Raw genomic sequence first — 576716 nt, 5'->3', positions numbered from 1 at the left:
GGTCCCAAGTGACAAGTGCACCAGTGAGTGGGGAGGAAGACATTCTCCTCCTTTGGAAACATTCAGGAAATAGCGCCTTTGACACAAATGTCCTGTTCTCATGGTGGGTACGCTTGCACGGCTTTATAAACAGAAGACACCCAAGGAAACCAGAACAGAAGGGGAGAACATTAGTGCACCTCCTATTGTGTACCCGACAGACTGATAAATTAATATGTCTAAAAACATCCCCTGGGGACTCCCAGATGTTTCTAGAAGGGGGTGTTAAGAGACCAGTAGAAGTCCTTTAGAAACACAATGTGGGTAAACATTGAGATTTGGATGTTTGAAGTTAATGTGATGTCTCCATAGCCCCAGACTGACAAGGCCTGGGAAGATGCAGAAATATACATTTCATTATTCAGTACACATTTCACCCCAAAGCATATTAATATTTTACTGAACCCCAAACGCATCCTTCCAATGTCCACCTTAGTTTTTGCTACATTCTAAAAGATTCCTGACAGCTGTTGAGGTGAGTTCTGTGGGAGGAAACACCTCTATACAGTTGCTATTTTCTTCCTTCTTGTTTAAGTTCCTGCCTTTCAGAGCTACTACACCCCTTACCAATCTACAGAAATGTCCCCATCACAGAAGTTATGGAACAAAGGTTGGTGGAATCCTAACAAAGGTTGGTGATGAACGTTATCGAAGAAAGTATCTAAGCCTGTGTTTTCTTCCCAAATTCACATGATCACTTGACAATAATTATGAAATAACAGATTTCAGACCTCTTGCATGGAGTGAGGGTGGGATCAAACCTTCCCCTCCTTTTTTAGCAAGCTCTTCAGGTGAGCCTTACGATCAGGTAAGTTTAGAAACAGAGTGGCCTTTCTTTCTTACAGCTGTTGAAACTAATACCAGCTCTGTTCAAGTGATTCATTCAGGGTCACATATTCACTTAACATTTCCCTCCTTCCAACTGCCACAGAGAATCACTTTTGTACCTCTCCACACTTAACAAAATCTGTAACAGGATCTCAGGACTGGAGCCAAAATTGTGGTTTTCGAATCCCCCAGATCCCATGGCAAGGCTCAGGGTTGTTGTGTCTGAAGAGGTTGGAGACAATGACAGAACTACAACCTCCCATATACTTCTTCTTACCACCCAAACAAGCCTTGTTCTTACTTGTTTTATATACTCAGTTCTGTGAAAAACCTTAACAAGAAAGCTTTTGATGCCTAAAAGAATCTGAGGGTAACTGATCTAAAATATTCCCATCTGCAAACTTGATCATACTTTTTTTTTTTTTTTAGAAAACACAGAAATTGATCATACTTTTAAAAATTTCACCTACCACCTTGAGGCACGTGGGTGGCTCAACTGATTGAGTGTCTGACTCTTGGTTTCAACTCAGGTAGTGATCTCAGGATGGTGGGGTCAGCCCCTAGGGGGTTTTGTGCTCTGTGCGGAGTCTGCTGGAATTATCTCCCTTTCCCTCTCCCTTCCCTCCTGCTCCTCCCCCTACCACTCCCCCTGTTCTCTGGCTCTCTCTATTTCTCTCTCTTTTAAATAAATAAATAAAATCTTTAAAAAAAAAAAAGTTCATCTATCTAAAAAAAAAAAAGAAGAAATGCTTCAGAGCCTCTTATTTCAATGTTCATTAGCCTTTGTTGCTGATAACACCTACATATATTTATCTAAAGTTCACATTTACTTTATTAATGGAAAAGTAACCAATAGTATACTGATCACTACTTAATCTCAAAAAGTTCATGCTTAATAAGGACTATTAGCATGGATCTGGTAGAGGAAATTAATTTGTTTTCTATTGTGAAGAATACCAAAACCAACAGCCATCCTCGGAAAATAATAGGACCTATAAACACCAGAGAGCTGTGGCTTCTGGGAGAGGAAACAACATGCCACCGTCTTTACCATGGGGATTCTCAACCAGAATGAGGGAGCTGGTGGAGGCTAGGTTGCGAATACTGCAAAGGTTTGATGCCAAACCTGGATGTATGTGTAAAATCTGTTTTTGCTCTGCATCTATATATTGATAAGATGATGCTGGTGCTTAGAGGTTTGTGAAGCCAGGTACACTTGGTACCGGCAAGAGGAGAAAACGTAGCTTAACACTCATATGGCACCAAAAAAAAAAAAAAAAATGCAGAATTTCCCTCAAGAATGTATAAGAAAGTCTGGTCAGGACAGTACACAATCCAAGACTCAGGCTAGAAGGATAGTCAAGTAAAGGGCGCAACAACTAAATGACTTTGTCTCAGTGTAAGGCGTTATGATTCAGTAGTGTGATTGTGTTGTCATCATTAGTGATTAGTGCTCTTTGGGTTTTTTAATTCTTTTCAAGTGCACCTTCAAAAAGTAGGAGTGGTAAGTGCTCTTAATAAAATGGAAAGAACTTCTGTAGTAACATAACCAAATGGCTTAGGGCAAGGAGATCCTGTGCTTCCCAATCACGGCCCCAGGACTGATCCCTTGAGTGCTCTCCGTTTCAGAAATGTATAATGATGATAGGTTGTTTGTTGTATGCTCCGCTATATGCCATACTATATGCTCATCATTCTGGAGAGGTCAACTCCAAGAAACACTTATTGATCTTAAAGAAGGAAAGTAAGACTTGAGCAACACCTGCTAGACCCACAGCTGTAACCCTTCCCCTGAATTCCATCATCTAGAATTAACAGTGCTGTTAGTAATTCATAGTTAAAGCTGCTTTGTCCTCTAGTGTTCAGGTCAAAATGACTTCATAAACCTATTCTATCCACTATCTGTACATCACAACTCAATTTTTAAAAACGCTTACCAAACAATTGCTATTTTCCTAGCACCTTTAGAAAGACAATGGAAATATAAGACATCATCCCTTTTCTGAAGAAAAGTATAATATCTGAGGGAGACATAAAAAATAAGTAGACATGCAATGTGTATATATTGAAGACCTAATATTACTCATGTCAAATGTATGAGACATACAGTGAGTTATACAGTGGTCAGAAAGGAAGACATCAATCACCACAAATGTTGGTGGGAATGCAAACTGGTGCAGCCACTATGAAAAAAAGTATGGAGATTTTTCAAAAAGTTAAAAATAGAATTACCCTATGATCCAGTTGTCACACTATTGGGTATTTACCCGCAAAATACAAAAACACCAATACAAAGGGATACATGGACCTTTATGTTTATAGCAGCATTGTTTAAAATAGCCAAATTATGGAAGGAGCCCAAGTGAGTGTCCATCAATAGATGAATGGATAAAGATGTGGTACGTATAATGGAATATTATCCGGCCATAAAAAAGAATGAAATCTTGCCATTTGTAATGACATGGATGGAGCTAGAGAGTGTAATACTGAGTGAAAAACATCAGAGAAAGATGAATACCATATGATTTCATTCATATTTGAAATTTAAGAAACAGAACAAATGAGCAAAGGAAAAAAGAGAGAAAAACAAACCAAGAAACAAACTCTTAACTATAGAGAACAAATTGATGGTTACTAGAGGGGAGGAGGTGGAGGGCTCCGTGAAACACGTGATAGGGCTTAAGGAGGGCACTTGTGATGAGCACTGGGTGTTGTATAGAATTGAGTCACTAAATTGTACACCTAATGCTAATATAACACTGCATGTTAGCTATACCGGAATTAAAAAAATAAATAAAGATTTTATTTATTTCACAGAGAGAGTGAAAGAGCAGGAGCGTGGGGAGGGGCAGAAGGAGAGGGAGAAATAGACTCCCTGCTGAGCAGGGAGCCCAGATAGGGCTTGATCTCAGGACCCTGAGATCATGACCCTAGCCAAAGGCAGACTCAACCAACTGAGCTACCCAGGGGCATCTGGAATTAAAATTTGTTAAATAAAATTTTTTTTAAAGTGCTAATGAAGACAATTTTCATGGAGATACAATTAGAATAATTTGAAGAAATGATAGTTTTGAGATTCAAAGCAGTTACCATTTATTAAGTGTTTCTCACATCCCAGGTACCACACTATGAGCTTTAACGAAATTATTATAATTTTGCAAAAAATACCAGACTGGAAAAGAACATAGGAAAAAGTTTTGTAGATGTTATGTGATGCTTTGGGGATACTAGATGATTTTATTTCTTCTAAAATGTTGATTTATTGGTGTTATATATGAAATAAATAATGAAGAAAAAAGAATTTGTAAGATTTAAGCAGATAAGAAGTCACAAAAAATATTTTATGACTGGAGAAGATATGGTATGCAAAACTGTGATGGTGAGAATACCCCCGCGATACTGACAATGAAGGATTAGTGTTGGGAAGGAGTGAGAAGTAAACTGAGAAAGTATGACAGTCATATTATGAAGAATCTTAACTGTTTCCGTGAGTTTATATTTAATCATATATACCATGAGATCCATTAAAATTCCTGAGGAAGAAGGTGTCACGGAAAGACGATATTTTGAAAGATGACCCTTGTCACATATGGTAAGGATTCTGAGTAGAAAGAAGCAAGAAGCAAAGGGACCCACAAAGCTGTAATGGTAGTATCAGAAAGGTGGACAAATCGGGGCTTGGACTAGAATCTCGGGGGCAGAGGTAGACTATGAACTCAGGTCTGCCTGTCCAAAAACTGATTCTGCTTCTTCTTACACCTGTCACATATGGCTGGAACCAGAAAGAATCTTGGAGACTGTCTATGCTTCACAACTCCTCAAACTCTTCCACCTAGGTATTCCTAAGAAACTGGGGTCTACCTGCAGACCATAATGTTCTTTGAAGTAGATTTTATGTTCCCAATTCAAATAACACTTATTTTCTCCTGTTGTGTATCTCTTTGGTTTTAATATGCAATTGACATTTTAAAATGTTTTCAAGTAAAACTAATGATAGGTATATTCTATTCCAGTTACATGTGGACTGTGAAAGCTCTCCTCCAGATCCTCCAAATAAATAACAAGGCTCTTTTTAAATCCCCACAGAGAGAGTTCACCATCTTCTAGGTTATATGATTTTACATTAGTAAGAAAGTGATTTCAATAATTCATTTAAATATAATCTTTTTAAAAATCCCCAGCCTGGGGCGCCTGTGTAGCTCAGTGGGTTAAAGCATCTGCCTTCGGCTCAGGTCATGATCCCAGGGTCCTGGGATCGAGCCCCGCATCAGGCTCTTTGCTCATCAGGGAGCCTACTTCCTCCTCTCTCTCTCTCTGCCTGCCTCTCTGCCTACTTGTGATCTCTGTCTGTCAAATCAATAAATAAAATCTTTAAAAAATAATAATAATAAAAATAAAAATAAAATCCCCAGCCATTAGAAATACTCTTAGGGCACAGAAATGAGGAAGCAAAACAATAATTGAAATATCTTATAACCTTCTACAGAGAATATCTTCTCCCATGCTAAGAAAACGTAGTTCCAGTGAGTATAGTGGTGGAGGGTATGGCAAAAAGAGGTAGATCAAGAGGGTTGACCAAAGACATGCCATAAAGAAAGGATTTGGTAACAGAATGGTATAAAATAATTTGTAAAGGAAAGTGCAATGGAAAAATCACTAACTCGATGATTCTCAGCCTGCATGACCCACCGGGAGAAGAGTCCTATCATTACCAGAAATGGAAAAAGTCCGGAAGGACATTTGGCCAAAGAGAAGAAAATGTGTTCAATTTTCTTTATGCTGGGCTGCAACGAACAGAACAGTCAGGTGGAAATAACCGAAGAAGTATATTTAGAGTCATCACTAAAAAGTTGAACCTTGAAGAAAGAATGCAGTTTTGAGAGAAACAAGCAGAGGGGAGAGGCGGTGCTGGCCTGTGATGGGCTCACTCTGAGTCAGCAGAGCCGCGAGAGAAGCAGCAGGTGCGCTGCCTGTGGCAAGTGCCAATCAGGGACATCGTTTCAAGGACATGCAAGTAATAAGGGGTGTAAAAATCTGGCAGGAAAGCAAATGTGAATAAAGACAAGGAAAATGCCATGATTTGGGTAAGAAAAAGATCATTGCTAACTTGAAGGAAAAGGGTTTCAATAGTGTCATGGGAATAGAACTGAGATGAAAGAGAATTTCAGAGGAATGAGGGTGAGCAACTGATGAGCTAGGGAGAAGCTGTGAACATTTATAGAAAATTCCATTAAGGGGGCACCTGGGTGGCTCAGTGGGTTAAGCTTCTGCCTCCGGCTCAGATCATGATCTCAGGTCATGATCTCAGGGTCCAGAGATCAAGCCGTGAATTGGGCTCTCTGCTCAGCAGGAAGCCTGCTTCCCCCTCTCCCTCTGCCTGCCTTTCTGCCTACTTGTGATCTCTCTCTCTGTCAAATAAATAAATAAAATCTTTTAAAAAAGAGAAAGAAAGAAAGAAAGAGAAAGAAAGAAAGAAAATTCCATTAATTAAAAGCGGTCAGTGTTCTGTAACCTTTGTAATGTTTCTCCGCGGAATATAAATTTCACTAACAATGCAGCAGTGATAGATAAAAGGTTTTAGCAGTGGCCATATTGCTGCAATGATACATTTTAGCAATTGTTTTTTTCTTTAATAAATAAATAAATAAATAATATAAAAGCAAATCTGCCGAGCTTTAAACTGAAACTCTTTTGAGGTCCATACTTTACTGAGAAGGGCCCACAGTCGTCTGAACTAAAAAACGGTACATGTCTGTCTGAGTGCTCTCTGTTTCAACTGAAAATAATAGTAATAAATGGAAATTTGAACCACACAACCTAGTAAGGCTCTTTCCAGCACAGAGAGTGATTCCGTGAGTTTATCCATATCTGAGCCAAAAGACAAACAAAAACAAAGCCCATGGCGATCATCTTTATTAGTAATACATTCCAATGCGAGGTACTCCAGAAAAAGAATACCAGAGTTGAAACCACATGCTTCATAGTGCAACACTTAATAGGTTTTCAGGCTACTGAAGGTGCATATACGGTGACAGGTCTTGGGAAGCCTCAGAATCTAGCTCAGTCCATGATACAACATGCATATTTAGCCTAGCATAGTATATGCTTGTGTGTACATATACACAGTAGATGGGCCGATTTATATTTCTTGTTCACTAATGAAATCAAGAGGATTCAATGACCTTAACACACTAGTAAGCTCAATTTAAACCAAAACCTCCTCTTTGAATTGTAAAAGAAATGTTTGTTTCTAATGTGCCTCTTTTAATAAATGAAGAAAATTAAACTACTCATTCCAATGAAATCTGCCCTTTGCTGCTGTTTTGGTTGTTGATGTTGATATGCTAGCCTTTGTCAAACTTTGTTGAACAAAAAAGTTCAAAACAGCAACATGATTCTAGTAAAGAACAAAGTTATGGCCCAAGCTCTGTGAAGACAGAACCTACACAGAATCTAGAAAGATTATTGGGATTAGTGGGAATACTTCCAGGAGCATGGCTCCATGTTCAGTTAAAAAGAAGGCCTATTACAATATCTCCAACTGACAGAAAATTGCCATTATTTTGATCTTTTGTTTTGCTTTTAATTAAGAATTGGTTTACAAGAAATGAGCCTTCTTTCTTAAAAATATATATCTTTTCATGGCTGTTAGAAAATATACAAAACATACACAGACACTGACTGGTGATACTTAAGAAGAAAATTAAATTAAAAGCTATATTAGAACGCTTGGAGATACAAAGATCTCATTAAAATATCCAGAAGGAGACTGCATATGTATGCGTGCTGAAATAATAAAGTAACTACGTAGTTATATTTATAAAATAAGTTGTCCCAGTTTATATCATAGAAAAATACCATCATTTAATTATTCACATCATAACATTTTGGAGGTTTTCATAGCTCTTTAAAATTCCTGCAGAGCACCTAGGTCAATCTGGTAAGATGCTGCAAATATTATATTTAAGATAGTTCTCCACTATATTTTCCTTCTGAAAAACCACTCCTGAATTCAAACAGCTTTAGCTGCTTGAAATGGTGAAATACCTCTGTGCTTTTCAAAAATCACGTTTCATAAAGGGCATTTATTCTATAGAATTAAAGTTTACTGAATAATAAATATAACTTTAAATGATGCAAGCTGTCAAAACCCTTGAATGTCAAAGTTGAAGCAGATAGCCCCACATGATTTTTGCTACTTCAGAGAAGGAAAAGAAGCAGAAAGGGAAATACATAAAAACAACTTCACCTTTGAATTTCTTCGTCTTTATATATTTGTCATAAATAACAATTTAAATATCCTTTGAGGTTAATATTTTCTGGTTCAGTGGGAAAGTACTGGAAAAAATTAATATATTCATGAATAATATGAGGCAACAGAGACTGGAACATCTTATTTGTAACAAATTTTATTTTCAAATAACCATAAAAGGTATCCAGTTACTCTTCAGATTAATTTATAAGATCATGCAAGATGTAAACAAGAAGTTCCAAAGAAAAAAAAATTGTTCCTGACAATTCTAATATGTGAAGAAAAAGTACACAGAAACGCACACCAGGAACTTTCTAATACCTGGATCCTTATTCTTGCCTGCTTTTTGTCATTTCAGCACAAGATAAATGTAGTGCAAAGAAGCAAAAATTAATAATCCAAGGGGGAAAAAACTTGTTAATGTGATGCAGGATAAAGGTGGGTTTACTATATTAATATTCACAAAGAAATGTTGGAAGTGGGAAGTGATGTAGGATAAAAATGACTATTTTGCAGCACAGATAAAAAGAAATTTCATTGTGGTGATTATATTGCTACTTATATCATATTCATAGACTTTTCCTTGAGTACCATGCACAGTTCTGAGCTTTTTTTGCTTTTTTTTTTTTCCTTTTTCTTTCTTTTGCTTTGAAAACAGGTTAAATAAAAAGATAATTTTCCCAGAGGACATTCAAAATAATATATTAACTTAGAGTGATAATATATTTTTAAAATAAGGTAAATGGTAATATTACTCTGAAAAAAATGTTGGAAGGGCAGAGTAGGTAATATAAAAATGTTTCAGAATCAATGGCACACCATAAAGAAAATAACTTCTGTTTTCACATTGGCTGTAAAGCAAAGGACTGTGGCTTTACATCAGAGGGGTTTTATTTATTTGAATATTCAGAGTTGGTTCCCAATTGCTAAAAATATAAAATCCGAAAGGCCAATCCAGAGTTTATCTATGTATGGTTTCAAAGACCATACAATGCCGTTTCTCTAATTTGGAATAAGTCCCAGTGTCCTTATTTGATCCTTGCGTCTAGAGACGATACACGTAAAAAGTTTTGAATCACCTTGAGCGTACACAAACTCTCTACCAGTAAAGCTAGCTTTGTTTAAAGCATAGTTGAAAACTAAATAGCAAAACTCCATACCAAATTAGGTGTTTATATTTATCTTTTATGGCAACGGTATCCTCCCTAGTATTCTCCTTAAGAGCCTAGAATGACACGATTCCACGTTTCCATTCCAGAACTTCCCACTTCTAACACTTTTCTCCATGATGCTCTTTGCAAGCATGCTGAAACGGAAAATGAGATGATAGGAATATGTGGTTTATAAAATGCTTTGACTTCAAAGAAACGTTATTGTAAAAGAATGTGCTGTGGAGTCTACAGGGGTTTTGTTAAATAAAGCTATCTATTTTTTAGGTGATGAAAAATCACCCAGGTCTTAAAAGTGTTTGCTTTGGGTCCTTTATTATGGAATTTTATCCTTATTTGAGGTATGAAAAGCCTACCTACTCTGTAAGTCAACATGAAGGGGGCCACTCAACCAAAACTGACAGACGCTAACTCTGTAAAGCTTTTTTTGCCCGAGATCAATTTGCCAGAAGTTAGACTAACCCAGGCATCTGGGAGGTAGAAACTATGAAAATTTAGTACCTTGCTCCCTTCTGAGAAGTCCACATCCTTCTCTTCCATGCCCAAAAATAAATGTGTGGTTTCCCAGAATGAAAAACCATGGTACATCACAGGAAAGCATGACAGACCTTCCAACTCTCTCCATCGCAAGCTTTTCTTCTCTTCCCACTCACATAATGAGTGCTCCTTTCTTTTACTTTTTAAAAACGTGCCTGTTTCAAATTTGTATTATTTTTTTCAGATGTCTAATTGCAGTTATGTTCTTTCCCTTTTTGGTCTCCTCCTGCATTTCACATACCAGACAAATATTTAAAGGTCTGTAAAACCAGGCGAGTCTCCAGAATATTTCTAACCGAAACTACCATAGGTGATAGCACAGGGAGAGAAGGCAAAGCTGTAGGACAAGGATTTGAATAAACGCGGTGGAAATGTATTGGAAAATCTATTTAAGTTGCTATTGCCATGGATGAGGTTTCAATGAGGCATAAACATTCAAGTTACTGACAAAACCAACATGTTTCATGATCCCTCAAAATAGTCTACTTGTCACGGTGCATTGCTTTTTTTCTTTTTTTATTATTGGTAAGTTGCTCTCTCTTTTTAAATTTTTTTCCCTTTTTTAGCATTCAGGAAGTGAAAGCATTTAAGAAAACATTCAAAGTTCTGAGAATACATGTAAGTGAAATATTTAATGTCTGTCATTCATAAAAGTTACATCATTTACATAGGGTTCATTTGTATATAATAAAAATTTCATCATACTGAAAAATTTTCTGGAAAGTTATATGTTAATTTGTTTAACATATGCTTTGGATATACAGCTAAATAAGAATCGTTAAAAAATTCTTTCTTCAAATATTCCCTTTAACAATTAAAAAAACCTCATTCTTACATATTTGTTTTTCTTTCCACTTGCTCCTTTGTTTGTAATATCATATGTAATTTGAACTATGCAAAGATTGGATCTTTTCATAGTTCAGGATATATTTGTATACTTCAATAAATTTGCTCATTGCATAGCAAACATGTAAACTTACAGAGGATCTATAAATTTTAACCTAATAATCTAAAAACATTGCTGAAATTTTATAGGATAGTTTACTCTAAAGTTTATTTTTTGTTGTAACTTGTATTTGCTTTTTTTTTTTAATTTTTAATACATGGGTCAATTGAATACAGCAAACAAAAAATCATGAAAAGTTAAAAACCAACTAGGTCCTTTTATCCTAGACTATCAGAATTTCGCTTCATTAGATTGTTTGGACTTTTTTTCCCTAAGTATCACAAGTTTGAAATGTACGTGCTGCCTCTTAAGACAGTGTTCAAAAGGAATTTCAACAGTGTGTATTTAACATAAAGTTAACTATGTTTGCATCAAATAAAATGTTTATTAATGAAAGCTATTTATCATACAAGAAACAGCAAAGATAAGTCATCATACAGAGATGTACACTAGAAGTGACAGATGTAAAAGTGCATGCAGAGATTTCTGTTTAAAAAGGAAGGAATAAACAATAATACTAAAATTACTGGGTTTTGATCCTATACTCTCAAAGGAGTGATAGCTTTCTTCGAATTTACAATTAGAAAATGCCATAAACAGATAGGACTAGTACACATTAGCAAGCAAGTGAAATGGATGTTTTTGGACTTTATTTTACAATTACTGTGCTTGACAAATGTGTGGGATTTTTTTTTTTTTTAGCAATAATAATTTTCTTCAAATATGAGTGGGCATATTACCACCAGGCTGCTCTCTGGTTTATACACGGCTTATCTAATTTTGTTTTAAACCACATAACTTTAAGCCTCCATTTGTGTTAGACACCATAAAGAACAGAATTTTTGTTAACATTCAGTAAATGACATTTAAGTCTCTCTCTCTCTCTCTCTCTCTTTTTTTTTTTTTTTTTGGCTCAATAGATTTTAAAATGTATGATTATCATAACCTAATATTGTCTTTGTCTTCACTGCAGTGGATTTCCGATCAAACTTTTCCCCTTCTTTTAATACTTTAGGGAATTTTCAAACGTCGGGATGTTTGGCTGTAATGCCCCAAGATTTGTTCTCCCTGAAAAAAATCATAGTGACAATTTATTAACTACAGAGCAACTTGGCTTTTAGGGGTCTGCAATTTCTATTTTGATTTACAAATATCCATTTGTGCTCAATAGACCTAATATTAAATCTTAATCATAGTTAAGTTTCTTTTCATGCAATTACTTTATCTGCTAATGATCTTGTTTTTAATTCTAAAAATTGGGCGGAGTCAAATCGGTGGGGCATTACTTTTTATTATAAGAAAATATATTTAAAGGCAATTCTAAGTTGAATTACATTGCATATGCAATGGTGTGTACATTTAAAATGAATCAGAAGCTTGGAAATCTGAAAACTATTTGTATGTTTGAATATTTAAAAGTTTTTTGTATTACCATTTTAATAACTTTTACATACAGATATTGGAAACACACTAGTACAATTAAACCTTAAATAAAACTGATGGGAAATAAAACTCCTTAGATTCAAAACGGTTTATTCACACAAATTTAATAGGATATATCACAATTGTTTGGTCCATAAATATTTAGGGGAAATAGTTTCTATACAATGCATTTATCAATAAACAAAGAAACATGGACAATTTTGCTAGACCACTTACTGTACTATAAACACGAAGCTCAATATATAAGATTATTGAATTTATCAACTATATTTGAAAGAGTGCACAACTGCTTTCTATGACATGTTTGTCCCCTCTAACAGGATACACCATAAAAAGAGTTTCAGAAATAAGAGGTAAAACAGTACAAAACTAGTGAGGTGTCAAAAGGGCTTAAAACAGTTAATTTAACAAACAACACATATATCCTGATTTTTCACAAACTTACTTCCAAGTTATATCATAAGGCACATAGGAGAACTGAGTTATAATTAGTCTACTTAATAAAGTAGATCTATAGTACCATACATTGTTCTGTCAAAGAACAAAATTTATAAGTATCAATATTTTACCTGTAAAAGTGTATTAATAAGATCTCAGCCTTACCAAGGTTGTTTGGTCTGGTTAGTGGTAAATGCCCAAAATGTAATAGAAATATGAAAAGTCAAGATTTAAGCTCCATATAAGATGATAACCACACTTGCTAAATATATAATGGCAATCACACCTTTCTTCTGTTACAGTGTTAACTTATCTTCCACCATCTTTTTTTTTTTAAAAAATAAGCTACTTTCTGTGCTAATTTTCTAAAGACCCTGAGCAAAAGTTACAATAATGCACTTTAATGTGGGCAGTGAACTGTCAATATGTAACCACACATTTATACAGCCAGAAGGACACCTTTAAAATCTATTAAATAGCCACTTTGACCACCGAAGGAGATTTAAGGGGTCCAAAAAGTGGATAATATGTGCAAAGTTATTCTTAACAATCCACTAAAGCAAGACATATATCTTGACTTCTTTTTTATTTATTTTTTTTTTTTAGGAAATCCACAATCTAATTGGTATTTAACTACAACAGAAGCATATAGATGAACATTCACCACTGCCCAGACCATTTAAGATTTTAGCTTAAATTAAAAGAAAAAAAATGCTACTGTAAACTAGGAAATATATTCAGATCAGCATCCACAAGGCTTCTGAGTTTATCTACTTTAAGACTAATAACTTTAAATCTGTAATGTCAGAAAAGTCTTTTTTTCTGACAAATATATCAACCTATGCTGAAGTAAAATAAAGCAAAACAAAACAAAGATTTCTTGTTGTTGATACTAGTCTACTAAGGTTTAAAAAAAAAAACATTATTCATATAGAATGCCAGATACAATATCATGGTACAGCTGAAGCCAATTAATAGATCTATCAATTAAATTATACTGATTTTTTAACTTCTTAAAAAATTATATTTTGCTTATTTCCATTTTCCCTAGGAAAAAAATTAATTTAGAAACAATGGTTTTACAACTATCATTTTTAGCTTTTGGTTAAAAGTATAGAATTTCAAACTTTATATGGAATTTTCATAGATACAGAGGGAGTATAAGTATTTTCCAAATGTTGAGAAACAAGTAACTAACAAGTTTTGCTGGGATGTACATCCCGAAAAGAAGGAAAAGTCATATCCTTGGAACAGATTTCCCACCTAATTAATCTTAAGTATTTGGAGATGCTATAGATAATATTTTGTTTAATCATATTCCTCATTTGTAAGAAAAAAGAATAATCAAAACATTTTTTTCAGTTTTAAAATTAAAAAAACAATGTGAAGTTTTCAAAATTCCATAAATACACATACAATCCCAAGATTTAAAAATGACTTTAATTATCTGATTATTTATTACCCTAATCATTTAACTGGGAATATAATTATTTACCCATCATAATACCACTTTTTTTCCTTCGAGATTCTGGAAATAAGTAACATACAATTTTAAGAGGCACTTATTAGAATAATTCAAAAACTCCCCTTACCAACTGAAAAGATCTAATTTAAAAAAAAACAAAAAACAAAAACAAAAACAAATACACTTCATAGACAAAGAAAAAAAAAAACACTTTGTAGAGAAGACAATACTGTAAACTCATTTGCCAAGTGGCTGCAGATGCTAATAACACGAAGCTGTTGTTTTTATTTCCCAAATATCTTGTGGGTTAGAAAAAAAAAGTATTGTAAATAATAAAATAATAATAATTAGAATAATAAAAGAGGAAGAATTAGGAAAAAAAAAAAAACCAATGTTAGAAAAGGTTCGTTAAGGTAGTTTGTGAGGGGCTTCCGGATTCGTGGCTGTCCATGTTAGAGGTCACGGATGTCACTACAGAGATAGTGGGATTGGTCAGGTCTGTTAAAGTGGTCGCAGTGCCGGGTGGAGTAAGAGCGCCGCTGTCTGCTGAGGGCGGGGCCGGAAGCGACGTGCCATCAGCTTTATCAACACCCCCATTCTCCTGCCGCAAAAGGTTCCTTCTGAATTTGGCTCGTGCGTTTTGGAACCAAACCTGCAAACCAATCCCAATTGATTTCTTTACCGATTTTTTTTTTATACTTCTTTTTTTCTCTCTCTTTCTTTCCTTTTTTTCTCTTCTCTCTCTACCTCTCACCTTCTTTTTTTTTTTTTTTTTTTTTGTTCTTGCTTGCTTGCTTTTCTTTCTTTATTTCTTTCCTTTTTTTTTAATGTATGTTTTCTTTTTAAATTGTTTATTTTTCTTGGGAGAGGAGGGGTTTTTTGGGGGGGGGGGATCTTCTTTTAGAATAGAGTAATTCAAGTAATGCTACAGATACTCTCTCAAGTGCATATATCCTGCCAGCATTAACAAGTACTACTTGGGACAACTGATTCTTAAGTGGAGATACCCTGGAAATGAAGGCACAGAGATAAAGGGGAAAAATATATCCTGATTCCTTACCTGTTTGTTATCTTTTGAGAATGGGGGAGGGGCAGGATCACTGAAAGTTTTGCAAAGTAAGAATGACTCTTATGAAATGAAAATCACTGAAACAGATTTCAAGCTATCCTTGAGTCTGACACATGGTAAGTAGTCTTTGCATAGGAAAAACCCAGGGCCACAGAACACAAGCAGCCAGAAGCTGGTTGGTGGAATTTTAAGTGTGTACAACTTGTCACTAAGAAGTAGCAGAGGATCACAGGTGACCCACAGCAACCCACAATTTCGTTAATTGTATATTCCTACCATTGTGAGTTTAGGAAAACAATTGGACAGCACATCTAACCCTCAAAGTTTAGTTTGGAGATATGGTTTACTAAAATGGGAAAATACTTGCTACAGTTGGTTGCTGAGACACTATCTGTAGTTGTGGCTTTTCAGGAGTTGAAAAAAAAAGGGTTGATCTGCATTTGGAAGGTACTGGCCTGTGAGTGGGGCTGCCAAGAGTTTGCTGAAATACAAAAGCCCCAGCAGGTCCCCCCTTCAACTCTGTACTGAGCCTAGTGTGAATGGAACTCTCTAAAGCCACAAGGTGTACAAATAAGATCAGCCACATTACAGAGCAGTGAAGCAAGCTGGGCTGGTTTTGGTGGCCCCATCTCTCCATCTACAGAGAGAAGGTGGGTGCACTTTAAAAGATCCTGGGTCTGTCTTGGGACACCCTCCAGGAAGCCCCTGCAAAATTTCTGCCTACACTCTAAGGAGATAACTAAAGTAAACTAACAAAAAGCAGTACAGGAAATATCTGTATTGCTCTAAACCGGGAAGAGAACTCTTTTTGCTGGCAAGGATAAGGGAGAGGTATACACAGCCAAGGATGGAGGTTTCTTACCTGCAAAACTCTTTTGGTGAGGCCTGTTTTCTGAGCAAGCTGCTTGAGATCCTTGGCATCTGGGTTGTGGTTGATGGCAAAGTAGGATTTCATGGTCCGGAGCTGGTGGTGCTTGAAGGAGGTTCGCATGCGCTTGGTCTTCTGCGAGGGTGGGTAAGGCTGCTGATCCCGATCCAAGTGGTCTGCCTCATTCTCATTGCAACCTGTTGCAGTGACAGCAAACGAGCAAGTGCTCAGTGTCAAGTCGGGCATTAGGGGCAGTGGTGATGGGCTGTATAATGTTATGATAATAAAGCAACCAGGGGAAAGGCTGTCCCCCAAGATACAAATGGTATCTAGACCAAACAAAGAGGTTAATTGCCAATGTCAGCCAAACCAGTCTTTTAATATGGACACAACCAATGTTTACGTAATAGAAAAGTATTAGATAAATCCTCTCTTTTGCATAATGGTTGCTAGAAAGCTCGGGAAGACAAGAAAGTCCTAAGTGTGAAAGAAACATCCGAGAGTGAAAAGGAAAAGCTCTAATATGTTTATGCATATCGGCACCTGCCCTTACACACACACACACAGTTTTTAGAGACTCCGTATTTTGTCTCTTTGTGAAATGAAACATACTGTCTGAAGGCACTGTTCTTTACCATGAGGGATATGCAAATGAGTAATTTCAGCTCTCTCAAATCTGAGAGTTTTTGAGAGCACACCAACTAGGGAAGAACCTAAAGTCAGTTCCCAATTTTTAGTTTTTTTTCCTGATATTCCTAGAGTCTTTGCAGTCAGGAAAAATGTAGAAAGTGGCTGGAGAAAAGGAAGAATTTACAAGATAAGAACTTGTACATTTCCTATGTAATCCTAAGACTATTATTTTGGAGGGGTTTTAGCTATAACTGCTTAACACTAGGCAATCCCAGGAAGAAAACACTTTTCCCTTGGAGTTATTTTACTATTTCTGAAAGAGAATGAGCCCAGACTTCTCTTCACTCAGTTCATGCCTGAAGCACTCCCCACAGCTCACAGTTCAGAGACACTGATGGCGCTTATGTCTCAGCTCAGATCTTGGCCCTTTTTGCCGTGGATGTGTGAGTGGCATTTGAGCTATGCCCCCTCGCCGGCCTGGCAGAAAGAGGGTGACATCTCTCTCCTTGCAGAACCCGGCTCAGCACTGAGGGCAAAGCAACCCAGCCTTTGAAACCAACCTGAAAGTCATCCTCCCAGGATGTGAAGCTGCACGTTGAAAAGGCCATTTCTGATAACCTACTAGCTCTGCAAAGAAAATAGGATTACAAAATGAAATTTCTCCCTAAATATTGACTGATTCAGGGAACTTCTCAACTTACAGGGCATGGTATTTTTTTTTCTTCAAACCCTGACTTCAAAAATAAATCAATAAATCCTTACTTCGGTGATTAACATGATGCATTGTCAGATCCGATCATCCTACATTTTAGTACATTATAATAGAATATATAAAATCAACCTGATCGTGTCACTTGGCGGGGGGCAGACAAAATCTGAATCTGTAGAAAGTAAAGCATTTCTTAATATTAGCTCTTCTGCCAGATTATTATTTGTCTGCTATGATCTGGTTAGAATTATGTTCTAAAACTTATTTTTAGGGGCGCCTGGGTGGCTCAGTGGGTTAAAGCCTCTGCCTTCGGCTCAGGTCATGGTTCCAGGGTCCTGGGATCGAGCCCCACATTGGGATCTCTGCTCCACCTGGAGCCTGCTTCCTCCCCTCTCTCTCTGCCTGCTTCTCTGCCTACTTGTGATCTCTCTCTCTGTCAAATAAATAAATAAAAATAAAAAATAAAAAAAATAAATCAAACTTATTTTTAGTAAGTCAGCATATATACAGAAACAGTAGTTTGGGTCATCAACCAAGAGGTGTTCAGATTTCATCACAAAATCCATTTAATGAGAAATTCTCTCTAACGTAGAAGACATTACATTAAGCATGAATTAATGTCTCCTTTTTTATATTTCCATAAGGTACATAAGTAGGAGGGCACATGTGGTAAAAGGGAGGATGAGGGAAAGATTATGTAACATTCACTTTGGGGTCCCCTAAGTCAAGTACAGGGCCAGGACTCAAAAGCATTTTACCCAGATTTGGAATCTTTGCTCATCAATAAAATTGAGTGACTATTAATGAAAAATCAAGTCAGCTCAAATGGAATCCAAAGTAGATATATACATATAAATGTTGAACATAGACTCCTTAAACTGCATCAGAAGAGTAACATGTACTCAGAGATAAGAGAAAGAATGTACTTTATGTCTTATACTATTTTAGCCCAGTGGGGATGTGTTGGGTTGAAATATTCTACAAAACTGTACTTTCCAATCCTCAAATGAAAGAGCATCTTATGACCTATGATAAAACTACACTTACCTCTAATAAACTGAGCTATATTTCACAACCAGATTATAAATGTGCCCACAACAAAATGGTCAAAGAGGCACAATTCAGTCATTGGAGGCTTCTTCAAATACAATTTCATTCCTCTTATATGTGAGTAACATGTAACTTTTCCTGAACAGCACATCAAATTGAACATTACACTTGAGATAGAAGACTTAACTCGGTATTTAAATAATGCCCTTAGCTATTACCCCACCCCAGGATAATATTTCTTAGAGTTGAGTATGATTCCTAACCTCACTATGTACTCCATTAGTCTTTAAAATGAAGTTTATGAAAAACAATTATAGAATAGTTTGATTAAACTGCTTTTCTGAGTATGCGTTCTCTATTCATTATAGCTGATTAAAAACTCAGCAGATAACTTTAGTTCATTAAATGTAATAATGGGACTTGTTTTCACACAGACCACAATCCAGTGTATAAAGAGATTGTTAGCCCTTTATTAAAGAGATATACTGTGTGTTTTTCCTGTGACAGTGTCATCATATTATTCAACTTAAAAGAGCAATCTGTTTCTTCCACAGAGTAACTCAGTGCATTATCCTAAATTGTTTGTGTTTAACAACAAATGCATTATATAAACTTGCAAGTGATTGTGTTTCCCCTGGGTCTACTTTGAAAGCTATATGTGTTTTTTCCCCCTGAATTATGAGATGAAATGATAACGCTCTTCAAACTGCTTTAACCATACACTTGTAAGTACACATATGGCATTATAAAGTCAGTGAGAAGATCTAAATATTTCATTTTCCAGTCGCTTAGGAAGTGGTCACCTATACTAGAACGAGTTTCTGTTCTGAAGGTGTGTAACCTTCTGAGAACTAACTGATCCCTGGGAGACCACTAGGGGTCAGTGCCAGGCTAATTTAACAACCTCAGGAGCTTTTGAAGTTTGGAATCGTAGAAAAACCTAAGGAAGGGAGATTTTTAAAACTAGCAAAGATGTAGTCTCTACATTAATGCCAAATTACCCAAATTACAGCTGCCTATCCTAGACTAAATCTTCTCACCCCTGGAGGGCTGCATTTCAATCCAGCATTCCAAATAAACTCTGTCTCTTTCTAAAATATCTGCCGGGTATCTGCACAAGGAAGTATAAATTAAATTAGGAATATTTTCATTAAAGGCATTTGCCAGACGTCAAGCACTAAGTTATCTTTACCAAGTTTCACATCTTCTCTGGATGTCTTTTCTGTAAATGTTTTTAAAAATATACAAACGTATAAATTATATTTGTTTTGTGTAAATGTCACTCTTTCGGAGACTAGTTTACATTTCAGCAGAGATGGCAATGTAAGATCCAGAGAAAGCTAAAATAATGAGTTAAAATTGGGGGCGCATTTTATTTTCTACTGTTTAACATGTTCTAAATTTGCCGAAGCTTTTCTTTGCTAGTTTTGTAACAAACTGGCATTAGAGTCATAAAGATTTTTTTTTTTTTAATAGCGAGGTTGATTTCTGGTCCTGTACCTTTAACCCAATTCTCAAGATTATTTTCATCTGATTTTAAAGAAGTATATCCTCTTCATTTGTATCTCTAGGAAAAGTCCAGAAAGGATAGGGTGGATGCTAATTAAAAAGCATCCAGTCTGAAGTGGTGTGATCTACAAACTCAGGATCGGGAGGCCTCAGCAACCCTTTCCTCCAGCAGGAGCAGAACAGCATCACCTTTCTCAATAAACCTTGACTGCAGCACCAATCTGCAAACTAAAGACCTAAGTGGAAGGAGATTTTATTTCTTTCTTTCTTTCAAGAAATAAATGTGCCCGCTCTAGAAGTAGGGGATACTAAATTCTACTGTTCTTAAAGTTCCCCAGATCTTTTTAACATAAAGACCCAAGACAAAATCAAATTTAGCTAGTTAGATTAAATAAATTAGCACAAAAATTAGTATTGCTGCCGCATGGCTAGAAATCTCCATCCTTCTGCACACTTTCTCGGGGCTGAAGGATTCCCTCTCCAAAGGACTGGCTTGTTATGTGGGTCTCGGCCTCTTGGTCTCTGTCTCTGTCTCTCTCTAATTAGGGCATTAGGGCCTTGGTGAGCGCCTCGAGATTCCGATGTCATCTTCTATTAATAAAGAACAATTAGTGCCCTGCCTCTCCTGCTCCGGGGACCTCGCATCAAAGGAGATGAAATGAGCGCGCTGGGCAAAGTGGCCCCGAACCAAAAGCCCTTGCGGAAGCGCAGCAGGGGCGAGCACGAGGCCGCGACCCGCAGCCGGGGGTTGGCAAAACCCGGGGCTGCACCCGCTGCCTTAACAAAAACATGCCCGGGTGGGGTCTGTAGCGAGCCAGCCGGCTCTTTTCCCTTGGTCTAGCGACCCTGGCATGAACCCTCTAGGGACAAGCGCAGTGGCGCTGAGCTCCCTGGTTCCTAATCTCCGTGGGATGCCACCCGCAGTGATGACCAGGAGGGGATTCCTTCTCCTCGGTTAAATCGGCAGTGAACACCAGGAAGGAACCGAGCAAAGGGCTAGGGGAGCCTGCTCTTCAGAGAAGCTTCCCCTAAAAACTCCCAGCTCAGAGCAGGACTATTAGTTCCAAATGGTTCACACTGGATAGATCGCTTTTCCCAGTAGATAACGTTCCTTTACCATTGAGCAATGGATCAACCACACACTGGGCACTGAGGACTGGAAGAAAAAAATCAGCAAGATCTGTGTTCTGGGATGTCCGTGCTTTGGCTGGTATCTGGGTGCTCATGGTATCAGAGTGGGGTTGCTCCAGGGAGGCCCCCAAGGTCACTTTCAATACAATGGACTCCCTCTAGCCCGAGTCTCCTGCCTCTGAGATTCCCATCCAGGACGGGGCGTGGCATGAGAAACCAGTCCTTAGTTTCCCAAATGTTAACCTTGGGCTTTCCAGACCCCTTTTCCCAGTGTCTGGAACTCGAAGAAGAGCTTCAAGAAGAGCTTCCAAGCTTCCTGCTTGGAAGAAGATAGAATCTGCAATGTCCAACTCCATCCTCACCTGGGGGATGGAGAGAGAGCCTGGCAGACACCAGCCATGGAAAGCGGCGAATGAGAGAGACTGATAAATGATAGGTGTCCCCCAAAGCAGGAAAGAAAGTGTGTTGTCAGGCCTGTTGCCTGCATTTTGTTTTTAATTAAGAGGGAAGGCCGGTGGAGGACAGAAGAGCAGCCTGTCACACAACTAAGACTCCTCAGTGGGCCTGACCTGGAGCTTCTTTCATTTTTCCAAAGGGTCTGGTTGTCCGGATGGTTTATCATACAGGGAATGAGCTGGTTCGATGAGTAGCCTGACCTACAGAAGGGGCAGGCCAGCTCAGCTGTGGAGAGTGATTCCTACCCCCACAGCTGCTTTTCACCCAGATACAGGGATTTGGTTTTCAACACTCTTGCCAACTGTGTTCCTGATTAACTCTGGGCTGGTGACCACAGTCTCTGCCCTCTCTAGGCAGACTGGAGTTGCGCTCTGAAGACTTTTTTTTCCTTCAGTATATAGGAAAACCTCCTCCAGGATCTATAATTTGGCTTCCACACAGGAATTGCCCTGGGGCTGTTTTGCTCCAACTGGGAGCCAGAAACTAATGGGCTCATTAACTAATGGGCAACAAGGATTTGGCTCTGCCTATTTGGGGGAAGTCATTGCAGCCCCATGGTCATGAACTGTGTTTTCTGCCACAACCTAAATAAAGGTCTTTCTCTCCCCTCTCCATGTCTCCTTCTTTCCCCCTCTCCTTCTCTCTCTTCTCTCCTTCTCTCTCTCCCCTTCTTTTGGGTGAAAGGGAGTTGTACTGACGAAAGAGGCATGTTAAGCAAAACCCCCTCTTGCCACCAGATCTTGAATGGGAAAGGACTCTATGGAATCCTTCTCAGGACAGCCCCAGGCCAGGGCTGAATGGGGGAGGGGGGAGTAGTAAGGGCCCACCTGAGTTGTAATTGACGATGTCCACTCCCAGCGCCGGGCTCTTCCGCTTCCGGGGCCGCCCTTTCTGCACCGTGCCAGTGCCATTGAAGTAAGGCAGGGCCAAGCCGCCGCTCTTGGCCGCCAGCTCGGTGTAGCTCAACTGCGGTGGATACTCCCCTTGCAAGAGGGTCTCGAAGTGGGCGCGGCAGTACACCAGGCTGTCCTTCATGCCGAAATGGTCGCCGGTGGTCAGGGTCTTGTTGCAAGTGGAGCAGGTGAAACAGCTCAGGTGATAGACAGAGTCTCGGGCGCGCATGACCATCTCAGAGGCGGAGATGCCAAGGTGGCAGCGGGCACATCTCTGCACAGAGAACCTTCTGGAAAGAAAAAAAAAAGGTCAGGGAGCAGGGTGAGGCAAAGGCAAGCTATTTCCCACCCATGACACCTGGGGTTTGGTCAGCAGTGGTCCTAGACTGACACCTAGGCGGGCTCCCTGGGAGAAGAAGGCTCCGGGAGAAGAGGACGCTGGTCCATTTGATCATTAAATTTATTTCCTCATTGACCTGTTCTGGTGAACCAGGACAAAGAACCCTTATGTTAAAATGAGAAGAATAGGGTAATATCTTTAGTTTCCTTCTCTGTAAAGTTAAGACTTAAAAAACAAACTAAAGTCAAAAAAGGAAAAAAAAAAAAGCCCAACAATCAAACAAACCCATACTAGCTAATGCAAACGCTATGTAAAAAATATTTAATTGCAATGCCAAGGAGAGGGTTTCATCTGTTACAAAACATTCTCCGAAGAGTGGTATTATTATTATTTAGGGATGTGTGAATGTGTATGAAATCATTCAGACAGACGCTTTTGCAGAAGAAATCTAATTCTTTTTTAATCGCCTCTCTCCCTTTGGTTGAGAGCAGAGCTAGGTCACTTGCATATAGTTCTCTTTCCCACTCCAGAAAGAAAAATTGCTGGGAAGCACCAAAAAACATCCCTAGAGGTTACTCTCCAGGCTAGCCCGCATGGTTCTAACTAGCAGCAAGGGGAACTCAGAACTGAGTGGTTTGGGTTTCACCAACGACGATTATTTCTTTTCATGGACATTTACGTGGTCTCCCGCCACCCTCACGAAAACCTAACACCCGCTCCCCGCCGCCCAGGACATCAGTTCAGTTCCAAGGTGCGGTCTCGCCCAGTTCGCAGTAAACGGAAAAAAAGAAAAAACCGCTTTAGTCTCCAGATTCCCTCTACTGAGCTGTGAAGGTGCCAGGAGTGGGTGATAGTCACTGGTAGCTCTTGAACTTGGTGTTCCACCCACCCATCGTCACCGCCCTTCGCGGGGTGGCTCGGCTTGAAGGCGTGTGCAGTGGACTTCCCCGGTCTCGGGACTGATAACCGTACCCCGAAGGGGCGAAAGCTGGGGGACGGAGAGGAGGCTCCCGGGCTGGGGTGGGTGGCCCCGCCAGGTGTACCGAGGCGTAAAGGATGGGGTCGGGGATACCTGTAGTAATCCTCCTTGCAGTAAATGCTACCGTCCTTGGCGAAGCAGGTGAGCTCGGACTCGAGGGCCAGCTTACATTCACAGCACTTCAGGCACCGCAGGTGCCACTGTTTGTCCACAGCCAGCAGGTAGTACCTGTCCGAGATCTTGCCCCCGCAGCCGGCGCACAGAGCAGGCTTCTCCGGGCTTAGCGGGGGCATGACCTGCAAGGCAAGCACATCGCACCGCTGAGGACGGAGCGAGCACCGGGCGCGGCGCGCACGCACAACCCGGAGTTCCCTCCCCGCAGCGCGAATTCCAGTCGTCTGGGAGCGCGGCAAGGGTCAGGGGCCACAGCGCAAAGGCAAACGGCGTCGAGGAAAAGTTAGCGATTTTTGCTTCTGCAAGTCATTCCCTTTCTGCAGTGTCTGCCTGAACCCCGCGTTCGCGTTCTCCCGAGACTATTAACCTAAGACGGGCTGGCCATCTTCACCCTCTTTTAAAACCTTAAAGACAAGCCGTCCACCTCGAGCCTCTTTTAAAAAGGCTAGGAACGCACTGAGTATGGTTTGGCGGATGCTCCCGAAGTTGAATATACATGCTAAAAACTGTGGCTTTCAACGCACACAAAATAAAACAACGGAAATTTTTACCTGGGAATGGAAAGGAGATTTGAACGAACACAGGTTGTTTTGAAACCATTCCATTTCTCTAAATTCTTATATGCAGCGTTAACTTAAAAGGAAGGAAGAGATTATGATACCTGTGGTCGACACTGTTTTGACCGGGGTATATTTGGCTGTTCTTTAATTTTCAGGGATATTGATCCTATAAATATTGGTGCCTGTTCCCAGGAAGAGTCTGTTGTCCAGTCCCTTCTGCACAGTCCCCCTTTCCCCATTACTAACATAGTGGGGAGAATTGTGTCCTGAAAATCTGTTTGGTGCCCAGGTTAAGCTTTACGCGCGCTTATCCCCCGACCCGGCTGAAGATGAGGAAACCTCACAATGACGAGCACAGCCTCGCCACGAGATTCGGGTTTGGGTTGCTTTTTTGGCTTTAAACAGGATAGCCACAACAAGGAAAAAGGAAAAGAAGAAAGTAACCACTAATCCTTTCCCCTCAAGACTAGCAGAAATGGGTTGGACTTCCCCCACAAAACTTTGGAGGGCCTGGAAAAGTAAAGTTTCTTCCTTTTCCTGAGACCTGGGGCCCTCCACACTGCATTTGTGTTGCAAATGTGGAAACCTCCACCTACTCGGCTCCTGGGTGGAACCCCAAATACCACTGACCGCCCGGGGCAGTCTCCCGGGTTGGTTTGCGCTACAATGCCCGGTATGATGCCGAAGGATCGACACAGCTCTGTTTGGCTGAAATCATTTCCGGAGACTTCTGTAGTTTTCCCCCTCTGGCTCGTTAGAGGGAAAGGGAAGCGCATAGATTATCAATTGGTTTTCTTTATTAATTGGACGAGACTTTTATTAATATGAATAGTAGTAACAGTGGTAGCTGGTTACATCGTTTAAGGGTTAGAAAGTTCTCGCGCTTAGACTAGGTGCCCCGCTCCTCCGGATTTTTATTAGATTTCCCCCTACCCGTTACACCCGCCCGGCCCGGAAGTTGAACGCAGTCTTGTTTCGCTAGCGGGGCCGGGCCGGGCTGCCCGAAACCCCGAAAATCGCTGGGTTAGGCAGTGCCGAGCTCCAGGCGTCCCGAGACGCTCCAGCCCAGTCGAGTCTGAGATTTCTCCAAATACCCCGTCATCACACCCAGACTAGAGCCACCTGGGCTGCCGCTTGGCGGGGACGCCACGGCCGCGCGCGCCGCCGCGCATCGCCCGCACCCAGCTCGCCCTCCCTGCCGCGATCCTCGCCCGGGAGGCGCCCGGCGACCGGAGTTTGAGGTCTGCAGAAGAGGACATCCCCATCCTCTCACTCGTGGCCCTCCCTGCTGCGGCAGCGAGTGGAGAGCTCGGGGTCTCGGTTTCAGAGACATTTCAAAGAGCTCGGGGTCTCGGTTGCAGAGACATTTCAAGCCAGAAAGGGGGTTTTCTTAGCCCCCGCAGGCAGTCAGAAAGGAGAAAACCCGCCCGCCGGCCTGGAAAGGACGTCTCTAGGACCCTCCATCCTCAGCTCGGAAAGCCAGGGAATGGAGGCTCGGTTTCGCAAAGCGCGCAGGGGCGCCAGGCTACCGCCGCCGAGGGGCCCTTCCTTACCGCATCGCGGCCGTTGAGCTGAGCGCCTTTGGCCAGGCGGGCCTCGGTCTTAGATCTGCGCTCCATCTCCTCCATGATGCCTTGGATGTGGCCTCCGGAGATCCCGTGGAAGAGCATGGCTGGGGGACGGAAAGGACACGAGTTGTCTTCTGCTCGGCACCCCACTATTTCCATATACACACGCCCGCGGCTCTCAGCTCATCCGAGGGAAGCAGCAGAAGGGACGGCGGAGAGCTGCGTGTCGGAGGAGTGCAGAGACGCGCGGGGACGGACGGCAAGAGGAAGAGAGGGAAGAAGAAAGAGGCAGACAGAGTGGAAATTGGTCTGCTTGGAAAAGGAAAAAAAAAAAAAAAAGGAAGAAGAAAAAAGAAGGGGGGAAACCCCAGCGGCTCCCTGAAGGAGATGTGCAGAAAACAAACAAACAGGGGCGGAGGGGGAAGGCGGCGAAGAAGGCGAATCTTACTGCTCCGAGAGACCGAGAGATCGAGTTACTAATGGGAAACAACTGCAGCGGAGGGAGGAAAACAAAATCTGGTGAAGAAAGAAAATAGTTTTGAACACAAAGAAAGAAAAAGAAGTGCTATTTTCAGCGGTCCCTGGCTGCTTGCAAGTTCCCAGTGCCTGTAGGTTGGGTTGGGGACTGCTCCTGCCGTAGCTGTGTCCAATTTGTTAAGAGACTAAAGCCAGCCCATTTTTGATAATTTAGTAGGAGGAGTTCTCTCCCTGGAGCTGCCACGGATTTTTATTCAGACAACAAAGACCTGTCATACTCCTCTCAACCCCCTGGTGATGGGCAAGCAGGGACAAACATTACAAAGGGGAGGGGGCCGAAGGGGGGGTTAGTAGGAGGGGGCATTTACTTCCCCTACACACGCGCGCGCACACACACACACACACACACACACACACCCTTCCAAGAGTTCTCAGTAATCATGTTTTAAAGGAGGAGAAGGAGCCCTTATTGTCCCCGCCCTGGTGCAGGAGGCAGAAACGGGCCTATTTGATCCAAGTTCAAGATCAGACCCCAGCTCAAGGCATACAGGATGTCAGCAACAAACTTTGGGTTTCCTCCTTGTGGACTTTATGGTCCCTAACTTACAGGGGACCCCAAATAAGCTAATGTTAAACAGATATTCCTCCCTTCCCCTCTTCCTCAACTCACTTTCTAGAAGCAGGCCACCTCACCTCCCCTAGAGGCCCTCCACCCTACCAGGGCCTGGAACATCACCCAAAGTGAAAAAGATTCTGAAGTTTAGTTTTGGCAAAAAGGTTTTGTTTGAAAAATGAATGTAGAGGACAGGGTATGGGGGGGGGGGGTGGTCCTCTACTGAACCATGACACAGGATGAGATATCTTTTACCCCAGTTCAGGTTTGAAGGTAAACAGCTGGTGATCCTAGTGTCCCACTTGAAACTTCTGGATGTGAGCCTCTGTGGGAGGACCCCTGCAGGACGAGGTGCACGGCCTATTGCGTGCTGTTCCCACCACCCTGGCAGGACAGCGGACTTGCCGCACATTTAGGAGGATGTGAAAGGGGCTCCTCGCTGCGGAGGAGGGGAAGGTGAGAGTTGACAAGCAGAATGGCAGACCTGAGCCTCACAAGAGGCAGGATTGTTCTGTCTCCCTCTGTTCCCGCTAGCGGTGGCCCCTCCTTGGCCCTATTAAAAAGTGTCCACAATACTCCGATATTGTCGATTCATTCAAACCAGCAGAAGCCCCCTAGGGGCCCGAAGCATAGAGCAGCGGCAGGAACCAACCCAGCTTTAAGCAGAGAAAGGAAAAAGCCAGGGCTACGCTCCTCTCCTTCCCTCTGCCTGCCCTGTGTGCCACCACTCCCCACCATCGGCTCTCCCAGGAAAGGCTCGTGTCTCGACACATCCTGGATACCTCAGAGGAGTATCCTAGTGGCAGACTTGCTTCTCTCTAGGGGAACAGTGGTCAAAGCTGCAACGATGAAGGAAGAGAAAGAGAAGGGAAGGATGAAGGAAGAATAAACGGGGAAGGGAAGAAATAAGAGAATGAGAATGAAATAGAAAGGAAGGAAGGAAGAAGAAAGGGAGGGGGGAGGGAGGAAAGGCAGACAAGGAACGCAGGGAGGAAGGAAACTACTTGTGCAACAGTCTGACTTCCTGTCCCAAAGCATTGCCTTCTGAAGCTGCTGGAGTCACCTCTTCCATGAAACCCAAGACGCCACTGCTTCCCCTTGCTCTTTTCTCAGGGTCAAAAATAATGTTATTCGCAGACTGGACGCTGTTACAGTCCTCCGGGTGCCAGAATACAGCTCATAAAACACAATTTCACACAAAAATGAAGCCAATCAAGTGAACTAAGCTGGAGACCTCCCCCCCCCCCTCACTTTGGCAGCCCTACCGGACAGCAGGGCTGCTATTTACTGTAAGTAATGTAATTAGCCCATTTGGATGGAAATCAATGAGCTTTTCAAACCCACGTGCACAAACGAAGGGCCCCAAGGAGGGGCTGGGAGCAGCAACCCTTTCAGAGACAGCAGGTCCTCTTACAAAGGGGCAGATTGCCTTCCCACAAGTCAGCAGCTAAATGGACTCAGATCTAAGGAGAAGGAGGAAGAGGCAGAAGAAGAGGAGAAGGAGGAGAAAGAGGAGAGACTCTGAGAAGAAAACCAGTCAGTTAACCCACGGAAGCTCCAAGGAAAATGTAAATTTGGGACCTCAATCCGGGGACGTGCTTTGTCTCATGTCTAGACTACACGACCACTCTCCCAATCAACTGCCTACCGAATGGGGGTGTTGGAACTGGGTTTGGCTGTTGTTGAATTTTGGTCCTCCTCAGCCCAAACAACAAAGAACCCAAGAACATAACCCTGTTCTCATAAGAGACAGACTTTGGAGATTTAATGAAGTGAAAATTTAACAAACAACTCCAGGAAATCGCCAGAGTTCTGTGAAGACTCCAAGGAAGCCAATCACAGAAGTCCTGTAAACCATCCTTCATCTATTAATCTGTTCCACAAGTATTTGTTAACCGTCCCTCAGGTACAGGCAGCGCAGAGCACTTTCTACAGTCAGCTTTGTATTCCTGCTTTTTCTTATAAAACTCAGCCTGTAAGTTCCCGCACCCAATGGGTGTTGCTACTTTCCATAAAGAAGTGTACTGCCAGCAGTCTTCTTTCTCACTCAGCCAAAGCAGGAAGTTTGCAGAAAGCTAGGGGGTGCTGCTGGAGTTTGGGAGGTCCTTTCTAGTTTTGCAGAAATTGCTCCCCACCCGCCCAGCTCTGCCTCCTCTCGCTGTTCCTTAAAGAGGATGCCCATGATGGGGAGGAGATATTCCAAGAATTGGGTGTGTAATCTGGGCTATCCTTTTTGTCTCGGAGCCCCAAAAGTTTACCTAAGAGGGCCCACCTCACTCAGGAAGGGCAGTAAGCACTTTAAGGAGAGCATCTTTGTAGCTCTGTCTTCTTTCACCTCTTGGAGAAGAGGTACTGGAGACCGGTGTCCCTCAGAATAGCACAGAGTGCTCTATAAAAGTTGGAGTGCTCCCTGGTTCATTTCCTGGGGCTCTGCCTCTCTAAATGGGACAGGTGCAAGGGGTTCTCCCCTCCTCTGTGGCCCATAGTAGGATCGCAACGCTCCTCCTTCAACTCAAAGCTCAATTCAGAGCAGTGGGGCAGAACCCTGGCCGGGTGGCAACCCTCCTCACGATTGGGCACACACAGTCCCTTCTCTTCTTTGCTCTGCGATCCGTCCATCTGGCTACAGTTGCCGCTTTCAGAAAAGCTGGTGGCTGGTTTCTAGCTGGGCAGAGCAGTAGGGGATTGATGGTTCAAGGTCCTGGAATCTCCACGAAGGAGGCAAGTTTGTCCCAAGCTCTGGCCCTGAAAAACTCCCCAGAGGGCAGGAGAGGGGAAATAAAGGGAATGCATGGCTTTACCCAGGGAGAAGAAGAGGCTTTTCCAGAGAGGAAAATAACCCAGCAGACCCATCTCTTGAGAGCTCTGGCAACTTAAGTTCTCTTTATATCTGACTTTTGGAAGTCAAGGTCCTGTACCCGCGGTTTGCCCTACAAAGGGTAGAGGTCATCCTTCCTCCTGACCCTGTTAAACTGGTTGGGGAAAGATGCAGCTCTTGAAGCCGTGTCTGGCTTTTGGCACCGTCGTGAGCAGCCCAGGGCTCGGCGAACTTGACGTCATCTGGGGCTGGGAACCGAGCGTTCAGTCCTGGTCTTCCCGGCTCCATTGGGCACAAGGTGAGCGGATGGCCCGGAGCCGCCAGGCCTTTCTCTAGTAGGTGGGCATAGGGAATCTCTATGTTCAAAGAGGTCTCCAGACTGGCACTGCCGCCCGGGCGCATCTCTGATTCAGTCCTGCTGGGAGGGCCTCCCTCCAGACAGATGGGAGCGGGACGAATGCGAGCGGAGCTGGGGGCGGGGAGAGCCCTCCCGCACCGAGGGGAAACGGGGCCGCGCCCCGACTGCACGCCGCTAGCGCCCCAGGGCCTTACCTTTCCGCGCGCCCTGACCCACGCACATCTCTGTACCCTTAAAGCCACCCGACTGTCACTTGCTCCCTTCAAATCTCTGTCCTCCGTGCTCCCTGGCTTCTTGGGTGGGGGGCGGTTGCCACATCAGAAATCCGAAGCCCCTTTACCTGACATTTGCTGCGCCGTGGGCCCTCAGCCGCCTGAGGAATAAAGGGAGACGTCCCGCACAGCGTCCTCTGAGGTCGCGCTTAGGAATGGCTGCGCGGGGTTTGCATAGAACAAAAAATGCGGGGGAAGCCAGTTTCCAGTTAAGCCCTGCACAGGTGAGAAACGGTGTCAGCCCTGCCCCCCCCCCATCCCTTCCAGTGGGGAGACGCCCCCAGCAGCACCACGGAGGATCCAGGGCGCATCCCTCGTGCTGCCGACAACTCTCGGCTCAGCGGCACGATGACCTCCACCTCCCCCTCTCCATCCTCAAAGAAGTCAAAGACATTCAAGAGAAAGGCAAAAGGAGGGAAACGCAGCTTTCAGGAATCCTGGCAGGAGACTGAACGAGACTGCATTTTTAGAGCCTTCGAAGCGCGGTGTAATTTCTAACACACACACACACACACACACACACACACACACACACACACACACCCTTCTTTCTTTCACCTAATGAAGGCGCGCACACGCGTGTACGCACACACACACACACCAGTGTGCACACCAGCCCAAGAAAAAGGGCAGAGGAAACGAGAAGGAACCTGGCGTGTAACTCACCTGCCTCTAGAGTGGTGCCGTTCAGCATTCTTAGAGCAAAAGGAGCTGATCACGCCGTAATGGTGGCCGCACTGGCAGAGAAAAGCCGCGCGTCAGCGGGGCGGTGCGGGCCCGGGGCCCCCGCGCCTCCTACCACCCCGCTGGGGCGCGTCCGAACTGCTCCTCCCGGCGCGACCTCGGAGCCTGGGCAGCTTCGAATGAAGCCCAGCCTGCCTCCGCTAGCGCTTGAGACGCTCTTGGGGTGCCCGGCCGTCCGGGCGCACGCCCAGGCCAGGAAACCGCTCCGACGAGACAACCCGCGTGGGATCTTACCTTGAGGTCCAGACGTTTTCCCCAAGAACCCGGTCCTCGGCGAGAGAGGGCGGGGGGCGGCGGCCAGAGGTGCGGGCTGGTCTCCAGGTGTTGCCGAGGGTTCCTCTGTTAATACAAATAAATAAACCGTTGGATGGAAATCAATCTCTCTCTCTCTCTCTCTCTCTCTCGGAATTGACCCGAATCCCTCACCTCTGACCCGCAGCTCCTTCCACCTGTCTTTTATTTTCAGTTTATGCTTTCAAATCGGGAGGAGGAGGGGGGGGTGGGGAGAGGGCACAGACGTGGGCTGGTGCGCGGAGACGCGCTCTGAGACTGCGTTCAGCCCTTCCAGCTTCTCAATAATCAGGGGAGGTGTTAATGGAGGACTCGGCCGTAACTGAACCTCATAAAGCCCAGAACATCTTGAGGCTTGGGCGCAGCGGGGGTGCTGGGGTCCCGCAGCGCGCCCTGGGCTCCCGGCCCCCCAGCCGGCCTTTGCCTTCCTGGAGCTTGTACCTAAAAGATGCTGCCGCCAGCTGGTGCCTGCGTAGACCGCGAATGGGCGGTAGCTCCTGCGGGAAGCTGGGCTAAGCCATTGATTGCTCCCCCGCCACGTCCCCGCCTTCCCCTCCCGGTCCTTCACTCTCGGCGCTCCCGGGCGAGGCGCCAGGAACCCAGCACTTCGGGATGCACTCCGCGCGCCATCGCGGCGTTCCCAGACGGGTCAGCGCGGGGGCTGGAGGTGTCGCTCACACCGACCCCTGCTAGGAGGTGGGGATGGCGATCAACCGGGAGAAAACCGACTCAGACCTTAGGAGATGAGCATTCTCGGGAACACAGACAGACACCCAGACGCGGGACGGGGCGGGGGCCAGGTTACCTGGTCTCAGGTTCCCGAGGGGCTGCGTCGCCCCAGCAGCCCCGGGCGCAGTCAGGCCGCAGGGAAGCAGAGCGAGAACCGGGAAGCCGGGCCTCTGGCCAATTATTTACTCACTCCCCCATCCAGAGCGCTCCTCGCAGTCGGAGATGGGGGGCGGGGGATTGCTGGGAGGCTCTTGCGCTGATGCGGGAAGGGGGTGTGAGCCGCGAGATTGGCCGCTCCGGGTTGCGAGTCCGCGTGCGGCCGCGGCCCTCCCTCTCCGCCCCTCCCCGCTGTGCCACCTGAGCTGTTACTCTGCGGTGCGTGGGCTGAGGGCGCTGAGGACTGGGGCGCCCGCGCTCCTACCAGCCTCCCGAGGAACCAGCGTGGGATGGGGGGCGCCTGGGGCTGCGCCGAGCAGGGCGCGGGGCAGTGCATCTCTTAGCCAGCCCCGCAAGCTCCGCCACACAGTTTAGGGGTGGCAAGGGATCCAGCGGGAACCACGAATCCAAGCCCTCCGTCTTTCTCTTTCCATCCCAAATCCTGAATGTGGCTCTGAGAACCCAGGACAGAGACCCTCGTTCCTCCCGGGTACTTGGCTTCACCAGCCAGTCCCACCAACCGACTAGTTCCACTAGTTCACCTCCTATCCCCTCACCGCCCCCCCCCTTCCCGTTCTGGCCTCCTTAGCTCTTTCTCTCCTGGAGAACCCCTATGTGTCGGTCCGTTTTCGCAGCCAGAGAGGGGACAAGCCTCGCAGGTTTAGCTTCTATGCTCGCCAGCGAGGCCATCGCACAGATGGACGGCAATACGGATGGAAGCGCTTAGGTGCTTTCATTCACTCCTGTCCGAAGCAGACGTTTTTATCCTCTTTGGGGTCACGAACCGTTTTAGATATTTGAACAAAATAAAACAAACAAACAAAAAAGGGCATTCCTTCCACGCGCGTGCGCGAGGTGCGCGCACCTTGAAGTGCACGGAGGAACTCACACTTTGGCACAAATTTCGAGTGGGAAGATATGGTCGTCACCAATCTCCCGATCCCTCTACAGCCTATGATTCCCCCGGTTTACACTCTTTTTTACACGCAGTCTCAAAAAACAGGGGGCCGTGAGTTCTGGAGATTTTGTGTCATGAGCCCAACCTTGAAACTATTTGTAGAGACGAGGGTCACTCTGCTCTCAGCGCCCAGGGTGCTCTGTCAGACACGCAACAGGGTGTCCAGAGACCCCTGGTAGGCGGGGAGTCCCAGGAATGACTCAACGTTTAGGTAAAGGTATCTGTGGGTTCCTCTCCAACCTTTTTCCAGAAATCAAGTTCTCACAGAGGCGTGCAAGAGGGTCTTGACAATCCCCTCCCCCTTCTACACACGCACACAGACTTGAACATGACTTTTTCTTTTTCTTTGTTTTTGAGGAGAGAGGATAGTTTTGGCACCTGGAAGTACCTTTTAAGTGTTGCAGGATGGTGAAAAATAACACCGACTTTTAAATCTTCCAACATGAGCAGACATCCGGGAACTCAAGCCTCTGGTCCAATGTAGAGAAGATTAAATGGCAGGTGTTGGTCTGGAGTGGAGGGGGAGGTTCCTTCTGGGCTAGCCACCGACTGTGAGGTCTCAAAGTGCTTGCAGGAAAGCAGCGCGATGATTGTCTTTTGCCTGGTAGTGAGCCCGCTTCCCTAGCTTTGTCTGGAGGTTCATTGAAGCCGGACTGATTTCTGGCAGTGGAAAAGGGTGTGCGGAATGGACGTTGCAAATGCCTTGGAGAAGGGGCACTGCGGTGGAACAAAGGTTTGAGCAGGGCCCAGTAGCATCTCCCCTTCTCTTGGTCCTTCTTGTCCAAATACACCAGGGCTGGGAGTGGTAAGTTTCAGGGAGGGGAGTCCTTCTCTTCCTTGCGCTGCAGAATTAACGGGGCCAGTGTGTCTTCCGAAGAGAGGAAGTGTGCATTGCAATCCACCTGCAGAGAGGACTGCCAGGACAGGGCCCTTTCCCTAGAGAAGAGAAGCACGAGTGCTTCAGGAATCCATGCCCATCCTCCCCCCGGGGAAACCCCATCAGAAGCTTCCCCAGTTTCCACTGGGTCTTTCTGTGTTGGAAACCATCTAGAAATCAGTGCCCCTTGATTTATGGTGACTTGCAACAGGAGTCTCCAGAAACCATGAAAGTGGAGCAGCACCAGCGTTGATTTAAGCTGGGAAGTTTCCATTTCTCAGCATCCACATGTGTTTGTATACACACACCCAATAAGAAACCTGAATTTTTACTTTACAATGTGTGAATACAATATAGCTTGAAGCTCTTGCAGTGAGGCCCGTTTATGTGGCCATATTGTGTTTCATGTGGGAGCACCGACCCACCGCTACCCCTGATGTGTGGTTCACAAGCATCTCCACAGAACCACAGCGGAGAACTTCAGGCCTTGGCTCCCGGGCTCCAGAGGTGGGAGAGAGTAAGAGAACCCCTCACCCCTCAACAGCGACTCCTTTGCTGCTGCCCACAAGGCTTCAAGTTCTGCCAGGAAGAGTCCCACAGGAGTATCATCTGGGATGGGACATGAAGTCCTTTCTCTTGGGCCAGTTCCCTACCTCAGGAAGTGCACTAGGGGGAGGAAAAAGCTGCCTCTAGGAAGGAGGAATCCCATAAGTTATTTCCTTCTGTCAAGGGGCTTTCTCAAAACTCTGCCTTAAATCGGGGCCCCTTTTCAGAATGAACTTTCTTTCCTCTCTCTTTTTTCTCCAGACAGATGACCTTTACAGGCTCTGTTTCTTTCTCTTCTCTCTCTTGGGACCGCTGAAGAAAGTACCATCCAGCCCTCACCCAGAAAATGGCCTTGGTAATCTTCAAATCTAGTGGAAAACATTGAACTATCTGGCTGCTTCTTGACCTGAGGATAGAGAGGAAATTGGCTCCCAGGAGTCCATAAACCTGTCTGGAAAGTCTAACTGCCTCCACAACCATAATGTTGACCCCCTTCTCCTATTCACCTCCTCAAAACGATTTCTAGAGAGGACAACACCAGGCCACGAAGACGGGTTTTTGTTTTGTTTTGTTTTTAATACCCAAGGCAGTTGCCCACATCTCACAGGGTTGCTTAGGGCACCACAGTGTGAGGACTAGCAAAACTGGGGCACTAAAATGCCAAAAATTGGGGGAAACAATTTAATATTTGACATACAAATAACAACATAAATCACAATCAAGGGGAAAATCAGAGCCTTACTGGGCTTTTCACTTATTTCACAGTTTAGAATAACTTTTACTTTAAATTGAGTATGTGAGAAGACATCAGAATCTTTTGGTTGCCTCAGATCTCTAAAACTCTTATTGAGGCCACAGGCAGAGAGTAAGGAAGACCCCTGAGATGTTTGAGATTCAGATTCTGTTGGGAGAAAAGGCTGAAGGTTAGCTCTGGGCAGAGTGACAATGGACAGCAGCCTCATTTTACTGAACAGCCCCCGCTGGCAAGAAAAAGGCTTTCTGGGGCCCTAATCTTCAGAAGGAAGCAGGGGAGAAAGTGTAGGAACAATAGTCCCTGTGAGCCCCTAACCCAGGTTGGATACTGATGCCCGGAGGCATCACTGCAGTGAATGGAATGGGTATAAAGATGATAAAATGTCCTAAGATAGATTTGCCTGGGAAGTGTCATAAGACAAGGAGAAGGAAGCTGTGGGGGAGAGATGTGAGAATGGTCTAATCAGAGGCATCTTAAGCGGCCTGACCTCCAAGTCAGAATGATTTAGAGTTTTTATTGAGAGAACAGATGGAAGATGAGAGCATTTCTTGATGCAGAATGGTGCTTCTTGGGCACTCATATGCTGCACAATATAGCATTATATCAATCTTCTTATAGTTCAAGATATAAATAAAATGAAGAATGTATTCAAACTCTTCTATTTGCCAGCAACCTCCCTTGGGTTGCTAACACAGAGGAGAAAACAGTAGGAGAACGGAGGCTATAAGAAAAATTGAGAGCGACTAATGTGACCCGATTGCTACTATTTATTTAATGGAACAGTCATTATTTTCTTTCTTCAACATATGTGTCTGATAATGAAGCAAAAAGAAAGGAAAATAACTATCAATGTGCCACTTCAGAAACACACAAACATTTGCTAGCTTTTTCATTTTATTGATGTTCTTTTAATATATGTACTTATAATTAAACTAGTGTTCAAGGACTAACAACACAGACAGAAATTCTGGGTTAGGGTTTTTTTTTTTTTTTTAATACAGGCTCCATTAGATGGAGAACAGAGATGAAATTGTTGTCAAACATAAAAATATGAATTGAATTTCTTCCTTTTAGATGGATCTTTAACATTGACTTGACCATATGGACACTGCAAAAGAAATAAAACAAACCATTATTAAATTATTTCACAGGGATCTTGAAAAAGTACAACACTCCTCATGGTGGAAAAGGAGACTGCTAATCACGTTATACAGATCATTTGATCTACTGGGTCCTGCAGACTAAGGGTAGAATAATGGCAACCTCTGGCAAATGGTCCTAATTAGGGTCCAAGAATCACTTCCTAAATGCATCCTTCCAACTTAAAGAATTCTACTGTCAAAAACTCACTCTCAGAAAATTCTCAGGTCCTCAATGTATGCAAAGCTCTTAATGCTTTTGATTAGAAACAGCTAATGGCACAGGTAGGAACATACATAAAAGTGAAGGCTTAATTTTTCAAGACTGGTTCCAGCCAATATATGCATTTAGTGTTTAGTCCTTAACTGTAAAGTGCATCAGTTAAAGGAAATAATGCCTTCTTGCTCCCAAACATAAAGTCCAAGTGGTCTGTAAATAGAGGTTGTTACCTGTTTATAATCCTAACACTGTAACAATTTACCTTACTAGTATGCTTTTAAAAAGTTACAGTGATAAACCCAATCTCATTTATTTTTCTTGCTCAGCATAGGGAAGGATTAGCTAGTTCATCTTAATCAGTGAACATAGAGATACATTCACTGAAATACACATTTTAGGAAATGTACAGCACTAAGTTTGGGGTAGATAGCGTCATGGTTATTTTTAAGATAGAGTACAAAACAGCCACAGAAGAAAATGAGAGAGAGAGAGAGAGAAAGAAGGAAGGGAAGAAAAGAAAGGAAGGGAGGGAAGAACAGGAGAGGAAAAGGGTGGGAGGGAGAGAGGAAGGGAGAGAGGAATCATTATCATTTAAAGGAAACCCACTTCACGATGCTGGTCAAATTGCTATTTATTCAGCGAATAATGAAGGCAAAAACACTGTCTGCGATCTAGTTTGTAATATTCTGGATCTCTTTTCCTGCCTTCTTTGTACTTGCCTAGTGAACGTGACTTATTTGAAACCTCATGAAAAGTTTCCTTGTAATAAAGAACTCCCATGAATTTCAAATCACAACATTTCAAGGAACTGATGCTCACAAAGAAATGTTACAAAATTCCATTAACTTTAAAGGTCCTATGTTGGTCCTAAGGACTTCATTGTCCTTGGCTAAAGTAGCTTGTGAAAAGTGCACTCCAGGTCTATTTAGCTTTTTTATTTGACTTGTTTTTCAAATAATAGGTATTTACGAAGTTACAGAAGCACCGAAAGCTGCTGCTGTAATGCGAGAATTTGCTACTCACGTGTCTGCAGGCAGAGCCACAGCATTTACCTCTCTGCAAGTGGGCGAGCCGTGTGAGCACAGTATAGCCAGTAGCTGGATCCACGTAGTTTAACTGGCCAGTCTGAAGAATAATGAAATAAAACAATTCATTAATCTCAATACTCACCATAGCTCCTCACCATACTTCCTACTCATAAAATACTGCAAAATTTTCTTTAAACAATATTAAACTTCTTCCCAGCAATTTTGGTGGCACCTGCAATTAAAGACTGAATGCATTCCAACATTATATGCAATCCAACGTTTGTGACATAAGGAGAAAATATACAGTTTGAGAAAAATGAGAAGTTGATGGAAAAACAAGAACTCCTCTATACCCAATAACGATATAGCCACTGCTCGGGTATTTTTCATTCAGTTTCTAGGTAACAAGTTTAATAACAGGTGATTTAGATGACTTTAAGAGCTTAAGAGGCTGAAAATGAACTTTCACTCAGAAGTTGCAGTTGCAATTTCAGTACTTAAAATATGTGGATAATGATTTAAACTTACAGAAAAGGTGCTAATCAAAACCAACAGTCCTTACAGAAAAGTATAACCTTGCTATTATTGAACACTTTTCTTTACCTTCATGATGTGTTACTCCATTGCACATTTTACACTATTTTCTTTTTTGGGGAGGGTTGTTAGTTCTGTTTTTAAGTGAAAAAAGTATTGTTTTAACATATTAACACTCACTGCTTTCACGAGTTTGATCAAAAGAAACTTTTACTACACCACTTCAGATGTCAAGAAAGCATACTCTACCAACATTTGAACATGGTTTTTAAAGTGTCCCAAGTACATTGTATGAAGTCAAAGAAAGTAATGCAGCCTATTCTATGGATTTGGGCCACGTGGGTGGTGATGATTTATCCTCGAGATTCTGTAGAGGAACTTTCTCCTGGGCTTCTTATATAACCCTTTTACTCTGCATCATTCTTGTATAGAATAGAACCTTTTCATTAAAATATGTGTGACATATGAATGTCTTCTAGCGTATTTTAGTATGTGCCACAAGTTACTTCTTCAGAGTATCTTCCTTCATAGCTAAATATTTTAATCTGGTCAAGAATTTAACCAATAATAATCTGGTGAGAATTTAACCATGAATAAGGCATAAAGCAAAAAGACACAGAGTTCTAGTCTAGGTCTACTCTAAGGTATTCTAGCCGAGCCAGACCCTGGCAGCAGAAATCCAGCAAACAAGTCTTAAGGCCAGTCTATAGGGCCTCTCAAATCTTTTGGGACCACAGAAGTAAATTACATGAAACCAAGAACACTAAACTTTAATGACCAATTGTCAAGACCTTGAGAATGACCAATTGTCAAGACCTCACTTCTTTAAGAATCCCCTGTTTGAAGACTTGGAAGAAAAACAAAAACAAACAATCAAACAAACACTGGGAGTTCTGTTAGCTTTCTTCTTCTCACTTTTCATAGTTTCTGGAGGTCTTCTGAAGGCAATTATGGAGCAACATGGAAGCCTAACAAACAGATTGCTTCTGCATTTGTGCCTGTTCTCCTGCTTTCCATGTTGATTGCGAAACTTTGAGCTTATTGGCTGCTCACACAAACTTAATTGTCCACAGTAAAGGAGCCTCAGGTGTAGTGGCAAGAGACAAAGGTGTGACAGGAGTGCGAATCGTGGCTGGAAAACAAGATGTTCAGTCGTGCAGATCACCAAAGAAAGAAAGGTTAAGAGACCCATCTGCCTGGAGGTGTGGGAAAAGGACAACTGAGAGGCAACTTCTGATTTGTTGAAAAAGAAAAACAACAAACTTGTTTTGGGGATTTACTCTTGGTCACCTGGACAACCATTTCATCTGTGATACTGACACTCATTGATGAAACAAGTGTGGGTTTCCTAAGTCAGAAAAAGTCCTCTCCTTTTCCAGGCTGACTGACCTGTATTGACAAGTGACTGCTCTTTGCTCCAAAAAGAATGAAACCTCTGCTTATATTTACCATATTTATATGGTGATATGTGGCAACAAATCATACATGTTATTTTTATTTTTTAATGGAGTATAAGCAAGATCAATCAAAAGCTGTCAGTCATTTCCTGATGAATTTTTATGCAGAAGTGTCAACACTTGAATGAGCCAGTGAATTCCCAGGGCCTACTAACTAGCAGTGGGGAAAACAGTCTATTTTAGACAATCATCAAGGTTTTCTTTTCTACTCCCGTTGCTCAAGCAACACCAGGTAAGTAACTCTCCACCGGACATCAAGTACTAGTAACACAGATTATATTAAATAGGTTACTTTTACATTGTTTTTGCCTTTTTCACGCTAGAACTCCTTTGCTCTCTCAAGATATTAAAAATATAAATATGCACCCTTTAAACTTATGTAGTCGGAGGTGTCAGAAACTGAACGAAGATGGTAAGTTGTTATACTGGTACTCATGAGTGATTCCCTAAATCCTGCAAACAGAAGACATAGCTCAAAATTGGGAAGAATGTAAACGCCTGATTACAGTCTCCTTTACAACTGTGCTCCGTTCGGGCGGAGAGAAAAGAGGAAATGATAGTAGCAAAAACTATTTTTTTTCAAGTTTTGCATTATTAGTATTGTTGGATGGCAAAGTGTTTAACTGGTAACACAGATAAACACACAGCCTATTTTTCCTGTGACTTCTCAGCTCCTCTCTACCTCCTCCATCCGTGCCTTAACAAACACCCCCAACACACACACACACAGAGTCAGGATGGGTCCCAAACTGCCACCAGTTAAGCTCGGACGCTGATCAGAAAGGACCCACGCTTAATGCAAATATAGGTTAACTCTTTGCGCATAACAGGGAACTGGCTAGTTTTCACGCGAAAGGGTCGGAGCGGTAAACCAGCATGCTTGTCCGAAGCCAGAGCAAGAACCGCGCGGGCTTGGGACCTCCCCGTCAGCCTAGGGCGCGCAGGCGCACGGATCCCGGGGCTGGGCCCGGATTGGGTTGGGTTGGGTTGGATTGGGTGGGGCGGGGCGGGGCGGGGCGGGGCAAGGCGGGGCAAGGCGGGGCCGGGCGGGCAGGAGGGGCCTCACCGCGCAGGCGGCGGCGTGCAGGTCCACGATCCGCCGCTCGGCCGCTGTTAACCCTTCGCTCTCCGGACGCCTGCCGTCTCCCTTCAGCCCGCCTTGCAAGCGGGGCCCAGAGCCTCTGCGGTCTTCCTCAGCGGCGGAGGAGAGGGTTAAGCCGAGGTGCTGCGGGAACCCTCCTACGACCGGGAGAAGTCGAGGTGGCCGGGAAGCTTGGGGTAGCCTACCGAGGGCGGCGAGCGCGGACGCTGGGATCTGCCTGGCCGCCATGGCCGCCGCCGGCCGGGAGAGGCGGAGCGCCCGACACAGGGGCCCGGCGGGGCGGCCACGCGGGCCGGGGCGCCGGCGCGCGGATCCAGGGCTGCGCGCTGGGACGGAGGCCGGCGGGGGCCTGGGGGCTCGGGCCGGGCTTTCCGCAAACGCCGCCGGCTCTGCTGCGGAGATAAAACGGACTTTCGAGGCGGCCGGTGAAGCAAGATGCGGGGACACGGGAGCGCGGGCCGTTTCTTTGGGCCTACATTCTAAGTATTCCATCTCTCCTCGGTGGTGGAAAGTGGACATTTTATTTTCTCACATCGTGCGTGGCTGGGGATCATTCCGCATATTCCCCAGCCTGGGTTTCGAAGAGTAGTCGTTCGGTTACGTGTTCTTCAGTTTAGAAGGACTGAGGGCGGGACTGATCCCTGAGGGCGAGAGGGGACGACTTGAGTTGCACGGAAGTTTGACGAAGCCCCCACAGGGCCATCACCATCCTTTTTTCTTTCCTTCCTTCCTTCCTCCATCCCTTCCTTCCTTCCTTCCTCTCTTTCTGCATTTACCATGCAACCCTGCAGTTTTATTTGGAATTTTCATAGGTGGTGACTGACCCTCCTGGGCCATAATCAGTCTCATAGCGAATTCATAAATTGGGATCCTGTTTTGGAAATCTGTTTCCTTTCTGTTGGAATAAGAAATTAGTTAATCAGGACCTCGAGATTTCTCGAGGTGTGAGAAAAGAGTTTAAAACCAGGAAAACTAATGAGGGACCTTAGGAAAAGTTATGAAAACATGGGACCAAACCTGAGAAGCGAATCCACCACAAATCAGATGTGTGTGTGTGTTTTTTTTCCCCCAAACCAAATGCTGAAATAAGGGAAGTAAGTCTGGAAGATCAGATCGATTGCACTGTTTCTTAAATTGAAGATGAGGGCCTGTTAATCATGACATTAATTCAAAGGGTGAGGACAGCATTTTACAGAAATGAAAGAGACTAGACCAGGTTCAAATGGAAATTAAATACTCATCTTACAACAGAGTTACAAAACTTTTGCATTGGTGGATGAGGAGGTGGGCGTGAATGTACACAGCAGAGCAAGGGAAATCTTTGTGTTAAAATAGTTCTGGTTTTTTGTTTTATTTTTAAGATTTTATTTATTTATCTGACAGAGATCACAAGCAAGCAGAACTGCAGGCAGAGGGAAAGGGAGAAGCAGGCCCTCCACTGAGCAGGGAGCCCAAGGTGGGGCTGGATCCCAGGACTCTGGGATCATGACCTGAGCGGGAGGGCAGCTGCTTAACCCACTGAGCTACCCAGGGGCCCCCAAATAGTTCTTTATTATGATCATGATAGTCACACAAGTCTGTGCATATGATAAGATGTAAAACTATATATACCTTGTTCCTATGTCAAATTCCTGCTTTTGGTATTGTAAGTATGTAAGATGTAATCATTAGGGAAAAATGGATAAAGGGAACCTCTCTGTATCTACTTTTGCAACTTCTTGTGAATCTATGATTATTTCAAAACTTAAAAACAATACTTTTTAATAAAGATCTAGAAATGGTTTTCAAATTACTTGGTAAGATAGATGAGTGAATTAACCAGAAGCTTTTCATATCGCCTCTTTTCCCAGGTTTAAAAATCCTTCTTTTCAGGGGCGTCTGGGTGGTTCAGTCAGTTAAGTGACTGATTCTTGGTTGACTCTTGTTTTTAGCTCAGGTCATGAGTCAAGGGTTGTGAGATGGGGCCCCCTGTCCCACTCCGTGCTGAGCACACAGTCTGTTGGAGATTCTCTCCCTCTCCTCTTTCCACTCATGCTCTTCCTCTACATCTCTCTCTCAAATAAAAAAATCTTTTAAGACCTTTGGGCACTTAGACTAAGAAAGATGTTTTGTACTGTTCACATGTTAACCTGCGTATGCATTCTTTTTTTAAGATTTTATTTATTCGTTTGACAGCACAAGCACAGGGAGTGCAGGCGGAGGGAGAGGGAGAAGTAGGCTCCCCAAGAAGCAGGGAGCCCTGTGTGGGCTCAATCCGCAGGTCCCTGGGCTCCTGACCTGAGCTGAAGACAGATGGTAAACTGACTGAGCTACCGAGGTGCCCCATTGTATGTGCATTCTTATAGACATTTATTTTTTAAATATAATGACAAGTAGAACTCTAAGAGTTTAATAAAATGTATTATTACAAATAATTTCCAAACATTTGATAATTGAGTATCATATAGACACTGAATAGATTATCTGCCTCTTTCAATTTTCATTTAATCTTCGTATTCGAGTCAGTGTCATTTCACATCAAGTTTCATTCATTGTGTCTCTAGTTTTAAAAAGCTTCCTCAGGCCTTGACCCTTACCTTAAGCTAGCGTGTAGCATAATCTAGCTAATCAGGTTCTCTGCGCTCACAGTAGACAAAACTATACGAAAAGTGGGGGCACAATGTTCTTTCTACCTTAGAAGGTAAAGTAAGTCCTCACTTTATTTGCAAGGCAGTTACATCCAGATTTGCTTTAGAAAGAGTTATTTTGTGTCACATCTCTGCATGTAACATGAGATTGGATATAATTTATAATCCTTCCCATCATTTGAGATGTTTATGTTGATGTTGATACTGAACATGCTGGTTATTTGGGGAAGGAGGAGAAAGGGAGTTCAAAGAAATGCATTCCTCTAAGTTTCATCTATATCAATTTTTAAATAGTTATGTTAGGGTTCCCTTGCTTGCAAGAAATAGATCGCATGACTTTATCTGGTGACTGAAAGGAATTTGCCCACATAACCGTAATACACGACTTCTTTCAGGGCCCAACAATATTATCAGGGCTCAGTCTTTCCATTTCTCAATATGCCTCTCAGTCCTACTCCCCCTTTTTTTTTTTGCTTTTTTAAGATTTTATTTATTTCTTTGAGAGAGAGACAGAGCATGAGCAAGGAGAAGGTCAGAGGGAGACACAGACTCCCTGTGGAGCTGGGAGCCCAGTGTGGGACCCAATCCCCAGATTCCGGGATCGTGAACTGAGCCGAAGGCAGTTGCCCAACCAACGGAGCCACCCAGGGGCCCAGTCCTACTCCCTTTTTAAGCAGGCTCTTTTCTCATTGGTGAAAGATGGTCGCAAACAGCTTTTAAGGCTTCATTCTTTCTCACCCTTGCCCACTTGAAAAGAGAGTTTTATAATGAAGCCCCTAGACAAGAAGAAGTCTGTCTGCCCCCCAAAAGTCCTAACAGCCATTTCTTTACCATGTGTCCATTCCTGAACCAATCTTTATGAGTGCTTGTTCTGCATAAGCCAAACAGGGCCTATCCCCGGAACTGCCTATGTACAGCCCCACCCAAACCCATGGCTGAGAATGGCCTGAATTGATGGTGGAGGCACAATGAACAAATGTCCACAACCGTGTGACTTGCAAAGGAAATAAATTCTACCAGCCCACCCAGTTCTTTGAGTATTTAGTATTTGTTTGCCATTCCAAAACGTTTTCATTGTTCCTCTGGTTCCCCTCTAGATGTCATTTTGATCTCCCATAATGGTTTGCTACATTTTAGCTTTCCCTATGAATTTTATCTTGCACTGTTTTCCCAACAGATCCTAAATAAGATGTAGATAACATGTCATTTTCAACTTTGTATCTCCATAGCCCCTCTTAGTGACACATAATGAGTAATAAATAATGAATTTTCAGATGGATAAATGAGTCAGTGCTTCTTCATTCTCAAATACATATTCCTAACTACTGAGGGGCACAGTTGGTTAAGCGTCCAGTTCTTGATTTTGGCTTGGGTCATGATCTCAGGGTCGTCAGATGGAGCCCCAGGTAGAGCTCCATGCTCAGCCGAGAGCCTGCTTCTCTTCCTCTCCCTCTGCCCCTCCTCCCACTTGTGTGCATGCATGCTCTCTCCAAAAAAAAAAAAAAAAAAAAAAATATATATATATATATATATATATTTTTTTTTTTTTTTTAAACCCATATTCCTAACTACTGGGCAAAAATTCCATATGAAATTTTTTAAAAAAATATTTTATTTATTTATTTGACACAGAGAGAGAGATCACAAGTAGGCAGAGAGGGGGAAGCAGGCTCCCCGCTGAGCAAAGAGCCTGATGCCATGCGATGCCATGCGATGCGATGTGGGCCTTGAACCCAGGACCCCGAGATCACGACCTGAGCCGAACGCAGAGGCCCAACCAACTGAGCCACCCAGGTGCCTCTCCATATGAAATTTTAAAATTAACCTGCTATACATAGGCAGATTTGGGAATATGTATATGATTTGTTGCAAATAAATACTTCAAAAAACTAGTTGATAAAGACACTAACTCTGAAATCTTATTAAACTGTATTTCTTAAAGAACATGGGGTCATTTTGCTGGCAAACAGGACAGATGCATACATCATCAAATTATCTGATCTAAAGCCCCTGAAATGCTGCCTCTAAATAATTTTAAGTGTCATTTTTTAATATATTATGAATGTATTGCCCTATTAGTGGATGAATTAGTGCCAGAGTCACAGAGCTACCCACAGATTTCTTGTCCATATAGTGCCTGTTTTGCACAGTTCTTTTTGGACACCGATTTATGTATTTGATGTTTTTCAAATAGCCGAATGGTGTGTTATGACATGTCCCGCTCCACGTAGAATGCATTTTCACTATCAATTCTTATGATTGAGAGCAAATGTTACATGCCCTTAAGGTTGCCTATAGGGAATCTTTGTTTCATTTAATCGGACATCCATAGCACACTTTTGTTTCACAGAGCCAGTCTTAGAAAATTCTTTGGGGAATTATAACCATTTGTATTTGCAAGCCCTGAATCTCTGCAGACTTCACAATGGGCACTCCTCCACCAATGCCACGTGCCCAGAGCACTTCTGCTCTCTAGGCCCTTAGGTTCCTAGTTTGTTTTTGTTTTCTTGGATGATCTGTAGAAGGGCTACACAATATGAAGCCATTTAGCCATTTACCTTCTCTTCCATCCTCTTTGTCATTGTTTAATGAATAGTAGTTCTTTGTCCTACCCCAGTTGTCAGCTTGAAGCATCAGGGTTGAGTTGATGGTTAAATCCAGTGCATCTGATTAAAATTACATGCTGCTTTTACAGCACTCGACAGTCTCCCCTTCTTTAGTAGTTCTCAGTCCTTCTCACTGTAAAATACTTCCCTGAGTTTTTCTGTGCTTATGTTCTAAATATAGTTCATATATGCTAATGGTCTCTGCTTCAGAGTCAGTGTGTATGAAACAACACACTTATCTATCCATCCACCTGCTCGACATACACACTTAAAAATACCCCAACTTCATTATATCCAAAATGCACTTAGTCATCATTCCCTTTGAAATCGTCCCTGTTTACTTTCTATTTTAAAGGTACTCCCATCCAACAATTCATCTAATTCAGAGATCTTAGAGTGATCCTTAACTCTTTCCACATCTTCCCCTCCAAGCACCAAATTCTACCAGTTTCAGTTTTGCTTATCTATGTCTGAGCTGGTCCTCCTTTGCCTCCATCATTGTCCTAGTTCAGTTCCTTATCATTTTTTCCCCCATGACTACAAGCAAAACAGAATGGTTCACTGATGTAGATAATAAGTAGTGGGATTTACTCTGAATTAGGACCCTCTGCTGAATGCTGGAGACTTATTGTTTCATATGCTGTATGTGTTGTTTATTCTGAAAGAAACTATCCTTTATCTTTTTGGAGTGGTGAAGTTAGACTTGTCCTTAAATCCTCAGCCCTTATGTTGTCCCCTCTAGTAAATTTTCCCTAACTGTTCACTTGGCTTAGTGTTTCCTCAGCAACTCTGCAGGCTGGTTTGGGGCATGACTTCAGTGCTCTCCGTGTATCCAAAATGTGTCTTTACACTGTACTTTCTTATTGTACAGTTTTATGGTTATGAGGGCTTTATAAAAATTGCCACATTGTAAGATCTTTAAGGGTAAAGACTGTCTTAATTATCTAGTAGCACAAATACATAAGAAAGGCTAAAAAAAATTTGTTGGAGTGGATGAATGAATAATGGGAACAAACGCCACATCTGATTTGCATAGTCAAGAAATGATACAAATACCTTCTCCCCTAATATTTAATATTTGCTTTTTCCAACACATCAGTTGTTCTCAGGATATTGTTCTGAGACACAAAATACTAAGATAACAAGGTAACTATGATTTTATTTGGCAATCTATTTATTAAGTTCCCCCCAAACGGTCATTGAATTAATGGTAAATGCAGTGTATGGGCTGCATTTCAAATGAAGTAAGCTTATGTTGACAGTGAAGTACAGCCTTGTTAACCCTGAACAATCATTCCAATTATAAACTACATGCACACAATCACTGTCACATAAAATATCCAGACTAATTACTTCTAGCCCTTTTGTTATGCAAGTATTAGAAATGAAACCTACTCTTATGTATAGTCAATATGAGCAATATAATCCTCACAAAAAACATTACTTAAAAAAACCAGCAAGAATGTAAGTCCATTTTTATCTTATTACCAAAAAAAAAAAAAAAAATGGGTGGTATTGTGCTTTTAAAATGATGTGGGCAACCCTGTCTTGTAGGATTTCCCACATACCAACACAGTTGTAAAGAGATCTTGGTTAAGGCCATAAATACAACATACAAATCAGAGCATTGTTCTCTGTACTCTTGTAGCTGCCTGAGGGAGAAAAGCATGTCCACTGTTCCATGACTGGAATGAAAGGCACACTGAGTTTCAGGTCAAGTATCCATGACATTGACGTGTATGACTAGTCTACTGAGTATGATACATGTTAATATCTTCCCAGTGGTGGGCACGGGTGATACGCCTCAGTGATCAACATAGCACACACAGCCCCTTTAGGTTTTCTACAGGTGTAAAATTGATGTATCTTTGAAATCGGTGGAATGTGAATCTTTCACATGCAGTTAAACTGTAATATTGCTATGTGAATTGTCATATCTGTATAATCTGTAAGGATGTCATGAACACCAATTGCTCTATCTGATGATATTTTTTGATGGAACGTTTTGGATGGCATTGTTGTGAGCTAAACCTATTTGTACTACATCATGGGACCAGTAATAACATGAAAATCAAAGTATCACTTCGATGATACTGAGGACTGCAAAGTAACAGTGATCTGGCCATATTGTGATTTTTTGAAATAGTGATACATTTGGAACACAATCAAGTAATTCATCCACCAGTCATGATGATAGGAACATATATATTCTGCCTGACATTTTATTCTACTGTTAAGAACAGCACCTGGGGTGACTGGGTGGCTCAGTTGGTTAAGCGACTGCCTTTGGCTCAGGTCATGATCCCAGAGTCCTGGGATTGAGTCCTGCATCCGGCTCTCTGCTCAGCCGGGAGTCTGCTTCTCCCTCTGACCTTCTCCCCTCTCATGATCTCTCTCACTCTCTCTCTCAAATAAATAAATCAAAAATTTAAAAAAAAAAAATAATAGCACCTGACCCGTGATTCCACAAATGAATAAATCCTTGAGTGGTAGCGTGTGGAAAATAGTGTTGTCTTTGAGGTCCTAGAACTGAATCTTAACTTATCTACTTCCAAGTTCTGTGACACTGAGATTATTTGATTCTCCAGCCCTGGGATTCCTCCTCTATAGAATGTGACAATTATTTTAGAGGTGAATTACTGTAAACATTAAATGAGATATTGTATATAGAACATCTGGCATGGTACCAGGCTCACATTCTGCTGTTATCATTGAACTAAGAAAGTGCTTTTGGGTTTTCAGTCTTCTATGTTAGCTCCCAGCTGCTCAGTAGTTGCATGGCTATTTTACTATCAATCTTTTATGGTATGAGGCTTGACTTGGTTGAATAATTTTTTACTTTTGATTAGTAAATGATAAAAACTTGCTAGATGTGTGAATAATTAAACATTTTTCAATTAATTAAAAGAAAAGTCTATATCAAGCTAAAAGCCTTCTGTACAGCCAAAGGAAACAATCGACAGTATGAAAAGACAACTTACGAAGTGGGAGAAAATATTTGCAAACTGTATATTGGTTAAGGCGTTGATATCCAAAATGTGTAAGAAACTCATACAACTCGATAGCAGAAAACCCGAAGACCCACCCAATTAAGAAATGGCAAAGGATTAAGTAGACATTTTTTTTTTAAAGATTTTATTTATTTATTTGACAGACAGAGATCACAAGTGGGTGGAGAGGCAGGCAGAGAGAGAGGAGGAAGCAGGCTCCCCGCTGAGCAGAGAACCTGATGGGCTCGATTCCAGGACCCTCGGATCATGACCTGAGCCAAAAGCAGAGGCTTTAACCCACTGTGCCACCCAGGCGTCCCTTAAATAGACATTTTTACAAAGAACATATTAAAATGGCCAACAGATATATGAAAAGGCACTCAACATCACTGATCATTACAGAAATGCAAATCAAAACCACAGTGAGATATTACTTTACAGCTTTTAGGATGGGTATTAAAAAGACAAAAAATAACAAGTGTTAGCGAGGGTGTGGGGGAAAGGGAACACTTGTGCACTGTTAGCAAGAATATAAATTATACAGCCATTATAGAAAACAATATTGAGGTTCCTCAAGCAATTAAAAATGGACTAGCAATCCCACTTCTTGGTATATATTCAAAGGAAATGAAATCACTATCTCGAAGATATGTCTGCTCTCCAATTTTCATTGTGACATTATTTACAAAAGCCAAAACAACATGGAAATAACTATTCTCAGTTAGGAATGTGTTAGTCTGGATATCTCTTTGAAAAAACATTATTAAGGTATAACTGGCATACAATAAACTGCACATATTTAAAGGGCACAACTTGATAAGTTAGGTCAATTAAATCATCACGACAATTAAGAGAAGGAACATGTGCATCACCCCAAAGTTTCCTTATGCCCTTTTGTAATTTCTTCCTTCCAACCTTCCTTTGACCACACATCTGAAGAGCACATGTATTCTGCAGTTGGGTGGAGTGGTCAATAAATACCAGTTAGACCAAGCTGTTTGTCAGTGAGTTCAAGTCTTCCATGTGCTTGATAATTTTCCACATTTTCCATCAATTGTTAAGAGTATTGAAATCTCTGACAATAAGTTTGGATCTGCCTATTCCTGCAATTTTTTTAGCTTTTGCTTCATGTGTTTTTAAGCTCTGTTATTAGATGCATAAACATACAGGATTGTAATGTCCTCTTGAAGAACTGAGCTCATTATCATTATATAATGCCCCTCTTCATTTCTGATAGTTTTCTGTGTTCTGAAATCTATTTTGTCCGATATTAATATTCTCACTCCAGCTTTCTTTAGATAAGTGTTCGTATGATGTCTTTTCCTGTCCTTTTACTTTAAATGTATTTATACTTTTATTTATTTATTTAAATTAAAAAAAATATTTTATTTATTTATTGACAGAGAAAGAGGGAGCACAAGCCGGGGGAGCAGCAGGCAGAGGGAGAGGGAGAAGCAGGCTCCCTACTGAGTAGGGAGTCTGACAAGGCTCTATCTCAGGACCCCCGAGATCATGACCTGAGGCCAAGGCAGATGCTCAACTGACTGAGCCACCCAGGCACTCCTGTGTTGTTATTTAAAGTGTTTTTTGTAGGCATTATATAGTTGGGTCTTTTTTTTTAAATTTGATTTCACAGGCTAATGTTGATCCTCCAAAATATATGCCCATGTTCTAATCTCTGGAATCTATGTTACCTCTTTTCTGGAAATAAAAAAAAGTGGAGGTGTCTTCAGATGTAATTAAGCTAAGGATTTTAAGATGAGGAGATCATTCTGGATTATTGGGGATGGGGTCTGGGAAGAGTCTAAATCCAATAATAAGTGTCTTTATAAGAGACATTCAGAGAAGAAGGCCATGTGAACATGGAGTGATGCGGCCATAAGCCCAGGAATGCTGGGACAGCCACGAGAAGCTGGAAGAGGCAAGGAATGTGCTCTCCCTTAGATCCTCGGGAGGGAGTGCAGCCCCCTTGGATCTGGGACTTCTAGTCCTCTGAACTGTGAGAGAGTCAACTGTTGTGTTAAGTCTGATAAAATATTTTTGCGGGTCCACCTAAAATATAATTTCTCCCTTCAAAAATTCCACACATATATAATGTGACCTCTCGGTCTTTGTGATGGCTTGTCTGTGAAATGACCCCATTAAATCCCCCCATCCATATACCCACATTCCCTCACATTGTGATTTTTGCATCTCCTCCCACTAAATGGTGGGGTTTATCTTTCCCACTTGAATTGGAACTTTCATGCTGCTTGCTTTGGCCAGCGCAACTTTACCAAATGGGACGCAGCAGATGTTTGAATAACATTTATGCACTGAGCTTCCCCTAGTCAGAAGCATGAGATCATGATGCAAACCAGCCCATGTTAGGCTTTGGCAGAGGTCTCGAAAAGAAAAATCGAAGCACCGTTGATGGTATCCAGCACCAACCACTGGTCACGTGAGTAAGGCCACCTTAGACCATCCAGCCCCGGGAAATCTGTCATATGAAGACAGCCTCATGAGTGATTTCTAGGGAGAAGAGAAAGGCTCAAATGACCTGCCCAAATTGCCGCCCACAGAGTCATGACCAACTTAAGTGGCTGTTGGTTTCAGCCTACTAAGTACTGAGGTAATTTGTATTACATCAGTGGTTAACTGCAACATTCTCTTAAACTCCATGTTTCAGTCAAAGGAGGCTGATTGCAGTAACAAATGATACCAAGATCTAAGTGAATTTACACAATGAAAGTTCATTTCCTACTCATGTAAAACCGATTGAGGATGTTTCTGGTCAGTCAGTTCTCCTGGTCAGCCCTCCTTCAAGTGGTGACCCAGGAATTAAGTCTTCTTTCATCACTGGGTGCGCTATTTTCTAATATATCACCTCTAAGTTCATTGAAAGGTACTTGACCATCTCCGCCTGGAAATGACTACATTCACTAGCCATATTGCCTTTTCAAGATGTAAAGTAGATGGGAAACATATCTAATGCTATATTTGCCATCTCTGATTTATCCTTATAGCCTTTTGTTCTTCATTCATATCTTCTTAGGACATGAATAATTATGTGTCCCTTCTCTCCACTTGGGGCCATAACCTTAAAGAATAGAGTCATATCTACTAGTCTCTGTTGCAGTACCCAATCTAAATGTCGTATATGGTAGAGATGCCCTAGTAAACACTAAAAGCCTTATATAATTTTCAGTGTACATTCAGAAACAATTTAATTTAATTTTCACAAAATTTTAGGATAGTAAATATATAGTTATCTCTATTTTCACAACTTTTAGAACTGATGATCAAAATTTCTAAGTAATTTTTCCAAACTTACTGCCTAGGATATGGCAGACCTGGAACTGAAACCCAATAACCTGACTCTAAGTCTTTATCACACTATCAGATACTTTATTTCAGTAAACTAAGTCTTTGTCTTTTTTTCCTCTAATTTATCCTATATCCAATACAGTCACCAAATTTTATTCATTCTTCTCTCATAATGTATTTCCCTCCCTTTAAATTTTTATTGAAATTTTACCTGGTTTAGGTTGTTGTCACTGTATGCCCAAGTTACTGCAAAAGACTCCTGAATTATAACTACTGCCTCTAGTCTCCTCCTTCCCTAATTATTTCTTAACACTGTTGTCAAATAACAGTACTTAACACACCATTTTTATAGTTATTTTCTGGTTCAAAAAGCCCTAATGTCACAACTTTACATGTAGGGTAAAATATGGACTCATTAGCTGGGCATTTATGGTACTCCCATACTTTGACCCCTGAAATACCTTTCTAGTCTTATGTCCTGTTACACTCTAAGTCACTCCACAGTAGTCAGACTAATCTACTCAATCTTCCGTAAATTATCCATGTTGCAGGCATCCCATTTTGTTTCCACAACAGTTATTCATTCCCTATTTCCCAAATTTGTTTCACTGTCCATTCCTCCCCCATGGGCCCCTGAGAATAATCCTGACTTCGTCTAAATCAATCTTGGAAATCCCATTCTTCCTGCATTTATTGATGTATGCAAATTCCTGGCCAATGAGACATGGGGGAATTTCTGTGAGGAGGCTTCTGGGAATGGTTTTCTTAGACTTATAAAAAGACAAAAGGAAGTTTGGTTTCCAGGCATATAGCACAGAAGCTATGCTTAAAAACAACCCTTCCAAAAAATCTAAGTGGGGAAATGTTTATGTGTATTTTTAAATGCATAGTTAAATCTGAAAAAGTAAAACGTAACAAAAAACAAGCCCTAGGTAGTAAAAACCAAAAACTGAGCTTAACATCAAGGTGGTAATTCATCCCTGGCACTACTGTTGTTTTGGAGAAATTTGTCAGTCTTGGTAACTATAATGCCTGAGTTTTAGTGGTTGAATGAAGTCAGAAGATTTGGCCGTGGCCTGTGCCAGATAAGTAGTTTCAGCCAAGATCCTGTTATATAGTTTAGACATTCAAAAAGCTAAGCTACCCTTAGTCATGGCCAGGACTATGGTGAAGCCAGTAAGGCACTAATTTACCCTATCCACAGCCCTGCCCTGAGTGAATGGGTGGACTGTGAAACAAATCTGTCTACCGAAAGTGAGAGTAGGAATGAAATTTGTTGGTCTCTGCCTGGACTCCCCTGAACATTTGTAAAGAGAGGTCTGGCTACCCATGATTTAGGGGTTAGAAGTTTCATTTCCTACTGTATTAACCTGCTAGGGCTGCAATAACAAAATTCCCCAGGCTGGGTTGCTTAACCAAAAGAAATTTATTTTCTCACAGTCTGGAGGCTGGAAATCCAAGATTAAGATATCATCAGGTGTGGTTTCTTCTAAGGCCTCTCTCCTTGGCTTGCAAATCACTGTTTTCTCCCTTTATCTTCACATGGGTTTTCCTTTGTGCACACACATCGTTGGTGTCTCTTTCTCTCCTCCTTATATGGACAGCAGCCACACTAGATTACAACCGTACCATTATGACCTCACTTAAACCTAATACTTTTCACTCAACATATGAGTTTGAGAGATGTACACAATTCAGTTCACTGAATTACTTAGTCCATTAAAATCCAGGCCAAGATAAGAACAAGAATTTATCCTAAATTAGTAGAACCCCTGGTTGCCTGACAGAAGCAAAATGAGAAATAAATTCTCTCTAGAGAGATAAAATTTCAATCCTGGCCCCATAAGATTCCTATAGGAAAAAGTTCTGCTGATATGATTCCACACACCAATTTACGAAGGACATGAGGAATCAAGGTATCATGAACAACAGCAAACATAAATAACAAACCGTATACTCTGACAACCAAAACCAATAATGAAATTATTGGTTATAGAACATAAAATAATGATCTAAAATGCTTAAAGAAATAAAAATGGGAATTAAAAACATGAGACAGAAACAACAGAGAAGACTTTGAAAACCAGACAGGTTGCAATAACAGCTAAATGGAAATTCACTAATGAAAAACAGAAGAACTAACATTAAAAACTCATTGGGAGGAAGGTCCAAGAAGGTGGCATAGGAAGATCCAGAACTAACCTCCTCCCAGGGACACACCAAATCTACAGCTACAGAGGCACCTAGCTGGCTCATTGGTAGAGCATATGACTTTTGATCTGGGTGTTATAAGTTCAAGCCCCACATGGTGCAGAGATTACTTTAAAATCTTAAAAAAAAAAATCTACAGTTACATATGCAACATATCTCTGTGAAAAAAGGTCTGGAAACAGAATTAACTATTCTTCATGACAATGTATAAAAGGACTATACTGACCTGGGTAGGAGTAGTAGAGAATGGTCTCCACAAAACTCCATCCCAGTTGTTCTGACACATAACAGGAGGGATGTTACCAGACAGGTCTTTCTCTTAGAGGAGCAACAGGTTGGTTCCCCACATCAGGCACTCCAGCCCCTGGGATACACACCAGTATGATGAGACCCCAGAATGTCTGGCTTGGAAAACCAAAGGGGCTGGCATCTGGGAGTCCCAAAGTGCTATAGGAAACAGATTTCCCTCTTGGATGGCTTTAGTATGGTCTCATCAACCCCCAGACCCAGAGTAAAAATAGCAGTTTCAAATGAACTCTCTGAGAAGGATTCATTGCTTTTCTGCGACTGGTTGGAAGGAGGCATGCAGTTGAGATGTTCCCTGGGGACAGAGGCACTGGCAGATGCTGCTGTTCTACTCTCCCCATGATCTGCTAGCATAGGCAAGCAAGTTCAGGTGGAACACCATCCCACCACCTTGCTGAGATGAGTGGGGAGGAGGGAGTAGTGTTGGCACCTGCTGAGACACATAACCCCAGCTCCCTGGCTGGGTTAGGCAAACATAAGCATTAGAAGCATTCTCCCCCTTTCTTGTTAAATCGGTGAGTGTAGGCAGTTGAGACATTCTCCCATCTCGTGGAGGGGGCTGGTGAGCAGGACTGGAAGTAGCATGTTCCCACTCCTAGCTTCAAGCTGGTGCACATGCTCAAGCAAGGCACTCTCCCACTTGCTGAAGCCAGTGGGCACCTGCAACCCACACAGGGATCCCCCCTTGATCACTTGGCCCTGGTGACCAAGAGGGCTGGCATTTCAGAACTCAACAGGACTCCAAAAACCAGAAAGACAGTTTTTGCAGACCACTATTCCCAGTCTGTAAATACAACAGACTGAAACGCAAACCCCAGTCTTTCTGTGAAAAAGACCTATTTACTTAACCTGGAACCTCAGGCTTCCCAGACATCTAGAGACTAAGGAGGTGCTCCCAGGGAATGTAAGCAGAGAGACACCATCCTTGTGCACCCCCTTAACATTGCTAAAGCTTGACAAGTCTTCCCAGAAAAGACCTAATACACTTGTCTGGAGCACCAAATTTTGCATCAATCACCCAGGGAACACCTTCACGTCTCCTGGTCCGGAGGCCAGCAGGAATTACAATTGCAGCTCCACAGTCCATATATAACTACACACTTTGAAAGTTGCTGCCTGAGGGTCTGACTCCTAATCATCCTGAAACCAGCTGCTAAATGAGGTCCTCGCATCACTGTCTTGGTACAACCTAAACAGTGGGGGCATATCAAGAATAAATCAGGCAGTTTAGACATTCACAAAGGGTCAGGAGACAACCAAGACCTATAGCAAGGTTAAATCAGAAGATTCGTCATCTACATAATACCACTCTTACAAGACTGAGAGAGGTAGCTGGTTTGCCTAATACATAGAAACAAACACAGAGGGGTGCCTGGGTGGCTCAGTGGGTTAAAGCCTCTGCCTTTGGCTCGGGTCATGATCCCAGGGTCCTGGGATCGAGCCCCATATCAGGGTCTCTGCTCGGTGGGGAGCCTGCTTCCTCCTCTCTCTCTCTGCCTGCCTTCCTGCCTACTTGTGATTTCTGTCTGTCAAATAAATAAACAAAATCTTAAAAAAAAAAAAAAAAAAGAAACAAACACAGAAAGTCAAGCAAGATGAGGAAACAGAAAAATGTTCCAAATGAGAGAAGACAAAACCTTAGAAAAAAACTTTAATTATATGGAAATAAGTAATATTTCTGATAAAAAGCTCAAAGCAGTGGTCGTAAAGATGCTCACTGAACTCGAATAAAGAATGGATGAGTACAGTAAAAATTTTAATAAAGAGATAGAAAATATAAGAAAGTACCAAACATAAGTAATAGAGCTAAAGAACCCAATAACTGAACTAAAAATATACTGGGAGGTTTCAATAGCAGACTGGACAAAACAGAAGAACAGATTAAAGAGCTGGAGGATAAATCAGTAAAACTCAGACTCAGCAGAAGAAAGAAAAAAGAATTAAAAATAATAAAGATAACTCAAGAAACTTCTGGGACAACATCAAGCAGAATGACATTTACATTATTGGGGTCCCAGAAAACAAAAGAGAGAGAGAAAGAAGCAGAACACGTATTTGAAGAAAAGATGGCTAAAATATTTCCTAATATAAAAAAGAAAATAGGTATCCCAGTTCAGGAAGCCCTAAAAGTTCTAAACAAGATGAACCCAAAAAGAACCAAGCCAACACACATTATAGTTAAAATGTCAAAAGTAAAAATAAAGAGATCATCTTAAAAGCAGCAAGAGAAAAATAAACTGTTACATGCAAGGGATACACTATAAGGCTGTCAGCACGTTTGTCAGCAGAAACTTTACAAGGCAGAAAGAAGTGGCATAACATATTCAAAGTGCTGAAAGGAAAAAACACCTTCCAATCAAGAATACAATAGCTGACAAAATTATCATTTCGATTTAAAACTGAGATAGAGTTTTCCAGATAAGCAAAGGCTAATGGAGTTCATCACTACTATACTAACCTTACAAGAAATAATAAAGTGACTTCTCTGAGCAAAAAATGCATGCAACTAATTAATAATAAGAAAACTATAAAAGTAAAAAAACTGACTGGAAAAAGTGTGTGTGTGTGTACACACACCTACCTATTAAAGGTAGTGGATTAATCATTTATAAAGTCACTACAAAGGTTGAAAGACAAAAGTAATAAGATGATGGGGTGCTTGGGTGGCTCGGCGGGTTAAAGCCTCTGCCTTCGGCTCGGGTCATATCTCAGGGTCCTGGGATCAAGCCCCACATCAGGCTTTCTGCTTGCAGGAAGTCTGCTTCCTCCTCTCTCTCTGCTTGCCTCTGCCTGCTTGTGATCTCTGCCCGTCAAATAAATAAAATCTTTTTAAAAAAAAAGTAATATGATGAACTATAACTGCAATAATTAGTTAAGGGATACAGAAAAAGTGACATCAAAACATGAAACACTGTACAGGGAGTGAAGATACAGGGTTATGGAATGTGTTCAAATTTAAGTTGATAATCAAATAAAAATAGACTGTTATACACATAGGATGAGATATGTGAACCTGAAGGTCACCATGAGAAAAATTTTAAAGCAAGCACACAAAAAGAAAATGAGAAAAGAATCTAATTATCAAACCATAAGGGAAGAGAAAAGGAACAGGCAGAAACTACAAACACCGCCAAAAAACAATGAATTAAATGGCAACAAAGAAATTCCTATCAATAATTACTTAAAATGTAAGTGGACAAAATTCTTCAATGAAAAGACAGTGTGTGACTGAATGGATTAAAAAAAAAAAAAAGACACATCTATATACTGCCTACGAAAGACTCCCTTCAGAAGTAAGGACCCACACAGACTTTCAGAGAAGGAATGGAAACAGATATTCCATGCAAGTGGAAACAAAAAGAAAGCTGCTATAGCTGTATCTCTGTCAGAAAAGGTAGACTTTAAAACAAAGACTGTTGTAAAAGACAAAGAGGGCACTACATAGTGATAAAGGGGTCAATCCAGTAAGGAGATATATTATTTATTAATATATCTGTGCCCAACATAGGAGCACCAAAAATATATAAAGCAAATATTAACAGACCCAAAGGGAAAAACTGATAACAATATAATAACAGTAGGGGATTTTAACGTCCCACTTACGTCATCTAGACATAGAATCAATAAGGAAACATCAGCCTTAAATTACAAATTAGACCACGTAGATTTCATAGGTATACAGAGAACATTCCATCCAAGAGTGTAGGGAAGACATTCCTCCAAATGCACACGGAACAAATATCAGATATGCAGATTGCAAAAGGAACGCAATTAGGACATGCATATATATCAAGTTGGATAAACTAATAGTCATCGAGAGAGAACAGACAGATCATAAACAGATTTACACACACTCAGAAACTGATACAATGCAGAAGTGGCATAAAAGATCAGTGGAAAATATGTCAACTATTCATTAATTAGTTGTAGGGCATTGAGATAAGTGTAGGATTTCTATCTCATATGCAAAAGTCAGTTTCTGATAAATACTCTGAAGTTTAAAGCAAAACTTAAGTTTTTTTGGACAAAATGAGGGATTACTTGATAAACTTTGAGGTAGGAAAATTTCCTTTTCTTTTTTTAAAGTAAGCTCTACACTCAAAGTGGGACTTGAACTCATGGCCCCAAGATCAAGAGTCACATGTTCTACCAACTGAGCCAGCCAGGCACCCTGAGGAAAATCTTAAACATGATATAAAAAGCACAAAATATGAAATGATGAATAAGTTTGGCGACGTTAAAATTAAACTTCTCTTCTTCAAAATGTACCACTAAAAAGGAAAAAGACAAGTCAGAAACAGGAAGAAAATATCTGTGATATATTTAACTGACAAAGGTTATTGTTCAGAAAATATAATAAACTTGTACAAATCAATAAAAACCAACAGAAAATAAAAATAATGAATAGTTATTTCAAGGAGAGGAAACAAATCACAAAGGGGAAAAATAAGATGTTAACCTAAATTCCTCAGAACAATCTAAATTAATATCACAACTTGATTTTTTTAATAAACATATAATATATTATTAGCCCCAGGGGTACAGGTCTGTGAATTGCCAGGTTTACACACTTCACAGTACTCACCATAGCACATACCCAACTTGATATTATTCTATAACCAAATGGATTATAAAAAAATTTAAAAAAATATGATAGTATGGAGTATTGTCTAGGAACTGGAACAAAGGAAATAGTTATAACTCTGTGGGTTGGGAGTGGAAGTTGGTACAACTTCTTTCAAAAACAGTTTGGCACTCAGATAAAGTTGGAGATATGCATATCTTACAACCAATAATTTCATTTTTGGTGGCGTTATCTTTTATGTTTGTCTATAGACCTGTAAAATAATGTTCCTAACGTCAGTTTGCAATAGCAAAAACCTAGAAACTATGAAAATATATGTTGTCAAGAGAAAAAATAGGGGTGCCTGGGTGGCTCAGTGGGTTAAGTCGCTGCCTTTGGCTCAGGTCATGATCTCGGGGTCCAGGGATCAAGTCCCGCATCGGGTTCTCTGCTCAGCAGAGAGCCTGCTTCCCTCTCTCTCTCTCTCTCTCTGCCTGCCTTTCTGCCTCCTTGTGATCTCTGCCTGTCAAATAAATAAATAAATAAAATCTTAAAAAAAAAAGGAGAAAAAATATAGCAGTGGGATACTGCACAACAGTGAGAACAAATGAACTACGGCTATAAAAGCAACAGGGAAGGAGCTCACAAACATAATATTGACGAAAAACACTCAAAGAATATATACGTGTGAAGGCATTTAAATAAAGTTCAAAAACATGCAACATCAACAATATATTATTTAGCTATGAACACATATATTTCAAAGGCTAGAAGGAAAAACAGACATTTATGTTATGAAAATGTACCACCCCCTCACTGGTGTGTAAAAAACTGGTAAGATGTGACACAACACGATTTTACAACTGTCTTTGTTTAAGTATTTTTATAGCCAGATTCTCTAATTTTTAAGATTTTTTTATATTTTAAAAGTTTTCTGGATTATTTTGACTTGTCATTCCTGTTCGCTGATCTTACTACAAAAATTAGGACAGGGGGCGCCTGGGTGGCTCAGTGGGTTAAAGCCTCTGCCTTCGGCTCAGGTCATGATCTCAGGGTCCTGGGATTGAGCCCCGCATCGGGCTCTCTGCTCCGGGGATCCTGCTTCCGTTTCTCTCCCTCTGCCTGCCTCTCTGCCTACTTGTGATCTGTCTGTCAAATAAATAAATAAAATCTTTAAAAAAAAACCAAAAAACCCTTTAGTGGCTTAAAAAAAAAAATTAGGACAGAACCCAAGTACATAACAACAGAGAAGAAGATGGAACACCTAACTGTCCAACAATTTCTGAATAACTGAAATTATGGCAGGTTTTCAAATGGTATGTATAGTCTGACCCCATTTTAAAGTAAAATAATTCAGACACACGCATATACATACATACGTGATCTTAAATCTGTAGGAAAAGATCTGAAGGTATAACTGAGTTTTCTCAAGGTGGGTGGGATTATATGAATTCATTAGGCTGTTCAGATTAACTTTTATGATATTGCCTTCGTAATAATAAAAATAGTAAAGAAAGTTAGAAGAGAAGTTTATTGCTAAGGATTAGGTTGTTCCAACTCAATATAAGGCAGCATGTTTTGCTGGTTCATGGCACCTAACCATTACGTTCCATTACTTAACTGTTGATGAATCGTTTTTTCCAACCAATCCTTCTTTGGATTTTGAATGTATTTTCCTTTTCAATTAGGGATACTTTGGTGGAATAATTTGAAAAGCACTTATGACATGCTTTCCTCGCTGCCTGGTTGATATCTACAGTTAAATTTTAGCATTACCCAACTGAGGATGGCCTGATAAGTGAAGAAAGAGACTATCCACCAAGGAGATACAAGAATTATTAATAAGGTATACCAGAAAGAGTCGGTGAGTATCCATGGGATTGGGTTTTCATGGCCAGCAAGTAAGACTGAATACATAAGAATTCTTTGACTTGAAAGATCACTCTTGGAATTTAATACCCTGTCATGATCCTAGGATTTGGCAAACTCATTGCTAGGGTGAATTTTAGAAGTCTGGAAAAAAAAAAAGAACACCGAACTAAGTATAAACACTCAAGATGGCCTAGGATTAGAAAGAAGGAAAAAAGATGCTGAGGGTAGCGAATATCCTGGTAACAGACACATTTTGTGAGGCCAGAAAACCTACAAGAAGAGTATGTTCAGTGGAATGACCCAGAGGAGATCTTATTCTCCGAGCCCACTGGGAATGCCCTGGTGAGAGAGGTACCAATATCATCACTGATGGGTCTCCTCCAAAAGTCAGGTAGAAGGAAAGAATCATGATCCTGGGCTTACTGAAATCCATGGCCATGATGGAACTTTGACATAACAGAAGCCAGGTAATGATGCTTACACACCAGACACCAGAAAGTAAGAACTACTGTAATATCTGGCTAGGTCAGAGGGGCAGCCAAGACCGTTTAAACTGCAGGAAATTGTGGAGACCGTTAATAGAGCATAGCATCCTGGCAGGCGGGAAGCCAAGAAAACTGCTACTTAACATGTGCAAACAACAAAATTGGTAAAATATAATACTCAGTATGGTCACCCCAATAAAATGTCCAATCAATCCATTTTCGGATCCAGAACCCATTAATGAAGAGGTTGCCAGGTTCCTAGGAAGTAGAACCTTGCAACACTATGACAAGCGTAGAGTGTAGTAATTCCCTCGGTTCTTCCCTAATAGGAAGAGGAGGATATCTAGATATTCTGAGGGCCTACTGGATGCAGATTCTGAGCTGACTTTAATTCTTCCACTGAAGCACTACAGTAGCTGTGACTGGAGAGAATGGCTGGCTGACAGCCCCAGCGGCTGAGCCATCCGTCACCATATTCACACTGAGCATACTTTCCCTGGGTGCTTCCAGCCAGTGACTAAGTAGGGCAGAGATACTAAGGCAGGACCATTCCTGGGAGGAGTAGGACTCCCCTGACAGGCAACTTTTTGGTTGAGCATCCCCAGATAGCCTTGCCAAACTTCGCGTAGAACTGCAGTGCTGACATGCCACCTGGCCTTCCCGCCCCCCTCTCCTTCACTCAGGGTCGGAACTACACCCTGGTCTGTTGGTTCTCCCAGCCTCTTCTTGGCTCTCCATTCACCTTTTCCCACAAGTTTTCTCCCCAAATAAATTTCTGACTCCCAGTGGGTCTGGCCCATTGCAGACACCGTGGGTCTGCAGATGCATCCAGTAGTCACTTTCCTAAGCCCTGGTGTGTCACCAGTATTGGTATACTGGACATTTGGAGTAACCCCAGCATAGGGTCCTAAGCCTATGGGGAGAAGCTCTTACAGTGTTGATGACCAAGTGGAAAACTGCAACAACACCCTTCTCCACCAAAATAGTGAACCAAAACCATTATTGATCCCAGGGGACATGGTAGAAGTTAATGCCACAATTAAAGGCCTAAAAGATGCAGGGATAATTTTCCATAGCATATCATATCAGCAGTCTGGCTCCTAAAGAAACTGAAGAATGACTACAGTTTAGTATAGACTTGACAGGCTTCAACTGTGTTGCTATGCCAGATGTGGTACCAAGGCTAGAACAGATTAGTAAGTGATAGGTAAATGATATGTGGCAATCAAAGTAGTGAATGCACTCTTTTCCATTCTGATTAGAAATAAAGCAGGAAAAACAAAAATACAGCCTATGGATCAAATCTGGTCAGCTCTCAGCTTTGTAAATAAAGTTTTACTGGAACACAGTCATGTTTACTCTTTTATCTATCGTTTGTCTGCTTTCACATTGTAACGGCAGGGTTGAATAGTGGCAGCAAAGACCATATGGCCTGCAAAGCCTAAAATATTTTTTATTTCCCTTTATAGAAAATTTTGCTGGCCCCCTAAAAAGAAGACCAGGATCAGTGCAAATTGACATGGGATGAGTAACAATTATAATTTCACGCTGACTAGACATAATGAACGAGAGGTGGTAAGTAATCTGGAGGCCTTAGTAAGACACATATACTCCAAGAGGTGGGACATACATCCTTTACAGATTCAGAGACCTGTCACTTCAATGATGTTTCTAGAAGCCCAGTAATCAGGAGAATATTGGGATATCCCCTCCAAAAAAAAAAAATACAAATTGCCACATATTACACAGCATTACATACTACCACAGGACAGGAAGCACGATAGCTGACAGATCTCTTGGGTTTCTGGAGGCAACATATCCGCATCTAAGCAGATCTGTCCAGGTGACATGTTGGGTGACTTGGAAGATTTCTTGCTTTTTTGGGCCCCAGAACATGACCGTTCCATAGCAGGTCCAGGCTATAGTGCAAACAGCAGACCTATCACTTGAACCATACAATCCAGCAAACCTCACGGTGTTATAGGTGTCAGCAAAGAGAAAAGAGCCATGTGGTGCTAACGACAAGCCCCGAGGGAGAATCACAATATAGGCCTCTGGGATTCTGGAACAAGGCAGCATCTGTAGCAGAGCATGATAATGCTTTTGAAAAACAGCTTTGGAGCACCTGGGTGGCTCAGTGGGTTAAAGCCTCTGCCTTTGCATTGGGTCATGATCTCAGGGTCCTGGGATCGAGCCCTGCAAGTAAAGAAATAAAATCTTAAAAAAAAAAAAATAAAGAAGAGAAAAGAAAAACAGCTTCTGAAAGGATTCTGTACTCTGATAGAGAAGTAATACTTGAACATGGGGCACTAAGAGACCATGCATGTAGAATAGCCCATTATAAGTTCGGTTATATCAGACCCACCACATCATAAAGTCGGATGGGACAAGCAACAGGAAGTTGTAAGACAGTAATGGCACACCTGAAATCAAGCTTCTTAAGCAGGGCCAGAGTGTGAATAAGCTGCATGAACAGACATCCCAGACCCCATGTTACCCCCAACATTTGCAGCACTCTCCTTTCCACAGCTCATACCTATAGCCATATGGAGTGTTTCATATGACCAGCTGAAGGGGGGAAATGCCTGTGCTTAGGTTGCAGATGGACCAAATTATAAGTGTAGACAGAAAATGGATGGTGTCTGCATTTAGCCACATATTAGGTATGATTTTGAAAGACAGTAAAATGGAAAAAATCTTCTTCTTAAAAAAAAAAAAGATTTTATTTATTTATTTGACAAACAGAGATCACAAGTAGGCAGAGAGGTAGGCAGAGAGGGAGGTGGGAAGCAGGCTTCCTGCTGAGCAGAGAGCCTGATGCAGGGCTTGATTCCAAGACCCTGAGATCATGACCTGAGCTGAAGGCAGAGGCTTAACCCACTGAGCCACCCAGGCGCCCCTGGAGAAATCTTAATGGGCAAAGCTGTTAGCTGTGTACCTGGTCATTCATTTCTGGTGGAAAGAGAAGTAGCCTGAGGTTAGAATGCATACTGACTCAGGGACAGTGGCCCTTGCCTTGGCCATCTCGTCAGGGCCCAAGAAGGAAAAGAATAGAAGATTGGAGATGAAGTTTGAGGTAGAGAAAATAGACACATGAAAGCAGGCAGAGTGCAAAGATCTTTTATAATAACAACAAGAGAGGATTTACCATGGAAGAGACACCAAAACAACCAAGCAGACAAAATGACTTGCCCAGTTAATGGAGTTGGCATGATGGGCACATGAATGACATGGTGGTAGAGAGGGGGGCTATGTACATGGGCTCAACAGGACAGACTCCCACTTATAAGACTAACCTAGCTATTGCTAGATGTCTGTTGTCGAACATATCTTCACAGACAAATATATAACTATTCTAGGTAGGAGCCTTTATTCCTGCTGTCAGACCCTTGGCCAGCCCCATCATCCAGGGGTTTACAGAATGTCTGACCCACAGGCATAGAATCACATACAATATAGTATCCAATCCAGGGACCCACTTCCCAGTGAGGGAAGTGTGGGGGTGGGACCATAAGCAGAGGACCAAGTAGAATGTATAGTAGAAAGTGAGCTGTGAGCCACCAGCTGTGACCAAGAGACCAACCAGCTACAACAATGGGAGATATAATTTGCCCCACTAACCTTCCTTTACTAAGTTTACCCTCAGGGAAAGAAGCCTCCAGAAACCATGGACTGACTAGCTAGCTGTTTCTTGAACGTGCCTGGAGTGGTAGATCTTTGAAGGACAAAGTGGACTGTTGCAGTCATGGAAGCATGCTACTGGGATCTCCTGAGACAAGGAGCAAAACTGACTGCTGGCCTCAAGCTGCTGCTCCCCTGGGTCCACGCCTGTGTTTTCATGGATGCCACATTTCACACAAGCCTCTCCTAGCCAATGGCTAAGCATAATGAGAATACTAAAGCAGGCCCTTTCCAGTGAGATAAGAAACTCCTGTTGACAGGTGACTTTGGGTAAAGACAACGCGTCTGCCTGGCTGAGCTTTTCCTGGAGCTGAGCTATCTAGTCTGAGACTCTTCCCGCCTATTCCGCCTTCTTTCTCTCTCTTGCTCTCTCCTTCCACTCAGGTCAAACCAGCATCTGCTCCTTCCCCCAGTAAATCTCTCGCATGTCTAATCCTGTCTTGACAGCTGCTTCTAGGAGCAACCTGAACTAATACACTTACATGCTTACAAAATACCTCAAGGTTTATGTTATTATACCACAGAGCAGATGCATATGAAGAGCTGAGTTTTAAAGAGATTAGATGACTTGCTTGATATCACTCAAGCCCAAATGCACCTCAGACATCTTTCCAACGTTCTTTGTTGACATTTAGAAGAAAGGCTGTGTTGTGGTATGATAGAAATAATTCTTAATTGGGTTGTTTCAAGAAAATAGGATTCTTCTACACCAAATATGTCAGTAATTGGACATCTTTTGAAATGAGAATCTTGGATTTATTCCTCTCTGGGCCTTCCAGTTCCAAGAGCTTATGATTTTTCCCTGCGAACATTATTTTATTTATTTATTTGACAATTTAAAGAAATGGGTCTCAGTGCTACAGAATAAAGCTGTAGAATGATCCAGAAAAAGGAAGGTTCTATTTCCAAAACAGTTCCATGATCTGGGGATTTAAAACCTGCCAAGCTGTCCTATCACTTTTCTTCTCCTTTAATTCTTTTTGGCTCTACAGGTTATTCTTCTTGCTCATCTTATTTAGAGCCAAGTTTTAGGAATCTGCCTTTATAGTTCTCTAGGCCTGAAGTGCTATTACCCAAGATCTTCACAGACTCAACCCCATAATCAACTAATCCTTCTCTCTAAAACTGACTCCTCTCTCCCTTAGCATTTTTTATTATCTTACTGCTTTAATTCTTTCATAGCAAATACTACCACATATTTTTACGTATTTGTTTACTTGTTGTCAGTAGTCTCCATTAAAATGTAATATCTCTGATAGTAGGCAGTTTTTTTCCTTCATTATATTTATAGTAGGTTTTTAATAATTTTTTTTTTAATTAGTTGCTAACACAAAAAATACTTGCCTTGCTCCTTTGGCAGGACTCTTTCCCAAATTTTCCCTTGTCAGTCACCTTTTCATATAGGAAAAATCTGGTTGAAATAAACATATATTTTGAATAAGTAAGTTAGAAAAATACAGCGTTGTTAAATCCACTCATTCATTTGATGTAATTTTATTAAGGACCTGCTATATGACTGTGACTTTCCTAGATCTGGAGATCCAGGATTGAAAAAGATATAAAAGATTCCTGCTCAGATGGCGCTCACTCTGTGGTGGGGAGGAGACAGATAATAATAAAAAACTACTAAGAATAAGATCATAACATGTGTCATGGAAAGAACTTTAAGGAGGTGACAAGATGGAATGAGTGGGTGGGTACTGAATTAAGTGGTCAGGGAAGATCTCTTTGAGAAAATTTGCAGGAAAACAAATTTTTTAGAGATTCAGTTCAGAAGTTAAGAGGCCCTTAGAATTTTCCGAAGTGGTTGTACCAATTTATACTATCTCAAAATAGCTCATGTAAATGCCTTATGCAAATACGAAGTTGGGGAGTGTGAGGAAGATAAGAGGAGAGGAGTGAGGGGGAGAGAGATCATAATGGTGATAAGAGACAGGCAAGCAGGATGAAAATCCTATAGGGCTTTGTAAATCTGGGTAAGAGGACTGGAGTTCAGTACTGAGATGGGAAGACATTGAGGGGTTTTATAGAAGAGCTAACATAAACTTGTTCACATCTTAAAATGAATGAAAAGTAAAAGTAATCTAATTCAAAAATAGGCAAAGGAGAGGGATTTGGGGAAGATGGTGGAGTAGGGAGTATAATAAATCTCTCTCTCACCCGGACAATAACCTGCACTGGCAGAATCTGTCTGATATAACTATTTTGGAACTCTAGAGTCTGTTGGCGCTTGAAAGTTCCAGGGGAAGTCTTGAAGAGTAAATTGCAGTTAACTTTGCTAAATTTTGGATCTTATCATAGTAGCAGCTACCCATCTCCCATCCCTCAGCACTGTGGCAGGCAGCTGTACATGTGTTTTGGGTATAGCTTGCAGGAGCCGGGGTAGGCAAAAGGACCCTGTGTTCTAGATATTGTAGATCTGTGCTCTGACTGCTGCTTCAGACCACAGAGAGGCAGGCAAAGAAGCAGTTGACATTGTTACTGCACCTCTCCCTATTGTTGCAAGCCCCTCCCACTCCGGCGGAAGTGGTTTCCAGGGTGTTTAAAGGGCTGGAGCCTTTCTTTCTTACCTCTTTCATTTTTCTTTTTTCTCTTTTTGGGAGCCTGACATTGAAGAATAGATATTCAAAACCAACTGCATATATAGGGGAATTTAGAAAGTGACTATGTATGTCCCCAGGAAGGTGTATGCTCACAAAAGACTTGAGATCTTAAGTTTCTACCTCAGGCTGATCCTTGGCACAGAGACAGCTTACAACAATAAAAGAAACAAAATGAAAACAAAACCCAGTAAACCCGGGTCAAGGAAGAGAATCTAATTTGAGTTACCATATTATAAGATTCAATGTCTTTGTTTGTTGACAAACAAAACAAAACAACGAAACACAAGAGATACAAAGGAAACAAGAAAATATGGCTCCTTTAAAGAAAAAAAAATTAGCCACAGAAGCTGTCTCTGAAAGAGACTTGGTGGTAGATCCACTAGATGATGATTTAAAAATAAAATTATTATTATTATTATAAAATTATTTAAAAATAATTACCTTAAAGATGATCAAGGAACTAAAGGAAAGCAGAGAGAAAGTCATGAAAGAGATGTACAAACAAACTGGAAATATCAATAACAACATGGAAAACCTACAAAGAAACAAAAAAAATTCTGTGGCTGGAAAATTCAATAATTGAAATGAAAAATTCACTAGAGGGATTCAAAGATTTCAACAGGCAGAAAAAAGAATCCTCACTCTTGAATAGAGGACGGTGGAAATTTTTGAGTCTGAGAAACAGAAAGAAAAAAATTGATTGAAGAAAAATGAACAGAGCCTAAGAAATCTGTGGAACATCATCAAACAGACCAACATATCCACTGTGGGAGTCTTAGAAGGAAAAGAGAGAATACCTAAAGAAATAACGCCAGAAAACTTTCCAGGTGTGAAAAAGACATGACTATAAACGTCCAAGAAGTTCAGTGAAATCCAAGTAGGATGAATTCAAAGAGACTCACCCTAAGACACAGTATAAATGAAACATCAAAAGAGTAAGACAACTTTTGAAAATTTTGAAAGCAGCAAGAGAGAAACAATTTATCACATGCAAGGGATCCTCAATAATTGTCAAAAGATTTGTCATCAGAAATGTGAGAGATCAGAGGGAAGTAAGCCAATACATAAAAACGACTAAAAGAGAAAAAATGTCAACCCCAAATCATATATTTGTAAAAACTGTCCCTCAGAAGTGAGGGAGAAATTAAGACATTCCCAGATTATCAAAAGCTGACAGTGTGCATTACACTACACTTGCCCTCAAGGTGGCAACTCAAAGCTGTATGAAGAAACAAAGATCTCTCTAAAGGTAAATTCATGAGTAATTACAAAGTTGTATTATTGTACACATGGTGTTTTCCTCCGCTTTCTGCTTTCTACATAACTTATGAGACTAATACATTTTTAAAAGACTATTGGTCTAAAAGCAATTATTATTGTAATTTTGGTTTGTAACTCTTGATTTTGTTACTTGTTTGTTTTTACATAATTTAAGAGCCTAATGCATTAAAATTATTAGTTTATATTTTGGGAGACACAATGTATAAAGACGTTATTTTGTGACATCAACAACTGAAAGGAATGGGGACAGAAGTGTTAAAGGAGCATAGTTTTTATACATTACTGAAAGTAAGCTAATAGAAATTCAAGTGAGAAGGCTATATTTTTAAGATGTTAAATTTTATCCTCAGGTAACCACACACAAAAAAGAAAAAGCAGAAAATACATCCACACACACACACAAAAAATGATAAAGGAATTCAAACAATTCACTGTGAATAATTTAAAAACAAAAGAAGAGGGAAATGAGGCAAAAAAAAATCTGTAAGACAGAGAAACTAAAATGCAAAATGGCAGAGGTCTTTCCTTATCAGTAATTACTTTAAATGTAAATGAATTCATCTTCAGTCAAAAGGATGGCAGGATGAATAAAAAAATGATCCAACTCTATATTGCTTACATGAGACTCATTTTAGATCCAAAAACACAAACAGGTTGAAAGTTGAAGTGTGGAAAAGGACCTACCATGAAAACAGTAACTGAAGGAGAACAGGATAGCTATACTAATACCAGACAAAATAGGCTTTAATTCAAAAGAGCTTATAAGAAACAAAAGAGGACATTATATATTAATAACATATTGACTATATCAATAAATGTTCAGTGCAACAATATGATATAACAATTATGAATATTTTGCACCTAATAACATCACAAAAATATATAAAACAAAAACTGACAGAATTAAAGGGAGAAATAGGACTACAGTAATAGTTGGAGACCTAGTACTTCACTATCAATAATGAATAGAGCAACCAAATGAAAGATAAGTAAGGACTTCAAGAACTTAACATTACAAACCACAAGATCTAACATGTACAAAATTCTACTCAACAGCAATGGACTATACATTTTCTCAAGTGTAGATGGGGCATTTTCCAAGGCTAAACCATATGTTAGAACATAAATTAAGTCTTGCAATGTATTAAAAGACAGATACCACACAAAGTATCTTGGCTGGCTATAGTAGGATGAAGTTAGAAATTAATAGAAAGAAAAGTGGAAAATTCACAAATTTGTGGAAATTAAACAGCATAGGGCAAAATGTAATCCAGTAATTCCACTACTGGGTATTTATTTATTTATTTATTTATTTATTTATTTATTTTTAAAAGATTTTATTTATTTACTTGAGAGAGAGACAGTGAGAGAGAGCATGAGCAAGGAGAAGGTCAGAGAGAGAAGCAGACTCCCCATGGAGCTGGGAGTCCGATGCGGGACTCGATCCCGGGGCTCCAGGATCATGACCTGAGCCGAAGGCAGTTGTCCAACCAACTGAGCCACCCAGGCATCCCCTGGGTATTTATTTGGAAAAAAAAAAAAAAAAAACCAAGATCACTGTCTTGAAAAGATGTCTGCATCCCCAAGTTGATTGCAACACTGTTTGCAATAGTCAAGACATAGAAATAACCTAAGTGTCCACTGATGGATGAATGAATAAAGAATATGAGGTGTGTGTGGGTGTGTGTGTGTGTGTGTGTATAAAATGGAATATTATTTAGCCATAAAAGAAGGAAATCCTGCCACTTGTGAACAACATTGGTGGACCTTAAAGGCATTATGCTAGTGAAGTAAGTCAGAGAAAGACAAATACTATATAATTTCACTCATATGTGGAATCTAAAACAAACACCAAATACATAGAAATAAAGAACAGATTGATGGTTGCCACAGGTGGGAGTTAGGTGGTTGGCAAAATGTGTGAAGGTGGTCAAAAGATACGAACTTCCAGTCATAAGATAAATATGTCCTGGGATGTAATGCACAGTATGGTAACTCTTGTTAGTAATACTATATGCTATAATTGAAAGTTGCTAAAAGAGTAGTTCTTAAAATTTCTCATCACAAGGAAAAAAATTTGTAACAATATATTGTGCTGGATGTCAACCAAACTTATTGCTGTAATCATTTCACAAAAATATGTATGTCAAATCATTATGTTGTATCTAGAACTAATACATGTTAGATGCCTATTATATATCAGGTAAAGAAATGTCCAAAGCTAGCCAATCCCCTGCATATATTCTACAGGAATATTTCATAGAAATTTTCAAATAAATAGACATATTAATTATTATGTATTTATCTATACAATGGTTCAGAAAATTATGTTAACTAATTTTCATTAAAATACACATTTTATTTTTATTTATTATTATTATTTTAATTCCAATATGATTACCATACAGTGTTATATTAGTTTGGGGTGTACAATGTAGTTATTCAATAATTCTATACATTATTCAGTGCTTGTCACGATATATATACTCTTAACCCCTTCAACTATTTCACTCATCCCCACACCTGGTAACCACCAGTTTGTTCTTAAAGTCCACATCCTCCCCACTTAAATTTAGAAAACAGAATATTAAGTCCCCAAAGTACTAATGACTGGTTGAATTATCTTTAATTTATTCAATTAATAATTAATAATCTAGTTCAAAGCTAACCAATAACAGGGATATTCAGATAGATTGAACAATGATTTTAAAATGGACATTGGGGAGGGTATGTGCTATGGTGAGTGCTGTGATTTGTGTAAGACTGATGATTCACAGACCTGTACCCCTGAAGCAAATAATACATTATATGTTAATTAAAAATTTTTTTAAGTTCATTAATTTAAAAAAAATATAGAACCTGGGGCGCCTGGATGGCTCAGTGGGTTAAGCCTCTGCTTTCAGCTTAGTCATGATTCCAGGGTCCTGGGATCGAGCCCCGCATCAGGCTCTCTGCTTGGCGGGGAGCCTGCTTCCCCCTCTTCCTCTGCCTGCCTCTCTGCCTACTTGTGATCTCTCTCTCTCTCTCTCTCTCTCTCTGTCAAATTTAAAAAATATATATATATATATAGAGAGAGAGAGAGAGAGAGAACCAAATTGTATCCAAGTATTATACAAAATTGCTTATAATTTGCAAATAAGAAATGGAATAAGCAAAAAAGCCCATAATCACCCAGTGAAGTTACATTTTCTTTACTAATTTTTATTTTGACTGTTTGGGTGGAAGTGTTTAGTGTTAGGTTCTACATTATTTCAATGCAAGACAATAGTACATGGGTTGACATCTTGAGTTTAAAGAAATGATGGATGCACTGAGAAATAAGCAGTGTGGAAAATGTGGGGGCATCATCAGGAATGAAACTCCATCAGCTCTAGACCTCACACGTGTGCAAATAACTTAGCAAAATAAAAGAGCTATAACATTCATATGGCCTGGATTTCAAGAAAATAACTAATTTTATTGCCCTTTCTGTAAGTACAAAGGATAGAGAAAAAGTGAGAAAAAATAATCTTCTGGGGCGCCTTGGTGGGTTAGTGGGTTAAAGCTTCTGCCTTTGGCTCAGGTCATGATCTCTGGGTCCTGGGATCGAGCCCCTCATCAGGCTCTCTGCTCAGCAGGGAGGCTGCTTCTCTCTTTCTTTCTCTCTCTCTGCCTGCCTCTCTGCCTTCTTGTGATCTCTGTCCAATAAATAAATAAAATCTTAAAAAAAACAATCTTCTGGGGGCGCCTGGGTGGCTCAGTGGGTTAAGCCGCTGCCTTCGGCTCAGGTCATGATCTCAGGGTCCTGGGATCGAGTCCCGCGTCGGGCTCTCTGCTCAGCAGGGAGCCTGCTTCCCTCTCTCTCTCTGCCTGCCTCTCCATCTACTTGTGATTTCTCTCTGTCAAATAAATAAATACAATCTTTAAAAAAAAAAAAAAAAAACAATCTTCTGATACAAGAGTTTATTATAAATGGAAATTATAACCTAAATCATAGGTTTTCTAAACAGTGAAAGGAACATAGTTAAAGACCTTGTATTAGTATATCCTCATTTAACCTTTGATTGACATACTAGATATTCATCATGGACATCTTACTTCCACTGTACCATCTGATTTTGTTTTCCGTTTGAATTTTCACTAAATCCATCCTCAGGATAAATGTGGAAATTTTTGGTGATTTTGATGCTAATTTTATTATTGTATCTGCCACTATCTTTGAATACCTATAACTGGATGTTAAACTCGTTTCTTGTGCCATACTCTCTTTTGCCATTGTTTTCTTAAAAGACTTAATCTTTAGGTATGTGAGGTATTCTGTGGGAGTCTTTTTAGGAGCATGCATTTCACTGATGGATGAGACTTCAAAAATATAATGGTGTTATGTTAGTGTTTCCTATTAATATTTTGCATTTTAGCGCTGGATACTTAATCCTTCCTCTGGAAATTTTCAGTCCTCTTTCCTATGAAGACACAGTTGGCTTGATTTGGGGTCTGTCATAAGTGAGACATATGGACACTACCATTTTCTCACTGTTGCTACTGGGAGTGCTCTGAGCTGATCTTTCTTAAGCTTCCATTAAATACCCTTTAGTTTCTAGACTAAAAACTAATAATAATAATAAAAAAGAACCGCTTAGCTACTTTCAATAAGTATTTTCATATGCAAAAGCTTTTAGGAATATTCTTAGAAATAAGAGGAGTAGAAGTAGGAGCAATGAAACAAAAGTATGGGAAAAAAATGTTTAGGTCTGTAAAGGAAAAGGGTGGGCATTCACAGTTTTATAAACTTGCCTCTGGGAGGCAGTAGGGTGTAGACATTGAGTATGGCTTCCCATTGACTTCAGATCAACTATAACCATTTCCTAGCCCTGTGATCTGTGCCTTGGTTTATTCTGTGAAATAGGTGTAATAGTAACGCCTCCCCATAGGGTTTTTGTAAGGATTAAATGAGATGCTTCCCACCGAGCACTTTCAATTGTGTCTGGTACAGAATAAACGTTCAGTAAAAGTTAGCTTTCTTATTATGGAATAGGCTGTCTGCTTTTGTAGGTGCTCTATCAGAGAAATGTAAGCGGAGATGGAATAATAAATTGGTAGGGGTTTTATAGATTACAATTTAAGCACTGGATAGCCCCTTCAACCCCTGAGATATTCTGTTTCTATCATTTTGTTTCCAGTGAATATCATGGTATCTTTCATATATGACAAAGATGGGATGAACCTAGATATCATGCTTTTTTCTTGGTAATACAATTAGGATGGTATGATCTCCTGTGGGCAGTCTATGACCACAGAGTAGGGCAAAGAACATCACTGATCCAGTCCAGTCTCCATGCTGACCTCATGGAGGAAACCAACTACAAATGCAGAGACCTAAGCAAATAAACTCAATTCAGTTCAGGGAAAATGCTAAGAAATTTCCATTGACTTGAGATGTCCATGATATATCATTAAGTGAGGAATGTAAGTTTCAGTACAATATGAACAGTATTATCTAATATTTAGAATAGCAAACAAACAAAAAATCCTCCAAATACCTTGTGAGGGTTTATATACATAAGGGAAGAGATGAGGATGATCACATGCCAGCTTAGATGACATTGGTCACCTTAGACCAGCGGCGAGGAAGGAATCAGTTGTTTTCTATACATGTTAATGCATTGTTACATGACACATATTGCTTTCGAAAAGAAAAAAAAAACTTGAAAAAGGTTTTAATTAAAGAAGGACTTAATAATTATAAAAATGTACCCACAAAGCTAATTTCTTGAGAAAGATCCTCCTACTCTCTCTTCCCACTTAATCTTTTATTCATTTTTTCTTCTTTCTCCCCATCCCCCACTTTCTTTCTCGTTCCTTTTCAGCCTCCATTTCCCCTCAAAAGAACAAAGGTATTTTCTGGAAGTGGGAACATAGTCAAGTGTTTTACCAAACTGGAAGTGTATTAAAAAGCAGTTCATTTTCCCTCCCATTCATCTCAAGCATTAAGTATATGTTGCAAAAGTACTTTTTAAACAGAAGGCTAGAATCCTCCTTGTGTCCTACCCCCCGCATTAGTGGAGCTCTGTCACTTCAAGTCAAATAGAATTTCCTGACTATACTGTGCAGACATAACACAAAAACAACATGCCTTATATATAAAATAAATATTTATATATTTAACATATAATATTTTCAAGTATAGTAAATGTCAGAATAGAATCAATTAATTATATTAAATTAATTAAATAGAAATTAAAAGTAAATAATCAATTAATATTGCTATATATTTAATTGATTATTGGTTATAATAATTAATTAAGTAGTATATATTTAATATATAATAAATACATGTATTATAAACATCTAATACAACATGTATTATATATATGAAGCACAGCAGCAGTATTTCTTCTTATGGTAAGCAATAATGACCAGTGCTCTAAAAGAAAAGTCAAATCCTTGACCCTGAGTTTATGTGAACAAGGGCAAAAAAAGAATAAAATATATGAATTAGTCAAAATAAAGGGACAAATGAAAGTAAGATTTTTGTCTTGTGCTTTCAAGGTCTACCACGTCTAGACTGGTATATTTTATCACCACCTGAATAATGGAATGTCATTGCATATGCCTAACTTCACGACTTAAGAAGTTTGGTAACTCCCAGTTTATGATAACAGTGGCATCACATCACTGATGTTCCAAAGTCAGCCTTTCATTCTCCATCAGAGATACATCAAATCAAGAACTATTCCTCAAAGAAGATCGTTATTGCTAAAAATATGTGGTTTGCTCTAAGACCTTGGAAGCCAACCTGAGAATGTTTTCCCCAGTGTTGGGCAGAAGTATCATAACTGCTCAGAGGCCCTTGAGAACAATCAAAGCTTCTGGATAGTAAGGACCCTTGCATTACATTTCTGTTCTGTGACCTATTAAAAGTACTAAGCCTTTTGGTAAGTCTGTCAAATGAATGAGAACAGTATGCTTAAATGTGATACATGTTGCTTCCAAAACTGAAAAATGCTTACTAAACACTGTGTCTCTTTCTCTATGGTAGACAGTGAAAAGGTATAGGAACTTCTCTTTCCCTTTGGAGAGGGTGTACAGATATGCTCAATTTCACTGGACCCCCAGAAATCTTACTGAAGCAGCAAATCTCTGCATTTTACTGGAACTAATATCCTATCCCTTGGCACACAAGTATTTGATCAAGGCATCTTGCACAGCTGCCCTACATGCTTTCTAGACCCTCATCAGCATGTTGTCGTCAATGGAGGGGACCGTGTGAACACCTGTGGGATCAGGATACAATCAATCTCTCTGTGGACTCAGTAGTGGCACCGAACCCCTGAGTTGTCACCACTGTGAAGGAAGACAGTGAGGGTGTCCAGCTGTCCTGCCAGGGAAAGGTAAACTACGTCTGTCTCTTCTATTGTCAGCATAGAGTGAAAATGTTTACTACCCTCGATAGCCTTGGCATACCATGGGCCAATGGTATCAATTTGTTCCAGGAAAAAGACACACCTGAGGTAGCTGCTATAATTGGAGCCACATATTAATGAAAATGATGGTTTATATATTATATAAGACATTTACATGTGATAGGAATTTTAGCCAATTAGATACTTACATTTTTACTTCTTGACTAGTTTTCTTCTCTGATGCATGTGTTCACTTATTTGAAAGTTTGGAGAGTAAATGACATTTGATACAAATTAATAATAATGGATTTAACATACAGAAAATAAATACAATCTAGGGCCCTTTTATGTCATCTGGTTCAAATTTCTGTGTGACTCTAGAAGACCATTATGAATGGCTTTTTTTAATATCTATTCTGAAATGATAACTAAATGGGTGTAAAATAATGGGTGGCTCAGTGGGTTAAAGGCTCTGCCTTCGGCTCAGGTCATGATCCCAGGGTCATGGGATCGAGTCCCACACTGGACTCTCTGCTCAGAGGTGAGCCTGCTTCCCCCTCTCTCTGCCTGCCTCTTTGCCTACTTGTGAACTCTGTCTGTCAAATAAATAAATAAATAAATAAATCTTTTAAAAAAATGTAGCTCTTACAATACAAATTATCTCATTTTGCTTTTATTTTCTGATTTTTTTTAAACACATGACTAAAACATTAAAGTTATATCAGACGGATAATAAACTTTATCAATTTTAAGAAACACTGTAGTTTTGGGACAGAGGTCATTTGTGTTGAATAATAAAAAATCTGGTAGTTATTTCTCTAGACCTTTAAAATAATGCAATTCCATACAGCAGAATAGGTTTCTCCCCTATGAGAGATGAATGCAGTCATTTACCTGTGTAGTTTTTTATGAAAATACATTTCAATATTGTAATATTTTATAATTTGATATTATGAATGTTTCTTCCTTGTTAAAAGGACTTCTAACTAGATACTAGTTGGATTATTAAATAATAATAATCATCTTTCATTTTCTCTGTTTCCAACTCCCTTGTTTTCAATTACAACCCCCGGTCATAAACATGCAAATTTAATATGCAAATTATACTCACTTAAAAATATATTCACAGCAGCTTTAGGTGAAAACACAACTGCCGTTCCCATAATTCAAAAATGAAAATCATGCCATTTTGCAAAATGAACATCTGTAAGTTTTTTTTAGAGACAATATAAAGCACAAACAAGTAACTGATCTGTCTGGAGATCCTGACATCCATGAACAAAAAGGGTTCTGGGCTGAAAATTCAGATGAATGAAGCACTACGTGTAGAAACTCGTAGCTTCAGCGAATCTTTGTACAGACAATATTGAGCTGTGCAAGGACTGAGCAATGCTTAACGAACATTAGATATTAAAATATCTAGGAAAAAATCTATTAAAACAAACATTAGATTTTAAAATATCTAGAGGGGCGTCTGGGTGGCTCAGTGGGTTAAAGCCTCTGCCTTCTGCTCGGGTCATGGTCTCAGGGTCCTGGGATTGAGCCCCGCATCGGGAACCTGCTTCCCCTCCACCCCCCCGCCTGCCTCTCTGCCTACTTGTGATCTCTGTCTGTCAAATAAATAAATAAAATCTTAAAAAAAATAAAATAAATATCTAGAAATATTAGATATTAAAATATCTAGAACATGTAACTTTTACAAAATTGCCAAATATATGGGATCTGAAGGCGTTGCTCATAATGTCAATCATGGCTGTACTGATTTAACAAATATTTAGTGAACACCTACTAGGTGCTGAACTGTGTTAGATGCTGAGGATTGAAGGATGAAGGCTGTTGTGCAACAGTTTACTTATCTCCTTAGAGAGAGAAGCTTATACCATACAGAAACCAGTGAGTAGCCATAGAGATGTTAAAATGTTTATGGCCATTAGGGGAGAGACTGAAAGATTTGCATGAGAACACTGTTAAAGACTCCATTGAGGATGTGGATTTTGAGCATTAAAAGATTAAAAAAAAAATACGCTAAATACACATGTTGGTATTCAGAAGGTTGTTGAAGCAAGGTATTAGAGAGGTAACAGGGTGAAGCATGTCCATTACCTACTGCTCTCTGACAAATTTCCTAGAACTCAGGGGTCTAAAACCAAAACCATTTATTATTATAGCTCATGTATCCATAAGGGCTGTCTGAATTTCTACAGAAAGGCAATTACTTAATTCTCTATTTCCTGTGAAAGCCTTACCCTAGGAGCTAGTTGTTACTTTCTGTAGACAAGAGCTCAACAAGCCGCGGTCCATAAGACAGATCTGGTCTGCTGGCTATTTCGGTAAATCAGGGTTTACTGGAACACGGCCATGTCCATTTGTTCACTTGCTGGGTATGACGGCTTTTACCCCACGACCACAGATTGGAGTAGATACGACAGAGACTCTAAGACTCACAAAACTGGAAAGCCCTGCAAACCCCTCCTCTAGGACCAGATGATGGAAACGTGGCTATAGAACACGTGAAACGTGGTAGTTGTGCCTGAGCTACCGGATCCTAAATTTTGTTTAATTCTAATTAATTTAAACTTAAACAGCTACATGTGCCTAGTGGCTACCTCTTGGACAGCTCATTTTGAAACAGTAAGTTCCCTGAGGATGGGGACAACTTCTGGATATCTTTTTTATCGAAATTCGTCCCATCCTGCCCAGGGTACTGCTCTACGCAAAGCAGATTCAATAACTGTCTCAACAAATATTTACTGAATTAAAGTGATCATGGTTACGTTCCCTTATTTTTTTTTTTAAGATTTTATTTATTCATTTGACACAGAGAAAGGCAGAGAGGCAGGCAGAGAGAGAGAGAGGAGGAAGTAGGCTCCCCGCGGAGCAGAGAACCCGATGCGGGACTCGATCCCAGGACCCTGAGATCATGACCTGAGCCGAAGGCAGCGGCTTAACCCACTGAGCCACCCAGGCGCCCCTACGTTCCCTTATTTTAGTCAAGATTTACATAAGACATAAAGCTAAAATATTTTCCCAAAGATAATTATTGTGGAATTCACCCCAAATCCCCAAAAGCTTCCTCAAAATATCCCCACATGTTCTAGTCTACTGGCATTTTTCTTTCTGCAGAAACAGTTATTTTTGAGGGTCGCGTCCATAGCATGGAGAGTCCTACCAAAACGTGGGCCACTCTCAGATGCTGGGGGAAGGCCCTTCCTCTCCAGGTCATTCCTTCTTGGAGGTGTTATTAAACAAAGCAAATTGTTCTTTTTTAATGTATCAAAGGGAGAGGCAGCTTCTCCAAACCAAACAAAGATGCTCTTACATTTTCCCAGAGGCAGGGAAACTGCCTTGCGGTCCAGTTGCGTGACTGAATGATCTCGCTCAAAGGACACTGGAAGAGTGAAGTTGGCTTCAAGGCAGTTTTTTGTTTGGCTGGTTTTTGTTTGGTTTGTATTACAGATGCTTTAAGGAGTGAAATGTAGCTGCTTTTTCCACTCTAGAAAAGGGATAGATAGCATGGTAGAAAGGAGGAAAGGAGAAGAAAAAAGAGAGAAGGGAAAGGAAAAAAAAAATTAAAACTGTTTTGCTAGGCATATTTATGTATCTTTCCCTTTTGTGGATGTACTCAGTTGGTTTACTCAATTCTTCATTGATAACCCTTTACTTCTACCCCAATGCCATTTTCAGCACTACAAATAACTGGGATTCTACGTATATCTTTGTGTACTTGATAGGATTTTTCTGTAGGATATTGTTAAAAAAAAAAAATGAAAAAAACCCACAGTTCCAAAATAGCTTTACTTGGTCCAGTCCATGTTACCAAACCAGGGCTTAATACCTAACCTGATCGTAATTTCAACCTCCCCCAGAAATATGTCTCAACCTGTCAATCAGGAATTTTTTTGATAAGCGCCACTGAGGTAATCCGTCACTTGGGCCCTCTCCAACCTCCCAAGGGAACATGAGGTAATCTGTCTAATAAGACCCCTCTCACCCCACCCTCCCGCCGCTCCCCCTAATATAAGGTGATCTTGTCTGGAAAAATCCTTTATTTTCTTCTGTTTATAAATTTTCTCACCCCACCTTCCTTCCTATAAAAACCTACCATTTTGTACAGCTTCTCAGATGGGATGCTGCCTGATTCGTCAATCATTTAATGCAGCCAATTAGATCTTTACATTTACTTGGTTGAATTTTTTTTTAACAATATGTTAAGAGTATCAGCATTTTATAATTTGATAGGGTACCACATTGCCTTCTTACTGCCACTTTAAAAAATGCTTCATTTTGGTTTTCTCTTGGAAAAGTGGATGTTTGGCCAATCTGGGTCTATATTCTTACCCCCTATCAGTGAACTACAACTGAAGAAGGGCAGGATCCTTTGGTCAGGAGTCTATGTGGTCCAGTTCACCACAGTTTCCATGGTCCCACTGCCTCCTTCTCTAATTTGAGATACCCACAGGCTCCATGAGCATCTGAATTTGCAACCCCTGCCTTAGCACCTAGCTGGGAAGTAATGAGTTCAAAATAAGTGACTATTTTCAGAATAATTAGGAAAAAAAAATAAAAAGGATATTCTACTCTTCCCCTACTTGTACTGTAGTTTTAAAAGCTTGAGAAAGTGGGTAAATATATAGACGATTGTAAGAACGCAGGTTGATTTTGAAAGCCAGACTGTTAATTGGTAGTAGGGTATGGAAACTATGATTTGAGCATTATGAGATATCTACTCTGCCACCAGTTCACTACTGTGTAAGCGCTGAAGTGAGGATTTCTTCTCTGTTATGGTCTGAGGAATGGAGGGAGCAGAGAAGGGCTAACTCACTGGCCTTATGAAGTTGAACACTATAGGAATTAGTTCAAGGCTAGAGACTCCTTGGTTAAGAACATTTTTTTTTTGAGTATAGTTGACATACAGTGTTAATAGTTTCACGTAAATAACACAGTGATTATCACAATATCATTATGTGACTATCACAGTATCATTGACTATATTCCCACATTTTATCCCCACGACTTATTCATTCCATAACTTTCTCTCTTCCTCACCCTTATGCATTCTGCCCGTCCCTCAGGCACCTCCCCTCTGGCAACCATCAGTCTGTTCCCTGTCTTAAGTCTGATTTTGTTTTTTGCTTGTTTATTCATTTGTTTTGTTTTTTAGGTCCCGCATATGAGTGAAACCTTGGAATTTGTCTTCCTCAGCCTATTTCACTTAGCATAAAAAGCAAAACACTACAGTTACGAGTTCAAAGTCAGAGCTCTTCTTTAAAAAAAAAAAAAAAGAAAGCCCAATTTATTTGAAAACGTAGTTTTTGAAGTGGCGGGGGCTGGGAGGTTGGGGTATCAGGTGGTGGGTTTTAGAGAGGGCACAGATTGCATGGAGCACTAGGTGTGGTGAAAAAATAATGAATACTGTTTTTCTGAAAAAAAAAAGAATTAATGTTGGGAAAATAAAATTATTGAGCTATCAAAAAAATAAAAATAAAAAAAAAACAAATACACACACACACACACAAAGAAAACATAGTTTTTTGGGTGCTGATACAAATAAATTTATGTGAAAAAGTAATGTGATAATGTAGGGAATAAAAAGTGCTTTTCATCCCAACTTTGCAAGTGCACTGGTATAAAATTGTTGTCACTTGTTAGTAGCCTGGACTACATCTTTACCAGAAGAGGAAGGTTAGACCATTTGGTAAAATCCTTTTTTTTTTTTTTTAATTTTATTTATTAATTTGACAGAGAGAAACCACAAGTAGACGGAGAGGCAGCCAGAGAGAGAGAGGGAAGCAGGCTCTCCGCTGAGCAGAGAGCCCAATGCGGGACTCGATCCCAAGACTCTGAGATCATGACCCGCGGCGAAGGCAGTGACTTAACCCACTGAGCCACCCAGGCGCCCCTGGTAAAATCCTTTTAACTCTTAAGCAGTTTACTGTGATACTGCTTCTAATGATTGAGAGCCTATGTGGGCTTTAATTCTTCTCAACATGGTTATGAATGAGAGACAATGGGGATGGAAGAGGCTTGGAGAGTGGGATCTCTCTAGTGGACAGTACTGATGGCAACATTGGGAGAAAAAAATGAGCGGAGTGAAATAACGAGGTGTGTCTAGAAAGGGGATACAAGAAGGGGAGACGTGTGAGACCAACACTCCGGTTGTGCGGCAGGAGAACTGTAAGTTTTTATATGAGGAGTGGTCATGTTCTGCTCGTATCTTTCTTTGAGAAAACAGACAATTCAGATAAAGGGAGTGTCGTTAACTGCTTCCAGTACCGGAGGCTTCAGGATATACCTCCGTGGCTGGGCGGACACCATGCTCTCCCTGGGGAGCCCCCAGCTAGTAGCTGAGCACTAAGTGGGTAGTAAGGCCTTGCCATGTCTGCCCAACACGGGGCTCCTCTAACAGGGAACTATGTTCTCCAAGTTCCCCACTGGGTTGGCCCAGACTTTGTCAGATCTGCCTGCTGCTTTGACGTTCTCCCTGCCAAATTTTCATTCCTTTCCCCTGAAACTTTCACAGGTATCAGATCAGCATCACGTTCTGAAAGCTGTCCCTGCCCAATTCTGCATCCTTTTCCCTTTATTTTTCACGGACATAATTCCCCAATAAACTGCTCACTCTCCTATCTCCATGTCAGCATCTTCTTCCTGGAGTGCCCAAGAGATAGTAATTATCAGTTGTTTGTAAAATCAGTGTTGCTAAGAAAGGTACTCCTTTTTATAGATCTTTCTAAACATTCACTAAGTAAATCTGATGGAAATGTTATCAAGTGTAAGAGAGTAAATTAATTATACAAATGCTATGAGAATCTTTTTTTCAAAATTAATCATACACTTCTAATCTACTTAACATTGCTTCTTTTCCTTTTGTGGAGAAAAGAAAATAAGTATGTATTTTCAGCTTTTTTATTGTCATTACAGAAGAACCATTTACATAATGTTTTCTTCATATTATTTCTTAACGGAATATTCCTGATGTGTTGATATGTTTAAATTGTGCAGGACATTCACATGCACCAGTTGTATGAGATGTATGAGATTGTGATATTTACTAAAATGAAGATTGTGTCAGTTTCAGATTTATATTCTGCGATCCTTTAATGCCCGCAAACCCAGTATCTCATACTTATAACTGGATTCAAGTCCGTAAAGTACTTGTTTAAAATTTTTTCCCTCTTGTTACTATGAGTTTTCCATTTCTTTATTGAAAATTTTAGACATAATCTATCGCTGGCTCATTGATAGACATCTAAAGATTTGATGAAATCACAATAAGATACCACCTCACACCTGCTAAAATGGTTTTTATCAAAAAGATAGCAAGTATTGGTGAGGATACAGAGAAAAAGGAACCCTTGTGCACTGTTGGTGGGCATATAGATTGGTGCAGTCACTATGAAAAAACGGTAGGGAGATTCCCCAGAAAAATTAAACATAGGACAACCATATGACCCAGCAATTCTACTTCTGGGTATTTATCTGAAGAAAATGAAATCACTGTCTCAAAAAGATACCTGCACTCCCATATTCATTATAGCCTTGTTTACAATAACCAAGACATGGAAACAACCCAAGTGTCATCAACAGCTGAATGGATAAGGAAAATGTGGTACATATGTATGGAATGGTATATGGTATACAGTGGAATTTGGTATATATGTGGAATAGTATGGTGGTATATAATGGAATATTATTCAGACATACACAGACCTTGAGGTACTATGCTAAATGAAATAAGTCATGGAAAGACACTGCATGATCTCACTGACATGTGGATCTAAAAACAAAACAAAACAAAAACCTCATAGGTACAAATAACAGATTGGTGTTTTCCAGAGGTAGGAATTGAAGGTGGGTGTGTAAATGGGTGAAGGTAGTCAAAAGGTACAAATTCCCAGTTATAAGATAATGTATTTAATGTATACATAACATGGGAAGGTATAATGTACAGCATGGTGGTTATACAGTTAATGATACTGTATTATATATTTGAAAGTTGCTGAAAGAATAGACCTCAAAATTGCTCATCATAAAAAAATTATGTGTGTTGATGGATGCTAGCTAAACTTATTGCAGTGATCATTTTGCAAATATACATATATTAAATCCTTAGGTTGTACACCTAAAACTGATACAATATTATATGTCAATTATATCTCAATAAAAATAAGTTTTTAGAAAAGAATTATTTTGATGCAAAACAGTGTACATATAAAAGACTGAAAGAATGTCTCTGAAGTAGATTTTTTATGTTTACTACATTTGTTCTCCACATTTATGTCCACTGCAAGTAGTTATATGCATCTGTAAGTGATGTATTTAAAAAACCAAATGATTTATGTGTTTGTATTTAAAGAGGCTTTGGGTATAGCTTGGGTTCAGTGGGTACAGGAAACAAACTGTGATCTAATCTGAATGATGCCTCTTAAGGACACACAGTATATTTAATTTTTTTTTCTTTTTGCCCCAAAGCAGCAAACAAAATGTTAGCCATCTATCAAATGATGGATTGATTAAATGACTTAAGATAAAGCTCAATAGATGATTTGATCAAAATCTTCCCATTTTAGGTCTAGTTATTTTTTCAATGTTTATTTATGTTTTCATAGGGTTTTTTTTTTTTAAATAAAATATGTTCAGCCTCTGTTTCAAAAGACATCCTTTAGGGGTACCTGGCTGGCTCAGTAGGTAGAGCATCAGACTCTTGATCCCAGGGTCATGAGTTCAAAGCCCCATGTTGAGCATGGAGACTACTTAAAAAAAAAAAAAAAAAAAAAAAAAAAAAAGCATCCTTTAAAGAATTGGTAGTATATATACAACAGAATATTATTCAGTCATAAAAACCGAGGAAATCCTGCCCTTGAGAGCATTATGCTAGCAAAATAAGTCAAACAGAACTATACAAATACTGTATGATCTCACTAACATGTGAAATCTAAAAACAAAACAAAAAATTCAAACTCGTAAAAAAGGGATCAAATTTGTGGTTATCAGAGGTGGTGGTGGGGAGGATGGGAATTGAGGAATGTGCTCAAAGGTATAAAATTCCAGCTACTAGATAAATAAGTACTAGGATGTAACATACAACATGATGACTATAGCTAACACCGCTGTATGATATACGAGAAAGTTAGGAGAGTAAATTCTAACAGTTCTTATAACTAGGGTTTTTCTTTTCCTGTCTATTTTTACTGTATCTATAGGAGGTGATGGATCCTAACTAACTTATGTGGTCACCATTTCACAATACACATAAGTCAAACCATTATGTTGTACACTTGAAACTTACACAGTGATGTGTGTCAAGGATATCTGAATAAAACTGGGGGGAAAAAAAGACATCCCTAAGTAACTGAAAATTTTTTGACAGCAGGTTTTTTGGACTCTAAGAGAATGTCATGCCTGTGATTCTTCTCACCATGTCTTACTTATTTGATAAGGGTGCGTGTTTAACACGTTAAGTGCCAAATCATACCTTCTGTCATTTCTTTGTTCTTTGCGTTCAATCTTATGTTTGTGTGTGTCTCTGAGTATTTTAAACTATTTTGACTTACTTCAAATGGAAATAGCTAAAAATAATGTGCTAAGGAAAATACTGTCGGCACATAAATGTTTTTATTAAATTGTCGATCATTTATTGATGTGGTCATTGAATTAACCTATACGTGTGTATTTGTTTTCCATGGACAAAGTGCCCCAAACTGGCTGGCTTCAAACAGCAGAAATGTGTTCCTTCACAGTTCAGGAGGCTAGAAATCTCAAATCTCAGAGTCAACAGGGTTGGTTCCTCCTGAAGTTTCTGAGGGACAATCTGCTCCATGCTTCCCTCCTAGTTTTTGCAAAAACCTTGGCACTCCCTGGCTTGGAGAAGCATCACTCCAGTTTCTGCCTGTCATCACAGGGCATTTTTCTCTGTGTTCATCTCTGTCTCTTCTCTTCTTATAAGGACATTAGTCATATTGGATTAGGATTCACTCTAATTCAGTTCAACATCATTTTAAATTGATTACATACATAAAAATTGTTATTTCCATATTAAGATCACATTATTCACAGGCATCCAGGTTGAGGACTTCTTTTTGGGAGGCACAATCCAATCCCACAGCAATATGTAAAACAACATTTTTGTTACTATGAGTTTAGAGATGGCTGTAACATATTTTCTCATTGGATTTCAGGTAAGACACTTTTTTCACAATACATCTTCTTTCTCAAGATGACTTGAAAGTAATTATTATGACTCATAATAGTTTCATATTTAATCCTGGTACCACTAATGTTTATTGTCAGTATACGAGACACTGCTGCTTAACGAATTAAACCAAGACAACATGAGCTAGTTTTTTTTAGTGTTCCAAGAATACAAACTAGTTTAAATATTCTGAACATTTACACTAAGATGTTAATCATCCAATACTCCAATCCAACCTTCTAAATTTCTCTCAGTGTCTGATTGAAATCTCTCAATATAGGAACTGGACAATTGTATCTTATTATTTTAGGATATGTAAGTATGTTAGGATATGTAAGGATATATGTAAGGATATTTCCTTACACTGAAATATCCCCAAGTCACATAGGCTTTTAAATTTCATGTCCCATTATAAACATGGCTTTCTTATTAACACAGGGACTTGGTATGTCTCATAAACACACGAAAGAGGGTGTGCGGTGGAAAGAACACAGGCTTTGGACAAACCCAGACTTAACCCATATTCCGCTACTATGAACTGTCTAATGTTCAACAAGTTATTTAACCTTATCAAAAAAGGGTGCTGTTTGGAGGATTACATGACAGTAGCTAAATGACAAGTGTTAATAGCTTCAGTAGCACCTATTTATAGGCCAAGCATTATTCTAGGTGCTTTACATATATTAACTTATGTAATTTTTATGCAACATACCTATAAGGTAAGTACTGCTATTATCCCCATTTTATTTTATTAAATATTTTATTGACTTATTTGAGATAGAGAGAGAGAGAGAGGGCATGAGTGGGAGGTGGGTGGCAGAGAGGAAGAGAGAACAGGCTTCCCACTGAGCAGGGAGCCTGAAGTCCAAGACAGGGCTTGTCCCAGGATCCTGAGATCATGACCTGAGCCCAAGGCAGACACTTGACTGACTGAGCTACCCAGACGTCCCCATGATCCCCATTTTAAAGAAGGGAAACCAAGACATAGGAAGGTTTAGTGGTTCTCCCAAGGCCTATCAGCTAGTAATGATAGGACTGGAATCTGAACACAAGCAATCTGGTTTCAAAGTCCACACTCTTAGTAACACCATGCTGGCTTTCCAGGAAGCAACTGGTTTGTTGCAGAGCCTGATTCAGAGGTCTGTGGGCCTTTTGGGATTCATGCAGAAATGCATTCAGGCTCCTCTTTGTATCTGTGGATTAATGGAAATTCTGTTTTTACTGGAAAACTAGAACTAACAAGGTCTGAAAATTGGGAGTTCAGAAAAGAAAAGGATTTACATTTAGTAAACATATCAAGCATAATATCTTTAGAAGATCGTGGAAACCATTCTCTGCCTCGGATCAGTATTTTTTTCTTTTTAACTCATTTGATTTTGAAGCTGCCCAACTTCTCCCATGTTGTTTGTGAGCGGCCAACAGACTACCTTCTAGTCTTTTAATGACTATGAATGTATGAAAGTGTGTGCGCTTGTGGGCAGTGGAGAGAACTTGCAATTTGCATGGGCCACGTTTAAATCATTCTTAAGAGTTTGAAACTGCTTAGCAACACTTAAGTGGCCTGATAATATTATAAACAAAATAGATCATGAAATACTCTCTTAATCTGCACAGGAACAAGGCATCTTGAACTCTAGAAATGAAACACTGTCTTTGATGAACTTATCTTGTGACTTCAACATTCACCAGGGAGCAAAGTGTAAATAACTCACAAGGAAATTTAACTAGATGTGACAGTCGAGCTGCTCACACAGGGTGCAGCAGCAGAACGAAGGCTTGTTGGAGTGGATGCAAAGAGTTAATTTCTGGCTCATGGCACTAGATAGTGGTGGTCTACTACTATCTGAGGAGGGGCTGAGGGAATCTGTAGGAGGGTAAATCAAAAGTGTCTGGCACGTATGGGCAGCAGGCTGTGGGAAGCCCCAGTCTCACTGCTGATAACTTATCTCTCTCCTTCCATTGAAGCTGGATCATGGCATGTAAAATACAGTCAGAGTGTATTTTATGTTTGTGGTACCAAGGAGGTATTTATACAAATTTAAATCTTTTAAAAATGTAAATCATGTCATATTTCAAACTTACCAAAATACATAGAAAACAAAATGACGTGCAGTTTGAGGTTAAACCACCAATGAATAGATGTCTGTTTTTTTTCTTGTTTGTGTCCATTTTTCCTCCCTTCTCCTTCTCTAAAAGGAAACCTCATTTGTAAGGTTTATACGTTTCAAACACATAAAAGGAGAAACATCAATCTTGTTTCATCTGTACCTCTGCCCACTTCCTCCAGCTCCCCAGATTTATTTGGAAGCAGGTCCTAACCTGCTTTCATCCATCACTTTATCCAGACTTCTTTTAACATTAATATCTTAAACAAGAGAATTATTTAGGTATAATTACAACATGATTCTCACCTGAATAATAGTAATTCCTTGTTATTCTAGAGTATTCATTCAGCATTCAAACTTGCCTCTTTTTTCCCATAATTTTTAGTAGTTTATTTGTCTGAATCAGACCTAAAACAAGTCTATACATTGCTGTCGATGGATAGATCTAACACTCTTTTTCTCTGTAGATTCCTTTCCTCTGTTTCTATTTTCTTCCTTGCCATTTATATGCTGAAGAAACCTACACTCCAGACTTTGTTGCCTGCAGCCCAGTGGTTCCATTTAATCTTTTTATTTGTCCCTTGTTTTTCTATAAATTGAGAATCGGAGGTACAAGTTTAAGCAGATATATGTTCTCTTTTTTGGCAAGAATATTTCACAGGTATCTTGTGTATGTCTATCAAGGGTATGTAGTGTTGGATTTGGATTGTCTCTCTTTCATGATGGTTGCTCAGATTATCATTTTCCCCTTAAAGAAATACAGTATTATAGATACACTTACCGTGCAACCTTATCCTGCATCCCTTTCCCAGAAGTAACTACCTGAACTTTGAGTGTTTCTTTTTTTTTTTTTTTTTAAGATTTTATTTATTTGACACAGAGAGAGAGAGAGATCACAAGTAGACAGAGAGGATGGCGGGGGGTGGGGAGGAAGCAGGCTCCCCGCCAAGCAGAGAGCCCGATGCAGGGTTCGATCCGAGGACCCTGAGATCAGCACCTGAGCTGAAGGCAGAGGCTTTAACCCACTGAGTCACCCAGGCGTCCCTGTGTGTTTCATTTTCATAAATATTTTCATACCTTAATTATATAGACATATTTTTATAAACTAGATTTAAAATGTGTTTGCATGTTTAAAGCTTTACACAATTAATATCACAATACATGAAGGTATTTGGGGCTTTCTCTGGAAATTGATCTATGTTGATATATGAGAATCTAACTTATTTTATTTTCAAACACCATTTAATATTGAATCATAGTAAGCCCTAGTTTATTTATCAATTTGTGTATGTATGGACAGGGATGTCATTTTCACTTTTCCCTGTTATAAACACCAGTGCAATAGGTATTCTTATACCTACATCACTGAGCATATGTACTCACGTTTCTCCAAGTAAGGTACCTGAAAAGGAAATTTCTAGTTTGTATTGGATCTGACTTGTGCCAGCTCAGGAGAGCCTATTGTTAAATTTTCAAAAATTTTGTGAACTGGTTTTTAAACACAGACATTATTAAAAATTACATAAACTTACAATTAAGTAACTTAGATCAAAACCAAAAGTAATAAATCCCCAAAGTTCATCACTTACTAATTATTTTACTATAATTTATTATGTTTTTGCATGTACTGCAATTATCTATGCTCTTGAGGTTATTTATATCTATTTTATCTGTATGGAGGAAATACTACATAATAGTGTGATACTGCTTATCGCTTCCCAACTCTGCTCTGAGTAGCACCACATGGGTAGTTTGACATCAGTCATGGTGGGAGTATTCACACCACAGAAACTGGACCCTATTACAACTTAGGGCTTAATTTATTCTTTCGTTGATAGTCTACTTAAGAAAGTAAATGGAAAAAGTTAACAATGCAGATTAACCTTAAAAGTGTATTGTGTCTACAGTCCTTACATTGTGCATAGTCGAGAGTGAGGAAACATTCTTCCAAAGTTTAAAAAATTATCCAATAATACATCCAGTGTCATTAAATGGTCACGTTAAAATTCTTGGAGATGCGATGGACCATTCAGGGAATGCCAGAGGAATTTAGAGTCCTAACTCACACCATACTCAAAAATAAAACCCTTGGGGCACCTGTTAGCTCAGTGGGTTAAGCCTCTGCTTTCAGCTCAAGTCATGATCTCAGGGTCCTAGGATCGAGCCTCACATTGGGCTCTCTGTCAGCAGGGGTCCTACTCCCCCCACCCACCTCTCTGCCTACTTGTGATCTCTCTGTCAAATAAATAAATAAAATATTAAAAAAAAATAAAACCGTCACAGGGGCATCTGAGTGGTTGAGTCGATTAAGCATCTGCCTTTGGCTCAAGTTATGATCCTGGGGTCCTGTGATGGAGCCCTGCTCTGAGCTCCCTACTCAGCAGGAAGCCTTTTTCTCCCTCTCCAGCTCCCACCTAGTCTACTTCTCCCTCTTCAACCACCCCTCCATCCCCGCCTGTTTCCTCTCTCACTGTTTCTCCCTGTCAAATATATAAATAAAAATTTAAAAAATACTCATAAATAAAAAAAATCTCAATAAACAGCATTTTTCCTTTGAAGGAAAATATAAGCAAATCTCTCTGTGGCCACCAGGAAAAGGCACCACCCAGATCCATTTTTGAGAAGGGTCTCATTGGCTAGCTACAAGCATGTGGATTCTCTGTCAGCCTCCTGCTGTTAGCGTTGTCTGGCTCTACCTCAGCTTTTAGCCCAAATTCATGGTGTTCTTGGGGAGGCTGTTAGCCAATGACTGAGCAAGGTGGTAATTCAGGGTTTGAGCCATTTCCACCCAAGGAGGAACTGCTTGGATGGGCAATCTTTGCTCTGGAACTCCTGTTGTGCTGATAGAGATGTCAAATCTACATGATGGTTTGACAGCTCCTTGCCCAATCCTAGTTTCTCTCTTTTTTCCCCCTTTTTTAATGTGTTTCCTCCTAATAAAACTTTCTCACACTTGACTTCATCTCAGGGTCTGTTTCTTTTTAGGGAAGCCACCTGCAACAATCTTTATGACTTTGAGTCAGAAAAGGACTTTTCCCTTTACTAGCTAAAAAGTTCTACAATTGGTGTCCAGCATTTTTTCTGCTTGGAAATACTGCCTGTCTCACAGTATGGCTTGTATACAATTCCACTGAGTTTGGAATTCTTACACTGAATTCCGACTAGGTTCTAAAAGGGTGTATTTGCTGAAATGTTAAGAGCAGCTGTCTTTGTGTGGTGAGATTAAACAAAGATTTGTTGACAACCTACAAGTTGCCAGGCATTGTTATAAAATAGTAGAAAATTCAAGTGCCAGTAGGATTGTCCTTGTTCCAAAAGATCATACAAATGAGAACAAGGCAGGAGACACTTTGTAAGGGTGTTCTGGTCAATTGATCATATTCTATCTCAAATTGTTCTGGTCAAATCAACTCTGAGAAACTTTCGAGTTTCAGGTGGTAACATCATCACAGCTAGAAAATTACCCTTTAGATTTATTTAAAGGAAGAAATCGTCCTTTTTTGGGTGGGAAAGGGTCTTTCTCGTTTTGCTTCAAAATGGCACTAGGAGGTAACTATCTCACAAGAGGGAAAATTTCTTACAGGACTTAGCTAGCTAGCTGGCCCTACCGAAGGTGTATCGGCCATGTCCCCATCAGATGGGGGCAGCTTATAAAAGTTGCAGCTATAAATAGAAAGTCTGTCCAAGCATTCAAGGAGTGCTCTTCTCCTACCATGTATGGTCCTATTCTGAGAGCCCTTCCTTGATCTCTGAGAGTTGGCCCTTTCCTCCTTACAGTGGCAAAAGATGAGCACCATATGCTTAGAAATAGGAGTAGGAATGAACACTGCAGCATTACTTGGCAATGAAATAATTTACAATTTTTAAAAAGCTATTTAGATTGATATTGAGCAAAAACACGTGTAGGAATGAAAAGGAAACAGTTGTGTTGTAGGACTTTGAAATAAACGGGCCTACAATCCCTTATGACAGAGAGAAATATGTGTCTGATGAGGCCAGTGGCACTAGACTAAACTCAGTGATAGTGATGATTTAGAATCTGGCATCGCAACGTTTTTACTTCTGTGTGTAAATTGCAACACCCCCACATCACTGGAGCTGAAATAGAGAAGATACTCTAACTCATCTCACTCAACCTTCAAAGAAAATCTAATCAGAAGAGGAGTTGGGGGAGAGGTGCTGGGCTAGTTTTATATGTAACCTGTCAGAGCAGGAGTCTCTGAATTTAGTCTTTGCAAACAGAAAAGATTGCTTATTGTTTTCCTTGTAGATCTATCTCACATCTGGCAATGTCCCCCAAACTGGATTTATCCTCTAGGGTCTTCGAACCAGAAAAAGACAAAGGAAAGATTTTTCTCATGGTCACTCAGAGGAAATGGAATGAAAATCTTGTGCAGCTGTAGTTTTAAAGGAAAAGCCTTGAAGAGCAAGGAAACGTCTATGCAATTTCTGTGTTTGGGCTATTTTTAAATTTAAAGTGGAGAAGCCTGAGAAAAGGCAATCATAGAAATATTTCATAGACAGTCTAGTTTAAGTTTAGTCACATTTTGTTGAAATACTTATGACTCGATACCCGAGGAAAAAAGAGGAAACTGGGCAAAGTCATGAGTTACCAGTAGCCTTCTGTAGCACTTAGGGAAATTGAAATGTTGTACTCTCAGACACCCAGGCTTGAGGTCTAAAGAACTGACTGCCCTTTACACACTTCTTCTCACTGTCTCCACCTCCCAGACCAGGGAGCCTCGCTGGGAGATGAGCTATTTCATGATCCCTCACTTAGCAAATTAGTATTTTTCATCTATTTAGAACATATTTCTTCCCCACATCGTTATCTGAAAATCAAACATATCGCATCTTGATGGCCCATTATTATGTAATTGGCCATGTTTCCTTCTTTCTTGGTGGCAAATAAAATAATGGTCTGACTTAATATACATTAAGTGAAATGTAATAATGATAATTAAAAACAATGTCAGCTCCATTTTTTGAGGACCTTCTTTGTGTTAATCACAGTGCTAAGTGATCTACAATTAGTATTTTATCTAATGTCACCCTCACAAAAATGTAGGAAAATTAGCTTCATCTTATGCATTAGAAAACAGAATGGGAGATCTTACCTTGAAAGAAGGAAGGCCTCCCAGAATCTAGGTCTATCTGAATCCAAACTCCATGCTCTTTCCACTATGCTACATTGCTTCTCAAGACAACAATGGCTGCCCCTTCTTACCCACCTCTCTGAATAACAATGGCAAAGTGATAATAGCAGCAAACACTTACAAGACATTTATACTCAGTGTATGTGTGTGTGTGTACTCATTTAGAACAACACAGATATAAAGTAGGTACCATTTACCATTATTATTCTTATTTCATGGAATAGGAAACTGAAAGACAGAGGCACTGCCTAAAGGGGCACAGCAAGTCCTTGGTGGAGCCAGTGTTGATCCAGAGACTTAACTAACCCGCTGGGCTCCTACACAAGGATTAACAATAACATTAAGGAGCTCTCCTCTCAAAGAGAACTCACAGTCGAGTGTCCACAAGATTTGACCACAGTTCATTCATCTGTTTTCAGGAAGTAGAGCAATTTGTATTCTAGTTGGTTATCTTTTTCCTTCAGATCCTGTATGTCTCAATATAGAACAGGCTCTTGTAGGTTGTAGAAGAAATGCATACAATGCTATTCCTTCAGGAGATTTTATTGAATTATCAGGGCTTAGCCACACAAAAAAACATTAAATTATGGGGCAAGAGAGAATGGAATAAACACATTTTTGTACTTAAGATGAGCTAAGTATTTTGCTTATGCTGCACATATTATTTTCATAACAATCTATTATTTTTCCTCCTGTTACAGAGGAAGATGTTGAATAAAAGCGAGATGTGAAATAATGTGAACAAAGTAACAGAACAGGTCTGTCTGTGACCAAAGTCAATACACAACTATTAGAGGCCAAAAAGGAGGATAGGAAGAGGGAGAAACATGAGTTGGAACAGAATATGAGCCCCACTGGTGGCACTTGCATAGAGGCCAGAAAGGGCATTCTAGAAAGTTGTAGAAACTCCATGAGAAAAGCATGAGAGTAGGAGAAACTGTCACGTTGAAACGGTGGTCCTGAAAGGAGTGAAGATAATTTGCAGGGGAGGCAGGGACACTTAGCTAACATTTCATTTCATAACACTTAGCTTTAAAAGACCATATGGAAAATCTGAACCTGATTAGAAGCCAATATGAAGCCATTAAAAGTCCCCAAGAAGTGCCCAAAGGACAATATCATAATTAATTAAATGAAATGATTATTTAGTGAGAGAGCACATCCATTAAACTACAACTGAGATTAATGGAAATTCTACAGTTAAAATTAAAAATCTGGCAAATGATAGAGAAAATTCGGCCAAGCTTTTACCACAAATCTGCTGCTTTAAAAAAAAAAATAGCCCAAGATCTTCAAAATAATGCCCAGGCAATTGAAAAAGCCAGCATGTGATTTATAATATGCCACTGAATTTGAAGAGCATTGGAAGGAGGTTTACTTAAACCTCATGAAGACAATGATTTAGAGCATGGAATGGAGCCACTAGTGTGGGCAGAAGCGAGAAAGGTTACTGCAAAAACAGTCTGTCTTCTCTTGCATAGAAAAAAACCAGAAGCAGGGAGGATCTGTAGTCAATCAGCATGTCTAAATGACTATATCACCCTAAAAAATGCAGGTCAACACTGGGCTTTTCAAAGTTAAGGTGGGTCGCACCTCCCTTCCTCCTCCCTCCTCCGCCCCCTCCAGACCCCGCACCACCATCTTTTGTAATCACTACAGGATACGATGGGCAATGAGCTGGAACTGAGATTTGGAACAGAGCTCTGTCAAATCAATGCACCAGCTGGAGCAGAAAGTCCAAGAAACATAAATTTCTTGGAAAATGACCCTGTATTTTGGCAATTATTACTGTGAATGAGAATACTTTAGAATCTCAACCCAGAACAAAGTAGCAGTATTTTTTTTCCTCCAAACTCCTTTATAGTATCTTTTACTCATTTATTTATCCCTGAGTCACAATTGCAGGAAAGTTTTCCTGTTTATTCCTGTATGACTTTGAAGGATTCTATGCTATAAAACATTAGACGTTATTGTATACTGTCCATTGAAGTTGTCTATTAATTTTTTTCTCACCATGAGGATTTTTCTTTTAAAGAAAGAATACTGAGAATATATTCTTTTTTTTTATTAAAAAATTTTTTTTAAAGATTTTATTTATTTGACAGAGAAAGACGGTGAGAGAAGGAACACAAGCAGGGGGAGTGGGGGAAGGGAGAACATTGGAAGCCCAATGTGGGACTTGATCCCTGGACCCAAGGATCATGACCTGAGCCAAAGGCAGATGCTTAATGGCTGAGCCACCCAGGGAACCCAGAGAGTGTATTCTGTAGAATGCTTTTTAAAATGGAAAACACAACAAACTTAGAATATACTAATGTTTACAGTGCAAACATTTCCATTTTCAAGAATAGAATTGGTATAGCAAGTCAGCCCGACTTAGAACCTCCTATAATGAGGGCCCCACAGAGTGGGAGAGAGAAGCAAATGGTAAGTAAAATACTTCTGGCATATTACTGACTTATTCCTTTGGGCAGTGTACAGTAGAGAACCTGAATAATTCCACCTTATTCTATAGTGAATAGATACCAAAAATCCCCAGGTCTTTCTCCTGCAGAAACTAGTGTTCCCCAGTAAAACTCCAGAAATGATTTGAATGCGACCTAGAATTTATGCAATCAGGGTAAAAGACCCATTTCACATTTTTTCAATGTAAGGATTTCATTTTTTGCCTCTACATATTCTCATATTCTTTCAGTTGAGCTCTGAAAGCAAGTGGTGTGGAAATAACTTGAGAACAGAAACTCCTCTTGGAGTTAAGACCTGAGTTCTATCTAGTCATAGTTCTGCCATTTACTACTCTGGTCACAGGCAGGCAACCTTAACCTTTGAGACTCGGGTATTTATTTGTTATTAACTCACTTATTCAAGCTATATTTACTGTGCATCTACTATTGTGTGAGGCCCTGGGTTCCAAAAATGAACACTGCATTCCCAAACGCTGTCTTTATGAAGCTTATAGCCCCTAGAGAGAAAAAGACATTAAACAAACAAACACAATCCATTACTAATTAGTTGATTATAGTTTTGTTAAATAGAAAATGACAGGACCAAAATGGCATCATTTAGGTTATGGCCCCAAGTCAGTGTACCAAGACTTGACTACCTGACCTGACTGCAGTTGAGATAGGGAAACTGAAGGACTCTATAAAAATCTGCTTTTTGCTTCTTTTCCTGTTTCTAATCTTGCTACCACCTGCAAACCCACCATGCACATGCCTCGTAATGCAAATACTGTATGTCCTCCTTATAAGGGACAAGGGGTTAGTGATTTCTTTAGAAAAGATAACATCTCAGGAAGGACTATGTGAGAATAACTCAATGAAACTATCATATACCAAAATAGCACCTGGGCCGTTGTCTTTGTTCTAACCAGTTTCTGGTTGCCTGATAAAATATATACACTGGACCACCATCCTCAATAAAATCCCCAGACCCTGATCATAGATGGGGTTCCTTTCTGAGTCTCCCAGACACTCTATACCTGCGTTCCTCTATACCTTCAATAAACTGTCTTTTTATCTCCTGCTGGTTTGAGTCTGATTTCTATCCTGTGCACAGCCAGGTTCCCTCTTGAAGGTCCTGTGGGATCCCCTCGGTGTCCCTGGACCTGGCCTGCCCGCATCACAACTTCAGCCCCCTGGAAATGTAAGCTTTAACTAGTTAACATGGGCACTGCCTTGTCAGCACTGGGAAATGTACTGATAGGCCCCTTCCTTTCCCCTTTGGAGGGTAATTTTGCCCAAGACAAAATTCTTTGCTAAGTATTTCCTTTTTTCTATGCCTTTTCCACCTTTAAAAACCTTTCCTTTCCTGTAACCCCTTGCATCTTCCCTCTGCTTGTTAGATGGGATGCTGCCTAATGCAGGAATAGATGAGTAAAGCCAACTAGATCTTTAAAATGTACTTGGATAAATTTTATTATTTAACAGATTTCATAATTGTTAAGAAGAGACAGTGGAGTATAGATAGATGCCTTGAAATTGAGTTTCCTAATTCTACTTTTGTGAATCCTAAATAATATACTGCCACTGGCACAAAGAAGTTCATAGAAAGTGGTAGCTAAATTTGAAAACATGCTGTTTGGCTAATGGAGAAACTGGGGGGAAAAAGCAGGATCAAAGTTCTCTGATTCCTATTTAAGTTCTCTTGCCTATCAGAAAACTGATAGCAATCTTCTTATCAGTGGGCAGGCAGAGGGAAAATGGAGAATTTCATGCAAGATATGCTTTAACTTGAGGACCGGGAAAAAAAAATCTCAAGGACTCAAATCCAGTATGTCTCTTGGTATACATAAACCTTAAAGAATTTATTTTTTTTCTTTTTCTCTACTTTTCTTTCTTTTTTTTTTCTTCCTCCCTCCCTTCTTTCCTTCCTTTTTTTTTTTTTTTTTTTTTTTTTTTTTTTTTTTTTTTCCTCCGCCACTTTCTTTCTCTTCATACTGCTTTGGATTTTTACTCCAAACTTAAATCACACAAGAGATTTTCTTTTCTTTCTTTCTCTGCTCCCCCCCCCCCCTTTTTTTTTTTGGCTTAAGAAAGAGGCTTAGAACATGAAGCAACAGTTCAAGTGCCAGTGGGTAAGGGATTTAACTGAAATGAATCTAATTCAATTTTGTTCAGTTCACCACATTTTGTTGTGGGAAAAAATAAAAGGAATCTGGCCTGATAACTGAGTGGAGGTTAGTTCTAGTTTGTTTATCATATTCAGTGACTATTCCGCTCCAAGCCAAACTGAAGAGGGAATATTACAGACCCCAGAGGCAGCTCAGGGAGCTTCACAATGGCTCTCCTGCAGAATTCAATCTCTGGGGAAAAATACTACTTTGTAAGCTAGGGCTCTGTTTTGCATGTCATTGCTTGAGATATTTAGGATATCTAGTGCTTCTGTGGCCATCTTTAAGATCAAGAAACCAAAACAAAATAAAGAAGGAAGTTACCTCCTCAGGGAAATGGTATTAGTCATGAGTAAAGCCAGAAATACCGTTGTCTGACTCACTCTGGCTGGATTCAGCTTCAGGGGACAATGTATGAGGAGGAGAACTGGCAAAATGAACAGAGAGGGGGAAGGGAAAAAAAAAAAAAAAGAAGTCCATTATGAAAGAGAGGAGAAAAAAGTTGAAAGAGAAGTTAGAGTGGCTTGACAATACTTTTGTAGAAATTTCCATAAAAATACATCCTTTGGCAAGTTTTTCTTTGTTTCTTTGTTTTTGAATGCAAATTCAAATTCTGGTACATCAAAGGGTCAGAAGATCCCAAACGGGGAGGGATAACTTAATAGGATAGAAAGAATCAAGAGTAAAAAATCACACAATGTGGAAGATTGGGTCAAAACAAAGAACGTAAAATGTAAAACTGAAAAATTAGAATTCAGTATTGAGATTCTCAATCTAATGACACAGATACTTCCCGCCCTGGCTTTGTTCAGAGCTCATGATGCTGACCCGGGTAGGCTCCATCTACTCCTCTCCTGACTTCCGAGGCTAGTGGAACCGGACCTGTCAGTTTATTTTTAACTCCCTCCTTACTACCTGAAATTAGTATAGGTCCATGTCCTGGAAGAGCTGTCACATTATAACAGTTAAGGGTATGGGCTTTGTTGTTAAAAGGACTTTTCTTCAAATCCAGAGTCTGCATGTGACTGAGTAATCTGCTGATTGATCTTCAGAAAATTACTTAACTTTTCTAACTCTCAGTTCGCACATCTAGAAAACGGAAATAAAGACAATACCTAACATAGTGTATTGCTGGGAAGATTAAATGGAGTAATACATAGTTAACATAGTTAAGAGTAGACTTTGGAGTAGACTTTGGAGTAGACTTTGTTAAGCATAGTTAACAGTAGACTTTGGAGCCAGTGTGCCTGAGTTTGAATTCTAACTGTGCTAATTGTCCATTGATTTTAGGTAAGTTGCTTTCCTTCTTCAGGTCTGTGTCCTCACCTGCAATAAAAGAGTGACATGTGCTATCTACCTTAAAAATTGTAAGTATTTTAAGTATTACATAAGTGAACACAAGTCAAGCACTTAGAAGAGTGTCTGGCATCTAGAAAGCATCAAATAAATGATAACTATTATGATTATATAATTGATAAAGAAACATTAGCTACTATCATGTGTCTTCATTTTTAATGTTATTATTACCACAGCATACATTACTTCTATGAGGTAATGGGAACTAGTGGGAACAGTGACCCAAAGCCTCCCTATTTAATGACTACCTCAGGTAGTCAGTAACTCTCTTATTTCTAATTTAAATTCAGATCTCTTCTGGTCCAGGAGCCTTGCTGTGAAACGTGATTCTTACTTTTTCAGTTTGGCTGGACCTCAGTTTCCCTCATCCCAGTTCCAGATGCTAATATCAGGATCTTCCAACTATGACTTGATCCCCACACCAGTGAAGACAGATTTCCATGGGATGACGACTCCAAAATCCTTCTGGTCACAAGAATCTTTTCTTCCTTGGAAAGCCACCTGCCTTCAGTCCTTTGGGCTACTATAACAAAATAAATGGGTGGCTCATAAACAACAGAAATTTTGTCTTAAAGTTCTGGAGGCTGGGAAATGCAGATCAAGACACTGGCAGATTCAGAATCTGGTGAGAGCCCATTTCCTCAAAGGTTGTCTTTGCTGTAACCTCACATGATGGAAGGGGTGAGGGATCTCTGAGGTCTCTTATAAAAGCACTAATCTGGGACGCCTGGGTGGCTCAGTTGGTTAAGCAGCTGCCTTCAGCTCAGGTCATGATCCCAGCGTCCTGGGATCGAGTCCCACATCGGGCTCCTTGCTCGGCAGGGAGCCTGCTTCTCCCTCTGCCTCTGCCTGCCATTCTGTCTGCCTGTGCTCGCTCGCTCTCCCTCTCTCTCTCTGACAAATAAATAAAATCTTAAAAAAAAAACTTAAAAAAAAATAAAAGCACTAATCTCATTCATGAGGGGTCCACCGTCATGATCTAATCACCCAAAGCCCCACCCCATCATCTTAGGGGTTAGAATTTCAACATATGAATTTTGGGGGCATAAACATTCACTCTATTATGCCACTCATTTCCACCTGTTGTAGTTTTTGGATATCCATGCTTGTGGAGATCAAAATCAAGTTTCACAGGGCTTGATTTAGAATTCTGCAACTCCCTGTGGACTAGGCTGGGGAAGCCTGGAGTTGGCAGGGATGACTTCCCCACCTCACCCATGCCAACTTCCGACAGCCACTACTAATGTCTGATTAATTTACGGTGACCAAAGGAAAGGTGTGTATATGTGTATGCAGGCATCTTAAAAGATCCAATATATGAATTCTCAATTTTAAAATACTAAGCACCATTTTGACTGACAGGAATGATTAAGAGTATATCTAGCTCACTTTTTAATATAAAATTCACATAATCATTTACAGGTCTTATATATTAATAAAGTCATTTTTATTATTTGCATTTATTTATTTTTTTCTCTAAATTTTTTTTGGATGGTTTTTTGTTTGTTTGTTTGTTTTTAAAAAATTGTGGCACTGTTGGTCCCCAAGACATTTTGCAGGGAAGTCATGTTTGGACATATAGGTGCCATCTAGATTTTCTTTTCTTTTTTTTAAAATGCTTTTTATTTTGGGATGCCTGGGTGGCTCAGTTGGTTAAGCAGCTGCCTTCGGCTCAGGTCATGATCCCAGCGTCCTGGGATTGAGTCCCACGTCGGGCTCCTTGCTCAGCAGGGAGCCTGCTTCTCCCTCTGCCTCTGCCTGCCTCTCTGTCTGCCTGTGCTCGCTTTCTCTCTCTCTCTGATAAATAAATAAAATCTTAAAAAAATATATATATATGAATAAAAAAAATTAAAAAAATGCTTTTTATTTTTATTTTTCAGATTTTATTTATTTATTTGGCAGAGAGATAGAGAGACAGAGCACAAGCAGGGGTAGTGGGAGAGGGAGAAGCAGGTTCCCTGCTGATCAGGGACCCAATGCTGGACTTAATCCCAGGACCCTGGGATCATGACCTGAACAGAAGCCAGATGCTTAACTGACTCAGCCAATCAGGAGCCCCATTTTGTGGATGATTTCTTGTCTTCATATTCCATTTTGGGGGATCCATGACCAATGTATATAATACAGTGATAGGAAAATTACTGAAGTCTAATCATCCAATATGACCATTAAATCATTTTAATTTACACCCTATTTTGTTAATATCTTCACTGTAACTTCAAACATTTAAGATACTTACAATTTTTTAAATGTTTATATATCCAAAAAAGAAAAGTACCCAAAAGAAGTTTTCTTGATGAAACAGACAGCTATTAGTTCAAGTAATCATAGATGATTGGGTAAGACCAATGTGACAGGTAACCTAAAGTAGAATTTTTAAGGATGTCCATGCAATGTCTTAGGTTACAGGTTTAAGTCTGGTATAAGTGTTTGTTCCTCTGTCATTTTGTTCTTCCCTTAAAATTACACTATATTTTAACTGCTCATTTCCTTTGTTGTTATTCAGCTTACAAATTTAATTCAACTCAACCAATGCTAAGTTAACCCCATCATTCTCAAAGATGTGCCCAAAGAGATTCAAGAGGAAAATTGGAGTAATACATAATTTCAGCTTTTAAATAACTTATATATACGAAGTGATCAATTGTCTACTTTGGGATTTTTAGTTTTTATTTTAGGTTTTTTTTTTTGATTTACAGAAAAATTACAAAGATGGTACAAAGAGTTACCATGTACTTTATAACTAGTTTCCCCATCCCCATTATTAACATTTTCCATTAGCATAGTATATTTTTCACAACTAATGAACCAATAGTGGTACATTATTATTAACTGAAATCCAAACTTTACTCATGCTTCTTTATTCTTTACCATCACCTCTTCTGTTCTAGGACTCAATCCAGGATACCACATTATATTTAGTATCCGTATCTTCTCAGTCTTCTCTTGTCTGCAACATTTTCTCAGAGTTTCTTTGTTTTTGATGACCTTGAGAGTTATGAGGAGTACTGGTCAGATAGTTTGTAGAATGCCTAATTGAGATTCATCCGAGGATTCTCATCATTAGACTGGTGTTATGAGTTTTTTTGAGGAGGATCACAGAGATGAAGTGTCATTCCCATATGAAATGAAGAGCACATACTATCAACATGAGTTACTACCATTGATATTGACCTTGATCACCCGGCTGAGGTTAGTGTTTGTCGTTTCTTCACTATAGTTAGTTTGCCCTTCGCTTTCCATATTATTGTCTTTGTAACAAAATCAGATACACAAGCCACATTTAAGGAGTAGGGAGTTAAACTATACAAATTATTTGGAGTCTATGGGGGAAGGGTAGAGGGAGAAGAAGATGTCCCACTGAGCAGGGAGCCCAATGAGGGTCTTGATCCCAGAACTCTGAGTTCATGACCTGAGCCAAAGGCAGATGATTAATGGACTGAGCCACCCAGGTGTCCATTTAAAGTTTTATGTATCTATGCCCAACATGGGGCTCAAATGTAAAAATACTGAGATCAAGAGTAGCACATTGCACCGACAAAGCCAGCCAGGCACCCCTGAAATTCTATCACATGGGAAATTTAACTATTCCTTCTCATTTATTTATTCATTCATTTATTATATTTATTTGACTCATTGATATTTATTTTATTTTATTCTTTAGGTTGTAACTCAGTACTACTTTATTTGTTGTTTAAGTTGTTCCGGCTTTGGCCATTGGGAGATCTTTCAGTTGGCTTTTGAATCTCTTTGACATATCTTTATTCTTGTGTTTTGCTTTTTTTTTTTTTTTCTTAAGGCATATTCTTTCTAGTACGAATATGCTGCAGGTTTATCTTGCATATTTCTTTTTTTAAAAGATTTTATTTAGTTATTTGACAGAGAGAGAGATCACAAGTAGGCAGAACAGCAGGCAGAGAGAGGGGGAAGCAGGGGCTCGATCCCAGGACCCTGAGACCATGACCCAAGGCAGAGGCTTAAGCTTAACCCACTGAGCCACCCAGGTGCCCCTTGCATATTTCTTTTTTAAATGAAGTTTTCAATAATTTTTTTAAAAAATGATTTTATTTATTTATTTATTTATTGAGGGAGAGAGAGAGTGTTTGTGTGCATGCACAGCCACAAGTCGGGGAAGGGGCAGAGGGAGAGGGAGAGATAATCTCAAGCAGACTCCAAGCTGAGTGTGGAGCCTGACAGGAGACTCGATCCCATGACCCCGAGATCATGACCTGAGCTGAAATTGAGAGTCAGCCACTTAACCAACTGAGCCACCCAGGCACCCCCATCTTGTATATTTTCTGATCCATTCCTAGAATTAGCCATTTCTCCAAGGAGTTCCTGTTCCTTTTGTTGAAGAATGGTATTAGAAACGAAATTGTGAGCAATAAGTGTACTTGTTACTACTAGAGAGTTGTTGCTTCTGCACCTTCTCAGCTGGTAGAACAAGGAAATATATGTGTGCATATGAGCCCGTGTATATACACATTAACTATAAATATATCTATATGTAAGCATCTATATTTATATTAAGCTGAAGTTGTGTTCATACTGTTATCTCCAACTCTATTCTGTTACCACATAGCTCATTCTAGCCTCCATCTCTTACTTATTTGCAAACTCCCACTTCAACAGTGAGAAACCTGGGTTCCACTCACTTACTAAAGTCTCTAGTTGCAGTACATACAAGCATTGTGGTTTCAGAACTGTTAGCCAGTATCCCTGTGGGATACAACTTTATCAACGAGAGTACAGTTAATACTTCCTCTTGACTTTAGTCCTACAGATTATGCTCATTCTCAGTTACTTAGGTCAGGATGTTTTTCCCCAGCCCCTTCACTGAGGTTGTTTCATAACCTTTACTTTGCAGTTAGTTTCTTTTGGTTACCTTCTGCATTCCATCTTGGCTTTCCTGAACTCCTAAATGTTCTTTTTTTTTTTTTTTAATTTAAATACATTAAGGTTCACTCTTTTTCCTGTAAAGTTCTATAGGTTTTGACAAATGCATAGTGTCATGTATTCATCATTACAGTTTCATACATAATATTTCACCACCTTAAAAATAACTCCTTTGTGCTTCACTACTAAAACCCCTCCCATGAACCCCTGACACCACTGATCTATTTATTGTCTCTATAGTTGTACCTTTTCCAGAATGTCATATAAATAAAATCAAATAATACACAGACTTTTCACCTGGCTTCCTTCTCTTAACAATATGCATTTAAGATTTAGGCAAATTGGGGGAGAGAGGCAAGATGATGGAGAAGTAGCAGACTGAAACGACATCAGATCCCAGGAGTTCAGCTAGATAGGTATTAAACCATTCCGAACACCTACAAACTCAGCAGGAGATCAAAGAGAAGAAGAGCAGCAAGTCTAGGAACAGAAAATTGACCACTTTCTGAAAGGTGGGACAGGCGGAGAAGTGAATCTGAAGCAACAGGAAAAGAGAACGTGAAGGGAAGGACTGGCTCCCGGCAAGCGGCAGAGCAGCAGAGCACAAAATCAGAACTTTTAGAAGTCTGCTCCACTGAGTGACACCACTCCAGAGGCTAGGCGGGGGTAGAGCCCTTGCAAGGACAGAGTGGTCTCAGGTCCCACGGGGTCACAGAAGGATCATGGGTGTCTGAGTGTAGTGGAGCTCACAGGTATCAAACCAGAGAAGCCGACTACAGAGACAAAGTCAAAGAGTGAGCTTTCAGCTCGGGGTTACCTTAAACTGTGATCCAAGGCACAGTTGCGTCACTGCTTTTCAAGTAGGGACCCCACAAGTGGCAGATGCAGGGAGACTCACCTTTCTGCTCTGGGAGGAGCAGCACGGCAGGAATCTGCTGGGTTTGGAGACTCCAAACGGGGCCATGTGCCAGAGAGAGAAACATTGGGTCACAGGCCAGGTGGGCTCAGAGTGCAGCCAGAGACCAAGGAGACAGCAGTAACTGACTGTTTATCTCTTAGGGCACACTGAAGAGTAGGGCCTCGAGCTCTTGGCTCCTCCCGGCCAGAGATTGGGAGGTTGCCATTTTCATTTCCGTCCTCCAAAGCTCTATGGAAAGCGTTCAGGGGACAAAAGCTCCTAGAGCCAACCAGAGCACACTACTTAACCAGGCTCCTAGCAAGGATGTCTATGCCTCAGGCAAAGACATTTGAGAATCACTGCAACAGGCCCCTCCCCCAGAAGATCAGCAAGAACATCCAGTCAAGACCAAGCTAACTGATCAAGGAGAATAGTGGAACTCCAGAGCTAGTGGAAAGCAACGCCTAGAATTCATGGCTTTTCCCCCATTATCCTTCAGTCTTGCAACGTTAAATTTTCTTTAATTTTTTTTTTTTCTTATTCTACTTTTTAACTATTCCTCTTTCCTCTTTTGTTTTTTAACTAGTTTATCTTAACAATGTCTTTCTTTAAAAAAATCTTTTTAAACCTTCATTATTATAGTCATATTTTATCCCTTCATTGTATTTAACCTTATCTTTTGCATACACATAAGGCCCTTTTTTTTCTAAAAAAATTTTGGAATACAATTACTTCTAATAGTTCAAAATATACCCTAATGTAGCACATGGCTTTGTTCTAGTCTCCAGCCGGAGCACATTCCCTCCTCTTTTTTTTTTTCTTTTTCCAACCAACTTATCTTATCCTTTTTAATAATTTTTTTTTAATTTTCATTTTTACAGTCATATTCCATCCATTCATTGTCTTTACCCTTATTTTTGTATATATATAAGTTTTTCTTTCTTTAAAATTTTGGGAGGTAATCTCTTCTAAGAGACCAAAATATGCCCCAAATCAAGAGGGTGGCTCTGTTCTATTCACTAGTTTAATATATATATAATTTTTTATTTTTTTAATTTTTATTTCTTTTTTTCCCCATTTCTTCTCCGCCTGGTTTTGGATCTCTTCTGATTTGATTAGTGTACATTTTTCTGGGGTCTTTGACACCCTTTCAGTATTTTATTCTCTCGTTCATTTCTCTTAACTGGATAAAATGACAAGGCGGAAAAACTCACCACAAAAAAAAGAAAAAGAGGCAGTACCAAAGTCTAGGGACCTAATCAATATGGACTTTGGTAATATGTCAGAAATAGAGTTCAGAACAATGATTCTCAAGGTGCTAGCTGGGCTTGAAAAAGTCATGGAAGATATTAGAGAAACACTTTCTGGAGAAATAAAATCCCATTCTGGAGAAATAAAAGAACTAAAATCTAACCAAGCTGAAATTATATATATATATATATATATATGAGGTACAATAAAAAAATGGAGGCTCTTACTGCAAGGATAAATGAGGCAGAAGAGAGAATTAGTGATATAGAAGATCAAATGATGGAGAATAAAGAAGCTGAGCTAAATAGAAACAAACAACTACTGGATCATGAAGGGAAAATTCAAGAGATAAGTGATACCATAAGATGAAACAATATTAGAATAACTGGGATTCCAGAGGAGAAGAAAGGGGGGGCAGAAGGTGTATTGGAGTGAATTATAGTAGAGAATTTTCCTAATGTGGCAAAGGGAACAAACATCAAAATCCAGGAGGCATAGAGAACTTCCCTCAAAATCAATAAAAATAGGTCCACACCCATCATCTAATAGTAAAACTTACAAGTCTTAGTGACAAAGAGAAAATCTTGAAAGCAGCTCAAAATAAGAAGTCTGTGACATACAATGGCAGAAATATTAGACTGGCAGCAGACTTATCCATGGAGACCTAGCAGGCCAGAAAGAACTGGCATGATATATTCAGAGCTCTAAATGAGAAAAATATTCAGCCAAGAATACTATATCCAGCTAAGCTATCATTGAAAATAGGAGGAGAGATAAAAAGCTTCCAGGACAAACAAAAATTAAAAGAATTGGCAAACATCAAACCAGCACTACAGAAAATATTGAAAGGGGTCCTCTAAGCAGAGAGAAAGCCTAAAAGTAGTAGACCAGAAAGGAACAGAGACAATATACAGTAACACTCACCTTACAGACAATACAATGGCACTGGATGCATAACTTTCAATAGTTATGTAAATGGGCTAAATGCCTCAATCAAAAGACAAAGGGTATCAGAATGGATAAAAACAAAAAAAAACCAAAACCTATCAATATGTTGGTACAAGAAACTCATTTTAGACCCAAAGACACCTCCAGATTTAAAGTGAGGGGGTGGGGACGCCTGGGTGGCTCAGTTGGTTAAGCAGCTGCCTTCGGCTCAGGTCATGATCCCAGCATCATGGGATCGAGTCCCACATCGGGCTCCTTGCTCCGCAGGGAGCCTGCTTCTCCCTCTGACTCTGCTTTCCACTCTGTCTGCCTGTGCTCGCTCTCTCTCTCTCTCTGACAAATAAATAAATTAAAAAAAAAATCTTAATAAAAAAAAATAAAAAATAAAGTGAGGGGGTGGAAAACAATTTACCCTAATGGACATCAAAAGAAAACTGGGGTGGCAATCCTTATATCAGATCAATTAGATTTTAAGCCAAAGACTATTATAAGAGATGAGGAAGGACACTATATTATACTCAAAGGGTATGTCCAACAAGAAGATCTAACAATTTTAAATATCTATGCCCCTAACATGGGAGCAACCAACTATATAAACCAATTAGTAACAAAATCAAAGAAACACGTCAACAATAATACAATAATAGTAGGGGAATGAAATGGACACTGAAATGAACAGATCATCCAAGCAAAAGATCAACAAGGAAATGAAGGCCTTAAATGACACACTGGAACAGATGGACATCACAGAGATATACAGAACATTCTATCCCAAACCAAGAGGATACACATTCTTCTCTAGTGCACATGGAACATTCTCCAGAATAGATCACATCCTGGGTCATGAATCAGGTCTCAACTGGTACCAAAGATTGGGATTATTCTCTGCATATTTTCAGACCACAATGCTCTGAAGCTAGAACTCAATCACAAGAGGAAAGTTGGAAAGAACTCAAATACATGGAAGCTGAAGAGTATCCTAATATAGAATGAATGGATCAACCAAGAAATTAAAGAAGAATTGAAAAAATTCATGGAAACAAATGAAAATGAAAATACAACTGTTAAAAATCTGTGGGGCATAGCAAAGGCAGTCCTGAGAGGAAAGTATATAGTGATACAAGCTTTTGTCAAGAAACAAGGTCTCAAGTACACAACCTAACCCTACACCTAAAGGAGCTGGAGAAAGAACAGCAAAGAAAGCCTAAACCCAGTAGGGGAAGAGAAATAATAAATATCAGCAGAAATCAATGAAATAGAAACCAAAAGAAGAGTAGAACAGATCAATGAAACTAGGAGCTAGTTCTTTGAAAGAATTAATAAGATTGATAAACCCCTGCCAGACTTATCAAAAAGAAAAGAGAAAGGACCCAAATAAATAAAATCATGAATGAAAGAGGACAGATCACAACCAACACCAAAGAAATACAAACAATTATAAGAACATATTATGAGCAACTCTACGCCAACAAATTTGACAATCTGGAAGAAATGGATGCATTCCTAGAGACGTATAAACTACCAAAACTGAACCAGGAAGAAATAGAAAACCTGAGCAGAACCGTAACCAGTAAGGATACTGAAGCAGCCATCAAAAATCTCTCAACAAACAAGACATAGCCAGACAGCTTCCCAGGGGGATTCTACCAAACACTTAAAGAAGAATTAATACCTGGTCTTCTGAAACGCTTCCAAAATATAGAAATGGAAGGAAAACTTACAAACTCATTTTATGAGACCAGCATTACCTTGATCTCAAAACCAGACAAAGACCCCATCAAAAAAGAGAATTACAGACCAAGGATATTTTCAATATCCTTGATGAACACAAACACGAAAACTCTCACCAAAATACTAGCCAATATGATCTGACAGTACATTAAAAGGATTATTCACCACGACCAAGTGGGATTTATTCCAGAGCTGCAAGGATGGTTCAACATCCACAAATCAATCAATGTGATACAATACATTAATAAAAGAAATAAAAAGAACTATATGATACTCTCAGTAGATGCTGAAAAAACATTTGACAAAGTACAACATCCGTTCTTGATCAAAACTCTTCAAAGTGTAGGGATAGAGGGTATATACCTCAATATCATCAAAGTCATCTATGAAAAACCCACAGCAAATATTATTCTCAATGGAGAAAAACTGAGAGATTTTCCGTTAAGGTCAGGAACATGGCAGGAATGTCCATTATCACCACTGCTATTCAATATAGTATTAGAAGTCCTAGCTTCAGCAATCAGACAACAAAAAGAAATTAAAAGCATCCAAATCAGCAAAGAAGAAGTCAAACTATCACTCTTTGCAGATGATATGATACTTATGTGGAACACCCAAAAGACTCCACTCCAAATCTGCTAGTACTTGTACAGGAATTCAGTAAGGTGTCAGGATATAAAATCAATGCACAGAAATCAGTTGCATTTCTCTACACCAACAGCAAGACAGAAGAAAGAGAAATTAAGGAGTCAATCCCATTTATAATTGCACCCAAAACCATAAGATACCTAGGAATAAACCTAGCCAGAAGTAAAGAATCTGTACTCAGAAAACTGTAAAATACTCATGAAAGAAATGGAGGAAGACACAAAGAAATGGAAAAATGTTCCATGCTCATGGATTGGAAGAACAAATATTGTGAAAATGTCTGTACTACCTAAAGGAATCTACACATTGGATGCAATCTACACATTGAATGCAATCTCTATCAAAATACCATCGATTTTGTGTATATATGGTATATATACACAATGGAATACTATGCAGCCATCAAAACAAATGAAATCTTGCCAATTGCAATGACATGGATGGAACTAGAGGGTATTATGGTGAGTGAAATAAGTCAACCAGAGAAAAACAATTATCATATGATCTCCCTGATATAAGGAATTTGAGAGGCAGAGTGGGAGGTTTGGGCATAGGGAAGGAAAAAGTGAAACAAGATGGGATCGGGAGTGAGATAAACCATAAGAGACTCTTAATCTTACAAAACAGACTGAGGGGTGCTGGCGGGAGGAAGGATAAAGAGGGTGGTTGGGTTATGGACTTTGGGGAGTGTATGTGATATGGTGAGTGCTGTAAAGGGTGTAAGCCTGATGATTCACAGACCTGTATCCCTGGGGCAAATAATACATTACATGTTAATAAAAATAATTAATAAAAAAATGAAAAAAATGATTTAGGCAAATTGGTGACTTGATAGAACTTGTTACCACTTTCTAGTTATCATTTGTTCATTTACCTTAGGGGTTTACCCATGATACTATACAGTTTGTGAGGACAAAGATTCATCTTTCTGCATCATTATTTTATCCCCAGTGCCTAGCATAGTGTTCAATAGATAAAAAAAGATCAACAGCTATTTGCTGAATGAATGGACTCAATTAAGTCCTTTTAGATATTGTTGTGTAAAATCTCCTTACTCTGTTCTACTGCATAAATACTAATAATATAATTATTAATATCTGGGTTAAAGCAAGAGAACTTGCTATCCAATTTTACTTGCTAATTACTAAAAATTTCTTAGAATTTCCATATTATTTCTATATTTATATATATTTCTATATTTCATTTTAACATAGTATTTCTGCTGTAACCCTATTTATGACAAATATGAAACTGCATTAGCTAATTTTTTTCCTTTTAGTATTTTGCATATAATTTGAACATATAAAAATAGCATTTTATATATCTAAGCAATAGCCTTTGGCATTCATTTTTACAATCTGAAAAAAGTCTCTAGTCTATTTACTTAAATGTTAAGAAAAATAGAACAGTATTTTTTAATCATATAAACTCCTTATAGAAATAGAAATCACATACAGAATAATGCATAAGTCAAAAGGATATAACTCAATGGATTTTCCACTGTGAATATATGCAAGTAAACTTCACCCAGATCAAGAAATAGGATGTTGCCAGAAGTTCCTGTCATGTCCCGTTTTAGTCACTACCTCCTATTGAAGTTACTCACCCTTCTGACTAATTTTGCCTGTTTTTGAACTTTATATAACTGGAATCATGCATTACATATGATTCTTATGTTTGGCTTCTTTTGTTCAACATTGTGTTTATAAGACTTATCCATACTGTTGTTTGTAGATCTAGATTTTTTTCATTGCTAGATTATCTTCCTTATATGAATACATGACTATTTGTTCATTCAATTGTTAGTAGGAATTTAGGCAATTTCTAGTTTTGGGTTATTATGAATAGTGCTGCTGTAAACCTTTAAGTATATGGCTTTTTTAAAAAAGATGTTATTTATTTATTTGAGAGAGAGTAAGCAAGAGAGAGAGCACAAGCTGTAGGGGAGAGAGGGAGGGGGAAAAGTAGACTCCCCACTGAGCAGGGAACCTGACTCAGGACTCAACCCCAGGACCCTGGGATCATGACTTGAGCTGAAGGTAGATGCTTAACCAACTGAGCCACCCAGGTTCCCCTAAGTATGTTTTTGATGAACATAACATAAAACGTGCTGAGTATATACCTAGGAGTAGAATGGTTGGGTCATAGAATATGTATAATGTTATAATATAACCTATTTTTTTTAAGATTTTATTTATTTATTTGTTAGAGAGAGAGCGAGCGAGAGCGAGCACAGGCAGACAGAGAGGCAGGCAGAGTCAGAGGGAGAAGCAGGCTCCCTGCAGAGCAAGGAGCCTGATGTGGGACTCGATCCCAGGACGCTGGGATCATGACCTGAGCTGAAGGCAGCGGCCTAACCAACTGAGCCACCCAGGCATCCCATAATATAACCTATTTTTAAAACTAGGTCAGTATTTTCCTGATTATCCTAGGAAGCTAGAGTTGAATGTTTTTAAATTCATAGTATTTAATAAAATAATATTGTATTGTATTTTGTTTAAGAATATGAATATACCCTTAGTGGGCAAAATCACGACTACCGCTCCCCCTCCCTTAAGCACCCCCCTTCTCAAGGATTCTACATTCTAATCCCTGAGATCTGTTTCATATGTTACCTTACACAGCAGAAGAGATTTTTCAGGTATGATTAAGTTAAAGATCTTGAGAAGGAAGATTAGCCTGGATTATCCAGGTGGGGTTAATATAATCACAAGGGTCTTTGCAAAAGGAAGTAGGAAGGTCTGAGTCAGGAAGGAGATATGTCAACAGGGAAGAAGTGGTCAGAGAGTGAGATTTAAAGATGCTGCACTAACGGCTTTGAGGGCAGAGGAAAGGGACCATGAGCCAAGGACTGCAAGGGACCTCTAGAAGCCAGTAAAGAAAGGGGACATATTCTCCACAGAAAGTCATCTGCAGGGGAATGGATGATCCCTTTGAGTTTCCAGAAAGAACACGAATTTGTCAACAATGATTTCAGCCCTGTATGACCCATATCACACTTTTGACCTGTAAAACTGTGAGATAATAAATTTGTGTTACTTAAAGCTATTGAGTTTCTAATTTGTTACAACAGCAGTAGGAGACAATATAATACTGGATATGGCCTTTTATTTCCTTTAAAAAAAAACAATTTAAACCTTTTTTGCAGTCTCTTGAGAAATATGAAGTTGGATTACATTTCTAACACCAAGAAAAATGGTTTTAAATTCTTTTTTTTTATTACCACCAGTGTGTTTTATTATTTTCTGTTAAGTTTTTAGTTTTTATTCTAGTATACAGTGTTATATTAGTTTCAACTCTCCAATATAGTGATTCAACCATTCTATATATCACTCAGTGCTCATCATAATAAATGTACTCTCTTTTTAAAATTTTTTGATTTATTTATTTTAGGGAGGAGAGAGGGAGGGTGAGAGGGAGAGGAGAAGAGAATCTTTAAGCAGATTCTGGCTGAGTTCTGAAGCTGGATGATGAAGGGCTCAGTCCCAAAACACTGAGATCACGACCTGAGCCAAAACGAAGTCAAACACTCAACTGACTGTGGCACCCAGGTACCCCTTGGTAAGTGTACTTATTTCACCCATCCCCCTTCACCTCCCCTCTAGTAATCAAGTAATCAGCAGTTTGTTCTCTATAGTTAAGAGCTTGTTTCTTGGTTTCTCTCTCTCTCTCCCCTCTCCTTTTTCTGCCTTTGCTCATTTGTTTTGTTTCTTAAATTCCACATATAAGTGAAATTATATGGCATTTGTCTTTCTCAGACTGACTTATTTTGCTTAGTGTTATACTTTCTAGCTCCAACCATTTTGTTACAAGTGGCAAGAATTTCATTCTTTTTTATGGCTGAATAATATTCTATTACACACATACACACACACACACACACACACACACACACACACACACACACACACACCCATACCACATCTTTATCCATTCAGTGGCCACTTGGGCTGCTTCCATAATTTGGCTATTACAAATAATGCTGCAATAAGCATAGGGGCACATATATTCCTTTGAATGAGTGTTTTTGTATTTTTGCGGTAAATACCCAGTAGTGTAATTTCTAGATCATAGGGTAGTTCCATCTTTAACTTTTTGAGGAACTTCCATACTATTTTCCACAGTGGCTGCACCAGTTTGCATTCCCTTGAATGTGGTATTTTAAAAATGAGCTGTAAGAAAGTTCCACTTAAACATTTAAAAAAACATCATCTCTTATTTTAGTACATAGTTTCATTTTAACATTAAAGAGTACACATTTTTGTATGTTAAATTCTACTGCATAGGAATTGATAAACACAGGTTAATTCAGCTAAGTACCTATACAAGCTACTTTTTAAAATATTGCATTTATTTTAGCAATTTATTAACTGTTTAGCTTGTCTTTCTTCTATCATTTTATTTTCCCACTTGTTGCTTTTTCTTTATTTTGTTTGGTCCCCCTCATTTTTTAAGCTTTCTATAGTTCACTCCATATTCCAATACTATCCTCTTTTTCCTGGCAGGGGCAAAAGTTTGCCCTTCTCAAAGTCAGATGTAGAGGAGTAGCTTTTTGTGCTGAAATTCAGGAAGCCAGTAATTCATAAGCATCCTTTACTTACATTTCTAAAATATGGTCTAGTAAATCAATTGGTGGACATAGAACACAAAGAAAATTTCATATATAAATATTGCTATTTCATTAATCTCCTTGATCTCTGTTTTAATTAAACTTGTTTTTGATCTAAATTTGGAAAAGATTCCTATGATCAGCACCCTGATGTTTATAGCAGCATTATCAACAATAGCCAAGCTATGGAGAGAGCCCAAATGTCCATTGAGTGATCAATGGATAAAGAAGTGTGGTGTATATATGCAATGGAATATTATTCAGCCATCAAAGGAATGAAGTCTTGCCATTTGCGACAACATGGGTGCAGCTAGAATGTATTATGTTAAGTGAAACGAGTCTGTCAGAGAAAGATAAAAACCGTATGATCTCACTCATATGTGGAATTTAAGAAAGAAATGACATGAATATATGGGAAGGGGGGCAGAAGGAGAGAAGGAAACATGCCATAAGAGACTCTTAATCATAGAGAACAAACAGGGTTGATGGAGAGAGGTGAGTGGGGGATGGGCTAGATGTGTGATGGATTTAATAAGGAGGGCACTTGTTATGATGAGCACTGGGTGTTGTATGTAAGTGATGAATTACTGAGTTCTACACCAGAAACCAATACTGCAATGTATGCTAACTACCTAAAATTTAAATTTTTTTTAAAAAAAAGACCCATATGAGCAACTAAGAAGATAGAGGAAAAGTATAAGAATAAGCAAGACCTATTAATAATGTTCTTTGGACTCCATCTTTCCCTGATTTCCCCCAAATGTTTCTATCTGTGTTCTGTGACCTTTCTTTTTCACTGGAATATAGGCCCCTCTTTAATCCAGCAAAGAAACATTTAACACTTGGATTTAAAACATAAATAAAGAAGAGCATGAGAATTAACTGAAAGTTCAGGAAAATTTTCGATTGCCAACATTCCCTAAATTAGAATATGGCCACAACCCCTAGCTAAATCCCAAACCTCAAAGCAGCAGTGTGGTAGTGGGGATTATGTAATCTACCCCAGGGAAATCAAAACCACTTCAGGGCCTCTGAGGCCATATATAAGGTGTAACAAAGACTCAAATAGCAAGATTTTTAATATTACAAATACTGTATTATTTTTGTAGAGATTAGACAGGAAATATTCCAACTGTCTTAAACTAGTAAGTGTACTAATTCTTTGACCATTACAGTATCCCTAGTTCTAGATATAATGTATCAGTTACAGGGATGCACCATAAAGTCAGACAACACAATATTAAAACATTTTGTAAAGAAATAAATTAGGGAGTAATTATTTGTGTGTGTATATATATATATATATTATACATATATATATATATATACATATCTTTGATAAATCTTTGTTTTGCAAGAGGATTACTGGAAAGTGATACATTTAACATGTGATTCTTTTTTTAAGTTTTTAAATTATTTTTAATTTTTTTATTTATTATTTTTAAAATATTTTATTCATTTATTTGACACAGAGAGGATGAGACAGTGAGCAAGGAGGGCAAGCACAAGCAGGTGGAGTGGGAGAGGAAGAGGCTCCCTGCTCAGGGAGCTGGATTTTCTCTATCCCAGGACCCCAGGACCATGACCTGAGCCAAAGGCAGATGCTTGACCAACTGAGCCACCCAGGCACCCCTTAACATGTGCTTCTTGTCTAAGGTGAACAATATTTAAAAATCCTCTTTCCTGTTTTTTCCCCTCCTGAACTTAATCTTGTCTCTCATTACAAGCTAGTCAGGGTTAATTATCCAATCCACTGTTGCACACTAACTCAAAGTTCCTAGCCTGTTGTAAATGTCTTTTGTTGAACTGGCAGTCTTGGTCAGAAGGAAAAGTAACAGAAGACAGAGTATCAGGGTTAATTACTAGAAAGAGAATATGTGAATTCTAAGGAATATAAATGGGCTACCAAACTGGGGGAGAAACAGACAAACTCAGCAGGAGAAACTCTAATATGTTTACTCTCTTTGAAGCACAGAAATAAGGTAAGCCCAATATCCAAGTAGGTTAAGCTTTCAGTAAAGGGTGAATTAAAAATCTTCCACTCCTAGTTGCCTTGGCGGAGGCCCTTTCCCCTTGGTAATGTCGTTAAGATGACAAAAGATACAATGGCAGTATTATTCAGAACAGTCAAGATAGTGGGAATACCCTAAGTGTCCGCAGATGAACGGAAAAGATGTGAGATATATACAGATACACGGATATTCTTCAGTTATGAGAAGGAAGAAAATTAGATACACAGATATTCTTCAGTTATGAGAAGGAGGAAAATTGTCATATGCCACAACATGGGTGAAACCTGATGGCATTTAAGTTAAGTGAGGTGAGTCAGAGAAAGACAAATTCTGTATGATCTCATTTATATGTGAAATCTAAAAAAGCCAAACTTATAGAATATAGTAAAATAGTGGCAAACAGGGCTGGGAATTGGTGGAAATGGGAGATGGTGGTCAAATGTACAAAAATGTCCGTTTATAAGATGAAAGGTTCTGGGGATCTAATGTATAGCACGGTGAGTATAGTTAATTATAGTACTGTATTATATACCTGAGAGTTGCTAAGAGAGTAGATCTTAAATGTTTTTACTGTAAGAAAAGAAATGGTAATTATGTAACATGATGACGGTGTTAGCCAAGGCTATGGTGATATCATTATTTGCAACATATAAATGTATCAGATCAGCACATTGTCCACCTTAAACTTACAGGATATCATTTGTCAAATATTTCTCCATAACAGCAGGAAAAGATACATGCAAAGGCAGTAAATAGTAATTAGTAGCAGAGCAATACATGGTTTCGTTAGCTACATTTTGGGAGAAAGTCTTGGTAGAGGAGTGAGTCAATGAGAGTGTGGTGCAGACAAAAGAGTAAACCATGAAGGAAAGAATTCAAGTTAAAGATAAAAAGTAAAACGAAGCCCACATACTCAAGTGCCTCTGGGAGACTGGCTAAGTGGTGTTGGTAAGAAATCTTTTGGTTCAATATGCATATATCTCGCCTGGTCTGGTTATCTGCATTGCTGCTTGGAAGTAACCTTGGTCTGGGAAGTTATAGAAGCTCATTTTCTTAGAAACATAAGTGACTTGTCTAAGGACTGGAGAAATTGTCTCAGCGTAGTTAGACTTGTTATATCAGCCCTGTATGATCACTCTAAGAGTTGTAACAACTCAGAATGGGAATAAGAAGGGAATAAGAAGGGAATACGAATGGCCTCTCTCTCCTCCTCAGACTGGAGACTGGAGTGAGCTTAACACTTAAGGTAAGCAATTTCAAAAAAGATACCTCTTTGAGTCCTAACTGGTTGCTCTGTAAATTCTTTCTCATCCTCCCCCTACCTCTGACCTCATCCTTTTGTTTTGTATGAATGAAGACTAGCTGATGAATGTAAAACAAATTGCATGTGTACTATGATTTCTGTTCTTCAGCTTCTTGTGAATGAAATCATACAGAATATATTCCTTTGTGTGTGCCTTCTTTTTATTTTTTTAAGATGTTATTTATTTATTTGGCAGAGACAGAGAGACAGTGAGAGAGGGAATACAAGCAGAGAATGGGAGAGGGAGAAGCAGGCTTCCTGCTGAGCAGGGAGCCTGAAGCGGTGCTTTATCCCAACCCTGGAATCATGACCTGAGCTGAAAGCAGACGCTGAATGACTGAGCCTCCCAGGTGCCCCATGTGTGTGCCTTCTTTTGCTTAACATTATATCTATAAGACCAACGCACATTGTTGTATATAGCAGTGTTTTATTCTTTATATTGTTGAGTAGTATTCTGTGAATATACCAAAACTGATTTACATAGTCTTATTGATTGACATTTAGATTGTTTCAAGGTTTTGACTCTAACAGATAAAATTGTTATGAATATTCTTGTACAGATCTTTTGGTGGACATGTATACTAATTTCTCCTGGATGTATACTTAGAAGTAGAATTTCTGTTATAGGCTATTTTCCCTGCCATATTTTAGTAGATACTTCCAAAGAGTTCTCCAAAGTGGTTGTACCAGTTACATTCCCATTAACAATATATGCGAGTTCCAGTTGTTTCAAAGACTTTCCAACACTTGGCACTATCAATCTTTTTATACTCTTGGCCTTATGGTAGGTATATTGTAAAACCTCTGTGGTATTAGTTTGCATTTCCTTGATGACTATACCACTGAACACTTTTTCATGTACTTATTATCCACTTGGATATCTTCTTTTAATGAAATGCCTGTTTAAGTCTTTTGTCCTTTTTTTTGAATTGTTTGCTTTTTTAAAAAAAGATTTATTTATTTATTTATTTATGTGAGAGAGACAGCGAGCACACATGAGTGGGGAGAGGGGCAGAGGGAGAAGAAGAGCCCAATCCTCAAGCAGACTCTTTGCTGAATCTAGAGCCTGATGCAGAGCTCTGTCCCAGGACCTAGAGACCATCACCTGAGCTGAAATCAGGAGTTAGCTGCTTAACTGACTGAGCCATCTAGGTGCCCCTGGACTATGTGCTTTTTAACAAAAATGATTAAGGGGTTATTTAAAAACATTTTAGATATGAATAATTTGTCAGATATAGATATACCTACCTAGTCAGATATCTATATATATAAATGTCAGACATAGATTATAGATATGTTAGATATGAATTATATATTTCTTAGGTTAGTCTGTTAGGCAATACTCCAGAATAATCTTAAAAGGACACACTATCATCATTTTGCTTTATTTCTACAATGGGTATAAGTTTTCTTAACACAGAAAACATTTTGGCTTTGTTTAATAAAATTAACATCCCTATCTTATGGCTCTTCAGCTGTTCAAAGGTACCTTTCTTTCCACTTAATGACACATTTTAAGGATAATGTTGAGAAGAGCCAAAACGAATTGCTTTTGTTTAAATACAGAAAAAGACAAAATTATACAACAAAAATTGTCACCACTCCTACCACTCACTCTTGCATATATTTCAATTCATAATATCCCAACATAGTCCAAAATATTCTGTCTTCACATTAAGAGAAATAAGTGGAGGAAGGGAAAAGGGAGGAAGCCCCAGAGGTGTATAAGCCTTTATCATGATCAACAATTCCCTCTTTATCTGATACCCCAGAAATATATTATATATATATATATATATATACACACATATACATACATATGTAATATATGTAATTTTATTACATATTAAAATATGTAATTTTAATAAATATATATACATATACATACATATGTATATGTATATATATCTTTTAATTAAAATTTTGGATAGGTGAGGAGCAGTTCTTTTCTTTGAAAAGCGAGAAGCTCATTCTCAAGCTGAAAACTTGAAAAATGGGTACAATTTCCACAGAAATAAAAAAATCTAGAAATTGATCCTCTTATAATAATCTCTCCCTGTATACCCCTTAAAAGCATTCATGTTTGAAGACACACACTTCAGTTAGAGAAACTCTGTAGTAAGACTTGTGTTGGGGCACCTGGGTTGCTTAGTCAGTTAAGTGTCTGCTTTTGGCTCAGGTCATGATATCAGGGTTTCTCTTTCTTTCTCAAATAAATAAATCAAATCTTAAAAAAAATAAGACTCGGGCGCCTGGGTGGCTCAGTGGGTTAAGCCGCTGCCTTCGGCTTAGGTCTTGATCTCAGAGTCCTGGGATGGAGTCCCGAATCGGGCTCTCTGCTCAGCAGGGAGCCTGCTTCCTCCTCTCTCTCTTTGCCTGCCTCTCTGCCTACTTGTGATCTCTCTCTGTCAAATAAATAAATAAAATATTTAAAAAAAAAATAAGACTTGTGTTTATCATTCACAATTGAAACCACTTCATAACTTCCGTTATCAGAATTCTAAATTGCATTAGGAAGTGCTGGATACCTTCCATTGGCTCCTTCATACCACTCATCACCCTTCACCACCCTGCTCTCTACTTGGAAATGGACTTTGAGCTGGTCACATTTCTCTTCTGAAGGACATTACCCTTTTGAGTCTCTCTCCTGGGTTCTATAACCTCTCTGTCTTCATCCTTTTGGCCCTAGAGATGGATCAGTTCTGGTGTTGGCAGCCCAGTTTCTTGTACTGTGCTTTGTAGCTTCCCAACATTGTCACACCTTTGCAATTAGTCCCTTTGTAAATAAACCCTTCTGAAACTTTATCCTAATTTGGGAGTGCCATCTGCTTCCTGTTGAGACCTTAACAGATACTCAATTTAGGGATTACTGGCTATGCCCAAGTTCCCTTGTGAATAGCTCCAAATATGTTCTGGAGCCAAAGAGCTCAAGTTGATCATGGATAAGATATTCTCATGTCTGAGAGGTGTAGAGGCCCAGCACCACTCTGCTGGTTTTCCATTCCGTTGTTCCCTGCTACACCAGAATGAAGCAGGCGTAAGAATGATCTAAACCTGGAAGATGTAGTGATTTTGGAGGCCTTCCTGGGAGGGTAGGCTGTGAAGTATCCCCCAGGGTCACAGTTGAATCTGCAGTGATGACAGAAATTCCAGAAGGGCTAGGCAACCCACAAAAATCCTCCTAACAATAAAATGGCCATTTACTGAAGATTAGGGAAAATAAAAGTTATACCAGCATAGGAAAGAAGGACCAGTCCAGGATAGGCTGTGGCCCTCCAAATCCCACCAGAAAGCCCTGAGTGGAGAAGAGCACTCACAAGAGTGTTTAGCCTTCACTCGAGTACAAGAGGGCACCTGCCAAAGGGTAACCATTAAAGAAAGGCAAATGTTAGTTCTGACAGAGTGTAGCTTCTTAAACCCATTAGGAGAAAGAGAATCACTTTCGAAACTGCCTCTTCCTTTGCAAAGTTATCAACCCCGGCCTCCACATTATTAAGCAGAATGTTTTAAATTACTCATTTCCCTCCTTTCCCAAACTCTACCGTTTCCACATTGTCACATCTAGTCCTCACAGGATTAAGGACCACAGTCTTTATATAGTGATAGACATTGTAATGGCTACTTGCTTACACACACACTCACACACACACACACACACACACACACACACACACATCAAATTCCTTAAAAGCTTTCATTTCAATGTCCTGTAGTACTTTGAAAATTATCATGAAAAACAGCAGCACCTGCCCCATTTCTCCCCTCTCCCTGCCCCATCCCTTTAAGTGCCTCTTTTTTTTTTTTTTTCATCTTGTATATTTACCTAAATCTGAAAAGTGTGCCTAGTTTGACATTTTTGGGTCTTTCCTTTTTGGTGCTGCTGATTCAAATACTGTGATGAGCTGTTCCTTCAGGAATGAAGCAGCTGCTGAGGTGCTGCCGGCACACAACCTTGGTTGTCAGCTCTCTTCGGGAATCCCTTCTCTGCCAACACCACAGCCTCCTCCCAGGGAGGAGGCCCACACACAGTGCCTTATATGCACAGAGTACAGATTACCAGCCTCCTCACTCTCACTTGGGTGAAACCAACTTTGAAGAGCAATCTAGTGTCAGAGCTTCCTGAAAGCTTGGCTGGCGCCTTCCTTGAGACTCCTTTACAGCCCAACTTCTGCTTAATCCTCCTTCTTTTCCTTCTCTTTCGAAGAATATTCTGTAATAAACTTCCAGCCGTTGACCTCCCTCTCAGAGGAGGCTGCTGAGGAATTCACCTGGGGCATCACTACATTGACTTCCTGCTGTGGGAGATGAGGTCTTTTCTAACGGGCATATCACTCCTCCACCCTTTGCCCTGTCATGGCTTCCTTTCATTTCACATTCTCTGTGTACTTACATTATCGTTTTTAGATAAATTGAAGCAGACATGTTAGAAAATGCTTGACCTTTCTACCTTAAGGAAACTCTGGTTAACCTGATTGATTTATGAGCTTGTTTTGCAATAGTTGACTAGTCACTCGTAAGACTAGCTAAGACTGGAGAAAACGGAACCGTCGCTGTTGTGCAGAAGGAACCAAGAGTGAATATTAGTTACCTCCGTGACAAAACACAGCCTGAGATCTCCCCCAACTCATCATGCTTATGCCACCAGTTAATGAACATGAGTCCCGTGAAGACACATGATTTCTGAATGCTCATGCTCACGCTCAGAAAGGAGGCATCTCCCTTTTCCCTATATCCAATCAGCATTTTCCAATGAATCTACGTACCTGGTGACATTCTGACCCCTTGATCTTAAATATGCCCAACCCCAATCCTCCAGGGAGAAAGCAGATTTGAAGCTTGTCCTCCAGTCTCCTCCTTTGGCTTCCTCTCTAATAAACCCTTCTTTGTTGCATATTGGATGTCTCAGTTGTTGGCTTTGCCATGTATCCAGCAGATGAGCTTGGAATCCGTTACAAAATCAGCATGCAGTAAACTGACAAGGTAGCAACATTCACAGCTGTGTCACATCCTTTGCTATGACTAGATTTTGTTTCATGAAGTTTTTTCTTTCTCCCGATGTAAACAGTTACCTCATATTTTTATTTCCTTGGTTTTTATACCAATTATCTCCTCAATACAATATTAAAACAAATTCTCCTTTGAACATGGTCACTAATATTAGCTATTCAGTTAGTCTTATATTATTCTTAGAGGCATTGCTCTTGGGGGGCTTCTGTTCTGTTCTAATCTGGTCAGTCTCTATGCCTGCTAATGTCTGTTGTCTTGGTATTTCTGTTCACCATCATTCTGGGAATCCCTTTCATTTACCTCCTGTCTTGAATTCCTTGTTCCCTGGATTCCATAGCTTCCTCTTTCTTGCTTTATTCTCTCATTTCACTCGGGGCACATACTCAGGTAGCTTTCTGGAAAGGAGTGTACGGGAGGCAAACTTTTAAGACCTTGTACTTCCAAAAAGTCTGTTTTTGCCTCATACTTGGTTGGTAGTTTCATTGAGTATAGATTTTTAGATTAGGGATCATTTCCTCAGAATCATGAAATCTTCCCTTGTCTTCCAACTTCCTCAGATGCTGGTGGGAAGATCCTGTCCTTTCTATGTGAGTTTTGTTTGCTGATCCCTGAAAGCTTTGAGGATCTTCACAGTAACCCTGGTGTTCTGAATCATCATGGTAATGTGACATGTGTCTCTTTCTGGTCAATGGACCTGGAGTGAGCCCTTTCAGTTTTGAACTTCTTATTCTTTAGTTCTGGGGAAATTTCTCTCACTAATCCTTTGATGATATCATCTCCCCATTTCTTAGTTCTCTCTTTCAGGTATGGGACCTCCTAACTTGATAGTCTAGTTTTGATAGCTCTAGTTTTCTTGTTCATTCACTTTCTCTTTCTATTTCTGAAATGTTATGCTAATTAGGAATAGTTTCTCAACTTTTTCTTCCAATCTTTCTGCTGATTACTTTTTTACTTTATTTTTGCTATAATTAACTTCCAAGAGCCCACACTCCTCCTTCTCCTTTTTCTCCTTCTTCCTCCCATTCTTCTTCTTCTTCAGTATCTAATTTTTATTTTAGAGACTCAATAATTTGTCTGAGTATAATAATTATAGGACTTTTTAAAAGGATTCATTTATTTATTTCAGAGAGAGAACTAGTTGTTGGGAGGGGGAGCAAAGATAGAGAAAGAATCCTAAAGCAGACTCCCCGCTGAGTGCAGAGCCCAGTGTGAGGATGGATCCTCGGACCACAAGATCATGACTTGAGCTAAAAATCAAGAGGCAGCCACTTAACCAACTGAGCTACCCACGTGCCCCTAATTATAAGCTTTTAGAAAAGATTTTTCCCCCTTGCTTCTCCTTTTTCCTTCTTTTTTATATTCATTACCTTTTATGTTAGTGATTTTCTGCAGATGTTGATGACCCTTTGCTATCCATTTATTATTATTTTTTTAGAGCAAGACACTAAAAAGCAAATTAAAAGCTCTGGGTGCTCAGATGGAGCTTCTCCTCTGGTGGACTTTACTATTGGGTCATTATATGGGGCTCAAAAGAGTATCTGTAGTTTTTTTCTCTTGGGCTAGTCCATTTTCTTGGAGAATAATTTCCCCCCCTTTTTTTCTTGGAGGTTGTATGAGAGGATAAAAATAGAGTCATTAAAATATACTCACCAGGGCACCTGGGTGGCTCAGTGGGTTAAGCCGTTGCCTTCGGCTCAGGTCATGATCTCAGGGTCCTGGGACTGAGTCCCGCATCAGGCTCTCTGCTCAGCAGGGAGCCCGCTTCCTTCTCTCTCTGCCTGCCTCTCTGCCTACTTGTGATCTCTCACTGTCAAATAAATAAATAAATAAAATCTTTAAAAAAATATGTACTCACCAAATTCACAAATTGGCTACTTAGATCCCTCAGTCATGTACCCGGAGACAACAAAATGTCTGAGGCGAAGAAACCCTACTCTCCTAACCACCCTGTAGTGACTTGGTATGGAAGGCACTTAGCTCAAGTTGTTTAAAACTATTCAGTTTCAACATTATGCACAGTCTGTGAAGTGGTCTTTAAGCAAAGGCTTGTTGGATATATGATACTAGAACACAAGTTCATGGAAAGATAAGGTCCACGGTAGCTTAAAATAGATCAATGGCAAGACTTTTATGGACTCACAAATTATTTAAATCAATTTCCATAGTTAGTCTATGTCTTAAATACTAATTCATACTCTCTTTCTAGACTATTCAATAGCGTGGCTTTTTTTTTTTTTTAAGATTTTATTTACTTATTTGAGAGAGAGAGAGAGAGTGATGGAGAGAGAGAGAGCACAAGCAGGAGAGAGGGGCCGAGAGAAAAGGAGAAGCAGACTCCACACTGAGCAGGGAACCCAATGCGGGACTCAGTTCCAGGACATGGGATCATGACCTGAGCCAAAGGCAGATGCTTAACTGACTGAGCCACCCAGTCACCCCTCATAATACTTTTTGAAAAGTATTAATTTATAAAAAAATTTCCATGGAAGTATGTGGTAATTATTAAGCACTAAGAACAAATATCATTTAGGGGAAAGAATATTAAAACTCATAATTTTCAGTCTGGAAATAGTGAGTTCAAGCACTGATAAATATGTTGCTTTTTAGGGGTCATGGTTAAAAGAAACACTGAAAGGAATATACCGGGAACCTGACATATTGTTTTGCATGGTTAACTTGTGTGGGGATGGGGTAAGAGATTGCGTTCATTTTGTCAATATGTGACTATAAAACTCCATGGACCAGTTACACAGAAGCTGTCCAAGGGTTTTGAATGTAGATACTGAGCACTGTAGGTAACAGGTGTGTTGGAAAAGTGTTAATTGATGGACCTGCTTGTGTAAATGCATGGTGAGAGATCATGATTACTGTAACCTTCATATGCTGCAGAGGGAATAAAAGCTTAAATAAAAGCAAAGAGAGCGGGGAAGATCCTATGTAGTAAAATGCTGGAGAAAGCAATCTTTTAGTATACTATTTAGCAAGAAAATGATAGGCTTGTTTCTATGTCAAGGCAAAAACTGCTATTGGTCATATCAGCCAAACTTGTTGAGGAAAGTACCTGTTTACTAAAGTCTTAAATGTCAGAGCTTAACTAGTCTATCCATAAACTCATGATTATCCATGAGAAACCATAAGCGAGAAGATGCTGCAAGTTCAGAAGACCATGAGACAGGAGACTAAATTTCATTAACAACACCCTGAGAGGAGCCAGTCAGCTAAAGGGAACAGCAGGGGGAATCCCCACCAGAAGATCCTCATAACAGGCGCACCTCTACATTTGCCACATCTGCTGCAAAATAATTCACTGGGATGAAAGCTGTAGGTGTGACTGAGGGGCAGTGCCAAGACGATCTACAATTGTGAGAGGTTTACAATTTGTTCATTGATTTACAGAAATTCAGAAAACATATTTTTCAAACTAAATGTAATTTAGTTTGAATTCATCTCTAAAAATAGGTACTAAGTCTATGCAGTTTTATCACTATTGTCTTTAAATACCTAGAGGCTAGAAAAAGAAGCACTCAAAATATTTGTCGGATAGATGAATGAACAAAATAGTAACTAGGTTTGGTAAAATTTGAGGGAGAGAAGGAGCAGAAGAGTCTGGGAGGTTCCAAATTTCATATTAGATAAGGTTAGATGAAATCTAATATCTCTGGGGGAAATCTATTACTTCTGGGGGGAAGCTCCTCTTTTCTCCTTCCCTCTCTCAAATTATTGAAATAATAAAATAATTAAGCATTCATCTTCTAAGTCATTTAAGCTTTTTACAGAAAAATTCTTATTCATCTAATATTAATATTAGATATATATTTTTCCATTTTCTCTTTTAGCTTTTTTATTTTTCAAGCATAATTTTATATATTGAACCAATTGTCTTTCTGCACTCAAAATCTTAGAGAAACAATAAAGTTTTACAGATGGATCCATCATGAAAGTAATAAAATTCAGAGTCCAGAGTTCCAGAGTAATAACATAATATACAGTTTATCATTCTTTTCTTCTTGACAGGATGGTCATTCCATCATTGCTTGATTCAACCAGTAAATATGTATTTCATACCAAATGGCCCCTACATAATGTGGAGTGTTACAGAAGGAATACATGCACACACACAAAAAGCAGAAATCATAGTTCCTTCCTTTAAGATATTTATTATTGGAAGTGCTTAAATTATAAATGTATATAAAGCAAAGAGCAGTTAAACACTGTACAGCTGGAAATGGTCCAAAAGTGCCATGGAAACACAAAGGAGAGATCTTATTATGGACCCAAACTGGAGTTTTTATGAAGGAGGCAGGACCTAAGCTAGACCTTGAGGGATGGTTAGCAGGGGGATAAAGGGTCTTCCAGATGGGATGGATAAACTGAAACACAGGCATAAAAGCTGGAAGGAAAATGAGGCTGACACTTCTTACATCCCACGTTAGAAGCCAAAGTAAGGTGTGACTCTCACAGCAAGTGACAGGCTGTAAGTACCAGACTAATATTACTTGAGGAGAAATGTTGCTTTGGGACAGTGACAGATGGCACTATTGTTTGGGAATTAATTTCAGTCTTAATGTTTTGTGCCTGCAACAGGTGTGCTGTGGATACTTTTAAAGAAGCTAATGAGGAGTAGCTGAGCTTCTGGATGTTCTGTGTGAAACATGGTTATGAAATTTAGAGTGCTGATTTGTTTTTGGAATTTTCTTTTGAGCATAGTTGACGTACAATGTTACATTGGTTTCAGGTATACAACATAGTTGTTCAATTTCTCTGTACCTTATGCTATGCTCACCACAAGTGTAGCTACCATTTGTTACCATACATCACTATTACAGTATCTTTCACTTTGTTGTGCCTCTTATTCCTATGACTTATTCATTCCATAACCGGAAACCTGCATCTCCCACTTCCCTTCATCCATTTTTCCTGTCCCTGCGTCCCCCTCCCCTCTGGCAATCATCGATTTGTTCTCTGTATTTATAAGTCTGATTCCGCTTTTTTGTTTGTCTGCATATTCATTTGTTGTTTTTTTTTTAGATTCCACATATGAATAAAATCATATGGTATTTGTCTGTCTCAGCCTGATGTATTTCACTTAGCATAATATCCTTTAGTTCTATCCATGTTGAAAAATGGCATGATCACATGATTTTTTAAGGCTGAGTGATATTCCATCACACACACACACACACACACACACACACACACACACCCCACATTTTCTTTAAACATTCATCTTTCAATGGGCACTTAGGTTGCTTCCATGTCTTGGCAATTGTAAATACTGCTTCAATAAAAATAGGGGTACATATATCTTTTTGAATTAGTGTTTTCATTTTCTTTGGGCAGATATCCAGTATTGGCATTACTGAATCATATGGTATTTCTATTTTTATTTTTTTGAAGAATCTCTATACTGTTATCCATAATGTCTGTACCAATTTACATTCTCAACAACAGTGTATGAGGGTTCCCTTTTTTCCCACATCCTTGTCAACACTTGTTCTTTCTCATTGTTTTGGTATTAGCCATTCTGACAGGTGTATGGTAATCTTTCATTGTGGTTTTGATTTGCATTTCCCTGATGATTAGTGATGGTAAGCATCTTTTCATGTGTCTGCAGGCTATCTGTGTATCTTCTTTGGAAAAATGTCTACTCAGGTACTCTGCCCATTTTTTATTAGGCGTTTGTTTGTTTGTTTGTTTTAGTGTTGAGTTGTATACGTTTTTTATATATTTTGGATACTAACCCCTTATCAGATATATCACTAGCAATATTTTCTCCCACTCAGGAGGTTGCCTTTTTGGTCCTGTTGATCGTTTACGATAGTTGATCATAAAGCACTACATTGTTTTTATTATTCCATTGTAAGTTTTGGATTTGTGGTTACCATGACATGAGGTTCATATATAACATTCTAAATATATAGCGGTGTATATTAATTTGATAGTCACTTAAGTTCAAACCATTCTAAAAGAAAATTTTTCCTTTTCTTATTCCTTCCCCCACATTTCATGAATATCTTGCCATATTTTACATCTTTTTATTCATAATTCCTTATGTCTAATTATGACTATTTCTTTTCCACTTAAAGAAGTCCCATTAACATTTTTTGTAAGTTTGGTTTAGGGGTGATAAACTGCTTTAATTTCTGTTTGTCTAGGAAACTCTATACTTCCTTTAAATCTGAATGATAATCCTGCTGGGTAAATTATTCTTGGTTGTAGGTTTTTTTCCTTTCAGCACTTTTCTGGCCTGCAAATTTTCTACTGAAAAATCAGCTGACAGCCTTATAGGGTTTCCATTGTAGGTAACTATTTGTCTCTCTCTTCCTGCTTTTAAAATTCTCTCTTTATCTTTAACCTTTGACATTTTGTTATTTATTTATTTATTTATTTATTTTTTAGAGCAAGAGAGAGAGTTGGGGGCAGTGGAGCAGAGGTAGAGAGAGAATCTTAAGCAGGCTCTATGCACAGTGCTGAGATGTAGGCTTTGATCTTACGTGTAGGCTTTGATCTCATGACCCTGAGATAATGACCTGAGCCAAAATCGAGAGTTAGATGCTTAACTGACTGAACACCCAGGCACCCCTCGCCTTTGATATTTTAATTATGTATCATAGTGTAGACCTCCTTGGATTCAACTTGTTTGAAATTCTGTGCTTCTTGAACCTGGGTATCTATTTCCATTCCTAAGTTAGGGAAGTTTTCAGCTATCATTTCTTCAAAAAAGTTTTCTGCCTCTTTCTCTCTTTGTTTCCCTATCCATTCCATCTTCTCCTCCACCCCCTCCCTTCCTCCTCCTCCTCCTCCTCCTCCCCTTACCCTCTTTCTCCTCCTCCGTCGTCATCTTCTTCTTCTTCTTCTTCTTCTTCCTCCTCCTCCTCCTCCTCCTCTTCTTCTGGAATCCCTATAATACCAATGTTTGTTCACTTGATGTTGTCTAAGGAAGCCCTTAACCTTTCCACAGTTTTAAACATTCTTTTGTTTTTCTTGTTTGGCTTTTAATTTTTTATTTCTTTTTATTGTTTACCTTGTCTTCCAGATCTCTAATCTGTTCTTCTGCATTTGCTAATCTGTTTATTCCCTCTGACATATTTTTAAAATTTCAGTTATTGTTTTCTTTTTTATATATCTCTTTATTGAAGGTCTCACTGAGTTCTTCCACTCTTCTCTCCAGCTTGGTGAGCATTATGATCATTACTTTAAACTCTTTGTCAGGCATATTGGTTATTTTTGTTTCATTTAGTTCTTTTTCTGATGTTTTGTCTTGTTCTTTCTTTTGAAGCATATTCCTTTGTCTCCCCATTTTGCTTGACTTTCTGTGCTTGTTTCTATGGATTGGGTGGAACAGCTACTTTTCCTAAACTTGGAGACATGGTCTTGTATATGGTTGTCCCTTATGTAGACTATATATACTTGATGACTTTTGCTGGCTGGCTAGAGCTGTGGCTGGCATGATTTGGGAGTCCCATGGCTCTATATAAGCAGGCACCTTGGCAGGACAGTTAATAGAATGCTGGTTAGTTTTTAGGAATGTAAGTAATTTATTTCTTAATTTTTGCTGCTATGTGACTGGCTTATTTATTCTAACTCTGATTTCACCTAGTAAAATCCTATGCTTTGATGGCTTAAGAAGAGACTTGGGTTTAAAGCTTACTTATATATCTTTAGGAAAGTTATCCTTCTGAGTCTAATCCATAAGAGAGGGAGAAACAGTTGGCCTCACTTAGTGATTATGAGGATGAAATGAAAAATATATTCAAAATATATTCTAAATCTCTTGGTATATATTTTTCCTCTTTCCTTATTTTTCTTTCTCAGTTCTCAAAAAATAGGCAACTATACTCAAGAAGACTACATAACTTATCATATAAGCTTGTGACATTTTTTGGACTAAAATGGAGCATTACTGAAAACCACACTGGGGAATAGTAGTAAATTGAAACTGACTGTTATTATATTTCTTTATCAAAAGAGAAGAAAAAAGACATGAGAAAAATATTTAAACACCTATAAACCATAGAATAAAGCACTTGCATCACAAGAGATATTCTGTGCATTTCTCTACAAGTATATCAAAATCAAAACCTCATTGCAACGTGCTTGAAAGTTCTCACTAAGAATAGTGATGTACATATTATTAACTGCAAACTTCCACTCCTGTTCCCTCATAACATCACATCCTTCCTCTTTCATACTCTTTCCTTTCAAACTTTCTGGCTAATACATTCTGGGTATCCTGGGAAATTAGAGACACCAGTAATTTGGGCCTAAAAGGACCAGGTTTAAATATATTTAGATTCCAGAGTGATAAAGTTTGAGAGATAAAATTGAATTTATATGATGGCCTTTCCTGAGAGGGATTTCAAGAGGTCCATGCAGCATAATGTGGTGTTGAGGTGCATGGGAATAACTAAACTTGTAGAGACTTCTTGAGATTTCATGACTTTATTTTTTTTTTAATTTTTTATTTTTTTAAAGATTTTATTTATTTACTTGACAGAGAGAGATCACAAGTAGGCAGAGAGGCAGACAGAGAGAGAAGGAAGCGGGCTCCCTGCTGAGCAGAGAGCCTAATGCGGGACTCGATCCCAGGACCCTGAGATCATGACCTGAGCCGAAGGCAGCGGCTTAACCCACTGAGCCACCCAGGCGCCCTCATGACTTTATTTTTATGCTTTGAATTCTCTCACTAAAATGTGGGGACAGAGATATAGTGAAGTTGAAATTATTGCTGCTCTCTTCCTTTGATGACTGGACTCTTTTGTAAAATGCCTTAAATTTTGGCAGCAATTAATATTGCATTCATAAACTTACCTCTTGAACTTCATTCTATGCTTGCCAAACAAACAACATGGAGAATCTCAGCCCAAGAAGCTTTGGTCCTAACACATTAATTAGCACATGGCATAAGTCTGACTGGATAGTGTAGGACAAAGTAAGCCAACAGAAACTGAGCTCTAATCTACTCTGGCTTTCTTGCAGGAATTGTTTGTAACCAAGTGCATCCAGTAGAGTGAGGGGACTTCTACCCATATGGTCACAGGGCTCAAAGTCTGGTTTCAGGATGTGTTGGGGGGGGGCTCTTAAAAGTCACTTCAGTGATTCTATGGAACCTGTCCTGGCCTCATTAAACTGCCAGATTCCTCCTACAGAACCCTGAAACAATGTCACAGAATATGAGGAAACCAGAGAACATTTCAGTACCCTCCTGGTTAGTGCAAGAATAAGCTCTTTTCTCTTTGTTAAGTTTATGGATGCTTTTTCTTGCTATGTATTTAGACTTTTTGGTACATATTACCAAAATAATAGGTCTTTATTTTTCACTTTGCATAGGATCTTCTCAGGCAATGAATCATTAAAGCAAGCCCAGAGGAGACAATGCAGCTGATAACTTGAGTCAGAAAATTTTAACCTATCATTGGGCTCTCAGTATGTCAGTCATCTCTATTTATACTATAGATGGACAGAAAACATGTCCCCAGAACTTTAGTGTCTTTCTGAATATTTGATGGTAATAGTGAAGGTTCACAGGATAGGAATTCTTGGGCAAAGAAACTGAACCTCTCCAAAGAGTAGTGAGTACTAGTTATTATGACGAGCTAGAGAATATTATCAGGTACTCCAACTGAGGAAGTTTGGGAGCCAAGACACAGAGTTTTCTAGAAATGCAGGAAAAGTATAAGCTTGAAGCAAAAGGACAGTGTTTTTGGAGGCTTTGTTCATTGAAAGGAAGAGGGAAAATCTGGACAGGACAATAAGAAACTATACAGCAGAAGATAGCATAGCCTGGAGCCAGAATGGACACAACAGTTACACAATAGATGATAATATTTGAACACTGGTTCAGGGGCGGGTGATTGAACCCATCATGATGTAATTGCTAATTTAGATCTACCCAGGTGGCTATTTCCAGCATTCATTTCTTATAACATGCAGCCTGACTATGTAGACAGTTTACATTCATTGGCCTCTTTTTTTTTTCTAGGTCCTCACCTAACATTAAAAAAGTTCCTACTGTAGGGGCTCCTGGGTGGCTCAATGGGTTAAAGCCTCTGCCTTTGGCTCGGGTTGTGATTCCAGGGTCCTGGGATCGAGTCCCGCATCGGGCTTTCTGCTCGGCGGGGAGCCTGCTTCCTCCTCTCTCTTTCTCTCTCTCTGCCTGCCTCTCTGCCTACTTGTGATCTCTGTCAAATAAATAAATAAAATATTGAAAAAAAAAGTTCCTACTGTATAATTTTTTCCTAATATGTGATTTTAATGTAATAGGTTAAAAACTCTACGTCAAATGGAGATAAATTTCACAAATATATGAAATAAAATACCAACAATCATAATGTAAGGCCTACTTTCTATTTTTATGAATGTTCATAGAAAATTATACTTTCATTTTGCTTTTGCTTTTTCATCTTTGAGAACCAGAAAATCCAATTTCCAGACTGTCTTTCCCCAGAGTTACAATTTGTCTATGGACTAATTACATTAATAAAGTTTCTTTCAACTTTAGGTTTCATTGTTTGTAAAATGAGGAAGGAACAACTAGTTTTTTAGTTTCTTTTAGTTTTATATAACTCTTTCAATTTTTTGTGTAAGTGTTCTTGTTTTTCCTGCAACTTGTACAAACGATGTTTAAATAAAATGTATGACTTCAGAAATATTTAAGACGGCTTGTAATTTCGGTAAAGATGTTGATGAGGGAGACGTTATATGGTAATACTTTTGAATTGAAATAGAAACCCACCTGAACTTTGCTTACTTTTGTTGAGCAAGTGAGCGAGTGAGAGAGAGCAAGAGTGAGAGCGCAAGCGAGAATGTGAGAAAGAGGCAGAGAGAGAGAAGAGATATATATGCGCTTTGTGAAGAAAATGGCTTTTTAAAATGGCTCAGTAGTATTTTGCAGACCCACTTTATTTCCTGGTGCCTCCAGCAAACGGGAAAGTGCATTCTTCCACACAGGCATTCTTGGAATAAAAGGTCTCTAGGGAGTTCACTTCCTGCTTCACCATGCATAGTACCTGTTTTACCTACTAATCTATACCTCACATGACTGTTGAGAGCCCTAGCTAATAAAAAATGATCATAAAGCACTTGGCAAAATCACAACAACTATAAAAGGATACATGCAAATGTGGTAAGGCTTGTCTTTCTGGTACATACATAACATCTTTGTGTGTGAAATGATGCAGTGACTCAAATGTTAAGCCGTTTTTTTCTCTTTCACAAACTGGAAGGAGTTTTGTCAGCTGGCTTGTTGTAGCAAACTGTAGCGAATTGAGTTAACTCAATAGTAAGTCTTTTGATTTAAAGCCTTCCCTCCAATTCTAACATTAGGCCTCTCCCCATGAATTTGTGCATATATTATTTAGAGAATTCATACCTGCTTATTTTAAGAAAAAGAGCAACGTGCTTGTGTTAAAGAAAAAAAAATGAGGAAATAAATGGGTTGCATGGTGATCAATGGTCTTATATCATCACTGAGTAGGAATTAGTAGCTCCTATTTGGTAGTTTTCTTAAAGTAACCACAGTGAGAACACACTGTAATTACTATACACAGTGCACATTCTTTTTTTTTTTTTTTAAAGATTTTTTCTTTATTTATCTGACAGAGATCACAAGTAGGCAGAGAGGCAGGCAGAGAGAGAGGAGGAAGCAGGCTCCCTGCAGAGCAGAGAGCCCGATGTGGGGCTCGATCCCAGGACCCTGGGATCATGACCTGAGCTGAAGGCAGAGGCTTAACCCACTGAGCCACCCAGGTGCCCCCACAGTGCACATTCTTATGTCATATGTTCCTGATCCATAATTTAACCTGAAGGGAAGTAAAGGGAAGACCCAAGGAGTGGCTGTATAGGAGACAGAAAGAGTGGTCAGTCCACATGGTGATGTCCCATTAAGTCACAAGCAGACTATCAGGCTTAGTCATGGGTCCAGATGCTTCCATCCCACTCCACCCAAGTTCAGCTATCCTGGTTGGCAGAGGACACTAATTGCATTTGTGCATACTGAATGAAAAATACACGAGTAAGACTGAGGCCTTCTTACAAAGCAAGCAAATTCCCAACACACTAAGAAGTCTTTATCAGTTTCATTCTGCTGCTCCTTCTTTCCCAGAAAAGATGACAAGCGGAGGTTTTCTTAGCAAATACTTGTCCATGTCTTGGGCCTGACATCAGAGACAACAGCAGAGAGATAAGATGACATCCCACACTTCTGAAGGCCGGGAGACCTCTCAGTCCTTGTTTATTTTTTAGCTTGACCTTGTTTGCAATAATAAAAAAAAGGGGGGGGTGGTCAAATATTCAGACCTCTGCTTTTGAATCTCTGCTTATCATTCTGCTATGGAATTGTGCCTTTTAACCTGTTATTTGCCTGAATTCTGTGTTGGCATGTAATGTTTTTCACCTCCTCCCCGCCCCCCAGAACCAATCAGATTTAAGTACCTGTAATATTTACCTAGTTATTTTCTTATATTTTAGGAAAGTAGAAATTGGCATACAAGAATGTGTTTTTTTTTCTTTTTATAGGAATTTGTTTTGATCATTTCTCAATTTATATTAAGATTAGGGTTACTTATAGGGGTTATTGATTTTGTTGGACTATCAATGTCATGTAAGATGCCTTTATATGCTTCCTTCCAGTAAATTCTAATGTTGTGGCTCACTGGATGTGATTACACATTCTCTTGAGACTATTAAATGGGTGTGAGAGGAATTGCCATATAGTAAAGATGTTTTTATTTATGTGGAATGTCTGGTGGGTGGGGCTAGGAGATTCTTTCCCAGGCGTTGCCACAGGGTTACAAAAACATTACTCTGTTTCTTGTAACCCAAGTGAGGCTCCTCAAACAGTCCATGAAGAAAATTTGTCGTCTCTGATTACAGTCCGTTGGTGATACTCTACTTCAAGTATTTTTTTTTTCTTAACTCCAAAGATTATTTAAAGTTTTCCAATGTCTGGCAGATGTCAAGATAAAGATAAAGATGAACTAGCAGAAGCTGGTCAGAGGTAAGAGAATTTGATTATATAATTTTGGGCAAATCACCTGAAACACAGGTGAAAGAGAGTAACTTGCTGTATATTTTTGAGAATTTTACTGCCTTTTTCACTAAAAGTTTAGCAGCAAAAGAAACATTATTATCATTTCCTACTTGAATTTTATAAATATTTGGATATGTTCAGATTTGCTAATAAAGATGCTAAGAATAATCTGAGTCTTTTTTGTCTCCAAAACTGGAAGACACTTTATTTTTATTTATTTATTTATTTTTTTAGCATTAGCTTTCAAATTAACACTGAATGCTGAATGCTAACTTCATAGGCCATGAGTTGTGACAGAAACAGGAGAAGCATACTTTCTGGAAAGGTATTATTCCCAAATATTCTCTTCTACCATCTCTCTATTGAAAAGTACTTCAAGTGCCATTTTGAAGTAGAACTTCATCTGCAGATTCAAATTCATAATGTTGCTGTTAAGTATAAAAAGAACAATATTTTTGGAGAATGTTCTTAACAACTCTTCCTCAGTTGACACTAAAAGGCAGTTACTGTTAAAATATTTTCAAGATTGTCTTCTAAGTACTTCGAGAAAATTTGACTTATTACTTCACATAAAGGTGATAGCTATCTATCTATCTATACCATTAATAAATTTCACCCAAGAACATTAATAGGAGACAATACAGAGTTAGATTCTACAAAATGTCTGACTTGGATATACACTGACTGTAACTCATGAGGGAATATGTCCAAAAGTTTATTTCTAAGTTAATTGTTTGGAACTCAAAACTTTGATATAAATGGTGAGGCTCACAGCCCATGAGTCTCGGTAAATTTTAGTGAAGCTGAAGAATTATTAACAGTATTATATAAAAAATACCATTCTAGAGTTTACAATATTGTTTCTCTTTCCACACTCCATAAAGGGAAGGAGTTATCAGGGCAGGCACTCCTGGGTATTAGTGACTCTTCATTTATGTCTAAGGCAAATTTCCACACGGATATATTGTACAAACAGATGAGGGTTAGCGGACCAGGAGTTACCTTTATGGTTATCCCAGTACATTGGGAAGGACATGTATCTCACTAAAGGCATTGAACTTAGATTCTCCCCACACCATTAGTACATAAAAATATACTATTCAGGGACTATTTCGGTATGTCTTAAACAAGTTGGAGATTATTAGGTAGAAAAAAAGTTCTTACTAGTACCTTTTAAATGATAGCATATTGAAAACTAGGCAATTGTGATGTCTCATCAAAACTTCTACTGACAATAATTAAAAATTTAGAATTAAATACTCTAAAAATTACTAAATGCATTCAAGAGTAGTCAAGGAAATAAGGAATACTTGGTGGTGGTGTGTGTGAGGGGTACAGGTTGGGAATAAATAAAAGTAGCCATCAGAGCCACTGTTCATCTTGAGGGTATTGGTTAAGCTACATGAGCTGGGCACCTATTATTATAGCTTCATGGGGCTTGAGGACCTTCCTAATGCAGGAAGTTCAATAGGATTGAACTTCCAAAGGGAATTCAACCAAAGGGATTCAACCAAAACCAATTGTGTCAAAACACTGGAGCAGAACTGGACATGATGAGACAGAATCTTCAAGGATTCATAACTATAAGTCAGCTCTCACGTGAGTGGTTTGAGAAATTTCCAGTTAAGAACTTAGTATGAAAGGGCCCTGACTGGGTAGTGACACCCCCCAGACATCTACAACAGTAAATGAATATTCTTTAGAGAAAACTCCTCTTTTCAGATCTCACTTCATCTCCACATATAAAACTCCAAGGATCAGGTAACATAAAAAGTAGTCACCAAACAGAAAAAAACCAAGAGACTATACAGAAAAACCAGCAGAAGAAAGTCAGATAGTAGAATCAGACTCACAAATGCTTCAGATATTGGAATTATCAGAAAAAAGACTGAAAATATGTATGTTAGATATATCTTAAGAAATTAAGGAGATGCTTAAAATATGAATGAAGAGAAAGTAGATTTAAAATAACCAAACAGAGCTTTAGAAATGAAAATAATACACATTAAAACCTAAATGGATATCTTTAACAGAAGATTTAACAGCTAGAGAAAGAAGTAATGAAACAAAGATATCTGCAAAATTAACCAGAAGTCAGCCTCAAAAGATTGGAAAAAAAAAACAAACAAACAAGAAAAACCTATGAAAGAAATGTTAAGAGACATAGAGTGTAAATGAGAATGTGTGTATAGTAAGAGTCCCAGAAGGAAAAGGGAGAAAGAATGGAGTTCAGAATTTTCCAGGACTGATGAAAGTTAATTTTAAAGGGTTTTAAAGCTTTTTGTGCTGCCTGGGAGAAGGCTGATGAATTGATAAATTATGAATTTAATCAATTAAAATTTGCCTGTTAAAATTCCTAGGATAACCACTAAATAAATAGGAATAGAGTATATAACTTCCAAACTAAATCTAGGAGAAGTGGCAACATAAAGACAAACTGTCAATAATCCTAAAGAAGGCAATGGTGAAAGAAAAAAAAAAAACAAACATAGATCAGAAGAAAACAAATGGAGAGCACAACATTAGAAGGCAGAAATAAACTGAAATATATCAGCAATTATAAAACATGCAATGTCTAAATGTTTGATCTGAGTCAAAGATTATTAGACCAGACTAAAAGTCAAAATTAACACTAGTTAGATAATCTGAAATGTAATGATTTAGAAAATTTTAATGTAATAGAGTGGAAAGAGTTATACCAATACTAGACAAATACTAATCAGAGGAAAGCCATTTACATGCTAATGCAAAAGCATTACTAGAATCAAAGAAAGTCACAACATAATGAAAAATTTGCCAGGCAAATAAAATAATTATAAACCTCTGTGAATATAACAACACAGGTCCCAACCACATAAAGCAAAAATAGACAGAACTATGAGATTGACAAATTTGTCATCACATTAAGAAATTTTAAGTCATCTCTCCCATGAAGGAATTGTTAAGCAGATGCAAATTCAGTAATAGAAGATATCAATAACACAATCATAGTAATAGAAAACATCAATAACAATCATAATACTTGATCAAGGCCTTTTGTTTGTTCTCCTATTTTTCTTAGGAGATGCAGCTTTCTAATTTAAAGAAAAACAAGTAAGTTTGGGGAAATTGAAGTTCCCCATCATGGCCACTGAAGTTTTAAATTACTTTTGGTTAAGTTGATCCATTTAGTTTAGAAATGCACTGGAGAGGTCCCATAGTTTTTAAAACTAAAACCACTAGAGTCCCAGTAGTGGGAAGACCCACTACTCTCAAAGCAATTTGATGAGTGGGATGAGAAAAATTCCTAAACAGCAGAGTTTCAATAAGAATATTCTGGTTCCAGAAAGACTCAAACTGAAGGCCATCACAGTTCCACCAGGAAGAGTCTGGTTCTGAAAAGGAATTGGAGTTGAAGGCCAACACACTTCCAACAGGCACAGTTCCACTAAAAACAATCTGCTTCTGAAAAGGAGTCAGACCAAAGAACAAACAAGTACTGTCAGAAAGGATAGGCCTTAAAAATAGAACCTGAATAAAGCCTGGAGAGCTCAAACACAAAGAAAGCAGAGCTCTAAATCCAGGAAAAAACTTACCCTCAAACTCCAGGGTTGGCAAGAAAGCAATGGGCCCAGTTGACTCTGTGGCATCTATTTTCTCACCAGCCTCAGACCTGCTGAGGGTCTTCTCTAGATCCCACTTCTGATCACCAAAGTAATGTTAACCTTAAAAATAAAACTGTCACTTATTTTTCCAACAAAAATGTGTTTATTTGGGAATAGCTGAGAATTGCAATTTGGGGCAAGCAAGCTATGGCAAAACCATAGGCAAGTTCTGATCAAGGACATTTTTTAGAACACCTTGCCCAAGACCTGCTGAACATACACTCTTTATAAACACATGTCAACAATTTAAAATGAGTTTAAAACATTGAAAAAGACTAACAGTTTATAGTTCTTTGGCATATAGTTCTGTGTTTTTTGGCGAGAACATAGGCTACGTTCTTTGACTACTGTGGTCCCGAGAAATGTTAGTATCAATAGTCAAGTAGGAAATATTATTGCTGATATATGATCTTGTAAAGATATAATACCAGCTTGAAGCCTTGCCCTTTGCACACTTCTCAATCAGTCATATCAGAAGTTCCATATGAAATAAGCATTGTTAAAATTATACTACTGGCTTCATTAAACATATCACCAATATAAGTGTACAAAAATGTCCTTTTTTAGTAATTTTTAATAAATCATTCAAATTGTGTCTATCTGTTTTCCTATCTCTTTTATTTCAGTAATTTCAGAATAGATAAATATATCTCCTCATCATGGTCAGCCTAAGAGCTGGTTTAAAGAGATTTGGTTTATGTGTGCATATGCAGTGTTTTCCCTTTATATACTTAAGATAAATTTAAAAAAATAACATTTTCTATTATGCAGAGGTATGACAACAAATGGATAGGGAAAACAATTGTATTAATATTTCTTTACCACTAACAAATATTCCTGATGTAGGCATCCCAGGTAAGTTTCCTTTTCTTGGGAAAAGAATTAATTATAATGAAAGGAGAAGTTTGAAAAATTTAGCAACACTTGGAGCAGAAGTGGTTTTTTTTACAGAATTTTTTTCAAGGCTTTGTACTATGTTAAGTACTTAGGTGGGAAGAAGCTTCATTTGGAAAAAAAAAAAAAATTATGTGGTACAGACTGCCTAATTGTGAAACTGAAATCCACAGAACAATTTCTTAAAAGAGCACACCAGTGTGTAGTACTTTTTAACTTGAATATCACATTGCTCATGTGATATACAAGTAATAATTCCCATTTAAGAAATGTAGGAACTGAGAAACTGAAGTGTCTCACCCCAAGTCAAGCTATGACAGCACATCATGCTTAAATCTAATATTTTTGTTTCCCTATTCTGTCCTGACCTTATTTTTGATTATCAGGTCTGTGTCTACGAAATAGATTTCATTTTGTTGACCAAGTAGCATCTACCTTTGGCGAGAACATTTCAGATCTGCATAACTGATTTTAATGTTAGGTATTTGCTTCTGAATTCTTTATTTAATTCCCAAGACTCCCTGTATGACTTTCAGGTCTCATGACTCATACTCTATTCATACCATATTTGGTTTCCTCTCATCATCTTTCCTTTTGCATGAATAAAGTCTGAAGCAACCTCTATATGGATGAAAAACACTGGGGCCATGTGTCAAGGATGCTAACGTTAGCAGGAGAAGTCTTCTCCAGAAGATCTCTGTGCTATCGTCCAGTCCTGGACTATCTTTTAAATGTGCACCGTAAGACTTTTTTTTACGTCTTTTCTCGGTAGATCCTAGATATAAGGCAGCAGACCACGATGAGGCAGTACATGGCAGAAGTTAACGATCAGCATCAAGTAGACCTGTTCTCAAATCTAGCTTTGCTAGCACCTACTGGATTAGCTTGGCCTGTTTCCTCATCTATAAAATGCTGACGCAAGTATCTATCACATAGAGTTATGGTAAATACTGTGACAATACACATAACCTGCTTAACAGGTATTTTAGTGCCCTGTAAATTTGAGCTTTTTATTTTGGCCTCTGTCACCCTCAGCTGTGCCCTCCCAGAGCCCCTAGACTGCTGTTCTACTAGGCCTGCCGCGTGGAGAAGGTGTCCCACGTCCGTCTTCGGCGCGCTGCGGTCCTGTGGTCTAAGAGCGTCTGGCTTCCATATGTGCAGGCAAACGGAGCACTACCATTTTGCTACCAGACAAGGCTATTTAGCAGGTGCACATGTCTGAACATTCCTGAATCAGGAGGGAGGCAGCTCTGGATTTCAGGGAGCAGTAAGCAGGCCAGAGCTGGAGTGAGGCAGGAGCCAGGAGCATCAACTTGAGCTCCAAAGTGCAGTCTGAAGCGAAATGAAACGCCCCCCCAAACGACAAAGGTTCTAGCAAACAATACCTATTAATGGGTGATCCAATTCCGTGTGCATATATGGTGTGGAGAACTGCAAATCGAGGTACTATTTTCAATTACTTTGCTTCCTGGGTGGGTTGTAGCCCTGGAGCCTGGACTGGACCCAGAAAGGAAGTCGACTGGTCCAGGACTGAGGACACAGGGGGCACCTTGCGTTTCTGGCTCAGTTACAAAGCGGTACGTGGGCCATTCGGGCCGACACTTGCGCTCCTCTCGACCCTCTGGGCACTCTGGGTGCGGGGACCCCGCCCAGTCTCCTCCTCAGGCTACGGCCCGCGGGCCGCGCGGCCCAGGTGAGGCCGCCGGGCGCGCCCCCGCGCGCCCCTTCCCCCCTCCCGGCGACTTCCTGGTTTGCCGAAGGTGCAGGAGCCGCGGCGGGCGGCCCCGGTCGCAGGAGCTGAGAGGCCCCAGCTTCGGAGGCGGCGGGGGCGGCGGCCGGCGAAGACGGGGGCGGCGGCCGCGCCTCCGCTGTTGCTGCTGCTGTCACAAAAAGGCTCTGGGGGGTGGGGTGGGAGGCGGGGAAGCGCCGGGGGCGCCGCCGACATGGGCCCGCCGCCACCGCCGCCGTTGTGAGTAGCCTCCTTCCCCGCGGGGCGGCCGGCGTGGGCGGGGGCGGCGCGACCCTCCCAGCGCGGGACAGTGGGCTCTCGGGCCGGCGCGGGGGCGGCACGGACAGCCCCACACCGACATGTAACCATGGACTGCAGGACCAAGTGAGTGGGGGTCGCGGGCGCGCGGGAAGGGGGGTGGCGTCCCGCGGCGGCCGGCCCCCCAGACGGCGACTTTGGCCCGGCCCCCCGTGCGCGGCCGGCTGGCGGGACAGCGCTAGGCCGCAAAGCCTGCCCGGCCCCGCGTCCCCGGCCCGGCGGGGTGGGCGCCGCTCCTCGGGGAGCGGCGGCGACGCCCGCATCTCTAGGTAGTGGGGGAGGCCTGGCGTCTCCTGCCACCACCCGCTGTGGGTTTCTTGTTCCTCCCGGAGTGTGGCAGACGTGACTGTCGGTTGTCTGTGTCTTGCTGCTGTCCGGGAGGGCGTCAGCGCTGAGGTTAAGCGGTTATTATTTACGGTATTTCCCTAACGTGAAAATAACCATTTCATTTTTAAGCATGGTTATCAGTTTCCCAGATGTTTTCTAACAATTTTTCTTATAAAATTAAATTGGCCTCTCATAGGTGTTTACATAGGCACTGGGTATATGCATGGTGCTTGCAAAATGGTATCCCATTAGATAGTGTATTTGTGTCTGCATCAGTGGATATTTTGCATTGGGAGATTAATTATGTAAAAAAGCAATTTGAGTAAGTATGGTGATTTTGTTTTGGGTCTTAGAGGTATTAGGTTTATGTTTATTTATTTTTTTTTTCCTGAAACTTACTCTGCAAAGAATTTCTTCTTCCCTTACTCCCTGTTCATACCGCCACCCCCCCATTTAAAATAATGAATACTACATATATTAGTATTAGTGTGAAAGGCTTGTAAAATTTCACAGTATAATTGAATCACTATTTAAGTTTTACACCTAAGAGATTCTAAAAAAATATTAGGAAAATGGGAAAATTACGTGATTTATAATTATTTTCTTCTGGGTTTGACATGGGGGGGGATGCGTAAGTGTTTTAAAAAGTATACATTTTCACATTAATTGGACTATGAGGGAGGAGGTCACCTAAATGCATATATTTCCATTGAAACAAATTAATAGTGGGTGGGCTGAGGAACTGTATATTTGCAAATTAATTTATATAGCTTGTCACTTCCTGTGATTCTAAATTCTTGTAATAAATTTAGAAAAATGAATGTTTATTTGGAAGCCAAAACTGGCATTACTTTATTAAAGGAAGTGCATATTTAAAACAGCTAATGTACAAAGACCTAAGTTCTCCTTCAACAGGAATAACAGATAGATTAACACTTTGGTCATGTGGGCACTGTGGTATCAGATTTTGCTTCATCTCTTATCTTCTAGCAGAAAGAGATTAAAACAGAACGGTTAAAGAAAATGTGTCTCAGTAGATTTCAGTTTGCTTTTTGAAATTAAACCAATGAATTGGTTGAATGTGTGAGAAGTTAACAAGGAAGTGGATAACTTCTGAATGAAGCAAAGAAATCTTACTGTTCCTAGTGGGAAAATAAAATATTAAGGTAGATGTCTATTTCTAATTACTCTAAATAGATGTAAAACCAGGTTTTTGTTGGTGTTTGTTGGTGGTGGTGTTGTTAGCCTTAGAGTTTATGTACAGTGTGCTACTTTATTTCAAGAGAAGCATATGCAAAGTGTCAAATTTAGGAGCATTATAGCTGTTTTATGGTGGTCTAGAACGTGGCAGGTGGAACCAGGTATTCATCATTTACATTTATACTGCAGGTCCTTTAAAAAAAAAAGCCTGGGGCAGGGGGAGGAAGCCTGAGAACCTGCTGGCCAGCTTTGTTCGCAGGAAAAGGTAGAAATATTTAGGAGCATACTGGCTTTCAAATTTTGATTCAGTAAGGTAAAAATGCTTTACAATTATATAGCACTTAATATTTTATAAAGTACTTCCACATAAATTTGTTGATTTACAATCCTCAGAACTATTCTTTGATGTGAGCGAGGAGGCACTTTATAGACGAGAAATCAGGCTCAGAGGTTAAATGTTTGGCCCAGGTCTCAGAACTCCTAAGCCTCTTACATTACTGAACTGGGGAAAAAAAAACCTGTTATTTTCTACATTGTGCTTGTATAGTTACATAGAATACATTACAACAAAAAGATGATCAGTTTTTTGAGTTAAGATGACATATACTCTGCAGAGATCCTTTTTTGTCATAGGAAATAAACAAAACAAAATTCTTTCTCTTTTAGGGAAAATCCAGAAAGAACCTTTGACTTGGTATTGAAAGTGAAATGTCATGCCTCTGAAAATGAAGGTATGTGTGTTTTGTTTATTCTTAAAATAACTGAGTCTATCAAAACAAGTGTTAGTGTTGTAGATGGCTAGAACATGATAGTATCAGGATAATAATGGTACTAAATGTATATTCTGCATCTAGTGTCTGAAGGTACTGTTAATAAAATAGGTGCTAGGTTTTTGCCATGAGATTGTAGAAACTATGAATGTCATCTGTGCAACTTAAACTTCATGTGTACATTAGGGCCATATAACTTAGAACTCAGCTTTATCATTTGTTGATAGTGATCATTAGTTTTGGTAGTAGGGCACACCTTTTCATTTTCTTTCATTTGTCTTTGAAAACTTAGCTCCTTTTTTAAACCTTAGTGAAAATCTCTTGCCAGTACATGGAAGCCACACCAGTTCCCTCTAATGTTTCCAGAATGCAGAATGCAGACTGAGTAGCCCCTTCTTTTGGATTTACTCCAGTAGCAAAGCACTTTCAGAGAGAGGTAAATCAGTTCCCTCTAATGTTTCCAGAATGCAGAATGCAGACTGAGTAGCCCCTTCTTTTGGATTTACTCCAGTAGCAAAGCACTTTCAGAGAGAGGTAAATAATGGTGTGCCATCATTTGGAAGGGTTTCACCTGCCAGCTCTATATAATTTCCTGAAAAGACAAGGACACTTTTGTCAGTTTCCCCTCCACTTTTGTCATATACAATATGTATGCATCAAGGGGTGGTGTGGTGGAAAGGAATAAGGGCTGTCTCTTGTTTATTTATTTATTTATTTTTGATGTGTCCTTGTGTGTAATGTTTTCCAGTGTGTGATTTCACTTGCAGTGTACTTAGATGCTAGATAACATGGTGATTAAGTGTGGGATTTCGTAGAGACAAGTTGTCCATTCTAAAGACTTGGTGGAAAGTCTGCTGACACTCTTAGCTCCAGAAACAGACCAGCAATTATATGCTCTTAAGCAATTTGGAGCTGCACACCTTAAAATAGAGAAGCCCAACCCAGCTTGTGGTGAAGTGGGCATGGCTAATTTTAGGTAGGAAGTCATACATGTTCCTGACTCCACTGGCCCTGCCTGCTGTATTTTTGGCCTGTTTGAACTGTAGCTATGATCAGGTTTGTCCCCAGGCAGGGACTGATCCTAGGTTGTAGGGAGCTTTTTCCAATTAAAAAGGTTATCTTTTGTTGTCCTATATGTATTAAAGTTGGTCTACTTACATACTTTCCAGGCACAACCACGTTTTCTTTAAAGACTCAAATTGATACATGTTTTTTTTTTTCAGCTCGAATTTAAATCTATTCTGTAGTGTATTTATGGTGAATAAGTCTTCAGAATAACCTATACCACCATAATGTTAGCAAAGGTGGGTGAATTAATGCTCACCCAATGTGTTTGTAAAATAGGCTAAATTACTTTAGAAAATACGATTTCTTTGTAATTTTAAATGCATGCTAAAGTGATTTTGATACAAGGATCAATCTACCTTACATAACACCTGATCTGTGCATGTGTCAGATTGTTGTGACCTTTCCATAAAGACTTGTGAGTGTTTTACTCCTTCCTTCCTCCCTTGGCCCTTAGGAACCAGTTATTCCAGTTTTTATCTTCTTCTTGTGCCCTTCTTTTATTTCTTTTTTGCCTTTTTGCTGTTATTATTGTTTAAATGACTACTCATTAGAAATATCTTCTTGTGTATTTTAATAGTTGATCCAGCACAGTGAAGTTGGAAATAAGACAAATGGTTAAAATAAACACTTCAGCCTCCCTATAGGTTGCAATTAATCCATCCTACCCATGTATTCCATCAATATGACTCACAGGCAGCAAATTTGAAAGATTTTTAGTAAAGCTAAAGTCAGCTGTATGAAAAGCATTAATAACTTTTCTTCTTTTAGTTATGACTTAAATAGTATAAATGTGGCTAATATTTTAGAGTCTAAAAAATTATGCCTTTTTGAGCTTCAAAAGGAGACTTTAATGTTTCTAAATGTTTTTATTAATTTTCTACTTTATTGATAAATATTAAAGGGAAACAGTCTAGAAATTATTAAAGAGAGTTACTGAATATTCCTATTTAACTGTCAGTAAAACCTATTTATTTATTACAAACCTGATATGTGTATCCATTTGTTTAAAGTAGGATGGTTTTTTGTTTTTTGTTTTTGCTAACATTCGCATGAATATGGGTGACATTTTTATATAGTAATAGGCCTGGAAAACAAAATGTGTATATTAGAATGTTTTGGGGTACAAATATAAAACCAATTTAAGTAATGAGGGAACTTAGTAGTTTATATGAGAGGAAGTTTAGAAGCAAATCATCAAAGATCCAGGTTCTTTCTGCACCTCAGCTCTGCCACTCATAGTAATTGGTATCATTGGAAGATTTAGATTCCTGTGGTTATGGGATAGTGGTCAAGAGAAGTTAGAACTCTGCTTTCTCTTTAATGACCTTGGGGTGAGAGACAGTGGCTTTTCATGGCACACTGCTTAAATCCAGAAAATTTCTTTCCCCAGAATCTTCCAGAACATTGGATCCCAGTGGCCAAAGTTGGCATGAACTTCACATTCCTAAAATAATCATTGGTGGGGTAGTGGTAGATGGGTGAATGGTGAGATTATTATGACAGATTATTATTAAACAACTGGCAAGGAATAGGCATTAGGAAATCAATTAAAATGTTCTCTGCATTTCTTAGAATATTGGTTTATTTTTTATTTTTTTTAAGATTTTATTTATTTGACAGAGAGAGAGTGCACATGAGCTGGGGTAAAGGGGGCAGAGGGAGAGGGCTTGATCCCAGGACCTTGAGATTGTGACCTGATCCCAAGGCAGACACTTAATTGACTGAGCCACCCAGGGGCCCCGCTGGTTTATTTTTTGAAGACTATCTGTTTGATCCAATAGAAAACACCATGCTCAGGATAAATTTGGTTTATGCTGAGATTGGTGATATTGCATTAAGATATTTGGCATGTTTCTCTTGTTCATTTTCTAATAGAGAGGTTCTAAATTCATTTATTTTGTGTAGTTTACTTCTTAAATATCTCCAGAGACAAATTATTATTTACCTAAGTCTTACTTGGTGTTTTGAAATGGTATTAATTTTTGAAATTTAACAATATAGCTAGCTCTGGTAAAAGGTGATCTTCATTTGATCTATTACTTATTTGGACTTGTTTCAAAGACAGTACATTGGTTTTTTTAAAACAACACATTTTAGAACACTGGGAAGTAGTTTCATATGGAGGGCCTCAGGAATTGAAAAAATTGCCATGAGCGTGGTTGGTTGTGTTTTCCTATCGTATTCCCTTTTGTTAGCGGAGCGGGTTCTGATGGTGTCTGCCAGACTGGTTGGCCCGTATATTCACGGATGTCTCCTTGGCGGGACAACTTCTCTAATAACTTCTGCTGCAACTATCCTAGAGTGAAATGCCAAAATTTGGATCTTAATACTCTCCCTGGTAGATTTCCGAGGGAATTGCTGTTGTCACTCTTCGCTGTCTTTCATGCTTCCCAGCAGTCAGCGGCGTAGAGCTAGTAGTGATGGCCTCTCCTCAGTTTTAACAGCAGAAGTTATTGTTAACACACCGTCCCTTCATTCCCTGAAGTGGTGCAGGACTTCAGGGAACTCAGAAGTCACCCGTCCTCAATACAACGTTGACGATGCTTTCTCTTCAGGTTTTTCTTTCAGGCAGTGGCTTTGGCGCTCTAGCTTTCTTTTTTATATTTTGTTGATGACTTACCTCAAGTGGTAGTCATGCTGGTTGTGCTGTGCTCAGTTGTAGCTGTCATACATGGACTAACTTTAAATCTCACGGACATCCTATGGAAGGGAAATGTTTATCTTCATTTTGCATGTGAAGAAACGGAGCACAGAGAAATGAGAAAACTTGCCCACAGTAGTCTGACTCCAGAGTCTGTATTTTAATCTGCTGTTTTGTTTTTTCCTTTTTAAGATTTTATTTATTTATTTGACAGACAGAGATCACAAGCAGGCAGAAAGGCAGGCAGAGAGAGAGAGGAAGGGAAGCAGGCTCCCCGCTGAGCAGAGAGCCCAATGCAGGGCTCAATCCCAGGACCCTGGATCATGACCTGAGCCAAAGGCAGAGGCTTAACCCACTGAGCCACCCAGGTGCCCCTAATCTGCTGCTTTTTAATAGATTTAATCTAAAAAGTCTGCTCTATTGTCTCTCATTGTGTAGAGACCTCAAATCAGCTCAATATAGGCTGCATTATTACCATGGGAGGAAATATTAGAGTTTAAACCATATGTGGTACGGGTATATGTAATTTTAAACAAGAATGCAGTTTCTTCTCTGAAATTAATGAATCAAGGGTAATTCCACACAAAACAATTACTGAACTTTTTCCTTATGATTATTGATGGTGGCTCAGGATATCCCCCTTCTGCACTTGCTACTCCTTGGGTTTAGGATTTATGTCTCCATGTTTGAGTCCTTGCTCTAACCGTCCTAGCTCTTTATTCATAGTTTTCAACACATCTTTATTAGGTCTTGTTTTCTTTATTCCTGTCTCTTTAGGTGGAAGAATTTCTCTTCGAAACAAATCCTCCTTTGTTACTGACTTTCCACTTTTATAAACCCATTCAATCCAGTATCAAGTTATCTACCTTTCTGATCGTCAGCTAGGTTAATAGCTTAACTGCCTCTTACTTTTTTCTTAAATCAGAACTTGGACCTAGCATAGTGCCAGCCACTGGTCAAATAAATGATCAGATAAATTCACTGAGAGCTGTTTGTTGTAGAAGTAATCTGAAGTGTGCGCTGATATGACAAAAGTAGGGACAATAGAAATAAGCGACCCTATATGTATCTTGGACCAGTGGGTTTATTTAGGGATAGTCTGTGCTTAAACTCTTCCCATTCAGGACCCACATCTGCTTGCTGCCTTCTCACATTACAAGATTTATTGGGACAGTTGCTGTATATATATGTTTTGGAGTCTACCTTCAAACCTATTTGTACCCCTCCACACATAGCAAAAACCCAATAAAAAACCCAACGTTTAGAAAGTAGAATTGATGAATCATACATACGATTAAGTGGTTTAGGAGACTTTACATATTGCCTAACATGGAAGAAAAATCTGTGAGTCAAATGCGGTTACCATGTTTTTGCTCTAGCTGTGTGTTCTTGCAGAGCTCCTTCTGAGTCCCTCTCAATCTAGATGCATGTGGATGAATTGGAGTTATCACCACTGAAAGTATTAGCTTGATATCATAGATTGTTGAAGAAAATGAAACTTTCATTTTCTCATCCTTGCTAACCTGGAACAAAACTTAATGTTGTTCTTTAGAACCATACCTTTGAGATATGTCAATTTGGCTTTATAAAGAAGATAGTTAAGAATAGCTGAACTTTTGTATTTGGCTTTGGAACATTATGTGCTCCCTGACATAGCCGCCTGCAAGTCTAAGAAGCAAATCAAATGTCAATGTCCAGTATTTGTTGATTAACATTTTGATAGGGATGCTGCGGAGTTTATATTTCAGTAGTTTGATTATGACTTGTCTCATTAAGTGCTTTTATTTGTTCATATGTGCTTTAGTTTTGCTGCTTTAATCCAAGGTCACTTCTTAATTTTTAATGATGATTCCCATCGTTGCCTGTGGAGGGTGGAGCGTCTGCTGCCGTCCTCTTCACAGTGGTGTGCTGTTGGACTGGTGCTTGGAGTCTGCTGGGTGTCACAAGTTTGCTCAGGTTTTTTCCTTGGAACATTCTTGTTTCATCGACCTTCAGGATAATATGTTCCTGATATTCTTTTGATAAAATTCTCTCATTTGGAGGATTTTCTTATGTGCAAATAATATCCCTCTTTCTTTTCCTCTTGATTTTTATTTTTGATTGACAAAGTAGAGGACAATAATTTACCTTTTAAAATATACATTTTAAAGGATATACACAATATTAGCAATAGGCATTTTGGAGGTACTTTAAGCATGCAGCCATAGTTTTATGTAAAATAACAACAAAAATCAAGGGCGTTAAGTGTGAAGTATGTTCTCAATCAACCCCAAAAGAATCTTTCTTTACTGGAAATACTTTTTAATATTTAACATTCATAAATTTTTTCTACTTTCAGACTCTTTGGTTTGCACTAAAGTAATATTATACAAGCTAGGAGAAAGTTTTTGCTTGAAGATTTTTTTAAAGGTTTTTTTTTTTTTCACTTGAGCCAGAAAGCATTAGAGATAGCTTTAAGAAACCCCTGAAATGCTGTGGTGTTCCTGTACTGTGAAGTTTAATGGTTTTCCTGTTGTTGTATTTATTTTGGACATAGTTAGACTCATAGTTTATATAAATTAAGGATAATTTGATTTATTCCAGGTGATTTAATTTTAATTTTAATTTGTAGTAAAGGCTGTATTGTTTCCCATTTCTGTAGTGGTTCACTCATTTTTGCTTTGTGGGAACCTGCCAGAGGTGCTCTTCAATTGATTTTTTTAGAGGTATTTAGGAAGTTGGTACCACTTGGGGTCTTAGGGCATATTGCAGAAGAGAACAGTGGAATAATAGAACTGGAAGTTTCCTTAAAGAGCCCCTAATACAACCCAGTAGCGGGGAATTGGCTTTGATGGACCTTAGAAGTCCTGCAACCCTGTGCTCTCACCAGGTGCTGCAGGTGCCACTGTCTTCACGCTGCCCCTGACTGCATAGAGATGCTTGCTGCGAGCATGAAACAGGCCTTCCCCGTGCCAGGCACACTAGTTTGAAAGCTACCCCTCTTCTCGATACTTTTCAATAACAATTTCTTTAAGTAGGTGGTGTTAAACTTAATGCATTTATCTGATTAAAGTAATTCACAGTGAGGTGTGAACAACTGATAGACAGCCCTCAAGGGAGCATTTTAATTTTAAAGAAAGCCTTGTAAAGTTGAATTAATTAAAAATATGCGGTTTGCTATAGTGGAAAGATCTCTGAACTAAAGATCAGATATGCCTCTGTCAGTTTCTAGTGAGGTTTTTACCATTTCTTCCCCCATCTGTATTGACACTCCATTTATAGTTTGTGATTAACAGCTTTAATAAGTGTGTAAGTGTATTTATGTATTCAGTGAATTTCATTAAGATATTTTTGTTATAAGCTTTCAATTAATAAAGCTATAGCATTATGGTTTTAAAGCCTTATTTACTGATTTATTTTTCTGATTTGGCTTCCAGTTAAATGTTTTACAGAAATAGAAATAAAAATTAACTATTTAGTATTTACAGTATGTCAGTAAATGTGCTCAGAGCTTCTATTTCTAGTTTATATTCATGACAACCATATGCAGTAGGGGCTGTAAACCTTTCCATACAGGTGAGGAAATGGAAGCACAGAAAGGTTAAGTAACTTGCTTATGTCACACAGCTCTAACAGATGGGGTTGGTATTTGAACCTGTGTTTTCCATTCTAGAGCCTGAACTCAACCATTACACTGTGTTGCCTTTAAAATCCAATAGTCATCCTTTTATAATAGCGTTGAAATTTGTCTCGACAGTTTTTGAAAGTCACCTATTTAGGAAATTCCTGGCTAATTCTAGGCTTGACTAGAGTTGTTGTGAGACTAATTTTTAGTAGACATCAGAAGGTGACAATGGGAAGAAGAATGTAAACACCATATAAGATATTCAGTCCTCTGTTGTTCATTCATTGAATGCTTCTGAGTGTCAAACACAGATGAAAAGCAGTAAAAAAAGATGACGTTCTTGGAGTTTCAAATCAGTGATTGTAATAGTGTAGGAAGGGTATGTAAGAGGTTGCGGTGTGTAGCACTGAGTCTGAAGAGGGCACTAACTCAGCTCTGTGTGAGGGGAATGGGGGACAGTGGGAGACAGAGGACAGAGGGGAGAGTCAGGGATTGTCCTGAGGTGGTGGAGGGAGAGACAATTAGATACTGTCTTGTCAGTTCTCAGTTGGGTACCAGGCTGTTATTTCTCTGAAGTTGGTTGGAGTTTTACTTCATGTTCAAAATCTGGTGTGAATAAGAGTAAAGGATATATTGCTTTTAGTATAAACATTTATATCTAATGAAAATGATTAAGAAGCACTCTCTACTGCAGTGTAATATGCCCTGGCAGGGGGTTGTTCGGGTTTGGTTTTGGTTACTCACAGCCTAAAACAGTGTCTGATCTAAAGTGTGACTTACTGAGCTGTCGAAGCACTATTTTAAAGGTACTGAAATGGCTTTTAAAGAAAAGGAATAGAAATTGTAAAGGGTATTAAGACCTTAATAATTACTGTTAAATTCATTTTTTCTCTTAAAGTATAACAACTGTAGAACAGATGAAATTTGTAAAAGTGAAGCTATGGAAATAAAAGATATAAAAAGAAGTTGCTGAGTAATCCTTTTGATATCTGTCTTGTGGCAATTATATTCTGTCTTGAACTTGATTTTTATCACCCTGACTTATGCCAACCACTGGATTTTAGGTTTTTGAGGATAAGTACCTCTTTGGATCTCTTATAGATTTTCAGAAAAAGTATCTTCCATATGGATGATGTTCAAATAAGTTTTGTCAAGTTTCACTTTGTTATTAAAGTAAAATTAGTAAAAGTTTGTGCTGTATTTTTAATACCTGTTTTAGATTTCTTAAATCTTAAAAAACTTCAATGTAAAGAACTTTGAAAGGCTATACACTTTTATATCACAAGCAATAGATGCTGTTTTTAAAACATTTTTTTTTTAAATAGAACTGTGTTGATAAACCACAAACTCTGTAGCTTCGTAGGCAGAAGTGGTGAAGATCAGATAGAGCCTTTTCCTCTTTCAGTTCCTTCTTATTTATCATTTGAATCTGAAAATAAAGTCTAGAGCTATCAGTTTAGTACATCTGATGGTCTTCTGCAAATGTGTAAGTGTCCAGAAATTAGTCATTTCAAAAAGAAATTTGTCTTAGTTTGGTAGCAGAAATGGCACCAAGCATAAGGATGTTTGTAGTATTCAAATGTATCATTAATTAAAATTAACTGTCCTTTAAAATGTTGTCACCTGGGTGATTTTAAAATTTGCCTTCTTTTAATTTTGACAAAAGATTATTTGAAATAATTTATGAATTTGTATAGAAAACTTTGGTTGAAATGAGACCCCAGTAAGTCCAGGTGTGTTTTAATATGCTAGAGCACTGTATGTCCTTAGGTTCTATGCATTTAAGGTACAGTTGCTTTGAAATAAACTAGCATTTGTTTTATAAGTAAGTGGTTCAGAAAGGATTCTTAAATGCCCCCCCCCTTTCTTTTTTTGGAGATTCCAGTGTATTTTGGATATGATATTTGGAAGAGGAAGTTGGTGTTTTTTTTTTTTTTTTCTTGGAAGAGGAAGTTGTTTAATATTTGGGGAATTTTTTTCAAGGTCTTGGTCACTGTTAATCTTTTATATAAACTAAAATAGTGTTTTAATACTTATAAGCAATTAATGAGGTTGGTTTTTTGGTTTTGAGAGAATAATGTGCTGTTTTTATTTTTGTGCTTATTTCTACAGAGAACGTGAGAACTAAATTTTGAAGTTGTAGTTTCGCTATAAAATGTGTGACTTTGGTAATGAATATATGCAGGATAATTATTAACAATAAGGGTAACACAATTTCATCAAGATTATATGTTGCTTGTATTTGTTGTGTATGGGTTTAGACATGTTATTGAAGAAATAGTAAGCCGAGAATTTTTATGTACTAAAATATTAGTTTCCAAGTTCTTAATGGTTACGGTTGTGTTTGTCAATGACAATGTTTACTCTAAAAAGTGGAAACATTAAAACTGAATACTAGTTGGAATTCAGAGTTTTCATTTAGTTTTTAGTTGTAAATATTTACTTCATTTTTGGCTTGATAGTTGAAGATATAAATGAGTATATATATGTATATATTATATATTATAACATAATATATAATATAAATATACTGTATCATTGTCCTAAATTTGGCTTTTAAGTCTAATTTAGCTGTCCAAAATTCTTTATAAAGCCATTATGAAAGCCATTTACTTATGGTTTACTTGGCTGGGAATCTATAAGATCTTTTGGCAATTTTTTGGACTCATTTCTCTCAGGTATTATCCAGGTTGGCAATGATCATTTTTTTTTAATAGATGGATATAGAAAGAAGAGAAATGGCCCTCATATCAAAATTTGTATTTTAAGCCTTGTATCATATACTACTACTTTCTTATTTGTGAGATGTTCAAAATGGTAGTCCAAGTATTAAAAATGAAGTTACTGAATACTACTGATTGTCTTCTAAATCATTATAGTAAGACTGAATTATATTTAGCATGGTTTATTGTTTATATTTTTATGGTATTTTAACTCTTTGAAAGTATATGATTTCTATTATGTTTAATAGGTATGTATAACAGATTTAATAAATACATTGTATATATTTTTTAAAACATACAGTTAAATATGGCTAGAATCTTACCTTTTTAGGTATAGCTGAATTTAATCTGGTCAAATCACAGAAATTATTTATATGTTGTTAATAAGGGACTTGATAATACTTATTCTAAGTTAAAACTCTGCATTTAAAAGCTAAGGTTGAAGAGAGTAGAGGATGGGTGGCTTTTGCTTAATTTATGTGTTGGAAAAGCCGACAAAGCTAGAGCTCAGGGCTCTTTAAGAGATAGCTTCCTCCCGCACAGATATTTTTAACCCAGAAGGACAGTGTTGAATCTTCTGCAACTAAGGGAAAGACTAAAGACTATTTTATACTTCTGGTATCTGTAATCAGCAAATTGACCCGATGAAGGCCTGCTACCTATTTGTACCACCTCATACCATCTGTTTGGAGGTGTTAAATTTTGGAAATTGTATTTTTTGTCTCGTTTCACTTTTACTTTTTGTTATATTTGGTGTTTGCTTTTCTTCCATTAGATATTTAATGTTTTTATATTTTTAAATGTTTTAGTTTATTCTTTAGCTTTTGCTTTTCATTGTACTTTGCTTTTCTTATTATTTTGTATTAATTTCTTTGGCTCTTAAAAAGTATTGTTTAAAGTATTTAATAAATTTTTTTTTTTTGGAAAAGTTCTGCTCTTATATAGAGTGCCCTTTGAATGCTTTTTCTAATGAGGCAAGGAAAGCTAGAAGAGGAGGGTGAATACAGGCATACTCTATAGATATTGTGGGTTCTGTTCACACTACCATAATAAAGTAAATATCACAGTAAAGTAAATCAAGTGAAATTTTTGGTTTCCCAGGGGATATAAAAGTTATGGTTACCCTAGACTGTATTTTGTTAGGTGTGCAATAGCATTATGTCTAAAAACAATGTATATGCCTTAATTTTAAAAATATTGCTAAAAAACACTAAGCATCATTTGAGCTTTCAGGAGTCCTAATCTTTTTGCTGGTGGAGGATTTTGCCTAGATGTTAACGGGTGCTGGCTGATCCCGGTGGTGGCTATCAGCAGTTTCTTAAAACGAGCTGTTTGCTATAGTGATTGACTTTACCTTTCACGAAGGATTTCTCTGTGTGTGATGCTGTTTGATTGCACTTTACCTATAGGACTTCTTCCAGAATTGGAGTGAATCCTCTCAAATTCTGCTATTACTTTGTCAACTACGCTTATGTAGTATCCGCTGTTGTCTGATATCCTAATGTCCCGACATCCTAAATCCTGTGTTGTCATTCAGCAGTCTTCGGTCTTCACAGCATCTTCACTGGGAGTAGATTCCATCTCAACATCACTTTCACCCATAAGAAGCAACTCCTCATCCATTCAAGTTTTATCATGAGATTGAAGCAATTCAGTCCTATCCTCAGGCTCTGTTTCTAATTCTAGTTCTCTTGCTCTTTCTACCACATCTGCAGTTACTTACTCCCTGAGGTCTTGAACCCCTCAACGTCATCCATGAGGATTGGAATCACCTTCTTCCAATCTCCTGTGAATGTTGATGTTTTGACTTCTTTTTTTTTTTTTTCAAAATTTTGTGTATTTATTTGACAGAGAGAGATCACAAGTAGGCAGAGAGGCAGACAGAGAGGAGGAAGCAGGCTCCCTGCTGGGCAGAGAGCCCGATGCAGGGCTCGATCCCAGGATCGAGTCATGATCAGGGATCATGACCTGAGCCAAAGGCAGAGGCTTTAACCCACTGAGCCACCCAGGCGCCCTATGTTTTGACTTCTTTACATGAGTTGTCAATGCCCTTAACGGTAGCTAGAATAGTGAACTCTTTCCAGAAGGTCTTCTCCTTACTTTCTGCAGATCAGAGGAATCACTATATTTAGCATCTATAAACCTTATGAAGTGTATTTCTTAAGTAATAAGACTTGAAAGTAAAAAAAAAATACTTTTTGATCTATGGGCTGCAGAATGTATATTGTGTTAGTGGACATGAAAACAACACTAATCTTGTACATCTTTTTCAGGGCTTTTTTGTGACCACAAGCATTGTCAATGAGCCCTAATATTTTGAAAGAAATCTCTTTCTGAGCAGTAGGTCTCAACAATGGCTTAAACTATTCAGCAAACCATGTTGTAAACAGGTGTGCTGTCATCCAGGCTTTATTGTTTCATTGATGCAGCACAGATAGCATAGGCTTAGCATCATTCTTAAGGGCCTTGGGATTTTCAGAATGGTAGATGAGCCCTGGCTTCAATTCAGTCACCAGTTACATCAACCCCAAACAAGAGAGTCAGTCTGTCCTTTGAAGTTTTGAAGGCAGGCTTTGGTTTCTTCTCTCTAGCTATGAAAGCCCAATACAGCATCTTCTTCCAATATATAATGGTTTTGTCTGCATTGAAAATCTGGTGTATAGCGTAGCCACCTTCATTAATTTTGTCAGCTAGGTCTTCGGGATAACGTGCTACAGCTTCTGCATCAGTACTTGCTGCCTCACCTTGTACCTTTATGTTATGGAGACTACTTCTTAAATCTCATGAACCAACCTCTTCAAATTTTTCTTCTACAGCTTCCTCACCTCTCAGCCTTCATAGAGTTGAAGCAAGTTAGGGCCTTGTTCTAGATTAGACTTTTGCTTAAGGCAGTGTTATGATTGATGTGATCAAAAACTTTCTCTGTGTCAGCAATAAGGCTGTTTTGCTTTATCATTTGTGTGTTCACTGGAGTAGCATTTTTAAATTTCCTTTAAGAACTTGTCCCTTGCATTCACAACTTGCTGTTTGGCTCAAGAGGGCTGGCTTTCAGCTTCTCTTGGCCTTCGGCCTGCCTTCCTCACTAAGCTTAATCATTTCTGGCTATTGATTTAAAGAGAGAGACATGTGACTCTCCCTTTCATTTAAACACCTAGAGGCTACTGTGGGGATTATTAACTGACCTGATTTCAATATTGTGTTTTAGGGACTTGGGAGGCCTAAGTATAAGGAGAGAAATGGGGAAATGGCTGGTTGGTGGAGCAGTCAGAACACTCTCAAACATTTACTGATTGAGTTTGCTGGCTTATAAGGGTGTGATTTGTGGTGCCTTAAAACAGTGGCTCTAATAATAATCAAAGATCACTGATCACAGATTGTCATAACATATGTAACAATAATGACAAATTTGAGATACTGTGAGAATTTCCAAAATGTGACACAAAGATAAAAAGTGAGCAAATGCTGTTGGGAAAATGGCACCAATAGATTTGCCTAATGCAGGGTTCCCACAGGCCTTCAATTTTAAAAGCACAGTTATCTGGAAGCACTGTAACAATAGAAATGTTACGAGTTGTGAAGTATGTTGGAACTGGTTATGAGTTCTGTGTAAACTGATAATAAGATAATAAGGTATGCCTGTATTATGCAAGGTAGTTGTGGGAACTCTCAAAACAGACTGATGCTTTCTTTTTAATTGAATATGAATAGGTAGTTAAATCTCTTATTCAAGGTGAACACAAATATATGGGTTTGGTGATATGATTTTCTACAAGCCTAAAGTCTGGAATCCTTGGCACCTGAGTGGCTCAGTTGGTTAAGCATCTGCCTTCAGCTCAGGTTCTGACCCCAGGGTCCTGGGATCAAGCCCCACATCAGGCTCCCTGCTCAGTGGGGATCCTGCTTCTCCCTCTGCCTACCGCTCCTTGTGCTTGTGCTCTCTCTTTATCTCTCTTTCACATTAAAAAAAAAAAAAATCTGGAATCCTCTTATGGCTAAAACGGTGTCTTACAAACATCACGGTGGAGTGAATGTTATTGGACCAAGAGTTGAAACGTGGCTTTTGGTCCTGGCTTTACTACTTATTAGTTATATAAATTGGTTGAGTCCTTTAACTTCTATTTTTCTTTTCACAGTTACCAAAAATCTGCAATGCATAGCTCAAGAATTGTTATGAAAGTCAAATACAAAATGACATGAAAAGTTCTTTGTAAACTATACTGTGCAACACTACATAGATACAAACTTCTATTTGGTTTCTATAGGGCTGGTGGTATTTAAAGAAAAAAAGGTGTGATCAACAGAAATTAAGTGTTAGTGATGAACTTTCCTTCTGTTTTGATGTATATGATCAATCTGGAACAAAGAGATGCTAAAGAAAGGTCTCATAGTAACTTCCAAGTCCCCCATTTAATCTTGCAGATGTGCCGGAAATAAGGATGATGGAAGATGGTAATGTATTTTAGGCTAATGAATTAGTTTCACTTTTAAAGGGATGGTTATCAGAGAATAAAAATTTGTGGCACTAAATCTGATGGTACTCATTTAAAGGCTTGGTGGCATCTAGAGGGATTAAGTGTGATTTGGAAGTTGCAATGTGACTTTTCTTTGCACTGCTTTCTTCCAGATTTTTTTACATGGACAGACTGCAGCTAGAAGTGGGAATTCCATACCTGTGTAAAATTTCAAACTTGTAAGAAAGAGTTAATATTGACAAGCTACAAGGCAACTAGAATGGAAATAAACTAAGTGTTCACATTTCTGACAGGGCGTTTGGTGAGAGGAGATTAAGGGGAATGTTTTACAATGTAGGGTTCTCAATAGAAATGTTACCCCTTGTGAAGTAGGTTGGAACTGGTTATGAGTTCTGTGTAAACTGATAATAAGCGTTGCAGTGTGTGAATGATTAGATGCTATAACAAATGCAAAGCCATCCCAGTAGTGACATCACTCTTACTTATCTGTATTCCTATATAACTTTCTTGAGTGAGTGCTAAAGGAGTAGTGTAGCTGTAGTTAGCACTAGAAATTATAAGCAAACCATGGGCTATTTTATCAATGCTACAGAACAGAATAAGCCACTGATTGGATAAATAACTGATGATTGAAAATTACTCCAATGTTAATTACTTAAAAATTTATTTAGATTTTTACAGAATCTGGATTATGTATGTAAGAGTGGATTGTGAATATGAGTGTTATCTTTTATGTGAGAAGTAATTGATAAGAGTGGAGAACCACTACACATACACTAAAATCAGTTAACCTTGAAGCAGGAGTCTCTAGTATCATTGTTACAAATCTTTTTAAAAGATAATTTCATAAAGTTTATGAAGTTTACATTTAAAAAAATTTATTTAAGACCATCCTGTATATTCCTGAGTTCTCAGTAGCAGTGTTCCTCAACTTTATTCATGTCACAACACGCACAGAAAATGTCAGTATTTGTATGGACATCTGGACAAATGGACTTTATGCAATGGTAAGGAGGTAGCTGGCCTCGGGCCTCCTAGGCCTCTTGAATATTATATTCTCACTCTTCTTAACCATTAGAGGGACCCAGACTGGGATATTCTCTTTACAGTTTCTTTAGTGAGAAAAGAATCTGTTCTTTCATTCACTGTTTTTGTTCACTGCTGTTTGATGCTAACTAGGAAGGCAGAACTGTAATGTTAGGCTGAAATTAGAAGAATTTGGTAGGAGGCCTAGCTTTGTATTAAGACTTGTAACCTCTCTGAGCTTCAGTTTGTCTTTAAAATGAGTACATTAGCAATCTTTCCTGTTCTACCATAAAGCTGTGATGATCATTGGAGAGAATAAAATATATGCATATGCTTTTAAATAATGGTTATTATAATTTAAGCAAACTGTAAGTACCTCCCTTTCATAACTTGCAAGAAGAAATTATGGGATGCTTTTGATATGTATGTAGTGTGTGTGTATATACATATAATCTATCATGATACAGTGTCCGTCAGTGAGGGCTTTTGACTCCAAAGCTAGGAGGATAAATTTTAAAGATTTAATGACTATAATAATTGTGGATTAATGGGGGATATTACATTTATTTAAATATTTCTTTCTATTTTAGACTAAGGCCTAGTAAATTCTTTTAATAATCATTCTAATTATGGATTCTGATAAATACTATAAACTTTTATATTCACCTATCTTAATGATTTTTTTTAAAGGAAAATGAATAAAATTCAGTATTAGTAATTTACATTTATCAGAAGTTTGGATATTCATACCATTTTTTTTCCTAAATAATAATCAAAGCTAAATGTCTAATGGCAGCATATTTTAATGATGGAAAAACACCCAAGAGTAAATAGCTTCTGGTGTTGCAGGCTAAAGCCACAAAATAGTGGTTATGTTAATTTTGTGCATCACAATTGACTAAGCAAAATATTCTTCTCAATCATGTTAGATTCTATGTTTGGGATCATTCCTGGAACTTTTACTGAATAAGTAGTCTGATACCATTGATGAAAACAAGGTTTTTGGTTTTTTAGCATATATTCTTAATATTCTTATAGAATCTTTTTTTTTTTTTTTAATTTATTTGACAGAGAGAGAAATCACAAGTAGGCGGAGAGTCAGGCAGAGAGAGAGAGAGAAGCAGGCTCCCGCTGAGCAAAGAGCCCGATGAGGGGCTCGATCCCAGGACACTGAGATCATGACCTGAGCCGAAGGCAGCGGCTTAATCCACTGAGCCACCCAGGCGCCCCTATTCTTATAGAATCTTAATGGAGCTCCACACTACTGCTAGAGTGGGGCTGGCTATTCTGATCATGTGAACAGTATATGTGGCAGTCTTTGCCTAGCCAAGGGGCTATCAATCTTTATAATTAACTGCAGTTTTTCTCGAACTGGGGTCTGCAGATTCTTAAGTTTGAGATACCCTGATATCCAGAATAAGGTCTGCATTTCAGTCAGGTATTCTAAGTCACCCATGACTTGGACTCAGAAGACCATTTTAGACGTTATTTTATTGTTCTACATCACTCGTGCTCAAAACAAATATTATGTGATTTTTTAAAAAAGGTTTCATTTATTTATTTGTCAGAGAGAGTACTAACAGGGGGAGCAACAGGCGGAGGGAGAAGCAGGCTTCCCGCTGAGCAAGGAGCCTGATGTGGGACCCTGTGATCATGACCTGAGTGGAAGGCAGGTGCTTAACCGACAGAGCCCCCTCCAGGCGCCCAATGCCTTCAATTTCATAAAGTGACAATAGTTAAGCTTGCTTTGAGAAGTAGAAAATTTCACTTGCCTATCTCTTGTATAATTTCTTTTTACCTTGGTATATATTGTAAAGACCTCGCTCCCCTAAAATTATAGTTTGAAAATATTCTTTCATTAATAGTTTGTTTATTATAAAATTTGGAAAATCTGGGGCGCCTGGGTGGCTCAGTTGTTAAGCAGCTGCTTTCAGCTCAGGTCATGATCCTGGGGTCCTGGGATGGAGCCCCGCATCAGGCTGCCTGCTATGTGGGAGGCCTGCTTCTTCCCCTGCTTGTGTTCCCTCTCTCTTGACGTGTCTCTCTCTGTCAAATAAATAAATAAAATTTTAAAATAATTTTTTTGGAAAGTCTGGGTTTCTTTTTAAAAAGATTTTATTAGTTTATTTTACACACAAAGAGAGAGCACAAGTAGGCAGAGAGGCAGGCAGAAAGAGGGGAAAACAGGCTTCCCGCTGAGCAGAGAGCCCTGTGTGGGGCTTGATCCCAGGACCCTGAGACCAAGACCTGAGCTGAAGGCAGAGCCTTCACTGAGCCACCCAGGCACCCCAAAAATCTGGGTTTCAAATCCATTTGTACTCTCTAATGTATGTGACTTTGGGCAAATTGCTTATCTTTTTTAATGTCTCTCTTTCCTCATGTATAATTTGGATTTAATAAACATAACCATTTCACATTGTCATGTGAGAAAGTATATGTGGAAAAATGACAAATTGTAAAATGCTATACACATTTTATAAGAAATTTAAATCAGTTTACATCTATATAAGCTTTTCCTTGACCTCTATCTGGAACAAGTAAAGAAAATTTGTCATCAAACTTTTTCTTTCATTTTCAAATTGTGTACAATTACTTATTTTTTTACCTGAATGACTAATATAACTCTTAATGTTTCTCTTTCTTTTCCCATAGTTTTTGGAAGTTAGCTGGCAAGGTTGTTTGTACTATACTGTTTTTTTTTTTTTTTAAAGATTTTATTTACTTATTTGCCAGACAGAGATCACAAGTAGGCAGAGAGGCAGGCAGAGAGAGAGGGGGAAGCAGGCTCCCCGCCAAGCAGAGAGCCCAATGTGGGGCTCGGTCCCAGGACCCTGAGATCATGACCCGAGCCAAAGGCAGAGGCTTTAACCCACTGAGCCATCCATGTGCCCCTATACTGTGTTTTTTTAATAATGCCATTCTCTTTTGCATTTGTGGCCATGTGTATTTTTATTGAGAGAACCATTGTTAAATCCCTAACGTAAGATTTTTAAAAAGCTTATCTTTTGCCCTGAACAGGCACTGGACTCTGGTTCTGTTCAGATTTCTCAATATTGATTGCTTTATTTTCTTTTAATGTCTCTCCTTGTTTTGTCTTTGTTTCCTCCATTAATTCATTTTTCTTTTGTTAGCTCTTCCTCCTGGCCTTTCTGTTATTTCTCAGTATGCTATTTCCTCTTCCTTTCTGCTGTGGAGACAATGTTGTAGTAGTCACTGCTTCTTTCTCCCTTCCAGTCACCTTCATGTGCTGTGTCATTACCTTCCCCAAGCCCGTCTTTAATAGCCAGCTACTTTCACAAACATTCAAAGTATTCTGTTAAAATTTTAATCTTTGTGACATGCATCTATTTGTTGTTTCATGGGTTGTTCGCCCATCCATCCACTTATCTATCCAGATGTATAAAAAGTCATTCTTGATGCTTGCAGGAATGCAGACCAGCCACTAAGGAATTTATAACCTGGTACGAGAGAAACATATATAAGATTTATTAAATTTGTTAGATTTTATACTCTTTCAAAGCACCATCTGTAACTGCTACTCTCATTAGAAGAGTGAATGCTTGAGAGTCCAGTAAGTATAATCAAATCTGATAAAGTTTTACTTTGCTCTTTGGTTTTACTAAGTTTTTTTGGTCTGTTTATTTTTAATATTTATCTATTTATTTACTTACGAGTTTTGGGGAAGCTCTCTAGGTCCTTAAAAAATTAGCTCTTCAGCTTTTTTTTTTTTTTAAATAAATTAATGCATGGGTGAACTTAGTGTCAAGCTGATAGAGACAGCCTTTATTTCCTGATGGCTTCCTCTTCCCGTCAGTTTTGGCAGCGTTTCAGTAGGAACCCAGCACTGACCAGGTGGTGTACTGAATGACAACTTATTTAATGTTCGTATATTATTGCCAGTGAAGTAATGCCTGTAAGTAATTCCAGTTTCCTTGCCCAGTCATGCCCAGAACAGAAGAATTCAGGTCCGTTTCTGTGTAGTGTCAAGTTGTTCTTGCTGCTAATGCAGCTTGGATACAGGTGTGAGAACCAGCATCTGTCTTAGTTCTGGGCTATAACTCCATTCTGCTACCCTTTGCCACATGTGTCCCATTTCTTATAATAGAGTTTGTGTTTGTGATTGTGTTGGTACTCCAGTTCCTTCCTCAATAAATGGTCAGTTTTTCAAAAAGCAAGAAGTAATATCACATATACTTCTGAATTCCATATGCCTAGCTTAGCACTCTGCGTTTAGCAGGCATTTAAATGAATGTATGCTAATGAATGATGATGTTTTTTTATATTTTATAGAGTAGCTGTAAGTTCCTTTGATGACAGGGGCCAAGTATTACATTCATCTTATTCATTAAGAATGTAAAAGATATAAGGGAATGGGGTCCCTGGGTGGCTCAGTCGTTAAGCATCTGCCTTTGGCTCAGATCATGATCCCGGAGTCCTAGGATAGAGCCCGAGTTGGGCTCCCTGCTCAGTGGGAAGCCTGCTTCTCCCTCTCCCACTCCCCCTGCTTGTGTTCCCTCTCTCCCTGTCTCTGTCTCTGTCAAATAAATAAATAAAATCTTAAATAAAAAAAGAAGATATAAGGGAACTTATATTTTAAATACATTAGGCAATTAATCAACATGTGGTAAATTATGTTCAAAGTTTTTATTCTGTATTTAGCTAAGTTATTATTACTTTTTATACTTATTTTTTACTTATTATTTCTTCTTTGAAGCAGTCTAATCAATGGTTACTTTTTTTTTTTTTTTTAAAGATTTTATTTATTTATTTGACAGACAGAGATCACAGGTAGGCAGAGAGGCAGGCAGAGAGAGAGGGGGAAGCGCGCTCCCTGCCAAGCAGAGAGCCCGATGTGGGGCTCGATCCCAGGACTCTGGGATCATGACCTGAGCTGAAGGCAGAGGCTTTAAGCCACTGAGTCACCCAGGCGCCCCTAATGGTTACTTTTTAAAAAAATGGAAATTCTTATTAGTTGAAGCTCATTTTCTTTCTTCAGTACATGTATTTACTTATTTCCCTTTTACTATTTTTCTTGCCATTTTTAAAACTGTTTTTTTTCTTTTTTCATTGTTTTGGTGTCCTGTACAATTACATATATTTTTATTCTGCAGTATACTACAACTACTAATATTCATTATTCGGAAAGTATTTGTTTGATCCTCCTATCAGTCTTGTCACTGGATGGATACCAGTATCATCATTGTATATTTGAAGAAAACTGAAGCGCAGAAAAGTGAACTGAGCAGGTTCAGATAAATGTCAGACCTGAAACAAGACTTTAACTCTAAAATGCACTTTCCAGGGACTCCTGGGTGGCTCAGTTGGTTAAGCGGCTGCTTTCGGCTCAAGTCATGATCCCGGCGTCCTGGAATCCAGTCCCACATCGGGCTCCTTGCTCCGCAGGGAGCCTGCTTCTCCCTCTGCCTCTGCCTACCACTTTGTTTGCCTGTGCTCATGCTTGCTTTTTCTCTCTCTCTCCCTAACAAATAAATAAATAAAATCTTAAAAAAAAATGCACTTTGCAGTACAGCTTGACTTTATATCAGATAAGTAGAATCAGTTGAGGAACTTGCTCCAAATTACGGAATCAAGTGGGTTAGCTCTTTAGGTATGATGGACTTTATCCCTGACAGAATAAATTGGAAGTCAAGTTAGAGTAGCCAAATAGTGTCAATGTGTGTGTCTATGTATATTTGTGAGTGTAAATGCTTTTATGTTTTAGGAAAAGAGATCCAGGCCTGTTGTAAAAAATTCAAGTAAAAGAAGCAAATACTGTGAATAGACTAAAAATCTTTAAATCTGATTACCCAGAGAATATCATGATTAATATTGTGTTGAACAACCCATTACACATTTCTCTGTGAATATGTGTGCATTAATATCATGTACATATTACTAAACTGGCTCATCTGTCCATAATGTCCTATAATCTGACCTTTGCCAGTTGACAATTTGTCATGAACATCTTGTGTATAAAGATAGCAGTCTACATCATTGGATTTTCTAGCTACCTAGAATTCTACCATATGGGCCTACCATGCGTACCTTGCATTACACTTCTATTACTCTGGATAAATTCTTAGCATGGTCATTGTTGGACTTTTGATATGTACTGGCAAATTTTCATACAAAAAGGTGTATATTCTTATAACTAGTTCAGGTGAGCATTTGTGTACTGCAGTTCTCAACAGTACTAGGTATTCTCTTCTTAAAAATATTAACAATCTATTCTATTCAACTCAGCACATCCAAAACATCATCATTACAGGTATGCAGTCACTATTAGAACGAATAGCTTGGTCACAATTTTATTAATAGAATTAATAAAATAATTCATATTTTTTCAACTTAGTCTTTGAAGTCTTATATGTATTTTTTGGAAATAAAAATAGACTATTTTTTTTTTTTTTTTTTTTCTTTAAAGATTTTATTTATTCATTTGACACAGAGAGATCACAAGTAGGCAGAGAGGCAGGCAGAGAGAGAGAGAGAGGAGGAAGCAGGCTCCCCGCGGAGCAGAGAACCCCATGCGGGACTCGATCCCAGGACCCTGAGATCATGACCCGAGCCGAAGGCAGCGGCTCAACCCACTGAGCCACCCAGGCGCCCAAAATAGACTATTTTTAAAAGTAGTTTTAGATTCATAGCAAAACTGAGTATAAAGTACAGAGTTCCCATATCTCCCCTACTTCCTACCTTACAGCTTCCCCCACTGTCAACATTCCTACCAAACTCGTGGTACATTTGTTAGAATTGATGAACCTTCATTGACCTATCACTGTCACCCAAAGTCCGTAATTTACATTACAGTTCACTTTCAGTGTTATAAAATCTGTGAGTTTTGATTAATGTGTAATGACATGTGTCTACCATTATGGTATTTTACAGAATACATTCAAAACCCCCCAAATCCTTTATGCTTTGCCTAGTCATCCCTTCTTTCCTTGGCCCAACCTCTGGAAACCACTGATCTTTTTATAGTCTCAACAATTTTGCTTTTGTGAGGGATTTTGAAAATGTTTTTGCCTATCATGCTTAAATTTATATTTATGATTGGTTAGGAAAATTGGCCATTATTTCGTGTTGATCTTATTATTTCTTTGAGGCATTTCCTGTTTTTGTCTTGTGTACTGTTTGATAGGTAAAGACTTTTTTCCATACCAATGAATTATTTATTAAATATTGATATTTTCCAATTTAACATTTATCTTTTAATTCTGTTTATGATATTCTTCATTCAGGAGTTTAACATTTTTTTTTTTCTAGTCAAAGTAGGCTTTTTAAAATAGTTTCTGTTTTGGGTATTTTTGCCAAACATCTGAACCCATGGAAGAAATCAGGAGTTAGCATTTTAAATATATTTCTGATACAGGTCAGCTTTGTTACAATTATATTCTTGCTAGGATACAGGGAAAATCAAGTTAACTGAATTATACTGATTATTTTCTTGAATGTTTGATAAGAATTTATCAGTGAAGCCACTTGGGCCTGGAATTTTTTTAAGTAGGAAAATTTTAATTATGAATTCAATTTCTCTAACAGATAAATGGCCGTGAGGGTTTTTTTTTTTTTTTTGGCATTAGTTTTGGTAATTTTTAATCTCTAAAGAATTATCCTTTTTCATCTAATTGTAAAATATATTTGTACAAAGTTGTTTGTGGAATTTTTTTTTATCATCTTTTTGATTTCTGTAAGATCTGTGGTAGTAATCCCCTGTTTTCATTCAGTGTTTGTAATTTATATATTCTCTCTTGTTTTTCTTTCTTTCTTTCTTTTTTTTTTTTTTAAAGATTTTATTTATTTGACAGATGTTCACAAGTACGCAGAGAGGCAGGCAGAGAGACAGAGGGGGAAGCAGGTTCCCCGCCTAGCAGAGAGCCCGATGTGGGGCCTGATCCCAGGACCCTGGCTTTAACCCACTGAGCCACCCAGGCGCCCCTCTCTCTTGTTTTTCTTGATCATTCTAGCTAGGGGTTTACCAGTTTCATTGATATTTTCAGAGAAGCAACTTAGGATGTTGTTAATTTCCCTATTTTTGTTTATTTTCTGTTTCATTGATATCCTCTCTCTGTTGTTTTTTCCTTCTGCTTATTTTGGATTTAATTTCTTATAGCTTTTTAATGTGGAAATTGTGCTTAATTTTAGAGTGTTGAATTTTAAACCTTTCTTTTTTTCCTAATATAATCATAAATATATAAATTTACCTTTAAGTAATGTTTTAGCTATGTCTCACAAACTTGGACATGTTTTTATATTATGTAGTAGCAAATATTTTCTAATTTTCTTCTGATGTCTTTCTTGATCCACAGTTTATTTTAGAGATGTGGTACTTAATTTCTAAATATTTGGGATTCTTTCTAATATATTGTTATTCATTTTTAAATTTTTTTTTAAAGTTTTTTTTTTTAATTTATTTATTTATCAGAGAGAGAGAGGGGGAGAGAGCGAGCACAGGCGGACAGAATGGCAGGCAGAGGCAGAGGGAGAAGCAGGCTCCATGCCGAGCAAGAAGCCCGATGTGGGACTTGATCCCAGGACGCTGGGATCATGACCTGAGCCGAAGGCAGCTGCTTAACCAACTGAGCCACCCAGGCGTCCCTTGTTATTCATTTTTTTAAAGCAGTGCCTTTAATGACCATTGCTTTTGTAAACCCCAGCCACAGTGATTTTTTGGGAAGATTTTATTTATTCATTTGAGACAGGGATACAGAGAGAGCAGGAGCAGGAGGAGAGGCAGAGAGAGAAGCAGATTCCACGTTGAGCCAGGAGCTCTACTCGGAACTCGATCCCAGGACCTGGAGATCATGACCTGAGGTGAAGGCAGACGCTCAACCATCTGATCCACTCAGAGCTCCTCCCAGCTACATTTATTTAGGACAGGGACGTCAAACTTCATTTTGCCATTGCTTCTGTATAGCAGTTTTCTCTCTCTCTCTCTCTCTCTGTTTTTAAAAAAGATTTATTTATTTATTATTTATTTATTTTAGAGAGAGAGATTGAGCATCTGAGTGGGGGGGGAGAGGGACAGAGAGAAAATCAAGCAGACTCCCTGCTGTGTGCAGAGGCCAACGTGGGGTTCCATCCCATGATGCACAAAGTCATGACCTGAGCTGAGTCAGAGTCATATGCCTCATGCCCCTGAACCACCCAGGTGCCTCTGTATAGCGGTTATAATGACTTTCAAATAAAATCCCACTCCATCTTTGACTAAGATCTCTGAAACAACCTTGTTCATTTCTGTCCAATTCTGTGTGCCTCATATACATCAAGGCATCTGTGTTGTAGCCAGTGGCCCTTGAGCTTGGGAGCCAGAAATTTTAACTTCTAGACTGAATTCTGTAACTTAGGCTGGAGTGTCTTATATAAGGAAAAAAGGTCGTATCATTCTCTCAGGTTTGTAGTGAAGCCAAATTCGATACCAGTAAAAGGACCTATCACAATGCCTGGCACATTATGTACCCTCAATAATGGCCAGGTGTGTTGAATAACTGTTCAGTGCTGCTTTTCAAACAGTGCTTGAACATGAAAGGTGAGGGGATTTCTTGCCAGATCTACTACTAGTATTATTTGTGGTTGTAATCTGTCTTAGACCCAACAGATGCCACCCAGACCACTTCCCTTGCCAGTCTTGCTTCCAGTCCCTAATGCAGTTACACAGCTGCTGCCTAAACCTAGATGCTGACTGAGTAGTCTGCATCCAGCTCCTAGAATGCAGACTGTGCTGATTTTTTTTTTTTAAAGATTTTATTTATTTGAGAGAGAGAGCATGCACGTGTGCAGGAGCAGGGGGAGGAGCAAAGGGAGAGGAAGAAGCAGACTCCCTGCTGAGCAGGGTCCTGGGATTGAGCCCCACGGAGTGGGGCTCTCTGGTCATCCGGAAGCCTGCTTCTCCCTCTCCCTCTGCCTGTCACTCCCTTGCTTATGTACTCCCTCCCTGTCAAATAAATAAATAAAATCTTAAAAAAAAAAGAAAAGAAAAGGTTTTTAAAAATAGCCCATGATATGGTCTATATTTGGTGAATATTCAGTGCTTGAACAGAGTTTATATTCTGCACTTTTTGGGTTTATTGTATAAATGCCTCTTAGATAAAGTTATCTATAGTTTTTCACATCTTTCATATCTTTACTGATTTTTGGGGTCTATTTCTTTCAGTTTCTGGGAGAGAGGAGTATTAACATCTTCAACTGTAATAATGGACTTATTGATTTTCCCTCTAGTTCAGCTCATTTTAGCTTTATGTATTTTGAAGCTCTGTTATGAGATGCATACACATTTTTTATTTTATCTGCTTTGTGAGCCAACTCTTCTGCCAAATAGAATTTCTTTCTTTGTCTCTGGTAATGCTTTTTAAGTTTACTTTGTATAAGGGACGGAACTTCTCTGCCTTTCCCATGATTAGTGTTTGTATGAAATTCTTTTTCCATACTTTTTTTCTTAAACTATCTATATTTAATACCTATATATTTGAGTTTTCCTTTTCTATCCTGATAGTTGTTGTCTTTAATTAGAATGTTTGGTACTTTTACATTCAGTGTAATTATTGATTAGGTTTAAATCTGTCATCTTGCTGTTTGTTTCCAGTTGTACTGTAAGGATTTAAACATTTTTTTGTTTTCTTTTTTCTTTCTTCCTACATTTTTCTATATTAATTTTTTTGAAGCATCTTATACCTCTCTCCTATTGGCTTTGTTTTTAGTGGCTCTAAAATTTAGTGGCGCTACATTAGACATTATTAAATTATCAATCTACTATAAATTAAAAACATTTCACTATAAGAACCTTCCAACAGTAAATTGCATTTATTCCCTCCTATCCTTTGTGCTATTGCTATCATACATTTTATTTCTACATAGGTTATAATTCCCACAGTAAATTGTTATTATTGTTGTTTACATAATTTTTTTTGAAGATATTTATTTATTTTTCAGAGAGGGGGAGAGAGAGCGAGCATGAGCGGGGGAGCAACAGGCAGAAGGAGAAGCAGGCCTGATGTGGGACTTGATCCAAGGGCCCCGGGATCATGACCTGAGCCAAAGGCAGATGCTTAACCAACTGAGCCACCCAGGCATCCCATCATTTACACAATTTTTAAAGAAATTAGAAAACATAAAAAATAACCTTTCATATTTACTTATATTTTTATTATCTCTGGCACTCTTCCTTTACATAGATTTGAACTTGTATCTCGTATTTTTTTCTTTTAGCCTGAAAAACTGAATATTCACTGTAGGTAAGGTCTGCTAGTGAAAATATTTCTGAGCTATTTATCTGAAAATATCATTAGTTTGAAGGATAATTTTTTTGGAAATAGACTTCTATTTTGATAGTTTTTTTTCTTTCAGCATTTTAACGATTTTGTTCCATTGTCTTCTAGCTTGCAAAGTTTTGGATGCAATCTCAGCAGAAATTTTTAGTGATTTTCCCTCTATATGGTAATATATCTTTTTTCTTTCTGGCTTTTAAGATTTTTTGTTTTTATTTTGGTTTTCAGAAATTTGATTATCATGTGCCTAGATTTAGTTTCTTTACATTTATTTTGCCTAGGGCTTTGTTGAGCTCCAAGGATGTGTGTGTGTGAGAGTGTGTATTCAGATTCAGAAAATTGTTGACTTTTTTTTTTCAAGATTTTATTAATTTATTTGACACAGAGAGAGAGAGTCATAGCAAGAGAGAACACAAGCAAGGGGAGCTCCAGAGGGAAAGGGCTCCCCCCTGAGCAGGGACTCTGACTCACGGCTCCATCCCAGGACCCTGGGATCATGACCTGAGCCGAAGGTGGACACTTAACTGACTGAGCCACCGAGGTGCCCAACATTATGTTTATCAAACTTTTTCTGATCATCCTCCCCTTCACTCTTTTCCCCTTAGGATTACAATTCATGTATGTTAGATTGTTTCCCTAATCACAAAACTCTGTTTTATATTTCTCAGTATTTTCTCTTTCTGTGCTTCACTTTGTATAATTTTAATTCTGTATTCAGAATCTTTTATTCTGTACTATCCAGTCTGTTGTTAAGCCTATACAGTGAACTTTTTATTTCAAATAATGTTTTTCAATTCTAGATTATCCATTTTTTTCTTTTTTGTAGTTTCTATTTTTCCACTGAGATTCTTCATTATTTACTCATTCTGTCTTCCTTTAAGTCCTATGCCTATTTTTTATAACATACTTGTTTCTTGTTGGTGCTATGTCAAATTAACACAAACATTGTGGCTTGAAACATCACAAATTTATTATCTTATAGTTCTGGAGGTCTGATATGGGTCTCACTGAGCTAAAATCACAGTCAACAAGGCCTCGTTTCTTTTTCGTGGCTCTAGCAGATAATGTTTTCTTGCTTTTTTCAGCTTTAGAGGCTGCCTGCATTCCTTGGTTTGTGGTCCCCTTTCATCTTCAAAAGTGGCAGTGATAAACTTCTCCCATTTATCACTCTTGACACTGATGGTTCCCTCTTCCACATCTAAGAATCCTGTGATTGCACTGGAGTCACCTGGGTAATGCAGGATGCTCCCCTATCATAAGGTTCACTGATTAGCACCCTTATATCACCTTTGCGATGTTACCCAACATATTGATGGGTTCTAGGGATTAGGACATAAATATCTTTAGAGGGTCATCTCCTCCCTCCTATATAACTCTTTTAAAATTGTTACCTTTTCATATCTGGTTTATTTTGGAGTTTGTTTCTACATACTATCCTCTCCCCACCTAGTTATGAGCTACATTTTATTGCATCTGTGCATGTGGGATAGCTTTAGATTATATAGTAAATATTGTGGAGATCGTATTATTGGCAGTTTAAAGTTTGTTATTTTCTTTTAGTAAATGGTTTTTGTTTTCATGGGCTAGCAGTTTTTTTTTGATAGATCAGCTTGATCCTTTCAAGGTTTTTTTTTTTTTTTTCTTAAGATTTTATTTATTTATTTGACATACAAGTAGGCAGAGAGGCAGGCAGAGAGAGAGAGAGAGAGAGAAGAGGAGGCAGACTCCCCGCTGAGCAGAGAGCCCGATGTGGGTCTCGATCCCAGGACCCGGGATCATGACCTGAGCCGAAGGCAGAGGCTTTAACCTCTGACTGGGTGACTGACTTTAACCACCCAGGTGCCCCTCAAGGTTTGTTTTTAATGTTTGTTTTGGTGGGTCTAGAGTATTTTAACTTCCAAGGTATATGTTTAGAACATATGGGGTCTGAGATTTTACCGGATTTAAGTAGTAGTTAGCTTGTTACACTCATGGATGTGGTCAAATATCACATACGGTGCATGCAGCAACAGGAGCATCAGTATATTTGCCTCAGTTTTCCTTGCCCCTAAATTATATGAAGGTGGTGTGGTTGGGCTTACATGGATGCCAGTTAATGCAGTTGGTCATATTATAGGAGAGAAACTATGAGCTTAGAGGACCCAAATAGTGTACAGTGTGCAGTAGCATGCCTTCCCTTTGCTCCTGGAGGGAGATCTCTGTGTTCCCAGGCTATAAGTTAATGTGCCCTTTGCTTTGGTTGGAGACAGCTTCTGTCTTCTGAGGCTGTTTGCTTTAATCATATTAGTATCATATTAATAGTTTAAAACTGTTTTAGTGATTATATGTCTTATTAATCAAACATCCTAGAAAAAATGGTCTGGAACAAAACCTATTCCATGCCTCTGCTCTCAAGAAGTGAAGAAGGTTGAAGGACCCCTAGAATTATCTCCCAACAGTGCAACCTTTCTATGGTAGTCTCAGTTGAATTCCTTGGGTGTTCAGTGTCGTTTTATCTGTATGCTATATCTCTCAGTATTATGTGACATCCAGAATCTCCATTTAGCTCTTTCTTGCCAGGTTTTGTAGAGTGTCACTTTGGGCATGTGCAAACTAGTGTTTGGCTAAAGGCTTAATGTTACCCTTATGTATATTTCTGGAGCTCCTTGCATTTGGTATCCTAGCGCCCCCTCCCCCCCATTTTGCTGCATCCCTCAACTTTATTCTCTTCTTTCTCTGCTCAACAAAACATATTGTTCACTTATGTGCTCTAGTCTCATAAGTGCCTCCAGAGAGAAAGACAGGGAGAAGTTCATGCAGTGTTCATTTGTGTGTTTTCCTTTACTTAGGGACCACAGTCCTGCTTTGCCTATTGTTCAACATCTAAAACCATTTGTTTCAAATGTTTTTTTTTACAGTTTTATTTTACATTGCTTATGGAGGGCTGGCTAGTTTGCACTCGTTACTGCCTCATGGCCCAAAGTGGAAGACTTGGTATCACTTTAATTGAAATATTTATGCGTGTATGATATTATGGTATCCAGACTATTTAAGTCATAGATCTTATTTTTTTCTACTGTTTTTTATTCTTTAGACTATTATATGAGTAGGTACTCAATAAATATGTCATGTTCCACAGAACAGACAGTAGAAATATGAGACTGAAGTACAGAGTTTATACTGAAGTGGAAAAATGCTGTCCCTTTAAGTCGTCGTGATAATGATGAGAATGTGGATGGTATATGACAGATTGGTTTATAGTTATGTACTTCTGTGTAAGCATATGCCTGAAGTTGGTAGCATAAAGCTTTTTATTAACTGTTGTTGAGTTCTTTGAAAGAAAAAGTAATCACTAGGGAAATTAGTAAAAATTAGACTTCTATGTTTGGACTACTTTTTACTGTAACTCAACATAGTGCCTTTGTATTATATTTAATATATTTCTATATAATTTAAATTTATATAGTAATTCATGGGTCATAAAGGAAGTTTACACACATCACTTTTAAGTTACTTTTAAATTTCTCAGCAACTCTCTGTGTTAGGTTCAATAGCTATTTCCATTTTACTGATGTGGAAATGAAGGCTCATTGAAGTGTTCGTACTTAAGGTTCCAAAGCTGTGAAGTGGCAGACCTGGGACTGAAAACTGGGTCTCTGAATAAAGCTTAGTGCTCTTTCTGCTTACCATATATGTGGGTCTCAAGTTAGATTTATTTATTTATTTATTTGAGTGTGTGCATTTTTTATCCATTTGAGATACTTTGATTTCTACATGGGATCATGAAATTGAAAATTTAAATTCTTAATCTGATGAGATTGCACAAGTGGTAAAGTTGTTAACTTTCTCTGTGTGATTACTAAGTATTTGCAACTATGCTGAATGGTTTTTGTTAATAGTCAACTCTTCAGTAAAGGCATACAAAATATTTTTCTTGTGTGTTATTTTAGTCCATAATTATTTATTTTAAATAATCATTTTGATAAATTAGTTTTAAATGATTGTGTAAAAACTTGTCAAGCATTGTATAGACACATTCTCATATTAGACTTGTACTATAGATATTAGTATTCTGACATTAGAATCTACTTTAAATCATGTTAATGGTAGAAAACTGCTTTAATGATTATTTACCTTATTAATATGTATCAATAAGGGTAGCACCATTGTAATCACCTTATATACTTATTTGGGTAATATGTTCTTAGTTGGAATGAGTTGGAAATGTTGACTGGAATATATTCTTGAGTTGTATTGGTTACTGTATCTCAGAGTATTTCAGAAATACTACTACTTTAGTGGGAGGGCTTTTTGGCACAACATGTTATTTTCCACCAGCCAGTGATGTTTGTACTTGATTTGAGAAGAGGCTAGCTCTATCAACACATAGGATAATGATTTACTTGCCTAATTCTTTTTCTTTGTAGCCTTGAGAAATTCCAGAAAACAAAGTCTCCTTGTTAGAGAGAAAATACAGTCTTTATATGAAAAGCTTTGAATGCTTTTCTTTTTTTTTAATCAGAATACAGAAAGCTCTTTATCTTTTGATCCATTGGATTTACTTATCAACATAGGTATCAGCTTTGGCTTTCACTCCTTCCCTTAGAATTGTAGGGCAGATCTTTGGGGCAGGCTAAGTAGCTGGTTTCTTTGGAAATTGTAACATCGGGTGGATGTGAAAAATGCTTACCTGTTTGGCAAACGTGCTTTATAAATATAGTCTTTTCTTCAGCTCATCCGTCGTAATGTTGTTTTGCTTGACTTGGAATCTAAAATAACTTATTTTTAGTTCTACTTGAACCAACACTGGTTATACAACCTTGCATAAATCATTTCCCCTTTCTTGGCTTAAATTCCTTTGGTTAAACAAAAGGTATAGACTAACCATCCTAAAACTCATTGAAGTTAAACCATTCTATCATTTTAAGTGTATTTGTGTTTTGGTTCTTCATCTAGGTTATCAACTCACCAAAGGCAAGGATTTTATCTTTTGGGAGTTTGCACAATATATAGCGTGACACATTGGATGTAGTAATATAGTAATAGAAATTTGTTCACAACCTAAATTTCCAAACCTCGGCTTTTCAAGAACCAGTTTTCTGGTTCTTGTATGTCTGTGTTCTATGTATTGTCCTGCTAATTGTTCTCTTTTTTCCATTCCTCTGACTTTTCAAATCATTCAGATAAAAATGAAAAACTTTCCAGGGACCTATGATAGTCCTATATAATCTGGTCCAAATCCCCTCTTTTTATGTTTATAACCTCTACCATTCCTTTACTCTTCCTCCCTCAACTAGAGCCAGACTGGCCTCCTTTCTGTACTAGGAACACGTCAAAAATACTCTTTTAAGCCTGTGCACTGCCTCTAATGTTCGCTCTGCCTCTAATGCTCTTCCCTAAGATACCTGCACAACTAATTACTCTCTTCAACTTTTTGCTTATTAGTGAGACCCACGTTGACCAACCTAATGAAACTTCCACACTTTTCTCTCTGGCATTCATGATTAAGTTATATGCCCAAACCTGAATGAAACACAAGTTCAATTGAATGGAGCTATTTAACAGTATCTTAGCACATTATACATTATAATTTAGAAGTAAAGGTCTGATTTCCTAGAAATTGGTAGAAGTATTTGTAGACTCAGTTATGTTCTGTTAGATTGGACTCCACTCCTGGAGTTGGGAGTAATGTAACTTCCTTGGTACCACATAGTTCCCCAATGGAAATCAGGGGCTTTGGAAAAAATATCATAGACTCTGATGAAACAACTATGTATGGTTTCATACATGATGGTTAATCTATCTATCTATCTATATATGATAGTTAATAATGGATATATGAGAACATACATAGTTCCTTTATATGCTCTTCCAGTTATAAAGTTGGATTTGATTTATGATATTGCCATATTGGGATGTGTGTGTGTACATGTACTTACATGTATACATATATATGTATATATTAATATTCCTTGAATTGCTTATATAAAATAAAATTTATTTATATCATTTTCAGATAAAGGTCTGATTTCTCAGAAATTTGTGGAAGCATGTTGAACATAACTTGGTTATGTTCTATTAGAATGAATTCATGTGGGAGCCCCTGGCTAGCTTAGTTGGTAGGGCATGTGATTCCTGATCTCGGGGTTGTGAATTTGAGCCCCACATTTGTGTAGAGATTACTTAAAAATAAGATCTTAAAAAAAAGAATGAATTCATATGCTTCCTGTCCATCTGTATATCTTCTTTGGTGTAAATTCTATTCAAATCATTTGTCTATGGAGTTTATATATAATGCACAGACACACACACGCACAGAGGATACAACTTCTTTGTTGGATTTCCAAGTTTTTTCTCCAAGTCGTGTCTTGTTTTTCCCTTATTTTAATTTAATAATTTCTTTTACAGAGATGAATTCTTCATTTTGGTAAAGTTCAATTTATTATTTTTCATTTTTATTTAGTTCAAGATACCTAGTTTGCCTTTTGATTTCTTTTTTGACTCATGGGTTATTTAAAAAAGTATTACTTCAATTCCAGATACTTAAGGGATTTTCTAATGATCTTTCCATTATATTTTAATAATATACTTCCAGAGAATAGACAGTGTATGACTTGAATCCTTGAAAATTTATTGAGATTTGCTTTATGACCCAGAATATTGTCCCTTCTCTAAATATCATGGGTGCATTTCCTTTCTCCAGCTTTGGGTAGTTTCCTCGTATGTGTCCACTGATGAGGACTCCATTGAAGACTTAGGCCGGATGGGGGAGTTGGGGGTGGGTGGTGACCTGCTACAGATGTTCAGAGCTCTATTTCTGTGCAGCTTTCTCTTCTCCAGTACTCTTTCTGTGCACTTTAGCTGCCTTGGCCTCTCAGCCTCCAAAATCCATCTCCTCATCTCAGGAGACCACTAGCTCCTTCCTGGGTTTTCTCTTCTTTTGCAACATGCTGGGAAGTCTCCAGACAGTGAGCTGGCAACAGTTGTAAGGCTTACCTTATTTGTTTTCTCTCTGTCCAGGATCATTGTCCTGCCCTGACTGATGTCTGAGAATTGTTTTGTATTTTCTTCCAGATTTTTAATTGTTAAAGATGGAAGTAAATCCAGTCCTTGTTACTTTCTCTTGGCTAGAAGCAGGTGTCCTGTTTATAGATTGTAAAAGTGCTGCTTTAACTTAGTAACTTATATAACATAGTAACTTACATAAATAGGACAAATAATTTTTGGAAATAGGTTACCACAATAGTTCTGAAGATCTGTCATCTTTCTGCCAAAGAGTGACATTGTACTAGCATTTCCCATTTTGTGTGTTTCTTAGCTTCACAATCCAACTTCTATAAAAGAGAGCCTGGTCCAGATTAGGTCATGTGTTTGGCTTATTCATTTCTGGCCTGGGGTCAGCTTAACCAACTATGGATGTGGCTACTGGGTCCCCACCCTGGGTATGGGAATTGTTGTGACCTGGACTGTCGCTCCCTTTGTAGATTTAATGTTGTTATTTTTGGTTTTGAAAGGCAAAGGTTTATAAGCCCAAATGAGAAAAATAGCATTTAAACTCAGCATTTAAAAAAATTCAGCATTGTTTCAAAATAATTTGTAATGAAATCCCCTCCAATTGTAATTATATTAGATACTCTTTTTTCCTGTTATATAACAGTGAGTACTCATGCTTGCTAGTTCATCTTGGATCAGAGAAAAGAGAAAATGTAATAAACAGGCATCAAAGAAATTAGTATAAAAGCAATTGAAAGGGAATGTAAGTGGAGAAGATAAATTATAAGGAAGTAATCAGATCCTGCTAGAAGAGAATGAGCTGGGTTAGGTACTCTTCAAGTTAGTATCCATATTTCATTTCTTTCCTTCTAATGCCATTTCAGCAGAATACTGGGAATTATGCCATTAGAGCTAAGTAATGCTTTATTTCTTCAAAGACTAGGTGATTGCAAAACTCAGCTCTACCTAGGCTGAACAGAGATACATAACTCAACACAAGAAGGAAGACAGACCTTTAAAAAAAAAAAGATTTATTTATTTGAGAGAGAGAGTGGGGGGGCAGTGTTGAAAGGACAGAAGGAGAGGGAGAGAGAGAGAGTGATAGAGAAAATCTCTAGCAGACCTCCCGCTGAGTGTGGAGCCTGACTCAGGGCTCAATCCCATGACTCTGGAATCATACCCTGAGCCGAAATCAAGAAGTTGGCTGTCCAGCCATTTGAGCCAGCCAGGCCCCCCTCACACACATGTCCCCCCCTGCCCAGTTTTAAAAGCTGAGTTCTAAATACTTATTTTGAAATTTACCAATTTTTACATAATTGGAATCTTGAAGCTTTACAACCTTTAGTAAACTAGATTCTTATTACCTCTATGAATATCTTTGCTGTCTACCTAAGGAAAGGCCTAAAAACTAATAAGGAATATGGCTGCACTCTTATTATAATGAGTAAGTAGAATCTCCTGTGATGCAGTTGTAGAGGCAAACACATTTAACAATAATGCAAAGATCTCCATATTTTGAGAGGCCTTTGGAGTTTGGTCATGCCTCCTAGTTGGAATGTTGCTATATGGAAGTCTACAAATTTTTGAGAAGAGAGCTGCTTTTATGTTTGTTAGTGTGCTTTTTGGAGCTACTGTTTCGTTGATTGAGAAATCAGGTTCCTGGGTCATACTTTAGATTATTTTTATGGGAAAAGGGAGGTAGAAGTGAAATCTCCATTTTTGAAAAATTTTCCCAGGTTATGGTTACGTATTTGAAAGTTTGAAGTAATTGTCTTAAGGAATAGGGCTATGGTGGTGCATGGATCCGGCTACTTAAACACAGGCAGTTGACAGAGTCTGAATCCCACTACTCTGTGGGAGTAGTTGCAGTTACATTGATATGCTGCCTGATACCTGGTTGCAGGAGAAGGGCAGTGTCTCTTATAGGCCTCTGTCAAAACAGTTGGGATGTGGTTGGCGGTGGGCAGGGGCTAAGAGTAGCTAACATTATCATATAATGAAAAAGACTAAGGATGATTTAGACTGATAATAAGCCTTCAAATGTGTAAATAGACAATCCTGAGTGGTTATCAAGAGATGTGGTCACAGACTTCTGATGTTGTGCATGAATGCTTCTATTGAGAAATCTCATTGATGAAGTAAGTCTCAAAGAGACATTCACAGGAATAGAGGCTTGGGTATATACTGTATATGGTTACAAAAAAGAGGGTGCTGTTTTCAGAATGAGTGGTACTACAAAAACATGGAAAACAGAAAAATATTTGAGATCAGTAGAGTGTTGAAGCTAATGAATAGGCATTCCAATACAGTGGGCACGGAGTGTGGGCATCTGTAGAGAAAGGTTACAGTAACAAATTTGCCATCAATCATCTCAGGGCTAATTTCTATAACAAAATATAGAATTTATCACTTCAGTTTAAAATAAAAGAATTGGGCAAATCATTTAATCTTCTTGAGTCTCAAAATGAGTGGGTTAGATTAAATAATATCTTTGGTTCCCTGTAAATCAAAATTTTCACTCTTCAAATTCAATAAAATTACTAATTTGTAGCTGATGAACTGTAGAGAGAGGGTTCCTTTTAGTTATTACAACCTATATTTTCCAATATTATTTTTATAAATTAATAAAGGTCTAAATACCCATTTTACATTGAGTATAGAAGATGTCCCAAGAAGAGATATATTTCTTTTGTTAAAATTGTTGGTCATGATCTCTTGAAGTTGTCAGGCTAATAATCATCTTTATAGGTTTCTACAAAAGCACATTTGTATTTCTTCTAAAATTTGGGTAATTGTTTTATATTGCTCTACAGGCTATTTAACAGAAATTATTTATTCCTTAATTTTTTATACAGTGGTAGTACACCTCTCATTAGTTGCTACCCATCCCATTTTTATTCTGTAATTTCTTTTATTTTTTAATTATCAGTATAGTGTGTTATGAACAATTTCAAAAAAGTAAAAAGATTATTCTTTTTTCATATCAATAACATAAAAACATCTATTTTTGTGCATTCACTTTCAGACTTCAGTATGAACTTAACAGTTTTAATCATACATAATGTAGTCTTAATAATTTTCAATATTGGTTGCTGTCATAGATACGAATTATAAGATTATGTATATTTTAAAAACTGCAGTCTTCTCCCCAGCCATTGTAAATATTCATGAACTTACCCATAATTTCACATGCTTGAGAGAATTCTTTTATTATTATGATATGGTCAAATATAAATTTGTTTTATGTATTTAATATTTACAGGTTTAAAAAAATTACAAATGATTTTTATAAGTGTGGTTTGGTTCATGTACCATTATACTTCCATTTCTAAATTTTAATCAAGTGCCTGCTTTGTGGTTTGCTATTTTTCCTTTGTTCAACATTTAAAAACTTGTAAAATAGATAAATATCATGAAATGTGAAAAGACAGGCTTTCTTTTAGCCAGTTCCTTCAGTGATACAGTAGTAAAATTTCTGATGAGAACTAGTGAATGTAAAAATAATAAAATTAAAAATTAAAAAAATCTGTTGCAATTTTTTGAATGTATCCTTTAGTTAGGCAGATTTTTAAATGCAAGAGATTAGAATGTCATAAATAAGCCTGTGTATTTTAAGAGAGTGTATAGAGGAAGGGGTTGTATGTTAGTAAATACATCTACTGACCCATGTGTGAATTCGTGACCAAGATTGTTAAAGCGTTGAGTTCCAAAAGTTTTTCTCTTATCTTTATGTTAAACAATGGAAAGTTTTACCGTATGGTCAAATAACATCTTCTTCAGGTTCTCAACAGGATACCTTAGTGAATTTTCAGCTGAGTGCCTGACAGGATTTTCTCTTCAGCTAGCTGGTTGGATAAGAGTCTAGACACTGAGAGGCCAGGCTTTCGTGGGGCCTCACAATATTGTTATTGTGCATGTGGAGTAGAGCAGCTTCCTCTGATGTAGGGGCTCTGTGCCCAAACCACGAAGACAAAGACATAGCTTTTGTTCTCGAGGAGAGGGGCTAATCCGACTGCTGCACACGGTGAAAAACCTTTTATGAGAGAGGAAAAAAAACTTTCCTGGAAGGTGAAGGGTTAGCAGTTTAACCTCTGACCATAAAATAAAAAGCCAGTAAGGAGGAGAAAGTATTGGGAGGGGAGTAAGGTAGAAGAAAAAGAGGAGAAACATTCATCTAGCTCTGTATGAAGTGTTTGTAAAAACAGGTTAAGCAGATATCTGTCAGAGATGGATGCTTGAGTTCTAGTAATACATGCTTATTTCCAACTGTGACTTTTGACTTAATATTCTTTATTTGCTTAACTTAATTGTGTTTAACTTTATTTGAAGTTTGAAATCATGCAGACTACAATATAAATGCAGGAATCACAAGTGTAATGTTTTTCTTTTGCTTTTTCTCCCTCAATTAAGAACCTCCATTACAGACTTCTGCCAAGTTCAGAATATTTATTTTCTTTTTATGTGAGGATAAAAGCCTGTTCATCTTTTTTTTTTTTTCTTGTCTTCCCCCAATTTCCTTACTTAATATGAACATGTATTTCTACAGACATAGAGAAGTGTAGTGCACTTCTCTGGTGCATAATAAGACTCCCTTCCATTTGAGCTGGGGCATTTTGGTACCTATTGTGTTACTACACAGGTCTTTGGGTCATCAGTGTTCTTATACAGCTCCAGGGAGGAGCTAGTTGCAATTCTACTGTAAAAAGAATGATGGGAGTTAAGTTGTTAATTAATCATCGGGTCATCTGCCCGCTCTGATCAGCCAATCTGGCTATTTGTTTCCCCTTCTCTTCTCTGGTATTGGTCTTTGATAATAATTAAGGTGTTAGGCATTTGGGCTCATTGCTTGGCTATACTAATGTAGGTAAATTACTCTTAAAAGTAATCATGTGAAATGTGGGTAAACAGTTACTTATATTCTGTTATGTGAGATATAATCTAAAGCTGAGTCTGTGATGGTATCATCTTTGAACTAACATAGTATTTCTTCTTCTTTTTGGATTTTCTTTGGTAACAATAGACATGTCTTCCTATAGTTACCCTGTTCCACTTTCCTCCTGACAGAAAAGGAGAAAAGAGAGAGAGAGGTTGAGAAAAAGAGAGATAGGTGGCAAGGGGGGAGTGTCTGCTGGCTAGACAGTGATGATGAGCCAAGAAAGAGAGAAGGATAAGAAGTAGAAGTTGAGAGTGAGTTGAGGGCAAGAGGAAGGAGGTGAAGCATAGAAAATGGATAATTTAGGAATGGGTGGTGAACTCTCGTGCAGGCCTGTGAGTCTTCAAATCATACACAGCCCATAAATATAAACACTTGGTAGGAATTATCCTTTAAGACAAAAGTATGGAAGGGGTGGTGTTATAAGACAAGTAACCAGACTTCAGAATGTCTTGGATGAGGAGAGGTAGATTTATGTGAAAAGACAGAAATAGATAATAATAGTAATGTGTGATTTGGGCTAATCCACCATCTTCATTCTCCATGGACACATTTGTGCATCTGTATCTCGTGTTTTCCCTCTTGCCATACAACTGTGAGTAGTAATGATATTTAATATCAGTCTAAGACTTCTCTGTGTTGGGCACTGTTGTAAGCAGTGTATATATGTATGTACAAGTGCATGCATATAGTCTCCACTCATTCTAACAGAATCCCACAAGGTGGATACTATTACTGTCGCTGCTTTACCAAGGAGACAACTGAGGCACAGTGCATCAAGTGTTTTGAGAGAGGTCACACATAGCTAGTGAGTGGCAGTGTGTGGCACATCAATGTGCAGTCTAACACCAGAGCTTAAACCTCACTTCTTAAATACTATGATGTACTTCTTTAAAAATTCACAGAAGGTGTAATTACATACAGCCTGAAGTTTTAATATTCAGCAGCAGTCCCCCAACTCTTTTATTATTTTACTTCCTTAGTACTTCTTGTAGAATAACCTGAACAGAAATCAATTACTTTCTCAGAGGAAAACCTGGTGATAAAATACGCAAATAAATATAAAGGTTATTTTTTTATCTGTATCTCAAATTTTTTTTCTCCCATTTTGTCTTTTCTTCCTTATCTAGTTTCTTATTGTTCTAAATGTGTAATTCTGTTTGTTCTTCCCAGTGACATATTTCTCTTTCTGATTCCTTTATTAATCTGTTTTAATCCTTTGACTGTCTGGTTCTGTTATTATTTCTTCCAAGTTGTGACATGAATACTCTCAAGAAGTTACCAGGATAAAGTAGTATATGCTGTTCTTAAGAACTCTGCAGGGCTCATATCTGTTGAGATTTCAGTTACCTTTATGTCACATTATAGAGTTGTCATATGTTGTGAGCTCTCTATTCTGTTTTGAGACAGTTTTCTCTTGCTAGTATGCTATAAAATTCAGACATCTCAAAAATATTAAAATTTCTATAATGTATATATGTGCCAATTATGATTAAACAACCTGTATCTGACTTGCTTAGAAAAAGGAGTGTGGTTCTTAAGTTCAGCAACTGATTTGTTAATACTATCTATTTTCATTTATTTTAAAATGCTATCTTAATTCAGCAAAATTAGAAGGGACTGTTTCATTTAGTGTGACACACTTAAATGAACTTAGCTAAAAACAAGAACCATCTTGATTCTAAAAGCCATCAGAACAGAGAACAAAACTTCCAAAAAGTTGTTTACTTTAAGCATCTGATCAACCATTGAGAACTTTTTCCTTTTCTAATTTGTACCTTACATAATGAGACAGAGGTTAGAAACTATAGCCACCTGACTCACATTTGCCTCATACAGTTTTTATGAAATGTTTAATTATTTTTCCCAATATAATAATTAGGTAATTTTTCTTCATGAAATTCTGGCTTTTCTTGAAAGGCAAGAGTATCTGTCCATTCTTGGGCATTCTGTCCATTACTCAGCAAGGCCAGAGCTAAGTAAATAATAGCTACCTTCTTGGGAAGGAGAATGATGTCTTTTATTATGTGTCTCTCCATTTCCTGTTATTCCCTGTAGGCTCACTCCACTCATTTGTATCACCTGTATCACATTGTATCACCTGTATCTTCTGTAGGCATTTAATCTTGAAATACCACTTTTCCCTTTTCTTTCCTTAAAGAGGAAGTATATATGTATAATATATGTATAATGAATGCATAAATATACTTGGACTTTACCTCAGGTATTGAAAAAAATTTTATTTTTTTTTCTTTATGCTACACTGAAACATTGTTTGGCAGAGATATTTGATTCATTGTATTACCCTTCAGTAAGAATTAATCAGACTTAAATTATAGACTGGCTCTCCTTAAAATAAGCAAATGAAAATAAGCAAATTCACAAAACTTACCCTGAAGAAATTGGTAAGATAGGCAATAATTTTATGTGCATTATATCATTGAGTGGAGTGAATGAAAATCCAATTAAAAGCTGAAAAAGCTACTTTTGTGTAGTATACATGAAGGATATAAAACATGATTTTTGCCTTCAGGAACTTTATTTAAACGAGGAGACACAAATAAAATAGATAAAGCAGTAGTGTAAAGTGGTATATTTCAGATATTTCTTTTTTTTTTTTTTTTTAAAGATTTTATTTATTTATTTGAGAGAGAGACAGTGAGAGAGAGCATGAGAGAGGAGAAGGTCAGAGGAAGAAGCAGACTTCCCGTGGAGCTGGGAGACTGATGCAGAACTCTATCCCGGGACTCTGGGAACATGACCTGAGCCGAAGGAAGTTGCTCAACCAACTGAGCCACCCAGGTGTCCCTAAAGTGGTATATTTCAGAATAACTGGTTCAAATTGAAATTGTTGCATGGAACAGGGACAGTCTGTGTGGTTGCCATGTTTTGGGAAGGCCTTATAGCCTGGGTCCAGAGTAATGTGTAGAATTTGGCAAGATAAGAAAAAGAGAACATAAGATTTTAAGAAAAGGGTATAGTGTATGTTAGGGCATGAGGTAATGCTTGGGTTGGGGAATCTTTATGTATATAAAAGACAGGAGATCCAGAATGAGTAGAAAATTTGTATTGCAGTTTGGTGGGAAATTCTCTTAGATATGTAGGATGTAATTGGATATGATGTGCAGAATTTTGCTACACTGAGTTATTTATTGTGTTAAAACTGGGACATTTTATTTGGGGACTAAAATGCCTACATAGTTTAAGGACTTGAATTTTGTTAGTATAAACAGTAGGGAGCTACTGAAATTTTTCTGTGGAGAGAGACATAATCAAAACACTGTTTTTAAGAGGCTGAATTTAGTGGCCATGTGTTGAGAAGGGCTGAGTGGCAGGAAGACTGGTTAGGTGATAAGAGTGGATATGGAAGAGGAGGAAGAGGAGGAAGGGTGAGAGCTACGTTTCAAAGCAAGAACTAACACGATTAGGAAGTTGATTAAACATGGAGGATGAAGAAGGCACATTAAGGCTGATTCAGAGATTTTGAAAAAGCTTCAATGCTTGGGTCTGTTAATAGAGTTAGATGGATAGGATTCAGTGTTAGATACTATTTTAAGGTGCAATTGAGAACTGAAATGCAGCATCTGGATTATGCCCATTTTGCTTATCATTATGCTTTTTCTTGAACAAGTTTGTTAATTTTTACTGTGGACATTTTGGAGGTGTTACTCAGAAGTCCTTAGATCCTTAGGCTTCTCTAGCTTGAGGGTATAGATGACATCACACTGATATTCAGACTCAAATGTTGACTGCTTAATAACCCTTACTGGAGTACCTTCTAGGGTTCTGTCCCATTTTGAAGTATTCTTTCTTTTTTAATATTTCTGTCAATCCCCCAGGGGTATCTCATAGGTACCGAGGAATTTCTTACCTATCTCACATGTTATACTTCTTGCCTTTGCTCTTGATATCTCACTGTGGTGATTGCATCACTGATGACTAATTTCTCTAGACCTTATTTTAGTGCTGCACCTAGAATGATGCGTGTGACACTTATTGGTGCTGACTGTCTCAGCCTAGGCTGCTTATTTCATTATTGCTGCTTTTGGCTTCAGCACTGCCATTCATGACAATGTAGCCAGTCATAGCTCTTTGCACTTTAAATGTCACTTGGTTAGTCACATTGTGGATCAAAGTTCTGCAAAGTGGGTAAAGAGGGAGCTTCTCATCATCTGTATTAAAGAAGTTCTGCAGAACTAGGGCTCATTTAGTTTTTATTAAAACATTGTTCTTTCCTTCCCCAGAATATACATACGACACTAGGATTACAGGGTCAGGTCAGTTTCATAAAATGTCTACTATAATCTATTGGAAGACTTTCCCTTTGGCTCTTAGGCCCTATTGCCAGGAGGGTAGATCATGTTATAAGTTTTGTTTTATCTGCTTCCTTCCCTTATATTTTCAAATTGTCCATATATGTCTGGATCCGAATCCCAATATTATATAAGATGTAAATTATTTCACCTAGAGGTTCATTTTATGTTACCTTTGTTATTGCAGTAGCCTTTTAACTAGTTTCATTATTTTGTTTTCTTTCACTTTATACTCAGCACAGCAGCCAGGTGATCTTGATATTGATACAATACATCAGAGCATTTTTCCTCTCTGGTCAAATTGTCATGTGGTTCTCTTTCTTAGAGTAAGAGCCAAGTTCCTTTTTATGACTTAAAGTCCCTCTTGTTCTGCCGGCTCCCTCTATCTTTTGACTTCATCTTGCCTACTTGTTTTTGTCTAACACTTTGTTTCAGAGATTTTTTTTTCCATACGAACAAATAATTTTTTTTCAGGGCTGTAGTCTTTTTTGAGGCTGTATAGTATTTCATAGAGTAATTATGATATAACCATTTTCATGCTAATGGGCATATAGGTTATTCCCAGGAATTTGTTAGTTGCAGGCAGTGCTCAGTAAATATTATTGTATGTATAGATATGACTAGGTACATGAAACATTATTTCTTGCATTACACGTTTGTTTTGAGAATTATCCTTTCTTCTCAATACTACAGTCTTTAGGTGTTCCTTTAGCAAAGGTCTATTTTTGATAAATCACTTTCTATTTCTAAAAATATCTTTCTGTGTATACAGTTCTTCGAAGACAAATACACTTTTTCAGAAGTTTCAAATACATTATTCCACTGTCTTCTGGATTCCATTGCTGCTGATGAGAAGTCTGCTGTCAGTATAACTTTAGATAGGTAGGTAGGTAGATAGATTTGGAGTTTTCTCTTTTTTTCTGGGATACATTTAAAGATATCTGTGTCATTTTTTATTCTGTAACTTCATTATAATGCCTCTAGTTGTGTCTTTCTTGAGATCTTGTTTAGGTTTGTTATAATTTTTAATTCTGAAGATTTATGTCTTTCACTGCTTTTGGAAAATTTAGTCATTATTTCTTCATACTATCTCCATCCTTCCCATGTTTTTTACACTTCAGTTCCTTGGGTCTGATTTTTTAGAACTCTAAATAGACTTATCATTCTGGTCTTCAATTTTCTGAGCCTCTCTTATATTTCTCATTTGGGGGCGTTCTCTCTGCCTCATTCTGTTTAATAACTTATATGTCTGATGAAGTTCACTGTTTCTGTCTTTAGCTGTATTTAAACTGTTTATTCCATCTATTAAGCTTTTACTTTAATAGATTGTATATTTTTTATTTCTTGAAGTTCTAGTCATTTTCAAAATTTGCTTTTTTAAAAAAAAAGATCTCTCATTGTTTGCTCATGTTTTGATCTTTTATTCTTTAACCATTTTAAACATCCTTATTATAATTGCTGTTTCAGATAATTTTAATATCTTTAGCCTTTGAGGGAGAGGTGATCTGGTTCCATTGTTTGTTTCTGATGGTTTATAGATTTTCTATAGTACTGAATTGCAAACTCATTTTTGGCATGACTTGGGTTCACTGTTTCTCCTTTTAGAGGGCAGATCTGCTTGCCTAAGGATCTCTCTGGTATCATAATTATGATAAGGAGTTCTTGCATTTATAGTAAGTCCCATAGTGAATTTGAGTCTTAAATTACATTTCTTCTCTATTTAATTTGATCCTAACTTAAAAGCATTTTGAAAAACTAGATGGCCTGATCTATGTGGTTCTTTGATATTTTGTCTTGTAATTTTACTTTTCATTTTAAAATTAATTTTTAAATGTTTTTAATAGTTATTCTTAATGTAGCTCACCCAGGTTTTCATTTTAGTAAGCTTGAATAATTTTTATAGCTAGTATATTTATTCAACCTCTTTGGCTTTTTTCCAAAGGATTGAAAATGTGTCTGTTATATCCAAGAGTGCCAGGAATCTACTATACTTAAGACTATATATCAAACAAGAAAAGCTTTGACCTGGTTTGCTCTTCTGCTTATAATTTTTTTTTTTTGCTACAATATGTGAATTATTTTAATTGTTATAAATATATAGTGAAACTGCTTAGGATCAGTTAATTTTACTGAGGTTTCAAGTTAATGCTATATTTCCTGAAAATCAATTTTAGTTCAAAGAGTTAAATATGAGTATTGTAAATATAAACATGTCTTCTTTTTATTTAATTATATACTTGTAGAAAGAATATATAAAAAATAAAGTCTCAAATGGTCGTCTGAGAGCTAGCAAAGTAAAGTCTCTTGTCTGCCCTGCTCTTTAAGGCAATCATAATGAAAGCTATTACTTTGTGATATGATGAACATCTCAGCTGTCTAAAAGGTATTTGGATTTTGTATGAAAGATTATCTTTCTATAAGCAACCTATTAACTATCCCCACCCTGTGTTCTTATAAAAACTTTTGTGTTGGCTTTAAATGATTGGTATCTGAAAAACGTCAAAACATTGATTCTCAGTTGTAAGTTCCTTGTCATAGATTATTCAAAATTGAACATCTGTGGTACAGCATTTCTTTCCCTTTTTGTTGTTGATTTTTTTTTTTTTAACTCTCACGGAGGGCCCTTGGGACAGATGGCCCCTCACTGTTGATGGTTCGATTACCATGATCACCCACAGCTTCAGAGGAGTGCGAAGAAAAGAAATTGCTTTCTTTGTCAAGGTGTTTTCAATTCAATTCTCACCCATTAGCCCTGTTTGGTTAAGTTTGGAATTACTCTATCAGGTGATTGATGAGGGTTTTCATTTTATTTAATAGGTTTTATTTAAAAGGAATGGAAGTAGCAAAATGATATATCTAATCTGCTATGGATTATATTTTCTTAAGGTTCTTTGAAGCTCCATTTTCGTTACCTTAGCTAGAATTTGCTTATATATGAGTAATTAGAGCTTCATTGTTTTCAGTTCTGATGCTAATTTTAGGTCATTCTAGGAAGAAACATTTGGGAAGACTAGAATTATCAATTAAATTGCTTAAATTGTTTGAGTTTCAAAAGCACCAAAATAATTTTGCACTAGGAATTGTTTGATTATCCAGATTATTCTATAGAATGAAGAGAAACACAGTGGGATCATTAGATTAGATTTTTTTTTTTTTGCATCACAGCTTATACATTTTTAAGGGGGTGAACATATTGACAAATATCCAAAATCAGTTACTTTTAATTTAAATATGTACCTTGTGTAAAGCCACAAATAGAAGTGTAATCTGTGCTATTTTTGTAACCGGTTATAAAATAAAACATCTTCAAATAAGAATTTCATTTCCTTAAGGTTTTGTATATGTAAATGAAACTCAAATGATTAAGTGAAGAATGATTTTAGTTCTAGAATGAGAGGGTATTGATTTGGATCCTAAGTTTCTTCACACACAAATTTCCAAGTATTGTTCACGGGAAATCCGTAGGATTTAGTCCATTATTTTACAAAAAACTTAAATATTTAGTTTGCTGATAATGTCTTCCTGTAGGTAGTAAGGAAATTTTCTAAACTTGTGATATGCCTTAAACTCAATGAGCAATAAATTTAAAAATCAACAAAGTAGAAAAAAATTTGTCTTATTTACAGTGTGCTTTCATATGCACCAGCATATTTTAGAAAGGATATCATACTGGAAACAAGAATATCTGGATTCTAGTCTTGGTTTCAATAGTTACTAACTTCAGACATGGGATACAATATAACTTCCTGACTATGGAGTGGTGAAAAGAATCTTTAGGGCCTCTCCCCTTCAGAAAACTTTGTGATTCTATTCACAAACAATGAACCTTTCTTTGAGAACTCTAAAAGGGGGGAAAAACAAAACAGAGGCTTTAAATTAGTTTTTACATTCATAGATACTGGCATTCATACTTCCTATTATTCAAATTGGAACTAATTGCTTAAATTCTATGAAAGAAAGCATTGTAAGAAAACACAACAAGGGGCGCCTGGGTGGCTCAGTGGGTTGAAGCGTCTGCCTTTGGCTCAGGTCATGATCCCAGGGTCCTGGGATTGAGCCCCACATCGGGCTCTCTACTCAGCAGGGAGCCTGCTTCCCTCCTTCTCTCTGTCTGCCTCTCTGCCTACTTGTGATCTCTGTCTGTCAAATAAATAAACAAAATCCTAAAAAAAAAGAAAGAAAAAGAAAACACAACAAAAAGTATTTTCTCACAGATATCTTAGGTAGTAGAGTACAAAAAGACATATATCTTATTTAGATATGAACTACCAGTCTTCATGTACATGGCATGGGATATACATGGGATAGAGGGAATAAAGGGAATAATAGACTATGTATCTTATGTATCATATATCTATAGATATAGATATAGATAGATATAGATATAGTTCCCTGTCATTGTTCCTTAAATCATATAGTTCCAATGTCATAAAATACTCCATTTTGAAATAAAATGATTTCCATTATTCTGTAAAAGCAGAATTATAGTATTAATAATTATCATCACAGAAATGATTTTTTAAACAAAATGGTTTTAAAAAATTTTGTAACTTCTCTTGCAAAAATTACCTTCTGCTATAACTGTCATGGTTGATGTTTCTTCCTAGCCCTCTGAAGATACACCTGTTGCCAAACTATCTATCTATCTATATTTATTAAGGAAAATTAATATTATATATATTAAGGAGATATATTAAATATTAAATATATTAAGGAATATATTAAGGAAAATTCTGAATTATTCATTGCCATATTTTAAAGACTATTTCCAGCCAACAAATATTAAATTCTTCAGCATATGATACATAATGCTAATTGTTGTGAGAGCGGCATGGTCTGTGCTATTAGTTCTCAAGGTGTAGTCCTTAGATCAGTAGCATCAGTATCACTTGGGAACTTGCTAGAAATGCGTTTTCTCAGACACACCTTTGACCTATTGACTTAGAAGTTTTGAAAGTGGGACCCATTGTGTTGCATGCTAAAGTTTGAGAACTACTGAAGTAGACCTTTAAGAAGTTGCTAAAATTCTGTATTATCATCTATATGTTAACTTTAAAATAATTTGTAAAAATACCTTACAATATATGTTTTAGTAAGATTAAATGTAGTCTGTATTTGACATTTTTAAAAAAGATTTTATTTATTTATTTGACAGACAGAGATCACAGTAGGCAGAGAGAAAGGGGGAAGCAGGCTACCCGCTGAGCAGAGAGCTCGATGTGGGGCTCGATCCCAGAACCCTGGAATCATGACCTGAGCCAAAGGCAGAGGCTTTAACCAACTGAGCCACCCAGGTGCCCCTGGAGCCTACTTTAAAAAAAAGTCCTAAATATTTTTTTCCACATATGGGGCTTGAATCATAGCACCCCTACACAGGCTTTTTGACATTTTTCAGCAATGAATTTGTTTTTACTTTTAGTGTTGTTAGTAGTCTTAAAATTTGTAATGTTACATAACCTATGATTACAGGGTTTGGGTTTTTTTTGGGGGGGGTGGGTCAGGAGAGATGATTAGATATCATGTTGGGGGGCACCTAAGTGGCTCAGTCGTGTTAAGCATCTGCCTTCAGCTCAGGTCATGATCCCAGAGTCCCGAGATCAAGCCCTGCATCAGGCTCCCTGCTCAGCAGAAAGCCTGCTTCTCCCTCTGCCTCTACCCCCGCTGCTTGTGTTCACTCTCTCGCTGTGTTTCTCTTTATCAAATAAATGAATAAAATCTTAAAAAAAAAAGGTATCATGTTGGAAGTGACATCTTTCCACTAGTGTTATAAATCTGTGTTTTGCTGGAGTGCATGATAAAGAAAAATGGCAGGATATCGGTTTTCTGGATCTCTGGTTTCACCGAGGTCATGTGTGGCCCTAAATAAGGGAATGAGTTGCTTTTTAAATACTTTTATTGTGGTCATACTAGATATAAAATTACAGTAATTAATGAGTTTGCAAACTATTTTGGTAGAAGTAGTGAAAATTAAAACTTTAGGGGTGTGGCATTAGCACAAGATGGCCAAATCAGGGACCCCAGCCTCCATCCTCCAACAAAGATTAACAATTAGACCACTATCTACAAACAAAAACAGTTCTGGGAGAGCCCTGGAATCCACTTAAGAAAGTTTAGCAACACGCTGTAACAAAAAACTTGAGAATAACTACCGTAAGGAAAGAAAATCTTTATTATGCCTGTATCATTTCATTCCCAAGCTGACACTGCTTAGTGCCAAGAAGGAACTCTCCATCTAGAAAGAGTTTCCCTTGCAGAGAAGGGATAGTGGAATGAGTTTCCCCACTTTTGGGGCACCGCATTAAGGTCCTGCTTCAATTTCACCCCACTCACAGACTAGTAAAACTGAGATATATAGAGATGGCTAGGAGCCAAGAAGAAAAAGCATGCTGCCAGTATTAGTTACACAGTGGGAGCAACTATGGTTCCCGGTTTACCTGCTCTATGAGATTTATTGGTTTTCATCTCACAAATATTTGGGCTCACTGACACCAGCTGCCTAAGTTCCTCTCTGCTTTCTCCTACTCCTCTCTTTCCCCTGTTGTGACCATAGAAATCACGCTGGTAGCAGCCCAGACTTCTACAACAGTATGATGCAAGACATCATTCATGGCTGACTCCCACAACTGTGTAAGCTCTCAGAGTTAGCTCTTCCAGCTGTGTGGTTCCATGGTACCGGTCTGACACCTATTATCAGCCTCCACTGCTATGTGTATGCCTGAGGAACAGCTGTGTGGCTATGGGAAAGCATGTTAACAGCCAGGGTCCCCACAGATGCTTGTGAGCTTAAGTTATGTCACTGGCCTGCACCATTATGCTCAACTGGAGGTAGCCCCTCCAGCTGTGCACTTGTATGTCTCTGGCTGGATCCCCATCACTAGCCTCCAGTGCCATGCAGTCATGGCGAAACATATGAGGAACCACCCATAGTGCTGAGAGCACTTCACTGGCACTGGCTACTGCTGCTACTTATTCTGGCTTCTGGCCACTGGACCTAGAGGCACTGTTGAGGACCCTCACAGCCCTTGCACTCTCAGGGGATGCCCTGCAGTACTTGTGAAGGACCATGTGGTTGGAGATGCTGTGAATACCAGTGGCTTCAGCTGAATGAATCATCACATATTCCAGACCTGATGTCATTACATCTCTTAAACTTGGTGTCCAGTACCATTGCATCTCGAGTCATAGCACACTCCAGCATGCCCAAACCTGCAGGTGAAATCTTGCCTTAAAGAAGTCAGTCCATAACATCTTGAAAAAATGCTTCTTCTAATGCATTAGGCACTGATAACAAGGCCACAAGGATCATGAAGAATCAGGGAAATATGACTCCATCAAAGGAGTACAGTGAATCTCCAGTAACTAGCCCCAAAGAAATGGAAATCTAGGAATTACCTGATAAAGAATTCAAAACAATTGTTCTGATGCTGCTTAAGCACTATAAGAAAATATAGATATAGATAAACAATTTACATATACTAACAAAACACAACAAATATGAAGTGCAACAAATATAGAAAACCTGAAAAAGAACCAAACAAATTTTGGAGCTGAAGAATACAGTGACCTAACTGAGGAATTCAATAGAGAGCTTCAGCTGCAGGCTTGACCAAGCATATGAAAGAATCTATGAGCTCGAAGATAGATAATATGAAATTAACTACTCAGAGCAGCAAAAAGAAAAAAAAAATGAAAAGGAAGGATGAAAGTCTATAGGTCTTATAAGACACAATTACGACAAACAGTTTCTGTACAGCTGGAGTCCCAGAAGGAGAAGAGAGGGAAAACAAATAGAAAATGTATTTAAAGAAATACCAACTAACAACTTTTCAAACCTGAGATTAGATTGGGACATCCAGCTTATGAAGTTAATAAGTCACCCCCAAATTTCAATCAAAGGGTCTTCTCCAAGACATATTATAATACAACTGTTCATAAAGACAAGGAGAGAATTTTAAAAGCAGCAGGAGAAAAATATTTCTCTCATGAAGGCTATCAGCAGATTTCTCAACAGAGACTTTACAGGCTAGGAGAGACTGGAATGGTATGTTCAGAATGATAAAAGAAAGACTGCCAACCAACAATACCATATTCAGCAAAGTCATCCTTCAAAAGTGAATGTTGAGATACTTTTCCAAACAAATAAAACCTGAGGTAGTTCATTACTACTATGCCTGCCTTACACGACAAGTTGAAAGGACTTATTCAAGCTGAAATGAAAGAACATGGAGTAAAGGCAAGTATGTTGCTGACTTTAGAATGCTCTAAAACTCTAGTAGGTGGTATGTTATTCAGTCTACTCTAGTATCAAGGGGAGTATGTTGCTGACTTTAGAATGCTTTAATACTCTAATAGGTGGTATGTTATTCAGTCTACTCTAGTATCAAGGCAAGTATGTTGCTGACTTTAGAATGCTCTAATACTCTAATAGGTGGTATGTTATTCAGTCTACTCTAGTATCAAGTTTGAGGGACAAAAGTATTATAAACAGCTATAGCTACAATAATTTGTTAATGGATGCACAGTATAAAAAAGATGTAAAGTGTGACATCAGAAACATAAAATGTGTGTGTCAAGTGAATAAAATGGTAGAGTTTTTGTATATGATTGTTAAAATTTTTCAAGTAAACCTCAATAACCACAAAACAAAAATCTGTAGTACATACAAGGTAGAGAGAAGGGAATATACCATTATGGAAAATCACAACGGAAGATAGCAAGAAAGGAAGAAAGGAACTATAAAACAGCCAGAAAATAATCAATAAGATGACAATGTATCCTTATCTATAAATAATTTCTTTAAATGTAAGCAGACTAAGTTGTTTGAAGGCATACAGTGACTGAAAAGATTAAGAAAACAAGACCCAAGTATATACTGTCTATAAGAGACTAACTGCAGCTCAAAGTGAAGTGATGAAAAAAATGAGCAAGTGTAGCTGTATTTGTATCAGACAAGACAGACTAAGTCAAAAGCTGTAACAGAAGAGAAAGAAGGTCATTATATGATGATAAAGGGATCAGTTTGTGAAGACGGTACAATTGTAAATGTATATATACACACACACACACACACACACACACACACACACATACATCTTACATCAGAACATGCAAAGATATCAGGGAAATACTAACAGATCTGAAGGAAGTAATAGATATCAATGTGATAATAGAGAACTTTAATACCTACTTTCAACAATGGGTAAATCATCCAGGTAGAAAATCAATAAAGGAACATTGAACATTGGACTTGAATCATATTTTAGATCAAACAGTCTTAGCAGATAATATACAGAATTTCCATCCAACAGCAGAAGAATACACATTCTTTTCAAGCACACGGGGAAGTCTGTAGGAATAGACTATATATTCATTCACAAAATAAATCTCAATAAATTCGAAAGGGTTGAATTATACCAAGTATTTTTTGCATCCACAGTTGTATCAAACTAGAAATTAATAACAAGAGGAAAACTGGAAAATTTTAAAATACATGGAAATTTTTAATGTACTGCTGAACAACTAATGGGTCAAAAATTAAATCAAAAGGGAAATAAAAAAATACACCGAAACAAACAAAAATGGAAAGAGTATACCAAAAGTCATGGGATGTAGTAAGAGCAGTGCAAAGAGGAAGTTTAAAGCAATAAATGCCTACATTAGGGAAAAGTAAATACCTCAAACTAAGCTTTAATACTTCAAGAACTAGAAAAAGAACAAAGAAAGGCCAAAATAGCAGGGGAAAGGCAATGAAGAATGGAAATAAATGAAATGGAGAATAGAAAAACAATAGAAAAGATCAGCAAAACGAAGAACCATTTTTTTAAAAGATAAATTCACAAAACTTTATTTGGATTTACCAAGAAGAAAAGAAAGGGCTTAAATAAATAAAATGATAAATAAGAAAGGAGACATTACAACTGATACCATAGAACTACAAAGGATCATAAAAGACTATCATGAACACTATATGTCGTAATCAGACAACCATTCAAACTCACAACCTGCCATGTCTGAATCAGGAAGAAATAGAAAATCTGAACAGACCAATAATAAGGAGATTTAATCAGTCATAAAAAAGCCTCAACAAAGAAAAACTTAAGACCAGATGACTTTGTGGATGAATTTACTAAACATTTAAGAAGAATTAATGCCAGTTCTTCCAAAAAATTGAAAAGGGGGGAACATTTTCAAACTCGTTTTATAAAGCCAGTGTTACCCTGATAAAGCCAGAAAAAGCTACAAACAAAAGCCAGAAAAAGCTACTAAAAAAACCCTATAGGCCAATACTCCTGATGAATATAGGTACAAAAATTTTAAACAAAATGTTAGCAAACCAAATTCAGTGTCACACTAAAAGGATCATATATGAGGGAGCTCTCCTCTACTTGCTAGATGGGATGCTGCCTGATTCATGAATCACTTAAACCAGTTAGATCTTGAAATTCAAAAACAAAACAAAACCCATGACCAAGTAAGATTTATTCTGGGATTCAAAGATGGTTCAAGGTGTGAAAATCCGTAAGTGTGATACATCACATTAATAGGATGAAAAATAAAAATCATATCATCTCAATAGATGAGGAAAAGCATTTGATAAAATTTGATATCTTTCATGGTTAAAATTCTCAACAAGTTAGATATAGAATCTAGAACTTACCTAGCATAATAAAGTACACATGTGACAGTCTTCCAGCTAATATCATACTCAGTGGTGAAAAGTTAAAGCTTTCCTTCTGAGATCAGGAACAAGACAAGGAAGCCCACTCTCACCACTCTTATTTAACATAGTACTGGAAGTCCTAGCCAGGGCAGTTAGGCAAGAAAAAGAAATAAAAGTCATACAAATAGGAAAGAAAGAAGCAAAATTGTTTACTGATGACATGATCTTGATACAGAAAATTCTAAAGTCTCCACTGAAAATTTTTTAGAATAAATAAATTCAATAACATTTCAAGATACAAAATCAACATACAAAAATCAGTACATTCCTATACACAAATAATTAGCTGAAAAAGAAATAACACAATCCCATTTATAATAGCATCAAATACAATAAAATACTTAGGAATGAATTTAATCAAGGAAGTGCAAGATGTGTACATTGAAAACCATGAGGCATTGTGGTGCCTGGATCACTCAGTCAGTTAAGTGCTCTACTCTTGATTTTAGCTCAGGTCATGACCTCAGGGTCGTGAGATTGAACCCTGCATTGGGGTCCATGGATTTACCAAGAAATCGGGAGAGTCTGCTCTCTTTCCCTCTCCCTTTGCCCCTCCTACTCATGCACTCTCTCTCTTCTTCTCTCTAAAATAAATAAATCTTTAAAAAAAACCTGTAAGACATCAATGAAAGAAATTGAAGAAGACAGAAATAAATGGAAAGATATCCCATGATCATGGATTGGAAGAATTACTATTGTTACCATTTTGTTCATATTACATAAAGCCATTAATAGATTCAGTATAATATTTATCAAAATTCAATGGACTTTTTAAAAACAGAAGTATAAGAACAATCCTGAAACTTATATGGAACCACAAAAGACCCCAAATAGCCAAAAAAATATGAAAGAACAAAACTGGAGGCATCACATTTGCAAATTCCAAACTGTATTGCAAACTATAGTGATCAAAACAGTATAGTATTGTAGTACTGGCAAAAAAACAGGCATGTGGACCAGTGGAACAGAATTCAAGCCCAGAAATAAACCCATACATGTATGATCAACAAATATTTCACAAGGGAGCCAAGAATAATCAATGAGGAAAGGACAGTCTCTTAAATAAATGGTGTTGGGAAAACTGGATATTGGTATTCAAATGAATGAAATTGGATCCCTGTTTTACACCAATCACAAACACTTACTTGAAATGGATTAGAACTTAAATATCTGAACCCATAAAACTCTTATAAGAAAATATAGATGATGAGCTCTTTGACACCAGTCTTATCAGTGACATGATATGACACCAGATGCACAGGCAACAAAACAGAAAACAAGTGGGACTACATCAAACTAAAAAGCTTCTGCACAGCAAAAGAAACAAGGAAATGAAAAGGCAACCTACAGAATGGGAGAAGATGTTTGAAACCATATACATGTTTTTTTTTTTTTTCATATACATGTTTTTAGATTCCACATATGAGTGAGATTGTGCAGTATTTGGCTTATATATCTTATATATCTGATAAGGGGTTAATATACAAAATATATATGGATCCATAGAACTCATACAATAACAAAAAATCAGATATATAATTCATTTAAAAAATAGGCAGAGGGGGGCCCCTGGGTTGGCTCAGTTAAGTATCTGCCTTTGGCTTAGGTCATGATATTGGGGTCCTAAGATCCAGTCCTGCATCAGGCTCCCTGCTCAGCAGGAAGTTTGCTTCTCCTTCTCCCTCTGCCCCGTGCCCCATTTATGCTTTCTCTCACACTCTCTCTCAAATGAATAAATAAAAATATTTTATAAAATAAAAATAAAAAATAGAGGACTTGACTAGACATTTTTCTGAAGAAGAAATACAATGGTTAACAAATATGTGAAAATGTGCTCAACATCACTGTTATGGAAATGCAGATCAAAAACTATATTGACGGGATGCCTGGGTGGCTCAGTTGGTTGGGCAGCTGCCTTCGGCTCAGGTCATGATCCCAGCGTCCTGGGATCGAGTCCCACATTGGGCTCCGTGCTCCGCGGGGAGCCTGCTTCTCCCTCTGACTCTGCCTGCCACTCTCTCTGCCTGTGCTTGCGTGCTCTCTCTCTCTCTCTCTCTCTGACAAATAAAATCTTTAAAAAAAAACATATTGACATATTTATCTTATAATATGTTAAAAAAAGAACAAATGCTGGCAAGGATGTGGAGAAAAGGGAACTCTGGCTCACTCTTGGTGGAAATGCAAATTAATATAGCCACCATGGAAAACAGTTTGGAAGTTTCTCAAAAAATTACAAGTATCATTACCATATGATCTAGCAATCCTACTTCTGGGTATATATCAGAAGAAGATGAAATTATTATCTTGAAGAGAGATCTGCACTCCCATGTTCTTTGCAGCATTATTCACAGTAGTCAAGATTCGAAGCAACCTAAATGTCTATCAATGGATGAATGGTTAAAGAAAATGTGAGGTATGTGTATAATGAAATATTATATATATATTATATACATAATATATACAATGTAATATTATTCAGCCCTAAATTAAAAGAAGAATATCTTGCCATTTACAAAAATATGGAGTGGTCTTAAGGATATGCTCAGTGAAATAAGTCAGAGAAAGACAAATACTGTATGATCTCACTCATATGTGAAGTCTAAACACATGAAACTCAAAGAAAGAAAGTAGAATGGTGGTTGCCAGGAGCTGAGGGAGAGATGTTGGTCAAAGGGTACAAACTTTCAGTTACAATATGAGTAAGTTCCAGGGATTTAATGAACAGCATAGTGACTATTGTTAACAATACCATATTGTCGTCTTGAAAGTTTCTATGAGAGTAGTGCTTTAATGTTCTCACCATAACCACAACAAAAACAAAAAATTAGTAATTATACAAGGATTTTTGTTGTCTTAACTAACCTTATTATGAACCTTTCACATATTGAATCAAGTTACACACCTTAAACTTATACATTGTTGTATGTCAATTATCAATAAAGCTGGAAAAAATAATTTTATTTTTTTTAAAAAGATTTATTTATTTATTTATTTGACAGACAGAGATCACAAGTAGGCAGAGAGGCAGGGGGAAAGAGAGGAAGGGAAGCAGGCTCCTTGCTAAGCAGAGAGCCTGATGTGGGGCTCGATACCAGGACCCTGAGATCATGGCCTGAACTGAAGGCAGAGGCTTTAACCCACTGAGCCACCCAGGTGCCCTGGAAAAAAAAAATTTTAATGTAATTACCTAACTCCATGCATGCTTTTTAATATTTTTCACATAATACCATATGTAGAAAATGATATTTGCATAGTAAACTTGGGAGGGAAGGAGTGGGCAATAGGGAAGAGAGAATGGAAATTGATTTTACCTTTTTCAGTACCTGACTCTGATCAGAGACAGAAAGCATTTTTATTCATTAGTTTAAGAAAGAACTTCAGGCACCTAATTTCATAATTATAAATGCTGCATGTATTGATTTTACCATATTTGTCAGTCCTAGGTCTTACGATATATGCAGTAGATTTTCTACTGAAAATATACTGTTTTAAAATGCATTAGCCTGATTTGGTATAACATTTAGTGGTAATGGATTTTACAGGGGAAAAAAAACCACCTCACTTCCTTTTTTATTAGTTTTAAATCAGCAATTCCTATCTATAACAACTCTTCTGTTTTAATTTTCTTTCCATCACACATGACTGACAAAAACCTCAACCACCTTGACTGAATCTTTCAGTTATCTTTTACCTAAGCTGTTGGATGATGCTGGGGAAATAGCACATTGTTGCCATTAAATACTAGGTTGGATACCTACCAAATCTGATACTTAACAGTGCCTGAAACAGTCACACTTCTTCCATCAGCCACCAGCAACTTCTCTCTTAAGCAGAGAGCTTTTCTCGTACTTCACAGAAAATAATTAGCAATTTTTACACAAAACTTTTGCTTTTGCACCAACAGTTCTAAAATCTCCTTGGATTCAGATTTTCTCTCTTTTTTTTAACAATGGAAACCATTCTCCAGCTTCCTTCCAAGGTCATCTCATTTATTTGATCAGGATGCCATTCTTCCCGCCTTCTCAGAGATACCATCTCTTTTTTCTTGGGCTCTCTACTGGCTCATTAATTCCTGTTATCATTTAAACTTATTCAAGTCCGCATCATACTAAAAGAAAACAAATCTATATAGCTTCATCTTTCTCTCCTCCTACCTTTATTTTCTTCTTCCTTGTACAGTGTTTGTTTAGAAGTTCTCTCCATACAATCAGCCTGCTCATTCTCGTTCATTCTCACTGCATGATCCCAGGGCTGCCTTCTGCTCCCCATCATTTCACAGAAGCTCATTTTATTGTGGCTTTATGCTTTACATCTAGTTGCCATTTTTTAGTAATCACTTTGCTTAGTATTTTGCCACATTTGAGAATATTTTAGATGTACCCTTTCCCCTTGACTTTCATAACAACATACACTCTAGCTGTATTCTTTGTACATTTACAGTTTTTTTCTCATTTGGTTTATGTCATCATCTGCTTTAATTGCTTTCTAGGATACCCAGGATACATTTTAAACTCTAGTCTGTCCCCTAACTCTCCAGCTTTATCCCTTGAGATTCTCTCCCTTGCACTCTACATTTGGGATGTATTACCTTCCCCCCCCCCCCCCCCCCCCCCCAGTTTTTTTAGTTTCTAGATTGCATTGTGCTTTCTATTAATTTCCAAGACATCATATTATTTTTCCAGTCTGGAATGTTCTCTCTTGCCCAAGTTAGAACTCAGATCATCCTTTGCGTGTCTGACATGTTAGTTTGCATGTACTTTCCTTCCTAAGTAGTTCAGTGACTTTAAATTAGATTTCCATATGTTGTAGTGTAGTATCCTGTACATTTAGTGTAACAGTCATTAAATTTTATTGCATTATATGTTTTGGATACTTTCTTTTCTATAAATTGTAGAGACCTTATTTTGTTTATTTCATCCTTATATCTCCATAGGCGGAAGAATAAAATTGCATATTTTCCTTAAGAAGTCTTGCTTGTTTACATTAAAGAGACGTCACCATTCCTTCATTCAGAACATTTTTTGAAATTATTAGGCCAGTGAATTTTTAAGTTGAGCCCAAGTATTTCTACAGGATACCTTGTTTAAAACAATAGTTTGTACTTTGGAGTTCAGGGACTTATCCTATTTCTTTAGTGCTATATAGAGTTTTGAATGGAATAAATTGAACTTAAATGGGACAGAGAAAGGTATTGATTCTGGAAATTATTTAAAGTAGCTGCTTTTGGGGTGCCTGGGTGGTTCAGTCGGTTAAGTGTCTGACTCAGGTTGTAATCTTGGGGTCCTGGAATCGAGCCCCTCTCTGTGCTCATAGGAAGTCTGTTTGGCCCTCTCCTGCTATCCTTCCCCAACTTGTGCATGCTCCCTTGCTCTCTCTCAAATAAACAAATGAAATCTAAATAAAACAAAATAGGTGCTCTTTAGATCTCAATGAAGAAATTTCTGGTCTGTCACGTTGACTAGCCTTAGTATAACTAAGACAAACTCCTTCTTGTTCTGGCCCTTGGTTTTCTCCTTCATAAAATTCTGATTCAAGCAGAGAGAGTCAATTATCATATGGTTTCACTTATTTGTGGAGCATAACAAATAGCATGGAGGACATGGGGACTTAGAGTGGAGAAGGGAGTTGGGGGAAATTGGAAGGGGAGGTGAACCATGAGAGACTATGGACTCTGAAAAACAATCTGAGGGTTTTGAAGGGACGGGGGGTGGGAGGTTGGGGTACCAGGTGGTGGGTATTATAGAGGGCACGGATTGCATGGAGCACGGGGTGTGGTGCAAAAATAATGAATACTGTTATGCTGGAAAAAAAATAAATAAATAAATAAATAAATAAAATTCTGATTCTGCAAGGTAGGTAAATCAAACACTGAAAGCTATAATCCATCATATTACTTACTAATATATAGTCTACCTTTCAGAAGAGTATAGTCTCTGAACTGTGATTTACAAATATGTAATTTTAAAGATTCATCTATGAATTCCCCAGAATTCAGTAAATGGTATTCATTTACGCAAATTAAAAAGTTTGCCTTCCATTTTTTTTTTTAAAGATTTTTATTTATTTATTTGACAGACAGAGATCACAAGTAGGCAGAGAGAGAGAGGAGGAAGCAGGCTTCCTGCTGAGCAGAGAGCCCGATGCAGGGCTCAATCCCAGGACCCTGGAATCATGACCTGAGTAGAAGGCAGAGGCTTTAACCCTCTGAGCCACCCCAGGTGCCCCTGCCTTCCATTTTTTAATAATGTAGTTGAATCACACTAGTATTTTAAGTTGTTTTAATTATTGATTTCTGTGAAGGGCTGAAAAATATGAAAGACCTGATAGCAAAGGGGGAAAAAAATGCTGAATTTATCTCACTTTACATTAAAAAAAAAAGTCATGGATTTGGAATACTTGTGATGGTGATGCACAAATAATATTTTAAATATTCTTATTCCAAATTTACTGATTTAATAAAAATTTTTGTATTTTCCTTTCTATACTCTAACATCTGTTATTAAAATAAGAGACTACATTTGTGTGCAAATCAAGTCATGCATTCTTCCAATCATATTTATTTGGTTTCTAGATTATTGGTGGCAAAAGTTGCTATAAAATTAAGATATGGAGTCTCCCTTGAATTACTAGTAGACATTGGTAAGAAAAGAAGCACAGTGTACATGGGGCCTCACCAGTAGCTGTGATTTCTGCCAGCGGTTCTCATCCTTTCATCCATAAAATAAGCAGAAAATCGACCTAACATTGCCTGATCAGATCTGATATCTAGAAAGTAATCCTCAGGGAATAGAAGATTCAGCCTTTGTGCATACATTTGAGAATTAGGTTACTTCTTTTTCAGAGCCATTTTTTTTCTTCCTTTGCAGTACTTGTGAAAAGTTTCTACAGAGATGTGTCAGATATGGTATAAATCTAACAATACAGGCAGTAACTAAGTTAATCCATTTCAAAATATGGATTCACATTACAATAAATGTTTGAGTGCTGAAGTGGAAATTTCATTTAATGAAAAGAAATAGGATATTTTTTACTAAATAATTAAACCAGTAGATGCTGTTTTCATTAATTCACCTGTTACTTCATTCTGTGAAAGAATAGGCAATACAGAAAAAAAAACCCCAGTATAATAGAGGATGAGAAAAAGTGAGTTAGCAAAACGTACTAGGGAAAATGCTATGAACAATAGGGGCAAACCATTGTCTGTACAAGGTACACGTTCTGGTTTTAAAACGTAAGTATAAGAAATTTGTCACAAACATTTTCTTAAATGACAGCTGTAAAATTGAGGTTGTTCAAAAGGGGTGTTTTAAATATTCATGCCGAAACTCTTTAACTCCGTTATGTATAGGCGAGAGCTATTCTGCATTTCTGTATAATTGATTTGGTTATATGGCCATTAGTGTATTAACTTTATCAAAATAATAACACTATTTCATGAAGATTCCATCACTTAACTTTTGTTTTATGCAATTCAAATCTTAATACTATCATGGGGGTAAAACTGACTCACACATACATATTTTCCAACATAACACATGTTCTTCACTCATACATACATATTTTCCAAAATAATCTTCCATGTCTTGAGTAATTTTTGGTGACCTATAATACATGTCATTCATTTTAGAATTTTACAGTTTTTTTTACATGAAGAGATAATCATTTAATATTATCTGTGTAAATTTGAAATCACAATTTTTATATAAGATGTTTTAAATGATTTCTAATTTGTATTGGCTTACATAGAAACCTTCTATTCCTTACTAAATAAAAAAGGTTAATTATATAGAGTATGCTTTTTTTTCTTTTTAATTTAAAATAATTGAAAAAATTCCTTTCAACTTAAGTAATACAGCAAGAGGAGATAGCTCATACTAAAAATGTTGCTAGGTAATTATTGAGTTTTGGAATTCAAAACTTGAAATTGTGCATTCTTGGACTGTTTTTATAAAAGCAATACAGAATAGTGGAAATAATGGAGTAGAACTTATTGTGAACATAAATGGTCTACCCTTTTTACTTGGCGTAGAATTTAAATCCTGTTGTATCTGTGGTACTTGTTACTTTTACTATCTTGAGCTTGTAAAGGCTCTTTCAGAAGTAATATTATCCTTTTTTAAAGCACAAGTACAGATGTTCAGAAGTTTGACACAATTAAAAAATGACTGTACAACCAAAATATTTACTAGTGCTACTTAAAAAGACTTACTTTTAATATGCTAAGTAGAATAGAAATAATGGGAGAATTGATGAAAATGAAAAACCAGTGAGAATATTTATAAAGCAACATTGGTTTATGTATATGAATAACTAGATATATTAGAAAAATTTCTTTAAAATGCCCTGCAAATATCACTTGTATTTTAAGTAAGCTTGATACCTTATAACTACTGCCTTATATCTATTATTTTATAAAAGCCTTCATAGAGTTGCAAATATAGGATTTCAAAAGTGAATTTGATATAAAGCAAGCATTATTACAGTGTTCATAAATATTTAGGATTTTAAATGGAAATTTAAAATGATATATTTTAGTCTAATTTTTAAAAACTATAATACATTTAATTGCATGTTTGCCACATTTATATTTTTCTTTTCAAATTAAAACCAATATGTCAAGTGTAGTTAAATCTTAAAATTTGTATTTCAGAATCTTAAAATATAAAGTATATAAATAGAAAAGTGAGTTGTGAAAAGAAATAATGAGTTTTAATAATCTAAGTTATTAATTTTCCTGTTTCCAAAGATCATTAAAATGCTTAAAAGATCAAAATGCTTTATTTTTAACTTCTTCAACTGTAAATGTTTAAAGAGAAATTTAAAAATCATTTAAAAAGTAGCTCTAACAATGTCTTAACAAGAAGTTGGTGTAAATGTGCTCTTTTGCCTCTGTTTAATGCTGTGTGTCAATTATTTACAGATCCGGTGGTATTGTGGAAATTCCCGGAGGACTTTGGTGACCAGGTTGGAACCACATAATTTTTAAAAATCATTTATAACTAGAGTACTATTATTATTACTACTGTTAACTTCAGCAACTACTACTATACATGAATTGCTATTGTTTTCTCTTGACCAATTGTGAGGAAAAAGATCATCAGGTGTGCAGAATATATATGGAAAATCTTTTAAAGCTTCCAAATAGATGGATGATGAGGAAGCCCTTTCATCAAAACTAATAAGAACCGAATGTTTACAGTTTCAACATATTTTTGCTCTTTTTTAATCTATCCCTGGAATATATTTGGAAACACTTAAAAATTTTTCCCATCAAAAAAACTTGACAATACCATACTTTGTTGAATACCCTCTTACTATTACTGTCTACTTGAAGTAGTAACTGCTGTAAATAAGTGATTAGTTCTCTCCTTTTACAATGTTGTCTGAATCATTTACATATATGTTGAATTGATATTTTCTTTTTTTATGTAATTCATACCTATAGCTTTACTTTCTTAAAAGAAAATGAGACTTCAGAATGAGTTTATTCCATTTGTATTTGTTTATTTATTTTTTATTTTTATTTTTTAAAAAAGATTTTATTTCTTTATTTGACAGAGATCACAAGTAGGTGGAGAGGCAGGCAGAGAGAGAGGAGGAAGCAGGCTCCCCGCTGAGCAGAGAGCCCAATGTAGGGGCTCGATCCCAGAACCCCGGGATCATGACCTGAGCTGAAGGCAGAGGATTTAATCCATTGAGCCACCCAGGCGCCTTCCATTTGTACTTTAAATTGTAGTCTTTGATAGTCCCTTAAGTATTTAGTATGACCAAAATTATGAGTTATTTTGACATGATATATGTAAATAGAAAAATCTTTTAAAATTTTATATTACAGATTTATCATTTTGAAATTAATTATGTAATATATGGTTAAAACACAGATTTCAATTTTTATGGAAATCTGATGAACGTATTCTTATTTTTTTTTGCCTGCATAACAAGGGTATAAAACAGTCTTGTCACTGTTAAAATTTAAAAATGTACTAGGATAAGCTTAACCGTTAAGTTCACAGATATGATTCTTAAAATTCTCATAATTTATAAGTTGAAAGCTGACAAAAGTATTTGTTTAAAGCAGTTCATTCAGAAATAAGTATACAGAAGAATATTCGTTTAGAGCAGTTCATTCACAGATAAGTATACAGACAAGTGATTTTGATATGTAGAAGGATAACTTTTTATGTGTGAAAATCTATACTAAGACTAGGAAGTTACACTGAAAAAAATCAGTAAATGGGTATGTTAAATATTAACTGAATCTAATGCAATCTTGGACTCTTTCTCACATAAAAAGAGAGGTATGCACTTAATTTGTTTTTAGCTCTCTAGAGAAAGAATAGATTTATAAATATCTTAAGTATGCAAAAGAAGTCCCCAGTGAAGACAGGGTTTGGCTATATGATGTGTAATTGGGTTTGTTTTCAAGTAATGTGTAGTTAGGTTAGAGCCTTACCGACTCATTTTAGCACTTTGAAATACTATTCTTCTGGTATTCTTGATTCTTCCTTGTCCACTTATCCAAGAACAAACCTCCTGTCCAGGTTATGCTTTCTTTTCTTTTCTTTTTTTTTTTTTTTAAATTTTCTATCTCTTAAACTGCCCCTGAGAATTCCTAAGAAATCTAAGACTCCTCACTTTGGGTTTCACATAAGGGTGATCATGTACTTGAGTTCAGCTACAGTAAATTTTTCAGTGAGACCAACTATCATTGTCCCTCTTTGTGACTGATAAACTGGTGATAGAAATTTTTTAGTTGGGGCTGAAATGTTTTGTTTCCCAAAATTCGTGACACTAGTGGAACATTAATAAGCCTTTACATACCTAGTAAATTGCAAAAGCAGTTAACTGGGTAATGGTGATGAATGTCCAGAATTCCAGTTCATGGCAATTCTTACACATTTTTTTGAAGGTTAGGACTGAAAGGACCATTAGATACCATTTTGTTTAAATACTTCACATTGTATCTGGAGAAACCAAACTTTATGTAGGAATCTAGCCAAGGGCCTTGAAGAATGGTTTTCCTATATGCTTTTAGGTGAATATTCTGAGTACTGCATGTGATTCAAGTACTCTGTGTGTATTTCTCATCTTTTTTTACCACGTACTGTTGTACACTGATTCTTGCTACACTGCCTTTTCACTGGATCTGAGACTTGCTTCAGTAATAATAATTATTAAAAAGCTCTTTATTTAGCTCTTACCCTGCACTGGGCAGTATTCTGTGTGCTTTATGTGCATAATTCATTTGTCTTCAGACCGGCCCAGTACTGCTAGGAAATAGTATCTTCCCCCAAAGTGAGGGTTAAGAAACTTGCCTGAGATCGGGCTGCTTATCAGAGGCAGAGCTAAGATTTGAAGGCAAGTTTGTCAAACTCAAAACCATGTGCTATTTATTAGCAATGAAGCTATTTTCTTTCTGCTTGGATTGCTTACCCAGATACTCAGTTATTTTATTTTAGCTCTTATAAAAATAGTTTATCATAACAGTTCTTTCCCCCTCATTATCTTTAAAATTTGAAATCATTGTGTTATTTAATCCAAAGAAATCAATTCATTACCCTTTGTTCTACTACATGGAGTTGTTGATTTGTCATAATCGTTGATTTATTACAGGCTCCTCGAGTATGTCTTCCTTCTTTAGTTGGAAGAACCAGTGGGACAGTTCAAAGTCACATTTCAGGGGCTATAATTCGATTTTTTCGGGGGTACAGTGGAGAATTTTCTATAGGGAAATAGGAAATGAAACTGTAAATGTAAGTGGAGCCGGGTTTTGGTTACATTAAAGGCCTTGCTAAAGAGTTAGTCCTTCAGATGAACTTGAGGAGAGTGTGGTCTGGCAAAATACATGTGTTAGTAGTCGGGAAGAGATTTCCATACAGATTTGTTGTGGGAGAAACCGGAAACATGGAAATTAGTTGGCTATTGCAGTAGTTCAGCTGAGGGCATCAGAAGGATCTGAAAGGGTTAGTTACTTTAGGAGTGAAAATGAAGATGAGCGTAAGGGGGAAGGAGGATAGAGGTTGCGTGCAGAGGTGCTCTGTGGGGCATAGGGTAGAGAGGAATAGGGACAAGAGGATGAATTTGATTTTTGTCACTCCAAGAAATGTCGAATTATCTTTGTGTAGGGGGTGGATGGGACTCTGGGGATTGGAGAAGAATGGAGAAGTGTTACAGCCTGAGGAAATACAAAGCTGGGAGTGAAGTTGAGGATTGCTAAACACACTGAGTTGATGTCAGGTTTATGTTTTGCAAATACATTGAGGGCTGTCTCTGGCTGAGAAGATTAATGCAGACCAAGTCTTCCCATCCATGCCACTGATAGTCACAGTATCCCTTCACACAGTTGTGAAAGGTTCACAGCCTCTGTATAAAAGGAGTAATTCTGTTTCTTTTTGCTGCTATCAAGATAATCTCTCCATTGCCCTTAGTTCTCTATTGTTCACATTTATACTTAATGGCTTGAGGCTGTTTTTCAGAATGCTTGATCCCACCCCCAACTCTCTGCTTGCCATTTTCATGGTTCATGTTTCTGTAGCATTTGCTGCTTGCATATAGCACGCCCACTTTGGACCATGGTTTCTCCGTGTTTCCTGAGTGAGAGGAATCAATCTTTGTGAGAAAAGTATACTTTTAGAGAGGGGTCTGAAATAAAATCTTGTAACTGTTGGAATCAAACAGATATGTGTTTGGATACTGGTTCTGTATTTATAGATTGTGTGAAGTGTTGCTTTAGATAGGGACTTAATCTCTCGTAGTTACTCATTTGCGAAATGGGACTGATTTTACTGATCTGACAGAATACAGTGAGAATGAAATGAGGTCGAGTCTATAAAGCACTCAGCACCATGCCTGGCATGTGAAAAACACTCCGTAAGTAGGAACCAATAGTTTTGTTAAAATATTGCAAGGCCGAATGTTTACCAATTTATTATGAGGCTTAGATAAAATTGCTTTATGTAGAATATCATTTTTATAGGTGAATAACAAGTTTGAGAATTTTGCTACTTTATAGAACTTCAGGAAGATTTGTAATTTAATGGCATAGGAGGTAGTAATATGTAAAAATTCTTCTCTAATGTGTGCTTTCTGACTTTTCTGAAATTTCTGTGCCATTAATTGATGACTATAGTGGGTATCTGCTGTTTAACTGGCAAAGCTGTTACTTTTTAGTTATTTTTTTTTCATGAAAATCTTAAACTGTGTTTAAGATTTCTTTTTATCAGGATGGCTATCAGCAGAAGTCACAGGACCGTGGAGCTGTGGTCTTTTAGTAATGGCCAAGACGTCATTTGGATAGGAAAGAAGGTTATGAAGACCTTACCCCAGGTCATACATCCTATTTACCTTCAGTCTTGAGTACTTTTCCTATTTTCACACAAACTGCAGTCTTTTCATGCTTCTGGGCCATTTTTTATGTCTCAGATACCCTTTTCCCATTTCTCTGATGTACTCTCTCCATAATGCAAATGAAATGTTTAATCTGCTGTGATATTTTGAAGCATTCCTCTTTTTGCAATCCAGACTCATTTTTGTATTAGTGTGCCTGCCATGTTAAATGAGTAACCTGGAGTAGTTGTTCTTGGGTGTCTTATTTCAGTGAATGTTCCCACATAACCTTCTTTTCCAAGTCAAGGACTCTTGTGCATTTATATTTACTTCTCTGTCCCTCATGCAATTGCTATTCCCAGTCTGTCCTCAGATCCTAATTCTCGTGCCTCTTTTATGTCTTGCCAGTCTCTCCACTTCTCTTTAGTTCTAGGATCCTTTCCTTAACTCCTATTTTCCTAACTCTTCTGTTTTTCTGCCTATTTAATTTGTCCTCCACAGTGTAGCTAAAATGATCTAAAAGACAATGGATTGATCTCTCTAAAACACAAATACTGCTGCTCCTATCACTCGTGTCATTAGTTCCTTGATATGCTGGGTACTTTCCAGGTACTTGGCCTGTATTAGCTCATTGAATCCTAATAATGCCTCTAGGAAGTGAAGGGACTACTATAGTTCCCATTTTACAGATAAACAGAACTACAAAGTACTTAATTTACATGGCAAAAGTCACACAGTTAATAAGTAATGAGCCATTATTCCAAGCCAGACACTGACTCCAGAACTTCTAGTCCTGAAGACTCATTTAAACTCACTACTTCCCATTGATGCCTTTAAGATAAGGTTCAATTTCTCAACATGATCAAGCTCCTTGTTTCAAGTCTTTTGTTTGCATCTTTAGCCTCCTCTTTCTCGGTATCCCTTTCCATTCTCCAGTAAAGAAATGGTCTATATTTTGTAGTGAACATTATTTTCTCTTCTGTACCATTTATTTATCTTCTGTCTTTGAACATGTGAGTCTCTCTGTCTGAAATGCTAATCTTCTACTTGCTCTCCCTTTTGCCAGTTTTTCTAGTCTTGGCTTAGAGGTCATTTCCTCCAAGAAGCCTTTTCTTGATGTCACAGATCTAGAATGAAAGCACCTCCTGGAGTTCCCTCGGCATTTTATGCTTCCCAAATAATGCCACTTATTAGATCTGTCATTTTCCTTATTTTCTATTTATCCCATTAGACTAAATGTCTCTGAGACTAGTATTAAAGAATAATTTTTAAAAGAAGATATAATCATGACTCTAATGCAAATGTAACATTTAATTTTGAAGTTTTTTTAGAACTGATGAGAGTGTGAGTAAAATGTTGCATCGTATTCAAAGGAGAGCTCAAAGTAGCAGAATTGTATGGATAAATTGGGAATGCTGTAATAAATTTACAAATAGACATAGAAGTAGCTTTGTCCACATGGGGAGGGGTGAGGGAGGAGGGCAGTCAGTTAGTTGTCCCTCTATGAGACATGTCTGTGGACAAATATTATTTGCATTGCTACCATTTACAGAGTTGTAAAATAGCTTCAAGACAATGAAAGTCTCAGAGCCCCTGGAAGAGTATTAGGGAATGTCTTATTTCCCAATGAAAACAACCAGTAATCTTTTGGTTCAGTTCAGTCTTTCACAATTTTTTCCTATAGTCTTCTTCTTCCTTTGACAAGTATAATAATTTTTGAGAAGATTATTCTAGAAAACAAAATAAATCATGTCCCTAAAAGTTTGGCCTGAGTATTTACATGGGTGCAGCAAGGGAGTTTCAAGCCTTCATGAATTTACTTTACACACCTAGAACCATGTAGTGTAGAATAATTGCTATGTCTACAAAACTGACTTTTTTTTCTGAGAAAGTTTTCGTAAGGAATTTCAGATTAGATTTTTCAAACTTCTCTTATTTATTATCCCAAAGCTAGGAAACTAGGTCCACACAAATGTCTTTCCCAGATTTTATGTATACTGCCTATAACTTTGGTTAATTCTTCTCAAGATTCACAAAATTTGCTAAGATTCCTGTTCTGTGAGGAAGGGACCCTCTTTAACATGTTCAAGTTTAGACCCTGTGAGCCAGGCATAGGCCACCTTATCTGGGATGACTCTGTAGGCTCCATAAGTATAGCCAAACCTTTGTTTCTTAAAAGTGCCTTGCCATGGCTGATTAAACAAGCATCTTTCTAAAAAATGACACTTTAAGATGATGGTTGTGCAATCAATATTCCAGTTATATACTGGTAAAATGAAAGAATTATCGAATTTGTTCAAAAAACAGTATTGGTATGAAAAAATGAAGGGACTTAGGAACTGAGTTTCTGAATTCAGGGATGGAGGGAATCAGTAGGAGTTAAATGTGATTTTAAAAATATTTCAGTTTATAGAAGCAGAGTTTACTAAATTGTTGTAGGTCACAGTGTAGGAAGAGGAGGGAGGGCTTCCTTATATGTCCAAAAAATAGATCATTAAAACAGCATCAATAATATTTCAGGCAATGAAATTTCTCTGATTATTTTTTAATACAATGCAATTAATTATTGTTTTGCTAGATTTTACCTTAACCCTCTCATGAAGCTTTCTGCTTCTTGACTAAAACGAGTCTTGGAAGTTTGGCCTTAGTCCCTGGAATGGACTGAACATTATCTAAGTGGTATCACTTCAGAAGATGCCCCCAGTCCTCTATTCTTTGAAGTGTCGGTAATTTGAAATACCTGCTACAACCTTTTTCCAAGGCTCTGAGACTGACTGACTTTGTTGAAAACACAAACCCTGGCCTGTAGGTTATAGCAGAGCCTTTAGGCAATCATCAGAAATAAAACTAAACTACTGTAGATGATAGAGGCTTAATGGTTATGGTTAATTTATTACCAATAATTTTCAAATATGAAAGGTCTGGGGAGGATGGGCAACATAGATGGAGGTTAAGAGGTACAGCCTATCAGTTACAAGATAAATAAGTCACAAGGATGAAAAGTACAGATAAAGGAATATGGTCAGTAATATCGTATTAATGTATGGTGACAGATGATAATTGCCTTGCTTATGGTGAGCATTGCATAATGTATCAAATTGTTGAATTCCTGAAGCAAATTCACTGTGTTGAATACCTGAAGCAAATACAACATTGTCCGTCAATTATAGTTTGCTAAAAAGCCAAACCTAACCAAACCAAACCAAAACAAAACAAAAAACCCCAAAACAAAACGCAAAAGCAAATGTGAAAGGTCTGGTAAGGGTTCATAATAAAAATAAAATATGAAAAAGAAAATTTGATTGTTTCTGTTGTATGAGGAAAATAATGAAGCTGCTCAAAAAGATGTTAGAGAAAATGTCTCAAAGAGCAAGGAGTATGACTATTTTCTTTCTTTGTTTCTTTCTTTCTTCTTCTTCTTCTTCTTCTTCTTTTTTTTTTTTTTTAAAGATTTTATTTATTTGACAGGGAGAGAGAGAGCACAAGCAGGAGGAGTGGCAGAGGGAGAGGGAGAAGCTGGTTCCCCAATGAGCAGGGAGCTCGATAGTGGGACTTGTCCCAGGACTCTGAGATCATGACCCGAGCTGAGGGCTAGTGTTCAACCAACTGAGCCACCCACGCTCCCAACACTGTTTTCAAAGGACTTGAAGTTGTATCTGATTTATAAAAGTGAGCGAATAAAATTTGAGAAAATTTGAGGAAAATCTTGAGATACAGCATACAATAATCCTGAGACATAATATAGCAAGAATATCCCAAGAATATCAAGTAAAGAGATTGAGGATGTCTGGAGTAGGGCCTAGACAAATATATTTTGTAGAACTTTATGGGTAAGTCTGATGTGCATACCCAGTTGAGAACCACTGTCCTACAAGATGCCAGGGATTTAAAATAAAGAGGTAAAGGTTATGACCAAGTAAAGATTTTAAATAATAACAAATTATAACTGGCAATATTATATTATTATTGTCTAATATTGTCTAATATTGTCTAATATCATTGAGCAAAGTACTGCCCAGGACTCTAATAAATATAAGAAAACCTAGCAACTATTTCATAAGAGATTTGATCATTGTCTTTCTGGAGAATAAAACATATTGTGGACAGCAAGGGCACTGGGGTATCTCTAGGGACTTCCTATATGGCATATGATTTCTGAAATACTTATATTCATATTCATAAAATTTACACATACACAAGTTCACCCTAGGGCAGGCTGAGCATCTCTTCTCATTTTTCAGCTTTTTGTGTGCAGCTTTTATAATAATAATATATCAAACAAACCAAATTATTTCTAGCATCTCGTTTTATAAGGTAAGAGAAAATATCTCTGTGCTTTTCAAGGAACTGCTAGGAAATCTCCAAGATAATTTTAGTTATAAAAATGCCTGGGTGGCTCAGTGGGTTGTGCCGCTGCCTTCGGCTCGGGTCATGGTCTCGGGGTCCTGGGATCGAGGCCCGCGTCGGGCTCTCTGCTCGGCGGGGAGCCTGCTTCCTCCTCTCTCTCTCTCCGCCTGCCTCTCTGCCTACTTGTGGTCTCTGTCTGTCAAATAAAAATAAATAAAATCTTAAAAAAAAAAAACATATCATGGAAGTTTTTGACTTTTTCTATATTCAGAGTCTGAGTTTGGGAAGGCAAGATTTAAAAAATTGTTAGAAGATTTGAATGTTTGAGTAAGATTAACATTTGGTTATATGTTTAATCAAGGTGACAATGAAATATTTAAAATAAATATGTTCAGGAACACTATTGAATAATTCTTTCATAAATGAACTTTTTTTTAAACTTTTCCCCCCCTTAAATAATAAAAGACATAACATAGTGAACTCAGTATTAAGTGCAGAAATTACTCTGTTAACACACAGAATTTCAGTTATCTCAGAGACACACAGAGGTTAAGAATAGCTTTTTACATTGTCGACAAAGGCATTAATCAATATTCCAAGGAAACAAGCCCATCAAAGTTGAGTGAATTTTAACGATTTTCATAGCTTCTTTTCAGAGTCAGGTGTTATCATAAAAGACAAAAGTTACATTATTTCAAGTTTTGTTTCATTATGCCCTCTCATATTTAAAAACAAACTGACATTTTTCAACATATTTCAGAGATGTGCAAGGCCACACTAATTTCATCATTGTCATCACCATATTTATGTTGTCTTAACATGCAGTGCATCCATGATTGCTGTTCTCAGATGTATTCATATATATGTTAGAAATTTATCAGTTTTGGGTCACCTGGGTAGCTCAGTAGGTTAAGCAGCTGCCTTCGGATCAGGTCATGATCCCAGGGTGGGACAGGCCCTGCATTGGGCTACCTGCTCAGCGAAGTCCCTGGTTCTTTCTCTGTCTCTGTCTGCTGCTCTGCCTACTTCTGCTCTCTCTCTCTCTCTCTCTCTCTGTCAAATAAGTAAATACAATCTTTAACAAAAATTTATCAGTTTTAATTTCTAATGCAATAAGTTTCAGTATTCAATAATACATGATTATATAAACAGTAGCTCTTCAGCATCCTTAACTTCCAGGAACACAAAGATTTTTTAAAAAGCCCAAGAATTGCTGTTCTTAGGACAAAACTATTCTTTGAAAATTTATCCAGTGCTGTTGTCCCTATTGTAGTCTTGACCAGTCAATTACAACTTTTTGTTGTTGTTGTTGTTGTTGTGTGCTACAACTGAATTATATGGTTTTTAAAAAAATTTTTTTTAATTTTTTGTTTTTTATAAACATATATTTTTATCCCCAGGGGTACAGGTCTGTGAATCGCCAGGTTTACACACTTCACAGCACTCACCAAAGTACATACCCTCCCCAATGTCCATAACCCCACCCACCTTCTCCCAACCCGCCCTCCCCCCAGCAACCCTCAGTTTGTTTTGTGAGATTGAGTCACTTATGGTTTGTCTCCCTCCCAATCCCATCTTGTTTCATTTATTCTTCTCCTACCCACTTAAGCCCCCATGTTGCATCACCACTTCCTCATATCAGGGAGATCATATGATAGTTGTCTTTCTCCGCTTGACTTATTTCGCTAAGCATGATACACTCTAGTTCCATCCACGTTGTCGCAAATGGCAAGATTTCGTTTCTTTTGATGGCTGCATAGTATTCCATTGTGTATCTATACCACATCTTCTTTATCCATTCATCTGTACTGGTAATACAGCTTTCTGAAACCATCTACATATCATGAACACTTTTGTGAAGTGGAGAAAATGAGCACATTTGTTAAAATGACCCAAAGGCATAACCATTTTATAGCATACAAAAATAAGAAGCACATAGACTTTTTACTTATGCCTGGTAATCCATATTTTAGTATTCTATCTTAGAAATTACCTGGGTACCCAATAATTATACATTAATTAACTCAATTTAATATCAGTTTAATATTTTGGTAACCTAAGATTTCAGAAATTCTATTTAAGCACGTATGTTACAAAATATAATTATGTTTAAGCAGATATATAACAAAATATAATTATTGTTGAAGTAAGTTTACCGGAATAATGATTCAGTTAAATAGAAATTAACATTTTTTTTATAACCTTAAACATACCATGTTAGCCTATTTGTTCAGTACACCTGCGTAAGTTTGGAAAAACAAGCCCAAGTAGAACCAGTTTATCCTTGTATTATATTTAACATTGATAAATCAGAGAACAGAGCTATATTTATTAAACCAAAATGATAAACTTAGAGGAATATGCTCATATACCTTAATTATGCAAATTTGAATCCCTAAAAATTTTTTTTTTTGAGGTCTATCTCATTTGTAATTTTAGAAATTCAGTTTCCTTATTTTATAGGACTTTTAGGGATATTCACTTTATGTACATACCTCTCTATAAGCCATTCAGAACAGAGCTTCTTTATTAAAAACTTTTTAAGACTTTTTAGAGCAGTTTATGGTTCATGACAAAATTGAGAGGGGGTGCAGAGATATCCCATATGCCTCCTGCTACCCTACATGCATAGCCTCCCCCATTTTCCGCATCATTCACCAGAATAGTGCATTCTTTTTACCAAGGGTGAGCATACATTGACATATAAATGTCCCAAAGTCTGTAGTTTACCTTAGGGTTCACTCTTGGTGTTGCACATTCCATTGGTTTGGGCAAATGTAAAATGACATATATTCATCATTATAATATCCTACAGATATTGTGACTGCCCTAAAAATTCTCTGTGCTCTGAGTATTCATCTCTCCCTGCCATTCCCACCCCTAGCAACCACTCATCTTTTTGCTGTCTCCATGGTTTTGCATTGCCCAGAATGTCATACAATTGGAAATCATAAAATATGTAGACTTTCAGGTTGACTTCTTTCATTTAGTTTTAATTTCTAGTTTCATTCAGTTTTAATTTCTAATGCAGTAAGTTTCTCCATGTCTTTTCATGGCTTGATAGCTCATTTCTTTTAAGTGCTAAATAATTTTCCATTGTGTGTATGTACCTCAGTTTGTCTGTTTACCTGCTGAAGGACATCTTGGTTGCTTCCAAGTTTTGGCAGTGATGGATAAAACTGCTGTAAACATCTGTGCAGGAGTTTCTTTAATTTATGAGGGTTTATAATCTACTTTACTGATACTTTTCAGAGTTAGGGAAATAGTTCACAGTGATTCAATAAGAGGAAAGGCCTCTGAATTATAGACATGATAGATTTCACAAATACCAAAAATCTGGATGGTATTTTGAGGTATGCTATATATAGTGAACAGATTATACAGATATGTAGGAAATTAAAAATAGATTTTTAAAAGTAATGCTTAATTTGGGAGGCCTTTTTACCTTTTTAGTTATGTTTCTGGTTGTTTTTCTTAGATGAAAAATTTTACCAAATACTGAATAAATGAACTTAACCTAGGCACTTAGCATGTAGCTAAAACTGTCTTGAAATTACTTATATAATACTTTTTTTTTCCCCCCCAAGATACTGGCTGGTCTGGCAATGTAAGGTTGTAAACAAAAGCTATATCCTCCTTACCTTCTAGGAAGCTTATTAGGCAAAGCAAGATTGGTCTGGGAATCAAAAGTGAATGAACTATCATTCTGTTTTCTTTTTTAAGATTTTATTTATTTATTTGACAGACAGAGATCACAAGTAGGCAGAGAGGCAGGCAGAGAGGAGGAAGCAGACTCCCTGCTGAGCAGAGAGCCCGATGCGGGGCTCGATCCCAGGACCCTGAGATCATAACCTGAGCGGAAGGCAGGGGCTTTAACCTGCTGAGCCATCCAGGCACCCCCATTCTGTTTTCTTGATAGAAGACACTTGATAGTGTGTATGAGTTTAAGAAAATATTTTTTTTCTCTCTGAATTTCAGTTTTCCTCTCTATAAATGGGGGATGCAGGAGCAAATGGTTGTTTCATGTTTTTACAATATTCACTTCTACATATAATTCCAACAGAAGTCCAGGTGTAGTAAATGCCATGAAAGTTACTAAAAATACAGTGTGGGAATTCTGGGAAGGAAGACATCACACATTTAAACAAGCTTAAGAGTTTAGCAGTTAGTGAGGAAGAAGAGTTAGTAAGCTTGACTAATTTTCTTGGTGGTAGCAATATGTAGTATACTTCTATACCTTCTAGAATTAAAAGGCTTGAGGAAGGAAAGCCATGTTTATATAGAATAGCAAGAAGCTACAGTAGGTGCACCTGGGTGACTCAGTCTTTGAGGATCTGCCTTTGGCTCAGGTCATGGTCTCAGGGTCCTGGGATCGAGCCCCGAGTTGAGCTCCCTGCTCAGCAGGAAGCCTGCTTCTCTCTCTCCCACTCCCCCTGCTTGTGTTCCCTCTATGGCTGTGTCTCTCTCTGTCAAATAAATAAACAAATAAAATCTTAAAAAGAAAAAAAGAAGCCACTTTAAAAGGAAAGACTGGAGGTAGAAGCTAGAAATTGATCGCTTATATAGCAAGAATTTGCAGAGATGGCAAGATGACAGATGTTACCTGAATATATTTGTGCATTATTTTTTTCTAATACTAGGTGAATAAAGATAAATATAAGAAGTTCTCAGCTCAGAAGGACCTCATATTCCAGTAGGGGAAACAAAATTAACTTAATCATAATACAATACCATATGAACTATGATACTAATGTACAGGCTCTAATGGCATGGTGGTTCAGCTGAGACCGAATCACAACTAAGTGGAAGGTTTAGTTTTGGACAGCAATGGTAAGGTGTGCTTCCCTCTTCAAGATAAGTGGAAAGAATGAAGAACAAATGGCTGGAGCTGGGTTGAAAAAAGACAATATTCTAGGAAGACTCAGTTTCAGGAATGTTGAAAGTCTTCTGGATTGTCATTCCTACACCAGCATGATTTGAGAAAAAAGGGGTAATGGGATGTGAGAGAGGGAAGTTTGTCCTAGATATTTTTCATAGTTCCTGTCTACATTATTGTCTCTCGCTTCACCAATATTTATTGTCAGCTGGTGTATATGGAATAATGACAGTTGATCTGGTGTGCTGGAAGAGTATGAATCTGCATCGATTATTTTGGGATTGAGGGTTATCAGAGACCAGGTTTTAAGGTACCACTGAAGAGAAGGCAGTTTACAGTTCTCTCAGCTGGCAGTAGAAGAATATTTAGGAGGGGAATGTGGATGTTCCATTGGTTCCATGTTTTGATTACAATCTGAGATTCCTTTGGAGATGCTGGTGCTTAGGAGTGCATGGTAGGTGATCTTTAAGCCTTATTCCTGACCGCTGAGTATTTTCCTTAATTTGGTCCTTTTGTAAAAAGGGTAAGAGTACAAGAAAACTGCCGTGTGTGTGTGTGTGTGTGTGTGTGTGTGTGTGTGTTGTAACTGAGTATGGCACCCTAGCATATTGGAAGATGGAATGATAAACTTATTTCATGATTTGACAGTGAAGCAGAGTGATAGCACGAGACTTAAGAACTTTATTTCTTACATTAAATAGAAGACTTCATATATTTTTTATAGTATAGATTGGAGTTTAAATTTGTCAGTTCTGTGCTTTGTTCCCTAAAGCAAGTATCCTCTGCAGTGAATGACATGATAGTTACTTCTTCGGATTCATTGTAGAGATTAAGGTCTATATGAAGCACTTGGGTAGTCATTCAGCAAATGAGAGGACATGATCAGATTTCCTTGACACCATGCCCCTGGCTTTTCCCAGGCCCCATTTCTTATTTTTGTGTGTGGCATTTCTGTTTTTACTCTCCATTTCCATTCTTTTTCTTCTTTCATTGTCATCCATTGTCAATCTTAGCTTGAAAATTAATTAGTCTTTGAAGGCTTCCCTGACCTCCAGTGCAGCCTGTCTATACTTCCATAGCCTCTTGGGTATATTTCTGTATTCTACAGTTATATTTCCTTTTTAATATTTCAGTCTCCTCTACTCCGTGTGTGTGTGTGTGTGTGTGTGTGTGTGTGCATGTGTATGTGTGTGTTTAAGTTTCAAGGGGCAGAACTTTCTCATTTTTCAATTTCCACTTCTCACAGTGGCTGGTACATAATAAGATCTGAATAAATGATTTTTGAATGACTAGATGAATGAGTGAGAAGCCAAGGGAAATTGAATAAACTCATGATAGGTTATCTTAACCTTCTTAGAAAAACAGGAACAGGATAATCTAGGAGGAATGTATTTAAGAGTTCAGTGGAATATTACATTTAGAAAGATTTCAGACTGGTGTTATGTAATAGGGATTCATCAAAATATGAACGACAAGATGTGTCGTAGCACACGTTAGGCAACATGCAGATTTAGTAGTTCCCGACTGTGTTCATGAGTACCTGACTTATGTGTTCCTCTTCTCTTTCTTAGATTTCTATAGGAGAATAAAATAATTAAAAAAAAATAAAATTCAGCATATGTTGACAAACTAGTATGCTAGGTGAGAAAAATACATTTAGAAATGCTTTGAGAAAAGGGTATATTTTAATAGTAATTTTAAATTACAACAATAATAAAAATTCCACTAAGCAAATCTTTGGAGGAATTATCTGGAAACACTTTGGATTACAGTTCTAAGAGTGGATAATAGTAAGAAACTATGTATTATGTACAGTAACAGAAGAATATTTCAAATCTTAACCCTTCAGCTATATCTTCATAGGTCTTTTATAACTGCAAGTAGCCAGCTAGTTGGCAGATTCCAAAACAAACATACTCGACACTGTCTATAATTTTCTTTTCATGTTCAGTAATGTGTAATGGTTGGCCTGCATGGTGTAGGAAGAATGCTTGTTCTATATTTAAAAAAAAAATCTTTTTACACATCCATCATTTCAGAAAACACAGGTGACCCTTGAGCAACATGGGTTTGAACTGCACAGGTCCACTTACATGCAGATATTTTTCAGAAAATACAGTATAGTATTATAAATGTATTTCCTCTTTCTTATGTTTTTTAATAATAATTTCTTTTCTCTAGCTTGTATTATTGTAGAAATGCAGTATATAATACATATGACATACAGAGTATGTGTTAATTGACTGTTTATGTTATCAGTAAGCCTTCTAGTAAATAGTAGATTATTAGTAGTTAAGTTTTGGGGGAGTCAGACCTCTGCATTGTTCAAGGCATCAATTGTATTTCTTCTTTTAATGATTTTAAAAGGATTTAGTCAGAATAATATGTAATGTCTTATGATTTGCAATTGCAGTAGACTGGTAGCTGGACATTTTGTAACTTTGCTTCTTGCATCAGTTATAAAGAAGATATAAATTATTCAGAAATAATCTATTAAATCTTAATATATTCAAAATAAATGTTTAAATTATTGCAGATATATAAAAATTAGATTTTTTTTGCTCATTTGGAGTTGATTATATTATTTTTAACTGTCAGTTGATTATATCAGGAACACACAAAATAATCTAATTGTATTCTGTGTTTTTCTAAATGGAAAGGATGAATTGTCTTGCACAAATTTTTTATGTGTGATGACTAGTTTTTATTTCACTCCCCCATAAGCATGTATTTATATATAAACACATATTTCTAAGGCAAATTGATTTCTTATTTTTTAATAAAATTTTATAAAGAGATATGATGGCTGATATAAGAGAATTATATTATGCCTGCATACTTTGTTTCATGTATCAGTATTTTATCAGTAATTATATAAATAACCCTAAAATATCAATTACTTCTTATTAATTTGTGATGTAGCTACAGCATTAGCTGTCTTGTGCATTTTTGTGTCTAAAGAGGAAGAATCAGAATCAAACCTTATAAATAAGTGGCAAGCATGTACTTAAAACTAAATCTAAGAAAATCATCATAATTAGGTCTTTTTCTCTTCCCACCTCTCTTTATATAGACAAGATTGTTTCTTTTGTAGATGTAGTGTTAGAAAGCTCAAGACGAAATGAGATCACATTCTTATTTTACCTGCATGTTTATCTTACATTTTTGACCATGAAAGTTTAAAACCTTGATTGCAAACAGGGAAACTAATTTGGAAAACCATCTTGGTCTTTTAGAAATTTTGCTTTATAGCTTAAGTATTTATTGGGAAACAGAATTATGCAGTCTAGCAAACTCCTATTGAAGAGTATTTCTGCATACATTTTAAGTAATAAAATTGAGCCCCTGAAGAAATGACTGTATTTTTTGGCTTAAAGGTGAACAAGTTTAATTTAATGAACTCTTAGAGATAAAGTTTTTATGTTTATTTTGATGGCCGCGAAATTTTTATATTCTAACTATGCAAATGATTCAGAGCAGTTCTGACACATCAGGTGTTACTCAGCAATCTACGTAAATAAAATAATGATAGATGATCCAGATTGAAAAAGATAAATGTGGTTTCACAACAAATTACTTTTTATCGTGCAGTAAACATTTGATGAAATAAATTTGGAATTAGTTCTATAAGAGGTTTTGAATCCTTGAGAGAAAACAGTTGAGATAGCTTGTTCAAAGTGACCTAACATAGACTGATGAATCAGATGTAGTTCTTTGGAAGTCAGGAAAAGAAAAAAGTATTTAAATATAAGATAGAAGCATGAAAGTCTGCCAGTTCAAACTGTTACATTTCAAATTTTGTTTATTTTTAGTTAAAAAAGTACTTAAGATTAGTTAACTATGAAACAAAAGAAACATTTTCAGATGTTACTTGATGGAAAAATTAAAATTCTTCAAAATTGACAAAAAGTCAATATTAATTCACATGGGATATGTTATTTTGAAATAATCTTGCGTATTATAACTGCATACTGCTTTAAAAATTACCTTTGAGAGAAATTTCTTTTTTTGGAATTGGTATAAGTTGAGTGAGGCTTGTAGGTTACAAGAATCAGTAACTAACCATAAATTGCCAGCTTACATTTTTGTTGGTTACTTCTGTTTTCCAACCCCATTTCAGTACATTATTAATAGATAAGCTCTTTTAAAGTAATAATGCCAGGTTGTTTACTAATGTTTAAAATTTAAGCCTAAATACAACTGGGGAGAATAAGTAGATATAAAAAAAATTTTACTATTAAAATGTTGAAGCTTAAAAAATATTCTCTATTAGCTGAAAGTATTGAACTTGATCAACATATGGTATGAGCTAGCCTCATCCCCACCCGTTCTTTTGTTATCTTGTTATTGTTGTAAGGCTTAATGACAGTTGTAAGCCATAGTTCTGGATGTGGGGGTTAGTCCACCCTGGGGAGAAGAGGAGGAAACAGCAGTGTGGATTATGGAAATATGGATTGATCTAAAAAGAGACCTCTTGTAAAAGAATGGGCTCAAAGAAAAGCTAGGAAAAACTGATGAAAAGATGATGGAATATGATGTGAAAATGATCATTTGAAATCTTTCCTTTCATTCCCAGCTGCTATGTTTTGGGGAAAAGGAATGCATTTGTATGTTAAGGGAGAGCTAAAAGAGGCCAGATGAATAGTACTATTTATTAGATATATTTTCACTTTGGGTAAGATAAATTATGTGCATTTTAATAGACTTTGCATATGTTAGACTTTTTAAATCTTAAAGACGTAATGTTAGGTATGATATTTCATAGAAATGCTTCAAGTAGTACATAACACTTGGTTAAAGATTTGCCTTTAAATAGATTCAATTTCAAAAATTAACTTGATGGTTGTTAAAAATTAAGTATTTTAACTAATTGTGATGGTAAGTATTATGTTAAAATATTAATTACTGCTTATTCTATAAATTATTATTCAGATACATAGTTACCAGTTTATGCATATGTATTTCTTCTAGACAAGGGATAACATTGCAGTTTATCTGGGTCAGCTAGTATTAAGTGGTAACACGTATCTTTACCCTTAGCCTTTTTGACAAGAAAAGACAACAATGCAGTCTAGTGGTCATCTTGGTGAATGCAGACATGAGGTCCATGTAGTTTTAACTAGTTTCTGATGTGCTTATGTATAGAGAAAGAAAAATTGTTGCCCGATTCTAAAGTTTGGAAAAAGTTAAATTGGGAAAAAGTTAGCATGACAGCATAGAAATAAGACATTAGGAAGAGGAACATATTTTGAAGGAGGAATGATGTTTTCAATTTTGGATATGCCAGGTATTACGGTAGGGATGTCTTCTAAGTAGTAGAAAACTTCTGACCGGAGTTTAAGAAAGGATGATGACATATTTTCACATAGCTATTAAGTAGCTGACCTGGGTTCTGAACCTCTCATTTTTTGCTGGAGTGCCCAGATTTTCACCCACAGTGTTTAGCAATGAGATTGGATTTCCCATCGAGAAGTGAAGGCTAAAGTCAGAAAGAACCCTGGGACCACCAAATGGAGAAGGCTTGTGGAGAAGGAGACGTGAAGCAGCTGGCAAGGAAATGACAGAGATGGGAGGAGAGCTAGATAAAGTGGACACAGACAACTCAGGAAGACACTTGTAAGCAGGTGTGCTTAGGGAGAAACCTGAGCTTCCTCAGATCATGGGGGGGATTACTTTCATCTAATCCCAAATGTCTCATGTATGGTAGATACTGAATAAATGTACATTATGTGAATAAAAGAAACATGATATATTGTAGAAAAGTCAAATAAGATAAAGACTGGAAGAAAGGCTATTAGATGAAGAAACTGGAGATCACTGGTGGCCCCAAGCTGAGAAGAATCAACTCTGAGAAGTGATGGAAACTTGCTGAATTTACATCATACTTTCAGGAAAATTTTCAGTGAAAGACAACTATTTTAGATCTACTTCTTTTTTTTTTTTTTAAAGATTTATTTGTTTATTTGACAGAGATCACAAGTAGGCAGAGAGGCAGGCAGAGAGAGGAGGAGGAAGCAGGTTCCCCGCTGAGCAGAGAGCCCGATGTGGGGCTCGATGTGGGGCTTGATGGGGGGCTTGATGTGGGGCTCGATGTGGGACCCATCAGGATCCCAGGACCCTGAGACCATGACCGGTGCCGAAGGAGAGGCTTTAACCCACTGAGCCACCCAGGCGCCCCAATTTTAGATCTACTTTTTAGCTGACCAAAGGTTGAAACTAACATTGCAGAGTTTATTTTAATATTCTTTTACAAATAAACCACTCCTGTTTTTATAATTATTCTTGGTCTCCATATATTCCAATACAGTAACATATTGTAAGGAATATGTAGAAGGTATGAGATAATTCATTCAAGAGAATTATTACTTCTTAATTGAGAAAGTTTATCAAATGACAGCATGTAGTTTCTGGTTTATTGAACAAAATCATTTACAAGAGATTCAGGAAATTGTGTTTTCTCTTTAAGGTTGTTTATGCCAAAGTGGACTAGACTAGGAGTGATCAAAACTCATTGCTATTTGGTGAGGCCTGTTTGGTGGCTTTCTGAGTGTGAAAAGAACCAGTGTTCACAGTTCAATTTCTCATAGAAAGACTTTTCTGCATTACAAGAACTAAAACCAAAATTGGCACCTTATAATCTCAGCAAAGGCCAAGGATTACATCAGCAGAGAGTGTGAACTAAATTTTTATTCCAAGAGATGCATGTTCTATAATGGGTGTGGTAGAGTAAGTTTGCAAAATAATAGCTCACAGTATTTCTATTTAGAATTTCAAGAAATATTCATTCAGAAAAACCCACTGTGACTTCAATTTTAATTGTAGTCTGGCATAGTAAAAATTATGGGCATGTACATTTTTTATAAAAGAAAAATCTTTGAATAATTTAAGATAACCTAAAAAATATATGTATAAATTCAAAGCTCCAGGAGTCTTGATTTTTAGTCCTGCCTGTTGACTGTGCCTGAATAAAGGTTTATATTAATTACTAAGTACTTTAGTTGTTGCTTTATATTGAAAGGGATAAAAATGTCTAGCAGATTTCATTGAATAGAATTGCTAAAGATTTAAGTGAACCCAGGGTGTTCACTATCTGAGCTACAGTTTTCCTTGTCCATCTGACCACCATATACAGACAGATTTGACCTATCTATAAACCTTCATTCTTGAGCCTAAGATAAATAAATACTTTTTCAACCCTAACCCCCTCCCTTGTTTAACCTCATCCTGCTTTTGTTACTCTAGTATTGTTTGCTTCTTCTGGTATGGTCCTTGTTCTGATATGTGACACATGATTTTGTTTCAGATTTTAAATATTGTGCTTGAAACTTTCTTACTTGATATTTTATTCCTCTGTGAGAATCAATTTAAGCCCTCATTTATAAATCTGTTATTTGAAAGGAGTTAGGTGTGTGTTAGTTTATTGTAAAACCAATATTCTCAGTAGTAATAAATAAACAATTATAGTAGACATAAGCAGCTTTTTTTTTTTTTTTTTTTTTTTTTTTTTTGGTCTTGAAAGTTAATTTCAGGGACTAGAACAACTTAGGGAAGGTAAGACTCACTTTTGTAATTACATACTATCTCATGTTTCTCCTCATGATTCCTTCATGTCTTGGCCCCTTTTATATTTTTCATATACCAGATTGAACTTTAGTTTTAAATTATTAATTGTATAATTTTAACTCTTCATAAACATGGGAAATATCCACCACGTAGAGACCAAGTGGGCATCAGATTTAGGCATCTGCTGATTATGTGTTGGAACCTTCATGAAAACAAAGTGAAAAAGAATACGTAGGGTGGAGAGTAATGGTTAGAAGCTTTAGCCTATGAGTTTAAGTCCTGACTCTAACGTTTGCTAGCTGTGGGACTTTGGTCAAGTTACTTAGTCTCTTTGACTTCTTCTTTTTGGTTTTTTCCCACATATAAAAGGAAACAAAACACAAGTTGTTTTGAGGATTAAATGAGGTAATAGATTTAAAGTGCTTAGGTCAGAACCTGACATTGAGTAGTTTATTATTATTATTATAATTATAGTAATTATTATTATTATTCATGGAGCTTGAACTCGCAACCCTGAGATCAAGACCTAAGCTGAGATCAAGAATTGAGCTGAGATCAAGAGTCAAGATGTTTATCCAAGTCAGCTACCCATGCACCCCAGCAATGATTGATTGATTGATTGATTGACTGATTGATTTAGGAAAGTGATGAAATAAGAGAACGTGCACACTTTTAAATCACATTTCCTTGAACTGTCTACCAAAGCAAATTTATTCTGCTGATGCTAAAACAGTAATCTAACATGAATTCAACAAATTTTTTTCAGAGCATTAGTAATGTACCAGGCACTGGTTAGGTATGAGAGGAACTCCAAAGTTGACTAAACCCCCAAAGATTTTAGACATTCATTTGTTTCCATTTATCATGCCAATTGTAACTAATAAGACTTTCTTGTTTGCTGTTAACTTCGTTGATCTCTGGTTACTGATGAATGACATATGTTCATTATAATATTGGAAGTGGTTAAACACTCTATAACCTGTATCTTGAAACAAATCATTAGGAGAGCAAAGATACGTTTTTATCATTATATGAGAAAATTTACTGATTTTATAATCTGGGGATATTATAATGGAGTGTTTATTGAGGGGAATATAAAAATATGAAGAATACCATTGATCTTTCATAATGTTGGAGAATAAAAGTCATAGCTCTTATCCATATGTTTTCATCAGTGCCATTCCCTTTCTTTGTCTTTATCTAAGCTTGGTTCTCTCTCTAGAGCACCAGTTTATCCAGCTACTTCCTGATGTCTCCATCTTTACCCCCATATATATATATATATATATATATATATATATATATATACATACACACACACTATATATATATATAGTATATATATTAAAATACATTGTATATTTTATTCTTATAAAATTAAAAAATTAAAAGTTATTATAATCATAATACAATACCATATGAACTATGATACTAATGTACAGACTCTAATGGTAGTTCAGCTGAGACAGAATCACAACTAAGTGGAAGGTTTAGTTTTGGACAGCAATGGTAAGGTGTGCTTCCCTCTTCAAGATAAGTGGAAAGAATGAAGAACAGATGGCTGGAGCTGGGTTGAAAAAAGACAATATTCTAGGAAGACTCAGTTTCAGGAATGTTGAAAGTCTTCTGGATTGTCATTCCTACACCAGCATGATTTGAGAAAAAAGGAGTGATGGGATGTGAGAGAGGGAAGTTTGTCCTAGATATTTTTCATAGTTCCTGTCTACATTATTGTCTCTCGCTTCACCAATATTTATTGTCAGCTGGTGTATATGGAATAATGACAGTTGATCTGGTGTGCTGGAAGAGTATGAATCTGCATCGATTATTTTGGGATTGAGGGTTATCAGAGACCAGGTTTTAAGGTACCACTGAAGAGAAGGCAGTTTACAGTTCTCTCAGCTGGCAGTAGAAGAATATTTAGGAGGGGAATGTGGATGTTCCATTGGTTCCATGTTTTGATTACAATCTGAGATTCCTTTGGAGATGCTGGTGCTTAGGAGGAGTGCATGGTAGGTGATCTTTAAGCCTTATTCCTGACCGCTGAGTATTTTCCTTAATTTGGTCCTTTTGTAAAAAGGGTAAGAGTACAAGACAACTGCCGTGTGTGTGTGTGTGTGTGTGTGTGGTGTAACTGAGTATGGCACCCTAGCGTATTAGAAGACGGAACGATGAACTTATTTCATGATTTGACAGTGAAGCAGAGTGATAGCATGAGACTTATCATATATTAAAATATATTAAAATTAAGTTTTCTCTGTATATATATACACAAAACTTAATTTTGTTCCCTTCTGTGCATTCCAGTTTTACTTCAGGCTACCACCACTCCTCTTGATTATTACAGAAGACTTCTCGTCTTCAATCTTGTCCTTTTTAAATTTGTTCTGGCTAGTTTAGCCACCCACAGTGATAGCTCTAAAATTGAAGGCCAGTTGGGTCCCTTCTTTGCTTTAAACACTTCAAAACTTCCGTATTCCTTTTAGGTACGGTGAACCATGATTTATTGTACAAACTGAGAGACTTATTTATTAGGTTTTTTTTTTTTTGGACCGAAAATTTATATATGGTACAATGCAGTTCTCAAGTGTACAATGAAATGAGTTTTGACAGATACATACATTTGTGTAACCCACATTCCTTTAAACATATAGACTTTATAACCACTCTAGGAAGTTCTTTCTTGCTGCTTTTTGGATACTCATTATATCCCCTAACCCACCTCACAGCCCCAGGTTACCACTGTTCTGATTTCTATTATAATAAATTATAACTTGAATACCTTTGAGAGTAAAAAGGGATGCTATTGATCATTTTCGTATGTGAAGTGTTGTGGACAAACCAAGGTGGAATGGTTTCCCTACTTTTTGCGTCAAGTCCAAACTTTTTATGTAGCTTGAAGACCTTATGTATTCAGTTCCTTGCTTATTTTTCAAGCTACATTCCCTTATCATTCTTCCAAACTTTGTACTTGTTTTTTTCTCATTTCTAAACTTTTGAACATTTTCTTTCCTATGAGGGAAGATCATTCTTATGTCTTCTCATCCTCTCTCTTCTCATTCGACAACCTGGTCAATTTCTCATTTTCCCTTCCTCTCTCTACTTAGATGGGATTTCTTCCCTTGGGACTTTTACTGCACTCTTCCAGAAGCACTCTTCCTAAATTTGGTTTACATATCTGTCTTCTAGGCTTCCTGGTATTCTTCACTTTTCCTGCCAATGCTCTTACTATATTACAGTGTTCACACATTAAATATTTGGTAAATAAATATACATAAATATATTGATAATTGATATAAATAAATTCACATTGAGTTTATCAATATATAAGTACTGTTAGACCTTATACCCTTTAGGTAAATAGCCTTCATGTAACAGGTTGTATTTTATAATTGTGTACTTATAAGTTAATTCTTCCAAACAAAGCCTCCAAATAGTTAAATAGACAATCAATTAAAATTTTTTCAGACTTTTAAGATATACTGTTATTCGCATTTTGCTAGATGATTTTACAGATTCCAAGGGCTTTCAAGGCATAGAGAAATAATAAATATACCCTTTCTCCCAGAATATAATAATACTCATCTAACAATATATTTTTCAAACACTTTAAAGTGTACAGTTCCTGATTCATGCTTTAAAACTAAGACTCTATACTTTTTTTTTTTAAGATTTTATTTATTTATTTGACAGAGAGAGATCACAAGTAGACAGAGAGGCAGGCAGAGAGAGAGAGGGAAGCAGGCTCCCCGCTGAGCAGAGAGCCCGATGCGGGACTCGATCCCAGGACCCCGAGATCATGACCTGAGCCAAAGGCAGCGGCCCAACCCACTGAGCCACCCAGGCACCCTAAGACTCTATTCTTAAAAGCATCAGACAAACAACAAGTTTTCCGTCTGGTGTAACACAAGATTCACTATCTGGGGAAAATTAGCAGTTCAGGCATAGTTCTGAACTAGGTTCAATGCAGGACCAGAAAGAAAGGATAATTATAATTTACTGCTCTGGAACATATCATACCTCTATTTGTCATCTGTAATACAAAAATCAGTTCTCTAATGTGTACCCTACCCTACACAGTGAATTGAGAATATGTCATGCATATCATGACAGAAGGATTATCTGCACATGGCCCAGGTATGAAGAATAATAGAAAAAATATGAATCAAGAGTTTGACAACCTTTGACTGAGGAAAAATATAAAGTCAAGATTGCAAAGAACAAAGAGAGATAACACTATTTCAGGGCAGTGAGAGACAGAGAGGATATGTTTTCTAAGGGTACCTTTAACAGTATCTTTGCCAGGACAGTTGAAGGAAGGCTTAGTTTGAGGTTGTAGAAGAAAGCAAGAGATAGTTTTATTCCTCAAGTTGGTCAGTACCTTACCTAGAATTGGTAACTAATCTTTATTATGTGGTTTGATAAATAAATACATGAAAAAGGAGTTTTATTAATAAATCCTCCTTAAATGAAAAATGTCTGTTGGCACAATTCTTAGAAGATCGTTTTAATTCAAAACAAGTAGCTAATATGACAGCCCAAAGTAAGTTCCTACACGTATTGGATCATGAGATAATGCATATGGTATAACTTCGCAGAGTTAACAGAATCTGCTTTTATTGTGTTTGGTTAAATAGAAATAGTAGAATATGTTCAAATCTGTATCTACATGTATATCTATATCCATATACAACTATATTAAATATATTAAAAATTTTCAAAGGAGGCAGATAAGTTATTCAGTATGATATTTTTCCTCAGTTTATGTCTCAGGATGCTAATGTTTTGGCATAGATCATTGAACATAGGACCTTTAATGTTTGAGTTATTCGGTAAATATTTATTGTGTAAATAAATCTGTTCATTGGAATTGCATATGACGTTTGAGATTTCTTAAAACAAGTAACTAAATAATAAAAGAGCTAACCGTGGTTAGGAGATTTTTATGCCTGACACTGTCTAATCATTTGTGTGGATTTCTTCTATAATCCTCATATAAATCCCCACATAAAATCCTCAGTCTTACAAGATAGATAATAGTTTTTGCCCATTTTCTGGGTGAGGTTAATGGAGCACATAGCCAATACCTCACAGAGCCAGAATTTTAATATTAACTGTTGACTCCAGAACATTGTGAACTTGACCACTGTGATTTTCCATCTAAGATGTGTGTGCTTATGTGGGTATGTGCCTGTGTGTGTGTGTTTGTGTGTGTTTGTGTGTGTGTATGCATGCATCTATTTTGTAGTGGATCTAATGTTAAGTCTCCCTTGTTCTGAAAATCAGGAATCATATTTCCTTTATTCTATACAACATCTAGTTGCAGGGTGAAGTCATGGTAGCCTCTTAGTTGACTGAGGTGAAACTTGTTTTTTTTTCCCTAAAAACAGAAGTATTTTTCTACTTATCTTCATTCTACTTATCTTGATTTAAATGATAGACATTCACTTTTAAATACTTTAGTATTTGTAAATGCAAAATTTTATAGGCAGTGTTCTATTTTATTATGTATTTCCTTTCATCTAGAAAATGTTATTCGTTAAAATAGGGTAAATAAAGCAAGGAGGTATTAATCTGAAAACAGTGGGAGGGTTATATGGTTATTAGAAAACAAAGGGAGTCTTCCTAAATGGCTTTTCCTTGATAGAGTTGATTAATTGTTATTCCGATCCTCAATTAGAACTTAAAGTTAACCTAGGGATAAAAATTTGAAGTCAGTATTTAGTAGAATTTTTGAGAAAGAAACTTTGGAAACTCATTTGCATATAAATATATAATTTTCTTTCATGGCTTTTGGCCAAGCAAACCACCTATCTAATTGTGAATATACATATTTTTTATAATGTCACTCCGCCCTGCTCGAATCTAGGCTTTGTCATTGGCAGTAGTTTAAACTAAAGTGACTGCAGACCACAGAGGTCTCCTCATCCTTCTAAGACTGATACACAGAGAACCCAAATCCTTAAAATTTATGTTTCAACAGCACAATTCTTTTTATGGCAGAATATATTTGCTTTTTGGCAGGTATTTAAATCTTCCAACAATAAAAATTCATTTTTAATTTTTGAAAGTGAAAAATAATTTGATCAGGGTTCAAAGTCTAAACAGTTTTAGTGTCAGAAATCACAGACTTAACAATGCTTTCCCTAATTTAAGGAGGAATGACAAAAAATAAGTTTATTTCTGATTGAAATAGTACATAAATATAAATACCAAGAGAAAAATTCCACAGTGGGCTCAGTTATTCTGATAGTTACTCTTTAGTTTTAAGTTTAAAATCCATTCTCTTGAGGGGAGGAGTCAAGATGGCGGAGAAGTAGCTGGCTGAGACTGCTTCAGCTAGCCGGAGATCAGCTAGATAGCTTATCTAAAGATTGCAAACACCTGAAAATCCATCGGCAGATCGAAGAGAAGAAGAACAGCAATTCTGGAAACAGAAAAACAACCACTTTCTGAAAGGTAGGACCGGCGGAGAAGTGAATCCAAAGCGACGGGAAGATAGACCCCGGGGGGAGGGGCCGGCTCCCGGCAAGCGGCGGAGCAACGGTGCACAAAATCAGGACTTTTAAAAGTCTGTTCTGCTGAGGGACATCGCTCCAGAGGCTAAACCGGGGCGAAGCCCACGCGGGTTCAGTGTGGCCTCAGGTCCCGCAGGGTCACAAAAGGAGCAGGGGTGTCTGAGTGTCGCAGAGCTTGCGGGTATTGGAACGGGAAAGCCGGCTACAGAGACAGAGCCGACAGTAAGCTCACAGCTCGGTGTTACCTTGAACTGGTCGCAGGCTCGGAGAGCTCGGAACGCGGCCGGGGGTCAGGCAGAGGGGAGTAACTGGGCGCTGTTCTCGGAGGGCGCACTGAGGAGTGCGGCCCTGGGCTCTCGGCTCCTCCGGGCCGGAGACCAGGAGGCCGCCATTTGTATTCCCGTCCTCCGGAACTCTACGGAAAGCGCTCAGGGAACAAAAGCTCCTGAAAGCAAACCCAAGCGGATTACTCACCCCGGCCCGGGGAAGGGCGGTGTAATTCCGCCTGGGGCAAAGACACTTGAGAATCACTACAACAGGCCCCTCCCCCAGAAGATCAACAAGAAATCCAGCCGAGACCAAGTTCACCTACCAAGGAGTGCGGTTTCAATACCAAGGAGAGCAGCAGAATTCGGAGGAGGAGAAAGCCAAGCACGGAACTCATGGCTTTTTCCCTGTGATTTTTTTTTAGTCTTGCAGTTAATTTAATTTTTTCCTTTTTCATTTTTTTTTTTTTTCTCGCCTTCGGGTAAATTTTTTTTTTTTTTTTAACTGTTACCTTTTTCTTTTTTAACGATTTTTTACTAGTTTATCTAATATATATATTTTTTCTTTTTTACATTTTTCTTAGGTGTTTTCCTTTTTTTTTATTTTTTAATTCTTTTCTTTTCTTTTTTCTTTTTTTTTTTTTTTTTCTTTCTTCCTTTTTGAACCTCTTTTTATCCCCTTTCTCCCCCCTCACGATTTTGGATCTCTTCTAATTTGGTTAAAGCATTTTTTCCTGGGGTTGTTGCCACCCTTTTAGTATTTTACTTGCCCCTTCATATACTCTTATCTGGACAAAATGACAAGACGGAAAAATTCAACACAAAAAAAAGAACAAGAGGCAGTACCGAAGGCTAGGGACCTAATCAATACAGACATTGGTAATATGTCAGATCTAGAGTTCAGAATGACAATTCTCAAGGTTCTAGCCGGGCTCGAAAAAGGCATGGAAGATATTAGAGAAACCCTCTCGAGAGATATAAAAGCCCTTTCTGGAGAAATAAAAGAACTAAAATCTAACCAAGTTGAAATAAAAAAAGCTATTAATGAAGTGCAATCAAAAATGGAGGCTCTCACTGCTAGGATAAATGAGGCAGAAGAAAGAATTAGTGATATAGAAGACCAAATGACAGAGAATAAAGAAGCTGAGCAAAAGAGGGACAAGCAGCTACTGGACCACGAGGGGAGAATTCGAGAGATAAGTGACACCATAAGACGAAACAACATTAGAATAATTGGGATTCCAGAAGAAGAAGAAAGAGAGAGGGGAGCAGAAGGTATACTGGAGAGAATTATTGGGGAGAATTTCCCCAATATGGCAAAGGGAACGAGCATCAAAATTCAGGAGGTTCAGAGAACGCCCCTCAAAATCAATAGGAATAGGCCCACACCCCGTCACCTAATAGTAAAATTTACAAGTCTCAGTGACAAAGAGAAAATCCTGAAAGCAGCCCGGGAAAAGAAGTCTGTAACATACAATGGTAAAAATATTAGATTGGCAGCTGACTTATCCACAGAGACCTGGCAGGCCAGAAAGAGCTGGCATGATATTTTCAGAGCACTAAACGAGAAAAACATGCAGCCAAGAATACTATATCCAGCTAGGCTATCATTGAAAATAGAAGGAGAGATTAAAAGCTTCCAGGACAAACAAAAACTGAAAGAATTTGCAAATACCAAACCAGCTCTACAGGAAATATTGAAAGGGGTCCTCTAAGCAAAGAGAGAGCCTACAAGTGGTAGATCAGAAAGGAACAGAGACCATATACAGTAACAGTCAACTTACAGGCAATACAATGGCACTAAATTCATATCTCTCAATAGTTACCCTGAATGTTAATGGGCTAAATGCCCCTGTCAAAAGACACAGGGTATCAGAATGGATAAAAAAACAAAACCCATCTATATGTTGCCTCCAAGAAACTCATTTTAAGCCCGAAGACACCTCCAGATTTAAAGTGAGGGGGTGGAAAAGAATTTACCATGCTAATGGACATCAGAAGAAAGCAGGAGTGGCAATCCTTATATCAGATCAATTAGATTTTAAGCCAAAGACTATAATAAGAGATGAGGATGGACACTATATCATACTCAAAGGGTCTGTCCAACAAGAAGATCTAACAATTTTAAATATCTATGCCCCCAACGTGGGAGCAGCCAACTATATAAACCAATTAATAACAAAATCAAAGAAACACATCAACAATAATACAATAATAGTAGGGGACTTTAACACTCCCCTCACTGAAATGGACGGATCATCCAAGCAAAAGATCAGCAAGGAAATAAAGGCCTTAAACGACACACTGGACCAGATGGACATCACAGATATATTCAGAATATTTCATCCCAAAACAACAGAATACACATTCTTCTCTAGTGCACATGGAACATTCTCCAGAATAGATCACATCCTCGGTCCTAAATCAGGACTCAACCGGTATCAAAAGATTGGGATCATTCCCTGCATATTTTCAGACCACAATGCTCTAAAGCTAGAACTCAACCACAAAAGGAAGTTTGGAAAGAACCCAAATACATGGAGACTAAACAGCATCCTTCTAAAGAATGAATGGGTCAACCGGGAAATTAAAGAAGAATTGAAAAAAATCATGGAAACAAATGATAATGAAAATACAACGGTTCAAAATCTGTGGGACACAACAAAGGCAGTCCTGAGAGGAAAATATATAGCGGTACAAGCCTTTCTCAAGAAACAAGAAAGATCTCAGGTACACAACCTAACCCTACACTTAAAGGAGCTAGAGAAAGAACAAGAAAGAAACCCTAAGCCCAGCAGGAGAAGAGAAATCATAAAGATCAGAGCAGAAATCAATGAAATAGAAACCAAAAAAACAATAGAACAAATCAACGAAACTAGGAGCTGGTTCTTTGAAAGAATTAATAAAATTGATAAACCCCTGGTCCGACTTATCAAAAAGAAAAGAGAAAGGACCCAAATAAATAAAATCATGAATGAAAGAGGAGAGATCACAACTAACACCAAAGAAATACAAACTATTATAAGAACATACTATGAGCAACTCTACGCCAATAAATTTGACAATCTGGAAGAAATGGATGCATTCCTAGAAACATATAAACTACCACAACTGAACCAGGAAGAAATAGAAAGCCTGAACAGACCCATAACCAGTAAGGAGATTGAAACAGTCATTAAAAATCTCCAAACAAACAAAAGCCCAGGGCCAGACGGCTTCCCGGGGGAATTCTACCAAACATTTAAAGAAGAACTAATTCCTATTCTCCTGAAACTGTTCCAAAAAATAGAAATGGAAGGAAAACTTCCAAACTCATTTTATGAGGCCAGCATCACCTTGATCCCAAAACCAGACAAGGATCCCACCAAAAAAGAGAGCTATAGACCGATATCCTTGATGAACACAGATGCGAAAATACTCAACAAAATACTAGCCAATAGGATTCAACAGTACATTAAAAAGATTATTCACCACGACCAAGTGGGATTTATTCCAGGGCTGCAAGGTTGGTTCAACATCCGCAAATCAGTCAATGTGATACAACACATCAATAAAAGAAAGAACAAGAACCATATGATACTCTCAATAGATGCTGAAAAAGCATTTGACAAAGTACAGCATCCCTTCCTGATCAAAACTCTTCAAAGTGTAGGGATAGAGGGCACATACCTCAATATCATCAAAGCCATCTATGAAAAACCCACCGCAAATATCATTCTCAATGGAGAAAAACTGAAAGCTTTTCCGCTAAGGTCAGGAACACGGCAGGGATGTCCATTATCACCACTGCTATTCAACATAGTACTAGAAGTCCTAGCCTCAGCAATCAGACAACAAAAGGAAATTAAAGGCATCCAAATCGGCAAAGAAGAAGTCAAATTATCACTCTTCGCAGATGATATGATACTATATGTGGAAAACCCAAAAGACTCCACTCCAAAACTGCTAGAACTTATACAGGAATTCAGTAAAGTGTCAGGATATAAAATCAATGCACAGAAATCAGTTGCATTTCTCTACACCAACAGCAAGACAGAAGAAAGAGAAATTAAGGAGTCAATCCCATTTACAATTGCACCCAAAACCATAAGATACCTAGGAATAAACCTAACCAAAGAGACACAGAATCTATACTCAGAAAACTATAAAGTACTCATGAAAGAAATTGAGGAAGACACAAAGAAATGGAAAAATGTTCCATGCTCCTGGATTGGAAGAATAAATATTGTGAAAATGTCTATGCTACCTAAAGCAATCTACACATTTAATGCAATTCCTATCAAAGTACCATCCATCTTTTTCAAAGAAATGGAACAAATAATGCTAAAATTTATATGGAACCAGAAAAGACCTCGAATAGCCAAAGGGATATTGAAAAAGAAAGCCAACGTTGGTGGCATCACAATTCCGGACTTCAAGCTCTATTACAAAGCTGTCGTCATCAAGACAGCATGGTACTGGCACAAAAACAGACACATAGATCAATGGAACAGAATAGAGAGCCCAGAAATAGACCCTCAACTCTATGGTCAACTAATCTTCGACAAAGCAGGAAAGAATGTCCAATGGCAAAAAGACAGCCTCTTCAATAAATGGTGCTGGGAAAATTGGACAGCCACATGCAGAAAAATGAAATTGGACCATTTCCTTACACCACACACAAAAATAGACTCAAAATGGATGAAGGACCTCAATGTGCGAAAGGAATCCATCAAAATCCTTGAGGAGAACACAGGCAGCAACCTCTTTGACCTCAACCGCAGCAACATCTTCCTAGGAACAACGCAAAAGGCAAGGGAAGCAAGGGCAAAAATGAACTATTGGGATTTCATCAAGATCAAAAGCTTTTGCACAGCAAAGGAAACAGTTAACAAAATCAAAAGACAACTGACAGAATGGGAGAAGATATTTGCAAATGACATATCAGATAAAGGACTAGTGTCCAGAATCTATAAAGAACTTAGCAAACTCAACACCCAAAGACCAAATAATCCAATCAAGAAATGGGCAGAGGACATGAACAGACATTTCTGCAAAGAAGACATCCAGATGGCCAACAGACACATGAAAAAGTGCTCCATATCACTCGGCATCAGGGAAATACAAATCAAAACCACAATGAGATATCACCTCACACCAGTCAGAATGGCTAAAATAAACAAGTCAGGAAATGACAGATGCTGGCGAGGATGCGGAGAAAGGGGAACCCTCCTACACTGTTGGTGGGAATGCAAGCTGGTGCAGCCACTCTGGAAAACAGCATGGAGGTTCCTCAAGATGTTGAAAATAGAACTGCCCTATGACCCAGCAATTGCACTATTGGGTATTTACCCTAAGGATACAAACGTAGTGATCCAAAGGGGCACGTGCACCCGAATGTTTATAGCAGCAATGTCCACAATAGCCAAACTATGGAAAGAACCTAGATGTCCATCAACAGATGAATGGATCAAGAAGATGTGGTATATATACACAATGGAATACTATGCAGCCATCAAAAGAAATGAAATCTTGCCATTTGCGACAACATGGATGCAACTAGAGCGTATCATGCTTAGCGAAATAAGTCAAGCAGAGAAAGACAACTATCATATGATCTCCTTGATATGAGGAAGTGGTGATGCAACATGGGGGCTTAAGTGGGTAGGAGAAGAATAAATGAAACAAGATGGGATTGGGAGGGAGACAAACCATAAGTGACTTTTAATCTCACAAAACAAACTGAGGGTTGCTGGGGGGAGGGGGTTTGGGAGAAGGGGGTGGGATTATGGACATTGGGGAGGGTATGTGCTTTGGTGAGTGCTATGAAGTGTGTAAACCTGGTGATTCACAGACCTGTACCCCTGGGGATAGAGTATTATGCCTCCATCAGAAAGGATGAATACCCAACTTTTGTAGCAACATGGACGGGACTGGAAGAGATTATGCTGAGTGAAATAAGTCAAGCAGAGAGAGTCAATTATCATATGGTTTCACTTATTTGTGGAGCATAACAAATAGCATGGAGGACATGGGGACTTAGAGTGGAGAAGGGAGTTGGGGGAAATTGGAAGGGGAGGTGAACCATGAGAGACTATGGACTCTGAAAAACAATCTGAGGGTTTTGAAGGGACGGGGGGTGGGAGGTTGGGGTACCAGGGGGTGGGTATTATAGAGGGCACGGATTGCATGGAGCACGGGGTGTGGTGCAAAAATAATGAATACTGTTATGCTGGAAATAAAAAAAAAAAAATAAAAAAAAAAAAAAAAATATATAATAAAATAAAAAAAAAAAAAAAAAAAAAAAAAAAAACCATTCTCTTAGTTTTTTTAAAAAAATGCTTCTTTAAAAAAATGAGAAGATGATGTCTAAAGAGGCTAGATGTATTGCTTACCATATTAATGTAATTCTGTCTTTTAATAAAATGCCATCTGATTTAATCACCCTATTAGTATAGCTGTATTTCCCTTGAAGATTTAAACCATCTTGCAGTGCCCATGTGAGTTTGCTGCACTGCCCACGAGATCTCCGTGCACAGTGTGGGAATCTCAGTTCTGTACTGTGCAGCTTGCTTGTGACTAAGCAGCTTAGTACATGTTTCTTGGAATTCATAGTATTAATTATTTTTCACGTATTTGGGGAGATAATATTCAAAGTGAAGTAATCATCTTTTTAGAAATCGATGCCCTTTGTGAAAAATCAGATTAGAATTGACAAATGGCCCTCTTGTTACTGAAATGAATAAAATGATGGATATTTGAAAACTGTTCTTATGTAATATTACGTTATATTTTTCTTGAGAACTTTGGTATAAATTTAATTATCCGATTAAAATTATTTTGAGGAATCTTAAAAAAGTATGGTACCTCAGCTTCTTTATATAAAATTACATGCATCTTGGTTAGCAGAAAATGAATAAGTTTGAATTTTGACTTTTCCTCTAACTAGTTGAAGGATAAGCTAAGCATAGATAACCATCCCTTGCCAATGATTAGTTTAGGAGTGACTCTGACCTTCTGGCTAATTAAATATATTGGGAAAGTTAGCTCGTGGCGGGGAGGCACTTCTGGAAAAGATTTCCTCACTGTTAAAAAGAGATAACGGAAAGATATGCTTCTTTCACTGGATGCTGCTGTGTCTTCATGTGTTGTGCTGAACTCTGGCAGCTTTCTCTGTGACCATGAATATAGGTAGCTGAGGACAAATCCAACAAATGCAGGGACGGCAAAGCAGAAAGAAGGACGGAAGTTTCTGGAGTCCTTAAAGAGGATGTTAAATTAACCAATCCCTGAACAAATCTTGTCACTTTTTGCAGTGAGAGAGTAACTATTCCTTACATATTAAGCACCCTTAGTACTAGTCTTATTCCTTAATTTAACAGTTAGTATATTTCTTAGTTACAGTTAGTCTTATTCCTTATTTATGGGTGGTATTGGAACTAAGAGTGGAGACCCTTATGGGTCTATAGTGTAGGTGATCAAAAGTGATTCGAAAAGCCCTCCCAAGTGATTCTTACATCTTCTTATCGTCCTTCTAATTCTTACTGCCCTCCCATTGAGAACTTCTGGAGTGAAATAGTTATGGAATTGAATTAAGAGGGCTTGATGAGTGGCTGATCATATATGGAAGTTGAGAAAAGGGAGGGTCTAAACAGCTATCATGTTTTGGTTTGGGGAACTGGGTAGATGGTGCTGCTGTTCTAGGTGATAAGGACTACAACTAAAACAGTTGTTTCAGTTTTGTGTATTCTGAATTTGAGGTGTATAGGGAATATTTAAAAATTGATACTAGAGAGTAGTTAAATATATAATCCTGGAGTCAGAAATATCTAGACTATAAGACTAAGAGATTGGTAGTTGTAGTTGAAACTGTGGATGTAAACAAAATTGTGTGGGCAGATACATTTATCAGCATGGAAGAGAGCAGTATATGGAGCCCTTGAGAACATTAGTGTTTTAATATAGCGTAGGGGAAGAAGTAGTTGAGAAAGAGGAAAAACAGTTACTGGTGTCAATAATGACATCTCATTTCATTTTAGAATTTTCTTTGAGAAATTCTAAGATCTTTGTAATTATTGAAATTCAATTAGGAGGTAAACACTGCATATTTTAGTTTTTTCAAGAAGTAGTTTCTTAAATGCTTTTTCCTTCTTATTTGGTCAATTTGATGCCGAACAGTAGCCTCATGGGATAAAGAGTTAATAAACACAACACTAGCAGTTTGCTCTCTCCTCTCTTATGAGGTCAGTTTGACCATAATGCTTATTAATACAGATCTGTGATATAGTGCCAAAAAGAAAAATCCAGTTTATAAATTTTAATCAGTCTTTATTTCTAGTCATTTCTATGGTGGTAAATGTGTTGTTTTTAGGGTAAATGCATATTATATATGTGTTATGCCCTTTGTGTTTTGCTATTAATAATTGTATATTCTATTTAATTCCTTTTGTTATTACTATTTTTAACATTTGAAGTTTTAGTCAGAGTGTTTGTATAAAAATAAAATATTTTAGAGAATTAAGATGATTTGGAAAATTCAAATAATTTCTCTTGGCTGAGGAAATTAGGTATTTCCGGGAAAAAAAAACCTGAAGAAAATAGAAACATAACTTTTGAAGAGTTTTATCTTAAACCTTTCACATAACCTATGGATCCCCATCTAGTGTGCATGTGTGTGTGATATCAGAAACACTTTATGGTGGAAACATCAGCCTTTCTGAACACTTCCAATACATATAAAAGTACAGTTTTCAATTAACATTATTGTTAAAAGAATCCAAAAAAAAAAAAAAAAAACTTTTTGCTTGTATCTTATTCCTCCCTTCAACCTCTCTCTCTCTCTTTTCTTTTTTAACTTCAGTTTGAATAGCACCTGTAATTAAGGAAGAAAACCCGAGCCCTGGGAGCTAGGTAGGACTTTCAGCTATTGATCTGTGTAAACCCAGCTTATACTGTCAGGGGAGAAACAGTCAACTGCTGAGCTGCTTTGTCACTGACATAAGCTGAGAGAGGATTTTTTTGTCTATACTGTTTATACACTAGTCTATAGACCTGCTGGCTGGTTGAATTTTAAAGAGTGCGGAGGTTTAAAGACTTGTCCCCTGAGGGATGCTTCTGCCAGTTGGGAAGCGAGCTGAGGCTGTTTTGCAGAAGTGTGTGCATGTGTGTTGCTTGTGGAAGAAGGGAGGGGGAGGGTGTGAAAGATTGAACAACTATGGGAAACATTCTTCTTAATTTGAGTCTTAAAATTGATGTGAAATATATTACCAATTTGGGTATATTTAGAAGTAGACAGTGAGTTTTGAATATGTATCTGTTGTTACAAAAATTATATGAACAACTTTGCACGGGAGGAATATCGAAATAGTGTTCATATGTGTAGTAAATATGGTAAATGGCTTCACTTTTTGTAGCACAAGATACAGATTAGCAATGGACAAATGAACTGTTCTTATTTGTAATAAACTGTTTTCCATTTCAGTAATTTAAATTCTTTCAAGTTTAATGGCTCTTTTAATAACATTTAATAGAATTTTTTCAATAGTAAAACAGCTTTTTCTAAAGATGCTTGTATTTTTAAATGAGCAGGGTACCTTGCCCTAAGATAGAAGGATTGCTTTTTTTACATGCTGCTTTTCTTTCTGTTTCAATGTCTTAAGGCTCTCAATGCTTTCTTAGGTATTGGCATTGGAATTTTATAATGTTTTATTATCAATTAATACCTTATTGCAGTCTACATTTTAAAAGAATATGAAAAATTCTACTTTAAAACACTCAGTACTAGGTTTCTGTAGAGGGATTAAATATGCAGGTACTAAATGATTTCTCTGGATGTAAATTTTGTTGATAAAGAGGTAGTATTTTTATTGGGGGTGACTACTACATTAAGATATTTGTTCTTTTTTCTTTTTAATAGGAAACCTTCTCATAAATCTCTGCTTTGTTGTAAAATCACCTGACTTTGAACTTACATGATGTTACCTTCAATTCTAGAGCTTAACTTTATAATCAGAGTTAGTTTTTAATTGTTTTTCATGTATAACAAAATCTTTTTCTATTTTTTTGCCAAGTATCTGACAATTCTTCATATTTTGTTATGATTATAATATGTATGATTTCTAAAAGCTTATAAAATTATTTTATAATGACTGTATAAAATCACTGCAGGTTATTTTCTATGCTTAATTAAAACACTGATTTTCATATTAGGCAATTCATAAATGAAAGTATACAGAAGCTATGTTGTTTTAAATTTAAAGGCTTAGTTTTAGATACACATTTCTTTTTTAAAGAATGTTATTTGAGATAAACTTAATGTTACTGTTATTGAATTTACCAAGAGTTGGAACATATAAATGTGTTTCTTTAGCTATAGAAAGTCTTTTTTTTTTTTTAACCGTTTTACTATGGGACATGTAGGGTTGTTATACCTCTCAGTAATTCATGCTGCTGCCAACTTCATTCCCTTTTCTCTGCCTGCATTTTAATTGAAACAACATTTATATTTTTGAGCCAGGATCTGTCAGAAGTCCCTGTGGCTAGTCTGTGGTACAAGTAGCAGCAGACGTAGCTTACCCATATGGTGCGGTGCTTCTTGTAAAATCCATATGGCCTTGTTGAAGGGAATCCCAGCGGGGATGTGAAGGGTGTTAATACCCTTCAGGCCAGGCCTTTCCCTCCTGGGGCTTCCGTGGCATTGTCAGTGCAATCTGCCAAAGCACCAACTTAATTCCTTTTTAATAATCAATTATTTTAGTCTAGGAACCTGTGCTGGTTTTCTTAAGAAAAACAAAAACAAAAACAAAAACAAAACAAAACTTTTTTTCCTCTCTAGAAAAGATCTCAAGAAAAGTTTTGAGTGCATCTTTTAAAATATTCTAAAGCTTTTTTTTTTTTAAATTTGCATTTGCAGGAAGTACTACAGAGTGTACCCAAGTTCTGTTTCCCCTTTGACATTGAAAGGTACAGTATATATAAGCTGTCATTCAAAGTAACTTCAGCTCATTTTAGTGAGCACTTTAAAATTGTTTGATGTGTTTTTTTAATAAAAAGAAATGTACGTTCTCTTCACTGCTTTTAACAACAAAAAGGACTAGAGTTTCAAAATTAATAATATTTGAAAGGAAGAAGCCTTTTTGCATTATTATATCTTTTGTTTTCTCTGCTATGGTCCGTTAGAAGTTTAAAGTTTTCATTTCTTCCTTTTGTCTTCAGGTGCATATTGTAAGCACCTGCAGAAAAAAAAATATTACTATGTCCTTAATCAGAGCCTTAGAATTGTGTCTTTTAAAATTAGATGTATATATCCTGGTTTCTATCTCACTTCACCCTAATTGAAAAGACCATCTGTGTGATATTGTGAAACTCATGGCTAGTTGTGTCCCAAGAATAGCTGTATAGAAATAGTGCAATATTATGGAAGGCTGCGGGGAAATCCTCCTAGCAGTTTTGAAAATCTCATTATGTTTGTATTTTACTGAACAAATACTGAATGGATAGAGTATTACCTTTGTGTAGTTGGAATTTCACAGAATATAAAGACCTTTGAGCATAAAACTAGATCATTTATTGTTTTTCATGCGATTTTCACACCCTATTACCTGTTTTTTTAAGAGTATGGTATGAGGGGTTTTAAAAGAAAATTGATTTTTGGAAAATATTTTGCTAAAAATTAATAAAAATCTGATGTTTTACAGTGTTAAAGATAATGCTTTCTGAATGAGGCTAATTGATACTCTAAGTATTGCTGATGAATGATACCCCTTGTTTGACCTCCTTTCTGGAGAAGCAGTTTGTGCGTGTTAAAGTTGCAATTTACAAATAACTAGCAAAGATAAAATACAGCAAGAGAAGCTTTTGAGGGTATGTTGTGAACACTGGGCACTAGGGGGCACATCAGGTACTAGAGGTTCTTTTTGAAGTTTGTAAAAATTTTTCAGAACTGTCCACTTAAATGTGTGTTTGTGAAATGTTCAGCATTTGAAATGCTGTATTTCCTGACAACTGAAAACAGTTTGTAGTATTGGCACAATGGTAGTAAAGTAACTTACTTCTTTTTACCTAATTCCTGTGGCTATTTCAGAACCAAACTTAAGGTATCATGGATATTTTATCTTGGGACCAGGAAGTGGCTGTTCAATTACGGTTGTAACAGTAAGATGATAGCCAGTAACAAGAAGTATTTATATATTTTAAATGGTGATGAAGGTTTGGTGTGATGGTTTATATTGCACCTTAGGCTGCAGTGTGATGCATACATAGTAGGATAACATGATACTTAGGTCAACAATTGGCTAAAATTTTTTATAGTAAGCTTTTCTGTGGAAACTGTGTTTTTTCTTTGTGCTTGGAAATTGTTCTCAGTATATAGGTAGCTCTAGACAAGAATGCTCAAAAATGCCAATAGTAATTTTTATGGTACTTTACTGGGTGAGAATGTCAACAGAAGAAACAATTAAACAGAGGTGGTCCTGGCTGCCATTGGTACTAAAGCAGCCTGATCTGCTGTCTAAGCAGTCTTAAAATAGTATGACAAGAGAGGCTGGAGCTGAGCAGAATCAGTCATCATGTCTTGCTTCTCACTACCACAGTCTCAGTAATGGTATTTTCAGATTTATGAAATATTTTAGAAGTACTTTAGGCATGTGCAAACTTAACAGTGAAATAAATACCTCATGATTCCTCAGCCTTTAAGGGGCTACAACTTAATGTGACATTTGACTTGTGATTTAGTTTAAACATTTCACAGTCATTTGAGTTTTATAACATAGTTCTAGGTTTGAGAACCAACTGATTGAGAAGGTGAGACCAGTGATGCATGTGATATATATTCTTGCTTGTTTTCCTTTAAGAAAATTCTCACACAAAAAAAACACATTAAAGTTTGATATAATATTGCTGTATTTTAGAGTATCTCAAAATCAAGTTGGACAGCATTTTACCTTTGTACTGACAGACATTGAAAGTAAACAGAGATTTGGATTCTGCAGACTCACATCAGGAGGCAAAATTTGCTTGTGCATCCTTAGGTGAGTATTTGTGTTAAAAAAAAATTGAAAGGATTAATACATTAATTGTGCCTTTCTTTTGTACTTTGTTATGCTTAGAATGCTTAAAAATATGCATATAATATTTTTTCTTGTTTGTTTTCTCTAGACCCAAGTAAATTAAAAAATAACTTTATTTTCTATATGGAACATCAGTTAAATTTAAAGATATACCAGTAATAGTACAAATTTTCTTGAAAGAATTGGCTCTTTTAAGATTAGTTTTTGTGGGTTTATTTTTGAAAAATTAGATATTATGATGTGAGTTTAAATAATATATATTTTACCTACTAAACAAGTTGCAAAAAAATCAACTAAACTAATGCATGCTCTTTTCTATCACTGACTTAGAACCTGGATTTTTGAAAGTGAAGTACTGCTTTAAGGCAAAGGTTGTAACCTGGTGATTCTGGACAAAAATGTTTTATAGAGATGTTTTATTTGCCCATATGGTGTTTTAAAAATTTTCCAAAGATGTTTCTAACCTTATCAATTTTTGTGAAATTTTGTGTAAAATTCAAGTTTCTAATTTCTTTTGGTAAATGGGAGTGTTTCCTGGCTCTGGTCTTTCACTTTCCAGTAGGAGCAATATGCTGCAACTAAGCAGTGGGTGTTTAGTTGTGTCATGAGTTTACTGCTTTGCCACAAGTCCTACCTGACCCACTTCAATCATTTGCCTTGACTCAGTAGGTAGTTAAGAGTGTGCCTTAACTACATCATTGCTTACATCATTTGCCTTGACTCAGTAGGTAGTTAAGAGTGTGTCTCCTTTTTGTAGACCTAGGATTTGAGATGCTGACTGTTTACAAGGAAGGATTCTAAAAATTAGCTTCCCTTTGTTATGTCTTGATGAATCAGAACTCTAGATATACTCCATAAAAATATTGTCCTATAGCATGGTTATAATATGGATATTGGTCAAGCTAGCTTCTGTAGAAATGTTTGTAGGAAAAGAAATAACATTTAATTTAATAATTAAAATGTTATAAAGAAAACTTCGGTATAAAATTGATGTTCATTTGCTGTTTAGCTACATTCATATCATTCTTTGAGGTTTAGGTTTTAAATTTACCAGAACATTTGTTGGAGTTGGAGAATTTTCTTCAATCTTTATTTAAAAGTAAATGCTTAACTGCTTTATAAGTAATAGAATGTAGAAGTTCCTCCATTCTTTTTTTAGGCAACAACTCTTTCATTTGGATAATAATTGTATTTAAAACTTATGTTCGATCTGGAAGAGTATTATACTTCAAACTATAGGTTGATTCTTATAATTTGAGGTGAGTTGATTGTGCAGTGAGAGTGGGAGTGGCATGTAGAAAATGGGTAAGGAGAGCTCCTTTTGTCGTGTTGAACGCTGAAGGTTCAAAAGCTATGTCTTAAAGGGGAGTAGAACCTTATCTGCTCTGCCCAAGACAGGTTTGTCCTAATAGAAAGACCAAAGCTGTAGGTGCTTTCTGATTTTTCTCTATGAATTTTTAAATCTTTTCATTGAAAAAGTCAAGTTTACAGAAGAGTTTCAAGTTTACTACAGTAAACTCTTGTGTATACATCACCTAGATTCAAAATTGTTAACCTGCTTCTCTCTCTCCTTTGTCTGCCTCCGAGCACACACAGACATACATGCAAATTCTTTGTCTTTCTTTTTCTCTTATTGTTGTTTTTGCTCACCCAGTTGAAAAGAATTTATAGACATCAGTTTTCTGTAATATTTGAACCTGCACTTTACAATTTTACTTTATTGCCTCCAAAATGAGTTCCTCGTAGTTATAATTAAAGAGGATGAACCTTTGTCTTTCTTTTGAACTTTAAAAATATTTTTAGTACACTGAACCTGTTAATAATTAGCAAATAGTGGGGCGCCTGGGTGGCTTAGTCAGTTAAGTGTCCAACTCTTGGTTTCAGCTCGGGTTTTGATCTCACAGGTTGTGAGATGGAGCCCCATGTTGGGTTCTGCACTCAGCGCGGAATCTGCTTGGTATCCTCTCTCCCTGTCCCTCCCCCTCTGCCCCTGCTAGGTGTGCTGTGTCTCTCAAATAAATAAACAAATAAAATCTTTAAAAAAATCAGCAAATAGTCACTAAATATTCAGAATAATCCCTATAAATGTGCTTAGAGAATAAATATTCTTAGAGATTTCTGTTTAAATTTAGGAAAGCCTGTATTACTTAAAAATATTTACATAAAAAATGAACTGTAGCTATTTGTTAAATTCCTGAAAGACTGGTATAGTGTTCATTTCTTCAAAGCAGTGGTCATTAATTTGTAGGAAACAGATTCTAAAACAGTTACAGTAATCAAGTTATTGTTATCAAACTTGTGTATGTGGAAAAACACCAGAGTCTCGTAGTACTCTTTGAATTAGGAATGGTTTTATCTCCAGAAAATAAAGTTATGTTACATAAATGTAATAAAAAAAAAAAGTAAAGTCATATATGCCAATAAGGAAAACCTTTCTCAGTATGCATTATTGGTTATTTTATCTTTTTTTTAAAAAAAGTTCCTTTTATATTTGCTTTTGTCATGTGACAGTGCTTTCTGGTAGAAAAGAAACAGGTAACAAAGCTTTATGAAAAAAAGCAGTCTTAAATTGGGAAAATTCTATTCTCCAGCTTATTTTTTATTAGGAAATTTTTAAAGGATTGCCATCTCATGATTTTAATGGAATAACATAATCTTTGTCCTGAAAAGTAGTGTACTGCATTGAGAAGAGCCAATTTAGGGAATAGCCAGTAAAATTAGAGAACTGTTTAGTTTTAATAGTGAAAGAGAATTAAAATGTAATGGAATTCAGCAACTTATTAAGAAAGCTGTTATAGATAGGAAAATACCTATTTTTAAGCTGTAATGAATGTGTTTCTATGAAAATAATTTTAACAAATGTCTTAAGTGCTATCATTAAGGTGAATAATGGTGTTTTGGGTCCTGATTTGTCTGTGAACTAGACCAGGTCTCCCCCACTTTAGATTTAATTTTATAATTGTTGAAAGAAAGCATAAAACTTCAAATGTACTAGAAGAAAATATTGTTGGTTTTTTAAAAATTACTGTAGGGGTGCCTGCGTGGTTTAGTCAGTTGAGCATCTGACTCTTGATTTCAGCTCTGCATGATCTCAGGGTTGTGAGATTGAGCCTGGAGTCAGGCTCCACACTAAACATGGAGCCTGCTTGGGATTCTCTCTCTCCCCCACTAAAAAATAAATAAGTAAAAATAAAAATTACTGTAGTTATAAGTGCCTTTACATGCCTATCGTTGACTCTTGAGGCCAAAAAGATTGGCACCTTTGCCTGTATTATGATGAAAGATTTTGTTTGATGCCCAATATAGTAAGGAAATTAAAAATACCAATAATTAACTGGTAGGAATTTATTTACAACCATGGTAACAGCGAGTTAATAGCTATAATATATAATAAGTAGCTACAAGTTAATGTGACAGAACCCAGTGGAAGAATAAGAAAAAACATCTGAGTAATACATTCACAGAGGAAATTTAAATAGCATATATACCTGTGAATGATGCTCAGCCTTACTAACGGTGAAAAAAATAAATACATTAAGATTATAAGAAATGAAATTTTAAAAAATAAGCCTGTGGGGAAACAGACATGTCATATGCTAGTGGGGGATTATAAAATGACATAACCTTTAGAAGAGAAATTTAATAGTATCTATCAGATTTATAAAATCTTATACTCCTTAACTCAATTATTTATAGTTCTAGAATTTTAAATATCAGGAATATTCCCGGTAGTGAGTAGTAAAGTGTGAACAAAGTTATTTATTATGGTATGGTTATAATAGCAGAATAATGGGATATAAATGTCCTTCAATAAGAATTGATTATGTATATTATGGTACATTCCCCAGTCTCCCCTGGCAGCTCCCCCTCCCCCTGCCAGAATGTTCTCTTTTTTTTTTTTTTACTGATGGATTATTTTCCCAGTGCCTACAATAGTGCCTAGCACATAATGAATTCTTAATAGGTGTTTGTTGAAAAAATAAATTAATAAAAGGATGACAAACAGAATGGAATATTATTTATCTGTGGGGGAAAATTATATACTCAGCAGACTCTAACTCAGAGAAATGTTTATGGTATATTGTGAAATGATGAGATGTCAAGGTGTCAAGGTAATATTTATGGTATGTTCTTATATTGTAAAGAATTCATATATGTATGTAAATGTATCTATTTTAAGAAGTAGCTAACAATAAGAAAGATTTATGGTTAATATATGAGTGTATATACTTATAAAAAAGACTAGAAGGATAGATCTCCAGTTTCTTTTTTACTTTGTATACTTTAGCATTTATCCATTTTTTTGCAACGAATGAGTCATTTTAATCAATTTTTTCCCGGTTCTAAAAGTCTCAGATGTTAGATAAATAGCATATTAAAACTCCATGGGAATTTAACCAGATCACCTTTCGTCAGATAAAGTATGTAGTTTGTTTGCAGCGTAAGAGATTATTTTACTAGTGTATTTTATTATAGGCACTTCAGAGGCAGTCAGTTGATCATTGTGGTATAGCAGAATTAAGAATCGGAAGGGTCGTTTCATCCCGTGCCCTTGAAATTTGGAGTCATACATAGTGTGTGAAAGAAGAGAAAAGTATTGGGAAGAGAGAAAAGTATTGCTTGTGAAATGACTTTCCTGTTACCATCTTGGAGCCTGAGATTAGTGTTTTTCTGTAATTTCAACACAAAATGTTTAACATAGTGGAAATGCTTTGTGAGTTTGTAGGAGAAATGCTACTACATCTACAATTTATTTCTTATTATTAGTTTCTCTTCAACAATGCTCATTTAATTTCATTGCATCCTTAAGATGTAGTAGAAGAAAATTTGTTTAGTTTCAATATAAAACCAAGACGTAGAATTTAACTAGTAATCTTCTGAGGTGAGTAGGGAAGGAAGGTAGGAGAATTACCTACTGAACTAATTTATAGAGTTGGTTAGGGAATCACTTCATTTGAAGGCTAGAGGTGTGTGTGTGTGTGTTTTAATTAAGGGCTGTGCTGCTTGCGGGGGTTATATGAGAGAATCACCTATATTGGTAGTCTGAGTATTAACTGATGGCTGCCCAAAGCTTTGGAGTAATATTTGCATTCAGTTTTGTGTGAGTATCCTGGTCTTAGAATTCAGTGTTAATTCTAAGGTGTCTTGAGTTTAGCCTTTATTAGGGGTAAAATTTCAGAAAATTAACAAAATACTTGCATAAGCAAGACACGAATATATGTCTTTAATCATGTTTTTCTGATAACAAGGGTAATATGTTTTATTCAGGAAAATCTAGATGATCTAGAGAAGTTTAAAAAAGAAAATGAAAGGGGCGCCTGGGTGGCTCAGTTGGTTAAAGCCTCTGCCTTCAGCCCAGGTCATGATCCCAGGGTCCTGGGATCGAGCCCCACATCGAGCCCCACATTGGGCTCTGCTCAGCAGGGAGCCTGGTTCCCCCTCTCTCTCTACCTGCCTCTCTGCCTGCTTGTGATCTCTGTCTGTAAGTAAAATCTTTAAAAAGAAAAGAAAAGAAAAGACTCGTATTTGTAACATATAATCGTTAATTACTTTTTGGTGTTTCACTCTTGTCTTTTCTGTAAGAATTGTTTAGATACATTTACACATCTTTCTATTGGATAGCAGACTAATTAACTGAAGTCTTTAGTCACAATTTCTAAATGAATGAATGCATATAAAGCAGTTTATAAATTGGAAAAACTGCTATGGTTTTCCTAGTATCCCATGTAAGTGCTGAGAGTTTCTCTACATGCTCAATCGGACAGTTGGTCATTTCATTTTTCTCTTTCCTTGAAAGTGGAGATTTAGCACAAAGATGATTTCCTTTTTAATTTTAGTTTTTAAAATTAGTTACTTATGTCTTCAGGTGGAATATATTATGACTTTTGAATATGAAAAATCTTAATACTTTGTCCATGAAGCTGTCTCTTGTGCAAAATTAGTGCATTTATGTTGAGACTTACAATATTCTTAAGTTTTCTATTGTGAGATAATACCAGTTTGATTATTTAGGGGTCATTCTCATTAAATGATTTAATATTCTTAGATAGAAATTGATATTTCTCCAGTTGTCTTTATAATATGCTGCTAAAGACTTTAATTTTTTTAATGTCATCGAATGTATCTTAACAAAAAAATCTTTTCATTTATATTACCTTCTAGTGTTTGTATTTTAATGATCTAAGTTTCAAATGAAAAATATAAATTCTCTTGAGTTTTGTTAATATTGAATAGTTTAAAATATTGCATGTCCTTAAAGATAGTCATAATGAAAATGAGATACATTTAAGGATGGTTAAAATTTTTAATACAAGGTAAAATCAGGTTGATGTTTAATTTTGAATTTTCAGATATGGTTGTATGCTTTAGCTGTTTCCATGACATGTTTATCCTTAACAAGGATATAGCTTAACAAGGTTTCAAAAAATATTCTGTGATATTACTAATTTAAATCTTGCCATTGTTTGTATTTAGAATTGCTTTCACAGGCTAACAAAAATGCAAGAAATAACTTTTTAACCCTAATATGATTAACATAATTTTAGAACTATAAAATTGTTGCCAAGGGTTCAAAATGAAATACCTTAATAAGGAAGACAGATTGATGTTTAGGGCCTTTGTAGTCTCCTCCCGCTCCTCCCCCCCTTTAACTCATTCCAAACTTGAAGCTTTCACACTCTTCCTTTGGGCAAATCCCTTAGAAGCAGAATGTTTCAATTTTACACATTTTGTGTCAATTTTCCAGACAGAAAAACAGCCTCTAGACATTAGACGTTTTTCTACGGAAAGGCAGTTTCCTTAGTTTTATTTGATTACTATAAGTTAAGGTTCCTGCTGATCACTTAGACTGTTAGTGGTTACCTGACTATTTGACAAAAAACATTTCCTTTCCTTTATTTAACCTTTGACTTTTGAATGTAAAAGTTTTATCAGCTCTATAGTGGAAGCACAAGTGTGGGGGAAGTCTTACTGCCACAAAATGGATTCATGACTTTATATGAACTCTGTGTTTTGCCCTATGTCTTTACAAAAAATTAAGGAAATAGTCTTACAACTAAACTTTGAAGAATCTCTTGCCTTTTTAAAAAACAGTTGGTCTTAATGTTTTACATTTATTTATGTTTGCAAGCCTATACGTGTCACAGTTATTCTTTGTTAAAGAAATGACACTTTCAGTTTTATAAGATTCAAGTAAAATAAATTAAGTCGTTATGGTATGTTGAGTACATTTTTTTACCTTTCTAGAATTTTTGTGGTTGGTTGCAAGAAAACAAATTTTGAGTGTCTTTTGGTCTATAAAATTTAGTGAAAAAACATTTTTACTTATTGATAATTAATCAGTTTAAGGGCTTATATGTTAGTTAGAAATAGCTTTGAGCAAATATTGTTTGAAAATTATCTAAAAAGCCACAAAAATAAAAACACGAGAATAACATTTCTTACCCAGAGAGGTAAGCTTATATAATTTATGTTTTATAAATCTATAACATTTATAATATATATGTTATTTTGCTACACATTTTGTCATTAAAGTTTACAATGGAATCTTGTTAAAATATTTGAGTTATTGACGACTTTGTGTACTCCAAACCATTTTCTTTGTCATATAAAAGAATGAGCTGGACTTCCTGTTGTGTAGTTGCACCATATCAAGGATTGGAATTCAGTTACTTACAGGGGGGATTCAAATAAGATATATAGGTTAAATGTCTGACAATTAGAAGTTGGGATTAGTGTGGTGATCCAAGTAGGACATGCCATATCTAAAGACAGAAGCCATTACTCAGCTCTGGGTACTTGTTACAGAGTGAAACACGTGTGACCAGTATTGCCAGTTCTTTGGACTTTTAAGAGGAGCAGGAGATCCAGATTTTTAAGTGAATTATCTCAGATTTAGAAGTTGGCAACTTATTCAGTTAAACCCGGGGGTGTTGACGAAAAAAAAAATATGTTCATGGGTTAGAGATTGTTAGTCTGCCAGTCTGCCAGTAGCCAGTTTACACCCTATACTCTAGATGCTGTTGTTGATTAGCAGCAGATAATGTCCCAGCTTCCCTGCCATTTCTAGGAACACAACTACGTTACAGAATCGCTCCATGTTGATATGTGATATTTTTATTAAAAAAATGTGAATGATACATAGTCTTAAGAAGGAGCTGTTATCACCAAGAATCAGTCCGTGTTCACAAAGTGCATGTTGTATGAACTAAACTCAGCTCTTTATGACACTGGTGTATGAGGCAATGCTGTAGAAATTTGAGTCTTTCCATTTTCTCTCATGAACAAATTATATAGAGTGAAAAATACTGGCTAGACAATAGATAATGAAGTTATGAGTCCTGTTAGTGGTGAACGTATCATATTTAGATTGTTGGTAAATAGGCATGTTATTTTGGGAGGGATCTTATAACGTATTGTAGGCCATGTCCTTTTAAAAATTTTTATCCACAGTGATGAACATAGAAACAGTATTAAAACCTACAGTTGGAAGGAATTACTAATATATTAGATGAAAGAATTAAACACATCTTCATCTGCTGGAAGAGTTGCCCATATGAACAAAATATAATTTAAAAGGCAAAATGATAATGCTCTGAACATTAGTTAGATGAAAATTTGGAAGATAGAATTTGCTTCGGTGGATAGAAATTATAAGTAGACTGACTTAAGGTTAAACCAGAACATATTTGTGTCATAGTTTATTTAGCTGCCTGAAAATTTGTGGTCATTGGACATGTTTATTTAAAGACTGAATGTTATGGAACTACATGCCTGCATTGGGTGATGGGCTATCTATAGTGGACCCCTGAGCAAATATTGCTCAGTCAGATTGATCAGAGAGTTCTAATCCCAGACTTGCCATTTGGTAGCTTTGTGACCCTGGATAAGTTGTTTTACTTTAGTTTTGTCAATTATACATTGTGGCATTATTTTAATAATTAAATGAGATAACACATACAAACTACCTAGCATGTTTTCATACATATAGTTAGTGCTTAAGAAGTTTTATTCCCTGTTCTTCTAATTATTTTAACATACAGAGTCTCATTCTTGGATTCTGCTCTGTAGTCCCTAGAGTACAGATGGACTAGTGAGTCATATTGCCCCAATAGAAATAACAGAGCATCTTGGAGCCTTAGAGATGACCATGAGAAATATGCCAAGTGTAAACTTTGTTGCCATAGTTAAAAAAAAAATGTTAGTCTAATTTATAGATGAAATCATATTAGAAGTAGTTATAAAATATTACAGTGTCTAGCAGTGCTGTAAACATAGTAGAGTTGAGTGTTGAATTTGATGACTAAGAGAATGAATGTTAGAACAAAATCTAGCATATCGTGTATCAAGAGCAAACATAGCCTGGTGCCAGGATGAAATTCGGCCAGAGTTGGTATTCTTGGAGATTATAAAAAAGAGCAGTAATTATATAGGTAGCAAAATACCTCACACTGTTAAATTTTGAGAAGTAACCTAAATATTAATTATTTAATTCAATTTGTTTTATTTTCAAAAACAGTTAAATAATCTTGCAGATAAGTTGTAATTTTATGAGTTAGCTTTTATGAAAAATTGTTTCAGTTAATCTTCACAATTTGAAAGAAAATTGAGAGGGGAAGATAGCTAATAAAAAGTAATAATGTAAAGACGAGAAAACCAGAACACTGAAGAGTATTTGTACTATTAGTAGGAATGCAAACTGATGTATAGCACTGTGTAAAACAGTATAGAGAGTCCTCAAAAAGTTAAAAATAGAACTAGTCTATGATCCAGCAGTTGCACTACTGGGTATTTATCCAAAGAATACAAGAACACTAATTCAAAGGGATATACAAACCTCTAGGCTTATAGCAGTATTATTTACAATAGCCAGGATATGGAAGCAGCGTAAGTGTTGATCCATTGATAGATGAATGGATAAAGATGTGGGGTATGTGTTTGTGTGTATATGTCTGTACATATATACATATACATATAGTATCTCTCTCTATATATATACACACACATATATATAATTCAGCCATAAAAAGAGTGAACACTTGTCATTTGCAACAACATGGATGGAGGTAGAGAGTATAATGCTAAGTGAGATAAGCCAGAGACAAATGTCATATGATTTCACTCATATGTGGAAATAAGAAACAAAACAAATGGTAAAGGGGTAAAAAATGAGAGAGAGAGAAAGAGGGAGAGAAGGAAAGACAAAGCAAAAAACACAGACTCTTAATTACAGAGAGCAATTTGATGTTACCAGAGGGAAGGATTGTTGGGGATTGGATTAAATTGCAATGGGGATTATGGAGTGTCCTTGTGAGGAGCACCAGGTGATGTATAGAACTCTTGACTTTATTATGCACCCGAAGCTAATATAACACTGTATGTTAACTAACTGGAATTAAAATAAAAACTTAAAAAAAGAAAAGCATGCAAGGCAAAAAAGTGTTCAGGTATTTTGTGTAGAAGAAGATCCTCACTTTGTAATGACTTATGAGATAATTTATTATAATTTCTTTATAGTGGTCCAAGAAAGAAGGTTTATGGTTAAAAAGGCTTCACATTATTTGAGTAAGATGGAAATGACAATGTAAGGATTAGCAGACATGCAGCCATCTAAAATCAATAAATTTTGCGTTATCTGGAAATTCTTGAGAGCAAGACAGAAACAGACCATCATGCTCCTTGAATAGATTAAATGAATAGATTAGATCTCATTTTATGTGAACACAGAGATCTGAACTACATGACATACTGAAGTTTTCCTGAAGTAACAATTTCTTCAGGTCATTAAAAGTTGAAATATGAATATGAAATGCTTGCAAATGAAAAAGTGGCACTCTGTCCAAGGAACTGTATTGTGTCTTAGTAGAAGGACATTCTCCATGAAGATCATTTCATTGAGTTATAATGAGCATAGAAAATAAGATGTGGTAATTTGCGTAGTATTGAGTTGAAAATTTAAAAATAGTGTTAATAATCTTTTTCTTTTTTTGGTGAGAGGTATAGCAGAATAGCTGTCTAAATGCTAGAGTTAAAGAGTTGTTGCGTCATTTAAATATGATGGTTGAGAATACCAATACTGATCTGATTTTTAGGTTTTCCAGAGGGTGTAGACTGGTTGCTCTTTAGGCCTTTGTACAGTTTATTCTTAGATTTAATTGTTCTTTCATAAGATTAGATTTGTCTTCTATATCTTAGTGTTCCTCCCTTTTTTTCACCCTCTCATTTTGTCAAAGCCATCCTTTAGTAGCTTCCCCAAAACAGTACAAAAGTGGTAGATTTTTGAGTGCTAGCATGACAGAAGATGTCGTTAACCTAGCCCCACACCTGATTGGTTGTTTCTCAGGGCAGAGAATTATAGGTTGCAAAGGGATTTAATCTCTGCATTTTGAAGGTGTAATCTTCTCACTGTCTGGGATTGCTGGTGAGAGGTTCAGTGGCATTTTTAACTTAATTCCTTTGTATGTTACCTGTTTTGTCTCTTTGGAAATTCTTAGGTGCTTTTCTGTCTCCTATTATGGAATTTCACTGTGATATTCATTTATTTTACAGTTTACCCAGTGGCACTCTCAATGTGGACACTCATAGCTGAAGTTCTAGGAATTTTTCCTGCAGCTTTAAAGAAGAAATTTTCATTCCTTTTTTCCCACTTTTCTTTCTTTTTTTGGAACTATTACTGTTATTCAGCTACATAATTCTTGAGATCGATGCCCTGATATTTTGACATTTATTCTTCTGTTATCCATTGGTTTATCCCTTTATTCTAGTTGCTAGGAGATATTCTTGATTTAGTTCCTAATTTATCAATTTTAATTTTTTCTTTTTTTAAAAAGATTTTATTTATTTATTTGACAGAGAGAGAGATCACAAGTAGGCAGAGAGGCAGGCAGAGGGGGAAGCAGGCTCCCTGCTGAGCAGAGATCCTGATGCAGGGCTTGATCCCAGGACCCTGAGATCATGACCTGAACTGAAGACTGAGGTTTAACCCACTGAGCCACCCACTTGCCCCCCAAATGTACTTCTGTTGTGACTTTAGATTACTCTTGAATCAAAAAGCATCTTTCATAGCCATTAATAAATCAGACATTATGTGAAAAATGCAGATAGAATGTTGTTTTTCTCAGCTCTATACATTGATTTTTAAATTTTAATTCGGTTATATACATGTACTGTTGTCAGAATACAGTTATGTAGTAAAAGCATCACATGGTTTTCTCTTAGAAAGTAATCTGTTATAATAATTCTTTGAAAAAAAAGAATACTTTTTTTAAAAAAAGATTTTGTTTATTTATTTGACAGAGCGGGATCACAAGGAGGCAGAGAGGCAGGCAGAGAGAGAGAAGGGGGGAAGCAGGTTCCCCGCTGAGTAGAGAGCCCAATGTGGGACTTGATCCCAGGACCCTGAGATCATGACCTGAGCTGAAGGTGGAGGCTTAACCCATTGAGCCCCCCAGACACCCAAAAAGAATACATTTTAATAAACAATTAAACCTTTGGATAGATTTTAAATATACTAATATCTTAATTTGTTAATAAGGAGTACAGATTTGGGGGGTTTATTTGAATTTTAGACAGTATTTTGCTTTCATAAGAATTAGTTATATTTGCATCTAGTAAAGTGAATCAAAATGTATTTTCAGTTGTATATAATTTTACAATTTTTAAAATGGGCTTTCTGTTGTGTATATTGATGTTTACTTTGAAATTTATCACCCTACTTGACCATCAGTTTCAAATAATTGATTATAATTAGGCACATATTTCTATTGTATTATATATTCTCTTCAGTAATCATTAATAAGAAATGATTGTGTATTTTGAAAGCTTCTTAAGATTAGTTTTTATTTTGTATTATATTTTATTACAGTGGTTAACTTTTATTCTATGAGTGCTTTTAGTACACTCGTACCATGCATACTATGATATAGGATTAAATAATTTTACTGCAGAAAAAATAGAAGTGTGTAATGCATAACTTTAATAATAGAACTTTGGATCATTATTATTTTATGAAAACTAGTAATAGATAATATTTAAAATTTTACTATAATAGTAAGGAGAGCATTGGTATAGTTCTTTTCTGCCATCTAGGATTAAGCTGTTTGAAATAATAAAAAATTAATGTTTCATCTCTTTTCCTGATTCTAAATAATATATCCATATACATTTTTAAAGGATTTTGGTTTTTTTGTTTGTTTTTGTTTTTGTTTCCTGTTTTTTTACAGTTACCTGCCATGGTTTGAAGTATATTACAAGCTTCTCAATACTCTGGCAGATTACTTGGCTAAGGAACTGGTAAGCTATGTTTTTTCCCCAATTTTTTCTCATGTTGTAAAATACAACATAAAGTTTACCATTTTAAGTATCTTCAAGTGTACAGTTCTGTGTCATTAAACACATTCGCCTTGTTCTGTGCCACCATCAGCAGCAGCATCTCTAGAACTTTTCTATCTTCCCAAATTGAAACTCTGTGCCCCATAGAACGACTTTCCTTTCTCCTCCCCTGAGTCTCTGGCAACAGTCATTTTATTTTCTGCCTGCATGAATTTGAATGTGTACCTCATGTAAGTAGAATCATATAATACTTGTTCTTCTGTGACTAGCTTATCTCCCTTAGCAGGTGTCGCAAGTGCCAGAATTCCTTTCTTTTTTAAGGCTGAATAAAACTTCATTATATTTACACACCACATTTTGTTGATTTGTTCATCTATAGATGAACAGCTGGGATGCTTCTACCTTTTGGCTGTTGTGGACAGTGCTGTTAGAAACATGGGTATACAAGTATCTGTTTGAGTTGCTGTATTATATTTGAATTGCTGAGTAATATGGTAGTTCTATGTTTAATTTTTTTGAAGGACTGCCATAATATTTTTCACATGGTGTCACCATTTTACTTTCCCAGCAGCAATGTACAAGGTTCTAATTTCCCCAACACCTGCTATTTTCTCTTTTGTTTTTGTTTTGTTGAATTATTATTTACATACAGTATATTAATTTCAGGTGCACAGCATAATGATTTGACATTTGTGTACATTGTGAAATATTTTTATAGTAACTCTAGTTAGCATCTGTCATTACTAACTATACAAAGTTACAGATGTGTGTGTGTGTGTGTGTGTGTGTGTGTGTGTGTGTTTGCGTGTGTGTGATGGGAACTTTTAAGATTTACTTTCTTAATCTTTCAAATTTGCAATACAATATTGACTATAGTCACCATGCTGTACATTACATGCTCTTGACTTATTTATGTTGTAAGTGGAAGTACGTGCTTCTTGATCACTTCACCATTCCACCCATCCCCCAACCTCTTCCCCTCCAGCAACCATCAACCTAATCTGTTCTCTGTATCTATGAGTTTTATTTTGTTTTGTCTTTGTTTTGTTTTTTAAATTCCATATGTAAGTCAAATCATATGGTGTTTGTCTTGCTCTGACTTATTTCACTTAGCATAAGTGACCTCAGGGTCCATTTATGATGTCACAAATGGAGAGATTTTGTTCTTTTTATGGCTGAGTAGTTTTCCACTGTGTGTATGTGTTTGTGTGTATACAATACCTCTTTATCCATTCATCCACTGATGGACACTTGGCTCATTTCCATATCTTGGCTATTGTAAATTATGGCACAATGGACATAGTGCACGTATCTTTTCAAATTAGTGTTCTTATGTTCTTCACACATATACCCAGAGATGGAGTTGCTGGATCACATGGCAGTTCTAGTTTTAATTTTTTAAGAACTTCCAAACTGTTTTCTACAGTGGCTGCACCAGTTTACATTTCTAGCAATAGTGCGCAAGGATACACATCCTTTTTCCACATCCTTGCCTATACCCGTTATTTCTTGTTCTTTTTGCAATAACCATTATGACAGGTGTGAGGTGATAACTCATTGTGCTTTTGAATTGCATTTCCCTAATGAGTAGTGATGTTGAGCATCTTTTCATGTGCCTATTGGCAGTCTGTTTGTGTTCTTTGGAAAGATGTCTATTCAGACCTTCACCCCATTTTTTAAATCAATGTTTATTTTTTTATTATTGAGTTGTATGAGTTCTTTATGTGTTTTGTATATTAAATGTATGTTGTATATTAAACCCTTATTGGATACATGATTTGTAAATATCTTTTATTCAATACATTACCTTTTAACTTTGTAGATGGTTTCTTTCACTTTGCTTTTTAGTTTGATGTAGTCTCATTTCCTTTCTTTTTTCTACCTTTCTTTTTTTCTTTTCTTTTCTTTTTTTTTGCTTTTGTAGCCATTGACTCTTAAGTCAGACCCAAAATTGTCTCCAAGACCTGCATATATTTTCTTTTAGGAGTTTTATAGTTTCTGCTCTTACCTTCAAGTCTTTAACCGATTTTGAGTTAATTTTTGTGTGTGGTACAAAATAGTGATCTAGTTTCATTCTTTTGCATATGACTGTCCAGTTTTCCCAGCACCATTTATTAAAAAGAATGTCCTTTATCCATAATCTTGCCTCCTTTCTCATAAATTAATTGACCGTGTATGTGTGGTCTCTTTGTTCCATCCCACTGATTTTTGTGTCTGTTTTTGTGCCAGTAGCATACTGTTTTGGTTACTATATCTTAGTAATATAGTTTGAAACCAGGAGCATGATGCCTTTAGCTTTGCTGTTCTTTCTCAAGACTCCTTTGGCTGTATAGGATCATTTGGGTTCCATACAGATTTTAGAATTATTTGTCCTAATTCTGTGAAAAAAATGACATTAGAATATTGATATGGATTATTTTGAATCTATAGATAAAATGGGTAAGATGGATATTTTAATGTGGTCTTTTAATTCATAAGACCAGGTTATCTTTCCATTTATAGTGTCATCTTCAGTTTCTTTCATCAGTGTCTTCTGGTTTTTAATACATAGGTCTTACACTTTCTGGGTTAAATTTTTTTCAAGGTATTTTATTCTTTTGATGCAATTATAAATGGGATTGTTTTCTTTATTTCTCTTTCTGAATAGTTCACTGTTAGTATAGAAACACAACAGATTTTTGTATATTGATTTGGTATCCTGCAACTTTGCTGATTTTTATCTGTTCTAACAGGTTTTTGTTTTTGTTTCTTGTGGCATCTTTAGGGTTCTCTCTCTATATATAGAAAATCATGCCATCTACAAATAGTGACAGTTTTACTTCGTCCTTTCCAACTTGGATGTCTCTTATTTCTTTTTCCTACCTACTTATTCTGGCTAGGACTTAGAGTATGATATTGAATAAAAATGGTGAGAGTGGGCATACTTGTTTTAGTCCTGATCTTAAAAGAAAGGCCTTCAGCTTTTTACTGTTGAGTATGATATTAAATGTGCACTTGTCATATATTGCCTTCATTATATTAAGGTACATTCTGTCTATACCCACTTTGTTGAGAGTTTTGGTCATAAATGAATGTTGAATTTTATCAGATGTTTTTTCTGCATCTATTGAGATGATCATATAATTTTTATGTTTCATTTTGTCAATGTGGTATATCACATTAATTGATTTGTAGATATTAAATCATCCTTGCATCCCTAGAATAAATCCCACTTGAATATGGTTGATTGTCCTCTTAATGTACTGTTAAATTTGATTTGCTTATATTTTATTGAGGATTTTTGCATCTTTATCAGGGAGGTTGGCTTGTAATTTTCTTTTTTGTGTTATTTTTTGCTTGGTGTTGGTATCAGGGTAATGTTGACCTTACAAGATGAGTTTGGGAACATTCCCTCCTTTTCAGTTTTTTGTAGAGTTCAAGGAGGATTGATATTAAATCCTCTTTGAATACTGGGTAGAATTCATGTGAGAAACCATCTGATCTTGGACTTTTATTTTGGGGAGTTTTTTGATTACTCATTCAGTCTCCTTATGAGTAATCACTCTATTTAATTTTTCTATTTCTTCATGATTCAGTCTTGGAAGATTGTAAATTTTTAGGAATTTATCCATTTCTTCTAAGTTGTTGAATTTGTTGGCATAACATTATTTTAGTAATCTGTTATGATCATTTGTATGTTCCTTTGGTGTGAGTTGTATTTTCTTTTATTTTTGATTTTATTTATTTGAGAACTCTCTCTTTTTTCCTTGTAAATCCAGCTAAAGGTTTGTCAAGTTTGTTTCTGTTTTTAAAAAACCAACTCTTAGTTTCACTGATCTTTTCTATTGCCTTTTGAGCCCCTGTTTCACTTATATGTTCTCTGACATTTATTATTTCCTCCCTTCTACAAAATTGGGGCTTCATTTTTCTTTTTACATTTTTTTAGGTGCAAAGTTACTCTACTTGATATTTTTCATATTTCATGTGGTTTATATTACTATAAAGTTTAGAGTTTATATCACTAATATCACTAATAGAGTGATATTACATCACTAATAGTTTATATCACTATAAAGTTTAGAATTTAAAGTTTAGAGCTATTTTGCTATATCCTATATATTTTGGTGTGTTATATTTTCATTTGTCTCAAGGTATTTTTTTAATTTCTTTTTTTTTTTTAATTTCATTGAGCCATTGGTTATTCAGTAGTATGTTGTCTAATCTCTATCTGTTTGTGATTTTTCCAGTTATCTTTTAATTGACATCTACTTTTGTACAATTTTTGTTGGAAAAGATGTTTGATGTGATTTCTATTTTCTTGAATATATTGAGACTTGTTTTGTAGCCTAACATATGAAATATCCTGGAGATTGTTTCATGTACACTTGGAAAGAATGTGTATTCTACTGTTTGGGGGTGGAATGTTTGTTATTTATATAGCTCATCTGGTCTAATGTGTGTCTTAGGGCCAATGTTCCCTTATTGATTTCCTGTTTGGATGATCCATTCTTTGATATAACCAGTGTATTAATGTCTCCTGCTATTATTGTATTACTGTCAATTTCAATTTATTGTATTACTGTCAATTTCTCCCTTCACAAATGTTGTATCTTCTTGCTGGATTAACCCCTTTGTCATTATGTAATGCCCATTTTTGTTTTTTTATTATGTTCTTTGTTTCAAAGCCTATTTTGTCTGATATAAGTATAGCTACCACACTTTCTTTCAGTTTCCTTTTTCATGAAGTATCTTTTTCTATTCCTTCATTTCCTTTCTGTGTGTATACTTACGTATGATGTGAGTCTCTTGTAGGCAGCATATAGATGGGCATGGTTTTGTTTGTTTTTTTTTAATTTTTTAAAAAGATTTAATTTATTTATTTGACAGAAACAGACACAACAAGAGAGGGAACACAGGCAGGGTAAGGGGCAGAGGGAGAGGAAGAAGCAGGCTCCCCGCTGAGCAGGGAGCCTGATGTGGGGCTCAATCCCAGGACCCTGGGATCATGACCTGGGCTGAAGGCGGACTGAGCCACCCAGGCACTCCTGTTTTTGTTTTTGTTTTTGTTTTTAATTATGTAGCCACTTTGTTTTTCTTGATTGAAGAATTTAGTCCATTTGCATTTAAAGTAATTATGTATACTTATGTAATTATCGCCATTTTGTTCAATTGTTGTCTGGCTACTTTGTAGTTCTTCTCTGTTTTGGTCTTCTCTTGCTTTCTTCCTTGTTGGTTTGATGGATTTATGCTGCTGTATACTTTGATTCCTTTTTCATTTTCTTTTGTGAATCTGCTGTAGGGTTTGGCTTTGTGGTTATGATGAAGCTTACACATAACATCTTATATACTTAATAGTGTATTTTAAGCTGATAGCAACTTAAATTTGAATGCATTTTAAAACTAAATTTTTACCCACCTTCCCATAAAAACACGTTTTATTTTTTATTTTTTTAGTGAGAGAGAATACGTGTGGGGAAGGGCCGAGAGAGAGAAGGAGAGAATTGTAAGCAGGCTTCACACTCAGTGCATATGGAGCCTGATGGAGGGCTTGATCTCATGACCCTGAGATGATGACCTGAGACAAAATCAGGAGTCAGACACTTAATCACTGAGCCACCATGGTGCCCCCATGTTTTATGCTTTTGATGTCAATTTTTTAGTCTCTTTATTTTCTATATTCCTTAACCAACTGAGCCACCCAGGCGTCCCTATTTTCTATATTCCTTAACTAATGATTATGGTTTTAATTATTTTCACTACCATTGCCTTTTAACCTTCATATTAGCTTTATAAGTGTTTAATCTACTACCTTTACAATGTATTTACTAATGAGATTTTTACTTTCATATGTGTTCTTAATAATTATTACCCTTTCTTTTCAGTTTAGAGAAATCTCTTTAACATTTCTTATAGGGCCAGGTTAGTGGTGTTGTATTTCCTTAGCTTTTGTTTGTCTGGAAAGCTCTTTCTCTCTACTTCAAATTTGAGTGATAACCTTGTAAGGTAAAGTATTCTTGGTTGGAAGTTTGTTTTCCCTCAGCACTTTGAATGTATCATGCCATTTTCTTCTGGCCTACAAAGTTTCTGCTGAGAAATCTGCTGATAGCATTATGGGTGTTCCTTTGTTACAAGTTGTTTTTCTCTTGCTGCTTTTCAGACTCTCTATATTTTGATTTTTTTTTTTTTTTTTTTTTGGACAGACAGAGATCACAAGTAGGCAGAGAGGCAGGCAGATAGAGAGGGAAGCAGGCTCCCCGCTGAGCAGAGAGCCCAATGTGGGGCTCGATCCCAGGACCCTGGGATCATGACCTGAGCTGAATGCAGAGGCTTTAACCCACTGAGCCACCCAGGCGCCCATATTTTGACATTTTAATTATGTTTCTTGGTATGTGTCTCTTTAGGTTCATCTTGTTAAGAAGTCTCTGGGCTTCATGGGGGCACCTGGGTGGCTCAGTGGTTTAAAGCCTCTGCCTTCAGCTTGGGTCATGATTCCAGGGTCCTGGGATCGAGCCCCACATTAGGCTCTCTGCTCAGCAGGGAGCCTGCTTCCCCTTCTCTCTCTCTGCCTGCCTCTCTGCCTACTTGTGGTCTCTGTCAAATAAATAAATAAAATCTTAAAAAAAAAAAAAAGTCTCTGGGCTTCCTGGGTCTGGATATCTGTTTTTAACACCCTGTTAGGGATGTTTTCAGGTATTATTTTTTCAAATAAGTTTCAAATTATTTTCCTGTCCCCTATAATATGGATGTTATTCTGCTTGATATTATCCACAGGTCCTTCAAAGCTATCTTTACTTTTTAAAATGATTTTTTCTTTTTGCTCATTTGTTTGGGTTAGTTCCTCTGCCTTGTCTTCTGGATCACTGATTCCAGTCTGCCGTTGAACCCCTGTAGTGTATTTTTCAGTTTAGTTCTTTTCTGTGACTTCTTTTTTTTTTTTTTTTTTAAGATTTTATTTATTTATCAGAGAGTGAGAGGGGAGAGAGCGAGCACAGGCAGACAGAATGGCAGGCAGAGGCAGAGGGAGAAGCAGGCTCCCCGCCGAGCAAGGAGCCTGATGTGGGACTCGAACCCAGGACGCTGGGATCATGACCTGAGCCGAAGGCAGCTGCTTAACCAACTGAGCCACCCAGGCGTCCCTTTTCTGTGACTTCTATTTGATACTTTCCTGTATATATATTTTTTATCTTTTTGAAGTTTTTACTATGTTCATCTGGTCTTCTCCCAATTTCAGTGAGCATCTTTATGACCATTGCTTTGAGCTCTTTATCAGGTAAATTATTCATCTCCATTTCTTGTAGGGTTTTTTCCCTAGAGCTTTATCTTGTTCTTTCATTTGGAATATATTTCTGTTTCCTCATTTTGGTTGGTTTCTATTCTATGCATTAGACGAAAAAGGTGTTTCTCTTATTCTTGAAAGAATGACTTTTTATGGATGAACCTTATCATACAACCCTGCCTTAGCTCATGGTTGTCTCTTGAACCTTTATGATTGTCTAACCACCCTGATTCATTATTGATAACTCCTAGTTGTTGAGATAGTGCATATCCTCTGAATGTCCCAGAGGGAGGGATCTCTCAGCTCCTAGTTTTGGCTGGTTGGAAGCTAGATCCTCAGGCAGCAGCTTTAAAGTTATGTAAATAGTTTGTGGGACAGCAATCAGAAAGTCTGATGGTGTTCAGACCCATCAATCTGGAAAAATACCCTTGGTGACAGTGGCAAAAGTGTGGCTTCATACTTATGAAATACTTTGATAGCCTTTAGGTGTGTGGTAATCCTAAAGTATTCCTTTCAGTAGAAGTTTCAGGATAAGTAAATAGGAAGACTGTATTTCCTTCTGCTGTTTGTAGAGCCCTGAGGGTGGTAGCCTGCCAAGAACTTTCTCTTCAGCTTCGCCCTGGCTACCAGAGCCAGGTGTTCAAGGAGCATTCCCTGTGTAGGCTGTAAATTCTGCTGGCTGCGTTGGGGCTGCAGGAATGGCACAGGGCCAGGATGTGCCCACCAGCACTAGAAAGGTAGAGGGAGAAAGCAAACATGACACCTACCAGCACCTCTATTCTGGAGAGAGTTTGATTAAGCTCCTCCTCCTCTGGCAGATGCTTTAGGATTGGCAAATGAATCTCCTTCATGTAGGTCCAGGTGCTCTCCATACTGCTGCTTTTGTGCTTGGTCCTGTGGCAGGTGAGTCTGTGCACAAGTTCTTCAAGAGTAGGAGCTCTATTCCCTACAACTCTTTGTTCTCCTGGACATAAGCCCTGTTGATTTTCAAAGCCAGACATTTGGGGAGCTCAGTGCAGGTCTGAAGGGTTGAGGTGCCTTATATATGTCGTAAGCCCCTTGCTTATCAGGGAGAAGCTGCTTGAGATCCTTCCTGATTGTGGGTCACTACACGGTAGATGGAGTTTGGGATGAGACCATATCTCTGCCTCTTACATTTCTCAGTGTGGTTCTTTTATTCTTTGTTGTGCAGGAGCTATTCAGCTAGTTTTCAGGTATTTTTCTGGGGGAATGATTTCATATGTAGCTGTAGATTTGCTGTATCTATAGGAGAATAAGAATTCAGGACTTACGCTGCCCTCTTGGAATGCCTCCTTGTTTTGTATTTATAATAGCCATTCTAATGGGTGTGAAGTGGTATATCATTGTGGTTTTGATTTGCATTTCTTTAATTCTTGATGTAGAGTATTTTCATGTGCTTATTGGTCATTTAGTTTTCTTCTCTGGAAAAATATCTGTTCAAATTCTTTGCCCATTTTTAAGCAAAATTTGTTGTTGGGTAGCAGTTCTTTATATAATCAGATATTAATCCCTTATTAGATATATGATTTGTAGATATTTTCTTCCATTCCATAGGTTGCCTTTTTACTTTGCTAATTGTGTCCTTTGATTCACAAAAGTTTTTTTAATTTACATGAAGTCCAATTATGTATTTTTCTTTTGTTGCTTATGCTTTCAGCGTCATGTCAAAAAATTACAAATTCAGTGTCATGATGCTTTTCCCATATGTTTTCTTCTAAGAATTTTAGTTCTAGCCATTACATTTAGGTCTTTATCTTTTTTTTCTTAAAAATAAAAATGAAAACGCTGAAGTGTGCTTTTGAATTAATCAACTTTTCTAGGATGATATTTGTAAAATTTCCCCGTTAATCATTGTTTGAATTTTTTTACAAGAACTAATTTACTAAGATATGAACTGTGCTATTTGATGTAATTTAATTCAAATAAAAGGTTTTTTTAAAATTATGCAATGATTGCCTGTTATTGTTTTCTAATTTTTAAATTCAGGGTATATTTTCCATCCTTTGTTATCTTTTTAAATTTTCATTTGAGGTGCACCTGGGCGGTTTAATTGGTTAAGTGTCAACTTATGGTTTCAGCTCAGGTCATGATTTCCAGGTCATAAGATTGAGCCCCATGTTAGACTCCATGCTCAGTGAGGAGTGTGCTTGAAATTCTTTCTCCTCCTCCCTCTCCTTCTCCTTTGCTCCCCGCCCCCCGTTTGTACTTGTTCTCTCTCTCTCTCTCTCTAATAAATAAATAAATAAATTCTTTAAAAAAATAATCTCAGTTGATACTTTATTACTCTCAAGATTGTATTTTTCTGGATTGGCCTGACATTGTTTTTCCATTGTTTCTAACTATATAATGTCTTTCTTTGATCTTTTTCGTCTATCTATACCTAAAACTTTGATGTTCTTATTTTGTATTCTTAGTTTTCTCTTCTTTCTGTACATTTATGGCCATTTCATACATACTCATAGCTATAAGTACCACTATATTTTGATTTTTAAGAATGTTCTTTCTGAAACCTGATTATATCATATCGCTGCTTACAATCTTCTTATAGTTCCCTTTTTTCTCTTAGAATAAAATCTGAACTTGTCTGCTGCCTGACATATAAGAAGTTCCATGATCTGGTTTCTGATATTCCTTCCTGGCTAAACTGCTTCTTTCTTACACATAATGTACTATCCAGTTATCTTGAATCATTCAGGTTTTCCAGAATTCCTATATAATTATCTTTCAAGATTATGTCACTCACTCATGATTACTGATAGAACACTCATCTTTTAAGATTCAATGTGTAAATATCTTTAAAAAACAAAACCCGAGTTCAGCACAAATACTATTCCAGATACTTCTTATTAAATAGAGTTTAAATGTATTATTATTGAATTAAGATACTCCTTTTATGCTTCTGGTGTACAGTCTCCTAATTTGGCAACCAAATTTTATTATTATATCATAATAGCAAGGTTTGCTGTTTGTCAGAAGTTCAGGTATATTTGTATGTGTGTGTGTAAATATTTCCCCCTCTACACTTGACATCCATAATTCTGTGAAGTATTCATTAGAAGGTCATTTTATACTTGAACAGTTTTATGTTGAAGCTATACAGTCATTTTCCTAGCAAAATAACTGGAAATAAAAGAATTTAAGTATAGCAATGGAAGCTTAAAACCAGAATTTTACTTTATGATTATTTCTTGTTCTTTGTTTTTATGAGTATACATTTGGAACCAGCATTAATTCCATTAGTCATGCAAATTTAGAATACTTTACTTTTAGAAACTCTTACTGTTAAGTTAATGCTTACATATCTATAATATGTCAGTCTCTCTGAGACCATCAGTAACACTGAAATAATATAAAAGAAAATACTGTGAACAAATCCGTATAATTTTAGTTTTCTGAAAAGAGGAAATAAGAGAGACTACATTTATGTTCCTAATCAGAGGAAGCTGTATCGTAGGTTCACAGTATTAATTAAAAAACCAGAAGTAAATCTATAATTGTAATATTTTTTCTTTTTATTTTTAATCCAGTGTCACAGGCTATATAGATTGATATTTAGATTTTATAATTGAAGTTATCCTTACCTAATCAATATCAGACAAGTATAAAGATATTTTAAAAGCTAGACTTTAAAAAACCTTATGTAGTCATAGGAGTTTTATATAGACAGAGCATTAAATATCATCCAGAATATTCTCTGGATATATTTCATTTCTTAATGGTCAAGAGATAAGTTCTATAGTCATTTCTTTTAAGTCATTCTAGGGAGAATTCCACATAGGCAGTTTTGAGCACACAGTTCACAAACACTTACAGAAATTGGAATTATTAAGGTTTGTTAGTTAATTTATAAGACAAATTATGAGAAGTTATAAGTCTCATATCCAAATTCCTTAATTATTACCATTTTTGAGCAATTGTCATTTTCTCTGGTATATTGTCCACACCTAAATATTTTAAGAATAAAAATCATGTGTATAAAAAGCTACCTTTATATATTTATTATTGGGTTTATATGCATAACTTGGAAAAAGTGAGCATGCATATCAAGGTACATTATTATTTTACATATTCAGGGAAGTAGATGTGTTATATCTTCTATTTAATTCCATTTATTGTGAGTCAAGTAGTGACTGGTAGCTCTTTAGAAATGAACTATGTAGAATAACCTGTATGTTGCATTTTAGTACAATGATCATGCTAAATTGTATCTATTCCTTAAAAATTAAGTTTAAGATTTTAAAATTAAAATGGAAAATGGAAGTATTCAGTGATCTGATAAAAAGTTGTTGTTTTTATTCAATCCCATTGTTCTTGAATTTAATGATTTAAATGATTTCCTCTATAGATAGCATTAGCATATATTATAATAATGAAGTTTTGCCAAATAGAGATTTGTACTCAGTAGAAATATTGCTGTTATGCTTTTTGGATAAAGATATTTGATTATCTTTTTCATATTTATTAAATTTAAATATTTCAATTTCTGTTATTTGAAACATTCTTGAGGAAAGCAGTTGTCTAATCTGAACTTGTCTAATCTGAAAAGGCATAGTGCATGATTTATCAAGTAGTTTTAATTATATCACTTAGTATATAATTCATTTATAAAATATACTTTTTCATTTTACTCTAGGAAAATGATTTGAATGAAACTCTCAAATCACTCTATAGCCACCCAGTACCAAAGGCAAACACTCCTGTCAGTTTGAGTGTGGTAAGTATTGAGTTATTAATTGATTTTTTTTTTGTCATAGCACTTTGTCATTTAAGAACACATACAACTTCAGCAAACTCTGCTACCAGGGAAATGTCAGTGCTAGTAACATTACTGTAGGATGATAGTGGGACTTTTTGCCATGCTTCAACTATCACATTTTAGATGTATATTTTTATAGATCGTGAATCACAGATTTTTAAAATTTACAGTAGCAGTAACCAAATCTGTGAGAATATTTTGTAAGGAATATTGATTTTCAGGTGGTAAACTTTATCCTTAATAAGGAAACACACACACATGTACACACACATGCACAATACCCTTCCTAAAATGAAAACAGTACATAATAAGAATTGAAAGTTTAGCATATAACTAATTATATGATAAAAATTGTGGGCTAAAGTTTCTTCTTTCCCTACGCTGTGATCCATCTTCCCTTATAAACACCAAACACGGGGCCCCTGGGTGGTTCAGTGGGTTAAATCCTCTGCCTTTGGCTTAGGTCATGATTCCAGATCTCCATAGAGCCCGATGCTGGGATCTAGCGCCACATTGGGCTCTCTTCTCAGCAGGGAGCCTGTTTCCTCCTCTTTCTCTGCCTGCCTCTCTGCCTACTTGTAATCTCTGTCTGCCAAATAAATAAATAAAATCTTTAAAAAAAAAAAAAAACACCAAACACTGAAAATATGGTTGAAGTTTGTCAAACAGTAAGCCTGTGGTGGTGTAGATTACTTACTGCCAAGAGTTTTAATGTGCACCATTAGTATTTTGGAAGATTTTGTAAATGTTCAAAGTTAATGATCACATATGTGGATGTTTTCATTAATAGTCAACATACCAAATCAAATGTTAAAATTTATTTATATTCATTTTAATTCTTCCAATGTAGTGGTAAATTGTGCCACTTATAAGGAAGAAAAAATATATAATGATGCAAGAAAAATTGAAAGAAAAAGTAAATTGAAGTATATGTAATCATATTCACGTCTTTTGCTTTTTTGCACAATAAAGAAATTGTTACTTTCATTATGTTCTTTGGTAATAACTTTCTTTTGCTTAAATTTTTCCTATAATTTTGCTTAATAATAGTATTCTCTGACATTGTTCTGTTCTATTTTTACTGTCAGCACCCTGGTTCAGATGCTTAGCACTTTAAATAGTTCTTACTTTAGAGTCTCTCTTTCTAATCCTTTCTACAAAACTCTTATCAGATTAAACTTCCTTAAACTATATAAAGTTTCTTTCTGAAACCTAAAAGCTCCCCATTTTCTGTAGAATTTGTCCAGAATTTGTCTTTCCAGCAGGCTTTCATGACCACACACTACTTAGCCTCAGTCTACCTTTTCATTTTTCTGTCTCTCTCTTTTTTTTTTTTCTAAGTTGATTCTCTACTCTGGTCACATTGTTCTGTTCATCTTCTTGAATGAACATTGTGTTTTCTCACTTGTACATCTTCCTTTTTTACTAAAGCCTCTTTGTAGACTATCCATCTTTAGTCTAGAACTAGCTCACTTCCCACTTTGTGAAACTTTCCTGTGTCGTTAACAGCATAAATTGTTCTTTTTTCCCCAGGATCTCTGTACCTTTATGTCTGCACCCTCTTTTTGAACACTGCCAAAGTGGAAATATTTAATAGTCATTTGGAGATTGCACACTGGAAATCTAAGGATAACCTGAAATTTTTAACCCAGATATAGCAGTCATCTGCAGAAATAGTTGTAAGAATACTTGAGCTATTTAAAGGACAGAATATAGAGAGAATAAAGCAGAGGCTGATGTCTAATTGCCAAAATACAATATAGAAGAAGGAAGGAGGTCAAGTGAAAGAATTAGAAGAAGGAAGTTAAGGAAGTTAAGGAGAAACTCAGATTTGTAGGTCACTAAACCCAAAAGAATGCAAGGTTAATGGTTAGTGGAATGAAGTAGAAAGGTCAAGGAAAAACATCAAGATCAAAGAAAAGGTCTAGATTATCAAAAATAAGTGTCATTCTTTGAAGGAGTTGTATTTATAAAATGATTCTAACACTTTGTTATAGGGTAAAGGAAATATAGGTACTAAGATAATAGAGGGTAGCTATCCTAGATCGTTAATGGAGTTTGAGTGCTATAAATTCTGTAAGACTGATGACTCATAGACCTGTATCCTTGAAACAAACAATACATTATATGTAAATAAATAAATAATATCTTTTAAAAAAAAGTGTGCTGGTTTTAAATTGGAGTGTCATTTGTTCTGGAGTAAATAAATATCTTCTAAAAATACATTTCAAAAATACTGGATATTGAAATACTTCACCTTTATTATTAAGAGTCATATATCAAAAACTATTAGATCTCTTAGTATCTAAGAATAGAAGATACTGGTTTAAGTCATGGTCACTAAATGTGTGATGTTAGCAAAAAGTTAATATCTTGTGATGATTATTTTTCTTCATATGAGAAATTGAGTGAGTCCATTTTTGAGAAACTTGTTTGGGGAATTGTGTGAAATGATATATCTAGATATACTATGAAAAGCTATCCTAACATTAGTTGTTAATGAATTGAAATTTTATTTCATTTGGATAACATATTTTGTACCATAGCTGAAATAATCTTGTTTAGGGAATTTGAGTGACTGTGTTCTATTCTATGTATTCATTTCTATAATTTAAGCCTTTTTGTAAGCTTTTGAGTCAATGTCTTTGGTCGCTTTCAAATCTTGTACACCTTTTCTCAATACAGTATCTAAAGAATTGGCAGATTCAGCTGGTTGATAAAATATTGTCTTAAATTCGTGTAAAGTCCATTTAGTAATTTCATTTGATTTCAGCTAGAGCTTACCAAAGTGCTATGTCTAGTGCTGTGCTGTTCCAGACTGGCAGAGTTGGGATCCAGAAACATGGTCCTCAGCTACTTGTTGAGGTTTTAGTTTTATGATGCCCAGTAACGATTGATCATCCTAGGAATTATTGTTCTTCCACAAAGTGGAAAGAAAATTTTGTTTGCACAATTTCTGATAGAAAAATGTGAGAAGCCTTGGGAAACTACTCTACTTTCTTATAATACCATATTTTGTGAATGCTCCAACACATGAATTTTTCAAGGCTTGACATTGAAACTATAAGAATATCACAGAGATCGTATAAAAAGTTAATATATAATGTAAATGCTTACTTTGAAAGTACATTTCAAATTCACTAAGTATCCACAGCATTTTCTACTCTCTTTTGAAAATGAAAATACTTTCTTTGAGATTTTTCTAGCATAAAATTAGCAAAACAGCATTTAAAATAGCATTTATAATTATAGTTGGATACTGTGGATAATGTAACTACATGAATTTGTCTCAGGTACACAGCAAATTGTGTAAACTTCCCCCATGAAAGTAAAATATTCATTTTTTCTCTCATATATTATAAGAACCAAGAGATATTTATTGCCAGTGAGCAAGTTCTGAAAGATCAGCCCTTCCTAGTACCGGTGAGTTAAAAGGTCATTGGCTTCTAAAAATCACTATTAAATTGAGAAAATAATTATTTCTTTCACTGTGTTTTTAAGATTCACTCCAGTCCTTTGGGAAATGGTTAATTTGTCTCTTTTAAGAAAATTAATCATTTGGAGTATATTTTCTGTTTATACTATCTTTTAGAGCACAGTTTTATGAAATATAGTACTATTAAAAACCCCTCCAAATAAAGTAGTTAATAGAGACCAAATCTATGCATATTCTCCATTGTCAGTAGTAGTAATGTTAACGTGCATTCACAGCATGAGATTTCTGTCACATTTTTTGTCACAAGGTCTCAGGAGACCTAGTGATTTATCTCATATTGTTCTTCTACTCTGGAAAATTATACATTATGACTGTGCTAACTAGCCTGTTCTGACTGGTTAATTGTGCCCAGTATTGGCTAGAATGTTTCTTTTCCAGTTTTTAACTATAAGCAGTATTAAGTATGTCCTTATGTGGTTAAGATAGGAAAATAATTTTGGAGATTAATATGAACAGAAAATAAAACAATTCTGGTGATTTAGTTTTACTGATTCTGGGTGGTAAAATTTGGGAACATGAATGGGGAACATGAAGACATACACAATATGCTTTTTATATAAATAGATCTATGAACTGTTGTATTGCTTTGAATATTATAGAAGGTAATTACTGTTCAGTGGGCGTATGAGGGTCATATTTTGAGATCATTACATTTTTAAAAGGTTTTAAATATTTAAAAATTATGTCCTATTGCTGCTTTCTGAATAATATAGTAGCTGATCTGTACCAGAAGATTTTGTTGTGACTTACCACAGACACTCTGGAATCTATGGCAAACCTCATTATTTTCCAGTCTCCCTAAATGTGTTTATATGTATATGTGTGTATTATATGTCTATGTCTATCTATCTATATATCTTTCAGTAACGTATTTTTTGTCTTAAACTTTTTCCATGATTATTATTTTCAGTTTTAAAGTTGAATGTTTTTAACCAACACTTAACTCTTTGTCTGAGGTTATTATTCAATACCATGTTATTTAAGAATCTTTTAAATTCAGCAAATCCTGAATGTTAATCCTTGGCATTTATTAATTTAGTTGATGTATCTTTTCTTATTTTTTTCAAATTATATATATTGCTACCAAATTTTAATTCTGCTTTTCTTACGTGATTGATTTCTATTTATTAGCATTCCTACTTCATTGCCCCAGATGTAACTGGACTCCCAACAATTCCTGAGAGTGTAAGTTTTCTGTTTTCTGTACTTTTTAATGCTACTCATATTATGAATTATATTCATTTTTGTCTCAGTGCCTAAAGATTTCTGTATAGAGAAATAGAATACATTGTAATTACCTGTTTTGTTAGAAATAAGAAATAGGAATAGTATTGTTACCTCTTTTTCTTCTTGATGTGTCTGCTGTTTTACTCCCTTCTTAATATCGGTTGTAGGTAAGGAAAATTTTATGAGAAAAACTGTTTCTACCATTTGAGATAGTTCAGTAGGATCATACACACACACACACACACACACACACACTCTCTCTCTCTCTCTCTCTCTCTCTCTCTCACCCACATACACACACACACACACACACACACACACACACACGTATATTAGGTCCTGAGCTCCCCGGGATGAGGTAGAGGAAATATCTCAGATGACTCTACTTGGTAGGGGATAAATACTGGCAATGGGAAATATTTTTATACACATAATTACTTTAGTGAAGTGACTGTAGCATTTTAGATTACTTGTATAACTCCATGAAAATCTTAATGTCCTATACTTGATTTCTTTTTTTAAAGATTTTATTTATTTATTTGACACAGAGAGAGAGGGAGAGAGCAAGCACAAGCAGGCAGAATGGCAGGCAGGGGAGAAGCACGCTTCCCAGTGAGCAAGGAGCCCAATAATGGGACTTGATCCTGGGATGCTGGGATCATGACCTGAGCTGGAGGCAGACACTTAACTGACTGAGTCACCCAGGTGCCACCTGTACTTGATTTCTTGATTTTGATTTACATGATATATATTTTGTAGGACTTGAGGGGTACTACAAGAAATTATAAAAATTACTAAAGTTTGCATTTTATTTAAAGTCCTAATTGTAGCCATATTAGAAATAGTTTCAGTGTTTTAATAGTTTTTATAAATTAATATTCTGTGGAAAAATTTACATGGAAAGTAGAAGTGACAAATAGGGTTTTGGTTGCTGTGTGAAAAGGAAATTTTCTCTTAAATAATTTTTTTCAACTTCTCTTGGAAAGATACAATGGATCAATAGAAAGAATTCAATAAAAAGTGAAAGAAACATCAATAGGAAAAAATAAATTTCCAGAAATAGTTATTTTTTTTCAGAACTTTACTGTTCTTCCCAAAATGTTTTCAAACCTACTAAGTGTTTGGTTTCCAAAAGTGCATGGGTGATGAGTACATGAAGTCTGGAGAGATAATTGTAAATTTTCCAATATCAAACCAAGACTGTGGTGTTTTTAGTACAGGCGAGTCCATATAACTCCTATGAAAAGACTAGATGAGACTGTTTTTAATGTGGGCCTGATATAGATTATCCACACAGCATTCTGTGTTGAGAAATACTTATCCATCTAGAAATTATTTTTCTTTGAGACTATAGGAAAAATACCAAGGTTGAATGCCATAAAAGTAATCCATATGAAGAACTGAATTGGAAAGTGAGATAGACCTCAGATATAGAACACAGTAAATGAATTTCTCCCCACTAAATTCAACATCACTCACTGATACTACAGATTCTGTGATATACCCTGCCATTACAAATTTGTCCTGGTAAAGTTTCTGCCTTCTGGAAATCAAATAAACTATTTATTGGATTTCTTGTTTTCTTGCCCAATGAAAAGTTTTCACCTCCTAGGTCATAGTCTACTTGATACTACAGTTTCATTTTATTATCATATCTTATTCAGTCTCTTCTTTACTTTATAACCCTCCAGTATGCTTATGTTTGAGTACAGAAAGTTAAAAATAAGTAAGAAGGAGAACTTCTAAAAGTCAAAGTTAATGTAGCTTATCCCAATTTTGACCTTATATGGGGAAAATAAAGTCTTAAATCAAGAAAATTAGCGGGCGCCTGGGTGGCTCAGTGGGTTAAGCCACTGCCTTCGGCTCAGGTCATGATCTCAGGGTCCTGGGATCGAAGCCCGCATCGGGCTCTCTGCTCAGCAGGGAGCCTGCTTCTCTCTCTCTCTCTCTGTCTGCCTCTCCATCTACTTGTGATTTCTCTCTGTCAAATAAATAAATAAAATCTTTAAAAAAAAAAAAAAAAAAAGAAAATTAGCTAAGCTAACATCAAAATGTATTTGGTTATAGGAGCATAGAATAGGTCTGACATGGGATATAAACAAGGAGTTTTCCTTAATAAAGGAACAAAGATCTGCTTTATGAATCCATCTCATCCTTGGGGTGCCTTGTACATAATACGTACTATCAGACAGTGATGTTGCCTACTGAGTGACTGGCAAACATAAAAAGACTCTGGAATAGCATTTCTCCAAGTTCAGTGTATATAAGAATTATCAGGAATTATTTTAAAAAAGTAAAAGATACTTGGAGCCACACTCTGAAGATTACAATTCAGCAAGTGTACAGTTGGGGCCCGGAAATCAGCTTCTTTTATAAGTACTTGGGGGAGGGGAGAGTGGAAAATGTGTGATCTTCTGATTACCCTCTGAGAAATGTTTTCCTGGGGTAGGATTATGTTTCAAATAATAATAGAATGTTATGTGCTTCATGTGGCAGCAGAATAATATTAAATTTAATTATTTTAATGAATACCATCTTTAATAATAACATCCTTTGAACTTTAAGAGTTGTTGGTAAATGTATAAAATATTTTCCTTCGTAATCACCATGAGCTCCAACTTACACGATGACTTTTCAATTGTACAGAGAAATCTTACAGAATATTTTGTTGCCGTGGATGTGAATAACATGCTGCAGCTGTATGCCAGCATGTTACATGAGAGACGCATCATTATTACCTCTAGCAAATTAAGCACTGTAAGTACTTCACACTTCTCCTTTTAAGTAGAACATATTGAGCATTTCACAAAAAGACCCACGAACCTCCGCAGACTTAGAAATATTCTATGTGTACTTATGAGACAATATCTACATACTTTTTTGATATATGGTTTTAATCTGGCTCTTGAAGTACAAAAGTCTGATTTATAGAAAGCCTTCTCAGATGCATTAAGTCAGGTTAATTATTTTTTCTTATCAGGAGATGAGAGTTGGGTTTTTTTTTTTTCTTTTTAACTCTCCAGAGTTCATTTTAGTGCCTTCTACCATATAAAGAATTCTTAAGAGCTATTATGAGATCTTTATTATTCACTTGTGGCTTTTTCCATTGGAGCTACTTGAAAGAAATCAAGGGGCCATGATAATAGCCGCTATCCTAACCTGGTAATAGGTAGATTCATCTTTGTTGCCAAGTAGTGGTTTGGGAGTAGCTTCTATAATAGTTCTGATTTGGAGGAGCTCTTCAGGCTGATAATAACTTAAAAGTCAAAGTAGCATTCTTTTTTTTTTAATCACAGGTTTTATGCTACTTGCTGAAATGTTCTTTTGGAAGGTCTTCATTACTGTGGTAAAGGCAATGAGAATAGGAGTTTTCTTGGGTCATAGAAAAATATTCAAGAGTATTTTGCTAGGTTTCCTAACCTTTTTTCTATTGTAAACATTAAAATTTTAGTATTTTGACTTAAAAATTTTTAATATAAATTTAAACATAATTTTTAGTAATGTATCAGGTATTTATTAAAACATGTAATGTTCCATAAATTTCCTTTCTTGCAAATTTGGTTAATTGATAAGAATAAGGTAATTTTTTTGGTTTGTTCTCCCATAGTGAAAATGTAAACCTCATTGCATGAAGTTTAGTACGTTAGCAGCAGTTTCAGGAGTCCTGTGGGATATCTATTTAGTCTTTAACAATGAGAAGTGGAGGGTGCCTGGGTGATTCAGTCAAATGTCTGCCTTCAGCTCAGGTCATGATCCCAGGGTGCTGGGATCAAGCCCCGCAACCGGCTCCCTGCTTGGCGAGGAGCCTGCTTTTCTCTCTTCCTCTGTCTGCTGCTCCCCCTACTTGTGCTCTCTTCTCTGTGTCAAAATAAATAAAATCGTAAAAAAAAAAAAACCAACAAAAAACACAATGAGCAGTGTATTTTTCAACAGGTTAAATGGCCACCCCAGGGCCAGACAGCTAGTTAGGTACAGGTAGTGTGAAACTGGGTGTCCTGATTCTAATTTGGGATTATTTCCATTACTCTACATTTGAAAAAAATGCTTTGAGATTTTGAATTATAATATTCATATGCCCACTTTTCCAAAAATATTGAAAATATATTATTTTATGTATGAAAAACACATTATATGCATTTAAACATGTGATGTAGTATAATCATAGAATAAGCACAAAGTAGTGACACAGTTAATTTGTGCTTTCTTAAAATGATACTGAGAAATTGAATCTGAGTCATTTGGTACTTTTTATATATTTGCTTTTCTGCTATTTTTTTAAAAAAGATTTTTATTTATTTGACAGAGAGAGACAGTGAGAGAGGGAACACAAGCAGGGGGAATAGTAGGGGAGAAGCAGGCCTCCCGTTGAGCAAGGAGCCCTATTTGGGGCTTGATCCCAGAACCCTGGGATCATAACCTGAGCTGAAGGCAGACGCCCAACAACTTAGCCACCAGGCACCCATTTTCTGCTGTTTTTAATTTGCCATTGAAGCAAAACCATTCTTCTCCCCATTCTCTTCCTCCTTATTTTTTAAACATGATTTTTTCAAGATTATAAATAACATTTCTATACGGTTATTGTCCTGAAGATTAAAAAGATTGTACGAACTGTCTCAGAGGCCTAGGAACTAAATCTTGTCATGAGACTTGCTATATGCTAGGCGCTTTCTAGGCACTAAGGATCCAGCAGTAAGCAAAGCAAAGCTCAAACACTCTAGGAGCTTATATTGGACTAATGAAACAAAGAAATGAATGAATAAAAGTAGCTGTTACATCTTTTGGTGGTGAGTGCCTAGGGGTAAGTGATAAAGCGAGTGTGTGTGCAGGATGAAGGGTGTGAGGGGCGGGTTTCAGTTTATGTAGAGTGGTCATGGGAAGCTGCTTGAATGGGGTAGTACTGAGCAGAGACCTGAATAATAAAGTGCGGGAGTGAGCTATGGGAATGAATGCACACGCTGCCCTATTTACAAAAACATTTGAAATCAATCTGAGCATATGTCTATTGTAAAGGACTGGTGTTCTCTTTATTGCAATTTATAAAGACCTCTTAATAGCTCAGTAACCTCTCTCTGACTCAGTTTCTTCCCATGTAAACTGGGAGAATGGGAGTAACACAAGCTTAATCTCATAGGGCTATAAAGATTGAGTAGATCTATCTCTGTCTCTATAGTTATATAAACACATATGTATATATATACATGTGTATAATGCACATATATATATTGTGCTTAGAATTGTATCGGCATAACATTCAATGATTCAGTGATTATTAGCTATAATTGTAAAAGACTAGATCTGCACTTTAGAGTAAAAATTAACATGCCTACTGCCCTTTAATTTCATTTGAGTTAAATAATAAAATTATTTTAATAAAGGCTTGGAATTATTCAGGGAGTTGTTTTTATGTTTGAGGTGAACTTCTTCTGCCAATCGTTTGAAAATTCATAGAAACTTGATGGTGATGTCACTTATACGTTACCATCTTTGTTTTGGTTCATTCCTGGGGACGGTAGGACTGATAAAAGAAACATAATTCAAGCTTGCTTTCAGGATCTCCTTACCCTTACTATGTGGGAGAAGCTGTTTTACTTGAATCTATCTTGAAAAATTCATGTGTATGTATATATCTTCCGTAAATTCCATGCATAGTAACATTTAAGGTCAAATACTAGTACTATAACATAAATTAGAAATAAGCTATTTTTTTAGGAAGAATTCAGTGAAATGTCTGAAACAGCCAAGGAAGGAATAGTTAAAGTGTTAATGAATTGACTTGCTTTTAAGCATTTTACATTCTTATTTTATATACTGTGAAGACAATGCTGTATTTAGTAATAATACAAGAGATTTTACCCATTTTTCATATTTTGAATTTATAGCCAAAATCTTAACAATTAGAAGAACATATATAGCTTAAGGTGTCTTTACATTTATAATTTTATTATGATTTTAAGAATTTTGTATGTATGAGTTTACTCTTCAACACCATAATTTGTTAGAATCATAGTTGTCAACCGTATAGCTTGCTGGGTATTTCAGTGATGATACAATGATAGAGAATCAGATTGCTTTAAGGTCCCTTTCCTTAGGTACCATTTGTAGTTAAAATTAGAATTTGTAATTTAGAGAGGTAAACTTTAAAATAAAAAAATAATTTTGAGATATGTTAGCAAAACTATCAAGAATAATGATATGTTTAAATTTTTCATGAATTCCCTCCATATTAAAGTGTGGTATTTTTTATTTTTTTTTAAGTCTTTATGTAAATTCCAGTTAGTTAACATACAGTGTAATATTAGTCTCAGGTGTAGAATTTAGTGATTTGTCAGTTACATATGCCACTCGGTGCTTATCACAGGTACCCTCCTTAATGCCCATCACGTTTTTATCCTACCCACTCCCTAAAGTGTGGTGTTTTGTTAGGACCCATTATTACATTGTGTTTTATTTAAGTTTAATGAATTGGGACATAAACAAGTTAGTGTTTATTCTATTGATATATACACTATCAAGTTCACACAGAAGCGTTCCCGTAACCCTGAACAAGAACACTGATTTTATACATGCTGTAGGCAGGCCCTAGATGTTTAAGCCCCAAGTGCATCTCTGGTAGACTAGCAGAACATCATACCAAAGTCTCATGTATTCAAAGCAAAGGAATAAATCATGATATTACAAGAGTATATTAGTTGACTTATTGCTGTTTTGTGACCAGAGGTAGAGAACATTGCTGTTTAAAGTCATGTCATTGGTTCTCAAATCAGTCAGGCATGAAGTCTTGTCATATGCCTCTATAATTGTACCTCACCAGACTTTCTTTAACTAGTCAGCTGGGGCTGTGCATTTTGTCTCAAACACCCGGCTGGCCAGCATCTGACAGGAGCTTTCTCATCATCCTGTCAGTAATATGTTAACTAGAGTGTATCTTTGTGGCCTGTAGAAGCAGGTGGAAGAGATGCTTCTCTTTAAAGCAGATGTCTAAATGTTAGCTACTATTTTGACCAATATTTAGCTGGTAAATATCACCCTCTTAAAGTCTATAAGCACATTAGTTACAGAGATTGGACTGTAGAGTACATGTTCTTTCTGGAATAATTAGAACAAACAATATGCTCTGAGTACTGGAATTGTGTTAATAAACTGTAATTTCTTCCTTTGTTATAGTTGCCCCCAGGCATTTAAGCATATGCTTTTCTCTCCTTCTCTCATTAATTCCATCAAGGGCATATGCAAAAAGAAATCTTGTGGTCTCTGGAAAATCGGCTATTAAAATGTAGATTTTATAGGTTTAGACTGAAGGGGAATCCAGAGGATTTTAACCTCTCCATCTGCATTTTACATATTCTTGATTTGTCTTTTAATTGTGCCACCTGTATCAGCATTTATTCTGAAACCTGAAGCACAGAGAATCTTCTTGCAGATTAAGAATTGAACAGTTGGTGAGAGAACAAAGATTACCCAGGTCTACTTCCTACTTAAGACTATTGAAGTGTGCTTGTGCCCCTTGTGTTTTTAAAGCTGCAGCAGAGTGGTGCAGTTAAAAATTGTTATGAAGACCTTTCAGAGAGAGATTCTAGGAACAATTTTTAGATTTTTAAATTCTTCCCAAAGCCCATAGCAACCAATTATGTCAGCTGAAACTACAGATAAGAATTCTCTTTACCAGTGTATTATTTGACATGTATACCATTCTTCTGAACATTGTATTTTCATTGGGTGCTAAATGAATGTGACTGGAGTGTGGAAATAGGACTGTTGTGGTTGTCCGGTGGCACCGTGTTGGAAGATATGTATGCAGGTCAGTCAGAGGAAACCTCTAAGCAGGAGAACTGGAGGTTGTATATCTTCCAGCTCCTGTGGTAATAGGCATGCTGTTCTTCACAGAAACAAGCATGTATTTCTGCTCTAAGGTTTAGTCGACTTGTCCCCTAAAAGTAAACAATTGGCTTTTAATTTAAATATCTGTTTTTAATGTAACAGTTGTGTTCTTATCTAAGGGACATATTGTCAATCACTATGTTCTCCGAGTTTTGTTCCTACAACTACAAACAACCTCAAGATTTTAGTTTACTGTAGTATTTTCTATCTGAAATGACTGAATTTTGTGCGGTTCATGATTCTCAATCTTAAGTATAGGAAAAGTTTTATATATATATTGTTTGTTTCCTTAGTAAAACTACTGAGAGCAATTGGTTTATTTTTAAATATACCTTCTATATTTATGTTTATGCACAGTATATTTGTGTGTGTGTGTGTGTGTGTGTGTGTGTGTGTGTGTGTTTATGTTTTGTATTTTGCATTTTATAGTTAGGCAAGTTTTTCTATTCTGATGAAATGTCCTAGATTATATTCCCTTATCCTGCAGTGGGATTGATTTGGGGATTTACCCCTCCATCTCATCTTTTTCCCCCACCTACCTCCTTGGTCCTTTCTTCTTTGACCCCTGTTCTTCATTCCATTGCCCATTGCCTTAGTTCAGGCAGTTGTTACTTCCCACAAATCCTATTTTCAGATTATGAGTTATGAACGTGTTAGCATTTTCTCCATTTACATAAAAGGATGGTGATGACGAAAGGAGTAGTTATAGCTAAGAATTATGTAGTGCATTCTATGACCTCGTTGTTCTTTAACTTAATCGTCACTTACTATAAACTCAGGGAAGGAACCTTATTTGATTCATTCACTACAGTAAACCTACCTCTTAGGATACCTAGTAGATACCTGCTGATACCTAGTAGGTTTCTAGCAATAATTTTTTGAGTCCGTGCCTGAAGCTGCACTTTTTTGGGTCTTCCTCTCATATGTTTAGAATGCTCCCATCTTCATTCCTCTGAATGTTTCCCAGAATCTGGTTTGCTCTTTAAAGTTCTAGTTTCTGTCGGTAACTTCTGTTTATCTTTCACCCCAGAACTACTGTAGTACTTACCACATACTTTCTCTTAAGTTAGAATTATAAGTAAATTTGTTGAACTCTAGTATGAGATATTTATCTCTTTAAAGGTTAGAATCATGGTTTGTGTCTGTTGTGTGTGTGTATATATGTGAGTGTATTTTTAAATGGATTTAATCTTTTAAATTGTGGATAACAGAAAAAGGTTTAAAATAAAATTTTTTATTAATTATATTATGAAATATGAAGTGTCCATCTGATATTAAAAATGCCAGAGTAGAAATCTGTCTTTTTGACAAGTAAAAATGTGTCTGATTGTTCCTATGACAACTTGGCTCTTTAAATAATAGTAATAGGGGCGCCTGGGTGGCTCAGTGGGTTGAGCCACTGCCTTCCGCTCAGGTCATGATCTCGGGGTCCTGGGATCGAGTCCCGCGTCGGGCTCTCTGCTCAGCAGGGAGCCTGCTTCCTCTCTCTCTCTCTCTGCCTGCCTCTCCATCTACTTGTGATTTCTCTCTGTCAAATAAATAAATAAAAAATCTTTAAAAAAAATAAATAACAGTAATAATAAAGATTTCATAGATTCTGAAATCTATGAAGTTAGTTAGAGGCTAACTTGTAAGTTAGAGGCTAATCTCCATGTAGGCTTTGTCTTTTAAAAGAAGATTTGTGTTTAGCCATTTTCTACTAGAATCTTTTAATTTTTTAGAAAGTCTTTGTCTAAATGGTAATTTTTTAGGGAAAAACTTAATACATCTTGATCTCTTTTCAGCTTTATTAGTTTCTCTTGCTATACTGCTTCTGTTCAGCCTGTATAGGAACATGGTTTGGTATCTTTTGGCCTTCATATAGTCCTAGGTAGAAAACATACTGCTTTCTCCCTATGAAGATGTTTATTTCTTCATTCAATAAACTATTTCTTATTTATGGAGTACCTAATTCATGTCAGACAGTGTTCTACAAGGAAGGTAATGAGGTCATGGCATCTGTAGCAGTCTGAGTCCAATAAAGTGAGAGAAAGTACACAGTAATTTGATCAAGAAAAGTTTAACATGAAGAATGTAAAGCTGAGGCAAGGGGTTGGAGTGCCAAGAGATGAGCGAGCTTGCAGCGAAGAGAACGTTGGAGAACACAGGCACAGCAGATGTAAAGCAACCAGTACGCTTAGGGCCGAGGTAGAGTACCCAAGGAAGGAGCCCCACCCAGGCCTGTGATTGAGACCCTCTTGAGGAGGGTGGAACCATGGCTCATTAGATGGCAGAGAAGTTGTTGTGGTGCTACACTGGCAGAATTTTTGGAAATACGCCCTTTGGGTGACAGGTGTCATTCTTTCAAACTTGCTGGAAAGCCTCTTTAGGGATAATGAGGAATCTGTTCAGAGAGATACCTCATTGACAACACACTGCTGTGAGCCCACCTGAAAGGAAGAAAGCAGGCCCTTGACAAGCAACAGGTTGACAGGAACCTGCTGGGTAAGTATACTGGAACCAGGAACCCAAACCCTTGCTTCCTGAAATGTCTCTTCAGTGTCCTTTCCTGACAAACCTTAACATGATGCCAGCTGTTAAAAAGAATAAATATCTAAATGACACAGATCTGTTTTCAAAGACCACACAATAAAGGGTGAATTAGGCAATAAATTGATAACTGGTATAGTCCACCCCTTTGGATATTCAATTTCTATTTATACTCTTCTAAACACATTTGTACTTCTATACAACAACAGGACAAATCTATGTTCGTAGCTATTAAGATATAGTTATCCTTTTTGCAAATGTAGACATTTCCCAAAATGAGGAAGAGCAGTCCCAAGAGCCATTATAATCATGTCTTCAAATTTAATTGCAATATATTTAAATTTCTGTTAATCACTAACAACACACATAGAAAATAAAAATGAGAGATAGAGGGAAAAAATGGTTAGCAGATAAAAATGAACACATGCATATGAAAGGCAAATAAACAATATGCAAAGCTACTGTGACCTCTGTTTGTATAACTAATCATGAGACAATATTGGTATTAATAGCTTACTTGTTTCATTAACCATTCCATATCTTCCTCACCCTCAGCAAGAACCTCAGCTAGTTGAGTTTACCTGGTATAATGACATGAACTTTCATTTATAAAAGGTCTGAATCCTCAATAGTTCTGCTTTTTTTTTTCTTAATGATTGCTGTAGTTTTCCATTAACCTTTTTCTATTAGGCATAGAAAGAGGTATCGCAAAGAACCTCCCAGTTCCAGACATAGTCCTTTTTGCCTCTTTTGTGTAGAAGCAAACCAGTTTCGCTTTGGTTATTGAGATCAATCAGCCAGTAGATCAACCCCAACTTTTAGCCCGTTAGTTCAGTGACATTGGGGGCTATAATGGCCAGGTGTCAATATCTTCTTCCAATTCACATGGAAACATTTCTCTGTCGGGAGGTAAGATCTCCAAACCAGAGGAGTTCTAAACTACTGAGACTGGAAATAGAATTTATGCAAGTAGGTTATTAAGTGTAATAATGAAATGGCCACTCCCCCTTCCACCCATTGATTCCTGGTCCCATGTATTCTGGCTATAGGAGAAACAATACCATAAAGTGCTTTCTGACTTAAAGCATATCCTGCATCATGTAAAATAGAATCCTACCCTTTATGGATATAATAATACCAGCTGGTACCATGACTGAGTCTTCAGTAAGCCATTCCACTTTTCAGTTAGGCCAGTTCCTTCTGGGTTGTAAATATGGGTAAGACTAGTTAGTTTAATGGTCATGAACCCATAGCTTTACTTACTTTGCAATTAAATGAATACCTTGATGAGGTCCAGTGCTGTACAGAAGGCCATGCTGATGGATATGTTATTCTATGCATCTAGTGATTTTGGTTCCTGGCAGAAGCATTATAGTCAGAGAAGACCTTATCCAGATTATTTATTTCCAGGAGGATGGACTTACGCCTCCTCCTTGATGGAAGAGTTCTGGTGTAATTAACGGGCCCCTGGGTAGCTTGTTGATTGCCCTGGGGGGTTAGCTCCCCAGAAGGATTCTGCCACAAAATTACCTGAACAAGCTACCAGGTATTACTGCTGGGTGTTACTGGCCACTGTGTACTGGAGACGCCTAGCCCTGTAGGATCCTGCCTGAGAGCACACTGGAACCAGGAAGCCAAAGTCCTTTCCTCCTGCAGTGTGTCCCCAGTGTCCTGTACTGACTGAGTTCTTCTTTGTCTTCTACTAACATTAGGCTATCTGGTAAAAGAGAAAAACACCAAGAAAAATACCATTATCACAGATGGGTAGCAAAGAGTGAATTTGGAGCTAATGGGCAATATGTGAAGGGCACAGCTTCCATGAATCAGCTATTTTATTTGATTTCCTACTGTATTATATAAAGAGTAGAAAAGGAAGACCTTTAATTGGAAGGAAATATTTAACATTGGTAAATTTTTCCAAAGACCAAGTATAACAGTATTGATTTATTCATTTGTGCATTGATATTATTATTTACCAGGTATTATGTATTGGCAATTTCAAAGTTATTAATTAGAATCATAAATATAAATTAAAACATAAATCATGTCAGTGAATCAAGGCCAGTCAATGTGATAAGAACTCTAATATGGGAAATGTAAGAGGGAGAGTAGTAGATTAAAAAGTTTACTTCAGGATGACACTGGTTCTTGAAAGGAGTTGACATTTTGTGTAGGAAATATATACTTATTTAACATATCTCTGTATGTGTGTGTGTGAAAAGAGAGAAAAGTTGTGCTATGTAATGTAGTTGGAGAGATAAGTAATAGCCAGATTGTGTAGAAACATGTTTGCTAACTTAAGGGACTTGGATTTTATCCAACAGATTGTGGGGAGGCAAATGAGTTACATAATATGACCAGTTTTGTTTTGGGAAAGATAACACTGGTGGCATTATAAAAGAAAAAAATGGGGTAGGGAAATTCCTTCTAATAGGAGTCCAGTTAAAAGGCTGTGCAGTAATAAAAGCAAGGGGTGGGTGACTCGCTTCTACAGTAGAACAGAGACCGTAAGAGGAAGATGAAGTTGGGTTTTAGAAACATTTCTAAGGAAACTTCTGTTGGATATAGAGTCTGTTTGAAAGTAGGTAAGGAACAGGGAGAAGTGTAGAATGACTCACAAAGGACCAGTCTTCATGAGGTATTTGTTTAGTTGCTGTCTAACGGTAGTGGGCTTGATATCATTTAATTACCAGTAAATTGCAACTAATTATGGGTGTGTGTGCATATAAATATTCACATGACTGTAGATGCTTATATAAATGTTCATATATAGATGTATATATTTAAATATATTTGATGAGCATGCTAAACATACATGTATATGTATGTTAAGTACATATGAGAATATTATATACAATTTTAATATTAAAATATTTAGTATATGTGTGTAATTATTCATTCTTATTTAATTATATATGCCTTACAAATTAAGAGCTATTTAATTCCATTTATAAAGATTTAGAACTTCCTTTGTGATTGCTTTGCAATTGTGATTGTCTTTTTTCTAATTGCTAATAGTTTGCAACCAGTTTTATTTTGTTCCTGGTAAGGGATATTTTTAAATTTTGATTTTCAGAAATGCCCAGTAGTTAAAAAGAGTATCAGCCAGTTGGATTTCTTTATTGGTTGTTTACAGTATTACTCTACCCCAAGATATGGTAGCAGAGCAATTATATTAGTAATATCTTCTAAATTAGAGATTTGTGTTTCTTTCCTGACTACTTAACAAAGAAATTAGACTTCATATAAGCCATTTAACTTTTTTCCTGCAGTTTTGTGTTTAAAAAATGAAAGAATTGAGCAAGAAAGATCCTTTTTACCTATTAAATGCAGTCATTCTTTAATTGTAGTATTTATTTCTTAAATAATTGCCAAATTATGTAGTCTTTATGTAATTCACATGAACTTCTTAACTCATAATCCTTTAGAATTCAGTATCTATGAGTTTTTGAGGAGAGAAGATAGATGGATGCATTTGAGCAATGTTGTAGATTAGACTGCTAAACTTTGGTGGAAAGGTAGACGGGCCTTTTTTAGGAAAAACAAAACTGGTATTGAATCAACTTTGAGAGCGAGAAGTAGAAAGCAAAAAATTTAGTAATAAGGAAAAGTTATGTAGGGGAAGAAATTTGTTTTAAGCCTATGGCATATATGCGTAATGTGACTGCTACAGAGAGCCGAAAAGTCGAGGAGAGTTGGTGTGACTGTAATGGTAGTTTATAGAGGGTAGCTAGAAGGCACACTCCCTAAGGGCAGAAATTTTTGTCTCTTTTGTTCATTACCATATCCCCAGAACCAATAATAACTGGCACGTGTTTGGTGTCCCATTTACTAGTTGTGTGATCTTGGGAAATTTGTTTAACTTTCCCTCAGTTTCCGCATCTGTAAAATCATTAAAAGAATAAATACATAAAAGAAGTAAGTGAGCAGAAAAATTTAAAGTTGTTTGGCTAGGAAAAGCTAATGAACTAGTGATCAAATGTGAGATGATGAAAACTCTTCAAAGGACTTGTGTATGACGGAAAGAGATTAGTTTAGGTTGACTTTTTAGCAATTAAGTGGCAGAATTTGCCATCCCAATAGAATGAAGAAAGAGAATGAAATATAGAATAATATTTTAGTATAAACATTAAAAATGTGCAAATACTGTCTTTTTTCATTATATAAAATTGCAGTTTTTTCCAAATATTTTCTTACAGCTGTCACTTGATATAAATTTTAGAATTTTGCTTGGGTAAGAATATATTTTTTACAGATTTTTTTTTTTTTTGAGAGAGAGATAGAGAAAGAGAAAATATGAGTGGGGTGGGGCAGAGGGATAAGAAGAGAGAATCCTCAAGTGGACTGCCTGTTGAGCACAGAGTCTGGACAGTGTGTGTGTGTGTGTGTGTGTGTGTGTGTGTGTGTGTTGGCGGTTGATCCCAGGACCCTAAGATTGTGACTTGAGCTGAAATCAAGAGTCAGATGCTTAACCAACTGAGCCACCCAGGCACCCCTCCAGTAAGAGTATTTTATAGTTTGGATAACTTTGTAGTTGTCAGATACCCTACTGCTACTTCTTTTGGTCTAAACTATTATTTTATTTTATTTTTTAAAGATTTCATTTATTTATTTGACAGAGATCACAAGTAGGCAGAAAGACAGGCAGAGAGAGGGGAGAAGCAGGCCTCCTGCTCAGGAGAGCCCGATGCGGGGCTCGATCCCAGGACCCTGGGATCATGACCTGAGCCGAAGGCAGAGGCTTTAACCCACTGAGCCACCCAGGCGCCCCTGGTCTAAACTTTTAAATGGGAGTGTAAATTAAACATGTTTAAACAGATGGTTTCTTTATGCTTTCCACTAATTTTTTTTCATTCCATGAGGAATTTATCACATTCCCATCTGCAGCAATTTATTCTGTATACCTTTAGTTATTTATAGTGCATAAATTTCTGAATTAAATATTGATTCAGTTAAAAATCAAATGAAGTCTCTAATCTATATTTCTTGGGTTTTGTGCATAAATACATTCTTAGGGGACATAAATCTGCCCCTCAATAATTCATATAGAACTTTAGCTGAAGTGAATAGAACTTATCCATAAGAATGAGGCACAGTCTACGAGACATGGGAATGACTTTGTGTCCATATGAGAGCTTTACTTGTAAAGTGTGTTGAGTTTGAATTGTGCTGTTTTCATTGTGGTCGTCACACTAGATGGGTTGTTTACCTGTGGTCTCTTTGGGAATCTGGTAATGCTGTTTCCCCTTCCCCCAAAATACATGTCTATTTAATTGCTTAAAACATTGCCTCGTTTTATTAGTGGCTGATTTCCTCTAATAAATATAGTTTGACTTTAAGAAAATGGAATGAATGTGATTTTATATCATGAAGGGAAAGAACTTTAGTTTGGCTTCCAACTAAGTATTCTTGCAGATCCAAACTGAGGTGATAACTGGTAGAATTTTTATCAATTATCTTTTCAACATCTGAGAGAATCTGTTCCATTGGTTTCCTGCTGAAGTTGCCCACTATGATGCCTGAGGAAAGTTTTAGAAATTGGATCTCAGTCACAGACCTCAACTATTTCTTACAAAGGTCAGGTGTTCTTGTTCGTGGAGTGTAAAGACGCATTCTTCACCATATAACTAAGATAGAATATTTTCAGCCAGTAGATGTTATTCGGAGCCCCATAATGATGGGAATTTGGGGGTTGTTTTTATTAAAGATTTTTGTTTATTTATTTGACAGAGAGAGATCACAAGTAGGCAGATAGGCAGAGAGAGAGGGGGAAGCAGGCTCCCTGCTGAGCAGAGAGGCTCAGCAAGGCTCAATCCCTGGACCCTGAGATCATGACCTGAGCCAAAGGCAGAGGCTTAACCCACTGAGCCATCCAGGCGCCCCAGTGATGGGAATTTTGAATGCTTGTGTATCAAAAAGCAGTTTAGGGATGCCTGCGTGGCTCAGTCGGTTAAGTGTCTGCCTTCAGCTCAGGTCATGACCCCAGGGTCGTCCTTGCTCAGCAAGGAGCCTGCTTCTCCCTCGGCCTGCTGCTCCCCTTGCTTGGGTTCTCTCTCTCGCTCTCTCTCTGACAAATAAATAATATCTTTTTTTTTTTTTTTTAAAGGCAGTTTGGGGGTGCCTGGGTGGCTCAGTGGGTTAAAGCCTCTGCCTTCGTCTCAGGTTGTGATCCCAGGGTCCTAGGAATGAGTCCCACATTGGGTTCTCTGCTAGGCGGGGAGCCTGCTTCCTCCTCTCTCTCTCTGTGCCTGCCTCTCTGCCTGCTTGTGATCTCTGTTGAGAAAAAAAAATAAAGGCAGTTTGACATTGGGGGAGGGTATATGCTATGGTGAGTGCTGTGAAGTATGTAAACCTGGCGATTCACAGACCTGTGCCCCTGGGGCTAATAATACATTATAAGTTAATAAAAAATAAAAAAAAATTTAAAAAGGCAGTTTAAAATAATGGTTATTGTACTCAGGAGTTTCCTTGGGTTGGTATCCTGGCTTTGCCACATACTAGGTGTGTGATCTTCGGCCATTGGCTTAACTTTGTTGCAGTGTCCTGCTCTGTAAAATGGAAATAATCATGATAGAAGCTATTTCATAATGTTGTTGTGAGGATGAAGTCTGAGTACATCAAGTACTCAGGATAGTGCCTGGCACATAGTAAGCATTATATACACACTTGTTATTATTATTATTATTGACAATATCTCTGTTAGACCCTGGTGGCCTGGGACTGGAAGTTCCAAGTGCATATATTTGATGATGAAGTTCAGTGTTGTCCACCTTTCTAGTCAAGTTTCTCCCCCTGATTTTATAGGCCTCATCAGTTCTTTCCTCTTCACATCGTTTCCATATGTACTCGTTTTATAATTGTAGTGCATGGGAGAGAAATGTTCCCAGTGATTTTATTGTGCGTTAGTCAGTACTGTGGGACCATACCAAGTCAATATATTGAGTATGCTTTGTGAAATCATATGTGCATTTAAATATTCATTTGTCATTTAACAAAGATGATAAGGGTTTTTTTCTTAAATCTTTATTTTGTAAATTTGCTTTTCTCTGAAAATTATACCCTTATCATATATTATTCCTCCTTTATTATTTCTATAGTTTCCAGAGCATAGTGACCGGATATGTTCTGACTCAAATACTGAAACTTCTTCTCCCACCCTCTTTGCTTCCATGAAGAACAGCTGTGGTATTACAGACACCGCTGACAGAATATTAGCAAAGAATATAGAGTTCTAGTCCTGTCACGAACCAGACGTAGAGTCTTGGGTAATTCTAGTCCAAAGAAGTATGATTGTCATTTCCCTATGAGCTTAAAGAATCAATAGACCATAATAAACTTAAAATTGAAATGGTTCTTCTTACTTGGCTTACAAATTGATCTCATTTTTTCATCAGTACTTCAGTCTGCAAATGAGACTTCTAAAATACATAGTTGATTTTCCTTAATCCGCATAGGTGTTAGAATGTTCTAGATAAATAATTTGTTGTGATAGCTCCCTTCAGAGGTGTGGAGAAATTTCATGAAGAGTAAGACAGGAGTCTCTGCCATATCCCAGAGGGCCCTCCGGTTCTGACCACGCTTCGCTGACCTCACCTCCCACTGTTCTCCCGCTGTTCTCCCGCGTACTCCAATCTAATCATGCAGACCTCCCTACTCCCTGTGAAGATGACTAGCATGTTCCCACCTCATCTGCCTGGAATGCTCTTCTCCTCAAAGCCGTAACAGCTGGCTCTCTTCTAGCATTCAGGTCTCAGTTCGGATGTCAGGGCATCAGAGTTTGTCCCTAATTCTCCTGTCTAAAACTTCCCGTCTGTCACTTTCTACCCACGTGGCCTACTCTAGGTTTTCTCTTGAACTTACCTCTAACCCACATAATATATACTTGCTTATTGTTTGCTTTCCCCACTAAAATTTAAGTTCCATGAGAACAGAGACTTTGTTCTGTTCATTACTGGGTCCCTGTGGCCTGGTAGAGATTTATGATAACACATAGACAGGCACTTAAAATTTCTGTTTAATGAAGCAAGTAATTTATGATATTTCCAGTTGCTCAGTTACTTCATGTGCTTTAAAGGTTTTAGAGATGATCCTTAGACATATTTTGAAGGTGGTCAGATTTGTAGTCTAGTTCTGTTAACCACCTATCTGGAAGAAAAAAAAATCATTAACAACATTAACGATATAAAATGTTAGAATTGAGCTGATCTAAGACTGAAGAATACTGTATCTCAGAGACAGTGCTTACAGATCGTCTAGCGTATACTTAAAAGTTAGGAAGCAGATCTGGTTATACTTGTACATATGCCAGATGTCACACAGCTTCTTAAGTGGCAAAGCCCTAATTTTGTATACTTTGCTCTTATTGTTTTATACAGCTTATATATAACTGTGTTTGATTTCCTACTAAATTTATTTTTTCTTAGTTGTGTTTTTTCACTTACTGCTTTACTAACTCCTCCAGAAAGGAGATGCTATAATAGTGTTCTCTCTAGTTTTCAATCACATAGCTATTACATGCTGCTAGGGGAGTAGGGGGGATCTTTGGTCTGCTTCTGCCTGCTTTGGAAATCTCCACGTGAATGTCTCACAGTTAACAGAATCAATATTTGCAAAAACAAATTCCTTGTAGTTCCACCTGAACCTGAAACTTTGTGTTGTATTATGTTAAATAATTCATTCTAGTTACTTTGGCCAGAAATCGTGGTTAGGGAGGGTAGTATTTTTACCTCTCCTTTTACCAGTCATCTATCTCCTAAATCCAAAAAATTGTAGAACTTTTTTCTTTCTACAGGCCAAATCCTGTAGAACTTCCTTCTTTCCTGGCAGACCTTGATTAGTAGAGATGATCTTTTGCCACATGCTGGCAGTTGCAGGTGTTTTGTAACTGTCTATCATCATGTAGAGCAGTCGCCCTCTGTGAAGCCAGTCAAATTCATTAGATGTTTTTCTGCCTTCTTGGCAAACAATTCATAACTTCACTTAAGGATGACCGTTAAGGGCATAGGAAAGGTTTTACAAAGCAATTAACAGAGTGCTTTGGACTCTGGGTGTATTCAATAAAATAAGTTACCGTTATTATAATTCCTCATTTTAAGAAGGCAGTATTATTCTTGTTACCCTGTTCTTTTCTTTTCTTTTTTTAAAAGATTTTTATTTATTTATTTGACAGAGATCACAGGTAGGCAGAGAGGCAGGCAGAGAGAGAGGAGGAAGCAGGCTCCCTGCTGAGCAGAGAGCCTGATGTGGGGCTTCATCCCAGGACCCTGGGATCATGACCTGAGCCGAAGGCAGAGGCTTTAACCCACTGAGCCACCCAGGTGCCCCACCATGTTATTTTCTTAATAATGTAAAAAGAACACTTTCCCTTTATTTAAGGTTTTAAATGAGTTGTTTTAAAAGCCATCTGTGTGCAAATGGAGAAACTGAGTGAAGTAGCCCCCTTTGAAAGCTGTATAAATGCTTTTAGCCATTGAGTTACACTGAAGGGATGGAACGTGTTAATACAGCTTTAAAGATGCCAAATTTACAAGCAGGGAGTACCTGAGAGCTCTGAGAGAATTTGACCCTGTTAGATCAACCCTATTTCATCTCCCTCTATGAGGGTTCAAATAAGACAAATAAATCCAAGTTCTGTAATTGTTAAGTGAAGGTATTTGAATGCCTCCTAGTGGTATATTGTATGCTCCAATTAAGGAATTAAAAAATAATATTAATGCATGTTGAAGGAATACTGTAGATTAAAATATTAAAGCTTGTAAGTGCAAAGTACTAAAATCCTTTAATGATAGCATACTAAATAGAAACGAAATACATTGTTTGCCATATAAGATTAATAAAAATCTAATTGGAAAAAATATATATGATGAAGATGAGTATATTTTAATCCAAATTCTTATGTTTCTGGTTCAAATTAGATTGCTTTAATTTTTAAAAATTTTTTAGCTGAACTATTTTGCACTTAAATATAGACAAATGTTTCTCTTAAGATTGAATTGCTTTTTGTACATTATCCTTTTAAGTTAATTTGATTACTATATGTAAGTTTCAGTTCTCTATATAACAGGAATAATGGCTTACAGAAAAAGTCTGTGGTTCATATTCAGATAGTTTTATTTTTAAATTCTGATGTTCAAGTTGGATAAAATGATTTAATTAGTAAGCTTGAAATGCTGACTTAAAATGAAGAATGCTGGCTTAATTATTGCTTTAAACATTAAAAAATGATTAACACAGAAATATTATTTAAGATGTAAAAAAAAAGTCCCATGGAAAGAATTCTGATGAGGGTCAGTAGGAGGGAGTGGGAAAAAAAGTGATATCCCTTTGTTAAGCATTAAAAAATATTTAATTAACTGCTTGCCAAAACAAAACAATTAAAATGGCAATTACCTTTAAAATAGCATCAATGTATTTGCAGCTGTTGTGATATAAAGCTAGGAAACAAAATGTTAATCTGAAATGAACAGTTTAAATATGAAATTATGATATACTTGGCTTCCTGTAGTACAGCTGTCAAGCTTGGGCAGTTTGCTGGTCAATAGTGACATTCTATGTGTCAGTGAACAGAGTCTCTTGATACCATAACCCGCAGTTCACACATTACTGAAGCTCCAACTGTCGAACATTCAAGTCCCCTGGTATTATTGCAGCTTCCAGACTCTCCTGACTGGCTCATGTTTCATTCTTTGGCAATTTGCCCTAATGATATCCCTCAGGAGCTTTCAGCCTCTCTTCCTTTCCATATTTAATCGTGGTATATTAATCTGAGTGATGCGCAAACTGTGCTGCACAAATTGTAATTTCCTACAATTTCTTCTAAGATGCTCAACTGATTTTTCAGTTTTACTTTTATTTATGTTCTCAGTTTTGACCCTAAACACTAGATTTTCAGATAGTTATAATTGTCCCCATAAGATGTTCAAGAAGTCACTTTTGCTATTTATATATTTTTCAAAGGGGCTTTTGAACATAAGATTATTTTCCCCCTGGCAGAATTGGTAAAGATAATGTGATTTAGGTCACTAAATAATAGTTTTGCGATTGTTGTTAATCTTTGAAAACCTGGGCATGTCTTTTTGTTTGGAGGGGCAGCAGCTACTTATCGTTGTTATCCTCTTGCAAATTTTAGTTAACTGCCTGTCTCCATGGATCAGCCGCTCTGCTGTACCCCATGTTCTGGCAACACATATACATCCCAGTGCTTCCTCCGCACCTGCTGGACTACTGCTGGTAAGATGACCTTGGCCAAACTCCTTTAAATTCAGCCTTTATGATTCGAAAAAGTATGCTTATTTGTAAATTAGGTAAGCGTGGTGTGTATGTAGACAAATGCAAGCCCTGAGACTTGTCTTAGAGATCGGTAGGAAATATCAAAAGGTGCTTTTATGAAGGCAGAGTAATTCTTTTCAAAGCTAGCAAAAATGTATACTTGGCAAACATAAAGTTCTTTAGATTTTGTGAGGTACTTCCATAGTCATTTAGATAATTAAATGTGTAAAGAGAAGCAAATACAGTCCTGTATTTGATGGTTAGCAAAAGCATACGGAAGTTATAGTATCAGTTGGAGAACTCCGTATCCCAGGTGTCAGGATTTGTCTGCCAAGTGTGTCAGAAACCAGATTGTCTCTGTCAGGGCACGCTTTCATTACCTTTACCTCAGGACACACTTTCCTAGACCCTTCTTCTCTCAGCACACCAAATACAAATACCAGCAAAGGGATTGCCTCTAATTCAGGGATTCCCTGAGTTTCTGGTTTAAAGCAAAGTCTCAGCCCTAAGCCACTATGAAAAGCAATGTTGAAAATGTTGGGAGTAATTTTGAAAAGCTTCCTGGCATTAGAAACAACTCCCAGTGATCTCACCGGATTTGAATTCAGCTATACCCGTAGAACCTTTCTGTTTTCTTCCTCTGGAAGAGTGCGTATACTCACCGTGAGGCTGGACAAGGGTTAGATTCTGAAACAGCAGCCTTGAGATCTTCTTCTGGACTGTAGGGTTAAATGTTCTCTTCCTGGCATAATTATCTTCTGTGGGCATTTAAGACTTTCTAAAATACTGTTATTTAGAAACTATTCTGTGATGTAGGTAGTTCTGTGCTAATTCTTTCCAGAGATGTCTTCCTGATACTTTTAACCCTGCCATCAAGTCCTTCTGCTGCTTTACTATAAGGAAGGAAGCTTGTTTCATATTTCAGTCCCTTGAATTTTCTTACTAGTTTCTAACCTTGAAATAGCCTTTAGGATAAGTTCTACCAGCCTCTATGCCAGACAGTTCCTGTTCTAGAGTGTACAGCAGTGAAAATCAAACAAGAAGTTATCTGACACTTCTGAACCTTCGGGTCACAATGATAGGCTCAGCTTCTATCCTAGGAACTGAGCAATATAATGTATTTTTTTTCTTTTTCTTTATTTTAAAGAAATAGCTAAGACTCTGGCTCTCTTCTGTCAGAAAATTTTATGGACTAAAATATTTCTAATGGAAGAAAACCATTTTCTTCCCTTTACATCCTGGCAAATGATCTTAGAATCACACTCATCTCTTTGCAAAAGAGAGAAAAATATTAGAGATTGTCCCTTCAATCTCATGGGTTTTGAATAAAAAAAAATTTGTATGTCTTTATATAGACATAGAACAGGAAGGTTTGATGGGTTAGATATATATTTGCCAACTCTTCAAGGTGATTGGAACTTTCCAAATCCTAAAATAATCCTGTCTTCTGGAAGTATTTTTATTTGCGCACCTGGTATCACTGGTGTGACATAGACTGTGGAGAGCCGTAATGCCATCTTGTGACCATGCATGAATATAGCATCTGGGCCCACTAATGAAAGACTAGCTAATTTGTCAACTCATTCATTTATCCATTTATTTGTACATCAAATATTTGGTGAACGCCTATTTGCCAAGTAGTAAGTATATGTAAGGTACTGAATGAAACTTAGTTTCTGCCCTTTCAGTATCTACAGAGAGGAAGAAATTCACACATATGTGCATGGAGTGCACACACACATGCACGCACAAGAGGAACACAGAATAATACTTCAGTACTATAAGGTTTGTACCAGAGGCATGTAAAAGCAACTTGGATGGGAACACCTAGGAAGAAGTGGCCCACACTGCTTAGTAGGATAGGGAAGGTGACTGGGAGGAAATAACACCATCTACGTCTTCTTTTAATCTACTAGTATATAAAGGAAGAATGGGAATTTCTATTTAACAGATATAAGATTTCAGTTATACAAGATGGTTAAGTTCCAAAGGTCTGCTGCACAATATTGTGCCTATGGTTAACATTTCTTAAGAAGGCAGAGCTCATATGAAGTGTTTTTTTACTATGAGAGAGAGGAAAAGAGTGAGGGACGGAGAGGGAGAGAGAACTTTAATGTGGCAAGTCCATGATACTGCCACATAGGCTTAACCTTTCTGAGTACCAAAACACCTAGGAGGTAGTATCACTTTAGTACCAGTAAAATTATAATCATCTTTATTTGTTTATGAGTCACTTTTTTGTGTTGTCTACCTATCTGACTCTTCTTTCTGTGAAAGGAACAGATTTAACTTTTGAGAGAATTGTTTTTTAAAGCATAAATGGAAAATTGTGCTGTTTAGACTACCTAAGTTAATATACTACTGTTACTGTGTACCCATGGGTGGTTTCTGTAAGAAAACCTAGAAAGAAAGAAAAAAAAGGTATCACATGGTGATTATTTTTGAGTAGAGATTAATTGCTACCCAAAAGAAGAAGTACTCATAATAGTCTCCTGTATCCTATCTTTGCAGAATAACTTCATTGACAGAAAGATCTAGGACAATTTTGCACGTGGATGATAAAACATCTGTGTTGCCAAGGATCTCTTCCTGACTTAACACCCTAATCTAATTAGGAGATTTCAGCTAGGGTTGCAAAATTACTTTTCATGAGATTGGCTGATTTAATATTAGGAGGTTCACAATCCAATTTTCATGAGAAAGAAATAACCAGTAAAGTCTGTATTCCATAAAATACAAAATTTGTCTATAAAATGTATTTTATAAAATCTATATGCAAAACATCATGATTATTTTAAGAATTTGTGCTCTAGATTAATAATGTTTGCAGTTCTAACATCTCTATGTTTTTGGTTTTGTTAGTAATTAGTGAGATAAAAGCATGTAGATACCCAGTAATCTCACAGAAACAGCTACAAGTTACTTCATTACTAAGTTCTACATATGAGCCCTTTATTGAATTTTTATTCTAGTTTAACAACAGCTAAACATTTTTTTTTTTTGTATTTCAAGAAATCACTAGCTCTTATGAAGTTTTAAAAGTGTTAGCTGTATTTCGTAGGACTTCAGTAGTTTAGCTACTACTTTTGGCTCTGAATTTTTGAAATCTGACCATTCAGTGTTTGTCCAACATCTGTAAAATGGATATAGTAATTGTTAACTTTAAAAAGCTTATAATTTTTTGATGAACACTCATTGTATTAAAATGTGCTTTAAAATTTGAGATACCGTGGACTTTCTATGTTGTACATTTTGTAGGTAGGATAAACCTAGGATGAACTGGAAGTTTGCACAGTAATTTGAATAATTTTATGCTATTTTGGACATGGACAGCTTGACATATTTAAGATCTTAGGATTTGCTACCCTGTTTTGTGAAAATGTTCTGAACCCAGTCGTGGGAGCCCAGAATAGTTAGTGACATATATTTTATGTCTTCTGTGGAGTCCCAGAAGGAATTCCAGAGATGAGAACTTGAACTAGGGTAGTAATCAGCCTTCCTTTATTTAAGCAGAAGTGGAACAGTCCACATTTATTCCTCCTGTTTCTTTTTGAAGGCAGAAAATCTGTTAGGCCTTAAGGATATCAAGGCCTGTAAAGAGTTCTTAACTTTCAGTCAAATGATCCAGAATATCAGATCAATTCCAGATGGTCTATTGTATTTAAAAAAAAAATAGGAAGGAACAAAGCTACAAAAGGGAATTAGATGGAATCTAATACAATAAGAAATAATGAACAGGATAATGAGAAGTCAATTATAAACTTTAACCATCCTTATTTTTGGTGAATTTGGGGTATATGTTAGTGGTTAAGTCATCTTTAAATAAATTTGAAGCTGTTTTAGGTTACTTTGGAAACTGTTGAGCACCATTAGCTTTATCTGTGACTGGTTCTCAGTAGCAAAGTGGATATGCAGAAGTTTGGACAGTTCAACTGTAATAGTGAAAATGATATTTCAAAAATTAAGCAGATTCCTTGAAAAAGATTATGTGTTTTCATTAACATAGAAAATGTTTCATTAACTATAACACAGAGATATCTATACAAGAAATGTTAAAAATTTTTTATTTTTAGATAGCTATTTATTTGTATATCATCTATCACCTTTGAGGACACCTGTCCATTCTCATGTTTTCTTGTTAAATAATATTTTGATTTCAAAATGTCAAGTTGGATAATTCCCCTCTTGTATTTTATGAGAAATATTTCTGAACTTACTTGTAAGCCTGATTTTATGTTACAAACATTATTTAATATCTGTATCCTCTGCTAGAGTGAGTGTAAGATCCACAAGTAAATATATTCTGTTTGTATCACTTATTATTATACCTAGCCCATACCCCAGGTTCTAGCATCTGGTGTGCTTCAGGTATTATTTGTTGAATTAATTATTTCAGTATTATTCTTACACATACTTGAGTATTGTGATTTGTTAAAATTATTTTATTACTAGAAGTGAAAATGGGATAAATAGGAATGTGTGACATTTATTTATGTATTTACTTACTTATTATGTTATGTCAGTCACCATACTGAATGACATTTAAATAAAGAACGACATACATGAGCAGAAAGCACAGAAAGAGAATGATAACAGTAGAGGAAGAACTTGTTTATATTTGTCCTTCTAGTTCTGAAACAGTGCCTGGCATATAGTCGGTCTCAATAAATATTGGGTGATTGACTAAATCAAAAAATTTTGTTGCCATTGTAGGTGTGAAACAATGATGATATAGTAAGAAAATGACAGAAATAAGAATCCAATTGAATATTAAAAAGGCATATAAAAGAAATGTGAATAAATTTGATAATTAGGGTATATTTGATACAAAGTATTTGGAAGGTTTAACTCAGACTATGGCCTAGACTCTAATATTCTTCATAAATTAAAAGTTTTTTTAAGCATTACCACTCTTTATTTAATTATAAATGATTTTGTGATTTTTATGCACATATTAATTTGAATATATTCATGGTCTCTCCAATTGAATTTGATTTTTATTTACTGAATAATTTTAAATACCTATAATGGGCTATATTAGAACTGTACCATTAATTTTTTAAACTTTCTGAATTATGTATATAGTTGTTTCAGTTATAATGAACTTATGAATATAAACACTATATATCTTTAATTTAGTGCTCCAATGCCATACCTGATTGGAATACACTCCAGCCTCATAGAGGTAAGTGTCTTTCAGACATGAGATGCATGAATGGTATAATGATTAATAAAAATAATAGTTAAAACAGTTGTGTTTTCAAAGAGTATCAGTTGAATAGTATAAAGCAGTTGCAAGTGTTGAATTATTGTATATTTACACAATCATTTTCAAAAAGGTAATATTTGGAATAATTACATTTTAATTAGTATTCTGAATGACCATCTTTGAGGTCATGAAAACCATGGAAATATGTTAAATTTGGTCAAGGTCATGTGGTCAGTATTACATACTAAAAACTTAGTCTTTGATGAACCACTTTTTTATGGCACTTGGGATCTTTTATACTTATTTCTTTTTCAGACCTTATTTTGAAGGTCAGATTCTATGTCCTTATGAGTCATAAAGGGAAAATGTTTCCATTTTTCAATCCATTATGATCCAGTTTGTCAGTGTGCTTTTTCAAGGTGTGATTTTAATACAATAATCATGAAATTTTAAATTAGAATATAGCTTTAAATTTTTTTTTAAATTTCCAGTCCTGTTAGGGTTTTAAAATGCATTGATTTTTTTATACTGTTATCACTTCATTCCAAAATGATTTTTGTGACTTGTCATCATTATAGTGAAAAACTTTGAACTTTAAATACCTTGTACTTGGAATCAGTGAAACTTCCAGAGAAGAGTTCTTAGAAGATTAGATTCTAAAAAAAGCATAAACAGAAGACATGGATCCAAACAGAAGACTTGGGTCAGTTGCATAGCATCGTTATGCTAGCTGATTTCAGTTTTATTCAGTTTTCTTTTGCTGATTGTGCATATTGTATATTAACCCAATTTCTAATCAGCAACCTAAACGAGTTAGATTTGGTTTTCTTACTAGTTGTTGTCACTGTGTACACCATCAGTCCTCACTTTGCAGATCAAGGAAGATCCCATTGATTATTTTAAAACTCCTGAGGATCATGTCTGGAGAAGTCATGTTCCTGTAGTAGTCCTTCCCAAGTTAGAGAATCCTACATGTGCTCTGGTTTTGGTCATTTTCTCCTTTTGCAGAAAGCTAGGGCAACATTTTTTATTTGTTTAATCATTAACAAATAATGCATTTTAATGAATTTCTTTAGTAGACTTAATTTGTTTTTAATTTTGAAGTCTGAGTTGGATAACATTATGAATCTTTATTAATTTTTAGAAAACTTGTTCTTTTATGACAAGGTGCTGGCAGTGAAAGGTCAATTTGCATAAAATAAAACATGAATTTGTAGGTATTTAGTCTGCTATTTGATTGTAGAATATATAACTGGTATTTTGTTCATCAGTATTTTCAATGTATAAAATCCAACCATGGTTGGTATGGTTTCAAAGAAGGCATCAAATTTGAATTTGATATTAGTGCATATGTCTCTTCTTATTTAATGTATCTAATAGAATACCTCATTTTTATAATATGCTTATTTGTACAGATGAAAAACATTTAAAGTTGTTTACTGTACCTATTGATGTTATATATATTTTTTGCATAATGGTTCTATATCAACTTTTAATAAAAATGATTCAGCTTTTCTAAAATATTATGGAAATAGGTGCATGTTTTAAATATTTGATCACACTTACCATATGTTTATTGGATATCTATAGTGAAAATCAGCCTTTTTTTTTAAGGAGCAAATTGCTTAAGAATTTTTTACTTCTTGCAGTGTATTATCTTAGAGAAATGGTCCATTCTGTTTTAAATTGGCTCATCATTAAATGAGACTGTTTAGAGCCATGATTAGATTGCCTGAAATCTCAGTACCTTTTTATACTCTGGACTTATTGAACTATCTTTGTAGTCAGTTCTGTTTGGTTTATTTGGTTTAATAGTGAATGAGAAGGTATAAAAGGAACTTCAAGAATGTCTTTAAACCAGTTGGGTACCATTTAGTAACTTTCTCCTTAATATATTACAAGATAATATGCATCCTGCAATTCCATTCTTATTTAATCATTTCATTAATGGCACATTTTAGAAAATCTTTTGTGCTTTCTTATTTTATATTAATGGTATTATAATTAAAATATGGGTATATCTATTTATATATTTTATATGTGAGACTGAACTTAGTAATTTTTTACATTTTGCTTGGCTGCATTTACAACAGATTTTTTTTTTTTAATGAATAATCAAAATATTCCATATTCTCTCTCTTGGTCAATACAGTTTCAACATAACAGCTTTACAAAGACTTCTAGATATAAGTGTTCAAAGATGTGAAACTAATATCCATTCAAATCTTTCTTTTAATTATTTTTATGTAATCATGAGTGAAAGATGGCTAGAAATTTCTTTTTAAAATGTAAATTTGCTTCAAAACAAAGGATAAGGACATTTTGTTCTCCCTGAAAAGTAGACTTTAGGGATGAACTCAAAGGCCTTTAAATGATGAGAAATAAGTAAGTGGATTGATTATGTGTTTTAAAATACAGAAGAAATTCTAACTAAAATGTTGGCTCAGCTTTATAAGAACATGGGACTACTGCCACTCATAGTAACATAGTGCATGATGCACACATGATGCACATTCATAGTCACATTGCCCAGATGCATTCTTATAGAGAGAGGATGTGGGAGAAAAACCCACTACTTTAATACCTTACTGTTTTCTTTCATAAGACTTTTGGTCTCTGTCCTGATATTATTTTTTTATTTTTAAAGAAAAAAGCAAGTTCTCCTTTTTCTTACTCTTTCCCAATCCAAGTAAGCTGATGAATTTTATGAACTATTAAAATATGAGACAGAGAAAGTGGTACCATTTTATATACTGTATAACCTTTTACTCCTGTTTAGAAAATAGTTAAAGCCTGACTTGGAAGGAAACGTAGACAAAATACTGACATTAATGCAAATTTTTTAAAAAAATTTTAAATTACATACTATATTTCACTTGTTGCTGCTTATATAGAATCATTCTCATTTTAGTGAGTCTCATTGTGTTGATTTATTGAAATTAGTACATTTTCCATTCTTACCAAATGGTCCCTTGAACAGAATTTAATATTCAGCTTTTATCAGACTTTTTTAAACTAAGTGCAACTTTGGAAAAAAGTATACGTTTCATGTTAATACTAATCTTGTTTTTCAGAGTTTAGCATTTGTGTCATCGCAAAACATTTAGGCATCACATAACCATTTTTCCAGGCTATTTAGAGGAACTCATTTCGTCCTTTAATAAGTGGGTTTCTGGATTATCTTTATAGTTTCTGTTAAAAGGGACAATTTAGAATTGAAGGTGGAAATCAAAATTATGACACACCTTTCCCACCCGTATGCCACAATTATAAATGTATTTTTGCATCTGAAATAGGTTATTTTTGTATTTATGCTGTAGTTAACTGAGATAACTACATACTTATGTATGTGAGCCTTTTTTGTGTATGTGTATACATATGCAAAGAAAAGAGGATAAGTTTATTTATAAAATGTTTTGTAAATAGTGTCACAATTGTACATGATAGTCTCTTAACTTCTAAGAAACAGCCATCCCGACTCTTACTTTAGAGTACTTACAATGTCTTTTATAAGATGGATTTTTAAAATGATGTGTTCCTTTGAGAATTCATATTCTACACAAACACTATGGCTTTCTTAACCCATACAAATTCCCTACTCTAGACCACCATTTCCCTAGCAAACTTAACATTCTGCCTAAAATGCAGAGATTGGAAGTTCTAAATGGATCAAGGAAATTTGGTTCCTGAACAACTTAAAAAAATTGGTTTGACCAATTTAAAATTCAAGGTATTTAATAATTCTCAAGAATGGCTATTATTCAAGAATGTCATTTTAAAAAAATACTATACTGAAGAAAAATACTACACTGAAATTAATTTACTTATTGCCAGTTGATCTATGCAATTATGGAATTCTGATAGATCTCATTAATGAGCACCTTATTTATTTGCATCAAAAAGTAATACTATTTGCTATAATTTAAATAAGGCAAATAGATTTATATAATTTTAATATATGTGTTAATTTAGGAAAAATAAACTGTGTTTTCTTTCTTTAAGGATGAAAAATTTGATGAAATTCTAATTTACTGTCATTAGTCCACATATTGAGATAATTTGGCCATTTGATTAAAATGTCAAACAAATAAGACAAGTCAAACAATCTGATAGGCTGTGAAATTTGATCTGTTATATTAAATTCATGTGATAAATTTTAATAACAATTCCTTATTATGGCCATCTTTATCATTTTACTTATTCAACTTACAGTCCTCATCATCAGCTTATACTGAATTGATAGGGAAATACAGAGAAAATGTTTATTTAAAACTTAGTTCACTTATAGAAGTCATACTTATTGGCTTATGTTAGTCCTACAATATGATTTATGCTAAAAATAGGTATAGAAGTGGCCACAAGTTCCTGTATCAATAGTATCAAAAGTCATGGGATAAAGTTGTAAATTTGGAGAGTTTAATGTAGCTGTGCCTATTTTGTGAGTTTTTGTTATAATATCTCTTTGGTAGTTAAATATATTCAACATCTCTAAACTAAATCAATGTGTTTAGATGACCAAGCATTCTATTTTAAAGATTTTTTTTTTACCCAATCTTTTCAAATGATTATGAACAAACTTTCTTTCTCATAAGGCAGTCATTTATATGTTCTTATAATAGAGGATTTTCCTTTTTTCTTTTCCCAAAGCTAATTATCATTAAGACAAATTTCTCTACATTTCTAAGCTCATTACAGTTTTGGAAGGAAAATATACTAAGATGTTTATTTATGATTGTGTTTTTTGAACAGAGAGTGAAAAATAAATCATTGGAGGATGTGGTTATGTTAAATGTTGACACAAACACTTTAGAATCACCATTTAATGACTTGAACAACCTACCGAGTGATGTGGTAAGTCTGAAGGCTATTTTGTGGTGTATATAGATAAAGATATAGATATAGATATAGTAATAGATATAGATAGATATGTTTTCTCCTGGACCGTTGAATTGCCAAGAGTTGTTTTCCCTAGTTTTCTATCTGAAGTAAAAGGGCTGAGTATGTGCATGGGTGTGAGAGGAATCTGTGTAGATTCTATATTTAACATTTTCTACCTTTTGGCAGTTGAGGAGATGTTGAATGGAACATCCTATTCCTATTGTAAAAGTAGGATCATAATTAAAAAGCTAGATGCATTCATTAGGCAGAGTTTCTTTAAACCTAAGTCTCTTCATCTCATCTTAATCATTATATTACAAAGTAGGCATTTCTGTCTGCCTAGTGGCATGTCTTGCAAAAGAATGAGAGAGTTTTTGAAGGCAAGGAGAAGAAGGGGGCCAATTACCGGCTTTTGCTTCCCTGCCACCTGCCAGTGCTTTTCCTTTTAATTAATGATCTGATGGCACTGGTCAATATAATAAGAAATGCTTGTACAGTTGGGGTCAGAAAATTCTGGCTTTGATCTCCCTCAACTTTCTGAAACATTTATTTGTTTTCTCTAAATTATTTCAGTTTTATTTTAATCTTTTCTATCCTGCTGAGGGCTGCAAGAATGAAAACCTACACTGTTTGTCATTTGCTTTGGCAGAGCAAAGACTGCTTACTTAGAATTCTATTTGTAAATTAAACTGCAAACCCAGTTTGTCATAAAAGACATCTGATCCTTTTGAAATGACGAAAACTGTCTTTTGTCTGTAAAGGCTGATAAATTAAGTGCCAGTTCTCTTCTGGTCTTTGATCTTGCAGAGGGTGTGTGTGTGTGTGTGTGTGTGTGTGCGCGCGCGTGTGTGCGCGCGCGCGGGTGTGTGTCTGCAGCTTATAATGGGATGTATTCTGTGTTTCATGTTAGTCACCAAAAGTGCATTTTTTTGGCCTTCGTATTCCTTAGAATAGGGCAAAAATGCAGGCTAGTACTATTTCTGTATATATATTAATGGCTACTTAAAAATATCTTTATAACATAGTTCTAAGTTAAAAATAACTCTCCTAAAAAAATCCACTTTTTTCAGGGATAGTAAAATTTGGAAATAAAAATCCACCATCATATATATTCCTGCAATATTGCAAGTACTTTGAAATCATTACCAAGGAGTTTGAAAAAGCGAATTTAAAAATTTCAAACTCAAAAAATACAGTAATACTGGCTTTAATTGTTCTTATGGCTAGTGATAGGAAAAATGTGATTTTAAAGTTAAAATCAGATTATTTATGCCCATAAATAACCTAAAATATTTGCTGACCTTGAAGCAAATTAAATTGAACTACTTTATCTTACTGTAGTAAAATTTATGCTATGTATGAACAAATCCAAACCCAGGCCAGTAAAGAATTATATTATCTTTTTAGCTCATTATAACTAGATTGCCTCATTACAAAAATTTTGCAGAAGCTGCTAGAAATGATTAGAGTTATTCACTTAGAAATTCATCAAAGAATTCTTCATTGGATAGAAAAATAATTATGAAATAAAGTCCCAACTTTTACAAATATTGTCCTTATGTGCAATGCATTTCCTACTGTTAATGCCCTAATGAGAAAGGGTTGTTTATTGAAAAAGAAAAAAGGAAAAAAGAGGAGAAAGAAAAGACAGAAATAATTCAGTGTTTTTGTGTCATAAAAATTTTTATAGTCAGTTTCAGTGATGGTTGATTTTATTTCTCTGAGAAAAACAATCCTTAATAGTAATTCTTTCTATGGGTGATTCTTTTTTAATTGAGAAGTACTGTTTTCCCAGTAGGATGAGTTTGTTATTAAGACATTTATTTTAAGATGTGAAGAAGTTAAATAGTACTCACAAAATTTGGAAGCCTAAAAATGTAAAATGACAGGAGGAACAATTTCCTTTATTTACACGTAAAGGTTAACGGTACATAACTGAAATTTTAAGAAATCATAATAAGGCACACTGCTAGGTGGTGTAGATATAACTATACGTATGCTCGAAATTAAAGGGTACAGACTTACAGACAAATTTGAACAATGAATAAGTGGATACAACCCTGGGGTGGAACTAGGACCACTTGCTTAAAGTATGAGAGGTTTTAAAGTTATGATCATTTTCTAAAAATATTTTAGGTGATTGTTTGTTTAACCCCTCTCTAATAAATTTAGCTTTTTCATCAGTTTTCCAAAAGCTATCTCTTATAGTTCTGTAGGAGATCTGATAAAGTCATCGCATCATACTTTCTCTAAATATAAATGTTTTAAATGAGTTGTGTTAAAATTAACAAATGATCTTACTGAATTTTTTTGTGATTTGAATTAATAAGATATACTAGAATCCTGAAAAATTTTACTACTGGTATTGTTTGATTATTTAATAAATTAACTGATATTTAAAAGGGGTCCTTTTAAAAATCATCCACCAGAGCATTTAAATTATACTTACAGGCTAGATGACTTTCTATGCATGTGTACTCTATTACTGTGTCAGCTTGACCAGTGGTCTTGGCTGTTCAAAGGTCAGTGGTCACAGTTGTCCTGAATTACTAGTTCTTTTTTCCTGTGGACCCTCTGCTGTGTTGCATGCTGTAATCTTCTTAATGGCTTCATTCCAATATTCACACATAATATTTTAGATTTATTGACTGTTAGAAATACTACCATGCCAGTAGCAGTTCCGCTACTCTTAAGGTATTTAAAATTGGAAAAATAAATCAGGGCAAGGCATTCAGGAATCCTTTGTTTTCCTTAAGGGAAGGGAAAAAACTCTCTTCCTGTCTTCTGACAAGAACACTTGCTTTTTGATTTCATCATTTCACTATAGATTTGGATCATTAAAAGAAAAAAAATTTTATTGAGAGTGATTTTAACGATATTGATTATTACATGGACTATCTTTTAAAAGCAGTAGATCCATTCAAATGTTCTTTTGTAGTTTTCTGTCTTCATGCACTATGATTTTATTTCTTAGTGGCTATGTCAAATATGGATACGCTCAAACATGTAGGTTGTTTTTATATAAAAAAATAAATTTTAGGGCTATGTAACAATATCAGTTCAGTTTAGTATTACTGTGATATGTTTTTAAGTGTGGGGAAATTGAAACAGTTGAATTAAATACAACATTTGAAATTTCAAGTGAGTTCATTTTAATCTAAGATAATGTACTATTGAGACCTCCTCATTCCAAATATATATACAAATTTAGTTTTCAATTATGTAATAATTTAAAATGTTCTATTTCTAAGGTGCTACTGCTTATTTTAATTTTTATCATCATTAACATTTTTAAAAAGAATTTGGAGAATTGTTAACTGTTTCAAAAATAAATAGGATAACTCACTTGTTAGAAAATTAAGCTAATTAGAATTATAATGAGATTTAGGAAATCTCTTCATGAGAAAATGAAGTTGGAACAATTATAAACTAATTCTCATAGATGAAAGCAGGTTAGAATTGACGTCTGAAAAAGTTACATGCATTAAAATATCCATTACCAGGAAAGTGAATTTTGGCCTGTGTTGCTTAACAGTCTTTAAATAAGTTTAGCTCATTAGATTGTAAGAAAATAATATAGTCTCAGGCTAATATACTTACTCCTATTTTAGATAAGAAGATGAAGACACAGAAAGTATACTGTTAATGGTATTTCTAGAGCTTTAGTTAGTTCATATAGGATAATCCTGTCATACTTATGCCCCAAACTCTAGATCATGGTCCCTCTCATATAAACATGATATACAGTGTAATGAGTAACTGTTTTAGAATTTAATATAGAAGCTTACTCTCTATTCTAATCTTGCTGAAGAAATATCAGTAGATCCATTTGATTTAGATTAGGATTGTTAATACTTTTAAAAACTTATTTTCATCTTATGTAACACACTATTGGAAAATGATTTTTTTTATTTTCTGTTATGAGGTTATGAACATAGTACAGTTAAGTTTGTGCAATTCACTATACGCCCTGGTATGTTATAGGATAGCTACATTTAGTAGAAACCATATTTGATTACTAAAATATTGAAAATACTTTATTATAAAATGGGGTCCTCTAAAATATTTTGCATCTTTTAGTGATATTATAAAGTATCACATGAAGGAAAGGTTAATTGTTTTATTGTGCAGTGAAAAGCAAAGACACCAATTGCTCCGAATCACCACAAATCATTAAATTAAAAGCCTGAAGACCTGGAGAAAAGCCCCAAAACACTGACTTTAAGTAAAAATGTATGCTGGAAATAAAAATAAATTAAAAAAATAAAAAAAATAAAAAAAATAAAAAAAAAATGTAAGATACCTGCATTCAAGTGAGCTAATTAATTTTGGAATAAGTTTGGAAAAGAGTTGGCTATTTCAGAGAATTTTCTTAAATCAGCTTTATAAAAAATGAAAGTATGTAAACAAATTTAACTCTTGCAACTGTGCGTAGAGTTAATAGATATGTTTAATTTTTGTATATTTCCTCCAACCTAACATGAAGGTTTAATATGTTAAATTGTCATAGTATATGTTATAAAGAAAAAAAAGGACTCCAGAGAATATTATATTAGTTCCAGGTTTGCCACAGCTCTGCTAGTATCCTTATCATATTTAGCAGTAAATAAAGTCCCCAGCAAATTTTTGGAGTGGCCAGGTTAGAAAGATAAACTGAATTCATTCAAGTTCTAGAGTAATTTAGAGGACTTTTTTGTTGGGGGGCGGCTTGTGGTCAATAGAGTAGACTTTAGGAGACAAATACTGCTTTCAGTTTTCCCCTGGAGAAATGCAGTCCTGCTCTCTCCTCCATCTCCTGCTTTAAGAATTCAGGCACCTAGATGTACAGGGCTTTGTAAACAGTAGTCATTCAGTAAGTGATGGCTGAAGGGAAACGTAATTGCGTTTCTTTTATCTTTTGTAATAGAAGTTGCTTTTAAAGTCCCTGTTTAGAGTTATTTCTTAGAACATTTTATAAGGATATTTTCATCTTTTATAGTAATAAAAAGAAGAAACCTGGATGCATGTTTATCGTATACTTTTTTGGTTGTGAGTGGAACTTATTTCCTCTCTCTGGAGAGGGAGACCGTGTTGTGATGCCCGTCATTGTGCTTCTGCACAGGACTTTGGGTGTCTGTGGAAACTCACTATTCTTTTAAATATTTTCAGAGACATGATTGTTTATAGCAGGTGTTTTGTTGTTGTTTGTAAGTAAACTATAGATTTTGCTATTTTTTGTACCTTTTTCTTTTTTTAAATCTAAACTTTAAATATAAAAGCAAAACAAAACAAAACAAAACAAAAACCCAAAAGTTAAAACCTTAATTAACTGGGCTTCCAAACTTTTAAAAGGTCTTTGTTATTTATTCCCAACTGAGTAAGAGAATCTATCCCTCCCACTGCAGTGAACAGACTTTAGCAGTTCACTTCTTTATGTCTCTGTACTTTTGCCATTTTACAGTTGATTTATAGTTTCTTACTTATAGTGATTTTAAGTACTCATGAAGTTCCTTGGCTTACTCATAGGTTTTCATTTCCAACTAAATTACCCAGCCTTTCTCCGAATGTCTTTTTTTTTTTCTTTTTCCCCTGTAGCATCTTAATGGGATGCTTCTCTCTCTTCTTACTGCTAATACATACATACATCTATACATATATACTTAAATGTGAAGACCCTGATTTGGGCTTTAAAGATAATTTCCAATTTGTTTCTAGTCCTTTAAGTTCTTGGCTTTTCCACATTCAAGAGAGTTTTTTGTATGCATGATACTGTGTGCACTGTCACAACAGTGGTTTCCAAATATTGCTGATATCATAATAACTTCATGAACTTTTCAATGAATTATGTTCCTGGGCCCCATCATAGATATTCTGATCCATTGAACTAGAGAAATTAATGTAGAAGTGTGATAGGTTGCTTATTTACTTATTTATTAATTCATTCAGTCATTCATTTGATTATTTATCAAGCACCTATTATAATGCCTGTATTATGCTAGGAGCTGAGTGAACAGGAGGTCATAATATACTGCTCTCATGGAACTCACATTCCATTCATCTGAACCTAACTACATGGTCATACCAAGCCATGAGGGATGTTGGAAAATAGCTGGGTCAACATAAGGAGGTTGAGTAAGCTAGTTAAAACTTAGGATTTCTTTTACCAAAGAGAGGGAGAGTGAATGTTAGCAGACCAGTAGTCATATTGCCATAACTAAGCTGAAATGAAAATGATTTTAGCCAAACTGAGATGTCATTCTTATTAGTCGAAATCCTCAGATTAGCCATTTGTGGTCCAGCTGAGCTCAATGTGTCAAAATACCTGTTCCAGAATTGGCCTGAATGATAAGTGTGAGTAAGCTGTGCAAAGTGAGAGGAGTAGGAATAGCATGTACAAAGATTCTACTGTGGGGAAGCGGTTGGCAGGTTCAAGAAATGGAAAGTCTTGTAGAGTTGTAGCAAAATGAACAAAAGAGAGAGTTATGTAAAATGAGATTGTAGAGATAGGTGGTGCCATCAAAAAAGATCTGTAGTTCTTGTTAGGGACATTTGGACTTTATTGGAAATTTATTGGAGATATTTAGCCAAGGAATAATGTGATCTACTTTGAATTCTAAAAAATATCATCTTGGGGTCTAGGTCCTGAAGTTTTCTCAGTATAAAGAATGAAGCAGGAAGATCCACTGAAATGGTTGAGACCATTTGCAGTAGTCTAGGTAGAGATGCTAGTTGCTCGAACTTGATAGTGGCAGATGTAGAGAAAAGTGGATAGATTTGAATCTCCATCAGAGGACTAACTGACAGTGCTTGGTGATATGTTACATGTGGGCGATGAAAAAGGGTCAAGTGTTGAGGAAGCCCTGCAAGATATCTTTTTGAGTAACTGGATGAATGGAAGTGACCTTGATTGTGGAGATGCTGGCCCATCATTGGACTTGTGGCGGAGCAATTGGATTGTCTTCTTTTTATAATGGCCTTTGAAAGGAAAATAGTTAGAACTGACCCTATGTTAATTAAGTTTTGATAGGTAATTTAAGCATAAAAGAGACCAGGGTAATGATACCCTTCACAGATATATCCTGTGCTTTTCATTTAAAATGGTTACTGTTTTAATCCTTAAGTAGAATCTCACTAAAAAATTACATTAAGAGGATAGGGTATTGGGGCGCCTGGGTGGCTCAGTGGGTTAAAGCCTCTGCCTTTGGCTCAGGTCATGATCTCAGGGTCCTGGGATTGAGACCCTCATCGGGCTCTCTGCTCAGCAGGGAGCCTCTTCCCTTCCTCTCTCTCTGCCTGCCTCTCTGCCTACTTGTGATCTCTGTCTGTCAAATAAATAAATAAAATCTTAAAAAAAAAAGAGGATAGAGTATTAATTTTGTTTCTAAAAAACCCTGGACATTAGAAGGATTAAAGAAATGTAGGGATTTTTCATGTAATGACCATAAGATGTTTCAAGGGAGAATACAACTTTTTATCTTTGTAACTTTTTTCTAAAGCAGATAAGTTGAAGCTCTAACTTTTCTAAATGGATGTGGATTTTCTAGTACAGTGTAGTTCACAAAAGGAGGTATTTAAAAACATCAGAGGGGTGTTTTAGTGTTGTGTAGTTTATCTAAATATTATTTCTGGACATTTATTTTTACCTTCTGCTCTTTACCCTGATGTTTATCTTTGTGATCCTAAAGAGCAAAATTAAAATTTCTGGGTATAAGGGTTAATTTATGTTTCCTGAAAAGACACATCTTAAAGTCAAGAGAAAAATCTGTCACTTCTCTGAAAAACTCAGCTCCTTTAATGTGCTCTCCCTTCCCAACTCCCGGTTGGCATAATTACTTCATTACTCAGACTGTGTGCACGTGTCTTGCACTCTTTTAATTTATACCTGTTTGTTATGTTTACTCATGTAATTCCCTATTTTTATTCATAGTCACTTTAGTGTTAAGAGGGTAAAAATGGAGAATTGTTGGTAATATTCATGTTGCAGTGAACTCCCGCTGTGCTCAACCCAGGTTATAATTCCTCCCGTGGATGGCTGCTTAGAAGCCTGAATTCTCACTGTATGAAAGGAATTTAAACATTTGATAAGAGCCATGGAATGATATTTATTTCTGAAGTTCTTTTCACTGTTTAACTTTATTTTTTAGTCTAGTATACTTTATTAGACTTAGAAAGATAATTTATTCACAGATTAAATAATAAAATCAGATATCAGTTTTGAAGTAGTCTTTAGCCATTGGAGTTTGAGGCTTGCTTACTTTCATAAGAGTAAAAAGAGAAAACAATGACTATTTTTTCAGTGTTTCATAATGGGATTGTGTGATGAGAGCCAGGTGACTCAAGTTCCAAAGGCTCTTCTGAGTTCAGGGTTACATGTGAATATAAACTTGATGATTTGTGGGAAAATGTGCATTTATTTCATAATTAAATTTAGAAGTTTGGAAATTAAAGCAGAAATGCCATTTCCCAGATGAAATATTGAAAAAGTACAGAGGAGACATCACCATTTTTATAGATAAAAACTGCTAAAAGCTAATTAGCACTGCAGAGGGCATTGGTAACTGGTGATAATTTACTCCAATGATCTAAAGGACAGAAACAGCAAGGTTAACACAGTCACTTTGTATTAGAGTCATATCTTTCTGTCTAAAACTGCTTTTTTTATAAGATTTTATTTATTTATTTGACAGAGATCACAAGTAGGCAGAGAGGCAGGCAGAGAGAGAGAGAGGAGGAAGCAGGCTCCCCGCTGAGCAGAGAGCCCGATGTGGGGCTCGATCCCAGGACCCTGAGATCATGACCTGAGCCGAAGGCAGAGGCTTTAACCCACTGAGCCATCCAGGTGCCCCTAAAACTGATTTTTTAAAACTCTATTTCATTCTTACAAACTATTTTTGAGCATTCATTTGTGCATCCAAGAAACAGTTAACTCACCTGCCCTCTTGGTCTCTGAAAAATAGGAACAACTTCAGATCTACTTACTGACAGTCAAAGCCCTCCTAGAGTAGTTCAAGGAAAACCTTTTCCAGCAGTTTGTGAAGGTTGAAGTAATGTAGATATAAGCAAAGTAACAATGTAACTGTATTTCTTACCAGGCAATGTTTTAGTCTTACATCTCACATTGGATAGTATGCTCATGTAGAATAGTACTATTCAGTGGAAATATGAGCCACATATACAATTTTAAATTTTCTGGTAACCATGTTGAAAGTAAAATAATGGGTGAAATTAATTTTAATATATTTTGTTTAACCAAATGTTCAAAAATACTGTTTTGTTATGAAATCAATATAAAATTTATTAATGAGTTATTTTACTTTTGGGGGGTAGTAAGTCTTCAAAATCCAGTGTATATTTTACACTTAAAGAAAATCCCCATTTGGATTAATCACATTTCAAGTGGCTACTGTATTGGACCACCGAGTTCTAGAACAAGTGTTTTCTGAGGGATCCCAGGAACTACCTTGAATTTTGGAGGTGAAGGCCCCATATTTACAGTTTGGCTAGGAAAGGCTTGTGGCAAAATGATTAAGATCCTAGCTAGCTTAAAAAGTACTGAATTCAGCATCTAAAACCTTGGGTTAAAGAAGGCTAAGGCATGGTTTGACTTGCCTGCATTCACTCTAAGTGTGTATTATGATTGTCCTAAGAATACTCAGTTTGTGGAGAGCTGAACTGTCAATTTCATGTTTTATAGAAAAGTACACTTTGAAGAATTTTCTTTTGCTAAGATGTAAGTAAGGCATGACATTTTAATTTTTTTTATTTTCAAAAGTAAATTAAAAATAATGAAACCATTTACTTTTTATAATACATGGAAAGACATATTTCTTCCATCATAAGCCTTTTTTGAGGGGGGCAGTTATTAAATACATGTATTGATATTCACTTCCATTGTTTTTCATTAAAGGCAGTTGAAGCTTAAAAAATAACATTATTACAAACTTTAAAATAAAAGACAAGTCATAAGACTTTGATTTTGTATCATTTAGCTACATTGTTTGAATATGTAGGTTGCCTTAAAATGTGCATTTATTGAGTTTAGATTTTAATAATAAAAACTTCCTCTTAAATGAATCGTGATTTATGCACTTTGTGGGCTAAATGAATTAGACTCCAAACTTTTATCTGAATCTATGGAGCTTGGATATAAATTGAAAAGATCACAGCTATGGGGAGAAGACCTATACTGCAAAGGCCTTTCTGCATAGATTATAAACATCATAACTCAATAATTTTTTCAAAACTGTGGTTATAATTGGACCCAATGGGGGTCTCTTTCTTTGATCAGATCACAGTAACTGTGACTTTACACTGGGAAATGTCACTACTGTGAAGGTTTATCACCTGTAGAGCTGGTCTTTCCTCTGATGCTGTGTTCATTTCTCATTAGCATTATTCAAAGTTTAGTTGTTAATTAGGTTGACACTTCAATTACAATCATCATCTACAGGAGTAGTCAGGGCTGCTTGCATAAAGAAATTTTTAAAAATACCCTTCCTTGGGTATATATGTAAAGGAGAAATGACATTATTTTATTTTGTTATCTGGTGGTTTCATAAGGTTCAGAATATGCTCTGTAAGGGAGCAATCCAACCACAATTTCTCCCATCGGTTTTGTTTTCTTGAAAAAAAAAAAAGGGTTTTTATGTGACTTCATGTTCCCATGTAAAGCATCAATGAGGAATGATAAGAGCACCAATATTTTTTAAGTGTAGACAGTGTAGTTTTCTATAACGCATGAAAGGAATTGGTCAGGTGAATTAAATGATAGGAACGTATCACATCATTTCCCTTTTAAAAAATTAGAGTATGTGTCAGGATTGTGATTATACCTACAGAATACTCATCTAAGTAAGGGTTGTTCATAAATAGTAACCATTCTATAAGATACAGAGAACCGGAACTTGAAGGACAGAAATGTATGAAAAATGATAACAAATTTGGATGCCTTGAGAAATTATGCAAACTCCTGAGAAATAAATATTTCTTTGATTTAAAAGCATTAATCTGATTACTGGTTCATAAAGCGATGACATTGAACTCAAACCCAGCACATTGTGGTGGGGGAAAAACTGGACAGAACTGGGTTGAAATTTCAGTCTTGCCGTGCAGTAGCTGTATAGGGAGGGCAAACTGATTCACATCTTTAAGTCCCTGTTTCTTCATTCATAAATAGCAATACAAATGTCTTTCTTAGAAGGCTGTGAAAACTGAGACTCTGTATAACATGTGCATAACGTGATTCTCTACTCATGGTAGGTTCTCAATCACTTTGACTTCTCCCCCCTCTTTTTGTCTAATAATGGTGAAAACTATTCAACAAACGAGTAGAAAATTACATATGCAAATGAGACTTCCAAAAATAAAATTAAATGGTAAGTGATCCTGGAGGACCTGTAACAAATAACCTTACATGGCAGAAATGAACGATTCCTACCGGCTTCTTCTCAAAACAAGTAGACACATGTTGTAATTGCTAAAAATCTGCAGAAAAGTGGCTCACAGGCAGTTTACCGTAAAATAATTAAAGCTTATTTATGTCAAGAGGCCTTGGGAAAAAAAGAGAGCATAAACCAATTTGCATTAGCACGTTACTATCAGCTCCTGCTTTCGTTTCAATTAACAGACCAGCAGGTGCTCTCTGCAGTTAAAAAGATAAGCTATCAGGGAGGAGGATGAGTTTTTGGCTGACCTGCAGACACTGTGGTTTGCCTGCTGATTGGGTTCGTACCTCGCTGTACCAATTTCTGAGGTGTTAATTTAACTGTTCCTCTCTGTCATGCAGGTCTCGGCCCTGAAAAATAAACTGAAGAAGCAGTCTACAGCTACGGGTGATGGAGTAGCTAGGGCCTTTCTTAGGGCACAGGCTGCTTTGTTTGGATCCTACAGAGATGCACTGAGATACAAACCTGTAAGCGTTTTATTTCATCCCTATTTTAATTTGCTTTTTTAATGCTTCTTTAGAATGGGGCAGAGAAAAGAAACATTTTACTATCACACACAGAGAAAGTGTCATAAAGGTCTTTTAAAATCCAAAATAATGTGCTTTAAGGCATTGTGCCCTGTGTCCAATTCCTTGACTTTTCAGTTTTAGTTCTTTTAGTAACCTTTAATTGTTATTTCCCACATTCTTTGGCACATCATCTTATGTATTGTTCTAAAGTGGCTTACCTCTTAACTAATTAATGAATTGTATTAATGAGTTTTAATGTAACCACCTGACCTTAAGATCATTAAGAAATTATCTAGACAGTTGGGTTTCATAGATTAATCCATTTAGAAGTGACTGTACAAAGTGGAAATTTAAAAATATAGGAGCTTGCAAATTTTGCAATGTTTGGAAATTTATCGTCTTCTTATTTCATAATACTCTTCTTAGTGGGCTATTTAGCATATGCTAGCTCATTTTGGCATTTCTTTTTTGTTTTAATACCCTAAATATGATTATTATGTAGAATTATAGCCAGTCAAGTTTTTAAATAGTCCAAGAAAGTAGAAATCAAAATATGCTTGTTTCTCTCTCTGAATTATTGGTTAAATATGTTAGTCTGATTTTAATGAAAATAATTACACTACCCTTCCATGACCAGCTGACTATGTTGTAATGGATAAAAAACATTGAGTTAGTAATAAGTAGTAAGACATGCTATCTAATAAGAATTCCACTGTTATTAAGCTGTGTAACCTTGACCCATTTCCTTGGTCTCTCTAGACTTTGATCTTCTCATTTGGAAAATGAGATTTCTTATACTTTACCTGTCTACTTTTCAGAATTGTACCTATCATACCCTGTCATAAACCATGAAACACTAAACATGTGTGAATGGGTTATATCCTTTCTAAACTGGCTTCTCAATTAGTAGTTCCCACCCAATAGCTCTTATGTCTCTGAAGAGTTACTGAGTTACTAGGAGTCCTTAAATGGATAGGCAGATCAACTGCTGTCTCTAGAGAAGTACATATGTCTAATTTGCCTGCTAATCTTTTTGAAATATGTGTCTGTTTTTTAAAGCTTTGTAGAAGTCATAATACTGCACATAATATACATATTGAGAAACACATGGGGGAGTCTTTAAAAATTATTGACAGTTACATGGTTTCATTTGTTAAAAGACTGGAAACCAATCATCTGTACTAATAAAATTGTAAAATCAGCTGGTTGTCAAATTTTTTTTTTTTAAAACAAGTTGATTTCAAGTTTATAGTACAGGAGGTAAATTTAAAAGTACCATTTAGCTTAAATTTTGCCACATTTAAGTAATTTTTAATCTTTGCAGGCTGCATTTTTCTTTTCCTTTTTAAATTTGTGAAGGACTTCAGATTTGAGGAAAGCAAATTGAAGAGAAAATTTCCTTAAATGATTTAAATTACCAGTTGAACAGATAGGGCATTAAGTTTTCAATGACTGATTTTTTTTTCAAAGCCAGATTCCCAATTTCAGCAGGAAAATACATAATTTCATTAGAGAATATCTTTCCTGTTTATGGATCACATCTTATTATAAACTTCTTTGATAACTTATCTACCTTTTTCCTTTTTATGTTTTGTGTTTTATTTTTCCCTGCTAATTCTTTCTGTAAGTTGGGGGACAGTATTCTTATTCTGTATGTTTTTATATTTCTTCTGAATCTTGAATGAAAGCTTAATTTTTAAAGTATACTAAATTTTATTAAAGTATACTAAATTTTGATACTTTCTATTTTCAAAAGAAATAGATTTTTCAGAAAATTATTTCTTTGTTGTGTATAAAGTATATTTTGTTGTCATTTAGGCATTATCTTTGCAAATTACTCGATATTTTAATTTATTAAAAGTACACTTTTTATTTTGTGAACTCTTTTGGACATTTATATAATAGGTATATGTCTTTAATATATTTTCTGATTAATATTAAAAAAGAGCCATGTTTACAAGTTACAATTATTTCATGGTTTTGTCTCTTTTTATAAAAATATCTCGGTGTCCTCTAGCTATTAGAGTACAACTGGAAAAAAAAATCAATTAATAAGTTTAAATGAATATGACCTTAAAAAAAAAAGATTTTATTTATTTATTTGACAGACAGAGAAATCACAAGTAGGCAGAGAGGCAGGCGGGGGTCGGGGGAAGCAGGCTCCCTGCTGAGCAGGGAGCCCAATGTGGGACCCTGAGATCATGACCTGAGCCAAAGGCAGAGGCTTAACCCACTGAGCCACCCAGGAACCCCATGAATATGACTTTTTTAACTGGGTATTACTTTCCAAATTTCATGATTATATATATATATATATATGCAAACTATTCTTATTATGTTATTTCTCTTACATTGCCAAAATTAGACCTGTACATTAGTCATAGAACTGTCCTTCAAGACCCTCACAATGGGCAAGTAGTCTGTCTTTACTTTTTTTCCTGATTTTTGACCTCAATTCAGAGAATTCTGCTTGAGGCTCCAAAATGTCCCAAGCTTCTCAGGCTTCCAAACATTCCAAATTACTACAGTTAATGTTCTTTCTTCCTGGTAGTGCTTTTATCTTTCTTGCTTTTAATGGCCATCTAGTTCCTTTCTAATTCTTAAAACTGCAGTTTATACTGACCCTTTTTTTCTATGAATTAATTATACTCACTTTCTTTAAAACATTTCTTCTCCCTTTTTTGTATGGTTTTTATTATGGTTCTTTTATTATTTTTACTGAAATTCATAATTAGTTGCTATTAAAACAATAATTGACCTTCATGTACCCTCTGGGTATCAGGCATTAATAGACACTTTAGATAGACTATTTACCCTTTTCATGTTAAAGATGAGGAACATGATGTTCACAGAGTGTAAATAACCTCTCTGAGGTTCCTGGGATACCAAACAGTGGGGCCCACACTTGAATCTCTTCTTCCGCAGTCCCCCTCTTGTTCCAGTGTGGCATAGTTCTGCTCGCTCTGGCCTCCATTACTGTATCATACTCTCCTTGAGATAAATGTCCTGAATTAGCATTTCTTCTAAATGAAGATGCATGGAAGGCATTCAGGACACACTATGGAGAGACTGAACAAATGATGCAGTCATAGGACTTTTCTCAAAAGGAGCATATGGTAGTGATATCCCACTGTGTGTGTGGAGATATAGATAGATAGATATAAATTGGGGAAATAATTTGTTATTCATGCTGCATATTTCCATTTGTGGTTTTGTTGACCTGGGGGGTAACTGCCACTGCTCATTCTGCACCTTCCTCCTCCCTCAGTCTTCAGTGGTGTTGGTGGGGAGCCAGTGGGATGTGGGCTGTGAGGGAAAGCCCTCAGGATGATTTGAATGTCCGTTTTCAAATGCAAATACTAAATACCTATACTAAATGCTGCCAAAGAGGAACTTATGTTACAAATAAACTAGAATGTCTGAGTGACAACTCTAAATAGGTTGTTGCTCTTCTCAGATTTCCTCACTTTTACCTTCTGAATGACACACGAGCACTATTGAAAAATAAATGGTGCCTACTCTTACTTACAGAGAGAAATACACAAGTCCTCAAAGTTGTTGGGAAGTGATTTAAATAAAACAGTAGATATTTTGATTTTGGGGGATTTTAGCCAGCAGCAAGTTAGTTACTTTTTAAGAATTCAAAAATGTGAGTTCAAAGTAATGTGCTACATGGATTGAAGAAACGTGGTAAGAACACAAGCTCTAGAACCAGGCTGCCTAGGTTCAGATCCTCCTGCTGCGACTCACTAGTTGAGTTTGGGCAAATGAATGTCATAGTGCTTTAGTTTCCTCTTGTGTTCTTTAAAAAAGGTAGTAATTCTTCTTGGGTTATTTAGAGAATAAAATATGTTCATAAATGTAAGTTACTTAGAACAGTGTTTGGCATATTATCAATGCTTTATATATTTGCTATTAATAAAAATAACATTTTAGAAGTACTAACTTTGGGGAGGAAAATTCCTCTAACAAAACTCAAGTACCCTCCTCTGATTTCCCAAAAGAAAAACACTGTTATAAACATGAGAATTCTTGTAGGTGATTGTATTAAATAACTAGTAAAGGGTCATCAGTTGTACCTCTGTGTATCATTTGTATCACAAGCTATTAAAAATAAAAAAGTCAATTTTTGACCAACAGCTAATGCTAACGAAATGTTTGCCCAAGTTAAAATACTGCTTAATATGTTCAAAGGCATATTCTTGGTTATCCTAAGAGCAAAGAAGTAACACTTAGATCTAGTCCTTTGAATACTTGGGGTGCTGTCATTTGTTTCAATCACTCAAGCTTTTCTGGGCAGCTCTGAGCCTTGCTGATGGATTTAAAGGTGAATTCTTTTTAAAATAAAGATCGGTTGGTAATCTAGGCCTCTGTTTGGCAGTTTGGAAGAGTTGTCCCTTTGGAATATATTTCTTCAAACATTATCAGTAAATAATGTTATATTTTGTGATTAAACTCAAACAATTTAAGCACAGGATTGGTATCCATAATTTAAGTGGACATTCACTAAATCTTTGCCTTTAAGTTTTCATTTAACAGATTTGCAGCTGTCAACTTGTTAAAGATATAAAAATCCAAGTTGAAATATACATTTGCTCACCCCTCTTGGTTTTATGGTTACTAAAACATTTTAGGTGCCCATTCATCTCATTACCCAAGCTTGAGTATAGACTTTTTGGCTTTAGAAATGGTTGTAACCAAGGAAATATTTGTTGTGTATTTGGAGTCTCATAAAATATGGTTGCTTTTGTGGCACTTTCTTTCTGCTCTTTTTTTTTTTCTTTCTTTTTAACAGAGAAGGAATCTTGCTTAACTGCTTTAGCAAAAATGTAAAAATTCAGCACCACCACTATGGGATAGATAGAACTAGGGACTCTAATAGTAAGTGTTTCATGAGAATAGAGAGTGTTTTTCTTTAAATTGTGGAAAAGAAAAATACATATTTTTCACAGTGTGTATAAAACTAATACATTGCTCTATTAATCTTTTTAACTGTTCAAGTTTAGAGTTCTAGAAACAACTGTGTCTAATTTAGAAAAATCAATTTCTTTCCGTATCTTAACTTGCTGAATCACAGGCAAATGGAACATTAATAGCTATTTTTATTCAAGACAGATCTAATAACTTTAGGACAAACTCATATAATAATATATACAGAGAGAAGATTTTGCTGTAAATAATGATTAAAGTTTATGATTTAAATATAAGGCTTTTTTTTCCTCAGTAATTTTCAGCAGTAGAAAAAGCATTGTTTTCATGGTTAATAAACCCTGAGCGTAGACTTGTGGTACCTTACATAATAATAGCACTGGGATACTTGGAAGAAGAACGCTATATAATCTGAAAAATATTTTAATATTATTTTCTGTGAGAACCTGAATATATTTGACCATTCCCTTGAGAGAACTGATAACTGAGTATTTAAGAGATTTAAAAATTTAAAAATACCATCATTATGCAGACATTTTTGCTTGTTTATATTTGTTACATAACAGTGACATTACATATTAAGCCCAAGTGAGTGTATTAGGGAACTGAATAAGTATTATGTTGATACTTTGTTTATTATATTTCACATTTTTATGCAGCATCATTCTTCATAAAACCTTAATTTTTTTCAATATGAATCCTTACTAAGTCATATATATCCTTAAAGCATTAAGATCGAATCCATGGGTTTTTTTTTTAATTTTAATTTTTTAATTAACATATAATGTATTATTTGCCCGAGGGGTACAGGTCTGTGAATCATCAGGCTTACACACTTCACTGCACTCACCATAGCACATACCCTCCCCAATGTCCATAACCCAACCACTCTCTCCATACCCGCCTCCCCCTGGCAACCCTCAGGGTTTTTTTTATATATATATATATTTTTTTATTTTTTATAAATAAATAATGTGTTATTAGCCTCAGGGGTACACCATAGCACATACCCTCCCCAATGTCCATAAGCCCACCACCGTCTCCCTATCCACCTTCCCCCAGCAACCCTCAGTTTGTTTTGTGAGATTAAGAGTCTCTTATGGCTTGTCTCCCTCCAGATCCCATTTTGTTTCATTTTTTTCTTTTCCTACCTCCCAACCCCCCACATTGCATCTCCACTTCCTCATATCAGGGAGATCATATGATAGTTCTCTTTCTCCAGTTGACTTACTTCGCTAAGCATAATACCCTCTATTCCATCCACGTTGTCGCAAATGGCAAGATCTAGTCCATGTTTAAGTATGTTCTTGTTCTTGCAAAGTTTCCTTCTCCAGAAGACAATATAGAACTTGAAAGATATCCATCCTTAAAAACACACTAAACAAAAATACTGATTTGATGATAATCACTTTGAGACTGAACATAATAGTAGGGCAGAAAAAACAACACTATCTCCTCCATATCTTTCTTGTGTCTTAATTATCCTGTAAAAATAATTCAAATTATTAACCAGTGGATATTTACTGAACACTCAGAATACAAATACTATGTTGAGTATTACAATAAAAAGTGCAGAGATATATAAGGATATAGTCCCAGACCTCAAAAATGCACAGGTGAGATCTATAAAAATAACTTTTAATACAACTTAGAAAATAAATGCTAAAAGAAAGTTATACTCTGGATTTTCAGAGGAGGGAGAATTTACTTATTTATGTTAAATATGGAATCTAAGACTTTGCGAGGTAAATGATGTATTCCATAAGGGCCAAATTTATGCCGCTGGAGGGCATTTCTAATTCATTCTCCTGCCACAACTACTTGAAGAGTCTTATTTAAATACCATCAGTTGGGGTTATGGACATTGGGGAGGGTATGTGCTATGGTGAGTGCTGTGAAATGTGTAAACCTGGCGATTCACAGACCTGTACCCCTGGGGCTAATAATACATTATATGTTTATTAAAAAATTTAAAAATTAAATAAACAAATAAATAAATACCATCAGGTACAAATGACATGTAGTTTTCTAGTGCACTGGCTCTAATGATACCTTTTCCCTTCCCATTTATTAGTCATTGTACAAGGGACTGAGCGTGACATTTGTTATTCTGTGGATAATCTTGAATTTGAATCTGCTCTGATTTGTATGTTTTAACAGGTAAATCAAGTATGAACGTTTGGTGTATTTTTATTATTATTAATAACAAACTACATAGAAAGCCTCATCATAGAATGCCCAATAGCTTGTTGATTCATTCTTAGTACATATTTGCTGATTGGTGTAATCCTTTACGGGCAGGTAATGTGACAGTTCATTTCTGGAAAGTCTGGTTCTCTTCTCTGAAATAAGAACTTCATTCCTACCCTAGTACAGATTGTATTTTTTCTTACATCCTTTCATGCTCTTTTGTGTGTGACAGTCTATGGAAACGATTTTAGCTTTAGTTCTTTCTTTTGCCTCATCACTCTTCCATGGGGCAAAAGATTCAGTAGCTTAACCATCACATCAGACTTCTTTTAAACTTCTTTTATTTGAATTCAGTTTTTTGCTTTTTACCATGAAGAATTTTTCTTGTCCACACTTTAATGTCTCTACATGATTATTCTGTGTTTCCACAGAGCTGTATTCTTCTTCACTTGCTTTTTCTGTCAATAAACAATAAAACTTTTAGAAAATAAATTGGATTACCGATGCGTATTTCTCAGTTGCATCAGTCTTTTTCCATAAGTAATGATCAATTTAACCTTCATGCTTGATTCTGTACAGATAATTCCTAAATATATGTTAAAGAACAAGTTTTGCAAACTTGGGTTTCTACCCTTGTCCACATGCCTTCAAGCATCTTCCTTGCCTTAGCCATGCCAGGATGGACATTGCTGGTGTCCTGATCAGATCCCCTGTTCTGCATGGCATCCTTTTCAGAGAAAAACTGTCCTTGGCTAAGTAGGAAGGGCCTCCCCAGGTACCTCTAATCTCCACACTCCTCCCACCAGGGAAGACCATGCTTAATGAATGACTGATAAAAGGTGTAAGAAACTGGCCTCCTTGCTTCAAGATGGGAATAACTCTGCCAGTACATTTGATGCTTTTTCATAGGTTTAAACTGAGGTGATTGCCGGCTGAAATCACATCGTTGCTTGGGTTTTTTCTTCTGCCCTATTTTGCTTCCCTCAGTGCTATTTCATGAGCATTTTTGACAAACAAATCACTTAAACAAGAATCCTTGTCTCAGGCTCAGCTTAGAATCTGACCAAAGACATATCCCAAAATTTATTTTATCAACTTCTTCTTAAACCTGGTTTGTTTCTATACTTCTGGTCTTTAATAAATTGTATCATCCATCTTTTGATTCTCAAGCTTGAAATCCAGAAGTCCTCTTTGACTTTGGCTTGTCTTGTTTCTGCATATCAGTGGTTCTTAAACTTTTTGCCTCTAGATGTCTTTATATTTATAAAAATCATCAAGGGTTTTAAAGGACTTTTGTTTATGTGGGCTCTATCTTTCTCTATTTACCACATTAGAAATCAAAACTGGAAATATTTTAAATACTTATTATTTAAAATTAGTATAAAACTACTACAGATGAACATGAAACATTTTTTGAGAAATAGCTATTTCTAAACAAAAAATAAAAGAAGAATTTATTTGTTTTATATTTTTTCAAAAGTATATAGCTTAAAAGAAGAGGGCTGCATTCTCATATTTGATTCTGCTTTCTGTCTGTGGCAATATGGCCAGTCATGTAAGCTCCATTGGATCTCAAAGTGAAAAGGGCAAATAATGTTTTAGCACTGTTATAAAAATAGTTTGGATGTTGCAGACCCTGTCAAAAGGTCTCAGTCCCTGGACCATGCTTTGAGCACCACTGCTGTACATCAGTTGATAAACATTCCTATTGATTTTGCAGTAAAATTGTACTTTTACACATTATATGATATGGAATAAATAAAACATTTCATGTAGTATTGAATACTCAGAAATGGGATAATTTGAAAGCATAGACTGAGTCTACATCAGGCTTCTACAACTTACATACTCCGTAATCTTGAGAAAGTTACTTAACCCTTTCCCATATTTTAGTTTATTCCTGTATAAAGTAAGACAACAGTAAGTTTGAGGTTTATGTGGATTAATACATGTAAATTGCTTAGAACAGTATCTGGCCTATAATAAGCATTATGTAGATATTAGCTATTGTTATTATTATTAGTGATAGTAGTAAGTACTCTATCAGTGTTGAGTAATGGTAGTCATCACTTTGTCTTTGTACCACCTGGTTCATCTTTTCTTGCTAGATTTGCATTTCACTATTACTTCGTCTGCCTATTTCCAGTATTTCCTCTTGCCTGTTAACTTTCCTTTTAAAGATTTCATTTATTTGAGAGAGAGAGAGCACAAATGGGAGAGGACAGAGGCTGAGGGAATAGGGAGCCTCGCACAGGGTGGGATTCCCAGGACCCATGAGATCATAACCGGAACCGAAGGCAGACACTTAACAGACTGAGCTACCCAGGGTGCACTTATCTTCCAAGACATACAATCTTGTCACTTCATTGAGTAGATATTCTGTGAGTTTCTTGATGTCTTTAAGAAAAGAACTTTATGGCACCTGGGCAGCTCAGCTGGTTAAGTGTCTGCCTCAGGCTCTGCTTATGATCCCAGGGTCCTGGGACTGAGTCGCATGTCGGGCTCGATGTTCTGCAGGGAGTCTGCTTCTCCTTGTCCCTCCCCGCACTCGTTCTCTCAATTTCTCTCTTGCTTGATCGCTCTCTCAAATAAATAAATAAATAAATAAAATAAAAACTAATACCTCCCATAGGTTTAAAAAAAAAAAAAAAGAAAATAACTTTAGAATATAATTTAGGCTTTTTCCAGTATGCTTGACCTATGTTTTACTTCTCTCTGGTACTTTCTGTAATTCATAACCATTATCCACTAGGCCTTAACCAGTCTTTTATTATCTTTGGCGCTTTCTCTAGTGCATACCCATCCCAAACACACTATCCACTTTTTGTCTGTACCTGCCTCTCTCAAGACTATGCTTTCCATCTTTGTTTCAGAAGGCTTCCATTAGTTATCAAAATCAGCTCAGGTTTCCTCTGTGAAGCCATAGAGGCTTCATGAAATCTTTCATACTTAAGTCAGCTGGGAATTAACTGGGCAACACTGGACATACAGTAACTGTACTTGGAGCAAGAAAAGTTTTTGAAAACCACTCCATCCTAAGCTTGATTTTTAACCAGATCATAAGTAAGTCAGAAGATCCTAAGCCGAGTTCCTTATCGGGCCTTTCAACTGAACTCACATTTAAAAGAACTTACACTGGGAAGTCATTTATAATTTGTTTGATATCATACACACCCCAGCATGACAATGACTGAGTCTCCTGTGTATTAAAACAAAAATTTAGAGCATTATTAATCAAGACTTATTTTTCTTTCCCCTGAGAGAAAATTCTAATATGTGTCAGGTTTGTCTTTTTTGTTATTACCAGAGACTCTAAGTAAACAGGCTGTGTTAATCATCTGAAGGTTAAGTTCAAAGCTTTTACTATGATTGGTGTTATCAAAACTGGATGGACAGCATATCTGAACTTTCTCTTCACTATTTCTCTTGAAAGATTGAAAGCATCTACTAGAAGATTAATGAGGACAGAGCTGGGCCAGCATAAGTCACATTGGCTAAAAATAAAAACTAAGTTAGCCCAACTCTTAAGAAGACATAGGTAGATTTTCCTCTCATCCATTTCCCTCACCTGGAGATTCTCCATCCCCTTGTCTTCCACTCCTTCCAGTCAAAAGAAACGCTACATTGTAACATAGAAAGTATTAAGTATTCCACTATTAATGGTAACTTTCGGAAAAATCATAGATGCTAATAAAATACAACTTACATGTTAGAGAAAAATCTTTCTAATAAAAACTGAAATTATCAATTGTACTGATCACTGTGTAATAATTGTGGTATAGTTAGAACTGCCATTGAAAACAATGATTGTATTTATCTTTAAAATTTGTATTTACTTTTGGAAGAGAAAATAAGTGGTATGGAGCAAATATTAGCTCACTTGCTACTTTGTTTATTGACTTATAAAACATTTTTGGGCTCCCAGTGTAACTAGATATGATGCTGATACCTGTGATGCAAAAACAGTAGACCTTTCTCTTAAATAGGATTGCCTATTTGTTGTAGCCGCCCCCCACCATAGAGTCTGAGTTGTAAATTCTTTAATAGCGGCAAATATGGTGATTTTTGATTATACAAAATATATTTATGTAAATGACTCTAATTTTTAAAATATATAATTTAAAATCATCTTATGGCAGTTAAGAATGGCAATAATCAGTATCAAAATAATAATGGCAGTTTTATTATGAGGTCTTGGCTGGTGGCTGATATGGTTGTCTTCTCTAATAATTTGAATTTTATTTTCTTCTGTAGCAATGCTGTTGAAGAACACTTTTTGGGATAAATGAAATGTTCTGTATTTCTGATATCTAATAGTAGCCATGGACCACTTGTGGCAATTGAACTTTTCAGATGTGGCTAGTGCATTGAGGAACTGAAATTTTAGTTTCATTTAAATTTTTAATTAATATTTATTAATAAAATAAAATAAAATATTTAATTAATATTTGTTAATATATTATTTGCTTCAGGGGTACAGGTCTGTGAATCATCGGTCTTATACAATTCACTCACCGCAGCACATGCCCTCCCCAATGTCCATAACCCAGCCACCCTCTCCCTCCCCTCCCACCTCTCAGCAACCCTCAGTTTGTTTCCTAGGATTAAATCTCTTATGATTTGTCTCCCTCCCTGGTCCCATCTTATTTCATTTTAATAAATTTAAATTTAAATTGCTGCATGTGACTAATAGCTACTATTTTGAACAGTACAGATCCATAGTATCATTAGCTTCCATCAGCCAGTGATAGCAGGTGAATTGCTGTTAAATTGTTAGTCTCATTTCATTCATGCAGGAGCCAATTTTCAGAATTTTATTTACAGATACCTGTAATCAAGGCATTGAGTTGTCCTTAAAATTAAATTATAATTAATATTTTTTCAAAGTTCTGTTAGAAGATGAGGTTTTTTCCTTTTTACTGCCAACATAGAGATGGCTACAGGATTCATTATCATCAGTGAGTCATTGTCACTTATCTCAGTTGCATTTGGATTATATTATCTCATATTCATTTGGATCACTTATCTTCACAAGTATTGAATGGGCAAGAGGACCGTTCAGGTTACTGAGGGAAGTAGCAGGTGGTAGAGATCAGCAAGTGAGTGACAATTTTCCGACATCCTGTATGGGAATAAATGGAATGAGTGGAATCTGTATTCAGAATTTAAGTTCTTGATAGTTTGGTGGAGGAGCAAGCTAATGGAGCATAAGCTACCAGAAGACATTTGCAAAGTTTTAGTTACTTTAAAAATAGGATAAATTAAAGGAGATACAAAGTGGGACTTAATCTAGAAAGTAGCTAATCAGAATTGTATGTGAAGTGATGAAGAGAATGTTATTGTAAGAACTTTTAATTAATTTTAAAAGAAATTAATGATCATATATAAATGGTAAAAAACATGCAGCAATTTTTATAGCAAGAATATTTTCTAATTAGGATAAAACTGCAGTTGTTGACTTTTTTCAGCTTTGCATACTCTTTTTAATGCTACTAATTCAATCTAATAATATTAAACCTTTGTTTTTAGGAGATTTGTTCTTACTTTGAGGAAGTGAAACTAAGCAATTTTAAGACCTCATGATCCTTGATTAAGAAGCTCTAGTAGAAGCTTGTCAGTAGAGGAATATTTTTCTCCGATGCTGAAATCCAGCTATTATGTCTAAGAGTCTGTTTGACTCCCTTTAGACTTCTAGCACCTTGAAGTTGCTTCTGTGTCTTATACTCCCCTGCGACCCTCCATGTGCCTTCTTAGAGAGACTGTGTCTCTCTGACTGCCTTTCTATTGACACCCTAAAATCTTCATTTCTCTCTAGGGTGAGCCCATCACGTTCTGTGAGGAGAGTTTTGTAAAGCACCGCTCAAGTCTGATGAAACAGTTCTTGGAAACTGCAGTTAACCTTCAACTTTTCAAGCAGGTAAGAGTGGACCTCCACATTGCCTTCTGTAACAGATTACAGAAATGTAACAGAAATGCGTAACACATTTTTATCACTTTTACCAAAAGTATGTCAAAACCCTGAGTAATGTCTGTTCTGGAATTACAGGAAATTTTTCTTTCTCTTGTAACTCTGTAGTTATCAATAGCATAGCACTCCAGAAAATGGTAGAAAAGTAACTTTGTTATTAAAAAATTCATCATTGAATGTGCTGACCTAATGGTCTGAGGAAGGGTATTCATCCATACAACTATGAAACCAACATGACTAGGTACATGTAAGGCATCTAGGAGTTTGCTCTGGTAGATTGGTAGTGGCTAAACAAACCATATTTCTTGTAGGACAGTCCTAGGACAGTCCTAATGTAATCCAGTTTATAAAAACAGATGTCATAATTATAAATTTAAAATTCAGAAAAAAATTCATAGTCCTACTATGTATCTTTATTTTTGGCTCAGAAAATGTAAATGCCACTTCGAAATGCAGGTAGCTTAACATCAGAATTCAGAATGTTTATAAGGACTAGTTCTTTCATTCCAGTGTGTGATCATAGCAAGTCTCTTAATTCAGGCTTTTCTTAGTTTCTGTTTATGTAATTTAAATTAAGTTCTAAACACTTTCTTTTCTTATACCACATGATAATTTAAATGTATAGTTACTCATGTGAATTCAGCAGTTAATGAGACCTACAGTGGGTCATAAACCACGCAGGGCCAGGGTACAAACATGAATAAAAATTCAGTAATGCCCTTGAGAAGCTGAAAATCTAATAGAATCCTTTGGACTGTTTGGAGAAAAGATACCATGTAACTTGAGATCAGCTTTAAACTAAACAAGTCATTTAATTTGATAGTGACAAAACCAATACTATTACCTATATTCTGAGAAAGTTTTGAAAAATAATTAGAAAATAATCTGGGGGGGGTGCTATAACTGCCTTCTAATATGTGAAGGTTTACCTCAAAGAAAGGCTTAGATTTGTACAATACCTAGAAGAAGCAGAATAAGGCTTGATAGGTTTCAGGGCCCAAGATCTTTTGTGAATTTCTAAAAATGGATGGGTTACTTTCGGTGCTCCGTCTCTAGAGGACTCCAATATTATACTGAATTGTTTCCCAAGGTTGTATGAGGACCATGGGATGGTCTTTATAAATGCTGAAGTATATAGCAAGTGTAGCCCTGTACTAGTCTCCTAGTGCATGCTTCTTGTGTTAAATAACAGTACCCTTTTTGTATTTTTGTCTCTCAAGGAGGTATAGTACTACTGCCCATTTTCAAAACCGAATTGTGGGGTACCTGGGTGCCTCAGTTGCTGAAGTGGCTGCCTTCAGCTCGGGTCATGATCCCAGGGTCCTGGGATCGAGCCCTGCATCATGTTCCCTGCTAAGCAGAGAGCCTACTTCTCCTTCTCCCTCTGCCTGCTGCTCTGGTTGCTTGTGCTCTCTCTCTCTCTCTGTCAAATTTCTTTTTTTAAAAAAAAAGAAGAAAAGTAACTTTTTTTTTTTTTTAAAGATTTTATTTATTTACTTGAGAGAGAGAGTGAGCATGAGAGGGGAGAGTGTCAGAGAGAGAAGCAGACTCCCTGCTGAGCAGGGAGCCCGATGTGGGATTCAATCTCGGGACTCCAGGATCATGACCTGAGCTGAAGGCAGTCTCTTAACCAACTGAGCCACCCAGGTGCCCAAGAAGAAAAGTACCTTAAAAAAAAAAAAAAATGAGTTGTGAAGGTCAGAATATATGGGAGTCAAGAATTGAATGGGTGGATAGAATATCCAACTTACTACTTAATCTTTCACCATGAAAATGTAACTAAAGTCTTTTCATTAGATGTAGTTCAGACACAGTAATTTTTTTTAAAGATTTTATTTATTTATTTAACACAGAGAGAGCAATCACAAGTAGACAGAGAGGCAGGCAGAGAGAGAGGGGGAAGCAGCCTCCCCACTGAGCAGAGAACCCGATGTGGGGCTCGATCCCAGGACCCTGAGATCATGATCTGAGCTGAAGGCAAAGGCTTAACCCACTGAGCCATCCAGGCACCCCAAGTAATTTATATACTTACAAAACATTTGTATTTTTTACAAATCAGATAGAATTGGGTTAGATCTTGGCCCTATCACTTAATAGCTGTTTGTTAATAAGTATCTGTTTCTTTTTCTTTAAAATAGAAATACCACCTTAACAGGGTTGTGCTAAAATTTATGTTAATTAATACATGTATACCTGAGCACAGTACACAACATTTTGTAGAAGCTTACTAAATTTTAGTGTCTGCTTCATTTTAGAGCAATTACATTAATAGAATACAAATCTATGCAGGATTTTTTAAAAATAAAACTCATTCAGAAAAGCGAAATGTGAAATATTAAAATAGTCAATTAAATTAGAACCCATTATATAGACAACTTGAATAGTTTTACATGTACCAACTGACCATATTCTCAAGCTTGATATCGTTTTATGACCTTTAAGAAATGATACTTGATGATAGCCATGAAAGAATTTAAAAGATTCCTGTTAACAGTTTCACAAACTTCTAAAGATGAGTAAGTTCCAGAGATTGACTATACAACATAGTGCCTATAGATATAATTGTGTATTTAAAATTGGTTAAGAGGGTATATCTCATGTTGACCTGTGTTCTTAGCACAAACAAAAACACAAAGGAATTCAAGGAAACTTTTAGAGGTGTTGGATACATTTATTACCTTGATTGAGGTGATTATAGCAGGAATGTATACATATGTCCAAACTTGCCACATTGTCTACATTGCTTATGTGCAATTTCTTTTTTAAAGATTTTATTTATTTATTTGACAGACAGAGATCGCAAGTAGGCAGAGAGGCAGGCAGAGAGAGAGGAGGAAGCAGGCTCCCTGCGGAGCAGAGAGCCCGATGCGGGACTCGATCCCAGGACCCTGGGATCATGACCTGAGCCGAAGGCAGAGGCTTCAACCCACTGAGCCACCCAGGCGCCCTACTTATGTGCAATTTTTTGATTATCAGTTACACTTTACTAAAGCTTGAGGGGGGGGAAGGAGAAAAAAAAAACAAAAATAGGAATCAGTTAGTAAAAAATTATCAACAGATGCAGCCTCAAAGATACTATTGCTATTTCTAAAAGAATATGAAAAAATTTATTAGGTACACATGGTTACTATTCATTATCATGAATTTATGATCCATTATAGGTCAAGAGCACCTCAGGTTCTCTATTTAGCAATGCTTATGCATCAAAATTGAGAGAAGAGGGACCCAGAAGAGAAATGTATACTTTTAAGTTAAGAGTTAAAATAAAACTGTTATTTCTTTTTCTTTTTTTTTTTCTCTTACTGTTATTTCTGATAATATGGCAGGAAGGATTCAGAGCTAGCTTACATACTGAAACAATTTTAAATACAGTATTTAAAAAACTTTTTTTGTGGTGGGGGCACAGGAAACAACGCCCAAATTGAGAAGTGTATTTGAAGACCCTACTCCCACAATTCTGGGATGATTTAGTGTAAAAGTAAACAACTTCTGACAACTAAAACACATCCTCATTATAAGAGTAATATAAAAACATTTCCCTCCAAAAAAACTGAGTTTTCCCCTTGTGTTGGCTTTATTGATGTGTCTACTTGGTTAGGCTAATATCCCCAATTACTTTAAATGCTTCTCTCGGTGAAGGTATGTTTACAGATATAATTTAAACTTCTAACTCATTTCCTAGTGATTGTACCTTTGAAGCACTGGTACTGAGTGGAAGGGAGGGAAAAGTGCTGCTGAGAAGTAAACACACCAGCTTGTAGAGGAATTTGAAGTCTGAATTAATAATTTCATATTTAGTCTGACATAGCTCAAGCCAAGTTTAAAGTGATCCTAAATTGTTAGCACTGTCAGGCCCTAGGCGGAGGCAAACACACATCTTCTCTTGAGGAATCCAGGCACCAAAGAATTCTCCCACCTATAATTCCAAAGAAAAACTTCTGTGCTAGAAATTATTAAAAACACAAGGAAACAAATCATGAATGAGAATTAGAAGAAACAGCAGACAAAAATTGACTTGCAAAGACTTTAATTATTGGAATTATCAAAAATAGAACATAAAATAGCTATGCTTAAGATGTTCAGAGAAATAGAGGATAAGCTTTAAAAATGTTCAGGATATAAAAACATTCAAGAACTGGAACCAATTTTAAGAATGTAGTAGATATAATTCTGGTAAGATGCATGTAATTGAAATGAAAGGAAATTGATGGGTTTAACAGCAGGTCAGATCTAACTGAAGAGAGATTTGCAAAACTGGAAGATATATCTGAAAAAGAAATTAGCAAGAAGATAATGCAGAGAAATGAAGAAATAAAGAATGTAGGAGAGGTTAATAGACATGAAGGGTAGAATTGAAAATATCCAAAGCCATCTAATCAATTCTGAAAGGAGAAGACAGAAAATGGAGAAGACGTAGTAAAGGACAAAGCCAGAAACAATAAAATACACCACTTTATAAATTTAGGAAGTTCAACATATCCAAACTGAATAAATAAAAAGAAATCTACAGCCACACCATATATTCGTCTCTAAAGCATTAAATAATAAGGGAAAATTTGAAAAACAAGAGGAGCAAGATAGATTACCTTCAAAGGAGCAATATACCGAAAGCTGGCTTCACAGCGACAATCCAGAAGATCCTGCCATATCTTCAGTGTGTTGAAAAAAAATATATCCAGAATCTTCTGACAACTAAAACACATCCTCATTATAAGAGTAATATAAAAACATTTCCCTCCAAAAAAACTGAGTTTTCCCCTTGTGTTGGCTTTATTGATGTGTCTACTTGGTTAGGCTAATATCCCCAATTACTTTAAATGCTTCTCTCGGTGAAGGTATGTTTACAGATGTAATTTAAACTTCTAATCATTTGACTATAGGTAATGTGAGTAAGCCTGTCTGAATCAGTTGGAATGCCTTAAACTCAGAACTTAGGTTTCACTGGGAAAGAGAAGAAATTCTACCCATGGGATGACCACTTTGGTTACCTCCTGTGGATTCGGTCTACTCATAATTTTTCCTTCCTGATACCTCTCCTATGAATTTCAGACTTGCTTAGCTAGCCCCCTAATCATGTAAACCAACTCCTTGTAGTAAATCTCATGTGTGTATGTGTCTACCTATCAAATCTCCTACTGGTTCTGCTTCTTGGATGAACCCTGACTACTAATAGCAGAAAGAAATCTTTGAGAATGTACTTTAAGAAAGTACTTCAGGGAGAAAGAAAGTTTTCTCAGTTCCAAGATGGAAGGTCTGAGATGCAAGAAGGTAGAATAAAATAAATGGTAAATATGTAGATTTGTGCAACATAGGCAAGTTCTTCCACACATTCAAGAATGAAATTGTTCCAATTTAAATTCCAAAAAAATTCCCATTTTGATAGTGGGAAAAGGGAGATCCTCTTCAATTTGTTTTATACAGCTAAGATCATCTTGGTTCCAGATCCTAAAACAGCATGAGAAATGAACATTATAGGGCAGCCTTACTCACGAACATAGATGCAAAAATTTAAACAAAATATTTGCAACCAATTTTAGCAATATATAAAAAGGATACTACTTTATGAGCAGGTTGCATTTATTCCAGAATTTAAATGGCAGCTGCATATTAGGAAATCTGTGAATGTAATTCACTACATTAGCTGATTATGGGAGAAAAATCATTAGATCATCTCAACAGTTGTAGAAATTGTTCATAAAATTCATGGTAAAAGCTAAAAAAAGGCATGATTAGAGTTATTTTCAACAAATATCATACATAATATTGAAGCACTGAAAATTTCCCTCTGAAAAAGGTGTTACCTGTTACCATTGAAATTCCTAACACACATAATTTAGCTACAAAAAAAAAAAAAAAGGTTTAGAAAGAAAACACCAAACTGACTTATTTTTATTACTTTTAGGAGAGAGACAAGTTTTTTTCTTTCTTTCTCTCTTTCCTTCTTTTTTTCTTTCTTTATTAATTTTTTAAAAAACATTATAATGTATTATTAGCCCCAGGGGTACAGGTGTGTGAATAGCCAGGTTTACACACTTCACAGTGCTCACCATAGCACATACCCTCCCCAATGTCCATAACCCCACCCCCCTTCTCCCGACCCCCCGACCCCCAGCAACTCTCAGTTTGTTTTGTGAGATTAAGAGGAGAGACAAGTTTCTTAAGACATGATGGAATAGCTGGCATAAATTTGACTTTACTGGAATTAAGAACTTTGGTTATTAAAAAACACCATATTTGTAGTACCTATAAATCACTCATGGATTTAGAATCTAGAATTAAAACCAAGCCAAAACAAAACAAAACAAACTCCTACATGTCTGTAAGAAGTTTTCCCCTTGTCCATCCCCTTATCCATCCAATAGAATTGTGCAAAAGACTTGAATTAGCACATGCAAATGAAGAAGCCTGAATAACTAATAAAAGTATGCAAAGTACTCAACCTCATTTGTGGTTAGAGAACATAAAATTAAAAAAAAAAAAATAGCACCTCATACTCACCACATTGGCTGAATTTTAAAAACCTGAAAATCTCAAAGTTTGGGAAAGACATGGAGCAAGGCACCAAGTTTTAACTGTTCATGGGAGTGTAAATTTGCACAAATTGTTTAGAAAACACTTTGGAACTAGCATTGAAAGTTAAACATGCAAATTTCCTATGAATTCCCCTCTGAGTGGTGCACCAGAAATCATTTACTACACTGCTCATAAAAGTAAAATACTGGCAATAATCTTAGATATTCATCAGTATTAAAATGAGCAAATGGTTATATTCATACAATAGAACATTATACACAGGGAAATAAATAAGCTGCAGCAAAACTGATCACGAATGAATTAAATGAACAACAAATCACTGAAGAATTACTATGATGATTCCTGTCTGTCATGTTTAACAACAAAAAAATTAAATAGTATATTATTTAGGGAAACATTTGTGTGATAAAACTATAAAAGGCAAGGAGAGGATAAGCTGAAGGGAAAATGGTCTTTTCTGTGGAAAGAAAGGGACACTCAAGGATGGACCTTCTAAGGAAGGGAATGTTTTTCGTAGTTTGCTTTATCATTATTATTTAAACTTAATTATTTAAATTACTGTTATTTGAATTATTTAAGTACTATATAAAAACATCTTTTTTTTGTTTCTAGATCAGCCTGTAATAGTTGGTTTTCATTGACAGTGGACTTCTTAACTTCTTGGGGCCTCAGTTTCTGCTTCTGTACGATGAGTGAGACTGACAGGTCACTAAGCTTGAGATACCTTTTGGCTCTAACATTCCATGATATTTTGAAATAAACATAGCTTAGACGGATGATGGTAGGTTCCATTTGGATAAATTCCTCTTAAGATAATGGATTTGGAAGGATTCCCAGAAACAGCTTCTTAAATCCACAGCCCTGACATCACCCTGTTTCTTTAGATAGCAGCTGTATGAAGATTTAAGCTATTGTATCTAGGACTCTTACCTTTATCTCATATTATGCTAACACAATAAAGGAAATTATTTTCTTGTGTATATTATTTGTTATTAAGGCCACTGGAAGTTAAGTTTTTTCTGCTCATTTTGTTATACACTTTTCCTGGCTAAGGACCATAGCTGAGTTCATTGTGTTGATCCAAGAGCCTAGTCTAGAACAACAAACTTATGAGATATCTATGAATATAGGCCCTTCTTTAGCTGGCAACCAAGATATATATAACATGTAAGGAATTCAAGTATAGATACATATTCAAATTGGAAAATCCTCTTTTACTGTTCTTCCAAAACCCTTTCCTACCTGTCTTAAGATAATACAAATGTGTCTAGAAGAAACTTTTCCATCCAACAAAATGTCCCCAGTGGTGGAAGAGAATGTTTTTAAAACGAATGGGAATGTGGCTGTAGGAGCTCTCTGAAAAGCACAACATTTAATGAAGCCATTTGTAATTTTCAGAAACATTCATGCATATCATGCATTCTGTACCACAGTATAGCTGTTTTATTTTAAAATGAAAATATTTGGGGGCACCTGGGTGGCTCAGTGGGTTAAAGCCTCTGCCTTCAGCTCAGGTCATGATCCCAGGGTCCTGGGATTGAGCCCCCGCATCAGGCTCTCTGCTCAGCAGGGAGCCTGCTTCCTCCTCTCTCTCCCTGCTTCTCTGCCTACTTGTGATCTCTGTGTGTCAAATAAATAAATAAAATCTTAAAAAAAAAAAAAATGTGGGGCCTGTGGGTGGCTCAGTGGGTTGAGCCTTTGCCTTCGGCTCCGGTCGTGATCTCAGGGTTCTGGGAATGGGCCCTGCATTGGGCTTTCTGCTTGGTGGGGAGCCTGCTTCCCCCTCTCTCTCTGCCTGCCTTTCTGCCTAGCCTACTTGTGATCATGCTGTCAAACAGATAAATAAAATCTTTAAAAGAAAAATGAAATAATAAAATAAAATAAATAAAATGAAAATATTTTATTATTTTTTTAAGACTTTATTTACTTATTTGACAGATGGAGATCGCAAGTAGGAAGAGAGGCAGGCAGAGAGAGAGGGGGAAGTTGGCTCTCCACCAAGCAGAGAGTCCAATGCAGGGCTCTATCCCAGAACCCTGAGATCATGACCTGAGCTGAAGGCAGAGGCTTAACCCACTGAGCCACCCAGGCACCCCTAACATTAAAATATTTTAAACAATTTACTGGTTAGATTACCATTTGCCTCCCTTCATCTTCAAGTAAAATTAAGTTTTCAGTTAAATACATTGTATTTATCCTTTGACTTTGAATTCCTGGTCTCACCATCATGTGTCCCTAATTGCATGCCTACCCCATTGTTAATAGCATTGGCTCAGAAATGCTCTGGAATCCAACAGACCTGGGTTTGTATCCTAGCATGCCACTTTATCAGAGTAGCACACATTGTAAGATGCATTGTCTCACTTTGGGCTTTAAATCCTTGCTCAGTTTCCTATACTAATGCAGTATCCAAATACACTGAATATCCCTTCAAATATACCTTTCACAACATAAGGTTTTGTATATTCTGTACCATGAAACCAGTATTAATCTGCTGTCATTCTTCCATAGCTTGCTCAAATGTCAGTCCTATCCAAACCAACCTTCCCCCTTACATCCTCTGTTCCCTTAGAGCTTTGTTTATATCTGAGTTTTAGCATTTAGTCTACGTTACTATAATTTACCTCTTTGTTATGTTTTCCTTCACCTGTCTAAAGCCTGATTTTCCTCCCCTCACTAGGTCTGTACTCCTTTCTCTGTGCCTATACTATCTTGAAAACATTTTGTTCTTTTATTCACCTTAACAGTTATGTATTGAGCATTTGTTTTTGGTCAGATAATGCTACTTCAAGCACTTGAGACCCAGAGCTATGTAATATGCTTTCATGGGAGTTATTTCTAGTGAAGGAAATGGGTTAATAAGCAGCAAATAAGTTCAGAGAGTATGAGTTATTAATTGGATGAGTAATTTTAGACCAGAGGATCAGGAAAGATATTACTGATAATTAAGGTGATACTTAAGCTAAATCTGAGAAGGGAATTAGTTTTGGAAGGAACATCATTTCAAGTAGAGGGAATTGCTACTGCAAAGACCCTAAAGGAGGGAAAGAACTTGGCATTTCCTCCACTGGAATTAAATCAACTATGGGCAAGAAAGTAAGTTGTATTAGATGAGGTTAGAAGAGCAGAAAGAGGACAAATCTTACTGGACTTTTTGAAGGCATAAGGGTTATATTTTATTCTAAATGAGGGGCACCTGGCTGGCTCAGTGGGTTAAAGCCTCTGCCTTCGACTCAGGTCATGATCTCAGGGTCATGGGATCGAGCCCCGCATCAAGCTCTCTGCTTGGCAGGGAACCTGCTTCCTCCTCTCTCTCTTTCTCTCTCTCTCTCTCTGCGTGCCTCTCCGCCTACTTGTAATCTCTGTCTGTCAAGTAAATAAAATCTTTAAAAAAAGTAAATGAAGTAGTATGCTACTGGAAAACTTTTGCTGGGGTATGATTGGATCTGATTTGTATTTTATAAGATTGCCCAGATTATGTTGTAATGGATTAGAGGAGAGAGAGGTAGCAAAAGTCCAGTTATGGGTCTGTTGTAGTTGTGCAGGAGAGAACTGATCATGGCTTAGATGAGGAGGGTAGTAGAAAAGATGGAGCGAAACAGAGCACAGTTCAATTATGTTTGGGAGGTAGAATTGCCAGTTGTTGCTGATGGATGAGAGAGAGAAAAGGGAAATGCCAAATCAATATTAATGCCCATATCTTTATTTGTATATTGGCACCTCTAATAATTCTCTTTTTAGTTCACATGTTAATTTTCTGTAAAGTTTATGAGCTATTCCAATAGTGGGCCATATATGATTTGATTCCATAGATGTAATTTCTTACATAGGATCTTGTTAATGCTGGGTGCTAAGTAAAATATTAGTAAAAATTCTCTGTGCAATATTTTATGATTACCACTTAGAGAAAGTGATTTTGAGTACTAAGATATTTATATACTACAGTGATTAACAGCCATAAACTCTAAGATTAGGAAGATGAATTTCTGTTTCATGAAAGTAAACTTTTCATTATGACCAAAGAATATGATAACAAGCCTACATCCAATAAACAAAAACAACATTATTTATATAAAATTTCTCAAAATCAATCCACTTCTGATGAATCACTATTTCATTTTGTAAATATGCCACCAATTCCATCCAGTTTTCATTACCTAAGGAACATACTTTTGTGGATATAAGTAGAAAATTCTCATGTCAGTGAGAATGTTCTCATGTCAGAGGATACTTACCAGAAATTTGAATTAAAATTCATTTAAAGGGGCGCCCGAGTGGCTCAGTGGGTTAAAGCCTTTGCCTTCGGCTCAGGTCATGATCCCAGGGTCCTGGGATTGCCCCGCTTCGGGCTCTCTGCTCAGCAGGGAGCCTGCTTCTTCCTCTCTCTCTACCTGCTTCTCTGCCTACTTGTGATCTCCGTCTGTCAAATAAGTAAGTAAAATCTTTAAAAAAATAAAAAATAAATAAAATTCCTTTAAAAAGTCTTTGATGAGCTTTCTACAACTGTTCTACCCAACACAACTACTGTTCTGCGGGAATATTTGAAAATTTATGATTTAATCAAATATGTCCTTTGCATTTTTGGATGGGGGAGGATGTTTATGCTCAGCTCACCTTCAGAATTACTGTGAAGATGAATGAACTATGATACATAAGGAAAACTTAGTGGCTATGATATAGAATGATATTTCTTTTTCTAAAAGCATCTGACGAAGTACCATATCAAAGATCGATAAATATATTACAGTCTTGGAATATGAGGCAAGATAATGATGTGTGTATGATGTGTAAAGAGCTGATTTGGGCCCATAAATACAACTTTCTGATATAATCATTGCTTGATTTCAGATCGTAATTTATAACATATATTTCAAAATGCATTGTATAATAATTCTAAAAACTTAAATTCGAAATTTATCATATAATAATAAAACATTATAGGGGTAATATCTGTTTATTCAATAAGCATTTATATGGTAACTACTATTTGAATGTCTACTTGCTATGTGATGATTAGTGTTTTCATATTTATCATAGATTTTTAAACAATTGATATATTTCCCTAATATATTATTGTACACAGAAAAATTGTAACTTTATGGTGGAGAAACCCAGCAGACATGAGCTTAACTAGGTGATCAAGGTTAACATCACCAGCAGTAGCAACATAAAGTGACACCATGTACCCCCTGATGAGATATGCTGAGGGCACAGTCACCCCATGGTGTTCTTGCCAAAATATATAACCTCCATCTGATGATGAGAATATAGCAGACAAGCCCACATTGAGGGGCATTCTACAGTATGACTGAGCAGTGCTCTCCAAAGGGCAAGAAAAGTTTACAAAGGGCAGAGAAAGACTGATGAACTACAAATGGAAAAGACCGGATTAGATCTTGCAATAAAAACATTAGTAGAAAAACCAGTGTAACCTGAATATAGTCTGTAGATTATTTAATGGTACTATAACTATGTTAATTTCTTGATTTTGATAAATGTACCGTAATTATGTAAGATATTATCATAAGGGAAAGTTGGAAGAAGGTTATATGGGAACACTCCATTCTATTTTTGTAATATAAATCTAAAATTATTTCGAAATAAAAAGTTTAAACAGATTCTCAAAGAAAAACAAAACCCAACAGGGCATTCACATTAAGATATCTTAATGTCTACCTAACAGAGTCTCTTTCATGCCACTATTACTATCCTTTGTGTTATGGTTTCTCCTGAGAGGATAGGCTTTGTTACGCATGTAAGGAAGAGGAAAAGAATCCTTGCTTTGATCCTCTTTAATGTACCTTTCTTTTATACTGACTTCTCAATCTGTGACATAGTTTTTAACTTTTTTCCTTTTTCTCTAGGCTGTTCCTTTAGTGTCCTTTACAGTTACACTTGCCTTCTACCTGTCCTCTAAATGTTTCAGTCCTCTAGACTTTATCCTTAGACCCCTACTTCTCCAACTAGTGGTTCTTATGTAAGACCATCACTGCATATATATATGTTAAGTCCCCAATACATCTTTATTGTAGACCATATAAATGTAAATGTATGTCTGTGTGTTTGCACAGTATGCATCTTTGTGTACACCTCCATACATACACATACACATACATCACCCTTACACATTCCTGCATTTGTACATGTACACACATACTGGAACCCCCTGCATTCCTTCATTTGGGAACCAGTGCTACCCTGTTGCCTAAATCAGAAAATGAGGAGTCCTCTTTTCCTATGTTATTACTGCTGACTTTTCTGGTTTCCAGTTGTTTACTATGTTCTGTTGATTCTGCTTTCTAAATATTACTTAGATTATCTATTTTATCCTCTTCAATTTCAATGTCAGTGACTTATGTTGGATAACTGGTTTAGTTCCGTGTAAGCCATCATCCATTCTACTTTTTTCTTTCTTTCTTTTTTTTTTTTTTTTTTCATTCTACTCTAAGATGGCCCTTTCTGAAAACCAAATCTTATATTTTTCCTATTATATTTAGAATGAAGTTCAAACCCCTAGCATGGCACACAAAATCCTTCATCTTATGGCTTCTGCCTCTCTAATACTTCTCCAGATGCCTTTGCTATAGCCATTCTGAATGATTTGTTGTTAGGTCTCTGAAAAATAGTTTTATGTCTCTCTGAAAAGCCCTCAATCAGAGGCATTCTACCATATGACTGAGCAGTGCTCTCCAAAAGGGTCTAGATCACCAGAGGGAAGGTGAAAGACTGATGAACCACAAATGGAAAAGATTTGGTTTGATCCTGGGATAAAACAAGACATTAGTAGAATAACTGGTATAACCTGAATATAGTCTGTAGATTATTCCATAGTGCTGTATCTGTGTTGATTTCTTGTTTTTGGTGAGTGTACAAAAAAATAACTTGGATTATAATAAATGCTTATTAATGAGTAGTGAGAAAGTAAAAGACAGTGAGTATGAAGTAACAAAAATAACATTTATGAAACATTGATGAATTGGATCATAATCCAGGTTGATTTGTTTGCCTCTTTCTTGAGTTGTAGGCTCTGTAAAGACACGGATCATTTTTTAAACTGTTTTGTATCCAAATATGTAATACATGATAGGCATTTAGTGTTGTCAAATAAATAAATCAAAAACTGCTGAGTAACTTATTATAAGGAATAGGTATGAAAATATCTTGACAAATTTTGATAGAAGACCTTATAAAATTGATTATAATGAAGCTCACTTAGGAATAATCCAAAACTTGTAGGAGTCAAGTGTCACTCTGTTTTAAATTGGTGTGTATAACTTAAACCTGGAGTCATATAATGACCTAAGATGTAGGATGAAAATTCAGTGACATCCTGAGCATTCTCTATATTTTGTGCTATGACCTGCTTTCTTTGATTTAATAAGATGTTGAATAAAAGGAGTGAGTCAAAAGCCATATATCTTCCTTTTATGTTAGCTAGAGGTTTTGGAAGATTTTAGAAAGCTTTTAACATAAATAATAAGATCTTATGAATTTCTACATTATCCTATTAATCTTTTTTTAAAAGAAGCATGATAGTTACTTTATATGGTATGTAATCTATAGCTAAGATAAACACATGCACTAAAGATTCAACAACTTTGGAGTATTAGGAAACATTTGATATATGAATCATTAGGAGATGGTAATTATATCAAGCACTGATTTTATAACATGAAAAAATAATAAAAATAAAATGTGACATAGGGGAGATCTGGAGACTTACTGGCAGAAGGAAGGAATCCATAAGGAGAGATAGCTCATCGGGACAAGAAATACATTATTTTTCAGCATCCTTTGCTCACTTACTTCAATAAGTATTTTGGTTTTAATTTTATTTATTTGAGAGAGAGAAAGGTGTAGGTATAGGGGGAGGGGCAGAGGGAGATGGAGAAGCGGACTCCCTGCTGAGCAGGGAGCCCCTGGGGCTCAATCCCAGGACCCTGGGGTCCTGATATGAATCCTGATGTGAGTCGAACCCAGGCATCCTACTTCAATTAGTATTTTATTTTATTTATTTTTTTAAAAGATTTTATTTATTTATTTGAGGGAGAATGAGTGAGAGAGAGCATGAGAGAGGAGAAGGTCAGAGGGAAAAGCAGACTCCCCAAGGAGCTGGGAGCCCGATGCAGGACTCCATCCTGGAAGTCTGGGATCATGACCTGAGCCAAAGGCAGTTGCTCAACCAACTAGCCACCCAGGCGCCCTCAATTAGTATTTTAAACAGTGTTTCTCTAAGTGGGCTCTTAAACCATCCGCATCAGATTTATCTAAAAAGCCTATTAAAAATGGATATTCTTGGGGCGCCTGGGTGGCTCAGTGGGTTAAAGCCTCTGCCTTTGACTCAGGTCACGATCCCAGGGTGCTGGGATCGAGTCCCACATCAGGCTCTCTGCTCAGCAGGGAGCCTGCTTTCTCCTCCCTCTCTCTGCCTGCCTCTCTGCCTACTTGTGATCTCTCTCTGTCAAATAAATAAATGAAATCTTTTTTAAAAAATGGATATTCTTGAGTCTCACCTTCAAAATTTCTGACTCAAGATACTTGGATTAAAACCCAGGAATCTACATTATTAATGAAATACATAGCAATATACACACTGAAGCTTTGGAAACATTCATGTAAGTATTCTTTATTAATTCTGTCAATTCAACAGTATAATTTGAGTGTCTACTTATGTATGAGGCAGTGTTTTGGATGCTGGAATATATTGGAGAGCAAAGCAAAAAAATATCGGATTTTGCAAATCTTTTATTTCTAGTATGAAGGGGACAGATAACAGATAAGTTACATAGAATGTTCAAAGATGTTTAAAAAAGTAAATAGAATGGGAAAAAGGGTTCCCTGGGGTTAGGAAGGAATATAGTCAGTGTGGATTTCATGGAATATGTGGCATTTGAACAACTTCCTATAGGGTGGTCAAAGATAGAAGCAGAGAGGAAGATTTGGAAGGCTCTTGCTATAATCTTGGTGAGAAGTCATAGCATTTAGGAACTGGCTTGTGGAGGATAGGATAATAGCTGGTCAGATTATGGATCCATTTTGAAGATAAAGTCAGTGGATACTTTTAAAGATTTAGTATAAAGTGTGAGAGAAAGAAAACTCAGAGATGTTTTCATGATATCTTATCCAAGAAACTGGTAGGATGTAGCTGTCATTCTATTGAAATTGGGAAGAATAGGGGCAAGAAAGATTTTGGTGAGAGGAATTCAGTTTTGAACATGTGAAGTTTGAGACATCTGTTAGACATCCAACTAGGATATTGGTTAATAAATGGATAAATGAGGCAGAGGAGAAAATTAGACTGGAAATAGACATTTGGGGGTCATTAGCATAGGGTTAGGTTTTAAAGCCATTAGACTGGAGACAAGTGAGATTATCAGAGGAGTGGCTGTATAGAAAAATGGCAAGAAGCCCAGGAACTGGAAAATAACAGGAGGCAATGGTGGAGGAGGCCAAGAAAGAGTGAGTGACCAGTGAGGCTGGAGAGAGTTCAAAATAATAAAGTATCTTTGCAACCAGGTAGGGAAAGAATACTAAAGAGGAAGGGGGTCAACACTGTCAAAGTCTCGTGACAGGTTAATTAAAATAAAGACCTGAAACTGAGCGCTGAACTTAGCGAAGTGGAGACCTGTTGACGTCAGCAAGGGCAGGCTTGCTGAAATGGTGAGGCAGAGGTTATGGCTGAAGTATGGGAGAAGAGGAAGTGGAGACCAAAGTCCTGACAGCTCTTTTGTGTTTTACTGTAAAGAGCAGTACAGAAATGGACATAGCTAGAGAAGTAAAAGGGGTCAAGAGGAGAAATAACACGTGTGCGGGCCAGTGGGAAGACCTAGTAGAGTAAGAAAGCTATTTGCAGGAAAAAGGAGGGAAAATGGTTGGTGGACTTGGTCTTGGTGAGGAGCACAGTTACTGCATCACAAGGTAGAAAGCACAGGCATAGGAGGAGGAGGAGGTAAAGGGGCTGGATAAATAGGATGCTTAGAATTTGCGGAATTTTTCTTTTAATGATTTCAGGTCTTTTTTTCCCCCTTCAGTGAAATTAAGAAGCAAGGTCATCCGCTGAGGAAAAAAATGGGGGAAGTGGTTGGATAGTTAAGAAGGGAGAAGATATAGCTGGGAGAGTGAATGGACTAGGAAAAAAAAATTGTTTGGCATCATTCGGAGCACATTAGAGATGGCAGATTATGACTTTAACGTAGAGTAGTCCTCATGCTTGGCTGGGTTTTCTCTCTGCACCTGGAGCTTCCTACAGGCCTACTGATAATATGCTTGCTCCTGTTTCCGGGTGTTATTTATGCTGGTGGCTCCCTTACCCTGGAATCCTTTCTCCCATAAACTATGTGGCCTACTTCCTCACGGCTTTCAAGGCTTGACTCAGCTGTCATCTTCTTCATGATATCTGCCCTGATCACACTATTTCAAATTGGAAGTTCCTTGCCCAGGCTCTCCTCTTCTAACACTATGCAAGTCTCTCCTCTTTTCTAACACACTACATAATTCTCTTTTCTAACACTATCGCCTTCTAACATACTACATAATTGATTACATTTTTTTTCTCTCATGCTTCCACTCCCCTTCTCCCCCCAAATGTTTAAGCATCATGAAGGGTTTTTTTGTTGTCTTTATTGGACTATAATTGACTTACTAGTTTCAGGTGTACAAGATAGAGATTTGATATTTTTATACATTATGAAATGATTATCACCATGAGTCAAGTCACCATCTGTCATCATACAAAGTTATTACAGTATTATTGACTGTATCCCCTGTGCTGTACCTTACATCCTTGTGACTTATTTATTTGATAACTGGAAGCTTGTACTTAATCCGCTTCACCTCTTTCACCTGTGCTCCCATCACCTTTCCCTCTGGCAATCACCAGTTGGTTATCTGGATCTGGGAGTCTGTTTCTGTTTTGTTTTGTTTGTTCATTTGTTTTGGTTTTTTAGATTCTATATAATAAGTGAAATCTTACAATACTTGTCTTTCTCTAACTTATTTCGCTTAATGTAATACCCTCTATGACTATTTATATTGTAGCAAATGTCCAGATACCATGTGTTTTTTTATGGCTGAGAAATAATTGTCCGTTGTGTGGTGTGTGTGTGTGTGTGTGTGTGTGTATATAAACACACCACATCTTTATCCATTCATCTATCAGTGGACACAAGTTGCTCCTATCTTGGGTATTTTAAGTAATGCTGCAGTGAACATAGGGGTACATATATCTTTCTGAATTAGCGTTTTCATTTTCTTTGGATAAATTACCCAAAAGTAAAATTGCTGAATAGTATGGTAGTTCTGTTGTTAATTTTTTGGAGGAAATTCCATACTGTTAGTGCCTGCACCAATTTACATTCCCACCAATAGTGCATGAGGATTTCCTTTTATTCACATCTTTGCCAGTACTTTCTATTTCTTTCTTTTTTCTATAATAGCTATTTTGACAGTTTTGAGGTGTTATCTCATTGTTTTGATTTGGATTTCCCTGATGATTTGTAATGTTCAACATCTTTACATATGTCTATTGTCTATCTGTATGTCTTCTTCAGAAAAATGTGTGTTCAGGTCCTCTGCCCACTTTTAAAATTGGATTTTTTGGGTTTTTTTATTATTGAGTTATATGAGAACTTAATGTAATTTGAATATCAACCCTTCATCTGTTACATCATTTGCAATTATCTCCTCCCATTCAGTAGGTTGCCTTTTCATTTTGTTGATGGTTTCCTTCACTGTGTTAATGCTTCTTAGTTTGGTATAGTCTCATTTGTTTGTTTTTGCTTTTGTTGCCCTTGTCTGATGAGATGTTCAGGTCTATCTCAAGAAACAAGAAAAGTCTCAAATAGTCTTAAGTTTAAAGGAACTAGAAAAGGAACAAAGTTAGTAGAAGGAAGCAAATAATAAAGATCAAAGAGGAAATAAATGAAAATAGAGACTTAAAAAAATAGAAAAATCAATGAAACTAAGACCTAGTTCTTTGAAAAGATAAATGAAATCAATAAACCTTTAGTTAGATTCATCAAGCAAAAAAGAGAGAGAGCCCACGAAATCTGGAATATTTGTTCTATTTGTTTCTGTACTTCAGGCATCTAGGAAAGTACCTGGCTTATAGTAAACATCCAATTAAGATATTTATCGATTGACTGAATTGATTCTTTGGTCTGTTGGTCATGAAGTTTAACTGACTTGATTTTGTTGCAAATTATCTAAAGACTATCTGTTGATATATCCTAGAGGTTAGTGTTGTTCCGTTAATGTTTTTTAGGTTATTAGTTCCAATAATAAATCACACTGAATGGGCTTTTTTATACCCTTCAAAGTGTTTTCCTGGTCATTATACCATAGCAGTGTAATTTAGTATCCTTACAGTTTTATTTGCCTAGTATTTGTAATGGAATAAAGATAAGTTTATTTCTATTCCTTCATATACTTAATTCTATTAATTTAACTCTAAACTGACCTATCTCATTCCCATTTGTTACAGCAGTTTGTGTTTATATATATATATATATATATATATATATATAGTGACTAACTGAATGCCTTACATTTAGCAGGTGTCTATAAATATCTGTTGACTTAATTTATTGTATAACACTTTAGTGTAGTTTTCACTAACCTGTCAAGGTTTACTGAGCATTTATAAGAAGGAATATTTAAATTAGACAACTTTTTTTTTTTTGAGCCCAAAGCATTATATAAAAAGGAAATTTTAAGGATCTGTTATAAATGAATACATTTTAAAAGTACTTTTTTTTTTACAGTATTAACATTTTTTTTCTTTAAATTGCTAAAGATTTCTACTCATTAAATATGTATTTTTTCTCTAGCTCTCAAGCCTTTATTAGATTAGTTATCTTACATTTGTGCAGGAAGAATTTCTTATAGGAGGTAAATTTTGAAACATGTTCATTTTTCCTCCAGGCGGAAAAAGGAGTTGGGGAGTCTCGATTTGTTTTTTGTGTTGCTCCACTGCCTCTGCTGCTTTGCTTCAGTAATAAGACTGTCGTCTTAGCACAAAAAACGGCACTCCATCTTCCCACTTCCCCAGCTTGATAAAGAATTGCACCACTAACTTTCTCTCCTCAGAACAGTGTTTTCTTATGAGCTCTTTTAAAAAAAGTCAAAATCTTTAAAAATCATTTAAGACTCATTCAGTTTAATTATTGTCATCCTCAGAGTTTTGATGGATTAATTACAATTAAATATTTATATAACATATGTCCACACCACTGAAGGCATTTAGAACATTGATTAATAGCATAACTTATTTTGGATTTTTAGATTAAATGCCAGAAGTGCACTGACTGGTGAGGAATTAAGGAACTGAGAAACATACAATTTATTTCTTAGAGCAAAGATGCATAATCTGCTCGGCCATATATTTAAGTTTATTCTGTGAATCAGAACATATTCTTTTTTTTTTAATTTATTTTTTATTTTCAGCATAACAGTTTTCATTATTTTTGCACCACACCCAGTGCTCCATGCAATCCGTGCCCTCTATAATACCCACCGCCTGGTACCCCGACCTTCCACCCCCCCCGCCCCTTCAAAACCCTCAGATTGTTTTTCAGAGTCCATAGTCTCTCATGGTTCACCTCGCCTTCCAATTTCCCCCAACTCCCTTCTCCTCTCTCTCTCCCTATGTCCTCCATGCTATTTGTTATGCTCCACACATAAGTGAAATCATATGATAATTGGCTCTCTCTGCTTGACTTATTTCACTCAGCATAATCTCTTCCAGTTCCGTCCATGTTGCTACAAAAGTTAGGTATTCATCCTTTCTGATGGAGGCATAATACTCCATAGTGTATATGGACCACATCTTCCTTATCCATTCGTCCATTAAGGGCATCTTGGTTCTCTCCACAGTTAGGCAACCGTGGCCATTGCTGCTATAAACATTGGGGTACAGATGGCCCTTCTTTTCACTACATCTGTATGTTTGGGGTAAATACCCAGTAGTGCAATTGCACGGTCATAGGGAATTCTATTTTTAATTTCTTGAGGAATCTCCACACTGTTCTCCAAAGAGGCTATACCAACTTGCATTCCCTATTTTTTTGGAAAGAAGCTTAACTCTAAGTCTATTCTTTACATTTTATCATATTCTTAAAACATATATATTTTATTTGAAAATTGATATGGTGAATGTTTGTTTTTATTTAACAGTATTGCTTACTGAAGTCCATTTAAAACAATAGATAATTTCTTTCAGTGGATTTAATTTCCTATCAAGATGATTATTTAGGGGCGCCTTAGGCTCAGTGGGTTGTCTTTGCCTTCAGCTGGGGTCATGATCTCAGAGTCCTGGGGTCGAGCCCCGCATCAGGCTTTTTGCTCAGCAGGGAGCCTGCTTCCCGCGCTCTCTCTCTGCCTGCTTCTCTGCCTACTTGTAATCTCTCTCTTTGTCAAATAAATAAAATATTTTTTTAAAAAAAGATAGTTATTTGAAGATAAAAACGTTTTGAAAAACCTTAGCAATAACTCAAAAAGAGTAGCAGGAAGTAGCTTTACTGCTTAAAAACATTTCTTTTGTAACCTGTCACACTACTTTAAGATTGTGTTGTAAGGATTAACAAAATGCAGTTCTTGCAATTGGAATAATATTAATGATCTTGATAATTATATATATCCTTATTTAAATGACTTATTTATACTTTATAATAAAATTATGGACTCCATGCTATAGAATTATGTCTATGATTTTTTTTTAAATTTCCAATTATTTATGTTTTGGTGTGATTATTTAGCATGTTTAGGTCCAGGTTTTAATTTTCACTTTTGGAATGAAAAGCAAAATATTAAGATTTATGTAAAAGCATCATCTTAATTCACACTTTTAAATTCTTTTAAAAATCTACTTGCACCTTTATGTTTTATTATATCTATTATATCTATAGCACTTTCATTGTTATTGTTACTTGTCATTACTTGCAATTCCAAATTAATTCTTCTAAAACTTACATCTTACAGTTGCCTAAAGATATGTGTTTACTAAATTAGGTGGGTAATCAACTGAAAGGTTACAGCCCATTTTAGTTATAGCTTTTCCAACAGATAATATTTTTTAGTTCAAAATTACTTCTATGCAAAATAACTAAAATGGTCTTTTTTACTTACTATGAAATCCTCCAGAGTTACTAGAATGGAGTGACCATGACCCAACTCCACTTGGAAAAAAAAGAAAAAAGGTGTTACTGGTTACTGAATCAAAACTAGAAAAATTTAGAAAACTGTTACCTTAAGCATGTTTTTCTCCATTAATGCCACTTCTCAGCCTATCCCTGGGTATCTATATTTGTGTGTATGTATATAGAATATGTGTGTGTATGCACAAAATCCATCTTTTATTTTAAGAACAAACATTTGCATTAAGTGTGCATGCGGATTAATGTCTGATTGTCACTGACAGAATTGTTTGTAAAGTCAGTTGATAACATGAGGCATTTTACAAGTGATTAATTTTTATTGGCTCAATTCACTAGTTCAGTAGTAACACGAAGTAGTTACTCATGCTCAAAAATGCATAATCAGTAAATAGTTTTGGGATTTATCTCCTTTTAGATGTTGAACTATTCCACTCAATCTAAAATGGATGGATTATTTCTAGTAAACATAAAAATGAAAACCTTTTAAAAAGTCTTGTAGTCTTAATCTTTTAAAGCAAATTAAGTCCTTTAAAAGGATGTCTTAGTTTGCTTCATTTGTCAGTAATATATTGCTTTAAATTTATCATTTTACTTCACCTTTTTTCTTCAAAATGACACTTAGTCCATCAAATTAAATCACTTTAGTTTGATTTATAGTGCTGTGTTGAAAATATATCAAAGTCAAATCTTGCAAGGATTTTAAACCACTTTATTTTCAAATCAACCATTTATCATATGTAGGGAAGATGCCAAGATTGTTATTACCTTTTATCTCAAGATACAATGAAATGAATAATTACGTACACATGCCTTTCACATTGTTTCAGTATACGTGAGTCTTTCAGCAAACATTCATTTCAAACTATATGTGAGGCATTTGCCAGGTATTCAAGATATGTACATGAGAAAGACAGTGATCCTACACTCAGGAAATCCTTAAATTGACAGAGATCGAATAGGTGGTGGTCGTGAGAAAAGGCGGACTTTAGTATTTAACATTTATTCTCTGCCTGCAATCTAGGTACTTCATATTGTTTCAATTAACCCTCACAAAACGCCATAAGATATTTATTATTTTTCCCGTTTTATAGAAGGGGAAGCAGACTCACAGAGAGCAAGTTGCCCAAGATCATAAAGCTAATAAGTAGCAGCGATGTGATACAAGCCTTTCATTCTCCAAACTCCTGTTCATATTTGCTTATACTATTGGAAACTTTTTTATTCCATTATATCCCTAATGGATGTAAAATTGGGTTATCTGTGGTCCCTACCCTCAAAAAGTTTTAATTTTTATGAGAGCAACTCACACTCTTTAAAAAAAAAAAAAAAGCCAGTACTATACATCTTTTAGGCTACATCTGTTTAAATCCTTCTAACATTTTGGTTCAAAATTATTCTATGATAATATAAGGTAGTTAAACCACATTTTTTTTTACTTTTTTTTTAATTTTTTATTTTTTATAAACATATATTTTTATCCCCAGGGGTACAGGTCTGTGAATCACCAGGTTTACACACTTCACAGCACTCACCAAAGCACATACCCTCCCCAATGTCCATAATCCCACCCCCTTCTCCCAAACCCCTCCCCCCAGCAACCCTCAGTTTGTTTTGTGAGATTAAGAGTCACTTATGGTTTGTCTCCCTCCCAATCCCATCTTGTTTCATTTATTCTTCTCCTGCCCACTTAAGCCCCCATGTTGCATCACCACTTCCTCATATCAGGGAGATCATATGATAGTTGTCTTTCTCTGCTTGACTTATTTCGCTAAGCATGATACGCTCTAGTTCCATCCATGTTGTCGCAAATGGCAAGATTTCATTTCTTTTGATGGCTGCATAGTATTCCATTGTGTATATATACCACATCTTCTTGATCCATTCATCTGTTGATGGACATCTAGGTTCTTTCCATAGTTTGGCTATTGTGGACATTGCTGCTATAAACATTCGGGTGCATGTGCCCCTTTGGATCACTACGTTTGTATCTTTAGGGTAAATACCCAGTAGTGCAATTGCTGGGTCATAGGGCAGTTCTATTTTCAACATTTTGAGGAACCTCCATGCTGTTTTCCAGAGTGGCTGCACCAGCTTGCATTCCCACTAACAGTGTAGGAGGGTTCCCCTTTCTCCGCATCCTCGCCAGCATCTGTCATTTCCTGACTTGTTTATTTTAGCCATTCTGACTGGGTCCTAAATCAGGACTCAACCGGTATCAAAAGATTGGGATCATTCCCTGCATATTTTCAGACCACAATGCTCTAAAGCTAGAACTCAACCACAAAAGGAAGTTTGGAAAGAACCCAAATACATGGAGACTAAACAGCATCCTTCTAAAGAATGAATGGGTCAACCGGGAAATTAAAGAAGAATTGAAAAAAATCATGGAAACAAATGATAATGAAAATACAACGGTTCAAAATCTGTGGGACACAACAAAGGCAGTCCTGAGTTAAACCACATTTTGAACAGGACTGTGTTGGTTTCATTTGTTTCTTTCTTAATTTTGGCTTGTAAGAGATTTCTGTCTCAGAGTCTTAAAAAACAGGTGTAACTTACTGTCATTAAATAATTTTTTAAATGCTACCTGAGGAATACTGTATTGCTCTATAGAACTTCTCTAAATTAGTTTTGTTCATTTAGATAGAAAACTTTTTTTTAGAACTAAGAGTGAGAATTGTTTAAAAGTCAAGCTATTTTAATTTGGTTAAATTTAAATTTTCCAGAGTAAAAAAATTATGGCCAGGATTAATTCCATCATGAAAGTGAACATTTGGTATTAATCTCCAAATCTTCAGGTTTATCCTTCAAATATCATTTAAGTCTTTCTTATCATTTAAGTCTTAAGTCTTAAGACTTATCATTTAAGTCTCCCTTTGTCTCTTATGCAAGGGACCTTAAAGATACTTCGCCTTCATTATGGATGGAGAAACCTGAAAACATTTATAACATTTTTTTATAATCCAGAAGGTACAAATTTCAGATGCCACGGGTAGACAAAATAGAAAGTAGCCAAGTGCCAGTAAATCGTACATTATTTTTCTCGTTAATGAAGTCACAGTCTGTACCATACATTTCTGATTTAATTAAAGTGCTGTTATTTTACTGGGCTATTTTAATTGTTTGAGTTTTCTTGACATGTATCTGTATATGTGTGTATATACATATATATGTGTAATTTATATTTATATAAGTATCTGATGTTAATATTTTTCTGTAAGTAAAATTAATTTTATGAAGAAAGCGAAAATTAACATATTTGACACTTTTTAATTTCAGTTTATTGATGGTCGACTGGCAAAACTAAATGCAGGAAGGGGTTTCTCTGATGTATTTGAAGAGGAAATCACTTCTGGTGGCTTTTGTGGAGGTAAAGACTAGTTCCAGTGTGATTATCCATTTTCTGAGTAACAATTGTTTTGATTTTTACACTTGTGTCTGATATAATCTACTTCATAAGGAACTATTTTCTCTTAAACATAGAATGTCTTAGATATATTTTTTGATCTTATAATTATGAGCTATGGTGTTAACTTATTTTATTATTCAAGGTGTTAAGATGGTCTCATGAGGGACGCCTGGGTGGCTCAGTTGGTTAAGCAGCTGCCTTCGGCTCGGGTCATGATCCCAGCGTCCTGGGATCGAGTCCCACATCAGGCTCCTTGCTCCGCAGGGAGCCTGCTTCTCCCTCTGACTCTGCCTTCCACTCTGTCTGCCTGTGCTCTCTCTCGCTCTCTCTCTGACAAATAAATAAATAAAATCTTAAAAAAAAAAATGGTCTCATGAATTGGTAGCTGTTTGCTTGAATAATCTTTTAATATTAGTAGAAATAAATGTCACAGAAATGCATTTAGCTTGTATCTTCCTGTCTTTCATCCTGACTAGTGTTGTCTGCTAAAAATAACCCACAATGAGGTCTACTACTAAGTAAGATTTAAAGAACAAAGATTATAGTTGAAGTATTTGATAATATAATCTAAAAAAAAAGATGTGAATACCACAGTGCTTTTACATTTTAAGTAAGTGTATTGTTATAGTAGTCTTTGCCTTTTTTTTTTTTTTTTTTTGCTTTGCAGAACATTGCAGCATGAGGAAAAGACTTTTCAGTTTACCTTCCCATGTGCTTACACTTGTCACTGTAAAAAGTGCTCACTAAAAAAATGGAAGGCGTTGTATTATTTTGTATGTGTGAAACATAAGCTAGGTGATATCTCATTTTTATTTAATATAATGCACTTTAATATAATTAAACAAAGACAGTGTTTCATATGTAAGTATTCAGACAACATTACAATTACCTAGACAGTTAATGACTTATGAACTGGTACTTGTACATGATTGCTTCAGTATACAGCCCTGACTCTGGCAGAGAATTTTGCTTGAGTCCTTGAAATGTCACATTCATTCATTCAGCTGGTGTTGTGCTAAGTGTGTACATATATAGTAGGCACTGTTCCAGGTACAGGGTGAACTAAACAAACAAAAATCTCTGGTATGTTCATTTTCACCATGTATAATAGTAACATTTTATCGTAGGTTTAATTTAGGGAAGAGATGTCTTTAGTGTGTGTTTGAATAAATAGCTGCTAGAAAAGATAAATAAAACATGAAAAGACAAATAGTAATAAGTATGCGTCCACAATTTTCCCCACATTTAATTTTACTCTTAAATAAGATGTATTTTTGTACCATCGAAATACAAAAACCATTGAGAAAATTTGTTCATTAAAAGAGGTAGAGATGAACTGAGCATTTATGGACCTTCATCTGACATAAGTATAGCATTTCACTGAAAGCATTTAGCTTTGGGAAAAACTTAGTTTACTTGACTCAACGAATAAGCCAAGCTCCTTGCTTTCCTCAGCTCATGGGTAAAAATTTAGCTTCAATGGAACTTTTGTGTTAAAATAAGGCTTTTTTACTTTTCAACTCAGACAAGCAAAATATTGTCAGCTCATGGACAAATTGCTTGAGGCATCCATTCAGTATTTATATAACTGCTGTCTCATTATTTTTATGACCCGTGGGGCTAGTATCGTATATGGAATTGAAGATGACATCTTGTGACAGTAATGGGGTAGAACTGTGATCGTTTTGTAGAGTCGAATTCTGTAGTCTTAACCATTGGTCCAGATACCTCTGTTCTAGAATAGAGGATAGGTGGGTGGCTTTTCTGGTGGGAGAGGGGTTGCTAAAATCTTTCATTAAAGGTCTCATGATTTAAAAAGAATGGAATGTTAATCACCGGTTGGCATCTGACTTAGAGACGGCTACATTTGCAGTACAACTTCATGCCAACCACTTTGCTGTTCTTTCTTAAAATGCAAAAAGTTTTGAATGCTTATCTTAATTTGGTGGTGGCGGGAGCAATAGTGAATTAAAGGGAAAGCATAGTTCAACAAGTATTTCAGTATGTACAGCAAGAAAGTATATTACAAATTATGTCTGGCTATCAAGTGTCATTTTTTAATCATTGTATTTTAGGTTATTATTTTAGAGATATATAGAGATTATTCTTAGAAGAAATAAAGCACAATTTATTAGGATTTGAAATAAAAATATGAATATAATAAAAATTAGTAATGTTCTTATAAATGATATATATAAAAGAACATTATACATTTGTCATTTAGATTATATTTATAAAGATGTCTGTATCATGATATGAAACTATTTTTCAAAGAAGTAAACTATTATAACTCATTTCTCTCATAGTTACAGTAAGAATAATTATAATTGTTCTTACTGAATATTAATATGTAACAGAATCTCTTATAAGAGCCTACAAATTTTATCTCCTTTAATCCTCAGAGCCCCTGAGGTATTTTGATTACCCAGTTCATATACTTATTAACTTCTCTATTAAAAGTGATTGGATATAAATCACACATTTAAGACTTGGTTGTTATTTATAGTATTCTGGAAAGTGCTTTACTTTCATTCTTTCCCCAAAATAAATGGAAGAAAATAGAAAGAGAAACACTAACTTCTATATGATAACTATTTAGCATTCTGCAACACTTGTCAAATCAGAAAATAATTTTTTAAGCCCCTAATCTACAAAGAAAATAAGTATCATAAAATTTCAGAGCAGTTATAGAAGGAACAGTGTCTTATTTAGAGTTGTGAGGAATAAAAATAGCTCTCATATTCAACTCTCCACAGGTCACAAAATGTTTTTATACCTACATTCCCTTATTTGAGTTGTGTTTTTGTACTCCAAGATAGGTAAAGCATTAAATTAAATAGTAGTAGTAGCTCTCATATTCAACTCTCCACAGTGTAGCTCTCATATTCAACTCTCCACAGGTCACAAAATGTTTTTATACCTACATTCCCTTATTTGAGTTGTGTTTTTGTACTCCAAGATAGGTAAAGCAATAAATTAAAGGGCACTTATCTCAACAATTTGCTCAAGGTCACACAGCTAGTAGTGCTAGAGTCTGAACTCGTCATGTATCTGCCTGCGTTCAAAGCTCTTGCTTTAATAACTATAATATATTGCTTTCTTATGATAAGAAATCTTCTTAATTAGAAGACATTCAGTAAACAAGAGCACTGCCCAAGCCTTCTCCACTCCGAGTGGATAAAAGTAAAATTCCTGTCTTGTGATTATCCGTTGAAGATTTTTCTACTAAGCCCCAAGAAAGATCACCCTAAGAAAAATTAACATTCACTAAAGCTAAGCAAAAATAATTAGGAAATTTCAAAGAAGCATCTAATTTCTCCCCTTTCTGTGCCATTGTAGTAACAGTTTATGTATCCTGTTCGTTTCCAGTATGCACGGGTGATGATAAAATGAAAATGAGCACAGTGAAACTTTGTAATTGTTTTGGCTCTGATAAGAATATACAAAGCAGGACAGTCTTACATAGAAAATCTAGATTCACACTGAATCTAGAACTATGGCTAAAGACTGTGAATGCGTACAGATTTCCAAAAACTGATTTCTGTCCTGTAAATTCCTGTGCTCAGGACTGTTAAAGGAATCCCTGTTACTCCTGATTTTTTCATGAGACCTTTGTAGAATATTCAGCCTTAACAGAGAAGTCATATCAGGAAGTATGTAAAGGGAAGAATATCTATAGAGGCTAAAAGGTAATAGAAGTGGACAGAAGTAGGACAAAGGGTACAATTAAGTAAATAAAAATATTGGTCTGTGAACAAGCAGCCAAGGAATATTGAGTAGTTAAGAACGTGGTGGGGGGAGGGTTACATATTTTTTTCATTTAAAGTCAGGCTAGTTTTTTAAATCCACTTCCAGTTATCTAAACTTTCAGAAGGAGAAACATTTTCAGATTGATTTTATAAAGAAGCGTATAGTTATTCTTCATTAGCATTTGTTTCCTCATTAGTTTCCTGATACAATCTGATTAGTCTATTTATTTTCTCTCTTTTCCTGTACTGACTAAGGCACCAAGGTGATTGGAAGAGATAGTAGGTAGTCATCCACTTTACTGGCATTTTTCTGGCTTCACTGAAGAGTTTAGGTGAATTTATATTTTTTTGAAAAATAACTATAAATTTCTGGAATTTAAACAAATATATTTAAGGAAGAAGTCTTTGGACAAGTGAGAGACAAAGATATTCTGTCCTTGAGTGTGAGAAAACCACTCATATGTTTAATGAGAACAATGCTAGGAATTTCCTCAATAATGCTTGTTATTTCCATAATCCAGTGACTTTAGGAAGGACTTTTTTTTTTTTTTTGGCATTCAGATTCATTTTTAAGAAGAAAAACAGCCTTTAAACAATATTTTTTAAAATAATGCATTTGTCTCATAAATTTTGTGGGAATAGAAGCCTTCAATTTGAAAAGCTCTAAATTTAGAGAAACAAATATCTTTAAAAAAAATTTAGCAGGACTCTACCTATATAGTACCATGTTTCCCCATCATCTCAAGCAGTTTATGTAAGGACTTCTGTTTTCCGCCGTGCATATAATTCTGGATTATTATTGGTCATTCTGTGAACTGTTTCTTCTCAAGGTATCTGCTTTGAACAGCCCATTTTCATTTCTAATGTAATTAGTGTGAAGTGATAGAGAGGAAATCTCTGTTTTATCATATTTTATTTAACAGTCTTAAGAGGTAGAATTTTTAGAGTTGAAGGACTACAGAACCAAGAATTCAAATACCTAGATTCTTATTCTTTCTCAGTTGCTATCTTTGTGACCTTGGGCAAATAATGTGCCACCTCAGAACCTTCACTTTCTTCATTTGGCAAGTTACTGACAATAATAACTTACATTTTTGGTGTGTCTGTGATGTGCTAGGTACTGTACTAAGTAACATTGTAGCAGCCAGGTTAAAGACCTCGTCCCAAACGCCATAGTTTACAAGGATACAATGGACTTGAACCTTCAGACCATTGGACTCCAAAGTCCACTTCCTTCTCATTGAACTGTGCTGCCTAAGATACTACCTGCTTTACCTATCTTGGAGTACAAAAACACAACTCAAATAAGGGAATGTAGGTATAAAAACATTTTGTGACCTGTGGAGAGTTGAATATGAGAGCTATTTTTATTCCTCACAACTCTAAATAAGACACTGTTCCTTCTATAACTGCTCTGAAATTTTATGATACTTATTTTCTTTGTAGATTAGGGGCTTAAAAAATTATTTTCTGATTTGACAAGTGTTGCAGAATGCTAAATAGTTATCATATAGAAGTTAGTGTTTCTCTTTCTATTTTCTTCCATTTATTTTGGGGAAAGAATGAAAGTAAAGCACTTTCCAGAATACTATAAATAACAACCAAGTCTTAAATGTGTGATTTATATCCAATCACTTTTAATAGAGAAGTTAATAAGTATATGAACTGTTGAGAACATTTAGTAGAGAAGTAAAAGTATATGAACAATCTGGAAAAAGACATACTGTTTATTTTTTTGTTAATAAACTCTCCTTGGAAATAAATTGATAGAATAATTTTTTGTCATTTTATAAAAGAAATATAATTTAAAAATTTAGGACAAATACCACCTGAAACTCATAGTTTTTTTGACAGTGCAGATTTTATTTACATAGGTTATTTTAAGTAGACACATTTTGCTATAATCATTTCATAAAATTAGTAACAATATTATTTTTGCTCAGGTATTTTCTTCCAGAAAAGTGAAGTGCAGTGCTGAGTAGTAAGAGATGTTTTTTACAATGGGGGTTATTTCTTGATTTTTTTCTGTGAGTTAGAGAAAGATTTTAATTACAGGAGTAAAATCAGAGCTGTACAAATTTTGCCTGATGTTGGTTAGGAATGCAAAGAGAACAGCTGGAAATAAATTCTTGGGCTGGGATCATTCTGCTTCTATTTTATAATAGCAAGGTAATAAATTTGTTAAAAGAACACAACAATATGCAAGTGGAGAACATATATGGTGGAGATCTTAACTAGGCTTATGTGGTGATCACTTTGCAATATATACAAATATCGAATCATGCTTTATATCTGAAACTAACTTAATGTTGTATGTCAACTATACCACAATTGAAAAAAAGAAGAGACCATAATCTGTTTTAGGGATTACTTGTACTTGGAGTAGCCATCAGGACTTTGTTTTTTAAGCATTTAAACCAAGAAGGTAGATGAAATCTAAGTCAGTTGATTTAAAGCATTACTTGAGGTTATTGTGTGTTCTTTTTTTGCCCTTTGATGTCATTTTATTGATTAAATTACCATATTTGGAACCAAATATGTGATTACTAGTTTTATTAGAACTGGTTTTAAGGAGTGCACTTGTGATGAGCACCGGGTGTTGTATAGAAGTGTTGAGTCACTGTATTGTACACCTGAAACTAATATTACACTGTATGTTAACTAACTGGAACTTGAATAAAAACTTAAAAAAAAAAAAAGAACTTTGTCAGGATTTGAACTTTCTAATAACCATGATGCTCTGTAAACTAAAACCTTCATTGGCTTCACATTTCCTTGGGTAGTATCTTTCAAATTTGGATTTACAACTAGAGAATATCTTTAGAACTTGACTGTATTGCATTACGGTGGAATCTGTGATCCATTAATGTTAATAGTTAAAAACCATAGAATAATCTCTTTTGTCTTCAAGTTTCTTTGCATTTTTAAATTCCCATCTAGTTTTTTTTCTTTTCCTATGCACTGGCAATATTATTTTTAAATGAACACAGTTGCATAAAAGAGACACACTTTTATGAGACAACATAGATATAAAACATTGAAAAATTAGTACAAAAGGCATAGGAATCTTGGATTTCAAAAAAGAGGGTTTATTTTATCCCTCCTTAAAATGAAAGAAAATAGAAAAACATATTACCTTCATACATGAGAAAAGAAAAGATCTCTGTTCTAAAACATTCTAATCACTGTGTTCCTAAGAGAACAGTTGAATAGTTTTACAATAACATTGCTTTTTTCACAACATTGCAGATAAATAAAATCTGCCTACTAACATCTGGAAATATTAGTTCTTGATGAATTTTAGTTTATGATTTATTTTAGATCAAATAGTCCTGACATCTTATTTTTATATTTTCCAGGAAACCCAAGGTCCTATCAACAATGGGTACATACAGTCAAGGTAATGATAACCCTTCACTGTTTCTTCCTCTTTCACTCAAATGTATCTGGAGAAGTGTTCAGTAAAATGATGCTGTTTATACTTATGCCGTTTATTGGCAATATTTGAAATGTTTGTACTTTTTCACATTTTAAATATTTTTATTTTATGCTATTATAATTTATTGATATTCATAATTTTAAAATGAAAAGCTTTTGTGCAGAGATAAATGGTGTGTTTTGAAAAACAAGTTGTTATTGTCAGCTAATATTCTGTCCTAGAACAAAGAAATTAGGAGAAGTATCATTTGAGGGGAGTTTTATCATTTTTGGTAATGTGCTTGTTGTTAATATGATCTTTTTTAAATGTAAAACTTGCCTCCACACATTTAGACTTTATTGTCCAACCTAAAACAATTGATAAACAGTTGATTTTAGTTCTTTTTTTTTTATTAAGTTTTAAATATACCTATTACTGGTCATATTTCTGAAGTCTGCCTAAACTGCAAAGATGAAATGATTTTTAAATCATGTATTACATCAACTAAAAGAAACAGAGTAGAATGTTTACATTTTGTCTGAAATTACTATAGTATATGAAAGTTTGAAAACACTTAATGTGACATAATTTCTGTAGGTCTTTAATTTGTGAGAAAAGCTCTTTTTCCATACTATTAATAATACTTTGTTTTCAGGACAGTCTGGCTTGAAATTTTTTGAAATATACTTCTTCTTTTTCTTTACAGAAAGGAGGTGCACTGTTTAACACAGCAATGACCAAAGCAACTCCAGCTGTACGGACAGCATATAAATTTGTAAGTTTTCTTTTGATATTTAAAAATTCTATTAATAAAATCATACATTTTCCTAGCTGACAGACACGTACATCTAGAATACTTCTTATTTTTTCTTTTAAAAAAAAAGCTTTAGGGGTGCCTGGGTTGCTCAGTGGGTTAAAGCCTCTGCCTTCAGCTCAGGTCATGATCTCAGGGTCCTGGGATTGAGGCTCTCTGCTCAGTGGGAAGCCTGCTTCCCTTCCTGTCTCTGCCTGCCTTTCTGCCTATTTGTGATCTCTGTCTATCAAATAAATGAATAAAATCTTTTAAAAATTAATTAATTTAATTTAATTTTAAAAAGCTTTAAAAAATTTAGAGTTAATATTGACCAAAGTGAATTCAGTTATTAAAACTGTTGATGGGATCGGGAGGGAGACAAACCATAAGAGACTCTTAATCTCACAAAACAAACTGAGGGTTGCTGGGGGGAGGGGGGTTAGGAGAAGGGGGGTGGGGTTATAGACATTGGGGAGGGTATGTGCTTTGGTGAGTGCTGTGAAGTGTGTAAACCTGGTGATTCACAGACCTGTACCCCTGGGGATAAAAATATATGTTTATAAAAAATTAAAAATTAAACAAAACAAAACAAAAACTGTTATATAGAAAGGATATTCCCTTTATATAATCTAAAAACAGGTCTTGTTTATTTCAAAGCTATCAGTAAAATTGCACACTTAGATTGAAGCAGTCCATAACAAAGTGCTATTTTTTTTTTAATTTTTTATTTTTTATAAACATATATTTTTATCCCCAGGGGTACAGGTCTGTGAATCACCAGGTTTACACACTTCACAGCACTCACCAAAGCACATACCCTCCCCAATGTCCATAATCCCACCCCCTTCTCCCAAACCCCCTCCCCCCAGCAACCCTCAGTTTGTTTTGTGAGATTAAGAGTCACTTATGGTTTGTCTCCCTCCCTCCCAATCCCATCTTGTTTCATTTATTCTTCTCCTGCCCACTTAAGCCCCCATGTTGCATCACCACTTCCTCATATCAGGGAGATCATATGATAGTTGTCCTTCTCTGCTTGACTTATTTCGCTAAGCATGATACGCTCTAGTTCCATCCATGTTGTCGCAAATGGCAAGATTTCATTTCTTTTGATGGCTGCATAGTATTCCATTGTGTATATATACCATATCTTCTTGATCCATTCATCTGTTGATGGACATCTAGGTTCTTTCCATAGTTTGGCTATTGTGGACATTGCTGCTATAAACATTCAGGTGCACGTGCCCCTTTGGATCACTACGTTTGTATCTTTAGGGTAAATACCCAGTAGTGCAATTGCTGGGTCATAGGGCAGTTCTATTTTCAACATTTTGAGGAACCTCCATGCTGTTTTCCAGAGTGGCTGCACCAGCTTGCATTCCCACTAACAGTGTAGGAGGGTTCCCCTTTCTCCGCATCCTCGCCAGCATCTGTCATTTCCTGACTTGTTTATTTTAGCCATTCTGACTGGTGTGAGGTGATATCTCATTGTGGTTTTGATTTGTATTTCCCTGATGCCGAGTGATATGGAGCAACAAAGTGCTATTTTTAAAGATTTGATTCTTTCATTTATTAACAAATTTTAAATTCCCATTGTATACTTGAGACTAAAGTAGAAAAAATAGGCAAATATTGCATGTTCTCTTCCCTCAGAGATGTTTGACTCTCTATCATTAATATTCTTCAGTGATTCTCCATGGCTGAAGTAAAACGAAAATTGCCATATCAATAGCAGTAACAAAAATAATTAATAAAATAAAAATCTCCTTAATATAATAGCTAAGACCCTTCAAGACCTGATCTCTCTTCTGTCCTTTCAATTCACCCAGCCCCTAGAGCCTGCCGTATTTCTAGAGATACTGAGCTACTCCTCATTTCATGAATGCAAGATGTTCTCTTCTGCCTCTATCCTTCACAATCCATTTCTACTAACTGGCGCATTTATTTCTTGGATTTTATCCACCCAGTAAACACTAATTCTTTCTATAAGACTTAGTTTAAGCATTAGCTATTTCCCTATAAAATGTCCAACCCCACACCATAAGGGTTCACATACCTACTGGGTCCTCATATCCCTGTTTCAGCACTTCTTTTGCCTGTGTGCATCTTTTTCTCTAGTATTAAACTGGTTGGAGCTAGTGGGTTGGTATTCAGTAAAATAATTTTTAAATGTAGTAGGTCATATGTATTTTTTATTTCTAAAAATATTCAGGGAAGTAGGATTTTTGTAAAGATTTTATTCATTCATTTATTTGAGAGAGAGAGAGAGCACGTGCAGGCAGGGGGAGGGTCAGAGAAACTCGAACAGACTCCACACTGAATGTGAGCCCAGTGCTGGTCTCAATCTCAGGACCCTGAGATCACGACCTGAGCAGAAATCAAGAGTCCAAGGCTCAACCAACTGAGCCACCCAGGCACCTGAGGGCAATAGTTGTGATTTTGTAAGAGTTTATCTTCAAATGCTCTCTCAGTAAAGGAAGTGGTATGATTGAATTAATAATGAGATAATATATTTTAATAAGCTTAGAACTTATATTCTTGTTTTGACTTACAATTATGACATATATGTAGCCACCATTACTGTTAAAAAAATCCATTTCAAAGATTACATTTTATAGTAGGGAAGCTAATCTACAGAGTGGATTCAAAAATAGTGCCACAATTCTGAGCTGTTTGAAGCCTCATCATAGGAAGAGGAATCCATTTTGAATCCATTTTGCCTGGAAACAGGAGCCTGTGCATTTTGTTTGGTTGTTTCATAGTTTTTCTGGAAAACCTCTCTGAGTGTATCACTATCTTACTATAATACTGGTGGTTTGATTTATATACAGTTTTTGGAGAGATTTTATTTTTTTATGATGAAATAGCATATGGCTGCCATGCAAAACATCAGACTGTCCTTGTTTCTCACATTCATTTAAGATTATGAAAAAAGGTTTCTCAGTCAAGTGCCCCTTATTTTATTCCTTGAACAAGCACTTGGAAATTTTTCCTCAGTCTAAGAGAAAATGTTTTGTATTACTTTGCTAATTATGTTTTTCTCCTTAATTTTTCTCTATTTTCGACAAAAACCCAGAAATAAACATGTTCAAAACTTATTCATTATTCATATTTTTATCTTTCTCATCAGTAGAGTGTTTTATTTTCTGCCCAATGGTAAAATGTTAAGAAGTCAAAATTCTGCTCTCTGGAAGATAATTCCCTAAATTAATTTCAAGCCAGTTAAGGTCTTCAGAATGTTCTTAATTGCTTTCATCATTTATCTTGTGATCATGTTGCACATGAATCAAGAAGTCAAGCGGTTTGGGACAAGTAAAGTCAGTTTGTGACTTCCATAGTTGTACCTAAAACTCATCTTTTTGAGGCTGCTTGAACTATGAACTCTTTAACTTCCTCCTTTAACCACAAATTACTATGAACAAAAGTTCTGATCTCTCTCTCTCCTGAATGGGTTCAACAGGATTTATTTGCTTGATTTTCCATAGATGGTAAATTTTTAAAAACTGGGAACCATGTTTTAAACTGCCTCATTCATTCATTAAGTTATTTGAGTACCTCTCGCATACTAGGCATTGTACTGGTTATTTGAGTTGGAGCCCTGAGTGTGGCACATAGTGTGAATGACAGAGGTACTGCCCCTGCTAGTTTTATGTTTGTATCATGGTCCCTTCGCTCTGTTTTGGACATAGCACAGAGGAACCAAATATGTATTGGGTGAAGGAAATAATGATTTTGTCCTGTTGTTAAATCATTCTTCTATGCTTGGAACATTTTCTCTATGCTTTTTTATGCTTATATTTTTCTATCCTTATAGAGACCAGAAAGAAAACTAGAACTAACATGTATACTTTTCTTATAAATCTAAAAATAACAGTAAAGTGAATACATGATTGATTTGGCTAAAAGATTTTCTGAGTCAACTTTTTTGTTAGGATTTTGCCTTTTAAATTCTTAACTAAAGCCATTTGCTGGATACTTCTCTGTAGAGAATACTTGTTTATTGCTTAGTTTCAACTTGGTATTGAAAAGGATAGAGAGAACGTCTGTACCCAATCTTCCAGACAGTCTGAAGAAGGTCCGTGGAGGAGGTCGGGCAACAGCCATTTAAATGAATCAGTGCATGAATTACAGAATCTTGATTGACACTAGATTCAACTGTATACACCGAGGAGCATATGAAAAGATTAGTGTGAATCAAGCAAATTTTGAAAGACTGGGGGACATTTAGATAAATTAGAATATAGACAAAATAAGAGCAAAGATGGATACAAGTTCTGGGAGATGGAAACAGGAATATTTTGTGGTAATTATTCATTTTTACCTAATGGGGATGTAGGGGTTAATATAGGACCCTTTAAATAAAGTGGCTTTACCAATAAAATACGGAATGTGAAAATGCTTTAATTCCAAAGAACCATGGAAATAGAATTTAGAGTTATTGGACTTTTTAGGTTATCTTTTATTGTGTGTGATATGTTTTAATTTTGCCTCATTTGCAGTAAAGAAATAGTTGTTTATTCGAGTTCAAGACATAATTTGAGCAGTTACTATATATCAAATACTGTATTTGGTACTACAGATATTAACAGGAAAAAAATGAGACACTTCCCCTAAGTGAACTTGGGAAAACATGTATTCACTCTTCCTAGAAGTGACTTGGGAAGGTAGGATGGTTTGGTAGAAGGAACAAGAACATTGGAGTCGGAAAGTCTTAAGTCCCTATGACCTTAGTTTCCATGTCTGTAGAAGGAGACTCATGATGCCTTTTCTCTCGTAAGACTTATATTCAATAGATATATTTTAAAACCTTAGTTCTTCCTTCCCTTTTGTGATGGTGGGAAGTTGGACTTAGAAATGAAATAGACCCAGATTTGAATCTAGGCTATGCAAACTGATGCCCTCTGAGTCACTTTCCTTATTTGTAAAATGTAGTAATAATAGCACCAACTTCACAGACTTGTGATGATTAAATGAGCTAATACATGCTAGGTACCCAGCACATAGTCATATACCAAGGAAACACAAGATAAATGTGAATTTCCTTTCTTTTCCACTCTGGCCACTCTGAGTGCGAATTTCCAGTGGAAAAAAGGCCAAGGCTTAAGGGAGGTCCCCAGTTATTGGTCTTTAGTTAAGTTATATCCTACAGGAATCATATCAGGACCTGAGAAGCTCAAATGCTGCAGTCAGATTCCCGGTGGAACATGAGGATAACATCTTTTGTTAAGTGACTTTTAATTTGTACCAGAAAAACTGGGTGTAAAATAGCTGTAACATTAAGATACTTCTCCTATGGGCGCCTGGGTGGCTCAGTGGGTTAAAGCCTCTGCCTTCGGCTCAGGTCATGATCCCAGGGTCCTGGGATCCAGTCCCACATCGGGCTCTCTGCTCCGCGGGGAGCCTGCTTCCTCCTCTCTCTCACTCTCTGCCTGCCTCTCTGCCTACTTGTGATCTCTGTCTGTCAAATAAATAAATAAAATCTTTAAAAAAAAAAAAAAAAGATACTTCTCCTAATAAAAACCTGTGTCTGCCTGTAAAAACATTTTAATAAAGTTTTGTAAAGATGCCTGGGTTTCTTAAAACCCAAACATTTGCCCCAATAGCCTGCTGCTAGGATGACATGGATTCTGCTTTTCACCCCCAGTTAATCACAATTTCAAGTTAGGACTGGCCAGTAGTCATCTGGTTGACTCCTGTATTTTCTATAGTTTAGGAGGCAAAACAGGCTATATGTTAGCCTTTGTATGATAGTAGTATGCAAATAGAGACTAATCATGTTTTCACTAATTTAGATATAATAGCAAGTGGGGTGGTCTTCCTGAAAATAAAGTTTTAGATTATAATTTGTTCTTTTTCTAAATAATATGAAATTAGCAAGTTTCATGAAATGAGATCTCATCTGCTTACTCTTTAAGTGGTAATAGAACCATGCTGAGCCAGACTCTTGTGTTACCTTTTTCTAGGCAAAAAATCATGCAAAGCAGGGGATAAAGGAGGTGAAGAGTAAGCTAAAACACAAGGTATGTCATATTCTTCTTTTCATTCTAACTTGATTCTTGCATTAGTTTGAAGCTTATACTTTACAAATCACATGAGATTTTTGTTTTTAATGACGTTTGAAATATGCTTAGCCCTTTGTTCAACAATGTATTTTTCATAACAAGCCCTCTGGCAACTATCTGCCATTCTATATGCAGTCACTGAATAATCTCTTTATTGTTTGCATATTTTATCACAGAACAACGGAGATCTTCAAAGATGCTTTAACAGGATGTATGTTTTCATAAAGTTGATTGCCTTGATATCACAATTGAAATTCTTGCTTCAAGCTGAGAATTTCTTTAAAAAGATGATCTTTGGTGCAGAATGAAGCCAGGAATGCCATCATTTGGTTTTATAGGATCTTTCCAGTAGTTGCTACTTTAATTTGAAGCATGTTCTTAATTTATAAAAGATTGTGTTTGAAGATGTGTATTTGAATCCATGAATATTGCATATATATGAATATTTATGTGTATGTGTTTTTTATTTGAGTACATATTACATCTTTGCAGATTTTTGTCAGTTGTTTTGAATTTCTATCTTTGAAGAAAAATATTTAAAACTTCCATTTTTATGATAGTAAATAATCTTTATAAAAATTTCATCCAAATTTTTCAAAATAGAGACTATTTTGGAAATTATTAACCCATAATATAGAAAAATGCATTTTCTTCCTAAACAGATTTTTTTTTTAGATTTTATTATTTATTTGACAGAGAGGGATCACAAGCAGGCAGAGAGGCAGGCAGAGAGAGAGAGAGATGGGGAAGCAGGCTCCCTGCTGCACAGAGAGCCCGATGCAGGGCTTGATCCCAGGACCCTGAGATCATTATCTGAGCTGAAGGCAGGGGCTTTACCCACTGAGCTACCCAGGTGCCCCAATTTTTAAAAATTGTATCTGAAGTGTTATTTTGCTATTTACATCTGTATCAGATAGTTTGTCTAAAAGGAATGCAAGTATTTTAAAATAATTACTTGTATATTTCCTCCTGTGTAGGAAAATGAAGAGGATTATGGGACCTGTTCTGGTTCTGTACAGTATACACCAGTTTACACATCACACAATGAAAAGGGAGGAAATACAGAAAAGCGTAAGCTTGCCCAGGTGGGTTTATTTACTCTTATGTCTCCAAATTCTAAAATTATGTAATTCTGGTTAGTTTTTAAAGAACAGTTTTGGACCCGTTCTTTTTTTTTTTTTTTTTCCCCATCATTATGGTAAGAAAGTTTGTGTTTCCAGTCAAGGAGGTTGAGTAGGTAGTATCTGAGCAGGCTGCAAGAGGATTAGGAATCAGTCATTCCAGATACCAATCTCTGCATACTTTATTATGTCGTCATAGAGTTCACAGTCCAGGAAGGGGAGAGAAGCAGTTAAGCATGTGATTGCTATAGGATGTGCATAGCTTGATGATGAGGAGGGAAATCCCAGATTTCTACTACAAAAATAAAATGAAATTCATGCATGGGAATTTGTTAAAATCCTTTATAGAAATTAGAATATAAAGTAATATGCCTGTTTTTTTCTAAAGTTAGATTTTTTTTTGCTATAAATATTTAAAGCTTCTGCTTATATGTTGATGTTATGTAAAATACTGTCCTAAAGGGGAAAGTGTTCAGAATTATAGCTATATGTACCTTGGTTTTGCTTTATAAATATGTTTCTGAAGGTTTATATGATCCAGATTTGTATACACCAAATCATATTTTAAGTGGCCTTAGAAAACTAGCTTTTAAAAAGAATTTTCAACTGGATTATAGTTCATTTATTGCAGTCACTGATGTTTACAGATGAGGGAGGTGATACCCAGAATGGTCACCTCACCTAAGACTTACAAGGAGTTAGTCGGAGAGTGGGATGCGAATGCATCCCTAATGCTCACTTAGCTTTTCTGGATCTGCACACACTGCAGGAGCAGGGATGGCCTTAAAAAGCTTCTCTGTGTCATGAGGAGGGATGGGGAGAAGCTAGTGAAACTGTACTAAAACCCTCGCCTTTATAAAGAAAACTTATTCATTTCTTTATAAAGAAAACTGGCACTTACTGTGTACCAGTCATGGCTCTAAATGTTCCAGGAGAAACAAAACACATCTCTGCCTTCATGGGACCATTTTTATACCATACTAAGTGCCTTCTCTATGATCTATCCATTTATAAATTTTATTTTCCATATACTAGTATTGGTTAATTGCAGCATATTGGTATAATAATGCTGATTGTATGACCTATAGTAAGCCCTTCAGTAAATAATTCCACAAGTATAGAAACCTTCCCTGGCTACTCTTAACTGGAAAATATGTATTAACTTGTAAACCAATGATGGATTTACAATCAATTTCTCTATATTTTTTCCATCACTAGCATTTTCAGTTCCTTTTGGTTCTCAAGCTTCAACATCTTAAAAACTTTTGCAAAATGTTTATTGCCTTAATATTGGAGCAGTTATGTTTTATTTACAATGGTGCACTGATTTTTATGTGAAAAAAAGAGTGAGATCTTTATTACTTATTGGATGCTTTAGGGTAGAAAGAAAACACATGAATTAGAGAAACCCTTGTCCCAAATGTCAGTTTTAAGTTAAGAATACTATTTTTAGCTCCTCGTATAAATTTTTAAATCTTCCTTTCTTTAACACAGCAGTGTATTTCTCTGATTATTTAGTTATAAGGTATATTACAGATTTCTGTTTTTGTTTTCTGTTAGACAATTTCTGATAGAGAAAATTGCATAAAGTTACAACCTTACAGGATAATAGGTTATATTTATTGCATACTTATCCTGAATTTTCATGGCCATCACGTAGTATAATATCATTAATTCAACTATCTGTATTCATCAGTTAGCATTTTGTGGTTTTCAGGCGGACATGACAAATGATGACTCTAACAAGAATTAAGAGAAATAGGGCTTATTCTTTTAAGAATTATAATTTTCCTACTTGGTTCATACGAATTTGTTAAGCAGCATATTTAGATTTAATATGCAGGTGCTGATAATTTCTGAATATCAATCTTTTCAAATGATAAATATCTGAGTTTTAGGTAATGTGTAATCCCCATATGTGTATTTCTTTGTATACATGTGTTCCATTATAGAAATGGGTGTATATACCTCTGTGTGTGTGTGTGTGTGTGTGTGTGTGTGTGTGTGTATGTGTTAATGATATATGTTTTAACAGGTCAATTTGTTAAGGATCCATATTTCTAATCATTTGTAACCCGCAGTATTTATCACAATCTGCTGTTTTTTCTCTGCTTAGGTTAGGCATAGGAATGTATGTAGCCCTCTGGTAGGACTGGAACCAGAAAATGGAAAAAGCAAAAGCACTCAGGGAAGAATATCAGCCCTCCTCCCCTCACCCCTTACCCCCACCCCCTCCCCATGTCCCAACCCATCTTCTCTCTCTCTCTCTCTCATCCGGCTTGTTCTTCTCTCTGCTTAACTATCCACTGTGCCTTCCATAGAGAGGTTTTCTCAACTCCTCCATGTGCCTGACGCTGGGCTTGCAGGCCCTCAGCTCAGCCAGCTGCTGGAAATGGACTGCGATTCCCAGATCCACTGTCTTGTGGAAGTGTGTCATCAGCCCACTCGGATCCAGCATTAATCCTTGGGTCAGTCAACTCTAGCCAGGGAAGCAAGGAGAATACCATGTACCAAGAACACTGGCAAGTAGTAGGGGTGAACAGGGAAAGCAGTTCTCAGAGGAGGGTTTTAAGGACAGTGACAAAAATCTCAAGATTATTTGCTACCTCCAATTGCCTTGTAATCATTTGGCGAAAAGTTGCCTTTGTAAAAAGAAAAAAAATCTATATTTTTAAATACTTAGGGGCCGGTCTTTGTACCATAAACCTGAAGCTTGGCAAAGTTTAAGGTCAGCCTACCCTAGTGGGTCATTGTTGCCTCAGTTCCCACATGAGACCTGAGCCACTTACACAAACAAACTACATAGAAAATAAGCTTCAAATACATTGTTTGCATTTGGGGCAAGGAAATCAGTAGGGACTGGGCATAGTCTGCCTTTTTTTGTGGTCTGATACCACAGAAGCTTCCTTGGTTCACTTTTTGGTGGTAATCCAGTCTCAATGATTTGCTAGAAATATGATCCATTGTATAATACAAGAAACAGAAGCTCATGCTAGAACCATGAAGATACTGTTTTATGATTATCTCCAAATCAATAAACAGTCTTACTGTTGCTCTCTAAGCACAATAATATTAGGACCTGAGCCCATTAGGATTTCCAATTACATATGTAAGTATTTTGAGAAATAGATATGGTTCGAGGCATAATCTGGGTATCAATAAATATGTCAGAGACATTATGTTTATTAACTTGCTTATATTCTACTTATTTCCAAAATTAATTGGACATTTTAGCAGGAATCATAGGACAAAAGATTGAAATGTATTTAATTTAGATAAGATTCAGGGCAGAGAGAAAGTACAGTAAGAAGCTAAGGCCTGGGCCTGGGTGGCTCAGTCATTAAGCGTGTGCCTTCAGCTCAGGTCATGATCCCAGGGCCCTGGGCTGGAGCCCTGCATCAGGCAGGCTCCTGCTCGGTGGGAAGTCTGCTTCTCCCCCTCCCACTCCTCTCTTGCTGAGTCTCTCTCTGTCAAATGAATAAATAGAATCTTTAAAAAAAAAAAAAAAAAGCAGCAGCAGCTAAGGCTCATTCCCTTGCTTAGCAGCCAAAATGAAAAGACAAACACACCTACCAGGGTTCATGATGTACAAGGATTAAAATAAAATTGTTCAGGAGGCATGCAACTATTCCAGGAAATAGGGCTAGACATTGTGGATCCACAGGCGAAGCCAGTGTCCCAACAGCTCCCATCCAGTGGAAGTAGCCAAGAGAGGCAAGGAACACTGTTTTAGGGACAGAAATCTGATTTTCCTTCTTTCTCTCTTCTGTGTAGTGTCTGTCACTTGAAATACTCAGGTTTATTAATACAAAGACAGCTTAATTCCTAAGAAACTTAAAAAAATAAAGGCTACAAGTAGAAGTAAACTTAGAAGGCTCTCTTTTCTTCTGTCAGTCAGGCTCCCTGAATTAGAAGAGTAACATCACTGTCTCATGTTAGAACTAGCCTCTCACTGAAGGACCATTTTCGCTGGGCCCCATCTCACATTTGATTATTCAAATAGCCATACACTCTCTCTCTCCCTCTCTCTCTCTCTCTCTTTAAAGATTTTATTTATTTATTTGACAGAGAGAGACCGTGAGAGAGGGAATACAAGCAGGGGAAGTAGGAGAGGGAGAAGCAGGCTTCCTGGGGAGCAAGGAGCCCGATGATGATGCAGGGCTCCATCCCAGGACGCTGGAATCAGCCACACCCTCTTAAAATTCTTGCCATGTGGTAAATTCAGTTACCTAAAAGTGAGATTCCATAGGACCTCTAGGATTTGGTGATACAGATAATTTTGAGGTCTTACTATCGTTTTCAAACTTCAATTTTTACAGAGTGGAATAACACTGAAGTACTCTAGAGTGAACTTGGAAAACATGAGGAAGAGACAGCAAAGCTGTTTGTATGTTTGTGTGTATTATATGATTAATTTAAAACTCCCAGCAATCCAAGCACACTGGGAATGATCATCCCCATTTTTCAGATTTAGTAACAGCAGAGGGATGAAGAAATGTGACCAAAGTTCTACAGTAATGAGTATCAGAGTAGGGATTGAAAAGCAGACAGATTCTGGAAGTTAAGTATCTAACCACTGCTGTCGGGCCTTTTTGTTGGGTGGAGTGTTTGTGGAGGAAGGGCTGTTGGAGACAAAGTTACAGTGTTGAGAGCCAGAGAGACTTGACTTTGGAAAGAGTACTAGCAGTTAGCATTGAGCAAAACACAGTGTCCGTAAGCCGTACTTTCTACATTTATAAAATGGTAATGACAATACATGTCATTTTGCTAAGATGCTATAGGCATTATGGATAATGTGTATAAAACACCTGCCACATAATAGGCACTTAAAAATTGGCAGCTACCCATTAATGCATATACATATATCTTGAACTTCAGGTCTCTTACCACAATGTTCCTGACTTTCTTCTCTCTTGGTAGTAACTGTCCAGAGCCACTAACAGTCCTCTAGCTCCCTAAATTAGTATCTGTCTTCATTCTAAGTATGGATAACTTTACATCCCAGTTTATGATTTGAGAAGAAATATATAGCTTATTTTCCTGAGAAATGTCTTAATTTCTAAGTTTAAAAGACCTCAGGATACGTCATTTTATTGTCAGTAGAGGTATCAAAATAAAGAATATGGGCTTTGCTTATCCCAATTCTTTATCCATTTGAGAAGTTGATCTCAGCTATGTAAAGAACTTTACATTTCCAGTTTCCAGCTAGACTTGGATAAATGAAACACTTTATTTTCACCTGTTTTTCAAAAGATGAAAATGAGATTATGGTTGCTTAAAATCAAGAATGTATTTTAGTAAGTGAAAAAAAAATCAAATTTCATAGTCTGGGTACTGTAGAATAGAAAAAAAAATTAAAATGTATGTTGTTTTAAGCCTGTATTCCATTACTTAGCTTGTGTTTGGAATAGATTGTGAATCTACATCTACACCCCAACAAATAGTAATTTGTGTGCTGGTCTGCTAATTAGTATGGTTATTTCCCGTTTTGTTGATGAGGCTTAAATAAATGTCAAGGGTACAGCCATGAAGATCTCCCAATTAGGCTTCACATTTGTAAAACCCAACCCTTTTCCCTTTTGTGTGAAGATGACAGTTCCAACAGCAGCCCCAGCCTAACAGGACTCCAGGGAAAGGATCCTCCTCTGGTTTTATTGAAAACAGGGCCAGTTGGGTCCAGTGAGAATACTGCCACCGGTCATGGTGCAGAACAGTTTTAATCTTGACTACACACTTACCTTCTTTCATCAATTTTATTTTAGAATACTGACTGTAGTCTTCGTGAACAACGTTTATACTAAGTCTGTCCCTGAAAATTATGTTTTAAGAATATTTATTTGTAAAAATTCATGGAGTTTTCTAAGAATGAGAAATCCCTTTAAATCTGCAAAATTTATATGAATCTAAGATGCTACTCCATTTTTAATAATATTAGCCATTCTTAACTTATTCTAGCAATTGTAATGTGTATGTATCTGTGTATCTATATAGGACACACACATGTACACACACATACGCACACACACATCAACTGGACTAGTGAACTGCAAGCAGGAGCTTAGCTATATTACAAGTCAACATTAACAGATGGATGGCCCTAAGCAAGCAAAACCACGGCAACAAAATCTAGTGAAAGTAGAGGATTGAAGCTTTTTGTTGTTAAGCCCTATTAAAACCCTGGCACACATATCACTCTTAACTATTTCATGTCTGAGACAAATAGCAATGCATTCAGATTTATTTCCAACCTTTCCAATTAATTGTATAAAAGCAGCATGGGAAAATATGAATGGAATATTATTTTCTCATTTGCAATATGATATAGTATGCCTGTTGATAAATACTTACACTTGGAACATATTCAAGTCTTTAACCCAAATGCAGTGTTTACAAATAGAAATATGTGTAATAGTCATAATGTCTACTAGTAAGATGAAGAGCTATGAAACTAGTGATTGTTGATTCTACTGTTATTTTTTAATGATTATTTTTTATTATGTTAGTCACCATACAGTACCATATTCACATACAGACTAACAGTTTAAGGTATGAAGTTACTTTTTGAATGCATAAATAAGGAAGATATTTACACCATAAAATGTAATCTATGTGATTTTCCTTTTTACCCATTATACACTGCTAAACTATACTGTCATTTTGAATCCTTATGTATTTAATGGCTTATCAATCATCCTAGTAGATTTATGGAATATAGCACAACAGCCGTGAGCTCATTTTATAATTGACAAGTAATACAATTTCATCTTTAAAGAATGGACTTAGAAGTATTTATATACATATTTCTGGCATCTAGAGACTTGCAAGTAAGGCATTTCAAAACCACATTTTTGTTGAATGGGGACTTAAAAGACATCCTAGTACAAAAGCATGTTTTTAATAATATGAATAATCAAGAGGTTTACATTTTACAGATATAAATTTCATATTTTAAAATGTCACAAGTTAAGTTGCTATGAAATTTGTAAGATAAAAACTTAGATTCTCTAAATTATTTAGTTCCTAAGCATAATAAATAATGGGATATTCATACCTAGGAGGATGTGGTTTATGGTATTGTGTTTGTGACCCTCTTTTCTTCACTGGAATTCAGTGGACTCTGGGAATAAAATGAATGTAATTAAAGATAGCATTTTTTGCTCAGGTGACACAATAGATTTTTAAAAATGGCACAATTGTTGGGATCTTTGGAAATACACAGTTCATTCAGTAGCTTTGCTTTATTAGTCAAGAAAGAAATGGCATAATCATTATTTGCAGAGGGAAGACACCACTTGCTTTCTATAACCAAGAAAAGAATGATTGCAAATCACAGTGAGAAAGAGAATAGTGACCTGGAGAGACAGGGAAGAAATGGATGTATGAAGGAGGGCCCAGATAACTGGAAAGAATACTTAATGTAAATTTTACAAAATAATAAGTTTAACCAAATCATGATAAGCAAAAAAAAAAAAGAAAAAAAATCATTTTTTTCCTTTTTTTTTTTTTAGCACTTTCTGTAATTTGGCTCAATATTGAGAACACTATTATGGTGATAAAGCTAAATTGTTGAATTAAAGTGATAAAATCTATTAGAAAGTTTCAAATGACAAAAATACTTTGAAATAAGTAAATGTGTCTCTATTAAAATAAACCCACAAAAATATTGCTTAAATGAAAACACCATTTTAGATGTCTCTGTCCCAAAGTCACTCTTTGACATAGCATGTATTTATTCTAATTTATATTAATGTCACTAATTTTAAAGAAATTGATGATTCACAGACCTGTATGCCTGGGACAAATAATATATGTTAATAAAAATAATTTAAAAAAAAAATTTTTTCCTCTGTCGTTTTCTGTTGAAATAATATTAATTTCCAACATGTCAAATTTCATTATGGTTAAAATCTGTACCTTGCCACCCACCTCCCCCCATTCAGTTACAGATTACAAGAATGCCCTCTAGTGGCATTGTATAATACTTTGTTTTGTTGAAAGATGATAGTTACAAACCAAAAAAATATTATAAAATTTGCCATACAGAATAGTCTTTTCTAGAAATGCAATAAAATACACACTGAAACATTTATATTTTCATAAAATTATTCACGAACATTATTTTTTCAAAGAAATAATTCAGAACCAGCTCCTTTCAGTAACTGGCTGGGACTTCATTCTTTAAATGTTTAGTTCTGCAAACAATACCAGGTATATTAAAAAGACGTGAACATGTTCAGTATGTATTATGATATCATTTTAGGTTGAAATATACCTTTCCAGTGTTATATTTTACTCTTCAAATTTATTGCCACAACTGACTATGTCATTTATTACAAAGTCTTGAAACAAAAACAGTTACTGGGTTTTCCTTTTAGTAAATATGATGAGTATTGACATTCTAGACTTTACATCAATAATCACATTGCTAATATTTTTCCTTGTTACTTCCTATTCTACTTAACTTAGAGTTTCCCTCTGTTTTTTTTTTTTTTTAAGTTATTTTAAGGGCTTTTGGTGAAATTAACAATAATTCTCTATTCCAAAAGCACCCAATTTTTAATGGACAAATTCTTGTGTTCTGCCAGGCATCCTGGGATAAAAAAAAAAAAAAAAAAAAAGATGATGTTCTTCCTATTTTGTATCTAGAACTGCTTTTAAGGTTGGGCAGAGATCAATGTTAGTGTTGATGAAAGAGGAGGCCAGTCTTTTCTTTGTAGGGGTTACTGCTGCTGCCTATTAATGTCCCTCAAGAGAGAAAAATTTCCAGGAATGTCAGTAGATTATAAATACAAGAGTATAATAGAATCTTATTATAATTTGAACTGGATTTGTGTCTACTACACATTGTTATGTTTCCTGATACAGAACATAAAAATATTAGAATAATACATAAATATCTTAACAAGTTAGCCTGTGCCCTCATGCCAGTTACAAAATAGGACTACTGTGTGGCAGCGTTGTCTGGAAGTTCTTTATGGTTTTTCTAACATTTGAGTTTAATACTGGTCATTTCACAGAGGTCTGTTCCCTTTTTGAGTTTACTAATGTCTGATAGTTGTGAGATAATGCTTTTGAAGCCAAAATACATATGGAGTAATTGCAATTTCTGTTAAGATTATGTTACATTCAACACAAGAACCATATTAAGACTCCTTCCACACACATACACATTTATGCTCATGATATGTTGATATGATAATCTGAAAGATAAAATTAAATATTTTAATCTTTAGTTATGTGCTTTTTACAAACATAGTTTATTAGGTAGCTGGAAATAATGTTGTTTTGTTGGTCACTGCTGAGTTTTTCATTGTTTATTCCAGCTAGAAAAATCATCTTCACATCACTTGGTAAAAAGAATCAAATTCTGTTTTACTGAAAATACAGTGGACTTGTTGTGCACGAAGAAACCTTTTTTTTTTTTTTAAAGATTTTATTTATTTATTTGACAGACAGAGATCACAAGTAGGCAGAGAGGCAGGGAGAGAAAGAGAGAGGAGGAAGCAGGCTCCCCGCGGAGCGGACAGCCCAATGCGGGGCTCGATCCCAGGACCCTGGGACCATGACCCAAGCCGAAGGCAGAGGCTTTAACCCACTGAGCCACCCAGGCGCCCCATGAAGAAACCTTTTTAAATGTTAAAATATTGAAACCCTGTCAGCAAAAGTGAAATTACAGATAGTTTGCCATTTATAAAATTTTATATATTTATCTATTTTGCTTTGTGAATAATTTTAAGTCTTATACATATTCTTATATATATATATACTGATCAATAATTTCTCAGTAGTGAAAAGTTACTTTGTTAAATTTTGCATTTTCAAATATTAAAGAACAAAAAATAACATGTATTTTAAATATTTATAGTTAACATAATTATTTGGCATATGAACTGTCTTGAAAAACTGGCTTTAAAGTATTAACAATTCACAGTCATATTGCATATAAACACAGATGAGTAATGAATACTGGGACTACATGGTCTTCTTTCCATTTATTAACACATGTCAATCAGAGAAGGCCTTTTAGAATAGCTAGTACAATGTCGCCATTGGGTATATTGTATATAATCTCTAACAATGGAGAAATGATTTGTGTTTCTAGGATGACTTTGATACATATTTTCCAAAGTAAAAGAAGTCAAAACTTCCTAAAGGAAACTTCATAGTATCAAGAAAAGGACTCTGTAAAGTGGTCAGTTCCAATTTCAAATACTCTGTCTCTAAAATCTAAGATGGAGATTTCTTTAGTCTAATTCTAGAAGAGTCCCCAACTTAGTATTAATTAAAATAAGCATCCATTAATGTAATTAATGGTGTAATGTAGACCTAATGGACAACATCATGATGGAGAAACTATCTAATTCACCTCAACAAAAACTACTGAATATCTGCTATGTGCTAGTTTATAGTTTTCAAGGTCATGTACCTCCTGTGAACAGTACTATGTGCAAGGACTGCTTTCAAGATCATTTACCTCATATTACCTTACTAAGGACCATCTTGTACAAATTCAGAAAGACTTCCCTTCATTGACCTTTGTATTTATTCTTCCTTTTAAATTCTTTACACCACATTCATCACTACGTGGAAGTGTAAAAGATCTTGGGCTTTGGAGTATAACAAACCTGGACCTGAATACCAGCTCTGCCACTTGCATGGTTTTTGATCTTGAGCAACTTGCTCTCAGCTTTTGGACCTATAAAATGATGATACTGTGTCCACTCCTGTAGTTATGGTGGAGATTGGGGTTAGTCTAGTGATAGAATTTGTTTTTCCAACACTCACCAGAAGTTTAATAAGTATTAGGTGATATCGTTTCTGTTCTATCCACTACAACAGCAGCCTTCACAAAAATTTAGTGAACAACTTCTGTGTTGGGAACAGATAGAATTGGACCCATTCCTTGGGGCTTGGTTGCTTTATTCTGGTTTTTCGTGCAGTTGTTGCTGCTCTTGCTGCTGCTGTTGTTTTTCCTGTTCTTTTTCCTCTTTGTGTTTCAGTTTGAATAATTCTTTTAGATTTGGTATACGTATATGTTATGAAATATTTAGCACAATAAGATTACTTAACACATTTTTCACCTCACAAGATTACCATTTCTTTGTTTTCATGGTGAAAACATTTAAGACCTACTCTCTAGCAACTTTCAGGTATACAATACAGTGTTGTTAACTGTAGTCACCATGCTGTTCATTAGATTTCCAGAACTTACTCATCTCAAAATTGGCAGTTTGTACCTTTTGACCAACATCTCATTTCCTCCACTCCCAGCCCTTGACAACTACCAATCCACTTTCTGTTTCTATGAGCTTGGTTTTTTCAGGTTACACAGGTGAGATTAGAGAGTATTTGTCTTTCTCTGACTTACTTCACTTTGTTTAATCTTCTCAAGGTTTACCAATATCACAAATAGCAATTTTCTTTTTTACTCTGACTGAATAATATCATATTGTATACATACCATATTTCTTTATTCACTTATCCATCAATAGACATTTAGGTTGTTTCCATATCTTGGCTACTGTGAATAATGCTGCAGTGAACATGGGGTACAGATACCTGCCTGAGACAGTGATTTCATTTCCTCCTGAAAAATAACCAAAAGTGAAACTGCTAAACCTATGGTCGTTCTATTTTCAGTTTTTTGGGGGAATTGTCGTACTCTTTTTCATAGCGATTGCACAATTTACATTCTCACCAACAGTGCACAGCAGTTCCTTTTTTTCCCATATCCTTGCCAATGTTTATTATCTATTGTCTTTTTATAATAGCCATTCTAACAGGTGTGAGTTGATATTTCATAGTGGTTTTTATTTGTATTTCCCTGATGTTTAGTGATATTGAGCACGTTTTTCATCTACTGATGGCTATTTGTATGTCTTCTTTGGAAAATGTCTAATCAAGTTCTCTGCTTATCTTTAAGTGGATTATTTGTGGGGTGTTTCAGCTATTGTATGAGTTGTAGGAGTTCCTTTTATATTTTGTATATTAATCCCTTTATATGATTTGCAAATATTTTCTCCCATTCCTTGAGAATGGAAGAAATTTTCATTTTGTTCATTATTTCTTTTGCTATGCAGAAGCTTTTTGGTTTGATGTAGTTCCATTTGCTGTTTCTTTTTCCTGCTTGTGCTTTTGATGTCATATCCAAAAAATCATTACCAAGACTGTCAGGGAGGTTTTTCCTTTAGGATTTTATGGTTTCCGGCCTTACATTCAAGTCCTTAGTATATATTGAGTTAATTTTTGTGAGTGGTACAATTCATGCAGCTTTATTCTTTTGCATGTGAATATCCAGTTGAGAGACTGGATATTGAGAGACTATCCTTTCACCATTGAGTGTTCTTGGCACCTTTATCAAAAATAGTTGACCATATATGGATGGGTTTATTTCTGGATTCTTGATTCTGTTTCATTAGTCTTTATGTCTGTTTTTAAATTAGTACCATACTCTTTTGATTACTATAGCTTTGTAATATAGTTTGGAATCAGAAATTATGATGCTTCACCTTTGTTCTTCTTTCTCAAGATTAATTTGGCTATTCAGGGTCTTTTGTAGTTCCATACAGATTTTTAGGATTGCTTTTCCCATTTCTGCAAAGAATGCCATTAGAATTTTGATGGGAATTGCATTGAATCTACAATTCTTTGTTTAGTATGGACATTTTAACTATTAACCCTTCTAATCCATGAACATGGGATATCTTTCCATTTTTTTGTGTCATCTTCAATTTCTTTCATCAGTCTCTCTCTTTTTTTTAAAAAATATGTTATTTATTTATTTAACAGAAAGAGAGGCACAGCAAGAGAGGGAACACAAGCAGGGGGAGTGGGAAAGGGAGAAGCAGGCTTCCCGCTGAGCAGGGAGCCCGATGTGGGGCTCAATCCCAGGGCCCTGAGATCACGACTGAAGCCGAAGGCAGATGCTTAACGACTGAGCCACCCAGGCACCCCAATTTCATCAATGTCTTAAAGTTTTTGTTGTATAGATATTTCACTTTCTTGGTTAAATTTAAGTATTTTTTTGTTTCTGATGCTATATAGTACATAGAATTATTTTATTTTATTTAGATAGTTCACTGTTAGTGTATAGAAATGCCAGTCTGTATACTTTCTGTTCATCTGTTTTAATGTTCATTGATACCTTCTTCAGTCTACTGATAACCTGATTAAAAGAATTCATCCCCTATGTTTTTTTCTATCATTTCAATTTGACTCTTTTTTTTTTATGGATTTCATCTTTCTGCTGTTATCTCATCTGTTTATACATGTTGTCCATCATTTTTTCCCCTTACTCTTAATGTGTGGTTGTTCTTGAGTATTGGACCTCATATGTGAAAAGGCAGTAGAGAATAAGTTAAACAGTACTTATATCCAGAAAGACCAAGAGTCTTCTAAATACTTTTAGTACAGAGATTGAATACATCACAAGTTGAACTGGTTTGGATTTTGTTGTTGATATCATTACCTTCAGTGGGCTGCTATTATTTTGTATTTAGAATAAACTACTTCTAGTAGAGGTTCTAGAAGGTTTTTCTTAGTGTTTCTCCCTCACCCTCACCTATACCATAGCTACATAGGGGGTCTCTCTCAATATTTTTGCCCCTTATCCAGCAATTAACCTCTTTTGCTGGTTACTTGGTCCTAGCCTTTTGGATTTTCTACACTGTGGTCCAGCTTCATGCTTGGTAAGCCATGTGTCCTTGTGCCTCAGATTTTGGGCTTTCTAAATATCCCTCCACTTCTTTCCATGGCAGATAAACTTTCTCATACCTGTAACTGATCTTGGGCAATTTGGAGGCTACTTGTCCCTCTCCGTTGGTGATAGATTTCTGCTTGTAGTCAGTGTAGAGTCCTGTGTCTAAGAGGGTTTTCTCCTCTTCCCTAAAGGAGTTTTTGCTCTTATACTTCCCCCAAAAGTTTTGGGATTGAGCTTGCTATCTGCCATCAGTTTATGACTTTTGTTGAATATAAATTAATGTTTTTCTAAATTAAGTAGGGCTTTATCTCTGCTCCCTGTAGCAGCCTATCACTTCCTGCATGCCTATACCATCACGGGAAGCTTGTTTCAGTTTCCTATCTTGCCCTTAGTCTTTCTCTGTAGCACTAGGTAGTAGGGTTGCCTGATTGAGCAAATAAAATTATAGGGTTTTATCTGTAGAAAAGGGCTTGCTAGTGCCAGCTCCTCTTGCCTTTGAGATTGCCAACTATTCCAGACCGACATCTTAGCCCAAACTGGGTCTCTTTTTTCACTTTTTTTTTTAAATTGTGTTCAGTTAGCCGCTGTATAGTACATCATTAGTTTTTGATGTAGTGTTCAGTGATTCACTAGTTGTGTATAACATTCAGTGTTCATCACAAAATATGCCCTCCTTAGTGCCCATCACCCAGTGACCCCATCCCCTCACCCCTCCATTCCCCTCTGAAACCTTCAGTTTGTTTCCCAGAGTCCATAGTCTCTCATGGTTCATCTCCCTCTCCAATTTCTCCCCCTTAAGTTTTCCATCCCTTCCCCTATGGTTCTCTGTGCTGTTCCTTATAGTCCACATATGAGTGAAACCATATAATTATTTCTCTGCTTGACTTATTTGACTTAGCATAATCCCCTACAGTTCCATCCATGTCGATGGATGTCGATGACATTCTTTCTGATGGCTTAGTAATATTCCATTGTATATATGAGTCACATCTTTTTTTATCCGTTCATCTGTTGAAGGGCCTCTCAGCTCCTTCCACAGTTTGGCTATTATGGACATTGCTGCTGTGAACACTGGAGTGCAGGTACCCCTTCTTCTCACTACACCTGCATCTTTGGGGTAAATAACTAGTAGTGCAATTGCTGGGTCATAGGGTAGCTCTCTTTTTAATGTCTTGAGGAACCTCCATCCTGTTTTCCAGAGTGGCTGTACCAGCTTGCATTCCCACTAACAGTGTAAGAGGGCTCCCCTTTTTCCACGTCCTCGCCAACACTTGTTTCCTGTTTTGTTAATTTTTAACTGGTATAAGGTGATATCTCATTGTGGTTTTGATTTGTATCCTGCCATATTGTTGAAAGGACAGCCTTTGCATTACCAATAGGTTCTGGATCAATGTGTTTTCATTCTCATTATTTTCCATGACTTGTTTAAGTTCTTCCTTAATTTCCTGGTTGACCCAGTCGTTCTTTAGTAGGATGTTCTTTAATTTCTACATATTTCAGTTCCTTCCAAATTTTTTCTTGTGATTGAGTTCCTGTTTCAAGGCATTGTGGTCTGATAACATGCAGGGAATAATCTCAATCTTTTGGTATTGGTTGAGAGCTGATTTGTGACCAAGTATGTTATGTATTCTGGAGGAAGTTCCATGTGCATTCAAGAATGAGTATTATGTTGTTTTAGAGTGGAATGTTCTGTATGCATCTACAAAGTCTGTCTGGTCCAATCTTTCATTCAAAGCTCTTGTTTCTTTGTTTCTTTGTTAATCTTCTGCTTAGATGACCTGTCCATTGCTGAGAGGTCTCCTACTATTAATGTATTATTATCAATATGATTCTTTATTTTGGTTAACAGTTGTTTTATGTAGTTGGATGTGCTCATATTGGGAGCATATGACTTACAATTGTTAGATTTTTCTGTGGTATAGACCCTTTAAGTATGATAATAGTGTTCCTTTACATCTCTTACTACAGTCTTTGGTTTAAAAATCCAGTTTGTCTGATATGAGAATTGCTACCTTTTGAGGTTCATTTGCATGATAAATCGTTCTCCATCCCCTTACTTTCAATCTGGAGGTGTCTTTAGGTTCAGAATGAGTCTCTTAGAGGCAGCATATGGATGGGTCCTATCTTTTTATCCAACCTGAAACCCTGTGCCATTTCATTTTCAAGCTGTTCACATTGAGAGTAACTATTGGAAGATATGAATTTAGTGCCATCATATTGCCTGTGAAGTCCCTGTTTCTGTATATTATCTGTTGCTTTTTGGTCTATATTACTCTTGGGGTCTTTTTTCTTTTATGGACAACACCCGCCCCCCCGCCCTGGCTGGCCCCCAGTAATTTTGACTTTGGAATGTTTCATGGTGTCATTGATCTCTCTACTTCTGATCTCATGAGCTTGTAGTTGTTTATCTCTATCATTCTTGACTTCCTTCCTTTCTATCAGCTTATCTTCTAGATCACTAATTCGTTCTTTCTCATTTATCCTGGCATTCACAGTATCCAGTTTAGACGACATCTCCTTCACAGCGTTTTTTTTGTTTGTTTGTTTGTTTGTTTCTTTTTAAAGATTTATTTACTTATTTATTTGACAGAGAGATCACAAGTAGACAGAGAGGCAGGCAGAGAGAGAGAGAGAGAGAGAGAGAGAAGCAGACTCCCTGCCGAGCAGAGAGCCTGACGCGGGACTCGATCCCAGGACCCCAAGATCATGACCGGAGCCGAAGGCAGCAGCCCAACCCACTGAGCCACCCAGGCGCCCCCACAGCATTTTTAATTTCAGCGACAGTAGCTCTACATTCTGCCTTAGAGATTCTATACTGTCACTAATACTTTTCCCAAGCCTAAATAAGACTTTATAAATGTTAATCTGAAGTCTTTTTCTGACATCTTTCTTGGATCCATATCCATTAAGTCTGTGGCAGAGGTCATTGTCTCTAGTTCTTTCCTTCATTGGGAGTTCCTCCTTCTAGTCATTCTCTTGAGGGATGGTTGAGGGAATGTACATAGTCCAAAATATCAACCACGACTCAGGCAAGATGAATCTGAGGAAAATCTGGAGTGTCAGAAGCCGCCACTCACCCCGGTGGAGTTTTTCCTGCATGTAGAGATCCAGATAGATATTACATCTCATGCTGATTTTGTGGGTGTTCAGGATGGTTTTGTAGATATCCAGCTCAATTCAGGGGACCGGCAGCAGCAACAAGGTTCTCTACTCTTCCGCCGTCTTGCCTCTCTCCTCCAGCCCATATTTGATCTTTAAGACTATTAAATCTTAGAAGATTTCTTCTCCCCTGCTTATATGCCATCTACTTCTTTCCTTGTGCTTTGCCTGAATGAAATAGGCCTTGTCTCTCATCTCTCCTTGGAGGGACTTGTAACCCTTTGGAATTCAGTTTACTTGATTGCCTTACAACTCAGCTCTCTGATAGGTTCAAGAAGAATTATGATTTTAGGGTTTTGTTGTGTTTTATTTTAGATAACTCCGCTTTTTCTCATTGTTAGGATGAGAGTTGACATTATTTTGCTGCTTTTTACATTCTAAATGGAGGTGGAATTAGAAGCAAAATGAATTAAAAGATATGATTCTTGATCTCAAGGACTTGGTAAGACAGGAATGTACTTAAAATGAAATACCACCTTTGTAGGAGAGCATATATCAGGTGACAGCTGAGTGGTAGAGAATAAAGTGAATCAAGCAGACCAAAAAGACAAGATCACTGTGATCTAGGAGAACTGGCAGAGGGTTCTTGGATGGGTCTGGACCACTTCCGTCATCCCTCCTGAACTAGTCTCACATAGCATGCAGCTGCTCAGAAGTATAATTTTAATGCTTCTATGAAATCTTATTTCCTTAGCTTAATAATAATAGCTCTCATCGACTGAATTCATTACACTTCACCAAACACATATCTTGTTAATCCTTCCATTTTGCTCTTTTGCCCTGACAGGAATATGTCTTCAGTATCTTTGGAAAAGTATGTTAATCTTCTGACTGCACCCTGTCATTTCACCTACCTGGAATATTAGCACTCCTGGTCAGTCTGTAACTACCACCTGCTTTAAAAATGAGGTTAAGGGCACCTGGATGGCTCAGTCATTAAGTGTCTGCCTTCAGCTCAGGTCATGATCCCAGGGTCCTGGGATCAAGCCCTGTATTGGGCTCCCTGCTCGGTGGGAAGCCTGCTTCTGCCTCTCCTACTCTCCCTGTTTGTGTTCCCTCTCTCACTGTGTCTCTTTCTGTCAAATAAATAAATAAAATATTTATTAAAAAAAGAGGTTAAAACTTGCCATTTTAAGAAAGTCTTTCTCAGATTAATTCTCAGACAGTTATTTCTTGTGAGTCTCTCAGAACCTTCTTATGTAATATAATGAAAGAAATTCTGTTCAGGGAGTCAGAACACCTAGATTAGAGTCTTAGCTCTGTCACTAGTTGTCTAATATTGCCCAAGACACTTTGCTTTTTTAAGCTTTTGGTTCCCTATTTTGTTAAAGAAAAAAAAAAAGGAAAATGTTGACCAAAAGTTGTGGTAAATTAGGTATTAATGAAAAACAGTATAGTGGGGTGCCTGGGTGGCTCAGTTGTTAAGCATCTGCCTTCGGCTCAGCCCCACATCTGGCTCCCTGGTCAGAGGGGAGCCTGCTTCTCCTCCTCCCTCTGCCCTACTCCAGCTTGTACTCTCTCCCTTACTTGCTCACTCTCTGTCTCTCAAATAAATAAAATCTTTTTTAAAAAACTATATAGTATGTAAAACATCTAACAGACTGAATCAAATCAACCATGGATTAGTCACTTAACACTGTCCTTTAGTTATACTTATAAAAAATTACACGTGTTTTAAAACTCTATTCAGTAAAATGCCATGCATTCTTAAGGTATAGCTAGCATGATTATGTATGATAGAGTTTCTTTCTTTTTTTTCACATTATTTCATCCAAATATGATTTTTATTTTTTGTTTTTTGGGGTCTTTTTTTGTCTTAAGTCTGGGGGTTTGCTATGGCTTTGGGGTAAGCAAGGTCCCATTTCTAGACCTCAGTTACTTGAACTCTAAAATGGGGGCAGTAGCACAGAGAACACCAATTTTTAAAAAAATTCATAAATTAAAAGCATCTTAATTTTATGTAGTCTAAAAAATTGTGTTTTCCCATTCATCTGCCTATATCCCTTATTTTTCCCCTGCCCCTTAGGCACCCCCATGAATTTAAACTTACCTAGTATTTTGCCTTATTAGTATCTGTCTGCCATCTAGTGACAAAAATGGTAACTGCATGATTACCAGGGCCCTAGTGCATCAGGGGAAAGGTTCTCACCATCCAACTGTCAGATGTGCTTTCCAGAAATGATTGCGATGCAAAAGAAAAGAAAAGGAAGCATTGATCTTGCTTATTGTAAGCTGAACCAAATTTATTTCTTGAAGTCTCTTTAAACATTAAGTTTGAAGGTTTTACGAGTTGGGCCTTCTGCCTCTCTCTTTATACATTTGCTTTTGGTTTTTCCTTCATATGAAATGCTTTTCCTTCTCCTTTTTACCAGTCTATTTTCTTTATTCCATTCAATGTCTAGCTATAGATTGAGCTTTGCTAGTAAAATATCTCCTTTGATAAATTTTATTCCATGCTGAAACCCTACATTTTGCTTTTTTAATATAGTGTTTTCTTCACATTCTTAATAAGCATCCCTTGCTATACAAGTGTTTCCTTCCAAAATTTTGTGAATTTTTATGTATACTTGATGTGTATTTTCCATTTCCACGTGAGCAAAATTTTATTTTACAATCATTTGTTTTAAGACCTAGGAGTCTGATTGCAGACATAGACAGCCAGTGCTCCATCTTATTTTTAATTCTTCATATCAGAATGATGTAAAACTCTCCAAAATTCTACTTATTTTGTTTCTTATGATGTCTTTTTGCATCCAAAAGATGTGTACTCTTTTCTCATGTAGCACTGTATCCCACAAAAGTTGCAAATGCTAATACTTATTTACTAATTTGTACAGCCTGTGAGTGAAATTGTGAAGTAGTAAAGTGACCATGGTGAATATTATACCCTCACCAGCTCTGTACAGTTCAGAAGCTTCTAAACCTCTTTATTTGATCCTAGAATTTTCCATTGTTTATAGTATTTAATTATAGCTCTATATTATTAATATTGTTAATCTCTTGACTGAGCCTACTTATTAGAAATCTTACAACTTGACATTAATCATGACATATTAATGGTCATTTAAGTAAGTTGTCATGTCTAATCAAAAAGTTTGCGTTCAATTGTATTCCTACAATAAAGGATAAGTTTATATTTACAGCTTCTTTATTATATTCAACAATTGGTATTTATACCACATATTTGTTGAAAATCTTGAGAGGAGGGATATCTTTTTCTTTTCTGTGCCTCACAGTATGGAAGACAGTAGCAGGCATAACCGGTGTTTCATGGATCTTTGTAGAATGAAGAGATCCTAAGAATTTTTTTTTTTTTTAAGATTATTTATTTATTTATTTATTTATTTGACACAGAGAGCACAAGTAGGCAGAGACGCAGGCAGAGAGAGAGGGGGAAGCAGGCTCCCCGCTGAGCAGAGAGCCTGATGCGGGGCTCAATCCCAGGACCCTGGGATCATGAACCGAGCTGAAGGCAGAGGCTTAACCCACTGAACCACCTAGGTGCCCCAAAATTTAGATATGGTCACTACCTTAGTTTAAGGAATGCACAATAGCAGCTTTCAGTAGGTTCTCAAATATTTGTTGAAAGAAAATAAAGCAATAATTGACTTTCTGTTATTCTCCATTATCAGAGCCTGCAAGGTTAGGGTGTATACCCCGATCCCAACCAATTTTTCGTCTCCCACTTTTTCTTGCTAGATCTTCTGATCTCCCCCATTTCCTTAAAACCCTCCATAAATTTAAATTTATCCAGTCTTTTGGCTTCTTAGTATATATCTGCCATCTAGTGATCAAAAAGGTAATTGCAAAATTAATGCACCCTTAAAGAGCCCTGTGCACCAGCACAGGTTTTAACCCACAGTGCTCTCATAGCAGTCTTTCGTTCCATTAAACATGCTGTGCTCATCCCACCACAGGGCCTTTGCACATCTTGTTCTCTTATCATCATCTACTTAATACCTGCTGACCTTTTAGGGCTCAACTCAAACATCTTTCATGGAAAGACTTCCCTTGATTTCCCCAACTAGGTCAAATTCCTCAAAGAAATCATACTTTAGTACAAGTTATCACAGCCGTATATAATGTTTAATTTATGACTATACAATTTAATTTGTGTCTAACTTATTAGAATTTAATCTACATGAGGGCAGGGAGCCTTGTTCTCAGTTATCATTATACCCTAGCATAAAACTGAATCCCTAGCACATAGAAAGCATTTCTGTAATCAAATGAATTTGTTCATTTCCGGAATGAACAAATATATGAATGTAATGGTTTTCTGTACCTCATGAACACTGAAAATGCTTATGTCAGTCAATTACAATAGTTCTTTGCATTATATAATTTATCATTTTAAAAATTATTTTAAATACTCAACAGAAACGACCTACTATGTATGGAGGTACTCATTTATTCAGGAAACAGAAAATGCCTTCTTTAAAGAATAATTTTATATAACTCTCTTCTTTTATTTTGTTCATTACCTATTGATGGAATTAGTAAGATGTTAAAAGCTGATACCACAGATAATTTGAAGGACAGACACTTAGGAATACTAAAGTGTATATAGTAAAGAATACCCAAACTTATCAATATCTATACCATAATAATTGCATTTTCACTGGACAAAATTATATCTCTATGGACATGAAGCTGTTGCATTGCCACCAGTCCTCCATAGGTTGACTTCTGTTCCTGTAGGGTTACAAATAGAGACTATGAATGGTACAGACCACATTAGTTTCAGATAATCCTGGGAAGGAATGCTAGACAACAGCAAAAATTCCTTTGAAAAGACACAGGTAATTTTTTGCCCATTTCAAAATCTTTTATAGTTTTCCATGTAATAATAATCCTGAAGATTATTTTTGATCAAAAAAGAAAGGATGTTCTCATTAGGTTTGTCCTATTATTTATATTGAAGCAATAAGAATGATAATTCACTATGTAAGCCTCCTTTACTTTGCTTTATAAATCTAGAGCTATGCAGTACTGACTAGCTTTAAGGCCAGAGAATTTCTTTCTTACTGGAAGTTTTCTTTTCTTTTTCCCTTCCCTTTTCTCTCTCTCTTTCTTTCTTTCTCTATTTTAAAGATTCTAGAAACAGAAAGAGATGGAGAGAGTGAGTGGAGGGAGGGGCAGAGGGAAAGGGAAAGAGAGAATCCCAAGGAGACTCCCTGCTGAGTATGAAGCCTGACACAGGTTTCCATCCCATGACCCATGAGATCATGACCTAAGCCAACATCATGAGTCAGACACTTAAGTAAGCAAGTCACCCAGGCACCCCTCTCTGGAAGTTTTCATAAATCTTAGTTTGGGCTTGTACAATACTGTTATTTCCTATCTTGAGGCTAGGAAACCAAGTCCAAGAAATCTTTCCACCATAAGTCCTATCTGAAATGCCTATAAATTAGGGTGAATTTCTTGAAGTTCCCCAGATTTGTTGTTCCCTGACTTGCTTGGTGAGGCACTTGTAAAGCCAGACTCTGTCATACAGGCACCAGGCAGGTTTTTGGGGGAAGGTATTGTTGTCATTGGCCCCATAAATATAGCCAACCTTTGTTTCATAATAGTGGCTTATCCTAACTTCTTCTTGGTTGCATGATTTGTGTCCAGTTGTATCCTGACAAGGTAGATAAAGACAACGAAGGATGCAGAGTATGTAGAATCAACCCCACAAAGTCTTCTAAACAACATCCAGAATTCCACTGATAGGACACTCCATAATGTTTTGTTCCTTTCAAAGTCTTTTACAGCTTTTCTGACACTAATATGTACCACACACATCCTTGGTGAGGGTATGAGAGGTAAATTAGTAAGATACCTGCCATCAAGAATCTCCTGTACAGTGGGAGAAAGAGAATTTAACCGTGATCACGGTACAGTGGGATGGACAAGCTCCATGAGAAACATGCTTACAGGTACTCCAGGTGCCGTATGAATTGATGATGAATGAGGAAATATTTCCTGAAGGTGGAATTCATGAGCCAAGGCATGAGGGATAATTAGAAAAAGAGGGGTAACACCATGGAAAGGGAAGTGCTTGTAGACACATCAACATGTGTAGGTCAGGGGCAGAAGACACTGGGAAGCATACAAGCAAGGAAGGGGGCATGGTAGTGTGGGAGCAGACACCTGTATAGCAAATGGAACCTTCAAAGAGATTAACTCAGCCTGATCCCTCTGGGCAAAGGTAAGGAGGATGAAATTTATCCTCAAAATTGTATGGGACCATTGAATTTATTTAAAGAGGAATGTAGTATTGTTAAGTTTGCCTTTTAAAAAGATCTCTCTATCAGCAGTTTAGAAGCCATAGCATCCTGCAGAGAGGATAATAGAGACTTAGATTTTCAAATGAGAATAGATATGTACAGACAGACAGTAGGCATAGGGACAGGGAATAAATGTAAGTGAAGAACTTTTCAGGGAGAGAAATCAACATGTGCAAAGGTCCTGTGGTAGAAGAAGTTAGGGAAAATATAAGAGATTGAAAGAAGGCCATAGCAATGCCTTGTGGGTTAGAACAAAGTAAATGAAGTGAGCAAGGGCCAAGGGCCTAGACTTGCAAGACCTGATAAATGAAGAGCAAAACAAAGAAAGTTATTTATCCTTTTTTTGTTGTTTCCTTCAACAAATATTTCTTGAAAACCAACTAAAAGCTCCTACTCTGCACTTCCTGAAAACAAAGCAGCAGCTACATCTCATCTTTCTCTGACTTTGGTATCTCTTTATTCCACAAACAACCAGTAAGCACCTGTCATATACATACATCTGTTTTCCATGCTGAGAAGTCATACAAAAGAGCCCAGAGGTCACAAAGAAGCGTGAGACGTGGCTCTTGCTTACAGAAAGCTCAGGGTACAGTGGTGCAGGCAGACACATAAACAAATAATACAGCATCATTAATCCATTGGCCAGGTGTTTGCCAAATATGTGGCTACACAAAGAGCAGGTATTTACAGAGTTACATTTGAGTTATGTATTGAAGAATGAGTAGGATTTTTTTTTTCCAGCAAAGAAGAAAGTGAAGGTAAATTCTGACAAAGGGTACCTTATGTGCAGTGGTTTAATGACGAATTCTGTATGGGAACTAACAAGTCATTTGTTGTGGCAAAGTAGTGGGTGGTGGCCAGTTAGACATGGGGAGAAGAACAAAAGGAAAAAGACAAAAAGGTCTTGACCATGTTTGGATGGGAGTCTCTCCTTAATGCCAAGAAGTTTGACTTTTACCTTGGAGGAAATTAATGCTTTTAATCAACCAAGGGAGTAAAATTACCAGATACAAGGTTTTTTTTAAAAAAAAAAAAAAAAGGAACATTGAGGCATATTCTGGTAAATGTGTATTTAGGTTTTAAAAATTAAACTGTGGGATGCTGAAGGATGGAGAGATATCCTCTTAATTTTAGTTGTATTTTTTTTAACCTATGTGTATGGTGAGATATTTTAATGGTTGAAATGGTTACATTTCATTGACAGAAACTCTGTCTGTACATTTCTATGAGTATTGTTTATCTAAATAAAATGTTACTTAAGTGAATTTATTAATCTCTAAGTTAGATTTGGTCACTGGTATCAAACAAATAACAGACCAAGGGATTTTGCCTGAGATTATGAAAATAAGTGCCATACCAAGTGCTAAAATGTATACAATGTAACTCTTTTCTTTTTTGTGTGACCTAATTATTAACTATAGTACCTCCATTTCCTACAACAGTAATCATGTTTTAAAATACCAGAACCTGAAAAGCTTGAATTTTATGATTAAAAGAGTCTGGTGGCTGACTTTGCAGACACCCAGAAAATGTCATCCCGCTCCATTAACAAGCCCTAAAGATTGGAGGCAGCAAAAACAACATTACAGTTCTGTCCCTTGTGGCAATAAATTTTAAAAACCAGGCTATTATTGGTATTCTGACCAGGAAAGAAAAAGCCTCTTCAACCTTTTTATAAAAAGTTATGGGGGCACCTGAGTAGCACAGTCAGTTAAGCGTCCAACTCTTGATTTCAGCTCAGGTCATGATCTCAGGGTGGTGAGATCGAGTCCCATGTCAGCCTCCCGGCTCAGCACAGAGGGTTTGCGTGAGATTCTCTCTCTCTCCCTCTGCGCCCTGCACTTGCGCGCACGCTCTCTCTCTCTCTCTCTCTCTCAAATAAATAAATAAATAAATAATTTTAAAAAGTTACTTAAAAAGCTACACAGATTTCAAAGTGCAGAAAAGGGAAGACTCTCTCTCTCTCTCTCAAATAAATAAATATTTTTTAAAAGTTATGATAAAAGCTACACAGATTTCAAAATGCAGAAAAGGGAAGAGCCTAAATAATGGCAAACAGCAGACACCCAGGCGGTGACCAGCTTGCCCCGCTGTCCACTAAGTTCCCACATGCATGCAGAATGTCACATCATTCAGTAGATCTTTGGAAAAAGAAAACTTTGGAAAAAAAAAAAAAAATATATATATATATATATATATATATATATATATATAAGATTTTATTTATTTATTTGACAGGCAGAGATCACAAGTAGGCAGAGAGGCAGGCAGAGAGCAAGGAGGAGGCAGGCTCCCCACTGAGCAGAGAGCCCGATGTGGGACTCGATCCCAGGACCGTGGGATCATGACCCGAGCCAAAGGCCAAGGCTTTAACCCACTGAGCCACACAGGTGCCCCTGAAAAAATATTTTTAAGGTTTTTTTTCTTCCTTAGGAATCCACTTATTTTTTTCCTATTCTCCAATTTTTTTTTTACCATGTTGACTGTGTATAGCTTTATCTCTCAATCACTTCATAATCATTCTTTTAAAAAAAAAAAGCATCTGTTCCTAACTATAGGCCATGTTATGACTGTTGGAATTTACTTCAAGAAGCGGGACATAATCATTTATGGTGAAAGCGTTTATCTCCTCTTGCAAACTTTCCTGTTCCATGCTTCTTCCTGTGAGATTTCTGTCCAGATCTTAAATAGAGATTTTTTTCTCTGAATACATATAATATACAAAACTCATTCCACTGGCATCTGCACCTGTTCATTACTGTTACAGTAAAAAAAAAAAAAAAAAAAAAAATCTATACTTCTTCCCAAAGGTCAGTTGTATTATAAAAAAAAAAAAAAAGTGTATGTATTTTATTTTTATTCTGTGTATTGAGATTACTTTTCTCTTTCTTAGTTGTTTATATTTCAGTTTCGGTTCAGTTTAGTGTGCAGGTTTTCAGTAACAATGTATCCATGATTTGTGAACCCAGGTAAAGATGTACTATAACTGGCTATAATATTTTCTGTGCTCTAAGCTTATTTGCTATCAATTATCCATAAAAGACTTCTCTTTACAAAATTGTGACCAGGTCTTTTTGCCTTGTGTTGTGTGTTCTGGGCGTAGTGGAAACAATCCTTTATTTCCTCTGAAAGCATGGTGCCCGAGTCCCAGCCCACCAGAAACAGTAATGGAGGGATAATCTGGGTTCATAAAAGCTCAGAAACTGATGATGCTCTTGTTACACAAGCTGCCATATTTCTCTGTCTTGAATGTTAATCAAATTGTAACTTTTTTCTCCCTTTGTTTTTCCTGTGCGACCGTAACCAATTATGTAATTTGATGTCCTCAAGCACGTGACACATTGATTATGTGTTTGGATCTTGTCACTTCATATATGGAGACTGCAGTTCCTACTGCCTGATACAGATCCAGTCACGACTAATTAGGAGCTTATTTCAGATAAACAACTTGTACGTGCAGGTACTAAGCGTTTAGAGAGTACAAATCTTAACACTCATAGAAAGTAGAATATTATACTGATCCGTTGTACTTCTGGTTTTAATTATATTGTGAAAGTTCATTACAAGATATACCATTTAACAACATCTCTACTTGGAAATTGATAGTTAGGAAATAAAAAACCAAATTCAAACATACTTGTGAAGCTTATGTGAGTAGCTTCATAAAAAAAAAAAGTTGTGGTTAACAACAACACAGAATAAAACAACTGAGAATCTCTACTATATGCAGGCAGATGTAGAATATAAAAGCAAATTGTGAAAGAAAATGAACAAGGGACCAGCAATGCAGCAGAGAAATACGTTGGCTCTGGCTCCTGTTCTTGATAAGGTGTATGGCCTTGGGTAAATTATGGAGCCTCATGGTATACCACCAGATTGATCATGGGGTTCTTTAGACTCTGAGCTCCTTAATGGCAAAGACTCAGCCTAATGCTACTCTGTATTCCTAGACCCTAGCCCCACAGTGTGTATATGAGAGTTCTTTCCAAAGTATTTATAAGCATAAATATTAAGCTATGTATTTAATATCTTGTACTAATTCTTAAATAGTCAAAAATTATTTTTTAAATAACAGCAGGAAGTCTCAGCTCCCTCATAGTTTTGTTTGGTTTTAGTTCTGATTTGTTTTGTTTTGTTTTTGCAAAAATTGAATGCATGACCCCTAGCTGGCATAATGTTAAGCATATACGGATGTCAATGTAATAATAATGACTTGTATTTAGAAACAAAGAATTGTACTGTATTTTGTGAGTTTGGGAGGGGATGGATAAAATGTATTTTCCCTTCAGAAATAATATTGTAAGTGGCATTTGTGTGACTAGGCCATTCCTCAAATTTCTTTTTAACTCACATACCTTAAACTTGTCGTAAAATGGTATTAGAGTTTACACCCAAACACATAGCTAATCACCAAACTCCTGGAGAAACGCTGTACATATTCCACCAGCGGTTAAAGATGTATTTCTGTGCACTCCTTCTTCCCCTTCCTGCCACTGCCGGCATGGGCATAGAGGACAGGGAGGGGTAAGGATCAAGTACCGTAGGTTCCAGACATTTGCTTATTCTTTACGGCTGCAGTAGAAGAAAACAGTTACCTCGATGTGGAGATCAGAATTGGAAGACAGAAAGTTAGTCCTCTGATGATACGATGGTTCAGGTCTCCAAATTCAGCCTTGCGGCCGTCCATTCAGAAACATGGTTTGCAGCCATGGGTACCCATGGCACCCAGAGTCTGGCCTTTTAAATGTCATTGCCTACTTAAAAGAAAGAGCCAAACTTGTATAGGAAGTGGCTGATTCCATGTCTGATGCAGAAAATGCATAAGTTGAAATGACACATTATGTTAGGCCAAAATGAAGAAGCTTACTAAAGAGCTTCTGAGAGCATGTTTAAAGGACACAGGAACCAATTTGACTGGGCTAACACTGACCTAAGATGGGACCATTAAAAAAAAAAAAAAAAAAACCTTAAAAAATTATTTTATTGTAGCTAGAACACTTAATATAATCCAAACATGTTAAAGTAAAAATCTTAGAAGAACTCCTACGTACCATGGGACATCTGGGTGGCACGGTTGGTTGAGCATGAGGTTCTTAGTTTTGGCTTAATTCATGATCTCAGGGTTCTGAGATCAAGCCGACATCGGGCTCCATGCTCCATGTGGAGTTTGCTTCTCTCTCTCTCCCTCTCTTTCTCTCCCTCTGCTCCTCCCATTTGCTCCCTCTCTCTTTCAAATCTTAAAAAAAAAAAAAAACAAAACACATTCCTGGATACCTGGATACCTTTCAGAAGTACAGCTTCAACGGTTATCAATGTATGGTCAGTCTTATTTCAGCCCTTCCTGTGATCCTGTCCCAACCCTGGCTTTTTTTGAAGTAAAGTAGAACATCACACATAGTTTAGCTTGCAAATATTCAAGACGTATCTCTAAAAGTTAAAAAGCATTAATGATTGTGTTTTAAAAACATAATTTTGGTGTCATTCAAAAGTCTAGACTGATCAGACATCAAGAAGGGCGCCCAGGTCGCTCAGCGCAGAGTCTGCTGGAGATTCTTTCCCTCCCCGCTGCTCTGCCCCTCCTCCCCACCATGTATACTCTTGCACTCACATGCTCTCTCTGTCTCTCCACTAAGTAAATCTTTTTTTAAAAATCAAGAACAACAACTGTGATGGGCTGAGCCACGTCAGATATATACAGATGATGATGACTTTTTAAAAGCCCTCACAGCTCACCTTCAGAGACTGGTAGGCATAAGCTCATTATTCTGGAAATTGTTGAACAAAAGGAAAGCATCAAGGATTTATCCTACCTCTACTGTACACCTCGTATTTCAGAATAGCCAAATAGTCAATAGAACAAAACTCTTGGTAGAATGCCAACAAATAAAGATAGAAGGAATGCTTTTAAAAAGCATAATTTTGAAGCCCCTTCTGCATAATTTATTTACCCAAGGATTATCGTTGGGTGCTAAAACCATCAAGTGAAAGAAAATTCATAATGGATGGTATCAGCTAACCTGAATCCTAAAGCCATTAATGGATCTTAGAACCACCAAAAGTGAGACATCTTAAGGTTACGTGTGCAGTATAAAAACACATCTCAATACATGTAGCATAATCTTGCCAAAAACAGAAGAAAAACAAAAAACCAGAAACTGAATCTAACCAAGCTTCCAGATGTGACTGCCAGTTTATAGGAAGAGGAAAAATATCACATATTCAAGGACACAAATAGCAAAAGGATGGGGAAGGCAGAACTGATGGTCTCTGCAGGAGACTTGACAGACATGTCAACCAAATGGTGTTAACCATGGTGAGATTCTGGTCCACGTAAACTAAAATATCTGGGGGAGATCATGAGGGCATATGAGAATGGTCTGAGAATAGAGGATGTTAAAGAATAATTGTTAATTTGTATGGTATAATAATGACATCTGTTAAAGGTATATACTGAAGTGTTTACAGGTGAAATGATAGGTTGTCTAGCATTCGGTTCAAAACCTTGCTATTCAGTGTGAGACCTTCAGATCCGGCAGCACTAACTTCACCTAAGAGCCTGTTAGAAATGCAGAAACTCTGGCCTCATCCTTAGAACCCAGTAGAGTCAGAACTACATTTTTACCATGATCTCCAAGAGAGTTATATGTATGTTAAGTATTGAGAAGTACTGCCTTAAAATAATTGGGGAGACAGATAAAAGAAATAAGATTGGCAAATATTGATGATTATTAAAAGTAGGGAATAAGTGCATGGGGATGTGATTGATTATAAGTCAAGTATTTTTAAACCAGGGACTGGCAGACTAGAGCAGTGTGTGTGTCTGTGTGTGTGTGTGTGTGTGTGTGTGTGTGTGTGTGTGTTTTCAATCCAGTGATTTGATTTTAGTCTGTTGGTTTGAGCTGTAAATGTTGACATCAGTTGTCTGATTCCCTCCCCTTCTTAATCCACAGCTTGTCAAGTGATTGGTTAATATTTAAAAAAATCCTGAATTCTTATTTCTTTTAAAAGTATTCCTTGTTGGATCAAATTATTCCTTTAGAATTCATGAAAAAGACTTATTTTAACTACTAATGCCAGTTTATGGTCAATTCTCTCTAGGCACGCCTAAAAAGACCCTTGAAGAGCCTTGACAGCGCTCTGTATGACGATGACTATGACGAGAGAGCGAGCAAGTAAGTCGTGATGGATTTTAGTGTCCTACTAAGTGTTGTGGCTGAAAAGCAGAAGTTTTAGGATTTTAGAAGATAATTCAAAGGATGTATAATCCTAGAGATTAGATTTTGCTCCCTTGCAATGTTCTTCAGCAAAAGGAACCAATGCTCCTTGGAGTCTCATGGGGAACGAATCTTGAGATGGGAAAGCAAGATAGACCTGAAATATCTTGTTCTTGGAAAGCGGTAAGGCCTACAGAAATATCTGCGATCATGTTAAAGGGGAAATAGAAGCCCACCTAAGTTAGGCTCCTACCCTGCTAGTGAAGAGGGGCAGGTTAAATGGCAGAAACAGTAAGAAATGTCCATTAAACAAGTTGGGGAAGGGGAGGGGTTTAAATCTGTGGTGATATTAGAAGAGGAAATTTTTTTTTTTTAAAGATTTTATTTATTTATTTGACAGAGAGAGATCACAAGTAGGCAGAGAGGCAGGCAGAGAGAGAGAGAGAGGAGGAAGCAGGCTCCCTGCTGAGCAGAGAGCCCGATGCAGGACTCGATCCCAGGACCCTGAGATCATGACCTGAGCCAAAGGCAGCGGCTTAACCCACTGAGCCACCCAGGCGCCCTAGAAGAGGAAATTTTAATACAAAGTTTTAAAAATTAATTTCACTATAAACTAAGGGAAATAATAATAGTAGACATTTAGGTTTTTTTTTCTTTTAAATAATTTAAACTTATATGGGGGTGACAAAATGCACAGTCTTTTTTCTCCATTAAGTATATCTTTGTCTACGTTAAGGAATATGCATTCTTCTCTAAAACAAGTGGATAAATAAAGGGAAAACCACATACAAATACTGAATGTGAACTCGGGCTATAGCAAAGTTTCCAAATGTTCCATCTACTATTCTAAGGCTAACGTCCCAAATCCCACAGAATTAGACTGTGTGAAAAGCACTGCTTCTACTTCCAGATTGATTAAGGTCCCATAGCTATTTGTTTGTATTTTCATAGTGCACATACTCAAAAGTTCCCGTTTGAATTGGTTTACACACATCACTGTAAAGAATTTGGCCTTGAGCCAATTCGCCATTTTGTTGTGGTTCCACTGAAAAGCACTTTGGTTTCAAGACTGTCTCACTCATTGAATGTAACTGGATGGCTTGCGGGATGGCTAGCACGTGCTTCATTTTCCCTCAGGTTGTCCTCTGAAGATGGAGAAGAAGCATCTGCTTATTTTTATGAAAGTGATGACTCCGTTGAAACAAGAGTAAAGACTCCTTACTCAGGCGAAATGGACCTCCTAGGAGAAATCTTAGATACACTGAGCACACACAGCTCAGACCAAGGAAAGCTAGCAGCAGCTAAGAGCTTGGATTTCTTCAGATCAATGGATGATATTGATTATAAACCTACGGTTAGTTGATTTTTTTCAACCTATAAAATTAAATGAAAACATTCTTACCCTTGGGTGTGAATTGCCTCATGTTATATAATCTTAGTTGATCAAAGCACTTAACCTCTAACAAACAGGTGAGTAGTCAGATCTTCAAAAATATGAAATTTTAATTATTAAGACTTATTCTGGTTTCAGAATTCCAGTATTTTCTCATTTATGTATCGAATTCTGGTGGTTATTGTCATTCATTGAAAATAATTTTTTTCAAGCCGTAATATTCTCTTACAGTCTAGTTTTAGACTAGGCTTTTCTGGGGAATTATTTAAATGTGAAGTGTTCCCACTTTTTTCCTGTATTTCCTGGATCTTCAAAAAATGTTTAAGAGATGTCTCAACTCAAGTACTTTTTCATTATATTGCTTCAAAAATGAAAAGTATTTTAAACAAACTGATATGAATGTTTTAAAAACACTAGAGATGGAAGTATGAGTAATGGCCACTCTGTGGTGACTGTAAGTCAGTCCAGAACTTGGCATTGAGGTAGTTGGTCTATTTAGGGGTTTTGGGAGAAGGGCGGTTGGCAAGTTCTTTTCATTTGCTTTTTCAGCTTTGTTGAAGTATAATTGACAAATAAAAAATTGTATATGTTTATATATTTTCTTGTTAATAGAGCCATTTGCAGGTGTTCAGAATTAACTGTCGATGCTGTATTTCCTCTGGGGGGATCTCCCAAGTTGCCAGCCTTGAAAGATATTAATATTTTATTTCAAAATGGAAAAAAAATGCTAATGTAACATTATAATCTCATTAAAATGTTTCTGAATGTGTTGTTTCTCCTTTCAGAATGCATCCAATGCACCTAGTGAGAATAACCTGGCCCTGCTTTGCAGTGGTTCTGGTGATCAAACCGAGTGGCATCTGGGACAAGACGACAGTGCCCTCCATGGCAAACACCTTCCTCCCTCTCCCCGGAAGCGGGTTTCCTCCAGTGGCTTGACAGATTCTCTGTTTATCCTGAAAGAGGAAAACAATGAAAAATACCTCAGTGCTGACAATGTGAGGGGGCCTGCGGTCATGGAAAAGGCAGCTTCTGCTTCAGGATTGACTCTCCAGCTAGCTTCGCCTGAAGTTTCTGAAAATGAAAAAGCTAAACCAGAAAAGAAAGAAACACTAAGCCAGATTTCAGACGATCTGCTTACACCCAGCCTTGGGCGACATTCATCTACTTTTGTTCCTTGGGAGAAAGAAGGGAAAGAAGCCAAAGAGACTTCAGGAGATACTGGACTGCTTCATGAAGTGGTGTCCTTATGTCACTTGACATCTGCCTTCCAGCAAGACTTAAACATTTCAGAAGAAAACGCAAGTGGAAACCAAACTTAAATCAATGATTAGGAGTCACTTGCTTGCATCCATGCTTCTGTGGAGACATTTTAGGATTCCTGGTAATCTCTGTAGTAAACAGAATTATTTGTAAGGATGACAATTCTTGGTACTGTCTAAACATTATTTTGCATTTGGAGCATACATTTTCTCCACTCATTCATCTCGTGAGTATACATGATCAATTGATTTTTAAATGTAACGCTGATTCTCCTACTGTGCTCTTAAATCAGGTACTAGTGTGTATGTTTCATGGAAGTATATGTCAAACATATGATTTCCCAGTATTTGGTGCTTAATGCCATTCATTTTATTTAAACTAATATGCATATATAACCCTTGCACATAATAAGTAGCTACTATACTAATCTGGTCGAGCATGAACTGATCAGGATATCAAAACTTATCAAAACTAGCCTGAAACTGCTGAAACTGTTGACTTACTAACTGCCTTAATCCTAAGCCTATATTTAGCATACTTTAATAATTTATGGAATTATCTGTAAATTTTGAAGGATAAGTTATAAGTGTTCTGCAGAGCAATAATGCCTTTTTCTATTCGTTGCATCAAGGACAAAATTCATTTTTCAAAGTTGAAAGCTCTCTTGTGGACACTGCAGCCATGTTTTCCAAAAATGTATAAAGGTACATATTGACATTTCACTCAGTGAAATATATGAAGTGCTGAATTACAATGTGAAATTAATGACTTCTGTTTACAAATGAGACACTTTAAAATTTTTTCAGTCTCTCTGTATGCCTTTGCTGTCTAGGAACCCAGCCCCAGAAAGCCAAATGTAACGCGAACTGTCCTGATAAAGAAATGTTCCTGTCTTTTTTTTTTCTTAAGTAATAATGCAAAATATTTCTTATCATCTCAAATTTACTTTTTTAAAATAATTGAACTTAATATCTTAAAAGTTTTAGATCTTCAGAAAAATTAGACAGTACAGAGAGTTCCCATTATGTCCCTCATACAGTTTCCCGTGATCAATATTTCTCATTGAGATGGTACATTTGCCACAATTCGTGCACCACTATTGATAGTCCATGCTTTATTCAGATTTCCTTAGTTTTTCCCTGATGTCTTTTTTCTATCCTAGAATCTAATTCTAGATACAACATTACATCTGGTTGTCATGTGTCTTTCGATTCCTCTTGGCTGTGACATTTTCTCAGACTTTCCTTGTTTCTGATGACCTTGGTAGGTTTAAAAAGGACTGATCTGCTGGTCGAATATATTGTAGAATGTCCCTGTTTTAGAATGGGTCTGCTCTTTTTCTCACAATTATACTGTGATTGTAGGTTTGCAGGAGGAAGATTACAGAAGTAAAGTGTCATTTTCATTATACCATAACCATGGTACATAATGTCAGCATGATTTGTGAGTGTTGATGTTGACTTTGATAACCGAGCTGAGGTGGTGTTTGTCAGGTTTTTCCACTATACTCTTTTCCCTGCCTTTGTGTGCCCGAGCCTTTGGAAGGAGATCACTGTGTAGAGCCCACACCTAAGAGGAGTAGGGCTTTTTGCTTCCTTTCCCTTAGAGTGGAGTATCTACATAAAGCATTTGGAATTCTTCTACATAGGAAATTTGTCTCTTCTCCCTCAAATTCACTGCTGAACGTTGAAATTCATGTCAGAAGGCATCACGCATTGACTGCTTCAGGATAGGATAGATTGACAGGGAAAATGTCAGGAAAAAAAACCAGTGATGTTATGCTTCATTTGGTATTTGTATGTTCACTATATATTCTGTACATCCCTATTTGTCATTTTAGAAAAGGTTTTTGAGAAACCATTCGAGAACCCCATCAGGACTGGTACCCTAAAATATTTCCTGGAAGAATTTAGTTTTCAGGTAAAAGACCCCAGAAGGTGATTTGTTAAAAACATTGCTTAAAAATGTTTATCCAGGTCAGTCTTTAAATAATTTAAAGAAAATAACCAAGTTTTTTTCTTTTCTAAGCTACATTCCAAAACCTAAACAGATATGTTTTATTGGGCACAATTATTCATTCATGTTTGTAAAGAGAAATCTTTTTTCCTTATAAGGAGGGAGTCAGTATATACTAAGGAAAAAAGTGTTTAATCCTTATTTTATTAACACAAAAGTAAGACTCATGGTTCTTGTCAAACTTTGCTTTTATATACTCATTACAAAATTCCATTTCACTTTGCCGAAACATGTAATAAAAGCAGATTTATCAGAAGAGCTGTTTTAAATGAGAAGGAAAAAGGTCACCCTGGTTGTTAATCTGCTTGGCAAATATTTCTTCGTAATTTAAAAAAAAAAGAAATCTTTTAATATGACTATTGGAATGAAGCATGTTTTCCTTCAGAATTCATAGTCTGAAGAATAAGATAATTGTGAGTGTAGCATAGGTAAAATTTGCTTAATAAACATCATGGCCTCAGAAATGGAGGTTCTTCTATCATCTGGTCACCTCATGAGATGTTTGACTACAAGACTGTTACTGTGAGGAAAATTAGCCACTCACAAGTGCATTTGCATCAAGGTATTTTGAACTGGATCTGTGCCTTATTTTAACATGCAAAATCAGCTTTTATATTCTGTTGAAAAACAAAAGCAAAAACAAAAGCTCTACATGTTCTTCTTGGAAAAAATCCAGAAGGCTACTATCCAAGAGACTACTACTCCAAAAGTATTAGTATTTCAAATCATTAATATTTTGAGTGTTCAATCTGCTCTTAAGCTAGACTTCCCAGTATTATGGTGGATATAGGGAGAATGAAGTGAAATTAAGGTGAATTCTGAAAAGAGTATTATTTTATTTTTTCCTATGTTCATATTTTCTATTATATCAAAATGAAATATTTGTAAACCCCTCTGCTGTTTGGATTTGTTTTTCAAAGAAGCTTTACCTGTTCTTCCAGAGTTGTATAAATGACTAAGTCTTTGGCTTTCATGCATAGTCTTTTATGTGGCCTCTAAATGATTCTCCCTGAATCCCAGTCTAGGTTTTACCTTTTTTTGTCCTTAAATATTGCATCCGGGGTATTTTGGGGGCAGGGATAGAAAAGTCACGTGTGAATTTAGGAGCTATTGTTTTGTTAGGTCAGTGTGTTGTTAAGTGGCAAATCTTGATGGTTACCTACTTTAGCATATTTTAGGGAAGCACCAAAACATAGCAGGATGATTTTTCTATTAATAACTCGTCGCACTTAGGAAATATTTATCGACTCTTTGTACTGGTCATATGCAAGGTACAGGAAATGGAGCTACAAGGAAATAAAATAATAACTTGGTCCCTGCTCTGAAGGGACCAATTAAAAGGAAAAGAAGTGACAAATCTCTGTTAATAATAATAATATATTTTGCTCAGAAGTTATTAGCCCAAGATTCTAACATCAAAATTAGAAAAAGTCCTTTAAAGCTGCTGAATCTAAAACATGCTCTAAGTGTAGAACCACGGTACCACTTCTAATTTCATTAACTTTCCTTATTATTTTAACAAAGTATAATAATGCTGCTATTGAAGATACCTACTTTTAAAGGACAGACTTTGAAGCTCTTAGAAACTAAGTGTCCTTGTTTCTCTGATTCTCTCTCTTCCCCACTCTGCTCAATCTTTTGACCAGGCAGAACAGGGCTCTAGAATGGAATGATGCTCCTTCACAAGACTTAGGCCACTTCACTTACTTTAGGATTAACTGAGGGTGTGGGTGCATGTTGATGGAAACTAGTTTTTACTGTCTTTATCTTGATAATAGCATTCTCTAGAAACAGCCGCCCCCCTGCTCCCCGCCCCCTGTCCCCACCTTTTCAATTAAAAGTGTATGTAACAGTGCTGTTGTTTGGATTCTGTACTAATATCCTTATAAGAGGATTCAGGAATGTTCATGAATTAGTTGTTTCTTAAATAACGTGAAGAGTCCTGATCAAGAGGAGAAAACTGTGAATATTCTCATAATCAGCAGTAGACCTTCCTTCTCATCTAGACAATCTGGATTTTCAGGAAAAAATTATTTTCATCAATAATTTTCTAGTGCAAATACCATTTTGTTTAGCATAAAAGACCCCGACTCTGGGTAGATATTTGTAAGTCAGAACACAAATTTCAGAAAGTGGAATGAATACCCAAATCTAATTCCCCAAAGCACTTCTTCATTTAAGGAAATAGCTTTCACAGATTCTGTGTGAGGACTCCCATCTTCCCTGTGTCGAGCCTGATACTTCGTGTCTGTTTCTTAAAGCTTACTTAAGAGGCAGAATTGTTTTGAGCAAACTGGTTATTAACATTCTTTTTCGTCATGATATAGCAAATCATGTGTATTTAGAAAGAAGCCTATTTAATTTTGAAAATAATAGGATTTTGTGCAATATTTTTCCTGCATAATTTAGTTCCTATAAATTTGCACATCTGCTTTTCTAGCAGATGCCTTAAGGTCATGTTTTTCAGTATTTGTGTAAAGCTGTATGTAGCAACGTTCTGTGTGATCTTAGAAAATTCTTTATATTGTTGGCAGGAGAAATGTTTTTGTTTATTTAAAATAATTATGGATATTGCATTATTGTATTATAACTAACTGCCTCAGCAACAGTAAATATGCAATAAGAAAATCCCGAACCTTTGGTTAGTATTGACAATACTATTACTTTAAAAGAAATGTATATAGTGCAAAATGCTGATTCTACATGTGTACATTTAACAAACATTCAGTTCTGTACCACATAAATCTAAATGGCATTTGTATGGTGATGACCACATACATAGACTGTAATATCCTTTGTGATGACTCTTTGGTAAGATTTATAAAGGGCATTGCCAATACTTCTTGACTGTCTATAAATTAAGTTAATTTTTGTATAATGTACAGTTTGTTTAACCTTAGAGCTTCTATAGATTTCTACTTTTATTGTACTTGAATGAGGCAGAAAAGCACTGTGGAAAATCTGTAGCTCTCGATGCGATATGCAAACATACCAAAAATTAAACAAGGTACTGAGCAGCAGCAGTGTCAGCTGAAGGTTTCTATTCAGAAAGCTCTGTTTTCTTCAAAATGTACTTCAGTTAAGTAATTTAAAATACACAGTCTTTTATCTTAAAGAAGGTTGCATAGTCATAAATGATTACCTCTTTGATGTGAGAAACCTCTAGGTATCTTTTTGTCTCCATGTTATTTCACCTCCCAGATGAGAGCCTTAATGAGGTACCTTAAGGAATCCGCCCTCTGGTCGGTTCTGTGATGTTTAGGACAGGACAGAACTGGAACTCTGTGCCTGTTAGTAAATGTAGCCCAAGTATCCCGTCACCATCCCTCGGGCAGTGCAACTTCCACGTGCTCATTTTGAAAACCATTCTGTGATCCTATACCAAAAACGAGATTGCTTCAGTCTGTCCTGGTGTAGTGCTTACAGCAGTGCCTAGAACAGCAAACAAGTGAACTGCATGAAGTCTGCAACTGAATGTGCATTAAGTCTTCTTTATATCAAAAGGTACGTGGGAGGTTAAAACAGAATTTTCCCAAAGCTTATTTCTTTTGCTTTAAATGAGTAACTGTTTAAGAGGACTAAAAGTCTTGAGCTTTTTGCCAGACATGGTGACAGATACCTGTTAAAAAACCTTCCCAGCATTGAGATTTGTTTCGCTGTTCTCGCATCCTGGAGGCTACAGTATAAATCATCTCGAAAGCTGACTACTATTGGGAGGACATTGTGCATCGAAGTATTGTTTGGGGAATTTTTTGAAAAATATGCAAACATAAATCTTGGATGAACTCCATACTACCATAAAGTGCCCAACAATGCAGTTACGAAATAAAATTGGTCATAATGAAACTTTTGCGTGGTGGTGACTCTTCTTTGCTAATTAGCCAGTTATCCCCCTCAGTGTTCCAGGTCGGGTGCTATAGGACCCGGCCATTTTCCTCTCTGAACTCTGTAACTGCCACGGTATAAATCCCAGCCTGACTCTTCCTGCCAAGTCTGAGAGGTGTCCATTCTTTCCTGTATTGTCAGCTAACCTTATCAGGCTCTAAAATCATAGAATAGGTAAGTAGAATGTCACTAGATAGACCACAGCAGGGCTGTCCAAATTCAACAACTGTATTTATTGACTTTGATTTAAAAGTCAAGGACAAGGGCACCCGGGTGGCTCAGTGGGTTAGGCCTCTGCCTTTGGCTCAGGTCATGATCTCAAGGTCCTGGGATGGAGCCCCACATTGGGCTCTCTGCTCGGCGGGGAGCCTGCTTCCTTCTCTCCCTCTGCCTGCCTCTCTGCCTACTTGTGATCTCTGTCAAATAAATAAATAAAATCTTTAAAAAAATAAATACATAAATAAAAGTCAAGGACAGAGATGAAATGCAGTAAAGTATATGAATACTGCTCTAGAGACTGGAAGGGTGAACCTCTCACCCAAGAGCCATGACATTTCCACCGAGGGCAAATTCAAATTATTTTTGAAGTGAGCACAAAGTTTCCCTCTGAGTACAGAATTTCGGGGAGTGATGGACTGAAGTTGTCTTGCTTCTACAGAAGAAGCAAAGGTCTGACAACAAGAAAAGAAACATTATTCTTGTAAGCCTCGGGTTTAGCTACTTTTATTGACTTTAAAAAATAACCTTTTTATTTTTTATTTATTTTTTAAAATTTATTTATTTTTTTCAGCATAACAGTATTTATTGTTTTTGCACCACACGCAGTGCTCCGTGCAATCCGTGCCCTCTCCTATACCCACCTCCTGGTTCCCCCAACCTCCCACCCCCCTCCCCTTCAAAACCCTCAGATTGTTTTTCAGAGTCCATAGTCTCTCATGGTTCATCTCCCCTTCCAATTTCCCTCAACTCCCTTCTCCTCTCCATCTCCCCTTGTCCTCCATGCTATTTGTTATGCTCCACAAATAAGTGAAACCATATGATAATTGACTCTCTCTGCTTGACTTATTTCACTCAGCATAATCTCTTCCAGTCCCATCCATGTTGCTACAAAAGTTAGGTATTCGTCCTTTCTGATGGAGGCATAATACTCCATAGTGCATATGGACCACATCTTCCTTATCCATTCGTCCGTGGAAGGGCATCTTGGTTCTTTCCACAGTTAGGCGACCGTGGCCATTGCTGCTATGAGCATTGGGGTACAGATGGCCCTTCTTTTCACTACATCTGTATCTTTGGAAAATAACCTTTTTTTAAAAAATCAACATATAGTAGACATACAATGTTAAATTAGTTTCAGGTGTATATTGATTTTGATTTTTAAAATTTTGCCTACTACCTTTACTGAGATTACTCTCAATGCTTATAGGTGTCTGTGTATGAGACAGATGGTCATATCTTAATTTTACAGATGCAGAAACAAAAAACAATTGGATTTTCCTTATGTATAAGTGAGAGAAAATATCCTCTTTGGAATATTATTATATAGTGAGTCTGAGAACTTTCTTGCCTAGAAGTAACAGAATGAGTTACAGGACACGAAAAACTTTGTACATATGTGAAATACAGTATGTGTAGCATAAAAATAAAATAGTGTACTGTGAAAGTTTCCAGGTGGTTTAAAACCTTCCCCTGAGTTCTGCTATTGATTTAGGTCTGTTACTTAATTTCCCCGAAGCTTTAGATCGTTTTATTTAAAATAGAAGTATCTATTCTTAGAATGAATTATTACTGAGAACCTTTTGTCTACATGTTTGAATTCATGGCATTTTGGAGTATAAAACCATATCATAAAGCTATACAAATCTTCTATTTATGTAATCCAGAGGCTCTCAACATAGCATTTTAATAGAACTACCTGTATGGCTTTAAAAGGGAGGGGGATGCCTGGACCATGCCCTTAGGAGTTTCTGGACTAGGGGCACCTGCGTGGCACAGTCAGTTGGTGACCTACCCTTGGTTTCCGCTCAGCTCGTAATCTCAGGGTCGTGGGATCAGCCCTGCACTGGGCTCCAAGCATGGAGTCTACCTAAAATTCTCTCTCCCTTTCCCTCTGCCCCTTCACCCTTCCATGGGGGCACTCTCTCTTTAAATAAATAAATAAATAAATAAATAAATAAATAAATAAATAAATAAATAAACCTAGACATTAAGAAACTGAGGACTCCTTAAAGTCCCATACCAACAAATGACCAAGCTGGGAAATGAACCTGACAGTTATCCAGACTGACAGTCTGGCTTCTGCCTTCATGCTGTATGTGGGAAAAATGCAGGACAGAAATGAAACGGCTTGCCTAATGTGCATTCTCTATATGATCTTCTTTTCTATCAACTCTCTCCTTTATTAGACAAGCCTGTTTTGTTTTGTTTTGTTTTGTCTTGACAAAATGGACTATGCAAGGTTTTAATGTTGAGTACAGAATTTCCTGATATTTTTTGGTGAGATTGGGCTAATATACTTCCTTTTCTCTTTTTCTTTTGATCCTGCCATAGTCTCCAGCTTAGCTAATTCAAAACTAAACTTTGCTGTATGTACACATGTTCTCTGTGGTATCTTTTCCCTTTCAGTTTTATGTGCTGTTTTTGGAGAGCAGGTCGGGGAGCCCCACTTTGATTCTGCGCAGTGAGTAAGAGAATGCTTTGTGGGATCGAGGAAGCTATTCAGGGCATCCGAACCTCCTCTAAAATCTTCACAGATGTCATCTATGATTTTTAAATTTTTCTTCTGGTCAAGAACGGGCATTGGAGGCAAACTTCTTACTCTTCAGTGTTGTTTTGTTACTTTAGAATGAAACTTACTTGAAATATGACCATTTCACGTTCATGGTGTTTTGTTTTTTGTTTTTATTTTTTTTTTCAGTGTTCCAAAATTCATTGTTTATGCACCACACCCAGTGCTCCATGCAATACGTGCCCTCCCTAATACCCACCACCAGTCTCACCCAACTCCCCAGCCCCCTCGCCTCCAAAACCCTCAGATGGTGTTTTGTACTAACACCATTTAAGTAAAGCTTTCATTTTAAAGCATGTATTGAGAATGGACACATTCCTTTTTATAACTCCAGTTTTTAATTTGAGGTCTCACTTTGGGGTATCAAAATACACTAACGGTATTCATTTAGTGTTTATTCAGTTTTTCCCCAAATTTAAACTTATTTGTAAAGTAAGGGTTAAGCTTTCAGAGATTTGGTAAGTGTCCGAATTGGATACAGCCCATTAGGCAAAAATCCCGATTTGTAAGACAGATAGTAGGAGGAAATGCTCTGTTTTATATTATAGGCTCCTTATAAAAGGGACATGCTTTTTGACAAACTGTCAGAAAATCACTTGAATTTCTAAAGAAATAACAATTGAGAGACACTTGAAATTAGTCTTATAAAAATTTCCTGCTAGAAAAACTAAAGCAGCTATTTCTCATCAAAATTATATTTCGGGGGATCAGACACATGATAGCAAAGTAACGTTCTGTATCATCATCAAGGAATGCTATTTGGGGGGATTATTGCAGAGTATTAATATTCATGTTTCACTTGCAATTGTAAGTTGAACTAAAAGTCTCTGGACATCTTGATTTCAAGATTTTAGGAGGATTTTCAAATCGCTCCACTAACACTCTTGGATTACAGGCTGTAGGTTAGTCCGGGTTAACAGTGTTAAAAGTAGAGACCATTACATATTTTAAGTTTAAACTAAATAATATGCACAAGCAGCAGACACTGGATTTGTTCCAGTGATTTCTCTGTACATATTTGTTTAATGATTTTGAAAACGTTAGCATAGCCGGGAAGAATTTAGAGGTCATTTAAAACTTACCCGTATTTAAATTATTTGATAGACTCCTCATCAGCTTTGAACTTTTGGCTCGAGGTCATGATCTCATGTTGGTATCATGGCCACATTGAATGACACACTCAGCACTGTGGAAATTTCAGCATAATTAGCTGCATCTTTTTTTTGTGATTTGTCTTGGGTGCCCTTGCTTGCCAGCTAAATTTTTTTTTTTTTTTTTTTTTTTACCTTTCTCATCCTATCACATTTAAATGTCACCAGACCAGTGTTTATATAGTTGGCTTCTCCCTTCCCTCTTTTCCATCCATTACCACCTCCCTCCACACAGGATCATTTCTTTTGGAGCACTCCTGGTTTGTTTGTTTGGTTGGTTATTTTTGGCCTACGACGGTAAGACTATCTCCCTTCGGAATAATTGACTCCTTGCAGAAATTTCTGTGTGTTCTGTGGAATCTTTCCTACCACCACCGTTTCTCTTCCCAGGTAAGATTTCAGATAATGTTTGATCTCAATTAATTATGTTGTACTTAGCACCAAATGCAAGACATTTGGTGATTTTTTTTTCTCATTAAATGAGTAAACCAAATAATTCTGCTATTTAGAATGAATGTGACGGAAGTATTACATATGTACTGGTCTTAAAATGAGATGGGTATGTTCTAGATATGTTTGAGTAATTCAAAGTACATGCATTTGGATAACCCTCTGTGGGTTGGGAAGTGCTGAGAGCCTTAGAGGTCTGGGCAACTGTGAAACTGTCCATCTACAAAAGAACAAGTTGGAAAGTTGAGACAGGGGCAGGAGACCCTTCAGAGAGATCAGACCCCTGTATTTAATTAACTTCAGGGATCCAACACTTAGAAGGGGAGAGATGCAAGATGTAGAGAGATACCCAGGAGTCGCCAGCTGGCTCCGTTACTTCCTTTTCTTACAGGTGGAAGAGGTGGCAGATGATTAGGGGTGGACTTTAAAGCCGAACAGAGCCCTCTGCGCTGGAAGGTAAATTGTACTGAACAAGGAAAGTGAGATCATGTTTCCTTCCGTAGGCCACAAAGGGTGCTCTATCACAAGACATTATTCACTGGGACACAACACTGTTGGGAGATGTAAGGACCTATTTTATATTTTTATATTTTAGCCAGAGGCTTCCATTGAGGTTAAACAATAGTCTTGTTGTTTAACCCTTAAACTGTCCCTTACTTAAAAACAAGTCCGGGGAAACCAGCCCCAGGTAACAAAGCGCAGATACAAGGGTGGGTCAGGCCAGGTGGAGACATCCGATCAGTGGGGGGGCTGCATACTGTCTCCCTGGTTACCAAGAAGTATGGGCCCTGCCCTTTTGGGGAGCCTTTTTGGCGCCAATTCTAATCAAGGTGTAATGGACTGGTTCAAATGTCTACTAGGGTAAATTGTAATTCAGTTGGTCACCTAGCATCACTGTGGAGTTTCCTGTGTGTGTTACAATCTCATTGGCCACCTGTGCGTGGCCAGGCCTGACCGCATGGCCTTTGCCCTTAAAAGCTAGTCTGTGAAACAGAAAAGGGTCACCCTCTCTTGTAAGAGGTGTGTCCCCGAGCGTTCGGTTAGATTCTTGATGCTTGGCGTGAAATAAAGCTTTGCTTGACATTCGCTTTATATCTGTCTCGCTCCTTTAATCACGGACCCATTATTTGGGGCATAACAGGAGAAAAATAGCTAAATCTGCCTATGGCAGTTTACACTAACATGACTGGCTCTCAGTAGACAGATTTTCAGCATCCACATATCGATCCAGGGCACCGATCAGAGTGATGTGTGCGTATCTGCCTTGCAGAATCCTGGGGTTACAAGGCTCTTATCTTTGTGTCCTGAGATCCCCCCACACTTAGGAGCAGGTGGAGAGATTTGTTCAAACTCTTCAAGGGACTTAGTGCCTCGGAAGGACGGCGTGGAACAGAGGACTCTGAAGAAAGTGCGACAAAGTGTCACGAAAGTGTGACAACTCCTCCTAGTGAACTTGAGGAGACTAAAAAGTTCTGGAAAGCACCAAGTGTCTCAGGAGCTCTGTCACCCTGCCAACTCAACGTTGGATTGGGTTAAGGGACAAAGGCTTCTTTGTGCAGCCATTGCTGGCCCAGGCTGATAGGAGGTTTACTAAAATGCTTTCAGTAGATCAAAACAATACTCATGTAAGTTACTGAACTCCATTAAATCTAAATAAATGTAATTTTATCACATGGGTGTGTTTGGCCAGTTTTTTTCAAGAGAGAGATTCTGGACTTAATTTGTATTTCGTTTCAAATAATTTAGGCTGGCCTCTATCAATATTGTATTTTACTTCCTAATTACAAACAATGTTTCCTTCACTCTTTTTTCCCCCTTTGACAAGGCCTCTCATTCTAGCAAAGCAAGAGTATTCTACCGAATGTTAAGTGAAACAACAAACCGGAGTGATTCCGGCCATCAGCTGTTTCCCACGGGTCATCCATAATTAGCAGATTGTTCTTCCTCCTCTTTGGTTTGAGACACTCAAGTACTAGTACTACAGAGTCAATATTCGAACTAAATTATTACTTGGCCGTGGAGGGATGTTGGATTGGAATCCATGTACTATTCTGATCACCAGTTAAGAGGACCTCCTGGCTTCCCTCTGCCTACAGGAAAATGAAATATCAGTGCACTGGAAACATAACAAAGTCTCTTCGGAAACTTGAGCCTGGGTTCCTGTGGGGACGTCTATATTCCGGACCTCAGGTAATTTTAGGATCTCCGTAACAGAGACCATAGAAGAGTAAGACTTAACTGAATTTTTCTATGGGACAAAATGTTTTCAAATTAAACCTACTCTTGGTGATACTGTGTAGTTTATCTTTTTGCAAAATTAAACGTTCCTAAATTATTCAAATGGAGAGCAGTTTTCTTCCCGCCTCCCTCCTCCCTCCCTTCCTCTTTCTCTTTCTCTCTCCCCCGTCCTTCCTCGCTCCTTCCCCTGCTCTTCCTTTCTTCCTCTGCCTCCCTTATCACGCACCCCTCCTTCTCTCCCTCCCTCTTTCTTTCTTTCTTAGAAAATCAAGTCTGACCGGGTAAAGTAAGTATTCTGCCTTAGCCCTGTTATGGGGGAGCTAATCCGGACATTACCCTGTGGCAGTAAAAGACTTTCAGACGGTGAGCGCGTTCATGAGCGAATTAACATAGCAATTGACATAGCTATACCCATGACAGGAAGGGCTGAGTCACAACAGGTTTCTGAAGCGCCTATATTTTCGGGCCTTTTAACAACACATATACTTGTTTCCACTCAGGGTTTGCTTCATGTCAGCCCTGAATGAGCTCTGATTTTAAAGCCCCAAGCTGGAAACCCTGAGCACCTCCAAGAAGTTCTCCACTTAGAGCTGGAAGGTGAGGACTTGGGAGCCGTTTCCAAGGGGACGTTGTCCCCTTGTCACCCAACCACCCAACGTATTAGGAGACTCTGGGACTGGTTCTTCAAGTGCCCGTCCTTAGGCCAAGACTGCCAGATATGTTTGATGGATGTTGTTCCCAGGGTTCTGGAACCATGTGAAGTGAAGCCTGGGCACCAATTCACAGAAGAATGGCCTTAAACTGGAAACGCGCATTTCTATCATCACTATTCAGTGCAATGCACAGCAATAAAGTTGCATTTTTGCTGGAAGCACATCGAAATGTGTAAGGTCATATTCACTCCAGAATTAAGGAAAGGTTCATGGTTTGAATCATACCCCTGCAGAGCATAAAACCAGGTGAATTTGGGTCGCTAATCTTTAAAAGGATGATTTACATCAAAATACAGGGGTCAATCTTTCTTGCTTTGAGTGACTGTAGATGATTCCGATTCCTTAACAAAAGAGGTGCGAGGAGTGTTCCCTGAAAGCCTGGGCAAATAAAATAAAAAAAAAAAAATTTAAAAGTCATCTCTGTAAAGCAAAACTTAAAAAAAATATATTCTTATCATCAGTTGTTTTGGGGGGCTGAGAGACCGGAAAACTTTTGATTTGTTTTTCTGACATTTTATTGAGAACGTACAAGTAGTATGTGCATGTCCGTCTTATAGATGAAGTGATTCCTTCATTTGGGTGGGAAAGCCATCAGAGAGCGATGGGAAAATCCTCTTTCTCTGCACAAAGCCTGCTTATTTTACAAATACATCAGAGGATGGGTGTAAAGAAGAGTAAGAAGATGGGTTACCTGCATGGTTTGTTTCGGAGACAGAGTAGAAGGTGGGAGAAACGGAACGTGCCACTTGTCCTGCAGACATCCCGCGTTACCTGAATAATAACCATGACCGCTAGACATCGTGTGCCTATTCGGAGCTGAGCGTTTGACGCTACTAAGAATGAAATGCCCGGGAGTCCCACTTGTCAGGCGAAGTTCACATCACCTGGATGGGGCAGATCCGAAATTTAAACCTGTGTGTGTTTCTTTTTCTCCAGAGGCTCTTAAAATGAGGACAAAAGTTCCTCTTCCAAAGAGCTGTTCTAAGGTTTTAAAGCAGACCTAATGCCTGTCGTGCAGCAAGGTAAATACACCGAGGCCCTTAGCTGTGCTCCCCGTAGGGTCCCTCAACATCATTATAATAATCAAAATTATCATTGGAATGGTGCCTTCTAGTTCTACCTCTCCAATTACTCTGCAGTTACTACTGCTAATACTAATTGGCCATCACACAATCACCGCTACCCTGGCCGGAGAGGACCTGTAAAGCAATAGGTAATTTAAGGAAGTAAAAATCCAAGCAGATTCGACCTGATTCAAGTTATAGTCATTTGTCATTTCCTGCTTCTCTCTGCATTCGTGTCCACTTTGCAGCCCTGCCCTGAAGCCCGCCAGCAGCCCCCCTGGAAGGACCATGACCCTCAGCACCACCCAGAGCTGTGTTTGGATTTAACGGGTCCTCACCTATTTTCCACTCGCAGAGAGATCAACCATTGATCATCTTTTATTAATCATGGACTAGTTATTATGATTATGCAGGTGGATCCTGCATGTCCCCTCATTCCCAGAACAACAGTTTTGGAGACAAAAGAAATTAGAATCAGAGAAGTGCTGTATATTGCCATATTCCTATGTGTGCCTCCTTAGTGCGAATAATTGTGTCTCGAATCGATTGTCGCAAAATAAACTGCCCTAAACCTTTGTGGTTTCAAACAATGATTTATTATTTCTCTTTGTGGATTGATTGGATTTTTCCATTGCTGGTCTCACCGGGGTCACTTTTGTAGCCCCGGTGATACCAGCAGGCATGGTGGTGGGAAGGGGCTCAGCCACGATGACTGTCATAGCTGGGCTTCTCTCTCCACATGGTATTTTCATTCCATCCAAGAGAGGAGAAAAAACCTCGCAAGCCTCTGGCACCCAGCATCATTTCTGTGACATTTTCTTGGTCAAACAGATCCCAGTCCAGCCTGGACTCCACCTCTAGACAGGGGGGCTGGGAACGTCACAATGCAAAGGAGCACCGAAGAAATGGCTCCCGCCATCTTGGAAACCAAGCTAACACAAAATGCAAAAATGTGTGTGAAGTGAAAGTTGCACCAACCTTGGGATGCAGATACTAGATTTTTGTACTTAGGGTGAGCTTTATCTTGTTAAAGAGAGCTCGGAGTACATACCCCATGAGGCAAATTTGGAAGCATTCCTGCATAAGATATTGTCCATTTGGCTTGTTCAAAGATGTAGAGCTTTGGTTTGCACGACCAGCCTGCACATGACCTCATTAAGTATTTGGAGCACGCACGTGGCACCAGGCATTCACTCCTGCCTGCACGCATTCATGTGTGCATCTATTTGAATAGGTTTTTTCACCCAAATCCTGAAGCTGGGCGCTGTAGCAGGGTGACCAACCCGATTAATTAGACAGCTCTGTTAAACTGTAGGGTATCACCATGAATAGTAATTTTATTCATTTTACCTGTGCTAATCCCAATAAAACCAGCTTCTACTCTGATTTCTATTAGTGTGTTTGGTTTTTGTTTTGTTTTGTTTTAACTCAACTACTTATTTTTTTCCTCTAAGCAAGAGCTCTTTCTGTCTTTTCCATGTAAACCTCTATTAAGAATTTTTGACTTGGGGCACCTGAGTGGCTCAGTTGGTTAAAGTATCTGACTTCAGTTCTTGTCATGATCTCAGATGCCTGGGATCAAACTCCATGTTGGGCTTCGAGCCCGGCAAGGAGTTTGTTTGTCTGTTTCTCCCTTTCCCCAGCCCCCGGTCCCACTCCCATCACACCCATGCGTGCATGCGCACGTGTCTCTCTCTCTCTAATAAAAAAAATCTTAAAAAAAAAAAAAAAGGCTGTGACTCTAATGAGATCCAAGAGTAAAGACAATGTCTAATGGCATACTCCACATGTGGACACCTAGACACATCCATCTTTTTTTTTTTTTTAAGATTTTATTTACTTGAGAGAGAGAGAGAGAGAGAGCAAGAGAGAAGAGAGCAGGGGGAGGGGCAAAGGGAGAAGCAGTCTCCCCGTTAAGCAGGGTTCCCGACACAGGGTGATCTCAGGACCTCGGATCATGACCTAAGCCTAAGACACTTAAGTGACTGAGCCACCCAGGCGCCCTGGGACATCCATCTTCTTGAACTAACAACTAAAATCATATTAGAGACAGAGTGAATGCGGGAGATAAAAACGTTCCACTATAAAGCTATGATAGTTTAGATGTCACTGCAGCATCCAATGACAGCTCACACAAATCTTGGGCTTGCCGGTGGCAGCTACAAATTTGCACAGCATTCAACCATTATTTGTTCATTTATGCAGAAAATTTTATTGTGTTTTTGGCCTGTTCTAGGTGGGGTATATTGCAATGAAAGAAAAGAAGTTCTTGTCTTCATGCAACTTAAATTCTAGTCAGGGGAAATAGAGAGCAAAGATGTATATGATTTGACAAGTTGTGATCATCAGTATGGAAAAAATAGAGCAGAGGTCAAGGAGATGAGGGGAACAATGGAGAGAACTGGACAGGGAAGTATGGGGACGATCAAGATGAAATGGTGTCTCACTGGGTGGGAAGTATTTGAAGACAGGAGTGACAATTGTTTCAAAGACTGCAGAGAGCCCACTTAGCTAAAGATTTAAGACTGACCACTGTGTTTGGGAACGTGGAGGTCGTCAGTCACCCTGATGTGAGCTATTTCATGGAGCGGGGTACAGAGAAACACGTTTGAGTTCAAGAGAGAAGGAGGGGAAAAAAAGGAGAGGCAGGAAATGTGAAAAATCTTTTGGGTGTTTTGCTGAAAGGGATGGGGAGGAAAGAGATGGTAACTGAAATGGGCCACAGGAGGGAATTTTACATCATGGGAACTATGATGGCATGTTTGCTGCTATCGGAACGATCCAGCATGGAGCGAAAACTGATGACGTGGAAGGGAGAGGGACAGTTTCTGCAACGCAATGACGTCCTTCAGTAGTTGAGGAAGATGGATTGCTCTAGCGCAGATTTTAAAATTCATGTCATTAAATTTTTAATATAAATATATATGTATATACATATGTATTAAAAATTTAATATTTTTATAATTTTGATATGTATATACATATATTTTTATATATATATAAATTTAAAATATATATGTATATACATACATATATATGTATGTATGTGTGTGTATATATATATATATATATATATATATACTTTTATTTAAGGGCGCCTGGGTGGCTCAGTCGGTTAAGTGTCTGCCTTTGGTTCAGGTCATGATCCCAGGGTCTGGGATCAAGCCCCGCATCAGGCTCCCCGCTCAGCGGAAGCCTACTCCTCCCTCTGTCTCCTAGCTCTCACTCTTACTCTCTCTATCTCAAATAAATAAAATCTTAAAACAACTTTTATTTATATGCTACTTTAATGTTTTAATTTCAAAGCATATATAAGATTCTAACCAAATCTTTGGGGAAAAGTGTACATAAGTAAAAGGCTTGGTATTTTGTCTCTGTACCCCATAGACGGTCTTACACATGTAACCCTTAAAGTGCATACACCACACTTCAGTTTTCTTTCATACCCTTAGACAATGTCACTGACATCAACTCAGACTGATCAAAGAACAGCTGGAAGGAAAGAACCTGGTCTTTTAGATTTGAGAATCTGAGTTTTTCTTCTATATTATTTCCTGTCTAGGGAGGTATGTTGATCATAAGCAACACCTTAACTTTAGAGGCACCTGGGTGGCTCAGTGGTTTAAGCATCTGCCTTCAGCTCGGGTCATGATCCTGGGGTCCTGGGATCGGGCCCCACATTGGGCTCCCTGCTCAGAGTGGAGCCTGCTTCTCCCTCTCCCTGTGCTCCCTAGCTCCTGCTCTCTTGCTTATGTATGCTCTCTCTCTCTCAAATAAATAAATCTTTTTAAAAAAGAAAAAAGAAAAAAGTGATGACTTTAATTATAATGCTTGATGTGATGTAGTTAAAAGATATAATTCATAAGAAAGTTCTAAAAACACAAATAGAGACTACTTTTGTCACACGTAATATCACAAAATACAAGAAAATACTCAGAAAGGACAATAACCACATTTCCATTTTTATTAGTTGACATTGGGTCACTTTTTAAACTTAAATCATTCCCATGGCTTTCTTGAGTCCATGATTAAAGGGCAAAAATGTGCATCTCATCATAGGTGTACAACTACAACCTTTCACCGCATGGTAAGAAGAGTGAGAGATGCATCTTGTAGGTTTTGTATTTTAAAAAATGCAGTTGCCAGTTAATGGGCAAACTAAGAAAGAGGTCCCCAGGTGCCAGGGTAAAAAGCTAAGTGATAGGCACTAGTGCCTTTCCCAGAAGACACTTATCCCCTGGAGGATATTTTTGTTAATTATGAGGCTGAAATTACTAGCACAGAAACATTGTTCTGAGATTGATCGGCTAATATAATAAAATGATGATGTCAGGTTGAACCAGAAAGTCTTTAAGGTGGCCAAAGGAATCTTCCTCACGGTTCCCGTGAAAGCCCAGTTGTAAAGTGATGAGCCCAGGTAGGTCGGAAAGACTCTCGGGTGCCGTCATCACGTTCACAGTGTGAGGATCTCTGTCTCAGGCAGACAGAAGGCTCCTAAATCAGCCTCTCCATGGCAGAGGGTGGCCTCATGCTCCACATTTCCACTCGAGAGCCTTCTTTTTCCTGACGGCTGGGGCTGTAGGTTCCCTGAGTCGCCCTCTTGTTGGAGGCAATCACAGAAGCCCCCACCACCAGAAAGAGGATCAACAACAAGGCTGACGTCACTGAGCCAACGGCGGTGAAGATGTCCATGATCAAGTCACCTGCCAACTAGAAGGAGTGAATAATGGTGAGTTATAGGGAAAAGGTAAATGTTCAGGACATTGGAACTACCTCGGAATGAAAACCATCCAGAACTCGGATGCCACTCAGTACTGTAAAAAGACCAAGGTGTGAAAGGGAAGTCAGCGTTTCTTTTTTTTTTCTTATTTTTTTTAAAGGTTTTTTTTTTTTTTTAAGATTTTATTTATTTATTTGACAGACAGAGATCACAGGTAGGCAGAGAGGCAGGCAGAGAGAGAGGAGGAAGCAGGCTCCCTGCTGAGCAGAGAGTCCGATGCGGGGCTCGATCTCAGGACCCTGGGATCATGACCTGAGCCGAAGGCAGAGGCTTTAACCCACTGAGCCACCCAGGCGCCCCAAGTCAGCGTTTCTTATTCCCAGGTGCATGTGAAAATGACTAGAGATGTAACAGCCAAGGTCTAGAGTCAGAAAGTGTGGCGTGAAACATCTACTCATTTCACTCTGCATCTTCATCTCTGTGACTGGGATCATTCCTATGACATCAAGGGCAAAAGACTCCCCCGCACGTATATTTGGAAAATAGTTCTACATCTATACAGACACATCGTCCACAGTATCTTCCATCCCTTGTCAGAAGCTCTGGTTTTGGATTGAAGGAATAGCTGCTTTACAGCCTTTGGATGGGGTGGGGGTGGGGGGCAGAGTGGGGAGAAGAAGCAAATTAAATTAGCTGCGTCTCATGGGAAAGATCCCGAGACAGAGGAGGAACTGCAGCTAGCTAGTCCCGTAGGCCCTTTCCACAGTCATCGCTTTGATTTGGATTTGATGTGACAATTGAACTGTTGTAAAAACACAGGAGTTTGATGTCGACCCAAACATCTAGAAACAGAAAACTGCAGGTAAAGCCCTGTCAGGAGGAGATGGATCCTGGGATCTCAGGGGTGTTGCTCATACACAATGGTTTCTTTAATGTTCCCTCCACTGGGTTTGCCGAGCACTTTCGAGCAGTGGGTAACATGCGTCCATGATTTGGTTGCAGAGCAACAGGAAAGACAGGGAGCAGTCACTATGTGAATTTTTACACTGATTTTTAAAGAAATTGTTCTGTCACAGTAAAAGTGAGATTCAACCAGTTCACCTCTTCATTTAACTTACTCTCTGACCCATCCCCACATTACGAAACCAAGCTACTAATATATATGGAAACTTTGTTTATTGGAACATCCTAGGGAATTTTAAATATCTTCACTCTCCGTAGTCTTCTTTGTTGTTGTTGTTCAATGTGCCTTGGTTCAAAGTATCACACAATTAAAATCATACTGAATCTCTTCATAGTGTTGTTCTGGGTGTCCTCACTACCAGTTCTGCTCGGATGAGTTTCATTAGTTGGTTCATTCATTCAACAATATTTATTGATTGCATTTATAAAAATGCAAAATGCAAAGATAAATCAAAGTAGGTAAAGTATGTAAAGTGATGAACCATTGAATTCTACTCCTGAAACCAATATTGCAATGTGTGTTAACTAACTAGAATTTAAATAAAATCTGAGAAAAAGAAAAGAAAAAAAAGCCAAAAAAAACCAAAAACAAAACAAACCAACCCCACACCAAACCTACACAAAGTTTGGAATCTAGAGCTCAGATTCTGGTGATGAGAAAAGAGGAAGGGAAGACACACACACACACACACACATGCACATGTCATCATAATACAGTATAAATATAGATTATGATAGTGTTATAAATGAACTCTATTGGGGTGTAGGTGAAGTCATATTAGAATGAAGCATGTGATTGTTCATTGAGGGATGAGAGAACATTCAAATATTTCAAGCAGGAAATTCTATTTGGATGGAACAACTTGAAATAAAAAGGGCAAGGAAACATAAAATTCTTTGGAGTATGCGTCAACAGTAAGAAATCCAACATGACCCAAAATATTGCCCAAGAATGTACGTATTTGAACTGAGAAAGGATTTTAAAAGTTGGTTAGAGATAGATCTATAAAGCAGATTGATCTTATAAGAAATTTAAATACCACACTGATATTTGGATTTTGTCCTATAGTCAGAGGCAGGTTATGGAGGGGGGCATTTAAGCAGTAACGTCATAGATCTGATCTGTGTTTTATTAATTTGGCTCTGGTTATAGGGTGACAGATGGTGACAGTGAAGGTGGGGAGGAAACTGGAGGTGGAGAAAATAGGAGTTTGTTTTATTAGTCACGACAAGCAATGACCTAGGTCTCTATTTACCAATGGAATGAGAATTGAAAGAAAAGCCTGGTTGAGGGAGATTTCTGAGGTAGAGTTGCTCCCTCTCAGACTGTGTGAGGCTGGGGAACAGCAGAGGAGAGACAAGATGGCTGATACTTCCACATTAGATGGCTGTGTGGCTGGGGATAGCCTCAGCTGGGATAGGGGGTCCAGGGAGAGAGAACAGCTCTGTGCAGAAAGACAAGGAGTTCAGTTTGGGAAGAGCTAGTTTCAGAAAGCATTCAGCTATGTCGTGCTAGCAGACAGACATAATTCCTCTTCCCTCTCCACTTATCACATTGCTGTAAAAAACTCTGGGTTGTAACCATTTTTTATCCCTCAGTTATAGGAGCTTAGGAGTAAAGTAGAGAATTTAGAATCACAGGAGTCTGTGGTTTTTGAGCAAATGGTTTACCTCCGCTACAGGGGGCGTTCTCCTGCTGTACTGTGTCCTTCTGTGAGTCATGACATCCTATATCTGCAGAGATAGCTGTGGGCTGGGAAAATTGGATAGAGCCATAGACTCGGCCTTGAAAGGTCAAAAGTCCGAGAAGGACAGATGGATTCCGACCAGCAAAACCCCCCTGGTATCATCTAGGAACCTTCAGATAATGTACCCTCTTGTTCCTACGTGCTGGCTTCTTCTAAATCTGTCCTGTGAGTTCTGTCATCTTCAGGAGGAAATGACGGTTCTCCTGCCCCACTGGGTTGTAAGTGTCTACATCCAAGCAGAGAGGAGACAAACCGGTTTGCTTCTGCTTTCTGACCGCCTCTGGGCCCTTCTCCTTTCTCCTGAGTCCCACAGCACTGGGGAAGCTAAAGCCGCAGAGGAGGCGCCCATCCCCGACCTTGCAGGACAGGGAGAAGGACTCCTGGACGTAGGCCGAGGCTTCATGAGAGCCACAGCTCTGGCCAAACCAGACGGCAGATCCACTCACGCTCCTCTTGACCCAGGAGGCATCAAAGACCCTTCTCTCCAGGGGCTTCACTGTTCTCAGAAAGGCGGTAAGAATGAAAGCACCAACTCAAGGCATGAGAGGCAGCTGCGTTTGTCACTCCCTGCCATGGGACGTGGGACGCGAGGTAAACGCTCCAGCTGGCAGAGGCCGAGTCCTGGGTTTGAGGCCCAGCTCTGCCACTCACGCGTGTGAACGTTAGCTGGTCACTTTGCCTCCTAGAGACTTATTTGCATCACCTATAAAACTGGAGATTGCTGTTGATATCAAAGGTTGGGAATAAAGCAACAAAATGAATGCAAAACAACACAAAACCTGGCCTATGGTAAGTTCTCAACTCATAAAAAAGCAAGCGGCCATTTCTATGCCATTTCTCACCCTCCCCGACTCTATCTACTTGTCAGAGATAAACTAGTACTCCCTTGGCACCTTGTGGTATGGCCAAGGGAGCCAACCCACAAACCTGATATTGCGGTTCCGAGCTCCAGATAAAGGTTTTGATGAAACAGTCTGCCCAACTCTATCACATAGAGCATGTCATTACGCTTTGGAATAAAGCTGAATGAGGAGGGTTTTGAAATCGCCTCTTGAGGGCCCTTTGCTTTTGAATTCCCATGGTTGAAAGGCCTTTTTTGCTCTGCTATTCTTCAGCTGTGCTTAAAATACACAGCCCCGGAATGGATCTTTTGATAATTGAAACTGCTGGGGGACTCATGAAGGCCTCCAAGCGCGGGACTGTCCTGAAAACCAGCACAGACGTAGAGCCACACCTGCCCAGCTGGCCTGTGCCCTCACTCGCACTACATTTCTGAGGAACCTTCTTCTGAAAAGATAGACCCCAAATTAATTACGCCTTTCCTGTAAGATGATTTTTTAATGACGTGCTACAGTCTGTATTCGGTTATTATGTTTACATATTTTTAAAATGTATATTTTACATGTGATGAATTGAAACCATAATTACTTTGAATTCTGTGTTTGCAGAATTAAATAGATATTCCTTTTTTTTTTTTTTTTTCTGAAGAGGATTCATTCTGAAACACTGACTCTCTGGTTGTAGCTGACGTATGACCCAAGGCAAGGGTATACTCTGGAATGCTGAGGAGAGACTGTTAAGCCTTATAGTGATTCTTTTCATTTGAGAGTATGCTAGAATATGCTAGAACCATACAAAAAAAAAAAATATTTATTTTAGAGGGAGCACGTGAGCTGGAGAGGCAGAAGGAAAGAAAGAGAATCTTAAGCAGACTCCGAGATGAGTGCAGAGCCCAATGTGGGGCTCGATCCCACAACCCCGAGATCATGACCTGAGCCAAAATGAAGAGACATTTTACCAACCGCACTACCCAGGCACCGCACCCTGCCCAAATTTTTTTGAATTCTTTAAAGGGAACTAAATACTGTGTTCCTTCTAAAGGAGACTAGAAACAGGATGCACCTGCTAAACAAACAGAAGTAGGTTTAAATGCAGTTTGCCACTGGTGTAGTTTACTTATAGGCTAAGTTTCCCCACCTGCAAAGTGGGGCTAGGAATCAGCAGGTTAAGAATTGTTCCGAGTATGCATTCAGGCATTTAGACAGCGGCTCATGAGGCATGGACTTAACCCTTGCCCGTGGCTCTCGTTTATCATTACCCGTAGTGATCCTTCCCTGGCTGGTGTCCCTGGTCCTCCTCCCAGCCACAGACCAGATGTTGGGAAATGTCAGCACCTAGGGCCAAGCTTGGGGATGGCGAGGGCCAGCGCATCATCACTGGGGCCACTCTGATGGGGAGTCTGACCCATCAGGGTCCACTGGTCCCTCATTAATTGATTGCAGAACAGTTCACCTAATATTGAAAACACAGAATGAGCTGGCCTGTCTGAAAAGAATAAAAAATGAGACCACTTCTGTCCTCAGCATCAAGATCTGCCTGTCACAATATTTAGGGCCGGTGACAGCACTCAGAAGGATGTGAAAACAATGCACACATTGGAAGGAGCCTGGGAAAAAGAGAAAACATCCTAGAGTTTCTTGGGAAACTTGACCTCACATTTCCAAGTGAAAACACTGAAGCTTTGCCTTAAGGCGGGGACAGTCGAGGACAGATGTTATAGTTACCACCTGTTAGAACTTCTTTCTCTGGCACCTGGGTTTTGTAACATCAGGGAAAAGTATGTTTGTGGTTAAACAGTGGTGATGTTTGTGGCTTAAAATCGGCTCCTAGAAAACACTACTGTGCAGTGAACTACTTATAATCCTTCCTAGAATTCGCTTATACATGTTATGTAAAAATACTTAGAGACAGTTCAAGATGGGAAATTAAGATGTTTGAACATGCCCGTTGAACTCTGGTTATGTTCCAGCTTCAATAGGAGTTTCTGAAACTAGTTTGTGCTGTTTTGTGTTAACATGAGTAGCTAAGTAAGGCCATTATGTCTATTATGAGAATTAGTGATGAATAGTGAAAATTAAAGATGTGTTTTTAAAAGGCTGGTTATATGGGCGCCTGGGTGGCTCAGTGGGTTAAAGCCTCTGCCTTCAGCTCAGGTCATGATCTCAGGATCCCGGGATCGAGCCCCGCATCGGGCTCTCTGCTCAGCGAGTAGTGTGCTTTCTCCTCTCTCTCTGCCTGCCTCTCTGCCTACTTGTGATCTGTCTGTCAAATAAATGAATAAAATCTTAAAAAAAAAAAAAAAAGCTGGTTATAATATGTAACTCCTATCTATGTATCCAAAGCAAAATGAAGACATGGCTCTCTTCCCGCAAGTTAACAAAAAAGAGAGAGAGAGAGAGAGAGAAGATAATTCCATACTTAAGACTGAGGAGAGCAGTTTTTGTGAATTACTGTTGCAATAAGTAGGTCTTCAGTTTGGTGGATGTTAAAAACCTCCCGCACAGACTTATGTCCTTGAACTAGAGCTTATCAGTGAATTGCTAGAAGCAGCCATTTCCATAGTAATATTGAAAACATGCCAGAACTCTGTTTTTAAAATTAAACTTGCTGCAGCAGCCAATTTCCAACCATAAATACACTGTCCACTTTACAGTTATAAGGGGGCAAAAGAGAGTCTCAAAAAGCCAAAAGAGAAGACTTAGGAAGTGTCCTGGCACAGTGAGCGGGTGATGCAGCCAGGCACGCCTCTCCCTGAATAAAAGGGTTAGTAAGGTAGAGGAAAGGTAGACATGGCAGGGTTACTGCATCTTTCCCCCACAGCGGCTGGCACGCAACAGGGGACATGCAGTGCCGAGTAGAATTTTCTCCTTAGTACTGCTCCCGCCTCCTCATCCCCTGCTCCGCTTCTCCTGGAAACACTCATGCTCTCCCTGGGGATTCCTGGGGATGAGACCGCAGTGAGCTCCAGCCGCCTCCCAGGACTGTGGAAGACCGCGCCTAGCGTTTGAAGTCCCTCCCTGGAAAAAGAATGCCTACATGAAGTCTTTCCCACTAATTCTCACCCAGTAATCACACTCCCTTTGGACTGTACTGACTGGGAGTTGTCACGACGGTCTGGGGACAGAAAAGCAGGGCTGAGAGGCGAGTTCTGCCAGTCGCAGAACTGGAAGGTGCTGTCCCAGGACTCTCCCCAAGGGATTTCCATATCTGGGCTGTTGAAAAGCGTGGAATAGCTACTGTGGAAATCTGGTGTGGATCCATGGGAGATAGACGAGAAATAGGAACTAGGAAATACGAACTAGCCTAAGGCTCTGTGTGTGATGTTCTAGCTCAATTCAAACCATCAGCCTCTTTTATGCATTAGCCCAAGCATGGCATGTGTCCTCCTGTGGACCTTTCGAGAAAGAGTTTGATTATTCTGAGATGTGAAATGCCCTGTAATGTTGATCACAAAAGGACACGCTTAAAGCTTAAAGCTGCATTCAACAAATAATTGTCGATCGCATACTCTGTACGAATGGAAGGCTAGCTAGAAATACAACTGTCTCTGTCCTTGATGGCTGAGGCACTGGGTCTGTAATTCTTGCCCTGATGTCTCCAACCTCCTTCTTGCTTAAGGTCAGACTTTAGGCAGGAGCACAGAGGCGGCTAAACGTTTGGAGATACTGCCTTTGTATTTTTCTCTCCTTAAGCGGGTAGCGTAAGGGATAGAATTGGTTTCCTAGGAACATAGGCCTTGTGAATAACACTTCCTTTCTCTCTGTCTCACACAAGAACTAAATACCAGCAGCCCACAGTCAAGAGCTTATTATGTTTTTTTGTTTTGTTTTGGGTTTTTGGGGAAATTTATTGTTCCAAGATAATAGCCACAGTTTCTGCCCACCCAGGGTCAGGGGTTTACCAGATGTTGTGCACACAGAAACTATTTTAATTCTCTTAACAGCCCAACCAGGGAGGGACGATCATTTTCTCTCAGTTTCTCAGGGAGGTCTTCCCGATTATCCTCTGCTTGCCATCAGTTTTATTTCTCCCTAACACACAACACCCTATGACATCTCTGGGGTTCACGCACGTCTCCCCCACCACAACAGACGCGCCATCGAGGTGCACGTGCTTGTCTCCCTTGGTCCCGTCTGTCTCCCTAGTGCCTGGAACAAAGTCGGTCCCACAGAGACACTACCACGACCGCCCTCTGACAGAAGGGAGTGTCCAGCGGCACGCCACGAGCTCCAGACTTCATCTACGCAGGACTTCTCCCACTTGGGGCTCTGACCAAATACAAAGCCCAGCACGCGTCTGACAGAGGAACTGAAGCAGCGTTCTCAGACTCCCGCGGCAGGGTAGATGGTGTCAGGCCTGATGCGCTTTCCCTTTGCATCACTCCGCACCCCGACCTGCTCGGACCCGAGTTCCCCACCACTCTGCCATTTCTCTCTTCTGCCTTCCCAGTCACAGCCGGGTTAATACATGGATTTTTCTTTTACCTGGGTAATTAAACTATCCTCTAACCACTGTGTCTCCCCCTAGAATCGACCCAGCTAGCCCTATGAAAAATAAGTAGTGAATAAATAATACATAAATAAGTCACTTGCAGGGCGCCTGGATGGCTCGGTTGGTTAAGCCTCTGCCCTCGGCTCAGGTCATGGTCTCAGGGTCCTGGAGTCAAGCCCCGAATCGGACTCTCTGCTCGGCAGGGAGCCTGATTCCCCCTCTCTCTCCGCCTGCCTCTCTGCCTACTGGTGATCTCTGTCTGTCCAATAAATAATAAAATCTTGAAAAAAAAATTAAAAAAGTAAATCACTTGCTTACCTGGCATGGAAAGCGTGGGAGCTGACTACAGCAAACTTAACCAACCCAAACCTAAATTGCTATGTATTAACACAAAATCCTTCATTCGTGTCCCCCATTTCCCTGTGAACAACACCCATCACGTACAGCCTGACCAGCACCCTGCGTTCCTGCACAGCCACTCTCTGGACCTGCCCTTGCTCAGAAAGGAGTCATCTGTTCTTGTCAAAGCCACCTCTCCATGCTGAAACAAGCCATTTATTCAATCCTACTTTGCCTCTTTTTAAAACACCACTACAACTTTCTCTGCACTCTGCAAAGCCTCCCCAGGGAAGCCCATGTGTCTTGTCTCCCAGAGTCTCTTACACAGCAATACCCAGTGCTCACCATATGCGTGTGTTGAGCTGTACCCAGGTTTACATAGCATGTAGTTGCACTTGAACGTGCTCTAGTAGCTCACTGTGGGTTTGGCCAAATGCTGCCCCGCCCCTTAGGATGGTAAGGAGTCGGTATCTTTTTCCTCTGGAACTTTTCAATATTACAAGGTACAGCATTTTGCACAAAGGTGCCGATCGATTGTTATTGACTCCCACACTTGTAATCCTCATTGCTGTTTAATGCACTAGTAAATTCTTTTCAGTCACAAGAAGACTTCTATATAATAGCCCAGAAAGTGTGTGTGGGTGGATCAGTTGGTTAAGTCATGATCTCTGGTCATGATCCCAAGGTCCTGGGATTGAGTCCTGCATCGAGCTCCCTGCTCAGCGTGAAGTCTGCTTCTCCCTCTCCCTCTACCCTTCACCCCTGCTCATGCTTTCCCTCTCACTCTCTCTCAGTAAATAAATAAATAAAATCTTTAAAAAAAAAAAACCGCCCAGAAAGTTGATTGGTAGTGAATGAATATTCGCTCACCCAATAAATTTTTACTGAATGCCTTCAATGTTTCAGACAGCATATTCGGTCCTGAGCATATGGAATTTAAAGGCATAGTCACTGTCTTCTATTTTATTTTATTTTATTTTTTAAAGATTTTACTTATTTGACAGAGAAAGAGAGAGCACAAGCAGAAGGAGCAGCAGAGGGAGAGGAAGAAGCAGGCTCCCAACTGAGCAGGGAGTCCGATGTAGGACTGGATCCCAGGACCCTGGGATCATGACCTGAGAGGAAAGCAGAGGCTTGACCATCTGAGCCACCCCGGTGCCCAGTCACTGTCTTTTTAAAAACTCACTGTTTAGTGCTATGCCTGGGGGTTGCAGTGGCTGTATAAACCAGCCACAGTTCTGTGAGAGAGGGGTGATGTTCCAGGTGAGTGCAAAGAACAGAAAAGAGTTAGGAAGGTGGACTTCATGACCCCCTTTAAGTTTCTCAAAGGAAGTCAGTGGGAGAATGAGGTAAAGGAAGGTGTTGAAGGCAGAGAGCGGCGGCAGGATCCAGTGGTAGGAAGAACAAGAAGCATGGCTGGGGTGCTGGGACATGTCCTGGTGCCTGAGAAGTTTTAGGGAGGGCGAAGTGCGTCCACAGAGCCACAAATGGAGAAGAAACAGAGTGAGGAGTGGCAGCACAATTTTAGCAGTGTTTACCCAGCCTGGGCATGGAACGCACCTCCACACCATTCCAGAAAGCTTTGTTCCCTCCCCCTCCGCGAAGCTGAGGGTGGGACTCACAGGAGCGATTTCATGTCTATTCTTCTGTGGGTTTTTCCCTAGCATATAACCTGCACCCCTTGTTACAGATGTATCCGCTTCAAATGTATACACCTCTTGCTATTTGTATGCCAAGAGACCTTCACCAACCTGGGGTGGGGCAGAAAAGGGTTTCAATTTCTTTATACCTTATCTCTGCCATCACGCATAGGTTTTAGAAGGTGACTGATACATATGTCAATTGATTTTTATACATGATTTCAAAAACAAGAGAATAACATATGAGTTAAAAGGCAAAGGGACTTTGAGATTAAAAGATACTAAAAAGACGTGATAACTAGCAACTAAATGCAATTGACTATATCCTGAACTGTGGGCAAAATCTGTAAAGGAATTTATTGTGATAAATGGAGAAATCTGACCATGGACGATGGCACATTTCTTGAATGGAATACTAGTATTTGTGGCTGTAGAAGGAAGTCTTTTTCTTTGGAGATACTTGCTGAAATAGTGATAAAAATGTTAAAATGTCTGCAACCTACTTTCTAAATAGGCAGCAAAAAAATGTGTATATACACATAGAGGTAAACAAAGGTAGCAAAATGTTAAAAAAAATTGTCAAAGCTGGGGGAAGCATATACATGTGCTCATTATACTATTTTTTTCTGATTTTCTTAGGTTTCAATTTCTTCCTCACCCCCCCAAAAAACTTGGAACAATATTTTTAAAGTAATGTTTATAGTGCAAATAATTCCTCCAAACCCCCAATTGGTAGACCTTGCTTCTTCCACTATCCCTTCCTCTGCTGTTCCAGATCTTGCTGATTTCTCGCTTCTCTATACGTTTATTGCCCTGTAAACCTTGTTCCCGCTGATGGTCTTATCTCCCCTACTAGACACTAAGATATTCATAGATTACATCATATGTTAGTTTCCTCATCTCTCTGTCCCTAACCCTTTCTGCCAGCACCTAGCACAGTGCCAGGCACACAGCGGGTGTTTGTGAACCTTCCCATGATCCACTGACTTCCTTATTCTTGACCTAAAAGCTGCACTTTGGCTCTTTTCTCTATCAGATTTCTTTCTTCTTCCCAACTTTCTTCAGTTGGTCCAAAAGCTGCTATTAATTCCTTTTCACATTGTGCAGGAAAAAGCGTGCCGGATCCCTGACATCCTTATGGCTTATCACATATCCTTCTGGCAAAGGTAATCTAGTCTGTGTCAGTGTATTTATTGCCCCCAAATCAAAACCAGTTGCAAAAGTAATGAAGGTCTATTGGTTTGTGTCGACTTAATCCATGTCAGAGAGCTTTAGGAGCATATAAGGATAATTTGACCAGCAAAAGGAAAGCCATAAAAATGATCAAAAAGCCAATAGATATGCTAAGAACACCAAGCTTATTTTACTGAGGATTTATGGCCAACTTATCAGAAGATTATTTGGTCCAAGTCTACATTCGACTAAGTCCCTCAGTAATTCAGCAGAGATTCCAGCCTCTGGAAAAAATTGCCTCCTATAATGAGATGCCCCCGTCACCCCTGCTTTGCAGCACATGGAGTTCAATTTTCAACAGTTGTGAGACCGCAGTAAATCCAGCTTTGGAATAACCAGTCCGGCTTAGGCTTCAGACCTGCGTTGAATTACCGGAGCGTGAAGGGCCACTGGTCCCATCCTCCTGACATACCTGCAGAAGTGTTTATGAGTCAGACAGAACCGAAACATCCGACATCCCCCAGCTGGGCAGCAGGGCCAGCTCCGGCTGTGTCCCAGCCCAGGGGGTGCCAAAACATCAGGCTCCACCACACTGTCAGCTGTGCCCCCGGCCCAGCTCTGGAGGGTGTATTTTATTGACCGACTCAAATTGGCTTCCCCTCGTGTAGGTGATAAAGTGTGGCATCAAGTCACCCACGTAAAATATATTACTTTAGCTCGGACAGCTTGTCATTGAAGTCCTTGTTTATATCATCGAGTGTGCCATTTACTCTCTTCTTATTTTAAAAAGCAAACATAGAAATAAAAACCCTTTCTTCCAGCATCTCATTGATGAATGTCTCTACCTTGCACCTTCTCTTAAAGAATCTCAAAAGTAGCCATTTCGGGTGTCATTGTCTGTTTACATCAAATTATTGGACTTTCCGTTTCAAAGTCTGCCTCGTGCAAGATGAAAGACATATAGTGTGCTTTAATGGGAGTCCTTTCACTGCACAGCCTTCTCCAAAAGAGTTGGAGACGTGGTATGTCTAAATAGAGACGGATACTCTGAAACTGAAATTGGTCAGATCCCAAGTGAACATTATGAAAATTTATGAGTTTGTAAGCAGTTTAAAACACCAAGTATCGGGGCACCTGGGTGGCTCAGTGGGTTAAGCCTCTGCCTTTGGCTCAGGTCATGATCTCAGGGTTCTGAGATCGAGCCCCACGTCGGGCTCTCTGCTCAGCAGGGAGCCTGCTTCCTCCTCTCTCTCTCTGCCTGCCTCTCTGCCTACTTGTGATCTCTATCTGTCAAATAAATAAATAAAATCTTAAAAAAAAACAAAACACCAAGGTATCTTACAGCCAGCAAAGATAGGAACCTTCACATTGTGAAGATTTGTATTAATATAGTATTTAGTTTTGGAAATAAAGCATTATTTCAGAAGTCAGGCTTTCAAATTCCAAATAAGCCATTTGGTAAAGTCTGTAGGTTTTTAAATTGGCAAGATTAAAACACACACACTTACACACACCAGAAAACATTATGTTTGACTTTGCTAACAGTCCACCTAAATGCCCAAGAACAAAACTGGGGAAAAGGATATGTTTATATTAGCGATGAGGAATGTAAAGCAATCTTTTAGGCGGGACAAAATAAAGTCTAACAGCATTTTCCTATTAGTTAAAAAATATAGCCAAACTAAAATTGCCCTAACTCCAGGTAAAAATTCAGCACAGAATTTAATACCTTATTATAAAATTAGATCAGACAATGTAGCCAAAATGGTTATTTTATACCTTTGGATCTCCAAGTCTAAGTATATACATTAATTGTAATATTGAAAATGTCTGCATTATCTTTTGAAATAATAGTTTAGGAGATCCTTGCCAGGAAAAGACAGGACCGGGACAGGCCAAGTATTCTGTTCCTTTCCCACAAATGGCTCAAAGGAGAAATCACGTGAAGACTCCTCTTTTCTGCCATGGACTAATTTTTAGTGATAATTTTTAGTATTTTAGTAAAATAGAAGATCAGATTTTCTGTTTACTACCCAGTTTGTGGATTAGTTTAAAAAGAAATGACATAATCCAGCTACAGTATCGGATTATATTTTACTTCTATAAAATTTATTATTAATATTCTCAAAATGTAAGGGGATTTTTTTTCAGGATAATCTTTGTTGATCACTACATATTTTCATATCCTGTGTCATACTGACATTGGAATGATATATACATATTTTTCTGAATTCTGAAGTGACTGCGAGAAGAATATTCCTCTTATTAATTTAAATAATCTGAATCAAAAGGAAATTTTGTTTTCTAAACTCCCCCAAGAGACTTGGAACTGAGAATTCAACCCGTAAATGAAGTTTCTTCAGTGTTGTGATGCAGTGTATCTCTTTCCTCTTTTTCCCACACACCAGAATAGCACTCCTCCCCCAATCCTTAAAAAAACATTTCCCTTGGGTCTGTAACTTTTCTATTCAATCACCATTTAGATTCCTTGTCCTCAGGGAGAGGGCTGTGTTAAGAGCCTCAGGAAGAAAACCGTGATTAGTCACTAGGCTTGAAAAACCCTCCCCAATTCTGTTTACAAGGATGGGTGCCAATCCTCCGAACGTGTTCAGTACTCGTGTTCTTTTCAGGGTCATTCTGCTTGCAAAGCACAGATTAAACACACAGCCTCAGTATTTTCAGTGTTGTGAGGAGACGCATTTACATTCCACTGACAGCACTGGGTGTAAAAGGAAGCCATCTGCTGCGATTTAACAACACAAGGAGCAGCTACAAGTTTGGGAAGAGAAGAGGAGTCACAACACAGCTCCAATCAGCCAAGCACTCCCCTTCGTGTGGGAGGCCTGAGGACAAACCACCTCCACATTTAAAGGCATCTTTATTCTTAAGTGGGTCACAGAAGTCGGTCCTCCATCAGATGGTTTCATTGTATCTTTTACTGACATTTGTTTGCTACGATTTTTAAGGGCTCTTTTCCTAGTCTCCGGAATGTAGACTAGATACGTAATTCTACAAGGGAGATGACACCCAGGTTTGGATTATTTGTGCATTCCACCTGGGCAGTCAATCTTCTCGGTATCTAGCTCATTTTCTACAACGGGGTTACCTGTAAATTACTCTGGAACTAGAAAGTGATACACAGGGAAAAAGGAAAAGTAATGAAAATCGGGGGATTGGATATGTTTGTGGCATTTTACATGCATCTCATCTTAACCTTCACAACAACCTAATGATGCAGAGATGATTGCCCTTATTTAAAAGATAATTTAAGCAATTTGTCCAGCGTCACACAGCTTTGAAGCAGCAGCCCCAGCGCCCAAATTGTCAGAGCCTGTTCAGGAATGCACAGACACAGCCTAGATAGTGCATGATGTGGTAGTGACCTCAGATCTACCCTAGATTTCAACTCTGTTCCCTTTAGTTGACATATTTACACACAGAGAGTAGAATAATAATAATGGTTATTTTCTCTTTCAGGTCTCTTACTATGTACAACGCTTACCTAATGAGCCACGCTTCCCTGCTTATCCATGTTTGTTTAGTTTTTCCTTTTAGGACTTTGCATATAAGAATTTGCCTCAGTAAAGTCTGCTGATGGATGGGACGGGCTTTGGGAGCCCTCGGAGGGTGCCTAGCACACAGGAGGCATCTGGGAGGCCAGCCGCATCTATAAACAGTGCCTACATAGACCCTGAAAAAACCAGCAGGAGAACAAAGAAAAGGACCCATAATTCACAACTTTCAGTCCTATGCTTTTAACACCCCAGCATGTCTATCAAGAAGTAAAATAACTAAACAACGCAGAAATTCTCCCAGGGTTGTTGCTTCTATGAAATAGCCATGTGCTCCCCTCTGGTTCTAACACAATGTTATCAGGCGATGATTAAGAAGGTAACTGTTTCAGGCTTCGCAGTGTCAGGAAACAAGGTATCAAGCCAACAACTCCCTTTTTAGGCGCAGCATTTCCATTGCAGCCCTGTGTTGCTTCCAACTGTAAACATTAACGGTGAAGAAAAGAAAGATCTTCGTTGGCTCTGGGCTGCCTGAGCTCAGCATATTACATGACACCCTGGCATTATTTGCTGAGATGTAGATAATTGTACTTCTTGTTAACAAGTTTCCTTGTGGTTTTTACTCCATCAGCAGGTTCTTGAATCAATGCCTAGATTAGGTTTGACTAACATCAGCACAATTTGACTTTGATAGAAAGTTTGAAATTTGTGCATAATTAAAAAATTGGACATCCATTTGCTAATTTCCAAGTAAAAGCAGCTAATCCTTTTGGATGCCCTGGCGTTTAGACCTATTTCCCAAAACTCACTGGTACCTCTGCCTCTGGCTGGAATGAAAGAGGCCATAATGTGTTTAGGACACCGGGGAACATTCAGTAGCAAACTACGGAAGCCTTTCCCATTTCACCCATTGCCTAAGGACTGAAGGTTTCCATGAGTATGGGAAACTGCAGAGTTGTTTTTATACTCCTTTTGAGACACTAAGTTTCAAAACCATTATATAGGAGCTCCTATTTTCTTATAATTAGAAAAATATGGCCTCAACATTATTTATGTGAAAACATGCTCACATATATCACTCTCTCTAAAGTATGTATTATTTATAGTTTAGTTTATATACTATAGTATAGTTTAGTTAGAATTATTTATATAATTCAATAAATGTCAGTTGATGAGGATGGTGATCCAAGAGTCCCTGAAATGCACTTAAGCTGTCTCATTGCAATGGCACATGGCCACCTATATAAAAAGTCTGATGCAAGCACCACCACTAGAAAATAAAGACAACACCCCATATGTATAAAATGCTCTAAAGTCTAACTACATTTATTTATAAGAACATACTTTTATTTTATGTAGCAAAAATACTAATTGACATATTCTCTGTACGGATCCCTGCAATTCGGGACATACCACACTTCTGCCTAAATGTAGGATTTCAAGATCCATATTGTTCTGTGCAAAGCTGTATTCAAACAGAATATGCCATCTTTTCCTCCTTCGTAGGAACTCAAAATTTTTTGAACCGAATTGGTAACTTACATGGCATAATTTAAACAAATGCAAAAACAGATGCCTGACATAATTGATGAGTGGCTCCCGAGAGAGCCAGGTGATAATTGGGACACTTGCCAGCTAGAGAGGAAAGTTCGAGAGATCCATGCACCCAAGCTGGGCTTCACTTTGAACTAAGGATGTCTTAGGAGCTCGTGATGCCGATCGCAATTCAGGTTCACTGGAATGAATAAATCCGTGAACAAATCCTTAAAAAGGAATTGAACCAAAGACGGTGTCCTTGCTTTATCCCATTCTGGCTCACAGTGCTCTGTAAGTCCATACCCCAGACAAACCTACTCTTCTTTCACAATCTTGTATTCTAACATGGAGCCACTTGGATGTTTTGCCTTTAGGTACATGCCCATCCCCTTCACACAATGCATCCCAGGCTCTTTACATCCCAGAATGGCTCTTTACAGGGTGTGCATCTTCTTCCTCAGAGGAGCAAGGGCCCATATTCCCCAGTCATGGCAGGATTCTGTCTCAGGGCAGAAGACAAATTATACACAATTATATAGAATCTGTACCTCTTCAGCTCACCCCAAGGGGTGAATGTGAAGCTCAATGCTACTACTTAAGGTTCTGCAAATAAATATTTAAATCGAGGTGCTTATATTGGTTTCTATAATTCAAGAGCATTTATAATAGCAATTAGGTGGCAATGGAGTTATATCAGCCCAAATACACACAACCTTTCACCTCAAGAAGCAGCAAATTGGGATAATTTACATACTGCCAGCTGTTAATATCTTTAGCATCCACAGGACTTAATGGCAAAAATAAATAGATACTGGGTCCCATTTGGGGCACAGAGCGGATCTGCAATCTCTTTCCCATTTACATTCCTCATTTGCTCCCCCTGAAACATTCATTCCACAGAGCTCCCTGGGTATAGCAGGTTTCATGAAAAACTTGTGTTTTTGTAAGTTGTTTGTAACGGTACCTATTTTAAACACCTCATTTACAATTGAGGAATGTTAACATTTCTAAAAGTTCCAGGTAGGGCGGTCTACTTAAAAACAGTCTGCAAGTGTTGCACTTTACAAATGAGGAAACAAAACCTAAGATTGTACATGAGAGAAAAGGACAAGGATTTGAGTTTCGGTGAAGTGCGTGACTCTTGTTTCGTTAATGATTCGTTAGCTTGCTCGGGCCTCAGTTTTTGCACCTGCAGATTGGAAATTACACTACTGTTTGGTTACATGAGGCATTGCATGCTGGCTGCTTTTGGTCATGGGGACAAGCCACTCTCAGAGAAGGCACAGCTGCTGGCAGAAGAGGCTCCGTGAAAATCCCAGGCCCCTGAGGCCTGAATGGTGGGGTTTCTCGTGCACTGAGCTGTTCACTCCCTGTGGACAGTTAATGGCTCACTTTCAGAATCTCCTGGCTTCCTTAGCTTTGAAAATGGATTGCACTAATCACAAAAATGTTCAAACCACCTACTGCTAGGAATAGGGTGCATTTTATATTGATCTGCTCAATGAGGCGTTGTTTTAAGTGAATAAATATATTTCTTGATTTTATATACTTCAACATGATGAGAAATAACAGCATCTGTGTACTGCCCCAAAGATTCTTTCTTAGTGGTGCTGATCTTGGGAATGTGCTTAGTTTTCACTGAAGGGAGACTTAATCTGATTATACTTGAACCTCCTCAGACCAAAACAGCACAGGCTTGAAAACCCTCAATTAATGAATGAGAACTTTAGAAAGAGCCACATGAAGTTTTTTTAAAGGTGCCTAAAGCAAGACGTCGTAATAAAACTAAGCCCACAGAAAACTTTTAATTAGCAGAAATAAAAAATTGGTTTAAAGAGTATCTGCCTTGGGGGACATAGGGGGCTCAGTCAGTTAAGCGTCTGCCTTCTGCTCAGGTCATGATCCCGGGGTCCTGGGCTCCCTGTTCAGCGGGAAGCCTGCCTCTTCTTTTCCCTTTGTCCCTTCATTTCCCCTGCTCTTGCATGCTCTCTCTCTCTCAAACCTTAAAAAAAAAAAAAAAAAAAAAGAATATCTGCCTTTTATAGATTAGTTTAAAAAACCCAGAAGTCCCCACCATGCCCCAAAACCTGCTCAACGAAAACTCCCTATCTGTACAGCATTATACAGAAAAAAGAATTTTTCTGGAACAAGGAATAGTTTATATTGATTTGGTTTCCAATAGGAAGGAGTAAGTGTAAGGATGTCATTCGGGGGGCTTTCATTAATTAAATAAAACCATCAGTAAGGAAAACTGCTTCCATTTTTGGTGTAAGTCCCTTCTAGTGAGAAAGTGAGTGACAGCTCCCGTGTGATTCAGCCAGGAAATAGCTCAGAGGAAAACACGGCACAGGCCTAAAACCCCGAATGATGGAGCAACTCTTCCTTCTGTGGCTGGGTTTTTATAGAAGCTTGGGTGATTTCATCTGTAATCTAGCCCTACCTTTCATCCCTCCAATTTTCTATCCCATTACTTCCCAACATTACATCCAGGCAGGCCTCTCCACTCTCCCGAGTTCACATCACCCAAACCTTCTCCCACTATCACAACTTTTCTTATGACCTTTATTCTCTCTTGAATGCTTTCCCATTTTCTGTCCTCCAGATTATCTTTCTCCGATTTCATGGCCTAGCTTAACTCCTATATTCTCTATGAAATCTTCCCTTCCTATAACAGCTCATAGTGACCAAAATTAGGGGAATTCATCCTGGGCTTTCTACTCGGGAATAAAATTAGGGCTTATTTCTTTTCAACATGTCTTATTTTTTTCCCTCTGAAACTAGATTGTAGTTTTCTTGAAGTTACGATATTTGGGATTATATATTCTCTTTCCCTCATTCCCTGCTCTCCCTACGTCTTACCCATTGTCAGACACGTTGTCAAAGCAAACGTGTGGACAGAATGGTCACTTTGGGAAGCTACTCTCAGTCTCTGAGTTCCCGGGGGTAGGTGGAAGGCCCACCCCTAGCAGCTCACTGTGCCACCATGGGACTGATGAGAAGACAGAAGGCGAGTGGACGGGGCTCTGCATTTCCTGCCGCGAGGCCCAGAACGTCCACCTGCCCCGCTAGGAGCAGTTAAGGCAGGGGGTTTCCGAGGGAGGACGAGCTGGCAAGAGGGAAGTGGGAGTGGACAGAACAAATGCTCCAGGCTCTGCTGAATACGGAAAAGGGAGAACATTTGGAAACGTCTTTGGAAGGCTTTTCTGACCAGCGGTTTTGTAAAAAAAAACAATGGTAAATTCTGGTCTCCCTGATGATGCTCTTGGGGGGCAAATGGAGAAGATTCCATGTCCCTGTGCTCCTGTGGCTCTTTCCTGGATCCTCCTTTTTCTCCTACTTTTTCTAACACTTCCCCCTCTCCTGGCTTCGGGCCTCTTCGACAATCTGTGTGATGTTTACTACCTTTCAGGGCCCAGGACCCATAAATTTCCTCCTTCTCTCCAATCTCTAAGCCCTGCTAGGTGGTCCCTGGGGAAGTCTATGGCTCCGATGGTGGCTTCCCAGGTTTTCCTTTCACAAACCCTCACGCATATCAAAATGCAGTTACAGAAAGAGGAACTAGTAATCAAAGCAGCAGATAATTATACACCTTACGTGGCTTTTCTACCAGAAACAAAGACTGGGGCATTCAGAACTCTCTTTGCTAACAGGCACACAACTTTATTTGTAACTTAATTTCTTCAGTGAAAAAAACAGTGCAATTAACACTTTGGTAACAAACCATCAAACAAAACAAAACAAAAACACTTTGGGCGGAGGTAAGGGGGGGCGAATATGCTTTTTGCTTCGCTAGGAAAATTCCTGCTCATTCTTTAAGACCTGGATCATGTATGCTCTGTGTGAAACTTCTTTGCTCCCCACCTCTGGAAACATCCGCATTTCCTCCTCTGTGCGCCCCCCCCCCTCACTTCCTCCTTCACAAAATACCCAGGCATCTGCTCTATCAGGCACCACGGCCAGGCACTAAAGTGGTGCCTTTACCTTTACAAAGGTAAATAAGACATTCTTTCTACCTTCCTGAAGCTCACAGGATGGAGGACAAGGAGACAGATAAAGTATTAGAGTATTTCTCATTGGTTAGAGGTAAACATACCCCACCTTATTGGGAAAGAGACCTAACCTCTCCCCGATTTCGGTTTCTCATTAGCAGAACGGGGAAATGCCATTACCTAAGTCTTGCGACTTTTGTGAATGACAAATAAGATAATGTGTGTAATGACCTTAGCACAGGGCCTGGCTCGGAGTAAGTGCTCCACAAATAGGAAATGTTATGACAGAGGTTAGAGGTGCTTTTGGGATGGTGGGAAAACGTGACGCCACTCCCGGGACTGATAAGGTAGGGGGGAGGGGCAAGGAAGGTTTCACCGGCAAGGTTTGAGAACATATCTTTTGACCAGGCAAAGAGGAATGAAATAAGGATATAAGGCTCAAAAGGAAATAAGCAACATATCCTTTCAAATGTCTTTTTTCAAAGTTGCAGCAGTGGTTGTCTCTTTCTTTCTGCAGAGGAGTTAAGAGGACATGGATTTGAATAATTCAACCATATTTATCTTTGAGGAGAAGTTACCCTCCTCTCCGTCACTTGAGATTTTGAGGGGTTCTATGCATTGGATAAAATGGAATGCCTTTCTAAAAGGAAAGAGAAAGTCACATAAATAAATCCTCGAGGACTTCTCTGAGAGTGTCTTTGGGTGTCCACAGGATTGTTACAGGGGTGAGCCCATGTCTTTAGGCATCTAAGCTTCCTCTGGAATTGGCTCAGGAAAAAGCCAGGTTATACCAAATTCTACTTAGGCATAAATAATAGGGTTTCTGTGCATTTGGTTTTGGATGGAAATGTTCCCTTCATGGAGAGTTTGATTCACTTATCCTTGAGACAATCTCATTCCCAAAGTGGTTACAAATGACTGAGACTTGCCTTTTGCATTTTGCAAAATTGGTAGGGAAATTTAATATGTACTATCACTTTCATTAATTTTAGTAACTGTGAGGCAAGTTGAATACATACACACACACACACACATATACACACACACGATTCTCTAAGCTAGACGATGCCACTTTGAACTTACTTCAAAAACACTTGCTCATTATATCAGTAAGTTAGTGAATATTTATTGAGTACTATTATATACATAACTTGATGCTGGCTATTAAAAAATTCAAAGGGAGGGGCCCCTGGGTGGCTCAGATGGTTAAATGTCTGCCTTCAGCTCAGGTCATGATCCCAGGGTTCTGGGATCACGTCCGACATCCGGCTCCCTGCTCAGTGGGGAGCCTGCTTCTCCCTTTGCCTGCTGCTCCCCACTGCTTGAGCTGTCTGTCTGTCTCTCTTTCTCTCTCTGACAAATAAATAAAAATAATAAAATCTTTTTTAAAAATTCAAAGGAACTTTTACTTTTAAAATGTAATTTTCCCCCTGAGTTTTAGGTTATCAACTCAAGTGATTTCAGTCATTTATCAGGCATTACGATGTACTTTACCACTCTGAATGACAAATACACTGTTATCTCAGTTTTCCTTTACAGCAGAGTCTTGCTATCTGCACAGGATTATCAAAGAAATAGTAGGAGAAATGGGTGGAAGTAATATATACTCAGAGTCACATGTGAAACTAAATTAAACCCAGGTAGACAATGAGAATCTTGAATATGCTTTCCAAGTGATTAAATACATTTTGCTCCAAATACCCATTTGTTTGGGATGAGCTGTATTAATATGCTGCTACTTTTCTGTGTACAATTAGTTTCCAATAGATTTCTGCAGTTTATATACAACACTCTGTGATTCAGAAATTATAATTGTGAGTAAAAGATAATAGCCATGATCTTTATGCCCTTGAAGAAATAAAGAAATTTTTGTTTTTACAAAAGATAGGAAAATAATATGCATTCAATCCATAAATATGTATCACGAGTCATGAAAGCTTTAAGTAGAATATTAAAATAATTACTAATTCCAAGTCAGTTATCTTGATATTTAATTGTGCTCACATGATAAATTCCCTCGAGTGTACCTACTTTTCTACATGTCATTCCATTTGTTCTCACAAAAAAGATCAGCTATGGATTCAATGAGCCGAAGCCTCATTTCCTAAAGGGAATATAAGTCATTCAAGAAGAAAAGCCGTGTTACATAAGAATCTACACTCTCTGCTTGTGAAAGTTAAAATTTAGGAAAAATTAAATTCACATCACATCAAACCAGACAACAGCATGATATTTGATTGCATACCAGCAATTTTCAGTTTGGTTGATCACAACTGTGGTCTGAAAAGTTGGAACCAATGTCAAAGTTCTTGAGTATAAAACAAGGGAGATCATTCAAGAAAATGGTAACTAGCAAGATGTAATTGACCTCATTGTTTGCTTTGAGTTACTTGGCTAACTAATTGGTTTGTATCATGTACATCTCATTTCTGAAATGATCTATGATAGACTTCAGGCACATCTGGAAGAGAATGGAAGTGTATGCAGTGAAACAAGGCATTCCCCCTAGGGCAATACCTAGGATATATCTCAGGTTGCACAGAATGATATCAGTGTAGGTTGTTGTCCCAGCATGATTATTAATAGTTCTTGCTTTCACTCTTAAAATACTCTAGTCGAGGGCGCCTGGGTGGCTCAGTGGGTTAGGTCGCTGCCTTCGGCTCGGGTCGTGATCTCAGGGTCCTGGGATCGAGTCCCGCATCGGGCTCTCTGCTCAGCAGGGAGCCTGCTTCCTCCTCTCTCTCTCTGCCTGCCTCTCTGCCTACTTGTGATCTCTCTCTGTCAAATAAATAAATAAATAATCTTAAAAAAAATACTCTAGTCGAACAATAAATAACGTGGTCACCCTGGTCATAACCAACATATGTCACTATGGGCACATTTCAAATACCTTCATGATTTACAAAATTGAAAAACGGTATGGGTGTAGCTGTACAAGGAAGTCACTCAGTTCTTCAGCCCGAGCTCTTGGAGAGCAGAAATAGATCCTTTGTGCGTGTTTTAGTTGCCCACCATTCTCGGGCTCAGAGCTTTGCTTACAGCAGACTCTTGATCAATGGTGGACAAATGGATAAATGAATATTTTAAAAACCAGTTTCCACAAAGTCCACTATTGTAGCAATGCAATGATCCCATTAAGGAGATTTAAAAGATGATGAGATTAATTTGACAGGTACCTGGGTTGGTTTGGTTGGGTTGGTTAGCTAGTCAAGTCAGTGGCAAACTTCAACCTGGCCATTTCTCACAGTTGTCTGGCTTAACACCAACCAGATCAGTCATGCCTGCAATCCAGGGGCCCACTCCCTATAGCCTGTTTCTGTTCTATTTTGGACACACAGAGATATGTGTTCTGAAGGTGAAAGTCTACATTACATGATTTCTGTGAAGCTGGTGGTGATGACCCCACATTAAGAAATGAAGAGCATTAATTATACTTGGTGAAGCAGAAGTCTTAATAATGTGTGAAAAGATGAAAGGAAAACAGATTAGTGCACTGAATCAGACCTGATTCCAGTGATTGAAATACATCAAAATAACATTTCAGAGCCGTTTCTTATGTTAGTGCTATATTTACTCCTTCCTGAATGCTAATTAGTGGAAACTCAGTGAAAAGTGACAGTGTTTTTTAAAATAATAATTTGTAGAGAATGTCATTCTGGGTATCTCGTTCCTGAAGGCCAAACCGAGAGCACAAAGAGACTGCCATAGAGAGGAAGCCTCATGTGCCACTGGCCAGTGCTCTGTTCTTCACCGAAGCCCGAGGATGCGGGCCAGTTGGCATCATCCCTGACATCAGCCTTTACGATCAAGCGTAGCTCTAACCCTCTCAGAAACCATCTGTGACTCTGTCATTCACAAATGACTCCAAATCCCTGCTGAGTTTATTTTTACTTTCTGATTTATTCTCTTAGTTTAATGAGTTCTATAAATTTTTTAGTGTGGAGGACAATTTCCTATCACTTGCTAGACTTACTGTGTCTCAAAGAATGCCTCCCATCCTGGCACTCTGGGACTTTTCTGAACAGGTTCCCTCCATCAGGTCATCCATTAATATGCATGTATGTTTAGGCTCTTTATGTAGCCAGGGTAAAGAGTCACATTAACAGTCAGACACGTCTGCTTACTCCTCAAACCACCACCACCACCCCCCCCCCCCCCCGCTTTGGTAATTCTAGTTATCCTTGCCATCATTTCTATTAGTGTGAGTTCCTTTGAGAGATGTTGCAACGAGCCAGCACAGGCACCAACAATTAAGGGCTGCATTGAAAAGGAGTTCTCCTTTTGTTTTCCAAACCATTCCTGATGGATTGCAAACCATTCCTAACATATTTCTTGACCAGTCTGGATGACAAACACAGGGAAACTCCTGCTAATTACTCTAAGATCCCTTTCCCGGGTCCTAACTGACAGACCTCACACCTCTCCTTAGCATTAGACTTGGAAGTAAATGATGTGGATAAATCCTAACTTTGATGCTTCCTGGATACTTGGCCTGGGGAAATTCAGGTAATCTTTTAAAATCTCTATTCATTTATCTTTAAAATAAAGATAATAATGCCTCCCAGAGATATTATAAGTAGGGGAAGACTGGACTTACAAATAGGAGAGCCTCTCAAATTGAAAACACTGCTAGTGCATGTCATTATTCACGATTTCAAAAGTATCATCCCTTCCTTTTCTACCTTTTCACAACAGTTATTTTGGTGATAGAAATGTGATCACTCAACCTCCCAACCAAGAAAAGCCCGGGACCAAATGGCCTCACTGGTAAACTCTACCAAGCATTTAAAGAAGAATTAACTTCAATCTTTTTCAAACTCTTCAAAAAAAAAAAAATGATGAAGAGAGAAAAATATCTAGACTCATTTTAGAAGGTCAGCATTTTCCTGATACAAAAGCCAAATGATACTGCAAGAAAAGAGAACCACAGGCCAATATCCTTGATGAACATAGATGCAAAAATCTCAACAAAATACTAGGAAAGCAAATTCAATAGCATATTGAGAGAAGTATATATCATGGCCAAGTGAGACTTATCTCTGGGATGCAAGGACAGTTCAACATATAAAAACTGAACAATGTAATACACATTAGCAGAGTGAAGGATAAAAATCACTTGATTGATTGTTTCTTTTGCCAAGCAGAAGTTTTGAAATCTGAGGTAGTTCTATTTGTCTGTTCTCACTTTTGCTCTCTGTGCTTTTGGTACCATACCCATGAAATCATTGCCAAGACTGGGATCATAAAGCTTTTTCCTTATGTCTCCTTCTAAGGGTTGTTACAATATACAAAAAGAAATAGTATTTCTACACACCAACAACAAACTATCTGAAAGAGAAATAAATAAATAATCCAATTTACAATAACAACAAAAAGAATAAAATACTCAGGAATAAGTTTAAACAGGGAGGTAAAAGATCTGTACACTAAACACTATAAGATGGGGATAAAAGAAATTGAAGAAGACACAAATAATGGAAAGATACTCTGTGCTCATGAATTAGAAGAATTTATATTGTTCAAATGTCCATACCCAGAGCAATTGACAGGTTCAATCCAATCCCTATCAAAATTCCAATGGCATTTTTTATAGAAGTAGAACAAACAATCCTAAAATATATATAGAACCACAAAAGACCCTGATTAGCCAAAGCAATCTTGAGAAGGGAAAACAAGGCTGGGGGCCGCATACTTCCTGATTTCAAACAGTACAGGTTTGGCATAAAAACAGACACATAGACAAATGGAACAGCATCAAAAGCCCAGAAATAAACCCATCCATATATGGCCAATTAATTTATGAAAAAGGAGCCAAAAATAAGGATTATCTTTTCAATAAATGGTGTTAAGAAAACTGAATAGCCATACACCAAAGAATAAAACTGAATTCCTTTCTCATACCATATACAAAGATTGACTCAAAATGGATTCAAAACTTGAATGTAAGACCTGACACGTAAAATCCCTAGACAAAAACATATGGTGTAACTTCCTTGATATTGGTCTTGGCAATGATTTCTTTTTGGATTTGATACCAAAAGCAAAGGCAATAAAAGCAAAAGTACACAAGTGGGATTATATCAAACTAGAGAGCTTTTGAGCAGAGGAAACCATCAATGAAATGAAAAGGCAACCTATGGAATGCAAGAAAATACATGCAAATCTTATATCTGATAAGGGGTTAATATTTAAATTGTATGAAGAACTCATACAACTCAATAGCCCAAAAGCCCCAATCTGATTAAAAAATGGGCAGAGAAACTGAATGGACATTTTTCCAAAGAAGACATATCAATGGCCAACAGCCACATGAAAAGGCGTTCAGCATAATCAATCATCATGGAAATATAAATCAAAATCACAATGAAACATCACCTCACACCTGTCAGAATGGCTATCATCAAAAAGACATAACAAGTGGTGGCGAGGATATAGAGAAAAGGTAACCCTAATGCACAGTCGGTAGGAATGTAAATTGGTGCAGGCACTATGGAAAATAGTATGGAGTTTCCTTAAAAAGTTATAAATAGAACTACTGAATAATTCAGCTATTCCACTTCTGGGTATATATACAAAAGAAATGAAACCACTGTCTCAAAGAGCTATCTGTACTCCCATGTTAACTGTAGCATTATTCGCAACAGCCAAGGTATGAAAACAACCTACATGTTTAACAACAGGTAAATGACTAAAGAAAATCTGTTATGTATATGCAAAAGAATGTTACTCCACATGAGAAGGAATGAAATGCTGTCATTTGGATCTTAAGGGCATAATGCGAAGTGAAATAATTCAGACAGAAAATAAATATATCATACTGTATGATCCCACTCATATAGAAAATCTAAAAACATTGCACAAACATAGAAACAGAGTAGCATGATGGTAGCTGGGAGCAGAGGGTGAGGGAATGGAGAGATGCTGGTCGAAGGATACCAGCTTCCAGCTACAAGATGAGTAAGTTCTACTCAAATATTCAGCATGGTGACTAACAGTTCACAATACTACTGTACTGCACACTTAAAAGTTGTTAAGAAAATAGATGGTAGATGTTCTCACCACAAAAAAAGAAATGGTAATTAAGTAATGAGATGGAGGCATTAGCTAAGGCTGTGATGGCAGCCATTTTGCAATATGTAAGTGTGTCAGATCAACCAGTTGCATGCCTTAAACTTACATACATTCTATGTCATTTATATCTCAATAAAACTGGAAAAGATAATAAGAAACAATACAAATGGATTATAGATATGGAGACTGGAATACAAAGTATCAATAGATCTATAACATGACATGCAAATTTAGACACCCAGCTCAGCTATCTCTCTTGAATTCCAGATTGGATTATTCACACTAAATAGTAACAGTATTTGGATATCCCAATGAACCTTATATTTTTTCATTTATTAAATCTACAAATACTTTTTAACATTCACCAAATTTAACTGGAGTATCTGCTCAGAACTATGTCTTCTCCAAACAATCATGCTATAGGTCTTATAGCTTCAACCTTTATTCAGCAACCCCTCCTCGAATCCCCTTGGACTCTATAACGTAGAGCCAAGCTCACTTCCTTTTATCTGAATTACAGCAATAGCCCCGTAAATGCGTCTTTGGGGGTCCAGTCTTGCATTTCTTTTAATCTATTCTCTACATAGAAGCCCAATTGATGTTTCTCAAGTGCAAGTGAGATCTTGTTACTTTTCTGATTGAACCCCTTTAAAGACTCCCCATTACTCTTAGGAGGAAAAGCCAAGGTCACTGATCTGACTTAGGAGGATTCATTTCTGGTCCTTCTGTAGCCTCAGTCTTACTGTGTTCCCACTACCCTTGAGGATCTAGTCACCGTTCAGGGGCTCTGCAGCCCCTTCTGCCAGAAGCAGTCTCTGCTATTCCAACCCTCCTGTCACAACTTGACACCTGTTTACCTTTGAATCCCAGCTTTGGCTTTGAGACCTTCCACAGGCACCTTTAAGACTGAACAAAATGCTCCTCCTAAGTGCTGCCTTATAACTGGTACTTAGTTTTATCCTAACACTGACCCAGGAACTGTCCTTCACTGTTTGTTTACCCACATCTCCTACCAGACCTTCAACTTGTGGTAAGCAATTTGTAGTTGTATTCTCATCACCTAATCCAGACCATAGCACATGGTAGGGAGTCATTAAGCTATTGTTGCATAAATTAAAAAAGAAAAGAAGGGAGATAGTCCATATTAGTAATAACTTTGGTAGTTGGACAACACAGATTTCTTTTCATTGGTTTCCTACCTAAATCACTAAACTCAAATTTTATGTATCACCATTTCTAGAAGGAATCCCACTTTAATTTTACAAAATTAAGCTGAATAATTTCAGAAATGGTAAAAGGATCTTTAAGCACAATTTAGTGAAGATTTTGGGAGGTGAGAGACTTTGGTTGCTCTTATGCTGAAAAAAAAAGTATATTTAAAAACAGCTCATCACAGTCCCTGGCCCAGGATAGGTTCTCAATAGTGCTACTGGAATTTAATTGTTTCCTCATGCTGGCCGAACACTAATTTCTGCAAACGTTCCTATTTTCTCTACTTCCCTGCTCCCTAAAAAGGAGAGTAATAAAAACCATTCTTCATGTACACACACACAAAGAAGAAAGAGGCATGGCCAAACACAGAGACACGGCCCCATTTAGCTTATATACTAAATCTTAAAAATAAGCAAAAAGAAATGATCTGGTATGCAACTAAATACAGGTTTTGTTTCAGAGACTTGTTCTAGAAGAGTTTGTTTGAATTTCTGTCATTTAGGTGAGATGGCTTCTCTGTGGAACAGGTTGAACTATGCGTACTACGGGCAGAGACATTGTAAACCAACAGAGAGAGCAATTAGGGATATAATCAGTTCTAGAACGCCAGCCAGAGGTATACTTGCCAAGGAGCGAAGTACACGGGACCCTGATTTTGATGCCCACAGGTATTTACTTTGCAGGGACACATCTTGGGAAGCAGACCTCAATCCAGGAAGATGAGCACTGATGCTTGGGTGCTCATTATGAGGTGTGTGTGTGTGTGTGCACGCACACGCATGCTTGTGCATGGGTGTGCCTGGCTTGTGGACATCTTAACCACGCAAGACACGGTCAAGGCAAATGAAGACAGTTGTCAGAGGATGAGAAGTAGAGATATAGAAACACAAGTTTTATTTTTCTATGTAAATATGTAAAAGGCAGAATCATACACAATGCAATTAAAAAATAGAGAAAAACAGAGAAGGGAAAGTTTTGTTTTGTTTTGTTTTTTTAAGTCAGGCATCTCATGACAAGAAATGTGGAAAATAGAAAAGTGGTTGACAGTGACAGTGACACAGAGACAAAAGAATTTCAGAGAGAAAGCATTTGTGAAGGACTCAGATATATTCGGGAGGTAAAAAATTACACGGAAGTGGTCTGTAAGTATGCAAGTACAGATATGTCCAAAAAGGGAGTCAGTGTGAAAGCCATATGTACGTGGCCATAATCTATTTTATGCTTGCTTCCAGGCAAACATGGTAGGGGGTTTTTCCCAATCTCTTGCCGCAAAGTCTAAGTTTGGAAGGGATCCATCTGAGACAGCAGGAAGGTGCGTGCTGCCTGGAGGGGAGGAAACGGAGGAGGATGAAGGAGAGACTGCAGAATCAGTTGCTTCCCATCTGAAATGACTGCCAGTGTCCTAGAGGATATGAATTGGCTGCATAAAATCTTCTAAGACTATTGAAAAATAGAATTGAATCCATTTCCTTTGTTTTTATGGTATACCATTTTGTCCTTTTGTTTTGATTGGTATATTTAGGTCTTCCTTGGTCATTTCCACAGAAAAAAACAACTTTCTTTACACAATCGGGGCCAAATGACTATTGGAGATCACCCAAAGGATAAATCAATCTCGTGTTGTCAAACCAGGGCAGCTCCGAAAGACATAGACACATTTACAAAACTATATTTGTCAGGTCATTGTTATTGTAGCTGTTTTCTAAATTAATTCATAGGATCAAACCACTCTTCCGTTTAAATGGGCACAATGTCTTCTTTGGAAGGGTATACCCACACAGAGATATTTAGCAGAAATTCTAACATGCCCGTGGAAGGAATTAAAAATATTCTCAAATAAAGTTCTTTCAATTATTATTATATTTAGTCAATTAAAGCTAAGAAATAGCTATAATTTTTTTGCATATCTTATTAATTTACTTTGTAGAGCCATCATTTCAGGTATATATTTTAAAAGAAATATAATGTCAAATATATTTTGGTAATGAAATCTACTCTGATTCCCTGTTTTTTTTTTTTTCAGAAAGATAATTAAAGATGATACTTGCAAATTTTAGAAAAACATGCTTCCAAGAAATCGAGTTTTATAATACATGCTTTTTGGTGTGTGGATATACAACAGTACTTATTTTTATTAAATATGCTTCAAAAAGCAATTCAAATCAGTCTATTTGAGAGAAATATCAGCAAGGTCAAAATTTATAAACAATTAACCAAAAAGTACTCTATTTGAACAGAAACTATTATAGGAAAAAGAAATGGAAGTAGGGTTTCCCTGTCACACAACTGGAGGAGAGGTTTTGTGGAAACAGGAAGTATACTGGTGAGGCATAATTTGAGTTTTGATACCAATTAGATCAGAAAAGTTTTCTTTCTCCATTTTAGGGATCTTGCGTCATTCCCTGCTTTCTCTTTATATACATTTTTAACTTCCCAGAGAGTTGGTAACACTTCATTTGAATAGCTATGTATAAAAACATAGACGGATGCAAAACAGTTTAATTAGTCAAACTGTCATGTCATGAATTATAGACAGGAATGAAAGAACGAATGTCTTAGGATCAGGGTGCACGGGGCAACTAACACTACAGAAGTATACACAGAAATGGAGTGTGGGAGAGAATCAGTTCTTACTGTAGTCGTCACTCAAACATGGAAGCACTAAGAAAAACAATGTACTTGTACAAGTGTACTCAATGAGAAGTTTCTGGTTACGTTAAGAACAATATTTTTTACAGATATCGCTGAAATACGTAAATACTTAATATTCTCATATGACACTCATGGTATGCTTCAAACAGTCCTTGAATTTATTTTAATTTTCAAGGTAGTGTTTCTTTTTCTTTTTTAGAGTCTCAAATGCGTCAAGACATTTCTGGAGCTTCAATGGCTGTTAAGTTCAGGAATGTCTCCATGAGTGTTAGTCATCCTCCTGTTCACCCCACTCGACAACTGCCTCGTCGTTCATGTGCAGAATGAGGTAAGAAAGAAGCTGAAAGAGATTCTGCCACAGTAAGAGAGACACATAAAAGGAGATCCCGCTTACGTCCACCTCACAGCGCTCGCCCGCGAAGGCCACGTCACAGAGGCACTGGAACTTGTTGACCAGGTCCTGGCACAGTCCTCCGTTGAAGCACGGGTCGGAGGCGCACTCATCCACGTCCTTTTCGCACCTTGAACAGAAACAGAAACAGCAGCAGCCTTGGTCTCTGTTGAATAAATTGGCTGTGAAATGGGGAAAAAAAAAATGCCTTATCTACCTGGAACCGTACGGTCTGATTTACCAACTCCCATGCAACTTACGTACACATCATGATGTGGGGACACATTGCTTAAAATTCCTGTCCCAAATTTCGTTTTTAAGGGAAATAATCTGTACACATGCCCAGCTAATTAGAATGAAAAAACAGGTGCGAGATTTTAGAAACCAAGAAAAAACCTGAGGAATGGTCGTTTTGTCCTCAAAGAGCATTTGCCATCTTTGCCACCTTTGGTTCAGTTTACTGGGGACACATGGGAACCGTGAGGCTGCATTTTGCCAACCTGGAGTCTACAGAGCAGATCTGTGCCCCTACTGTCAGGATTGTACTACATCCATGCCCTCGGGCTGTGGGGGGAAAGAAAGCCCATCAAAAATAGAAGGAAAAAACAGTTTATTCTTGAAGAATTGGAGTTATTTTCCTGTGGAATCTTCAACAAAAAGCAGAAGTAGGTAATTAGAAAATTTCACTTCCTGGAGTGCCTGGGTGGCTCAGTGCGTTAAAGCCTCTGCCTTCGGCTCTGGTCAAGATCCCAGGGTCCTGGGATCAAGCCCCGCATCGGGTTCTCTGCTCTGCGGGGAGCCTGCTTCCTCCTCTCTCTCTGCCTGCCTCTCTGCCTAATTGTGGTCTTTGTCTGGCAAATAAATAAATAAAATCTTAAAAAAAAAAAAAGGAAATTTCACTTCCTAATAAATATGTTTTAGAGCTAAGTGTAGTTTTTAAAATATTCAGGTAGAATGACTTTCAAAAGCTAAATTTTCCCCAACAAGTGTTATCAATACTAAGGTATACTGAAATTTTCCACTTCTTTGGGACACTGTTGTCTTTCCCCCGACCTTCGGCCAACAACTTATTTTTCAGTAAACTCACCGATTAACTCGCCAGTCACTTTCATTCAGCCGTTCAGTACTTGTGTATTTAGCACTTAATCATATGCCAAACACTCTGTTAGGCCCCTGGATAGAGCAGTAACTAAAGTATCTCTTTTACTTTGGGAAATTCATATAAAATGCTAGCTTCAAGAATCCCAAAAGAGCAACTTACAATGTCCAAGTGTAATGTAAACCACTTTACATTCCTCGCCCCCCCAAAAGGTAAAACTTGCTTGTCTGGGTCATCGACGAAATTACTAGGCTCAAAATGAAGGGGGATAGCAGGGTGGGTGGGGAGGGCCAACCCGAAGTATAAAGGAAAAAAAGATTTCTTCCCAGGAAAACAGCTCCTTATCCCGCTGGATACCAAGCATAGCTGAGACATTTTTGTTTTCTTTTTTTGGCTCAGGCTTCTGCCCGGGAAGGAGGCCTCTCCGATTAGATCTGAGCAAAACCCGACAACTTGGGAGAGGCTGCCAAGCACTCTTTGTCCTGGGTGGGCCGGAGTGTTCACACCATCCATCATTTGCAACCTGCCAGGATGACACTAGAAAGCTGGGGGTCTAGCCAGACAGAAGAGGAGGCAATTTGCAGGAACACAGCTTTTCAGTATCTTTGGACCTTAAGGAAGTCCCATGCCCCTAGGCCTTGGGAGACTCTCTAGTATTTTCCAGTCTTCTCGGGCTCTTCTTTCTCCATTTCTTATCTACTTCCCTCTTTTTTTAAAATTTTATTTATTTATTTGACAGAGATCACAAGTAGGCAGAGGGGCAGGTGGGGGGGGGGGAGGTGGGGGGGAAGCAGGCTCCCCGCTGAGCAGAGAGCCCGATGCGGGGCTCAATCCCAGGACCCTAAGATCATGACTTGAACTGAAGGCAGAGGCTTTAACCCACTGAGCCACCCAGGTGCCCCTATTTCTCTTTTGAAGTACACAGAGACCACACATACACATTCATTATGAACATTACCGGAGCTTTCATTAGAGATTAATTAATAGACCGGCAATCAAAATAAATAAATCCATTAACACCCAGTGAATTAACTGACCATGCTTAAGGGCTTTGAAAGTACAACATCTATTAAACCTGTGGTCACTATTTTAGAAATCTATTTGGAACAGAGAAGTTGATCCAGAGGAGGGTCCCCAGAGAGGAAGGAAAACTTGGAGCTTCCTTTTCTTAGCACATTTCAAAGAAGTTATTTGCATTTAAATGCAAGACTCTTTTAAACAAATGTTGTAGGAAAAAAAAATGTTTGTTGTAAATAGGGATAATGTGTGAGGAGCAGAAAAATAATCCAAGGCTTGGGATGTGTCTGTGCCTTGTGCCGCTGAACGTGAGTGTGACATGAAGCCTTCACCCGTGACACGGAGGCAGGAAATAACCAGCACTTAAATATAGGGAACGAGTTGGTCAAGGAAATATTTAGGACAAGGAAATATTTGCACTGTTTCGGAGGGGTATGGAATTGGAGGCCAGTTGAATGGTCTGCGTTAACAGTACGTGGCATGGTAGAAGGGGCTCACTAGAAAATAGAACATGCTCGAGGGCTCCCCGTCCTTCCGTGCACACATACGACAGGTCTGCGGGGGCTGCTTGGAGCCGCTGCTGAAAGCAGGCTGTGAAGGCACGAGCTGGATCAGCCACTGAATGCCGACTGGGTAAAAGGCAGGTATATCTGAGATTGCCTGCTATTTTGTAAAAATGGCAAAATAGCTGTATCTTGCGCCGAAAGAGCCACCTGGGAAAGAGAGCATTCCAATGACTCCAGACTGCAGTTGTCAGGGCGCACAAATTATACCCAGAATTTTATTAACTTCCCTTTTGAGAAAAGTTCATTCAATCAAACTCTGTCAAATGCCTTGTATTTTCATTTATCTAATTTGTTCAATGCAGGGAGTTTGATCAGAGATCGCTATCTTGTGCCGGACGGCATATGAGATGAAGGAGCACTTCTCCCATTTTTTTTGAATCGTTGCAAGCAAAGATTTACTCATTTCCGTCAGAATATCCAAACGATGGGCCCAGGCCCTGAGGGCGGCGGGATCTCCCTGCAGCACACACCTGGATTGGCAGTTGACCTCTAACTTAATCCCTCAGCCTCAGTTTATGCAAATGCACAGTGAAAGGAATAACAATTAGAGATGATATTTATAAGATGCATGACTTAGTGTTCAACAGATGGTTAACTATTTATTATTTGCTCATAAAGAGATATGTAAGAGCATAGGGAGAGCCCTGGTGTAGAATCATTTTGAGGACACTGGTCCTTTTGAGAAGCTGAGAAAAGCTGGGGAGTACTTTTTTTTTTTTTTTAATTTTTAACCTCACCTTTGGCCCGGCAAACGCATATCCAAATTTGACTGCATTTTCAGCCATCGTCTGAAGCCACTGGCCAAATCTATAACATCATCTCCATATTAGGTGAAGAACTATTGAAGGCTTTCTCTGGGAAAGATGGGCTCATACGGCTAGGGTCTATAAACTTTCGGGGTTCTAGATCATTCTATGAGGCAATCTTTTAGGTATATTTTATTTTACTTCAACAACAACTATATTTGCATCGCTTATTAGAGTCAGCAGGAAAGAAACATGAAACCAGAAGTCCTTATCAGAAAGAAAAATAGCACATTTTACATTTTTCAAAAAGACGTATTTTCTTATTTGAAGTCTTGGCTAATGAAGTGTTCTTTGCTTTGACCTAAACTGTGATTTTTCTTCTTTTTTATTATCTGACTCTGGTTGGACCTATATTTCAGCCTGGGTTTTCCTATGGGAACTGAGAGGAAAAATGAGAGGAGACATCAACCTTGCATAATCCCACTGTTTTTCAATCCAGAATTTTCTTCTATAAAGTTCTAAGGGGACTCACCATTCCCCAGTAAAACCTGGCGGGCACAGACATGTGAATGCACCCTGGAACTCGGAGCAGTTGCCGGCATTGTAGCAAGTGAGATTTGTCTTCTCATTCCCACAAACTGTCGAGGGTAATCTGGTGTGTCTAGGGAGATAAAAGAACAGCTGTTCATCTTGTTCATTTCATTCAAGAAAACTTTTTGGAAAAGTTCATATATGTAGTTGATGCCAAACTAATTAAGTACTCAGGCTGGCTGAGCTACAGATGCTTAATTGTGCTGCATTAGACACAATCACTTTCCGTAAACAGCTCCTGCTGGAGGGCGCTGTAACAAGCGGGCTATACATCTTCCATTCCTACAGTTTTCATTGATGAGATAAGATCTGTGCCGTGGGGTGGCAATAAATTTAGGGCTGGGAAGAAACTCGCTATAGCTTGGTTTGCTGCTGCCTGGCTAATAAATCAACACAGGCCATGGAAAATTGCATCTCTGTAAAGGCCAGCAAAGCAAGGACAGCACTCTGGTACCCGAGCACTCATGTGATTTCTCTGTAGGCTCTCAGAGCTGAACTCCTGTTACCCCGCCAACACTCGCTGTTCCCTACCTAATGATTCATAACTGAGCAGGATGCAAGCCAAATGCTGTCTAGGACGACTGTATGTAGCGCTCGGTGGCAACTGTATGGGAATTCAAGAGGGTGGCTCTTTTGTAGTACAGCAAAGTTGTAATAAGGAATCCTTATAAAGGCAGAACAAATTGTTAGAAGCCGAGCAGAACTTGAATGCAAAGGAAAAATCCAGGAGTGTGAAGGGACTGACCAGAAGTAATTTTAGGAGTGTTGTTCATGACCCACTGTGCATGGATGGTATCTGGTACATAATTCATGTTCGGGAAATATAAGATGAATTTAATTTTGTCCTGTTGTGCGCACTGCCGCTAATACGGAGAAACTAGCCTATAGGACGGTAAGTGTGTCTCTTCCCACAAGAGCTAATCAATTCGACTTTAAAAAGAAAATATCATAAGGACTTTTCAAAAGAACCAAAAATGTCAACCGGCTTTGAAAGAGGTCAATTAGCAATGCAAATGTGAAGCTTTGTATACGTCTTCCGTTTAATAAACAATTTTTGAATCTCATTAGAAGGTACTTTTGAGAACTTTAATCTTTGAGAACTTGACTTTGATGTATTAGGCAGGAAAAAATACTGGAGAACTAGTTCCTGGGGCATATATGTTTACTTTACTTATCCAAAGGGTCCACGGCAATACTATTAATTTTGATCCTGAATATCTTTTGCTTTTAAAACAGGCACTTTGCCTGTTGGCCAGTGAGTCCGTTTTAACTCATGGAAAGTGACATACAACTAAAATGTCAACACTGACCCCTAATACTGTGCCCTGCCTTCACAGGGTCTGAACAGCAATAAATGTTATGGAGATAAATACATCTTCTTATAGGTATGGCTACCTGTTCTGTCTGCTGGGAGACTCATCCCATTAGGGTACAAGCTCTGAGTTAGTGTTAAGTCTACAGGCTGCCAATCCACTCCAGGTGTTTCTGCCGAAGTCTGGGAATGTATTACTTGTTATTAATAATCCTCTCACCTCCCCATAATGACTCAGTTGTTTAGTGAATTTAAAAGCAGTATAAGTTATAAAGTAATGAATTCTATGTGGAAACACTGAAGCTATGTGACTGAGCAGGAAAATACTGTTTCCTATTTCTGTTTATGTAACACAAGATGGAGGTCATTACTAGAATTAAAACACTGTTTTAGTAGTTTTAGAAAAAATTGTGAAATATGTCAAAATGGGCAAAAGATATTCTTGAGTAGTCTTTCGAAGGAATGTTGCATGTTATATAAAGGATCCTCTAGGATTGTTTGATTTTGTAGGGTGTATGCCTTAGATTTTCTTCACTAAGCTATTTTACAACTCTATAAGTTGCGGGAAAATGACATTAATATGAATGGATCTTGCTCACTGAAATGGAAATGAGTTTGCCCATAGTGATATAACTGTCACATGGTAAAAAATGTACTTTCAAATATTAATTGTAATGCTTTATAAAAGATTAAATGGTTTTGCATTTATTAGCAAATTCATTTCCTCATCTCTATGTACATATATTTATGTTTATGTGGGTAATAAAAATATATACAATTATTATATATACGCACATATATAAATAATTAGGTTGTCCTTTGACCTGGTTTTTCTATCATACTTATTTCCTCATTAATTAATGACTTCAATGAAAACATCAAAACATGGTCATTTATATGAGTCATAATTTCGCTTTCTCAAAATTATAATTTACCATAGACTTTTCAAGATTTTACAAGTTTTACCTGCCGGAAATAGCCGAGAGCATTGTTTTAGGGGTAGAAGTCATGCTTCCTCGAACAATATGAAAACCAGGCTTTTGGGAGGCACCTGGGTGGCTCAGTCAATTAAGCATCTGACTCTGGATTCTGGCTCAGGTCATGATCTCAGGGTTGTGAGGTCTAGCCCCACCTGGGCTGTGCACTCAGTGGGGAGTCTGCTTGAGATTCTCTCTCCCTCTATCTTCATTTGCTCTCTGTCTCTCTCTAAAAATAAATAAAGGAATCTTAAAAAAAAAAAAAAGCAAAGAAAAAAATAAGTTTTTGCATTTTATTGCAAAAAATATTTGTTTCTTGAGACCTTAAAGCTGCCAAACTCTGGGACTACAGTTCATAAGACATATTCTAATGAAGATGTTGGAGAAAATATTTTGCTTCAAATCTGGGCAAAACGCTATGATTCTTCCCTGTGGAACATCCCACCACGTGAGATCCCATCTATGTGACCAAATTGTGATGGAAGGGACCTATGTCACTCCTGCTCAGCACAGCCGACAGATGCATAGCTCAGAACGCTTTCCAATTTGACAAGGAAAATGGAGCTTTACCTGAACGTTATGCTCACCTGCAAAATTTTCCCGTGAAATTTCCAAAACAGCGGCAAGAATAACCATTGGGTTTGCTGATGCAGGCGGCCCCGTTTGCACACTGGTGACTCTGGCAGTTGTCTATATCCATTTCACAGTTCACACCGGTGTATCCAGGCTCACACCTGCAGTGATAGGCTGCAACTCTGTCGGAGCAGTTGCCATGGATACAGGGGTTTGAAAAGCACTCATCAATGTTGAGTTCACAGCGTGCCCCTGACCATCCCAAGAGACACGAGCAGTGATAAGAGCTATAGATGTCTTCGCAATTTCCTCCATGCAAACAGGGGCTGGAGTTGCAGGCATTCAACGGCAAACAGCCAGTAGCCACTGCATTTGTAGAGATTTTGAGAAACTGCTCTTCCTGGGGCTTATTAGTGAAATCAGGAACATTTTCAAAGTAAGAGAGATAAATGCCACTGATTTCTATTGTACCTAGACACCCTTTCAGGCCCTGCGTTCTGTCAACAGCTCGGTCACCGACATAAATGTCTGTATTATCTTTCAGAAAGTTGAGGTTCCCGGTGGCAACTGCACTGGTCACAAAAGATGCTTGGTTGTCCATTTCCATTTGCCACCTGGAGGCCTGGGCCAGTGGGTCCATCATGGAAAGAGTCACTTGGTGCCATATGCCATCATTCACGGACTGCGAACTTGTCAGACCCAGCATATAAAAACTGTTGCCACTTTGCAGCTGAAATAATAATCTGGAATCTTGAATGCTAATATTCAGAAATTCAGGCTCCTTCTCTGCCTGCAATATGATCACATCGTCATCCCTTGTTCTGAAACCAAATGTGATATTGGTGAGTTCTCTGGTAATATTCCCATTGCTCCTGAATAATATTTCACTGCTTTGTGCATTAAAAACAGCATTTCCAATACCTAAAGAGAGAAGGCAACACCAATGAGCAACTTTATTGAATCTGTAATATTGGCTTCATTATCTTTATCACTACAAATGATCAAGTTAATATCATCATGTATCAACTGTTTGATACGGGTTAGGCCCTGTGCTAGTTCTTTTTGTATTATTTCTAATATAGAATTCTAGAGCACATTATTATTATTATTACTATTGTCATCCCCATTTTGTAAAAGAAGAAATTGAGACTCCCTGCAGTTAAGTGATTTTTTTCACAGTCATGTGGCTAATAAAGAATAAGACCAGAATACCAAACCTGGATGGTCTGCTACCAAAACCCAGACCATACCTTTCTTTCCCATTGAAAAAAAGGCTACATGTAGAAACAATGTCTAAAAAAGTTGGAAATGAATGGGATTCAATGCATGACTAGACATAGACCTTGGTAAGGGTATTGGAAAAACCTATGACTATTCACTTAAGTAGAGAAAATCCAGTTCTCCACCTTCTGGGTGGGTCTCCTTTCCTCTCACACGACTTCTGTATTCACAGGACCTGCGACACCAGGTGTGTGGGGCTTTTCTCCAAGCAGTTCTGTGCATCATCATTTCCCCTCTCCTCTGGTTGTTTACCACCAGCACGCAAATATACTGAATGTGCTCCAACATCAGACAATCAAAACACACACAAGACCCAAAAGCACGATTCACCTCCTCTTCTCCCGTTGCTTCCTTAATTCTCTATTCCCTTTCCTGCCACAACTCCTCTAAATAGCTTTCTACTCTCATTTTCTCCAGTTCCTCGTCTCTCGTTTTCTTTTTTATACGCACCACTCAGCCTTTTGTGCCAGTCACTTCACCGAAGCCAAGCTACTCGAGTCACAATGACCTCTGTGTTAGTCAAGGTAGTGGTGAATTCTCTATTCTCCTTTTCTGGCACTTTTCAGTAAAAATCACCCTTAAAAATGCTGTCTTTGCCTCAGCTGTGCCTGCAAAAGTCTGGGTGATCTGACCCTTGATTAACTATTCAATTCCATTTGCTATCATCCTCTTCCTTAGTCACATGCTACGCCACAAAAAATTCCCGTCATTCGTTGAAGACATCAAACTTGTTCCCAAATCAGGCCTTTTCAGTATTTCTCCCCCAGAACATTGCCAGACATATTGTAGGTAAATATCATTAAATAAAAAATCTGTAAAAATAATTCCTGTGTCCTCAGTTTGGGAAATTGAGATAATGGTTAGAAACCACTGCAGGAGAAAATTCAAGCGTCTCATTCACGTATACAACTCAAATGTATTATTTGAATTAAAATTTCTCTTGATTTTATTACTTTTGACTGTGGTGTTTTTCCCCACCAAGTTTGGGGTTGGGATTAGGAAAGAAAGGAACAACAAGTGTCTTATTCCATGCTTTAAAATAAATGTTAAAGTAACAAATCTCGATAGCTCTCTCCAACTCCGAAAGGAAGAGTATGGTCTATGATGTTAAATAGGTTCATTTTACTACTACGCTGAAATCACTTCTCATCTGGGGAAAATCACAATATACATAGCAGTATTTGTATTTCACCTTTTCTTTGGGGAACTTTATCATAATAAACACACCTGTATGTAAGGTGGGTTGTAAATTTTTAAGCCTCGGTTTTCTGATAGGATGCCCTAAAGGCAAACTCAGGGTGAGCTATATTCTCAAGAGTATGTTATTCTATTAGACCTAACCATCTCCATATATCTTTCTTGAAAGAAAATACAATAGGGTCATAAGATCACATAAAATTAAAATTACACAAAGTAGCAAAAGTCTGTTCTAGGGTTCATACCTGTCAGTTAGTAAAAATTTACCCCTCGTATCGGTTTACATTTTCTTCCTTTATTAAGATAAGTCGTACTTTAAAAAAACGTTATTGAGAATTTTTGGGAAACCAGGGGCCAACTTTCCACTCTTTCTGTACTGGGAATGCAGTAGCATTGAAGATTCATTTAAGTTCTTTCAGATGCAATATGTCCAAATCCTAACCTGCTTTATGCATAGACTAAAGACCAATACACACCAAGGATATGGTTCTCGGTCTGTCACTGTTTCTAGATATCCTCTTCTTCTTTTTTTTTTTTTTAAACCCTGTGAAAATATTCCAAACGATGTAAATGCTTTTATAGAACATAACTGGGACTAAGAACTTTAGAACTTAAAGACATCTATCGAAAGATTAACAATAAAACTAATATTATATTATTGCATTATTTGAAGTAGGAGAGAAGAGAAAATGTAAATAATATTGTGGGTAGTATGTAGATATGTCAAAATTGTGAAATAGTATTCAAATTCGCTAACATTGGTCTTTAGTATTGAAGATGGGCAAAGAAACATTGCAGATTGAGGAAAAGACTCAGAAAACATCAGAATGCCCAATGTGTTTGCCTTTTTATACTTATGGTTATAAAATCATCACATACACACAAAATCTTTTTATCTACCTATAAATTATATGTTTTATCCGCATTTACAGTGAAAGCTTTAGATTACAGAAACTGTGTGAACTGCCTGAGGCTTCATGGTTAACATTAGGCCGTGAGCTCACACTAGCACGTGACTGTGTATTCCCAACAATGAGGAAAGGAAACTCAAATATTACTTGGTTAATTTCTCCAGAAATTAGCTTTAAATAATCAAAGATCTAGGTCTGGTGTTGCTCTGACCTCTACTCCCCATCTCCCCTTCACCCCCAAGGAAATCCAGGGGGCAGGATGAGGCATGAAGCCAATCTGAATATTATTATTATTATTATTATATGATGATGATGATGATGATGTTAGGTTTATGGTACTTCTCAAGTCAGGGGAAAGAGCCACAGGTTCCTTCGGAGAGCAGGTTTTGTCTGAATTCTTTTTCTTGGGTTGCCTCATGGAACTGAAATACCCAACTTAATTGGATGGGTAACAACTTTAAACTCCACCTACATTCAAATCCTCGAGGCACCGCCTGGCACTGGGCTCTGGGAGGACACGGGCTGAGCTCACACCACTGGACGTGCTCACACGCTTTCCCAGCTGTGTTCGCAGGGCAGGAACATGAGAAATCATCCCATAGGGAATAGCACACACCTCCGTTGTGACAGGGGTTGGACTGAGCAGAAAAGAAAGCAAAGCTGTAAAAAGCACTGGCAAGTAACCACAGAAACAGTAAAGGCATGACCCCATATCTGTTCTTTTTAAATGCTTATTTTCTACATATTTACACTTTGAACTTTTTATATCCATTGGTTGACAAATGGAAAAAAACTTACTGCTACCATTGCCAACTCTTTTCTAAAAGAGAAATGGGGCGAGAAAGAAACAAAAAGAAAGATGAAATGAGAAAGAGAAAATAGATAAGACCATTCTCTACAATACAAGGAGAATTTTAAAAGGTGTTATGACATTCTCTGGAATTTCTAAGTTACAAGGCACTTTCAATCACACCAATTACCTCTTGAGGTAGAGGTTATTACCCCTGTTTTTACTAATGAGGAAGCAGAGGGCCCTCCTGTTATCCAAGATCCTAATAAATAGGCCAATGGTGAAGCTTGGTACCTAGAGCCTCTGGATCCAAAGACTGACCTCTTCAGGTGCTGGCCTTTCACTCAGAAACATACTATTATTATCTGAGTTCTTAAAAGGTTTCTCACAAAATATCCAAAATGAAAGTATTTAAAGGAGAATTTCTGAGAGCTGAGATGGTATTGATCTCAGTCCCACTGTTAAGATGTGATTTAGTTGAGTTACATAACCTTTCTAAACTTCAGTTTCCTTATCTATCATTGACATAAATGGGTAATAACAATGCTGGTTGTACCCAGCAGTCCTTCAGCAGAATTAAATGGATTCATCTATGTAAAGCACTGCCTGGCACATTGGCAGTACTCCTCTAGTCATATGAACAGGATTCATTTTTGTACATTTAGAAGCAAGACCAGTGCATGGCGGTAGTCAGAGCTCAATAAATGTTCAAAAGATATAAATGCGTTTCCTTTGAAAGGTCATGCAGAGCTGACAGATTCACATATTTGAATAGCTTTTGGAAGAGCATAAAAAATACATAAAGTAAAACATAGGCTCAGAGAAAATATATTTTGGAGAATTTCAAGTCCAACTACCAGAAGAAAGTTACCATTCTGGGTTTCTTGTTGTTGTTGACTTTATAGTCAAAAACAGTGATAGCTGGGCATTTAAAATACATGATATGATGATCTCTTCCAAAATGAGTTAATTCAGTTAGATCTCTGGGATACCATTAAGAGTTTGGGAGTTAAAATATTATTATTCTTGAGCAATTTGTTGTTGGGGCAATAGAAGCCTGTGGCTGGAGATATCTTGGATGGTTAAATAGACCATGATGCCACCAAGGTCAAAGCCATTTTTTTAATGGCTCCATATAAATCCTCCAGTCTTGCTGGAAAAATATTGATGAAGTGTTATTCTGGCTGGTGGGTCAGTAATGTTATCTTCACATACAAAGAATGGTTATAATAAATTATTTAATGAAACAACAGGTGAACATACAATATAGACATAGTTGGTGTGAAAATCCTACCTTGCACATGTTGTCTCCAGGACAGCCTTGGGTTACATTGACAAGAACTGGATTGTGGGATGCATTGTTTGTTGAACTGGGGAAGAATTCCAGATTCTGGTTGTTTAATCTTATATCTTGGATACAGCCTTTAAAGAAGCCACCATTAGCTTCGGTCTCTGGTCCGTCAGGCAAGCCACCAATGTAGATGACATCTCCTTTTTGGATTTTCCACGTAGGGGCAAAAACAAATCCTAGGTTCTGTGAAGACTGATATAGTTCAATTTTATTTGGCTTGATTTTCAAAGATATCAAGTGGACATTTCCATCACTAAGAACAAACTTTACTACTAACTTGGAAGAATCTGGATGCAGCATTGCTAGTCTGCCATGCTCTAGCCAAACACGGATGTATTGATAAGTCCTGTTTTCCAAAGCTAGGAGTAAGCCTGATGGTCGATGTGTGCGAACAAACATAGAGATGGTGAAGTTCTCTCCATAACTCTCGTCAAGATTAAAAGCAGCATATCCCGTGGCGTCATCCTGGCCAAATCTACCTGCCACATACTCTTCAGTGACAAAATAGAGGAGGAGAAACACAGAAGAAACATTTTAAGACTCAAGTAAGAAGGGCCACAAGATGAAAACACACACACACAAATATACCCCTATACGTATTTTTTAAAGACTAGAACAGGCTTTTTCAATAGAATAACATTTTGGCCTCATTTCTCAAAACTTCTGAGTTGACTGAAATTTACTTGGTTTACTGACTTTTCTGAAAATAACTACATTTTGGTTTATAGTTTATAGTTGAGGCCCACTGCTCACAAAACGTAAAAAAGAAAGATCTCTGTGCTGATAAAGTTACGATTTACCTCTCCGTCCCTGCCCTAAAATGCTGGGGTTTAATGACGGAATATTAGATATTCTGTCCTCCGACATACTGGAAGAAATCTGAGGAATAAGATCTTTTCCGGTAACATCTCAAAGCACTGTTCAGGCATCTGCCATCTTTGCTATTTGAGGACACGGGGAAACAAATGTCATTAAGTCTAATCATTTTTACTAAAGGACAGGGATCAAGAATTAGATTCGCAAATCCCCTTTGGGCATGATTCTGCAAATAAAATAAAAGGCAAGGGAGTTGAACAAAGAAAGAGAAATCTTCCTTCTGTGGCCCTAGTTGGGAGAGGCATGGGAGACAGACAAGTAGTAGGAGGGGGGCAAAGCTGGGCACTGAACTCACCCAGCATTTCTTTAAAGAAGTTAGTCATGCACTAATATGGCGAAACTATCCTCGTACGTCAACTCAATAAAACTCTTGAGATGTATACAAATGAACCCTTACTCTCCAAAATATTGATGATATTGTAGGAACTAAAGTTCCTGTCTTTTTTTCTTTTTCTTTCTTTTCTTTTTTTTGAGGTTGGGGGTGTTGGACAGAGGGAGAGGGAGAGGAGAGAATCTTACTGCCAGTCCCCACACCCAGTGTGGAGCCTGATGTGGGGCTCGCTCTCATGATCCCAAGATCATGAGCCCAAGATCATGAACTAAAATCAAGAGTTGGATGCTTAACTGACTGAGCCACCCAGGTGCCCCTAAATTTCCCATCATCTTAAGGCTTATATTCTAGTTGGTAGACACAGACCAGACACAGTTAAAGAAACAAACTATATAGTATGTCAGGAGGTGGTAAGTCTTTAGATATACAATAAATCAGGTAGGGAAAGGGAATAGGTGCTGGGGATAGAACTAGAGTTGCAATTTTTTAATACAGTAGTGAGAGAAATACTCTCTGATATCTCTTTGATAACATTTGAACAAGAACTAAAAGAATGTAGAGATACTGTTTCAGAAACTCAAGGGAGAAGGAATGATGGCTTGGATCAATGGTAATGGAGAAGGTAATGAGAAACAGATTTTGGAACTATTTTGAAGGTAGAACCTACATGATTTTCTAGGACAAGTTCAGCAGTTCAATGCCAACGTGGGTTTTTTTGTTTGTTTGTTTGGGTTTTTTTTGTTGTTGTTTTGTTTCCTAAACAGCTAGAAGCATTGAATTTCCATTTGCAAATACTGAAAAGAAAACAAGAGGCACAGAACTGGGGGGAAAGTGAGAGTCCATATTAAATTTGAGGTGCCCTTTTAGGTATCTAGGTGGAAATGTCTAGTAAACAGTTAGCTGTAGAGGAACAGAGGAGACATTCTGGGGATGTCTCCTTCTAGCTAGAATGATTTTGGATTTGTCATTGTAATTATTGCTATTTAAAGCCACAAGACTGGATGAGATCACCAAGAGAGTGAGTACATACAGAGGAAAGAACGGGTCCAAGAACTGAGTCCTTAAGCACCAGACATTTGGATTTGGAGGTAAAGGAGATGACAAAAAAGCAGCCAGTAAGATAAGAGGAGAACCAAGAGAGAGTGATGTCCCACATGCCTAGGGAGGAAAGAGTTGTCAGGAAGAGCGAGCAGTTAACTGTGTTTACTGTTGCAGCAACAGGTATCATGTCAAAAGAGGGGCAGTAAATGAAAATTGACCATTTGAGAGGTCAAATGAAAATTGACCTCTCTCATCACTGATGAATGTGATGAGAGAGGTCTTGAAGAGATGGCTACCTTCAAGTTTTTACATCCCATTGCTAATCAGAAACAAGACAGATTTTACCGTATTTCATTGTGTTTCAATATCGCCATGGTCCAGCTGAAGTTTGGGCAAAAGGTAAGATGTATTTTAGTGTAGCTGAACTACAGTTAAAACTTGCTTGGCTGGGACGCCTGGGTGGCTCAGTTGGTTGGGCAGCTGCCTTCGCCTCAGGTCATGATCCCAGCGTCCTGGGATCGAGTCCCACATCGGGCTCCTTGCTCGGCAGGGAGCCTGTTTCTCCCTCTGACTCTGCCTGCCACTCTGTCTGCCTGTGCTCGCTCTTGCTCTCTCTCTCTCTGACAAATAAATAAATAAACTCTTAAAAAAAAAAAAAACTTGCTTGGGCATCATCTGTGTTTGAAGACCTCCTGCATAAAAGGCTACATATGCATAACTCTGACTTGATTTTCTATAGGAATACTGCATTTTGAATCTGTGTTTGGAGACCACCTGCTCCGGGCAACTACAGGTAGCTATCAAAGTGTACTATTAAATAAAATAAGCCATTTGAAGAGGTTAACGTCTCTGAATACACTGCGGCACTTTCATATGAGATAAAATGTTTAATAGGAAAATGTGGCTCTTGAAACTCCTGAGGTTTGAGAATATGCACAAAATCATTCAACCTCATGGGTGACAGGGACCCTGCTGGTCATCCTAGAATGCCTGCAGATCACTTTGTGGATCCAACTTAAAAGACAGAACACAGAGCTGTTTTAGGGGGGTCTTTTGTTTGTTTATTTTTTTTTTCTTAGACGCTTGTGTCTCCAAAAATCCCATTCTTCTTCCAAAATCACAAGCAAGTAGTCAGAGAATGTGATTTACTACATGATTTTTGGAAACACCTGAAGCCATATATGACTTGTCTGTAAACATGGGAGGAGTGATTCTCAACTGTGTTGCTCATATGGCATAAAGAGGGATGTTAAATGCAGATGAAAAACAGCTTCAAGTTCTGACTGGTAGAATACAACAAGGTCAAATTTACTAGAGTAAATAAAAGCCTCTTGCTTCCAAATATACCTCATTGAGGGTGGAAGAAACAGGATTTTGTGGCACCGTAAGTAAGCATGATTCAAAGTGAGCCAAGCGTAGAATGTAGTTGCCAAAAGGTCAATGTAATATTGGGCTGAAAACAGAAGAACATTATCTAGAAAGAGAGGTTGTAGTTTTGTGTCACTCTGCATCATCGGGCATATCTAAGAACCAGATAAGCAAATTCATTCCAAAGCAAGCAACAAGGGAGCAGCTGATGAAGTGTGTGAAAGCTCTGTCAGATGGAAAATGTTAGAAGAAACTGGATATGTTTAGCATGATAGAAGTGATGGCTTGGATGGTACGAGATACTTCAAATATTGAAGTGCTCCCAAGAAGAAGAAAATGGAAGACTTATATTAGTATGATTTCAAGCGTCACAATGCTGCCAATGAAGGAAAACTCTAAGCAATCATATTTTATTTTGGTATAAGAAACAGCCTTAGGGCAGTTTCTGGAAAGATAGAATAAATGAGTTCTTCATTTCTAAAAGTATGTAAGGAGAATTTTGGTCACTACCTTCGGCAGGCACGATCGATGTATGACTAGATGTATGACTGAAGATAAATCATATGTAAATTGCTTCTACAAATAAAAAGTATTCTGTAGAAGACAAGAGGTTTTCATTCTGAATGGCATCTTGGCAGCTGCACGGTCTTAGACACTGTCAACACAAGAAGATATGTTGAGACAGCTCTGGGAACTAAGCTTTGAGAAACACTTTCCAAAACTCCCCTTATTGAGACATTGGATTATTTCTAAAAGATCAATGCAAAAATATTGGATATTTCCATGTTATTCATGTTTAGTCAGCCAACTAAATCCTCCATTGATCCTGCTTGTTCATTTCAATGGGTTGGGAAATACTGAGCCAAGATCCTTAACTGAATGAAGTTTGCCTTGGTAAGAGTTAGTACCTCTTCTCTCTATTGGGAGTACATGTGCAATGATAGAAAGGCTCCGTGTTCTCACTATAGCCTGTAAGCATCTTTGTAATGAGAATAAACTCCCCAGCAAACATAATATATAACACCAATACAGCATATTTTAGTTTTACGACTGAGGCCATATGAAAAATATAACCTTTCTTAAATTTATACTGAGAATTTTTGGAAAGAGATTTTGGATTTTGGAAAGATTTTACAGAACTCCCTCCCTATATAGCTCACGTTTGAAGCCAAGAATTTCCACGAGGGCTAAACAGTTTCAAATGGTGGGGGGCGTGGTAGGAGGGTAAAGCAACTGGGGGAGGTAGGGCACGTAACAAATTCAGGAACGTTGTTTCAAAACATCATGATTTTCCAAGTTGGAAAAAATAAACTAAAGAAAACCAGAACCCACTGGACTGGCATCCCTTGAAACTATTTACAGGACAGTTAGCATTACCGCAGTCAGTATTAACCTTATGGGTCGCTGCATTTGGAAGCCAGTCAAAACAAGTCAGCATCTGTTTGTTATTTTGTATATGTAGTAAAAATATTGCCTTTGGGTCAATTAAATTTTTCTTCAAAAAGTGAACAGTGCCTCAGCATAATTTCCCCTTTTCTCCTTTAAAAAAAAATCACAAAACAACTTGCCATTCTATTTAAAATATTACATAGAGCTAGTAGATGCCATACCTCATTGTCAAACAGGGCCATGATTTGTAATGAATATTGTGGTTAGCAGGGAGACCCATGAATAGTTTCTAATAACTCTTAGCCATTCATACATGGAATAGGGTATAGGCTAAGACTGGTTTTAATTTTAGTTCATATAAAGCAGAGAAGACTATTTACCAGATGTTGTCCTACTTCAAGTTGCTCTAAAATCATAGGGTAAATTACAGCTGAACTTCAAAGCAGTCTGTTGCAATTACCTCTTAGACATTTTCAAGGCATGATGATAATAATGAAAAGAAACCTATGTATTGATCACTATCAACAGCAGTCTTTGGAACAACGGTGGAAGTTAAAGATCTTAAAATACATTTAAAGCTGTGATTTGCTAGAAAAATCAGATCAATTAGTTTATGGTATCTATAAACTTTCACTGTTGTCCCTACCCACATTTTCTTCCTTTCTTCCATCCTTCCTCACTCCCTCCCTTCCTTCCTTCCTTTCCTTAGGACACGTCGGTAGAATATCCGTTTTCTCCAAAGTAGCCCTGGAAAATACACCTCTGAATAGAACCAGTGGTTTATAAAAGTGCTAAACATGAGCATGGTTTGGGAGCAAGTGGGAATTGCATAGAATGGGTAGCAAGGAAGTAAATATTTCCTAAGAATCTACTACGCACAAGACATTGTGCCAATACTTGGCATTGACTAGTTTCATGTCTAATGGTCCTTTTCTCTAACAGATTATCTCTCTTTCAAATATGATTTATAGCACATTTCTGACACACCACAATTTATAGTAACACTTTGTAAACATATCAAGATGAAAACTCATTTAGTTGGAGCTATCGGCTTAATTTATTTTTTACTTTTTTTTTTTTTTTTACTTCTCTGCATGAATGACATCTTGGTGTCTAATGAATCCACTCAAAATTAATTAATGCACATTACTAGCCTTCTCTTTTTTCTCGTTAGTTGGCAACCAGAAGCAGAAGTGCTGAGGGGTCATTACGTTTCGTAAGAGGAATGGCCCAATGGCTGTTTTTGTTACCGCGCTGTTCTGAGGCACCGTCCTCCTGGGTGCCCAGCCCTCTCTCACCTCTCAGGCAGTTTGGGCCTTTGTAGGGTCTGTAGCAGTCACACTGGTAATTCAGCCACAAGTTGATGCAGCGTCCTCTGTTTTGACAAGGTTGTCTTTCACACCAATCCCTTCTCACGCAGCCTGCCTTGACATTGAAAGACGAGCCAGATGAAATGGCCTCTGGAGTAATGTGATTCGAATCAATTTTAACGTCTTGGAGACAGCCTACAAATGAAGGTGTGGATGGTATATTGTAGAGGTTACGCAGAGCAATGACACTGCTGGCCGTGTCTCTGGGTAAACCACCCAAAAAGGAGTTTTGAAAAGCACATATTGATTGATCACTTTCAAATGGAGAAGGAGCTTTCATGATGCATTTCTCTTTACAAGAGTTGTCAAGTAAAGTAAGGGTCACAGCCTCTGCAAACATCACCTCCACTGAATGCCATTCTCCGTCGCTGGTGTTGTGGGAAATGTAGAGGAGCACCTTTGTCTGATTATTGACTTGGATTGATAAATGAATGTAGCCACTTAGCAACTCCAACATTATAAACATATCCCTGTTGCCTCGGAAAAGTAGGAGGGCCATTGGCTGAACAGTCTGGAATCTGAGGGCTATGTGACAAGCTAAGCCCTCTTCTATAAGTGGGCCACTTGTGATCCACAGGAAGCCATCACCTTCAAAAGAAAGTGTGGTGACAAGTTCACACAATGACCCAGTGTAGCCAGGGGGACACAGGCAGCTGAATCCATGCTGGCCATCTTGGAAGTGAGGGATGCATATTCCATTATTCAGACACTGGTGATGGGTACATCCCAGGAGAATATCAGAACAGTTCCTTCCTCCATAAAATGTTCCCGAGTGGTTATCAAATGGGCAGTGGCAAGTATAATGACCAGGTAAGTTCTCACAGGTACCACCATTTTGGCAAGGGTTTGAAGAGCATTCATCCAAGTCTTCTTCGCAGTGGATCCCTGTTAAATAATAAAGAATTGGTTGAAATTGCATATGTTGAGATCAAAAATACAAGTTTCACATGATTTCCATGTATGATCTGTGGAAGTGGAGAGCTAGCTCAGTTTTAGGACAGTAATGGAATAAAATGTGAATAGTTTTCAAGGAAGTTAAAATTGATTATATCATTCTGTGTGTGTTGTGCAGACAAGTGCAATCATGGAAGACCCTCAATTCTTCCTCTAGAAACAGGCTATTTACCAAATATAGGGGTTGACTCAAACTACTATTGTCAGACATGTACGTGACACTCAGTATCATAAAAGTGATAGAGAAAAAGCGATGCTTGATAATAAATTATTTATGTGGGGATTCCATTCTGTGATACTGTTTATCCTGTCCCAGGCTGCTGATTTTGCTCTTTTTTACTTGAAATTGGTGATTTTACCTCTTACCTTGTTTTTATCTCCCCATAATCCCTAAAACTAATGTTTTCCAGATATACAGATGGTCTAGACAACCTTCACCATGGACAGCTTCTAAGATGAAGAAAGGCCCTGTTTACTCTTGTGTACTTTTTTCCATAATTCCATAAATCATGAAATATAACCCATAACATGCTCTTATAGTTTTAACTTCACTTTCCTTTCCTCTTTTTCCTGATTCCAAGTCTCTAAGTAGAGAATTATTAGAATTCATGTAATGAAAGTAAGAAGAAGAACTAGAACACCTTTCAAGAGTGATGGTTATTGCTTTTCCAGTGAAGTTCAAACAAAGAGGTTAACAATGATTGATATGTATAGAGCACCGTCTGGTTTCCCGGACACCTTCATCTACATAATGTGTCTGTGGCTACCACATTCTTCTGAAGGTTTCAGTGTGGGTTTTCTCAGCTTTCTTTTACAGAAGATACTGAGGCTTAGAAAGACTGAAGTCTAAACTCCAAAGCACTCCCACAATCGGTTTCTAGGTTTTTAAAATCCAATCTGGCATCATCTGTTCTTTAACTGATAACTTAGTGCATTCTCACTTACTGTTATTACTAATATGTGTTCTTACTTTCCCATTTAATTCCCTACCTACACATATGTATTAAAAGTACATAAAATATAAAAAAAAAACATTAAGTAGAAAGTTTAAATTACAAAAATTTAATCAAAGGCTCTTATACTGATAAGGTTGGATCTGAATTTTAGCAAGGCTGTGAGCAGGTTACATTCATTTTTTTGTGTCCTGTTTTCTCATCTACAAAATGGGGTTAATAATAGTCCTTACATCACAGGGCTTTTAAAAGTTAGAATTAATCCCACATCTACATGATGATCATCTAACATGATCATAAGATGATCGCAACATTGCTTGATATATAATAAATTATCAATCAGTGTTGGCTGTTATTAAGAAGTAATAACCAAAGGAAATACCCTCTAATGACCAAATTCAAACAGTACTATAGTCATTGAGAGAGACTGTTTGGAAGGTGTGGGCATATGGAGTGACCCACAAATTGCATAACTTTACATAATAAGCACATTAGGCTAGAATCTCATTACATTGTACTCTTCATGAGGGAAGAGAAAGTATCTGTTTTATTCACCAAAATATGTCTAAACCATAGCATAGTGTCATGCCCACATTTGACACTTGGTAATTTTTGAATTGATTAATGAAGACCTTGGTAAGGTGATTAAAATATTTATAATGCATTTAATCTGATCCAATCTAAAACCTGAAGTGCTCTTCTTATGCAGATTTTCAGATAAATGTTTCCATTGTTAATCTTTGCCCTCTGCCATTACGTATGCCATCTAGACTCTTCATAAGATTGTGTCATATTTTTACACTACTTGGATTGCTTTCACACCAGCTCGTTGATCAAAAGTATTTCAAGCTCTGTGAGAAGAGTGAATATTTATTCTCTTAGAAACTCCCACAGCACCTCTAGAGGGCTGAGCATATACGCATTATAAAAAGCTTGATGAGCAGGAAAAGTAAAACCAAATTGAACTGATTTATTTGTTTTGCTTTTTTAAAAAATATTTTATTTATTTATTTGGCAGACAGAGATCACAAGTAGGCAGAGAGGCAGGCAGAGAGAGAGAGGAGGGAGCAGCTCTCCACTGAGCAGGGAGCCTGATGCAGGGCTCCATCCCAGGACTCCAAGATCATGACCTGATCCGAAGGCAGAGGCTTAACCCACTGAGCCACCCAGGCGCCCTAAACTGATTTATTTGTTATGTAATCATCCTTATAAGTAAAGAAAACTGACACAGGAATTATAGGCTATATTCTAAAGGAGTGTTTTAATATAAATTTAATTTAACCGAATTTGTGAAAAATACAAACGTTTGGATTGGAAGATTTTTTAAAAAAGATTTATGTATTTATTTGAGAGAGAGAGAAAGTGAGAGCATGCAAGTGGGTGAGGGAGGGGCAGACGCAGAGGGAGAGAGAGAATCCGGGAGCAGACTTCCCACTAGGCATGGAGCCCGATATGGTGGAGCTCTCTCCCAGGACCCTGAGATCATGACCTGAACGGAAATCAAGAGTCAACTGCTTAACCAACTGAGCCACCCAGGTGCCCCTGTCTTGGAAGATATTTTACTTAAATTCGATTTTCATAGGATTTTGAGGCAAAAAAAAATGATCAGTAATCATTAATTAGAAGGAATACAAAAAAACTCATGGGCCATAATCAAAGCTAAGTACTTTATTTTTCCTCCCACTTTGACTTTACATACATTTAATTCAGGGAAAACTTTTCCTTCCTGGCTCTGTTCCTCCATCTGAATCCCCAGAGACCCCTGTGAGGCAGACATTGCTTCTCCTTTGACCAGTTGCTATCCCTGTGTCTCCCCAGCCCCCGCACTCTTGGCTTACTGAGGTTCTCGTCTTCACCAACTCTCTCTGTTGGGGCTCCCTCACCCTCTGACAGAAGCTTGTTGGGCAGGATCTCCTTCACACTGACTACTGCTTGATATTCCTACCATGAGTTCCCCATGCGGGCCTGGGGGCTCATCTGACTTTGACCTATGGTTGGAGAGGGGCACACTGACTTCCCTGCACAACTCAGCAGCCTTTCTCACTCTCTCTCTTTCCTGTTGCCTTAGGTTAGATTGTAGATTCCTCCTGTAGCTAGAGAATCTGGTCTAAGTTGCCTATGCCACCCAGCCCCTCCTCAAATTTAGGTAAGACTGGATTCTTCTTAAAGCAATTTGTTCTGCTTGGGGTCAGGATCTAGCTACCAGACCCTAAAACTGGGCGGTGGGGTACAACTCAAAGCACAGCAGCAAAATTCTCCCAAAAAACTTTCGTTACAGACTCATTGCTTCAAATTGCCTTTTAAGAACTGTCATATATACTTAAAATGCATAAACATTTCGAAGCCTAAAGCCTAGGATTTATTTTGACATTCTGCATCACAGTTTTGTTGTTGTTGTTTTTTGCTTTGGTACCTCACAGTGACCCTACCCTGACCTCTTAGTTGAAACTCCAGTGTATTGGTTTTTCAAATTTACAAAATATCTTCTCTGTGCCCTACCCTCACAGAGGATGGCAAAGTAGAAGAGACAGACCTGGCCTCAATATGCTTACCCTGATAATATTATATTATAATTACATTAGAATAACATACATATTTATGAAAATACAATGTAAAGAGCAGATTCCCAATGAATGTGTGGTTAATATGTGAGGTTCAAACTCAGGGGACTTCAGAGAAGATTTGCAGATTTGTCTCCAGACAGAGATAACTTTTCAGCCTAGCCTGGGTGAGGAAGGCTGGAAAGAGATAGGATTTAGTACAGGTTTTCGAGTATGGATCTATTTGACAAAAAAGTATGCAGAAATAACTGACTAAGCAAAAACAGATCAATGGAAAAGCATAAGACATTTAGAAGTGATGGTGAATTTATCAATCTTGTTGGTATAGAGGATTTATGTAGGAAAAATCAAGTCAGAAAGATTAAATACAGCCAGCATGGAGAAGGCCTGGGGATATACAGTTTTTATAGTTTTGCTTTATTTATTCATCTGTTTGTTTATTTACTTTCTGAATGCAGGGGGAAAAAATGGGTAACTGTTGAATGGAGGACCAACATGGTTTCTCAAAAAGATCAGTGACACAGGGACTTGTCACAATAAAATGAGAAGAAACCAGACACAATTAGACACAGAGACAGCTACTAAAATTGTTCACACCTAAGACTACTGGGTTCTGCTACAAGACATTTAAGTCCTGGGGCACCTGGGTGGCTCAGTGGGTTAAGCCTGGACCTTCAGCTCAGGTCATGATCTCAGGGTCCTGGGATGGAGACCGGCATTGAGCTCTCTGCTCAGCAGGGAGCCTGCTTCTCCCCACCTCTGCCTACTTGTGATCTCTCTCTCTCTCTGTGTCAAATAAATAAAATAAAATAAAATAAAATAAAATAAAATAAAATAAAATAAGACATTTAAGTCCTTTAAATTTCTGGTATTACTCATTCATTCATCCTTGGTCAGCAAGTAGGGGCAAGTGGTAATCCTTTTTTCTCTGTTGCTTATTATATTTTTTCTTATGATTCTTACAGTTAACACATTTGATCTTTCACAAAATAACTACCAATAACTTGATTATGTTTTTTCCTTTAAGTATAAGCAGAGAAGCTAAATTTTAGATTTTACCATCATGGACAAAATTAAAAAAAAAATTTTTAAAAAGAAGAGAAAGCCTGTATTAAGTCTAATGCATATAAACAGAATTAGATATTAAAAGTAGAACAATGCACAGTTATTTGTACTTTTGCCTTGTTTAAAACCAGTTCTATTAACATCTCCAATGTAAAATAAGGTCAGACATATTTAATTGATGAACCCAGCAAACTAAAAGTGGGAGACAAGATTGTAACTTCTTTTATTGGCTATTCTACTGGCTGCAGAGAATAAGATCTGCTGTCAATCAAGATAAAGGGATTAAGGATTACCTGTGTCTTTCAGTCTTCTTAATGGGGCTTTAGTGACAATGAATTGGTTATTTATGTCCATGTATTTAGAGTATGAAGTGGATTGCTTGAAGCTTACTGTTGTTTTTTTATGTGAACCAGTTTATTTAATTAACTAAAAACTGTCACTTTATTTTATTTTTCTAAAGTTCTTTTAGTTTGGTATCTGGTTCTATTATAAGACTATTTCAAAAATAATCATAATAGGGAAAATTTTTACTATCTGATATATCCCATATTTTCATCAGAATATATAATATTAATGGATCAAAAAGATATAGACTTTGTTTAATACAAATTATCATTGACTATTAAAATGACTTTTAGTTCCATTCTCACTTTGCTGAAAGTCGTAGTTAATAAAATATCTAATAAGAAATTATTTCTACAAAAACTTGAATACAAATGAATCTCATCTTTCTCTATTTTAATTGATTGGATATTTTTTTTTTCATAAATCAAAATCCAAGAAAAAATGGAATATAAAGACCAAGAGTTCAGTGCATACGTGTTTCCTTTACTCATTGCTTTGAGTGAATTTATTTCACTTGAAAATTCAAATCTTCCCTTGATAGTAATATTTATCATATCATTAATATAAATTGTTAAATAAACATCTTAAAAACTCTAACAGTGGTATCGGTTAGCTTATATAAGTAATAAAAAAAAGAGTTACCTATGAGCATTGCCATTAAAATGTGAAAACCTTGTGTCTTGGATCCAAACATTTTTCTGTAGAAAGAGAGATCCATCCAAACACCTACTGGGTTGACAAAGCCAGTTCCTGATGATTTCATACCATTTCCAAAAGTGGGGGCTTGTTTTTCAACGTCGCCCTCTTTCTCTCAGGTAAAGTGTGTGGACTTAGTCCTGCCTCGTTCACCTCCCAGACTGGGTCAGTGGGGCTTAGCATAAGACCCATTTATGCTGCTTACCAAGCAGACTTTGTTATATTTTTAGCTACTCTTTCTACTTAACACATGGTACCTCCCCTTTTCAAGTCAGACTTGTGAATGTTACTATGATCCTACACCACACATGGACATTATTATCCTAGAAAAATAAGTTTTGGGGAGTCAAATAAGATTTTTTTTAAATATTTTTTTAAATATTTTCTGAAAGGGGGACCTGAAGACCTACCGAGGATTCGCCTGGACAGTATAGACTAGAAGGTCACTGAGTCCCACAGACTACCACAGTGCCTGAAATTCTAACCATTAGAGAGCAATTTCTTCAGGCTGAGACCTTATCTCTTGGAAGCCTTAGTAAAGATGAAAGTAAGACCTGAGAGGGGCGGTAACTATATCATGAGGCTGTTGTTAGGGCTTTATCATGGACTAGGACCTGACCTTCAAAATATGCCATGGAACTGATGTCAGAGAAGTTGTGAAGGAAACCAGGAGATCAGGCGGAAAAGATATAAAGCAAAAGACATTGCAATAGTGTATTTTTTTCATTCATTTATTACTCATTCATCCTTCTAACAGATGCTGGATCTAGAGATATGATGATGAGTGAAACTTGACATAGTCCTGCTTCATGGGGCATAGAGTTTAGTCAAGTATACAGTTTTAGGAAATGTTGGGCAGACAGGGACCCCGGAGACTGAAGGAAGAAGTTAATCCACTGGGGCTAGCTGGTGATGGTGGGGTGGGGAGGGGAGGTGACGTATTCAGAGTTCTTATTAATGGATCATCTTGGAAAGAGTTTCTAGTAGTCCTCAGGGATCCAGAATGAAGTAGAATAAATATTGACTAAAGATCAAATGAAAATGTGTTTTAAATCCCAGCTTTAATACTTATGAGGCTATAAACTTGGGCAAATAGCTAATTTCTTTAAGTTGAAGTTTCTTCATCTATAAAGTGGACACAGTAAAGTGCATTAAACAGTTATTTTTGTGTATACAAAATGAGAATTGTAAATGCTTGGAGCATAGTAGTCATTCAAAATCATTTCAACAGGTTTTTTTGCTTTGGGAGGGAGTGAATGTCAATACAAATTACTTGAATAAAAATATAAAAAGCATGCATGAACATGAACTTGTTAAAGATCATGAATACTCAAAACAAAAATAATGATTACCTACCCAGCCGTTTTTTCCCTAACACAACCTCCCCACTTTTCTTACGGGTAGAACATGCTTCCCCCGCCAAAGGATACAAGTGACAAAGACAGTTTTTCACCTCCTCCTCTACAAGCTGGGTCATAGGCAAGTGATTCAATCCTCGTCAGTAGGACCTGGGAGGAGTTCTGCTAGGGGAAGTCATTCCTAATATAAAAAAGATATGCACCTGGGGGCGCCTGGGTGGCTCAGTGGGTTAAGCCTCTGCCTTCGGCTCAGGTCATGATCTCAGGGACCTGGGATCAAGCCCTGCATCGGGTTCTCTGCTCAGCGGGGAGCCTGCTTCCTCCTCTCTCTCTCTCTGCTTGCCTCTCTGCCTACTTCTGATCTCTGTCTGTCAAATAAATAAATAAAATATTTAAAAAAAAAAAAAGATGTGCACCTTTAGCTTGCACAGATGTGTTCCTGAAACTGCATTAGCCATGTTACAGCCCTAGAGGGACAAATCTAAAAAACATGCAAGATACTGAGAATGGGATCCTTGTTAAGTCAGATTTCATTGTGACCCCAAAGCATCCTAACCAATGATTTTACAATTACCAGAATCAAGAATGGTTTTTATAGGCTTAAATGATGCACTCTAAAAGGAACTCTATCAAAGAAAAAAATGTAAATTTCTACATTTTTTCCTTAAATTTTATTAAATTTTAAACAAACTTAGAGTGCATTAAAAACTGGGTAGGGCATGAGGGTATTAATTAGAAAAAATGGCAGGATGTACACCCTGGAAATGTATACTACAGTTTGAAACAGATGAAAACCCAGCACCATGGATAGAGCTAAATAACATGATGCCAAATGAAAAAAAAAGGAAGAAAGAAAATGGGAACTTTAACACAATACATACATATTAACAAAAGAAGAATTTATATGAATACATGCAGACTGAAGTCTATATAGCCAATATAGTACTGAGATTTCCAAAAGGAGAGGAGAAAAATATGAATGGGGGATAAAGGAAATCAATAGAATAGAATAGAACAGAAATAAAACAAGTAAGACAAGATTCTCATTTAAACTAAACAAGACAGTTTTCTGTAAACTGAGATGGCTTAACTCTTTTCACTTGAGATTAAACAACCACAAAATTCAATGGAGAAGACATAGTTTATCAGTTGAAGGTGGAGCAGTTTCAATTAATAATAAATTGAGTAACAATCGATGATAATCAGCATTGACATTATGAAATGTAGCTTATTGTTTACTTTCATATATATTATCCCAATTTTTTTGGAAGTATGGGGCCATGGTGATACAGCTTCCAAAATTTTATACAGCTCTGAGGCTGTCACCGTGAATGACATTTTCTAGGATCAAGGAAATGCTAATCCCTCTGTAAGTCTGTTTTTGATCTTAAAATATTCATATTAAGTTTTGAGTCCTTCAAGAGGACAAGAGGCACATTCCAATAAGAAAATCTAATAGAATAGTAAGTTTACTTGAAATCATGTCATTAGAGAAATTCTTGAAGAAAACGAAGATGTTTAACGTGGAGTAAGCAAATACCAGGCCCTTCATGGAGCTGAAAGCCCATCCCATGACATTTTATGTTACATTTTTTTCCACTGGGGAAAACGGGCATCAGCAGTGGTAAGACACCACAGAATGGTACATTTATGCTCACTTTGCAGAATCTTCCAATAGTTGATGCTGATCAAGCATCGAATCAGCTGTCCTAGGAGACAGGGCGTTTCCCAACATTGAAGTTGTGCAAAATCGGAAAGGATGTTTTAGATGAAATTTAGAAAAGGGTGGGATGTGGAGTTCAATTGCCTCTGGAGACTCTTCCAGGCATGATAGTCAATCCTTGTTTCTTTTTTTTCCTTTTTTAAAAATTTTTTTATTTTTTATACATATAATATATTTTTATCCCCAGGGGTACAGGTCTATGAATTGCCAGGTTTACACACTTCACAGCACTCACCAAAGCACATACCCTCCCCAATGTCCATAACCCCACCCCCCTTCTCCCAACCCCCCTCCCCCCAGCAACCCTCAGTTTGTTTTGTGAGATTAAGAGTCACTTATGGTTTGTCTCCCTCTCAATCCCATCTTGTTTCATTGATTCTTCTCCTACCCACTTAAGCCCCCATGTTGCATCACCACTTCCTCATATCAGGGAGGTCATATGATAGTCCTCTTTCTCCGCTTGACTTATTTCGCTAAGCATGATACCCTCTAGTTCCATCCACTTCGTTGCAAATGGCAAGATTTCATTTCTTTTGATGGCTGCATAGTATTCCATTGTGTATATATACCACATCTTCTTGATCCATTCATCTGTTGATGGACATCTAGGTTCTTTCCATAGTTTGGCTATTGTGGACATTGCTGCTATAAACTTTCGGGTGCACGTGCCCCTTCGGATCACTACGTTTGAATCTTTAGGGTAAATACCCGGCAGTGCAATTGCTGGGTCATAAGGCAGTTCTATTTTCAACACTTTGAGGAACCTCCATGCTGTTTTCCAGAGTGGTTGCACCAGCTTGCATTCCCACCAACAGTGTAGGAGGGTTCCCCTTTCTCCACATCCTCGCCAGCATCTGTCATTTCCTGACTTGTTAATTTTAACCATTCTGACTGGTGTGAGGAGATATCTCATTGTGGTTTTGATTTGTATTTCCCTGATGCCGAGTGATATGGAGGACTTTTTCATGTGTCTGTTGGCCATCTGGATGTCTTCTTTGCAGATATGTCTGTTCATGTCCTCTGCCCATTTCTTGATTGGATTATTTGTTCTTTGGGTGTTGAGTTTGCTAAGTTCTTTATAGATTTTGGACACTAGCCCTTTATCTGATATGTCGTTTGCAAATATCTTCTCCCATTCTGTCAGTTGTCTTTTGGTTTTGTTAACTGATTCCTTTGCTGTGCAAAAGCTTTTGATCTTGATGAAAGCCCAATAGTTCATTTTTGCCCTTGCTTCCCTTGCCTTTGGCGATGTTCCTAGGAAGATGTTGCTGTGGCTGAGGTCAAAGAGGTTGCTGCCTGTGTTCTCCTCAAGGATTTTGATGGATTCCTTTTGCACATTGAGGTCCTTCATCCATTTTGAGTCTATTTTCGTGTGTGGTGTAAGGAAATGGTCCAATTTCATTTTCTGCATGTAGCTGTCCAATTTTCCCAAACACCATTTATTGAAGAGGCTGCCTTTTTTCCATTGGACATTCATTCTGCTTTGTCGAAGATAGTTGACCATAGAGTTGAGGGTCTATTTCTGGGCTTTCTATTCTGTTCCATTGATCTATGTGTCTGTTTTTGTGCCAGTACCATGCTGTCTTGATGACGACAGCTTTGTAATAGAGCCTGAAGTCCGGAATTGTGATGCCACCAACTTTGGCTTTCTTTTTCAATATTCCTTTGGCTATTCGAGATCTTTTCTGGTTCCATATAAATTATAGGATTGTTTATTCCATTTCTTTGAAAAAGATGGATGGTACTTTGATAGGAACTGAATTAAATGTGTAGATTGCTTTAGGTAGCATAGACATTTTCACAATATTTATTCTTTTAATCCAAGAGCATGGAACATTTTTCCATTTCTTTGAGTCTTCCTCAATTTCTTTATGAGTACTTTATAGTTTTCTGAGTATAGATTCTGTGCCTCTTTGGTTAGGTTTATTCCTAGGTATCTTATGGTTTTGGATGCAATTGTAAATGGGATTGACTCCTTAATTTCTCTTTCTTCTGTCTTGTTGTTGGTGTAGAGAAATGCAACTGATTTCTGTGCATTGATTTTATATCCTGACACTTTACTGAATTCCTGTACAAGTTCTAGCAGTTTTTAAGTGGAGTCCTTAGGGTTTTCCACATACAGTATCATATCATCTGCGACGAGTGATAGTTTGACTTCTTCTTTGCCAATTTGGATGCCTTTAATTTCCTTTTGTTGTCTGATTGCTGAGGCTAGGACTTCTAGTACTATGTTGAATAGCAGTGGTGATAATGGACCTCCCTGCCGTGTTCTTGACCTTAGTGGAAAAGCTTTCGGTTTTTCTCCATTGAGAATGATATTTGCGGTGGATTTTTCATAAATGGCTTTGATAATATTGAGGTATATGCCCTCTATCCCTACACTTTGAAGAGTTTTGATCAGGAAGGAATGCTGTACTTTGTCAAATGCTTTTTCAGCATCTGTTGAGAGTATCATATGGTTCTTGTTCTTTTTTTTACTGATGTGTTGTATCACATTGATTGATTGGCGGATGTTGAACCAAACTTGCAGCCCTGCAATAAATCCCACTTGGTCGTGGTGAATAATTGTTTTAATGTACTGTTGAATCCTATTGGCTAGTATTTTGGTGAGAATTTTTGCATCTGTGTTCATCAAGGATATTGGTCTATAGCTCTCTTTTTTGATGGGATTCTTGTCTGGTTTAGGGATCAAGGTGATGCTGGCCTCATAAAATGAGTTTGGAAGTTTTCCTTCCATTTCTATTTTTTGGAACAGTTTCAGGAGAATAGGAATTAGTTCTTCTTTAAAAGTTTGGTAGAATTCCCCCAGGAAGCCATTTGGCCCTGGTCTTTTGTTTGTTTGGAAATTTTTAGACTGTTTCAGTCTCCTTACTGGTAATGGGTCTGTTCAGGCTTTCTATTTCTTCCTGGTTCAGTTGTGGTAGTTTATATGTTTCTAGGAATGCATCCATTTCTTCCAGATTGTCAAATTTGTTGGTGTAGAGTTGCTCATAGTATGTTCTTATAATTGTTTATATTTCTTTGGTGTTAGTTGTGATCTCTCCTCTTTCATTCATGGTTTTATTTATTTGGGTCCTTTCTCTTTTCTTTTTGATAAGTCTGGCCAGGGGCTTATCAGTCTTATTAATTCTTTCAAAGAATCAGCTCACAGTTTCGTTGATTTGTTCTATTGTTTTATTTTTTTATTTTTATTTTTTTTTTGGTTTCTATTTCATTGATTTCTGCTCTGATCTTTATGATTTCTCTTCTCCTGCTGGGTTTAGGGTTTCTTTCTTGTTCTTTCTCCAGCTCCTTTAGGTGTAGGTTTAGGTTGTGTACCTGAGACCTTTCTTGTTTTTTTTTTTTTTTAAGATTTTATTTATTTATTTGACAGAGAGAGATCACAGGTAGGTAGAGAGGCAGGCAGAGAGAGAGAGAGAGGGAAGCAGGCTCCCTGCTGAGCAGAGAGCCCGATGTGGGACTCGATCCTAGGACCCCGAGATCATGACCCGAGCCAAAGGCAGCAGCGTAACCCACTGGGCCACCCAGGCGCCCCCTTTCTTGTTTCTTGAGAAAGACTTGTACTGCTATATATTTTCCTTTCAGGACTGCCTTTGTTGTGTCCCACAGATTTTGAACCGTTGTGTTTTCATTATTATTTGTTTCCATGATTTTTTTCAATTCTTCTTTAATTTTCCTGGTTGACCCATTCATTCTTTAGAAGGATGCTGTTTAGTCTCCATGTATTTCGGTTCTTTCCAAACTTCCTCTTGTGGTTGAGTTCTAGCTTAAGAGCATTGTGGTCTGAAAATATGCAGGATATGATCCCAATCTTTTGATACCGGTTGAGTCCTGATTTAGGACCAAGGATGTGATCTATTCTGGAGAATGTTCCATGTGCACTAGGGAGAATGTGTATTCTGTTGCTTTGGGATGAAATGTTCTGAATATATATGTGATGTCCATCTGGTCCAGTGTGTCATTTAAGACCTTTATTTCCTTGTTTATCTTTTGCTTGGATGATCTGTCCATTTCAGTGAGGGGAGTGTTAAAGACCCTACTATTATTGTATTATTGTTGATGTGTTTCTTTGATTTTGTTATTAATTGGTTTATATAGTTGGCTGCTTTCACATTGGGGGCATAGATATTTAAAATTGTTATATCTTCTTGTTGGACAGACCCTTTGAGTATGATATAGTGTCCTTGCTCATCTCTTATTATAGTCTTTGGCTTAAAATCTAATTGATCTGATATAAGGATTGCCACTCCTGCTTTCTTCTGATGTCCATGAGCATGGTAAATTCTTTTCCACCCCCTCACTTTAAATCTGGAGGTGTCTTCAGGCTTAAAATGAGTTTCTTGGAGGCAACATATAGATGGGTTTTGTTTTTTTTATCCATTCTGATACCGTGTGTCTTTTGATTGGGGCATTTAGCCCATTAACATTCAGGGTAACTATTGAGAGATATGAATTTAGTGCCATTGTATTGCCTGTAAGGTGACTGTTACTGTATATTGTCTCTCTTCCTTTCTGATCTACCACTTTTAGGCTCTCTCTTTGCTTAGAGGACCCCTTTCAATATTTCCTGTAGAGCTGGTTTGGTAGTTGCAAATTCTTTCAGTTTTTTTTTGTCCTGGAAGTTTTTAATCTCTCCTTCTATTTTCAATGATAGCCTAGCTGAATATAGTATTCGTGGCTGCATATTTTTCTCGTTTAGTGCTCTGAATATATCATGCCAGCTCTTTCTGGTCTGCCAGGTCTCTGTGGATAAGTCTGCTGCCAATCTAATATTTTTACCATTGTATGCTACAGACTTCTTTTCCTGGGCTGCTTTCAGGATTTTCTCTTTGTCACTAAGACTTGTAAATTTTACTATTAGGTGACGGGGTGTGGACCTATTCTTATTGATTTTGAGGGGCGTTCTCTGAACCTCCTGGATTTTGATGCTTGTTCCCTTTGCAATATTGGGGAAATACTCCCCAATAATTCTCTCCAGTATACCTTCTGCTCCCCTCTCTCTTTCTTCTTCTTCTGGAATCCCAATTATTCTAATGTTGTTTTGTCTTATGGTGTCACTTATCTCTTGAATTCTCCCATCATGGTCCAGTAGCTGTTTATCCCTCTTTTTCTCAGCTTCTTTATTTTCTGTCATTTGGTCTTCTTATATCGCTAATTCTTTCTTCTGCCTCATTTATCTTAGCAGTGAGAGCTTCCATTTTTGATTGCACCTCATTAATAGCTTTTTTTATTTCAACTTGGTTAGATTTTAGTTTTTTTATCCAGAAAGGGCTTTTATATCTCCCGAGAGGGTTTCTCTAATATCTTCCATGCCTTTTTCGAGCCCAGCTAGAACCTTGAGAATCGTCATTCTGAACTCTAGGTCTGACATATTACCAATGTCTGTATTGATTAGGTCCCTAGCCTTTGGTACTACCTCTTGTTCTTTTTTTTTGTGGTGAATTTTTCCACCTTGTCATTTTGTCCAGATAAGAGTATATGAAGGAGCAAGGAAAATACTAAAAGGGTGGCAACAACCCCAGGAAAATATGCTTTAACCAAATCAGAAGAGATCCCAAATCGTGAGGGGGGAGAAAGGGCATAAAAAGAGGTTCTGAAAGAAAGAAAGAAAAAAAAGAAAAAAAAAGAATTAAAAAAAGAAAACGAATAAAGAAAAGTATAAAAAAGAAATATATATATATATTAGATAAGCTAGTTTAAAAATGTTAAAAAAGGGTAAAAATTAAAAAAATTTTAGCAGAAGAAGAGAAAAAAATGAAAAAGAAAAAAAAATTTAAATTAACTACAAGACTAAAGAATCATAGGGAGAAAGCCATGAGTTCCGTGCTTTGATTTCTCCTCCTCTGGAATTCTGCTGCTCTCCTTGGTCTTGAAACTGCACTCCTTGGTAGGTGAACTTGGTCTTGGCTGGATTTCTTGTTGATCTTCTGGGGGAGGGGCCTGTTGTAGTGATTCGCAAGTGTCTTTGCCCCGGCGGAATTGCACCGCCCTTACCAAGGGCCGGGCTGAGTAATCCGCTTGGGTTTGCTGTTCAGGAGCTTTTGTTCTCTGAGCGCTTTCCGTAGAATTCCGGAGGACGGGAATACAAATGGCGGCCTCCTGGTCTCCGGCCGGAGGAGCCGAGACCCCGGGGTCCCGCTCCTCAGTGCGCCCTCAGAGAACAGGGCCCAGTAGCTCCTGTCTGCCTGACCTCTGGCCGCGCTCCGAGCTCACCGAGCCTGCAACCTGTTCAAGGTAACCCCAAGCTCTGAGCTCACTGTCAGCTCTGTCTCTGTAGCCTGCTTCCCCGTTCTAATACCTGTAAGTTCTGTGACACTCAGTCACCCCCGATCCTTCTGTGACCCTGCGGGACCTGAGGCCACGCTGACCCTGCGTGGGCTTCGCCCCGGTTTAGCCTCTGGGGTGATGTCCCTCAGCGGAACAGACTTTTAAAAGTCCTGATTTTGTGCTCTGTTGCTCCGCCGCTTGCCGGAGCTGCCCCCACCCCCCCAGGGTCTATCTTCCCATCGCTTTGGATTCACTTCTCTGCCAGTCCTACCTTTCAGAAAGTGGTTGTTTTTCTGTTTCCAGAATTGCTGTTCTTCTTCTCTTCGATCTGCTGATGGATTTGTAGGTGTTTGCAATCTTTAGATAAGCTATCTAGCTGATCTCCTGCTAGCTGAAGTAGTCTCAGCCTGCTACTTCTCCGCCATCTTGACTCCTCCTCAATCCTTATTTCTAATTAGAGTATGCTACATGCATCATTTCTAAGTAGATAATATAAGTAGGTGGAGAATATGCTGAATATAGTAAGCTCTACCATCTCTGTAACTTTGTCACAGTTTTAAAAATCTACAAAAAAGGGGAAAGCAATACTTTCCTCAGAGGACTGCTATAAGTTAAATGAGACGATAGCTCAAAGCATGTAGTCCCAGGTTACATCAGTGCTTCTGGAGCACCTCTTGTCCTGGTCATAATTCCCTACCTCCATTTTTTATTTTATTTTATTTTTAAATATTTGGATTTTTTAAAAATATTTTATTTATTTATTTGGGAGAGAGAGACATCACAAGTAGGCAGAGAGGCAGGCAGAGAGAGAGGGGGAAGCAGGCTCCCCACTGAGCAGAGAGCCCAATGCGGGGCTCCATCCCAGGACCCTGAGATCATGACCTGAGCCGAGGGCAGAGGCTTAACCCACTGAGCCACCCAGGTGACCCTTCCTACCTCTATTTTTAATTGCTGAAGAGTACAGTTAAGTTTCATGACATCCCTAAAGGTTCTCTGGGTTGATTATGGTTAAATTTCCTTTTTCCAGCGGTGGCTCTAAGTGTCCTAAGAATCCAGAACATAATCAAGAATCAAGGTAAAGTTAGGATTTATCTTAAAATCTTCTATGTTTAAAAATAGAGATTGCAAACTTTATTCACTACTTCCTCAGACCCTCATTCATCATTTGTTATTTTAGACACAACTAAAATAAGCTTGATTATCAGGATCAGAGCTTGCAGTGAAACAGAATCAGCAAAAGAAAGGGATGGGGTGGGGAGGGCTACCAGGGGATTTTTCAGCAACAGGAAATGAGAGTTGAGATTTGGACCATGAATGTAGGTGGATGGAACTAAGACTCACTGAGACCCAAATCTGTGCCCGGCACTGTGTTAAGGACTTCATTTAAACGCTTCAATAAATGATGAAGACTATGTTGCCACCCTCCTTTCACAGAATATGAAACTGAGTCAAGTTGTGAGTGGTGCCCCAGGGCCTCTAACTCCTGAGATGAGCCTTTAGTTTTTTTCCTTTCCAATGTGCTGCCTCCAAGGAAAACAATATAGTGAGCTACCATTAAATAATATTAAACAGCAGTTTGGGGACACTGAAAATAGGAGAAAATTGTTACCTATCTCAAGGCCTAGGAGGATGACAGGAGTTAATAAAGGAAGTCATCAATTAAATAAAAATTACATGCAATATTGTTTTTATTCAGGACTGCAAGAAAAATCACAACATAGCTCTGAAGTATTTTAAAGCAAAATATTTGAGGGAGAGAAAAGAGTTTACCAAGAAAATTATAAAAATGTGTTATGTAAAAGCCCTTTTATGTGGGCCATGCCCAAGATGAATGGTATCAGAAGAATGTATGGTTGGTGATTTAGTTTGTTTATTAAGGTTGTGTATATGTGCAACATACACAAAGCAAAGGATTGTTTTTTCAGTATCCATTCCTATGTTCTATTTTGTTATTACACTATTTTAAAGTTATGATTCGAGACCTACACACACGCACGTGCGCGTGCGCACACACACACGCTCTCTCTAGACCTGACATTTGTTCAAAACCATACAGTAGCTTAGATAAAAAAAAAAAAATTCGGAGCCCAGAGGAAGATTTGATTCAGTCTATTGTGTGAAAAGTATTCTGAGATCTTCAAACGAAAGACAAAATAGCTGCCACAAAGCTTTGCATTTCAGTTCTACGTTTTACTTGATTTTGCACTTCAAACGTCACACTTTGAAGCTCGGTGGATATAGGTAAGTGATTTTTAGTTTTTGGGGGTTTTTTCCTCTTTTTTCTTTCTCTTTCTTTCTTTCTTTTTCTTTTTTCTTTATCTTTTTTTTTTTTTTTTCGGACTAACAAGTAGAAAATACAGCATAGCACAGGCTCACTCTTGTTGTCTTTACTTTGAAAAGTAATTTCAGAGAAACTCAATCCAGTTCAACCAGAGCTATCCTAATTGGCTTTGATCAGTAAATCATCAGAAAGGGCTCTGCTCTTGCTTGGTCCTTTTTCCCTCTTCTTGTCAAAAGTAAATGATTAAACACTGCAGTTACGGGGAATTACAAAAACCTGCTTTGTATTGGGTTGGATGTGTTGCTAGTCCCTGTAATGTTTGCTTTCTCTCTGCCACGGTAAGAATTGGCTTTACATTCTTTAGGAGGGCTGACTGTCATTTCTCACAAATTTATTAATATTTTTGCTCTGCACAGCCACAAAAATAATGTCAAAGGCCAAGTAAATTGCTGACCTGGTACAGCCTGACGTTCAAGGCTCCCAACAATCTGGCTTCTATTTATTCCCTTTTTAGTGCCCCCCTCCCATTACTTTCCCCATTATTCACTACATAAAGAGTCTGTATTAAAACATTTTTAAGATAGTAAAAATTAAAGTATTTCCAAAGCTCTCTCCCACTCTTGAGTTATTCAAAAACCCAACTTTCTTTCAGGGTTCAGCTTGGTGGGCCCTTAACCCTGCGGCATGCTTTCCCTCCTGTCAGGCATGTGCTGTCCTCAAACATCTGAGGCTTGTCTATCTAGAACTCAGCATAGATTACACTGTACTGCGATTTACTGTTTAATGTTTGTGATGTGCTTTTCTCTAACTGTATTATAAGGTTTGTAAGTGTGAGTGCCTCTTTCTAGCTTTACTTTCTAGTGTACTGATCATTGAATACAAGACTATACGCTGTGAGCTGCCCTCTGTGTGTGCTTGATGAAGGGTGGGCAATACTGTCATAAGTTTCCAAAATTCAAGCAAATTTGCAACCAGCCTCCTCCTGCATAGAAGCGGTGTAATGCATCAGAAGGCAGCACGAGCTTTTATATAAGTGTTTTGGACTTCACATTCATAGATGTCTAAATCATCCATGAATGGACATTACTGGTCTACTGATCCCTTGAAAATATACGAAATATTGTGATTTGTTGTTACTGTATTTTGTGCTTCCTCTGGGTAGAGAATTTATCGGAGTGACTCTCTAATAGTATTAGAAATGCTTAGTGGAGGGGCTCCTGGGTGGCTCAGTTGGTTAAGCAACTGCCTTCCACTCAGGTCATGATCCTGGAGTCTGGGATCGAGTCCCACATGAGGCTCTCTGATCGCCAGAGAGTCTGTTTCTCCCACTGTCCTCTCTCTCTCTCTCTCATTCTCTCTCTCTCTTAAATAAATAAAATCTTTAAAAAAAAAGAAAAGAAATGCTTAGTGGAGGTATGTGTTCCAAAGTGTGCATTCCTAAGATGCAGCTCTAGAAACTCTGATTCTATAAACCTGAATTAGGCCCAGATTATTTGCATTTTTACAGGCATCCCAGGTAATTCTGATAATGGTCCTCAGACATGGTCTAAAATTTCGACAAGATTTCAAAGGGTTATTTTATCCCAAAAAAGCTCATGAAACTCTGTTTGAGGAAAGAAAACTCTTATACAGATAGATTATATCTACCCATTAAAACATACTGATTTGGGGAACCTGGTTTTGAGGTGACATTTTATTTTTTATTTTTACTTATTGAGTCGACAACTTAAACCGTCCCTAACCATGGCAGTGGCTTTCAGAACAACAAAAAAATAAGTTGGTAGAGGTTTCTTGTTAAAAGTCTGGAACTACTTCACCAAAATATTTCTTTAAAATTACTACATAGTCAAATCTTGAAGTCTCAACATACCGTGGATCATACCATATGCTGTCTATTAACTGATTAAATCTCATTATGTCCCTCATAAGATAAACAGAACATATTAAATATGCACCAGGGCATTTCCTCCCTCATTTTTGTATTTTTCCTCTAATCATTTTTCCATTTCACCCTTCGTACCTTCTTAAGATTTAAAAAAAAAAATTGGCATAATGTAGCTATTTGTGCAAACTGACAGAATTTCTTAACTGTTTTCCAAATATTAATGACTAGACTATTTAATAAATAGAGAAGAGGAAGGTGTTTGGGGGCCAAATGTTCTAGTTAATGATTCCACGGAATGTGTGTTCCTACTGGAGATCATTTAGTTCTTCTGAGTCTTAGCTTTGTCAGTAGCAAAGGGGAAGTGAATGGCTTGTTCTGCTTGCCTCTACATGCTGTTGTGAGAATTGAATAGTCAAGTAATATGCAAATACTTTGGAAAATATAAAGTACCACACAACTGTAGGGTTATATATTTCTCTAAATGTTTTCAATTTGTTGTTTGGTTTTAAAAAAGTAAAAATCCCATTATATTAAAGATTAAGTAACAAAAGAATTGTTTGAAATGTTAATTTATGTTAGAAATATGTCTGTTTTATAAATATATATATCTAAACTATTTAATTAAAATATGTACAACATTAAATACACGATTAGCACTGCCTCTGTACTGTGTTCAGATCATTGCGCTAAGTATTTAAATAATATTTACTTATAAGAAATAAACACTGTTTATAGTTTCTTCCTTTCTTTTTTTTTTAGAGGGGGGAGGGGCAGAGGAAGGGGGAAAGAGAGAATCTTCGGCAGGCTCCACACCCAGTGCAGAGCCTGATATGGGGCTCGATCTCACAACTCAGAGATCATGACCTGAGTGGAAATCAAGAGGCAGACTCTTAACCAACTGAACCACCCAGGCACTCCTATAGTTTATTTCTTACAACTTCACAGTGAGATAAGTATTATGAAGCTGAACAAATTGAAACTGAGCTTATAAATTTGCCCAAGATCACAGAATTAGCAAGGGACAGAGCAAGAATTTATATTCTGATCTGGCAGTGTCCAAAGAGCATCGAATTAATGATTATGTTATTTTGTTACTCAAAGTTTTCTTTATGCTTACTCTATACCTGTCATATGTGTAGCTATATTGTGGTCACAAGAAATAAGTTTGAAAAGTACAAACAACAGTGACAGCCATCAACAATAGTAACAATGGCTTTTTAACAGGGGCTCATCTGTCTATCATCTATTTAGAAGCTCCTGTCCATGTCCTACTAAATACATGTGACAAAGATGAGGGCTAATAAAATAATTAAAAAATAAAATTAAAAGATAACTTACTATATGAACTGAAGAAAGTGCCTAACTATAAAATCAAAGGAGAAGAATTAAACAAAGCCAATGTAATACATAAATATAAGACAAAACAAAAAGTAGCAACGGAAGTGATCACTGAAGTTATCTCATAAACCCCTTCCCCTGAAGGGAGAGTCTGAAGACACGGTCTGTATTAATGAGAAAAATTAGAGAAACAGGCAATACCCTCAGCTGTTTTTTAGAGGTAGACAGAGTATGATTTCCCTCTTCCATTTTTATATTCGTTCTTTCTACACATGCCTTCAGAAATGACAACTTGCAGAGAAAATGAGGCAAAGGTATGTACTTTGTATAATGCATCCCACAAGTGCCATTAAAGTGCTTGCCTGCGAGGGGAAAACCCTGGCTGAAGTTGGAACTTTGCCTGTATTCCACTGGTCTGAAGTATCTGCCTGGTAGGTAAGATCCCACTTCAGCAGTACTGCAACCGATGAGTACCAGCCACCTAAAACTGAGCAGGAACTGCCTTCCTACTGCCGACCTGAGGTGGAAATCTGGCCATGACCCAAGGTAGTCAGTGAACATGTGCAACGTAGCTTGCAAATTTATTCTGTCGGCAAACAACAACAGAATAACCACCGGGTCTAGCTGTGTCCTTGCTAAGGAGACAGGATTGAGATCATGTATAAGTTAAGATGATTTGGCATCAAGGAGTATAAAACCTACATGAAATTTGCTTAAATAGTGGTTATTGGCTCATTCAAGAGGACGTCTAAGAAAAGACAATGTCATGGTTGTTTGACCTCAAGGCTCAACAAGGTGAAGAATAAAGGTATTTACTAGCTCTCCACTCTGCTGGGTGAAGGCTCAACTTCATCCCAGAGCTATTCTCACAGTTATGGGATGGCTGTAAATGGCCCCCTATCCATGTGTCCTCATTCATATCCTTTCCTTAGGTCTTCCTTAAGAACAAATAAGAACTCTTCTAGAAACCACCAGTAAATCTCTACTTACATCCTTTCCTAAAGGAGTTAGTGGCAGGTAGAGAGAAGGAATAGGATTACACTTTGGAATTGAGAGTGGAATCAGCTTCCCTATGATAACTAGATGCTAGAAAAAAGGGGGTTATATTAAGAAAATTAACACTCTTTTAGGATGGAGTAAGGAAAAAGGGAATGCACAGTGGTTGATACATATCATATATCCATCACACATCCCTAGTGCTCCACAAAAGAAAGAAAATATTACTCTCAGAAGTCAAATCATTTATTTTTTAAATTTTGATTTATAAAGGGATATGAAGAAAATTTTAGGAGATTACACTATTTTTGTGATAATATGCATGAAAACTTGTTGCTATGTGTGACATAATAAGAAATATATATTTGCTCTGTAACCCCTGTTTCCACATAGGACTCCTAAAACTTGTAATTTCCTGAGTGAGGCTGTTGATAGTAGCATCTTACACAGAGCTCCTAAATCCCTTGGAATTTCCTGGGTGATAAGAGGGTCTTTTGTTAGAGGCAACTTTGGTGGGCTCCTGGATAGCCTCCAGATTAGGGCTGAAAATCACCAGCAAGACCAAGCCAATATTAGTACCTTGTAAATTTCATCCTTACCCCCACATCCTTCAGGAAGAGACGGGCTGGAGGTTATTAGCAACCAATGCTATCTATGTGATAAAGCTTCCATAAAAATCCCCAAACTATGGGGTGTTGAGAACTTTCAGATTGGTTATATACATCAAAGTGCAAGCGGGGGGACGTGTTCAGAGAGGGGATCGAAGCTCCACACCCCACCATCTGACATACCTTGCTGGACCACACAACCATTTTGCTGTGAGTTGTACCCTTTATAGTAAACAAAAATGCAAATATAATATTCAAGAATTTATGGGACCAGCAAAAGCAAGATTAGAGTGTAATTTATAGTGACAAACATCTATGTCAAAAAGTTAGATGATTTCAAATAAATAATCTAACTTTACACTTTAAGAAACTAGAAAACACACTAAGCCCCAAGTCAGCAGAGGAAAGGAAATTATAAAGATTAGGGTTGAAATACATAAATGGAGAATTAAAAACAATAGAAAAAATTGATGAAACTAAGAGTTGGTTTTTTGAAATTAAAATAGACAAACTCTTAGTTAGACTAGCCAAGGGAAAAAAAGAGAGAAGACCCAAATAAATACAGCCATAAATGAGAGAGAAGGTATTAATAATCAATGCCACAGCCTTAAGAAAGAAGGAAATCCTGCCATATACAGCAACATGGGTGAACCTAGAGGACTTGATGCTAAGTGACATCAGTGAGAAAGAGAAAAAAGACAAGTACTGCATGATCTCACTGATATGTGGAATCTAAAATAGTCAAACTCAGAGAAACAAAGAGAAGAATGGTGGTTGCCAGGCACAGGGGTGAAGGAGAAACAGGAAGGTAGTAGTCAAAGGGCACAGAATTCTAATTATGAAAACTGAGCCACCCTCAAGGAATTGAATCCTGCCAACAGCCACGTGGGTGAGCTTGGAAATGGATTACTTCTCCACCGAACCTTCAGCTGAGACCCCAGCCCTGACTCACACCTTCACTACAGGCACAGGAGAGACTCTGAAGTAGAGGGTCCAGCCAAGGATATAACACATAAACTTTGAGGTAATAAATGGGTTATTTTAAGCTAAAGAATTTGGGGAATAACTTGTTAAGCAGTAGTAGATAACTAATACATCGCAATAACTCTCTGAAAGAAGTAGCATTACAATCCCTGTTTTATAGAAACTGAAACCTCAAAAAAGATTAAATCATTTAACCAAGCATTCATAGTATTAGATACAAGAGGTAGAATTAAAAATCAGATCTGTTTGATTAACTAAACCATGTTCTTACCAACTCTATAATGCTACCATCCTGTTTAAATATTTCCCACAAGCCAGGCACTGTATAGGGAACTGGGGACGCAGACAGGAAAGACCTTAAGAATTTCACAATCTTATTTTGGAAAAATGACAACTAAAGTAATAAACAGTTGCATTAGGCTATTCTAAATGTTACATTCATTAGAGTGCCTAAATGTGAAATTATAGTGCACAAAAGTTGTGCATCTAACAGCTTGGGAATAAGGGTGAAGGTGCATCTGAAGGCAAGAGGTAAACCAAGGAAGGTTTCTTCAGGATGACAACTGAACTAATAGTCATGGAAGGTGAATTAGAAATAACACTGCAAACAGAAAAAAAAAGCACAAGAAAGTACATAGAAAATAAAATATTTCCTGACTCCTGAAAAAAGTAGAAACATATTTTTATTGTGTATATGCACATATATGGACCATCTTTGGTTCTTAGCTCTCTCTATATATATTTTGTAGGAAATACATATCTATATTTTATAGGAATATATGTATAATATATATATATACTACATATATTACACATATAATATATAATATATAACATATAATATATATATGTAATGACTTGATGCCCTTCCTAAAATACACACCTATTTTTAAACTACCTTTTCTCCCCTTATTTGCTTTTATATTTGTCCAAAATAAATTAATCATATATGTGTGGTTCTATTCTTGGCCTCTCTTGTGTTCCATTTGCCTGCGTCTATCCTTTGCCAATAGCATAATGTCTTGATTGCTGTACCTTTATAGTAAATCTTGAAGTCAGGTAGTATTGGTTCTTCAACTTAGTTCTTTTCCTATTTGTTTTGGGTATTCCATTTCTTTTGTCTTTCCATAAAATTTTAGAATCTCATTGTCAATTTGTACCACAAAAAAAAAATCCTCCTGGTGTTTTGATTTGTACTACATTTCATAAATAGATCAAATCTGGGAGATTAGATATCTTAACGGCATTGAGTTTTGCAATCAATGAACATATCTCATGTATATATCTATTTGGGCTTCTATGATTTCTTGTATCTATGTTTTATAGTATTCAACATGCTAATCTTGCAACTATTGTGTTACATTAATACCTAAGTATTTCATGACTTTTGTGCTATTGTAAATAATACTTTAAAAAAGTGGCTCTATTTCAAATTCATATTCAATACCAGTATACAGAAATGGTTATTTTGTATATTTGCTTTGTATCCTGCAGCCATATTAAACTCATCAGTTCTAGCTGCTTTTTGGAAAATTATTTGAGATTTTCTACTTAAATAATCACATCATCTATTAACAGAGAACATTTTAGTTATTTTTCCCAAATGGTATAACTGGGTTTTTTCTTTGTTTTATCATACTGTACTGGCCAGCACCGGCAATACAATATGGTTGAAATGGTTGATAGTAGACAACTTTGCATTATTTTGGTCTTAGAAAAGAGTCAGTCTTCCAAGTGCCTTTTATACTTACCTTGCTTGAGTCTACTTTTTTTATGCCATTTCTCAAGATATTCATTTCCTTGTATAGATCTGGATTTCTCTCTGGTATTCTATTCTTTCTGCTTGGAAGACTTCACATAATAGAGTATCACAGGCTGCTGGAATGCATTCTCTCAGATTTTGTTTGTCTGAATACAGTCTCTATTTTGCTTTCATTTTTAAAAGACATTTTGATGGGACATAAAATCTCTGGGTTGACTTTTTAAAAAGTATTTTAAAGACATATTAGACACAGTGCCTGATATCTGCTAAGATGCCTCTCTTTGCTCCTCTGTATGTAATATATCTTTTTTCTTTGGCTACTAGACTTTATCTTTGGTTTTCTGTAGTTTCATATGAAGTATTCAGGAGTGTGTGTGTGTGTGTGTGTGTGTGTGTGTGTGTGTGTATTTCTTCTTAGGGTTCTCTGAGATTCTTCAGTTTGGGATTTGATGTGTTTCATTACCACTATTTTTAGAGAATTCTAAGCTACTTTCTCTTTGAATATTTTGTTTGTTTTATGTCATCTCTTGCTGGTACTTCAATTATAGGTATGTTAAACTGTTTGATGTCCCAGAGCTCTTGGATATACTGACCTTTATTTTTTTTTAAATTTCACTTTTTTTCTCTTCATGTTCAGTTTGGATAATGTCTATTTACTTATCTTCAAGTTCACTGATTTTTTCCTTAGTTGAAGTTGTAAAAATAATTCTTCATTTCTGACACTATTTTCTAAGCAGTTTATTCAGTTATATTTGACACTTAGAGGAATTTTAACCTCATTGTTGAAATTAACAATCTATGTATGTATAATTCCTTCTTTTTTTAATTGATCATATTTGATCAATTTATATTGATCATAGTTATTTTAAAGATCCTATCTGCTAGCTCCAACATCCAGACCATCTTTGGGTCTTAGCTTTTAGTTGTTCCCATACGTCTGTAGCACAGAGATCATTTCTCTGTATATTCTTGTCTCCTCTGGTGGTATACTGTTGCTTGTACTTAAATGCTTGCTAGGATGGTGGTAAGGGGCAGGTGTATTCTCTGTTGTGTTAGCATAGCCTCAGTGTTAGGTAGCCTTCATGTGCTTAGGTCTTCATGTGCTTAGGTCTTCATGTTGGGGATTTTTAACCCCAACTCCTTTCTCCCTCTCCTTCTCATGGCAGCCAAAATCAGTCTGTGTCTGCAGCTAATCTTGTACAAGAGAAAATTTCTGATCTCTCTTCCAATGGCAGAAGGCTTCCAATGTTCTAAGTGTTAAGAAACTGAATACAGGAATCTTTTCTGTCTCTCCCAAAAGATAAGAAGCTTTTCTTCTTCTACTCTTCTCCCAGCAGCAATGGGTCTTCCCTGTGCTCTGAAAATGACAAGGTTTACTGTCCCTTCCCCAGTGGCTTAAGATTTTTGTTCCATATGAGAGAAGGATCTGAGTAAGGGGTGAGGTTTTTTTTTTTCTTCTCTGCAGTGGTTGCTGATCACTTCCTGCACAAGGGAGCAGTTCTCTCTGGTCTGCAGCCCTGATTCCTGCAATCTTTCTAGGGAGTTCCCACTGAAAGACTATGGAAAGGGACTACAAATGAGTGCAAATTCCCATTGTGTCACGTCTATGTTGTCACAGTAGCCTACACCTGGCTTTTAGCCATAGAACTGATTTCTTTTTACTGTTGTGCAAGATGACTGGTGTCTCTTTCTCCTGTGTTCTGCCATAGTTGAACCAGTATGTGTGACTCTCCTTAACCTGTCCCTCCTTTGAATTCAGTCTCTTTGGTTGTCAATCTGAGTCCAAGAGGAGTTATGATTTTGTATTTTATTTGTCTTATAGTTAGGGAAGAAGTGATGTTCTTTCCAGAATTCTGCATTTTAGAAAAAACTAGAGCTACTTTTAATTTCTGTAATTCCCATTATATTATAAAATGAAGAATTATAAAAGCAGAGTTCAAGAACTGGATTATGAATTAAATGTTTATATTAATTAAATTAATAGTTCAAGACCAACCCATGCAAACAATAGCAGACTCTTGGTGGTAACTCTAAAAATCTAAATTTAAAGCTTTCTTGAATGTGAGGCTAGGTCTCTGCTGTGACGTCACTAGAGACCCAAAATAGGGAAACTGGAAAGAAGAGAAGAAAGGAGAGTGGCCAGAAGAACTACACACCTGATAAGGTTTTGTTGCTACTGCTGTTGCTTTACAGCATGGGATTGGGAAAAAGAGAAGAACTGAATGATAATGAGACTTTAGGAGAAGAAACTATAGATATAACCAAAGCCCTTTTCTAAGTGACAATTCTTAAGAAAGGCAGATTTTTTAAGTGCTGGTCTATGAATGAGTGCCTAACACAGTTTATTATTTCCTTCCTTTATCAGAAGTCCTCCCTGATTACCCCTGTATAAGTTAACCTTTCAGTCCCTAGAATCCTTCTCTTGTAGCATATCGTATGACCCTCACTGATGGCTAGCATTATGTTTACATGACCCTTACCTTTTTAATTGGAATACAGTCTTTATGAGAGGAGAAGCAAAGTCCCATTATTATTTAGATACTCCTTAGTACTTAACATAATATAATTACACAGTACATCTTTAAATGGAAAAGGGCAATTAATTTTTTCTCCATGGATAGTAACCATTTGTTCAGTTTGTCTAGGTATATAATGATACTGATCTCTTGAAATTCTCTGACCAAACTCTGCCAGGGACGCTTACAGAAATGGATGAGCCCAGAAAACACATAGTTGTCTCTGAAATTTTCTCAAGACCTATCTGGCTCTTAGGCCATAGAATTTCTAAGATCTGGCTAAGTTCTTAACGTCATGTTTTAAAAAAGCCTGTTTAATACTTAAGAAAAAAAATTTCCTTATTTGACAGAGAGTCCATAAGCTCTGGGAGCAGGAGAGGGAGAGGGAGAAGCAGGCTCTCTGCTGAGTGGGGAGCCCAATGGGGGCCCATTCCCAAGACACTGGGATCATGACTTAAGCCAAAGGCAGAAGCTTAACAGACTGAGCCACCCAGGCACTCCAAAAAACCTGTTTAGATATATCAAGACTGTATTATGCTAACTTAAATAAGTCAGTCAGAGAAAGACTTATTGATTTTGTATTTGACGTATTTTGATCATATTGACGTATGATTTTGTATTTACCATATGTGGAATTTAAGAAACAAAATAGAGGAACATAGGAGAAGAGGGAAAAAGGGAGGGAAGCAAACCATGAAAGACTCTTACCTACAGAGAACAAACTCAGGGTTGAGGGAGGTGTGTTAAATCGGTGATGGGTATTAACGAGGGCACTTGTTGTGATGAGCACTGGGTATTATATCTAAGTGATGAATCACTAAATTCTGTACCTGAAACCAATTTTACCATATATGTCAACTAACTAGAATTTAAGTAAAAAATGAAAATTAAAAAAAAAAAGAAAAAAGACATGTACAGTTTCTTGATGATGTTGAATGATCAATCACTGAGAAATCCTGCTTATAGGCTAAGGGGGTAGGAGAAACAGATGTTCCTCACACCAACTCCTGGTCCCATATTATCTATTTTATCACCCATCTTACCTGGTACAACTTCATAGTTTATCATTCTAAGCTTCAGAATTTGCCCTTCCCTGTTTGTTTGAAATAATCTTTTTGCTGTCTCTCAATTTTTGTCTGATTTGGTTTTGTTTCCAGAATTTCCTTATATGCCTAGCTCCTTTTGGGTTGTTGACTGCATTTCAAAAACAACATCTCCTTCAGGTCCCTGCACTAGAACACAAAGGCAAACAACATCCATGCTGTTTCCTCACCTGTTCAGTTCTACATTCCCAGCTAGGAGGAAGCAGGCACACAAGACCGTCTTACCTAGTCTTTGGACCATCAGCAATATCCTGCTTCACTCAAGGTAGTTATATGGCATCAGTTGAAGGAGAGAAAATTCACACAAGATGTGAGTGTGTGTATGTGTGTGTGTGTGTGTGTGTGTGTGCTGTATCTGTGTGTGGCCTGGAGAGTTGATGTCAATAGAGAGAGTGTGTTAAGTAGATGGGGTCAGGAGGTATGGAAGGAGGATCCAAACACAGGGAAGATCTGGGGATTCGCAAAGGTTTAAAAAGGTGGGGGAGGGGCTTGTTTGTGGAAACACAACCTAACTTATTTTTATACAGCATTTCTCTCATGTTCCAACTTGGGGCTTTACAGGAGGTAAAGGAGGTAAAGTTTTTACAGCTCCCTAGTGAATATTATACAATCTCCTAAGCAACTCATCAAAGGCATGCACCTAAGGTGGGAAAATATTTCTGGCTTATAATTAATGTGTTTCTTGTTCCATCTACAGAAAATTTCAGAGTTTCCAATAGTTTCAGGTAAAATGTACTTCACTCAAGTTCAGACAAAACTTTTTTAGAAAGTTATTTCTCAACTATCACTCTGAATAATGTTGGAATATAACAAAGTTATTAAATAATTTTCATTTAGGGAGTAGCAATAGTTATTTCTTTGAAATAGTTTTTCTGCTGTATATGCTCTGGAGACATCCATTCATAGCTCTTCAAATTCTAAATTTTTGTGGAAACTCTAATGTCATTAAGTGCCCAACCTTTCATCTCTCTACAAAGCTGATAATACATACAGGTCAGGGCTGATATGAAAACAAAATAATGTAAACAATCCTCTTTGAGAAAGACAATGATCATATAATCTCCCTGATATGAAGAAGTTGAGAGGCAACGTGGGGGGTTTGGAGGGTAGGAAAAGAATAAATGAAACAAGATGGGATCGGGAGGGAGACAAACCATATGAGACTCTAAATCTCACAAAACAAAGTGAGGGTTGGGGGGTTGTTGGGGAGGGCATTAGGGAGAGGGTGGTGGGATTATGGACATTGGGGAAGGTATGTGCTATTATGAGTGCTGTGAAGTGTATAAACCCGGCGATTCACAGACCTGTACCCCTGGGGCTAATAATATATGTTAATAAAAAAATAAAAAATTATATAAAGAAAGAAATTGTATATATAATAACATCTAAGATATATAAAATAACTAAGAATAAATTTAATCAAGTAACTGAAAAAAAAACCCGATGCTCTTTGATTCTAGAATAAGTCAGATTTATTTATTTCTCTCGTTGCCTTAAGAACTAATGAAGGCATAAAATGCAGAGCTATGACTTGGAGATACTCTGTCTCATTTGAGCACAGCCTAATACAGGTTCTCTGGTAGAAAAGGATCCTGTGGTTTAGATAACTTGCTGAATTAAAATGTTATCACCTGAGCACTGGGTGTAATACACAACTAATGAATCACTGAACAGGACATCAAAAACTAGTGATGTACTATATGCTGGCTAATCGACGATAATAAATAAATAAATAAATAAATAAAATTTTAGCACCAGATCTACAGAAATAAGAGAGTGACAGCTAATCCTATCAGCAAACAGAATGATGACCCTGCATTAAAACTGACTTCAATACAAGTGAAATAAGAAAGACTCCTTGAAAGGAAATAGCAAAAAGCAAATTAAAGATTAAGGTTATCAGGATTTCTGGCTAAAATAAATTATAATCTATAGTTATACAAATTAATGTATATAATTATAATTTCTTTTAACTGGTACAAAATTAGTACTTTTATGCTACCTATAATAGGTAGATATTAGATATATATAATACCACTCAAAACTTCATAAGTTTTGTTGGAAATTTTTTAAAATGGTGCATGAACACTATTTATATATAGTGAGATTTTAAAATTGGTCTTGAGAACTTTATTGTAATTTTAAAAGAAGAATATTTTAACAGAAGCACCTTTTATTGCTATAGAGTCACCTCCTTTTATCCTGTTTTCCAAAATACATTTTGTCAAGGTAAGTAGTTTGGGGAAAAAAAAAAAAAAGTGAAAAAACACACCAATGTGACCTAATCTTCATAAAAATTCCATTCTTGCTAATGGAAGTCGAGCTTATAAAGGGCTATGATTAGAATAATATGTCATAACCCAAACATTTTAAATTCCATTGGGTGAAACACGATCTGGACTATTTGGGCAATACTTTCTTGTAAGAGCTTGATTACTAAAATCCCTAAATCCTTGGACTTTTTTTAAAGTCTAAGGTCTTTTTTTAAAATAATAGTATTTTTTCCCACTGGTTTCACCTCTTAAATAATGAATTTTTATCCTTTGAAAAAAATGAACTCTTTTTAAGCAATTAGTAGTGCTGAGAGTACCTGGTACATTCATCTAGATTTGCAAAGGAAAATTGAAAACAGTCCAGCAATTTAACTGCAAATATTAGCTACCGAGCAGCTCTAGCCACTCCTCCTCTTGCTCGGCTGTTGCTAGGCTCCCCGCTCTTTCCTGAGGATTCTCCACCTAGCACACTGCAGAGGTGGGATCCTGTTCATTTAGCAGCAGCAAGCCTAGCTTTTAAGAAACAGTGGTTTATTGTAATCATTTTCTCCTTTAACTGGGAGAGAACTGTGTATTTTGAATAAATTGAAAGTAGAATAAAAAAAAAAGAAACTGGTTTATATTCTCATGACTACTTCTAGAAAGGATAATAAAACACTGAGAGGGCAATCCTATTTTTTTTTTGTCTTATGCTCATTCCTGTGCTTCTTTTGCATGTACTTTTAAATTTAAATCTATTTTTTAATTGTATTTTTAATGTTATGAGCAAACTGTAAATTGATTCACAGACAATCCTAATTGTGTTTATGTTGTAATAGAGACACTCGAGTTAATTAACTGCTTTATGGTTGGATACGACTACACAGCATATATATATATATATATATATATATATATATATATATATGAGCCATATATATATAGGAGCCAGGAAGCACCTTCTCCCTGGACCCTAGGTCATCAGGTGTCAAATTTAAAGACTACCTGCTTTTGTAATTTGACTTCCTACTTGGCTACTGTGACGGCCGGTCCAGAAAATAAAATTTTTACAATATGCAGTTGCACTTTCTCATTTCCAATAGGACTTAATTTCCTTGTGAGGGCAACTTTCCTGGTCCACTGAAGATCTGTCGAATTTCTATCCAGCTGCACATCTTATATCTGATCCATAGCGTTTCTTGAAGTTATATATTATTACAAGCTCTATGTGGTCATATTGATTCATTTAAGTGAGGATTTGGAGCTCGGCTGTTCCACATTTTATGAAGCAGTAGTTTCATGGAAACAATTCATCCCATTTCCTTCTTCCCTTGTAGTTCCTTGGGTCTTTTCTTGGCATTCAGCAATATTACTCACAGAGTTTGGGAAATGAATATCTAGTAATAGTACCAGGAGAAATCATTATTATACCTAAGAGAAGCTTACATTCCAAATATCAGTGTGAAGTGTATTTGCTGCCTTTTGGACTATTGTTTCAAAAAAATTTAAATATACACTTTCCAATCTGGCCAACTCCCAAGTTGGTATTTTTTACACTGTGCTTAAGCAAATAATTCTGTGTATTTTCTATATAACCTATTTTTTTACTGCTTAGAGTGTCAAGTTCAAGTAGAAAGGGTTGAAATATGGAAATTATGAAAGAAAATTATTTGAACCATCTTCATACCTTCATTTCCTATCCAGCCCAAGCCTCATTCCAGCTGTCTGTTATTAGGACCCTGTTAACCTGTGGGACTTCTCATCCAGCTATACAATCTCTGAGGTCTTAGCTACAGCAAGATATTATGTGCTATTTTCCTCACATGCAAGTGGGAAAATTATACACATACAATATATAAATTGAAATATTAAATCCCAAAATACATTTTATATTAAACTTTATATTAAAATTTATACACATATAATTGTATGCATGCATTTTTGGTTTCCTGCCTTGTCATCAGAGAGAAAAATTAAAACCACAGGTGTAGAGTAAGAGTAGAGGAAGGCCCTCAGGTGTTAGCCACACCATCCTGGTACCTCTAATTGAATATGATGAGGTGCTAGCAGGATTCTTGAGTTCCTTACTCTGTGGGATTTGGGCACCACATGAGGCTGTATCCTGTACCAGACTTGGAAGCCCGCCCTGTGGCTCATCCCTTACTTTGTGAATACATTCCTCATAATAAATTGTGCCTTTGCCCTGGGACTCCCAAATTTCAGCTGCAAACTCTGTAAGAAGTTCCCTGAACACTTCTGAGCCCTCTCAGATACTACTCTATCCCAGACTTGAACTTGACTTGTCACATTAGTATATATTATTGTGGGAAGGTCTTCGGCTTCCTTCCTGACACTTTCTTTAATTTTTGTTTGTGCCATCCACAGTCTCACACACCAGCACTTCTTAGAAACCTCTTCCATTATGGCTACACATTTCTGGGAACTAGTTAAGTTCAACTGTCATAAACAAGTCAGCCACTCAGATGCACAAGACCCAAGAGTGGAATTTATTATAAAGTTTCAGGATGCAATGATCAGAAGCAAAGATGCCTGCTAGTCTGTGGAGTTACATATGATGCTCACTTTGCTTGTTAGCAGGAAACTACAAGGCAACTACAAACATTCTTTTCCATTTGAACTTCTTCTGATGTAATCATCTTCCATTACAGTGACAACTTCACAGCAGAAACTTGGTTTGCTTTTTTTATTCTCTTCAAAATGATATCATTAAACAACTCTTCTGAAGGGATCAGAAGAAACTACAAGAAATTTATGAGACTCTGTCCAGCTGTAGACCCTTTGCCCCTCTATCAAAGTTGGGTGAAATTAGCCTATGGGATCAATAGTTATTATAGGAGGTGGACAGGCCAACAAGGCAAATGATCTTATAAGGCTTCTTTCCTGAGGATACCACACTAAAAACAAATTTCTTTTCACTCCAACAACCTCTTAAGGGAATTTTGGAATGTTAGCTGTTTGATGAATACTACTATTGAGAGAGATTGGGATGTTTCTCATAGGCCATAAAAGGAATTGTGTTTCTGGTCTCTACGTGAATTCTCTTGCTTCTTCTAATTGTAATTGGCATGTAGTCCCTTGTGCTGTCTACCACAGGACTGTTTCTGCCTTCAGCTCTTGCCTGGGGAAATAGTTTCTTGGGAAAGTATTTCAATAATTCCTAGGACTTTTTTTTTTTTTAATTTTGCTCTAAAATATATGAATCTGCAATGGATAAGTGGCTATGTTTGTATAACCTTATTATAAAATCCTATGACAAAATATTCTTAAAGGCCTTGGGCTAGAAAGTGATAGTTTTAACAGGAAATATCTATCTAGAAAGACAATTGATCACTGAGAATCAAGGGGAGACTCTTCTGGATTGTCTTTTTCATGACAGGAAAAAAAAAAGGAGGCTTAAATATTTTAATTAGCTTATTTTCTTTCTTTTTTCCAGCGTTACTGAGATATAAAGGACATAAAACTTGGTATAAGCTTGTGTACAACGTGATGATTTGATACATGAATGTATTGAAAAACGATCACCACAGGAAGGTCAGCTAACACATCCAGCACCTTGCATATTTACTTTTGTGTAAGAATGATTTTTTTTTTAGAACTTTTAATATCTACTCTCTTAGCAGTCTTCAAGTATTCGATACATTATTGTTAACTGCAGTCACTATGCCCTACATGTGATACTCGGACCCCATTCCTCTTGTAACAGAAAGTTTGTGCCCTTTGACCACCTGCAGTCAATACAAGAGAATTAAAAGTTGTCTAAAATTATAATAGAATAATAAAACTAATGATAACAATGGTATATTTAGTTAGGATACAATTGATAATTAATACTATATAATTAATATAACAATTAGTATAATACCTGTATTAATATTTACATATTCTATCAATACTAATATGTATAGAATACATATTATTATAGTATCTTACAGTATCATATGTTATTCCTATTACTATTATAAATAACCTGTTGAACTTAGCACCGTGAAGATTTGGGAAGATACGAGGAAAAAAACTAAAGAAAGGAGAGAAATCCAAAAACTTACTTCCTATTTCATAATTTTCTGTCCTACATTACAGACATAGCCTTTTCTGATAGAATATCAAAGAGAATAACAAGGAGCAGTTTCAGGAAATGCCTCCTTTATCTATTTGCATTTTAAAAAAAACATTATTTTGGGAAAAGCAATTCTCAATTGCTTTTTTATTTAAATTACAATTTGGGAATCAGGAACACAATTTCAACAAATGATAATGTGCAACTGTACAACTAATTCAGCTAATTAACAAGAATGGTTTCTCTCAGGGGCTAGAAGTTGTGATATAGAGGGGAAAAAAAGGTCTCCAATAGCAGCATTTCAGAGGAAAATTCCCTTTTTAGAAACAAGTTACCTGAATTAATGAGCTTAGCTGACTCGCTGACTAAATCATATCCTTTCCTCCCTGGAAACTCCTCAGACAGAAAATCCTTCAAAGGTTTCTGCTTATCCTCTGAAGTGCAGAGCAAGTCCCATTTTATTAAAAGTCTCTCCACCTTTAATGAAGGAGATTAGTTTTACTTTCACTTTTTTTCTCTCCACGAATCGTTACCACAGAGAAGAGATAACTGACAGAGAACAGGTGGTACACAAATCCTTCTAAAGCAGTGACTACTGCATACAGGGCAAACGAGCAACATAAATATGCAAATGTGGTCATTCATGTCCTTATTATCCATAAATGGGAAACAATTACGCGCGAAATGCTTTGGGGAATAATTGAGCTAAAACGGCTTTTATGTGCTGTGCACAGGGAGATGTATTTCGGTTCTCATTTGCCCATTTTAGCGTCAGTGTTGAGGACTTCGCAGGAACTCTCAAGGCCTGTGGGACTCATGAATGTTAATTAACCTCAAGCAAAGGCTTCACCTATGAATGCAGAAAACATTCAAAATGCAGCTCCCTTCCCCAGCCTATAGGCTCTAAACTTGGTGAGAATTAAGGCCAGGGTCAGAACCTGAAATGCCTACAAACAGCAGGGGATCACCTGAAGAGCCAAGGCTGTTTTCAGTTCCGGCTACTGATGCTAGGTGGTCAAGTGGGAATGTGGGTCCAGGCCTCTGGATTTCAGGGAACAGCAAGATCTGTCTGGGAGGGTCTGGAGCCCGGGGTGGGAGAGGCCACGTGGGGGGGCGGGGGCAGATCATTCAGGTCCCAGCTGTGCTATTTGCCACCTATGCCATTTGGAAAATAAGTTACTGAATCTCTCTATGCCTTAATTTCCTCATTTGTGAAATGACAGTAATATGGGTAGCACTTCAGAGGACTTTTTAGAAGATTAAATATGAGCCCAGCATCTGGCACAGAGAGAATGTTATTACTGCAAGCCATTAAAACCATTTAAGGGAAGTTCAGAAATCCAGTTTTGTATCTGGAATCTTCTAACTTTTAAATGCTAATAACTTGATTTTCTTTTAAAATGATTGGGTCTGCTAGAAAACAAACAAACAAATAAATCAACAAATAAATACATAAATAAACCTCATCCAAAGTGAAAATCTGGCCCAAGGCCCTCAGTTTGTGACTTCCACCTTTAGCTTGTTTGAGCCCGTTGAAAAAGCTCTTATGAATTTCTGCTGGTTTTAAGGTTTAATAGCCATTGTTCAGAATTGTTTATTTGCTTGTATTTTTGCTTTCCATTTGCAAAAGGACATGGGCTTTTGCTAGCTGACACGAAAAGCCATCATTTCAACTCAACGGGTCGTCAGTAAAACAAAAAACCGCACAGGTCATTTTAATAGCATGAAAATGTGTAAAGAGGAGAATAAGTGTCCCAGAAAACTGCAGCTTGGAACACTTATTGATATTGAAGAGAAAATGACCCCTGAGCCTCAGGGCAGCCGACACAAAAAAAGGAAGGATCATGAGTGTGTAGGAACCACCTGGTCCAATAGAAGGCGGCAGCATATCACGTTGTCAAAAGAGATTTCTTTCAGCTTGGAACTCTAAAATTTCTAAAATGGGTCTTTGTAAAAGGAACATAGGACAATTTACCAAAGAGTGACTTCGGTAGCAGTTATATTTGAAAAAGTGGGGAATTTCTGTATACGCCAGCTCCTTAATTCAGCCTTGTTAGCATGCATATTCCTAGCCATGTAGAGGTATTTGCAAGAGGCAGAAAGAGAGGGTAAGCCTTTCCGGATATATCTGGACCACACCGACATGAAGCTTAGAAAATTCTGAGGTAAGAATTGTTAGTATGATCCTCATTTTTCAGCTTTCCCAAACATCGACAATTTCAGTAGGGGTCCATATTACAGACATGCTATGGCAATGTAAATATGTGTTGACTAAAAGAAGACCTGTTTACTCTGTAAGGACTTATTTAGCAAGAGGCTTCCATTAAGGTTAAACAATAACTTTGTTGTTTAACCCTTAAACTGTCCCTGCTCCCCTTCCCCCAGGGGACTTACTTAAAAACAAGTCCTGGAAACCAGCCCCAGGTAACAAAGCTCAAATATGAGGGTGGGTCAGACCAGGTGGAGACATCCATCAGTGGGGGATGCATACTGTCTCCCTGGTTACCAAGGAGCGTGGGCCCCACCCTATGGACACATTTTGGGCGCCAATTCTGACCAAGGTGATAGGCTGGTTCAAATGTCTACTAGGGTAAATTGTAATTCAATTGGTCACCTAGCATGACTGTGCAGCTTTCTCTGTGTGTTACAGTTTCATTGGCCACCTGTGCGTGGCCAGGCCCAACTGCATGGCCTTTGCCCTTAAAAACTAGTCTGTGAAACAGAAAAAGGTCACCCTCTCTTGTAAGAGGTGCGTCCCTGAACGTTCGGTCTGATTCTTGATGCCTGGCGTGGAATAAAGCTTTGCTTGACCTTCGCTTTATATCAGTCTCACTCCTTTAATCACGGACCCATTTTGGGGGGGACCTAACAACCCCACAAGGCAAGGATGTGTGTGGACTGGGGGAGAGAGGGATAGCAAGGAGGAGTGGAGAATAGCATAGGAGAGAGCGGAATTCTCCAACTGTGACCGTGAGCCCATTCAAGTCCTTGAAAGAGTCCGGAACAGAGCTCCAGAATTCTGCAGCAAAAACAGCAGACAGATAACCTTATCCTAGAAGATTTTTTGAGGGCAGTTAACAATTTTCTATTTCTCTTACAGAAGAACTTTAATCTAACTCCTGTAGAATGGTGGATTTGGAACAGGCCTGCATCTTGACAGGTCAGCAAGGTTTAAAAGAGCAACAAAATACACCCTGAAAATGAGTTCTAGTAAGTGCACTTCTATTCTCTTTCTCCTTCCCTGGAATAGAAGCTACATGATGGCAGAGATTATTGTCTGTTCAGTATTTTCAGGGTGACTGGCACAAAGTCTGCTCTTAATAAATTGTTGAGTGCGTGATCAGAATGGTTGTTACATTCAGAAACATACACATTTTTTTATTTATTATTTTTTCAGAGATTTATTTATTTACTTGACACAAAGAGACAGAGAGCATGAATGGGGGAGTGGCAGTGGGAGAGGGAGAAGCAGGCTCCCCACTGAGCAGGGAGCCCAATGGGGGGCTGGGTCCCAGGACCCCGGGACCATGACCTGAGCTGAAGGCAGATGCTTAACCGACTGAGCCACCCAGGCACCCCCACATGTGATTTTATTTTAATAACAATTTTTGTTTTGGCATATTTCCTACTTTATAGCTTTGGCTGAATACAACTGAGAAACGGGTTCATCTGATACTGAAAACAGGCTGCCTTTATACACAGATGGTTCTTTAGAAAATATTTTATGTTCTTAGAATGATTATTATAGTATCAATGATCAGAGATTTACTTTCTTATACTAACAAATGCATAAAATATTGAATGAATTAACAAATTTGAAATGTCTGTCATTAAAAAAAGTAAGACTTTATGTCATGATGGAAAATACTTATTAGGCTTTCTGTGCACCAGAGGCTGTTCTCCACTTTTTGTATTTATTATTATCATTTGTTCCTTACAACCGCTCTGTAAATTAGGTTACTATTATTATCTGTATTTTTTAAGTGAGGAAATAGAAGGACAGAGAGCATAATCTGCCTTCACACCAAGGAAGTCTGGCTCCACAGCCCACGCTTTCAATCACCATCACAGTTTCACTACATTTTGCTCAATAAGGAATGCCCAACCCAGTGCTAGGCACACTGTCTGTATTTGAACATGACCTACTGAGTCAAATCTCTTATGGCATAAAGGAGGAGAGGCCGTTTGGAAAGCATCAAACATTTCTGCAGAGAAGAGTTTACTCCCCAAAGCCCATAAATTATTTGGCTCCCTCACATTAAAGAGTGCAAAACATTTTTGAGCAATCCAATTATCTCACTGGTTGGTATGTACTTGACTTTGCCAATCTGTGTGTAAATTTCTAAAATGTTTCCTGTGCATTAAGAGGCTGTGGAAAGTTTTTATATTAATTTAGAACAGAAACAATGCTCATTATTCCTATTGCCATGAGTTGTACTGTCATCTGACAAATTAGAGGCTGTATGCATCACCTCTTGGGTCTTTAATCATTTTCTGTGGGTTCTTGGTTTGACCAAATCAATTTTATACATTACAGCTAGAGACTTTACTACAAAGGACAAAACATAAGTAGGTTCATTGGGGAGGCCCTTTTAGTTGCACAAACACAAATTAAATTTATGCCTCAATTCTCTATACAGAAAACCCATAAAGGCCCTAAACACTATAAGGCCCTAAAGGCCCTAAAGACAATCATTACAGTTGACCCTCGAACAACATGGGTTTGAACTGTGCAGGTCCATTTACAAGATGCTTTTCGATAAATACAGCACAGCATTGTAAGTGTATTTTTTTCCTTGTGATTTCCTTAATAACATTGTCTTTTCTCTAGCTTACTTTATTTTAAGAACACAGTGTGTAATACATATGACATAAAATATGTGTTAATCAACTATTTATGTTATAGGTAAGACTTCTAGTCAAGAGTAGGTTATTTAAGAGTTAAGTTTTGTGGGTGTTGGGGTCAAAAGTTTTATGTAGGTTTTCGATGGCATGTGGGGTTGACCTGTAGAAGGGTTAGCTGTACTTATTCTGTGCAACTGAAAGAATACTGTATTTACTTTCTCAGCATGCTTTTTGCCATCTATGCCTGCCTATGAAATATGGAGCAAATGGGGATTATGCAGACAATCTGAGTGACTCAAGCATAGTCATATTCTAAGCCCCTCTTATTTCTCCATTACAATCTATTCCTTAAAATCCCTGAAAAATTCTCTAACTTCTCTACTATATATTGCTTAGATAGGCTAAAATAGGAAAAGAGGCAGAATGAGAGAAAACCAGAATGAGGAACCCATTAAATGGAAATTGATGAAAGGTCTTAGTGAGGTATTGTTTAGATGAAGACTCATAAAGCTGATATTATTAATGAATGATCTTTCAGGATCTAAGTGTAATAATTCAAATGGGAATGGTGGTCTGATAAGATAGTGGGGTCATGAAAGGAAATATATCCTTCCCTAGAAGTGGGAGGAATCGAGGAATCTCTTCCTTTTTCCTACTGCTTTTGGGTGCATGATTTGCATGCGAAAAATCCTCACCAATGAGGACAGTTCAACTAGGAGAGATGCGCCAGACACACACTTGCACTGGCTCTTGGGCCTTGTCAGTCCTGCTGGGCTGCTTTGTGTAACTTGACATGGTGATGTGTTCAGACAGGATGGATCAAAGCGCCCAAGAGCCAACTGTGAGAATTCAAAGGCAAAAGGCTTCAGATGATCTGGAATGTATCTTGGTGTAAAGCTTCCCGGTGTTTTAATTTCTTGTAACATTTTACCTTTTGGGGCTTTGCAGAATTTAACTATGGTTGTAGTTAAGTGCTCAGTTGGGTGTCTGCTTCTATCACTTTTCCTAATGAATGCAGTATGAGAAATTGGATTATCCTACATGGATTTTCTTACCTATTTGTCTAAGCTGGTCAAATCTTTTCACTGGAACAAATTCACTGAGCTTCTTCCTGCTTCTGTGGGGGAATAAGAGATACAGGGATGCCCTTAACTGCTAGATAAATCTAGCTACTAAAGTGAAAAACCACAGCTGGATGGCTGCTCCAAGCGATATTATGAAAGTGGGTTAAGACAAGAAATATAGGGCCTTATTAAAATTTCAAGGTCGATTGAGACAGCCAAGATATAATGAATGGTATTGGAGTTTGGCCAGGTCAATGGTGTTAAAACTCACTCAGAGACATAGATAAATTTGAGGCCTGGGCCTTTGTTTAACCTCTCATCCAAAAAATGATTCTTCTTTGCCAAAACTTTTGATGCTGTTCCAGAATATTGTTTAATAGGTAACTCCAAAGCAATGCTGCCTTCAATTTAATCACCTTGGACTCTGCAGAACCCAGGTGTTAAGGAGAAAATTAGACAATTTTTAATCTTTATTTCCCCCTTTTCCTATTGGTTAAATCATTAAAACAAAATAGCATATTAAAACATTTAAGTCACAAAATGGTCAACATATAGAAGAATATTAAGAAAACAAATGTTCTCATCAGGAAAAAGTACACAAAAATTAAATCTTAATTCTGCTGTTGAATTTGGGATGCACAGCTATGAAAAAGTTTTATAATCATCACCTAGGTAACATCTTGGAGTTAAATAAAATTATGTTAGCTTTAATAAGAGGAGATTACAAATTTCACTATTGGTCAAAATTCACCCAAATAACAGGATTAGATATACATCTTTCATCTTAAGAAACTTATTCCAAACTTTGAGCCCAGACTTCAGTGATGCTATTATTAAATTAAAATAAAATATTCTATGAATATGGAGAACAAAACCCGTCCCACTGTTCTTTTAATGTACCTACTGAATGGACTTAAGTTAGTTTTAAGGATCTTCTAAATATCATTTTCACTGATATTAGAAAATAGAACTTTATGCATACAACTGCCTTGATGCTACCTCTAGGACACATTTTTCTTCAGTTTGTTTTTACATATATTCTTAGAGTTGAAAAGAGTCAAAGAGGTCGTCTAGTCCAACCTATCACTTAGTGTAGGACCTCATCTTTCCTACCCATGAAAAATAATTCCAATCATGCAGAACCTTGTTTCTTCACAAGGCTGCTTGTCCCATGTGTAGATAGCTTTAGTCATTTGAAAGTCATTCCTTTCATTGAGTGGAATTTTGCCTCTGTTATTGCCTACACAGGTTCTAATTGCCTCCTTCAAAGGAAAGTAGCTAAAAAATTTATTGAGCTATGACTGTACAAAGTGTACACTTTTCTGCTTGTGTGTTATACTTTGATAAGTTGATTACAGGAGACAAAAGTAAAAAAAAAAAAAGAAGGCAGTGAAATCACTATATCTGAATTACTGCAGTTTTCAGGAGAAGGTAAATCACAATTTTAAGAAAGATATTTTTAAAGAAAACCCATTGAAGAAAGAAAGAAAAAAAAACCCACAGCTTTTAACTGGTTGAGTATCTGTGACATTTATGAAATGTTTCATTCAGACCTTCCATTGTGGGGTCAGACGACCATCAGAGAAGCTAAAAACATGCCTGATGTTTACAAAAGTGTGTCTCAGATGCATCTAAAGTTGCATCCACTTTGGTCAAGCAGTTTTGACAGAGTTTTGGATTGAGGAACCCTACATATAAAATTTTACTGAATTTGTTAAAAACCATTATAACTGAGAGGGAGACAGAGATGTGAGCAAGAATGAAGAGAGAGAGAGAGAGATTAAACAGGAAGAAAGACGGGAGTAAATCAGGCTAATCTCTACCTATAAAACAGTGATGTAATTAGTACCTGGAAAAACTAAAAAATAACCTAATGATCTAAACTGTGAGCCCAATTTAAATAAAAATCAACTTCTTGTAAAGAGCAGACTGTTTTGCTTGGTTGGACTTTTAAAATCTTCAGTGATTGGCTAGCATCTGCGTCATTGTGTGATACTTGGAAAATACCAAAAGTTTCATCTGTGCCTCAAAGGGCCTACCCACACTCAACCTTATCTTATCCTTTTATTATGGGAGATAAACCAGGGAACTCAAAATGGAAAAAACAATTCAAGACATTGTGATATGTCAAAAAAACCTTGTGCACCTGCCTTGAGAATCCAGCTCAACAAGAGTGGATATATGACAACATCTAACTGGTAAAGTTACTTTTGTCGCAAACCAAAGGACAAAAATACTCATTTGACTCAAAGACAATATCAAAGAGTAACACTAGGCACACACAGGACAACCTTGTTTTAAGCTATGAAGCGCTTCTAATCACATTCCCATTAACTTATACAGAGTTGGCCTGATCCATTAAAAAGAGAGATCATGAAATTATAAAAAAGAGTTCAATCAAATATTAAAAGATTTCATTTTTAGTAAAAGGATTTCTCACAAAAATACAAGCCCTTTTATAATAGCATTGAGCTTTTTTGTTTGTTTGTTTTTTGTTTTTTGCAAATCTTTACATTATTGACAAGAAGAAAGTTGAAACTGAGAAATGTAAGGATATCAGATACTCCTAAAAATTGAAGGTCAATCAGAAATATACAGAGCACATTTTTCAAATTATGATGTGTCAGCTGGCATGGAAAACTTAATTTATCAAAATTGGCAGAGACCATAATTGGGGCAAGAATTCTGAACCTCAACTAATTTTATTTGGTTTAGGAGAATGAAATAATCTTCCTAGGATTCATTACTGTTTTTAGCTGCTGAGGGCAAAATTTTACCCGATATGTCGACTGATGATCAATATTTGCCTCTGAGAGTTCTGAGATTTGACTGAAGCTTCCATTGAATGGTTTCAGCTTTTATATTCAAAAATATTTGTTGGGCCTCCTGTTATGGACCAGGACCTGTGCTGGGTCCTGGAGCTATATAATCAGCAAGACATTCAAAGCCTCTTTCATGGTAGACAATTCTAGTAAGGGCTGGGAGGGAGGAGCTAAAAAATAAACAGAAGTGTGTATATGTGTGTACGTGTGTGTGCATTCACACAAACATCTGTGCATTGATCATGTAGTAATAAATAATATGAAGAAATTAATGCAGGTAAGGAAATAGAGTATGTGTATGTATATATCGGACTGTGAGTGGGGTCATCTTATTTAGTGAAGTCCAGAAAGACTTCTCTGGAGAAGTGGCATTTGAACAAAGATCTAAAAGCGTAAATGAAACATCTTGGGGACATGCAATCTACCAAAAACAGAGAAAAATAAATGCAAAGCCACCAATTCAGGACTAAGTTTGGCCTAATCAAGTAACTCTGAAAATCCAGTCTAGTTCAAGAAAATAGAGTGAGAAGTCAGGGGGTGAGTTTGGAGAGGAAGGCTAAGGTGAGACTATGCCCCTGTTTATAGAATTAAACCCCTGTTTATAGAACATGTTAGGGAATATGGGTTTTACTCAGTATAATGGGAGCCATTGGATTGTTTGAATGAAGACTTATATGATCTCTTGTACATTAAAGGTTACTTCAACAGCTGCATGGAAAATAAATTTAGTAAGTCAAGAATAGAAACATCCAAAAAGGCTAGATAGCTATTCCATTAGTCAAGGTAAGAGATGATAATGGGTTGCTCTAAAGTAGAAATGGGAGAGGTGGGAAAGGATGGTATGCTTGGGACACATCTTGAAGGAAAAGCCTATAAAACTTAAAGCCTATAAAGATGAATTGAATGTGAAGTTAAGGAAAGAGAGAAATCAAATTGGACTTCTTAGATTTTCGGCCAAACTGGGTGAATGTTGTTAATATTATCAAAATGGGGAAGAAAATGTATTTTTGTTATTATCTATGTTGTGGTTGTTAGTTTTGTTATTGCTTGTTTGCTTTAGCTTGATTTTCTTGTTTTGGAATGCATAAAGGAAGAAAATAAAAATGGTTTCATTTTGGGTACATTATGTTTGAAAATCATTTTCATTTTCTGAGGGGAAAAGCTAAAGGAGACAGATGTTAAATAAATTGTATCCAGAAGATGGGGGATAGCACCTGTAAAATGGTACTGAGAGGTCAAGTAAGATGCGAGACAGAAGTTAAGCTTTGAATTGGCAAAATGGAAATTGTTGACAAAGTTTTCACTGAAGCTATGGGGACAGTCTGACCAGAGAGGGTTAAGAGAGTGAGAAAGAAGAGTAAGAACAGACATCTCCCTGGAGGAGGTTGGCATAGAGAAGAGGGATGATACCTGGAAATGCAGTCTAGAGACCATTTGTCTTTAGATGGGAGATAACCAAGTTGGTGAAAGGGCTTTAGAATAGAGTAGAAATCAATGATGTAAGATTTAGAAGGAATCACTGGTAAAGGAAAGTCCTTGAGTCACTGAGGATCCAATGCATAAGTAGACAGCGTTGAGTGAGATGGGAAGGTAGCCCAGATAAGGGGAGATATTGGGAGGTGGGGAGTAAGGAAAACAGGTAAATGGGCACGTGACAGAGAGTCAATCTGTCCAGAGCACTCAGCATCCCTGCAAATTGCTGCTGGGTGTGCAGAGAACGCAAAACCCTAAGCATTCTTTACCTGGACCAATGTTCAGGGTGGCTTTTTACAGCAAGGAACTTTGAGGGATGCAGGGTAGACTTCTGAAAACTCAGCCCCAAAAGATTTTTTTAAAAGATCTTATTTATTTCTTTATTTGAGAGAATGAGAAAGAGAGAAGGAGCAGAGGGAGAAGAACAAGCAGACTCTGCCCTGAGCACAGAGCCTGTGGGATCTTGGTCTTATGACCCCAAGATCATGACCTGAGCTGACATCAAGAGTCTGATGCCTAACCCACTGAGCCACCTTGGTGCCACAATCCCAAAAGATTTTTTACTCTATCTCTTTCACCTCTTTCTGAGGCAGTTAGGGCACAAAAAATCGCCTTATTGAGGCAGTTAGGGCACAAAAAATCGCCATCACCAGGAAATATTTACTTGTGCTGACCATTTCCTGGGTAATGATCAGGATGAAAGTTTCAGAGAGAAGGGTCGTACAGATTGTTTTGAAAATTCACAATTCTGCCCTTACTGTTAATGAGCCTGAAGTTTCTTTCTTTCCCCTTATGACAATGCCAGGCCAGCTTGGCTTGTATACACTCTGCCCGGCAGCCCACCTAAAGGAGAGACTAAGGATTCAAACTTAACTCTGATTCAGCTATCTGGATTCTTTTACTGAATTAACATGGTCCTAGCTCATTAAGAAAAAGATCACTTGGTCAAAAATACTGCTCACCAGTTCTACTTACAATGACTCACATGGACCAAGTTGGAAAAATATAATGGGATTACTAGAAATTTTTTTTAATTAGCTTTTTCCTACTTATATCTGACTCCTCTCGTTGAGAGGTATTGGTTCAAACAGATGACTGGAGAAAAGTAAAGTTATAGTTTACTTTAACTGGACTATAACCGGGCTGGGAAACAAGTTTCATGGCCACTGAAGGAGAATGACAATTCTAGCACCAGAGGACAGACACTTTAGACCTCAGGTGTTTCAGGCAAAGGGAGCAATTCACATGCTCCTTGTCTCCTAGACTCGGCATTGCAGACTGACAAGCAATTTCATGGTCTAACTGAATCTGGCAGTATCTGCAGCTGGCAATTTAACTCATTACTGGGTCTTCCTACATATAGATTCTAAACTACACTGCCATGCCTGACACCTCCAGTGGCAGTTTCAGAACCTGTCCTCTTTTCAATCTTGTATGCGTACAATAGATGGACCCCTATAATCTTGTTTCCATCCTAATGATACACACTTACGTGCTTCTCCTGATGCCCAAGAAGCCTTGGGTTGCCACACACAGAAACCAAGGCTGCAACTACTCAGTGACCCTGCCCCATGTACCACATTAACCAAGCCAACCTAACCATGATCTAAATCAAGTTCAACAACAAATTCCAAACTGGAGTGAAGTATGTTCCTTTGTATTATATATTTGTATGTGAAAGAATGTCCTTCCTTTGAAGGTGAGGTTTACTCATCTTTTGTCCCTAGGATTATTAGTAATGACATTAAAGAATCAGCAAGTGGGTCTAAACACCCCTGCATAGGTCACAGACTGGCTTTAGACTATATCCTGGCTATCTGAAATAAGACCTGCTGGTACACCGGGCATTTATTCCATTGCTGAGCCCAGGACCTTGGGGAGTAAAGTTGAAGTCGGTATTACATGCTGATCTCATCCTATTTCTTAGAGTCTCGCTGACAGCATCCTTAATTAAATGCTATATGAGGCAAATAAAACAGACTTGGTCCCAACCTTTGACAGTCAGATTAATCAGGGTGGCTAATGGAATGGCATATTTCATAAGAAAATTCAAGTTTTTCCAGGAATGTGTACAGCAATGGGATGGTTTGCTGGAAGAAACAATCCATCTTGGGGCTTTGTGCATCCTTGTAGGCTCTTGCTAAGAATGCCAAGAATGCAAGGCCCTGATGGCTCCATACCCAGGTCATTTCTCGGGGTTGGTATGGCAGCAAGCAAATTTGAGTAGTGAAGTCATTCATGTCTCCCTCTCAGACAAAGAGTAGGTTTCAGACTGCTTGCTATGAACACAGTGAATTCCCCAACTCAGTATTCTTTGGTTGTTCCTATGGAGTCCTCATCTGGCCCTTATGTATAATGTCAACTCTGTGGGGCATGGATGCAAGGGCAATTGAGGTCAATCTGATGCTCATGCTGCTGGCTGTGTGGGCCATTTTTTGTGACTCAAAAATCCCATGTCTTCTGCCAGCATCCACGAAGAATTAACACACTAAGTTATGAGCTTGTAATTAGGATAAAATCAAATCTCAGATCCAGCAACAGGTTTAGTAGTTGGGAGATGAGGTAGTCCTTCTCAAGTGAAATCAGAAACCTAAAAATCCATTTATAGTAACAAAGAGGGAGGAAGGCTCGAGGAAAGAGAAAGTATAAATGGTCACCTTGGGAAGCAGAACTCCAAAGGGATTGTGGTCTAGTGCTAAGAGCTTCTTTGAGATGGGGTTCCTAAATTTAAAGTGATATTCATCAGTGCAATGGGTGATTTATGAGTTTTTCTCTAGCTGCATTCAAATTGCTTGGAGGTGTGGAGAAGGTAGAGTGTTAGGTTTAACCGTAAGTGTGGTTTTGCCAGGTGAGTACAATAGAGAAAGACAGGATCAGGGTTGCTGACAGTAGATGCAAGGGAATATAATTAGACCATGAAATTCAAGCTGAGATAAAGGAGATGCCAATTAGTTTTAAAAAGAAATGGTTAGAACAATTGACTAGGAATAATGAAAAATATCTTTGAGCTAAGAGAACTGGGGAAATAGAGCTTATGGTTAGGCAATAGAATGACTGAAAGTGAGGGGTTTTTTTGTTGCTGCTGTTGTTTGTTTGTTTGTTTGTTTGTTTGTTTTTTGTTTTTTTAGTGAGGTTATTGGTGATAGCTGTGACCACAGAGTGGCTAGAAACTGAGGGGTGGTAGTCACCGTCATTAGAAATAAGTAGGCCAATGGGAGATAACAGGTGCATGGACTTTGTGCATGGGTGTTGAAGCTTCCAAGAATGATGAAAGGTGGATGATTCTAAGATCTTCAGTGACAGAGGGGAACGTACCAGGAGGTAGAATGAAGGTTGCAGGAAGGAAAGGCAGTGGGTGGCATCATCTAAAGCCACATGCTTTAAAAATAAATTGAGATTTTGAAAATTAGTTTTGAAGTAGAATTTAGTGATTCATCAGTTGTATATAACCCCCAATGCTCCTTACACCAAGTGCCTCCTTCATGCCCATCCCGCAATTACCCTTCGCCCAACCTACCTCTCCTCCAGCAACCCTCAGTTTGTTTCCTAGAGTTCAGCATCTCTTACAGAGGAAAAGTGAATGCTTTTTCAGTAAATATAGTGTTCCTCTCAATTTTCATCTTATTTTAAACAGAAGAACATAGGAGGAGGGAAGGGAAAATAAGATCAATTGAGATTTCTCGTGAAGAAAGAGGAGCAACTGCCTAGGGTAGCAATGAAATGAGAAGGACATTTAGTTTATTTTGAGAACATGGGATTTGGGAGAATAGAAAACTGCTCCCACTTGAGAGGATTGCCGAAGAAAAAGGGATCCTGAGAAAATAGTCTGATTTCAGCTCAATCAAGTAGGTGAAAGAAATGTTTGGGTAAGAGGTTAAGGACATTGGCAATCGAGCTTAGAGTAAAGCTTGAGATATTTAGCACACAGTGGGCAGTCCAGAAAAGGGTGGGAAATTGGATAAAATTAAGCCATGCCCAGAGCATTTGGGCATAAGAGACTGAAGCTCGATGGACCTGGCATGAAAGGATCTGCGATGCCTGGGCATCTAAGGGTGACTGAGGTAAGCACACCTGTAGGTCATGGCAAAAGAGATCCAAGTCTTCTATAAGAGAGTTAGTTAACCTAAGGCTTGGAATAACTTCTTTAAAACTAGGACCTCAGCGGCTCTGGACTTAACTAAAATTCCAGGTGAACATGAGGTGGTTGGGAGGAGGATGTGGGGCATAAAGGTATTTCTGAAGTGTCTTCTGTGTTAATGTCAGAAGACGACTCTCTCAACAACCCCAGCAGTGAACTTGGGCATAAAAGCACCATTGATTAGGTCAGCTAAAGGTCACTAATACTGTTCTTCCTAATGATTAGCATGCTTAAAGAAATTTGGGGGGATCTTGGGAAGCTAAAAAAAGACACGTGTTGTCAATATTGCCATCCTCCCAAGCAATAAATATGCAGGTGACCAGGTCATGTGAGGGTTTGCAGCATTGTTTACTGCAAGCACAATTCATCATATCTTCAGCCTTTTCTCTGAACATTTGGTTCAATTTCTTATACTGATAAACACCTGCATATTATTAGGAATGGCCGCTGCTCTTACAGGTCTTTTAAATGGTGGGGTCCACGTTTTCACATGAAAATAGGGTCTCGATGTGAAAATGTGCCATTCAGGTCCTCAAATTTCAAGGACAGCACCTAGGGAATGACAATGTGGATTACTGAGAATTTAATTATTAATCTCTTAGTGAAGAATTTATAATGGTTTCATTCTCTTGTTTCAGAAAACTAGTCTATTTCTAACGCACGTTGGCCAGAGTATTTGATTTGGAGCGCTGGCGTCTGTCTCCTGATTTTATTCATTTGAGAGGTTTTCCTTAGGTCTTTGATTTCAAGTCAACAAAACGACGCTAACCTGATAAAGTAGCCAAGGCCCCTGATGTCACGGTTACCTATCTTTGTCATTAAGTTATCACAGACATGCCTGTTCTCTATATTTGTTCTGTATTTGCTCTACCAAATCATGACCATTACATTTTCCTACTAGCTGTAATATCTTTATAGATAGCAGATAGTAAGCACAATAAACATGATTTTCAGAATTAATCTATAGGTAGGTGGCATACTTTTCCTAATTGTGGTAGTCACCATAGCAAAACCAAAAGTAGTACAAGCAGAACTGTGTTCATACACACTACAAATAGTTTTGTGTCTAGAATATGCATAACAAAGGCAAAGGAATGAATTAGATGTATCAATTGGAAATACTAGTGCACATTTTATTAAATAAAGATTGAAGCAACATTTGATCTTTTAGAGTAATAGTTTATGTATATCTATTATCTGTTCAAGTTATTTAGGATCTATACTCTCAAACGTGAGATTGTAAGTAAAAAAAACAAACAATGCATGTTTAAGAACAACAATAAGCCTATGATATAAAATCAGCAAATGAAAAAATTCTATTGAAAATTCCTCTTTAGGCAGGAGATTTTGATGGTCCCCATATACCTCAATGTTTCATGAATACATGACACTGTCAATGTTACATGTTTGGCCCTATGTGGCTATTTCAGTCAGATTTAGGTAAAGTGACAGAATTTCATTTTTAAGGAAAAGTGAATGCTTCATTTTTAGTAACACTGTGCTTGAAGCAGATGAACCTGAGAATTGAGAGTTCCTGCATATAGTCACTTTGCCAGGTGGCTCTCATCGGGGTGTTTATTGTTAAAAACCCCGCTATTTCTGCCTGAGGTTTGAAGCCAGGACTTCATAGGATCCCCTGCTGCACTCCTCAATTCTTTCCATGCAGAGAGCAGATGGGTGAAGCAGAATAAATCCCAGGCTCGGAGGCAACAATGTAGCATTCCAGAGACCAGTGATGGTGTTGCTTTTAGTTGGAGGAAATGCTAATTGGATTTGGGAGTGAAAGTTAGCATTGAAAATTGGACTTGGTTTATGAGACAGTTGGGAAACTTGTTAAAGGTATTATCACGACCATATTTTGATAAACAGAGACAAAATGTGAACATTACAAACATTAGTCAGTTGTTTCCAATTTAGCTTGGTTGGTCAGAACAGGATGCTTCGAGGGTAAGCACACAGGTCATGAGATCCTGTCTTAATTTTTAGAACTTACATTGTCCTTTGTATTAAACAATGCTAACTTATCAAGTCGTTTGGATTCTTATAATTTCCAATGAATTCCATCTGGCATAAAGAGCATGAACAGGTCTTCTTTTTCTGATTTGTCTGACTGCTTTTTTTTATGGCTTCACTGTGGCAGTTATTATATTGTATCTTGTATTTTTGTGCATCTTTTTCTCATGGTTTTTGTTTCCTTTAGGAAGACATCATGCATTTTCATCATTATATCCCTAGAACTGAGTCCATTGCCCCAAACTGGAAAGCTAAAACATAATAGAAAGAAGCAGCCAACATTCCTTCTAGTAACGGTCAAGGATGGTCATACAAAACAGAACTAATTTACTGATTTTGGAATAGACTGAACAATATTATTCAACTATAGGCCTTCTTTAATTATACATTTATTTAACTTGCCATTAAAATTATGTGAAGGGGCACCTGGGTGGCTCAGTCATTAAGCATCTGCCTTTGGCTCAGGTCATGATCCCAGGGTCCTGGGATCGAGCCCTGCATTGGGTTCCCTGCTTTACAGGAAGCCTGCTTCTCCCTCTCCCGCTCCCTGTGCCTATGTTCTCTCTGTTGCTGTGTCTCTCTTTCTCTGCCAAATAAATAAATAAAATATTTTAAAAATAAATAGATAAAAAATTCAAAAATAAAATTATGTGAATACATGGGCTTAAATAAACACATCGACCTTTAAATCAAGTGTTTATACACAATTATTTTTTTAATTTGAGCACTGTGGCTATGGGCACAGAGCAAGTCATGACAGTATGTGAAGATATTTTGCCAAAGAAATTTTATTTAATGATTTTGGGGAATTGGAGAATAGTAACCATTATTGCAACTAGACCCATGAGCTTCCAAGGCATTAAAATACCTAAATGGATATTCATATTTTTCTCAATTATCTCACTGAATGAGACTTTTGGTTTCTCTGGGCCATGATAACTTGCTTCACTTGTTGGAATTCCCAGAAGATACCCTGGATCGAAAGCTAGTCCTTCTCACCAGAATACTCCATCTCCATGTTTTTACTATTTCTCACTTTCTGTAACCTTAAGCTGTCTTTATTTCTATCTCCCTGAGTATTGTCTTCCAGGACTCTGAGTTAATTTCTACTCTATTATAGTTCACTTTTAATTATAAAAAGTTAGAAAATTATATTGTATATGCAACCACAACCATTTTCAACATAGAAGGTAACTCTACATGTAGTGAAGAGTAATAAATACATTCTTAATTACAATAAAAAAAGAATAGTTTGTGGCTATATTTAATAGCTCTAGTGGTTTCTTTGAATGGAGCTCTGTCATTAAATGTATTATAAAACTTACATTTTTTATCATGATGGAAATTTTATTTTAATAACAAGGGATAAAACTGGAAAAATGCATAGCTTGTAAAAAATAAACTTGGTGGCATTTATTTCATTAACAGAGACCAGTGGGAACACCAGTGGCACCAGATGAACTGAGCAGACCAAAATACACTACAACAGCTCTGCAGTTTAACTGGTCATTGGATACACAGCCCATCAGAGTAGGCCAGGACCTATCCGCCAAAACTAAGCAGGTGACTGCCAGCTAAAATTAAAAAACATTCTGATAGGACTTGGAGTTTCCTAAAGTAACATCCCAAATGTCCAGGATTCAACTGAAAATGATCCATCATACCAATAATTAGAAAACTACAAACTGACTGAGAAAAGAAAATAAACTGACATCAACACTGAGTTACATCAGATGTTAGAATTATCAGACAAGGATTTTAAAGAAACCATCATAGAATAATGTAATAAGTGATTAAAAATTCTCCTCAGATAAAGACTTCCTAAATTTGGCAAGAGACATAAATCCAGATTTGAAAAGCTGAATGGAGCCCAAATAGAACAAACACAAGTAAATTTACACCCAGACACATCATAAATAAAATTTTGAAAACTAAATACGAAGTTGAAGGTATTATCACTATCATGTGTTTTCTTTTCAAGCAGCCAGAGAAATGATGCATTACCTATATGGCAATACTAATTTCAATGACACGATTTCTGATTGTAAACCACGGAGTGTAGAAAGAAGTGGTACAGGGAGGAGGAGCTAAGGTGGCGGAGCAGTAGGAGGACCCTAGGCTTGCCTCATTCCTTGAACACAGCTAGATAAATATCAAATCATTCTGCATACCCAAGAAATCAATCTGGGGACTGACAGAACCAGCTGCACAACTAGAGGGAGAGAAGAGGCCACATTGTGGAAGGTGTGTGGAGACATGGTTCGGGGGAGAAATGGACTGGGAGTGCTATGGAGGGGAGGGAGCCCTGTTGATGAAGAGAGGTGAGAGAAAGAGAGAGAGAGAGAGAAGAGGAGTGCAAGGAAAGCACTTCCCCCAAAGCCACTGACTGGGAAAACAAGAGGGGCTGATTTTTGTGAGTTTTTACAACCAGGAGGTCTCAAAGACTAGAGTTTTTTGGTTTTTGTTTTTCCTTAGAGAGAGAGAGAAAGAGAGAGAGAGCACATGCACATATGTGCACACACAGGCCAGAGGGGGGAAGGGCAGAAAGAGAATCTTAAGCAGGCTCCACGCCTAGCACGGAGCCCCACACACGGCTTGATCTCATGATCCTAAGACCATGACTTGAGCCACTATCAAGAGATATTGGTTTAACTACCTAAGCCACACAGGCACCCCTCAAAGACTAAATTTTCAGAGTTCCCAGGTATGGCTCATATAGAACCCAGTGGACACCACAGTGCTCTTGTGGAGAAGAATGACACAGAGCCTGGGGGCAGAGGATGGGACCTGAGGATTCCCTGGAACACACTTGGAGAGATGATTCCCCCATTTTTAAAAAAAATTTTTTTATTTTTTATAAACATATAATATATTTTTATCCCCAGGGGTACAGGTCTATGAATCGCCAGGTTTACACACTTCACAGCACTCACCAAAGCACATACCCTCCCCAATGTCCATAACCCCACACCCCTTCTTCCAACCCCCCTCCCCCCAGCAACCCTCAGTTTGTTTTGTGAGATTAAGAGTCATTTATGGTTTGTCTCCCTCCCAATCCCATCTTGTTTCATTTATTCTTCTCCTACCCCATTAACCCCCCCATGTTGCATCTCCACTTCCTCATATCAGGGAGATCATGTGATAGTTGTCTTTCTCTACTTGACTCATTCTACTAAGCATGATACCCTCTAGTTCCATCCATGTTGTCGCAAATGGCAAGATTTCATTTCTTTTGATGGTTGCATAGTATTCCATTGTGTATATATACCACATCTTCTTTATCCATTCATCTGTTGATGGACATCTAGCTTATTTCCATAGTTTGGCTATTGTAGACATTACTGCTATAAACATTCGGGTGCACGTGCCCCTTCGGATCACTACGTTTGAATCTTTAGGGTAAATACCCAGTAGTGCAATTGCTGGGTCACAAAGTAGTTCTATTTTCAACATTTTGAGGAACCTCCATGCTGTTTCCAGAGTGGTTGCACCAGCTTGCATTCCCATCAACAGTGTAGGAGGATTCCCCTTTCTCCGCATCCTCACCAGCATCTGTCATTTCCTGACTTGTTAATTTTAGCCATTCTGACAGGTGTGAGGTGATATCTCATTGTGGTTTTGATTTGTATTTCCCTGATGCCAAGTGATATGGAGCACTTTTTCATGTGTCTGTTGGCCATCTGGATGTCTTCTTTGCAGAAATGTCTGTTCGTGTCCTCTGCCCATTTCTTGATTGGATTATTTGTTCTTTGGATGTTGAGTTTCCTAAGTTCTTTATAGATTTTGGACACTAGCCCTTTATCTGATATGTCATTTGCAAATATCTTCTCCCATTCTGTCAGTTGTCTTTTGGTTTTGTTAACTGTTTCCTTTGCTATGCAAAAGCTTTTGACCTTGATAAAATCCCAATAGTTCACTTTTGCCCTTGCTTCCCTTGCCTTTGGTGATGTTCCTAGGAAAATGTTGCTGCGGCTGAGGTCAAAGAGGTTGCTGCCTGTGTTCTCCTCAAGGATTTTGATGGATTCCTTTCTCACAATGAGGTCCTTCATCCATTTTGAGTCTATTTTCGTGTGTGGTGTAAGGAAATGGTCCAATTTCATTTTTCTGCATGTGGCTGTCCAATTTTCCCAACACCATTTATTGAAGAGGCTGTCTTTTACCCATTGGACATTCTTTCCTGCTTTGTTGAAGATTAGTTGACCATAGAGTTGAGGGTCTATTTCTGGGCTTTCTATTCTGTTCCATTGATCTATGTGTCTGTTTTTGTGACAGTACCATGCTGTCTTGATGATGACAGCTTTGTAATAGAGCTTGAAGTCCAGAATTGTGATGCCACCAACTTTGGCTTTCTTTTTCAATATTCCTTTGGCTATTCGAGGTCTTTTCTGGTTCCATATAAATTTTAGGATTGTTTGTTCCATTTCTTTGAAAAAGATGGATGGTACTTTGATAGGAACTGCATTAAATGTGTAGATTGCTTTAGGTAGCATAGACATTTTCACAATATTTATTCTTCCAATCCAGGACCATGGAACATTTTTTTGTGTCTTTGTGTCTTCCTCAATTTCTTTGTGTCTTTGTGTCTTCCTCAATTTCTTTCATGAGTACTTTATAGTTTTCTGAGTATAGATTCTTTGCCTGGTTAGGTTTATTCCTAGGTATCTTTTGGTTTTGGGTGCAATTGTAAATGGGATTGGCTCCTTAATTTCTCTTTCTTCTGTCTTGTTTTGGTGTAGAGAAATGCAATTGATTTCTGTGCATTGATTTTATATCCTGACACTTTACTGAATTCCTGTACAAGTTCTAGCAGTTTTGGAGTGGAGTCTTTTGGGTTTTCCACATATAGTATCATATCATCTGCAAAGAGTGATAGTTTGACTTCTTCTTTGCCGATTTGGATGCCTTTAATTTCCTTTTGTTGTCTGATTGCTGAGGCTAAGACTTCTAGTACTATGTTGAATAGCAGTGGTGATAATGGACATCCCTGCCGTGTTCCTGACCTTAGCAGAAAAGCTTTCAGTTTTTCTCCATTGAGAATGATATTTGTGGCGGGGTTTTCATAGATGGCTTTGATAATATTGAGGTACGTGCCCTCTATCCCTACACTTTGAAGAGTTTTGATCAGGAAGGAATGCTGTACTTTGTCAAATGCTTTTTCAGCATCTACTGAGAGTATCATATGGTTCTTGTTCTTTCTTTTACTGATGTGTTGTATCACATTGATTGATTTGCGGATGTTGAACCAAACTTGCAGTCCTGGAATAAATCCCACTTGGTCATGGTAAATAATCCTTTTAATGTACTGTTGAATCCTATTGGCTAGTATTTTGGTGAGAATTTTCGCATATGTGTTCATCAAGGATATTGGTCTGTAGTTCTCTTTTTTGATGGGATTCTTGTCTGGCTTTGGGATCAAGGTGATGCTGGCCTCATAAAATGAGTTTGGAAGTTTTCCTTCCATTTCTATTCTTTGGAACAGTTTCAGGAGAATAGAAATTAGTTCTTCTTAAATGTTTGGTAGAATTCTACCGGGAAGCCGTCTGGCCCTGGTCTTTTGTTTGTTTGGAGATTTTTGATGACTGTTTCAATTTCCTTACTGGTTATAAGTCTGTTTAGGTTTTCTATTTCTTCCTGGTTCAGTTGTGGTAGTTTATATGTCTCTAGGAATGCATCCATTTCTTCCAGATTGTCAAATTTGTTGGTGTAGAGTTGCTCATAGTATGTTTTTATAATTGTCTGTATTTCCTTGGTGTTGTGATCTCTCCTCTTTCATTCATGATTTTATTTATTTGGGTCCTTTCTCTTTTCTTTTTGATAAGTCTGGGCCAGGGTTTAACAATCTTATTAATTCTTTCAAAGAACCAGCTCCCAGTTTCGTTGATTTGTTCTATTGTTGTTTTTTTTTTTTTGGTTTCTATTTCATTGATTTCTGCTCTGATCTTTATGATTTCTCTTCTCCTGCTGGGTTTAGGGTTTCTTTCTTGTTCTTTCTCCAGCTCCTTTAGGTGTAGGTTTAGGTTGTTTACCTGAGACCTTTCTTGTTTCTTGAGAAAGGCTTGTACCGCTATATATTTTCCTCTCAGGACTGCCTTTGTTGTGTCCCATAGGTTTTGAACAGTTGTGTTTTCATTATCATTTGTTTCCATGATTTTTTTCAATTCTTCTTTAATTTCATGGTTTACCATTCCTTCCTTAGAAGGATGCTGTTTAGTCTCCATGTATTTGGGTTCTTTCCAAATTTCGTCTTGTGACTGAGTTCTAGCTTCAGAGCACTGTGGTCTGAAAATATGCAGGGAATGATCCCAGTCTTTTGATACCAGTTGAGACCTGATTTGGGACCCAGGATGTGATCTATTCTAGAGAATGTTCTGTGTGCACTAGAGAAAAATGTGTATTCTGTTGGTCTCGATGAAATGTTTTGAATATATCTGTGATGTCCATCTGGTCCAGTGTGTCATTTAAGACCTTTATTTCCTTGTTTATCTTTTGCTTGGATGATCTGTCCACTTCAGTGAGGGGAGTGTTAAAGTCCCCTACTATTATTGTATTATTGTTGATGTGTTTCTTTGATTTTGTTATTGATTCGTTTATATAGTTGGCTGCTCCCACGTTGGGGGCATAGATATTTAAAATTGTTAGATCTTCTTGTTGGACAGACCCTTTGAGTATGATATAGTGTCCTTCCTCATCTCTTGGCTTAAAATCTAATTGATCTGATATAAGGATTGCCACTCCTGCTTTCTTCTGATGTCCATGAGCATGGTAAATTCTTTTCCACCCCCTCACTTTAAATCTGGAGGTGTCTTCAGGCTTAAAATGAGTTTCTTGGAGGCAACATATAGATGGGTTTTGTTTTTTTATCCATTATGATACCCTGTGTCTTTTGATTGTGGCATTTAGCCCATTAACATTCAGGGCAACTATTGAAAGATATGAATTTAGTGCCATTGTATTGCCTGTAAGGTGACTGTTACTGTATATTGTCTCTGTTCCTTTCTGATCTACCACTTTTAGGCTCTTTCTTTGCTTAGAGGACCCCTTTCAATATTTCCTGTAGAGCTGGTTTGGTAGTTGCAAATTCTTTCAGTTTTTGTTTGTCCTGGAAGCTTTTAATCTCTCCTTCTATTTTCAGTGATAGCCTAGCTGGATATAGTATTCTTGGCTGCATGTTTTTCTCGTTTAGTGCTCTGAATATATCATGCCAGCTCTTTCTGGTCTGCCAGGTCTCTGTGGATAAGTCTGCTGCCAATCTAATATTTTTACCATTGTATGCTACAGACTTCTTTTCCTGGGCTGCTTTCAGGATTTTCTCTTTGTCACTAAGACTTGTAAATTTTACTATTTGTCACTAAGACTTGTAAATTTTACTATTAGGTGACGGGGTGTGGGCCTATTCTTATTGATTTTGAGGGGGGTTCTCTGCACCTCCTGGATTTTGATGCTTGTTCCCTTTGCCATATTGGGGAAATTCTCTCCAATAATTCTCTCCAGTATACCTTCTGCTCTCTCTTTCTTCTTCTTCTGGAATCCCAATTATTCTAATGTTGTTTCATCTTATGGTGTCACTTATCTCTTGAATTCTCTCCCTCATGGTCCAGTAGCTGTTTGTCCCTCTTTTGCCCAGCTTCTTTATTTTCTGTCATTTGGTCTTCTTATATCGCTAATTCTTTCTTCTGCCTCATTTATCCTAGCAGTGAGAGCCTCCATTTTTTATTGTACCTCATTAATAGCTTTTTTTATTTCAACTTGGTTAGATTTTAGTTCTTTTATTTCTCCAGAAAGGGCTTTTATATCTCCCAAGAAGGTTTCTCTAATATCTTCCATGCCTTTTTCGAGCCCGGCTAGAAACTTGAGAATCGTCATTCTGAACTATGGATCTGACATATTACCAATGTCTTGATTAGGTCCCTAGCCTTTGGTACTGCCTCTTGTTCTTTTTTTTTGGTGGTGAATTTTTTCGGCCTTGTCATTTTGTCCAGATAAGAGTATATGAAGGAGCAAGTAAAATACTAAAAGGTTGGCAACAACCCCAGGAAAATATGCTTTCAGAAAGTGGTTGATTTTCTTTTTCTAGAATTGCTGCTCTTCTTCTCTTCAATCTCCTGTTGGATTTATAGGTGTTTGCAATCTTTAGATAAGCTATCTAGCTGATTTCCTGCTAGCTGAAGTAGTCAGCCTGCTACTTCTCTGCCATCTTGACTCCTCCTTCTGATTCCCCCATTTTGCAGCACATTTAGGAGAGGAGGCATTGCCTCTCCAGAAACAAAATAGCTAGCTGGTCCAGGTTCCCTCCCCACCCTTCAGCATAGGCACAGAGACACCTGCTGATGACAGCTAACCTGGACACTAGCTCTTTGCAGTGCTTTACTCCAAACTTTATACCCCTGTATTTTGGTGCAACTGCCCTTCTGAAACAAACCTGCATTAGTCCCAGCATGGTAAGATCTTCTCCTGGAGGGCCAGTATGGTTCCCAGCCAGGCCAGGTCCCTAAAGTTTGGGAGTTTTAAAACTCAGCTGGCCTGCCTGGGATAGAACAGAAGTGGGCAGACAGCCTGGACACAGTCAGGTGGTGATCTGGGGAACACTTGGGAAACACAAGGAGAGATTGTTCACTCTTCTGGGAGGGCTTCCTGGACAATGGTAGGCACAAATTCCCCTTCTGGGGTCGGGGGAAGGGGGGATGGCCCCATTTGCCTGTCTGGCCCCTCAGTATAAACTAACCTCAGTAAGCATCACAGCACTAGCAATGGTGGCCTAAACCACTTACACTAAGGCCCACCCCACTGCGTGCTGCTAGTGCTGCTTTTGTTGGCAAGTGTACCTAAAACCCAAAGCAGCAGGCCCTTCCCCTAGAAGACCAGAACAACCCCGCCCTCCCCCCACAACACACCCCATGTCTACTGACCATAGATTTCTGCAAAGCTTCAGCTCTAGTGGAAATAGCATCAGGTCTCTTTAACACCCAGACCAGAGCACACCTGGTTAAAACCCACCACGCTTTGGCCAAGGTACAAACACTCCCCACTGCAGGCAAGGAGAAACTACAGAGAACTGACCTGATGAAAAGAGCAGTCAAAACACAACAGCAGAGTGCACACGGCATGCACCAAAGACGCTTCCTGAAGCACCAGGCCCTGGACAGTATATGACTTCCTCTTAATAAAGCCATTACTCTCAGGACAAGGAAGCATAATAGACTTTCCTAACACATGGAAGATAGAGACCTAGACAAAATGCCAAGACAGAAGAATTCATCCCAAAAGAAAGAAGAAGAAAAGGTCACAGACAGGGATCTAATTGAAACAGATATAAAGAATATCCGTAATCTAATATTTAAAGCCATAATAATAAGAGTACTATTTGGGCTTAAGAAAAGCATAAAAGATAAGGAGTCCCTCACTGCAGAGATAAAACCATTAAAACAATTCAGGCCAAGATGAAATAAGCAATAGCCAAGATTAGAAACCAACTGGATGTAATGACCACAAGGAAGGAAGAAGCAGAGGAACAAATCAGTGATATAGAAGATAAAATTATGGAAAATAATGAAGCTGAAAAGAAAAGAGAAAGAAAAATACTGGATCATAAATGTAGACTTATGGAACTCAGTGACTCCATTAAGCATAATAACATTTCTATCATAGGGGTCCCAGAAAAGGAAGAGAGGGAAAAGGGGGCAGAAAGTTTATGTAAGGAAATAATACCTAAAAACCTCCCTAATCTGGGGAAGGAGACAGACATCCAAATCCAGGAGGCATAGAGACTCCCATCAAATGCTGTAGTCAAGACTGTATGGTACTGGCATAAAAACAGATTCATGGACCAATGGAACAGAATAGAAAACCCAGAAATGGACCCACAACTATATGGTCAACTAATCTTCAACAGAGCAGGAAAGAATGTTCAATGGAAAAAAGACTGTCTCTTCAACAAATGGTTGGGAAAACTGGACAACAAAATGCAAGAGAATGAAACTGGACCACTTTCTTACACCACACATGAAAACAAATTCAAAATGGGTGAAAGATCTAAATATAAGACAAGAAGCCATCAAAATCCTAGAGGAGAATGACAGATAGTAACTTTGACCTTGGCTGTAGCAACTTCTTACTAGAAACATCTCCTGAGGCAAGGGAAACAAAAGCAAAAATGAACTATTGGGACCTCAAAAACTAAAACACAGCCTACAGAATGGGAGAAGATATTTGCAAATGACATCTCTGATAGAGGGTTAGTATCCAAAACCTATAAAGAACTTATCAAACTCAACACCCAAAAAATGAATAATCCAGTGTAGAAATGAGATGAAGACATAAATAGACATTTTTCCAAAGAAGACATACAGGTGACTAGCAGACACATGAAAATATGCTTAATGTCACTCATCATCAGGGAAAAACAAATCAAAACTATAATGAGATATCACCTCACACCTATCAGAATGGCTAAAACTAACAAGTAAACAATAGATATTGGCGAGGATGAGGAGAAAGGGGAACATTCTTACACTGTTGGTGGGAATGCAAATTGGTACAGCCACTCTGAAAAATAATATGGAGGTTCTTCAAAAAGTTGAAAATAGAGGCGTGTCAAGGTGGCTCAGCTGGTCAGGCGTCTGACTCCTAATTTTGGCTCAGGTCACCATCTCAGGGTTGTGGGATCGAGCTAGCTCCTCATCAAGCTCTGTGCTGGACCTGGAGCTTGCTTGGGATTCTCTCTCTCTCTATTTCTCTCTCTCTCTTCCTATGCCCCTCCCTTGTTGCTCAATCTCTAAAAGAAAACAAAAACAAAAACAACAAAAAAAAGGGGTATATAGCTTTTCAAATGCTGAAAGAATTGTCAGTCCTCTTCATGAGTTTTCTAAATTATATGAAGTGATTAAAATAAGGATTATAATACCATCTGATCTTGAAGACAATGATGTTCTAAAATGGAGGAAGATAAAGGGACTTAAAATGGAAGTAAGTTCCCTCTATTTCACTCAAAGCAGTAAAATGTTAATACCAATAGGCTTGATAGATCACATGTGTATACTGTAATACCCCAAACAACCACTATGAAAACTACACAAAATATCCAAATAAATAACTCAAGATGAAATCCTGAAAAAATGGTCAAGTAACCCATAGGAAAGTAAGAACAAAAAAGGAATCCAACGGAGAACAAATAATAAAATGACAGAGTTCAAACTGAACATATCAATAATTACTTAAATGTTAATGGCCTAAATACACTAATTATAAGGAAGAAATTGACATGATAAATTTTTTTTAAAACCATGAAAGACTGTGGACTCTGAGAGGCAAACTGCGGGGTTTGGAGGGGAGAGGGATGGGAGGGGTTAGGTGAGCCTGGTGGTAGGTATTCTGGAGGGCACATATTGCATGGAGCATTGGGGTGTGGTGCATAAACAATGAATTCTGAAACACTGAAAAGAAAATTTTAAAAATACTAAAAAATAAATAAATAAAAGCTTGACCAAATAATATGCTGTTTTTAAGAAACTTACTTCAAATTCAATGACAAGTAGGTTGAAAGTATAAGGATAGAAAAAGGTATACCATGCAAACATCAATTTTTTAGCGTGACTGTCTACGTAGAAAATCTGAAAAACTCCAAAACTTTCCTGGAACTAATAAAAGATTATAGCAATGTTGCAAGGGATAAAGTTGATATACAAAAGTCAATTGCTTTCCTATACAGCAGCAATGAACAAGTGGAATTAGAAATTAATAACACATTTATATTAGCATGTCAAGAATGAAATACTTAGGTATAAATCTAACAACATACATACTAGATCTATATGAGGAAAACTATAAATCTCTGATGAAAGATATCAAAGAACTATGTAAGTGGAGAAATATCCCATGCTCATGAGTAGGAAGATTGAATATTGTCATGATGTTCGTTCTTTCCAATTTGATCTATAGATTCAATACAATCCCAAACAAAATCCCATCAAATAATTTCACAGATAACAGCAAACTCATTCTAAAGTTTATATGGACAGGCAAAGGACCCAGAATAGCAACAGGATACTGAAAGAGAACAAAGTTAGAGAACTAACATGACCCAACTTCAAGACTTAAGACAGTAATCACATGTGGTATTGGCAAAACATACACAGATAGATAATTAGAACAGAATAGATGGCCTGGAAAAAGATGCATGTAAATAGAGTCATCTGATCATGGACAAAGAAGTGAAGCAATAGTCTTTTCAGTACTTGGTGAAACAAGTGGATATCTACATGCAGAAAAATGAATTTTCACACAAACCTTACATCCTTCATGAAAATTAACTCAAAATGGACTCACTGCAGACCTAAATGTAAAATGCAAAACTATAAAATGTCTAGAAACTAACATGGGAGCAAACCTAGATAACCTTGGGTAAGCTGATGACTCTTTAGATACAACACCGAAGGCATGGTCCATGAAAAGAAATATTGACAAACTGAACCTCATTAAAATTTAAAACCTTTGCTTTATGAAAGACAGTGTCAAGAGAATGAGAAGACATAGGGGATCATTGTTCATAAAAACTCTTTTTCTATTTTAGCGACACAATAAAACTAGATTTCTCAGTCTTTGTGGTCATATGACTAAATTTGACCAATGGAATATGAAGAGAGAGATAGCCACTACTTTTGGTATTGGCCTATAAAAACCTTCCAGAGGCCATGCTCCATTTTCCTTCCCCCGCCAGTGGTCTGCTGCAGAAGAGTATGATAAACTTGGAAACCACTTTTGAAGATGGAAAAAGAAAAAGAGCGAGAGAAGAGCCTGTGACCCTGTATCACCATTCAGAGGACAACTGATCATGAGAAGCCATTTTGGATTTGACATCTGTGAAAAGTGGGTGATTTCATTAAGCCATAGCGATGCAGGACAGCCAAGACTTCTTAACTCATATAATCATTCTTAGCAGCTCCTCAGATATTGATGCCAACACACTTTCCCAGAACATCTGACTGCCTCTCCTGTTTGGACATGCAGATGTATTGGTCAAAAATGTTCTTTTGGGGGCGCCTGGGTGGCTCAGTGGGTTAAGCCGCTGCCTTCGGCTCAGGTCATGATCTCAGGGTCCTGGGATCGAGTCCCACATCGGGCTCTCTGCTTAGCAGGGAGCCTGCTTCCTCCTCTCTCTCTCTCTCTCTGCCTGCCTCTCTGCCTACTTGTGATCTCTCTCTGTCAAATAAATAATATCTTTAAAAAAAAAATGTTCTTTTGTCCAATGAGGCAATATCTGCAGTGGCCTGTGGGTTTGATATAATTTTCTCTTTATAACCCTAAATCTAACATTTAAAAACATTTATAACTCCCCTACCTTGTTTCAAGAAGAATTTAGAGTAGCTGACAAAAATACATACATTATACCAATATCAAATAACTTAGAAAAAAATAAGGAAAAAAGAGCAACCATAAGAAACAGAAATGGGAAATTTAAATAATCCCAGGCAAGATAAATACATAAATATGTTCCAGAAAAAAGCTAATGCTGTAGAACCCACATTAACCAATGAGATTTCTAGCCACCTACATAATTGGGAAATATGATATATTCCATGAATTTATTTCATGCTTTTTATCATTTATTAAGATTTATCTGCATGCCGTTTTATTAAGGGAAAAAGAAAGCAAGCTAGAAATCGTTCAGGAAAAATACTACTTATCCTGACCTTCAGGAGATTTTTCTCCTATGTGTTCTGATAGAGAGAATGGTGAATAAGAAACTCTCTCCTACAGCAAACACTGCCATGAATCAAAAGATTAAATTTCTCAAGTGAAACACAAAAAGGAATAGTAAATGGAGACAGACACCCACCCTCTTATTTTTTCTTGTTTCTCATTTACTTTTCTCAGAAAACTTTAATAACAATTGAAATATTTTCCTCAGATATCAATTAATCTATTGAGAAAGAAATAAGATGGAAAGGTAGATTGTAATTAGTTTTCTCAGTGGTATCTACGCAGTTGTAGGTCAGTTGCTACTTATTACCAAATATGGGGACTGTCTCTAAACTTCTTTTTTTTTAATCTCCAAACTTCTGAAATATTTCGGAACATGGAAGCAGACACAAATACAACTGCTCATTGGAAAATATACACGCAAACTTCCTCTGGGTTTCAGAGTAAGAATGCTGTATAAAAAGATAAGAGTCACTTGACTTTGACATACAGAACACCTTTAGCTATAAAGCAGTGAGGAAGATTACTTGAGACTAGATGATTTTTCTCAGTGTAAATATAAATAAGTGCACTAACTTTTTTTAGAGCAAATTTGAATAACGTAAAAGTTTAATATCACTATAAAATAAAAATTCCAACATTTTCTGTTTATAAAATAAAGAATTGGAGTTGGGTTCCAGTTCCCAACATAATGGATAAAAACCTTTCCCTCATTTATCCTTATTTTTAGCATTTTCTTCATGATTTGAAGAATTAGGATATATGAAACATGGTATTTTTCATGCCCACAAGGGGGACCCTTTGCACCACAGCAACAGAGTTTATACTGCACAGATCTTACTGCTAATACACCATTTGATTGAATGCATGATCTGCCATAAAGTACTAGGAGTCAAGTCCTCTCTCCTCTTTGCCCTCACCTGTGAGTCCAGGCGGACAGATACAAACATAAACTGAGGCTTCAGGGTGGCTGAATGAAGAAGGCAGCTGAGCAAGGCGTCCATGTTGTTTCTCTGGGGACAGCTCTACACACGTCCCACCAGACCCACAAGGGTTCCTGTTGCATTCGTTGATATGGGTCTCACATTGGGCACCCGTGTATCCTGTAGGATAAAAGTTCAGAGAAGCAGCTGAGTCGAAACTCCTCCCTCAGAGTTTATGCCTGAAAGGAGCCTGACCACTGTGCTGGTCCCATTAACAAGACCACGTGTTGCCCTCAAGGAGCTAACAAGGAGAATCTGGTAAGAGAAGCTTTCCTTGTCAACAGCAGTAGCAAAGGAATCACGTGTACCATACTGACCAATATATTTTTTTAAGATTTTATTTATTTATTTATACAGAGAGAGCGACCACAAGTAGGCAGAGAGGCAGGCAGAGAGAGAGGGAGGAAACAGTCTCCCCGCTGAGCAGAGAGCCTGATGCGGGGCTCGATCCCAGAACCCTGAGATCATGACCCCAGCCGAAGGCAGAGGCTTAACCCACTGAGCCACCCAGCTGACCCCTGACCAATATTTTTTAAAAATATTTGATTAATAAGATAAAATGGGACTTCAGGATAACTTCGATTTCCTGATTATTTTAAAGACTCCATTTCCTCAGATACTCCAATTGAATTTTTAGCAAGAAAATAATGTTTTTAAAAAAAATAGCCAAAAGGAAAAAAAGAAAAAGAAAATAGCCAAAAAGTTAGTAGAAACTACATAGCCAGCCCTAAATTCTTTTCTTAGAACTCAAAGCAAAGGCAAATGATTACTTCTTCACACTGTTAGACAGAATAAAAAATTATTTTGTATTTAAATGGATTTAGCTGGGTCATTTTATTAAGGATAAGAATAAAAACAAAACATTTAGTACTTTATAAAAAATATAAACATTAAATATAAAAGACAGTCCATGCCAGAACTATTTATTTGGCTTTACATACACGTGCACCTTGTTTTTAAAAAAACTATATATACTCATAAATATAGTCTTATTGTGTGCATATTAACATAACTGGAATCGCACTGTACACATCCTTCTGTAACTTACTTTTTTCACTCCCTTGCACAATCTATCCATGTTAGTAATATAGATCTAACTCATAATTGTCAACTATTCCAAGTATTCTGTAACATGGAAATACCATAGTTTAACCATAGTTTAATTATATATGCATGTTTCTGTAAATGTCTGGGTATAACATTGGGGTCTTTACGTAGGATGGAATTTCTGAGTTATAGATTATGTACATTTTTTATTTTAATAGACACTGATAAACACCTCTGGAGTAGTTGTACCATCTATATACTTACTAGCACTGGATGAAGATGCATATAGTTCCAAACTTGCCAAAAATTGCTATTACATATACAATATACAATATTACTATATATACATATATATACAATAATACTATTGTATATATACAATAATACTATTGTATTGCTAGTACAATGTTTTACCTGTTAGTTGGATTTTTAAAAAGTTGAATTTCATTAATGTTTGGGTTTACATTTTCCCCAGTTACTATTGAATTTAACATGCTTTTGGATTTTTAAAACTCATTTCATATCAGTTTCCTGTTTTTCCCATTAGACTGTCTTTCTGATTGATTTATAAGATGATTTACATAGCATGATACATACATAAGCTGAAATATGAAGTTCTTAAAGAACATAATTTGACTTATAATACAAGTGACTTCACAGTTAACTAAAGATCTTTGCACTGTCACTTAACTCTGCTGAGAAATATGTTTTTAAAATGAAATTTACAATCCAAAATTATAAAACCTATAAATCTGATCACGGTATTTCTTTACTTTAAAATCATTCAGTGGCTTCTGCTTTCATACAAAATAAAATGCAAAATCCTTAACCTGAAATGCCCTTTATTATCTGGCCCCATTTCCATCTCTACATTCTTTCCCTAGAATGTTTGTTCCCTGGGGCCTTTATGACAGGGTTTCCTCGCCTAGAAAATGCTCGTCCAAGACTGTGGTTGACTAAGTCTCAGTTTTGAGACTTAATCCTGTATGACTATCTTAGAGTGGCTTTTTCTCATGAAAAAGTAAAATCCCTTTGTTTTCTCTCATATCACCCAGTTATTTCTTTCATCACTCATACAATAATTTATTATTTTTGTTATTGTTTTTATGTATAGACAATATAGTTGTTATTGTTTTTATGTATAGTTTTATGTATATGTTTTATATATGCATATGTTTTATGTAAGGTCAATAGACCTTAAGCTCCAAAAAAGCAAGGACTATTTTTTATTTATTCACCATTTTAATACCAAGCAATGCATAAATAGTAGACTTTCAATCAATGACTGAATGAGAGTCAAAGAGTAATAATCAACACTTTAGATTACAATTCTAGTTTCGCAAGTAAATTGGAGAATTGACTATTGATAAGTAAATAATGAGGACATGATATGATGACTCATTTTGTAATTTAAATAAAAGCCTGAATGGGGTCATTTGTCAAATCATAACCACAACACAAACTCTGTTGCTCAACAGTATAATACCTTTGTCACATATGACCCTTGAGGTCTTTCTCAACTATTTGAAGAAGAAACTTCCAGATGAAAAAGGAAATTAAAAGCACATTCAGACCAAATCCCACAATCCTTTGTGGTGACCCTCCCCCTACCAAGAACCCTAGTTAATGGTTCTTCGTTCTTGGTTCCAAAGTTCTCTCTCTCTCTCTCTTCTTTTAAGATTTTATTTATTTATTTGACAGACAGGGATCACAAGTAGGCAGAGAGGCAGGCAGAGAGAGAGGAAAGGAAGCAGGCTCCCTGCAGAGCAGAGAGCCTGATGCGGGGCTTGATCCCAGGACCCGAGATCATGACCTGAGCTGAAGGTAGAGGCTTTAACCCACTGAGCCACTCAGGCATCCCTTAAACCCACTTTTTTCATAAGTTTTTATAAAGTGGTATTCCTTGTGCCACACTGAACTTATTGAAGAAAGCTCCAGCTATTTTCAATTTTCTTCTTAGTTTAAGTCTCAAGTCTCATACCCAGGCCAGGTTATGAAGTAATTTAAAACCTTCATAAATCCTTTCTTACTTTCTGACTCATGCATGATCCTATTCCTATAGTGAACATTAGGAAGGTTCTGATTTATGGTCTTCCCAGTCCTGTCCCCACCACTGGGGCCCTGTGGGAATTTTGTTTGCAGCTCCCTTTAACCATGTATATAAATAGACTCCTTCAGTGAAGGCTATATTCAATAGTTTTAATAAGTTTTTCTACAAAACTTTGTATAAAGGAACAATATGATATTGAGTCAAGTCCCCAGGGTTCTTATGTTTTTCTTTTTTTAAACAAATCCAATCTTACCTGGGTAACAAGAAAAAATTTAAGATAAGCATTTAAGATGACTGATACTTCTTGTAATTAATTACTTTTGAAGTGAGGACCCCAGTGGTGGATTCTTAACATTGCCTTCAGTTGTGGTGGCCTTGTAATCCAAAGGAATGGTCTCTTTTTCTTAGATACAGGGTAGTCTGAAGCATTAAATCTTCTCTTTATATATCACAGTAAGAATAGGATACAAAGACATTCTGAAATTTTCTATCTAGGCAAAATCACCATCATCCAGTAACCCAAGAAAGAAATTCAAGCAGAACTGCCCTTGGGCTATGCCCCTTCCTTAATTCCCACATCATAGCTGCCTCCTCAAGAGTCTCATGGCTGTCCATTCCCTCATCCCCATCCTTAACCCTGTAGTCATAGTTCTGGAAAATAGCCTTATCTCTTGTTTAAACTACTGAAGAAAATTTTTGTTGTTCTTGTTTACTAGGATCGGTGCCTTTTGTTTTATTTCTCTCAATCATCTTCCACTCACTCTCACTCTCTTCCAGAAAGCTATTACTAAATCTGCAGGCCGGATTATGATGCTACCTCTCTGTCCCATAGTGTTCCGGGCAGACAAGCAGCATTGTGATCTGGCTTGAGTCTTGTCTTGTTCCCCAAGCTCAACTCTCTACCACCAGTGCTATGTTGTCCAGCATTTTGGAACAATCACTCAAAGTTCTACAACTGGATATGCTCTTTTCCATGTGTGCCTATAGCCCTTTCTCCATCTTCCTTTCCCTTCCTCTCTTCTTTCCTTAAATCAATTATGAGCTACTATGTGCCAGCCACAGGGTCTTTTAATTTTGGTACCTAGTTAACATTTATTGGGTGCTTACTATGGTCTAGGCTGATGTAGGAACTTTATATATATTACTGGATCTCTTTCTAAAGTAATTCTACAAAGTGAATATTATTATCATCTTTGCTTTATAGATGAGGAAACCAAGGTTCAGAGCAATAAAGTAACTTCTCCAAAGTCACACAGTTAGTGAGTACATTTCTGGGATATGCTTCGTGATCTTTCAAATTTTCTAAAATGGTGCCTACTGAATCAGACCATCTCTGTACTTCTTCTCCCCTTATTCCCTATTATGGAATCTATCATAACCTTTTACTGTACCAAAAATTGTACTATGCACATTTTTTTTAACTCTGTCTACTAGAATTTAAATTCTTTGGAAGATGGGACCATGTCTTTTTGATTCCCAGACCCCTGATACATATAAATGGTACTGCAATCCCTATGGCTTAAATGATTGAATCCATGAATGAACAGATCCCATATTGATTTCTCTCTCTCTCTTTTTTTTTTTTAAGATAGGCCTTCTTAATTGCCTGACTTCATTACAAACCCTCTAAAGAACAGAAACCATTCTCATATGTAATTCCTACCTCTTGTTGTAGAACCCGGTACATAATAACAGTTGCTTTTTTTGAGTTCCAGGCCCTATTTTCATAATTTTATTCTTCGTAATAATACAAGTCATTTTTTCACCCCTCATTTGCAGATAAGGAACTTAAGAATTGAGAGGTAACCACCTTAGTTCACTCAGTTTATAGGGGATAGATTTGTTCTATTCCCAAATTGTCTACTCTACCCATATCCAGATAGAATCTTGTACAGAGTGTTAATTGAATGCTGGGTGTTGATTGATCACAAGAAAGTGAAAAACACATTTTGGATTATTTTCAGTATTTAAATTAAACCATTGACCAAAGGGCAAGAAACAGGCCCTATTCATTATCTGGAAGTGGGTAGACACATGACTTCTAAAGACTCCTGAGCCACAGAATTCAGAGCTGCCTTTTACACTTTCACGTTTTTTTTAAAAGATTTATTTATTTGACAGAGATCACAAGTAGGCAGAGAGGCAAGCAGAGAGAGAGGGGGAAGCAGGCTCCCCGCTGAGCAGAGAGCCCCGTGTGGGGCTCGATCCCAAGAACCTGGGATCATGACTTGAGCCGAAGGCAGAGGCTTTAACCCATTGAGCCACCCAGGTGCCCCTCACATTTGTTTTTCACCTACAAAATATATGCAGCCAAAGCATGCTAAATGTCCCTTAGACAATGAGATGCCTTTCAATGGGAAGCTACTAACAACTGGATTGACCTCAATCTCCATGTTTCCTCCCCAACCACAGGATTATTTTTTCTTTAGACAGTAAAATGAAAGCGAGAAATGGATAGATGCTTGGTAAGCTTTAAACTTTGATATCATCATAAGTTTATCATTTTTTACTAGAGGATCAAGAAAGAGGAGATATACTCTTTTATTTTTATCAATGAAATCAAAATGAGAATTAGTTTAAAAATATGTCAAGCAGGTTTTTTTTTCCAACATTAACATCAATATTTAAAGATGACTTGTTGACTTGAGTGTTATATAATGTTTTCTACTGATTCTGTTATCACCTCTACACTCAGCTTAATTACCCCTTATGTGTAATTTTTAGTTGTGGTTTATGTATATTAAACTTGTAATCTCACTTATATTATAAATGCCTAGGAGAATATACCCATTTCTGGGATATTCTATATCCTCTATGGGGACCATCATAATTATGTTGACTGACTCCATGAATTATAATATAATCTCCTAGGATTTTAATACTGTTTCATGAATTTCCATATATTCTAGGTATTATGGAAAACATCTTGGAAGAAAAGGAAGCATCTTCAAGTGAATTTTTCTCCATGAAGACCATGCTGAAATTGACTCTTCTATTGATTTTTTCCTCTCCATTTTTTCTAGAAAGTTCTGATGATTGGGCAGCTTGGTAACCTACTTTAGACAATGCATAGTGTAGCAATAGGTATGTGTGAACAATGAAGAATACAATTAAATTAAACAATGGTAAGTAGAAGAAAGAGTTGGTTTTATACTTTTAACAATAAGAATTTTTAGTTTCGTGTTTGCTATAAGTGATTTGTTTCTATTCTAAGCCCCCCCCCCAAAAAGGAAGATATTTGCCACTTACCAGGCCAGCAGTGACAAGTGTAATTGCCAGCACTGTCCTCACATGTAGCGTTATTATGACAGGGTTTTGACCAACACAGAGGCATCAGGGTCTCACAGTGTGTCCCTGTGAATCCACTACCCGTGCAGTTACAGCTATAGCTGGAGAGTAAAACGAAATTTTCACATCAACTCTTGGTCATATCGAGATCAAATATCTTTATTCTGTCTCTTCCCCTGACCATCTGAGATCCAAGGCATGGTTTTAATACTTACAGCAAGAACTCTAGGGAATCATCTCTATAAGCCTGAAAACATTATGTATTTCCATACTAATATCTTATTATCTTTTTAAATTTATAGTATGGCTTCCTGCAAAATGATTGGGAAACCATGATGATTTACTTCAGTTTTCTCACCCATAAATTGAAGATAATAATACCTATGTCAAGGGTTATTGTGATAATTAAATGTGCATAAAAAGAATAAACACAGTATCTGAAGCATCAGAAAAATACTGAATTACTACTAAGTAGGACTAAATAAAGTTGTTAATATTTATGAAGGCAAGAGAGAATGATTTATACCACTGTGTCATTCTTTTATATATATAGCCCATTAATAAGGTCCCTTATGAAAAATGAAACAATAAATTATTTAAAAAACAGGAAAAGCCCTCATTATATGAACTGTGACTTATGTTCTCTTATTTTTACATTACAGAAATATTTGAGTCTTGCTATTTCTAACCATTCATTGGTTGAGTGAGATTATCTGACAGATTCAGAACACAAATCTGATGGAGAAACTTGTTGACTTTATCAAGAGGAGTCTTTTAATTTAGATGGGATCTCCTCACAGACTTAGTACTGTAAAAAGATGGGCTTGCACACTCAACTTAGATAAAATGAAGGTCTGGAGGAAAGAACGCCTATGAATATATAAAGAGTTGGAGTCCTGTCCGTTATGGTTTGTCCGTATATTTACCATCAAATACAGAGACTAAGATTTCACAAAGGAAATTGAAATATTAGCAAATGTAATAAATTACTATAAATTTTGTATATATTACTAGTGATAAATCCTCTTACTAATTAAAAACATTTACCAAAAATCTACTATATACAAAACATTAGAGACAAGAGCCATGTACTTAGGCTGACTAGTGGATCTCAATTCCTAGAATTAGAGTCTCTACTGGCACATTCTTTTGGTCTGCCAGAACCTATTTTCTGTGTGTGTGTGTGTGTGTGTGTGTGTGTGTGTGTGTGTGTGTGTAGTTTCTGACTTTCCCATTAACCTCATAGCAAATGTGGTACTTTCTTGTTGTGGGAAATGAAAATCAAGTTGTACTTGTTGACCTTGGGGTTATCTTCTCAAAATTTAGGTAGTAAGAGAAATAAGCATAAAATGAAAAAATTATTCATGGCACATGAGTTGAAGAAATGAAAGGTAGCAGGAGTCAGCCTTGTTCTGCTTGCATTTCCATAGGAAGCAAAAGCTTTGTGTGTTTTCTGTCTGATGCTTTGTGGAGACAGCAAAGCATGGATGGAAGGAGCTCCTGCTCTTCCTCTGGACTGCATGTATGGAAACTTGCATTCTGGTGTGTCTGCCTGTGGTCAGTAACCTGCCTTCAGGAATGTGGAGGATGATTTGGGTAAAACTGAAAGTCAGCGGCAAGATGTGGAATGTGATTAGAAGTTAGGCTTTACAGTTTACAAAAGAAATATACATCTACATTGTTCTATTTATTTTTTTAAAAAGATTTATTTATTTATTTGGGAGGGGGAAGGAGGAAAGGCAGAAGAAGAGAGAGAATCTTAAGCAGACCCCACTCGGGCTCAGTCCCCATGACCCTGAGATCATGACCTGAGCCTAAACAAAGAGTTAGGTCATTTAACCAAGTATGCCACCCAGGCACCCCGCATTGTTCTATTTAAAACTGTATCATTTTGCTGATAGTTGAAATACATGTGCCCTTTCCCCTTTTGAGTCTGACTCTCTTTGAAACTCAGATTTGGGATAAATTCTATCTTTTTAAATAAAGGAGAATTGGATTCTAGTCCTTCCTTTGCAGACAATTAACTGTGTGAACTTGTGGGAGTCACCTAACTTCCCTGAACTTTAGACACCTTGATGTAATGGGAGACTATTAATGCTCACCTTGCCTTCCCGTGAGCTGTTGAAGGACCCAATAAGACATTAGGTACTAATGCTGTTCAAATTGTTATGCATTTGATAACTCAATATTTGTGTTAAAATAGGTATCAGGGGTGCCTGGGTGGCTCAGTTGGTTAAGCCTCCGACTCTTGATCTCAGCTCAGGTCATGATCTCAGGGTCGTGAGTTCTAACCCCATGCTGGGCTCCATGCTGGATGTGGAGCCTATTAAAAAAAATTAGGTATCAGAAAGTTCTCTAAAATATTTTATACCAATTCAACTACCATTACCTAAATTTATTATATGTATCATATTAAGGTGTTATTTGTTTGTTTATTTATTTTACTGAAAAGCCAATGATAGAATCTGCTTTGGAGCAGAATCACATGGCTACTTCTCGCCATTCTACTCTTTCAACAGTATTCACCCAACACCCCGAAAACCTGAAAATTCAAGATATAATCAATTTAATACCACTGCCTTTTCCAACAGTGTTTTTATATAAAATTCCTGAAGAATTTCTATTTCACTGCTTGATTTATATGCTTGTTATTACATAAATACAACCTAATATTTACTTACAGAATGATCTCTAGCTTTGTTTTTGCACCTTCCCTATCTACAACAGGTTTAGTTCATGGAATTTAAAAACTGGCATTTTTCTGTATCATAAAAGTTCTAAACGATTATGAGAGTGACTCGGAAAATCCTCACTCTTGGGACAAATGTCCTCCAAAGGATGCATTTTTAAAGTAAAACCTGAATGTTACTACTTGTTGTCCCTTAAAGGGTAAAGCAATATGAACATTTTCTGCTAAGGACATGAGCTCTCCAAACTCCCCAGAGTGGGGTAATAACTGTCGGTCCACGAGTTCTCTCTAAGCCAATCACCCAAACAGGAGAGAACGTACCTGCTGTGCCCATCTACGCACAGCCCGCCATGGAGGCACGGCTGACTGGCACATTCATCAGTATTGAGTTCACAGTGTTCACCTACGAATCCAGGGGGACAGTCACAGAAATAGGTCCCCAGAGCATCCCGACAAGTTGCACCGTTTCGGCAGGGCTGGGACAGACATTCATCAAATTCCATTTCACAGTTCACACCTTTTAAGAGAGTCAGCACAGATAAAAGGAAAAGTTTTAGTGCAGCATTCATATTTTAGCTCTTTGCCAGTGCTTTATTTACCAGAGCACTTGTCAAATGTTATGTTACCCAAAATAATTTTCCTCCTTAATTGTAATTGATATTAACTTCCTGGCACACTTGTGGGAAGTTGCACAATGCACAGCAGCTGTTACTTACAAAGAACTGTTGCATACAACAGCTTGTGGCTCTTTAGTCTGTTCAAATAAGTCATTTTTAGAACAACGTTTCTGTTAACTGTACTTTTGTTGGAAGCTTAAAAGGGACTGGTCAGTGTTTTCAAATTATTTTTAAACAGTTAGTTCGGCATCATGTAAAGAAGTGGGTAAGAGCTCAGACTCCAAAGTCAAAAAGCTGAGTTGGGAATCTCGGCACAGCCACTTATTAGCCGTGTGACCTTGAACTATTCTTAACCTTTCCGTATCTCGGTTTCTGCACCTGAAAAATGGGACCAATACTTGTAATTACCTCCCAATTACAATGTGTTCTAAAGTGCTTATGATAGTAGGCGAAACATACTAAATGTTATTAGAAGAAGAAAAAACAATACTTGTTCTTTCAACATTTATTGTACAAATACAATGTGCAATTAATTCCTTAAGTGCTCCTTCTGCAGAGGCTTTTTTTTTTAATTTAAATTTTCTGTAGTGTTGTAAAATACTATTTTCAATTAGGAAATCAGTTTCTGATTTGAACTTAATATAATCAATGGCATTATTAGAAGCTACTTCATTTTAAGGTAATGTTACATTAAAATATATGTATTTATTTCCCTCAAAATAGTAAGTGAAAATTATTTAGTAAGGAAAGAAGTCTAAGATTTACAAAAGTAGTCACATGGAGATAAACTACCCTACCGAATCTGTCAAAATAATATTTGATAGACAATAGTCAAATTTGCATATGTTTTAAAAGATGCAAAATGGAGAGTATCTATTTTTACATATCTTTATTTCTATGCCTGTAACTCAGGATAATAAATTATTTATTAAAATGATATTGGAGGATTTTCAAATGACTCAGAAGTTATTAATAGTTTGATTATGTGCCACATTTCCTGACCAAAAAAGTGGTTGAATATTCTAACATTGCTGACCATTTACAACTAGATTCTATAAATACCTAAGTTGAAAGGGATGCCAGCGTATTAAATTTGGTTGCTTTTTTTTAGGAAGAAAAAAACTTAAAAATTAAATTTTACATCGATAAGAATAGGAAGCTGTGGAACAGTAGTATTTGTTGCAAGGTAAATGGCTTGCTGTGGGAGGCCTGGCCACTTCTCACCCAGTCTAGGAATGAGATCAATCATATCTGTTGTATTTGGCATTACTAATGTCAAGAGAAGGAACACTGAACTGACCAGTAGAAGACCTACATTCTCATTCTTACTCTCTCTGAAATGGCTTTTCAGCAGTAATTTAGTATCTCTATTTCTGCCATGCAAAATAAATGACAATAGATATCTCTATTTTCCAAGAATGTGAGATAAAAATAAGTTCTTTAAAATATGTTTTCTTATAATTATTTTTTTCAACATATATAGCAACTCATATGGTAAGGGGTTAGCCTTCAGTAATTATAAGGCACAAAATTACCTGAAATGACAATGATCAATCCTAACTTTAAGCAGAATGAACTATGCCCACCCAAGAATGTGTGGTCATTGTGGGTTCCCGTAATGCTCTCTGAGCAGCGGGCAACTGGCACTTACTCAGTACCTGCCATATGTAGGCTCAAAGCATGATGATTTCACACGTATTCTTGCCTGTGTCCCATACTCGTCAATAGCTATCTTTGTGCAATTCCTATCACTACATACTCCCTAGGTACAATTCCCCACTACATACATATTGTCAATCCAGTTGTCCAGAGTGCCTTTGCCTATGTGATATTGGACTATGTCCTTTGGTAGTTTAGTCATCTATATTTGCTGGAAAGTAGTAATATATCAAGCCAAATCAGTGGTTTAGAACTTGTTAAAGCTTTTCTAAATTTTATCTTGTAACTCAAATAAAATTCATATAGCCATCTGATATACACCCAGATTACTTCCTAGTGCTTAAGAAATACATTTTAAACCATTATTTTAAATTCTGAAGCTCCACTTATATGTTGCAGCTCAACTACGTTAGCTTTAAAGTGATCCTGATGTACAAATAAGAATGGGCTTGAGTAGTTTAGATACAGTTTCAACTCAGCTGGTTACTTTGGGGTGATTTATTTGCATTATCTTGATATTATTTAATGATACTATTTTTATTGCATCTTATCACTACTGCTGATATAGACAAAAATTATTGGGTCAATGTCTGCATGATGCAAAAGTAGCCAGATGAAATGTGGTGAAATACAGTCAGTTATCCAGATGTGTTTGTGTTTCCAGATGCTGGCTTCATACATAAAACATATGGATAACTAACTATGTTTTTCGTTTTTCATTTGGATACTTGCTGTCAATCACATGCTTACATCTACTGAATATACAATTATTCAACCTTCAAAACCATACCTGAACTGTGAGGCCCATTCTATCTGGAAACATTCACCTTATGCCAAGTGTTAGTAAGTACAGCACCATGTTACTGTAACTGTATGTGGTAACAGGAATTGAATAGAGTCACAGTGAGTAGTATTTCTGTGGTTGATTGTCTAAGAAACAGAAAATTCATAATTGTACAGTTCTTTCACAAAAATCCACCCAGGAACCAAACCAATCTGTTGGAATTCATTAATAGTTAATAGTATGAAACATAAAAAAATAGAAAGTGTGTGTGGGAGGGGGAAACAAACCACACAGGACAAGAAGAACTCTGCACCAAAAGAAGAAAGTATAGGACAGGAAAAGAAAAATCCACAGACGTCATTAGCTTGGTAACTCATTATAACGAATACTATGCTAATATCCACAAAGGCATCCCTACATAAAAATAGGGACCTAAGGTGTCAGATCATTAATTCCTGATAGTCCAAGATAATTTCACTCTGAACTACTCAATTTGCATTAACTGTTGAAAGAAGTTCAGAAATTTTCTCACAGCCAAATATTAACTAATATCTGCAACAACTTTGGTTTTTTTATTTTTTTTAAATTTTTATTTTTTTATTTTTATTTTATTTTTTTTTAAGATTTTATTTATTTATTTGACAGACAGAGATCACAAGTAGGCAGAGAGGCAGGCAGAGAGAGAGGAAGGGAAGCAGGCTCCCCACTGAGCAGAGAGCCCAATGCGGGGCTCGGTCCCAGGACCCTGGGATCATGACCTGAGCCGAAGGCAGAGGCTTAACCCACTGAGCCACCCAGGTGCCCCTAAAAATTTTTATTTTTATTTCATTTCAGCATAACAGTATTCATTGTTTTTGCACCACACCCAGTGCTCCATGCAATACGTGCCCTCCCTAATACCCACCACCTGGTTCCCCCAACCTCCCATCCCCTGCCCCTTCAAGACCCTCAGGTTGTTTTCTAGAGTCCATAGTCTCTCATGGTTCACCTCCCCTTCCAATTTGCCTCAACTCCCTTCTCCTCTCCATCTCCCATGTCCTCCATGCTATTTGTTATGCTCCACAAATAAGTGAAACCATATGATAATTGACTCTCTGCTTAACTTAATTCACTCAGCATAATCTCTTCCAGTCCCGTCCATGTTGCTACAAAAGTTGGGTATTTATCCTTTCTGATGGAGGCATAATACTCCATAGTGTATATGGACCACATCTTTCTTACCCATTCGTCCGTTGAAGGGCATCTTGGTTCTTTCCACAGTTTGGTGACCATGGCCATTGCTGCTATAAACATTGGGGTACAGATGGCCCTTCTTTTCACCACATCTGTACCTTTGGGATAAATACCCAGTAGTGCAATTGAAGGGTCATATTTTCAAATAAGGTCACAGTCTGAGGTACTTTGACATAGGGTTTAGAACTTCAATAGAGGAATTTGTGTGTTGGGAGAGGTCAGAATTCAAGCCCAACAGACTCCTGCTTGATTTTTTTTTTTTTTTAAGATTTTTTTATTTACTTGACAGACATCACAAGTAGGCAGAGAGGCAGGCAGAGAGAGAGAGAGGAGGAAGCAGGCTCCCTGCTGAGCAGAGAGCCTGATGCAGTGCGGGGCTCAATCCCAGGACCCTGAGATCATGACCTGAGCCAAAGGCAGAGGCTTTAACCCACTGAGCCACCCAGGCACCCCAGACTCCTGCTTGATTTGTATTTCTGTCACCATCTTCAAATTCTTAATAATTTTTGAACAACGGACCCCACATTTTTTATTTTTCAGCAGAACCCACAAATTATGGAGCCTTTCTGTGTATAAGCCCTTAATTACCATTTAAGCTTTCTATAAATGATATACATAGACTGAGTTCTTTTTTTTTTCTGACCAAAACCTGATTGATACACAGACCGAGACAGGAAAGATTGGAGTAGAATATTCAAATGAGCAGAACTGTTTAGGTTTTGGCCCACCTCAGGTGAGAGACAAACAGAAAGTTAAAGATGTAGCAAAAATGAAGGAGGAACAGAAGTCCCAGACTCTTCATCCTCACCCTCGGTAAGTTGGGAATTTGATACTACGCCAGATAAGTGTTGGGGTCCCAGGAGAGAAGTTGTCTCCACTTCCTTATAGAAATCTGGAAAGACATCAGGACACACATAATTTCCAAGCCACCATAGTACAGAATGGTAGAGCAGAGAAAACTATGCAGGATCTGGGTAGATGGAAATTAAATAGTTTTATAGAGAATGCTAATTAAAGCATGCAAGGCAGACAAATACTTTTGCAAATGAGTCCAGCAAATACTTTTTGTGTCATGCTGAGTTAGGAAATTATAAAAACTGTACCTGCTATTATTATTTTCCTTTCTCCCCTTTTCCTTTGCCATTCATCATGGAAGAGTAGAAAGAACATGGATTTTGTAGACAGACCACTTAGGACGAAGCTCTGCTCTGCCATTGCTAACACCAAGGTTGGATTATAGTAAATGCTCAATGAATGGTAGGTACTACCTATAATCTATAATGTATTAGGTATATAGGTATTATAGGTATAGGTATAGGTATTATAGATATATAGGTATATAGGTATTATAGGTATAGATATAGGTATAATCTATTTGTTCTTTCCTATTCCTTCTTCAATTCCTCAGGGTAGACAGGATAAAAAAAAATTTCTGAAAAGTCTTTGGAAGCAAACATATTTCTTAAAGGGAATTTGGAAAAGATTCCAATTCCAAGAAAACAAATAGAGATGGCATACTGGACAGATTTGGAGGAGCCACTATACTAAATATGATTTTTTTTTAAAGGGCTACAATGGACATAGACGCAGCTAATGAGCAACAGTAAATATATAGCCTACTATTTTGGTAGTAAATATTTGAGGTAGCTCAACTGACTTTAAATTAGGAGAAAAGAGTAGACAATGAGGGGCTCCCCCAGAACTGCAAATCTGCAAGGAGATAACTGCAGGTCAAGAACAAGAAGGCTCAGAAAACAATACAGGCCCATCAGTAGAATAGCTCTCCACAAAGCCCAGGCTCCTAAGGAAACAGCAAGATAGAGAAGGCGCTTTGGACGGTATGAGTGTGGAGAAGCCAGGTGGTTGATACTCTGCGAAAGATGAGGTAAACATTCAACAGAAACAAGGACACTGGAAGTTCAGAATGTGGGAACCTCGGTGGGAAAGGGTTTGGAAGGATGAGAGGGTCCAACTTGAGACTGCATCAGGGTATGGCTGTAGGGGGATAGTGGAGCAGGTCACTGAAAACAAGGAGCTCAAGAAATGCGAAAAGCATGGCCCATAAAATTCTGAAATTGCTCCCAACTGGATCTGGACAAAGTGAAAAGTCTTCATTTTTGACAACTAAAAACTTTGGTAATACTTCTGGTTTCACATCTCCTCACAATTCTATCAGCACTCTCTATGCCAGTCGTATCAGATCATTGTCTTCTTCTCAAACCCGCCATACACTCCAACCTCCCAGTGCTTGGACACACCAATTCTCTCTCTCTGTCTCAAAGGTTTTTTCCTACTTGTCCATCTGATGAAGTCATCCTTTTTTTTTTCTTTTTTAAGATTTTATTTATTTATTTGACAGATCACAAGCAGGCAGAGAGGGAGGAGGAAGCAGACTCCCCACCGAGCTGAAAGCCCGATGTGGTGCTCGATCCCAGGACCCTGAGATCATGACCTGAACTGAAGGCAGAGGCTTTAACCCACTGAGCCACCCAGGGGTCTCAAATGATGAAGTCATCCTTTCATACTTATGTTAAATGCCTCATCCACAGTGAAGTATACTCCCCGATTTCCTTACTGGCTCCATCCTTTTGTGTTTTCATAGCATTTTCAGCATTATAGTTTCTTATTTGTTACTTGCTGATCTCCAACAACTGCTTTAAGGACAAGGATCCTTCCTTATCATCAATAGTAAGAGCTGAGATTCACCAAGAGCTTATTTCACATCAGGTATTGTGCTAAGCATTTTATGTACATTATTTGATTTTGTTTGATCTTTGAAAAATCATCCACGAGGCGTTATCATTATGCTCTTTTTCTTCATGATGAAACTGAGGCACAGGGAAAGTAGGAAACCTGACACAGACTAAAAGGCTAGAAGGTGGTAGAGCTGGATTCTGTTAGAGACCATCTGAGTTTAGAGCCTGTGCTATTGGCCATGAGCCTGCATCACAGCCCAGGACCTTATGTCCTTCAAGGATGTGCATCCTCAGTGTCTGGCAAATACCTGCCCCGTGACAGGTGTTCAGCACATTTTGCTGAATTGAACCAAATGTGAAGAAGTTGGCTGGGAAAGAGCAGAAGTTATTGAGAATGCTGGTCGTGTCTTGGAGGTTGGGAAGTAATGGCTTGTGGGGAAAAGAAGAGTAGTGTAAGCAGTAAATGAATGGTGAATCAATGGTCTTTCAGGAGTTAGGGGGGTTAGCAAGAAAGCAAACCTTCTCTCCTGGCTCTGAGAATCGAGTTAAAAAAAAAAAAAAAGAAAAACAAAAACAAAAACAAAAAAACCCTTTAATAAGGGTTGCGTGGAAAGTGGTTTCATCAAATTCCAGCAAAGGTGAAGGAATCAAAGACACTTTGGAAAAGACTGAAGGGTTGTCTTTGCCTGATTTGTGTTTAAGAAAGACAATGATCTAGAAGCAGGTGACCATTCTAATGGATATCAGGAATTTTTCCGGTGACATCTTCATGTAAGATACACATTAGCAGTCTGTAACTCTAGGCCACATTACTCTTCTGATTCCAATTATTGTAGGATGTTTTCTCCAACTATCTCAACAGCCATCATTCCACAATTCCAAATGGAGACTCTCCTCAGCCCACCCTCACTGATCGCCTACACCCCTATCCCTGCCAAACTTCTCTTCTCCGTGAATGGGATTATCTCCCAGTCACCCAAGCCGGATTTCTAGGAGTTATCATCATCTTGTTTTCATTTCCCACATTCTGATTAGTCACCAAATCCTGTCATTTCCCCAATGGAAATGGATCTAAAGGGCCATCCCCATTGCTCCAACCTTATTCAGACACTCACCATCTCTCTTCTTGTCCTACTGCTACTGACATCCTTTTTCAAGTCATTCTCTACATTTCTGAGCGTGATCATTATAAAATACAAGTCTCTGCAAAGTTTAGAAACAGTTCCTCTTGTCTCCAGGATATAGCCTTCGAATATGGTAGAAGATTCACTAAGGTGTGGACTCTATAGGTACCACCTACAGTGATGTTCCTACCGCTCCACCGTCTCTCATATCTTTGGGCGGCACATAGCATTCCCCTTGCTTGTGATGTCCCACACCTCACTCCTAGTCCCCGGGAGTTAATTCTCATTCATTCTGAAAAATTGAGTTTGAGTATCCCATGATGCCGAACACTCTACTTAACTACTTATGTCTGCCTTAGGTGTCACTCGACACTTCTCTTATAATCCCCTGTCATATAAAAGTACGTATTTTATTTTACCACAAATGCTTATTTATACATTTCATCTACAAAACCATCAAAGTGAATTTTTTTGTCCTTTCACACTAAGATCTATAGCATTTAGCACATATTCTTAGATATAGAAAACGCTCAAAAAATAAAAGAAAAGAAAACGCTCAATGAGTTTTGAATGAATGATCGCGCCTCGCTATGGATTAATCCATCATCTGTCCCAGAAGGCAATCTGGTCTGCCAGGACAGAGGTCCTCAATGCTTCTTTCAGCCTGGCCCCACTCTAAATCAAAAGGCGTAAAGGCAGATTTACGGCTTTGGCAAACGTTTAAAACGAAACACTGTTTCTGAATGGCTGTGCCTTAAACTTCTGATCAGCATTAGAGATTTTGCACCTCAATATGCATCCTTCAGCAATTATAGATCAATGGTAACATTCTGTGCCCCAAGATAGTGCCCATCATATGTTATCAGCCTGAAGCAGGTCTCGTCATTGATGTTGTGCTCATCACTCATTGCGGTGGGGAGAGAATGCACAACGCATGCAGTGTGCCATCGACAGACCACACTCAACACCGTTCTCGTTACCTGCAGAGCCCATGCTTTGGGAATAATAACACCTAGCTTTTAGTTATCATCCTAAGTTTCAGAGTCTGCTCAATATATTTAATATTTAACAGGCCACTATACATACTATTTCCTTCTGAATAAGAATTATATACACCATTCCTGCGTTCTTTAAAGAATGATGCATGGTGGATTGATTATAACAATTATCCGTGCGAGTCTGAACCACGTATCACTGCAAAGAGGTACTCCAGCACTCCTGACCATGACAGCTAGAGATTATATCACCCATTCCTCCGCTATATCATAGTTATGACATTTTTAACATCCTAGAACGAAGAGGCTGATGACTTCGGGCTCTGGTTAATAGTGTAAAACAAGCATAACATTGATTAGCAAGATGCTGTGGAAGATTAAAGGCAGATTTTCAATTTTCAGGGGAACATCTTTGAGTTTTTACCTAGTAAGATTTCTAGCTTATGCAATTAGATATAACTTTTCCAAGGACGCTAAAATAGCTTTTACAAAATAGTCACTTAAAGTAGACTCTACAAGCCTGGGATTCATCTCTGAAAGATGACTGAATTTTATCCATTTGACGACTGCTCTTTTCTCTGTCATAGGTTTAAATCTAGGAATTATGAGGCACTCCATAACAAGTGCGTATTGGTGTATTATATTTTAGCCACAGATTTTTTTTTTGTCTCCTGATATATATGAAATCAGTGTAACTATCAGTGATTCATTCTGATGAAATATGAAAATGGGTTCATATATTATTTTATACTATTTACTTACTGTATTTACTTTACCATTATTTCTTATTAGTATTATTAATACTTTATTATTACCACAAAAGTCCACTCCCTGACCTGGCCTCCCTCTGCCCATGGTCCAGGTATCCCTGGCCTCTCATTGGATGCTCCGCACGCCAGGCTACCCACCCAGCCAAGGCAAGGCAGTCGTATTCCCATTAGGTTGCCTTCAGGGGACCAGGTGCCTGTAGCTAGGTTAGGGATGCAATTCCATGCTTTGTTCCCTAAACTCCCTTTCCAGGGAACTGGCATCTCTCAACGGGGGTCCTCCTGCAGTCTCCAGCTACTCAGAACTGCACTGCACAGCCTGTGCTGTATGGTCTTCTCTCCAGGGCTTGGGCCTCTGGAGCCCTTCAGGCCTGAGGTCTAGGGCCCAGCCCCGTGGCCCCTCCCGCCTCAGTACAACCTGATACTATGGCTACAAAGATGGCAACAGTCACTCTCCGTTTGGACACGCTACCTGATGGGGAATCCAGGCCTCTCCAGGAACCAGAAATCCCAGATGTTTCTCATTCCAGGGTACCTGGTTCCCCCAAGCAAGGCTTCAGAATTCCAGAGATATCTTGTTCGGAGTGATAGGGTCCCTTTGTGAAGCTGCAGCCTTAGACGTCGGCAGATGCCTGGTTTCCCACAGAGAACACCATAGGAACCCAGCCTCTCCTGAACCGGTCCTGGCCTGGTTTAGGAACCAGAGCTGGACCAGATCGCTGCTTGTTCCAGAAAGCTGTGCCAGACCAATACGCCCTTTCTGGATCCAAAACCCCAGTAGCCAGGCCTCTGGGTACTAGAAATCCCTGGTGTCTCTTGCTGAAGGATCCTCAGTCAAGCCTGCCCTGCCTGGCCCTGGCAAGGCGGTCAAATTGCCCCATATCTGCCTTCAAGAGGAATAGTCATCGGTTGGTTGGTTGTGACTTGGAATTAGGCAGATGTTTATTTCCTATTAGAGTCCACTCTAGTGACCTGGCCCTTGCAGACCCAGGATGGCTTCCAAATCCCTGACTTCCCTGACACCCTGGCAAGGTCAGTACCGACCCCTTCAGGAAGTTTCCAGCAGCAGGTACTCCTCCAGGCCTGATGAGCTAGGGTCTGGCGCCAACCACCTGCAGATCCTCCTGGGTGCAGGGATGCCCCAGCTCTGTGAATCACTCTGAGGCAGTGGCTGCAAATAGGTGACAGACCTCATTCGAACATGCTGCCTGATACTGACGAAGGCGTCTCCAGGAATAACTGATCCCAGATGTCTTTTATTCCGGGGTATCCCCGAGCCCGAGGTAAGGCTTCAGAGTTCCTCCAATAACTGGCTCCTCTGTAGGTGCAGGCCTGAATGAGGCCAGATGCCTGCCTTTCCCCAAGAGCCCAGAACAGGGAGTGCCTCCCCTGAACCGGGTCACAGCCCAGGACAGAACTGGGATGGCCCAGATTCCCGCTTGCCACAGAGCAAGGAGCGGGTCCCGCACGCGCAGCTGGCTCTCCAGCGGAGACCGCTGCAGCAGTGCCAGCAACTGGGGCTCCCCAGGCCCGCGCGCCCCGCCTGGCCAGGCAGCCAGGTCCCCCCACCGCCCGCCCCACCCCACGCCTGCCTTTGGGGAAATCGGCGCCACTGGGTATGGCGGGGGTGCTGCTTCTGGGCAGTTACCTTGTGTCTCCGCGACCCTCGAACTCCCCCCAACCTCTGGGGCTGTTAATGGCAAGACGCGCCTGTGCGCGGTATGTGCTGTTTTCTTTATGAATTAACTGGTTTCATTATTTTGTCATTATAGATACAGAAATCTTTTTCGTTTCTACAGGATTTGCCTTCACAGAGAGACATAACTGGAATAACCTCTGCTTTCCATCTTCAACTCGTTTTCTGCGGGTTTTCTGAAGTTTTACCACTATTTGCCCTCCCGTCTATTCCTTCTACCGTCGGTGCGCGTTGAAGAATGTTCTCGACGCTGTTGCAGTATCTCAGCTTTCTAGAAAGATCGTGGAGGCTAGAAGTAGTTCTAGGGATAGAAAGACTGGCTCCTGTGGGTCAGCCCTCAACAGAGAATAGGGAGTGCGTTCTAGTGAATCTAATGACACTTTCAGGAATACAGTTGTTAGTGGAAATATGAAATATTCTACTTCCCCATGCCCTACTGCTACTCCCAGTACTAACAAACCCGCCCTTCCTTCCTTCTTCCCAAAGTCTGTCTGTGTGCTATTCCTCTCACTTTACTGCTATCGTAAATATCGTAACATGTGGGAAGATGTTATTTGATTCTAAAATGTTCTATTCCTAATTAATAGGTATGCTCCCTCAATCTACTGTCTATATTTAATGTGTATGCATATATATACTTTGTAATATATAAAATTAGTAAAGTTTAATTCGGAGTAACTCATTTCCAACTCTCTAAGATGCTATGTTTGAAATACACTCTACTTTGATAAGTGGTTTCTATCTTGCTTAATTTTGTGAGTTTCTTGGGAAGATAATAGGGAAATTATAATATTTGCATCTTATGTTAAATACGCCAACGTTATACATTTCACACTTCTGTAATTACAATGTTTTAATCATTATGATATCTTTCTTGTGTTTTTATCCATTATGATAATTGTAATTCCTGAATGTTTGAAATGTTATAAAGCAAATACAGTCCTAATTCTTTTGTTCAATGATATGGCAGGTTCAGAGAATAAATTCTTGCCTACACATATCATAATTTTCCAGTTTTAAACTTGATAATAGAGCACAGAGATTATGACCTCAGTTAATTTATCTCTGAGTACGTTCTAATATATTAAAAAAAAAAAAAGCTGTTCAGTTTAAGAAACAGATTCCTGGGGCATCTGGGTGGCTCAGTGGTTAAGCCTCTGCCTTCCGCTCAGGTCATGATCTCAGGATCCTGGGGTCGAGCCCCGAGTCAGGCTCTCTGCTCAGCAGGGAGCCGGCTTCCTTCTCAATCTCTCTGCCTGCCTCTCTGCCTATTTGTGATCTCTCTGTCAAATAAATAAATAAGATATTTAAAAAAAAGAAACGGATTCCTATAAAAAGTATAGGCAAATATTGTTAAATGCTAGCAGCAATACTTGAAGATATTAAATTAGTGACAACCAGCATTTAACGGCTTCATAGTTTATGGAAAAACTTTGAGTAAGTCATTTCATTGTCACCATGACCCTGAGAGTTAGGTGGTGTTATATTGCCTGTGTGTTAGAGTGAGGACACAGTTGAGAACTATTTATCAATGTCAAACCACTAGAAACCACTAGACTGCATCGGAGGTGGAACTGGAAGCCTTGTCTTCTGCTTTCAGATTCCACAGTGTCTCCATTTCACCCACACTTAATATTACTGCGTATTTTTTAGCTCTTCCCCTCCTCACTCAGGCCTGCACACACACACCCTGCTGGTAGCCAGGAAATCAGAGAAGTACTCAGACGGGGAGTTTAAAATGGAGCATTGCGCCATTCGCAACGACTAGCTACACCACAAACCAGGTCAAAGCAACGATGACAGAAGAGCCGTCCGCTCCTTTCTTTCTTTTTTTTTTTTTTTAAGATTTTTTTTTTTTTTTAAATTAGAGAGAGAGAGATCACAAGTAGGCAGAAAGGCAGGTAGAGACAGAGCGGGAAACAGACTCCCCACCGAGCAAAGAGCCTGATGCGGGGCTCGATCCCAAGACCCCGGGATCATGACCTGAGCCAAAGGCAGAGGCTTTAACCCACTGAGCCACCCAGGCGCCCCATGTTCACCCCTTTCTAAAGCCCCTGTAGTCGTCCCCCACCTTGTTCCTCAGCTCATTATTACTCGTACAATAATAGTGGTAATAAATGTTGTCAGAATACGTGAGTTTCAGTTCAGCATCCTGAAAGAAGTGCATTTTTGCTCTGCTCATAGGCCGCTTGTTCTCTGAAGATCTTCCTGGCCCTAAGCAGTGTCATGGGCTCCTTTCTTGGTGTTTCCTCAGCATTCTGTCCAGCGAGAGACCGTGAGTTTTGTTTGCACGCCTCCTCCCAGAATAAACTGTGAGTATTTGTCAGGGATAATAAATTTTGTCTTAGTCATCTTTATGTCTCCACGGTCTGGCACAGTGTCCAGTGCCATGCAAGTATGTCATAAATATTTGCTGAATGTGTAATTTGTGTTATTTTGTTCACTCATTCAACAAACATTTGGCAAAAGCCAGTAACTTCATTTCTTCATAAAAGTATTTCACATGGCTCTCGTTCTGAGCAAAAGCCTGAACAAGTGTTTAGTTTTTTTATATGACACTACAAAAAGTGATCAACTTCTAGAGTTAAGAGCACATAGAAAAATAGTCATTTTCTTTTGAAGACATGAAGATACTACCTGGGAAATTCAAATACTCTTTTCTGGTTGGTACACATTATTTGCCTTTTGGGTGTGAAAAATATTAGTTACGGGCATATATACCAGATGGTGAATGAAATGTGAAATATTTTGGTTGATGGTCACAGAAACAATATTTAAATGTTCTTTGAATTCATGTCTTACATATTGTATATCCTTACACAAATACAGACAATTAATTATTCCCAATAAGTTGATTTAAGTTTATCAAATCATTTATGTATTAACTTCCTTTTAATTTATTATTAACTTAATAATTAATTATTATTAACGTATTAAGTTTAAGAAAAACTTCAATCAATAATCAGTAAAAAACTTTCAACAGTAATGGTAATCATAATTATAATAACAATTTTTCTCATAAAATAAGCTTAGATTTTATAATATATAATACTTTAATTTCCCTAAATTATGTTCATGACCATTAAATTATCTATCTGATTTGTCATACAAAAATGATATTAGAAAAGTGATTTAGTTAATCGAAAATATATTTAGAAAAGATGGAACATAAGTCTCATTCAAATTTCCAAACTGGCTGAAATTCAAGTTGATAAGGGCCACTGTAAACGGCAACATCAGCGTTAGTGACATCATATCTGCTGGTCTTATTCATCAGAATGGATGAAGATTATTGGAGTAGGCACAGAAAAGAACATAAAAAATTATTAATGAAAGAAGGTCTGATAGAAAATTATAAGAGAAAGATAGAATAAGTTTCAGGTGTGCCTGTGAGAGACTGTATGACAATGCAGTTGATGGAAACTGGTAAGGCACCACACTTGCAGGGACTGTACTCCAGGCTAGACCTGTCCTGCATTATCTAGACTTCCCACCAGAGGGCAATAGAGAGCAGGTCAGTAAAGGTGTGCACACATTTTGTTTGCATGATCCATGATCCTCTGTGTTAATTCTTATCTGAAATTTTAAAAGAGGAAAAAGGTGTTGTTAAAACTTGATACCTTTCTTTGCTTTTCCCCAATTAATAATAGTCCATTGACTTAGATTATTGTATTATTGGACACCTAGTTCTACCTTACCCACTTACTTCAGTATGTCCTCAATATAACAAGGAGAGAGATTTTCTTAAAATGTAAGTTAAATCATTTCTGTCCTCTGATCAAAACTATCCAACAACTTCTCGTCTTATTAAAAGCAAGAGCCAAAGTCCTTACAATGGCCCACCAGCCCCAGTAGTCGACTATGTCTCCTTCTCCTTGTTTACTCCACTCTAGTCACATCAGCTTCTTTGCTGCTTCTCAAACATTCCAGTACTTTTGACCTCAGGGCCTTTGCACTGAATGCATTAAATATGCACTGAATGTTCCTCTGCTTTGAATGCTATTCCACAACACATTTGCCTGAATCCCTTCCTTTCCTCTCTAGAACTTTACTCATGTGTTACTTTCTTAGTAAGCCCTTCCCTAGTCATTTAATGTAAAGTTCAATTCTTAAATTCCCCCCCCTTTTTTTACTTTTACTTTTCTCCACTGTATTTATCACCACTTAACCCACTAAATATTTAATTTATTACTTATTTTATACACGTCTGTCTCTTCCCTCTAGAATGTAAGAGGACTTTTTCATCACTTTTCTTTATTCTTATATTTGCAGAACCTATAAAAATGCCTACTTCGATGTATATACATACAGAAGTGTCTGTGTATTGACAAAATTAAGAACTGAATGAATTCAACAGATAGTTGTTTTCATTCATATCATTTATCCAGAACTGTTACTATCAATAAATACTACACACACACTCTACTTTGTGCTGTCACATGAAAATCCTCATCATTGTCTATATCAGTGGTTTCTCAAACTGTGGCCCCCACCCCAGCAACATCAGCATCAGTATCACATGGGAGCTTGTTATAAATGCATAGCCCCCACCACAAATCTACTAAATCAGAAACTGTATTTTAATAAGCTCTCTGGGTGAGTCTGATACGTGCTAAACTTTTAGAACTACCAACAGAGATAAGTTTATTAAGTTGGAGATGAAAATTGAAATTTCAAAGAATTCTTGTTTTTCATATTAGAGATTTCAAGTTTTTCATGGGTATAATAAGTTTGGGCATATTCTGGCTTTAGTAAATGGTAAGTGAGTCATCTTCTTACTGAACCCTACACCTACCTTCCCCTTCATCCCTACCGTCAGCCTTTTCAGGCCAGATCCTAATGTCTTACTCCTGGTATTGCAGTGAGTTTCTAACTAACTAGTCTCCATGTGCTACCTAGTCTTCTAACTAGTCTCCCTATACTAACACATTTTCTTGAATATAAAATGAATTTTTTCATAAGATTTCGTTTCTGAAATAAAGATGCATCTTATAATCAATAAGTAAATTTGATGAAGTGGGGGTTTTTTTCCTTATTTTCCACAAGATTGTTTCTATGCCAAAAACCTATTTTATAATGGAGGAAATAAGATATTTTCCTGCAGTGTTTTGCTTCATCGTGCATCTGATTGCCCTTTCCCTGCCCTCTCGTGGCCCCGTTTTTCTCATATTGCAGGCATCTTAAGTGAAAAATGTTCCCTCATCAATCTGCTCGTTTTAAGAAAGACCTCAGTGAAAGAATGATGTATTGCATAAACTTGAACTCAAAGCAGTCACATGCTCAAGGCGAATATTCTTTTCATTAAAAGAAGTTTGCAGCTGTTTACTTTCAGCTTAAATTGGAGTTTTTGCTTATGCCTGGCATATTCTCACCAACCTCTTTAGCAGCTCTCTCTAAGCCTATTTCTGTAGTTCATGAATCACCACTTAGGAAACACAGTGGAGTGCACAGAGTAGGATTCCCGCAGTGTGAACCCCCTCTCCGTGTGCTACAGCTCCTTTTTCCTCTCCTACCTCTCTGTCTTTTAAAATTTATTACGTTTTCTTACTTTGCTGCTCTGAGGAGCACAGGCTTTTCCCTGGAAGCCAGCTTCTTTATGAGTCTCTAAATTTGGATGTACCGCACAGCAGCTAGGTTATTGTAATAGCTTCCAGGATTCATTGGGAGGTCTAGGTTGAGCCAAAGTACGCATCCATGCTGATTACTAATTCTTTTTCTTCCTTTCCAAGCTCTGGCTTTTCCCCTGGTCCTATAGACCTTCCTTGAGTTTCTCATTAATTGCCACAAATACTGGTAGCCGGGGGATGGCACTGAGGTAAGCAAGCCTCCTTGTGGGCCTAGATGGGGGGATATTTCAAGAAAAGTTTCTAAATTAAGTTCACATAAATCTGATTTCTGGCTCCCAGCCCTAGCTATACATTAGAATCGTCAATTAAATTGGACTCTCTGAAGGTGGGGTCTGAGCATCTCTGTTTCAGATCTCTCTGGGTGATGACTGCTGTCTAGTCAGGGCTGAGAACCACTGATGAGCTCCCAGAATGCGGGCTGTTTTGCTTGGGGAGACTGGTGATCAAGCCTAAAATTGCACCTTTGTGTCCGAATAAACCTAACTAGCTCATAACAGACATGATTCTTACTACCTGATGAGTGTCATTTAAACTCTGTAAGCGAGTTATAGTTATGTCAGCAGAGCTAAAATAATAAAATTTAGCTGATTTCTTAGAAAACAATAGAAGAACATAGTCAAATAGGGAACAACTCTATTATATCAGGGTTTGAGCAAGGAAGTGTCCTCACTGTGGGCTTTGAGCTAATATTATAGTGAGAAAAAGGCATTGATTTTCACTGGGTCCAGCTGTGATACGATATATCCACAGTATAAGTTAATTCATTGTAGAGTAAAGTATTATAATGGAGGTACTTTACTACATTTGGAATATACCCTTGACATCTTTTATGCCTAATTTATACCACTGAAAGGATTCATTATGATCCAATTAATTGAAATGCAAAAAAATAAAAACACATACATTGTAAAACATCCTTTTTCAAGCTGTGTTCTGCAATTACAAGACTATTTCAGAAGACTGTAGCTAAAATGGCTGAGACATTTCTCTGATGTCACATCTGTTTCTTTTAGTCACCATTCACAATATCGTACTAGCAGCAGGAAATAGAAGATACTATCTTGATAAACCAAAGCGATTGGTAAATGTGTCCATTATAAACAAAAGTAATCCCACACCTGCCCCACAAAGATGGATCTCTTATTTTTACTCAAAAATTTTAAAAACTGAAATTGAATTGCTGTAATTCAATTTTAAACGATGAACATGATGATTTGGCACCTAAATAAAGAAATTTCATGTATAAGTACTGTTTCATAAACCCCTCCATTGTTCCTCGTAAGTTTTAGTTTAATATTGGTAGTTGAAGGCAATCAATAATAAAAATAATTTCCACTTAATACATCATTCTACAATCATAACATATGCATAGAGAAGGCAAACTCTAATATCTATTTACCTCAGTTTCATTACCACAGAGGGTGCCCAGAAAAATATTGTGTATAGTAAGTATACACAAGAATTTAGGCAATTAGAACAATTCAGAAACAGTTTATTAAGCAGCTATTACTCACTACGCTGGGCACCTTAAGTACTATTCCTAAGGTGTCTTAATACAAATGTATGTCTTAATACGAATGCTGACATGTAATAAATACCTCCAAATGTCGATGAATTAAAGAATACATATAAGACATGACTTCTGTCCTTTCGGAACTAATACTTCAGTGGGAAGAGACAAAAACACAGATATCTGAAGAATAGGACAGAGTTCTTTAATAGAGGCACAGACTGCTACAGAAGTAATAATTACTGTAGCCACTTAGAAGTATTATTTTAGCAGAGAGTAAGTCAGAAATGTTTCTTGAGTTAGGCGAGAGATGAACAAAGTTCTGCAAGTACAGAACTTCACAGAGTAGACATTGACTTGAAGAAGGACCTCCCAGAGGGAGGGAAACCACCTGAGTAGAAAATGAAGACAATTCAGGGAAAGGGAATGCCTTGGTGGAAGAGGTTGTAGAGATAATATGTAAGGGACAATTGTGAAGGGTTTTCAATGAGATGTTAAAATTATTCTGTGTGGTGGGCAGCTCTCAAGCTTCTTCAGAAGGAATGGCACAGTCAGATCTATTTTAGAAGGATTATTTCAGAGACACTGTTCAGAATAACTTGAAGATAGAGGCTGGAGGTAGAGTGTGGGAGGTTGTATAATAAGTATACACAAGATGATGAGGACATGAGCAAAGGCACTGATAAAAAAAATGGAGGAGCTCAATTTGGAAGACATCTTGTCCAAAGAGACTTTGAGGATTGGTTGTAGGTAAGGATTAAGGGAAAGGGAGCAAATTTCATGACAGAGCAACTAGGGATATAGCTATTTTATAAAAGCGATATTTCAGAATGTATAATTTTAACAAGATGACATTGGAGGATTCTGGTATAAATTTTGAAGAGAAGTACTTTCCAAATATATTGCTTAACAGCCTCAGGAAAAGAATGACAAGACAGAGAAGTAAGTGTGAAAGGGTTCAGAGAAGAAGGTAAGTTGAAAGTCAGATACCGCAGGAGGTTACAAAAGTAGCAAGAGATCTGGGAAAAGTGGCATTTAAATGTAAATAATGTCACCCAGATGTGAATCAGGAAGCACAGGAAAGCTGTGAGCAGGTTAGAATAATGAATGTGGGAAAGCATAGATGACACGAGTTGCCCCTTACTGTACAGACTCCAAAGAGTAAAACAGGGCAAGAAGGATGGTCACCAGGAAGAAATGACCTGACTGGGTAACTGGTTCAGGAAGGTGAGTGTAGACACTGAGCATGAGGATAGTAAATGGCACGTACCCTTTTAGTGAATGAATGGTCAGCCTGTTACTCTGTGCTCAAATACCACGTCAACAGGAACTTTGTGAATAGACAGGAGGTATTACTGTTTGCTCTTTCCAAGAAATTAAAGAAGTGACTTCTTTATTTTAGAAAAGTGACTTCCTTATTAATTAAATTGTGGTTTATTTTATTTACCATGCTCCATCAGCCGTGCTGTCACTCATCTGTTGCTCACATTCTAGAACTCCTAACGTCTGTGCATTCCATGGCCTGCCCTCCCAGCAGGCTGCAGTCGCAGGCGTGGGCATTCCTGGCACACTTTCGCTAGCACAAAAGGCATCTTCTCATGAGGAGACTTGAAGGGCCCTGACCTGGAAAGCAAGGCGCCATGGAGCCCACTAACTCTAGGCTGAATCTGAGAATTAAATAATGGGAAAGCTCCATTTAGAACAACAGCGACAGTTGGCAAATACTTAGGCTCTGGGAATTTTCATGGTTCAGGGAGCTTTCTATCTAGTGATTAATTCCCGCCAAGACCATTTTCATAAGCAATTGGATGAGACCTAAAAAGTCACTTCTGCTTCTGTCATATTAAAAGAAGGGAAAGCTAACTACCTCTTCTGGTCCTCAAATGTGATAGACTTACCAGAATAGTCTTGGGGACAAATACAAGTGTATCTTCCTATCTCGTTGAGGCACGTGGCTTCATTCTTACAGGGATCCGAGACACATTCATCCACTTCCAGGTCACAATGCCTGCCTTGATATCCTGGGACACAGAAGCAGGAATAGCCGTTGATTCCATCCTGGCACATGGCCCCATTGTGGCAGGGGCTGGAAGCACACTCATCAAGATCGTTTTCACAGAACCTTCCAGCATATCCATCAGGACAGTTGCAGACAGGGTGAACAGGGTCCTGACGGCAAACACCTCCATGCTGGCAGGCGTTTGTGCCACAGGAAACAATGGCGGTTTCACAGGTTGTCCCACTAAAACCAGGCAGACATTTGCAGAGAAAACTCCTTTCTCCTGGGGTGTTCACGCAAGTGGCATTTCCTTGACAGGGATTGGAGAAGCATGGGTCTCTCATGCTGTCACAGTCTTTGTCCAAATTAATGGCTGCGTCTGGACAATGGCAATCGTCGTCCTTTGAATAATCATTGCATGTAGAATTGTTTTGGCAAGAATTTGAGAGGCACCTGGTGTCATTTTTATTGCAAAAGGAACCTACAAGAGAATAAAAAAATATCAAGATGAAGTTTACAGATATATGGCTAAGGATACAATTAAATATCTTTCTGTTCTTCTGTCATCTCAGACTCATTCATGAAATACAGTCGGCTGCATTCTGTTGATGAGCTTGATCAAATGATGTCTAATGATGAGGGTTTTCATGAATGGTGATTTGTCAAATCTTGTCATGTAGTTGCTAATAAGAAAGAAAAATAGCTAGTCTGAGAGTTCTTTGCTTCTCCACTTCCCTTTCTCAGGGCCAAATGCCGTTGAGCAGTGGGGTGAATTGAAGCAACTGGTAAACTGTCCTATACACGTACATTTTGGAAATTCACATTCTCCCATGGAAGATTCTGGAGTGTACTGGGAAATAAGATACAAAATTGTCTCTGAATATAGTCTAACTGAAACTAATATATATTTTTTAAGATTTTATTTATTTATTTGACAGACAGAGATCACAAGTAGGCAGAGAGGCAGGCAGAGAGAGAGGAGGAAGCAGGCTCCCTGCTGAGCAGAGAGCCCGATGCGGGGCTCGATCCCAGGACCCTGGGATCATGACCTGAGCCGAAAGCAGAGGCTTTAACCCACTGAGCCACTCGGGCCCCTGAAACTAATATTCAAGTGAATGTTACAACTTGGTTTATGACTGCTTTATCACACTTACCATTTATGTTCTTAAAAAAAATAGAATAATGAAAACATTAAAACAAAATAAAATACCAACTATTTGTTGAAGCAGCGCTACTCTTTGTACCAAGCTTGCCAGGTATGTCACATACATTGTTTCTAATCCTCAGGGCAACACAGTGTTATTACGTACATCTTACAGATGACAAATTAAATCCTTCTGCAAGGAAATAGATGT

General features: G+C 37.4%; 4 protein-coding genes and 3 long non-coding RNA genes across 26 annotated transcripts; 3 read left to right on the top strand and 4 right to left on the bottom strand.

Annotated features, from left to right (window-relative positions):
* Positions 1-9020: 9020 nt before the first annotated feature.
* Positions 9021-33922, bottom strand: LHX9 (LIM homeobox 9). 11 transcript variants are annotated; one of them, XM_032318950.1, is made up of 8 exons: positions 32432-32749; positions 31570-31674; positions 31258-31328; positions 26039-26157; positions 23845-24047; positions 22367-22722; positions 16049-16251; positions 9021-11839 (listed from the first exon to the last, which is right to left on the bottom strand). In XM_032318950.1, the coding sequence occupies exons 3-8, from the start codon at positions 31283-31285 to the stop codon at positions 11783-11785; spliced, it is 966 nt and encodes a 321-aa protein (XP_032174841.1). In that variant the 5' UTR covers positions 31286-31328; positions 31570-31674; positions 32432-32749; the 3' UTR covers positions 9021-11782. The 11 variants fall into 11 exon arrangements, with proteins under 11 accessions (XP_032174841.1, XP_032174839.1, XP_032174835.1 ...); XM_032318944.1 differs by lacking the exons at positions 9021-11839; positions 32432-32749 and adding exons at positions 14022-14769; positions 33858-33922; XM_032318941.1 differs by lacking the exon at positions 9021-11839 and adding an exon at positions 14022-14769 and having other exon boundaries at positions 32432-32754.
* A 2609-nt stretch (positions 33923-36531) lies between these two features.
* C17H1orf53 (chromosome 17 C1orf53 homolog) lies at positions 36532-41436 on the bottom strand. Its single transcript, XM_032319002.1, has 3 exons — positions 41091-41436; positions 38029-38130; positions 36532-36754 (listed from the first exon to the last, which is right to left on the bottom strand). The coding sequence occupies exons 1-3, from the start codon at positions 41352-41354 to the stop codon at positions 36683-36685; spliced, it is 438 nt and encodes a 145-aa protein (XP_032174893.1). The 5' UTR covers positions 41355-41436; the 3' UTR covers positions 36532-36682.
* Positions 41437-41889: 453 nt separating this feature from the next.
* On the top strand, positions 41890-57741 carry LOC116576594. Its single transcript, XR_004280216.1, has 3 exons — positions 41890-42182; positions 54133-54137; positions 57729-57741. It is a non-coding gene; the product is annotated as an uncharacterized LOC116576594 (long non-coding RNA).
* Positions 57742-136618: 78877 nt separating this feature from the next.
* On the top strand, positions 136619-415316 carry DENND1B (DENN domain containing 1B). Of its 9 annotated transcripts, none has more exons than XM_032317057.1 (24): positions 142919-143025; positions 145573-145637; positions 172586-172643; positions 208333-208376; positions 247200-247249; positions 249196-249315; positions 262575-262644; positions 274593-274673; positions 278079-278138; positions 279343-279396; positions 282085-282195; positions 300974-301074; positions 306253-306298; positions 311072-311173; positions 322965-323090; positions 336067-336168; positions 361185-361275; positions 368423-368463; positions 369188-369256; positions 375235-375291; positions 376311-376418; positions 406683-406756; positions 407936-408152; positions 408977-415316. In XM_032317057.1, the coding sequence occupies exons 2-24, from the start codon at positions 145620-145622 to the stop codon at positions 409511-409513; spliced, it is 2337 nt and encodes a 778-aa protein (XP_032172948.1). In that variant the 5' UTR covers positions 142919-143025; positions 145573-145619; the 3' UTR covers positions 409514-415316. The 9 variants fall into 9 exon arrangements, with proteins under 9 accessions (XP_032172947.1, XP_032172948.1, XP_032172953.1 ...); XM_032317058.1 differs by lacking the exon at positions 142919-143025 and adding an exon at positions 143427-143445; XM_032317059.1 differs by lacking the exon at positions 142919-143025 and adding an exon at positions 144518-144872.
* LOC116575689 lies at positions 341511-388020 on the bottom strand. Its single transcript, XR_004279916.1, has 3 exons — positions 387916-388020; positions 383506-383571; positions 341511-341664 (listed from the first exon to the last, which is right to left on the bottom strand). It is a non-coding gene; the product is annotated as an uncharacterized LOC116575689 (long non-coding RNA).
* A 12937-nt stretch (positions 415317-428253) lies between the features above and the next one.
* CRB1 (crumbs cell polarity complex component 1) lies at positions 428254-575766 on the bottom strand. Of its 2 annotated transcripts, XM_032317053.1 has the most exons (11): positions 575261-575766; positions 554976-555171; positions 551927-552066; positions 545518-545700; positions 478751-479707; positions 472391-472938; positions 470779-470944; positions 466932-467838; positions 463997-464125; positions 460040-460166; positions 428254-428469 (listed from the first exon to the last, which is right to left on the bottom strand). In XM_032317053.1, exons 1-11 carry the CDS (start codon positions 575703-575705, stop codon positions 428254-428256), a joined length of 4014 nt encoding a protein of 1337 aa, XP_032172944.1. In that variant the 5' UTR covers positions 575706-575766. The 2 variants fall into 2 exon arrangements, with proteins under 2 accessions (XP_032172944.1, XP_032172945.1); XM_032317054.1 differs by lacking the exons at positions 551927-552066; positions 554976-555171.
* LOC116575688 lies at positions 513946-532812 on the top strand. The gene is made up of 3 exons (XR_004279915.1): positions 513946-514061; positions 517648-517757; positions 532331-532812. It is a non-coding gene; the product is annotated as an uncharacterized LOC116575688 (long non-coding RNA).
* Positions 575767-576716: the final 950 nt, after the last annotated feature.

This window comes from Mustela erminea, chromosome 17 (assembly GCF_009829155.1).
Source record: "Mustela erminea isolate mMusErm1 chromosome 17, mMusErm1.Pri, whole genome shotgun sequence".
Classification (NCBI taxonomy): Eukaryota; Metazoa; Chordata; class Mammalia; order Carnivora; family Mustelidae; genus Mustela; species Mustela erminea.
The sequence above is the reverse complement of the archived record's forward strand: the minus strand, read 5'-3'. Positions and strand labels throughout refer to the sequence as shown.

Excerpts from the sequence above, each read along its gene's own strand:
- LHX9 (XM_032318939.1), bottom strand. The coding sequence starts at position 26,212 with ATGGAAATAGTGGGGTGCCGAGCAGAAGACAACTCGTGTCCTTTCCGT. Across the intron at positions 16,252-22,366 it reads CATCGTCAATTACAACTCAG|GTTGCAATGAGAATGAGGCA; the intron begins GTGGGCCCTTAC and ends TCACTGCAACAG. Across the intron at positions 14,770-16,048 it reads TCACCAAAAGAGTTTTGCAG|GTTTGGTTCCAAAACGCACG; the intron begins GTAAGAAACCTC and ends ATTGGTTTGCAG.
- C17H1orf53 (XM_032319002.1), bottom strand. The coding sequence starts at position 41,354 with ATGGCGGCCAGGCAGATCCCAGCGTCCGCGCTCGCCGCCCTCGGTAGG. Across the intron at positions 38,131-41,090 it reads TGCACGCCGCCGCCTGCGCG|ACTGGCCAGTTAAACTACGT; the intron begins GTGAGGCCCCTC and ends ATTATTCTTCAG. Across the intron at positions 36,755-38,028 it reads GTGGCTCTGCCTGCAGACAC|TGTCCATATGGTCAAGTCAA; the intron begins GTGAGTAGCAAA and ends TTTCTTTTGCAG.
- DENND1B (XM_032317055.1), top strand. The coding sequence starts at position 143,856 with ATGTTTTCTAACAATTTTTCTTATAAAATTAAATTGGCCTCTCATAGG. Across the intron at positions 208,377-247,199 it reads CGGAGGACTTTGGTGACCAG|GAAGTACTACAGAGTGTACC; the intron begins GTTGGAACCACA and ends TTGCATTTGCAG. Across the intron at positions 247,250-249,195 it reads TTCCCCTTTGACATTGAAAG|AGTATCTCAAAATCAAGTTG; the intron begins GTACAGTATATA and ends GCTGTATTTTAG.
- CRB1 (XM_032317053.1), bottom strand. The coding sequence starts at position 575,705 with ATGAGAGACCCATGCTTCTCCAATCCCTGTCAAGGAAATGCCACTTGC. Across the intron at positions 555,172-575,260 it reads TTGTCCCCAAGACTATTCTG|GTGTGAACTGTGAAATGGAA; the intron begins GTAAGTCTATCA and ends CTCTCTTAAAAG. Across the intron at positions 467,839-470,778 it reads GGTGCCTCGAGGATTTGAAT|GTATTGGAAATGCTGTTTTT; the intron begins GTAGGTGGAGTT and ends TTCTCTCTTTAG.